General features: G+C 44.9%; 1 protein-coding gene across 6 annotated transcripts; it reads left to right on the top strand.

Moving 5' to 3' along the window:
• The first annotated feature begins 125,546 nt into the window (after window positions 1-125,546).
• Window positions 125,547-546,339, top strand: CSGALNACT1 (chondroitin sulfate N-acetylgalactosaminyltransferase 1). 6 transcript variants are annotated; one of them, XM_073636977.1, is made up of 13 exons: window positions 125,547-125,975; window positions 149,733-149,792; window positions 232,370-232,402; window positions 290,458-290,532; window positions 348,847-348,909; window positions 398,171-398,233; window positions 432,331-433,221; window positions 482,736-482,952; window positions 505,211-505,312; window positions 515,458-515,636; window positions 518,497-518,591; window positions 534,323-534,404; window positions 539,893-546,339. In XM_073636977.1, exons 7-13 carry the CDS (start codon window positions 432,591-432,593, stop codon window positions 540,180-540,182), a joined length of 1,596 nt encoding a protein of 531 aa, XP_073493078.1. In that variant the 5' UTR covers window positions 125,547-125,975; window positions 149,733-149,792; window positions 232,370-232,402; window positions 290,458-290,532; window positions 348,847-348,909; window positions 398,171-398,233; window positions 432,331-432,590; the 3' UTR covers window positions 540,183-546,339. The 6 variants fall into 6 exon arrangements, with proteins under 6 accessions (XP_073493078.1, XP_073493079.1, XP_073493080.1 ...); XM_073636978.1 differs by lacking the exon at window positions 149,733-149,792; XM_073636979.1 differs by lacking the exon at window positions 348,847-348,909.
• Window positions 546,340-576,716: the final 30,377 nt, after the last annotated feature.

Genomic DNA, 576,716 nt, shown 5'->3' with positions numbered 1-576,716 from the left:
AAGGGTTACTGGCAGGTACCCCTCACAGATTCGGCGAAGGAAAAAACTTCTAGCTATTAAGCCCCAAATCAATAAAGTTGAGGCCATAAAAAACTGGCCTAAACCGTCAAGTACAAAGCAGGTGAGGGCGTTCCTTGGCATCCTTGGGTATTACCACCGGTTTATACCTAATTTTGCTGGGCGAACGGCAGCCCTGACTGATCTCTTGAAAGGAAAAAAATCGGTAATGGTTCGGTGGAACCCTAAGGCAGAGGAAGCTTTTCAGTCCATGAAGTTGGCCCTGTGTGGTCAACCGGTCCTCATCAGCCCCAAATTCAAGGAAACCTTCATTGTACAGACAGATGCCTCGGAGGTAGGCCTAGGAGCGGTATTGTCACAAAAAGTGAATGGTGAAGAGCACCCGGTCACCTACTTGAGTAGAAAACTTGTCCCGGCAGAGAAAAACTATAGCGTGGTAGAGAAGGAGTGTTTGGCTATTAAGTGGGCCTTGGAATCACTACGCTATTATTTACTCGGGCGTCAGTTCCGCTTGGTGACGGACCACTCACCTTTGGTATGGATGAGAAATGCCAAGGAGAGGAATGCGCGAGTCACCAGGTGGTTCCTGTCACTGCAAAATTTCAGTTTCTCAGTAGAACATCGCCCTGGGAAGTCGCAGGGAAACGCGGATGCCCTGTCCCAGGCACCCTGTATGGTGGCAAATGTTCAACCCCACAAGTTTGAACAGAGGGGGGGGATATGTGAGGCAGTGACCGGAATCGTATACGAGGGACGTTATATATCCCCCAGAATGTGTACAGAGACCTATTAAATCCATTGGAGTGCATTGCAGTCACAGACACAGCTGCGGCTGCAATGCAGGAATGAAGGTGAGCAATCACCTGGTCAGACTACCTGGCTAAGGCAGATTAAGTAAAACCCGGCAGGGCCTTCATTTCTTGGAGGAGGTCACAGGAGGCAGTGGGGCGGCCTCCTCCCTCCAACCCGGATTTTCCAGTGGCTCTTGCCACAGGTCCTTTAAAACTCCTTCACTAAGGTTTAGTGTTGTTCTATGTTGCAACCTGCTAGGAGCACAGCAGGTTAGCTCAGCAGGACTGAGTGTGGCTGAACCACCGCCTAGGAAGGCTCTGCACCTGTCAGGCTCTGAGAGGCCCGGCGTGGCCGTTGTCCCCGGCAACCATTGTTTATGGACTCATGTTAACCCGGCTGCGAACCGGAGGACTTTCTGTTTAACCGTGAGTTGCTGAATAAAAGCTGTTTATGTTGGACTTGCTTGGGTCACTGCCTCAGTTACTGCACGGTGTGTACACCGCCGCCTTACAATGTTAAGAATAAAGCCGTGTTTCTTAATTATTTATGGTATGTTTAATAATCTTTTTTATAGGTTTAAAAAACATGCAGTGAATAAACGCATTTTTTCATTTTTTTTTATTATTATTTTCACAACATTCCTCAGACAACAACTAGTAACCTCACTGATAGTATGCCAAGGCATGTGCTTATGTTTCTGTGTGTGGTGCTAATACTCAATAATACTGGATAAATCAAAATGTTTTGAAAATGTTGCTTCCTTTTCTCTATCATTAAAATGTCTATTGATCCTGTGATTTCTATAATTCCATGACTTTTCTTGGTGTTGCAATTTCAATTTTTAGGAGTGCATGTTCTTAGTAGTGATGGGCGAGCACTAAAATGCTCAGGCGGTCGATGCTTGCTCGGGTCGAGCAAATTGAAATACTCGGGTGCTCGACCTGAGCAACGAGCCCAATGTAAGTCTATGAGAAACTCGAGCATTTTTCAGGCGCCCCCCCCCCCCGGCGGTCTGCCGAGGCCCTAAAAATTACCCAAATCGATGGGAACAGTGCCCAAATGGCATGGGAACAGCATGGGGAAGATCCCTGGAAGAATTTCTGACTCCCAGGTCACTGCTGTCAACAACGTTGTCAGATGTATTATGCCACTTTTACGGACTCACAATAAAACATACAAAAACGAAACCAAAATGGATTTTCCTGGGAAATATGTTAAGGAGCATCCTTTCAAGGGTAATGACTTGTATATAAGGCAAAATAAATAACCAAAAAACAAAATACTCCTCCACACCATGGGTTATGTTTACACGTAGTGTTTTTGATGCATTTTTGCACTTTTGCATTGCTTTCAACCGTTACAAATTCACCGGGAAATGTCATTTTAACATTTTACAACCTTATCTGACAATGTGGTGTGTGAGACATGAATAGACACATCCTGTTTCATTTATAAAGGACGGACTCTGAAAGTCACAAAGCCTATTTTTATAGGGCCATCAGGCGGCCTTTACTATTCTTAAAGGGCCAGCAGTCGGTCCTCACTATTCTTAGAGAGACATCAGCCGGCTATGCTTTGTTGTTCCCATTACTAAAGAGTGGGTCTCCTATACTGTTATTGTGTATGCAGTGAGTGGCAGGGCTGCTCAAAATTTGGAAACACTCCAATACCCCTTTGAAAATTTGGACGCACCCCAATACCCCTTTGAATAGACTTAGAGGAGGGCCTCCTGAAAACAATGTTCCCATTATTAGGAAATGAGTCTCCCATACTGTTTGCCTATGCAGTGAATGCAAGGGTTGCCAAAAATTGGGAGGCACTCCAATGCCCCTTGGAAGAGACGTAAAGGGCCTCATGAAAAAATGTTCCCATTATTAGGAAGTGGGTCTCCCATAGTGTTGGCCTATGCAGTGAATGCAAGGGCTGCCAAAAATTGGGAGGCACTCCAATGCCTCTTGGAAGAGACGTGGAGGAGGGCCTCATAAAAAAATGTTCGCATTAGAAAGGATCTCCTTTACTTGTAATGCCCATGCATTAAGTGTATGGGCTGACAAACATTTATCCCTGGGGGTATATATGAACATACTGTATAATTTATTTTTTTTACAGGTATCATAAACACCCTTTAAAAAAATTATGTGGGTGTTGCATCACGGACCACAGTCACTCTGGTGATATGGTGATGGAGGATGAGGAGAAGGAGGAGGGCAAGAGCAAATAGCCAATATCAGGCAGCGTATACCGATGTGTGGGTGTGAAAAGGTGCATGGGAATACACCTCCCAAAAAAAGACACTGGATTTGAGTTTATGTTACGCTGCTATCATTTGGTGGTGTTGAGAAGTCTGGCCCAATCCAGTCCTTATTCATTTTTATAAGATTCAGCCTCTCAGCATTTTCAGTTGACAGGCGGATGCGCTTATCAGTTATAATTCCACCAGCGGCACTAAAAACCCTCTCTGATAAAACGCTAGCGGCAGGACAGGCCAGGACCTCCAAGGCGTAGAGAGCCAGTTCATTCCACGTATCCAGCTTGGATACCCAATAATTATAAGGCACAGAGGATTCACGGAGGACGTTGGTACGGTCGGCAAGGTGCTCCCTCAGCATCTTCCCAAACTTTGCACACATTGTGAGAGTACCCCGCACCTCAGGGCTTGTGCGATTGGAGGGGCTGAGAAAATTCTCCCAGAACTTTGACAGTGTTCCCCTGCCTCTGCTGGATTGGAATTGTGTCTCTCTCGCCTGTACTCGTTGGTTGTCCAATGAACTGTGACCTCTGCCGCCAGCTTTTTCAGATGGGAATTTTTTTTATAGTTCCACAACAAGGGCCTTCTGGTACTGCCCCATTTTTGTAGCCCTATCTGCCTCAGGAATAAAAGGTATAAAGTTCTCCTTGTAGCGTGGGTCTAGAAGTGTCACCAACCAGTAATGACTGTCACCCAAAATTTTGAGAACGCGAGGGTCATGGGAAAGGCAGCGTAACAGAAACTCAGCCATGCGTGCCAGACTGCTAACAGGCAAGACTTCCGTGTCCTCACCAAGAGGACGACTGACCATGTTCTCCTCCTCCTCCTTCTCCTCTCTGTCCTCAGGCCATCCACGGTGAACAGACGGTATGACAGTTGTGCAGGTAGTACTGTCTATAGCGCATGAAACTAGCTCCTGTTCTTCCTCCTCCTCCTCCTCTTCCTCATTGTCACCCAATCCATGTTGGGATGAGATGAGGCTGGGCTGTGTGTAATCACTCTGTATGGTTCATTGCGCCATCTCATCGTACTCCGCCTGCAATGCATCCTCTTTGATTGTGAGCAGAGAGCGTTTCAGAAGACAGAGAAGCGGGATGGTGATGCTAATTATGGCGTCATCGCCGCTCACCATCTTGGTGGAGTCCTCAAAGTTTTGGAGGATGGTACATATGTCTGACATCCATGTCCAATCCTGAGGTCTTATGTGTGGAGTCTGAACTGAATACCGACGGCCTTGTTGATGCTGGTACTCAACAACTGCCCTCTTCTGCTCACAAATCCTTCCCAACATCTGCAATGTAGAGTTCCAACGCGTTGGAACATCACACACCAGTCTGTGAGCCGGAAGCTGCAAACGCTGCTGAAACATGGCAAGGGCGGCGGAAGCTGTAGGTGACTTTCTAAAATGGTCACACAGGCGGCGTATTTTAACAAGCAGATCCGGCAGCTCCGGGTAGGATTTGAGAAACTGCTGAACCATGAGGTTAAGCACATGGGCCAGGCATGGTACGTGTGTGAGCTCGCCTCGCCTCAGAGCCGCCACCAGTTCCGGCCATTGTCACACACGACCATGCCTGGCTGTAGGTTCAGCCACAGATCTGCCTGCTCTTTCAGAGCAGTCCACAACTCTTCAGCATTGTGCTTTTTGTCACCTAAGCATATTAGCTTCAGCACAGCCTGTTGCTGCTTGGCCGAGACAGGGCTGCAGTGCTTCCAGCTTGTGACTGATGTGGTCATTTCGGAGATGGAGGCTGAAGGGGAGGAGGAGGCTGAGGAGGATGAGGTGCAGGAGCTGTAGACTGTGGGGGCAATCCTGATTGACCTAGGGCCCGTAATCCTTGGCGTCAGGAGGACGTGTTCCGTCCCAAGGTCCGACTGGGTCCCGGCTTCCACTATGTTAACCCAGTGTGCCGTCAGCGAGATGTACCATCCCTGCCCACAAGCACTTGTCCATGTGTCCGTGGTTAGGTGGACTTTCCCGGTAACTGCGTTCTTGAGGGCACGTCTAATGTTTTGGAACATGTAACGGGTCTGGGATGTGGAACCTCTGAGCAACTATACAAGGGGGCAGTCCTTGTAAGGAAGCGGGTGGCTCCCAGGGAAGACGGGCAGGTAGTCACGGCAAGTGACAGGGACAGTCTCTGGGTAGAGGGGCAGCGGGCTGGTGGCTGGTGAGCGCTCCCAGGTGAGCGGGCGAGAGTCTCTGGACAGGCAGGTGGTCACGGCAAGTGACGGCAGAACCTCCAGGTAGACTAGCAGACAGGTAGCGGATGGACGCTCCCAGGTGAGCGGGCAAGAGTCTCTGGACAGGCAGGTGGTCACGGCAAGTGACGGCAGAGCCTCCAGGTAGGCTAGCAGGCAGGTAGCAGGTGAGCGCTCCCAGGTGAGCGGGCAAGAGTCTCTGGACAGGCAGGAGGTCACGGCAAGTGACGGCAGAGCCTCCAGGTAGGCTAGCAGGCAGGTAGCAGGTGAGCGCTCCCAGGTGAGCGGGCAAGAGTCTCTGGACAGGCAGGTGGTCACGGCAAGTGACGGCAGAGCCTCCAGGTAGGCTAGCAGGCCTGTAGCAGGTGAGCGCTCCCAGGTGAGCGGGCAGGCTGGTCCATAGACAGACTGACAGGTGTCGGAAGGCAGACCGTCGGACCGCAGGCTTGCAAGCAGGTAAGCGGATATCAGGCAGGTATCAAGCAGGAATCTGACAGGTGACTGGCAGGTAACAGGCAGGAATCTGGCAGGTGACTGGCAGGTAACAAGCAGGAATCTGGCAGGTGACTGGCAGGTAACTGGTAACGGGACCTGAGGGCTGAAGCAGAGTGAAGGCTTTGCAACAACATTGCTCGGGCACCTCCATTTTGGAGGAGGTGCCTATATATGGGAGGTCCTTCGGCAATTGGCCGGGGACTCCTTAGGACGGCACGCGCGGTCCCTTTAAGAGAGGGGGAGCGCGCGCGCGCGCGCCCTAACCACACTGCTGGGGAAGGAGCGCGTGCCGGAAGCAGCGGTGAGAGAAGCGCTGGAGGACGCCGCGCCAGGAGCGGGGAGGTGAGAGGGACGGCGTCTCTGCCTAGTACGGGGCAGAGACGCCGATGCTACAGTACCCACCCCCTTTAGGCCCCCTCTTTTTTTGGCCAGAAAGAAATTTTTCAAGGAGAAGCAGGGCGTTGATGTTCTCCCTGGGTTCCCAAGTTCTCTCCTCAGGACCAAACCCCTTCCAATCTACCAGAAAAAAGGTCTTTCCTCTTACCCTCTTGGAGGCCAGAATACTCTCTACCTCAAAGACGTCATCAGCGGAAACCGGAGCAGGAGGGGCACCTGGATTATTGGAAAAAGAGTTAAAGACAACGGGTTTGAGGAGAGATACGTGGAAGGAGTTGGGAATCCGTAGGGTGGCCGGGAGTTTTAATTTGTAGGCCACAGGGTTAATTTGCCTGAGGAATTCGAAGGGACCGATGAATCGAGGGCCCAACTTGAAGGAGGGTACTTTGAGCCGCAAATGTTTGAACGAGAGCCAAACCTAGTCTCCCGGACGGAATTGAGGCGGATCCAGACATCTCTTATCAGCATATCTCTTCATCCGCTCAGAGGACAGAAGAAGAGTGGACCTGGTACTCTTCCAAATAGTAGAAAATTCGCTGACAAGAGACTCCGCAGCAGGGTTGTCCACAGAAACGGAGACAGGAAGTGGAATCCGGGGATGTTGGCCACCGACTATAAAGAACGGGGATTTGGAAGAGGATTCGCTCTCATGGTTATTGTAAGAGAACTCGGCCCATGGTAGGAGATCCACCCAGTCCGAATGGTGTGCATTAACGAAGTGCCGGAGGTAACTGGTCAGGATCTGATTGATCCGCTCCACTTGACCATTGGACTGTGGGTGGTAAGCGGAGGAGAAGTCCAGGGTGATGTCTAGCAGCTTACATGTGGCTCTCCAGAAGCGTGAGGTGAACTGAACCCCACGATCCGACACGATGTTGAGGGGCAGGCCATGGAGACGGAAGATGTGGCGGATAAAGTCTTTAGCCAGCTCGGGTGCAGATGGGAGACCAGGCAGGGGAATGAAGTGGGCCATCTTAGAAAAGCGGTCAGCGACAACCCAAATGACTGTACAACCGGCAGAAATAGGAAGATCGGTGATAAAGTCCATAGCAATGTGCTGCCAAGGAGCAGCAGGTACGGGAAGGGGCAGGAGATGGCCGGCTGGTAGATGTCTGGGAACTTTGTTACGGGATGAGCAGGTCGCGACGAAGTCTACCACGTCCTTACGCAGGGTAGGCCACCAGTAATGCCGGGTAATGAGTTGGAAGGTCTTCTTTTGGCCAGCATGGCCAGCTAGCTTAGAAGAATGTCCCCAGCGAAGAACCCTCTCCCGATCTGGTACGGCTACAAACGTCTTACCGGGTGGGAGACGAGTCAGATCCAAGGGGGCCACATTCATCACCTTGGAGGAGTCGATGATGTGTGTAGGCTCCTCCTCTTGATCGGAGGACAGGAAGGACCGGGACAAGGCATCAGCTTTGACGTTCTTGTCCGCCGGACGGAAATGAAGAATGAAGTCGAAGCGGCAAAAAACAACGACCACCGGGCCTGGCGAGGATTGAGTCTCTGGGCATTTTGGAGATATGCCAGGTTTTTGTGATCCGTGTAGATAATTACCGGGTAGAGAGCCCCTTCAAGCAGATAGCGCCACTCCCCCAGTGCCAATTTAATGGCTAACAATTCACGGTCTCCTATGGAGTAGTTGTGCTCAGACGAGGAGAAGATTTTGGAGAAGAAGCCGCAGGTTACCATTCTTTCGGTAGAAGATTTTTGGGTGAGTACCGCTCCGGCTCCGGAGGAGGAGGCATCAACCTCCAGGTAGAATTGTTTATTACCGTCCGGACGGTGCAGGACGGGGGCAGAGGCGAAGGCTTTCTTTAAGGAAAGGAAGGCCTCCTCGGCTTCAGGCGACCATGTCCTGGGATTAGCCCCCTTACGGGTAAGTGCAGATATGGGAGCAGTCCGAGACGAGAAGTGTGGGATGAAAAGACGATAGTAATTAGCGAAGCCCAGGAATCGCTGTATCGCCTTCAAACCTTCAGGACGAGGCCATTTTAGAACGGAAGAGAGCTTCTCGGGATCCATTTGCAGACCTGTCTGGGAGATGACATAGCCCAAGAACGGTAGGGAGGTCTGGTTGAAGAGGCACTTCTCGTATTTGGCATAGAGGTGGTTCTGCCGAAGCCTAAGCAGGACCTGACGAACATCCCTTCGGTGTGTGGGGAGACCCGGAGAGAAGACCAAGATATCGTCCAGGTATACCACTACGCAGGAGTACAGGAGGTCGCGGAAGATGTCGTTGACTAGTTCTTGAAAGACAGCGGGAGCATTACAGAGACCAAAGGGCATCACAAGGTACTCATAGTGACCGTCCCGGGTATTGAATGCCGTCTTCCACTCGTCTCCTTGACGGATACGGACCAGGTTATATGCTCCTCGTAGATCCAGCTTGGAGAAGATCCTGGCGCCCTTGAGACGGTCAAACAATTTGGAGATGAGCGGCAGGGGGTATTTGTTTTTTACTGTGATGAGATTGAGTCCTCTGTAGTCAATACAGGGACGTAGCGAGCCGTCTTTCTTTTTGACAAAGAAGAATCCGGCTCCAGCCGGGGAGGTAGATTTTCGGATAAATCCCCTAGCCAGATTCTCTTCAATGTACTCAGACATGGCCTGGGTCTCGGCTGCAGACAACGGGTAGATACGCCCACGGGGAGGAGTGGTGCCAGGTACCAGGTCGATCGGGCAGTCAAATGGCCTATGGGGTGGCAACGTCTCTGCTTCCTTCTTACCGAAGACGTCCGCATAGGGCCAGTAAGGAGCCGGGAGACCTGGTAAATTAGCTGGAGTAGGCGGAGGGCGAGCTGGGCGGACCGGAACCAGGCAGGTCCTATGGCAGTCTGGACCCCATCGGAGTACTTCACCGGATCGCCAGTTCAGTACGGGTTCGTGTGTCTGGAGCCAAGGTAGACCTAGCAACAGGGAGTGAGAAAGTCCGGACAGCACATGGAATGAGATTTCCTCAGAGTGCAGCATTCCCACCTGCAGGGTTATGGGTTCAGTAACGAGCAGGATGGTCTCCGAGAGAAGTCTTCCATCCACGGAGGCGACTGACAATGGTTCAGCCAGGGACTTGGTGGGAATACGGTATCTCTCTACCAGAGACTGGGAGATGTTTCCAGCAGCTCCAGAATCCAGGTGGGCGAGTTCAAAGTGACGATTTTCTCCCCAAGCAATAGAAACCGGTAAAGTCAGAGTCGGAGAGGGCTTACTTTTGTCTAGGATGACCTCTCCGAGCGGTCCTAGACACTGGCGTTTCCCGGCTTTTCCGGGCAGGAATGGATGAAGTGCTCCATACTGCCGCAATAGAAACAGCTTCCCTCGGCTCGGCGAGATTCTTGGCGAGATCTGACTATCTTGGTCTGGTCGATCTGCATAGGTTCAGGCGAGAGCGCCCGCGGAGTGACTGGTTGAGAGGCAGGTCTCAGGGAAGTAGGAGCAGAGCAAGAAAAGTCTTTCTCCCAGGCAGTCTCTTTGGTACGTTCTTGGAACCGGATGCCAATCCAGGTAGCTAGTGACACCAGGTCATCCAGAGTGGTAGGAATGTCCCGACCAGCTAACTCGTCCTTAATCCGACCGGAAAGACCTTCCCAGAAGACGGACACCAGAGCCTCATTTTCCCAGGCAAGCTCAGAAGCGAGGGTGCGGAACCGTATGGCATATTGGCCCACGGTGAGACTCCCTTGGCGGAGACGTAGCAGAGAGGAGGCAGAAGAGGTTTTCCGTCTAGGTTCATCGAAGACTTTCCGGAAAGCAGCGAGGAAAGACGGCAGGTCGGACACCAGGGGATCCCCTCTCTCCCACAGGGGATTTAGCCATGCCAGGGCTCCCCAGTGAGATGGGACATGATGAAGGCCACCTTGGCCTGGTCGGAGATGAACTGGTATGCCAATAGCTCAAAGTGCAGGGTGCACTGGTTTATGAAACCCCGAGTTAAAGTAGGTTCGCCGGCAAAGCGTGGAGGTGTCAGAAGCCGAGGTCCATAGTCGGGTACCATGAAGGGACTGGATTGCGATACCACAGGAATGGGCACGGCTGGACCAGAGGTAGACATAGACGAGTCACACAATGCGCCTAGACGAGAGTTAACGGACCGTAGATAGGACAGTACCACCTCCTGCTGAGTTTTCTGACGTAAGACTTCCTGCTGCAGATCGGAGATCTGGGGACCACCGGGTTCCATGGCCGGAGCAAACTGTAACGGGTCTGGGAGGTGGAACCTCTGAGCAACTATACAAGGGGGCAGTCCTTGTAAGGAAGCGGGTGGCTCCCAGGGAAGACGGGCAGGTAGTCACGGCAAGTGACAGGGACAGTCTCTGGGTAGAGGGGCAGCGGGCTGGTGGCTGGTGAGCGCTCCCAGGTGAGCGGGCGAGAGTCTCTGGACAGGCAGGTGGTCACGGCAAGTGACGGCAGAACCTCCAGGTAGACTAGCAGACAGGTAGCGGATGGACGCTCCCAGGTGAGTGGGCAAGAGTCTCTGGACAGGCAGGTGGTCACGGCAAGTGACGGCAGAGCCTCCAGGTAGGCTAGCAGGCAGGTAGCAGGTGAGCGCTCCCAGGTGAGCGGGCAAGAGTCTCTGGACAGGCAGGAGGTCACGGCAAGTGACGGCAGAGCCTCCAGGTAGGCTAGCAGGCAGGTAGCAGGTGAGCGCTCCCAGGTGAGCGGGCAAGAGTCTCTGGACAGGCAGGTGGTCACGGCAAGTGACGGCAGAGCCTACAGGTAGGCTAGCAGGCAGGTAGCAGGTGAGCGCTCCCAGGTGAGCGGGCAGGCTGGTCCATAGACAGACTGACAGGTGTCGGAAGGCAGACCGTCGGACCGCAGGCTTGCAAGCAGGTAAGCAGATATCAGGCAGGTATCAAGCAGGAATCTGACAGGTGACTGGCAGGTAACAGGCAGCAATCTGGCAGGTGACTGGCAGATAACAAGCAGGAATCTGGCAGGTGACTGGCAGGTAACTGGTAACGGGACCTGAGGGCTGAAGCAGAGTGAAGGCTTTGCAACAACATTGCTCGGGCACCTCCATTTTGGAGGAGGTGCCTATATATGGGAGGTCCTCCGGCAATTGGCCGGGGACTCCTTAGGACGGCGCGCGTGGTCCCTTTAAGAGAGGGGGAGCGCGCGCGCGCCCTAAGCACACTGCCGGGGAAGGAGCGCGTGCCGGAAGCAGTGGGGAGAGAAGCGCTGGAGGACGCCGTGCGAGGAGCGGGGAGGTGAGAGGGACGGCGTCTCTGCCTAGTATGGGGCAGAGACGCCGATGCTACAGAACACATGCTTGTTTAATGCCGGGATGGCACACCGGGAGAAATAGTGGTGGCTGGGGACCGAGTACCGAGGGACGGCCGCCGCCATCAGGTTGCGGAATGCTTCCGTCTCCACGAGCCTAAAAGGCAACATTTCGAGTGTAAGCAGTCGTGAAATGTGGGACTTTAATAGTGTAGCCTGTGGGGCGTTGGGTGCGTATTTGCGCTTGCGTTCCAAGGACTGGGGTATGGACAACTGAACGCTGCGATGGGACAAGGACGTGCTTCCTGATGCTGCTACTTGAGAGTGTGCAACGACAGGTGCAGGGCATGAGGCATCTTCACATGCACCATGGACAGGGGATTGGCTTGCATGCACAACAGCGGAAGAAGCAGTGGTGCCACCCGCAGACACTGTTCCTGGACCCTGGGGTTCGGCCTACAAAGTCGGGTGCTTTGCTGCTATGTGCCTGATCATGCTGGTGGTGGTCAGGCTGGTAGTTTTGCCATCCCTGCTGCTGGCCTGGCAGGTGGTGCAAATGGCCTTTTTGGGGTTATCGGCAGAGTCTTTACAAAACAACCAGACTTGGGAAGACCTAACAGTTGCACTGGCAACTTCCTTCGTGTTGATGTTACAGAGAACGGTTGCCTGCCATCTGTCTGCGGCCACCACACTGCTTCTTCCTGCCTGTTGGGGTACTCTTCCTCCCTCCCCCTGTGTGCTGCTGTCCTCGCTCTGCATGTCCTCCTGCCAGGTTGGGTCAGTTACTATATCATCCACCACCTCGTCTTCCACTTCTGCACCCTGGTCCTCCTCCTGACTTTCTGGCAATTGTGTCTCATCATCGTCCACCTCTTGTGACACTTTCCCACCGTCACCTTCGTGTGACCGTGGCTGCTCAAATATTTGGGCATCGCTACATGCGATCTCCTCTTGCCCCACTTAAAGTGGAAAAGTGAACAGCTCTTCGGAGTGTCCAAGTGTAGGATCAGTTGTCTCCGGGCACTCGGCATGGTGGGAGGAAGGAGGATCAGGGTGAGGAATATGCAGTCCAGACTCACGGCTACTGCGACTTGACCATGTGGAAGACAGGGTGGTGGTGGTGGTGGCAAAGTGACTGGAAGCATTATCCACTATCCAACCAACAACCTTTTGACACTGCACTGGGTTCAATAGTGGTGTGCTGCGGTCCCATAGGAATTGGGACAGGAAGGTCGGGTGAGAAGATGTGGGTGTTTGTTGTGGCACAATTTCAGCTTGCCCACGGCCTCGGCCTCTGCTTGCACCATCACCATCACATCCAGTTCCTCGTCCTTTGACATGCACCTTGCCCATTTTAAATGGAGGACATTATCTTCCACGCTCACTACAAATGGCTGAATTTGGAAAGAAGTTATATGTGATCCGTGTGATGGAGAGACCACAGTTTTAAATACCTGACCTGTAGGTAACTATTTTGAACAGCAAACCGTGTCAAAAACTTCGCTGACACACTGAAATTTTTTTTTAATGGAGGCCAGAAATGGCAGTATTTTCTGATAACGTGTATGTGATCCGTGTGACGGAGAAACCACAGTTTTAAATACCTGGCCTGTAGGTAACTATTTTGAACATCAAACCGGTGTTAAAAACATCGCTAACACACTGAAATTTTTTTTTAATGGAGGCCAGAAATGGCAGTATTTTCTGAAAACGTATATGTGGTCCGAGTGACGGAGAGAACACAGTTTTAAATACCTGGCTTGTAGGTACCTATTTTGAACAGCAAATCGGTGTCAAAAACTTCGCTGACACACTGACAATTTTTTTTAATGGAGGCCAGAAATGGCAGTATTTTCTGAAAACGTATATGTGATCCATGTGAAGCAGAAACCACAGTTTTAAATATCTAGAGGAAAGGACCTGGCTGTATTCTGCAGTGCCAACAAGCAAATGGCGCAGAAAAACATTATTCTCTGGATTGCTTTTTAAGCAAATAATGAGGATTAAAAAAAAAATATTCCTGGCCCCTGAGACCTGGGCCTATGTATAGAAATGTCTAACAGCAGCAGCAGACAGAACAGGAATGGAGCCTCTTGTGCTATATACACTGCAGTCTGCTATATACCCTGCCTGCCAGCCTATATACACTGGCTGATATCTCTGCAGATGGATTAGTCACCAGAAGGACTGTTTGTTGAGATGGATATGTGTAATATACTTTTGTTCTACCTACACTACCTAATAAACAAGCAAATCTCTCCCTAGCTCAGCAGCACCTCTCCCTACACTGTCTGATTCCGGAATGACTGTGACGAGCACAGCGGCGCCAGTTCTGATATAGACCTGATGACGCTGTGCGGCCAGCCAATCACTGTAATGCCATAACCAACATGGCTACGGCATTACAGTGAGTGGCAGGCAGGGAGGGGACCCGAGCATCTCGCAAGTACTCGGCGAGCTCCGAGCATCTCGAGTACTGAGATGCTCGGGCGAGTACCGAGTACTTGTGAGTATGCTCGCTCATCACTAGTTCTTATATTACCCAGAAACTATATCTATTGTATTCTATTCAGCCATTTTTTGTTATGCCCTTCTATGGAAAAGTATTTATGTCAGTGATATATCTCTTACTTCTGTACGGATGTGAGGGAAAGTCAAATTTATATATCCATTTGTTTTGAAAATGCAGTCTGGTGAGTGTAGGCTGGTTATCAATATACTGTATGCCTCTGGCAGCCTTACACTCTATCACCCCTAGTAAGTGCAGGTGAGTTTGGGGGCAAACATGAAGTGAGCCTCATGAACCACATGCTATAGGTTTGTGATATTTTTCCCACCCCTAACACTGAAGTGGTCAGTCATATCTAAGGCCTGTCCCAAGCTTAGGCTCTGTTTTCATCCCTGTTTTAAATCTGTTTTATGACCCATTTTGAGAGCGTAAAATAAAAAATAAAACATTCATTTACAGGATACATACAGTGCTGCTCACCATTATATGCACCCCTTCATTTTTTTCATAGACCGTACAATATCTTCAGAAATAAATGAAAATGTACCAAAGTTATATCCTCCGGATTTTTTAATTAGTGGTGCAAAGTAATACAACAATAAAACATTGTTTTTCAACTTCCATGTTGCAATTTCAAAGAAGAAACAGAATAAACAGCATGTGCAGCAATAAAGGCACACCTAATTAATGCTTAGTTGCACACCCTTTGGCATTGCTGACAGCCTCCAAATGTTTTTTGTAGCCATCTATAAGCTTCTTGCACTTCTCAGCTGGAATTTTCTCCCATTCTTCCTTTGGGGTTTGTTCAAGCTCCTGAATGTTTGCAGGGTTCTCTTTCCCAATGGCAGATTTCAACTCACCCCAAAGATTTTCAATGGGATTGAGGTCAGGACTAGTGATGAGCGAGCATGCTCGGGTGTTTTCCGAGTATCTTCAGTGTGCTCGGGTGTTATGTCACTCCGTGCTCATGATTTGCGACTGCTTGACTACTTTAATATTTATGAGGAATGCTTGTTTCTTAGGCATTCCTCACATGTATTAAAGCTGTCAAACAGTCGCAAATCATGAGCATGGAGTGACTAAAACATAACATCCGAGCGCGCTGAAGATACTCGGTGAGCATTTGAGCATGCTTGCCGAAAGGGTTAACAGAACATACTCGCTAATCACTAGTCAGGACTCATTGATGCCCATTATTTCTTTTTTAACCATTTCTGTGTACTTTTGGATGTGTGCTTTGGGACATGGTCTTGCTGGTCTTCGACTCAAATCAAGTTTTTTTACACTGGTAGGACATTGCGCTCAAAAATCTCTTGATAATTCTCTAATTTCATGATTCCTGTGATACGGTCAAGGACTCCAGTACCAGATGCAGCAAATCAACCCCACAACATTATGGATCCTCCTCCATGCTTAACTGTTGGTAAGGTGTTCTTTTCCCTGTAAGCTTCATTGCGCCGTCTGTAAACTAACTGTTGCTTTGCATTGACAAAAAGCTCTATTTTTGTTTCATCTGTTCACAGAACATTTTCCCAGAAGGATTGTGGTTTGTCAAGGTACTCTTTGGCAAAGATCAGTCGTTCTTTTTTATGTCTTTTCTTCAGCAATGGTTTCTTCCGTGTCCTTCGCCCATAAAGCTCTGCCTGGTTTAGTGTGCGGCGTATGGTACTTGTTTAAACCATGACCCCAGACTGTTCCAGGTTGGCCTTCAGGTCTTTGGATGTTTGACGTGATGTTTTTTGCACCATTCGCATCCATTTTGAATGGATTATCTACATTTTAGATATAATATTCCTACCACCAACTCATGACCAAATTGGCCAGAGAAGAGGAGTATTTTGCTCCCATTGAAACTCCATTTTTTTGTACATATTATTTCCCATCAAAACAGAAATAATTATTTTGTATTATAAATTGTATAATGTCCAAAATATATTGCTGTAATTCTAGTGGAAAATCACTATATTTTCTCATGGTACAGCAGGGCCGTAAAGGAGCTGACTGGAGCAGCGCTGCCTGAACTCCGGCGAACCGCTTATGCAATGACAGGGCTGCTTTACGGTCCCGTCATTCTAGCGGCGGCAGCGGTTCAGAGCGGTCACATTCTATGTGGCTTCCCTAAACTGGAGATCTTCATGGGACACTCGTGGACTACTACGGAGGGGTAAGGATAAGGTTGTGGTTTATTATTTTATATTTTATTACAGGAGATCGATGGTTTCGGGGAATTAGGTGTCTAGGTGAGTATAGGTGTAGTTTTTTATTTTTTACTTTATTTTAGGTGGCGATCGGCGGGGACAGGTAATGTATAAACTAATTTATTTTAGGTAACCACTGGCCACCAATGAAATGTATTTAAAATTTATTGGGGACCAAAAACAAAAAAAAAATATGGGGGCCTAAAAAAACACGTATAGGGGCAAAAATAACACATGGGGCAGTTTAAATAGCAGGATCAGGCTGATGGGAACTACTGCTCCCATCAAGCTGATCCTGCTGGCACGAGTGGGCGGGGGACAGACATAGGCCGATGGGAGTAGTAGTGTCACATCGGCCTATGTCTGCCTGCACGCACACACCCGCAGACATCGCACAGACACCCACACACACCAATCATGACGGGTCTGATGGTCTGCGAGGTGTGGCTGACCTGTGCAGCCGTGGGAAAGTTCATGTGAGTTCATGCAATGCAGTCAAGCATGAACTCACATGAACCCTCTGAGGGCACCGCGGCTACTTCAAATGAACAGCTGATCAGCATCACCTGGTACCTCAGCTGTTCATTTGAAATAACCGGCGGGAAAGCGCAGCACAGAACTGGAAAGCCAGCGGTGAAGTCTTTCCACTGCCGGCTTCCCCGCCCGGGTCCTTCGCTCCCCGCTCCTTGGTGCTGTGCTCCCCTCCCGGTCCTAACTTACGATCGGGATGGGAGGTGGCGAGGGGAGCGGAGGATCGGGGTGGGAGGCTGCGGGGAAGCAGTATGGGGCTGTGTGATTGTTTAAAAGCCGGCGGCATTTTACCGCCCGGCTGCTTTTTACCGCCCGCCGGCTTTTAAACAATCAGGAGAATTCTCTCACGCTGGGATGGCATTCTGATGACAGGCTGGATCGCAGCTGAGCGCTGCCATCCAGCTTGTCATCCTTCAGAGACACTGCAGAGCGCAGGCATTATGGGAACTTCCGATTCTGGTATTCGATATTGTAAAAATATCGGAACTCAGTATCGGAACTCCGATACCGCGAATATCGGCCGATACCCGATATTACAGTATCGGAATGCTCAACACTATTCCTGACACGATGTGTCGCATGGGGGGATGAAAAGTTTTTGGTAATGCATATAGGGTTGTTATGACAGGATTACCTATTTTCAAATATTCAACTTTTTTTTTAAAATAAAACATCCTCTAATATAACCTTCATTCATGAGATCAAAGAATTGTGACTTTATGGATGGGGTAAGATCATTGGATAGTTTTATCTGAAACTATACTGTTTTATCTGAAAGCATATTTTTAACCCAGTATATGTAGTCGTTTTTACTCATTACCACTACTGACCCACCATTGTCTGATTTTTTGATTACTATATTGTCATTTTGTTGGAATAATGCTTATTATTGTATATATTGCATCAACTACTATTAACTACTGTTTAATAGTGCATGAGTTTCTGTCTCCAGCAATAGTGTTATATTGCCAATAATTCACTGTTAAAAAAACCCAACAAAGTTCCTGTTCACTCAGTGTGTGTAGTTGGAGTACATTTTACTTTCATTTTGCAAGCTGACGGACAAGATGCCAGACACTCCTCCTTGTGACTCCATAGACAGCTATGGTCAGCACAGAGTGACTCGGGCATCGACTTCTAGAGCTGCAGCTCCTAGGCAGGTTACAAGGATTTAAATCTTTGCTAGAGGTAGCTTGTTGATTGCCTGTGGTCACATGCTGTGGGAGAACCAGTCTTGTCTGCTTTTTCCCTATTTCAGAGAATGCCAGCAGTAGTTCTCTATCCTGGTCTGGAGAATTGGAAACATCCTGGTTATTAGTGGTCATTTCTAAAGTTGTTGTGAGCGATGTTTGGTTAACCCTTTCTTTTTCCCCTAGGTGTATTTATATTACTTTGTTGCCTCTCGGGCTGTACACTTTATATTCCTCCATGTATTTCCCTGAGAGAGTGTTGTGTGATTGGGCTTCCGTTTCTGCCCTGTCTGTCTTGTTTTGTATATCCCATACACAGCACAGACTAGTGCTACATAGGAGCATAGGAAGGAATGAGGCCCAGGTATCTCCACCTATAGGGGTAATTCTGGGACAGGAATAGCCAGGGACCCCTAGCCTAAGGGTCAGTATAGGTGCACATCTATTATTCCAGAGTCACACCATGACACTCCCTCAATATAAATGATGATCAGATTGTGCATGTATGTAAATGTGAAACTGCAAAAGAAATTTGGGAACAGCTGCAGAAAGTGCATGAAAGGATAAATCTTAGCAATAAGCTCTATTTAATGAGAAAGCTGTATCAGTCTAAGCTAAATAATGTCCAAAATATGCAGGATTACATAAGAAATACTCTACAAATTGTGGAGCGCCTGCGGGGCATTTGGGAACATCTAAAGGATTTCCATGTTGCTGCACTAATACAAAGCGGTCTACCAGAAAGCTATGACACACTTGTAACTGCACTTGATGAGTCCCCAGATTATGAGCCTATATTGGAGCATGTCAGAGGAAAGCTTGTAGATGAGTATAAGTGAAAGACAGAAAGTGTAAGCAACAGTGTGGTATCCAAAGCAGAATCCGCTTTAAAAACCCAAGATCTACCCAAAAATAAAAGTAATTTAAAGGAAACACGTGAGTGTTTTGTCTGCAAGGAAACAGGGCACCTAAAGGCTGACTTCAGAGTCTGGAAGGCTAGAATGAATCAGCTGAAAAAGCAAAATAATCATCAAAGGATTAAAAATGCCATTACTGAAGAATATGACATTTCAAGTACTGAGGCTTTGTTTACTGTTAATGCTTGTACATTAAAGTGTGCATGGTGTATAGACTCTGGGGCAACTAGTCATATGACTAATGACAGAAGCTTCTTCTCTAATCTTGACCAAAGTAAGTCAGAGAAAGTGATCTTGGCTAATGGTCAGTATATGAATTCAGAAGAAATAGCAGATGGTTACATTAATTGTCAAGTCTCCCCAACACAAAGCAAAAAGATCCCAGTGAATGACGTGCTCTATGTTCCTAGTCTTGAAAGCACTCTGTTATCTGTGAAGAAATTCACAAGACAAGGAAATGAAGTTACATTTAAAGATGACAGCTGTATTATCTCAAAAGAAGGTCACACACTAGCAGAAAGAAAAATCAAAGATGAGTTGTACCAGCTAAAATGCAAGGAAAGTATACAATGCTAAACATGAGCAGCACAAGAATTGTATCCATGCATGGCACAGGCATCTTGCATATAGAGACCCAGAAGCAATAAGAAAGTTAGTTCAAAAACAACTTGCTGATGTCTTAAAGGGAAAATGTAAAGAAAATCCTTTCCTAAGAATAGAACTACAAAATCAGAACAGCTTCTGGACTTAATACACACAGATGTTTGTGGTCCAATGAGTACTCAAACTCCTGGAAAGAAGAGATATTTTCTCACATTTATCAATGATTATTCATGATATACAACCAACAAATAAAGTAGCACTGGTGTTATATGCGAGGGGAGGTATGTATCACTCCGGCTGCTTTAGCCTGTGTGAACTGAAACCTGCAAACTTTCCTCCAGCATGATATATGTTAGGGGGTTAATTCACCTAAAGGGTGTGGTTTTATGTGAATGGCAAAGAGGGTGGGAAGTCATTCACCCTATCTCCCCTCAGGGTGTGGCTGAGCAAGCTAAAATGCTATTTTTTTTTTAGGTTGTTGTGTTTGTAGAGACAAGGTCTCCAGACTGGGAGGCCATAGCTCAGGAAGGAGCTGATACAACCAGTATGGGCATTTTGCCAGTAAGACCGTGTTTGTTTTTGCTGGAGCTGCAGAGTTTTATGGCACACAAAAAAGGCCTATTACGATCTGACTTTACAAGACGCAAAGGAATACGCCAAATTAAAAAATGAGATATTGGCACGCTCAGGAGTGACTATGTCTGTCAGAGCACGTTTGACTTGCTACATCTAGTCCAGAAGTGGCTGCAGCCAGAGTCTTCCTCTCCCGCCCAGATGGTTGAGCGTGTGGTGATGGACAGGTTCATCCATTCCCTACTCAGGCCGGTGCCCAGGGTGACCATTGGAACACAGACGACCTTGTGGGTCTGGTAGAGAGGTACCAAGTGGTCGAAAAATCACTTGGAAAACCGGACATAGTCACTTCCCCGTACTGGAGTGCCCCAAAGGGAGCGGGTTCACCACGGAAGGGATTCAGAGCCACAACTGGGGGGGGTGTCCTTCTTCCACAGATGTGATCTGTTGGTGGTGTCGCGATCTGGGACATATAGCCACCCAGTGTCATACGTCTGCTGAGCCAATGGACTGCAGCCTAGGCAGACGTTGTTCATATTATGCTTATCCAGCCTGCAGTGTGGACTGTCAACCCGGGGAGGGGCCACAGGCGTGTGCTGTATCCGTTAATGGAGTGATGGTTCTGGGGCTGTTGGACTCCGGGAGTCTGGTAACCTTAATCAGTGCCACCCTTCCCCACCAGCTGATCCCTACCAAATCTGTGGGCATCCGCTGCATACATGGGGACGCCAAGAACTACCCGGTGGCCAGAGGGACAGTCGGAATAGACTGTGGCGCCCAATCCCACGAGTTCGGGGTGGTCAAGGACCTGATACATCCTGTCATATTGGGGTGCGATTTTCCCTTGTTCTGGGACTTGTGAGAGAAGGGATCCTGATTGAGTCATGTGGACAGAAGCCAGGACCCTAGAGAAAAACCCCAGTCGACATCGGAAGTGGATGAGTTCCCACTGTGTGTCCTTGTCGGCGACGAGGATAAGACTGTGACCGAGGTGGCTGACCTCCCTGTCTTAGAGGTGCCCAGAGAGAACTTTGGGTCATCTCAAGTTCGGGACTTGACCTTGAAAGGGGTGTGGGACAATGGTACTGTTTGTAATGGTGTTGCTCAAGAGCCGGGGCGGAGAGCAGGTACCCGCACTTTGCAGTTCAGGGGGAGCTATTATACCGGGTGACCAAACTAAAAGGTGAAGAGGTAGTGGAACAGCTTTTAGTTCCCGGGACATACCGTTGGAGGGTATTAGACATGGCCCACTCACATATTCTGGGGGGACACCTAGGGGTTAAGAAAACCCAGGAGAGAATAATGAGGAGGTTCTATTGGCCAGGATGTTACCGGGAAATCTTAAACTATTGTAGGTCCTGCCCCACCTGCTAGATAACCGCGCCCACCTCCCACTTCCATAGTCCCTTAGTTCCACTACCTGTGATAGAGGTTCCATTTGAGAGGATTGCCAAGGACTTCGTGGGTCCCTTAGTTAAATCGGCACGGGGCCACCAATACATCCTGGTGGTCATGGACTATGCGACCCGGTACCCCGAAGGAACTCGTCCAGTAAAAGTATAGCCTGAGAGCTGGTCCATATTTTTGCTCAGACAGGTCTGCCAAAAAAGATTTTGACAGACCAATGAACCCCCTTCATTAGAAAGGTGATGAAGGAGCTATGCAGAGTCCTTCAGATTGCCCAGATTCAGACCTCAGTTTACCATCCGCAGATGGACTGCCTAGTGGAATGCTTCAACAAGACCTTAAAGGAGATGCTCAAGAAGGTCGTTGAAAAGGATGGGCGAGACTGGGACTACCTGCTCCCATTTCTACTTTTCTACTTTTCTCCTTCAGAGAAGTTCCTCAATCCTCCACTGGCTTCTCTCCGTTTGAGCTCCTGTATGGACGGCATCCAAGAGGTCTCCTAGACATTGCCAAGGAAACCTGGGAGGCCGGAGTCATGCCCCACCGGAGCATTATCGAACATGTCGCCTAGTTATAGGAGAGAATGGCGAAGGTGATGCCCATCGTGAAGGAACATCTCCTCCAAGCGCAGGAAGCCTAGTCGAGGGTCTATAACCAGTCGGCAAGACTGAGACAGTTCCAGCCTGGGGATCGCATTCTGGTTCTCATTCCCACCATTGAAAGTAAGTTCCTGGCCAAGTGGGAAGGCATGTATGAGGTGGTGGAGAAACTCGGTGAAGTGAACTACAGATTCCACCAGCCTGGCCGAAGAAAGCCGCACCAGGTGTACCATGTAAACCTGCTCAAGCCGTGGCGAGATTGGGAACCTGTGGGAACTCCTTGCCTGGGGCCACCCAAAGGTGGAAGATGTCACGATAGCAGAGACCCTTTCGCCAGCCCAGAAGCAACAGTGTTGGGAACTGCTCCAGCAGAATCAGGACCTGCTCTCAGAGTTGTCGGGGCAAACCCAGGTGGTAGAACATGACGTTTTAACAGAGCCGCATGTAAGGGTGAACCTGAAGCCGTACAGGATTCCTGAAGCACCCCAGGAGGTGATCTCAGCCGAGGTGAAGAGAATGTTAGACCTCGGTGTGATAGAGGAATCAAAGAGTGGATGGTCAAGCGCTATCGTCCTCATGCCAAAACCCAACAGCTAGTGGAGGTTTTGTAACGACTACCACCGGCTGAATGAGGTGTCCAAGTGCGACACATACCCGGTGCCCCGCGTCGATGAGCTCATCGAGAGGCTGGGACTGGCGAGGCATATTACCACCCTCGACCTGACAAAGGGTTATTGGCAGAATCCCATGTCCCAGACGGCCAAGGAGAAGACGGCTTTCTCGACAGCTGATGGGTGCTTTCAATACACTCGGATGCCGTTTGGACTACAGGGGGCCCCAGCCACCTTCCAGAGCGCTATGGATCGGATCCTAGCCTCACATAAGGAGTATGTCACAGCCTACCTTGATGACATTGTAGTCTTTAGCCCAGACTGGGCTAGTCATCTACCTAAACTACAGGCCATTCTGGTTGCCCGGAGGAAGGCGAGATTTACTATAAATCCAAGAAAATGTGCCGTTGGAAAGGAGGAGGCCAAGTACTTGGGCTATGTCATCGGGAGAGGCAAAGTAAAGCCACAAGTCAATAAAGTGGAGGCAATCCAGACCTAGCCGCAACCGCTCTCCAAGAAGCAAGTGAGAGCGTTCCTGGCAATGGTGGGATATTACTGGTGGTTTATCCCAAATTTTGCCATGATGGCCGCGCCACTTGCAGATTTCCGAAAAAGCACCAAATCAACCATGGTGAAGTGGACAGAGGAAACGGAGATGACGTTTCAACAGTTGAAGCTAGCACTGTGTAAGCAGCTGGTCCTGGTCGCACCTGACTTTAAGAAAGAATTTGTGGTCCAGACGGACACTTCAGAGGTTGGCCTAGGAGACGTACTCTCTCAGAAGATAAATGGGGAAGAACATCCCATTCTCTATCAGAGCCGGAAGCTCTCGTCCTGCGAGAAAAACTATGCAACAGTAGAAAAAGAGTGCTTAGCCATAAAATGAGCAGTAGATACACTAAGATATTACCTACTAGGCTGGAAGTTTAAACTGGTATCAGACAATGCCCCCTTGAGATGGTTGAGGGAAAAGAGCGGTAAAAATGTCCGGGTAACTAGCTGGTTCTTGGGTCTCCAGGACTTTAATTTTCACGTGGAGCATAGGCCCTGGAAGTTACACAGGAACGCTGATGCCCTCTCTAGAATTCCCTACTTGGTGTCTGAAGGTGCCCAAACCCCTGACTTTAGGCAGAGGGGGGGAATATGTGACAGAGTCGCTGGTGTTATATGCGGTGGGAGGTATGTGTCACTCCAGCTGCTAGCCTGTGTGAACTGAAACCTGTAAATTTTCCTCCAGCATGTTATATGTTGGGGGGTTAATTCACCTAAAGGGTGTGGTTTTATATGAATGGCAAAGAGAGTGGAAAGTCATTCACCCTACCTCCCCTCAGGGTGTGGCTGAGCAAGCTTAAATGCTCGGTCACTATTTTTTTTTTTGGTTGTTGTGTTTGGAGAGGCAAGGTCTCCAGACTGGGAGGCCATAGCTCAGGAAGGCTGTGATACAACCAGTGTGGGCGAACCCCACATTCCTATGGACTGTGCTATTGTTTATCTTTTGTTTTGTCGTTTTGCCAGTAAGGCTGTGTTTGTTTTTGCAGAGAAAACCCGGTTCCTGAGTCTACTTCCGAAAGCGGCCGAGTGAGTCGTCTCGCCACAGTATGCAAACATGAAATACATGAAATCTGAGTTGTATTACTGCTCTAGAAAATAGAAATAAATGAGAATTCTTAGTGCATTGGCCAATTCATGTGTACCCTGCAGCCACTGTAATCAAGATATTCAAGATATACAGTTATCTATCTGCTTAACAGCAAGTATCAATTTCCAGAGAAACTTGAAATATATCTTACTGAAGTATATTGTTATGTGCTTTGCAGGGGGACCCAGCAAGACTGGCACCAAACCAGTAAAGGTGCAGCCACAGACGCACTTCGCACAAGCTGCCCAGCTAGGTGAGCCCTTGATGGCAGAGAATACTCTTCTCCCAGCTCCCAGTAAATGGAAGGGGGACTTTGGCCCCTCCCAGGACCACTGTCACAGGACAGTTGGTGTCTGGTGATGTGGCTGGTGCCTAGTCAAAAATCAGGTGAGTACCTCTGCAAGAACCCCAGGAAGTGAAACCAGAAGAGAAAATTAGAAAACCCGTGAAAAGATAGCAACACTAATGCTAATGTGTCACCCCAGGCCTGGATGCCACAAATAATAAAGGCTGTGTCTGAGAGCAGGAGGGAGGTTCCCTGGTTAGGAACAATTAGCATACAGCACCTCCTGTCCCAGGCCAGTAAGGGGAGCTGGCTGCCCCTATAAAAGCTGGAACTGGGGGCAGGGTTAGAGAGAACTGGACGACCTAGCTCAGGAGTGAGACTAGTCCCAGAGAAGGAGGGACAGTTCAGCTGTAGCTGAGGAGGTCGTGAGGCAGTGGAGAAGCCATGAGCCAGGGACGTACGGTGCAGAGAGCCTGTCCTGGCAGATAGAGAACCATCTAACCGGACATTGGGGTCTGAGGCTGTAAAGACTCTAAGTTCAGCAGCAGAGAACCAATCCGCGAGGGATTTCATGTCCTTTGGCCTAGAAAGCCCAGAGGCTCCGCCACAACAGAAGAGACCAGCAAAGCCAAGAGAGGCCAGAGGTAAAAGGAGCCCAAGTTGCAAGCCATACGGGTGAGAATACACGGCACGCTCAGGGACGTGGGCTATTTTACCACTAAAGGGGGAAATAGAAAGAGCTTAGAGAGCACGGTAGGCCTACACCCTCACCCTGACCAGAGGGGCTTCCCGAGTGTTCTCAGACATCCAGGCCCCCTTCTAGCCGGTACTGTTGTTGGGTCATTACCATCTGTTATAATAAAGACCCTGAACTGTTTAAGTGGACTCTGCATTCTGACCGTCACGGACGGAACTATCACCCCCAACATCCACCTACACTACCCTGGGGCTACACTCCTCCCGTGGGGAGTTATCCTACCTCTGTGCTGCACACCAACACCAGCCCCAGCGGTTTGCCCTGCTGCGGCGGTTATCCCTGACCACAATCCACGGGTGGCGTAGTCGGACATTTAAAGCACTGATTGATAGACCGCCATTTGGTCTGACCACCCTGAGCCACGGGACCGGGCTGCCACCACTACTACCCCCAGCATCGAACAGAGGCCCGGTCTCGAGTGCCCCGCAGCCCAGGGGGCGAGTCACTAGCACCACTCACCACCACTGCAAATAGGAACTGCAATAAACAGCAAAGCACTGAGCAGGGAGAAGGATTAAATAGCCCACCTAATGTTCAGGTGTTGAATACCTCCCAATTATCCCAAGACAGCCACTACCTGATGGCTTGCACAGCAGAATGAACATAATTCCACCACTGCTTAGTGCCAGACAAAGCAGTGTCCTGCATTGCCTGGCAATGGGGGAAATCAGTGAAAGACAGCGCGTCCCAAGTCCTCACACATCCTACAACACCAGAAGACGCTGCTCCATAAAATTGGGACAGTCTCCGTGCATGCATAGTAGCTCCACCTCCAGGGTCAGGACAATGGCAGTGCCTGCGACCGGAGTAGCATAGCCCGGACCTGCTCCATTCCCAGGACCTTCTCCCAGTGTGGGAGCACAGAACCTTGTTTCCTGAAATATATAAATAACAAATTTGGGAGAATGACAAAAATTCTACTTGCAGATAATGGAACTGAATATATAAGTAATGAGACACAAAGCATTTTAAGGAAAAATGGAATCTTGTTTCAGACCACTGTATCATACAACCCTGAACAAAATGATGTATCAGAAAGAAGGAACTGGACACTTTGTGAAAGAAGTATGTTATTTGGCGCAGATTTGCCAGCAACATATTGGGGTGAATCAATCATGACAGCTTGCTATCTTCAAAACAGACTACCAGGTAAAGCTAATGAGAAAATTCCATTTGAGCAATGGAACAGCAAGAAGCCTGAACTACAACACATAAGAATATTCGGAAGGTAAAGTATTTGTTCATATTACCATAGAAAAACGTACCAAGTGGGAATCTCGTGCAAAAGAAGTTATCTTGGTGGGCTACAGTGAAACCCAGAAAGGATATAGAATCCTGCACCCAGAAACGAACAAGGTCACAATAAGCAGAGATGTAATGATTGATGTGAACTTCGTGTCACTCAAGGTTCATGACATCATAACAGTAGTCCAGCTGAAGCTACAACAATCTCAGTCACAATTTAAAAATAACAAGGACAAGGATGTAGAAGTTTGGTTAGGTTCTTCAACCACTGAAGAAGCAACAGAAAAATCAGGTAAACCTGAAGTCAGGAGATCGTCGATATCAAACAAGGGTATATCAGTATACCAGCTAAGCGTCTATCCTACTTTGCCAAAGCACTACCTGAGTCAGAGCCGCAATTATGGGATGGGATGCAACAACTACCTGTCCATGAAAATCTGAATTGGATTAATACTGCTAATGAGAAAATGAAGTCGCTTCATCAACTTCAAACTTGGAGACTCACCAAACTACCACAAGCCAAGAAAGCAATGAAATGTAAATGGGTTTTTAAGACTAAGTATTACTCTGAAGGCAAGGTTCACAGATTTAAAGCAAGATTAATCGCAAAAGGATATTCTCAGAAATATGGTGAATATTATGATTATGATGTCACATTTTCTCCAGTTGCTAAGTAGACCACATTGAAGATTCTAATGGCTGTAGCCTCTGTACAAGAGATATTTGTCAGACTTTTGGACATCAAAACTGCCCTTTTAAATGTTAACATTGAAAAGGACTTGTACATGTTTCAACCTGAGGGTTATATCAATGAGGGTGAAGAGAATGTTGTTTGCAAACTACAAAAATCTCTTTATGGTCTTAAGCAATCGGCAAGAGCATGGAACACATGGAACAAAATGAACAAAATCTTATTGGAAAAAGGATTTAAAAGAGGCCAAGCAGATCCGTGTTTATACACAAAATGTACAGACGGAAAGTGGATGTACAGTTGGGAAAAAAAGTATTTAGTCAGCCACCAATTGTGCAAGTTCTCCCACTTGAAAAGATGACAGAGGCCTGTAATTGACATCATAGATAGACCTCAACTATGAGAGACAAAATGAGAAAACAAATCCTGAAAATCACATTGTCTGATTTGGAAAGAATTTTTTTTCAAATTTTGGTGGAAAATAAGTATTTGGTCAATTACAAATGTTAATCTCAATACTTTGTTATATATCCTTTGTTGGCAATGACAGAGGTCAAACATTTTATGTAAGTCTTCACAAGGTTGGCACACACTGTTGCTGGTATGTTGGCCCATTCCTCCATGCAGATCTCCTCTAGAGAAGTGATGTTTTGGGGCTGTCGCTGGGCAACACAGACTTTCAACTCCCTCCAAAGGTTTTCTATGGGGTTTAGATCTGGAGACTGGCTAGGCCACTCCAGGACCTTGAAATGCTTCTTACGAAGCCACTCCTTCGTTGCCCTGGCGGTGTGCTTGGGATCATTGTTATGCTGAAAGACCCAGCCACGTTTCATCTTCAATGCCCTTGCTGATGGAAGGAGGTTTACACTCAAAATCTCACGGTACATGGCCCTATTCATTCTTTCATGTACACGGATCAGTCGCCCTGGTCCCTTGGCAGAGAAACAGCTCCAAAGCATGATGTTGCCACCCCCATACTTCACAATAGGTATGGTGTTCTTTGGATGCAACTCAGCATTCTTTCTCCTCCAAACACGACAAGTTGTGTTTCTACCAAACAGTTCTACTTTGGTTTCATTTGACCATATGACATTCTCCCAATACTCTTCTGGATCATCCAAATGCTCTCTAGCAAACTTCAGATGGGCCCGGACATGTGTAATGCAGGTGCCGGAATGAAACACACAGAGACATAAGGCGAGGACAGTCAGAGATTAATATAAACAGTTTATATATAGATATAACAGGTATTCTAAACAAGGGAATGGCAACAGGGGTAATGAACGGTGGTAATTTGAAATATTAATAAAATGCGAAGTCCCTCAAGGTAGTGTGGTGCACCCAATCATGGTAGTCACCTCATCAGTTCTTTAACTCTGTATATAGCCCTAGCGGGGGTCACCGGTTATTCCTGCTAGGCCGAGAGTCTTTTCCGGACAAAGTCAATGAAATCACGTTTAGCTTCTTCCGCCCCAACCGTTCCCCTCCCAACCTGAGTACCTAAACCCAACTGGCCCCGGTACCGTAAATGAACAGTAGAAGTGATGGTCCTGTTCATGTATGCAGCTCCCCTGCTTTCACTGGGGTGACTTTCCTGGCTCAGCCGTCTCCCAACTCCTCTCTTCCTGGCCGTTGGAGGCAGCCTCTCAAACCGTGGATAGGGGGGTCCAGACCTCGTCTGTCGGCGGGCGATGTCGGATTCCGCGAACTCACTCTGCACCGCAAGCAGGTTCTGACTCTCCTCAGTAGGCACAGCACTCGGGGCACATCTGTGAGGGATCCAGAGCTCATCCACCGGTGTCTGGCTGTGGCACCTCGCAGCCCTCTGGCTTAGTCCTGCCACGCGGGGCTTCTCAGCATGTAAGGAGCACATCTGCTCCTCTCTGCTGCTTGTGACGCGCCCAGGGTGATGGGGACACGACTCGGTGCCTGGGCCTTGCTGTTACTTTTTTGGGGGATGTTGCGGTGGCCGGCTCCTGGGCCCGTACCCTGGGATCACTCTTAAAAAGAAGGAGAAAGGGGGAAAGCTGTATGGGAAAGGGGAATGTTCGTGACGCCACCCGTGGTGTCTGGTGAGGATCACCAGCGCTGCGACAGTCCTCTGAGGCCGGTGTTCAGGCAGCTTCTTTGGTGCGGTTCCCCACAGGTTGAGCGGGGCCTCAGGGCAGCGTAGAGAGGGTTTGCTGAATAGAGCGCTGGCGGGTGCAGAGCCGCAGAGAAAAGAACAGACAAAGGCAGTAGTTGAAGTCATCCAAGTCTTTACTCACGGTAATGCTTTCTCAGCTCAGAGCTTCTCTCTGCTGTCACACGGCGAGCTGCGGCCGCCAGGGTGTGGTTTAGCACACTAGTTCAGGAGCGCTTGACAGGACCCCCGCTCTAAAGTGTTCCTCTCCTGTTGTACTTCTCTCGCCTTGTGTCCCCCACTGAGTCCCGTACGGGTACTGCGATGTCCCTTGTGGGTAAGGTGTAGTTCCCGGACCGACTGGGTGCCCTTTTTGGTGACTGGTGGTGAGAACGTGGCGTAAGGCCGGGTCCCTCTGGATAAACTCAGCTAAGGGAATACAGGTGGCGACTCCGCTCCGTCCGTATCCCCCTGGGATCCACATAAGCCTCCGGACTTTTCCGACAGAGACGTGAAGTACAAAGTCAGATAATCAGGGACCGGTACCCCCTCTTGCAGCAGGGTCTCTCTGGCAGGGCCAGAATAAGGTATGCAGGTGGCGACTCCGCTCCGTCCGCACCCCCTGAGATCCTTTCGCCTGTGGAGCCTAACTCCTCTGCTCCCCTCCTGGGCCTTCTTGGTTGGACTCTGACCTGTGACGGAGCCAGTTTTAACTCTGCCCCAGTCCCCCGTCTCGAGGCCTGAGACCGGGAACCGTGGACCCTCCAGCCGGCAGCAGCTTTGCACTGACTTGCCGTCCCAAAGACCCACGACTAAAGACCCGGTTAATAAAATGGCCTCCAGTTATATATGATTCTATTAAGTGCTAAAGTAAAGTGCTTCCTCCACCCTCACTCACTACGTGGTTCCCCTCTTCAGGCCCGGGGCTGCACTATGGTGCTTTAGGCCCCCTTCAGAACTGGAGTGGTGTAGTGTTGAGTGTGTGGTTGGGGTCCTGTGAGGTACTCCATCCTTACCTTGGAGAGGAGATACCACACCTCATTCTGAGGTGCAGTACCCCTGTGGCAACTGAACCCTCAGAGGCGCCACACTTGGCACCAAAACCAGCTCAGGCTTGGCGTGCTGGCCTCTTATACCCAGGAGCTCCTTCCTGGAAGTCACCTGACTGGGCCCAGTGTATAAATCTGCTCCCCCTTCAACTTCCCTTGCACATCTTGGTTCTGCTTGACAGTGCCTGACCAGCAGATGGCAATCGCTCTCCATCTTTGAAGCATCCTGTAAGAATTCTGTCAAAGGCTCTCTTGCCTCTACTACATTCCTCCCTCCTTTTTGTTCGCCAGTCCTCGGGCGAGTGGATTTCTTGCGGGATTGATGTCTCTTTACAGGCAGTGCAAGTTCAGACAGGAGTTGGGCACACTTCTCCGTTTTCTGTTGGATCTGAGACCAGATAAACTCTTCTTGAGCATACTGGTTAGGAGGAATACCGGCATTAGCCCGCTCAGTTCTGCGGGGCGCCTCCTGCGGAGGTGACTCCGGGATATCCGATGAATCAACCACTGGGGATTGCAAGTCACTTCCCGATTCATTCTGGGTCCCATTCAGGGTTGGCATCGACGGTTCTGACGGGCCCAACTGCATTGTGGCCCATCCTTCTTCATCCCCCAAGGTTCCTGTATGCGGCACTTCAGCCAATTCATTTGAAGGCCCAACTCTGTTACAGGCCTCTGCTTCATAGGCCTAACCTCGTAGACTGGGTTGTCTGGGTGAATCTTCTTCACCACCCGATATGGTATCGCCTCTCAACGATAGTCCAGTTTACTCCCAAATCGTTTGACCCTTAGCAGCACACGGTCTCCTGGCTGGAGTGATCCACCCGAGGTCGGGGGCCGATCTGCATGCTCTACTTCCTGAAACTTCTGCGCAACCAATCTTCTCACTGTATGAAGCCGACGCTTGTGTTCTCCCGGGCCGGAGTCATCTGAGTCTAGCTCTAGTTCATTAATTTCTCGCCCACTCCTTCCAAACAGCAACATGTAAGGGGTGTAGCCAGTAGTCACATGAACTCGATTATTATATACTCACACGAGGTCGGATACAAATTCGGGCCACTTCATCTTTTTGTCCGCTTCCAGCGTTCGCAACATTTGCAACAGGGTTCAGTTGAAGCGCTCGCATGTGCCGTTCCCTTGAGGGTTGTAGGGCGTTGTTCGGGATCGGTCGATCCCGTAGATACAGTATAGTTCATCCTTCACTCGTCCTTGGAAGCAGGCCCCCTGGTCAGAATGTATTCGCTTCAGGCACCCATAAATCTGGATGAAATCCTGACAAATGGCCTTAGCTGCGGCTTCTGCTGTCTAGTCTCGGTTAGGCGTCACCACTGCGAACTTGGTGAAGCGATCAGTCATTACCAAACAGTATCGGTAACCATTGTATGAAGTTCCGATTATCAGGTAGTCAATCATCAGGACTTCTAAGGGTGCCGAAGTTCGGATGGTCTGAATGGGAGCTCCTTGTTCCGGGGGTTATTCAACTCACACTGGCGACATGTTCGGCAGACTCCTTCGACTTCTTGCCGCAGTTGAGGCCAATACACCAGCCATTGTAACTACCAAAAGGTCTTCTCCACACCAAAGTGAGCACTTCTTCTATAAGCTTCCTGGGCTAGCTGCGTTACCAGCGCTTCTGGAACTACTACTTGTCAGGTAACATCAAACTCTCGAGGTAGCTGGATTCTTCAGCATAGCAAGCCATCCTTCAGGAAGAGCCTTTCCCACTGGCCTACGATTTGTAGGGTAGTTGGAAGTGGAGCGGCCCTGGCTTCCTGGTCAGGTCTTTGACTCAGGGCAACCCATTCTCTCAGCTTTGCCAGTTCTGGGTCGGAATGTTGCAGATATGTCCACTCGTCTCTTGAGCGGCCCAGAATTTGAGTGGGCCTCGGCTCCTCCTTGGTCTCCTGGGTGTCGACCACGGCAGCGGCGAACTGGCTGAAATCTGGAATCTTGTCGCCTTTGAGCTCCTCATCTCTGTCCCTCTTCGGCCCCATCTGAGTGACCCAGGACAGGGCATCTGCATGAGTGTTCAGGGCCTTGGACCCATAGGTGATTTTATACTTGTATTTGTACATCCTTGCAACTCACCGCTGCTCTAACGCTCCCAGCTTGGCGTTCTCCAAGTGGGCCAAAGGGTTGTTATCTGTCCGCACTTGCACTTCTGACCCTGACAGGTACTCAGCAAGTTTTTCGGTCATGGTCCTCAAGAGTGCCAGTAGTTCCAGCTTGAACGAACTGTAGTTGTCCGGATTCTTCTCCGTATCTCGGAGCGACCTGCTGGCATACGTGATCACCCGCTCTTTTCCTCCTTGCACTCGAGCCAGCACTGCTCCCAGTCCATGCAAGCTTCCGTCAGTGTACAACACAAAAGGCTGCGAAAGGTCAGCATAGGCCAGAATTGGGGCATTCTATTTTCAATGCTCGGAACGTCTCTTCCACTGAATGGGCTGCCACTTGGCTCCCCCAGCCGTTCCTCTCAGCAATTCATTGAGCGGGACTGCGAAGTCTTTAATGAATCTGCGGTAGTATCCAGCAAGCCCCAGGAATGCCCTCAGTTCTCTTAGATAGGCAGGTGTGGGCCACTTCTGCACGGCATCTACTTTCTCCGCAGTGGGGTGCACTCCCGCACTGGACACAGTGTGCCCCAGATATTCAATTTCTCACTTGAAGAGGCGACACTTAAGAGGCTTAATTTTCAGGCTGTGCCTCTGAAGCCGTTTTAACACTTGTTCCAGTCAGCGGAGATGATCTTAAAGCGTAGCGGAATAGATAATTATATAGTCCAGATATATTAAAGTGGCTTCAAAGTTCAGGTCCCTAAAGCATCTCTCCATCAGTCTTTGGAAGGTCCCCGGTGCATTTGTTAGCCCAAACGGCATCCGATTGAACTCAAACAAGCCCATAGGGAGGACAAAAGCTGTCTTCGGATGATCCTTCTCAGCTACTGGGACCTGCCAATAGCCAATGGCCAGATCGAGGGAAGAGAAGAACTTGGCATTTCCTAGTGCAGATAGAGACTCTTCAATTCGGGGGAATGGATAGGAGTCCCGCACTGTACATGCATTCAGCTTCCGATAGTCTACACAAAATCTCAGGGTACCATCCTTCTTCCGGACCAGCACGATAGGAGCCGCCCAAATACTCTGACTTTCGCGGATCACGCCGTTCCGCAACATGTGGGCCAACAGTTCTTTCACCTCCTGGTACATTTGAGGTGGGATCTGTCGATATCTCTCTCAAATGGGAGCAGTATTTCCGGTGGATATTTCGTGCTGAATGTCCCGAGTGCACAGAAAATCATCATCATGTTGTGCAAACACTCCCTGATACTGCTGTAGAAGTTGTTCGATCTGTCTGACTTGTCCAGCAGAAAACTCAGTAAGATTAGCCTCCATTTTCTTTAAGAGATGGCGCTCAGCCAACAGTTCTCTTCCATTCTCTTGGCTGTTGAGGGACACCTCCAGGGTCCATGGCTCTCATCCCACAGGTGCCAGCCCGATAGCATCAGCTCTGGCAAGGGCCTCTGGCATTATGCAAACTCGCGCCTCCTCTTGTCGGGGCAACAACTGTAAACTCGTGCCACTTAGATTGATGCAACGCACGGGCACTCGGCCCTGCCGTACGGTGGCCAGGGTCCGAGCAACCAGGAGTCCAGAGGGCGCTTCCTCTCCCTCCATTAGTTCAATCTGAATGTCCACGCCCTCTAAGGACACATGTGCCAGTACCGGTAAAGTGAGTACAGTCTGTCCCACTGGCAGTGTCATTGTGGCTTCGGGCGGTATCGATACCTTACCAAGGTACTGAGAGGTAGCGGGCAATTTTTGAATTTGACTGGCTCGCACGAGATGCTGGAATACTCTCTTGTTAGCTGGGTCACGAGTGGCGCGGATCCAGTTGTTTTTGTTAGAGCCCTCAGCCAGGAACTGTCCGACATCCTTCACAACATTCATGCCCAGGGCTACAATGGGCCCATCCCCTCCGGGCCCTGTGGTCAGTACTATCACTTTCCGACCGAGGTCCTTTCCGAATGCCCGCACAGACATCTATACTACTCCCGCTACTGGGATAGGTAGTTTGTTTGCCGCCACCAGTTTGACAGTGGGTTCCCGCCAGGAACGAGCAATTTCAGGAAAGTGACTTTGGAAATACATCTCAGACATATGGTCACCTGAGACCCAGTGTCCATTAGACAGCGGATCCACTGCCCATTAAATTCAGCCCAGATGATGGGCCTCTCGGAGACAATGTCTTCAGAGCTCCCTCTTCCACTCTCTGAAGCTCGAGACCAAACGGTATGCTCCACAACCGTGGGGCATCTTAGTTTAATGGCTGCCCCCACCTCCTCTTTTCTCGGTTTAGACAGTCTTTGGAGATATTCCCCCTACCGCCTCAGGTCCAACACTCTCGTCCTCGTTCTACCGATAGGTCGGGTACATGACGTGCTGGGGCCTGGTAGAAACGTCTTTCTCGTTGTGGTCTCCGTCCACGTGGGGCAGTATGGTCCATCGGCAAGGGGGCAGCAGGGGTCTTTCTAATAGTGTTAAGCTCACCCCGAATTTCTCAAATTTCCTGACGTATCTCCCGTACCCAGTCAGGCTCTTTGTGGGTGAATCCAGGGGTAATTGCCTCATGACTTCTAACTGTGGCTTTGAGAACAGGAACTTCTTTCTCCAGGACTCTAGCTTCAGCCCCAACCTCCAGGAAGCCCAGATCGGGGCTCAAACGCATCCGCTCTGTAATGCACACGCCCGGGCTGAGCGGCGTGTGCGTGTGATTCCACTGGACCGTGCCGGAGAGTGAATGCCTGGAGGGGCGTAACTAGGTATTCACCCGATCCGACCAGGGTCGCACGACGGCATACGATGCCAGTGCACCAAGGAGGAACCGAGCAGAGGACCAGGTGCTACTCCAGGACAGACCCCGGACATGGCTGTTGACCCACACAGGGGAATACAGGAACAGACAGGTTAGGCTGGCACACAGACTGGTGGGTATAGGCAGGCATGACTGGTATGCAGGCAGGCGGGTATGCAGGCAGGGGGGTACAGGCAAGCACGGCTAGAGTGCAGACAGGGAGGCACTAGCAGGTAGGAACACAGGCGGGATAGGACCCAATACACACTGGGACTCAGGAACAGAACCACAGATGTGGCGGACAAACACAGCAGAGTAAGGCCGCCCAGAGTGGTGATCGAGAGCAGGGCAAGACGAGACCGCCTAGAACGGTGAGCGAGAGTAGAGCAGGACGACGCCACCTGGAGCAGTGAGCGAGAGTAGAGCAGGACGAGGCCGCCTGGAGCGGTGAGCAAGAGTAGAGCAGGACGAGGCCGCCTGGAGCGGTGAGCAAGAGTAGAGCAGGACGAGGCCGTCTGGAGCGGTGAGCAAAGGGTCAGAGCGGAGCGAGACTGCCAGAGCAGTGAGCAAAGGGTCAGAGCAGAGCGAGACTGCCGGAACAGTGAGCAAAGGGTCAGAGCAGAGCGAGACTGCCGGAGCAGTGAGCAAAGGGTCAGAGCGGAGCGAGACTGCTGGAGCAGTGAGCAAAGGGTCAGAGCGGAGCAAGACTGCCGGAGCAGTGAGCAAAGGGTCAGAGCGGAGCAAGACTGCCGGAGCAGTGAGCAAAGGGTCAGAACAGAGCAAGACTGCCGGAGCAGTGAGCAAAGGGTCAGAGCGGAGCAAGACTGCTGGAGCAGTGAGCAAAGGGTCAGAGCGGAGCAAGACTGCCGGAGCAGTGAGCAAAGGGTCAGAGCGGAGCAAGACTGCCAGAGCAGTGAGCAAAGGGTCAGAGCGGAGCAAGACTGCCAGAGCAGTGAGCAAAGGGTCAGAGCGGAGCAAGACTACCGGAGCAGTGAGCAAAGGGTCAGAGGGGAGCAAGACTGCCGGAGCAGTGAGCAAAGGGTCAGAGCGGAGCAAGACTGCTGGAGCAGTGAGCAAAGCGTCAGAGCGGAGCAAGACTGCCGGAGCAGTGAGCAAAGGGTCAGAGCGGAGCGAGACTGCCAGAGCAGTGAGCAAAGGGTCAGAGCGGAGCGAGACTGCCGGAGCAGTGAGCAAAGGGTCAGAGCGGAGCGAGACTGCTGGAGCAGTGAGCAAAGGGTCAGAGCGGAGCGAGACTGCCGGAGCAGTGAGCAAAGGGTCAGAGCAGAGCGAGACTGCCGGAGCAGTGAGCAAAGGGTCAGAGCAGAGCAAGACTGCCGGAGCAGTGAGCAAAGGGTCAGAGCGGAGCGAGACTGCCGGAGCAGTGAGCAAAGGGTCAGAGCGGAGCGAGACTGCCGGAGCAGTGAGCAAAGGGTCAGAGCGGAGCGAGACTGCCGGAGCAGTGAGCAAAGGGTCAGAGCGGAGCGAGACTGCCGGAGCAGTGAGCAAAGGGTCAGAGCGGAGCGAGACTGCCGGAGCAGTGAGCAAAGGGTCAGAGCAGAGCGAGACTGCCGGAGCAGTGAGCAAAGGGTCAGAGCAGAGCAAGACTGCCGGAGCAGTGAGCAAAGGGTCAGAGCGGAGCGAGACTGCCGGAGCAGTGAGCAAAGGGTCAGAGCGGAGCAAAACTGCCGGAGCAGTGAGCAAAGGGTCAGAGCGGAGCAAGACTGCCGGAGCAGTGAGCAAAGGGTCAGAGCGGAGCGAGACTGCCGGAGCAGTGAGCAAAGGGTCAGAGCGGAGCAAGACTGCCGGAGCAGTGAGCAAAGGGTCAGAGCGGAGCAAGACTGCTGGAGCAGTGAGCAAAGGGTCAGAGCGGACCAGAACCGCCGGAGCGGTGAGCAAAGGCAGAGCAGGCTAGAACCGCCAGAGCGGTGAGCAAGGCAGAGCAGGCTAGAACCGCCGGAGCGGTGAGCAAGGCAGAGCAGGCTAGAACCGCCGGAGCGGTGAGCAAGGCAGAGCAGGCTAGAGCCGCCAGAGCGGTGAGCAAGGCAGAGCAGGGGGGACAGGGCTCTGTACACATGGAACAGGCAGGAAGGGAAAGGCAGAACCAGATACCCACAGGGTACTTGCAGTGAAGTAGCGAGTGGACCACAAACTCACAAACGGAAGTACAGTGACAACGAGCAGGAGTTAGGTACGAGTTCAGACTCTGCAGAAAAAGGAAAGGTATGGACATAGAGAAACACAGGAAACAGGCTAGAAGAGTATACAGACAAGAACAGACACAGTAGCAAGATACAGGAGCGGGTCTAGGTATGCAGCCCCTAGAAGGCGGGAGGAACAGGCTAGGAGCGTGTTCAGACAGGACAGACAAGATACAGGAGCGGGTCTAGGTATGCGGCCCCTAGAAGGCGGAACGAACAGGCAAGGAGTGTGTTTAGACAGGCCTGGAAATACAGCCTCCAGGAAGGGCAGGCAAGCAAACACAGAAAGGGACCTGGCACATTCAGAGTGAAAGAGCACACTGAATGAAACACAATGCTCAGGCAGGGATTCATTGGAGCAGCTGGGTTAAATACCAGGTGACAGACAGCAATAGGCTGTGGACGCACAAGGGGTGTGCCTGCAGCAGGTACAAGAAACAGGAAGTGATCGGGCGCCGCCCTTAAGCAGCAGAAACAGAGGTAAGCAGACAGCATGGAGGGAAGCCAGGCTAGCAGACTGGACTGGAGATCAAGTGCGCACTCTTGCACAGTGGGAGATGGACCACTATGCAAGGACGCTGCCAGGTATGTTACAGTACCCCCCCCCCCTTACGCCCCCTCTTCTTCAGGCCTGCCAGAATGTTCCGCAGGGAATTCGAGGGCCAATCCTTCACTTCAAGGAGATCACTTCCACTGTCCACCGGAAAAACTGGTCTCCTCTGGGTAGCTAGGATGCTAGCTCCTATCCAGCCATCCTCAGCAACAGACGAAACGGGTGGAGTACCAGGAACAGCACACAAGGAAGTCTCTCTCCACTTATTATCAGGTAGCACCCCAGAGGGTTCAGGAGACAACTGGAAGCCCTCCGCCGGATTGGAGGGGTGCAGAGACTCGGGGGTAACCTCTGCTTCGGGGTACATCTTGTCAAGCTCACAGGATGAAATGGGCGAGGTATCAGGTACAAGGTGTAGAAAAGTCACTGTCTCTTTGTTATCAGGTGGTACCCCGGAGGATTCAGGAAACAACTGGGGGTCCTCTGCCGGGTTGGAAGAGTGCAGAGACTCGGGGGTAACCTCTGCTTCGGAGCACACTAGGTCGGACTCACTGGAAGAAGCGGGCGAGGTATCAGGTACCGAGTATAGGAGAGTCTCTGTCCATTCGCTATCAGGTAGCACCCCGAAGGGTTCAGGAGACAACTGGAGGTCCTCCGCTTGGTCAGAGGGGTGTAGAGACTCGGGGATAACCTCTGCTTCGGAGTACACTAGGTCGGACTCACTGGAAGAAGCGGGCGAGGTATCAGGTACCGAGTATAGGAGAGTGTCTGTCCATTTGCTACCAGGTAGCACCCTGAAGGGTTCTGGAGACAACTGGAGGTCCTCCGCCTGGTCGGTGGGGTGTAGAGACTCGGGGTTAGCTACCGCTTTGAGGTACCCATTGTCAGGCTCACAGGACGGAGCGGACGAAGTATCGGGTACCGGGTGTAGGGAAGTCTCTCTCCATTTGTCATCAGGTGGTATCCCGGAGGATTCTAGGTGGGCAGAAGTCTCTTCGGGCAGGAGAACAGGTGCGTTACCCACGCATATTACCCGTAGGGGCTGCTCCGGGATACAGGGAAATGAAGCTTCAGCAGGGACTTCAAGGTTGGGATCAGGAGGTCTTTGGGAGGACAGACCCAGGCGTGACGGCTTGCCTCTACACCTAGCACGTCTGGACTGCCTCTTGAGGTTGGGAGAAGTATTCCGGAGAGCGTAGTCATCCTGTGTGGATTCTGGAAGGGCAGTAGTCTCTTCTGGCAGGAGGACTAGTGCTCTACCCACACACATTACCCATCGGGGCTGCTCCGGGATATTGGGAAGTGAAACTTCAGCAGGAGCCTCCGGGTTAGGATCATCGAAGACCATTAGAAAGGCCACCAGGAAGGCCATTATGTCCAGGACGATAGGATCCTGTGCGTCCCATAGGGGGGTGATCCATTTCAAGGCATCACCCGCTAGGTAAGACATCATGAATCCCACCTTAGCCCGATCGGTGGGAAAACAAAGAGGGTAAAACTTGAAGTGTAGCATGCATTGCTCCACAAATGCACGACTCTGTCTTGGATCCCCATAGTACCGTGGCGGATCCTTAGGAACGAGTGCAGAAAGATCCATCTGGACGGGTGCGTAATTCGCCTGGAACTCAGCTAAAGAAAAAAATATATATATATTTTTTTTTTATTTATTTTTAATGCACGTATTCGCTGGAAAACATCTCAGAGAGCGAAGACCGTGGGGCTCAACGGGAACCATGGCCTGAGCATGCTGTAATGCACACGCCCGGGCTGAGCGGCGTGTGCGTGTGATTCCACTGGACCGTGCCGGAGAGTGAATGCCTGGAGGGGCGTAACTAGGTATTCACCCGATCCGACCAGGGTCGCACGACGGCATACGACGCCAGTGCACCAAGGAGGAACCGAGCAGAGGGACCAGGTGCTACTCCAGGACAGACCCCGGACACGGCTGTTGACCCACACAGGGGAATACAGGAACAGACATGTTAGGCTGGCACACAGACTGGTGGGTACAGGCAAGCACAGCTAGAGTGCAGACAGGGAGGCACTAGCAGGTAGGAACACAGGCGGGATAGGACCCAGTACACACTGGGACTCAGGAACAGAACCACAGATGTGGGGGAGAAACACAGCAGAGTAAGGCCGCCCAGAGTGGTGAGCGAGAGCAGGGCAAGACGAGACCGCCTAGAGCGGTGAGCGAGAGTAGAGCAGGATGAGGCCGCCTGGAGCGGTGAGCAAGAGTAGAGCAGGACGAGGCCGCCTGGAGCGGTGAGCAAGAGTAGAGCAGGACGAGGCCCCCTGGAGCAGTGAGCAAAGGGTCAGAGCTGAGCGAGACTGCCGGAGCAGTGAGCAAAGGGTCAGAGCAGAGCGAGACTGCCGGAGCAGTGAGCAAAGGGTCAGAGCAGAGCGAGACTGCCGGAGCAGTGAGCAAAGGGTCAGAGCGGAGCGAGACTGCCGGAGCAGTGAGCAAAGGGTCAGAGCGGAGCAAGACTGCCGGAGCAGTGAACAAAGGGTCAGAGCGGAGCAAGACTGCCGGAGCAGTGAGCAAAGGGTCAGAACAGAGCAAGACTGCCGGAGCAGTGAGCAAAGGGTCAGAGCGGAGCAAGACTGCCGGAGCAGTGAGAAAAGGGTCAGAGCGGAGCAAGACTGCTGGAGCAGTGAGCAAAGGGTCAGAGCGGAGCAAGACTGCTGGAGCAGTGAGAAAAGGGTCAGAGCGGAGCAAGACTGCCGGAGCAGTGAGCAAAGGGTCAGAGCGGAGCGAGACTGCCGGAGCAGTGAGCAAAGGGTCAGAGCGGAGCAAGACTGCCGGAGCAGTGAGCAAAGGGTCAGAGTGGAGCGAGACTGCCGGAGCAGTGAGCAAAGGGTCAGAGCAGAGCAAGACTGCCGAAGCAGTGAGCAAAGGGTCAGAGCGGAGCAAGACTGCTGGAGCAGTGAGCAAAGGGTCAGAGCGGAGCAAGACTGCTGGAGCAGTGAGAAAAGGGTCAGAGCGGAGCAAGACTGCCGGAGCAGTGAGTAAAGGGTCAGAGCGCAGCAAGACTGCCGGAGCAGTGAGCAAAGGGTCAGAGGGGAGCAAGACTGCCGGAGCAGTGAGCAAAGGGTCAGAGTGGAGCGAGACTGCCGGAGCAGTGAGCAAAGGGTCAGAGCGGACCAGAACCGCCGGAGCGGTGAGCAAAGGCAGAGCAGGCTAGAACCGCCGGAGCGGTGAGCAAGGCAGAGCAGGCTAGAACCGCCGGAGCGGTGAGCAAGGCAGAGCAGGCTAGAGCCGCCGGAGCGGTGAGCAAGGCAGAGCAGGGGGGACAGGGCTCTGTACACACGGAACAGGCAGGAAGGGAAAGGCAGAACCAGATACCCACAGGGTACTTGCAGTGAAGTAGCGAGTGGACCACAAACTCACAAACGGAAGTACAGTGACAACGAGCAGGAGTTAGGTACGAGTTCAGACTCTGCAGAAAAAGGAAAGGTACGGACATAGAGAAACACAGGAAACAGGCTAGAAGAGTATACAGACAAGAACAGACACAGTAGCAAGATACAGGAGCGGGTCTAGGTATGCAGCCCCTAGAAGGCGGGAGGAACAGGCTAGGAGCGTGTTCAGACAGGACAGACAAGATACAGGAGCGGGTCTAGGTATGCGGCCCCTAGAAGGCGGAACGAAGAGGCAAGGAGCGTGTTCAGACAGGCCTGGAAATACAGCCTCCAGGAAGGGCAGGCAAGCAAACACAGAAAGGGACCTGACACATTCAGAGTGAAAGAGCACACTGAATGAAACACAATGCTCAGGCAGGGATTCATTGGAGCAGCTGGGTTAAATACCAGGTGACAGACAGCAATAGGCTGAGGACGCACAAGGGGTGTGCCCGCAGCAGGTACAAGAAACAGGAAGTGATCGGGGGCCGCCCTTAAGCAGCAGAAACAGAGGTAAGCAGACAGCATGGAGGGAAGCCAGGCTAGCAGACTGGACTGGAGATCAAGTGCGCGCTCTTGCACAGTGGGAGATGGACCACTATGCAAGGACGCCGCCAGATATGTTACACGCTCCTTCAAGATCTGCCTCAGGGAAATGTCTTTCAAGTCAGCAATCAGTTGGTCACGCAACACTTCATCCAATGGTCCCAGTCCTCGGTTCTCATCTCGAGCCTTCTTAACGATAAGGGCCGTCACTTCCGGTAATGCATTAACATACTGATTTATGGTCTCATTTTCTCCTTGGACCCGCTGAAATAACCATAGGCGCAAGTGTCCCAGATCCATGGTGTCACCGTGCATGTCCTCTAGAATTTTTATCACTTTGTCCACGATGTCACAGTCCCCAGGTGGGCGGTACATCACAGTTTGCCGGGCTTCTCCATCAATTGTTAGGAGGGCCAATTCCACCTGGGCTAGGGGATCAAGGGGATACATATGTAGCATACTTCTCAGTCTTTCTACCCAGTCCCACAGTGACATGCCATCCCCCGTGAACTTGGGAAGATGGCTGAGCATAGCCCCCAGGGGTATATGGCTCCGGCCGGACCCAGCCACAGACTGATCCGCCATCTCTGCGTCTGAATGTTGCATCCTGCCGACTACGCCAAATGTAATGCAGTTGCCGGAATGCAGAACACAGAGACACAAGGCGAGGACAGTCAGAGATGAATGTAAACAGTTTATATATAGATATAACAGGTATTCTAAACAAGGGAATGGCAACAAGGGTAATGAACGGTAATTTGAAATATTAATAAAATGAGAAGTCTCTCAAGGTAGTGTGGTGCACCCAATCATGGTAGTCACCACATCAGTTCTTTAACTCTGTATATGGCCCTAGCGGGGGTCACCGGTTATTCCCGCTAGGCCAAAAGTCTTTTCTGGACAAAGTCAATTAAATCACGTTTAGCTTCTTCCGCCCCAACCGTTCCCCTCCCAACCTGAGTACCTAAACCAAACTGGCCCCGGTACCGTGAGTGAACAGTAGATGTGACGGCCCTTTTCACATATGCAGCTCCTCTGCTTTCACTGGCGTGACTTTCCTGGCGCAGCCGACTTCCAACTCCTCTCTTCCTGGCCGTTGGAGGCAGTCTCTTAAGCCATGGATAGGGGGGTCCAGACCTCGTCTGTCGGCAGGCGACGTCGGGTTCCGCGAACTCACTCAGCACCGCAAACAGGTTCCGACTCTCCTCAGTAGGCACAGCACTCCGGGCACATTTGTGAGGGATCCGGAGCTCATGCACCAGTGCCTGGCTGTGGCACTTCGCAGGCCTCTGGCTTAGGCCTGCCACGTGGGGCTTCTCAGCACGTATGGAGCACGTCTGCTCCTCTCTGATGCTTGGCGCCAAAACCAGCTCAGGCTTGGCGCGCTGGCCTCTTATACCCAGGAGCTCCTTCCTGGAAGTCACCTGACTGAGTCCAGCGTCTAAATCTGCTCCCCCTTCAACTTCCCTTGCACATCTTGTTTCTGCTTGACTGTACCTGACCAGCAGATGGCAATCTCTCTCCATCCTTGAAGCATCCTGTAAGAATTCTCTTAAAGGCTCTCTTGCCTCTACTACACATGTAATGGCTTAAGTAGGGGGACACGTCTGGCACTGCAGGATCTGAGTCCCTGGCAGCGTAGTGTGTTACTGATTGTAGCTTGTGTAACGTTGGCTACAGCTCTCTGCAGGTCATTCACTAGGTCCCGTCGTGTGGTTCTGGGATTTTTGCTCACTGTTCTTGAGATCATTTTGACCCCATGGGGTGAGATCTTGTGTCGAGCCCCAGATAGAGGGAGATTATCAGTGGTCTTGTATGTCTTCCATTTTCTAATTATTGCTCCCACAGTTGATTTCTTCACACGCTGCTTGCCTATTGCAGATTCAATCTTCCCAGCCTGGTGCAGGGCTACAATTTTGTTTCTGGTGTCCTTCACAGCTCTTTGGTCTTCACCATAGTGGAGTTTGAGGTTGTGGACAGGTGTCTTTTATATTGATAACAAGTTCAAACAGGTGCCAGTACTACAGGTAATGAGTGGAGGACAGAGGAGCCTCTTAAGAAGTTACAGGTCTGTGAGAGCCAGAAATCTTGCTTGTTTGTAATTGACCAAATACTTATTTTCCACCAAAATTTGTAAAAAAAATTATTTTCAAATCAGACAATGTGATTTTCAGGATTTGTTTTCTCATTTTGTCTCTCATAGTTGAGGTCTACCTATGATGTCAATTACAGGCCTCTCTCATCTTTTTAAGTGGGAGAACTTGCACAATTGGTGTCTGACTAAATACTTTTTTTCCCCACTGTATATTCTCTTATATGTGGATGATGTGATTATGGTTCATCAATAGGAAACAGAAATTGCAAAGATGACTAAAATTCTGAATTAGTATTTTGAAACTAAGACCTTGGAAATGTGACATATTATCTAGGAATCCAGGTCCAAAGAGAAGATGGAAGCTTTCTTCTAAACCAAATTGCAAAATTTAACTCAATTCTTAATCAGTTTGGAGTATCAGAAGCCAAAGGTATATCAATCCCAATGTAACCATCCTGTTCCAGTTGGAAGGAGAAGATGATCTGTTACCTAACAATGAGAAATACATAGCAACTATGACTCGACTGGATATTGCAGCAACATCTCTGCAGATATGTGGAAAAACCACAGAGTTTTTTGATAAGTGAAAGAGACTCAAGACATAAATTTATGGATATCTACAACAGGAGATCTAAAACTCACAGGCTATGTGGATGCAAACTGGGATGATGACTTAAGTAATCATAAATCGACAAGCAGCTATTTGTTTAAGCTTGGAAAAAGTTTAACTTCTTGGTCTAGCAGAAAACAGATGTCTGTAACCTTGTCATCTACAGAAGTAGAATACGTGTCTGCAGCCCACACAAATAAAGAGGTAAATTGGTTAAACCAATTGTTAGGCGAACTTGGTAAGCCATCAACTCAAATGACGGTGATTTATGCAGACATCCAAGGATGCATTAAACTTGCATGTAGTGAAAAGATCAATGCGAGAACCAAACACATAGACGTTAAAGATCAGCACCTTCGTGATTTAATAGAAAATGGCATAATTGAGTTTGTTTATTGCGCAACTGACCAGATGGTATCTGATGTTATGACAAAGCCACTTACAAGAGCCAAGTTTGAAGAATTCAGAAGCACTATGGGACTGACAGGATAAGTAGTTGTTGCATTGGGGTGTTGGAATAATGCTTATTATTGTATATATTACATCAACTACTATATACTACTGTTTAATAGTGCATGAGTTTCTGTCTCCAGCAATATGTTATGTTACCAATAATTCACTGTTAAAAAAAACAGGAAGTTCCTGTTCACTCAGTGTGTGTAGCTGGAGCACATTTTTCTTTCAGTTTGCAAGTGGACAGACAAGATGCTAAGATCCTAAGCTATAAGAAATACCAGTTGTAAGCTGTGTTATCTATGTTACAGAATAAATATATATTCACTGTTGAATTGCTGGACAGTACAGAGATTAATCTGCTGCCAACACACTTTCTTTGAGTTCTTTGAATGCTTAATAGTGATGGGCGAGCACTAAAATGCTCGGGTGCTCAATGCTCGGGCCGAACACATTGGAATACTTGGGTGCTCGACCCGAGCAATGAGCCCAATGTAAGTCCATGGGAAACTCAAGCATTTTTCAGGCGGCTCCCCCCAGGGGTCTTCAGAGTGCCTAAAAATTGCCCAAATCCATGGGAACTAGATTTTCCAGCATTCCTCACATGTATTAAAGTTGTCAAACAGTCGCAAATCATGTTCACGGAGAGACGAAAACTTAACCCCCGAGCACGCTGAAGATAATAGGTGCTCGCCTGAGCATGCTCGTAAATCTCGAGGAATGAGCATGCTCGATCATCACTAATGGGAACAGTGCTCAAATGACATGCGAACAGCATGGGGAAGACCCCTGGAAGCATTTCTGATTCCCAGGTCACTGCTGTCAACAATGTTGTCAGAGGTATTACGCCACTTTTACGGACTCAAAATAAAACATACAAAATGAAACCAAAATGGATTTTCCTGGGAAATATGTTAAGGAACATCCTTTCCAGGGTAATGACTTGTATATAAGGGAAAATAAATATACAAAAGCAAAAATGCTCCTCCACACCTTGGGCTATGTTCACACGTAGCGTTTTTGCACTTTTGCCTTGCTTTCAACCAAGACAAATACATTCATTCTCTGACTCCCAGGTCACTGCCTAAAAGTGTGCCCATCATAAGTGATCCTTGGCACATGCCAAGATGCCTCCCGCCATGCACCTGTCGTTGCAGACTTGCAACAATCCACATCCTTGTCCCAGCAGCGTTCAGTAGTCCTTGCCCCATTCCTTGGAATGCAAGTGCAAGTATGCAGCCAGCCACCCACCCACCCACAGGCTGCAATACTATACCGCCAAATTCTTGACAGCTGCTTGCACTTGAAATGTGGCCTTTTAGGCTCGTGGAGGCTGAAGCTGTCCACAACCTTATGGTGGCGGCGACCGGGTATCCATACTCGGTCCCCAGCCGCCACTATTTGTCCCGGTGTCGTCTCCGCCTTCGACAAGCACGGGTCCTACAACGTTACCCGTGCCATCCCCAGTTTACTTACTGGGAAGGACCGCCTAACCAAAAACACGTGGACAAGTGAATGTGGCCAAGGACGGTACGGAGCCAGTCCACAGCTTGTCGGTGAGTTGTATTTCACCACAGCCATATTTTTTAGCTCGGTGAAAGGACTGACTTTTGGGAAACCGTATCTACTCCAACTATCATTTCTCCCAGGAAGTCCTCTAAAGCTGCTTGCACTTGAAATATGGCCTTTTAGGCTCGTGGAGGTGGCAGCTTTTCACAACCTCATGCCGGTGGCGACCGGGTGTCCATACTCGGTCCCCAGCCGCCACTATTTCTCCCAGTATCGTCTCCGCCTTCCACAAGCACGGGTCCCACAACATTACCCGTGCCCTCCCCAGTGAAATTACTGATAAGGACCGCCTAACCACAAACACGTGGACAGGTGAATGTGGCCAGGGATGGTACGGAGCCAGTCCACAGCTTGTCGGTGAGTTGTATTTCACCACAGCCATATTCTTTAGCTTGGTGAAAGGACTTGGAAAACCGTATTGTAACATCCCTGGCGGCGTGCTGGCATGGCTTACCATCTCCCACCATGCAAGACCATCAACTTACCTATCAGTCCAGGCTGCACACTTTGCTCCATTACTTTCTGTGTGCATGTCTCTTGTCTGATTGCTTAGGGCGGCGGCGCTGTTACTTCCTGATTCTTAAAGTTACAGTGTGCGCAGTCCTAATGCATCCCCAGCCTATTGCTGTGAGTCACTGGAGAGTTAAACCCCCTCCACCCAATAGGAGGTGCCTGAGCATCACTTTCTTTCAGTGTGTTCTGTGCAACTGAGTTGCCAGGTCTTGTCCTGTATCTTGTCTGTTTCCGCCACCCTGGTGGCTGAGTACCCAGGCCCGTTACCTGTATCTGTGACTTCTAGTCTATTCCTGCCAACCTGGGGGCTGAGCACTCAGGCTCGTTCCTGTATCTTGTTCCAGAGTCAGTTCCTGTCTGAACTGTGTCCTAGTCTGTTACCTGTTTGTCTCTATGTCCGATCCTTCCCTTTTCCTCCTGTGTCTTAACCAGTACCTAACTCCAACTTGTTGTCGCTGTGCTTCTGTTTGTGAGTTTTGTGTCCACTCACTACTTCATTGCAAGTACCTTGTGTGTATCTGGTTCTACTTGTCCCGTTTCCCTGCCTACGTATCTACCTCCTGTGTTCTAGTTATCTTCCTGTGTTTCCCAGTCTGTTTCATGTGAACAGAGCCCTGTCCTGTCTGCCTGCACCTGCGGTTCTGCTCTGCTCCGCTTGTCCTCCACACCTGCGGTTCCGCTCTGCTCTGCTCCGCTTGTCCTCTGCGCCTGTGGTTCTGCTCTGCTCCGCTTGTCCTCCGCACCTGTGGTTCCGCTCTGCTCTGCTCCGCTTGTCCTCCACGCTTGCTGTTCTGCTCTGCTCTGCTCCGCTTGTCCTCTTCGCCTGCGGTTCTGCTCTGCTCCGCTTGTCCTCCGCGCCTGCGGTTCTGCTCTTCTCCGCTTGTCCTCCGCACCTGCGGTTCTGATCTGCTTGTCCTCCGCGCCTGCGGCTCTGCTCTGCTTGTCCACCGCACCTTCGGCTCTGTTCCTGTATCCCAGTCTGTACTGGTCCCTATCCAGCCTGTTTTCCTACCTGCCAGCATCGGCCTGTCTGCATACCAGCTGTGCCTGCCAGTACCCGCCTGTCTGCATACCAGCCAAACCTGCCCATTCCTGCATCCCCCGGTGTGGGTCAACAGCTGTGACCGGGGTCTGACCTGGAGTAGCACCTGGGCCACCTCCCATGTCCCTCCTCGGACCACGGAGTCGATTATGCCGCCGTGTGTTCGTGGTCGGATCTGGCGAAGCCCCTAGTCACGCCCCTCCAGGCACTCCTCGGTTCGTGGCCCAGTGGGACCACTAACCATGCTCACGCCAGTCAGTCCGGGCGTGAGCGTAACACGTATCTACTCCAACTGTCATTTCTCCCAGGAAGTCCTCTAAAGCTGCATGCACTTGAAATGTGGCCTTTTAGGCTCGTGGAGGTGGAAGCTTTTCACAACCTCATGCCCGCGGCAGCCGGGTGTCCATACTCAGTCCCCAGCTGCCACTATTTCTCCCGGTATCGTCTCCGCCTTCCACAAGCACGGGTCCTACAACATTACCTGTGCCCTCCCCAGTTTACTTACTGGGAAGTACCGCCTAACCACAAACACGTGGACAAGTGAATGTGGCCAGGGACGGTACGGAGCCAGTCCACAGCTTGTTGGTGAGCTGTATTTCACCACAGCCATATTCTTTAGCTTGGTGAAAGGACTTGGGAAACCGTATCTACTCCACCTGTCATTTCTCCCAGGAAGTCCTCTAAAGCTGCTTGCACTTGAAATGTGGCCTTTTAGGCTCGTGGAGGCGGAAGCTTTTTACAACCTCATGCCGGCAGCGGTCGGGTGACCATACTGGGTCCCAGCCGCCACTATTTCTTCCAGTATCGTCTCCATAAGGACCGCCTAACCACAAACAGGTGGTCAAGTGAATATAGTGTTACAACTCTCCTGTTAGGTTTTTTTTAGTTTGCTGGTCACATGACCATTTTGCCTATTTAATCCGGCTCCGCCCTCCTGGCTTTGCTGGACTTCATTTGTATTTACTACTGTTGAGCTAGCTTGTTGCTCTGTTGCCGTTCTCTGTTAGTTTTGCTAGGTCTTCTGACCCCTATGCCTTTTTGTTGTGTGTTTGTCTTTGACTGCTACTATTTCTGCTAGGAGGTGTCCAACTTTTCCCAGTCCCTAGATCTTGTAGGGATCCCTCCCTCACATCTATAGGTCTGCGTTCAGACTAGCCGAGGACTTTAGCGGGTCTGATCGCAGGATCAGGTTCCCCGTTACATCGTAGGGATCTAGTTTAGTTCTATTGTAGGGACAGATCTCCTCTCTTTCCTTAGTCTCTGTAGCAGATCATAACAGTAAGTCCAGCCATAAAAAAAAAAAAAATTTCTCTAAGGAAAGACCTCCAGTTTTCCATCATGGTCTCGGTGCAAGATTTGGCTCAACGCTTGCAGGGACTCTCTCTGGAGGTGACCAAGCTCCAACAACACGTGAGTAGCTGTTCTGGAGCGCATTTTGTGGAACCTAAGGTACGTCTGCCTGATCTATTTTTTGGCGAACAACAAGATTTTTTTTCTTTTAAAAATGCTTGTCTATTATATTTTCGTTTGAGACCCGGATCCTCTGGTGATGAATCACAGCGCATAGGGATCATAATGTCACTTTTGCGCAAAGATCCTCAGGGATGGGCCTTCTCTCTCCAACCTAGTGATCCGTGCTTTAGATCAGTGGATAGTTTTTTTTCTGCTTTGGGTTTGTTGTACGATGATCCTGATCGTGTCTCATCTGCTGAGTCTGAATTAAGACGTTTGAGGCAGGGATCAGGTAATGTGGAAAAATATTGTTCTCACTTCCGTCGGTGGTCTGCCCAGGTGGGGTGGAACGATTCTGCTTTGAAAAGCTTGTTTCTTGCAGGGCTATGTGAAAGGGTTAATGAGAGCAAATCCTCTGCTATGTCAGCTTCGAGTCCTGAGAGGTTCTGTGCTGACATTGGAGAGCCGATGGAAATTGGGGCGATGGCACCCCGCTCTCAGGAAAAAGACCGCCGACTTTCTGAAGGCTTGTGTTTCTATTACGGAAATTCTGGTCATTTTATTAAGAGCTGTGTGCTTCGTAAGAAGAAAGAAAAAAAAATGGTCAGTCATGCTCGTATTGCCTGTTTAAATTCTAAGGGAGTATTCCTATCTGCCACTACTGCTGCTCAGGATGAATTAATTGAATTTCGGGTATTTGTGGATTGTGGATCTACTCTGAATGTGATTGATGGGGGATTCTTGGAAAAACTTAGATTAGAACCTAAAACTTTGTCATCCCCTATTGCTGTGGTTTCTGTCGATGGCTCTCCCTTGAAGAGCGTTACTCACAAGGTCTGTGAATTTCCCCTCACTATTAATGGTATTCATCAAGAGAATTTGGATTTGGTGGTATTGGATAATTTGCCTTCTCCAGTAATATTGGGGTTACCCTGGTTAAAATTGCACAATCCTGTACTGGATTGGTCTACCAATGAAATTAAGTCCTGGAGCCCTAAGTGTTATGACAAGTGTTGTAACGGGTGCATTGCTGCTGTGGATAGAGGGGAATTGCCTGTACCTATTCAGGATTTTTGGAGAGTTTGGACGGATGTGCGTGGTAATCTTCAGGAGGCTAACAAGAAATCTAAGAGGTACTTTGATAGGAAACGGCAAGAGGTTTTGTTTGCTGTTGGTGACATGGTTTGGTTGTCCTCTAAGAATCTGCGATTGAGGATTCCTTCTAAAAAATTGGGTCCCAAGTTCGTAGGGCCCTTTAAGGTACTTCAGAAAAATATTGTTCTCACTTCCGTCGGTGGTCTGCCCAGGTGGGGTGGAACGATTCTGCTTTGAAAAGCTTGTTTCTTGCAGGGCTATGTGAAAGGGTTAATGAGAGCAAATCCTCTGCTATGTCAGCTTCGAGTCCTGAGAGGTTCTGTGCTGACAATGGAGAGCCGATGGAAATTGGGGCGATGGCACCCCGCTCTCAGGAAAAAGACCGCCGACTTTCTGAAGGCTTGTGTTTCTATTGCGGAAATTCTGGTCATTTTATTAAGAGCTGTGTGCTTCGTAAGAAGAAAGAAAAAAAAAAGGTCAGTCATGCTCGTATTGCCTGTTTAAATTCTAAGGGAGTATTCCTATCTGCCACTACTGCTGCTCAGGATGAATTAATTGAATTTCGGGTATTTGTGGATTGTGGATCTACTCTGAATGTGATTGATGGGGGATTCTTGGAAAAACTTAGATTAGAACCTAAAACTTTGTCATCCCCTATTGCTGTGGTTTCTGTCGATGTCTCTCCCTTGAAGAGTGTTACTCACAAGGTCTGTGAATTTCCCCTCACTATTAATGGTATTCATCAAGAGAATTTGGATTTGGTGGTATTGGATAATTTGCCTTCTCCAGTAATATTGGGGTTACCCTGGTTAAAATTGCACAATCCTGTACTGGATTGGTCTACCAATGAAATTAAGTCCTGGAGCCCTAAGTGTTATGACAAGTGTTGTAACGGGTGCATTGCTGCTGTGGATAGAGGGGAATTGCCTGTACCTATTCAGGATTTTTGGAGAGTTTGGACGGATGTGCGTGGTAATCTTCAGGAGGCTAACAAGAAATCTAAGAGGTACTTTGATAGGAAACGGCAAGAGGTTTTGTTTGCTGTTGGTGACATGGTTTGGTTGTCCTCTAAGAATCTGCGATTGAGGATTCCTTCTAAAAAATTGGGTCCCAAGTTCGTAGGGCCCTTTAAGGTACTTCAGAAAAATATTGTTCTCACTTCCGTCGGTGGTCTGCCCAGGTGGGGTGGAACGATTCTGCTTTGAAAAGCTTGTTTCTTGCAGGGCTATGTGAAAGGGTTAATGAGAGCAAATCCTCTGCTATGTCAGCTTCGAGTCCTGAGAGGTTCTGTGCTGACAATTTAGAGCCGATGGAAATTGGGGCGATGGCACCCCGCTCTCAGGAAAAAGACCGCCGACTTTCTGAAGGCTTGTGTTTCTATTGCGGAAATTCTGGTCATTTTATTAAGAGCTGTGTGCTTCGTAAGAAGAAAGAAAAAAAAATGGTCAGTCATGCTCGTATTGCCTGTTTAAATTCTAAGGGAGTATTCCTATCTGCCACTACTGCTGCTCAGGATGAATTAATTGAATTTCGGGTATTTGTGGATTGTGGATCTACTCTGAATGTGATTGATGGGGGATTCTTGGAAAAACTTAGATTAGAACCTAAAACTTTGTCATCCCCTATTGCTGTGGTTTCTGTCGATGGCTCTCCCTTGAAGAGTGTTACTCACAAGGTCTGTGAATTTCCCCTCACTATTAATGGTATTCATCAAGAGAATTTGGATTTGGTGGTATTGGATAATTTGCCTTCTCCAGTAATATTGGGGTTACCCTGGTTAAAATTGCACAATCCTGTACTGGATTGGTCTACCAATGAAATTAAGTCCTGGAGCCCTAAGTGTTATGACAAGTGTTGTAACGGGTGCATTGCTGCTGTAGATAGAGGGGAATTGCCTGTACCTATTCAGGATTTTTGGAGAGTTTGGACGGATGTGCGTGGTAATCTTCAGGAGGCTAACAAGAAATCTAAGAGGTACTTTGATAGGAAACGGCAAGAGGTTTTGTTTGCTGTTGGTGACATGGTTTGGTTGTCCTCTAAGAATCTGCGATTGAGGATTCCTTCTAAAAAATTGGGTCCCAAGTTCGTAGGGCCCTTTAACGTACTTCAGAAAAATATTGTTCTCACTTCCGTCGGTGGTCTGCCCAGGTGGGGTGGAACGATTCTGCTTTGAAAAGCTTGTTTCTTGCAGGGCTATGTGAAAGGGTTAATGAGAGCAAATCCTCTGCTATGTCAGCTTCGAGTCCTGAGAGGTTCTGTGCTGACAATGGAGAGCCGATGGAAATTGGGGCGATGGCACCCCGCTCTCAGGAAAAAGACCGCCGACTTTCTGAAGGCTTGTGTTTCTATTGCGGAAATTCTGGTCATTTTATTAAGAGCTGTGTGCTTCGTAAGAAGAAAGAAAAAAAAATGGTCAGTCATGCTCGTATTGCCTGTTTAAATTCTAAGGGAGTATTCCTATCTGCCACTACTGCTGCTCAGGATGAATTAATTGAATTTCGGGTATTTGTGGATTGTGGCTTTACTCTGAATGTGATTGATGGGGGATTCTTGGAAAAACTTAGATTAGAACCTAAAACTTTGTCATCCCCTATTGCTGTGGTTTCTGTCGATGGCTCTCCCTTGAAGAGTGTTACTCACAAGGTCTGTGAATTTCCCCTCACTATTAATGGTATTCATCAAGAGAATTTGGATTTGGTGGTATTGGATAATTTGCCTTCTCCAGTAATATTGGGGTTACCCTGGTTAAAATTGCACAATCCTGTACTGGATTGGTCTACCAATGAAATTAAGTCCTGGAGCCCTAAGTGTTATGACAAGTGTTGTAACGGGTGCATTGCTGCTGTGGATAGAGGGGAATTGCCTGTACCTATTCAGGATTTTTGGAGAGTTTGGACGGATGTGCGTGGTAATCTTCAGGAGGCTAACAAGAAATCTAAGAGGTACTTTGATAGGAAACAGCAAGAGGTTTTGTTAGCTGTTGGTGACATGGTTTGGTTGTCCTCTAAGAATCTGCGATTGAGGATTCCTTCTAAAAAATTGGGTCCCAAGTTCGTAGGGCCCTTTAAGGTACTTCAGATAGTTAACCAATCTGCTGTTAGGCTGGAGGTTTCTACGTCCTGGAGGATTAATCCGGTGTTTCATGTTTCTCTGTTGAAAAAAGCTGATGTGTCGGATGGTGACGCCTCTTCCACTGTTCCTCCGGTGGTGGAGGACGGGGAATATGAAATTTCCCGCATCCTAAATTCTAGACGGTATAGAGGGAGTTTGCAGTATCTCGTCGCTTGGAAGGGTTTCGGACCTGAGGATAACTCATGGGTGAGGGCGGATGATGTTTCTGCTCCCAGACTTGTCCGAGCGTTTCACAGGAGGTTTCCTGGTAAGCCTGGGCCTAGGGGATCCGGAGGATCCTCTTAGAAGAGGGGGTACTGTTACAACTCTCCTGTTAGGTTTTTTTTAGTTTGCTGGTCACATGACCATTTTGCCTATTTAATCCGGCTCCGCCCTCCTGGCTTTGCTGGACTTCATTTGTATTTACTACTGTTGAGCTAGCTTGTTGCTCTGTTGCCGTTCTCTGTTAGTTTTGCTAGGTCTTCTGACCCCTATGCCTTTTTGTTGTGTGTTTGTCTTTGACTGCTACTATTTCTGCTAGGAGGTGTCCAACTTTTCCCAGTCCCTAGATCTTGTAGGGATCCCTCCCTCACATCTATAGGTCTGCGTTCAGACTAGCCGAGGACTTTAGCGGGTCTGATCGCAGGATCAGGTTCCCCGTTACATCGTAGGGATCTAGTTTAGTTCTATTGTAGGGACAGATCTCCTCTCTTTCCTTAGTCTCTGTAGCAGATCATAACATATAGCCAGGGACGGTATGGAGCCAGTCCACAGCTTGTCGGTGAGTTGTATTTCACCACAGCCATATTTTTTAACTTGGTGAAAGGACTTGGGAAACCGTATCTACTCTAGCTGTCATTTCTCCCAGGAAGTCCTCTAAAGCTGCTTGCACTTGAAATGTGGCCTTTTAGGCTCGTGGAGGCCGAAGCTGTCCACAACCTCATGAAAGCGGCGGCCGGGTGTCCATACTCGGTCACCAGCCGCCACTATTTGTCCCGGTGTCATCTCCACCTTCCACAAGCACGGGTCCTACAACATTACCCGTGCCCTCCCCTATTTACTTATTGGGAAGGACCGCCTAACCACAAACACGTGGACAAGTGAATGTGGCCAGGGACGGTACGTAGCCAGTCTGCAGCTTGTCGGTGAGTTGTATTTTACCACAGCCATATTTTTTAGCTCGGTAAAAGGACTGACTTTTGGGAAACCGTATCTACTCTAGCTGTCATATCTCCCAGGAAGTCCTCTAAAGCTGCTTTCACTTGAAATGTGGCCTTTTAGGCTCGTGGAGGCGGAAGCTTTTCACAACCTCATGCCAGCAACGGCCGGGTGTCCATACTCGGTCCCCAACTGCCCCTATTTCTCTAGGTGTTGTCTCCGCCTTCCACAAGCGCGGGTCCCACAACATTACCCATGCCCTCCCCAGTGCACTTACTGGGAAGGACCGCCTAACCACAAACATGTGGGCAGGTGAATGTGGCCAGGGATGGTACGGAGCCAGTCCACATTAAAAATGCAGCCATAGAGTGTCCGGGAACCTTCCCGCATACTTTTCTTAGCCAGGTCTGCTTCTCAGCAGGGTTGGACGGGCCAACCAAAGAATCCTCGGGTGGGCCCTGGCTTCTCCATCAGGAGAGTTCATGATAGGCGCAAACTTTGCAGCTGCTATGGGGCTCTTGAGCGGGGGAGAAAGGTGGGCCCTCAGAATCAAATCCTCTGGTGGTCCCAATGTTTTTCAGTCTGACACTGCTTCTCAGTGAGAGTTGTATTTCACCACAGCCATATTCTTTAGCTCGGTGAAAGGACTGGCATAGAGGGAAACCGTATCTACTCTGGGTGTCATTTCTCCCAGGAAGTCCTCTAAGGCTGCGTGCACACTATGCATTTTTCAAGCGTTTTTGCCGTGCAATTTCCACAGCGAAAACGCTTAAAAAACGCTTGGTAATACGTGCCCCATGGTCCCCAATGATAATCCACATGTGCTGTGCACATTCTGCAGAAATTTCCGCTGTGGATTATCATTGCGGAAAAATCCGTATCATGTTCATTAATTTTGCGGACACGCAGCGTAATTGCCACCATTGACTTGCATTGAATCGCTTAATATCCCCATGACTACATATGCACATGCGGATATTAAGCGATTCAATGTGCGGATGGTACCCGGGTCTGGAGAAGAGGAGACTCTCCTCCAGACCCGGGTACCATAGTACCTTTTAAAAAAAATAATTTAAAATAAAAAATATACATTATACTCACCTGCCGATGTCCCCCGTTCTCTTCTGTGGTGCGTCCTGGCTCCCCGGTGGCTCGCGATAGTGTAAAAGGACCTTTCATGACGTCATGTCGCTGATGTCGGCGGTCGCGTGACCTGTCACATGACTAAATGACGTCATGGAAGGTCCTTTTACACCACCGCGAGCCGTATGAGAGACCGGATGCACCGGAGAGAAGACCACGGGCCATCAGAAAGTGAGTATAATGTTTTTTTGTTTTTTTTTTACCATTTTTATTATTTTTTTAACTATTAACTTGGTCACACTATATAAATCCATGCTCGTTGCAAGGATTTATATAGTGTAACCAAGTTGTCAAGCACTTTTCCAAGTGATGCTAAAATCGCTTGGAAAAGCGCTTAATAACCCGCATGCAGAAATGCATGCAAAAGCGCTTGACAGACGCTTCTTCCTGGCAGGAAAAACGCATGTAAAATACGCATGGGTTTTTCTTGCCAGGGAGATGCAGAAAAAATATGCAGCATTTCTGCATCGTGGGCACTTAGCCTAATGCAGCTTGTTGCAGAAGCAATGGCAGCCTGTCCAACATCAGCTCGCACTTGTCGGTGGTGCTTCGACACACAAACATCTTTCTTTGCGCCTTTAATTTCATAGTTGGGCAATGGCCTGATCTGCAATGCGGTTTGAGAAATAACATGCATAAGCACGTCCAATCCACATTAAAAAAGAAGTCATAGAGTGTCCGGGAACCTTCCCACACACTTTTCTTAGCCTGGGCTGCTTCTTGGCAGGGATAGACGGGCCCACCAGAGAACCGGAGACTCCTTCGGTGGGCCCTGGCTTCTCCTTCAGGAGAGTTCATAGTGCCGAGGTGAGGCCATGATGTTGATAGAGGCCACCATCAGCTTAGTTCTCTGTTACTTGGAATGCAAGCTCAAGTATGCAGCCAGCCACCCACCCACAGGCCGCAATACTAAACTGACAGATTTCTGGGCAGCTGCTTGCACTTGAAATGTGGCCTTTTAGGCTCGTGGAGGTGGAAGCTGTCCACAACCTCATGGCGGCGGCGGCCGGGTGTCCATACTCGGTCCCCAGCCGCCACTATTTCTCCCGGTATTGTCTCCGCCTTCTACAAGCGCGGGTCCCTGAACATTACTGCTGGTACTTTTCTGTGGGAATCTGCTTGCCTCCTATCAGCCTGGAATATTTCCAGTAAACTATGGTACGATGCCATGGTATTAGCACTGCCCCCAGTACCAGTAGCGAAGCCATCCCCAATTTCCTTCTCAGGAATTTTATTTGGTAGACTGAGTGGCTGCCCAAATACATTAGTTTCTCACAAAGGAGCTGAAGATAGAGTGGCAATAGGTGCAAGTTTCTCCAGCCTGTTAGATATCAGAGGGTGAACAGCAGCACATTGGATCAGTGGTTAGCACTGAAGCCTTGCAGCGCTGGGATCCTGGGTTCAAATCCCAGCAAGAACAACATCTGCAAGGATTTTGTGTGTTCTCCCCGTGTTTGTGTGGGTTTCCACCTCAGTAAAAAAGCAGACAAAGAGTGTCTGGGAACCTTCCCACACACTTTTCTTAGCCAGGACTGCTTCTTGTCAGGGTTGGACGGTCCCACCAGAGAATCCTCTGGTGTGCCCTGGCTTCTACATCATGAGAGTTCATGATAGCGCAAACTTTGCAGCTGCTATGGGGCTCTTGAGCGGGGGAGCCCTCAGAATCAAATCCTCTGGTGGGCCCAATGTTTTTCAATCTGAAACAGCTACTCAGTGGGAGTTGTATTTCACCACAGCCATATGCTTTAGCTCGGTGAAAGGACTGGCATAGAGGGAAACCGTATCTACTCCGGTTGTCATTTTTCCATCACCAGGTTTTGCCCATTGTCACACACGACCATACCTGGCTGTATGTTCAGCGGTGAGAGCCACAGATCAGGCTGCTGTATTATAGCTTTCAACAACTCTGCAGCGCTGGGCGGTTTGTCACCTAAGCATTAAGCATGTTATCTTCAACACAGCCTGTTGTCGCTTGGCCAAGGCAGTGCTGCAGTGCTTTCAGCTTGTGACTGATGTGGTCATTTTAGAGATGGAGGAGGAGGTTCAGGAGCTGAACAATGTGATTACATTGAGGTTATATTGGCGACTCTGTTTTTTATACTAAAGAAAGATCCTACTGTTTTTTTACGTTATTATTTAAGATAAATGCATTCACCGGGAAATGTCATTTTAACATTTTACAACCTTATCCGGTCATTTATGATGGAGGGACTCTGAAAGTCACAAAGCCTATTTTTATAGGGCCATCAGGTGGCCATTACTATTCTTAAAGGGCCAGCAGTCGGTCCTCGCTATTGTTAGAGAGCCATCAGCTGGCTATGCTTTGTTGTTCCCAGTATTAACAAGTGGGTCTCTTATACTGTTATTGCGTATGCAGTGACTGCAAGGGCTGCCAAAAACCCAATACCTCTTTGGAAAGACATAGAGGAGGGTCTCAGTAAAAATAAAATGTTCCCATTATAAAGGAGTGGGTGTCCTATACTGGTAATGCCCATGCTGTGACTGCAAGGGCAGCCAAAATTTGGGAAAAACCCCACTAACAATTTAAAGACACGTAGAGCAGGGCCACAGTAATGACATATTTCCATTACAAAGGAGCAGTTGTGCAATACAGTTATAGGGTATGCAGTGAGTCCAATGGCTGACAAAATTTAGGAAACACCCCACTAACAATTTAAAGACACATAGAGCAGGGCCACAGTAACGACAAATTCCCATTAGAAAGGAGAGGATCTCCCATACTGTTTGCCTATGCAGTGAAGCAACGGCTGCCAAAAATTGGGAGGAGCTCCAATGCTCTTTGCAAGAGACGTAGAGGTCGGAGAGCCTCCTAAAAACAATGTTCCCGTTATTAGGATGTGGGTCTCCCATAGTGTTTGCCTATGCCGTGAATGCATATGCTGCCAAAAATTTGGAGGCACTCCAATTCCCCTTGGAAGAGACATAGAGGTAGGAGAGCCTCCTAAAAACAGTGTTCTCATTATTGTGAAGTGGGTCTCCCATAGAGTTTGCCTATGCAGTGAATGCAAAATCTGCCAAAAATTGGGAGGCACTCCAATGCCCCTTGGAAGAGACATAGAGGGCCTCATGAAAAAATGTTCCCATTATTAGGAAGTGGGTTTCCCATAGTGTTGGCCAATGCAGTCAATGTAAGGGCTGACAAAAATTGGGAGGCACTCCAATGCCCCTTGGAAGAGACGTAGAGGAGGGCCTCATGAAAAAATGTTCCCATTAGAAAGGAGTGGGTCTCCTATGCTTGTAATGCCCATGCATTAAGTGTATGGGCTGGAAAACATTTGCCCCTGGTGGGTATACATGAACATACTGTATAAATTTTTTTGTTTACGGGCATCATAAAGACCTTTTAAAAAAATTATGTGGGTGTTGCATCAAGGACCATGGTGATATGGTGGTGGAGGATGAGGATGAGGAGAAGGAGGTGGACAAGAGCAAATAGCCAAAATCAGGAAGCGTATACCCATGTGTGGGTGTGAAAAGGTGCATGGAAATACACCTCTCAAAAAGAAGACACTGGATTTGAGTTTTAAGTTACACTGCTATCGTTCGGTGGTGTTGAGAAGTCTGGCCCAATCCAGCCCTTGTTTATTTTTATAAGAGTCAGCCTGTCGGCAAGGTACTCCCTCAGCATCTTCCCAAACTTTGCACTCTTTGTGAGAGTACCTCGAGCTTCAGGGCCTGTGCGATGGGAGGGGCTGAGAAAATTCTCCCAGAACTTTGACAGTGTTCCCCTGCCTCTACTGGATTGGAGTTGTGTCTCTTTCGCCTGTAGTCCTTGGTTGTCCAACGAACTATGACCTCTGCTGCCAACGTTTTCAGATGGGAATTTTTTTAATAATTCTGTAACAAGGACCTGCTGGTACTGCCCCATTTTTGTAGACCTGTCCGCCTCAGGAATAAGAGTAAACTTCTCCTTGTATCATGGGTCTAGAAGTGTCACCAACCAGTAATGACTGTCACCCAAAATTTTGAGAACGCGAGGGTCATGGGAAAGGCAGCGTAACATAAACTCAGCCATGCTTGTCAGACTGCTAACAGGCAAGACTTCCGTGTCCTCACCAAGAGGACGAGTGACCATGCTCTCCTCCTCCTCCTCTCTGTACTCAGGCCATCCACGCTGAACATACGGCATGACAGTTGTGCAGGTAGTACCTTCTATAGCGCATGAAACTAGCTCCTGTTCTTCCTCCTCCTCCTCCTCTTCCTCATTATCACCCAATCCACGTTGGGCTGAGATGAGGCTGGGCTGTGTGTAATCACCCTGTATGGTTCCTTGCCCCATCTTATCGTGCTCCGCTTTCAATGCATCCTCTTTGATTGTGAGCAGAGAACGTTTCAGAAGACAGAGAAGCGGGATGGTGATGCTAATTATGGTGGAGTCCTCAAAGTTTTGGAGGATAGCACATATGTCTGACATCCATGTCCACTCCTGAGGTCTTATGTGTGGAGTCTGAACTGAATACCGACGGCCTTGTTGATGCTGGTACTCAACAACTGCCCTCTTCTGCTCACAAATCCTTCCCAACATCTGCAGTGTAGAGTTCCAAAGTGTGGGGACATCTGTCTCACCCAGGGGGATATAGGGGACTCGGTACCTGAGCCTTTTACCTCATTTAGGATGTCACGACAGTCGGCTCCCGGGCCCGTACTCTGGGGTCTCTCTTGAAAAAGGGGTTTAAGTGTACAGTTTGTCTCGTGACGCCACCTGTGGTTTCTGGTAATGGTACCAGTGCTGCGGCAGACCTCCGGGGGTGATGGGATAGCAGCTGGGACCTTTCTGCTCCCCACAGGTGGAGCGGGCCCTCCGGGGCAGTGTAGGTGCAGATGGTGATGCTGGGCGTTGCAGTGCAGAAGAGATGGCGCAGCAGGAGTAACTGACAGAGACCGGAGATTCACTTCAGTACCTTTACTGGTGCAGATGTCAGGTACGGTCCAGGGTACTCCGTAGGAAGGGTGCACTTCAGGACTCTCCCCAGTGAGCAGGTATAAGGCCTCCTGGTCCGTTTCTCCCTCTCTAAGCTCCTGGCCAGCCTGCAACTAGGCCTAGCTTCTGTGTTGTGTTGTTCTCTCACCTGTCACTTGGTAGTAGGACCTTTCTCTGGCAACCACTATCCCTGGACGCTGGGGCCTTCGTGGTTCCTAGTCCTGTAAAGGGTTTAGCTTCAGGTCGACCAGGGATCGGTAATCCTCCTGGTATGCCGGTAATCCCTACTGGGTGTAGAGGACCCTGTAGGCGCGGACCCAGTGTCCGGTTTGTACTCTGGCGTGAGCCTGTGATGCTCCTCTGACCCCTCAACTCCTTTCTCCTCTCCTCTTTGCCTCCGGCCACACTTGGGGCCCTCAGAACACAGCTGCTCACGTGCTGCTTCTTCATTGGTCTCAGTGCCAGCACACTCTCTCTCTGACTGAGAGACTCTCTCCACTGCCTGACTCCATCCTCCATATATATATCCCTAACAGGGCTCCCTCTGATGGTCTGAGGTGGAAGGGTGGAGGTGTTTGTTTGTAATGAGGGCCTCTTGTGGAGAAGTCCGTCCATGCACCCTTTTGGGTCCTGTGGTACCTGTGGTAGCAGGGTGGTAGCAGGGTGCCACACATCACACCTCAGTCTGTGAACCAAAACCTGCAAACGCTGCTGAAACATGGCAAGGGCGGTGGAAGCGGCAGGTGACTTTCTAAAATGGGCACACAGGCAGCGTACTTTAACAAGCAGATCCGGCAACTCCGGGAAGGAATTGAGAAACCGCTGAACCACGAGGTTAAGCACATGGGCCAGGCATGGTACGTGTGTGAACTCGCCTCACCTCAGAGCCACCACTACTCTTCAGCATTGTGCGGTTTGTCACCTAAGCATATTAGCTTCAGCACAGCCTGTTGCCGCTTGGCCGAGGTAGTGCTGCAGTGCTTCCACCTTGTGACTGATGTGGTCATTTCGGAGATGGAGGCTGAAGAGGAGGACGAGGCTGAGGAGGCTGAGGTGCAGGAGCTGTAGACTGTGGAGGCAACCCTGATTGACCTAGGGCCTGCAATCCTTGGCGTCGGGAGGACGTGTTCCGTCCCAAGGTCCGACTGGGTCCCCGCTTCCACTATGTTAACCCAGTGTGCCATCAACGAGATGTACCATCCCTGCCCACAAGCACTTGTCCACGTGCCCATGGTTAGGTGCACTTTCCCGGTAACTGCGTTGTTGAAGGCACGGCTAATGTTTTGGTACACGTGCTTGTGTAATGCGGGGCCAGCACACTGGGAGAAATAGTGGCGGCTGGGGACTGAGTACCAAGGGACGGCCGCCGCCATCAGGTTGCAGAATGCTTCCGTCTCAACGAGCCTAAAAGGCATTTCGAGCACAAGCAGTCGTGAAATGTGGGAATTTAGTAGTGTGGCCTGTGGGGCGTTGGCTGCGTATTTGCACTTGTGTTCCAAGGACTGGGGTATGGACAACTGAACGCTGCGCTGGGACAAGGATGTGGACATGCTTCCTGATGCTGCTACTTGAGAGTGTGCAGCGACAGGTGCAGGGCAGGAGGCATCTTCGCATGCACCATGGACAGGAGATTGGCTTGCATGCACAACAGTGGAAGAAGCAGTGGTGCCACCCGCAGACACTGTTCCTGGACCCTGGGGTTCGGCCCACAAAGTCGGGTGCTTTGCTGCCATGTGCCTGATCATGCTGGTGGAGGTCAGGCTGGTAGTTTTGCCACCCCTGCTGATGTTCGCCTGGCAGGTGGTGCAAATGGCCTTTTTGGGGTTATCGGCAGTGTCTTTAAAAAACAACCAGACTCGGGAAGACCTAATAGTTGTACTGGCAACTTCCTTCGTGTTGGTGTTACAGGGAACGGTTGCCTGCCTTCTGTCTGCGGCCACCACACTGCTTCTTCCTGCCTGTTGGGGTGCTCTGCCTCTTTCTCCCTGTGTGCTGCTGTCCTCGCTCTGCATGTCCTCCTGCCAGGTTGGGTCAGTTACTATATCATCCACCACCTCGTCTTCCACTTCCGCACCCTGGTCCTCCTTCTGACTTTCTGGCAATTGTGTCTCATCATCGTCCACCTCTTGTGACACTTTCACACCGTAGCCTTCGTGTGACCGTGGCTGCTCAAATATTTGGGCATCTTTACATGCGATCTCCTCTTGCCCCGCTTCAAGTGGACTGGGCGAGAGGCCCAAATCTATAACTGGAAAAGTGAACAGCTCTTCGGAGTGTCCAAGTGTGGGATCAGTTGTCTTTGGGCACTTGGCATTGTGGGAGGAAGGAGGTTCAGGTTAAGGAATATGCGGTCCAGACTCACAGCTAATGAGACTTGACCATGTGGAAGACAGGGTGGTGGTGGCGGTTAAGTGACTGGAAGCATTATCTACTATCCAACCAATAACCTTTTCACACTGCTCTTTGTTCAATAGTGGTGTTCTGCGGTCCCCTATTAATTGGGATAGGAAGGTAGAGCGAAAAGATGTGGGTGTTTGTTGTGGCATAATTTCAGCTTGCCCACGGCCTCGGCCTCTGCATGCACCATCACAATCACCATCACGTCCAGTTCTCCGTCCCTTGCCACGTGCCTTGCCTATTTTAAATGGAGGACAATATCTTCCACGCTCATTACAAATGGCTGAATTTGGAGCGAACTTATATGTGATCCGTGTGACGGACAAACCATAGTTTTAAATAGCTGGCCTGTAGGTATCTATTTTGAACAGCAAACTGGTGTCAATAGCTTCACTGACACACTGAAACAAATTTTTAATGGAGGCCAGAAATTGCAGTATTTTCTGAAAACGTATGTGATCCGTGTGACGGAGAAAACACAGTTTTAAATACCTGGCCTGTAGGTAACTATTTTGAACAGCAAACTGGTGTCAATAGTTTCACTGACACATAGAATTTTTTTTTAATGGAGGCCAGAAATGGCAGTATTTTCTGAAAACATATATGTGATCCGTGTGACGGAGAAAACACAGTTTTAAATAGCTGACCTGTAGGTAACTATTTTGAACAGCAAACTGGTGTCAATAGCTTCACTGACACACTGAAACAAATTTTTAATGGAGGCCAGAAATGGCACTATTTTCTGAAAACGTATATGTGATCCGTGTGACGGAGAAAACACAGTTTTAAATACCTGGCCTGTAGGTAACTATTTTGAACAGCAAACTGGTGTCAATAGTTTCACTGACACATAGAATTTTTTTTTAATGGAGGCCAGAAATGGCAGTATTTTCTGAAAACGTATATGTGATCCGTGTGATGGAGAAATCACAGTTTTAAATAGCTGACCTGTAGGTAACTATTTTGAACAGCAAACTGGTGTCAATAGCTTCACTGACACACTGAAACAAATTTTTAATGGAGGCCAGAAATGGCACTATTTTCTGAAAACGTATATGTGATCCGTGTGACGGAGAAAACACAGTTTTAAATACCTGGCCTGTAGGTAACTATTTTGAACAGCAAACTTGTGTCAATAGCTTCACTGACACACTGAAACAAATTTTTAATGGAGGTCAGAAATGGCAGTATTTTCTGAAAACGTATATGTGATCCGTGTGATGGAGAAGACACAGTTTTAAATGCCTGGCCTGTAGGTAACTATTTTGAACAGCAAACTGTTGTCAATAGCTTCACTGACACACTGAAACTAATTTTTAATGGAGGCCAGAAATGGCACTATTTTCTGAAAACATATATGTGATCCATGTGACGGAGAAGACACAGTTTTAAATGCCTGGCCTGTAGGTAACTATTTTGAACAGCAAACTGGTGTCAATAGCTTCACTGACACACTGAAACAAAATTTCAATGGAGGCCAGAAATGGCAATATTTTCAGCGCAATTATATGTGAGCATTGTGACGGACAAAGCACAGTTTTAAATAGCTGTATTTTTAGCGCTGTAATATGGAAAGGACCTGGCTGTATTCTGCAGTGCCAACAAGCAAATGGTGCAGAAAAACTGTGATCTCTGGATTGCTTTTTAAGCAAATAATGAGGATTAAGATCCAAAATAAAATTATTCCTGGCCCCTGAGACCTGGGCCTATTACTAGAAATATCTAACAGCAGCAGGAGACAAAACTGGAATGGAGCCTCTTGTGCTATGTGCACTGCAGTCTGCTATATACCCTGCCTGCCTATATACACTGCCTGTCTGATATCTCTGCAGATGGATTAGTCCTCAGAAGGACTGTTTGTTGAGATGGATATGTGTCTCTAATATAGTTTGGTACACCTACACTAACTAGATGTTGGCATATACAACAGATTAGGACTTATTATAAGTGAATGGAGGACTTTATACTAACCAGACAGCAGATGGCGATAGTTTGTAAAGTTATATGCTTGCTGTAATGTGTGGGAGGAAAGCTCTCAATTGTTGGTTGTTCTTACTTCCTGTGCTTTCCTTTCTTTCCTGAATGTGTTATGTCAGCAGCACACAGACTGTGTGACACTGAATTGTATCTCATGTTTAACCAGTATGAAGTAAATACTGTTTACTCAAGATATCTTGCTGATTGAAGCTCTTGTAAGTACAGTGGTGACTGTAAGAAGATGCACTCTGCGACAGGTTATGGGCCCAGGCCGGAACCCAGACACTAAAGCCCAGACACTACAGGCCCGCACTACAAGAGGATCCTGGTTTATAACCCCAGATAACGGAGCACACAGATAAGCTCTGTAAACAGAAGGAAATAAATCCAGATACAAAGTAACAGAGGAATTCATGATCCCAGGAGCCGGATATAATTACAGAGAATTCAACACAGGCAGGACATACAGGAACTATCAGCAAGAAGAAAAAACAGGAGAATATCTTCAGTGCAACTCTCTAAACAAGTAAGACTATATAAAGATGATGAGTAACACAGAACTGAAATTCACAGTAGCTAAACTGAATAGTGAAAATTATCAGTTATGGAAATTCAAAGTAGAGATGTTGTTATATAAGGATGATTTATGGGAAGTAATTGTTACAGAAAGACCAGATCAAGATAATCAGAAATGGGAAAAGAAGAATAGACAAGCGAGAGCCACCATTAGCTTATTAGTGGATGATGCTCAATTAATACATATAAGAAATGAAGAAACAGCTAAAGGAATGTGGGAAGAATTAAGAAAACTGTATGAAAGACCTAGCTTGAATCACAAGTTATTATTATTAAGAAAGCTTTACAGTATGAGATTGAGTGCAAATGACGACATGCAGAAGCACATATTCTCAATGATGGAAGTGATATCACAGCTAAGATCTATTGGTGAAGACATTAAAGAAAGTCATGTAGCAGCTATATTATTGTGCAGTTTACAAGATTCGTATACAGCCTTGAGAAATGCCCTTGAGACGAGACCAGAAACTGACATTACATTAGATTTTGTGAAAACAAGACTAATAGATGAATATCAGAGAAGAAAAGAGCAAAGAAATGATTCTTCTACTGAAAAGGACAGTGAAAACGCTCTTAAAGCTACAGAATTTAAAAAACCCTATAACAAAGAGACAAGAGATTGCTTCAGATGTAAGAAAAAAGGTCATTTAAAGAAAGACTGTACCATATGGAAAGCAGAACAACAAAAATTACAGCATAAAAAGCATACACAGAAAGTAAAAAACACAATTTCCGATTCATGTGAGAATAATTGGAATGGCACATTTTAAGTAACAGACAAGAAATCATCACTTGGTTGGTTTATTGATTCAGGAGCAACGAGTCATATGACAAGTGACAAGAATTTCTTTACTGATCTTGATTTAGATAAGAAAGAAGCCATTTATCTTGCAGATGGAAGCAAAATAACCGCAGAAGGTATCGGACAAGGTATGCTAAATTGTTCAAACAAGTTCGGACAAGATTCAAAGATACTTGTGCAGGATGTATTGTATGTTCCAAAATTGGAAGGTGGATTATTATCTGTGAAACGTTTAACAGCAAAAGGACTTACAGTAAAATTCAAAGACAATGAGTGTGCAATTATTGCAGGAAACAAGGTGATAACCAAAGTCAAGGCAGATGAACAATTATATCATTTTGACACACCAAAGGAACAGATGAAGGTATGTACACATGATCACAAAAATTGTATTCACATGTGGAATAGACGTCTAGGACATAGACACCCTGACAGTATAAGGGAACTACAGACAAAAGAATTGACAAAAGATTTAAAGATATCAGATTGCTCAATTACCGTAAGATGTGAATGTTGTATAAAATCCAAAGCCACAAGGATATCTATTACAAAAGAAAGTGAGATGAAAAGCGAAAGACCACTTGATTTGGTGCATACTGACGTATGTGGACCCATGAAAGTGACTACATCAGGAGGCAATAGATACATGTTGACTTTTATAGACGACTACTCAAGATACACAGTCACATACTTAATTAAGAACAAAAGTGAAGTTTTTGATAAACTTGTAGACTATGTAACAAGATCAAGTAACAAATTTCAAAGGAAGCCAATTGTCATCAGAAGTGATAATGGAGGTGAATTTACATGTCACAGAATAGAAGAATACTTAAGACAAAATGGAATAGAACACCAGAAAACTGTTCCATACACACCTGAACAAAATGGAGTAGCAGAAAGGAAAAACAGAACTCTAACAGAAATGATAAGATGTATGCTGACGGATTCCAAATTACCAGAGAAATATTGGGGTGAGGCAGCAATGACAGCTACATATCTACAGAACCGACTTTTTTCCAGAAAACTGACGAAAACTCCATATGAACTGTGGCAAGGTATGAAACCAAGTGTCAATCATTTAAAAGTTTTTGGATGTAAAGTTTTTATATTCATTCCAACAGAAAAACGTTCCAAACTTCAAAACAGATCCATGGAAGGAATATTCATTGGATATAGTGAAAATTGCAAAGGATATAGAATCCTAGATCCCAAAACAGACAGAGTTACGGTGAGTAACAGTGTGACATTCATTGAAGATTTAAATGAAGACATTATGATTTCAGTTGAAACAAAAAATGAGAAAAACAATAGTGACATAACTGAAGAAATATCTGATGAGAAAGAAGTAGAAATTAATGAAGAACAAAATACTGAAAGTGAAGAATCACAACTACAGACACAGAACCAAGACGTTCAATGAGAGAGAACAAAGCAAAACCACCAAAACGTCTCTCATACAAGACAAGCATAAGAAAAATCTATGAGCCTACCTCTTGGGAAGACATATCTAAACTTCCTGAAGAAGAAGCTAATAAATGGATAGAAGCAACAGAAACAGAAATTAAATCCATGCATGACTCAAATACATGGACACTAACAGATTTACCAGAAGAAAGAAAAGCCATAGGATGTAAATGGATTTTTAAAGTAAAATACCAAAAAGATGGCACAGCTGAAAGATACCGAGCAAGACTCGTAGCTAAAGGGTATTCTCAAAAATATGGAGAAGACTATGATGAGACATTTGCTCCAGTTGTCAAACACAGTACAATAAGAACTTTACTTACAGTTGCAGCAATGAAACAGATGGAACTGAGACATCTGGATGTAAAGACAGCTTTTTTGAATGGAGATTTAACAGAAGACATTTATATGGGACAACCTCCAGGATTCAAAGATGAAAGAAATCCAAACAAAGTTTGCAAACTACAGAAAAGCATATATGGTTTAAAGCAAGCAGCTAAAGCGTGGAATGACAAAATCACAGAAGTACTTACAAATGAAAAATTTCAAAGAAGCAAAGCTGATCCATGCTTGTACACAAAAAGGCTGATTAATAGATGGATTTATGTACTCATATATGTAGACGACATTTTGATTTGTTTTAAACAAGAAAGGGATAAAGAAAACATTGTAAAAATCCTGAAGCAACATTTCTAAATCAAAGACTTGGGAAATGTGAAACAGTACCTAGGAATACAGGTAGAAAGAGAAGAAGACGGAAGTTTCCTTCTGAATCAAAATCACATGATTCAAGACATAACAGAAAAATTTGGATTAAAGGATGCAAAAACAGTAAAGTCTCCAATGGAAACTAATTATCTCAAAGACATGAACAGTGAAAAAAATATGCTACCAAATAATGAAGAATACAGAACAGCAATAGGAAAACTACTGTATCTAGCGACAGTTACAAGACCAGACATCGCAGCAGCAGTAGGAATCCTGAGTAGAAAGGTATCAAACCAAATAAAGCAGATTGGAATGCCGTGAAGAGAGTAATGCGTTATTTGAAAGGAACTAGCAATGTTAAGCTGAAATTACCCACAAGTGATAATTGCATTTTAACAGGATATGTTGATGCAGATTGGGCTGGAGATCCAACTGACAGAAGATCTACCAGTGGACATATTTTTTTTCTCTCAGGTGGACCAATAAGTTGGACAAGTAAGAAACAGTCAATTGTGACACTGTCTTCAACAGAAGCAGAATATGTTGCCGCAGCACATGCGAGTCAAGAAGTACTGTGGTTAAGACAATTGTTGACAGAATTAGGACAACTACAGTTGGAACCAACAAAACTGAAAGAGGACAATCAAGGATGTCTTGTTCTTGTTCAGATGGAGTCAATCCAAGAACCAAGCATATTGATGTGAAATATTATTTCTTGAGAGATCATCAGGAACAAGGAGTCTTGAAGTTAGAGTATTGTCCTACTGAAGAAATAACAGCAGACATCTTCACGAAGGCGTTGAATGCTGATAAACACCAGAGACTAATAAAAAAGTTGGGTTTGATTGAATAAGTCCTTACTGTTGAGATAGGGTGTTGGCATATACAACAGATTAGGACTTATTATAAGTGAAAGGAGGACTTTATACTAACCAGACAGCAGATGGCGATAGTGTGTAAAGTTATATGCTTGCTGTAATGTGTGGGAGGAAAGCTCTCAATTGTTGGTTGTTTTTACTTCCTGTGCTTTCCTTTCTTTCCTGAATGTGTTATGTCAGCAGTACAGGGACTGTGTGACACTGAATTGTATCTGATGTTTAACCAGTATGAAGTAAATACTGTTTACTCAAGATATCTTGCTGATTGAAGCTCTCGTAAGTACAGTGGTGACTGTAAAGCCCCCGTCTCACATAGCGATATCGCTAGCGATATCGCTGCTGAGTCACGGTTTTGGTGACTCACCAGCGACCTCACCAGCGATGTCGCTGTGTGTGACACTTTGCAACGATCAGGCCCCTGCTGTGAGGTCGCTGATCGTTGCAAAGTGTCCTTGACCATTTTTTGGTCGTTGGCCTCCCGCTGGCCAGCACACATCGCTGTGTGTGACCAGCGGGACCAACGATCTGGCTGGTAACTATGGTAAACATCGGGTTACTAGGGGCACGCGTGCACTTAGTAACCCGCTGTTTACCATGGATACCACTCTGCTACGGTGCACGGAGGCTCCCGCGCACTGTAGCAGAGTGGTATCCATGGTAAACAGCGGGTTACTAGGGGCACACGCGCACTTAGTAACCCGATGTTTACCATAGTTACCAGCCTGCTCCTGCTTAAGCAGCAGGCTGGTAACGGGAGCAGGACATCGTGGAACGATTCTTTCCACGATATCGCTGCTCCCCTGATCGCTGGTGAGCCTGCCTGTTTGACAGCTCACCAGCGATGTATTAGCGATGCAGCAACGATCCCTGACAGGTCGTATCGTTGTCGGGATCGCTGCTGCATCGCTTAGTGTGACGGGGCCCTTATCTGCACACAGTCGCTGCTAACGGCAGGGGGTCCTCGCATACAATAGTGGCCCCTTTTTATGCCGAAAATAGATTATACAGATCCAATTTACAAACCATTTTTCATCAGTGTACTTGGTCTAACTAAAGGCCCCGTCACACTAAGCGATGCAGCAGCGATCCCGACAACGATACGACCTGTCAGGGATCGTTGCTGCATCGCTAATACATCGCTGGTGAGCTGTCAAACAGGCAGGCTCACCAGCGATCAGGGGAGCAACGATATCGTGGAAAGAATCGTTCCACGATGTCCTGCTCCCGTTACCAGCCTGCTGCAAGCAGGAGCAGGCTGGTAACTATGGTAAACATCGGGTTACTAAGTGCGCGTGTGCCCCTAGTAACCCGCTGTTTACCATGGATACCACTCTGCTACCGTGCGCTGGAGCCTCCGCTCACAGTAGCAGAGTGGTATCTATGGTAAACAGCGGGTTACTAAGTGCGCGCGTGCCCCTAGTAACCCGATGTTTACCATGGTTACCAGCCAGATCGTTGGTCCCGCTGGTCACACACAGCGATGTGTGCTGGCCAGCGGGAGGCCAACGACCAAAAAATGGTCCAGGACACTTTGCAACGATCAGCGACCTCACAGCAGGGGCCTAATCGTTGCAAAGTGTCACACATAGCGACATCGCTGGTGAGGTCGCTGGTGAGTCACCAAAACCGTGACACAGCAGCGATCTCGCTAGCGATATCGCTTAGTGTGACGGGGCCTTAAGAAGATGCACTCTGCGACACTAGAAACAAGCAAATCTCTCCCTAGCTCAGCAGCAGCTCTCCCTACACTGTCTGATTCCGGAGTGACTGTGATGAGCATGGCAGCGCCAGGTCTGATATAGACCTGATGATGCTGTGCGGCCAGCCAATCAGTGTAATGCCACAACCACCATGGCAGTGGCATTACAGTGTGTGGCAGACAATCCCTGCATGTTTATTGGCACTCTAAAGATCGCCAAACATGCAGGGAGGGGACCCAAGCTCCCGCTGAGCAACCGGAAATACCCGGCGTGCAGTCAGATGCTCAGGCGAGCAATGAGCAGTAGCGAGCATGCTCGCTCATTACTAATGCTTAACATAAATTAGGCTTTAGGTTGTTATTTTGTTTAAATTTTGCATATGCTGTCTCAGAGCGTGCCTTTAGGTCACATTCCATTTTATTTTGAAAACAGTTCATAGCAGGTTTACCTGCTTGGACAGGATAGTAATTCGGATTAGGTATATTCATATGAGTTCTCTTTGATATATTGATAATATTAGTGTCGATGTTTTTATTTTCCAAATCTTGGAAACAAATTAATGATAACTGTTCTGAGAAGTGGAGTAACTTGAAGGCATTCTCTGTAGTGGGAAATACCAAAGGAGCACCTATTTCACAATCATTATCATTATCAAAATGCAGTTTTAAAGTTATGTTTCTAATGAATTTATTTATATCACATATTGTTGAAAAAGGTAAAAATTGCAGGTGGGCAAAAAGTTCATACCTAAACACAACACTTAAAGACCTGCATCAAAATATTGAATCCACCAAAAAAGACCTCACAGATAAAATATCAACACCTGGGTCAAATGGGAGGAGTGCTGATACCAAGTAAAACAAAAAAAAGGAGGGGACAGATTGCAATATGATTCTACTGTAGAAAAAGACATGGACCGCACATCCAAAAATCATACATTGATCTATTGCGGCTAAGCAAAAATTTACAAAACTGGATATGAGGTTTAAAGGGGTATTCCCATCTCCGAGATCCTATCCCAATATGTGGTAGGTGTAATAACAATAATATTAGCAAATACCTCCAATTACAAATGTTATTTAGTACTTCTGATTAGCTATGTCACTTACCCCATGTGCAGGGCATTGTAGTAGCTTAGGTATCCATGTTTACAAACACTAATAACTTAATAACTGTCACTATATGAGTGCCATGAGTGACACTCTATGACTGCCATGTCATGGCGAACCCCTTAGTTGGGTCCCTGACCTAAAAGGTGCACTACCTTAATAGCAACACCTTAATACCTTTGCAATGAATTCTAAAATATATATTTATGTGTATAGATTTGGGAACTATATTCAGTAATGGATTACAAGCAATAATATATTCTAGTCTTCAGAAAATGGATATTTGGTACACAATGGACAATAGTATAAGGATACAACAAAAGTTAGTGAAATTGGAATGCTTGACTGAAAATACCATGCGATGCGACAACTATTTGTATTCCCTTTTACCTCATGTTGAACATGTAGAAAATCTGACAGTAAGTCATCAGGGTATGTGTAGTAAACGTGGTGGGATGGCTTTTACATTTTTTTGATCAAAATTATGTTAACCAAGTACCCTTTATTATTTTCATGCACTATTGCTATTTATTTACTGCAGGGTATTTGATGATTTTGCTTTTATCTTAGGTTTTGTCATTTAGTGGACAGTGTGAACATGCGCCTACACGCTTATATTCCAGTTCATTGATATTGTTTAAATGTTTTAGTGTTACATGTATTTCTTTTTAAATTTGACAATTTTTTTTCATATTATAATCTTTATGAAAAAAACATTATTCTATGCACATGTGTTATTTCCTGAAACAAAGTTAAGAAGTTAGAGTCTAAAAAATCCAAAAAAGGCCAATATGAAAATAGCAAGAGTTTTATTTTTTATTTGTAACACAGATTGTGATATGTAAAAAAATACACTTAACACAAATACCTAATTTAAACTATATGTCATTTTCTGATGATCGTTTCCCTTTAGGGAAGATTAATTAGGCGACTTCAATCAATTTTCTGGTGGAAAAGGTAAAAAAATTCAGTTCATACCAATGTCAGCTGTGATTAACCCCTTCCCAACTGTCATAGCTTGGTTTGGGGATACGATCCGTTGACCTGTTGCTGCGTGTTCGGTTCCTCTGTCTGCTGCGCTATTGACCTTTCTTCCCTGTCCAAATGCTGATGGTTTCTATTGTTTTTTATTTCATGTCTTGATTTGCTCCTCTCCAGGTGTTTCTCATTTCCCAGCTTCGGTTTGTCCTATTACATTCTGGGTGGAGTTTTATATGTTCACCCTTCACTGGCTGTACTTTTTGATGGATGTGTGTTCAGGAGTTGCAGACCTTCATCTAAGGCATATGTGTCAAACTCTGGCCCATGTGCCAAATCTAGCCTGCAGGGTGATAATATTTGGCCCTCGACACCAGAACCAGGGCCATTATTCTGCATGAAGGACTTTATGGGGCCCATTATATTGCATGGAGGACTATGTGGGGCCCATTATACTGTATGGAAAGCTATTTGGGGCCATTATACTGTTTGGTGGGCTAAGTGGGGCCCATTATTTTGTATGGAGGAATGTGTGTGGTCCATTATACTGTATACTGGTTGGCCCGCGACTTTGTCCAAGTTTTTCATTTTGGCCCTCTGTGTGCTTTGAGTTTGACATCCCTGATAGAAGGGGTTTACCTTGCTTCGTAAACTCCAGTTGTATTCTTGTAGTGAGTCTGTTTGCTTTCACACCCAGCACCTTTTCATTTTACAACTGTTAGGTTTCTGGAAGGTTTTACTTGTTCCTTTTATTTTTGGTTCTCCTTAGCATTCCCTCTCTATATGAATATGTTTTAGTTTCTCACTCTGGGTTTTAGTATCTTACTTCACATTTTCCTTTCTCCTTGTTGGCAGTGTGTTGTGGCCTCCCCTATAGTTCTTCAGGAGATACGAGAAACCCCTCGATGGCGTTTCAGGGAGTTTGGTTCAAGGTGGTGTTTTTAGTTGTGCAGCTAGGGCCTTTTTAGTCTGTACAGGGACCAGTTGGGTGTAGGTGCGATGTTTCCCATGTGTGAGTGTGTTCATAACCCTGACGTGGCCAATTTCTCTTTTTATGTTTTCATTTTTTTCCTCCCCTTCTTCCCAGAGCTATAACTTTTTTATTTTTCTGTGCATATAGATGTATGAAGGTTTGTTTTTTGCGGGACGAGTTCTACACCATTTATTTTACCACATTATGTACTGAACTGAATAAAATTCCAAGTGCGGTGAAATTGTGAAAAAAAACACAATTCTGACTTTTTTTGTGAATTGTTTTGATAGCGTACATTTTGTGGTAAAAATCACCTCGCAATATGATTCTGCGCATCAATACAATTATGGTGATATCAAACAGGTCCAGTTTTTTATTATTTTAGTGGTGAAAAAAAAATTAGAAGTTTAAAAAAATAATTGGAAAGTTTATGTCGCCATTTTCTGAGACCCGTAACATTTTCATTTTTCAGTCGATGGAGCTGTGTGATCGCTTATTTTTTTGCGGGCCGAGACAACATTTTTAGTGATACTATTATGGGATAGATATGATGTTTTGATCGCTTGTTACAGCATTTTTGTGGTATTGCAAGGACCAAAAAAATGTAATTTTGACGTACTTAAATTTTTCCCGTTTACTGTGTTTACAGATCAGGTGAACTATTTTTATATTTTGATAGATCTGACTTTTCTGAACGCAGGGATATCACATATGTGTATTTTTTTTTACTTTTTATTATCTTTATTTTTAATGGGGGAAAAGAGGGTGATTTAAAGTTTTATTTTTTATTTCATATTTTTTAAAACTTTTTTTTTACTTTTCACTGAATTTTTTAGTTCCCATAGGGGACTTGAACATGCAATCATCTGATCACATGTGCTAGATACACCAATACCACAGTATTGCTGCATATAGCAAAAATCACGGTCTTCTTTGAGCCACAGGCTGGGTTTCAAGGGAGCTTCTTAATGATAAGAGCGGAGGTCTTCAACAGGCCCCCGACTGTCATAGAAACCCATCGTCAACCTAAGATCATGTCATGGGCTCACCGATAGATGCACTGAATGACACACCCCCATGCTGGCACGTCAGAAGTTGACAGCGGCATTTAATAGGTTAACAATTGTAAGCAGTGCTTTGCGCTACCCGAGATTGTTAGAGGCAGGTTCTTCCTGTTACACCCAACCATTACCTGCTGGGTATGGGCCGGCTCACCCAGTGAGCCCGCTCCATACACCCGCTTCTGACTTGCATCGTACATGTACGGTGCATGTCTTGAAGGGGTTAAAATATTGATAATTATGTTTTTAGCTTAGCATTTCAAGTACTGTAATACTAAAGGTAGAATTTAGGGTGGTAAGTCTGGCTCGTTCTTTGTTGGTTAGGTAAAAAATCTAGGTCCATCCTTTTTGCCTTTCTCTGAACTGGATGAATATACATGAGCAATCATTAAGTACATTATCATCTGCCTAGGGGATTGCTTGGTTTCTCTACAGCATTCTAAATTTTAGACTATATTTTTTGCGAATTCTGTCCAAACAAATTCCTCTTTGTTTTATTTAATATAAACATTGGGAGCAATGAAAGCTTTTTAAAGAGTCCGTGTATCACAAAGAAGGTTGTGTTTACCTGAAAACACAGTAATTATACCATTTGAAGTTTCATGGTAATGTTTATTATTATACAGCTGCTTTGAGGTTTGTCTCTATTTTATTTATTAAGATCTTACTTTTAAGATTCATAAAAAGATTATGCAGTGCTGTTAATCCAGACATTTCCTGCAAAGGTTACCTGAAAACTGTGGCAATTGCAGTCTCGGATAAGAAGCTGCGGCTGAATAAAGAAAACTGAAATGCCATCATCTTAAGTAAAAATTCTTAAAGAATGTATCTTAAATAACAATACCTTTCATGTTCAAAGGGGGATTAGTCTGTCTGTTACCTCTCCCCATGTCTAGCAACACAGAGCTCATAAAAGAGGAAAATATCTTAAAGATTATATGACCCATTAGAATAATTATTTACTTCGAATTTCCCAAGACAATCAGGTCATACTAATAAAACTCTTGTCAGAAAACAGACAAGTCTCTTTGACTTTTTAATTTTTTATTTTCTTAGGAGCTGTTTATGAAGATAGCTGGAAGTCTATTCTACAGCTATTTTCAGTGTTATATAATTAGAGTCATTTTTGGCCTATAACTGTAAGAACAAGTAAGGAAGTCTTTGGAATTAGGCTCCTTTGAGACTGTTGTTTATTTTTTTGCATCCAGTGTGCTGGATCCAAAATTCATCCATATTTGGTCCGTGTGTCCATTTGTACCATCAGTGTGGCAACTGTTTTCCTTGGATGAAAAAAAAAATGTCTGAATAAGGTCTGAAACACACATTGTTACGCACCTGCCTTGGCTCAGCAGGATTTCACCATCTTCACCTATGGCCACTGTCCTCTGCTATGCTCCATGTCAGGTTTTACAAGTGGCCAGACGTGCCTCCTTGACATCATCTGCCTAGGCCTATTTAAGGCCCACTAAGATACACACCTGTATTTTGGTGTTCAAGGGGTTGTCCACTACTAAGTCAACCCCTTTTTGATCTAAATATTTGGCCTAAATATATTGCCTAAAATGAAAAAGCCTATATTCACCTCATGTGCTGGTGCCATTGTAGCAGTGTTGGTGTAGAACGAGCAAGAAAGCTTGTAAAAGAACTTCAACATGACGTTTCAAGGATGGAGCGAGACTGCCATCTACTGGCCAGAGACAGTCAAGCGGAACCAAAATATACAAGGGAAGTTGCAGAGAGGGCAGATTCAGATGCTGGACCCGATCAGGTGACTTCCAGGAAGGAGTTCAGAGAGATAAGAGGCCAGCGCGCCAAACCTGAGGGGTCTTTGGCGCCAAGCAGCAGAGAGGAGCAGACGTGCTCCCTGCGTCCTGAGAAACCCCGCGTGACAGGCCAAATCCAGAGGCCTGAGAGGTGCTCCAGCCGGGCACCGGTAAAAGAGCTCCGGATCCCTCACAGTTGTGACCCGAGTGCTGTGCCTGCTGAGGATACTAGGAACCTGATCCTGGTGCTGAGTGAGTTCGCGGAACCCGACGTCGGCCGCCGACAGACGAGGCCTGGACCCCCCTATCCAAGGCTCGAGAGACTGCCTCCAACGGCCAAGCAGAGAGGAGCTGCATACGTGAGCAGGGCCGTCACTTCCACTGCTCACCCACGGTACCGGGGACAATTGGGTTTAAGTACTCAGGTTGGGAGGGGAACGGTTGGGGCTAAAGTAGCACAACGTGATTTAATTGAATTTATCCGGAAAGAGACTCACGGCCTAGCGGGAATAACCGGTGACCCCCGCTAGGGCCAAATTCACGGTTAAAGAACTTGTGTGGTGTCTCTCATGCTTGAGGGCATCACCTTACTTTAAGAGACTGCGCCTTATTTTAAGAGACTGCGCCTTACTTTGAGAAATTTTGTATTTTTCTGATATTTCAAACCACTGTTCATTACCCTTGTTGCTAATCCCTTGTTTCAGTATACCTGTTGTATAAAACTGTTTACAAACATCTCTGACTGTTCTCGCCTTGTGTCTCTGTGCGCTGCATTCCGGCACCTGCATTACATTTGGCGTAGTCGGCAGGATGCAACGTTCAGACGCAGAGATGGCGGATCAGTCTGTGGCTGGGTCCGGCTGGAGCCATATACCCCTGGGGGCTATGCTCAGCCATCTTCCCAAGTTTACAGGGGATGGCATGTCACTTTGGGACTGGGCAGAAAGACTGAGAAGTATGCTACGTATGTATCCCCTTGACCCTCTAGCCCAGGCGGAGCTGACCCTCCTAACCCTTGATGGAGAGGCCCGACAGACTGTGATGTACCGCCCACCTGGGGACCGTGACACCGTGGATAAAGTGATAAAAATTCTAGAGGACATGCACGGTGACACTACAGATTTGGGACACTTGCGCTTACGGTTGTTTCAGTGGGTCCAAGGGGAAAATGAGACAGTAAATCAGTATGTTAATGCATTACAGGAAGTGACGGCCCATATCACTAAGAAAACTCGAGATTGGAACCGAGGACTGGGACCATTGGATGAGGTGTTGCGTGACCAACTGATTGCTGGCTTGAAAGACCCTTCCCTGAGGCAGATCCTGAAGGAGCGGCTGCGATTGAGCCCTGATATGGGCTTCCTGGAGGTAGGGACTGAAGCTAGAGTCCTGGAGAGAGAAGTTCCTGTTCTCAAAGCCTCAGTTAGAAGTCATGAGGCAATTGCTCCTGGATCCACCAAGCAAGAGCCTGATTGGGTACGGGAAATACGTCAGGAAATTCGAGACATTCGGGGTGAGCTGAATTCTATTAGGAAGACTCCTACTGCCCCCTTGCCGACGGACAGTACTGCTCAACGCGGACAGAGACCAGAACGAGAAAGACGTTCCTATCCGGCCCCAGCACGACATGTACCCGACCTATCGGCAGAACGAGGACCGGAGTGCTGGACCTGCGGAGGTAGGGGGCATATCTCCAAAGACTGTCCCAACCGAGAAAGGAGGAGGAGGGGACAGCCGTTAAACTAAACTGCTCCATGGTTGTGGAGCATACCGTGGGGTCTCGAGCTTCAGAGAGTAGAAGAGGGAGCTCTGAAGACATTGTCTCCGAGAGGTCCATTATCTGGGCTGAATTCAATGGGCAGCGGATCCGCTGTTTGATGGACACCGGGTCTCAAGTGACCACTATGCCTGAGACGTACTTCCAAAGTCACTTTCCTGAAGTCGCTCGTTCCTGCCGGGAACCCACTGTCAAACTGGTGGCGGCTAATCAACTACCTATCCCAGTAGCGGGAGTAGTATGGATGTCCATGCGGGCATGTGGAAAGGACCTCGGTCGAAAAGGGATCGTACTGACCATCGGGCCCGGAGGCGATGGGCCCATTGTAACCCTGGGCATGAATGTGCTGAAAGAAGTCGGACAGTTCCTGGCTGAGGGCTGTAGCAAAAACAACTGGACCCGCGCCAATCGAGACCCAGCTAACAAGAGAGTGTTCCAGCACCTCGTGCGGGTCAGTCAGATTCAAAAGTTGCCCACTACCTCCCAGTACCTTGGTAAGGTATCGATACCGCCCGAAGCCACAATGACACTGCCGGTGGGACAGACTGTACTCACTTTGCCGGTGCTGGCACATGTGTCCTTAGAGGGCGTGGACATTCAAGTTGAACCAATGGAAGGAGAAGAAGCGCCCTCTGGACTCCTGATTGCTCGAACTCTGGCCACCATGCGGCACGGTCGAGTACCCGTGCGCTGCATCAATTTAAGTGGCACCAGTTTACAGTTGTTGCCCCGACAAGAGGTGGCGCAAGTGTGCGTAATGCCAGAGGCCCTTACTAGAGCTTAAGCTATAGGGCTGGCACCTGTGGAAGGAAAACCATGGACCCTAGAGGTGTCCCTCAATAGCCAGGAACATGGAAGAGAACCGTTGGCTGGACGCCACCTCCTGGAAGAAATGGAAGCTAACCTGACTGAGTTTTCTGCTGGACAAGTAAGGCAGATCGAACAACTTCTACAGCGATATCAGGGAGTGTTTGCACAGCATGAAGATGATTTCGGGTGCACTCGGGACATTCAGCACGAAATACCCACCGGAAATACTGCTCCCATCCGAGAGAGATATCGGCAGATCCCGCCTCAAATGTACCAGGAGGTGAAAGAGCTGTTGGCCCACATGTTGCGGAATGGTGTGATCCGTGAAAGCCAGAGCCCCTGGGCGGCTCCGATCGTGCTGGTCCGAAAGAAGGACGGTACCCTGAGATTCTGCGTAGACTATCGAAAGCTGAATGCCTGTACAGTACGGGACTCCTATCCACTCCCCCGAATCGAACAGTCTCTATCTGCACTAGGAAGAGCCAAATTCTTCTCCTCCCTCGACCTGGCCAGTGGCTATTGGCAGGTCCCAGTAGCTGAGAAGGATCGTCCGAAGACAGCTTTTGTTCTCCCTATGGGCCTGTTTGAGTTCAATTGAATGCCGTTCGGACTAACAAACGCGCCAGAAACCTTCCAACGGCTGATGGAGAGATGCTTGGGGGACCTCAACTTTGAAGCCACTTTAATATATCTGGACGATATAATTATCTATTCCGCAACATTTGAGGATCATCTCCGCCGATTGGAACAAGTGTTAGAACGGCTACAAAGGCACGGCCTGAAAATTAAGCCTCGTAAGTGTCGTCTCTTCAAACGAGAAATTCAATATCTGGGGCACACTGTGTCCAGTGCAGGGGTACACCCCACTGCGGAGAAAGTAGCTGCCGTGCAGAAGTGGCCCACACCCGCCAATCTAAGGGAACTAAGGGCATTCCTGGGGCTTGCTGGATACTACCGCAGATTCATTAAAGACTTCGCTAAGATTGCGATCCCGCTCAATGAATTGCTGAGAGGAACAGCCGGGGGAGCCAAGCGGCAGCCCATTCAGTGGGGCCCACGACAAGAAGAGGCATTCCGAGCATTGAAAATGGCGCTAACAGATGCCCCGATTCTGGCCTACGCTGACTTTTCGCAGCCTTTCATGTTGTACACTGATGGAAGCTTGCATGGGCTGGGAGCAGTGCTGGCTCAAGTACAAGGAGGGAAAGAGCGAGTGATCGCGTATGCCAGCAGGTCACTCCGAGATACGGAGAAGAATCCGGACAACTACAGTTCGTTTAAGCTGGAGCTACTGGCACTGGTGTGGGCCATGACCGAGAAATTTGCTGAGTACCTGTCAGGGTCAGAAGTGCAAGTGCGGACAGATAACAACCCTTTGGCCCACTTGGAGAACGCCAAACTGGGCGCGTTAGAACAGCGGTGGGTCGCAAGGATGTCCAAATTCCAGTATAAAATCGCCTATCGGTCCAAGGCCCTGAACACACATGCAGATGCCCTGTCCCGGGTCACTCAGGCGGGGCCGAAGAAGGACAGAGATGAGGAGCTTGAAGGCGACGAGATCCCGGATTTCAGCCAGTTCGCCGCTGCTGTGGTCGACGCCCAAGAGACCAGAGAGGAGCCGAGGCCCACTCAGATTCTGGGCCGTTCAAGAGACGAATGGATACATCTGCAGCAATCCGACCCGGAGCTAGCAAAGTTGAGAGAATGGGTCACCCTTAATCAGAGACCCGACCAGGAAACCAGAGCCGCTTCACTTCCAACTACCCTACAAATCCTAGGCCAGTGGGAGAGGCTCCTCCTGAAGGACGGCTTGCTATGCCGAAGAATCCAGCTGCCTCGAGAGTTTGATGTTACCTGGCAAGTGGTAGTTCCAGGAGCGCTAGTAACACAGCTAGCCCAAGAAGCTCATAGAAGAGGTGCTCACTTCGGAGTAGAAAAGACCTTCCGGTGGTTGCAATGGCTGGTGTATTGGCCTCAACTGCGACAAGAAGTCGAGGGGGTCTGCCGAACATGTCGCCAGTGTGAGTTGAACAAGCCCCCGGAGCAAAGAGCTCCCATTCAGACCATCCGAACTTCTGCCCCGTTGGAAGTCTTGATGATTGACTACTTGATGGTAGTACAACTGTTATGGACACTGTTTAGTCATGACTGATCACTTCACCAAGTTTGCAGTAGTGACGCCCACTAAAGATCAGACGGCAGAAGCCGCAGCCAAGGCCATCTGTCAGGATTTCATCCGGATTTATGGGTGCCCGAAGCGAATACATTCTGACCAGGGGGCCTGCTTCCAAGGACAAGTGATGGATGAGCTATACCGCATCTATGGGATCGACCGTTCCCGGACAACGCCCTACCACCCGCAAGGGAACGGTGCATGCGAGCGCTTTAACCGAACCCTGTTGCAAATGTTGCGAACACTGGAAGCGGACAAAAAGATGAAGTGGCCCGAATTCGTGTCCGAGCTGGTGTGGGTGTATAATAATCGAGTTCATGCAACCACCGGCTACACCCCCTACATGTTGCTGTTTGGAAGAAGTGGCCGGGAAATCACCGAGCTGGAGCTAGACTCAGAAGACCCCGGTCCGGGCAGTAGCCCAAGTACCTGGATTCGAGAACACCAGCGTCGACTCCATACCGTGAGAAAACTGGTTGCTCAGAAGTTTCAGGAAGTAGAGCATGCAGTTCGGCCCCCGACCACAGGTGGATCGCTTCAGCCAGGAGACCGAGTGCTGGTGAGGGCTAAACGATTTGGGAGTAAGCTGGACCATCGTTGGGAGGCAATACCATATCGGGTGGTGAAGAAGGTCCACCCAGACAACCCCGTCTACGAGGTTAGGCCCGAAGGGGATGACGCCGCGACATCCAGGGTGTTGCACCGTAATATGTTGCGACCTTGCTCCTCTGAAGCAGAAGTCTGTAATGGGGCTGGGCCCTCAGACGTGTTGGCTGAAGTGCCACATACAGGAACCTTGGGGGATAAAGAAGGGTGGGCCACAATGCAGTTGGGCCCGTCAGAACCGTTGGTGCTACTCCCGAGTGGGAGTCAGAATGAGTCAGGAAATGATTTGCAATCCCCAGTAGTTGATTCCTCGGATCTCCCGGAGTCTCCTCCGCAAGAAGAGCCCCGCAGAACTGAGCGAGCTAATGCCGGAATTCCTCCTAACCGGTATGCTCAGGAAGAGTTTATCTGGTCTCGAATCCAACAGAAAACGCAGGAGTGTGCTCAACTCCTGTCTGAGCTTGCACTGCCTGGAAGGAGACATCAATTCTGCGAGGAGTCCACTCGCCTGAGGACTGGCGAGCAAAAAGGAGGGAGGAATGTAGAACGAGCGAGAAAGCTTGTAAAAGAACTTCAACATGACATTTCAAGGATGGAGCGAGACTGCCATCTACTGGCCAGAGACAGTCAAGCGGAACCAAAATATACAAGGGAAGTTGCAGAGAGGGCAGATTCAGATGCTGGACCCGATCAGGTGACTTCCAGGAAGGAGTTCAGAGAGATAAGAGGCCAGCGCGCCAAACCTGAGGGGTCTTTGGCGCCAAGCAGCAGAGAGGAGCAGACGTGCTCCCTGCGTCCTGAGAAACCCCGCGTGACAGGCCAAATCCAGAGGCCTGAGAGGTGCTCCAGCCGGGCACCGGTAAAAGAGCTCCGGATCCCTCACAGTTGTGACCTGAGTGCTGTGCCTGCTGAGGATACTAGGAACCTGATCGTGGTGCTGAGTGAGTTCGCTGGACCCCCCTATCCAAGGCTCGGGAGACTGCCTCCAACGGCCAAGCAGAGAGGAGCTGCATACGTGAGCAGGGCCGTCACTTCCACTGCTCACCCACGGTACCGGGGACAATTGGGTTTAAGTACTCAGGTTGGGAGGGGAACGGTTGGGGCTAAAGTAGCACAACGTGATTTAATTGAATTTATCCGGAAAGAGACTCACGGCCTAGCGGGAATAACCGGTGACCCCCGCTAGGGCCAAATTCACGGTTAAAGAACTTGTGTGGTGTCTCTCATGCTTGAGGGCATCACCTTACTTTAAGAGACTGCGCCTTATTTTAAGAGACTGCGCCTTACTTTGAGAAATTTTGTATTTTTCTGATATTTCAAACCACTGTTCATTACCCTTGTTGCTAATCCCTTGTTTCAGTATACCTGTTGTATAAAACTGTTTACAAACATCTCACTCGCGGTTCGGGGGCCCTCGTGCGGTTGTTGTGACACGTGAGCCTGGCGCCCAATTAGTGCTGGTGTCACTGTCTCCGCCTTCGTATGAATTGAACATAAAGAGGAAGTCAGGGCTGCAACTGATCTCTGACTTCTTCTTCCACGTGCCCCAACAACTGCACAAGAGCCCCGGGACTGAGAGTGCTGACACCGCTTGAATGGCGCTGGCACAGGAGGTGAGTATAGGCTTTTTTATTTTATTGGGGCCAAATATTTAGAACAAGAAGGGGTTGGCCTAGTAGTGGATAACCCCTTTAACCCCTTCAGGACCCAGCCTATTTTGACCCTAAAGACCTTGGCATTTTTGTCAATTCTGACCAGTGTCCCTTTACGAAGTAAAAACTCTGGAACACTTTAAGAATCCTAGTCCTGTGCTTAGTTTATTTAGCCTTCAGTTCCTAGTCTGCATCTACCTTGGTGACGCTGCATACTCTCTGCCTTGCTGGTTCACCTTCTGCAATCCTACTCCTGGATTTACCCTTTTTTGCAGTAAGCCATATTCAGTTCTTGGACTCGGTTCATATTGTATATTCGTTGTTGTACTTCGCTTGGGGTTCCTCTGCTTTTCCGGGGTTCTGCTTTGGACTTGCTGTGTCTTCATTCAACTGCTCTCGAGTTTCTATCGTCTCCAGTGTCTCACATCCTCGCTCCAAACGAGCCTTTGTGCCTGGCACACCAGTGCCCGGGGTCCGTGTGCCCACATGGATCTGAGGCTTAGTGGATCCACCTCACTAGGTGAGAATAACATACATGGCATAAAGAACAAACATGTCTGTTTTGTTTTTGTGGACACTCGATTTACTGGATTTGTTCTATCCTTGAAAAACACAGCACACATATGGATGAAAAATGGATGTCTGAATGAGGCTTTGCTTTTATTATTGCATTGGTTACTAATAAAATATTCAAATCTGTGGTCTGTTATCTAAGTCATAATTTATAGACAAAAAAAATTGCCGTTCATGTCTTACTGAGTATATGGAGTAAACATTCATAGTTCAGGGAGAATAAGTAAGTGAACCCTTAAATATAATAACCTCTAGCTCTCTCTAGCAATCACCTCCACCAAATGATTCATGTAGCTGCAAATAAGAGTTGCACAATGTTGACGATGAATTTTGGATCTTTTCTCCTAGCAAAATTTAGCAAGAAATTTGGCATATCAAATTAGGCGAGGTGTTTCTCAAAACCTACCCGGATCTGACAGATCTGCTTATCAAAGTACACTGCCTGTGTGCCCATTTTAGAAAGTCAGCTACAGCTTCCGCCGCCCTTGCCGTGCTTCAGCAGCATTTGCAGCTTCCAGCTCATCGACTGGTGTGCGATGTCCCCACGCATTAGAACTCTACATTACAGATGTTGGGAAGGATTTGCGAGCAGAAGAGGGCAGTTGTTGACTACTAGCATCAACAAGGCCGTCGGTATTCAGTTGGGTACCACACAGCCCAGTCTCTTCTCATCCCAACGTGGATTGGGTGACAATGAGGAGGAGGAGGAAGAAGAGGAGCTAGTTTCCTGCTCTATAGACGGTACTACCTGCACAACTGTCATACCGTCTGTTTAGCGTGGATGGCCTGAGGACAGTGAGGAGGAGGAAGAGGAGGAAGAGGAGGATGAGGAGAAAAGCATGGTCAGTCGTCCTCTTGGTGAGGACACGGAAGTCTTGCCTCTTTGCAGTCTGGCACACATGGCTGAGTTTATGTTACGTTGCCTTTCCCGTGACCCTCGCATTGTCCAAATTTTGGGTGACAGTCATTACTGGTTGGTGACACTTCTAGACCCACGCTACAAGGAGAACTTTCTGTCTCTTATTCCTTTGCAGGACAGGCCTAATAAAATGGTGCAGTACGAAAAGGCCCTTGTTGTGGAATTATTTAAAAAAATTCCATCTGAAAATGCTGGCGGCAGAGGTCACAGTTCGTTGGACAACCAAGGAGTACAGGCGAGAGAGACACAAATGCAATCCAGCAGAGGCAGGGGAACACTGTCAAAGTTCTAGGACAGTTTTCTCAGGCCCTCCCATCGCACAGACCTTGAGATGCGGGGTACTCTCCCAAGGAGGGACTCTTATAAAAATGAACAAGGGCTGGATTGGGTCAGACTTCTCAACACCTCCAAATGATAGCAGCGTAACATAAATTCAAATACAGTGGGGTTTTTTGGGAGGTCTAACTGTATTCCCATGTACCTCTGTCTTCACACCCAGACATGGGTATACGCTTCCTGATTTTGTCTATTTGCTCTTGTCCTCCTCCTTCTCCTCATCCTCCACATTCTCCTCCATATCACCACCATATCTACCATATCACCATATCTACGTCTCTTGCAAGGGACATTGAAGTTCCTCCAGATTTTTGGCAGCCGTTGCATTCACTGCATAGGCAAACAGTATGGGAGACCCACTTCCTAATAATGGGAATATTGTTTTCAGGAGGCCCTCCGACCTCTATGTCTCTTGCAAGGAGCATTGGAGTGCCTCCAAATTTTTGGCAGCCATTACATCCACTGCATAGGCAGACAGTATGGGAGACCCACTTCCTAATAATGGGAACATTCTTTTCAGGAGGCCCTCCGACCTCTACGTCTCTTGCAAGGGACACTGGAGTTCCTCCACATTTTTGGCAGTTGTTGCATTCACTCCATAGGCAAACAGTATGGGAGACCCACTCCTTTTTATTGGGAACATGTCGTACTCGTTACTGTAGCTCAGCTCCGTGTGTCTTTAAATTGTTAGTAGGGTTTTTCCTAAATTTTGGCAGTGGCTGGACTCACTGCATACCCTATAACTTGATAGCACACCCTTTCTTTTCTAATGGGAACATGTTGTTACTGTGGCCCAGCTCTATATGTCTTTAAATTGTTAGTGGGGTTTTTCCTAAATTTTGGCAGCTGTTGGACTCACTGTATACCCTATAACTGTATAGCAGATCCTCTCTTTTCTAATGGGAACATGTCGATACTGTGGCCCAGCTCTATGTGTGTTTAAATTGTTAGTGGGGTTTTCCCCAAATTTTGGCAGCCCTTGCAGTCACAGCATGGGAATAACCACTATAGGAGACCCACTCCTTTATAATGGGAACATTTTTTTTTACTGAAACCCTCCTCTATGTCTCTTCAAAGGGGTATTGGGATGCGTCCAAATTTTTGGCAGCCCTTGCAGTCACTGCATACGCAATAACAGTATAGTCGACCCACTCTTTAATAATGGGAACAACAACGCATAGCCGACTGCTGGCCCTTTAAGAATAGTAAGGCTGTAAAAATAGTGTTTGTAACTTTCACAATCCCTCCTTCATAAATGAAACAGGATGTGCATGATGATGTTTCACACACCACATGGTCAGATAAGGTTGTAAAATGTTGAAATGACATTTCCCGGTGAATGAATTTGTCACGGTTGAAAGCAATGCAAAAGTGCAAAAATGCATCAAAAACGCTACGTGTGAACATAGTCCAAGATGTGGAGGAGCATTTTTGTTTTTGGTTATTTATTTTGCCTTATATACAAATCATTACCCTGGAAAGGATGTTCCTTAACATATTTCCCAGGAAAATCCATTTTGGTTTCGTTTTAATATGTTTTATTGTGAATCCGTAAAAGTGGCATAATACCTCTGACAACATTGTTGACAGCACTGACCTGGGAGTCAGAAATGCTTCCAGGGGTTTTCCCCATGCTGTTCCCATGTAATTTGAGCACTGATTTGGGCAATTTTTAGGCCCTCTGCAGACTGCCGGGTGGGGGGGCCGCCGGAAAAATGCTCGAGTTTCCCAGAGATTTACATTGTGCTCGTTACTCGGACCAAGCACTCGCGTATTCCAATTTGCTCTACCCGAGCAACGAGTACCCAAGCATTTAAGTGCTCACTCATCACTAGTGAACAGCATAAAAAACTAAAAGCAATTCCTGAATTGCTGGCTCTTGTTCATTCTATCTCCCCAAAAAATTAAATAGAAAGCGATCAAAAAACGTTATGTGCCCGAAAATGGTACCAATAAAAACTTCAACTCATTCTGCAAAAACAAGCCCTCACATTACTCTGTCAGAAGAAATACGGAAAAATTATAGCTCTCAATATATGGCTATGCTTTGTAAAAAAAAAGCGTTATTTTAGTGTGTGATAACCAAACCGAAAAAAACGATATAAATCTGGTATCGCTGTAATCGCACCGACCTGTACAATAAAGCAGTCTAATCACTTGTACCACACAAGGAACAGCGTAAAAAATAAATAAAACCAATTCTTGACCTGCTGTTGATTTGTTTATTCTGCCTCCCAAAGATCACATTAAGGCTCAGCTCACATTTATCCTCCACTCTGCACTGAGCACTTACTCTGAGGTTTCCAGGTAAATCTCTGAAATACTTGATTCAGACAGAACCCCCTGTGGAAAATTCCCTATAATAAGGTAGATGGAGACACTGTGGACACTGTCTGGCCTATGATCCAGCGGTGTCCATCTTTTTAAGTGTGCATAAAAGCTTAATAAGATGGTGAAGTACTTCTAACCAGTGCAGGAGTTCGTGAAAGCAAACACCGTGGTCTTCTAGCCTCTCTGTCGCGGTATCCTTGTGACACCATTCCAGCAAAATCTGAGCTCCATTGTGGCGCTTCTACTCTTCTGAGCTTGTCATTGTGCCTCAGAAGTAGTTTTTGACAACATATGGAGTATTGGTGTGCTCAGGAGAAATTATCCATTTTGAAAATTGAATACTTGAGGCCAAAGCAATATTTTTAGAGGAAAAAAATGTTAATTTTCCAATGGCTCAGCCAAATTTTATACAATTCTGTGAATCGCCTGAGGGTCAAAAATACTCATTGCACCCCTAGATGAATTCCTCAAGAAGTATAGTTTCCAAAATGGAGTCAATTGTGGGGGTTTATGCTGTTTTGGCATGTCAGGGGCTTTTCAAATGTAACACAGCATCCGCGATCTATTCCTATTTTTTACTTCCACATTGCTTTAATTCCGTTGAAGCCCATAAAGGGTGAATAAACTTCTTGAATGTAGTTTTGAGCACTTGGAGGGGTGTAGTTTTTAAAATAGTATCAATTTTTGGTATTTTCTGTCACATAGGCCCCTCAAAGTAATTTCAAGGGACCCTAAAAAAATTGGTTTTGCATATTTTGTTGGAAAAATTAGAAATTGCTGATAAATTTTTAATGCTTTTAACTTCCTAACAAAAAAAATTATGTTTCAAAAATTCTGCTGATGTGAAGTAGACATACGGGAAATTATATTTATTAACTATTTTGTGTGATCTAACTATCTGGTTTATGGACATAAAAATTCAAAGTTTGAAAATTGCAAAATTTTAAATTTTTTGGTCAAATTTTTGATTTTTTTCATAAATAAACGCAAATTATAATGACCAAAATTTACTACTAACATGAAGTTCAACGTGTCACAAAAAAGCACTCTCAGTATCCAGAGGAGCATTGCGGCTTAAAAGTCTCCTCACCTTGGCATGTCAGGCTTGACATGACACTCTCCGCAAGGAGAAACGTTCCCCATTGGATCCGAGTCAGATGCCTTTCACCCAGCCAAACCAGATCTCACACTTTGCACTTACGAGAGGCAGTACCCCAAAACACAGTGTCTGCAAATTGAGATTTTGGTTTTGGCTATGATTCTAAGTCATGTGACAAGGCTTCTTAGAGAATAGATATTGATTTTTAGGTGGCACTAGAGTTCTAGTCCTCTTCCTCTCTGAGGAGACAATTGGGAAATGTTGAAGCATTCCAGAGTTATAACATCATAAAGTGACATTGGTCAGAATTGAAAAAATTGGCCTGGTCAGGAAGGTGATAACAGGTTGGTGGGTGAAGAGGAGAAGTAGTATTCTGCATGGACATGACACAATTTAGTGACTGGAGAGGATCCCAGGAATTCAACTGCAGAAGATCACATATATATGGCACTTAATATTACATGGCATTGCCATTCAAATACAGTTGAAACCAGAAGTTTACATACACTACTGTATATAAAAAGACACATATGCATGTTTTTCTCAATATCGGACATGAAATCAGAATAAACCTTTCCCGTTTTAGGTCAATTAGGATTACCATAATTTTTAATATTTGCCAAATGCCAGAATAATGAGAGAAAGAGAATATTTTAAGGCATTTTATTACTTACTGTAAAGTCAAAACTTTACATACATTTCATTAGCATTTGGTACCATTGCCCTTAAACTGAATGACTTGGGTCAAACATTTGGGATATCCTTCCACAAGCTTCTCACAATAGTTGGTCGGAATTTGTGCCCATTCCTCCTGACAAAACTGGTGTAACTGATCCAGGTTTATAGGTCGCCTTGCTCACACCTGCCTTTTGAGCTTTGCCCATAAATTTTCAATAGGATTGAGATCAGGGCTTTGTGATGGCCACTCCAAAACATTGACTTTGTTATCCTTAAGCCACTTTGTTACCATTTTGGCAGTATGCTTTGGGTCATTGTCCATTTGGAAGACCCATTTCCACCCAAGCTTTAACTTCCTGGCTGATGTCTTGAGATGTTGCTTCAGTATTGCCACATAATCTTCTTTTCTCATTATGCTATCTATTTTGTGAAGTGCACCAGTCCCTCCTGCAGCAAAACAACCACACAACATGATGCTGCCACCCTCGTGTTTCACAGTTGGGATGGTGTTCTTAGGCTTCCAAGCTTCTCCCTTTTTCCTCCAAATGTAACGATGGTCATTATGCCCAAAAAGTTCAATTTTAATTTCATCAGACCACAGGACATGTCTCCAAAAATTAAGGTCGTTGTTCCTGCGTGCATTTGCAAACATTAATCTGGCTTTTTTATGTTTCTTTTGGAGTAATGGCTTCTACCTGGCAGAGTGGCCTTTCAGCCAATGTTGATACCATACTCGTTTCACTGTGGTTATTGACACAATCTGACGTCAGCGGTCAGCTGATGGTCGCATTACCATCAGCTGATAAATGACGTCACCGCAGGTCCTGGCAGTGCATCGTGGGCCACCAAGGAGAGAGGATCGCCGCCGGGAGGAGACCAAGGGCTGCCAGAGAGGAGAGTGCGAATATTTTTTTTTATTTTTTACTTTATAATTCTTTTTTAACTTGCAGGTACGATGGTACCCGGGTCGGATGAGAGGAGTAGCAGTCTCCTCTTCTCTCAGCCCGGGTACCATCCGCGCATTGAACCGCGGCAAATCCGCATGTGTAGATATATACAGTACATGTGGGTTTTCTGCGGTTCAATGCAAGTCTATGGGCGCAATTTCACCGCAAAATCGCGCCCATATTGGTTGTGCTGCGGATTTTTCCGCAATGATAATCCCCAGAGGAAATTTCCGCAGCATGTGCACAGGACATGCGGATTATCATTGGGAAACATGGCAGACCTCTTAACAAGCAATTTTAATGCGTTTCCACGGCGGAAATACCGCCGCGGAAATGCATTAAATCCGCATCGTAGGCACACAGCCTAAGACCATTTGCATTCCAAACTGTCAATATTAATGGTGCACATTGAAACTAAAGAATCCCTATGAAGAGAGACATCACATTATTGAGCAAATGAAGAAAATGTAGTAAGCGTTAGCAGGGCTATTGGATTAGCATAAACCTTTGCCATTTCAGTTCACATCCATGCTTGCTCTTATTGCTCTTAGAAGCTGGACTAAATTGAAGATTTGAAGTTGAGCAGTATATAAATGTATTCATGGATCAGTGATAAAGGAAAGGTCACATCATCTCCCACAAGGTGAGAGGGATTGGAAGAGTCACTTGCACTCATTTTCATCTTAATGAAGGGAGGCTAGATCCTTAAGGCTAAATGTCATCACACCCTCCTAGTCAGATCCCTATACTTGATGGATGGAAAGTGTGAGAATAAGCAGCTCAGGTAGAGATGGGATACAGATAGTGACATTAATTCTCATATTTTCATTGAATGTTAGATTTCTTCTTTTTAAATATTTGGAATGCCAAATGTCCTCAATGAGGCATCGGACGATTTTGAAATCCCTATGGTTTGGCATCCATTAATAATAAAGTAGGACAATTGTTAAAATAATAACAGCAGGGGATTTCCTATATCCTTTAAAGTGTCATATGCACAAACTTGTAACGCAACCTACAATGGCTCAGCCAAGTGTTAAATGCGTTTATCTTACCTTCTGTTCCTCTATTTAGATCCCAGAGGAGAGATGAAGGACAAATTTTCCAAACCCTTCAAAGAAACGGAGTGCACGCGCAGTACATAATGAAATGTTAAATCTAGGACTGTATAGTACATTGTCTTCAGATTAAGTTTTGAGAGTGTCAAGGTGGAAATAGAATTAATAAATTTTAAGCCGTGGACAATTCACCAAATCTAGATCCTTAATGAAAAGATATAATGAAAAAATGACCTGTTGTTTAAATCGGGATTGTGTTTTTTTTTTAAAGGAGTCCGTCACCCTCAAAATGCATTTTAAATGGGCTATACAATGTTGCAATGACAACCATACTAGCACTGTACCTGTTACAAGTACAATGTCTGAGAAGATAAATTTTAATTCATATGAGGCAGTTTCAGTGGACCCTTGACGTGGCCAAGAGTCTGGTGCACCTTTATGCCTCTCATTTGCATATGAATTATGTTCTTTTCTGAGGCACTGTACCAGTAACAGGTATGAAACAAGTATGGTTGTTATAAGGGCTAATTCCCTACAGCATGGTATAGTCCATTTAGAATGCATTTTGAGGGTGACAGACTCCCTTTGTTTTCATTTCATGATCTTTATTAAAAAAATAAAATTAGTAATTTTGCAATTTTCACACTGGCTATTTTAGCAGGGCTGTGGAGTCTGAGTCGTGGAGTCGGTGTCCATTTTGGTGGAGTCGGAATTGGAGTCGGTATAAAATGGACCGACTCCAACTCCTAAAATATATAATGAATTGGGTACAGTAGTTCAATGCAGTTTGTGGGGATTATTGTTTTTATTTGGGAAAGTTATGAAATGTCCTATAAATGTCTGTCCTATTCCTGATCTAAGGGTCTAGACTTTTAGCTGAGATGAATTTGTGCTATAATAAATTTATCACTTAAAGATGAGACATCTATGAGGGAGTCGGAGTTGGAGTCGGTGTCATGGAAATGGAGGAGTCGGAGTTGGACTCGGAGTCGGAGGTTTGGCTTACCGACTCTACAGCCCTTTTAGACTCATACTTTCTGTCCTTTGACAGCAGTTTTATTATCATCAGAGGCAGGATTACAATGACAGATAACACCTCTATTGTCAACTTGAAAACAAAGGATTCACCATTCACAAAAGGTGATCCCTTCACAATAACCTTTGTACATATATTAAGAACAGGACACTACATAAAATAGGTGGTGCACAAGTTGGGCCTTGCCCCTTATAAGATAAAGGAAAGAACTTGGCACTCAATATGCAAAAACAGAGTCAGATTTATTAGTAAGCAATCAAAATATATGCATAAGGTTTGTGTCAGAACCTCTGAACGTTTTCAGATTCACTACAAAACAAATGAAGCATGGGATACATATTTATAAAAAGGAATAGGTGGATGTCATAAAGATGAAAGAAGTCACACTGATCACTGGAATAGATTGAAACTTACAAAAGTAATTTTCAATTGACTGAATATCAAATAATGAAAATCAGATATTGCTTCTGAATTGTAGTTCAATGGAAAATTAAAAGAAAAAAACTAATGAAAAATACAGTTGATTTTTAGAAACACTTATTCAGCATATTCTAGTTGTAGATTGTTAATGTTATTTTGCTCCTTGCTCTCCTAGCACATCAGATCTTTTACAGAGTAAGTGCTTGAGTGCTTGTTTAGGACAGCTATTTGATGTGTCTTTTATATGAAATCATCAATATCTTCACCATTTAGCTGCTCAGGGAGCAAGAATCTTATAAGCGGCAGTTAATCTTCTGTACTGCACAATAGTTTGGAGTTTGCAGATGATGGACTGATTCCTATGAAGCCACATAAATAATGAATCCATAATTATTGGCCTATTCCTCTCCTACTGTTAAACTTGAGAGAGAGAATAGTCATACTTTTTAAAAACGAGCAGTGTTTGACACTTCCGGATAATTAATTACATATGACTGATAATCAGCTTGTCTTGAATGGTATATCTATAAAGAAAAAAAAACTATTGATGCTAATTTTTTTCTCTGCTTTTCGAGTCTTTTGTTGCCATTGAAAGAGCTGTGAAAACGTGTGGGTGAAAGCCTGTACCGTGTTCTGGAAGAGCAGTATACTTTAAAGACATCAATTTAATGTGATGAAACCTTTTCCAGCAGTCTATTGGTTTTTTTGGCATGAGAGATGCTTTAGAATTTAGCATTTGGTACTACATTATCTTTTCTGGGAAACATTTCTGGGGGACAGAAATACAATGCTCCATGGTGTAAAACCAAGCAGGTTCTTATTTTAAGAATGATCCACATGAAGGTCAGATTTCTTTGTTTTAGAGGTACTACACTTTTACAGTAAAGCCTCATGCACACGACTATATAATACTATGTAAACTTCAAGTAATCATAATACCTTACTGTACTTTTGTATGGTTCTTATTTTACGTAGAATTCATCAGAAACAAATGGTGTAATTTTGCATCAGATGTAATATTATGGAGTTAGGCTAGGTATATATTATATTTGTGACCAATTGCTAGCATACATGCTCATAATTAGAGATGGAGTAAGCGGCGTGGTGTCGGTGCGCTGCCCAGTATAGAAGTAAAATAACCAAAAAAATCAATGTATATTGTGCTTCTATATCGGTCAGCTCACCGACACCACACTTCTTACTCTATCTAGTGTTAACCGGCTCATTCACCGAACGGATTGTCTCCTGGTGCTGTCTCCCACTCCTAGGTGAAGTTGGTTCATCACCCAACCACCTTCTACTCTACCACCTGAGTGCCACCAAAAAACTTCATATCTTACATAATTAGAAATGAGCAGTTCAGGCAAAATTCAAATTCGCCTGTTCACGTGTTTCTTCCAGGAAATTCAATTCACAGAGATGTTTCTTTCCACAAGCTTCCACAAACCATACAAGGCATAATAAACGTTATATTTATAGAATAACATGTATCCTTATACTCACCTTACTTCTTACCTCTCCGGCCCTTCCCCTCCTCACCATCACCTGTCCAGTCCTCGTTGCATCTTCTGATTGTCGTCACACTGAAATTCCCGGGCTCTCACACTGAGCCAGGACTTCCATCTGTGATGAGGCCTATGAGACGTGCTCTGTGATGACAGAGTTCCTGTCAGAAATCTCCTCTGGACAGGTTTTGGTCACGAGCAAGATCAGCTCCAATCTGATGCTTTCTTGATCTCGTTGGGATGTTTCTATGAGCAGATGCTGCTAGATTCCCCTCCAGCACGTCCTTTCCCTATTCAGAACATCTACAGACTGCTATTAAGATGGCCACATTTCCTTTTCCTGTCTCTTACATCAGTCAGATTGTAGTCCCTTCTCTAACAATTTTATATGCATCACACAGTCTTTCAACAATACTTAGGCAACAGCGACATCTTGTGACTGAATAACAACATTAATGTAGAGAAGCAAATCTATTTACAACAGGCACAGTGTTATACTGGTGTGGATACAGGTATACACAATTATATCACTCTGGTGAGCCGACAAACATCTCACACCTGTATGGTACAGAAAACTGTCAGCCAGCAGCCACAATTTTTCTGAATTTCCATGGAATCGAATTACTAATTAGTCAAGTAGATGGCCAGCTCCGCAAGTAAGTACTTCTGTTTGGCGGCCGTTGCCATCGGTATCACGTGATCGGCGAGGGTGCCAGGTGTCGGACCCAGGTCGATCAGACATTGATGACTTATCCTAAGGTTAGGCCATCAATGTAAAAGTAGTGGACAACCTCTTTAAATATACTCTGTTCTGTAGAATGTCCTTATATGATGTTGAATCAAGTATCTCTTTCCTAAATGTGTGGGAGACAAAACCACAAAAAAACAAAACAGTTTTAGACGACATTTCCTCTTCCAGTAAGCAGTGTGAGTTGGAAATATTCTCCTACCATTTGCCAACCCTGAACTAATCTAGCAGACTGACAGATTCTGAAGGTTGATTCATTACTCCAGAGAATGTGTTTCATCATCTCCAGAGTTCAATTACTGTTTGTGCTTTATGTTGCTCTGTCTAGACTTGACGTTGTGCATGGTGATCCTAGGCTAGACGTGTGTCTGCTGCTTGGAACGTTGACATCATAGGACAGACAATTTTTGCACGTTATGAAATTCTCAATTCCATGGGGTTTGCATGATCCACGGCTTATAGAGGGAATCCAGTCAAAATGATCTTCTAATAGGTCATAAATACTTATGAAAAGATCACATTAATCACAGACCCCAACTTATTTTTAAAATTAAAAAACTTTATAGCGCACTACTTACAAATCTCTGTTAGGCTATGTGCCTACAATGCAGAAATGCTGCGGATTGTACATGCGTTTTTCCTGCCAGGCACATGCGGATGTGAAGCATTCTTCACATGCATTTCCGCATGCGGGTTGACAAGCGCTTTCCAAGCGATTTTAGCATAACTTGGAAAGTGCTTGTCAACTTGGTCACACTATATAAATCCATGCAAAAGGCATGGATTTATATAGTGTGACCGTAAAAGAATGGTAAAAAATAAAAAAATAAATCTATACTTACCTTCCGATGGCCCCCGATGTCTTGCTTCCCTCCGTTCTCCCTTGCCGGCAGATTGCGGTACACTGAAGGACCTGCCGACGTCAGCATCGCGTGACCCGTCACATGACTATGACGTCAGCGCAGGTCCTTCAGTCCATCGCGGGTTGCCGGCAAGTGAAGACAAGGAGAGCGGGGGCCGTCAGAAGGTAAATATAACATTTATTTTTTATTTTATTCTTTTTTTCACAGGTTCTATGGTACCCGGGTCCGGAGGAGAGTCTCCTGTCCTCCACACCCGGGTACCATCCGCACATTGGAACGCATGGAATGCGCATCTACATATACAGTGATGCGGAATCATGCGTTCCAACGCAGCACTTCCGCAAAATAATTGGTAGTGCTCCGTTTTTTTCCGCAATGATAATCCGCAGCGGAAATTTCCGCAGCATGTGCACAGCACATGAGGATTATCATTGGGGTCCATGGCAGGCCTTCTACCATGCGTTTTTTAAGCGTTTCTGCAGCGTTTTTGCCGCTGCGGAAACGCTTAAAAAATGCATCGTGGGCACACAGCCTTAGTGAAACAACATTTTAGGAAAGTGGAATTTTGTCCCTTTCTTAGGATATTGTGTTCCATGGAACAAATCTCTAGTCCATGTAATGGAGGTAACACACAAAACATTTGAAATATAATATATAATCAAGATAATATTATATTCTAATATGCAACACATATTATTATATATGGATTTCATTCAAGAGAATATATATAACATTTGGGCACCCTTGGAGATTTGTGTGCTCAGATAACTTTGACCAAGGTTTCAGACCTTAAGGTTATAGCTTGCTCACTATCATCGTTAGGAAATACCAGGTGATCCAAATTTCCCAGCATTATAAAAACCCAGCCTCCACTAACCTAGTGCCAAAAAAGCAGCGTTTTTTTAAATATGCAATTTTTTGGTCCTTTATACCTACTAACCTTTTTATCTACCTACCTCTCCAGATTTGAATCTGGGTGCCATTCTATGTTGTATGACATATAACCTGTGATCTTCTATATATGTGCATATTTGCCTTCTTTACATATTACTGTTTTTATGGTTCATTCATATATACTTACCATGCTTCTCTGTTTTTCTCATTAGTGTCTATTGTTCCATGGTGTGTTGATTTACTTCATCTTTTCCAATCGGTGTTCACTCCTTCCTGTTCTCCTATAAATGCTTAGTTTTTCAGAAAGCTCTGCACCATCAAGTTCAACACATGCGCCAGGCAAGGGATGTGTGTCAAACCAGCTAGGCCCAGAGCTGCTACTGACTCGCCCCCAGGGCCGTGGGGTACTCGGCAGCCGAGCCTCTGGTTGCCGGGGGATATCACGGTGGCTGGCCCGGTCCGTGACCCAGGGCAGTCAGTGAAATGGGGGAATACTTTTATATGGGGTTTTTGGGATTTTTCGTGACGCCACCTGTGGTGTCTGGTGAGGATCACCAGCGCTGCAACAGTCCTCTGAGGCAGATGGTAGGGCAGCTTGTGATGGAATGGCTCCCCACAGGTGGAGCGGGCCTCAGGGCAGCATGGGGGATGTACTGGATGGCGGTGCAGGGGAGAGACGGCAGGACGGTCCCAGAGGAAGGACGGACACTCACACGGGGGTAAGCTTCGGTACCTTTACTGGTGATGCTGCAGGCACGGTCCAGGGTACTCCAGGTGAAGGGCGCACTTCTGGACTCTCCCCAGTGAGCGGGTATAGGGCCTCCTGATCCGTTGCTTATTTCTCCAAGCTTCTGGCCTGCCTGGAGCTGGGCCTAGCTTGGTTACTGTCTCTCTCTGCACCTGCTGACCTGGTGGTAGGGCCTTCTCTTTGGAGATCTCTCTCTCTGAACGCTGGGACCTCTGGGACTCCTAGCCCTGGTACTACAATCAGCATTAGGTGGTCCTGGGACCTGTAGTTCTCCAGGGGTTCCGGTGGTTCCTACTGGGTATAAGGAGTCCCTGTAGGCGCGGACCCTGTGTCCGGTACATAAATCGGGGTGAGCTTACTATGCTCCTCTGCCCCCTTAGCTCCACTCTCCTTTTCCTCTCGCGGTTGACCACACTCGGGGCCCTCACTACTTGGCAGCTGGCTTTCTGCGTCTTCACCGCTCTCTGAGCGTCGGCACGCTCTCAGCTCACTGTGAGCTGTGTTCCTCTCTGAACACTGAACTGAAACTAAGACTAGACTGAGCTGCCTAGCTCCACCCTCCCTATATATGTCCCTAACGGGCTCCCTCTGCTGGTATGAGGTGGAAGGTGGAGGTGTATGAATGTAGTGAGGGCCTCTTGTGGAGAAGTCCATCCATGCACCCTTCTGGGTTCTGTGGCACCAATGCCCAGCAGGGGTGCCACACTACGAGATTTCGCCAATTATCACACACCACCAGGCCGGGCTTTAGGTTCACCGGCACCAACCACTTATCTTCTGTTTAATCCCAGTTCACAGCTCCTGCGCGCTGTGGGATTTGTCCCCCAAACAGAGGAGTTTAAAAACAGCCTGCTGTCATTTCCCCCTGGATGTGCTTAAGTTGGTGGTGCTGGTCCTCCTGTGACCGAATGAGGAGGTGGTGGAGGAAGCGGAGCAGGTGGAGGAGACAACCTGGACAGATAGACGTCCAGCAATACTGGATGATGGTAGGACATGAGCTAGAACGCCTTCTGCTTCTGGACCAGCCGCCACTACATTTACCCAATGGGTAGTTATGGAGATGTAACGTCCCTGGCCTTGCTTACTGGTCCATGTGTCAGTGGTTTTGTGGACCTTGTCACTGATGGCGTTCCGCAGTGCACACCTGATTTGGTCCACAACATGTTTGTGCATGGCAGGGATGGCCCGCTGAGACACAATGTACTGTGGGACAGCCACCGCCATCAGTTTTTTTAAATTGTCCGTCTCCACCAGCCAGAATGGCAGCATTTCAAAGGCCAGTAATTTTGAAATGCTGTCATTCAGGATCATGGCTCGTGGATGGCTAGGGGGTATCTCCTTCTCTCGAGGATTTGGGGGGTGGAAAGCTGAACACTTCCATGGGATAGTGTGAAGATGCTTGGTGACACTGGTGGTGGTGGTGATGCTGTCACATGCTCTCTTTGCGGGGAGGCAGAAGAGGGAGCAGGAGGAGGCTCAGATCTGTCATGCTTTTTAAGGTGTGTACTCCACTGCACTCGTACTTGGAATTCAGATGCCTCGTCATACAGGTGGTGCTCAGGTTCAGAACATTAAGGCACAGCTTCAGGGTCTGACGGCACAGAGTGCAAACCACAAGTCGCTTGTCAGCAGCACATTCCCTGAAGAAATGCCACACTAAGGAGCTCTTTTGAGCTGTCTTTGATGTGCTTATTTCCGTAGCAGCCAACTTACTGGCTAGGGACCGCCCGCTGTGCCTTTGAACTCTGCTCCCTCTTTTGCTGTGCTGCTGTGGCAGCGTGGTCACCTCTTCTTCCTCCGAACAGAACACGTCACTAGGATAGCCTCTGCACCATCTGGGGTCTAGGACCTCATCATCCCCGCATCATCTTTCACTGACTCCTCTACCCTGTCCTCCTTGCCAGTTTGCACACTGCCGAAAGACGCTGCAGTTGGCAACTGAGTTTTTTCATCATCTGATATGTCCTGCATCCACGGTCCACTGACCGTGTGCACTATCCCTCCCATGTACTCATCCTGCAACATAACAAGTGGTTGCGCTTCAGTGTACTCAGTCTCTTACACTTCAGGGGCAGTCTCAGGTGGATGGGCCAGAGAACCATAGCCAGCAGAGTCATCAAAAAGCAGAAGAGACTGCTACATGATTTGGGACTCAGACTGCTTGGCTGATTTGCAAGGGGGTGAGGTGGAAGCCGGATGACCATGGTCCCCAGTTGCCAACTGTGCACTTTCTGCAGTGGGCCGGGTGGAAGATAATGCGAATGGACTGGAGCCACTCTCAGCCATCTAATCTAACATCTTTTCAACATCTTGTGGCCACAATTCGTGCAGCGGTTTTAGGGCCTACAAAAGGATGCATAATGTCCTGCGCGCACCAGAGGAAGGTGTTGTATTTGGGCACTTAACAGGTACAGAAAAACCACATCCTCTCCCTGCATCAGCTACACCACCATCAGCAGAAAAATTATTTCTTTGGCCGATAATTGGCAACAAGATGGCTGATGACAATTATTTATTTGCAACACTACTAAAAAATACACACCGGTCCTGAGAAATTATTTCTTGGGTATAGAAATGGCAACGAGATGGCTGATGCCAATTACTTATTTCTCTGAGTACCAGCGAACCCGCAGTGGTCCAATAAAAATTATTTCTTTGGCCGATAATTGGCAACTAGATGGCTGATGACAATTATTTATTTGCAACACTACTAGAAAACACACAGCGGTCCTGAACAATTATTTCTTTGGCCGATAATTGGCAACTAGATGGCTGATGACAATTATTTATTTGCAGCAGTACTAAAAAGTACACACCGGTCTTGAGAAATAATTTCTTGGGTCTAGGAATGACAACTAGATGGCTGATGCCAATTATTTATTTGCAACACTACTAAAAAACACACACTGATCCATAAAAATTATTTTTTGGGCCTAGAAGTGGCAACTAGACGGTTGATGCTAATTATTTATTTCCCAGACTACTAGAAAACACACAGCTGCTTAAAGGAACAGTACTCCCATGAGTGGGGAAGAGCAGAGTACACACAGCGGCTTAAAGGAACAGTACTCCAACAGGTGGGAGGGTGCAGAGTACTAACAGTGGCTTAAGGGAATAGTACTCCCACAGGTAGGGGGCTGTATAGTACAGGCAGTGGCTTAAAGGAAAAGTACTCCCACAGGTGGGGGAGTGCAGAGTACACACAGCAGCTTTTAGCACAGTACTCTCATAGACAGGGTTGCAGAGTACACACACTGGCTTTTAGCACAGTAATAGAACAGATACAGTGCTGGCCAAAGGTATTGGCACCCCTGCAATTCTGTCAGATAATACTCAGTTTCTTCCTGAAAATGATTGCATTCACAAATTCTTTGGTATTATTCTCTTCATTTAATTTGTCTTCAATAAAAAAAAACACAAAAAGAATTGTCCTAAAGCCAAATTGGATATAATTCCACACCAAACCTAAAAAAGGAGGTGGACAAAATATTGGCACCCTTTGAAAAATCATGTGATGCTTCTCTAATTCGTGTAACTAACAGCACCTGTAACTTACCTGTGGCTCCTAACAGGTGTTGGCAATAACTAAATCACACTTGCAGCCAGTTAACATGGATTAAAGTTGACTCAACCTCTGTCCTGTGTCCTTGTGTGTACCACATTGAGCATGGAGAAAAGAAAGAAGACCAAAGAACTGTCTGAGGACTTGAGAAACCAAATTGTGAGGAAGCATGAGCAATCTCAAGGCTACAAGTCCATCTCCAAAGACCTGAATGTTCCTGTGTCTTCCGTGCGCAGTGTCATCAAGAAGTTTAAAGCCCATGGCACTGTGGCTAACCTCCCTAGATGTGGACGGAAAAGAAAAATTGACAAGAGATTTCAACGCAAGATTGTGCGGATGGTGGATAAAGAACCTCCACTAACATCCAAACAAGTTCAAGCTGCCCTGCAGTCCGAGGGTACAACAGTGTCAACCCGTACTATCCGTCGACGTCTGAATGAAAAGTTACTGTATGGTAGGATACCCAGGAAGACCCCACTTCTTACCCCGAGACATAAAAAAGCCAGGCTGGAGTTTGCCAAAACTTAACTGAGAAAGCCTAAAACGTTTTGGAAGAATGTTCTCTGGTCAGATGAGACAAAAGTAGAGCTTTTTGGGAAAAAGCATCAACATAGAGTGTACAGGAAAAAAAAAGAGGCATTCAAAGAAAAGAACACGGTCCCTACAGTCAAACATGGTGGAGGTTCCCTGATGTTTTGGGGTTGCTTTGCTGCCTCTGGCACTGGACTGCTTGACCATGTGCATGGCATTATGAAGTCTGAAGACTACCAACAAATTTTGCAGCATAATGTAGGGCCCAGTGTGAGAAAGCTGGGTCTCCCTCAGAGGTCATGGGTCTTCCAGCAGGACAATGACCCAAAACACACTTCCAAAAGCACTATAAAATGGTTTTAGAGAAAGCACTGGAGACTTCTAAGGTGGCCAGCAATGAGTCCAGACCTAAATCCCATAGAAAACCTGTGGAGAGATCTCAAAATGGCAGTTTGGAGAAGCCACCCTTCAAACATCAGGGACCTGGATCAGTTTGCCAAAGAAGAATGGTCTACAATTCCAGCAGAGCATTGTAAGAAACTCATTGATGGTTACCGGAAGCGGTTGTTCGCAGTTATTTTGGCTAAAGGTTGTGCAACCAAGTATTAGGTTGAGGGTGCCAATACTTTTGTCCGGCCCTTTTTTTGAGTTTTGTGTGAAATGATCAATGATTTGATTTTTGCTTCATTCTCTTTTGTGTTTTTTCCTTGCAAGCAAATTAAATGAAGAGAATAATACCAAAGAATTTGTGATTGCAATCATTTTCAGGAAGAAACTGAGTATTATCTGACAGAATTGCAGGGGTGCCAATACTTTTGGCCAGCACTGTATGGGTTGCAGAGTACACACAGCGTTTTTCATTGCAGAGTGCGCAGTCAGAATTTGTCCCTCACTCCAGCTCCGTCCTATCCCTACACTAATAAGAGCAGAATGGTGGCGGCACTCGTTATCCGGCCTTTATATAGGCTGTGTCACATGGTGCACCGGCCAATCACAGCCATGCCAACAAGCTTTGTAGCCATGTGCTGCGCCCTTTCAACAAATTGGAAAAGGAAACTGGACTTACAGTAAAAAGTCCGTGTTCGGGGTTCAGTACCGGACACTAGGTGTCTGGTAAGGTCCCCAAACTTTCCAGTTCAGGTACGCTCAACCATAATGTTCAGTATTTGGTCAGTATTTTACATCAGTATTTCTAAACCAAAACCAGGAGTGGGTGATAAATGCAGAAGTGGTGCACGTGTTTCTATTGTACTTTTCCACGTGCTGATACTGGCTTACAGGATGTGAAGTACTGCTGTGAAATACTGACCAAATTTTGAATGTGTGTATGTGGTTTAACAGTTTTTATAGCCTCATACTCCTCTCCCTGCTGCTCCATAATACACTGGAATTCATCTTTAAGTCACATTGTGGGTAAACAACTTTGTTTCAAGCATGTGATGCTCGTTCCAATTCACCTCCGGTAATTAACAGGTGTGGGCAATATGAAAATCACACCTGAAACCAGATAAAAAGGGGAGAAGTTGACTCAATATTTGCATTGTGTGTCTGTGTGGCCACACAAAGTATGGAGAACAGAACTGTCTGAGGACTTGAGAACCAAAATTGTTGAAAAATATCAAAAATCTTAAGGTTACAAGTTCATCTCCAGAGATCTTGATGTTCCTTTGCCACCGTGCGCAACATAATCAAGAAGTTTACAATTCATGGCACTGTAGCTAATCTCCCTGGACGTGGATGGCAGAGAAAAATTGATGAAAGGTTGCAACGCAGGATAGTCTGGATAGTGCATTTGCAGCCCCAATCAAGTCCCAAAGAAATTCAAGCTGTCTTGCAGACATCAGTGTCAGCGCAAACTATCCTTCGACATTTGAATGAAATGAAACGCCATGGCAGGAGACCAAGGAGGATCCCACCTGCTGACACAGAGACATAATAAAGCTAGACTGCAGTTTGCCAAAATGTACGTGAGTAAGCCAAAATCCTCCTGGGAAAGTGTCTTGAGGACAGATGAAACCAAAATAGAGCTTTTTGGTAAAGCACATCATTCCACTGTTTACCGAAAACGGAATGAGGCCTACAAAGAAAAGAATACAGTAACTACAGTCAAATATGTTTTGGGGTTATTTTGCTGCCTCTGGCACTGGGTGCTTTGAATGTGTTCAAGGCATCATGAAATCTGAAGATTACCAAAGGATTTTGGGTCGCAATGTAGTGTCAGAAAGCTGTCATGGGTCTTCCAGCAGGACAATGACCCCAAACATTCTTCAAAAAGCACCCAGAAGTGGATGGAAACAAAGTGCTGGAGAGTTCTGAAGTTGCCAGCAATGAGTCCAGATCTAAATCCCATTGAACACCTGTGGAGAGATCTTAAAATTGCTGTTGGGAGAAGGCGCCTTCAAATATGAGAGAACTGGAGCAATTTGCAAAAGAATAGTGGTCCAAAATTCCAGTTGAGAGGTGTAAGAAGCTTGTTGATGGTTATTGGAAGCGATTCATTGCAGTTATTTATTCCAAAGGGTGTGCAACCAAATAATAAGTTGCGGGTGCCAATAATTTTGTCCAGCTCATTTTTGGGGTTTTGTGTGAAATTATGTCCAATTTACCTTGTTTTCTCAGTTTTTTTTGTGTTGTTCCAATACACACAAAGGAAATAAACATGTGTATAACAAAACATGTGTAATTTCAATAATTTTCTGGGAGAAATACTTTATTCTCTGGAGCAATGTCAAGGGTGCCAACACTTTCGACCATGACTGTATATCTACAGTCATGCAGCACGGTGGCTCAGTGGTTAGCACTAGTGTTGAGCCACCCCCGTAGTGTTCGAGTTCGGTTCGGTTCATCGAACACCCGTATGTTCGCCGAACTGTTCGTCGAACTGTTCGTTGAACACCTTGACAGGCAAACAAAACACATAGAAACACATAGAAAACACCTTCAAAGGTGTCCAAAAGCTGACAAACTGCTCAGAAGACACAACTAACACATGGAAAAGTGACAAGTACATATAGTTATGCGAAAAGAAAAGAGGTGGAGGAGTAAAAGGAGGGGGAGACCCAGATATAGGCATGTCATGCCCTTCTAAAATCAAGAAAGGCTGGAGTAAAAATCTAAAATCAGCCTACCAACACACAGACGTCGTGACAAGAAAATTAAAAAAATAAATATCTTTAGGTAGAATGGCGGTTCCATTCAGAACACTTTCCTTACAAGACGTAGTGGTATCCCCGTTGTGAGTTGTGCCAAAAACAGAACCCAATACATTCGGACTAATCTACCATTTGTCATATCCAAGGGGCAGGTCCGTAAATGACAACATCGACGCGGAACCAAGTACAGTAGTATATACTGTACATCCTTTGACAAGGCAATCAGGCGGATCAAGAAGTTGGGAAGGGTCACCCTAATGGCCAAAACAGACATTGATGCGGCGTTCCGGTTACTTACTACCTGTGCCTCCGAATAGTGTCCACCTATTGGGCTGCTTCTGGGTAGGAGCATACTATATAGATCGCTGTTTGCCCATAGGGTGCTCCAGATCCTGCGCACTATTTGAGGCGTTTAGTTGCTTCCTCGAATGGGTTGTAATGGACGTTTCTAAGGGGGCACATATTATCCATTACCTCGACAACTTCTTATGCCTGGGCCCAAAAGATTCGCCACAGTGTGAATACACGCGGTAGTCCACCTGTGAGAAGGAGAGAGCTGGAGGGAGAGCGGACAACACAGAGCCGAGGGGTTAGATGGAGAACGGAAGAAGGAAAGAGGGCGAGGGAGGTAAGGGAGTACAGTGGAAGGCCGACCTGAGCTCCCCCATGTTCCTGCTGGGCGGGGAACAGCCCTGGGAAGAAAAGCCGCTTGCGCATCCCTTTGAGGTTACGGGCGCGAGCGGGCAGAGGGACTATGCTGGAGTGCCAAGCCGACACGGCCAGTCCGTTCCTGCCCGTACGACCTCCGTGTCGCCGAGTTTGTGCCAGAGCCGCGGTGGACCCTGACGGCCAGCCCCCCTCTCCCAATACTAGTGCCTGTCCGCTGGTGGGTCGAGCCCCCCCCCGCGGTGGGGGGGAGTAACATCTGCAGAAGAAAGACCATCTTCCAGCCAAATTAAGATGTCTACTTCTTTTCGTGGACAATGTGATACGATCCCTTTCTTACGGACACGCCCATCGCTACAAATTCCAGATGAGGCACAAAGACATCAGGTGCTTCAACGTATATCAAGTGCTCCTTCAAGTGGGCTCTCCTCCACCTCAATTTCAACATCACAAATACTCCAGTACTCAGAGGTGTCACCCCAATCGCACTTGCTTCCTCACAGCTCCCAAGTCTCCAGCTGCCAGTCTGAGTATGGGGTAACACAGATGGTTGAGTCTGCACAGCTGTTTACTCATACTTTAGCCTGGGAAATGGAGGTCTGCTCCAGAGCTTCTGTTAATCCAGATGAGGAAATGATCTGCACTGATGCCCAGAATCTTTATGAGTCGGATCCAGGACCAGATGAAGAAGGTTCTGAGCATAATGTAGACCCTCTTTCCCAAACTGTAACTCCTGTTGGTGGAGACAATGATGAAGAAGATGATGAGACTCAAATACCTGATTGGAGCGACAACTTGACTTTTCGGTCAGGGCAGGAAGAGGTTGGCTCTGAGGACGACGGGTGTGAGAACACACAGGGTGATAATGACAAGGTTGGAGATCCCACTTACTGTCAACCCACAGTCAGCCAGTCGATGAGGTCAGCAGAGGAGGTGGAGGAGGATGCTAGTGACGACGAGGTTAGGTTGCGCCTTCCTGGACAGAGACGGAGTACTGGAAGCACATCAACAACTGCATCCTCAACCACAACTCTGCCGCTGACCACAAGTCGTAGTGGCTCTTCAGGTCGCATGGGCTCTAAGCCTTGCATAGCCTGGGTATTTTTTCAGATTGATAAGGATGACCCAACTCGTGTTATCTGTAATATTTGTCACCAAAAGCTAAGTAGAGGCCAAAAAATCCATAGTTTGAGTACTTCATGCATGAACGTCACATGGATATGAAGCATAAGTTGCAGTGGGAACCTCACTGTGCTACAATGCGGCCTAGCGGGCCGGGCCAACCACCGTCTGCCCCATCTTGTGCATCCGCGGCCTCTTCATCCTCTGTGACTGGGGGGACAGCAGTCACACATGTTTTTGGACGCAGACCTGCCACCTCTTTACCCGCAACAGCCAGTGTGATTGGCAGGTCATCATTTCATTTGGAAGTGGAAACACCAGCTGGTGTTGAGCGCTCTCCGACATCGAGAGCACCACCTTTGGATCAAGGCAACCTAACTTTTCCGCCTGCATCTTCCTCACAGACCGGCAAGTTTGCCGGGGACACCCTACTCAACCCCGTCTAAGCACAACAGCCAGCCCTCGGTCCCTCAGATGTGGACAAGCAAAAGACCATTGCCTCCTAGCCATGACAAAGCTAAGAGGTTGAATTTCACCATCTGCAAGCTGTTGGCTACAGAAATGCTGCCTTTCCGCCTGGTGGACACAGAGGATTTTCGAGACCTTATGTCCGTCGCAGTGCCCCAGTACCAGATGCCCAGTCGGCACTACTTCTCAAAGAAAGGTGTGCCTGCGCTCCACCAGCATGTCGCACACAACATGACCGCTTCTTTGAGAAACTCTGTGTGTGACAGGGTGCGTTTCACCACAGACACTTGGGCGAGTAGGCATGGACAGGGGCGTTACATGTCGCTGACTGGGCACTGGGTAACTATGGTGACAGCAGGACAAGGGGCTGCTGTCCAAGTCTTGCCGTCCCCAGGAGTTGTACGTCAATCCTCTTTATCTAGAAGTTCCTACACTGCTTCTGCCTCCTCAACCTCCTCTCGGTCCTCCACCTGCACCCAAAGCCTGTCTGGTAATGCCACTAGCTTTCTAACTGCGCAGAAGGAATCCTGCACACCGCCTTACTATGCTGGCAGCAGGGCTCAACGGCATCAGGCGGTGTTTACTTTGAAATGTCTGGGAAATGTGAGTCACACAGCTGAGAAGTAATGGTCAGCTCTGGAGACCCAGTTTCATGAATGGTTGTCTCCACTGGACCTGCAACCAGGGAAGGCCGTGTGCAACAATGCTGCAAACCTGGGTGCGGCCCTTCACCGGGGCAATGTCACACACGTGCCTTGTATGGCTCACGTGTTGAACCTGGTTGTCCAGCAATTTTTAGCCCACTATCCCGGACTAGATGGCCTTCTGCAGAGGGCATGGTCGCTGTGTGCTCACTTCCGCCGTTCGCATCCTGCAGCTCAACGACTTACATCTCTACAGAAGTCGTTGGGACTGCCAGTTCACCGGCTGAAATGCGATGTGCCGACACGGTGGAATTCAACTCTGCACATGTTGCAGCGACTGTGGCAGCACCGACAAGCCCTGGTGCAATATGTTCTGACGTATAGCCTGGGCCAACGAGATCCAGAGGTGGGGCAAATCACGCTGCAGGAGTGGTCTCAGATCAGGGACCTATGAAATTGACGCGCCCCCTTGGCCGTGGGGTACCCGGAGCCGGGCCGGTAGACGCTGGGGATTGTAGTCACTGTGGCGGCGACCTAGTCCGTGACCCAGGGCGGTCAATCCAAGGGTAATTTGTATACAGTTATATGAAAAAGTTTGGGCACCCCTATTAATCTTAAGCTTAATGTTTTATAAAAATTGGTGTTTTTGCAACAGCTATTTCAGTTTGATATATGTAATAACTGTTGGACACAGTAATGTTTCTGCCTTGAAATGAGGTTTATTGTACTAACAGAAAATGTGCAATCTGCATTCAAACAAAATTTGACAGGTGCATAAGTATGGGCACCTCACCAGAAAAGTGACATTAATATTTAGTAGATCCTCCTTTTGCAAAAATAACAGCCTCTAGTCGCTTCCTGTAGCTTTTAATGAGTTCCTGGATCCTGGATGAAGGTATTTTTGACCATTCCTCTTTACAAAACAATTCCAGTTCAGTTAAGTTTGATGGTCGCCGAGCATGGACAGCCCTCTTCAAATGATCCCACAGATGTTCAATGATATTCAGGTCTGGAGACTGGGATGGCCATTCCAGAACATTGTAATTGTTCCTCTGCATGAATGCCTGAGTAGATTTGGAGCGGTGTTTTGGATCATTGTCTTGCTGAAAGATCCATCCCCTGCGTAACTTCAACTTTATCACTGATTCTTGAACATTATTGTCAAGAATCTGCTGATACTGAGTGGAATCCATGCATCCCTCAACTTTAACAAGATTCCCGGTGCCGGCATTGGCCACACAGCCTCAAAGCATGATGGAACCTCCACCAAATTTTACTGTGGGTAGCAAGTGTTTTTCTTGGAATGCTGTGTTTTTTTGCCGCCATGCATAACGCCTTTTTCTATGACCAAACAACTCAATCTTGGTTTCATCAGTCCACAGGACCTTCTTCCAAAAAGAAATTGGCTTCTCCAAATGTGCTTTTGCATACCTCAGCCGACTCTGTTTGTGGCGTGCTTGCAGAAACGACTTCTTTCGCATCACTCTCCCATACAGCTTCTCCTTGTGCAAAGTGCGTTGTATAGTTGACCGATGCACAGTAACACCATCGGCAGCAAGTTGATGCTGCAGCTCTCTGGAGGTGGTCTGGGGATTGTCCTTGACTAATCTCGCCATTCTTCTTCTCTGCCTTTCTGATGTTTTTCTTCGCCTGCCACTTCTGGCCTTAACAAGAACTGTCCCTGTGTTCTTCCATTTCCTTACTATGTTCCCCGCAGTGGAAACTGAAAGGTTAAATCTCTGAGACAGCTTTTTGTATCCTTCCCCTGAACAACTATGTTGAATAATCTTTGTTTTCAGATCATTTGACTGTTGTTTTGAGGAGCCCATGATGCCACTCTTCAGAGGAGATTCAAACAGGAGAACAACTTGCAAGTGGCCACTTTAAGTAGCTTTTCTCATGATTGCATACACCTGGCTATGAAGTTCAAAGCTCAATGAGGTTACAAAACCAAAAAAAGTACTTTAGTAAGTCAGTAAAAAGTAGGTAGGAGTATTTAAAACAAGAAAATGATAAGGGTGCCCATACTTATGCACCTGTCAAATTTAGTTTGAATGCAGATTGCACATTTTCTGTTAGTACAATAAACCTCATTTCAAGGCAGAAACATTACTGTGTCCAACAGTTATTACATATATCAAACTGAAATAGCTGTTGCAAAAACACCAATTTTAAGAAAACATTAAGCTTAAGATTAATAGGGGTGCCCAAACTTTTTCATATAACTGTATATGGGTTTTATAATGTCCGACTACGCCACCTGTGGAGTGCCGCTGCGGAACAGTCTTCTGAAGCTGGTGGTTTTGCAGCAATGGTATTATTACTCCCCACAGGAAGAGTGTAGCTTCAGGGCAGTGTGGGTGGATGATGGTGGTTGTAGTGCAGGGAGTCAGTAATGAACACAGAGTCCGTGTAATGCAGTCCCAAGATCTTTACTCACAGTTGTTGCAGCCCAGATAACAGGTACCAGAGCAATCTCCTCCATCATGCTGTGCGTACTCAGTGAGGGGCTCAGTCCACCCCCAGATAGCTCCGGAGCACTTAGCAGGACCCCCTTCTGTGTGTCCTTTCTCTGGCCTTCTCACTGCACCTCACACCCAGTGACACTTCTATCTGGTATCCTCAGGCCTTGGCGGGCGACTTGTGTTCCGTCCCCTGGGTCCTATGTGGCTACCTTCTTAGTGAGACTGGTGTGGACTTTGGCCTGCAGTACATGAAATGCTGCAGCCTCCGGTTTCTAGTTGAGCCTTGCTGTTTCTCCGCTAGTTGAGGGACCAGTTCCCCTTATCTGGCCTGACCCCTCTACCTCCTGGTAGCAGCGGGCGTACGGGTGGCCTTCTGCACGGCCCGTACCCCTAGGGTCCCTTCGGTTCCTGGAGCCTTCCTGCTCCCACTCCTCTCTTCTCTCCTTCAGTCCTGGGCCTCCCAGGCTATGCCCGCCTCCGGAGCAGAGCTCATGCAGAGCCTCTGCTCCTGTCACTTCTCCTCTGACTGGCTTGCTCTTTCTAAGATGGCTTCCTATTTATACTCTCCCTGTCATGTGCTCCCCTAAGCTGCTTTCTCCACCCACACCCACTACATAGGACCCTCCCACCAGCTAGGGACCTGGGACTGTGCTCTCCCTTAGGAGCAATCTCGCCCTACCCCCACTGCGGGTATGTGTTGGATGCAGGTGTTAGGGTCCCGAGCCATACTCCTTCCTTACCTAAGGGTGAGATACCACACCTCTGGGTGAGATGCAGTACCTCTGTGGCGACTGAACCCTCAGGGGCGCCACACACCCTTCTGCACAGTTTTGAAATGGCGACGAAGATGTTTAGTGCTGACGACGATGCCATTATCAGCATGACTATTCTGGTGATTTAGATGCTGGAGCACACGTTAAACAAAATTTAGAGTCAGGTGGTGGGACAAGAGGAGGTGGAGGAAGTAGAGGAGGAGTTGTATGCGGAAGGGATAACATCTCCAAGGTCCAGACGGTCGGCAGCACCAAGGCGGCAGGCATGGGAGGGTGGGGGAGAGGGATTAACCAGGGCGCATGGTGGCAGCCAAACTGTTGAGGAAGGTGCAGGAGCCGAGGAAGAAGTGGAGGACGAACTGGCGATGGGCATATAAGACTCATCAGATGAGGGAGACCTTGATCACATTTCTGTTGTGCGAGGTTGGGGGGAGAGGGCAGAGGAAGGAAGCATGATTCTTACCTCGCTACCAACACAACAAGGACTTGGTCCTCCTGGATGCGCAAGACACATGAGTGCCTTCTTGCTGCACTACCTGCAACATGACCCTCGGATTGTCAGAATTCAAAGTAATCCCGACTACTGGGTTGCCACACTCTTAGATCCCCGGTACAAAAGTAAATTTGCCAAAATAATTCCTGCCATAGAAAGGGATTCACGCATGCAGGAGTATCAGCAGAGGCTGTTGCAGAATCTTACATGTGCTTTTCCACAAAACACCAGTGGTGCACGTAGTGTATCTCACAGTTCTAACTTGCAAACCGTGGGACTGTCGAGTCTTCATCAATCAAACTGTAACAGTAACACAGTATCTGCTGGTAACAGCAATTTTGGGGAATCGTTTCACCACTTTTTTAGACCATCCTTTGCAAGGCCACAGGAGACAAGAAGTCTGACACATAGTCAACGCCTAAAGAGGATAGTACAGGAGTATCTCCAAGTGAACATCGAAGCTATGACTGTGTCACTGGACCCTTGCTCATTTTGGGCTTCCAATCTGGATAAATGTCCGGAGGTCGCCACTTACGCCTTGGAGATCTTGTCATGTCCCGCAGCCAGCGTTCTCTCTGAACATGTGTTCAGCGCTGCTGGTGGTGTGCTGCAAGATAAGCGCACGCGGCTGTCCACTGAGAATGTAGACAGACTCACGTTCATAAAGATGAACAAATCATGGATCCGCAAGGACTTTTCTACCCCTGTGTCATCCTGGGGAAACTAAAAGCTTGAGGATTTGGTAAAATCACCTCACCAACCGTTTTAAGCAACTCTGGGGCAATTGATGCCACTTAAGTGGTGTCTGTGCCACAATTTTTGGAAAAAATGGAGACTCTTTTTGGAGTCCCCTTGCTGTGTTTTACGTGACGTTGGCATCGTCAATTCCAGGTGGGTTACGTCGCTCCCCCCTCCTTTTAACTGTAAGAAACTACATACACTATGGCTTGGGGTAACACAGATGGTTGAGTCTGAAGAGCTGTTTACTCAGAGGTCTGCTCCAAAGTTTCAGTGTCTGCTAGTCAGCGTAGAATTTTTAACTGCATCTAGCCTAGGCAATACTTTGGGCGTAGTAGCCCAGCTGCGAAGCAAGCTGCACCGCCTGTGTATCTAATAAGAATTTTTAAATGCATCTAGCCTAGGCAGACTGTGGGGACCCCCAACCAAACCCAGACACTCAGCCCCCCTACAGCCCCCCTTTCCTTGACAATACAATAATGTAACTCTTACAACTGGATGGGTGAGGATCGGTCACAGCTTTATTAACTCTTTATACTCATTCCATTAGAAAGGCATTTTATTTCTAAAATAATTCAGCTTGTTGCAGCATGCCCTGGGTCTCCACACCGGCAAGTTGGCCAACAAGTGTAACTCTCCAACATGTCCTTTCTATTTCCAGGCCACAGAGGATCCTGCGTACTCGTATGCAGGACTCTGACCCATATCCATCACTCTTAACGCTTGTTCCACTCCGTCCTGGAGTCCTGACAGGAATATGTCCAGTCCAATATCCATTAAGTGAACACCGTCGGGCAGTATGAGGTCTGCTTTATCTCCTTCCAGTTGTCGGTGTTGTATCACTACACCGCCTCTGTCTCTTCTAAATTTTGCCATCCGAATATTTATTACCCGCCTTGTCCGTTCGATGGCCGTGATGTCTCATGCACCTTGCCATACCGCTATCTGCACAATCTCTGACCATACTATAGTTAGTTTTGTGAAAAATTCTCTGAAGCGCTCAGTGTCTAGTTTCATTATTGCCATTAGTTATGTGCTCTTGTGATGACCTAGGTCGTTTCCCCCGGCCTGTATAACTAAGATGACCGTGCCTCTTGCCTCTCTCCCTACCTTGATTACCTCCATTAGTACCTGTGGCCATAGCAGGCCTCTAATACCTCTCCAGTTGAAATATGTGTTATGAAACTCTAATTTCCTCCCGCCTTAGCGGACTTTCGCCCTTTTTTCTGCCCAATATATATACGAGTGGCCTATCACCCACACTGTTGGCTTAGCGTCACCTGTAAAAGAAACAAACCACGTTAGTATAACAAGTCCGGTCTTATGTATCTCGCCAAACACGTGGATCGCCATCTCCCTATCCTCTGAACTTCTGTTTCTGACAGTCCTGCTCTTGCTGCTTCCGTGGCCGCGCCTATGCGGAATGAGTGTGCCCGTAATCTTTGGGGTGGTTCCCTGCCGATGTTATGCATTTATTAAATATAACTTGGAACTGGTATCTTGATAATGGCGTTCCATCAATGTGTGATAGGAAGAAATTACTTTGTGATCTGATGGTTATATATGTTTATACTATTGTTACCCGACTCAGTGTACTGTTTGTGGGTTGTAGAAGTACCCAAGTGCCTCTGCCTGCTGGAACCGTTTTCGATTGGCGTATGCGTAGACGTATTGCATTATTGGCTATGACTACGTCCTGGTGTAATAAGCCTCCACTGGTGGTAATTTTGGATTGAGGGACTAATTCGCTTAAGCATAGCGCCCCGAAGAAGGCGATCGCAAATGCAGTAGACAGTAGTGTTGCTTCAAATTGTGAGTGTCATGTTAATGGTGTTAGGGATATGATGTGAGAAATCAGTTTTAGTGACACGGGACGGGACGTCTACACTCCTGACTTGGCTGACCCCTTTTCCACCCTTTATGGATTGTCTGATGATGAATCTCTTTGTCACATCTCCCCAATTCAGTAGTTGGAAGTGAAATGCTACTCCGGTCAGACACCGCTGCGCTGATGCCCCTGATATGCCCCTCATCATTAGCTGGTGGAGAAATTCTATGGTGACTTGTAATCTGGCTTGTTCACATTGGTCAACCCGTCTGCCTGCTACTAGTCGTGTCCACTCTTCCCATGCCTTACCGTATGCTTGACACGTTGACGGGGCAACTAACGCTCTGATTAATGGCATCAACTATTCGCCACTAGATCCCATAGGGAGGGTGGGCAACTGTTGCCCGATGGGTTGGCGTTGGGGAGGAGCTCTGTGAAAATCTGCCAATTGAATTGTGATAAAGCGTTAGCAGCAGCTTTAGACCCCTCAGCATCGTGGCTAGCGCGGACCCATACATTGTGTTTTAGGCACAGGAATGCTAGCCGGCGTAGTAGGCCTAGCACTGGGAGAGACGATTATGCCATCTTATTAATGCAGTGCGCTAGGCTGGTGTTTTTTGTTATGAAGCGTATATTTTTGTTAGCCAGGAGCGCGCCCCATATTTCTATTGCTACCACTATTGGGAAGAAAAAAATTTTCCGGGCTAGATGCAGCTAAAAATTATTATTAATTTCAAAGCTGGTGGAGCTTGGTATAGATGGCCTAATACAATGAGTACCACACACTGCTACTACGCCCAAAATTATTTTCCAGGCAAGATGCAGCTAAAAATTATTAGTAATTTCAAAGCTGGTGGAGCTTAGTATAGATGGCCTAATAGAATGAGTACCACACACTGCTAATATGCCCAAAATTAGTTTACAGGCAAGATGCAGCTAAAAATTATTATTAATTTCAAAGCTGGTGGAGCTTGATATAGATGGCCTAATACAATGAGTACCACACACTGCTACTAAGCCCAAAATTAATTTCCGGGCTAGATGCAACTAAAAATTATTTTGAATTTGCAACCGGTGGAGGTTAGTATAGATGGACTAATAGAACAAGTCCCACACACTGCTACAAGCCGAAGCCCAAATATTTTTTCAGAGCTAGATGCAGATAAAAATTATATTGAATCTGCAACCTGGTGGAGGTTAGTATAGATGGACTAGTAGAACAAGTCCCACACACTGCTACAAGCCGAAGCCCAAATATTTTTTCAGAGCTAGATGCAGATAAAAATTATATTGAATTTGCAACCTGGTGGAGGTTAGTATAGATGGACTAATAGAACAAGTCCCACACACTGCTACAAGCCGAAGCCAAAATATTTTTTCAGAGCTAGATGCAGATAAAAATTATTTTGAATTTGCAACCTGGTGGAGGTTAGTATAGATGGACTAATAGAACAAGTCCCACACACTGCTACAAGCCAAAGCCAAAATATTTTTTCAGAGCTAGATGCAGCTAAAAATTATTTTGAATTTGCAGCCTGGTGGAGGTTAGTATAGATGGACTAATAGAACAAGTCCCACACACTGCTACAAGCCGAAGCCAAAATATTTTTTCAGAGCTAGATGCAGATACAAATTATATTGAATTTGCAACCTGGTGGAGGTTAGTATAGATGGACTAATAGAACAAGTCCCACACACTGCTACAAGCCGAAGCCCAAGTATTTTTTCAGAGCTAGATGCAGATAAAAATTATTTTGAATTTGCAACCTGGTGGAGGTTAGTATAGGTGGACTAATAGAACAAGTCCCACACACTGCTACAAGCCGAAGCCCAAGTATTTTTTCAGAGCTAGATGCAGATAAAAATTATTTTGAATTTGCAACCTGGTGAAGGTTAGTATACATGGACTAATAGAACAAGTCCCACACACTGCTACAAGCCGAAGCCCAAATATTTTTTCAGAGCTAGATGCAGATAAAAATTATATTGAATTTGCAACCTGGTGGAGGTTAGTATAGATGGACTAGTAGAACAAATCCCACACACTGCTACAAGCCGAAGCCCAAATATTTTTTCAGAGCTAGATACAGATAAAAATTATATTGAATTTGCAACCTGGTGGACGTTAGTATAGATGGACTAATAGAACAAGTCCCACACACTGCTACAAGCCGAAGCCAAAATATTTTTTCAGAGCTAGATGCAGCTAAAAATTATTTTGAATTTGCAACCTGGTGGAGGTTAGTATAGATGGACTAATAGAACAAGTCCCACACACTGCTACAAGCCAAAGCCAAAATATTTTTTCAGAGCTAGATGCAGCAAAAAATTATTTTGAATTTGCAACCTGGTGGCGGTTAGTATAGATGGACTAATAGAACAAGTCCCACACACTGCTACAAGCCGAAGCCCAAGTATTTTTTCAGAGCTAGATGCAGATAAAAATTATTTTGAATTTGCAACCTGGTGGAGGTTAGTACAGATGGACTAATAGAACAAGTCCCACACACTGCTACAAGCCGAAGCCCAAGTATTTTTTCAGAGCTAGATGCAGATAAAAATTATTTTGAATTTGCAACCTGGTGGAGGTTAGTATAGATGGACTAATAGAATAAGTCCCACACACTGCTACAAGCCGAAGCCAAAATATTTTTTCAGAGCTAGATGCAGATAAAAATTATATTGAATTTGCAACCTGGTGGAGGTTAGTATAGATGGACTAATAGAACAAGTCCCACACACTGTTACAAGCCGAAGCCAAAATATTTTTTCAGAGCTAGATGCAGATAAAAATTATATTGAATTTGCAACCTGGTGGAGGTTAGTATAGATGGACTAATAGAACAAGTCCCACATACTGCTACAAGCCGAAGCCCAAGTATTTTTTCAGAGCTAGATGCAGATAAAAATTATTTTGAATTTGCAACCTGGTGGAGGTTAGTATAGATGGACTAATAGAACAAGTCCCACACACTGCTACAAGCCGAAGCCAAAATATTTTTTCAGAGCTAGATGCAGATACAAATTATATTGAATTTGCAACCTGGTGGAGGTTAGTATAGATGGACTAATAGAACAAGTCCCACACACTGCAACAAGCCCAAGCCCAAATATTTTTTCAGAGCTAGATGCAGATAAAAATTATATTGAATTTGCAACCTGGTGGAGGTTAGTATAGATGGACTAATAGAACAAGTCCCACACACTGCTACAAGCCCAAGCCCAAATATTTTTTCAGAGCTAGATGCAGATAAAAATTATATTGAATTTGCAACCTGGTGGAGGTTAGTATAGATGGACTAATAGAACAAGTCCCACACACTGCTACAAGCCGAAGCCAAAATATTTTTTCAGAGCTAGATGCAGATAAAAATTATTTTGAATTTGCAACCTGGTGGAGGTTAGTATAGATGGCCTAATAGAATGATGCTATGCCCAAAAGGTTTTACTTCACTAGGTGCATTAAAAAAAATTGTATTCTATACACAGGTGGTGTAGCTTGCAACACAGATAGGCTACTCCACTGACTAACACACGCTGCAAGAGGCCAAAAAGGATTTGCTTTGCTAGATTTAGCCAAATGCTGTGAAAAAAACTTGCACAGCACTGGCACATACCTGCCTGGCAAAAAGTGATAGAAACTGATGTAACCTAGTCCTGAAAAGGTCTGCAATTACAATTAGTCTTTACTCCCAACCTATCAATTTAAGAGCACAGACCTGCCTGATAAAAGTGATAGGAACTGATGTAACCTAGCCCTCAAAAGGACTGCAATTACAATTAGTCTTTACTCCCAACCTATCTATTTAAGAGCACATACCTGCCTGATAAAAGTCGTAGGAAATTATGTAACCTAATCCTCAAAAGGACTGCAATCACAACTATTCCCTACTCCCAAGCTATCTGTAGATTTGTACGAAAATTGGCTTGAAATTAACACTGAAAGTATAGCGCACACAGCAACAGCGGTGCCATCTAACAAGCAGCTGCAGCAGTGAGAAAATGGTGGCGACGGGGAAAATGGCTGGGTCTTATAGGGCAAGGACATGTGACATACACTGCCAATGACACATGCCCTTGCTTGTGTGAAAAAAAGCAGTTCGCTCCGTGTGTGCGCTGCTGATAGGCTGACAGATTGCACCTCCCCACTGTAAATGCGGGAAAGAGAAAAAAAAATGGAGATCTTCATTATTCCTGCAGAGATCCATCCCCTGCCCCGCTGTACACTCAAACTGCGTATTAACATTAATTTTCAGCATTACTGGGAAAATATCCAGTTATGATTTAGGTGCACGAACAGTTATCGAACATAACCTCGAACAGCTGAATTTATTTCAAATTGTTAGTGTTCGCCGAACGGCTCGAACACCGCCCAAAACAGCTCGAATTTGAGATTGGCGAACAGTTCAAGTCGAACACCGCTCATCTGTAGTTAGCACTGCAGCCTTGCAGTGCTGGGGTCCTGGGTTCAAACCTAACCATGGATAACATCTACAAGGAGTTTGTATGTTCTTCCCGTGTTTGCGTGGGTTTCCTCTGGGTTCTCCTGTTTCTTCCCACACTCCAAAGACATACTGATAGGGAATCTAGATTGTGAGCCCCTATGGGGACAGTGGTGATGATATCTGTAAAGTGCTGTGGAATTAATGGCGCTATATAAGTGAGTAAAATAAAAAAATAAATAGCTAAAAAAAATCTATACATCAAAATAGAAATAAGACAGCAGCAGAGATCTGCAATGTGTACTTCTGATGGAAAGGATAAGGAACGGTGGTGCAGTGGTTAGCACTACAGCCTTGCAGCGCTGGGGTCCTGGGTTCAAATCCCACCAAGGACAACATCTGCAAGGAGTTTGTATGCGCTCCCCATGTTTGCGTGGGTTTCCTCCCACACTCCAAAGACATACTGATAGGGAATCTAGATTGTGAGCCCCGATGGGGACAGCGATGACAATGTATGTAAAGCGCTGTGGAATATGTTAGCGCTATATAAAAAATAAAGATTATTATCATTAGGTATTTTATAATTTACATGTCCACTACTTATTTTCCTCTACATCTTCAGTTGAAAAAGAGGCACATTAGAGTGTTGATAGATAAAAACAAAATTGGCAGTTTTATATAATGTGTATGTACCCCTTTAGACCCACAGAAATGTATAGATCTTTTGAAGGATCTTATGTAACATTGGGACCTTTGGACCCTGTCAGGGACCAAGGCCTGGGTGTGACAGCAGAAAATTATTATTATTATAACAAGCTAGTCAGCTAATTCTATTCAATTCAAACCAATGTAAGATGTGCCACTTGGCGGAGTGAGGACTCTGCTACAGTTCTTTTATTGGGCCCCAAAGATCTAAACATAAACTACATAAGCTATCAGCTCTTGGAAAAATATATATATATATTTACTGCATTTTTATATACATATACTGTATATATATATTTTTTTTTTTTCCAAGAGGTGCGCAGTTATGTTTTTTGCTGTGCGCGAGCGATGACCCAGTGGAGAGGAGGGACAGACACCGCGGCACTGACGCCCATCAGACCGGAAAGTCCGGATTTGCATACAGTGCGGGAGCAATTTTTTGGGTGGTATACAGGGGGAGTCAGGGGATAATATACCACTTTGTGGAATGCAGCACAGGCGCTGATGAAGGTGGTGGTATTTGTGCATATACGAAAAAACGTGACAGGTTCACTTTATCCTACGCCAGCAATGTTTGTGCAATTTTTGTGACATTTTGTGAATTGTGAGACTTTTTGTGTTAAAACATCACAAAAAAGGTTAAAAATAAAGAGTCTAAGACCATTTTTGACGTTTCTCAAAATTCATGAACTTTCGTGCGCTATTGTGGGAATTTGGCTAAAAACAGTAAGAAATAAAACAATACAAAAAAGAAAAGTGACTTAAAAAGGTGAAAATAATGAATTGGGACTATATTGTTTTACAGTAGCAGCAATATGAATGAGATTTCGTAAAGGGAATCGGTCAGTAGGATCAACACTCCTAAGCCGTCTATATAGGCATGTAAGTGATAGAAAGCTGAATAAAGTGTTACCTTGATATCTCCAATCTGATGTCTTATTGCAGAGAACTCCATGTTTTTATTATATGTAAATGAGCTATTAAAATTGTTGTAGTAAATATTTATACTTTGCTTTATTATTTTAGACAATTAAATCTACCTAAGTATTTGATAATTGAATATTAGCTTTATAAGTGTTATTCATAAAAGCGATAACACAGGGTGTAGAGCTGTGTTTCTGTTACACTTTCCTCTTTTTTTGAAGTATAGTTAATTAGACAGAGCTAGTTTTAGTTTCAAGGACATCTGTAGATGTTTCCATAATTTGCGATTTTGTTATTTCCAATTAAAATGCTTTCTTTCCCCAATTAAAATATCTGCAGCGTTAGGTAATGTAAAGCCTGTAAATACATTCCCCTTTTCTGTCTGTGTTGTTGTAATAAATATATGTGACTGGGCTTCTGAGACTCAGACAAGAATTGTACACTCAGACACTGGCTGTGTGTTATTTTTCTTTTCTCCGATGCATCGTATTGATTCTATTTATCTAATTTGAACCAAAAATGGCAGACAGATTTAGAGATAATTTGTTATCTCCATCCAAATTAGCTCTTCTTGGAAGGGCTACCATGACAAGATCTATGGGCCAGACACTGATCTACATGTGAATCTGCCTCATCAGATATGAAGGTATCACTTTATTAAGCTTCCTATGATCTACATGCCCATATAGACGGCTTAGGAGGTTTGATCCTACTGACAGATTCCCTTTAAATCTATTGCACTTTTTTCTTGTTTTTTTTTCACCTTCTGTGCATTTTTTGGAAAATTGCATCTTAACAATTCTTTCAGCGCTATTACTGCGTCCTTCCATATTGATCAAAGACCCTAAGTACTAAAACAACACAAAAAAAGCAGCAAAAAGCACTTAAGGGACTAATAAATCAAAGCATTTACATCGGAATTCTTGAAAACAAACACCTTAACAAGTTGCACAGAAGTTGTGCAAAAATGTTGTGACTTTTGGCATTTTTATGCCAAAACCAACTTTGCCAATACGGACAGAACAAAGGTGGAACAGGCTACACCTTCCTCCTATTCATGAAAATGTACGCCATCTTAGTTCCATCTCTGGGAGGCGCATGACAGTAACATGATGCGCAAACATACTTAAGTGGCGTGCATCTCTTAATGTTTAATAGGTTCGGCGCTGCTCATTAAGATTGGTGTGAACAATGCAAGTCTTAAAGGGGTTGTCCAGTACTTTATATTACCTCTCCAATGTATCCCCCCGGGGCCCCTAAGGATTTTAGTGATTACCTTATGTTACAGATACTGCCTGTGAGCGGCGCTATCACTGGCCGCTCACAGGCATCACGTGATCCCCGGCTGCAGCCGGCTCTGACATCCGCTGATGTCACGACAAGTGCTGGCAGCAGCCGGGGGTCTTTGTCTTCCGCGTTCCAGATGGATGCCAGGCTGTGGGCGGGGTTACCCCCGCGTCACACCCGGCATCCACCGTGCGCTCTGCCTCTCCCCATTCATTGGGAAAGCGCACGGTGAATGCTGGGTGTGATGCGGGGGGTAACCCCGCCGAATACCCAGCAGCCACCGCGGGGACCCCAGCGCTGAGTCACGCTTCACTTGTCGTGATGTCAGTGACTCGCCCAGGGGGAATATGGGGGGAGACTCGGTACCCGGGCCTTTACCTTCTTTGTAGGATGTCACGGTAGTCGGCTCCCGGGCCCGTCCTCTGGGGTCTCTCTTTAAAAGGGGGTTTTGTTAACAGTTTTTGTCTCGTGACGCCACCTGTGGCTCCCGGTAATGAGTACCGGCGCTGCTGCAGACCTCCGGGGGTGATGGGATGGCAGCTGGGATGTTTCTGCTCCCCACAGGCGGAGCGGGCCCCTCGGGGCAGGGTTGATGAAAGGGCTGCAGGTGAGAGGTGACCCGGTCGGGTCAGCGGGAATGACGGACACGAACACAGGGAATTTGCTTCTGTACCTTTACTGGTGTAATGGCAGTTAGGGTCCAGGGTACTTAATAGGAAGGGTGCACTTCAGAACTCTCCCCCGTGAGCGGGTTGTAGGCCTCCTGGTCCGTGTCTTCCTCTCTCTAAGCTTCTGGCCAGCCTGGAACTAGGCCTAGCTTCTGTACTCTTTCAGTCTCCTAACCTGTATGCTTGGTGGTAAGAACTTTCTTCTGGCTACCACTATCCCTGGACGCTGGGGCCTTCGTGGTTCCTAGTTCTTTAAATGATTGTAGCTTCAGGTTGACCAGGGGTTTAGAATCCTCCTGGTATACCGGTTATTCCTACTGGGCATAGAGGACCCTTTAGGCGCGGACCCGGTGTCCAGCTTGTGTCTTGGGGTGAGCTTCAGATGCTCCTCTGCCCCCTTAACTCCTCTCACTCTTCTTCTTGCCTCCGGCCCCGCTCTAGGCCCCCAGGGCTTCAGCATGTGCTTTAGGCCCTGGCTGGCCCTCAGCACAGCAGCTCACATGCTGCTTCTTCACTGATCTCTGTGCCAGCACACACTGACTATCTAACTCCACCCTCCAGTATATATATATCCCTAACAGGGCTCCCTCTGGTGGTATGAGGTGGAAGGGTGGAGGTGTCTGTTTGTAGTGAGGGCCTCCTGTGGAGAAGTCCGTCCATGCACCCTTTTGGGTCCTGTGGTACCTGTGGTAGCAGAGTGCCACATCAGCGCGGGGTCACGTGCTGCCTGTGAGCGGCCAACGATAGCACCATTCACAGGCATTATCAGCAATGTAAGGTATTTACAAAAAGTCTTAGGGGACCCGGGGGGATACATGGGGGGTGGATATAAAGTAATGGACAACTTCTTTAATGAATTGGGACCATAATCTGTGTTTCCATACTGAAAAAAATGCAGTATGTGAACAGAGTGATTTTACTCACCTTTTTGGGAAAACTTCTGTGCAGTTTTCAATACAGCTTTTTGAGTCATAGCTAGAAGTGGATTCAATAACAATGGAGAAGTGTAAAGGAGGAACTTTTACTTCTCTTTCCTGCTGGATCCTCTCCTGGCTTTGGCTAAAAAATGGATAAAAAACTGCATTGGCATTTTACCAAAAAACTCTATGTGCAAAACCAACCTTAGGCTATGTTCACATGTTGCTTTTTTGCTGTGTTTTTTTTTCTGCAGCCAAAACCGTGCTCTCTTGGTAGTAAAAAAGCTGCTTACAAAAAGCTGTTTTTGCTGTATTTTTGCTGTTTTTTTTTCTTGCTGTGTTTTTATGTCATTTTTGTTGCGTTTCTGTTGCAGATTATATGTGTCATTTGGCTACAGTACATGCTTTAAAAAGTTAGTTTCATTCAGCAAAAATGCATGGTTGTGTTTTTTTTTTGTGCTTTCGCAATTTACCATAGCTTTTTATGCTGAAAAAACGCTGCAAAAATGCTGAAAGAATTCACATGGTGCAGTTTTCAAAAAAGCAGCAGTTTTCAAATTCAGACAGGCAAAAAAAGCAATTGTGTGCATGAGATTTCTGAAATCTCCTAGGTTTTGCTGGTATTATAAAAAGCAGCTTTTAATTTGCATAAAAAGATGCATAAAAAAATGCTGCAAAATTGCAATGTGTGAACATATACTAAAGGTGTGTGCACAGGACAGAATCCACCTGAAAAAGAGCCACAAAAGCACCCTGTAAAATGAACACATAATGCAAAGCAATGACAAAACAACATTACTATGCACATGTCCCATCTTGTGTCAATCACAATACTGAGAGTGCGGTCATTACAGCCTTATCCTAGCGCTCCTCTTAGGCCACGTTCACACATTCAGTATTTGGTCAGTATTACATCAGTATTTGTAAGCCAAAACCAGGAGTGGGTGATACATACAGAAGTGGTGACAAGTTTCTATTATACTTTTCCTTTGATTGTTCCTCACCTGGTTTTGGCTTACAAATACTGATGTAAAATACTGAACAAATACTGAAGGTGTGACCGTGGCTTTATATTCCTTTTTCAGTACACCTATCCCAACCAGGACTGAGATCCGGCTTCCATGATGAACCACCTATTCAACATCTCTACCCCTAAGATACATATTACCTCCCAATATGGCAGATCAGTCTTGAGCATTATATATGTATTTCAATGCTATTTTAGAGCGTTCATGTTTATTCATATGTTTATGATATATTTGGGTTCTCTCTGCCTCCTGTTATTTTTCTATATATTGCAGCAATCTTTCACCTATAGACTTTTCTTGACTTTTATCTCTGCTGTTACATCATATTCACAGCTGTCAAACATGTCTTATGAATTTATATTTATCATTTTGCTTCATGTTTTTCCTTACATTGTGTTATTGATCTTTCGATGTAACGTCACATTATTTACACATTATTTATTGCACCCCACAGCTAAAGATTGTTCTGTATCATCTCACTGGGTTCTCACATCTGGCCAGCAGGTGGCGCTGCTGCCTGTGGTCATGCACTAGCTGCCGGCACAGGCAGCGCAGACCGCACAGAGCATTACTGAGGCTGGAGAAGACACAATACTCTGCGCGCTGCTCCTCATTGTGGCCGATCAGCTGGGGGTGGTCGGGGGCTCCCACCTTTGCTGTGCACTGACAGGCTGGGCAGTAATTGCTGTTTATCCTGGTGGATCAGGGAGTGCTTTCATTACTCCTCTCACTTGCTGAGCTTGTTCCTCTAGTTAGTAGGACAAAAGAGGAAAGTTTATCGGCAGGGCAGCCGGCATATTGCGGATTATATGGATTTCTGCTACAACGTTGAGCTTTCTTGTGCTTTGGATTAGCTACCGATCTACCAACGACAAGATCGCTCGGATGTAATACGGATCAGACTAATGACAACTTCATACGATAAAGAACTTCGCTGCTGCAACAGGAGCCGGCACCTTCAGACTAGAGGTAAAGGGAGCAGATGTGAACCTCAGCCTGGTCTCTTTCATGAACCCATGCTTCTATTGAGTCTGATGCCAGTGTCCATGTGCCAGTCCAGCTGATACCAGGAGAAGTGCCAACAGTCAGTGAGTGGGGCATAATACCATCCTATGGCATCTGCCAGCCTCTGCTACAAAGCAGCTCTATTCCTACAATACTGAATGAATCCTTATTGCTCCTGTCTAAAAACATCAGCATTTTTCATGGTAAATAATAATGATCTATGTTACTAAAATGATCCTGAAAATTGCAGATGTGGTCTGTGACCGGAATAGGAACAAGTATTTCATAGTCTACTTAAGTACAATTATTGTCTTTTTTTTTGTTAGATAAGGTCTATATAAACCCTAAAGGTCTAGAACTAGGTATTGAAGTGAAGAGAGTTGTTACACCATGCTAAACTTGGGTCCCCGCCTGCCTCTCCTGCTGCCTGCCCCTCCTGCTGCCTGCCTCTCCTGCTGCCTGCCCCTCCTGCCACCTGCCTCACCTGCCACCTGCCTCGCCTGCCGCTCCTGCCGCCTGCCCCTCCTGATGCCTGCCTCTCCTGCTGCCTGCCCCTCCTGCTGCCTGCCCCTCCTGCCGCCTGCCTCACCTGCCACCTGCCTCACCCGCTGCCTGCCCCTCCTGCTGCCTGCCTCTCCTGCTGCCTGCCCCTCCTGCTGCCTGTCTCTCCTGCTGCCTGCCCCTCCTGCTGCCTGCCTCTCCTGCTGCCTGCCCCTCCTGCCGACTGCCTCACCTGCCACCTGCCTCGTCCGCTGCCTGCCCCTCCTGCTGCCTGCCCCTCCTGCTGCCTGCCCCTCCTGCCGCCTGCCTCACCTGCCGCCTGCCTCGCACGCTGCCTGCCCCTCCTGCTGCCTGCCTCTCCTGCTGCCTGCCTCGCCCGCTGCCTGCCTCTCCCGCTGCCTGCCTCTCCTGCTGCCTGCCCCTCCTGCTGCCTGCCTCTCCTGCTGCCTGCCCAACCTGCTGCCTGCCTCTCCTGCTGCCTGCCCAACCTGCTGCCTGCCTCTCCTGCTGCCTGCCCCTCCTGCTGCCTGCACCTTCCCAATGGACTCTTCCACCAACCCTCTGTCTAACACTGGGCACTGGGGGCAATCTATACCTTGTGAAATGTGGGGGCATATGAGTATGGAGATCTGGCAGTGTCATCTGCTGGCGTTGGCACTTGTAGCTCATGTGGGCACTATTACCCAGAGTGCACAAGGGACTTATATCTCCTGAATAGATGTTGCATTAACGTAATGCAGATGTAGTTGATCTTTTCATCATCATATGACCGCTAATAATATTCTGTATAAGAGTCCTCAGTGGTTGATACCTTTTAATGGCTAACTGAAAAGATGGTAAACATAGCAAGCTTTCAAGACTCTTCAGGTCTCTTCATCAGGCTAGTATACCACAAAATCTTAAGAGTCACATATTTATACACAACAGGAGACAGGAATAATGCAATAGATGAGACAAGTACGGAAGCAGAACTATAAGTATGGGAGGGGGGAGAAAGAGTTGTAGCCTAAATATTTGAGCAGTTTATAGATAAGGAGTGTGAAAGTTTTATTGTCCTGTGATTGAGGTCTGGTACAGGGTACTGATGCCCCCACAGGTGGGAAGAGCTCATTCCTTAGATAATGTAGAATGACTAAGGAATGAGCTCCTCAGACCTGTGGGGGCATCAGTACCCTGTACCAGACCTCAAAACCTTATCTATTGCATTATTCCTGTGTCCTGTTGTGTATAAATATGTGACTCTTCAGATTTTGTGTTATTCTCTGCCTGATGAAGAGGCCTGAGTAGTCTTGAAAGCTTGCAATTTGTTACCATCTTTTCAGTTAGCCATTAAAAGGTATCAACCACTGAGGACTATCATATCTTAATATTTTTCTATCTACTGGCTAACACGGTACAAGAATATATATTTTTCCTGTATCAATTTGTTGTGCAAATGTCTGCACCATTTCTTCATCTCTTGGTAGTAAAAAAACTGTGTAAAATACTTGCATTTTTGTTGCGTCTTTACTTTAGTTTTTGGTGCTGATTTTTCCCTACTCATTAGTATGAGTGAAATCTGCAGCAAAAATGATGAAAGAATTGACATGCTGCATATTTAAATCTGCAAGGAAAAAATAAGCAATGTGTGAATGAGACCTCAGGAATCTCATTCAATTTCCTGGTACCAGGAAATCTTTCAGATTTTGTTACAAAACGTGCCAAAAACGCAACATGTGCACAGACCTCTATATAACAAATATTTTAATGCCCAAAATGTGCCCTTATAAATGTTAAAGGATTATTCCCATCCTCATTAGATACTATTTATTCTTAGGATATTTACTGTTTATTAAATTTTTTTAGCCATTTTTGAGATATTAACAATTTTCTGTTCTTTTCCTCACAGCTTATTGCCTAGGAGACCGACCACTGCTGCTGTCTAGCTTGTTTGCACTGTCACGAAGCTGTCTGAGATTAGGAGGTAAAGGCGCACTTAAGCGATCCCCGGCCAACTTCAAAGCAGTGCTTACAAACTCTGTAGAAAAGAGCTTGTAAGCACTCTGCATGTTCTGCAGGTGCTAGAAAGCAGTGGTGGTCAGTCACCAAGTCAACAACCTGTAAACAAAAGAAAGTGTTGATATCTCAAGAATAGCTAAAAATTGTAATTAAAAGAAAACTGCAAAAGTTTGTTTTTGCAAGCACTATCCAATAATACCCATATATGAAGATAATAATCTTTTATATTAGCAATAGTTCTAATTTTATGAGAACAACATTCATTCACCTGTTAACTAATTGCCGGCACCTGCAGAGAGAGGCTTTTTTCACCTGTGGGTGCACCTTACGGCATGTATAAGCTATATGATTACTCTGTACATAGCCATTCTGTTCTCACAATATATCAGATTTCCCAGCTGGAGACTCAAATGTCTCGGTATGTTCATAGCTGTAACCTGATAATCTTCCTCGAAATAGTGTTTCTATAGCCTTTTATAGTTTGTAATTCAGTTCTATCCCCCCCCCCATACACATTACACAGCTTTCTCTACCAAGGTCCCCATAAATTTGAATTAGATTGACAAAGCATGCACAGATATTTTAAAGCACCACTCCAGCTGTTTTTATTATTGCAGCGCTGGAGTGGTGCTTCTACTCTAAGGTCCTTGCCCTTAGTCTCATACTTACCAGCCGCTGTCTTCATCTTTTATCCATGCAGCTTCGGTCGGTCTCCATCAGTTTGTGACCTGCCGGATCGCTGGAGTGGTGCTTTAAATAGGGAAACTGGAAGAAGCTGCGGCCATATACCTATGAGAGCTGCTTATATCCCAGAGAAAGAATGGATCCAACATCCCCAATCCTTATTTCCATTGATTGACATAGTGCAGTTGTCACCATATACACGGTGGTCAATCCCACCAAATTATACAATGCAAATGTCTACCATAACTATTGTGGTTCTGACATGTATGTATAGAATAATTGCTAGATCATAAAATTGGGGATCAGAGACCCCCATTTAAATTATTATTATTTATTTTTAGAACACCATTGATTCCATGGTGCTGTAAATGAGAAGGGGTTACATACCAAATACAGATATCACTGACGGTGAACAAACTAACAATGACAGACTGGTACAGAAAGGAGAGGCCCCTGCCCTTACAGTCTACAAGATGATGCAGTGGTCACACATGTGGGCTGCCGCTATATTCAAAGTCTATGGGACTGATGGAAATAGGTCTTTCCTGTTATAAACTTTAAATAAAGCGGCAGAGCACACATAGGACCACCTAGTCAAACAAGTGACAACGGATCTGGTGATTGGAGCACGTTCCAGCTGTTGGACCCTCAACAGATCTAGCAGTTATTACCTATCCTGGGTGATACTCCTATAACTGTTATTATCTATCCATACACTGACTTTCTGAAGATTAGTGCATATACCCAGCTAGAAAAAGTAGAGGTGCTGTGTAAAGCGCTGTTGGGGGACGGGGAAAGTGGGAGTAGATATAAGCACTCAAGGGGATCTATTTGATAAATCTTTTTTTCTGAATTATTTTCTACTGAACTAATTTTTTAATGTTCCAGTGACCACTTCAATTTCCAGTATTTATAAGCACATTTTCTATATATTGTTAGGTCCATATTTGTAGAGAGAATACAAAGACCATAGACTAAGTTATTTTTTATTTTTGCATCTTAATACCTGTTTACATTTTATGCACAGCATACGGGCTTTGTCAAGGCTGAAGTATTTAACATATTAATAGAATGCAATCAGTGATGAAGAAGACCTTGAGGAGCCATAAATTATATAGATAATGCCATATGTCATAGTCACTATGAAATGTTTCAGGTTATGTTAATTCAGTTTCAATTCTGTTGGGTTTATTATCTTGATTTTGCTATAATAATAATAATAACAACAATAACAGTAATATTAATATTATTAGGGTTGTGTGTGGATATTTCTGTATATACAGTATGTATAACTCCAATTCCCAAAAAGTTGGGATATTTGTGTAAAATGTATAGAAAACAATATTGGAATGTTTGGAAATCTCTTATAGATATATTTTATTCACAGAAGAACATAAAATACATCCGAAGTTCAATATTAGACATTTCATTTCCAAACAGTTGGGACAGGGCCATGTCTACCATTGTGTAGCACCCCCTTTTCTTTTTACAACAGAATGTAGACGTCTGGAAGTGATGAGTAGAGATGAGCGTTGTTCTACTCGAACTGTTCGCCAATCTCAAATTCGAGCTGTTTTGGGCGGTGTTCGAGCCGTTCGGCGAACACGAACGATTTGAGAAAAATTCGGCTGTTCGAGGTTATGTTCGATAACTGTTCGTGCACCAAAATCATAACTGGATTTTTTCTCAGTAATGATGAAAATTAATGTTAATACGCAGTTTGAGTGTACAGCGGGGTGGGGGGAGGGGCAGGGGATGGATCTCTGCAGGAACAATGAAGATCTCCATTTTTTTTTCTCTTTCCCGCATTTACAGTGGGGAGGTGCAATCTGTCAGCCTATCAGCAGCGCACACACGGAGCGAAGTGCTTTTTTTCACACAAGCAAGGGCATGTGTCATTGGCAGTGTATGTCACATGTCCTTGCCCTATAAGACCAAGCCATTTTCCCCGTCGCCACCATTTTCTCACTGCTGCAGCTGCGTGTTAGACGGCACCGCTGTTGCTGTGTGCGCTATACCTTGTTAATTTCAAGCCAATTTTCGCACAAATCTACAGATAGCTTGGGAGTAGGGAATAGTTGTGATTGCAGTCCTTTTAAGGACTAGGTTACAGCATTTCCTACGACTTTTATCAGGGAGGTCTGTGCTCTTAAATAGATAGATTGTGGGAGTAAAGACTAATTGTAATTGCAGTCCTTTTCAGGACTAGGTTACATCAGTTCCTATCAGTTTTTGCCAGGCAAGTCTGTGCCAGTGCTGTGCAAGTTTTTTTCACAGCATTTGGCTGAATCTAGCAAAGCTAATCCTTTTTGGCCTATTGCAGAGTGTGTTAGTCAGTGGAGTAGCCTATCTGTGTTGCAAGATATACCACCTGTGTATAGAATACCAATTTTTTTTACTGCACCTAGTGAAGTAAAATCTTTTGGGCATAGCATCATTCTATTAGTCCATCTATACTGACCTCCATCAGGTTGCAAATTGAATATAATTTTTTTCTGCATCTAGCTCTGAAAAAATATTTGGCCTTCTAGCAGTATGTGGGACTTTCTCTATTAGTCCATCTATACTGACCTCCATCAGGTTGCAAATTAAAAATAATTTTTATCTGCATCTACCTCTGAAAAAATATTTGGGCTTCTAGCTGTGTGTGGGACTTGTTCTATTAGTCCATCTATACTGACCTCCATCAGGTTGCAAACTGAATATAATTTTTTTCTGCATCTAGTTCTGAAAAAATATTTGGCCTTCTAGCAGTGTGTGGGACTTTCTCTATTAGTCCATCTATACTGACCTCCATCAGGTTGCAAATTAAAAATAATTTTTATCTGCATCTACCTCTGAAAAAATATTTGAGCTTCTAGCTGTGTGTGGGACTTGTTCTATTAGTCCATTTATACTGACCTCCATCAGGTTGCAAACTGAATATAATTTTTTTCTGCATCTAGCTCTAAAAAAATATTTGGCCTTCTAGCAGTGTGTGGGACTTTCTCTATTAGTCCATCTCTACTGACCTCCATCAGGTTGCAAATTAAAAATAATTTTTATCTGCATCTAGCTCTGAAAAAATATTTGGCCTTCTAGCTGTGTGTGGGACTTTCTCTATTAGTCCATCTATACTGACCTCCATCAGGTTGCAAATTAAAAATAATTTTTTGTCTGCATCTAGCTCTGAAAAAATATTTGGCCTTCTAGCAGTGTGTGGGACTTTCTCTATTAGTCCATCTATACTGACCTCCATCAGGTTGCAAATTAAAAATAATTTATATCTGCATCTAGCTCTGAAAAAATATTTGGTCTTCTAGCAGTGTGTGGGACTTTCTCTATTAGTCCATCTATACTGACCTCCATCGGGTTGCAAATTAAAAATAATTTTTTGTCTGCATCTAGCTCTGAAAAAATATTTTACCTTCTAGCAGTGTGTGGGACTTTCTCTATTAGTCCATCTATACTGACCTCCATCAGGTTGCAAACTGAATATATTTTTTTTCTGCATCTACCTCTGAAAAAATATTGGGCTTCTAGCTGTGTGTGGGACTTGTTCTATTAATCCATCTATACAGACCTCCATCAGGTAGCAAACTGAATATAATTTTTTTCTGCATCTACCTCTGAAAAAATATTTGGGCTTCTAGCTTTGTGTTGGACTTGTTCTATTAATCCATCTATACAGACCTCCATCAGGTTGCAAACTGAATATAATTTTTTTCTGCATCTACCTCTGAAAAAATATTTGGGCTTCTAGCTGTGTGTGGGACTTGTTCTATTAGTCAATCTATACTGACCTCCATCAGGTTGCAAACTGAATATAATTTTTTTCTGCATATAGCTCTGAGAAAATATTTGGCCTTCTAGCAGTGTGTGGGACTTTCTCTATTAGTCCATCTATACTGACCTCCATCAGGTTGCAAATTAAAAATAATTTTTATCTGCATCTAGCTCTGAAAAAATATTTGGCCTTCTAGCAGTGTGTGGGACTTTCTCTATTAGTCCATCTATACTGACCTCCATCAGGTTGCAAATTAAAAATAATTTTTTGTCTGCATCTAGCTCTGAAAAAATATTTGGCCTTCTAGCAGTGTGTGGGACTTTCTCTATTAGTCCATCTATACTGACCTCCATCAGGTTGCAAATTCAAAATAATTTTTTGTCTGCATCTAGCTCTGAAAAAATATTTGGCCTTCTAGCAGTGTGTGGGACTTTCTCTATTAGTCCATCTATACTGACCTCCATCAGGCTGCAAATTAAAAATAATTTTTATCTGCATCTACCTCTGAAAAAATATTTGGCCTTCTAGCTGTGTGTGGGACTTGTTCTATTAGTCCATCTATACTGACCTCCATCAGGTTGCAAACTGAATATAATTTTTTTCTGCATCTAGCTCTGAAAAAATATTTGGCCTTCTAGCAGTGTGTGGGACTTTCTCTATTAGTCCATCTATACTGACCTCCATCAGGTTGCAAATTAAAAATAATTTATATCTGCATCTAGCTCTGAAAAAATATTTGGCCTTCTAGCAGTGTGTGGGACTTTCTCTCTTAGTCCATCTATACTGACCTCCATCAGGTTGCAAATTAAAAATAATTTTTTGTCTGCATCTAGCTCTGAAAAAATATTTGGCTTTCTAGCAGTGTGTGGGACTTTCTCTATTAGTCCATCTATACTGACCTCCATCAGGTTGCAAACTGAATATATTTTTTTCCGCATCTACCTCTGAAAAAATATTTGGGCTTCTAGCTGTGTGTAGGACTTGTTCTATTAGTCCATCTATACTGACCTTCATCAGGTTGCAAACTGAATACAATTTTTTTCTGCATCTACCTCTGAAAAAATATTTGGGCTTCTAGCTGTGTGTGGGACTTGTTCTATTAGTCCATCTATACTGACCTCCATCAGGTTGCAAATTGAATATAATTTTTTTCTGCATCTAACCCAGCCAATAGTTTTGGCCTAATACCACAGTTTGGCCACTCAGCTCTGCTCGGTTCCCATCCATTGTTTTTTTGTGCAAACAACTCCAGAGTTGTGAATTAGTTAACCACCAAAATGAGTGGAAAAAGGCCTGCTGCTGGTGGAAAGGGGAATAGGCGTGTTGGGAAGGGGAAAAAAGGTTGTGTCCGTGGGGTAGGTGTTAAAGCAACAGTAACATCTGCAGAAGAAAGACCATCTTCCAGCCAAACTAAAATGTCTACTTCTTTTAGCGGACAATGTGATAAGATCCCTTTCTTACGGCCACGCCAATCGCTACAAATTCCAGATGAGGCACAAAAACAGCAGGTGCTTCAACGGATATCAAGTGCTCCTTTAAGTGGGCTCTCCTCCACATCAACTTCAACATCACAAATACTCCAGTCCTCAAAGGTGTCACCCCAATCGCACTTGCTTCCTCACAGCTCCCAAATCTCCAGCTGCCCGTCTGAGTATGAGGTAGAACAGATGGTTGAGTCTGCAGAGCTGTTTACTCATACTATAGCCTGGGAATCAGAGGTCGACTCCAGCGCTTCTGTGAATCCAGACGAGGAAATGATCTGCACTGATGCCCAGAATCTTTATGAGTCGGATCCAGGACCAGACGCAGAAGGTTCTGACCATAATGTAGACCCTCATTCCCAAACTGTAACTCCTGTTGGTGGAGACAATGAGGAAGACGATGATGAGACTCAAATACCTGATTGGAGCGACAACTTTAGTTTTTTATCAGGGCAGGAACAGGTTGGCTCTGAGGACGACGGGTGTGATAACGCACAGGGTGATGATGATGAGGTTGGAGATCCCACTTCCTGTCAACCCACAGTCAGCCAAGAGATGAGGTCAGCAGAGGAGGTGGAGGAAGATGCTAGTGACGACGAGGTCAGGTTGCGCCTTCCTGGACAGAGACGTAGTACTGGAAGCACGTCAACAACTGCATCCTCAAACACAACTCTGCCTCTCACCACAAGTCGTGGTGGCTCTTCAGGTCGCATGGGTGCTAAGCCTTGCATAGCCTGGGCATTTTTTCAGATCGATAAAGATGACCCAACTCGTGTTATCTGTAATATTTGTCAGCAAAAGCTAAGTAGAGGCCAAAAAATACATAGTTTGAGTACTTCATGCATGAACCGGCACATGGACATGAAGCATAAGTTGCAGTGGGAAGCTCAGTGTGCTACAATGCGGCCTAGCCGGCCGGGCCAACCACCGTCTGCCATATCTTGTGCATCCGCGGCCTCTTCATCCTCTGTGACTGGGGGGACAGCAGTCACACCTGTTTTGGGGCGCAGACCTGCCACCTCTTTACCCGCAACAGCCAGCGTGATTGGCAGGTCATCATTTTCTTTGGAGGTGGTAACACCAGCTGGTGTTGAGCGCTGTCCGACATCGATAGCACCACCTTTGGATCAAGGCAACCTAACATGTCCGCCTGCATCTTCCTCACAGACCGGCAGTTTGCCGGGGACACCCTTATCAACCCCGTCTAAGCACAATAGCCAGGCCTCGGTCCCTCAGATGTGGACAAGTAAAAGATCATTTCCTCCTAGCCATGAGAAAGCTAAGAGGTTGAATTTCACCATCTGCAAGCTCTTGGCTACAGAAATGCTGCCTTTCCGCCTGGTGGACACAGAGGATTTTCGAGACCTTATGTCCGTCGCAGTGCCCCAGTACCAGATGCCCATTCGGCACTACTTCTCAAAGAAAGGTGTGCCTGCGCTCCACCAGCATGTCGCACACAACATCACCGCTTCTTTGAGAAACTCTGTGTGTGACAGGGTGCATTTCACCACAGACACTTGGACGAGTAGGCATGGACAGGGGCGTTACATGTCGCTGACTTGGCACTGGGTAACTATGGTGACAGCAGGACAAGGGGCTGCTGTCCAAGTCTTGCCGTCCCCACGAGTTGTGCGTCAATCCTCTTTATGTCAAAGTTCCTCCACTGCTTCTGCCTCCTCAACCTCCTCTCGGTCTTCCACCTGCACCCAAAGCCTGTCTGGTCATGCGACAAGCTTTCTAACTGCGCAGAAGGGATCCTGCACACCTCCTTACTATGCTGGCAGTAGGGCTTAACGTCATCAGGCGGTTTTTACTTTGAAATGTCTGGGAAATGTGAGTCACACTGCTGAGGAGTTGTGGTCAGCTCTGGAGAACCAATTTCATGAATGGTTGTCTCCACTGGACCTGAAACCAGGGAAGGCCGTGTGCGACAATGCTGCAAACCTGGGTGCGGCCCTTCGCCGGGGCAATGTCACACACGTGCCTTGTATGGCTCACGTGTTGAACCTGGTTGTCCAGCAATTTTTAGCCCACTATCCCAGACTAGATGGCCTTCTGCAGAGGGCACGGTAGCTGTGTGCTCACTTCCGCCGTTCGCATCCCGCAGCTCAGCGACTTACATCTCTACAGAAGTCGTTGGGCCTGCCACTTCACCGGCTAAAATGCGATGTGCCTACCCGGTGGAATTCAACTCTGCACATGTTGCAGCGACTGTGGCAGCACCGACAAGCCCTGGTGCAATACATTCTGACGTATAGCCTGGGCCAACGAGATCCAGAGGTGGGGCAAATCACGCTGGAGGAGTGGTCTCAGATCAGGGACCTATGCACCCTTCTGCACAGTTTTGAAATGGCGACGAAGATGTTTAGTGCTGACGATGCCATTATCAGCATGACTATTCCGGTGATTTACATGCTGGAGCACATGTTAAACAGAATTCGGAGTCAGGTGGTGGCACAAGAGGAGGTGGAGGAAGTAGAGGAGGAGGAGTTGTATGCGGAAGGGCTAACATCTGCAAGGTCCAGACGGTCGGCAGCACCAAGGCGGCAGGCATGTGAGGGTGGGGGAGATGGTTTTACCAGGGCGCATGGTAGCAGCCAAACTAGTGAGGAAGGTGCAGGAGCCCAGGAAGAAGTGTAGGACGAACTGATGGAAGACTCATCAGATGAGGGAGACCTTGATCACATTTCTGTTGTGCGAGGTTGGGGGGAGAGGACAGAGGAAGGAAGCATGATTGTTACCTCACCACCAACACAACAGGGACTTGGTGCTCCTGGATGCGCAACACACATGAGTGCCTTCTTGCTGCACTACCTGCAACATGACCCTCGAATTGTGAGAATTAGAAATAATCCTGACTACTGGGTTGCCACACTGTTAGATCCCCGGTACAAAAGTAAATTTCCAGAAATTATTCCTGCCATAGAAAGGGATACACGCATGCAGGAGTATCAGCAGAGACTGCTGCAGAATCTTACATGTGCTTTTCCACAAAACACCAGTGGTGCACGTAGTGAATCTCACAATTCCAACTTGCCAACCGTGGGACCGTCAAGTGTTCAGCACTCAAACCGTAACAGAACCACAGTATCTGCTGGTAACATCAATTTTGCGGAATCATTTCACCACTTTTTTAGCCCATCCTTTGCAAGGCCACAGGAGACAAGAAGTCTGACACATAGTCAACGCCTAGAGACGATGGTACAGGAGTATCTCCAAGTAAACATTGAAGCCATGACTGTGTCACTGGACCCTTGCTCTTTTTGGGCTTCCAATCTGGATAAATGGCCAGAGCTAGCCACTTACGCCTTGGAGATCTTGTCATGCCCCGCAGCCAGCGTTCTGTCTGAACGTGTGTTCAGCGCTGCTGGTGGTGTGCTGACAGATAAGCGCACGCGGCTCTCCACTGATAATGTAGACAGACTCACGTTCATAAAGATGAACAAATCATGGATCCGAAACGACTTTCTACCCCTGTGTCATCCTGGGGAGAGTAAAAGCTTGATGATTGGTTAAAATCACCCTACCAACCGTTTTAAGCTTTAAAATTACTAATCATGTTTATCTGTATCTTGGCTGGAAAATAATTTGGGCTTTGTAGCAGTGTGCAGCACTGATTCTATTAGGCCACCTATAATAAGCTCCACCAGATTTAAAATTACTAATCATGTTTATCTGTATCTTGACTGGAAAATAATTTGGGCTTTGTAGCAGTGTGCAGCACTGATCCTATTAGGCCATCTATACTAAGCTCCACCAGATTTAAAATTAATAATAATTTTTAGCTGCATCTAGCCCGGAAAATAATTTTGGGGCTCCGAGATGCGCAAGACACATAAGTGCCTTCTTGCTGCACTACCTGCAACATGACCCTCATATTGTCAGAATTCGAAGTAATCATGACTACTGGGTTGCCACACTCTTAGATCCCCCAAACTTTTCGATCAACCTTTTCATTTTAATAAAGACCAAAAAAATGATCATTTTTGAAATTATAAGCATTAGCAGGTTATTAGAAACTGAAATCAAACAGTTTTCAACTCAAAACTTTATTCTAGGTGATGTTACATTTTCACATAGGACCCCTTGTTCGAAAGGAGCTTCTGAACTCTCTCGTCCATTGAATTTGTCAGGTTTTGGATGGTTTCTGCTTCAATTGTTTTGCATGAGGACAGAATACCCTCCCAGAGCTGTTGCTTAGATGTGAACTGCCTCCCGCCATCATAGACACTCTGAATGGGGTAGAGGTCAGGGGAGCATGGGGGTCACACCATAAGTTTGTCCCCTTTTATGCCCATATCAGCCAGAGATGCAGATGTTTTATGTGCAGCATGAGATGGTGCATTATCATGCAAAAAAATGATCTTGCTGTGAAATACACGGTTCTTCTTCTTGAACCATGGCAGGAAGTGCTGTTTGAGAAAATTCACATACATTATGGAGTTCATCTTTAGCGCCTTCAGGGATCCTAAAGGGGCCGACAATCTCTCTCCCCATGATTCCAGCCCAAAACATTACTCCACCTCCTCCTTGTTGGCGCTGTATCCGTGTTTGCGTGGGGTGTCCATCAACCAGCCATCCTCCACTCCATCCATCTGGACCATCGAGCGCTGCACGGCACTCATCCGTGAACAAAACAGTTTTGAAATCAGTCTTCATGTAATGTTTGGCCCACTGGAGCCGTTTCTGCTTGTGTGAAGTGGATAGAGGAGGTCGACAGGATGGCGTATGCACAGCTGCAAACCTCTGAAGGACCCTGCATCTTGTTGTTCGGGGGACGTTGGAGGCACCAGCAGCTTCAAAAACTTGTCTGCTGCTATGACAAGGCTTTTTTGCCGCTGCTCTTTTAACCTGACGTAATTGCCTGTAGGAAAGAGTCCTCAATTTGCCCTTATCAGCACGCACACGTGTGTACTGTGAATCAGCTACATACTTCTTGATTGCCAAGACACTTCATCCTGATCATCGCACAATGTTTATTGTAGTCATGCCTTGACCTAAACACTCCACAATTTGTTGCTTCTCAGCAGCCGACACATCCTTTTTCTTTCCCATTTTGGCAGAAAATGTAGGCTGCTTAATAATGTGAGACAGCCTTCTTAAGTAGTCTTGCCTTTCATTGGACACACCTGCCAAACTAATTAGCACAGGTGTCTGCAATTGCTTACAGTGATATAAAGAGCCCTGACACATATCACCATCAATGAGTTTAACTGACAAACAAATTCTTCCCTTATCACTCCTAAACACTTTTTGCATAATAATTTGGAACACAGTGTACATGTGCTTTTCCACAAAACACCAGTGGTTCACGTAGTGAATCTTACAGTTCTAACTTGCCAACCGTGGTCTGTATGGAGTTGTTCAATAAAGGGCCCAAAATTAAGATAACATAGATGGGAGAGGTCTCTATGAATAGGAATTCCTAAGTATTTGATACCCTGTGAGGGCCAGGCAAAGGGAAAGTTGGACTGGATGGAATCCTATATGGATTTGGGGAGGGAGACATCGAGGGCCTCAGACTTTGCTGCATTGATTTTAAAATTTGACCATGTAACAAAGTGATCTATTTCAGCCATAACAGCATGGATGGATATATGTGATTGAGTGATATATACTAGGACATCATCAGCAAATAGAGAGCACTTGTACTCGGTGCCTCCCACCTCAATCCACCTAATATTGGGGTTATGGCGAATTGATGAGAGCAGGTGCTCCGTCACTAGGATGTATAAGAGAGGGGACAGAGGACATCCCTGCCTTGTCCCATTGGTGATTGTGAAAGGTGATGAAAATGTTCTGATGCACCCCCTGGGCCTTGGGACACCCGGAGCCGAACCCTTTTTGGTGGATGCTGGTGGTTGTAGTCTTCGTGGCGGCGACCCGGTTCCGTGGCTCAGGGTGGTCAAACCAGTGGCGGAACTATTTATGTGGTTTTGATGTTTAAATGTCCGACTACGCCACCTGTGGATTGCGGTCAGAGTGAACCGCCGCTGCAGGGCAGACCGCTGAGGCTGGTGTTGTGGGTGCAGCAGAGCGTAGCATAACTCCCCACGGGAGGAGTATAGCCCCAGGGCAGTGTATGCGGAGGATGGGGGTGATGGTGCAGGGCAGCAGCAGTAACGACACGGAGTCAGTGATGCAGTCCAGGGCCTTTACTCACAGTTCTTATTATCCAGACCACGTCTGCAGGTAACGGCTGCCCATGTCGTACTGTGCTCACCAGGTGAGGGGCTCAGACAACTCCCAGATAACTTTGAAGCGCTTCACAGGACCCCCTTTGTGTGTCCTTTGTCTGGCCTTTCTTACCAACCCTTCTGTCCGGCTGCCTCGGGCCTCCTCTTGGTAAACTTGGCGCCAGTTTCCCTGACCCTATGTGGTGCCTTCCTAGCAGGTGTAGCGAGGGGCTGCGCCACATAAAATGTCACAGCCTCCGGTTTCTAGCTGAGGGTCGTTTCCTGCCTCCACTAGTTTCGGGGACCGGTCTCCCCCTTTGGCCTGACCCCTCCACGCAGGTGGATTCGGGCGTGCGGTGGCGACTCGCCCGTCCGCACCCCTGGGATCCCTTCATTCCTCGTTCCTGGAGCCTTCTCCGCTCCTCTTCCTTCCTTCTCCCTCTTCCAGGCCTGGGCCTCTGTTACTAGGCCCGCCTCCGGAGCAGAGCTCATGCAGAGCCCCTGCTCCCTGCCACTTCTGCTCAGACTTCTCTGCACTGAACTAAGATGGTGCCCACCTTTTATACTCCCTTCTCAATGCACCCAGGAACTGCTTCCTCCCTGCTCCTGCACTACAGGGTTTCCCTTCCTCAGTGTTCCCTCCCCCCACACCAGCCAGGGACAGGGACTGTCGTGCCCATCTCAGAGGCGTATTGGTCGCCCTGCCCCACGGCAATGTGGTGTAATGCATGCAGGTGTCGGGTCCTGATCCACACTCCATCCTTACCTGAGAGTGAGATATCACACCTCTGGGTGAGGTGCAATACCTCTGTAGCAACCGAGCCCTCAGGGTGCTACAGTTCCATTTATCTTCAGCCTAGGTGACGTATTGTGATACAGGACCGTGATTTTGGCTATAAAAGGGTCCCCTAGACCCCTACCCCAAGCTTTTTAAGAGAATCATATATGGCGTGCCAGGAGACTCTATGGAATGCTTTCTCAGCATCCAACGAGAGTATCTAATTACAAATTTTTAACTGCATCTAGCCCAGGAAATACTTTGTGCCTAGTAGCAGTGTCTGCTAGTCAGCGGATTATCCCGGCTGTTAAGCAAGCTACACCACCTGTAGTTTGAACACTTAATTTTTTCAAAGGAAATGCTTCGGGACCACGGGATACTCAGTGAAGAGCATCAGGAGGCACCCCAAGGCATAGGGGCTGGGACTGGCAGTAGGATGCCTTGCGGTGGACAGCCGAGCTCGATCCTTATAAAAGCTTTTTAACTGCAGCAGCTTTAGTGGACACTACTGGAGCTGGAATTACGCGGCTGCTGGCATGAGACTTGCCCTCCAATAGATCCTTGTAAATGGATTTAAAGTGTATTCATTCAAATTAGAGAGACAATTTAAATTAAAAAGCTTAGAGCTGCCTCCACCACAGGGGGGCTCGCTCGACCCACCAGCGGACAGGCACCAGTATTGGGAGAGGTGGGCTGGCCGTCAGGGTTCACCGCGGCTCTGGCACAAACCCGGCGACACGGAGGTGGCACGGGCAGGAGCGGACTGAACGTGTCGGCTTCTCACTTTTTGGATTTTAGAAGGGCATGACATGCCTATATCTGTGTCTCCCCCTCCTTTTACTCCTCCACCTCTTTTCTTTTCGCATGACTATATGTACTTGTCACTTTTCCATGTGTTAGTTGTGTCTTCTGAGCAGTTTGTCAGCTTTTGGACACCTTTGAAGGTGTTTTCTATGTGTTTCTATGTGTTTTTGTTTGCCTGCCATTGGTTTTAACGGTGTTCGAAGGTGTTCGACGAACAGTTCGGCGAACACACGGGTGTTCGACGAACCGAACCGAACTCGAACACTACGGGGGTGGCTCAACACTAGTGATGAGACCAATTGCTGGAGTTTTGGGAGAGGAATGCTGTGCCATTCTTGTCTGATGTAGGATTCTCGCTGCTCCTGGGTCTTCAATACTGGATTTTTAGTTTCATAATGCACCAAATGTTTTCCATTGGTGAAAGGTCTGGACTGCAGGGGGCCTGTTCATCACCCGAACTCTTCTTCTGTGAAGCCATGCTGTTGTGGTGGATGAATTGTGTGGTTTAGCTGAAATATGGAAGGCCTTCCCTAAAATTGAAGTTGTCTGGATGGAGCATATATTGTTCTAAAATCTCTATATAATGCTCAGCATTGATGGTGCCTTACTCAGGAGAGTAAACTGTCTATGCTACAGACACTAATGCAATCCCATGTCATCAAAGATGTAGGAACTGTGTGCTGATAATAAGCTTGATGGTCCCTTTACTCTTGAGTCCGCCGGACACTGTGTCTGTAGTTTCCTTAAAGGATTTCCAATTTTGATTATCTGACCACAGACCAGTTTTCCATTTTGCCTTCGTCTGTTCTAAATGCGCTCTAGCCCAGAGAAGAGGGCAGCTTTCTGGATTGTGTTGATTTATGGCTTCTTCTGTCCATGATAGAGCTTTAACTTACATTTGTCAATTTCACTGTAAACTGTGTTCACATACAATGATTTCTGGAAATATTCCTGAGCCCATGTAGTGACTTGCACGACTGAATTGTTCCAGTGCCACCAGTGGACCCATAGATCACACGCATCCAATATTGATCGTCAGCCTTGTTCCTCGTCCTTTCTCCAGAATCAATGAATCTTTTGATGCTATTATGTACTGTAAATGGTAGATATTGAAGTCTTTGCAATTTTACATTGAAGAGCATTTTAATTATTTATTATTATTATAGCGCCATTTATTTCATGGTGCTTTACATGTGAAAAAGGGGGTATACATAATAAAAAACAAGTACAATAATCTTGAACAATCAGCAACTGGTCCAGGAGGAGAGTTTTTAATGAAATTTTTCCAAAATTTTTAGACACAGTTGTTCACAAATTGGTGACCTCTGACCTCTGATCTTTGCTTTTGAGAGAAGCATCACAACTATTTTGGAATTGAGGCTGGTATATGTTATTGAGTACCAACCAATATATCACTGAACACAAGAACAATTTCCAAAATTTTGACAAGACTCAGTTTGTTAGACCATTTTTTAACCCATGATGTGAAAGTAAGGATATAACTTTCACTACAAAATCTTCAGTTTTACTCAAAGCTTTAAAAAAGAACGCAGTTTGGAGCATCCGAAACGCATAGCTAATCCTGTCTTGACTACGGAATCTAGAACGCTGGTTGGAGCGTTCGAAACGCGTAGCTAATTCTGTTTTGACTACGGAATCTAGAACGCAGGTTGGAGCGTTCGAAACGCGTAGCAAAATCCTGTTTTGACTATGGAATCTAGAACGCATGTTGGAGCGTTCGAAACGCATAGCTAATCCTGTTTTGACTAAGGAATCTGTTTTTATGGAATAAAGAATTGTCTGCTGCACTTCAGAAGCTGGAATCCTTCCTTTTTTCTTGCAATTTACCGGCGAGTGGTTCCTCGTTCATTCCATGCTTCGGGACACCTGAGTCAGGGTGAGCTGGTGTTTTCTTTTCTTTTTTTCTTGCATATCAAAAACTACTACATCTAGCATTTTGTATGACAGCCATGATTTTTAAGGACAACACCAAGTCTTCTAGGCATGTGATGAAGAAGGTGGTGACATATTGCAACAGCTATATTTTTCCATTCAGAAAGGATAATATATTTTAGAGCCTGGATGCTGGATGGAGAGTGATGACAATTTGTCTCTTCAGAATTCCCCATAGGTGTTCGATTGGGTTCATACATACTTGGCCACTGAATCACTGTCACCTTGTGCCATCCATGCATCCGTATTTTACATCTGCGTCCGCGGATCCATTTTTATACCTCAGTATAAGGGTACAAATAGAGTTTCATAGGTTAACAATGACAATGGATCTGTTTAACATGTTTTACACTAAACAAACTCTACCATACAACATTTATCCAGTAAGTCTAAATAACACCATATTTTCCTGGGACCCAGTGTGAACAGGTACATCAGGCTTCTGTGCATGGTTTAATATCACAAAGAGAGTATCTTTTATTATAAAGTGAACCTGCACATGTCCTGCTGTTGTCAATCTCCTTAACTGACTCTGCACCAGCCAAATAGATAAATCAGAAAGAAGATTGAGCTCTTTTAAGTTATAAATATCCAGATTATTAAGATTATTAAATCGTAAATACAGAGGAAGAAATGGACGAGTGGCATGTAAAAAATCATATCACCAGCTTGGCATGCTGAAGTTATCAGGAAGGACTGCAATGGCATTCTCATCAAGATAAAAAACATTTATTTTAGGAAATAATCCAAGTTGCCGTTCACTGTGTACATTACATATGCTTGGAACGGTAAGGCTTTACCAGGATGGTCATACATTATTATTATGGTTTTCTGCTAGTAATCGTTCTAAGAAAAGATGCTCCAGAATTGTTATTTAATGTAGAATACAAGATTTTGCTGCAGATTGTTAATATCTGAGAAAAGTGGGTACATTTTATGCAAATGAATTAATAAATGTAAGCAAATGTATGCCATAGCGTGTCATTCATTTGCAAATGTCACCCCATTGATTCCAATTACCAAAAAATGATATTGTAAATTACTGAAAAATCTGTTCATTGCACAAAAACACAAACCAACCCATACCACAACGATACGTACCCATACATCTGGCAATGGGATAAAAACCAAAGACAAAAGCAAAATACACAAATACCTAAAAGTAAATGGATAAATCGCACAGTGCATAAAAATAATGATAAATAACAAAGGGTATTTAGTTAGCATAAATTTTGATCAAATAATGTAAAAGCCATCCCGCCTCGTCACGGCAACCCTTATGGGACGTCCTAACTCTAATATTAAAACCTTACCATTTGTCAAGTGACATACATATGGATAAGGGCAGAGAGACTGAACCCTTAGTAGAAGCATGGACCTGAGAGGCAGAATGAACCTTTCAGCTCAGACAAAGGGCGGCCACACCCTTATATGCAATAATGCACATTAAACTACAAAGAAAAAACTGTGAGTCTGAACTGAAACGTAAATTGATGTGCATGCAAAATGTAAATGCATGTTCACATAATGCCATTAGACAGAAAAAAAACAAAGACAAAAGCAAAATACACTAACACCTAAAAGTAAATGGATAAATCGCACAGTGCCAAGTCTGGCAATAGGATATATCAGTGATATCTTCTTATATATTTCATTAAAAAAAACGGAAAAATATCTATTGCATGGTAAAAAGGCAGTGGGAAAAGGGCAGAAGTTAAGCCCGCATTATACATTAGATGGCTGTTGGCTGACGGTTCGGACAATCATTTGGCTGGCAGCCATCTCGGCCAGCTCTCCCATACACAGGAGTCTTGTACGGCCGTGCACTGCTGTGTTCTCTATGACAAGGTCATGAATAAATATGTCTGGCGGTAGTTCATCTTTGGGGAGCAAAGCGATTGGCAGTCCGAATTTGCACATACCTGCTCAACATCTTCCCCGACAATAATTTGTCCAATGCCCCCATACACATTAGACTGCTGGCCGAACCCGTAAATATCAGCTGGTAATAATATGTATGGGAGACTGGTATATTTATGGCAACCAACTTGTCAGATGTGACTCTGTTTATGTTATATAATGAAAATGCTGAGGGAAAGAACAGCTTGGCAGTGGTCAAACAGTATTACCTCCTATCTCAGTCTCTAGTGAGAGCATATTTTTGTGAACCACTAGTTAAAAGGGTTGTCCAGTGCTTTATTTCTACTATAAAATAAAACTATCCTATACTCACCTCTGGTGCGGGCACCATTCCAGTGATGTTAGTGCCTGCTCTCCTGGGGCTCTTGTGACATTTTTATGTCACGTGAGCCCTGCAGCCAATCAGCAGCCACTTCACTCTTACTGCCTTCAAACGTACAGTGAAGGAAATAATTATTTGATCCCTTGCTGTTTTCGTAAGTTTGCCCACTGACAAAGACATGAACAGTCTATAATTTTAAGGGAAGGTTAATTTTAAGATTGAGATATAGAATATGTAAAAAAAAAATCAAGAGAATCACATTGTATAAAATAGATACATTTATTTCCATTTTGCAGTGAGAAATAAGTATTTGATCCCCTATAAACCATTATGAGTTCTGGCTCCTACAGACCAGTTATACTCTCCTAATCAACTCGTTACCTGCATTAAAGACAACTGTCTTACATAGTCACCTGTATAAAAGACTTCTGTCCACAGACTCAAATAATCTGTCAGACTCTAACCTCTACAACATGGGCAAGACCAAAGAGATTTCTTAGGATGTCAGGGACAAGATCATAGACCTGCACAAAGCTGGAATGGGCTACAAAACCATAAGTAAGACGCTGGGTGAGAAGGAGACAACTGTTGGTGCAATAGTAAGAAAATGGAAAACATACAAAATGACTGTCAATCGACATCGATCTGGGGCACCATGCAAAATCTCACCTCGTGGAGTATCCTTGATCATGAGGAAGGTGAGAGATCAGCCTAAAACTACATGGCACGGGGGGAACTTTTTAATGATCTCAAGGCAGCTGGGACCACAGTCACCAAGAAAACCATTGGTAACACATTACGCCTTAAAGGTTTAAAATCTTGCAGTGCCTGCAAGGTCCCCCTGCTCAAGAAGGCACATGTGCATGTCAGTCTGAAGTTTGCCAATGAACACCTGGATGACTCTGTGATTTATTGGGAGAAGGTGGTGTGGTCAGATGAGACAAAAATTGAGCTCTTTGACATTAACTCAACTCGCCGTGTTTTCAAGAAGAGAAATGCTGCCTGTGACCCAAACAACACCGTCCCCACTGTCAAGCATGGAGGTGGAAACATTATGTTTTGGGGGTGATTCTCTGGTAAGGGCACAGGACTACTTCACCGCATCAATGGGAGAATGGATGGAGCCATGTAACGTAAAATCCTTAGTGACAACCTCCTTCCCTCCGCCAGGACATTAAAAATTGGTTGTGGCTGAGTCTTCCAGCAAGACAATGACCCAAAACATACAGCCAAGGCAACAAAGAAGTGGCTCAAAAAGAAGCACATTAAAGTCATAGAGTGGCCTAGCCAGTCTCCAGACCTTAATCCCATAGAAAACTTAAGGAGGGAGTTGAAGCTCCGAGTTGCCAAGCCACAGCCTCAAAACTGAATGATTTAGAGATGATCTGCAAAGAGGAGTGGACCAAAATTCCTCCTGACATGTGCGCAACCCTCATCATCAACTACAAAAAACGTCTTACTGCTGTGCTTGCCAACAAGGGTTTTGCCACCAAGTATTAAGTGTTGTTTGCCAGAGGAATCAAATACTTATTTCTCACTGCAAAATGCAAATAAATTTATCTAATTATCTTCAGACCTATAAAACTTATGCAGCGCATACTCTGACATTTAGGGCCTAATTCCTCATCTCATTTTGCCAGTTTTTTTCCCATGAATTATTCTCAATTAGTGACTTTTTGATTTGCGTAAAATTCATCAAAAGATTTGTACCTTTTTTAAAATTGTCTTTTGTTAGTTAATTTTCCGATTTTTACATTAATGTGGCTTTTCCAGATGTCTTAAACTAATTCATCACCTACAACTTTTCAAAAGTCGCAACATTTTTCGTAAATGTACTCCAGTCCACCCTGGAGTGATTTTTTTGTAGGACAGATTTTTTTCTGCAAATTTTGCATGTGACATGCGACTTTTTTTCTCTTAAAAGGCACAATAAAAGGATGTAACAAAAATAAAGACCATATTTGACTTTGCATAAAATTCACGATCCCATGTGCTATGTTGAAGAATTTGGTACCACAAATGGCAATGAATACCACAAGACACAAAAAAAAAAACTTAAAAAATCCACAAATGATGAATCGGGGCTTTAGAGTTTTGGTAGAAGCTGTGCTCATAGGAGGTCCTGAAGTTAAATAATATATAGTATAAATGAAAAACAATATATAGTATGTTAAGCAAAGAAAGAATAATGAAGATATTAGATTGGATTCTTTCCAATTCTTTCTTCCTGCAGCTCAATTTTGTTATACAGTATTCCTCAATTACTGAACTTACCCCCATAAATAGTGCAAAGTGCAAACAGTAGTCTCTCTACAAATAAGGGTTTATTAAGCTGTACAAAACAGAGTGGACTTATTTTTAGAGCTCTTCATTGAGCTTTTCCCCCATTGACAGTCATGGGAAAAACAAGTTGAATATAGTTGCCGGGAAAAGCTGTGAATGTGGTTTTCAGATGAACATTGTGTATAGCTTCTTCTTTGGCCCTGCGTTTTTGCTCCCCGTCAACGGAAAGCTAATGATAAACTTATTCTAGAATTTCATATATGGTTAGTTTTTGTTTGAAGGGTATATTCAGACAGAGGTTCTTAGAGGCTGAAAAAACAACTAGTTTTTCAAGTGGAATCCACTTTAGGAAGCATTCATTTTTTATATTGCTTTTTGTTTTGCTCTTTTCTTTATTTCACTAAAGCACTTTTTCAAGCGTTTTGTTTGGAGTGGAACTGTAATGAGGAATCTGCATGTCAATTTTTTTTTTTAGCTTGATGTTTTTCCAATGTTCATTAGAAAAAAACATGCTCAAAAAACTATTCATAAGAACAGCAAAGTGGATTTTAAATTTAATTCAATAGGAAGAGTATTCAAAGCATATTTTAATTATTTTTCTAGGAGAATTTTGAAGTGGTTATAGGTTAGGTTATGCTCAAATGACCTTCATACAAGCATTTTTGGAGCAGGTCAATTTCCAAAAAATGCCTGAAAAAGTGCTCAGAAAATGCTTAAAAGAATCATCATATTTATTTCTATGTAAAAAAGACTTGCAGTTCATATTTTCTGGCTTTTGAGTGTCTTTTAAATACTTCAGGTTTCCAAAAGCACCAAGCAGTTAAAAAAAGTGACATTAGCATTCTTCAGACATTTTTTACTTGGAACGCACGCCATACTTACAGTACAAGTGAATGGGAATGCTGTTTCAGTGTCTCCAGTACGTTTGGAAACTGTCACTACACGTACTGGAAACACGAACGTGTGAAAGAGCCCTAAGTCTATGAGAGCCTCGCTCTGGCCTCCTGCTGGCTCTCATAGACTTACATTAAGTTGTGATTTCCGTCTCATTTCAGCAAACACTGGAGCAATCCGGCACAACCTGCAGAAGACGACTGGAGCGCCGCCAAGAACTGGTAAGTATAATACTAGGGACAGGGAAATTATATTAGTGACACCACTCCAGTGGTATAATGAAAAAAAAAAACCCTCATGATTGGTGCTTTAAGACTCGACAGACCCGCTGAGGTTTTCGTCCATGACGCCGCTTCATAAAAAATGCCGACGATCTTTTTCCTGAAGCGGCTTTGCAGTTGGTTTTACCGGCGGTTTTGCCTTTGTATTTGTGGGAGCTCTAACAACTACGTATTTTTTCTATAATTCAAACTAGGACTACACTTTCTAGCTGAAGCTGCCCGAAAATGAACAGGTCACTACTTTTAACCGCTTCACATTTTCTGAACTCTGAAGCAGTTAAAAGAAGTATCAAACGGCTGAACATGTGTACAGCACTGTAATTTTTACATTGCTGTGCATTATGTACACTTTTTGCAGCAGTTTTTCAGTGGTTTTTCAGGCTGGTACCAGGCGATAACAAAACATGCACAAAAATGCTTAATCATTAAAAAAAAGTAGCTAAATGCTAGCTATTCCTGAGCCCTCCTTCACACGTCACTGTCTCCAGTACCTGTGGCAACAGTTTTCATAGACCCATTGAAATCAATGTGTCTGCACACAAGTCAGTGTTTCCATGGACTGTTTGTCCGTGTGTAAAACATGTCCGTTTTTTGCCGGTAGCACGGTTCGCAAAACACCCTCCACACGTACACACTGGTGACACATGAATGACATCCGTGTGTCATCAGTGTGACACGTACCGGCGCCTGGGAAAAGCAGTACAGTTAGAGCTGTTCCTAGGTGCTGGGTTCTGAAGCCATCTCTCATCATTGTCACCTGGTATCCCTGCGATCAGTGTGACCAGGTGACAATGCTGAGAGTTGGAGTCAGCACCCACTGTGTGTGTATAGCACATCTTAAATAAAATAGAAAAAAATCCTAACCAGCTGAGGGAAAGCCGACAGCTGGGGGCAGGTGTTAATATTCTGGCAAGGGGCCAATAGCCGTAAAGGTTCACAGCTGTTTGCTTAGCCTTCCCTGGTTAGTAAAGGGGGACCACCCCAAAAAATGATATGGGCTGATATTAATAGGCAGCGAAGGGTCCATGGATATTGCCGCCTCCCAGACTAAAAACATCAGACCTCATACACCCCAGAAATGGCACATTCATTAGATGCACCAAATCTGGCTCTTAGCCTCAGCTCTTCCCACTTGCCCTGGTGCGGTGGCAAGTGGAGTAATATTTTTTTGGTTGATTTCAGCTGTTTTATGTTAGCTGATATCAAGCCCAGGGGTTAGTAATGGAGAGGTGTCTATCAGACACCCCCATTATTAACCCCTTAGTCAAAATTAATAAAGACACACGCAGAGAAAAGTTCTTTAATTGAAAAAAAAACACTCCCCCACAATAACTCTCTTTTACTTATTTATTAACAATAAAACAAAAATCAAAATCATCCTCACCTGTCCGCCGATAATCTATCAATGCTGATGTCCCACGACGATCCGTAAAGTTTGGTGAGCGGTCACATCAGTGATGCGACCTCTCACCACGCCAGCCAGCTCACAATGAGCTGAGTGTGAGATCCGCTGCCTGTGGCTTAATGACGTCACTGCTCGTCACTACAGCCGTGTTCTTACACTCAGCTCATTACTGATGTGACTGCTCACCAAACCATTCGGATCGTCGTGGGACATCAGCATTAATGGACACACAATATATCATGTGAACTTACCCTAACTTTCTGTTCTGGCCAGTTGTAGTTTGATTGCTCTGAGACCCTCAAATTCTGATTTTGGTGGAACATTAGCTTTGTGCTTTGTGCAGTTCACTGTTTCTCTCTGCACAAAAGCACTCTTGGCCACCGTCTTTGCACACAGTAACGTTATTGTAAATGCTGCACTGCTGGAAGCGATGAGCTTCAGTGCATGGAAAAGTTTTGGTAGAATAGTACTAAGGGCTCATTCACAAGTCTGATTTTTACACATATGAGATCAGAGTTTGATCAGTGTGTGCTCCGAGTGCCATCATTTTTTCTCGTACATGGAGAAAAAAAAATGTCTCCACATTCTCCATTCTGACAGCCTGTGAAAATTGGACTGCACTCAAACTCGGATGTCATCCAAATGTGGTCCAATTTTTTCACTGACCCATTGACTTGCATTGCCGATTTTCTTTTGATCCTCAGATCAAAATCGGACATGTTTCTGCGATTTTTCGTGGACCTCTCGGTCTGCGAAGAATCATAGACATGTAACTATCATAGGTATGAGTGCTATCCGTGAAAACCATGGATAACACTCATGCAAAAATCCTATTTGTGAATGAGCTCTAAGTCAGAGCTGCTGCCCTTTCATGCTCAGCATCGCCGTGGGTGCAGACAGTGGTCATCCTTTGGTTCTGATGTGAATAAGCATTTTCTGCACTTAGGAGCACCATTTACTCTGTTTTATGGAAATAACCTGTTGACAAGTCCACCTCCTACAGCCTAATGTGAATGTGGTCAACAAGTTTTATTAGAAACATTTACCATTAACCAATGTAAAGACTGTCACAGACATTTATCAGAAAATCCATCATAATTCACTTTTTTTAATAAAGGAACTAAATAATTTAGCTGCAAAACTAGGGCTATTATGTAACAATAAAATATATTGCCTCTGGAAACCATCTAATGCTCAGCCTTGTTAGGATGTTCCTGGCAATTTTATATGCCGTCAGTGTAGTTACGCATTTGATAGACTTCTTCGAGCTTACTTATGCATCATCGACTCTTCAGCATCCCCTTCATAATCAGTTAATGTATATTTTAATCAGCAAACAGCTAAAACATTTATTACATTGGCAGGAAATGTAAATGATACAGCGCTCCTTCCGCTAACAAACCAAGTAAATGTGTCTCGAGTGTGAATGGTAATCATGACAGAAGCAGAACCCTTTATTATGACTGTGGATTACATCGAATATGTGGTAGGAGGGGAGGTTTAACTAGCTCTAGACTTCCAGCTGAGACTAAACTCCTGTGAGGATAATACTAACAGGCTTGAAGCAGATTATATGCCGTAATGAGGATTTTAATTATGATGGGACAAAATGCTGAAATAATAGGACAGATGCACACACTGCTGTTCTATTCTGGAAAACGACGTATTTAACCACTACGTTCTTCCATTATTCGTTCTCTTGAATTGGTTAAATGAAGTTGTATTCAGGCTATTAGATAACTGTTAAATCTGGGAGACAAGGGTACAAGTATTTTGAAATTGGTCGGAAGTTATATACTTCATATCAATCACATAGTTCCCAACCATCCCAGATTCAACAGGACTGTCCCAACTTGTGGGCTCGGTCCCTCCGCCCCAGAATGTCAGGACTTTGTTGCGACTTCTAATATCTCTCTCCAACGTAGTCATTGCTCCATGGCTCCTCCTCCTCCTTGAAGGGTCGGATCTCCCCGAGACTCAAACTTGCGATCTCATGTCCACAGGCAGCAGCTCTAGGAGAATTTGGTAATCTTGAGCTGTATTGCAGACAGTGAACCCAGAAGCAGATTATACAACCCCTGGCAAAAATTATGGAATCACCGGGATCGGAGGATGTTCATTCAGTTGTTTAATGTTGTTGAAAAAAAGCAGATCACTGACATGGCACAAAACTGAAGTCATTTCAAATAACAACTTTAGGGCTTTAAGAAACACTAAAAGAAATCAAGATAAAAAATGTGGTACTCAGTAAGGGTAATTTTTTTCAGTCCAAGCATAGGGAAAAAATTATGGATTCACTCAATTCTGAGGAAAAAATTATGGAATCATGAAAGACAAACACACAAAAGAACACTCCAATACATCACTAGTATTTTGTTGCACCACATCTGGCTTTAATAATAGCTTGCTGCCTCTGAGGCATGGAGTTAATGAGTGACAAACAGTACTCTTCATTAGTGATGAGCGAGCACTAAAATGCTCGGGTGCTCGAAGCTCGGGTCGAGCACATTGGAATACTCGGATGCTCGACCCAAGCAACGAGCCCAATGTAAGTCTATGGGAAACTCGAGCATGTTTCTGGCGGTCTCCCCCGGCGGTCTGCAGAAGGTCAAAAATACCCAAATCGATGGGAACAGTGCTCAATTAAACGTCAGGCAGGCAGAATATATAGGCAGACAGGGTATATAGGAGGGTGCATGAAAAACATAGCAGGGCACTTAGAACACACTAGTGCCCTCCGATTTTCATGCACCCGTCTCTTTAATAAAGCCGGCCGGCAATTCATCAGCGGCATTCACTGGTACCCGACAATTTAGAACAGAAAGATTAGAGCATCACACATAGATTGCATAGATAGAAATATGTCAGTCACATATATAAGTACAGTGACAGTGTTGGTTACTGTACTTGTCATTTAGTGTTAAAGGATTTATTAAAAAAAAATAATAGTGTTAATTAAACTCTACTTACCGTCACACCCATTCCAGCTGAAGCCAACAATCTCCTGCAATAAAAATAAAATAATAAACCAACCTCATCCTTACCTTTCCTTGGTTCCCAGGACAGCATCAGTTGTGCTACATCGAGATGACAGGCTGGACCGCAGAAGAACGCTGCCATCCAGCTTGCCATGTCGCAGACACTGAGAAGCTTCTCAGTGAAGCTCCTCAGTGTCTCGCTATGATGGCATCCAGATGAGCCAAGTTCATGTCCAATGAACTCAGCTCACCTCATGCACGTCACTGACAGCGTGGAAGAATTCTCCTGCGCATGCGGTGAGCGCAGGAGAATTCTCCCATGCTTGGATGGCATTGAGATGACAGGCTGGATCGCAGCTGAGTGCTGCCATCCAGCTTGTCATCCTTCAGAGACACTGCAGAGCGCAAGCATGCCTGCGCTCTGCAGTGTCTATGAAGGATGGCATGCTGGATGGCAGCGCTCAGCTGCCATCCAGCCTGTCATCTCAATGCCATCCCAGCATGGGAGAATTCTCCTGCGCTCACCGCATGCGCAGGAGAATTCTCCCACGCTGTCAGTGACGTGCATGAGGTGAGCTAAGTTCATTGGACATGAACTCGGCTCATCTGTATGCCGTCACAGCGAGACACTGAGGAGTTTCACTGAGAAGCTTCTCAGTGTCTGCGGCATGGCAAGCTGGATGGCAGCGTTCTGCTGCGGTTCAGCCTGTCATCTCGATGTAGCAGAGCTGAAGCTGTCCTGGGAACCAAGGAAAGGTAAGGATGAGGTTGGTTTATTATTTTATTTTTATTGCAGGAGATTGTTGACTTCAGCTGGAATGGGTGTGACGATAAGTAGAGTTTAATTTAGAACATTAAAGAATTGTGTGTTTATTTCAATTAAAGGACTTTATTCTGGGTGTTTGTGTTTTTTTTTAACTTTGACTATGGGGTTAGTAATGGGGGTGTCTTATAGACGCCTCTCCATTACTAACCTGGGCTTGATGTCAGCTGGCATTATAAGCTGACATCAACCCCAACCCTATTACCCCACTGCCACCGCTACAGGGCAGTGGGAAGAGCGAGGCTAAGTGCCAGAATTGGCGCATCCTATGGATGCGCCATTTCTGGGGCGGCTGACGGCTGGTGTTTCTAGCCTGGGAGGGGGCCAATATTCATGGCACCCTTCCTGGGCTATTAATAGCAGCCCCCAGCTGTCTGCCTAGCCTTTGCTAGCTATTAAAATAGGGGGGACCCCACGTAATTTTTTTTGGGTCCCCCATTTTAATAGCTAGTAAAGGCTAGGTATTCAGGTGGGGGCTGATATTAGTAGCCTGGGAAGCTCCGTGGGTATTACCCCCTTCCCAGGCTTCAAACATCTGCCCCAGCCGTCTGCTTAACCTCCGCTAGAGACTAAAATTACGGGGAACCCCACGCCAATTTCTTTTTAATAAATCCTTTATTTTAACACTAAATGACAAGTACAGTAACCAACACTATCACTGTACTTATTATATATGTGACTGACATGTTTCTATCTATCTAATCTATGTGTGATGCTCTATTCTTTCTGATCTAAATTGTCGGGTACCGATGCTGAATTGCCGGCCGGCTTTTTTAAAGAGACAAGTGCATGAAAACACTATTATTTTTTTTTTAATAAATCCTTTAACAGTAAATGACAAGTACAGTAACCAACACTGTCACTGTACTTATTATATATGTGACTGACATGTTTCTATCTATCTAATCTATGTGTGATGCTCTATTCTTTCTGTTCTAAATTGTCGGGTACCGGTGTATGCCGCTGCTGAATTGCCGGCTTTTCATGTTTCACTGTGAGCACTGTTCCCATCGATTTGGGCAATCACTGTAATGCCACAACCACCATGGCTGTGGCATTACAGTGAGTTGCAGACAATCCCTGCTTGACTGGTGCTCTAAATAGCGCCAGACATGCAGGACGGGGACCCGAGCTCCCACACGAGCATCGCGCAAGTACTCAGCGAGCTCCGAGCATCTCGAGTACTGAGATGCTCGGCCGAGTACCGAGCAGTGGCGAGCATGCTCGCTCATCACTACTCTTCATCAATCTGGCTCCAACTTTCTCTGATTGCTGTTGCCAGATCAGCTTTGCAGGTTGGAGCCTTGTCATGGACCATTTTCTTCAACTTCCACCAAAGATTTTCAATTGGATTCAGACCCGGACTATTTGCAGGCCATGACATTGACTTTATGTGTCTTCTTTCAAGGAATGTTTTCACAGTTTTTGCTCTATGGCAGGATGCATTAGCATCTTGAAAAATGATGTCACCATCCTCAAACATCCTTTCAATTGATGGGATAAGAAAACTGTCCAAAATATCAATGTAAACTTGGGCATTTATTGAAGATGTAATGACAGCCATCTCCCCAGTGCCTTTACTTGACATGTAGCCCCATATCATCAATGAATGTGGAAATTTGCATGTTCTCTTCATGCAGTCATCTTTATAAATCTCATTGGAACGGCACCAAACAAAAGTTCCAGCATCATCACCTTGCCTAATGCAGATTCACGATTCATCACTGAATATGACTTTCATCCAGTCATCCACAGTCCACGATTGCTTTTCCTTAGCCCATTGTAACCTTGTTTTTTTCTGCTTAGGTGTTAATGATGGCTTATGTTTAGCCTTTCTGTATGTAATTCCCATTTCCTTTAGGCGGTTTCTTACAGTTCAGTCACAGACATTGACTCCAGTTTCCTCCCATTCGTTCCTCATTTGTTTTGTTGTGCATTTCCTGTTTTGGAGACATATTGCTTTAAGTTTCTGGTCTTGACGCTTTGATGTCTTCCTTGGTCTACCAGTATGTTTGCCTTTAACAACCTTCCCATGTTGTTTGTATTTGGTCCAGATTTTAGACACAGCTGACTGTGGATAACCAACATCTTTTGCAACATTGCGTGATGATTTACCTTCTTTTAAGAGTTTGATAATCCTCTCCTTTGTTTCAATTGACATCTCTCGTGTTGGAGCCATGATTCATGTCAATCCACTTGGTGCAACAGCTCTCCAAGGTGTGATCACTCCTTTTTAGATGCAGACTTATGAGCAGATCTAATTTGATGCAGGTGTTAGTTTTGGAAATGAAAATTTACAGGGTGATTCCATAATTTTTTCCTCAGAATTGAGTGATTCCATAATTTTTTCCCTCTGCTTGGTCCGAAAAAAAATACCCTTACTGAGTACCACATTTTTAATCTTGATTTCTTTTAGTGTTTCTTAAAGCTCTAAAGTTGCCATTTGAAATGACTTTAGTTTTGTGCCATGTCTGTGATCTGCTTTTTTCAACAACATTAAACAACTGAATGAACATCCTCCGAGCCCGGTGATTGCATAATTTTTGCCAGGGGTTGTACAGGTACATAGAGATACTGTCACTGGTGTGTCAGATGTGACAGACAGTCGTTCTGCAGCTGGCTGCAGAAGATCACTTAGTTTGGTATTACAGACACCTCCTTAAATCTGTCTTACTTTAGGACTTAGCGGCTACCTCCCTCCTGCTCTGATTGACACCCTGGCCTGGGTGTTTAAATACTTTCAGTTTGCTGCTACTTTCAGTTTGCTTTGTCTTTAGCTTATAGTGGGGACTGACCAGTGCTCACCCCCCCCCTCCCTATCCAGGGCCTAGCTCTGGGGATTTACAGGGCTTAGGTTTCCTGTTCGGCGATTGGTGAGGTGCCAATATAGGGATGGTAGGGAAGACAGGGTGATATTAGATCAGCCTAGGGGTCTCCACTCCACCTTTCCCTAGTGTCTGGGCTACCTTCCCCTCATCCCTTCGTGTTGCACTTAGTCTTTCCTACACTGTGCATGACAGATACATTGTATATAGCAGTGTATTTATATATCCCTGAATTCTAGAGGTGAAAAAAGTCAGATTTTTTTGTTTCTATAAAACTATTAAAAATAAAAAACAATTACAAAAATGTAAAATTTTCTTTTTTTTGTGAGTCTCTCCAGGACTTGAATCCACACTCTCTATAATTGCAGACAACAGCTATAGCATTGAGCCAAAGGCTCCAGTGATGTCTCTGGGAGAATTTTGTATACTAGATCTGTATTGCAGCCACTAACCCCACAAGCAGACAATTCAGGTACTTAGAGTTACATCTGTATATAGCAGTGTATTTTTATGTCCCTGTATTCTAGAGGAAAAAATAAAAGATTTTTTTCTTCCCATAAAATTACTAAAAAATAATGAAAAACACTAACACAATAATTTCATTTTTATTGCGCTTTTAAAAAAAATAAAATAAATAATAATAATAATAATAATAAACATCTCAAATCAGCAAATAACACAGACATATTTTGTGTCCCTGTAATCGTAATGACCCACACAACACAGTGATCACATTATTTACGGAGATCGGGAAATGGCGTAAAAATTGGCATCATTGATATTTTTCTTTCTATTAAACCCATAAAAAGTAATAAAAATGTAATGCTGAGGCCGTGTTCACACATAGCGTAAATGCTTTGTTTTTTTCTACATGCTTTCTGCAGGTGTCCAAACCACATGACGGCATAACAATCTTTGATTATTTCATATTTGATTCGTTTCCCCCCTATTTGATGTTTTTTTGGTGGAGATGTGAATCCGCGTTTTTAATGCTTTTTTAATACTATAGAAATGTTTTGATTCTGCCCTTAAAAATGCAGCGGCCTTTATTTTTTTCCCTTGTATTTTTTTCAGGCTCCACATAGAAGCCTATAAAGAAAAAAAGCACTGAAACTGCACAGTTCAGCAGCGTCTTTAGACGCACCGAGGGCGGAGATTTCATGAAATCACATCTACTTTGTTTGGACATTTAGGCTATGTTCACATGTAGCATAAGTGCAGTTTTTTTTTGCAACATGGCCTAAAGACGCTGCTGAACTGTGGTGTTTTGGTGCTTTTTTCTCTATAGGCTTCTATGTGGAGCCTACAAAAACGCATGTAAAAAACTGCAGTTACTTTTTTTAACTGCAGAATCAAAGCTTTTCTGTAGTATAAAAAACACATTAGAAACGTGGCTTCACATCTGCACCAAAAAAGCATCAAATAAGTTGGAAAAACCCCCACCATCAATGTTAGTGATTTGGGGATTCCCAGCTTTTGATATGCTGCTTTGACAGGTTTTACTTTGAGGTGAAATTAAAGGGGATCTACCATCAGCCATTGTATTCTTCACATTGCTCACTTACCTTGAACAGAACAGTTCATTACCAGTACATATATCCAGACATCCATCTTTGTATGCAGGCTTCCATTATTTATAAAGAACTTGTCCCACTGGATTCTTATAGAAGATCCTTCTTCCTATTTAGTGAAAGTATTATTAATAATTCATGCAAAAATGAAACGTAGTTATGTATTAACCACAAAGATTCAGTCAAAACTTAGTGGGACAACACTTAAGACCTAAATGCCGGCATCATGCAAGACCGGTAAAGCTTTTAAGATGTTCACCGTTGTATTGTGATGACAGTCGTAGCCAGTCTGTGAAGTGAATACAATCTTCTTGTGACTTCATACAGTTTCCTTTCAGCTGGAGGGGAACTGGAAATGCTATAATAAGTAACAAAAACATAAATAATCTCTCCAGTGCTTAGATGTCAAGCTGCATTCCTAAATGCAGATCTTACGGATGTGCGTTCTTCTGCACCGCGGGCACAGAGAACAGTTTACTGGTTGTGACACTTTAACAAGACTTAAAATATCCGTAATTCTTCTACTGTTCCGGCCATACAGGAATGGAGCTTGCCATCACAACATTAACTCCCTGACCTTAGCTGCAGAAGCCTTGGAGATCTTTTCTATTTAATTAATTAGAGAAGGTTCTTCTTGTAGGATTGTTTTGTGTTATGAATATATTAATCCAGATGGCATTATTACCATTGTATTTAGTAAAAAAAAAACTCTCTGTATATAAAAATGAATTTCTAATGTTTGTTGTCTGATGTCCATTCTTTATGCACGGCCAAACGACTAGACCGATCTGACCCAAAGTTGGCACATAGGTAAATCAGGAGTTCCGAAGGTTTCAGCTCTCTTGGACGTACTGTTCTTGAGATGTTAGAAAATTCCCCCTGCCGCCAAAATAAATGTTAATTTATGGTAAAATGAATGGACCAATCTACCCCAAATTTGGCATATTGGTAAATCAGGCACTTCAGAAGCTTTTAGACCAGGAGTCAGCTCTCTCGGACCAACCGACACAATACAATCCTAAATATCAGGAACTACGGAAGGTTTTTCTTTGGGATTCTGTTTTCTAGGTTTACTGTTCTGGAGAGATTCGCCAAAAACACAAATGTAAATATTAATTTATGGACAAACGACTACACCGATCTGCCTCACATTTTCCACACAGTTAACTCAGGAACTTCAGAAGGTTTTTACACCAGGTTCCAGTTAATACCAAATTGGAAAAAAAATAGAATACAAAAGCGTTCTCAAAATATTCACAAAAAAAAAGGACTACGAAAGCAAATGTTAAATTACAGCCAAGCGACTGCAACAATTTACCAATCTGCCTTAAATTTGGCACATAGGTAAAGCAGTCACTCAGTTTTACTCAGGGTTTCCGTTCTGTAGGACCCACCGTTCTCAAGATATTTATTTGCCCAAAAATGAAATACGAAAGCAAATATTAATTTACAGTCAAATGACGGGTCCGATTTACACCAAATAAAGTATACGGGTAAACCGGACGCTTGAAAATGTTTTAAACTGGGTTTCCACTTTCTACAACCTACTATTTTCAAGATATTTGGAAAAAAATACTAAACACCAACACAAATATCAGTAGCAAGCAAAGTTTTTAGCTACAGATAAAGAACAAACAAACCAAATACGCCCATGCAAAGCCGGATACTTCTACAACCCCTGGCAAAAATTATGGAATCACCGGGCTCAAAGGATGTTCATTCAGTTGTTTAATGCTGTTGAAAAAAAGCAGATCACAGACATGGCACAAAACTAAAGGCATTTCAAATGGCAACTTTAGGGCTTTAAGAAACACTAAAAGAAATCAAGATAAAAAATGTGGTACTCAGTAAGGGTAATTTTTTCCAGACCAAGCAGAGGGAAAAATTATGGAATCACTCAATTCTGAGGAAAAATTATGGAATCATGAAAAACAAACACACAAAAGAACACTCCAATACATCACTAGTATTTTGTTGCACCACCTCTGGCTTTAATAACAGCTTGCAGTCTCTGAGGCATGGACTTAATGAGTGACAAACAGTACTCTTCATCAATCTGGCTCCAACTTTCTCTGATTGCTGTTGCCAGATCAGCTTTGCAGGTTGAAGCCTTGTCATGGACCTTTTTCTTCAACTTCCACCAAAGATTTTCAATTGGATTGGATTATTTGCAGGCCATGACATTGACATTATGTGTGTTCTTTCAAGGAATGTTTTCACAGATTTTGCTCTATGGCAGGATGCATTATCATCTTGAAAAATGATGTCATCATTCCCAAATATCCTTTCAATTGATGGGATAAGAAAACTGTCCAAAATATCAATGTAAACTTGGGCATTTATTGAAGATGTAATGACAGCCATCTCCCCAGTGCCTTTACCTGACATGCAGCCCCATATCATCAATGACTGTGGAAATTTGCATGTTCTCTTCATGCAGTCATCTTTATAAATCTCATTGGAACGGCACCAAACAAAAGTTCCAGCATCATCACCTTGCCCAATGTAGATTCGCGATTCATCACTGAATATGACTTTCATCCTGTCATCCACAGTCCACGAATGCTTTTCCTTAGCCCATTGTAACCTTTTTTTTTCTGTTTAGGTATTAATGATGGCTTATGTTTAACTTTTCTGTTTGTAAATCCCATTTCCTTTAGGCTTTTTCTTACAGTTCGGTCTCAGACATTGAATCCAGTTTCCTCCCATTCGTTCCTCGTTTGTTTTGTTGTGCATTTCCTGTTTTGGAGACATATGGCTTTAAGTTTCCGATCTTGACGCTTTGATGTCTTCCTTGGTCTACCAGTATGTTTGCCTTTAACAGCCTTCCCATGTTGTTTGTATTTGGTCCAGATTTTAGACAGAGCTGACGGTGAACAACCAACATCTTTTGCAACATTACGTGATGATTTACCTTCTTTTAAGAGTTTGATAATCCTCTCCTTTGTTTCAATTGACATCTCTTGTGTTGGAGCCATGATTCATGTCAGTCCACTTCGCGCAACAGCTCTCCAAGGTGTGTTCACTCCTTTCTAGATGCAGATTAACGAGCAGATCTAATTTGATGCAGGTGTTAGTTTTGGAAATGAAAATTTACAGAGTGATTCCATAATTTTTTCCTCAGAATTGAGTGATTCCATAATTTTTTCCCTCTGCATGGTCTGGAAAAAATTACTCTTACTGAGTACCACATTTTTAATCTTGATTTATTTTAGTGTTTCTTAAAGCCCTAAAATTGCCATTTGAAATGACTTTAGTTTTGTGCCATGTCTGTGATCTGCTTTTTTTCAACAACATTAAACAACTGAATGAACATCCTCAGAGCCCGGTGATTCCATAATTTTTGCCAGGGGTTGTAATAGTATTGTTACGCTCACGCCCGGACTGACTGGCGTGAGCGTGATTAGTGATCCCACTGTACCATGAACCGAGGAGTGCCTGGAGGGGCGTAACTAAGTATCAACCCGATCCGACCGAGGTCGCACGGCGGCTTAGTCGACTCCGTGGACCAAGGAGGAACCGAGCAGAGGGACTAGGTGCGACTCCAGGTCAGACCCCGGTCACAGTTGTTTACCCACCCCGGGGAATGCAGGAACAGGCAGGTTAGACTGGCATACAGATGGGTATTGGCAAGTAGGGCTGGTATGCAGACAGGTGTGTACTGGCAAGTACTGCTGGTATGCAGACAGGTGGGCACTGGCAAGCACGGCTGGTATGCAGACAGGTGGGCACTGGCAAGCACAGCTGGAGTGCAGACCAGGAGATACTGGCAAGCACGGCTGGAGTGCAGACCGGGAGATACTAGCAGGTTGGAGCGCAGGCTGGATAGGGTCCAGTACAGACTGGGAGACAGGTACAGAGCCGCAGATGCGGTAGACAAGCAGAGTAAAGCGAAAACGCCGGAGCGGAGGACAAGGCAGAGCAGAGAGGAACTGCTGGTGCAGTGAGCAAGCAGAGTGGAGCGAAAACCGCAGGTGCTTTGGGCAAGGCAGAGCAGAGCGGAATCGCCGGAGCAGTGGACAAGGCAGAGCAGAGAGAAACCGCAGGTGCAGTGGACAAGGCAGAGCAGAGCGGAACCACCGGAGCGGTGGGCAAGGCAGAGCAGAGAGAAGCCGCCGGAGCGGTGGGTAAGGCAGAGCAGAGGGAAGCCGCCGGAGCGGTGGGCAAGTCAGAGCAGAGAGAAACCGCCGGAGCGGAGGACAAGGCAGAGCAGAGAGGAACTGCTGGAGCGGTGAGCAAGCAGAGCGGAGTGAAAACCGTAGGTGCGGTGGGCAAGGCAGAGCAGAGCGGAGGAACCGCCGGAGCGGTGGACAAGGCAGAGCAAAGAGAAGCCGCCAGAGCGGTGGGCAAGTTAGAGCAGAGAGAAACCGCTGGTGCGGTGAGCAAGGCAGAGCAGAGAGAAGCCGCTGGAGCGGTGGGCAAGTCAGAGCAGAGAGAAGCCGCCGGAGCAGTGGGTAAGGCAGAGCAGAGCGAAGCCGCCAGAGCGGTGGGCAAGTCAGAGCAGAGAGAAACCGCCGGAGTGATGGGCAAGACAGAGCGGAGCGAAACCACAGGTGCGGTGGACAAGGCAGAGAGGACAGGGCTCTGTTCACATGGAACAGACTGGAAAATACAGGAAGATGGCTAGAACACAGGAGGAAGATACGGAGGAAGGGAAAAGGGACAAGCAGAACCAGATACACACAAGGTACTTCCTATGAAGTAGCGAGTGGACACAAAACTCACAAACAGAAGTACAGAGACAACGAGTTGGAGTTAGGTGCAGGTTCAGATACTGCAGGAAAAGAGAAGGTACGGACATAGAGACAAACAGGTAACAGGCTAGGATACAGCTCAGACAGGAACTGCTACTGCAATGAGAAACAAGAACGAGCCTGGGTATACAGCCCCCAGAGTGGCGGAAACAGACTAGAAGTCACAGGTAACAGGCCTGGGTATACAGCCCCCAGAGTGGTGGAAACAGCCTAGAAGTCAGAGATAACAGGTCTGGGTATGCAGCCCCCAGAGTGGCGGAAACAGACTAGAAGTCAGAGATAACAGGTCTGGGTATGCGGCCCCAACAGTGGCGGAAACAGACTAGAAGTCAGAGATAAGAGGTCTGGGTATGCAGCCCCCAGAGTGGCGGAAATAGACTAGAAGTCAGAGATAACAGGTCTGGGTATGCGGCCCCCAGAGTGGCGGAAGCAGACTGAAAACAGGACAGGACCTGGCAATACAGTAGCAAAGACTAACTGAGTGAAGGTGTTGCTCAGGCACCTCCCTCTGGGTGGAGGGGGTTTAAATATCCAGTGACTCACAGCAATAGGCTGGAGACGCATTAGGGGTGTGCCCACAGCAGCTATAAGAATCAGGAAGTAACCGGGCCGCCGCCCTAAGCAGTCAGTCAAGAGACATGCACACAGCATGAACTGGAGCAAGGTTTGTAGGCTGGACTGACAGGTAAGATTGCAGTCTTGCATAGTGGGAGGTGGTGCACTATGCAAGCACGCCACCAGGGATGTTACAAGTATATTATCAATGGGAATATATAGTCAGGATTAAACTATTCTCATTGAACTTTTGCATACATTTGCCCTCAACATTTTGTTCCTCCGAGAAGATCAGACGAAGGTATGAAAAATCGACCGATTTTCCACCAGAAAACTGAGATGATTTTCATCCTTATTGTCATCCATGTGCCATCCGTGTGTCTGTATTTTTCATCTTTGTGAAATTTGTACACATGCATTAACATTTTAAAATGTAAAATGTACATGAAAAAAAATAGAGTTTCCTAGGTTAATAATTGCAATGTATCCATAAAAATCGGATGCTACACGAATGTTCCATATGGGATCCAATACTTTTTGCGCACCCATTGAAGTGAATGAGTGAGTATCATCTAGTTCTAGTATATGCTAGAGAATAGTGCATAATGTGATTTTTTTCACATGGACACTCTTCTCTTGCGAAAAAACTGTTATTTGAATAGCCCTATTGAATTACATTGGCCAGTGTGCTGTCCGATTTTTACTCGACTGTCATTTAAGGAGCGCGATCCAAGTACTGAACTCGTATACATTCTGGTTGTCATCTGCACAGTAAATATTGCTGCTGCCGCCACGGACCCCAGGGCACGGTATAAGAGTAACATGCAAAAAGAATCTGACAAGTCTTTGGATCACTGAAAGATGCAATTATCATTGAGAAATGAGATTTCTATCTGGTAGATAAGAAGCAGTTTTGACAATAGAAATCACTTGCTGTTTTGACCTATGAACATGAACCTTTCACTTTATCTCATTCATTGATATTATCACTACTGTGTATTTTAGACTTCATGATGAACTTCATTATCTATTTCTTCAACACAAAAAGTTACAAATTGTTTTAAAAAAAGTCAACATAATTTGGATAACAGATAAGACAAATTAATACATTTCTCTTAGAAACATGTTGTAACCCGGTCTGTCAGATCTGTAGAAAATCATCTTATTAGATGAGAAGTCATGGGTGCTACCAACAACAAAGTCATGATGCCTTTATGACACCTTCATGTACATTAGATTTCTTACAAAGGAATTTAGGTGGCACACTCCATTAAGACTCCATAGGAATGGAAGTAGTCTTCCCTTAGGCATTAAAAGGAATATGCCAGCAGGTTTTTCGTCATGTAATCTGAGAGCAGCATGATGTAGGGACAGAGACCCTGATTCCAGCAAAGTGTGACTTACAGGGCTGTGTTGTTGTTTCAATAAAATCAATGTTTTATCAACATGTAATTGTCACAAGAGGACTAGTTGTCTCCTGCCATGTAGTCCTCCTGCTCTATGTAATCACACCTCCACCACTGATTGGCAGCTTTCTGTCAACCCAGTAAGTTTCACATTGCTGGAATCAGACCCTCTGCCCTTACATCATGCTGCTCTCAGATAGTATAGCAAAAACCTGCTGAAAGATTCCCTTTAATCGTAGAATATCTCTGTACATACTGTGCCGATGAAGCCTTTATAGTAGGGCCAAAGGCTGTGTGTCTCTAGAATAGAGGACTGAACTGTCTCCATTTAGTATTTTATAAGGATTAGTGATGAGCGAGCGTGCTCGTTTAACCCTTTAAATGAGCACGCTCTGGTACTCGCCGAGGATTTGCGACGTGCTCGGCATCAATGAAAGTGTCGCTGCGGCTGCATGTGTCACATCTGTCATACACCTGTGACACATGCAGGGATTGCCTGTGCGTATGACAGATGAGACAAATGCAGCCGCGGCGACACTTTCATTGATGCCGAGCATGCTGCAAATGCTCGGCGAGTACCCGAGTGTGCTCGTTTAAAGGGTTAAACTAGCACGCTCATTCATCACTAATAAGGATTTATGCTTTGTATTGTATAAAATCTTGTTTTAATTAGTACCAGCACTCCTCACATTTGGCCTAGGTGATTTTAAATTGGCAGGAGACTGCAAGATGGGTACCACCTATCCTGCCCTTAGCTTTCTGTCTGTCACCATGTAGACGTTTCATTTTTTTAGCTCCTCTCCCTTGGTGTTGGTGCTGTGTGGCGGCCATTGTTGCTGTGGTTGATGCTATATCTATAGGATGGCATCAGGGCCGGCTCCAGGTTTTCGTAGGCCCCGAGTGAAAGAGTCTCAGTGGACCCTTTAACACATACCTTGATTCATGATGCACAGATACGGCGGAGAAATATAGGTATACAACACAGGGCAAAGGCTGCCCCCTCACCCTTCACATATGCAGACATGCACACATATACAATACGCAGACATGCACACATATACAGTACGCAGACATGCGCACACACACACAGTACGCAGACATTCACACACACACAGACACATTAGAAATATTTTCAATATGGGGATTGGGGAAGCCGGCAACAAGCCTAGCTCACCTGCCCCCGACCTGTGTCTCGTCCAGCACCTCAAATGGCTGTGCAGGGCCACCGGCGTGTTTGATGGCCGTCACTTTCACAGACATGGCCCTGGACCATCAGGGGACCCACTCGCCATCGGGGCCCGGGCAGCACCCCCAGCATCTGTGCAGGGCCGCTGGCGCTGTTTGATTGCCATCACTTTACCAGACATGGCAGTGCGCTGTGTGGCTGTGTCTGCTAGTAATGATGCGGCCAAGTCGACACACAATCAAAATTAAAGATGCAGTGCCGACCCTCCCACGTCATTACTAACAGACACAGCCACACAGCGCACTGCGTGCTGCCATGTCTGGTAAAGTGACGGCAATCAAACAGCATCAGCAGTCCTGTACAGATGCTGGGGGAGTTGTCCGGGCCCCGATGGTAAGTGGCTCCCCCTGATGGTTTAGGGCCCCGGCACTTGCTCGGGAGTGCCAGGAGCTGATGCCGGCCCTGGGTGGTGTGCTTTGGAGCTATGGAGGCTTTGCTTTGCAGTACAGGTCCTGTGGGGCATCCCTTGCTAATTCAGTATCACTTCAGCAGTGGTCCCCGCAAGTTTCTGAACCTTTAGGCTATGTGCCCACGATGCAGAAATGCTCAGGATTTTTTCCTGAGCGTTTCTGCATCTCCCTGGCAAAAAAAGCGAATGCGGATTGTACATGCGTTTTTCCTGCCAGGGACATGCGGATGTGAAGCGTTCTTCGATTTTAGCATCACTTGGAAAGTGATTTATATAGTGTGACCGAAAAGAATGGTTAAAAATAAAAAAATAAATTTATACTTGCCTATATACTTGGCCCCCGGTGTCTTGTTTCCCTCCTTCCAGTCTGCCGGCAGCGGTACACTGAAGGACCTGCCGACGTCAGCGTCGCGTGACCCGTCACATGACTATGACGTCAGCGCAGGTCCTCCAGTCCATCGCTAGCTGCCGGCAAGTGAAGACAAGGAGAGCGGGGGCCGCCAGAAGGTAAATACAATCTTTATTTTTTGTTTTATTCTTTTTTTCACAGTTTTCTATGGTACCCGGGTCCGGAGGAGAGTCTCCTCTCCTCTAGACCTGGGTACCATCTGCACATTAGAATGCATGTATTCCGCATGTCCTTATCTAGTGAAGCGGATTCCATGCGTTCTAATGCAAGTCAATGGCGGCGAAAACGCAGCACTTCCACAAAATAATTGGTAGTGCTGCGTTTTTTTCCGCAATGATAATCCGCAGCGGAAATTTCCGCAGCATGTGCATAGCGCATGCGGATTATCATTGGGGAACATGGCAGGTCTTCTACCATGCGTTTTTTGCCGCTGGGGAAACGCTTAAAAAACGCATCGTGGGCACACAGCCTAAAGCTACGTTCACACAATGAACTTTTGGTGTGTTTTTGACACTGGGTATTTTTGCTGCGTCAAAATCGCAGCTTCTAATTACAGTTCCAGCAAAGTGATTGGGATTTATAGAAATCTCATGCCCACTGTGCTTTTATTTTAATCAGCGTAAACCGACGTGAGATGCGTGTTTCAAATCTGCAACATGTCAATATTTTCCCTATAGACTTGCATTAGATGCGGAAAATCCACATGAAAATAACGCACTCATGTTTTTAGTGCTTTTCAGCTGCTGAAACGCATAAAAAATGCATATAATCTACACCTAAGTGTATCAATAAAGTTTTGTCAAAGCCAAATACCAGGAAGTATAAAAAAAACTGCTTTATTTAAAGCATGACAAATTAACAAGAGACTAAAAACTCAATAAAAATGCATGTTAGGCTGCGTGCCCACTATGCGTTTTTCAAGCGTTTTTGCCGCGGAATTTCCGCAGTGAAAACGCTTAAAAAACGCTTGGTAATACGCGCCCCATGGACCCCAATGATAATCCGCATGTGCTGTGCACATGCTGCGGAAATTTCCGCTGCGGATTATCATTGCGGAACAATCCGCAGCATGTCTATTAATTTTGCGGACACGCAGCGTAATCGCCGCCATTGACTTACATTGAAACGCATAATATCCATGTCAGCACATTTGCACACACGAATAATATGCGTTTCTATGTGCGGATGGTACCTAGGTTTGGAGAAGAGGAGACTCTCATCCAGAGAAAATAAAAAATAAAGATTATACTTACCTTCTGATGGCCCCCTGTCTCCTCAGCGATGCGTCCGGTCTCTTGTACGGCTTGCGGTGGTGTGAGCACCTGACATGACGTCATTGAGTCATGTGACAGGTCACGTGACCGCTGACGGCGGTTGCGTGACCTGTCTCATGACTCAATGACGTCATCGCAGGTCCTTCACACCACCGCGAGTAGTGCAAGAGACCGGATGCAGCGGAGAAAAGACCGGGGGCCATCGGAAGGTAAGTATAATTTTATTTTTTACCATTCTTATTCTTTTCTTTTAACTATTACTTGGTCACATTATATAAATCCATGCCGGTTGCATGGATTCATATAGTGTGACCAAGTTGTCAAGCACTTTCCAAGTGATGCTGAAATCGCTTGGAAAAGCGCTTGATAACCCGCATGCAGAAATGCATGCAAAAACGCTTAACAAACGCTTCTACCTGGCGGGAAAAACGCATGTAAAAACCGCATGCGTTTTTCCTGCCAGGGAGAAGCGGAAAAAATATGCAGCATTTCTGCATCGTGGTAACATAGCCTTAAGGCCCCGTCACACTTAGCAACGCTACAGCGATCCCGACAACGATACGACCTGTCAGGGATCGTTGTTGCGTCGCTATGTGATCGCTGGTGAGCTGTCAAAAAGGCAGGCTCACCAGTGATCAGGGGAGCAGCGACATAATGGAAGGAATCTTTCCACGATGTCCTGCTCCTGGTTACCAGTCTGCTGAAGCAGGAGCAGGCTGGTAACCATGATAAACAGCGGGTTACTAGGGGCACACGCGTACCTAGTAACCCGCTGTTTATCATGGTTACCACTCTGCTACGGTGAGCGGAAGGTTACCGCTCACCGTAGCAGAGTGGTAACCATGATAAACAGCGGGGGCTTTAAACTGCAAAGAAAAACTGCAATTAGCCTAATTTAAATAATAGATGCAGAAATGGTGCAAAATTTCTGCAGCATCAAAATCTCACCAAAATCTCGTTGTGGGAACGTAGCCTAAAGGTCAGAGACCCACTAAGAGGTTCGCCATGATGTAGGAGTGGGCTTCAAACAGTCTGATCAGAATGTTAACTAAGAGCCCCATGTTCAGTTTTGTAAATGTTTGATTAGCTGCAATAGATCAATGTATGAGCTTTGGATGTGCGGTCTGTGTCTTTTTCTAGAGTTATAGCAGTGTGTGTAATATTGTCACCAGGGGCGGACACAGACTGTAGTGGGCCCCTGTGCAAGAATTTTTTTGGGCCCCCCCCCTTCCTGCCCTTCATAGGGGGCATGAAGGCCCCCCCGTGCATCTCTCATCCCCCTGTGCATCTCTGATTCCCCCCACTCCTAGTTAATGAATTGTATTTAAAAAAAATAAAACTTGTTATACTTACCCCCAGGGCCGGCTCCAGGTTTTTGTGGGCCGTGGGCGACAGAGTTTCAGTGGGCCCCTTTAACACATACCATGATTCATGATGCACAGATACCACAGAGAAATATATATATATAGTACAAGGCCAAGGATTTCACTTACTACATTACACGAGCGATATCTATTGTAAATTCTACAATAGCTCAGAAACCGGCAAATCCTCACAGCGCACAGTCGAGACCGGACAGTATAGTCCTCCATACAGTATTATGGGCACCATATAATGCTCCATACAGGATACTGACCCCCTTATAATGCTCCATACAGGATACTGGCCCCCATATAATGCTCCATACAGGATACTGGTCCCCATATAACGCTCCATACAGGATACTGGTCCCCATATAACGCTCCATACAGGATACTGACCCCCATATAGCGCTCCATACAGGATACTGACCCCCATATAACGCTCCATACAGAATACTGACCCCCATATAACGTTCCATACAGAATACTGTCCCCCATATAACGCTCCATACAGAATACTGACCCCCATATAACACTCCATACAGAATATTGGACCCCATGTAACGCTCCATGCAGGCTGTTCCCCCCTTATAATGCCCCATGCAGGATGACACCCCCCTTTTAATGCTCTATGCAGGATGTCACCTCTACCCCCCATAAAATGCCCCATGCAGGATGTCACCTCTACCCCCCATATAATGCCCCTTGCAGGATGTCACTTCCCCCCTTTTCAATGCTCCATGCAGTATGTCAGACCACCCCCTCCCTTACAATGCCCCATGCAGGAGGTCAATTCTCCCCTCCCCCTCTTATAATGCCCCATGCAGGATGTCACACCCCCTCCCTTATAATGCCCCATGCAGGGTGTCACACCCCCCTCCCTTATAATGCCCCATGCAGGATGTCACTTCCCCCCTTCCCCTCTTATAATGCCCCATGCAGGATGTCACTTCCCCCCTTCCCTTCTTATAATGCCCCATGCAGGATGTCACACCCCCCCTCACTTATAATGCCCCATGCAGGATGTCACTTCCCCCTTCCCCTCTTATAATGCCCCATGCAGGATGTCACTTCCCCCCTTCCCTTTTTATAATGCCCCATGCAGGATGTCACACTCCCCCCCACCCCCATGTAATGCCCCCATGCAGGATGTCAATTCTCCCCTCCCCCATATAATGCCCCATGCAGGATGTCAATTCCCCCTCCCCCTCTTATAATGCCCCATGCAGGATGTCAGACCTCCTCCCTTATAATGCCCCTTGCAGTATGTCACCCCCCCATATAATGCCCCATGCAGGATATCACACCACCCCCCCATATAATGCCCCATGCGGTATGTCACCCCCCCCCCCATATAATGCCCCATGCAGGATGTCACACCCACTATCCCCCCACCATGTAATGCCCCATGGCCCCATACATAAAAAAAAAAAATCAAATACTCACCTCACTTCTTACCTGATGCTGATCCGGACTCCAGCATCGCCCGCGTCTTCCCGCTGTGACAGCTCAGGAGAGATCGCGCGCGGTGTAAACATATCACCGCGCCCTCTGACCTGAGACGTCACAGTCAGAGGACGCGGAAGACGCTGCGGAGGCACGGGGAGGGGTAAGTATTGTGCCGGCGCCGTCACATGACCGGAGATGTCCCTGCGCTCAGCATGGGGCCGGGGAACAATGCTGAGCGCAGGGACATCTCCGGTCATGTGACGGCGGGGGGTCCTGCGGGGGGGCCCCATGAGGAGACGCATAAGAGGGGGGCCCCAACGGAGCTCCGAGGGGGCCCCGACCGGCCAGGCCCCATGCTGGAGTCAGGGCAGTCATGCCCTGATGGCGGCCCTGCTGGAGGCTGGAGGGGCCCCCTCTCCCTCGGGGGCCCCCTGTTCAATGAACCGGCTGCACGGGCGGTAGGTCCGCCCCTGATTGTCACAGTTGTGTATATTTTATACAATATGAACAGTATTAGTCAAGTTTCAAAGGAAGCAGCAATATATTCTAAGTTCTGGTGCACCTTCCAGCCTAGTCATAAATGTGATCCATGTGACATCCCTCATATATTGGTGGCTAGTCATTGTTTTCTAAATGTACTATTAAGCAATACACAACCCTCCTTGTATTTGTATATTTACATAGCCAACATATCCAGATAGAAGAACATGCTAGTGTTGTCAGTGTGCTGCGAGTTCTCGCACCATACTGAGGATACTACATTGTTGACCTAACCTACATTCCTTCAAGACATGGCTGAATATTTTCCTGCTGTAGGGTGCCAAACTGTATGAAGTATGGCTTAAAATGAAACTATGTTAATATAAAAAGAATACATGTTGGCATGTCTGCAGTAAGGGATATCAGAGTTCCTGCGACACTGGAACGGAGATCCCTGTAGTAAAGCTTCAAAGCTGATCATATCTTTGCTTTGCTGGTCGGGAAGAACATGATCACACTTTGAAGTTGTACTTTGGATGCCTGCAATGCTTGTGGCTTTGTAACACTGGCATCAATTAAATGCCAGAGGGGTATTTACAGTCTAAAAATAAATGAAGTCATGTCTCTCGAGAAAGTGTCCCCAAATTTATTTTTTTACATAAGACAGTACAATGGGAAAACTGTCATCATTTCTATGATCAGGGTCATTTCTCCTAATAGGAATACATTCAGATTTCCTGCAGAATTTTCAGCAGCTGAAAAGTTAAATTCATCGGAATTTGGTTGTATCAGCAGCAAACAGATATTTGCAAACCTAACTCCAAGGAATAAGACAGTTGTGGAAATTTCTGCAGTAAATCTGCTGTATGTGCATATAACTTAACAAGCCCCTTTCACACTTCTGTATTTTGATCAATATCAAAAGAGAAAATGATAATTGAAAGATTTGCCCTTTATATGGCTGTTGCCTCAATTATCATTTTGGCTTCTAAATTAAAGAAAAGAGAAATACTCACCACCACAAGACCAGATTGCTTTGGGTCTCCTATAACTACAAAATAATCCATGGCATGCCAAATAGATACAATTGAATGATGTGAATACTTATTATACAAACGAGACATCCAATCTGCTGGTTTGCCGTGTTACATACAAGCAGAAACTGGGTTTTGTGTGCAAATGAGAGCAGAGAGCTGGTCTCGGTAATGTTACTACCCATTAGGCCACAGCCCCACTATCAGTATTTGGTCAGTATTTTTTCTCAGGAGTGGGAGCCAAAACCAGGAGTGGGTGATAAATGCAGAATTGGTGACTTGTTTCTATTATACCTTTTCTCTGATTATTCCTCACCTGGTTTTGGCTCCCACTCCTGAGAAATAATACTGACCGAATACTGACCAAATAATAATAAGTCAGATATAGGGGATACCTTTAGAGAATGGTCCAGAAGAAGCAAAATATTTTTTATATACAGGTACATCTCAGTAAATTAGAATATCATAAAAAAGTTAATTTATTTCAGTTCTTCAATACAAAAAGTGATACTCATATAATATAGAGTCATTACAAGCAGAGGGATCTATTTCAAGTGTTTATTTCTGTTAATGTTGATGATTATAGCTTACTACTACAGATTCTCACCAGATGTCGGTAACAACCCATCCAATCCACACAGGCAAAGAAATCAAACCATAGATGTCCATAAATTAAGTTGTGTGTAATGATGAGAAATGACAGAGGGAAAAAGTTTTGAACACATTTACTGAAATGTAATTAATACTTCGTACAAAAGCCTTTCTTTGTGATGACAGCTTCAAGACACCTCCTGTATGGAGAAAGTAGTAGCATGCATTGCTCACGTGTGATTTTAGCCCATTCTCCCACAGAAAAATCTCTTCAAATTCTGAAGGTTCTGTGGGCTTCTTCTATGAACTCTGAGCTTTAGTTCCTTCCATATGTTCTATTTCAGGTCAGGTGATTGGCTGGGCCATTCTAGCAATTTGTTTTCTTTCTCTGAAACCAATTGAGAGTTTCCGTGGCTGTGTGTTTGGGATCATTGTCTTACTGAATGTTCACCCTCGTTTCATCTTCATCATCCTGGTAGATGGCAGCAGACTTTTATCAGGAATGTCTCCTTACATTTGTCCATTCATCCTTCCTTCTATTATGTGACATTTGCCAGTGTTAGTATGCTGAAAAACAGCTCCACACCATGATATTCCCACCTCCAAACTTCACGGTTGGTATGGTATTTTTGGGGTAATGCAGTGTCTTTTGGCCTCCAAACATGGTAAGTATTATGGCATCTAAAGAGTTCAATTTTGGTCTCATCTGACCAGACTATATTCTCCCAGTATTTCACAGGCTTATTTAAATGTTGTTCAGCATTTAAACGTGCTTGAACATGCTTTTTGATCAGCAATGGAGTCTTGTGTGATGAGCATTTTATTTGAAACAATTGTACCTGTTGATTCCAGGTGTTTCTGTAGCTCACCACATGTGGTCCTTCGATCTTGGACAACTCTCTTCTGATAATTCTTTTCACTCCTCTGTCTGAAATCTTGCGGGTAGCAACTAGTCTTGGCCGATTTTTGGTGAAATTATGTTCTTTCTACTTCCGGATTATGGCCCCCACAGTGCTCACTGAAACCTTCAGTAGTTTAGAAATTCTTCTGTAACCAATGACATCAGTATGTTTGGCAACAGTAAGGTTGCGAAGGTCATGAGAAAGCTCACTAGTTTTATCCATAATGAAATGTTTCTTGTGTGGCACTTTGGTAATGAGGCACTTTTTTTACAGGCCATCAGTTGAAGCAGCTGATATTTTTCACTAAGTGGCAGGATTGCTTTCTAATTACTGATAGATTTCAGCTGGTGTCATGACTTTCCATGGCTTTTTGCACCTCTTTCTTCATTGGTGCAATACTTTTCATTTCTCATTATTACACATAACTTAATTTATGGTCTGATTTCTTTGCCTGTGGGGATTGGATGGGATGTTACCAACATCTGGTGAGAATTTCAATGTCAATAACACCATAGAAATATATTAACTTAGAAAATTAATGAGGTGTTCAATACTTATTTCACCTGCTTCATGTTTTCCTATACAATTTTAGAGCCCACAATTGTGTACAGTATTCTAAGTGTGACCTGACTAGTATCTTGAATAGAGGCAAAACTGTTTTGTATCATGAACATCTCTGCCACTTTTAATGCATCCCATTATTTTATTTGTCTTGTTAGAAGCTCCCTAGCACTCGTCATTATAGGTGATTTTGCCCCCCCCCACACACACACACACCCAAGTCTCTTTCAGTGACAGTTTTATCCAGTGTTTTACCATTTAGTAGCCTCTGTCCCCCTTTTGAAACAAAGCGTCATCAGTGACTTTCATTTCAGGCGTTGGGCGAGTCCATGCGCAATGTGCACTGTGCACAATGACAGTGCACTCTATCGCCGGTTCAGATCAGAAGTAACAAGCCGGCAACAGAGCACACTGTCAGTGAACGTTGTAAGAATATCCGGCGTGCGGAGACCAGCGCCACCCATGCAAGTGACGTCACATAGACAGTGTAGCAGCCAATCTGTAGCACTGTCAATATGATGTCAGCGACTCTACCAATACTGGACCTCGGGAGCAGTGACAGATCCGTTTTTTTTTTTTTTTTAAACAAACTGTGTCCGGAGACCAATATTTCTTTAAGGGGGCGTCCCCTTTAAATACAGTGTTAAGCTATTCCATCTTCTGTTTTTGCTGTCAGTGTTTGTGGTGAAGGCTTTCCATATTCTTGACTGTTATACGATTGGGTCTGACATTAGTGGCATAAAATCTAATGTCCGTGAAAAAAATATCTTTTTGTCAGGATATGCGTATGTATTTAAGAGGTTTTCTACCATTCTTCTTATCTTGGGCAGAGCTGGAGTTACATGTAGATTCAGCTTGAAAACAAAACAGGTCAATAGCATTAAATTACTTGGAAGGTGGAATGAACTGCAATATGTATTTGCCTTAATAGGTTGACAGGCAGCAAAATTATAAATCAAGTTCAGTTCAACTTGAGCGGCTAGCAGACACCCCAGACACTTAAGTCAGAAAAAGCATATTGATGCTCCTGCAGATGGTAAAATAGCAAGTCCTGAAATGTATTTAGAAAATTAGGATATGTCTATGTAAACTGCACTTTACTGCTTGCATTTTTACTGCAATGTTTGAGCATGAAGAGTCCTAGATTGAGCCTTCACCTACCCTTTTTAAACGTGAAGTAGTATCAGATTAAAAATTGCATACATGTGCTAATCAACTTTGTTGCCTATAGCGTTCTATTCAAGGGCGGACACAAACAGAAGAGCGTCCCTGTACCAGGGCAGTTTATGGACCCTTAGCAGTCCAACAGCTCATCAGAATGCACCCCTTTATGTGTCTATGACAGAAGCTACTTGCTCCTTTTGGCCTCTTTATCTCTTTGGCCCCCTTACCTCTTGCACAGGTTGCACCAATTGTATGTCAACCCCTGGTCCTATTGTAAAAAGAAAAATCTACCTTTTTTACTGTATACGTTTTGAGGACTAGTGTAAATTAGTAGCTCATAGAAAGCCAATAGGACAGTCTTTTGGCAATCGTTGAATGAATGCAAGCCTATGGATAAACTTGGCCGTGTGCTTTTCCTGGCATACGTGCCAAGTGTAGATCCATTGTATGATATGAACAGGGCCTTAAAAGCTCTCTAAAACGTCATCTACATAGCGCCCCCAATCTCGCAAAGTACTGTAATGCGCCTGCGCCAGAGAGAAGACAAAGAGCACTGATGACCTGGCGCATGCGTATTAAATGTGCAGCAGTGTGATGGAGGTCACTGTGTGGATGACATAGTACACGTCATCCATATGGAGCAGGGGAGGAGGACGGCGAATACGAGGATAGAGGAAACACCGAGCAAAACAAATGATGCCCATCAGACCAAACCGCGCCCTGTGGGGGGATTATAAAAGATATATTTTTTGGATATGTAGAGGGGGTTTCTAGACTGTTTATCTACAAGTTGCTAGACTGTTGTTAAAGAGGTGATAAAGGTGGTCTTCTTAGATTATATTGGGAAAATCTGGTAACAAGCTCCCTTTACCAATATTATCTGAAAGAAAAAGTTCATGAAAATTATCACTACATCCAATTGTGATAGTAAAAGTGGAAAATATTGGTCAGTTTCAATTAGCATCAGTGATACTGTAGACTCATCTAGTTGTGAAGATACTTTTCCAACAGCACATCCACGGAAAAAGTTGTTTATTTGACAGCATTAAAATGGTACACCTTGATAGCAAAAAAATAAAGAATGGCCTACATGTTTTGGACTAAAAAGTCCTTAGCCATAGCATGACTAATGACGTAGTCTGAAACACTATGACTAAGGACATTTTAGTCCAAAACTCGTAGGAAAGTCTACTTTGCAATGTTTCCTTATAAGGTGTATCTTTTTAATGTGCTTGTCAGCAGGGCCCTCACTCCTCCTGTAACTGTTGAACTATGTCTTGCTCGGTATTGTCTTTATTGTCCACGCTTAATTGTAAAGCGCTACAGAATATGTTGGCGCTATATAAACACAATTATTATTATTAAAGGACTGTTTTTATCGCACTTTTTAAGTGGATGTGTTGCTGGAAAAGCGTTTTCACAAGTATATTTTGTGCTTTCTCAAGATAAAAGATTTGTTCCTTTCACCATCTGGAATGTGGAGTTTCTGAAGCACATTGGTTCGAATAAGCTGAAAAATCTTTTCCTTGTTGTCCTGTAGAAATACTTACAGTTGAAACCAGGATTTTACATACACTATATAAAAAGACACATAGAGGGACCGAGCAGAGGGACCAGGTGCTACTCCAGGACAGACCCACACCGGGGAATACAGGAACAGACAGGTTAGGCTGGCACACAGACTGGTGGGTATAGGCAGGCACGACTGGTATGCAGGCAGGCGGGTATGCAGGCAGGGGGGTACAGGCAAGCACGGCTAGAGTGCAGACAGGGAGGCACTAGCAGGTTGGAACACAGGCGGGATAGGACCCAGTACACACTGGAACTCAGGAACAGAACCACTGATGTGGCGGACAAACACAGCAGAGTGAGGCCGCCCAGAGTGGTGAGCAAGAGCAGGGCAAGACGAGGCCGCCGGAGCAGCGAGCAAAGGGTCAGAGCAGAGCGAGACTGCCGGAGCAGCGAGCAAAGGGTCAGAGCAGCGCGAGACTGCCGGAGCAGCGAGCAAAGGGTCAGAGCAGAGCGAGACTGCCGGAGCAGCGAGCAAAGGGTCAGAGCAGAGCGAGACTGCCGGAGCAGCGAGCAAAGGGTCAGAGTAGAGCGAGACTGCCGGAGCAGCGAGCAAAGGGTCAGAGCAGAGCGACACTGCCGGAGCAGCGAGCAAAGGGTCAGAGCGGGGCCAGAACCGCAGGAGCGGAGAGCGAGGCAGGGCAGAGGGGACAGGGCTCTGTTCACACGGAACAGACAGGAAGGGAAAGGCAGAGCCAGATACCCACAGGGTACTTGCAGTGAAGTAGCGAGTGGACCACAAACTCACAAACGGAAGTACAGTGACAATGAACAGGAGTTAGGTACGAGTTCAGACTCTGCAGAAAAAGGAAAGGTACGGACATAGAGAAAAACAGGAAACAGGCTAGAAGAGTATTCAGACAAGAACAGACACAGTAGCAAGATACAGGAGCGGGTCTAGGTATGCAGGCCCTAGAAGGCGGAAGGAACAGGCTAGGAGCGTGTTCAGACAGGACAGACAAGATACAGGAGCGGGTCTAGGTATGCCGCCCCTAGAAGGCGGAAGGAACAGGCTAGGAGCGTGTTCAGACAGGACAGACAAGATACAGGAGCGGGTCTAGGTATGCGGCCCCTAGAAGGCGGAACGAACAGGCAAGGAGCGAGTTCAGACAGGCCTGGAAATACAGCCTCCAGGAAAGGCAGGCAAGTAAACACAGAAAGGGACCTGGCACATTCAGAGTGAAAGAGCACACTGAATGAAACACAATGCTCAGGCAAGGATACAAGGGAGGAGCTGAGTTAAATACCAGGTGACAGACAGCAATAGGCTGAGGACGCACAAGGGGTGTGCCCACAGCAGCTACAAGAAGCAGGAAGTGATCGGGCGCCGCCCTTAAGCCGCAGAAACAGAGGCAAGCAGACAGCATGGAGGGAAGGCAGGCTAGCAGACTGGACTGGAGATCAAGTGCGCGCTCTTGCACAGTGGGAGATGGACCACTATGCAAGGACGCCGCCAGGTATGTTACAATGTGTCTCTCCTCAAGCCTGTTGTCCTTAATCCTTTCTCGGACGATCCAGGTACCACTCCAGCTCCAGTCTCCACTGAGGACGTCTTTGAGATAGAGAACATTTTGGCCATCAAGAGGGTAAGAGGAAAGAATTTCTTTCTTGTGGATTGGAAGGGGTTTGGTCCTGAGGAGAGGTCTTGGGAGCCCAGGGAGAACATTCATGCTCCTCGTCTTCTAAAAAAATTTCTTGCAGGCCTAAAGAAGAGGGGGCATAAAGGGGGGGTACTGTAGCGTCAGCGACTCTGCCTCCTTCTGGGCAGAGACTCCGATCCCCTCATTGCCGCGGTCCCGGTCCCGCATCCTCCGCCTCCCCTGCTTCATCTGCCCGGGGTGCGCAGTAGGGGAACTAATTTATGGAGTATTGTCTTCACCAGTTGGGGAACTAATTGATTATTTATAGAGAATTGTCTTCACTTGTAAACTGGGTGGCTAATGTTATAGGCCTATTCACCTTAAAGAAACACAAAGTGCCTTCAGGTTTATGAGGGGATTAATGACTTTAGTGTAAATTCCTTGCCCCATCATTATACAAACCAGGTAGCCTTGGAAATACAGGGTTTTGAAGTTTTATTTATTGTACTCCTAGTTTTTCATCCTGTTGTTTTGTTTTGTAATACAAACGTAGGCTTTCTGAGAGGCACCTAATCATTTGGGTCTCTCTTATGTCTGTGTGTCTCTAAGGTAGACGGTATAGCCTGCCTTTGAATATTTGTTTATATTTGCAGCACTAGGTCACTTTTCACAGTATATGTGTGTTCATTTGTGCATCATATGGCATTTAATGTGTCCCCTTTGAGGCGACATTTTAATTGATATCTATTAAAGGTTATTTTTTATGGGTTTTTCTTGTTGTTAGAAGTGTTTCTATACCCATGAAGTTATTCAATTTCTGTGATCTAACACTCTCCAGCCTTCAGACAGGTTGGCGGGCACTGGAACCTATCAGCTGTGCCCGCCTGCCTGTCTGTCAGCTGTGCCCGCCCGCCTGCCTGTCTATCAGCCGTGTCTACCTGCCTGTCTAGCAGCCGTGCCCGCCAGCCTGTCTATCAGCCATGCCCACCTGCCTGTCTATCTGCCGTGCCCACCTGCTTGTCTACCCGCATCACCTGCCTGTCTACCAGCTGTGCTCATTTGCTGTGCCTGTTGGCTTTGGCCATATGTCCTGTGGGAGTCACCTGCTCTCACACAAGGTCCGTCCCAGAGTGGCACCTGGTTCACCTTCCCGGTCCCTCCTTGGTTCATGGAGTCGACTAAGCCTCCATGTGGCCAGGGTCGGTCCGGGAAGGCACGTAGTTATGCCCCTCTGGTCCTTCCTTGTATCACAGCACAGAGGTCCACCACCTGGATCCTTAACACCCATCTTGTTTGTACTTGCGTATAATTGTTTGTACAGATGAACAAGGCACCTTCAGGTATCTTGAAATTGTATTCAAGGATGAGCCAGACTTGTGCAAGTACACAATTCTCTTCCTGATATCTTGGCTGATTTCTTTAGACTTTCCCATGATGCTACACAAATAAGCAGTGTGTTTCAGGTGTGCATTAAAATACATTCAAAGGTGTGTCTCTAATTAACTTAGATGTTTCCAAAAAACGTATCAGAAGCTTCCAAACACATGACATCATCATATGGGCAGTCCAGAATTGTTTAAAGGCATAGTAATCTTAGTGTATGTAAACTTTTGACTTTGCAGTAAGTAATACAAATGCCTTAACCGGTTCCTGACCGCCCACTGTACATAAACGTCCGCGCTGCCTGGGCTCTGTGCAGCGCGGACGTTTAAAAACGGTGGGTGGTCTCGCAGCGCTCAGGACCCCCAGGGTCCTGCAAGCACTGCGATTCCGGTGCAGAGCGTTAGCTCTGACAGGGAACATCATCGGGACCTGATTGGATCAGGTCCCAGTGATGTTAACCCTTTGCTGTCTTCTATATGCTGTGATCTATAGTGATCGCGGCATATAGGAGACAGCAGGAGGAGAGGGGGTCGTCTTACTTACCTCTCCGAAGACCTCCGATTCCTTCCAGGACCTGGGGTTGCTATGGCAGCTGGAGGTCACATGACCGCCTCCAGCTCTGCCATATATAGTGTCCTTCCTGCCTGGCTTCAGCTGAGCCAGACAGGAGACTCTGACTGAAACAGTCAGCGAAGATCTCATGTAATGTAATGTAATATATGTCTATTACATTACATGAGATCAGTGATCAGAAAAATAAAAATTAATGTCCCATACAGGGACTAAGTAAAAATGTAAAAAAAAGTAAAAAAAAAAGTTTTTAAACTGTTAAAAAAAAATCACAAAATAAATAAAAATAAATAAATAAAATATTAAACCAATAAATCCGTATATTTTTACAAAACCAAAAAAAGAACACATATTTGGTATCGCCGCGTCCAAAACAACCCGAGCTATAAAACTGTCACACTAATTAACTCCTTCTGTGCACACCGTAATAAAAATAAATAAAAAAAGGAGCAAAAAAATATGTTTTTTCATCATATCGCCAAACAAAAAGTGGAAAAAAATGCGATCAAAAAGCAGAATAGAAATAAAAATGGTACCGCTGAAAACGTCATCTTGTTCCGCAAAAAACAAGCCGCCATACAGCTCCATCAGCCAAAAAATAAAAAAGTTATAGTGCTTAGAATAAAGCAATGCAAAAAAAATATTTTTTTCTATAAATTTGTTTTATTGTGTAAAAGCGCCAAAACATAAAAAAATATACAGTAAGTGTAGTATCGCTGTAAATGTACTGACCCGAAGAATAACGCTGTCTGATCACTTTTACCACACGCAGAACGGCATAAAAAAAAACCTCAAAGAACAATTCCTGAATTGTTGGTTTTTGTTAATTTTACCTCCCAAAAAACGGAATAGAAAGCGATCAAAAAATGTCACGTACCAAAAAATGGTACCAATAAAAATGTCAACTCGTCCCGCAAAACACAAGCCATCACATGACTCTGTCTGCCGAAATATGGAAAAATTATAGCTCTCAAAATATGGCGATGCAAAAACTAGATTTTGCAAAAAAAAGCGTCTTTTAGTGTGTGACAGCTGTCAGTCATAAAAACCCGATATAAATCTGGTATCTCTGTAATCGCACCGACACAAAGAATAAAGTAATCTCATCACTTATACCGCACGAGGAGCGGCGTAAAAAATAAATAAAACCAATTCTTCACCTGCTACTGATTTGTTTATGTCTCCGAAAGATCGCAGTAAGGCTCTGCCAACATTTATCCTGTGCTCTGCGCTGAGCACTTACACCAGAGTTTCCGTGTAAATCTCTGAAATACTTGATTCAGCCAGAACCCATGACGGAAGATTCCCTGTAATGAGGCAGATATAGGCCACTGTGGATGCCGTCTGGCCTGGGATCCCACGGTGTCATTTGTTTTAGGCGTGCATAAAAGTGCGGTTGGCCACAGTTTTGTGCACTTCTGAAAAAAAGGACACCGCTAAACAGAGGCCAGACGGAGTCCAGAGTAACTCTGCTGCCTCATTACAGTGAATGGATCCCACAGGGGTTTCATCTGAATTATATCACTTGGAAATTTAGATGGAAAGCCCGATGTAAGTGCTCAGCCTAGAGCGCCGGATAAATGTTACATAAAATGTTCCCAATAAAAGCTTCAACTCAGTCCTCAAAAAAAGCTAGTCCCCACTCAGGTCTGTCATCTGTTAAAAATATAAGGGACTTCCAAGTTACTGGTAGCAGAAAGGCTCTGGAAAAGCGAAATGGCCCTTGCCCCCCAAAAGAAATTCAGATAATTTTGTGCTCCCAAATCCAAATGCCTATTCTACAATAATTTGTTCTCCAATTGTCAAATAGCACTCCGTCCCCCCCAGATCTCGCCGTATGGCTGAGCGGTACGATACAGCCACATATGGGGTATTGCCACTTTTAGAAGAAATTGTGTGACACATTTCGGCACCATTTTTACCCATTGCCCTGTGTGAAAATGTAAAATCTGAGGGTAAAACATTTTTTTGTGGTAAAAATATAATTATGCTTTTTTCACTGTCCAATGGTATAAATTTAAAAATTAAAAAATACTCACTACTTCCCTAGATAAATTCCTTGAGAGGTGTAGTTTACAAAATGGGGTCACTTGTGGGGGTTTCTGCTGTTTCGGCATGTCAGCGACTCTTCAAATGTGACATGGTGTCTGCAACCTATCCCAGCCAACATAGCGCTCCTTTCTCTTCCGAACCCTGCCGTACACCAAAGCAGTGGTTTTCCCCCAGATATGGGGTATCAGCGTACTCAGGAGAAATTGCACAACAAATTTCATGGTGCAATTTATCCTATTACCCTTATGATAATGCAAAATTAAGGGATGAAAAACGGTATTGTGGGAAAAATGTGAAAATTTTATTTTTACAGCTCAATATTATAAACTTCTGTGAAGCACCTTGGGGTTCAAGGTGCTCACCACACATCTAGATAAGTTCCCTAAGGGGTCTAGTTTCCAAAATGGTGTCACTTGTGGGGGGTTTCCACTGTTTAGGCACTTCAGAAGCTCTCCAAACGCAACATGGCGTCTGCTAATTATTCAGACAAATTTTATATTCAAAAAGTCTAATGGCGCTCCTTCCCTTCCGAACCCTGCAGTGCGCCCAAACAGTGGTTTTCCCTCACATATAGGGTATTCAGCACGCTCAAGAGAAATTGCACAAAAAAATTTGGGGTCCATTTTTTCCTGTTACCGCTGTGAAAATAGAAAAAATTGGGTCTAAAGTAACATTTTTGTGAAAAAAGTTAAATGTTAATTTTTTTCTTCCACATTCCAAAAATTCCTGTGAAGCACCTGAAGGGTTAATAAAGTTCTTGAATGTGGTTTTGAGCACCTAGAGGGGTGCAGTTTTTAGAATGATGTCACTTTTTGGTATTTTCTGTCATAAATACCCCTCAAAGTGACTTCAAATATGATGTGGTCCCTAAAAAAATGTTTTTGTAAATTTTGTTGTAAAAATGAAAAATCGCTGGTCAACTTTTAACCCTTATAGCTCCCTAACAAAAAAAAATTTTGGTTCCAAAATTGTGCTGATGTAAAGTAGACATGTGGGAAATGTTATTTATTAACTATTTTGTGTGACACATCTCTCTGATTTAAGGGCATGAAAATTCAAAGTTAGAAAATTGCAAAATTTTCAAAATTTTCGCCAAATTTCCGATTTTTTCACAAATAAACGCAAGTGATATTGAAGAAATTTTACCTCTATCATGAAGTACAATATGTCACGAAAAACAGTCTCAGAATCAGGGGGATCCGTTGAAGCGTTCCAGAGTAATTACTTCATAAAGTGACAGTGGTCAGAATTGAAAAAATTGGCCCGGTCACGAAGGCAAAAACAGGCTCTGGTGCGAAGTGGTTAAACATTCTCTCTCTCTCATCATTCTGGCATTTGGCAAATATTAAAAATTATGGTAATATTGATTGACCTAAAATTGGAAAGATTTATTCTGATTTAATGTCAGATATTGAGAAAAACATGCGTATGTGTCTTTTTATATAGTGTATGTAAACTTTTGGTTTCAACTGTAGGTAGAAACTATAGAATGAAAATATTTTTTTTTTCTGTAAGTTCTACACTATGGGAGGTGCACTGAGAAAATGTGCTGTTTGCACAGAATCATCCAATAATTGTCACGCTAGGTATGGAGCGAACCCAGCGCATAACGATGGGAAAAGGAGAGGGAGCCCTACAACTAGGGGAAGAGAGTGGACACCCCTAAATAGATCTAACAACAAACCCTGACTCCCCTATAGACCATAAATAGGTTTTGCACCTATCTCCGAGCAGGAAACCTGGCCCTAGCTGACCCTAAGGCTAGGAAACAAACAGGAGAATACACTTAGCTCCAAGATGACACCGGAAAAATCACGGCAACAATCCACAGTAATTCTAGTCGATTACTAGAATCCCAGGCCTGAATAGGTATAACATGCTATCACCAGAAACTCTCTGAGGATCTGAGTGTATTTAAGGACACAGCAGGGAAGTGTTGATTAACAGCAGAAAGGTGAGGATATCTCAGGGTCCTAAAGAGAAAGGTATAATCCCCAAGCAAGGTGTGGATCACAACTGAGCCCTAAAGAGAGGAATCATAAAAGGATCATGTTTGTAAGGCCAAAAGCAGCTATCTTCTACAGCTTGACACCGTATGGATGTCTGTCAACCCTGACACACCCGTGACAATAATGCCTGAAGTAAACCAAGAGTTATTTGACAAGCAAAGAAGTGCATTTCAGAGACTCAGGTAGACCAGTTGACTAGTAAATGCTGACTCACTTAATAATCTTGGAAAAATCACTTTATAAAAGAGGATCCTTTTATCTGGATGTAGCCATAGTAATTATTAATCGGTTTCTATTAAAAGGAACCTGTCACGTCATTTCAAGCATCTAAACTGTCCCCAGTGCATTAAAGTGATGCAATGTGCATCACTGACGTTATTTTCATTAAAACCTGCGGTCTAATCATGTCCCAACAGCACTTTATATACTTAGATCGTACCTGCTTGTTTAGTCATAGGGGTGTAAGGGGGAAGACCGGGGTGTAAGTACTTTCAGAACAAGGGATCCGGAACTGCTGGGGCCGTGCCTCTGGTTGCAGGGGGAAGACAGACTGCGAGCACAGGAGTCAGGTGACCGGGAAGCTGGGGGCGTGTCCAGAGCGAGAGCTCAGGAGTCAGGTGACCGGGGAGCTGGGGGCGTGTCTAGGAAGAGGGAGAAAAAGGAGGTTTGCGCGGGAAAGCAGGGAGTTGACAGTTGGAGTCAAGCCTGACTAGAGGGAGAAGAGACGCAGGGTCCGTGGAGCCGAGCAAGTGAGGTGCGGTTTTATGGACTAGGGGCTCAGCGGGTCAAACCGGAGACCGCCCGCTGCCGCCAGAAGACGAAGCATTGTTTAGGCGGGGAAGCCAGAAGAAAACAACACCGGCATCAGCCGGCAACTGCCTTGTGGGGAACAAGAGTCAGCTAAGTGTAAAACTGCCGATTATAACCGTTCCGACTTTTGTCGGTTATAGCCTGTTACCTGCTACTTCCCTTGTTGTCCCCATATTTCCCTGTTACTCCCTGCGTGGAGATTGACCCTGTTACAATAAATCCCCCCTGTTTATTAACCCTGTACTGGCTGCTCTGTGTTTCTGTGTCACTGCATCTATAGTACCTGTGTCGCATTGGTATGCTTAATTTTCGTTCAGTCATGGGCGTCACCATTCACTTAGTTTGATTGATTGTCCTGGAAACGCCGATTTCACTCAGAGCCGTTGTAAAATCCGACGCTTGCGCAGTGTGGAGCGTGGAGCCGCGCTTGAGCAATGTCGAGCGGGGAGCCGCTGGTAACAGTGCAAGTGCAGGGAGCCACTTGTCACTGCACATGCATGGCTCACCGATTGACACTGCGCAAGCGTGGCTGCCCAATCTCAACACTGCGTAAGTGCTGCTTCACACTCCAAGCTCCACACCAGTTTTGAGTGACGTCGGCGCTTCCAGGACAATCAGTCAAATTGCGTGGGCGATGATGCCCATGACTGAACGAAAATTAACCACACCCCTATGACTAAACGAGCAGGTACGATATAAGTATATAAAGTGCTTTTGGGACATAATGAAAATAACGTGTTAGTGATGCACATTGGCACATCGCATGACTAACAATGCACTGGGGACAGTTTAGATGCTTGAAATTACGTGACAGGTTCCCTTTAAGTTTTAATGATTTCCAATATATCTTTTGTCTATTTATTGTTAAAGTTTGGTATAGAGGTGATCTTGTTTAGTTAACTCATTTTTACATGTCCTATTTGGGAATTCGGAGTTGTTGGATGAGGTTTTATGTTGAGGGTCCTCAACTATTGGTGAAAGCAGAGATTACCTACAAAGAGCCTCTCTGGCTCTGGAGGTCCCAATGTACAGTCCACAGACTCTAAGAAGTGTGTGTTATTTAATTTCTCTGATTTAAAGCCTAGGGTAATTGAATCATGCTGGGTTCCCCCACCCCCCAAAATTGCAGCTAATTGCTGGAGGTTCCAGGATATTTTTATTCTGAGAGGACCTTTTTTTAAATAAAAATTAAATTTATGAAAATACATTATTATAGCAGATGAGCTTTAGTTTAGGTGTCATATTTGCTCACAGATATGTTTAGGGTCTCAAAGTCCCAAAGTAAATTCATGATAAGATATACAAGTAAACTAATAAAAAAAATTGTGTTTACCACTCCTATAGTAAGTCATTTTATTAGTATAAAAATTGTGCCATAAGTAACTGCGCTAAAACCTGACAAGAGTATTACCACAAGTGGTAAGGAATGCAGTTACTAACTTGGTGCTAGTCCAGCAGGGGCACTTTGGACTGCGCATCTCTCATTATAAAGTTAGCAGCTGATAGTATTGTCCAAAAATAATAGTTTCTTCCTTCTTCCTCATCATGGTGTGGCGCCCCTGAGGGTTCGGCCGCCACAGGAATGCTGCACTTCTTTAATGGAGTGTGGTGTTCCTCCTCTGAGGTAAGGCCGGTGTGATGGTAGTTACCTAGCCTCTTGCATCCAACACCACATTTCCATCAGAGGGAGCTAGTATGCACTAGGTGCTGCTCCCCTGGTTACAGGGAGACTGGGGAACACAAAGTGGTAGGAACCAGTTAGTGGGTGTGGGTGGAGGAACAGTTAGTTACACTTCTAATTTCATATTTAATAGAATGCCATCTTTGGTCTTGGTCTTTTTGGTTGCTGTAAAACTACTGTGTGTAAAGTGACTTCCCTCCGGGAGCGCAGATCCTGTGTGGGCCTGCACCGGCATGGGACACAGCCCTCGTACCCCGATCTATGGGACGAGAGGTAGGTTGCAGACGAGGAATGTCTCAACCCGGCCAAGGACCAGGATCAAGAAGGCCCGGGAGCTTTAGAGTGTGGCTCCCTAGCAAATGGGTCCCGGGGAGGATGCAGACGGAGCGGAGTACGCCACCTGTCCTCGCCTACCTGATCTATTCAGAGGGATTCCGGCTGCAAGAGGGGTACCGGCCCCCGACACCCGACCTCGTACTCTATGTCCAGGACGGGAAAGCCCGGTTAGGCCCTGAGGATCCCGGCGGGCTTCGGATGGAGAGGAATTGCCACCCGAGCCCTACACCTGAGAGGAGCTCAGAGGGAGACCTGGCCTATCTACACACGCACAGACGGGAAGGGGTAAAGTCTGTAGTGCAGGAACACTCTGGTGTAGGGATGTTACCTCACACTGGACTTCCTCGGAGGTAGTCGGACCCTCGTCCCTGGTGGCCGCAGGACTCCACGAGGAACAGGGAGAAGCCTTGCGCTGCTTTTGAGAACTGTGAGTAAAGCCTTGGAAATTCATCCCTATGGCCTCCGGACTGTTCATTACGCGCCATACCACGCGACTCGGTGCCCGCACTCCCCGCGCTACTACTACTACCCCCTTCATCCTGCCTTGCCTGCCCTGAGGCCGCGCTCCGCCTGTGGGGAGCAGCGAGAACTTTAGCCGCCATGACATCGGGCCTCAGCGGACTGTAGCGGCGCTGGTGGCGCATCACCAGACACCACAGGTGGCGTAGTCGACAATTACCACTCAACCCGGAAAGCCCTAACATCATTTTTAATGTGACGGCCCTGGGCACGGAACGGGTCCAGGCCACGACTGCATCCCCGTTCTCAACGTCGGACCCGGCTCCGAGTACCCCATCTTCCCAGGGCAGGGCTTGCGAGCGTCACATCACTGGCGTAGTCGGCAGGATATCGTGCCCGCAGCAACGGAGAAAAGTGCCCATTGCTATCGGGTACTGTGTGCCTTACACCTTGGACTGTTGTTTTACACTTAAAATGGCGCCCGCCCAAGAAGAACAGGCGCCATAATGCTGTGAAAAGACTGTCTTTGTACACCTCCCATCGTGGGCTGGGCTCCCACTTGGCGCCAAAAATGTGGACTGCCCCTTCCATCAGAGACTGTCCGCGGGGTAATGCCCGTCAAACAGGATGGGCCGAACGAAGGCGGGACTGTCAGCATGCCGCCCAGGAACCGCCCCGAAAGAGGAGGAAGAAGAAGGAAAGCAACAAGGTACGGCCATGTCAGTCGGAGCTTGGCAGTCAACGGAGGCAGTCATGGATGCCTCTGGGGGAGCGAGACCACGTGACCACTGAACCCGGTCCAGGCCCTTCACCCGGCAGAGAGAGAAGTGGCGGCGTATTAACACCGGGAGATATAGAGTTTCTCCACTCGGAAGCTCCGGGGCTTGCAAGGAGGCAGAAGGAGGCCCAGGAGGCGGCGACAGCTGCGTGGAAAGCGGAGATGCTGCAGCGGATCCGAGACCGCCGCCGAGGAGAGGAGGTTCCAGGACCAGTCGACCCGGAGGTCGAAGTCGAGGGTGACCTAGCGGCAGGTGAGAGTGCAACCCCTGCCCCGGCTGCGGAGCCATCGGAGACGATCCTGGACCTCATGGCGGAGTACATAGTCCCCATAGTCACCTGGGAGCAAGCACTAGCTCCTGAGCTGCAACCGGCAGCTGTTGGTGGGGACTTACGCTGTCACGAGAGCTCGGTAACGGAGGTGCCTGGAGCTGCGGAGGAGGCTACCGGCTCCAACCCGGACTGGTCCGCATCGGTAGAGGACTTGCGGCAACCCGTCCTAACCCCGCTACCTGCACCGGCGGTAACCTGGCCCGAGGCCGAGGAGTGGGCCTGGGAAAACCAGGGGGGCGACCTTATGGGCTTCCCGTGGGAGACCAGATCTAAAGCGCGCAGGAGGAGCCAATGGTGCAGCGACCAGATCTTCCAACTGGCACGGGAGCAACGTCGGCGGGAGCAACGCTGCGAGTGCCTCGAAGTGAGGACCAAGGCTACAAAGACTCGGGCGCGACTGGAGGAGGCCACCCATCCTAGTCCCCGGTATGAAGGCCAGGATGTGTGATTTCACCATGAGGCGGGGTGGGGGTTTATCCGGTGTCCCATGTTCCAGGACGATGTGTTCTCCAGCAGGCGGGACGTCGAGCCGCGCCTTAAGAAGGGACACCCCGGCCGGAACCTCTTCCCGGGCGATACTGTGACTTTCACTCGCCACCAGGGGGAGCGTGGGTGGTACGCCCTGGACGTCCGCAAAGTGTCTGGGAGTGACGCCACCCCGCCCTCAGCCTCAGGTGACCGGCTATCCTCTGTCGGGAGGAATGAGCCCTTCCCTCCACGTGAGCCCCAAGTCTAAAGCAGCCCCGGCTGCTGTAGTTATTGTTTGAAGTTTAATTATTGCTGCTATTTCGTGTGTTTTCCTTTTCCTATAGAGACTTTGGTCCCTGCGGACTATGGCAGGCGGCGGACTGTATTGTAAATAGTTATGCATCTATTTAGGTGCTCCCTATTGCTTTTAAACAAAACCGTGCCTACTTTCTACCTCAGACCTCAGAAGCAAAACCTGTCTGGAGTGGCTTGTGAGGGGGTCCAACTCCGGATCTTCATGCCCTGCAGCCACCCTAGGGCCCACGTAGAGGGTTTAGGGCAGGTCCCTCTTGCTACTGAACTGACCGTCGTCACCTTTAAGCAGTCCGCTGCCTTGATCAAAAAGTCTCTTGTCTTAATTTATAATTTTTGCACTTTTATATCTTTGTACTTTTATAATTTTATACTTTTGCACTTTTGTACTTTTATAGCTGTTATGCAACGTTACAAGAAATGTGCCTCCCATAAAGGGATGATAGTTTTACTTGTTATATAAAAAGAAATTTTCCTGGGTGCTATTCCTTTGCAGCCCGCGGACGTGCTGTGTTTTACCAGGGGGGAATGTGGTGCCCCTGAGGGTTCGGCCGCCACAGGAATGCTGCACTTCTTTAATGGAGTGTGGTGTTCCTCCTCTGAGGTAAGGCCGGTGTGATGGTAGTTACCTAGCCTCTTGCATCCAACACCACATTTCCACCAGAGGGAGCTAGTATGCACTAGGTGCTGCTCCCCTGGTTACAGGGAGACTGGGGAACACAAAGTGGTAGGAACCAGTTAGTGGGTGTGGGTGGAGGAACAGTTAGTTAGTTACACTTCTAATTTCATATTTAATAGAATGCCATCTTTGGTCTTGGTCTTCTTTTTGGTTGCTGTAAAACTACTGTGTGTAAAGTGACTTCCCTCCGGGAGCGCAGATCCTGTGTGGACCTGCACCGGCATGAGACACAGCCCTTGTACCCCGATCTATGGGACGAGAGGTAGGTTGCAGACGAGGAATGTCTCAACCCGGCCAAGGACCAGGATCAAGAAGGCCCGGGAGCTTTAGAGTGTGGCTCCCTAGCAAATGGCTACCGGGGAGGATGCAGACGGAGCGGAGTACGCCACCTATCCTCGCCTACCTGATCTATTCAGAGGGATTCCGGCTGCAAGAGGGGTACCGGCCCCCGACACCCGACCTCATACTGTATGTCCAGGACGGGAAAGCCCGGTTAGGCCCTGAGGATCCCGGCGGGCTTCGGATGGAGAGGAATTGCCACCCGAGCCCTACACCTGAGAGGAGCTCAGAGGGAGACCGGGCCTATCTACACACGCACAGACGGGAAGGGGTAAAGTCTGTAGTGCAGGAACACTCTGGTGTAGGGATGCTACCTCACACTGGACTTCCTCGGAGGTAGTCGGACCCTCGTCCCTGGTGGCCGCAGGACTCCGCGAGGAGCAGGGAGAAGCCTTGCGCTGCTTTTGAGACCTGTGAGTAAAGCCTTGGAAATTCATCCCTATGGCCTCCGGACTGTTCATTACGCGCCATACCACGCGACTCGGTGCCCGCACTCCCCGCGCTACTACTACTACCCCCTTCATCCTGCCTTGCCTGCCCTGAGGCCGCGCTCTGCCTGTGGGGAGCAGCGAGAACTTTAGCCGCCATGACATCGGGCCTCAGCGGACTGTAGCGGCGCTGGTGGCGCATCACCAGACACCACAGGTGGCGTAGTCGACAATTACCACTCAACCCGGAAAGCCCTAACATCATTTTTAATGTGACGGCCCTGGGCACGGAACGGGTCCAGGCCACGACTGCATCCCCGTTCTCAACGTCAGACCCGGCTCCGAGTACCCCATCTTCCCAGGGCAGGGCTTGCGAGCGTCACAATGGCCTGTTAGCATTTGGCAATATGTATGTTTTCATGAAATGGCATGTCAGTTGTATTTGCATAACAGACTTTGGTTCATGCCAGTAATACTTTCTATGATAAGAAATGTAAATTGTTAATCTCAGCTGTTACCTGTTGGCTTCAACTAGAACCAGGGGCTGCCAAATGTTCTATATGAATCTCAAAGACTGGATGAGCAAAATACTGTCAGCTTTAGGCCACGGCCCCACTATCAGTATTTGGTCAGTATTCGATCAGTATTTTTTCTCTGGAGTGGGAGCCCAAACCAGGAGTGGGTGATAAATGCAGAATTGGTGACTTGTTTCTATTAAACCTTTTCTCTGATTGTTCCTCACCTGGTTTTGGCTCCCACTCCTGAGGAAAAATACTGACCGAATACCGACCAAATACTGATAGTGGGGTCGTGGCCTTACAAAGCAAATCTACCACTTCTGAAGCCCCTACTCCAAACTGTTTTAAAGCGTTATTCCCAGAATCACATTATTTTTCACAAAGCACACTAAATTCATAATTATTTTTAACATACAGACTTAACCCAACATACAGTCTTTTTCTTGTACCTTTGTGTCTTTTTTCAGCTCCATATGCCCCTCTGTGCATCCAGCTTCAGATAGCAGAATGGACGGTCCTTGTCTTATCTGCTAAAACTACATTTCTCAGCAGCATTTGCTTCTCCTCAGTGCTGCAGACCCCTCTGTACTTTTGATTAGCCTAACCTCTCTAGCTGCCTATGTTGTTTTACATCATTAGTTGGTTATAACAGAGCTCAACTCTCCTATACTCCTCCATAATGGCAGTGCAGAGTTGTGTTTGTTCTTTGCTTCCAACAGATCAGTTTTGTGAAACTGTAAATAATGTTTTATTGATGCGTACAGCAGAAAATAATTTCTGTCATTTGTATCAACAGAGAGTCATTTGCAGTTTCACATCACTGATGTCTCAGCAGCAGGCAACAAACAAAATTCAACTAATCTCAGTCCCCTATAAAGAGTCCCCTCCTGCAGTATATCCTCCTTTCTGTCCTCTGTATACAGAAGTCCGTCCTGCAGCATATCTCTTTTTTTCTGTACCCTCTATATACATCCCCCTCATGTAGTACATCCTATCAGTCCCCTATACACAGCCTTCTGCTTCCTTGTAGTAACTGTAATGAAGGAGGGTCTACCCCTCTGTGACATCCCTCACAGTAGCGCTGTTCTAGGAACATCTCAGTGCACAGCTATGCTGATAGGATGCCAGCCGAAAGACTGCACTGTGTATGAACTTCTAAAGGTTGATTCCAATAGCAACTATAGGGTAAGTAGAGCCTAAAGGTTCATCTTTAAAGGGATGATATGTGCAATACAAAGCCGATTTAAAAAATGGTTATATTGGCCAAAAATGTATTAAATCCACTCCTTAAAGGGGTTGTCTGGTCAAAAGTGATAAGTCTGTAATCACTCTGTGTGACTGCAGACTCATGAATACCCCCAGCGCACGCTGCGGGAATTCGCCGGTTTCAGACCCAGGACCGGAGGGTATATATGTGTCATACATACCCCCGGCCAGTGGGCATGGCCTCGTTCAATACAAGTGTATGGAGCGATGTGGCGCCGACTGGCCGGAGCTATGTATAACTTATACATAACATCCGGTCCCGGGTCTGAAGCCGGCGAATGCCCAGAGCTCACAGTGCCTGCCCTGGGGGGATTCATAAGTCACACGGAGTGACTGCAGACTTATCACTTTTGACTGGACAACCCCTTTAACATTGAAATTTCAAAACAAAGAAGGAAAAGTTGTAAATTTGTGAAAATCACAGAATCAATTTGATATGTTAATGTTATGCAAATGATGAAAAAAATAAATTACATTTTCAAAGCATCTTGATTTATTCAGCATCAAGTATGAGCACCACACCCAGAAATATATGCACTTACATGCCTTGGCATACTATCAATGAGGCTATTAATGGTTGTCTACCACGCTGAGTGCCCTTGGAAATGCAAATCATCAAGATGAGCTGCTGGCACGGAAATGCTGCAAGCCATGGTAAGAAGCTTTGGTGCCTAGTAGTGTTGAGCGAACATGCTCGACACTGCTCGGTACTCGCCCGAGCATCACGCTACTCGGGATGTTCGGCGAGCACCGAGCATTTCCGGGTTACTCGGGCGGGAGCTCGGGTCTCCGCCCTGCATGTTTGGCGCTCTTTACAGAGCCAATGAACATGCAGGGATTTCCAGCCAGTCACTGTAATGCCGCAGCCATGTTGGTTGTGGGCATTACATTGATTGGCTGACCGCACAGCGTCACCTCGAGTATTTAAAACCGGGCGCCGCCATCTTGGACACAGACGGCTGGGATCAGACAGTGTAAGGACAGCGCTGCTGATTTAGGGAGAGATATATACTGCAAAATAGTTAGTGTAGGGTCTGTAAAGGCTGCCAGATCAAACAAACAGTCCTTCTCATGACTAATATCCATCCCAGACATCAGGCAGGCAGGCAGGCAGTATAGGAGACACAGTGGTTATACCAGCAAACGCTGCATTACAGTCCTGTGTGCTCCTGTTGCTGAAATTGCTGGACTTAGCTCCAGGTCTCGGGGGCCAGGAAAAATCCTTTTTTTTCAGCTAAATCCTCTTTTTTTTTTCCTCCTTCACACTGTACAAATACCCGTCTTATTAACCTTTTGGTATCCCCCCCCCCCCCCAAAAAAAAAGTGTGTCTGTGACAGTTCAGACACAAATATATCTGTTGAAAATAGTCTGGTGTAGGCCAGAGAAACAGAAGTGTGGTTTTGCAGTTCCATGGTTCAAACCTCTGTATTATCCACTTTTGGGCCATTTGTATCTAAAAAAAAAACTGTTTGAGTGTGTCGCTCACTGTTCAGCCACAAATATATATATTTAAAAAAGTCTGGTATACACTAGTAAATTATAACTGTGGTTTTGCTGTTCCACGGTAAAAAATCTCTATTATCCTGCTTTTGGCATTTTTTGCCGTAAAAAAAAACTGTAATAGTGTCTCCCTGATTGTTCAGACACAAATATATCTGTTGAAAATAGTCTGGTGTAGACCAGAGAAACAGAAGTGTGGTTTTGCAGTTCCATGGTTCAAACCTCTGTATTATCCACTTTTGGGCCATTTGTATCTAAAAAAAAATCCAGTTTGAGTGTGTCGCTCACTGTTCAGCCGCAAATATATATATTTAAAAAAGTCTGGTATACACCAGTAAATTATAACTGTGGTTTTGCTGTTCCATGGTAAAAAATCTCTATTATCCTGCTTTTGGCATTTTTTTGCCGTAACAAAAAAAACTGTAATAGTGTCTCCCTGATTGTTCAGACACAAATATATCTGTTGAAAATAGTCTGGTGTAGGCCAGAGAAACAGAAGTGTGGTTTTGCAGTTCCATGGTTCAAACCTCTGTATTATCCACTTTTGGGCCATTTGTATCTAAAAAAAACCAGTTTGAGTGTGTCGCTCACTGTTCAGCCGCAAATATATATATTTAAAAAAGTCTGGTATACACCAGTAAATTATAACTGTGGTTTTGCTGTTCCACAGTAAAAAACCTCTATTATCCTGCTTTTGGAATTTTTTGCCGTAAAGAAAAACAGTAATAGTGTCTCCTGATTGTTCAGACACAAATATATCTGTTGAAAATAGTCTGGTGTAGGCCCGAGAAATAGAACTGTGGTTTTGCAGTTCCACGGGTCAAATATCTGTATTATCCTGCTTTTGGCATTTTTTGCCGTAAAGAAAAACAGTAATAGTGTCTCCTGATTGTTCAGACACCAATATATCAGTTTAAAAGAGTCTGGTATACACCACTAAATTATAACTGTGGTTTTGCCGTCCCACGGTAAAAAATTTCTATTATCCAGCTTTTGGTATTTTTTCCGTAAAGAAAAACAGTAATAGTTTCTCCCTGATTGTTCAGATTGTTTAAAAGAGTCGGGTGTAGGCCAGAGAAATAGAACTGTGGTTTTCCTCTTCCACGGTTCTAATCTACTTTACCCTTTTTCCATTGATAGTGTGAGTGTAAGCTATTTTTCTTCCTTTACAATGGGCAAGTCGCGTGGCAAGGGACGTGGAACTGGGGATGGTGCGTGTAGAGGACGGGGCCGTGGCCAAGGTGAAAATGTGCCACAACCAACAGCCACATCTTCTCGCTCCCACTTCTTGACCGAATTACTACGGAAGCACAGAACAACACCAGTATTGCGATCTGATCAGTGTGAACAGGTTATTAATTGGATAGCAGATAATACTTCCAGTTACCTGGGCACCACCACCTCCGGTCTGTCTTCCACATGGTCAAATCTTAGTAGCCGTGAGTCTCGACCGCATACTCCTCCTCACCCTGATGCTCCTTCCTCCCACCATGCCGACTGTCATCAGACAGCAACTGATCCCACACTTGGACTCTCTGAAGAGCTGATCACTGGTCCATTTCCAGATTTGTGCCCCTCGCCTGCTCCGCTTGAAGTGGTGGAAGAGGAGATCCCATGTAGCGATGCCCAAATATTTGAACAGCCACGGCCACAGGAAGTCGACGCTGGCAATTTGTCACAAGAGGTGGACAATGACGAGACACAATTGCCAGGAAGTGAGGAGGAGGATCGTGGTGCGCAAGTGGAAGAGGAGTGTAACATACCTGGCGGCGTCCTTGCATGGTGGTCCATCTCCCACTGTGCAAGAGGGCGCACTTGATCTCCTGTCCAGAATGTCTCTCTGGCTTCCCTCCATGCTGTCTGTTTGTGTCTGTTTCTGCTGCTTAAGGGCGGCGCCCGATCACTTCCTGCCTTTTGTACCTGCTGTGGGTCACACCCCTTGTGCGTCCTCAGCCTATTGCTGTCTGTCACCTGGTATATAGCTCAGCAGCTCCCTTCTATCCCTGCCTGAGCATAGTGTTTCCTTCAGTGTGTGCTTGCACTCTGAAGGTGCCAGGTCCCGTCTCTTCCCTCCTGCCTTCTAGGGGCCGATTACCTAGACCCGTTCCTGTATCTTGTCTGACCTGTCTGAACACGCTCCTAGCCTGTTCCTCTCGCCTTCTAGTGGCCGATTTCCTAGACCCGCTCCTGTGTCTGGTCTGTCCTGTCTGAACACGCTCCTTGCCTGTTCGCTCCGCCTTCTAGTGGCCGATTTCCTAGACCCGCTCCTGTGTCTGGTCTGTCCTGTCTGAACACGCTCCTTGCCTGTTCGTTCCGCCTCTCTGGGGGCCGTATTCCCAGACCCGCTCCTGTATCCCTCTGCAGTGTCGGTCTCCTCCGTACACTCAGTTCCAGTCTGAACTCTCTCCTGTCCTTTACCTGTTTTGCCTCTATGTCCGTTCCCTTCCTTTTTCTGCAGAGTCTGAACTCGTACCTAACTCCTGCTTGTTGTCTCTGCAAGTACTGTGTGAGTATCTGGCTCTGTCTTTCCCTTCCTGTCTGTTCCGTGTGAACAGAGCCCTGTCCTCCCTGCTCAGACTTGTCTGCACTCTAGCTGTGCTTGCCTGTAACCCTCTGCCTGTATTGTTCCTTAGTCCCGGTGTGTACTGGGTCCTATCCCGCCTGTGTTCCTACCTGCTAGTGCCTCCCTGTCTGCACTCTAGCTGTGCTTGCCTTTACCCCCCTGCCTGCATACCCGCCTGCCTGCATACCAGTCGTGCCTGCCTATACCCACCAGTCTGTGTGCCAGCCTACCAGCCTGTTCCTGTATTCCCCTGTGTGGGTCAACAGCCGTGTCCGGGGTCTGTCCTGGAGTAGCACCTGGTCCCTCTGCTCGGTTCCTCCTTGGTGCACTGGCGTCGTATGCCGTCGTGCGACCCTGGTCGGATCGGGTGAATACCTAGTCACGCCCCTCCAGGCATTCACTCTCCGGCACGGTCCAGTGGAATCACTACCAATCACACGCACACGCCGCTTAGCCCGGGCGTGTGCATAACAAGGAGGAGGTGGTGGATGATCTAGTAACTGACCCAATGTGGCAGGAGGACATGCAGAGTGAGGCCAGCAGCACACAGGGTGAGGGAGGCAGAGTACCCCAACAGGCAGGAAGAAGCAGTGTGGTGGCCGCACACAGAAGACAGGCAACAGTTCCCCATAACCCCAACACGAGGGACGTTGCCAGTTCAACCTGTAGGTCTTCCAGAGTCTGGAATTTTTTTAAAGACTCTGCTGATAACCCCAAAAAGGCCATTTGTACCACCTGCCATGCCAGCATCAGCAGGGGTGACAAAACTACCAGCATGACCACCACCAGCATGATCAGGCACATGGCAGCAAAGCACCCGACTTTGTGGGGCGAACCCCAGGGTCCACGAACAGTGTCAGCGGGTGTCACCACTGTTTCTTCCGCTGTTGTGCGTGCAATAGAACCCCCTGTTGTTGTTTCTGCAAGGCAATCCCCTGTCCATACTGCATGCAAAGATGCCCCCTCTTCTCAGTCTTCACTTGTTATGTCAGTTTCTCAAGAAACAGCATTAACGTCCACGTCCACTTCCCACCGCAGCGTTCAATTGTCCATATCCCAGACCTTTGAACGAAAGTGGAAATTCGCAGCTAACGCCCCACAGGCCACAGTCCTAAATTCGCACATTTCACGACTGCTTGCGTTGGAAATGCTGCCTTTTAGGCAGGTGGAGACGGAATCCATCCGCAACCTTATGGCGGTGGCCGTCCCTCGGTACTCGGTCCCCAGCCGACACTATTTTGCCCGGTGTGCCATCCCCGCACTACACAAGCACATGTCCCAAAACATCTGCCGTGCCCTCAACAACGCAGTTACTGGGAGAGTCCACCTGACAACAGACACGTGGACAAGTGCATGTGGCCAGGGACGGTACATCTCCCTGACGGCACACTGGGTAAACATAGTGGAAGCCGGGACCCAGCCGGACCTTGGGACGGAACACATCCTCCCCACACCGAGGATTGCGGGCCCTATGTCAGTCAGAATTGCCCCCACAGTGTACAGCTCCTGCGCATCATCCTCCTCCTCATGTTCAGCCTCCATCTCAGATATCACCACATCAGTTACAAGCTGGACACTTGGAATGAACTCGCTCTGTACGCCTTGGAGGTCCTGGCCTGCCCTGCCGCTAGCATGTTATTGGAGCGTATTTTTAGTGCCGCTGGGGGAATTATAACTGATAAGCGCACTCGCCTGTCAACTGACAATGCTGACAAGCTGACCCTTATCAAAATGAACAAGGTCTGGATTGGGCCAGACTTCTCATCACCACCAAATGAAAGCAGAGTAACATAAAGTCAAATCCACTGTGTTATTTCGGGAGGTGTATTCACATGCACCGCTTCACACACACACATGTGCATACGCTTCCTCATTTCGGCTGTTTTATGTTCTTCTCCTTATCCTCAGCCTCCACCACCACTATACCACCAGGGTAACCATGGTCCGTGTTGCCATTATTGCAAGATCCTCTGTCCTAATTTTTGTCAGCTTTTGCTTGGAAGGCATAAGCAAAGACTATGGGAAACCCACTCCCCAATAATGGGAATAATGTTTGTAATATGCTGTACTGCATGGCTCTTGTAAGGGGCATTGCAAGTTCCTCCCTCCTAATTTTTGGCAGCTTTTGCTTGGAAGGCATAGGCAAAGACTATGGGAGACCCACTCCCCAATAATGGGAATAATGTTTGTAATATGCTGTACTGCATGGCTCTTGTAAGGGGCATTGCAAGTTCCTCCATCCTAATTTTTGGCAGCTTTTGCTTGGAAGGCATAGGCAAAGACTATGGGAGACCCACTCCCCAATAATGGGAATAATGTTTGTAATATGCTGTACTGTATGGCTCTTGTTAAGCTACTGTGACCTCCACCACTGTTCCAAGGGGCATTAAAACCGTCTTGTTAAGCTACTGTGACCTCCACCACTTTTCCAAGGGGCATTAAAACCATCTTGTTAAGCTACTGTGACCTCCACGTCTCTTCCGAGGGGCATTAAAACCGTCTTGTTAAGCTACTGTGACCTCCACCACTTTTCCAAGGGGCATTAAAACCGTCTTGTTAAGCTACTGTGACCTCCACCAGTTTTCCAAGGGGCATTAAAACAATCTTGTTAAGCTACTGTGACCTCCACGTCTCTTCCGAGGGGCATTAAAACCATCTTGTTAAGCTACTGTGACCTCCACCACTTTTCCAAGGGGCATTAAAACCGTCTTGTTAAGCTACTGTGACCTCCACCACTTTTCCAAGGGGCATTAAAACCGTCTTGTTAAGCTACTGTGACCTCCACCACTTTTCCAAGGTGCATTAAAACCGTCTTGTTAAGCTACTGGGACCTCCACCACTTTTCCAAGGTCATTAAAACCGTCTTGTTAAGCTACTGGGACCTCCACGTCTCTTCCGAGGGGCATTAAAACCGTCTTGTTAAGCTACTGGGACCTCCACGTCATTTCCAAGGGGCATTAAAACAGTCTTGTTAAGCTACTGGGACCCCCACGTCTCTTCCGAGGGGCATTAAAACCGTCTTGTTAAGCTACTGTGACCTCCACCACTTTTTCAAGGGGCATTAAAACCATCTTGTTAAGCTACTGGGACCTCCATGTCTCTTCCGAGGGGCATTAAAACAGTCTTGTTAAGCTACTGTGACCTCCACCACTTTTCCAAGGGGCATTAAAACCGTCTTGTTAAGCTACTGTGACCTCCACGTCTTTTCCAAGGAGCATTAAAACCGTCTTGTTAAACCATTCTCAACTCCACAGCTCTTCCAAGGGGCATTGAAATGTTGTTTTTAATTAACTCTATCCTCCATGACTCTTCCAACGGGCCTTGCATTTCCTCCTAATTTTAGTCAGCTTTTGCTTTTCAATGCATAGGCGAACACTAAGGGAGACCCACTCCCCAATAATGGGTAGAAGGTTTTTAGTATGCTGTAATCCACGACTGTTTCAAGGGCCATTGCAGTTCCTCATAATTTTTGGAAAGCCTTCCATTCACTGCTTAGGCCAACAGTGCACAGGAGACCCAGTTGCTATAAATGGAAAAAACGGTTTAGTTAAGGCCCTCTGACCTCCATGTCACTTCCAAGGGGCATTGGAGTGCCTCGAAATTTTTGGTAGGCATTGCACTCACTGTATGCCCTATAACTGTGTAGCCGAACCGCTCCTTTTGGTACAGAAACATATCCTACAAGACATGTGTGGTTGACTGGCCTGATATTGATGTGAATGGTCCCTGTTCCTCCTGCTCTTTCTCCTTTGCCACCACCTCATCCATTATTCATCACCTGAAGCTTTGTTTTAACGGGAGTCATAGAACTGGGATAGTAGCAGGAAAACATCCAGCAATCCTCGGAGGAGGTAGGATATGCGCCAAAACGCTGACCACCTCAGGCCTAGCCGCTACTACATACATGCGCTTGCATTCCAAGGAACAGAAAGCTAAGGAGATAGATGGCCTCATGATCATGAATTATTTACTCGTTGTGTAGGAGGCTGACCACTGCTGCTGTCTACCTTTTGAACTTTGTGTTGCAGCCTGATTGACCCAGGACCCGCAATCCTCTATGTCTGGAGGACGTGTTGCATCCCAGTGTTCAACTGTGTCCCGGCTTCCACAATATTAACCCAGTGTGAAGGCGTGAAATGGACCATCCCTGGCCACATTCACTAGTCCACGTGTTTGTGGTTAGGCTGTCCTTCAAATAGGGGCGGCTGGGGACCGTTTATGGACACCCGGCCGCCCCCAGGCGGCTGGGGACCGCGTGTGGACACCCGGCCGCGGGGCGGCTGGGGACCGAGTATAGACACCCGGCCGCCCCCTGGCGGGTGGGGACCGAGTGTGGACACCCGGCCGCTGGGCGGCTGGGGACTGAGTATGGATACCAGGCCGCCGACGCACCCATGACGTGGTGGCCAGATTCCGCCTCCACATGCCTAAAAGGCCCAATTTGAAGTGCAAGCAAGCTAGCAGTATGGTATTGCAGCCTGGGGGTGGGTAGGTGGCAGGCTGCACACTTACGCTTGCATTCCAAGAAAACAAAGCAGATGCTAACTTCTATCATCATCATGCTTCTCCCCTTGTCACTCTCAACTCCCCTGATAGAGAAGCCAGGGCCCACCGGAGGAGGAGTCTGGTTCTCTGGTGGGCTCGTCCAATGCTGCCCTAAAGCAGGCCAGGCTAAGAAAAGTGTGGGGGAAGTTCAGCAGAGAAATAGGGGCGGCTGGGGACCATTTATGGACACCCGGCCACCCCCAGGCACCTGGGGACCGTGTGTGGACACCCGGCTGCGGGGCGGCTGGGGACCGAGTATGGACACCCGGCCGCCCCCTGGCGGCTGGGGACCGAGCGTGGACACCCGGCCGCCGGGCGCCTGGGGACTGAGTATGGATACCAGGCCGCCGATGTAGCCATGACGTGGTAGCCAGATTCCGCCTCCACATGCCTAAAAGGCCCAATTTCAAGTGCAAGCAAGCTAGCAGTATGGTATTGCAGCTTGGGGGTGGGTGGGTGGCAGGCTGCACACTTACGCTTGCATTCCAAGAAAACAAAGCAGATGCTAAATTCTATCATCATCATGCTCCTCCCCTTGGCACTCTCAACTCTTATGATGGAGAAGCCAGGGCTCACCGGAGGAGTCTGGTTCTCTGGTGGGCTCGTCCAATGCTGCCCTAAAGCAGGCCAGGCTAAGAAAAATGTGGGGGAAGTTCAGCGGAGAAATAGGGACGGCTGGGGACCGTTTATGGACACCCGGCCGCCTCCAGGCGGCTGGGGACCGTGTGTGGACACCCGGCCACCGGGCGGCTGGGGACTGAGTATGGATACCAGGCCGCCGACGCAGCCATGACATGGTGGCCGGCGTCTGCCTCCACATGCCTAAGCAACCTAGCAGTATGCTATTGCAGCCTGGGGGTGGGTGGGTGGCAGGCTGCATACTTGCGCTTGCATTGCAAGGAATGGGGGAGGTACAATTGAACACTGCTCTGGGAGAAGGACTTGCTTGGGGATAGTTGCAAGTCTGCATCTTCTGATGCGGCAAGGATCACTTCTGATGGGCACACTTTTAGGCAGTGACCTGGGTGTCAGAGATGCTTCCAGGGGTCTTCCCCATGCTGTTCCCATGTCTTTTCAGCACTGTATGCATGTGTCACACAGCACATGGCCAGATAAAGTTGTAAAATGTTAAAATGACATTTCCCGGTGAATGCATTTGTTACGGTTGAAAGCAATACAGAAGTGCAAAAACGCATAAAAAATGCTACTTGTGAACATAGCCCAAGGTGTGGAGGAGTATTTTTGTTTTTAGCTATTTATTTTACCTTATACACAAGTCTTTACCCTGGAAAGGAAGTTCCTTAACATATTTCACAGGTTTCGTTTTTGAACGTTTTCTTGTGAGCCCATAAAAGTGGCTTAATACCTCTGACCATGTTGTTGACAGCAGTGACCTGGGGGTCAGAAATGCTTCCTGGGGCGATCCCCATGCTGTCCCCATGTCTTTTGAGCACTGTCACTATCGTTTTGGGCACTTTTTAGGCTTTCTACAGTATGCCGGGGGTGCCGCCGCAAAAAATGCTCGGGTCTCCCATAGACTAACATTGGGCTCGTTGCTCGGGTCGAGCACCCGAGTATCACGGTGAGCTCGGCCCGAGCTTCGAGCACCCGAGCATTTTAGTGCTCGCTCAACACTAGTGCCTAGCTACTCAAACAAGCATGAGCAACATGCAGCCTTGTGTTGTTGTGTTGAAAAGGAGCTCCTGGGATTATTTGAAGTAATGGCCGCAACATTAGTTACACACTAAATCAATTTAACACTGAGCGGTTGATGAACCTGGAATGAAGATGAGGGAATGTGAAAGACTTTATATGGTATTGTTCACATGGTCTCCAGACCAATCTGTGGCTGTCACTGTCTAAGCCTTAAGAGGAACTCATTGCTGAAGAGGACGGACCTCCATTCCAACCTCCGTTGCTGTGTTGCTTTGCACCATGGTAGCTTTGAGAGTGGTAGCGTGAGGTCAGTGGAACACCTGTGGCTTGATGACTAACTCATAGCACAATGTTGTGCAAATACCTTTAGATGGTTTGTATAGACACTGTTTGATACCTTCAGCTTGATATGTGATGTCTAATTTCACTATGCGCCATTCCTTGAATTTGATGAGACCACATGGGCAATGCCTTGAAGAGGCTTCATGAGGAAAAGTCACACAGGTCCTACTCCTGGGATAATGGTGTGAGGAGACATAATGTACAGTAGCTGGACTTCTCTAATCTTCATTTCAGGAATAGTAACAGCTCGACGTTACATTGATTTGTTCGTGGAACCAGCGGTGCAGCCATTTCTCCAAAGTGCCCCAGGAGCTGTTTTTAAATACAACAACTGGTTGCATGTTGCTTGTGACGCGCCCCTGGGCCTGTGTCGCGCTGCGTTGCGCACGCGGGAGCTTACCCGGAGCCGGATCTCTTTAGGGTTGTAGTCTCGTGGCGGTGATCCGGTCCGTGCCCAGGGAGTCAGACTAAGTGGCGGTCTATGGCAGTAGATGTTAACTTCATCGACTACGCCAAACGTTGACGCGCCCCTGGGCCTGTGTTGCGCTGCGTTGCGCAGGCGGGAGCTTACCCGGAGCCGGATCTGTTGAGGGTTGTAGTCTCGTGGCGGTGACCCGGGAGTCAGACTAAGTGGCGCTGTATCAGCGGTAGATGTAGGACGACTACGCCACCCGTTGAATGCAGCTATGGAGCTGCCGCTGCAGGGCAGACCGCTGAGGCCGGTGGTAGGATAGTGCAGCGTAGATGGTATAACCCCCAACGGGAGGGGTATGGCCTCAGGGCAGCCGACGTGGATGATGGGGGTAGCAGGAACCACTCAGAGACTATGCGGTGTAGTTCAGGGTCTTTACTGGTGACAAAGATAGACCCTCCCGGAGTACTGGCTAGCGGTTGGGGCCTGGTCAGTCCTTGAGCAGATGGGATCTCCCCTGGCCAGGCGGAGTTGTAGGCCTCCCAAACTAACGATACTCTTCTGGCTACCTTGCTAGAAGCGAGTATAAGTAGCCCACGTCCCTGAGTGTACCGTGTGGTGCTCACCCGTATGGCCGGTGACTCGGGGCCTTCTAGTAGCTTCCGCTCCACGACGGCGGTGCTGGTCCCACACGTGTAACCGTGCCTTCGGGTTTCTGGGCCAGGGGACCTGCAATCCCCTGCCGGTCGGTTTCTGCTGCTGGGTAGGAGTTAGTCCCCACAGCCTCGGACTCCGGGTCCGGTAAGAAATCTTCTCAGTCAGGGCGAGCTCTGCAGCTGCCAGCCCCTGACTCCTTGTAACACTGCTCCCACAGAGCTCCTGATGTTCTGTTCCTATATTTGCTTCTTTTCTCTGTCTCTACCTCTTCTCTACTCACTAACCCTGCCTCAGCCCTAGGTTTATATAGGGGAAGTTCTTCCCCTCCCAGGACTGGGCAGGAGGTGTGGCATGCATAGGATCCCTGACCAAGAGACCTCCCACCTGCTCTCAGACGTAATATCTCTATCACTGTGGCAACCAGACCCCTGGGGTGTCACATTCCCCCCTAGTGAAATTTAGTACTCCGGGACTAAACATATTTTTAGAAAAACATAACAAGGTATAAACAATAATAATACAATAAGAAAAACACATAAAGATGGTTACGGCGTGTCCGCAACCGGGTGCAGTTTTGAAGAAAACAAGGGTGTCCATTTCACCAACACCGGGAGACGTAACCAGGTAGGGGTCTGTCCTGCCCCGAGTCCTTAACAGTCTTTCAGTCCGTCCTGGGTTACGCTCCAACTATATACACAAAGGATTCCCGGTAAATCCACCAAAGACTCCTATAAATAACTAGAAACACATAATTATACACAAGCAACAATAAACAGGTAAACATTAATAAAATAGCTTGAACATTTTAGATCCTCCACCGTATGGGCAACTGGCCTCTAGTGACCCTAGTGGACCTACGGAGCTGGCTGACTGGTCCTGAGCTACAGGGTATAGGAGCTGTCAAGGGTAAACTGGGCAGCCGTCTACGGACTCTTTGGCTCACTAGGGGTATGGCAGGCTCACTATAAGCAGAGGGTTGATTCTCCTGGTCTGCTTGTGTGGGGTCTTCTGCCTCCTGGACCGGCTGTTCTTCCAGTTCTACCTGCGTCTCCGTAGGCACTTGGGATGCTGGTTGGAGGAACGTGAGGACGGGTACCACAACAGCACCATTGACTTGAGTCCAAGACCGAGGGAAGTCTCCGAGCACAGTACTAACCATATCTTCCCTTTCCTCTACGGGTCGAGGGTCCTCTTGTTCCTCTTCAGGGTTCCGTAGCTGTTCGGGACACTTCTTTAGGTGATCCCGGGATACAATGGCTGTGGTTTCCCCTCCGTCTTTACTGATTGTACAGATCTTCGGGTTGTCGTGGCTTGAGGGCAGTACGGTGTACGGGTCCTTCTCCCACTGGTCGTCCAACTTGTGGAGCCGTCTTTTCCTCTTCAAGACCTGCTCTCCAGGCACCAGGGGAACAGCGGGAGCATACTGGTTGTAAGTTTTCTCTTGTCTTTCCCTAGCTTGACAGAGACTTCGCTCCACGCTCTCCTGTACTTTCCGGTACTGCTGCTGCCTCTCTGTGTCCCAGTCTGCTTCTGGTGAAGTGTCCTCGGGTGTCAGGACTCCCATCTCCAGATCAACAGGAAGCTTACCAGGTCTTGCCCTCATTAGGTAAGCCGGGGTACAGTTGGTGGAACCTACAGGGATGTGGTTGTATAGGTCCACCAGGTCGGGCAGCTTCTCAGGCCACAGACTGCGTTCCTCCAGGGGCAATGTTTTCAGGAGATCTATCACCACCTGGTTCATTTTCTCACAAAGTCCATTAGTTTGCGGGTGATAGGGTGTTGTTCTTATCTTCCGGCATCCATACAGGGTGCAGAACTCCTGGAAGACCTCCGCTTCAAAGGCAGGCCCCTGGTCCGTCAGCACCTGCTCCGGGTATCCATGCGGACGGCAGAAGTGCTGCTGGAAGGCTCTAGCTGCTGTGTGAGCCGTTAAGTCCTTGACGGGGACGACAACCAAGAACCGGGAGTAGTGATCCACGATGGTTAACGCGTAGACGTAGCCACTTCTGCTTGGGGTCAGTTTTACATGATCCAAGGCTACCAGTTCCAACGGCTGTCTGGTGATGATGGACCGCAGGGGAGTCTTCTGGCTGGCACGGTCCCTCCTTCTTAAGTTGCATGGGCCACAGTCTCTGCACCACCTCTCGATGGTTCCTCTCATGCCTACCCAATGGAACCGCCCGCGCAGCAGGAACTCCAGCTTCTTCCATCTGAAATGCCCAGCTCCGTCGTGGTATGCCTCCATCACCATAGCTGCGTCTCTTCTTGGCACCACTACTTGCCAGATTAGTTCATGCGTCCGGGAGTTAACCATTCTGCGGCACAACTTTCCCTTGTAAAGGAACAGTCGACTCTTCTCAGCCCACAGTTGCTTGGCTTCCTCCGGAGCGTCTGGGTCAAGGCGTGCATCTGGCCGGGTCAGCATCTCCTTTACCAGACGGACGGCAGGGTCACTGTCTTGCGTCTCCACCCAGTTGAAATGAGGTAAGGGGTTGAACGTAGCGGTTTGCTTACTTCTTACACGGTGGGAATACTGGATAGTCCCATGACGGTGGAACGCGGGGAGCTCAACTTCTTCCAGTTCCTCTGAATCTTCTCCTACGTCCGGTAGGTTTGGCATCCTGGACAGGGCGTCTGCGTTGGTATTGGAGCGTCCTGCCCGGTATTTGATTGTAAACTCATAGTTGGACAAGCGGGCCATCCATCTCTGCTCTAGGGCACCGAGTCTTGCAGTGTCCAGGTGTGTCAACGGGTTGTTATCCGTGTACACGGTGAACCGGGAAGAAGCGAGGTAGTGCTTAAAGCGTTCGGTGACTGCCCACACCACTGCCAGGAACTCTAGCTTAAATGAGCTGTAATTCTCAGGGTTTCTTTCGGTGGGTTGCAGTTTTCGGCTGGCGTAAGCAATTACCCGTTCTTTCCCCTGCTGGATCTGGGATAGTACGGCTCCTAGCCCGATGTTACTGGCATCGGTGTAGAGGATAAAGGGCTGGCTGTAATCCGGGTACGCCAGGATTTCATCCCCCGTGAGGGCCATCTTCAGCTGGCGGAAGGACTCTTCTTCTAACTTCTCCCATCTGAAGGGTGGCTTCTGGTTCTTGGCCTTCCGGGACTGGCCTATCAGGAGGTCCTGCATAGGAGCTGCCTTTTTGGTGAAACCGGGGATGAATCTGCGGTAATAGCCTACCAACCCGAGGAACTGCCGCACTTCCTTTACACTGGAGGGACTTGGCCATTCCTTAATTGCGGTGATCTTATCAGGGTCGGGAGCCACTCCGTCAGCGCTCACCACGTGTCCCAGGTACTGCACCTTTGGTTTCAAGAGGTGACACTTGGAGGGTTTTACCTTTAAGCCGTAGCTTGCCAGAGCTTCGAACACTTCCGCCAGGTGTTTCAGGTGGTCCTCATAAGTCTTGGAATATACGATGACATCGTCCAGGTACAACAGGACCGTCTCGAAGTTTCTGTGGCCCAGACAGCACTCCATTAATCGTTGGAAGGTTCCCGGTGCGTTGCAGAGTCCGAACGGCATACAGGTAAACTCGCTAAGTCCCATCGGGGTGGTGAATGCGTTCTTCTCCCGGTCCGCCTCTGCTACAGGAACCTGCCAGTACCCGCTAGTGAGATCCAAGGTAGAGAAGAAGTTAGCAGATCTTAAAGCAGCCAAAGACTCCTCTATCCTTGGTAAGGGGTACGCATCCTTGTGTGTGATACGGTTAATTTTCCGGTAATCTACACACATCCTCATGGTGTTGTCTTTCTTTTTGACTAAGACTAGTGGAGCTGCCCAGGGGCTACAGCTATCCCTGATCACCCCAGCCTCCTTCATGTCCCTAAGCATCCCCTTGGCGTGTTAGTAGTGTGCAGGGGGTACGGGTCGATACCTCTCTTTTATGGGAGGATGGTCTCCCGTGGGGATGTGGTGTTCTACCCCCTTGACTCGCCCGAAGTCTAACGGGTGTTTACTAAACACTCTCTCGTACTCTTGAACCACCCGATAGACTCCCTGTTTCTGGTGTGAGGGAGTGGAGTCAGTACCCAAATGTAGTTGCTGACACCAGTCCTCCATTGTTTTCTTAGAGCCGTTACCTTCCTCCGGGTGAGATGGAGGCAAGGGTTCCACAGATTGTATAGCATTTTGGTTAATGGTATATAATTTGGCTAGCGTGGCATACCGGGGCAGGTACACTTCCCTCTTCCCGATATTGATTATGCGAACGGGCACCCTCCCATGGCGTACATTAACCACCCCCCGTGCTGTCAAGATGGTGGGCCTACTGTCTGAGTAAACGGGTTCTACCATTGCCTGGTAATCTCTACCTCTCAGACCAATAGCTGCCCGGCACCAAATCATCATTTCACTTTTTGGGGGCATGGCAATAGGGAAAGGGTCACACATTCTCACGCTACCAATCTCACCGCCGGAGAGTTCCACCTGTTGCCGTCGCATCAGTGCCCGGATCTCTTTTTGGAGCACTCGCTGCTCGCCGGAGCTGGCGTTCTTGGCAACCTGCTGTAAAAGGAAAATCACCTCTGCAAGACAATTTTCAATTACATTAGTTCCTAGAGTTATCTTTGGGTGACTCCCGTGTTTTTCAATGTCTACAATGATCAGTCCCTGTGCTGCCAGTTCAACTCTACCAATTTTAATGGTCACCTCTTTAAATCTGATCTGTGGCACGGGCTGACCATTGCTGGCGATGATACTCAAGTCGTCGTCAGGGTAGCGGGTAATATCCGAGTCCTTCCAGTACTGCTTGAAGAGCACGTACGGGATGGTGGTGACCTGTGACCCGGTGTCCAGTAGGGCACTCATAGGAATGCCATCCAGTACCACAGGCAAGACTGGACGTCCTCCCACATATTTGTCGCGCCAGTTCGATGGGCCTGGTGATCTTTTTCCTGGGGGTTGGCCCTCTACCCCCAGGTTGTGCCAGTTTAAAGGACAGTACCTTGCCATATGTCCGGGTTGACTGCAGCGGCGGCAGATGGGTCGTCCGTCCTCGTCGTATCGGTCGCTGGGTCTTCCTCTGGCCGGTGGGGTCCTCCTTGGTCGACGCCACGGGATGTCCTCCGGTCCGGATGCCAGCTGGATCTTCCCTGGAGTGGAAACCTGTAAAGACTGCACAGTTCGGGTTAGCGCGGCAACGCTTTTAGCTAGCTCTTGGACCTGATGGTGCAGGTCTGGAGCCGGGTCATTGTTCAAAGCCTGCGCATCAGCTCCCACAGGCCCTGCCGACAAGGGTGCCGCCTCCTGGTGGTAAGTGGTAGTGGGGCGTCTGTGGGTCACAACGCCACCTGGTGCCGGTTCTCGGAGCACCCGGATGGCTCTGTCCTTGAACTGTGCAAATCCCAGATGAGGGTCCTGTAAGGCCATTGCCCGCAACTGGGTTCGGTGGGCATTGCAATATAAACCCTCTATAAATTGTTCAGTCAACAGCTTGTCCTCGTCTCCCACGCCGTCAGGGTCGGTCTGCTTAATGGCTCTCAGGGCCTCTTGTAGGTTCAGGGCATAGTCCCTTATACTCTCGTGTGCTCGCTGCTTGCACTCGTAGAATCTAAGCTTGATCTCGACTGAGGTGCGGGTATCAAAGGTGTCCCTCAGCCGGGTTAGTATCCCTGCGACAGTCCTCCCCCCAGGTGGCCAGGACTTTACCTCCCTTCGGGCTGCCCCGGTTAATTGGGCCACCAGGATGCTCACTTTTTGCTCTTCTGTGAGGGGGTACACCTGGAAGAGGCTATCCAGCTTTTCTCTAAAGTCCTGCAGGGTATGTGACTCCCCTGAGTACTGGGGTAGCCAGGCTGCCCCCGGGATATAGTGCATGGTGAAAGGCATGACCGCAACAGCGGTGGCGCTGGCGGGGGTTGGAGCGGTGAAGCTCTCCTCCGTATCCGACATCCTTCTCCCCCCTAGTGGACCGTGGCCTACCTTGCGATGATCCTCTTCCGTAGGCCGCGGCTCCGCAGTGGATCGTCAGGGTTGAGGACCTTCCGTCGCGCTCCTGTGACGTCGGCGTCTGCTGGGCTCCTTCCAGGACCTGACGCAACGTCCGGACGTGAGGCGGGGCTTCAGTTCTCGCGGGCTTTTCGGAGTCCACGCCCCTCTTTTTCCCGCGCGGCGTCCTCAAGATGGCGTACAACGGCGGGAAAACTCCACAGATGGCGGGAAGAAGGCTGAAAATGGCGCCGGATGGCAGGAATCTTCACGGATGGCGGGAAGAAGGCTGAAAATGGCGCCGGATGGCGGGAATCTTCACCACAGGTGAGTTTGAAAGTCTCTTGTTCAGGCACGCAGTACCCGGTGGTTGCGGGCACGAAATCCTGCCGACTACGCCAAAAGTTGACGCGCCCCTGGGCCTGTGTCGCGCTGCGTTGCGCACGCGGGAGCTTACCCGGAGCCGGATCTCTTTAGGGTTGTAGTCTCGTGGCGGTGATCCGGTCCGTGCCCAGGGAGTCAGACTAAGTGGCGGTCTATGGCAGTAGATGTTAACTTGATCGATTACGCCAAACGTTGACGCGCCCCTGGGCCTGTGTCGCGCTGCGTTGCGCAGGCGGGAGCTTACCCGGAGCCGGATCTGTTGAGGGTTGTAGTCTCGTGGCGGTGACCCGGTCCGTGCCCAGGGAGTCAGACTAAGTGGCGCTGTATCAGCGGTAGATGTAGGACGACTACGCCACCCGTTGAATGCAGCTATGGAGCTGCCGCTGCAGGGCAGACCGCTGAGGCCGGTGGTAGGATAGTGCAGCGTAGATGGTATAACCCCCAACGGGAGGGGTATGGCCTCAGGGCAGCCGACGTGGATGATGGGGGTAGCAGGAACCACTCAGAGACTATGCGGTGTAGTTCAGGGTCTTTACTGGTGACAAAGATAGACCCTCCCGGAGTACTGGCTAGCGGTTGGGGCCTGGTCAGTCCTTGAGCAGATGGGATCTCCCCTGGCCAGGCGGAGTTGTAGGCCTCCCAAACTAACGATACTCTTCTGGCTACCTTGCTAGAAGCGAGTATAAGTAGCCCACGTCCCTGAGTGTACCGTGTGGTGCTCACCCGTATGGCCGGTGACTCGGGGCCTTCTAGTAGCTTCCGCTCCACGACGGCGGTGCTGGTCCCACGCGTGTGACCGTGCCTTCGGGTTTCTGGGCCAGGGGACCTGCAATCCCCTGCCGGTCGGTTTCTGCTGCTGGGTAATAGTTAGTCCCCACAGCCTCGGACTCCGGGTCCGGTAAGAAATCTTCTCAGTCAGGGCGAGCTCTGCAGCTGCCAGCCCCTGACTCCTTGTAACACTGCTCCCACAGAGCTCCTGATGTTCTGTTCCTATATTTGCTTCTTTTCTCTGTCTCTACTTCTTCTCTACTCACTAACCCTGCCTCAGCCCTAGGTTTATATAGGGGAAGTTCTTCCCCTCCCAGGACTGGGCAGGAGGTGTGGCATGCATAGGATCCCTGACCAAGAGACCTCCCACCTGCTCTCAGACGTAATATCTCTATCACTGTGGCAACCAGACCCCTGGGGTGTCACACTTGTGCTACTGTGAACAGCCTGCATAGGCCAAACGTTCTTCCATGACTTGTATCATCTATGGACTGGGATGTTAATAGTCAGTCATTTTAAAGGGAACTGCCAGCAGCGGATCTTGATGATTTGTGTGCTCAAGTGCTTTCAGTGTAGCAGAACTTTCCTCAGACAACCATTAATAACCTCACTGCCTCACCCCAACATGTCAAGGTGTGTAAGTGCATATATATCTGTGTATGTCACCCATACTTGATATTGAAAAATTTAGATGTTTTTAAAATTTTGTTTCATTTCTTTCATCATTTGTATATCATTAACATGTGTCTATTGATCCTATGATTTCCATAATTCCACAACTTTTCCTTCCTTCCATATGTGTACATTACTATAAGACCACATATTTGAGAATAACCCTTTAAGACATTAGGACTATTAATATTAAAGCACCACTCCAGCGTTTTTTTATATTGCAGCGCTGGAGTGGTGCATGTAATCTAAGGTCCTTAACCCTAGTCTTATATGTGACGCCCTGCAGCTGGAGGCTGTCACAGAACTCCTTGGTGTTGCACAGATGGGATTCTCCCCAGTGGCCTCAATACATGCAGACACCTCCACCCAAGTCCACTAGATGGAGCCCTGTCAGGTATATATATACTGGGGGTGGAGTTCAGGAAGTCTGTCAGTGGGAAGCTGTTTATGTGACACGATGCTGCAGCACCAGACAAGCTGAAGTCTGTGTGGCTGAAAGCCAGGCTAGGCCCAAGCTGCGGGCTAGTCTGACCAGTGAGAGCCTAGAGTGGGCTAGAAGGCAAGGAGAAGAGAAGAGCCATGAGGGACAGAGGAACCACAGAGGGTTCGTCCCCTGATGCAAGCCGGGCACCGGGCCCGAGTCTATTGGGATCTCTATGCCCAGAAGGGAATCCGGCATACTGAGGAGGATTTCATATCCCTCAGTCCACCCGTGAATAGCGCACACTCAGAGGACTAGGTACCACGAAGGCTCCAGCGTCCAGGGATCGTGGTAACCAGTGGGAAAACCCTCACCGCCAAGCATACGGGTGAGAGAAACATCAAGGGAGCTAGACCCTGTTCCAGGCAGGTCAGAAGCTCCAGGGAGAGAGCCAGGAAGATACAGAAAGGAGGCCTTACACCCGCTCACTGGGGAGCAAGACCAGAAGTGCACACCACCTACAAGTACCCCAGACCGTACCTGCCTACCATCGGCAGTAAAGGTACTGAAACTAGCCCCGGTGTGTGTGTCTGTTCTTCCTCTGACCCGGCTGGGTCCCATCTCTCCTGCACCACCATCCATTTCACTCCCACCCTGCCCTGGAGCTAGCTCTACCTGTAGAGAGCCACACCATCCCTGCTGCCTTAACACCAGCTGCAGAGGACTGCTCCGCAGCGGCGGCACCCCTTAGCCGCATTCCACAGGTGGCGTCACGAACACTTTAAATCCCTTATAACTATCCCCTCTTTTACTGACCGCCCTGGGTCACGGACCGGGCCAGCCACCGTGATATCCCCCATACCGGCATCCACAGAGGCCCGGCTGCCGAGTACCCCACGGCCAAGGGGGCGCATCATATACTTAACCTCCACCCCTTCACCTTCCACTGCTGCTGCTTCTGTCATTCTCCTGCAGTTTGCAACCTGCCAGATTGCTCTAGGGTTTGCTGGAGAGAGCCGGAAGTCACTTTTCAATGCAAGTCTATGAGAGCCTCAATGAGGTACCTCCATGTACTGTACCAATATTTTTAAATAAAGCCAAAGAGACATTTTTTCTCTACCTAAGGAACCATAAAAATCTAAGGGGGCACTATAAAAAGTCTGAGTGCGATCCGACAAAACATTGGTGAATAGTTTGGGTGAAATGAGCAATTGTAAGTACACAGTGCTTTATAATATAATGATTGCAATATATTAAGAGGATAAAAACTTTGATGGGAGTGCTTCTTTAATGAAAGCAGCGCTGAAGTAAGATGTGCCTAATTCATTAAGAGGACCATGCCTTTTCATGAATTAGGCACATCTTACAACTGCCGCGTACCTCCGTCAGAAATGTTACTATACTCAGTAATTTATACCACTAAAGTGGAATAAATTATTATAAATTTGCCAGGTGGGCAAACCTCGACCTACCAATGTTCCAGACACTTTGGGACTGTTGTAAAAACGACCTGACCTTTATCCTATAGAAATGTTGTTGAAGGATCTGAAGTAAGCAGTTTGCAAGAGAAAACCCATCATCGAATCAGAGTTGAAGCTGTTTTGTAGTGAGGAATGGGCTAAAATTCCTCCAAGCCGATGAGATGGACTAATCAACAATTACCTGAAACCTTAAGATGCTGTTATTGCTGCACACCAGATACTGAAACCAAAGGTTCACATACTATTGCCACTCACAGACATATGGTATTGGATCATTTTGCTCATTTGAAAATGAAAAATCCTAAAATTTTGGACTCATTTGTTTGATTTGGTTCTCTTTATCTACTTTTTAGGACCTGTATTAAAATGTGATATAGTTTTAGGTCAAATTTATGCAGAAATATGGAAAAATCTGAAGGTTTTGCAAACTTTCAGGCAGCATTGTACAAGTCCATTGGTGCTTATTTAGCGGCCTGTATGGAGACGATCCTCATACATTCATACCTCCCAACTTTTGAATAATAGAAAGAGGGGTGCTTGCCGCAGAAAATTTTGGCCACGCCCTTGCCACAACCCAATCCATGCCCATTTACCATTTCTTTCTCCCCTAGCAGGAGGAGTTGTCAGAGGGGTGCTGGTAGTAAGGGATATTCAGCAGACACCCGAGACTGCAGGGCGTAGACCCAAATCCAGGACTGTCCACTGTATCCAGGACAGTTGGGACTAGAGATGAGAGGATGGATTCACAGGTCTCTGGTCCAGCGTCCAGATCAGATCGGCTGGACAAGAGGCCGCGAATCTCTAGCCATCCAGCGTCACCGGCGCGGCTTTTGATCACCCGGGGCAGCGCAACGTCATCTGTGTGCCCTGCTCATCTCTAGTTGGGACCTGTAGATTATTTTTTGTTCCTTCATTCACAGTCGGAGCCGCCAGAATTTTCTCATCTTTAAGTAGCTTCGCTATATGACATCTGGCTTTTTTGTGTCTGTAAGGCCATGTTCACACGGTGCAGAAATACTGTATTTTTTATTTTCTGCAGAATCCGCACCAAACTACACAATAACAATCTTCTCTAATTATTGCTGCATTTTTTTAGGCCCTTTCCCCCTTACTTGATGCGTTTTTGGTGCAGATGTGAAGCCGCGTTTTTTAAGTGCATTTTATAGTACAGAAAAGCTTTGATTCTTAATAAAGTAACTGCAGTATTTTACATGAGTTTTTTTAGGCTCCAAATAGAAGGCAAAAAAAAAAATCACCAAAACCTCACAGGTCAGCGGCGTCTTTAGATGCACAGAGGGCGAAGTTCTCATGAAATCACATCTACTTTGCTTGAACAGTTAAACAGAGCAGAATTTCTGTGAAAAACCCCAGAAAAAACGCAGAATTTACCCTACATGTGAACACAGTGTAAATGTCTAAGCAAAGTAAATGTGATTCCATGAAATCTCTTCCCTCTGTGGTCTGAAGACACTGCTGAACTCTGCGGTTTTAGTGTTTTTTTCCTTAAAGGATTCTTCGGAAAAAAAAAACGCATGAAGAAAAAACGGCGTTGCATTTTTAAGCTTAGAATCAAAGCTTTTCTATACTATTAAAAAGCGTTAAAAACGCCACAGCGTTACGTTTTTAATACATTTTTAATACATTTTTTAATAAAGTTTAATAGAAAAAAAATATCAATCACGCCATTTACCGATCTCCGTAAATAATTTGATCGCTGTGATGTGCGGATTGTTACGATTACAGGGACACTAAATACACACGTGGTCAAAATTGTTGGTACCCCTCGTTTAATGAAAGAAAAACCCACAATGGTCACAGAAATAACTTGAATCTGACAAAAGTAATAATAAATTAACAATCTATGAAAATGAACAAATGAAAGTCAGACATTGCTTTTCAACCCTGCTTCCACAGAATTTTAAAGAAAATTATACTCATGAAATAGGCCTGGACAGAAATGATGGTACTCTTAACTTAATATTTTATTGAACAACCTTTTGAGGCAATCACTGCAATCAAACGATTCCTGTAACTGTCAATGAGACTTCTGCGCCTCTTGACAGGTATTTTGGCCCACTCCTCATGAGCAAACTGCTCCAGTTGTTTCGTGTTTGAAGGTTGCCTTTTCCAGACAGCATGTTTCAGCTCTTTCCAAAGATGCTCAATAGGATTTAGGTCAGAGCTCATAGAAGGCCACTTCAGAATAGTCCAATGTTTTCCTCTTAGCCATCCTTGGGTGTTTTTAGCTGTGTGTTTTGGGTCATTATCCTTGCAAGACCCATGACCTGTGACTGAGACCTAGCTTTCTGACACTGGGCAGCACATTTCTCTCTAGAATCCCTTGATAGTCTTGAGATCTCATTGTACCCTACACAGATTCAAGACACCCTGTGCCAGATGCAGCAAAGCAGCCCCAGAACATAACAGAGCCTCCTCCGTGTTTCACAGTAGGGACAGTGTTCTTTTCTTGATGTGCTTCATTTTTCTGTGAATATAGAGCTGATGTGCCTTGCCAAAAACTTCCATTTTTGTCTCATCTGTCCATAGGACATTCTCCCAGAAGCTTTGTGGCTTGTCAACATGTAGTTTGGCAAATTCCAGTCTGGCTTTTTTATGATTTTTTTCAACAATGGTGTTCTCCTTGGTCGTCTCCCATGAAGTCCACTTTGGATCAAACAACGACGGATGGTGCGATCTGACACTGATGTTCCTTGAGCTTGATGTTCACCTTTAATCTTTTTAGAAGTTTTCCTGGGCTCTTTTGTTACCATTCGTATTATCTGTCTCTTTGATTTGTCATCAATTTTCCTCCTGCGGCCACGTCCAGGGAGGTTGGCTACAGTTCCATGGATCTTAAATTTCTAAATAAAATGTGCAACTGTAGTCACATGAACATCAAGCTGCTTGGAGTTGGTCTTATAACCTTTACCTTTAACATGCTTTTCTATAATTTTCTTTCTAATCTCCTGAGACAACTCTTTCCTTTGCTTCCTCTAGTCCATGTTGAGTGTGGTACACACCATGTCACTAAACAGCACAGTGAGTATCTGTAGCCCTATATACAGGCCCACTGACTGATTACAAGATTGTAGACACCTGTGATGCTAATTAGTGGACACAACTAGATTTAACATGTCCCTTTTGTCACATTATTTTCAGGGGTACCATCATTTCTGTCCAGGCCTATTTCATGAGTTTAATTTTTTTTAAATTCTGTGGAAGCAGGGTTGAAAAGCAATGTCTGACTTTCATTTGTTCATTTTCATAGATTTTTAATTTATTATTACTTTTATCAGATTCAAGTTATTTCTGTGACCATTGTGGGTTTTTCTTTCATTAAAGAAAAAGTACGGAAAATTCTGCAGATGACATCACTGGAGCTTGTAGCTCAGTATGTTCAGCTCCTAACTGGGATGTTGAGGGTTGAGGGTTGCGGGTTTGAGACCCCAGGGAGGCTCTCACATAAAAAAAAAAGCTACACTTTTGTAATTGCTTATAATAAAAATCTTAGTTTTATAGCATTTAGTTTTTAACAATAATATGACTTTTTCACTTTAAAATACAAGTACAAAGAAATACACTGCTGTATCCAATGTACTTGTATTCTTTGCTTCTGGAGCCAGATTTAGAGGTCAAGATTACTAAAACCTCCTATGTATAACATTATGATCTGTGGCTCATTGGTAGAGCTGCTGACTGACAAGGAAGACTGTGCCTGCAAATGAGTTTGGGTCCTGGAGACCTGATGGAGAGTGAAGAGAATAAATTAAATTTATGCACTTCACAGGGAGGAGCTACAAAGATGTTGGAGAGGTGAGTATGAGACGTGACAGGACAGTCCTGCTGAATACGGGACGGTTGGGAGTTTTAACCATACAAGAATGTGGGGATGATCCCGATATATTATGATGTTATCACTGATTTTTGTTGCTGCTATAAGCAATCTGATCACCTGTCAAAAAAGTGTTTTGCTTGTTTATTGGGTAATCGATGGCCTGTTTACACAGTCCAATAATCAGGTATGAGCATTGTGGCTGTTTATCTTCTCTTGGAAATATACTATGAGGGTCCAAACTCATCACAAAGTCAGTACACTATATGCCTTGTAAAGGTAGAATATCAAGGAGTTGACCCATGATTAAGTAGACAAAGTCAAATATAACAAATTTTCAGTTGGAATGTGTTTTTTTTTAAATAAGATGTCACCAGGGTTTTGCTACCACATCTGAGAGCAGCATGATGTAGGATCAGAGACCCTGATTCCAGTGATGTCTCATTTACTGGGCTGCTTGATGCCGTTTTGATTAAATGAATTGGTTTCTTTTACAGATCTACCAAGTGTCTGAATGCTGAGCTCTATATAATCCTGCCTCAACCATTAATTGGCAGCTTTCTGTGTACATTGTGCATAGGCAGAACGCTTGCTAATAGGTGGTGGGTGGCTTTACACAGAGCTCATGAAAATGGAGGACAGCATGGCAGCAGGTTTACTAGTGCTCTAGTGATATTCTCCTGCTTATAAAACAGTGATATTATCAAAACTACAGCAAGTAGCCCAATGAGTGATACATTGCTAGAATCAGAATCTCTGTCTATATTATGCTGCTTTTCAGATTACTTAGTAAAACCTGGTGACAGATTCCCTTTAAATAATGCTACTGTATTTAAATATTGCTTTTACTAACTTTTTATAGTACCCCTTAGATTTAGAAACTTATAATGTTTCCATAGGTAGAGAAAAAAACTTCTAATTGGCTTTATTTAAAATTGGAGGTACAGTACATGGAGGTACAGTGTACATATATTGGGCAGTGTTCAATGTGGATCCATAATGTGACTGCGTGCTTGAGTCTTGATTTGGACTCACAATAGATCTAAGGATGTCATTTTATCCTACAGTAAGCTAAAGGCAGCCAATGCTGTTTCTATCCTCTCTTTTTCTTATCTGTTTTGATAGTTTTAAACATAAATATTGTAATACGGTAATATGACAAGAAATACAAGCCTACAAGGAGTGGACAGTTGGTAAAATAAAATAAGATAAGGAGATGTGACATCAACCCCTGAAAAGGAAAAGATTAAATGATCATGTAACAACCAGGCTTGGAAAAGGAACAGATGGGATGAGCACCCAGTGCGTTTCGCCATACACAGTGGCTTTGTCAGGGGCAATAAGTTAGTGAAAACACGTTGTACTTTATACACCCAATAATAGAAAAAGCACAAATATAAGACATGAAATGGAGACGGAATAGAATAAAAATAATTAAACTATAGATTAAATCTGAAAGAGTGCTGCATTCCTCATTGGTCATAATCCAAAAATAAGCAGCGTCCGAAGTGGAATTTGAGCCTGCACAAATGAGCCAGACATATACAATTACTTTTAGCAGTGGAACCACACTCTTAGGATAATTGCCTCTATAACATTAATGCCAACTGTCCTGACTTTGCAGGGACTGTTCCTGTTTTTTTTAAATTAGCGTCATCCCAGGTCGAAAGGAGTGCGCTATACACAAACCCCACCCATAAATGGGTGTTTCAGTCAGTATTTAATGCGCCAATAAATTGCCAGCAGCTATGCCGTTAACTATGCTATAATAGAGCTGAGAAGCTGTGGGAGAATTTACTTTTGACAGTCTGTCAGTAGCAACTGTGTGATAAAATAAAAAAATGATTATGACATTTTGACAAGCCATATAGCTGTTATGTACACTTTCTATGTGTATAGTTAGAACAACTTCTGTCAATGAGTTTGGAGCTATGATATTCTAGTATTTTGGAATGGTTTTTACCTTGAAGCCATGCATTTACAATATCCCATCAATCAAATACTTTTTGCATACTGTGTGTCATAGAGCACTATATCAGTATAAAGTGTTGTGTGCATTCTACTGTAACACGGGCTTTCATCCAATTATCCAAAGAATAGATTAGAAAAGTACAAAAAGTAGATGTCTGTGTTCTTTGTGGATTGGTACCCTGAGACAGTAAAGTACGTCCAGGATAATAGTGTCTTTCTTAACAGTAACCAACAATTAGTCAACTAATTATTGCTTAGAAACCTTTCAGTAGAGAAAATAAAGTCAGCAGGCTAAAGAATCAGACAACTGTGATTATAGTTTATATTGGCAGTGTGAACAGCGCTGGTCCTGTGCATTAGGAGATACGGATCTACAGTATGAGCAGCTAAGGAACAAAGTTATGTTCTTTCTGAGAAACAATAGTCATGTGTGTGTATATATATCTATCTATATATATACAGTACAGACCAAAAGTTTGGACACACCTTCGCATTTAAAGATTTTTCTGTATTTTCATGACTATGAAAATTGTACATTCACACTGAAGGCATCAAAACTATGAATTAACACATGTGGAATTATATACTTAACAAAAAAGTGTGAAACAGCTGAAAATATATCTTATATTCTGTAACGGGTCTGGGAGGTGGAACCTCTGAGCAACTATACAAAGGGGCAGTCCTTGTAAGGAAGTGGGTGGCTCCCAGGGAAGGCGGGCAGGTAGTCACGGCAAGTGACAGGGACAGTCTCTGGGTAGAAGGGCAGGAAGTCACGGCAAGTGACGGGGACAGTCTCTTGACAGGCGGGTGGTCACGGCAAGTGACAGCAGGGTAAGAGTCTCTAGACGGGCAGGTGGTCACGGCAAGACAGCAGGGTAAGAGTCTCTAGACGGGCAGGTGGTCAGGGCAAGTGACAGCAGGGTAGGAGTCTCTAGACGAGGCTAGCAGGCAGGTAGCAGGTGAGCGCTCCCAGGTGAGCGGGCAAGAGTCTCTGGACAGGCAGGTGGTCACGGCAAGTGACGGCAGAGCCTCCAGGTAGGCTAGCAGGCAGGTAGCAGGTGAGCGCTCCCAGGTGAGCGGGCAAGAGTCTCTGGACAGGCAGGTGGTCACGGCAAGTGACGGCAGAGCCTCCAGGTAGGCTAGCAGGCAGGTAGCAGGTGAGCGCTCCCAGGTGAGCGGGCAAGAGTCTCTGGACAGGCAGGTGGTCACGGCAAGTGACGGCAGAGCCTCCAGGTAGGCTAGCAGGCAGGTAGCAGGTGAGCGGGCAAGAGTCTCTGGACAAGCAGGTGGTCACAGCAAGTGACGGCAGAGCCTCCAGGTAGGCTAGCAGGCAGGTAGCAGGTGAGCGCTCCCAGGTGAGCGGGCAAGAGTCTCTGGACAAGCAGGTGGTCACAGCAAGTGACGGCAGAGCCTCCAGGTAGGCTAGCAGGCAGGTATCTGGCAGGTACTTCCTGGTCCGCAGGCGGACTGATCCATAGACAGACTGGCAGGAGCTGGTAGGCAGACTGTCGGACCACAGGATAGCAAGCAGGTAAGCAGATATCAGGCAGGTATCAAGCAGGAATCTGGCAGGTAACTGGTAACGGGACCTGAGGGCTGAAGCAGAGTTGAAAGGCTTTGCAACAACATTGCTCGGGCACCTCCATTTTGGAGGAGGTGCCTTATATATGGTGAGGTCCTCCGGCCATTGGCCGGGGACTCCTTAGGACGGCGCGCGCGGCCCCTTTAAGAGAGGTGGAGCGCGCGCACGCCCTAAGCACAGAGGCCGGGAAGCAGCGCGCGCTGCCAGCAGAGCGGGAGGAAGACGCTGGGCACGGAGCGGAGAGGTGAGGGGAACGGCGTCCCTGCCTAGCAGGAGGCAGGGACGCCGACGCTACATATTCTAGGTTCTTCAAAGTAGCATCCCTTTGCCCACTGGCTCTGTTAGCCCCTTCCCACTTGGCAGTGCACCCGGGACCCATTACATTCCCTGTTGGCGGGCTCCTGTCCATCTTCCCTTGTATGCCAAAGGACACAATGTGCCTGGCATCCCCTATGTCAGACCTTGGGCTCCGGGCACAACAGGAGAGTATGCTCAGTACGCTCCAGTATGGCGTCCCACTGCCTTGAATGGTAGACAAATTCTGATCCTAGCAGCCCACTGGACTTGAACTTGAACTTGTCAATGCACTTCTTTATCTCCCTTACTATCAGGAAGTGCCCACCATTTATTAATACTAGTTCCCAAGAAATGGGCTAGTACTATTATTAACTATGTCATACCCTATAGACTAACTAACCACTTACTATATAAACAGTACTTATCTTATCCCTAATTGAATCCTGTGCTTACCCTGCACTATGCACTACTCACATTATATATTAAAGAGGTTGTCCACTACTATACAGAATGCCCCCATCGATGTAAACAGTCAACACTGTCATTCTTGCACAACTGCTAATTTTTCTTTTGTACTTTCTTTCCCTTCTCTGGTTTGCTTCTATTCAGGTGTCTCTCACTTCCCAATTTGGTTCTATCCTATCACTTCTTGGGAGATGCTACTTATATTCACCTGGCACCTGCCTTCTTTGCTGGCTATATTTCAAGACAGATGATGTTCGGAGATCGACCTTTCTGCTAGGAATTATCTTACCTGGTTTATCTCTGTTGCTTTTCCTAAGGTTTGTTTGTGTATCTTCCTCCCCAGTACCCTTTCCTTTCTTTTACATTTGGGGTCTGGGAGATTTTGCATGTATTCCGTTTGTTGTGTGGTTGTTCTTATTTTCTTCCATTTTTCCTGTGTGTCTGTGTGAACACGTTCATAGACCTGTTGCCCTTTCCTCAGCCTTTTGTGTATTTCACTTCATAGTTATTATTGTTTTAGTGTTGCACATTGTATACAGTGGAGAAAAAAGTATTTAGTCAGCCACTAATTGTGCAAGTTCTCCCACTTAAAAAGATGAGAGAGGCCTGTAATTGACATCATAGGTAGACCTCAACTATGAGAGACAAAATGAGAAAACAAATCCTGAAAATCACATTGTCTGATTTGTAAGGAATTTTTTTCAAATTTTGGTGGAAAATAAGTATTTGGTCAATTACAAAAGTTCCTATGATGTCAATTACAGGCCTCTCTCATCTTTTTAAGTGGGAGAACTTGCTCAATTGGTGGCTGGCTAAATATTTTTTCCCACTGTATATAGAGGGTGCAGTTAAGGACATTCAAGGTAAGTCGATGTTGAGTGGGGGTACCATTGTGTATACTTAGGGTGCCAACCTCTGCGGTCAAGCATGGACAAATCAAGGTCAGATTATGGACTTTCCTAGTCTGAACAGGGACCTGTTGGATTTAGGTATTTGTCTCTCCTGGTTTGTATGTAACCTGTGTGAGTGTGCTTATACAGTCATAACAAATTCATTAAGACTCGTGTTGCATGCTAGTCTTAATGAAGGGATCGCTGGAGTATGAAGCATTGAATTAAAAGGTGCACACAATTTAATGAATTAGACATCTTTTCAGTGGGGACTGAAGTAGCATCCCTAAGAAATGCCAGCACGTTTGCTGAATTCGGCAGGCAGGCCTAGCCATTACTCACTCATCCCATTTTGGCTCCTTCCCAGCACCACCTACTTTGTTGAAGCTGCTTCAAATTAGCATGAAAATGTTAAACGCTGCAAAATTCATGTGCAAAAATATTGCCACGGACTCGCCCCTTGGTCTTTGTAAACATTGTGTTTGTTGTGTATGTTCAGAATATACAGCAAGGAATGCTCCAAATAAATCCAAAAATAGTAGACAGAATTTTTGCCAAATGTGCATATATTTGAGTTGTACTTTTTTTTTCTGTAGGCAACCACTAAGTTAGAGATCTTTTATCAAGTACTGATTAATTAAGCTCCTGGAATATAATTAGATAAATTATGCTGATATCCTTTAGAGTAGATTTCCTATATTTATTCGGGATTTATTTGTGTTTCACTTGGCAGTTGGGATTGTTGAGTCTGTTACAAGTTTGTGTATATTGGAAAGCTATGAATGGCATCGTTTTGTCCTGTGAAAATGTTATGACTATGACAAGTTGATTCCTGAATATTCCACTTTCAAGTCACCTTTAGACAGGTGTCACCTTGAGAAAACACAACATATTCCAGGGTCTTTCATAGCTGCATTAATGCTCCTATGCCTGTTTAGAGTAGTTAAAAGTAGTTTACCTTTATTTTTCCTAGAAAACCCCTTTAATGTGTGAGGTTTCCAGCATATGGCGATCCAGTAAAATAAAAAATAAAAAAAAACACAATTCTTACTGAATATAACGACAAGACAAAAAGTGAAATAATAGTGTTTCAAATTGTTTTCAAATTGTGAAGACAAGTTTTCCAGAATGTGTCTTCCCTAACCTTGCTCAACTGTTATAAATGCTTTAAAAGACAACTTGAAATGCAGCCCATGAAAACTCTGCAGTAGTTGGCGCATTTTCAGCTCAATAGCTCAATAAAAATGTCTTTGGATCTGGCATATTTTAAGGGACTTTGCCTCTCTCTGATGTCCTCCAAATCTAAAAGGCTGTTATTAAAGTCCTGTCTTTAGGATAAGTCATCAATATCAATTCGTTGGGGGTTTAACACCCTGCAACCCTACCAAACAGCAGTTTTCAGCTCCGGCCGAAGCCAGATGTGAACAGCGTCAGAGCTGAATGGCACAGCTGTCAACAGTTTAGTGACCACTGCCATACTGTCCACAGTTCCAGTGCTAAGTATATGCTGTTGCCCCCGGTGTCTATTATTTGGCTGGAGCACTGACATCATGGCAGTCAAACACTGAGCTCATTGGCTCTGCCCATGATAATGTAATGCTGCTATCAGAGCCGCTAAGCTAATTGATTGGCTGCAGCCAATAACCGTGCCGGACCAGGGGACCAAAGAATCTTATTTGTCATAGTCTGGGAGTCTGTCATGTGTTTTTGAGCAAACTCTATGCAGGCTTTCATATGTCTTGCACTCAGGAGAGGCCACTCTGCCATAAAGGCCCAACTGGTGGAGGGCTGCAGTGATAGTTGACTGTGTGGAACTTTCTCCCATCTCCCTACTGCATCTCTGGAGCTCAGCAACACCTCTTTTACCAAGTCTCTTCTCCCACGATTGCTCAGTTTGCCTGGATGGCCAGGTCTAGGAAGACTTCTGGTGGTCCCAAACTTCTTCCATTTAAGGATTATGGAGGCCACTGTGCTCTTAGGAACCTTGAGTAATGCAGAAATTCTTTTGTAACCTTGGCCAGATCTGGGCCTTGCCACAATTCTGTCTCTGAGCTCCTTGGGCAGTTCCTTTGAGCTCATGATTCTCATTTGGTCTGACATGCATTGTGAGCTGTGAGGTCTTATATAGACAGGTGTGTGCCTTTCCAAATCAAGTCCTATCAGTTTAATTAATCACAGCTGGACTCCAATGAAGGAGTAGAACCATCTCAAGGAGGATCACAAGGAAATGGACAGCATGTGACTTAAATGAGTGTCTGAGCAAAGGGTCTGAATACTTATGACCATGTGATATTTCAGTTTTTCTTTTTTAATAAATTTGCAAACATTTCCACATTTCTGTTTTTTTTTTCAGTTAAGATGGGGTGCAGAGTGTACTTTAATGAGAAAAAAAATGAGCTTTTTAGAATTTACCAAATGGCTGCAATGAAACAAAGAGTGAAAAATTTAAAGGGGTCTGAATACTTTTCGTACCCACTGTAGGTTGAAAAAAGACAGATTATTTATAAACCATAATGCCATTTGTTGTGGGAAAAGCATCCAGTCCTTTATTAAATGTCGGTATAGTATCTGCCATTACTACCTCTTGCGGTAGGGCATTCCACAGTCTGACTGCTCTAACAGTAAAGAACCCTTTCCGATTTAGCTGTCGGAATCGTCTTTCCTCCACATGTAACAAATGTCCCCAGGATATTTGTAAGGCCCTTGGAAGGTATAAGTCATGTGCCAGTCATTTGTATTGACCACAAATGTATTTATACATATCAATGAGATCTCCTCTGAGGCTTTTCTTTTGTGAGCTAAACCAGCCCAACTTTTCTAACCTCTCATTATATGAAAGGCCTTCTCATGGTTCTACGAGTGAGAGGGCTAATAGTACATTTGCATTACAAGAGTTTTCACTCTCTCTTTTTATCTACCCCAAAATCTTGTTTGCTTTTGCGGCTGCTGCCTGACATTGAGTACTGCTGCTCAACTGACTTGTAACCAGAATACCCAAGTCCCTCTCCTGTTCTGTAGTCCCTGGTATGTTTACATTTGATGTATATGCAGCAATAGGATTCCTCTGCTCTAGGTGAATTACTCTACATTTATCTACATTAAACCTCATCTGTCAAGTGTTTGACCATTCGGACATTTTATCTAGATCCTTTTGTAATATTGTACAGTCAAGGTCAGTTTTTAACATCTTATATAGTTTGGTGCCATCAGCAAAGACTGACACATTACTCTCAATCCCATCCACAAGGTCAGTAATAAAGAGATTAAAAAGAATTGGTTTTAGCATAGAACCTTGCAGGACCCCATTGCTCACTATATCCCATATAGAAAATGTACTACATACAATGACTCTTGTTTCCTGTCCCTTACAAGTTTGTAACATGTAATGGCTGACAGTCTGTTCTCCCGATCTACATGTCTCACCCTGGTAATGCCCTCTTTCTGAGTCAGATTCTCAGGGAGATCTATGTCCCGCCCATAGTGCTGAACAGCTTATTTACACATAAGAAAAACTTGGATATCTCTGGAATAAGACATCGAATCACAGATATTAATGTATCATTTTATTCAGCTTCCTATGACCTACATGCCCATATAAACGGCTTAAAATGGGTGATCCTACTGAGAGATACCCTTTAAGAAACATTCAAATGGTCATTTAATTAAAAAGGTCATTGATCATTTTGAACAGTAAATTGGTGGGTTTTATTTAGTACCTGACAAATTCCTCATTGGACTTGGACTTGTTAGCCAAAATAAATGTTGTTTTTCACCTGATTTTGTCTTATTTATTATCAATTTGCTCATTTTCCATTGAAATATCTTTCTTCTTTCAAGCAGTGTTTGAATTTACATTTCGGTGTTTTCTCACTGATGTCAGCAATATAAAATGTATGTTAATTTAACTCCCGTCAGTTCATAGAATTACAAGTTTTATCTGTTTACAATTTGCAGCTGAGCATCTGTTATCACGTAGAGGCACCACAATAAATGGCTTTGTCACAAAATTACGGTATTTACTTGAGCAGGGGAACAAAGCCATGATTTAACCATGCATTTGGTCATTGCGGCTGCAGTTAGCCTCAGTGACTTTTCTATATTTGTTGGCCTGTGATTTATGAAGGTTAAGGTGAGCTCATTTTTCTGCCACAGCAAGGCAGGAATACAATTAAAAATATAAACTTTAGCTATTTAAATTTATTGAATGAACAGAAAACACCTTGGCAAGTCTGCAAAGCTGTAACGATTGCTTCGATTTTTTTTCATTCACTTACAGTCCAGATTTACAGCTCTAATACAGTCACCAGATAATGCAAATGGTTATGCTGCTTTCATACAATGGGTGTACCGTCAAATTCCTTTTCATTTGTAGACTTTCACTAGAATAACAGATAGTATGGAAAATTGAGCTGATTAGAAAAAAAGGTTTATAATCAGATTTACTATTAAAAGGTTGTCTACCTTTTTTATGGTTTAAAGGTAAATGTGCTTTCAAGTACCTTTTAAGAATAAGATGTCTTGTGTGTGTACATGAGGAATCCCATAATTTCTGGCCTTTATGTGACTTATCTCATGCATTCTCACCAGTTTTCCCCTCTGCATGTAATAAATCCACTGTTTGCTGGGGGACAAGACAAACTGCAGTGAATTATTCCACAGTTAGCTTCACACAGACTGGAATCCCTGCTCCTCATTCACTTTTTAGCTCACAAACACAAGCTGCAGCAACATGGAGGACATTATACAGCAGAGCTGAGCTGATGTGATTTGAATCAAGCTCTGATGTGAAGTAAAACACTTGTTACAGAGCACTGCATGATGGTTTTCTGTTAGCCTCTAATTGCTCCATTCCCTGCTCCTCACTCCTTCTCCTCATAGTCTCCATAGAGGATAATGGGCTGTGTGACATGACACCTGCAGTCCATCTCCTCTGAGCAAGATGGACTTGAGCTGCTTTTTCACAGTAAATGGTGAATTCAGGAAGGTGGGGGAAAAGTGTTTAAGTGGGGAAGGAAGCTGATTTCTCTGATAAAATACATTAAAGTTTCTTATAATCGCCTGTACTATTGATTTATGCAATGTTTGTTTAAAGTACAGCTCCATTTTAAAAACAAATGATATAGACTTGCCTACTGATTAGTGATGAGCGAGCATGCTCGTTACTCAAGATTTAAGAGCATGCTCGGGTGGTTTCCGAGTATCTTCGGCGTGCTCGAATGTTATGCTTGAGTCACTCAGTGTGCATGATTTGCGACTGTTTGACAGCTTTAATACATGTGAGGAATGCCTGACCCCCTATTCGGGGCAATCATGTGACCACTGCAGCTAATCACTGGCCTAAGTGATGTCTAACATGCCACCACTGTCTCCAATGTTTTTTGGATATGAATATGACTGGAACAGTATGTTCAGTCCTTTGTACAACTAGTTCTTCTCCTACTAATGTGTGAGATTCAACAAATGTAATCCAGAAAAATTTCTATGTGGATTTTAAAACTAAATTATGTAACTTCTTTCTGCATGACTTTCTGCAATGCATAGGGTGGTATCCTGGAAAACCCACAACAAAATGTGCTGGCAATAAATGCAGATTTAGGCACAGATCCATGAAAAAAATCAGCAATAAAATCTACAAGGGATTTTTTACGTCACATGTGGATGTAACCTTAGACTAATATCGCATTTTAGTGCAGTTTTCATCTCTGTGGAATGTTTGGTGTGTGTAATAAGTATTCATTACTATGCTTTACGTTTTTTTCTGGTATACCTGCCCATTTCCTCAGTAAACCTCAAATCTTAGAAGCATAAAGAATACAGTCTTTCTTCTACTTGGATTCAATCTCGAGTCTGGTTAAAATAACAAAATTGAAGGGTTACAGGGATACTGGATTGTCTATATGTGAACACATCCTTACCTGCACTCAGAGCCTCTAAACACCACAATTTATCGTTGATAAGCCATACAACTTTAGCAATATGATTAGCTATTGGTACAAACATGATTCATGATTTTTTTCTAAAATGTCTTTATTCTCGTCTATGGGTTGTGTGAGCTGTAATACCTGGCGCAACCAAAAGCCAAGAATGTTGATGTTTCTAGAAAAACAGTATACTCTTTCATTCCATTCTCAGACAACTCCTTAAAAATAAGAAATCATACATATGACAGCCCATGGAGTTTGCATGTAATATTAGCCTATAGCCACTATGGGTGTCTGCCTTTTGAGGCACTGTCCAGTCAGTGTAAAGTCTCACAATTCCTCCCGAGTGTCTGGACACAGTGAATGACAGTTCTGCCGTCCAATCTAGGAATGGGGCGTGCTAAACTGTCAGTATGGTGATGGACAGCTCAGCCGTCCAATCAGATGCTGGGGTGTGCTGAGCTGTCAGTATCTGGAGTGAAGGTTTAGCCTCCAATCAGGACCAGGGTGTGCCGGGGCTTCAACCAAGTGTCTCTTGTCCAGAGTAATTAGCTGTCTATTTAACCAGCTCTCTGCCTTTGATTGCTGCCAATTGTAGCTTTGCTCATGAGGTGTGTGCTTGCGCTGTGCTTCTTGTCTGGTATTCTGATCTTTGTTGTTTGACCTATGATTGTCTTGACTATCCATTTGCCTAGCCCTTTTGTCGTGATCCACTAACTTCTTGGAATATTGACCTTTGGACAGTTTCCTGACTATGCCTTTGTCTATGATGTACTCTCTTGGCTGTATACCTTCAGACCTCGTGACTACGAAACCTCACGGCTTATCCGTGAGTAGTCACTAGCGTCACACAAAGTATGTCGGAACTCACCCTAATTAGGATTGAGCGAGTATGTTCTGTCAGAGTATGCTCGGGCCGAGCTCCGAGTATTTATAGCTGCTCGGTGATAAGGTTAAGTCGCTCCAGTGTGCATGATTTGCAACTGTTTGACAGTTTTATTACATGTGAGGAATGTGTAAGAAACAGATATTCCTCACATGTAATAAAGCTGTCAAACAGTTGCAAATCATGCACACGGGAGCGATTTAACCTTATCACCGAGCAGCTATAAATACTCAGAGCTCGGCCGGAGCATACTCGGCGAAAGGGTTAATAGAACATACTCGCTCAACACTAACCCTAATGTTTGATAAGGGCAATAATTACAATCAGTAATAGCATAGCCAAGGAAAGTCACAATGCAGAGGTATACAAAAAAAATGCTGTTCAATTATATCATGGGGCATACAATTATTTACTCAGACATGTCAGGAAAGGTCTTCCCTAAAGAAGAAACTTACTAATACATAAAATTCATTTTCATCCTTCCATCTAGGGAAAAGCTAAATGTGAGAAGTTATAATTTGTTATAACAATACGTTATCATCTAAGAGACTTCCTATTTTTATTTTTCAGATATCAGACACCGATTGTCCATGGTTCAGAATAGTGAGTATTGGTGGATCCTATGTGCTCTTTAATTCAAACAGAAAGTCTATGGAGTCTGCTGAGAAGGAAGAATGGTGTTAATTATTGCTGCAAAGTATGCCAACCAATAGGTGGCGTTAATTTAGGCTAGACAATTTAAAGATGCACCAATCTATTATTCAGCATGAGCCCCAGTGATACATTTGATGCATTTTAAATGGTCACTGTAATTTCAAAAAACTTTACATAAAGGAATAGTACAAGCGAATATAAGAAACTTTATAATATAATTTACCAGAGAATTCTGCCCCTTTTCCCACTTATGAGCCACTTCTCCCACTGCCTCTTTAGAATCACTCCCATTAAACTTTTTATCGCCTAAACCTGTGTAAATGTGTATGCAGTGTAATGTAAGTGAGGTAGTATACTCACCGATCGCCATCTGCCCCTCTTTTGGGTTGTAAACAGGTCGCAGGATGCAACACACAGACAAGGGCAAGTCGGAAATAACCAACTTAACTGTTTATTTTCCTAATGTGGGTGTAGGGAAGGGTGGTTTTAGCAGAAAGGAAACTGGATGAAAACAGTATTCACAGTATGCAATATACAATGTTGTCAGCAAGCACACTATAACTCTTATAGCAAGTTCTCGATGCTATCTGACTAATCTCTGATGAAAGTGTAGCACCCTGAGGATTCGGCTGCTACAGGGGTATTGCACCTCAACCCAGAGGTGTGATATTCCACTCCCGGGTAAGGATGGAGTGTGGAACTGAGCTCGGTAGGCTGCATGCACTACACACATCCCATTTCCGAGGAGCAGGCCGACGGTACTCCCACTTAGAAATGTGCAGGTACGACCGAGTCTGTTCCTGGCTGGAGTGGGAGGGGGGTGGTACATCCCAAGTAGTGTAGGGGCAGATAGGGGGAGCAGCCTGGGTAAAGATAGGAGCTCATTGGGTGCTGGTCACCTGAGCTCACACATAGAGGGTGTATATAAGGTGGGCACCATCAGAGAACAGGGTCAGTCTGTCAGAGCAGAGCAGAGGAAGAGGAGCAGAGAAGCCCCAGAGAGAGAGAGAGGAGAAAGCAAGAGAGACCCAGAGGGGGAAGCAGAAGAGAGGACTCTAAGACCCCAAATCCAATCCACGGGTGAAGAGTCGGCATTAGGGTACCGGAACCCAAGCTGGTGGGGGCAAAAACACACCCCAGCCAGAGACCGGAGGCCGTGGGCAGCGTCTGCCACGGCCACCCACCACATCCACCCCGAAGGCATACCACGTGGAGGGTCAGGGAACCCAAGGCCAAGGGTCACCCAACAGAAGGCCCGAGGGAGCTGGACCTGGGTGGATCAATAGTGGGGACGGCCAGAGAAAGGACAGAAGGAGAGCTCAGGGTCACGCTCTGGACTTGCTTGGGGGTTGGCTGGATCCAGGACCTGGTGGATGCAGCACGGCTCGGGAGGTCACTTGAAGCTGGAGTGACCGGAACATCAGCAGTGAGTAAATACCCTAAACTGCACAACCCGACTCTGTCTTCCTTTAACATCTATGCTGCACCACCACAACCCCCATCCTCTGCACCTGACCCCCTGAGGCTATACCCCACCCGTTGGGGGTTATACCATCACAAGCTGCACCTACACCATCAGCCTCAGCGGACCCTGCTGCAGCGGCGGCCATAGTGACCGCAACACAACGGGTGGCGTAGTCGACAATAAAGAACTTATAACATCTGTAGGACTGCCACATACAACTGAGTTTGACACCCTGGGCACGGACCGGGTCACAGCCACTCGGAAGACTACAACTCCCATCTGATCCGGCTCCGGATATTCCCCCTAAAGAATATGGCCCAGGGGGCGCGTCAAAAGCAGTATTCACAGTCATAAGGGTGTCAATACAATGTTCCCCTTTATGTTACAGGCCCTAGTGGGGGTCTCCGCAGGGTTGTGCTTGGGCAGTGGGTGGCAGTCTCCAGACATAAATGCCGCACAGCGCTGGGGAATCCCATCATCTACTGCACACCCTCTTACAGGGTCATGGGACTTATATTCTGATTTGCTGGATCACACTGGGGTCTGTGTGAGCTGGAAGTCACTTTTACAGTGTAAGTCTATGGACCTCGTTCTGATGCTCCACAGACTTACATTGTAAAGGAGACTTCCATCTCACACATAGACCCCAGTGTGATCCGGCAAGTCATGTGAGTGAGAAGAGGACCAGGGCAATGCTGGAAACTGGGGAAGATGGCGATCGTTGAGTATTTTACCACACTTACCCTACACTACATATACATTTAGACAGATTTAGCAGTAAAAAGTTTCATAGGTGGGCTTCTTTAATCACCCCTTACTCAGTAATACAGCTCAATTCTGTCTGGATCAAATCACGACAGACTGCCAGCAGTTAGGTGTCACGTTGCATCTCCTATTATACTCTAAGGCAGCGGTCCTCAACCTTTCTTACAGTACCTTGAGAACCACATTCAACTCTGAAAAATGGCCACCAGTCACTTCCAGGCCCTGTCCCTACAGTATTAGTGACAATCAGAGCTCGCCATTACTGGTATGAGTATAGCCAAAGCTTTCCCACAGAAAGCATACTGAGACCTTGTGCCCGTATTGGCAGAATAACTACAAGGATTCCCACTTTACCCTCATTTGATATCACTATCATATCTAGTTTTAAGCTCTCCTCTAACTAACAGTATCATCCTATCTCCAGCTTACTATGTTTATTTCTCTCCCCCCTCCAAGTATATGCACATCCAGATCTTCTCTTCTCTTTAAGGCTACTTATAAAAGTCACCATGAGTCTGGAGACCTTCTCTTCATAGCTCGTTGCTAGATCAGGTGCAAATGCACCAAGTTGGCAGACAGCCGTGAGCCACTGGTTCAGGATTCTTGCTCTAAGGAGAGGGAAGGGAAGAGGAAGAGTGAGGGGCAGAGTTAGAAAATAAGCAGAGGCACACAAGACAGACAGATTGCGCTGCAGATAGTGAGTGACTTAGCTGATCCAAGAGATGGATTCACAGCCACACAGCACAGTACTGCTGTTATCAATGCTGCAGTGGCTAATTTCTTAACATGTTTTAAGCAGAGAAAGATTCAAAAATCCCTTGATTTCTGTGTTTAGTGTATAGGAAACATCATAGCAGCTAATCTCAACCCACTAGTTCAGAGAGAAATGAAAATTATAGGTGCAAATCGTATAATGGCCAACAATTGGTATTCCTTATGTACGCTTACATGACAGCTTATTCTGAAAAGTTGTCAGGTACACTTTGTTGCCTAAAAGTTAGAAAGTTCTAGTAAATCTGCCAGATAATGTGAATGCTCAGACCTCAGAAAACATTTACATTCACATACAAACATTCCCTACCTGCCAAGTTGCCCAGTTCTATTAGGAGTAATCCTGTCCCTGCTCAGCCATTTAAGGTAACACATGTGGCTAATAGTTGTAGTTATTGAGTCAGATGCAAATTTCAGTGAAAGGCAAACCATGTCAGATGCCTGGTGAATGGGTCACGTGGGCACATTTATATTTTTGGTGGGTAACTGAATAAAACAGGAATTCAAATGTTTCGTTTATTTGCACTTTATTAGACCCTACTTAACTTAATAGAATATATTCGCTGCCTTCATTCACGTAAAACATAAAAGTATTTTAGTAACTAAGCAACCACCAAGTAGCCCACGTATAATTTTCTGCGTGCGCTATAAGGAGTCATTTACATCTTGCAGGAATTTATTACATTTGACTCTCAGATGGATCTTATAATGACTCTAAATTTGGGGATAATTACTCTAAAATGCTCAGTGGTTTTGTGTAGCAGAATTCATGGTTCAGATGAAGAGAAGTAGATCCAGCTGTTGCTTCGATGATTTGCTCTGATGGCTGTTAGCATCTTTATCCTGTGGTACTTACAAATAATTACTTCTTCATGAGAAATGTTTAGCCAGCACTGAAAATTAATCTTGTGTTTCAACTGAAAAGGTTAATTTAAAAAGTGGTGAAAAGTTACAAAGAAGGTACAGTGCTGTCAAATATGCTAAGAGTTTTACAACCATAGCTATGAACAGAGTTCATCAGTCCTTATTAGTATCAGTAGAGATGACCATTCCTAGTGACAACATTGTCATACTGCTTAAAGAAGTTGTCCACAACCTTTTATTATCCACCCAATGTATTCACCCAGTGCCCAGAAGGGTTTTTGTATTTACCTTTAGTTCTTTTTGCCTGTGAGTGGCGCTATCGCTGACCGCTCACAGGCATCACGTGACCCCAGCTGCCGGGGGTGACTTACTTCTGCGTTCCATGATGAGTGATGGGCTGCGGGCGGGGGTCACCCCGCATGTCACACCCAGAATCCACCGTACGCTTTCCCAATGAATGAGGAGAGGGAAAGCGCACGGTGGATGCTGGGTGTGGTGCGTGGGGTAACTCCGCCCACAGCCCATCACTCACCGTGGAACGCAGAAGTAAGTCACCCCCGGCAGCCGGGGGTCACATGATGCCTGTGAGCGGTGAGCGGCCAGCGATAGCGCCTCTCACAGGCCATAAAGACACAGCAAAGTAATTACAAAAACCCTTATGGGCATCGGCTGAATATATTGGGGGGATAATAAAAAGTAGTGGACAACTCCTTTAATATACTCCTGAGAAGATCTTGTCACTCACAGAAAGTTCTCTTATTAAAAGTTCTTATTAAAACTCCTACATTTGAAAACTTTTTAATATTTAAAAAAAAAAAAAATGCAGTATTCCAACTTATACAAAAATGCGCCTTTCATCGTCAGAGGGGCATGAAGGGCTGTGACAAAGAAGGGCAAAACATGCGTTGGGGCGATAGGGATACACTGGAAACCAGCCTTCAATTAAGTCAGCATTGTATGGATTTTATTCCTGACATGTATGATACTGTATTTTAGGGCATAATATAATCATGTTTTTGGGTTTTACTCTATGCCCCTTTTTTTTGCTTTGTTACAATTTAGGCTCAATAATGTTAGCGCTATGATAGAATAGTTCGAATAGATCCTTAGAATAGGTGGTGCAAGTACAAGGGTCTTTGGGTCTTATTTTTTCTCAATCTATTTGATCAGGAGACATTTTTTTAACTTCAAAACATTGATTCTCAGGCAGGCAATGCATGAGAGTGTGAACTTGCATTGTGTATCAACCAACAGATTAGAATTGTGTATAAACTATATACTGACTAGGAGATTTTTTTGGACATTGTTTCGATAATGATCCATGTTGGTTGATACTGGAGGTTTCTGAAAGGTCCTATTAGGCTCTGTTCACATGTCCAGTTGTCATCCATTTGTAACGGGTACAGTATTTAAAAAAAAAAAATGAATCTGTTGAAAAACGCAGATGCAAAATGGAAACCATTTTGGATCCAACCTTTATTAAAAAAAAAAAAAAAAAAAATGGATCTATTAAAAAAGGACATTTTGGCATCCATTTTTGTTCAGTTTGTAATGGTTTGCACATTTTTGATTCAGAAATGTCTCCAACAAATATTTAATGTGTGCACATACCCTTAATTGTCAAAAAAACAGAAACCACTTCAAATAACAGTAGATTTTATTTATTGCTCAAATAAAAAGATCTTGCTGAAAGATTGCAGCAAAGTTTAAACCCTTGAAACATGTCTGAGTCATTGTCAAACCCTAGCCTTACACACTTAAAAAGTCAAGTTGAAGCAGTCTATGTGAACACAGCCTTATGCATTACATAAAATGACTCCACCCATAAAATTCCTGACTATGAATATAAAGGCTTAGTGATAACACCATTCTATAACATTTTATATATTTGAAGGAAGTCTGCTCCACATTTTTAAAAGGGAATCTGTCAGTAGGGTCAACTCTGCTAAGCTGTCTATATGGACATGTGTACCGCCTCGAGGGTTCGGTTGCTACAGAGGTATTGCATCTCACCCAGAGGTGTGATATCTCACTTCCAGGTAAGGATGGAGTGTGGCTCAGGACCCTAACACCCACATGCACTACACCACATTTCCGGGGGACAGGACGACAATGCTCCCGGGTGTGAACACAACTGTCCCTGGCTGGAGTGGGGGAGGGAACACCTAGAAAGGGGGAACCCAGTAGTGTGTGGGTGGGGAGAGGAGATCCAGGGTGCACTGTATAGAGGAGTATATATGGTGGGCACCATCTTAGAGTCATGGTAGAAGGCAGAGGGAAGTAGAAGAGAACAGAGCGAGAAGTAGGCTAGGAGCAGAGGCTCAGCATGGGCTCTGCTCCACAGGCAGGCCAAGTCTTAAGGCCTGGGCCTGGAGGAGGAGGAAAGAAGGGAGAAGAACGGAGGAAGCTCTAGGAGAAGACTGAAGGGACCCTAGGGGTGCGGACCGGCCAGCCGCCACCGCACGCCCGCTGCTACCAGAGTAGGGGGGGGGGTCAGGCCAAGAAAGGGAACCGGATCCCTCATCTAGTGGAGGAGAGCAACTACCCTCAGCTAGTAACCGGAGGCCGTGGCATTGTACATGCACGGCCCCTCACTACACCCGTTAGGAAGGCACCACATAGGACCCAGGGAAACGGAACATACGTTTGCCGGCCAAGGCCCGAGGCAGCTGGACAGAAACGTGGACACTTGTGGGGTACGACAGGCCAGAGAAAGGACACACGAAGGGGGTCCTGAAAAGCACTCCAAAAGGTACCTGGGAGTTGGCCGAGCCCCTCACCTGGTGAGCACAGCACGACGTGGGCAGCCATCATCTGCAGAAGTGGCTTGGAGTGTAAAACTGAGTAAAGACCCTGAACTGCATTACTGGACTCTGAGTCATTACTGCTGCTCCCGCGCACCATCATCTGCACTCACTGCCCTGAGGCTATACTCGTCCCGTGGGGAGTTATACTACCCCCTGCTGCGCACACAACATCAGCCTCAGCGGTCTGCCCTGCAGCGGCGGTTCTCAATGACCGCAATCCACGGGTGGCGTAGTCGGACATTTAATCATAAAAAAAACACATAGACGGCCACTGGTTTGACCACCCTGAGCCACGGGACCGGGTCGCCGCCACGGAGACTACAACCCCCAGCGTTACACAGAGGCCCGGCTCCGGGTATTCCCCTTACACACACGGCCCAGGGGGCGCGTCACATGCAGGTGATGGGAAGCTGAAAAAATGATATCTTAATATCTGGTGTCCTATTTCTTATTCCAGAGAAATCCACATTTTTTATTATGTAAATGAGCTGTTAACATCTATGGGCCAGACACTGAGCTGCCTGACAATCTGCCTCCAGCTTATAAATGAAAGGGGAGTTACTAGTGTAAAATATGTAGATCAGGAGGGCAAGCTGTCAGTCATTACATATCTCACACTGGTAACTCTCCCTTTCATTTAAAATAAGTTGTGGAGTCAAATTCTCAGGCAGATCAGTGTCCGGCCCATAGATCTTAACAGCTCATTTACATATCAAGAAAAACATTGATTTCTCTGGAATAAGACCTTGGATCGCAGATATCAAGGTATCACTTTATTCAACTTTTTACGACCTGCATGTTCATATGAATGACTTAGGGAGGATTGATCTTAGTGACAGGTTCACTTGAAATACAAGCCTTACAATAATTTTGGTAAAATGCTTGACAAGCTTGCAGTTGAAAAATCAGCACTCTGTAAATTGATCAACATGCATGTATTCGGTACAGATCTGGTGTAATGGATAACAATCTTCACCGTTGCCCTTATTTCCTAGAACTTGTAATATTGTACTGTTCAAATCTGATATTGGAAATTTATTGGCATGACTTTTCTGCTTATAAAGATCTATGAGAACATAGGTCAGCTGGGTGTTGGCTTATAAGATGTTTATTGCGCGCCTTCTGTGCTTATTGACTACATACAGGGACTTTTGCTAATTAAGGTAATTAAGAGATTGATAGCCAAGTGATAAACATTCAGTTCAGCAACTGCAAACCTTAATTGCCTCTAGTGAATATTCACATTTGTGCAGAGACAGCAGTGTCTGGAGGAGAGACCTTTTCCTGGAAAGGTTATAACCCTCATTTTCTAATATTGCTCTGCTAATTCGAGTTAATTTAAAAAATAACAAACCCTTAATATAAAAGTGCAGAAAGCTGCAGTTAACTACCGGAGGTAATATCAAATATTAAACTTGGTTACAAAGGGCATGATTCATTATTGCATTTGCGCCTTTTTGTCTAGCTTTTTGGTGTTTTGTGTTTTTTATTTTAATTCGCACCTTTTTTGAACTCTGTTTTATATATGCTCACTTATGTACCGTCATTTTTTTTGTTTGTTTCCTAATGTGGGCGATCCCATACGTTTACGGCCAATTCATCAATTGGTACTATTTAAAAAGTCGTAAAATTTTTACGCAGATGCTATCCATTTCCCCTTTTGAGTGATTTTTATGCATGCCTGAAATTTTGTGCAAACGTTGTGACATTTTTAGAGGAAGTTGTGACTTCTTGCTATAAAAAAAAAAAAAAAAAAAAGCACAAAACAGCTTATGGATAGCCCAATTAATCATTTGTGGGGTTTTTTTTCTTATATTTTGTGTATTTCTTAACTTTTTGCGCCAAATTCTTAAATGTCGCACGTGGTTAAGGAATTTTGCGCAAAACAAAAAAAAATGTAATTCAAAAAAAAACAAAAGATTTTTTTTTATTTTGTCCAAAATTCCATTTTGAAGAATTTGGAGCAAAAAAAGTCAAACCTTTTTTTTTTTTTCAGTTTTGTGTATTTGTTGACTTTTTGGCTCCAAATTCTTCAAAATGGAGCATGAAATAAAAAATTCTCATTTTTTATGAAGAGCATTTTATATTTTGCACAAATTTCATGAACGTATACCATTTTGAATAATTTGGTGCAAAAAAAGTAACTTAAAAAAATGCAAATGATTAATCTGGTTCAAAGTGTTTTTTCAGCTTGCATTTCTTAGCTGTCATTCGAGTAGAGTATTTCTTGTTTTTGTTTCAGTGCAGCATAGCTGAGCTGCCGGGGAGAGCCGGATTGTATGGAGGAGACTTAGTAGTAGTTATAAGATCTGTAAGGAAAACAGAGGGTTCAGCTGTTGTCAGTAATGGTTGGTCTGTAAAACTGCGATTACACCCAAGATTTAAGAGGCAGGGTTGTTTTCATGTAGCTTGCCTAGAAATTATACAGATTGAATAAATCTGGTTATAGCCAAAGGGTTTGATCCATAGGTTAGACTGAAGCTTCAAACTACATTTTTACAAAGCTTCTTTTTTTCAAACCTTTGGCAATAGAAAAAATGTTACTAAAAACATGACTAGCATACGGGTGTGTATTTTATAGGCATACCTCAGACATAACTCATCCTCCCCTCCATGGGACTGACATATTTGTAAAATGTCAGCACAATACATAGCATACAAGTGCAGTGTGACATTTTATTCTTGTATTCTACTCCTAAAAAATATATTTTTATTAAACAAATAGCTTTGGTTATTTTTCTTTTATAAATTATATCATAAAATATTAACAATTGGTTCACTTGATTGATTTTTTTTATTTTTATAGGATTCAATTTGATAGACAGATTCTTCAGCATGAATTTAGCACGCTATGATTTGGATCAGTTTTAGTATCAGCAGCATGCTATATCATACACCACTTTAAAGCACCGCTCCAGCTGTTTTTTTTTATTGCCGCGCTGGAGTGGTGCCTGCTCTTAGTCTTATACTTCTCTTTCTGGCTCTCATAGACTTACGCTGAGAGCTTGTGACAGTTACTTCTGACTTCCGGTCAGTCAAAAGTTGCGGTAACAAGATGGCGCCGTGGGACAGAGGCAGCGCCGATAAAAGGTGAAGACGGCAACAAGTACAATACTAGGTTCAGGGACCCTAGATTAGTAGCACCACTCTAGTGCTGAAATTAAAAAAACACTGAAGTGGTGCATCAAGTAAAACATACTTCTTTCTTTATTTTTTTTTCTTATTTTAGGCCTCATTCAGACATTTGTGACTCGCATACCTGTTCTACCTGTGTTTTTCAAGAATGAGTACCCTGTATACTCTATGGTTCTGTTCACATGTCCGTGTTATTTTGCAGACTGAGTGGTCTGCAAGAAATCATGCAGACCTGGATCAATATGACCCATACAAGTCTAGCGGTCCGTGAAAATGACCGACAGCACACGGATGGCATCTGTTTATCTGTTAAATATTTGAGTGTTGAGCATCAAATTTGTCATCCTATTGGTATGGTTGGGCATGGTATGGTTAATGTTTGATTCCAACGACACACAAATAGATCAATTTTATATGAATATACTGTATATTGAGTGCCAATGCATGGGTTAAGTACTACAACACTGGAATTACAGAATCTTGATGTCCACTCTGACATGACGATGACGCTCCTGCTCCTCCAGATAGTCCTGCAGAATAGGAAAGTTGGGATTCTACATGGGAACTACAGAGTAAAGTCTAAAACTAATTCACTTAATGAAAGTCATATACATTATGATACATTATTATGTTTAGTAAGTAGTACCTTTCCACCTTAATAAAACATCACATTTTCAAGAATCCTGTGAAATAGCAGGACTGTATGTGCTGCATAAAACATGACTCCTTAAGCAATGAATTAACAAGTCCTCTTTATGAGCTCGACTAGTTCTCTGTTAGCTGAATGAATAGAACTCTATGCCGGTTTTGAATAAATCATAGTTTTCAGGAACAGTCCTCTGTATGTGTGTGAGGCCTACAGTGTTCTCTTGAAGTGCTGAGAAGTTCATCAGAACATAGCGCATTTCATTTGAAGACCACTTCTTTAGGACGTGAAGCTTGCAGGCATTTTAAAGAAAAATGTACTTAACCTTTATCTCCCAAATACTACAGATTAGTGGAATTATATATATTATATATACAATTACACATATTTATGCAGTACTAGGTCATACTGATGTCGTATAGGTTGTCAGCACCCGGGCAAGGCAATTATTTTGTGCTCCCAAACACATGGACCATTAACACTCCCAGAGTCCCTTGCATCAGTCCAGTATGTGACCCCTTTATTTTCCAAGCACATGTATACTACAAGTTCTAGAAAATAATGATGTAAGGCAGATTACTGTAGATTCCATTTTGTTCTGTTTATAGCAAAAAACGGAATTTATGTGTGAAAGTATTAATGTGCATCAATTATGCAAACAGAAGAAGAGGAGCCCCATTGATTATTGTGGCATGAGTCTAAGTTCCATTTTGTTTTAGTTTTTAAAAAGAAAACAAATACTCAGTGCCTCTAGTTTATTCTCCTGATTGAGTATAGTTCCACTGCGTACCCTGAGAATAGAGCCCTCTGCCCCATTCAATATTGTCTACAGTCTTTCCTCACTAAGACCTGCATAGCCTGTCATATATTATCTCTGTTGATGCCTATACAGCGGAGCACAGCAATTGAGATGTCACGCTGCTGCGCTCTGCATAAACAGCTACTGGCATGTCAAAGCACTCAGTATAATTATACTGAGCACTTTGCCATCTCAGTGGCTGCCTATGCAGAGCACAGCAGGATGAAGAAAATTCATCTATACTGTTGCACTTTGCTTTGCTCTGCATAGGTACTGCAGCCAGCAGCAATTGGCTGCCTTACTTTGATGGTACTGTTTTAAGGAAAGGTATGGTACTATTTTTGAAAGAAAGCAGCCATGTTGTTGAAATAATGGATAAATCCTTAAAAATGTATCATCAGTCACAAATAAAATGTTGACCCTGCTCCTGAATTCCTACTTGAATTTTTAAGCCTCCAATGCACAGCGACACTTGTAGGCACTTCAATATGGTGGCTATGGAGTACATGGGGCAGGTACTAATGTCCATATGCATCTGATTACAAATGGAAGCATATAGTTTTCTTCTGTCAGCTTCATACAAAATTGTGACATTTTCCTTTGGAACATTACTCCTACAAGGGAATAGTGGCATATATTATATATTCATAGTGCGGAGCTTGTATGACAGTGCATGGAGCTCAGCAGCGTGTGCTGGGAGAATTGTCCTACCTTCAGTTTGTAAGATGTAAAAATTCTGCCTGTGAATTAGATTCGTTCTAATGGAGATCATGTTTTTTTGTCACCTAGTCATCCAGAAAGCTGCTCTCAGCCATTTCTCTCAATGTTTCACACCAAAGGCTTCATGTTAATTAATAGCCCTTGTATAAAATATAGAATGATCTGATGTGTAGAATGAGGTCTTTAGAATAATGCAATGTGTAGTTTGGCTCTAACATCAATGAAGGAGGAAGGAACTACCCATCTACTTGGATTTCAGTAGAAATCAATGCTGTATAAATAGAAAGAAAAGACATTGGATTTTTAACAAACGTGCTATATTATTGCACACTCAGGAATACAAATCCTTGCTGTAAATGGGATTTAAAGGATTAAAGGGGTTGTCTGATATTTTGAATACAGTTTCTTTTTTTTTTTAATGGTTTTTAAATAATAAATGAAGGTATACTCAACTATGATTGGCTGCAGCCTGTGATTGACTGCAGCGGACAGGTGATTGAAGGAGGATAGTTCTCTCATGACGCAACTCCTGGTAATGTCCGAAAGAACCAAACATCACTTCTGGCGCTGGCACAGATCTTCGGAGCCACCTGCATTGGATCCACGAGGTTGCTAAACTCTGAGTATGCATTCATTTATTATGTTAGAGCCAAAATGTATACAAGTGTTCGACAATCCCTTTAAGGATAAAATTTACTACGACTTTCTGAGCATGGAGATTACTAAGCGATCCATACACCAATCTTAAACAGAAGGCTGCTAAAGTAAATGTGACCAAAATTATTAAGAAAAGCAAACTCTTAATAAATTTAGCGCATCTTGGGTTGGCATTCTTTTTTTTTATATATAATTTATGGTAATTTACAGCTTAAAATACAGTTGGACATTGATTGTCCCATCAGACAAGTGATACAAAAAGCAAAGCCACAATAAGAAGAATTAAAATTCCCCCAAGATTCAAGAAAAAAACGCCGCAAAATAAGCAGCAGTATTTACCTGCTCAGTTCTTCAGACCTAAAAGCACTACCAGCGTGCAGCAAACCCATATAAAGATGGCGGCTGCACAGGTGCAAAATACTGATGAGACAATCACTCACAACCTATCAGTTCATGGAGGGGGTGATTGCTTAGTATTTGAATTGCACACAAAAAGGCTTGTATAGGGAGCTGTTCATACTTAGGTTTGCTGCACGCTGGTAGTGCATTTAGGTCTGAATATATGAGCAGGTAAATACTGCTGCTTATTTTGCTGCATTTTTTTCCACCCAACAAGTGCACTGACTTTTAAAAAAGTGGTGAGTGCAGCATAAAAGTGGACAAGGTCAAAAAAGAATATGCGTGTGCCAAACTTTGCAACTTTTTTTCACCAGTAAATAGACATAGCTTTATAAAATTTCCCTTAGGCTCTTGCATGAGAACAACAGAAAGTATAAATCGAATTCTTCATCACAAAAGCAATGAACATTATTTAATTTCCAGTGCATACATTAATGATACATTATTAAGTAGCACAACTGTTTATTTAAAATGATAAATTGTTTACTCAATGGGACAGAAATATATTTAATATTTAATATTTCTAAAACCACAGAGTTTAATGAGAATGCTCCCTTTGAGTGTTCTGATAATGACAGTCTGGGTTATGAAGAATTTTACATTCTTGTCAGGTGTCCTGCAGATGCATCAGCAGAATATAAGTGTAGCTGGTAATAAATATGTACAATTATTTTATGAAGAGATTTCATGCTGCTTTGCTACATTGGGTTTAATGATTATATAATGAAAACATTCTTGTTTACATCAAGAAGCTGAAACCCATCCACAACCATATCATTTAAAGAGTAAACTTTCTTCATGATTTTTCATATTTAGCAGTCACTTAAATTGCCTGCAGATCTGTCGGAGTCTCAGGATTGCGCAACAGACCCCCTAGAAGTGCGTGCTCAGACAGGAACAGAGTATGGAATCAAAAGAAAGCATAGGCTTTAGATTCAATATAACGTTTAGACTTCATAGCCTATGCTTGCTATTGAATCTGTACTCTGGGCTGTGTGCACTCAAATAGGAGTTGTGTGCTCCTGTCTACTAAGCTGCGCACTTCTTTGGCATCTAATTGCACAATCGGTGGAGTCTCAGGACTTGCCCCCCCCAACAATCTGCATGCTAACTATATAAAATAATAAAGTTCAGTTACTATTTTAACACACCTGTTATTACAGGTAACTTTTCAGAATAAGCTGTCCTGTGTGTATATACAGTAGGTACGGAAAGTATTCAGACCCCTTTAAAGTTTTCACTCTTTATTTCATTGCAGCCATTTGGTAAATTCTAAAGTGTTTTTTTTCTCATTAAAGTACACTCTGCACCCCATCTTGACTGAAAAAAAAACAGAAATGTAGAAATTTTAGCAAATTTATTAAAAAAGAAAAACTGAAATATCACATGATACTTGGGCACAAATGCACCCCTTGTTTATCCAACTCCAGACTACCGAGAGTTAATCGAGTCTCCTTTTGTTTAGGAACTGAAGGACAGGTCCCAACAAAGTGTCCCTTTTTCCCGCAAAAAAACATACGCCTTTTTTCTTGCAAATCTCCAGGGAGATGTATGATGTAGAGACACCACCTAACTGCATAGGTTCCTCCACCTCCCTCAGTACTGGTTCACCCCCAGACCACTCCCCTGGCAGAGGTACATGTGTGACGCATGAAAGCCCTACTCTGGAAGATGGGGGACTCGGAGCCGGGTCCTATGTTGTCGATGGGGTGCAGTCGTGGCCCGGACCCGCTCCGTGCCCAGGGCCGTCACATTAAAAAGGATGGTGCGGGCTTATCCGGGTTGAGTGGCTGATCTCGACTACGCCACCTGTGGCACCTGGTGAAGGCCACCAGCGCTGCTGCAGTCCGCTGAGGCAGGGTGTTATGGCAGCCGTCGTTGGTACTACTCCCCACCGGCGGAGCAGGGCCTCAGGGCAGAGAGACAGGATGGAGGGGGTTGTAGTATAGGAGGTCTGGTGCTGCGTAGTGCGGTGTAATGCAGAATAAAGAGTCCGGAGGCCTTAGGGGTTAACTTCCAGGGTTTTTACTCACGGTGGAGATTGCAGTTGAAAGGCTTCTCCCTGCTCCTCGCGGAGTTCTGCGGTCACCAGAGACGGGGGGGGGGGTCCGACAACCTCCGAGTAAGTCCAGTTTTCAATCAGGACCCCGCACCAGAGTGTTCCTAGACTTCAGACCGGGTCCTTTCCTGTTTGTGTGTGTGTGTAGATAGGCCGGGTCTCCCTCTGAACTTCACTCAGAAAAAGGGTACCGGTGGCAGCTCCGCTCCTTCCATTACCCGGTGGGATCCTCAGCGCCTACCGGGCTTCCCTGACCAGGACATAGAGTAGCAAGGTCAGGTGTCGGGGGTCGGTAGCCCTCTTGCAGCCGGACTCCCTCTGAATATATCAGGTTGGCGAGGACAGGTGGCGTACACCGCTCCGTCTGCATCCCCCCCGGGATCCATTTGCGGTGGAGCTACACTCCTGAGCTCCGGGCCTTCTTGGTCATGGTCCTTGACCGGGCTGAGACATACATTATCTGCAACCTGCCCCTCGACCCAAGGCCAGGATACGAGGGCCGTGTCTCCATCCTCTGCAGGTCCACACAGGATCCACGCTCAGGGAGGGAGATCACGATCAAAGAACCCAGAACCAAGATGGCTGTGTATTAAATATGAAATTTAAAGTGTGACTAAAATGTGAGTCCTCCACCCTCACCCACTAGTTGGTTCCCCTATCTCTTGGTTCCCCAGTTTCCCAACTTCCAGTAGGGGCAGCACCTGGTGCCTACTAGCCCCCTCTGGTGGGAGAAGTGTGGTGTTGGATGTGGAGGGAGGGTCCTGACCATCGCACTGTTCTTACCTCAAAGGAAGAACACTACACCCCATTAAAGAGGTGCAGCATCCCTGTGGCGGTCGAACCCTCAGGGGCGCCACATTCCCCCCTGGTGAAACACAGCAGGTCCGCGGGCTGCAAAAGAGCAATACCTGGTACAGTCTTTTTTTTTATATATAACAGTAAACAATCTTCCCTTTATGGGAGGCACTTCTTCTTTAATGTTTCAAACAGCATATAATATAAAAGTACAAAAATATAAAAATATAAAAGTACAATAATCATCCAGAGATATTTATGCACAGACAGACGGGTTAAAGTGCAAGGCCTAAGAGTCAGTTCAGAAGCACGAGGGACCTGTCCCAAACCCCCAACGTAGGCCCTGGGGTGGCTGCAGGGCATGAAGATCCTGAGTTGGACCTCCAGGAGAGCCACTCCAGACAGGTTTTTCTTCTGAGGTCTGAGGCAGAAATAGCCACGGTTTTACATAAAACCAATGAGGAGCACCTAAAGAGATGCAAACTATTTACAGATTAGGAGTCTGTCTGCTGCAAGTCTGCAGGGACAAATGTCTCTAGAAACCGGGAGAGCAAATTAAAACATAAACATAAACATGACAACTTTAAACAAGTTTCAGCCGCCAGGGCTGCTTAATTCTCGGGTCCCCTCCGGGGAAAAGGCTCATTCCTCCAGACTGAGGCTGACCGGTCCTCTAAGGCCGAGCGCGAGGGGGCATCACTCCCGGACACCTTGTGGACATCCAGGGCGTACCACCCCCGCACCCCGTGGTGGCGGGTGTACGTGACTGTCAACTGGGAAGAGGTTCCGGCCAGGGTGTCCCTTTTTCAGCCGCGGCTACACGTCCTGCCGGCTGACAAAGACGTTGTGCTCATGCTGGGAACTCCGAATGAATCCCCACCCCGCCTTATGGTGGAAGCGGACAACTTGCCCTTCCACACGGGGGCTTGGATGGGTCGCCTCCTCCTGGTGGGCCCGGGACTTTGCAGCCTTGGTGCGCACCTCGAGGCGCTCGCAGCGGATCTCCCTCTGGCGTTGCTCCCGGCCGAGTTGGAGGATCTGCTGACGGCACAGCTCGCTCCTCCTGCACGCTTCAGCCCGGGTCTCCCGGGGGAAGCCCATCAGGTCCCCCCCTGGTTGTCCCAGGCCCACTCCTCAGCCGCCGGCCAGGTGACTGTTGGTGCGGGCAGCGGTGTCAGCAGGGGCTGCTGCGGGTCCTCTGCAAGTGCAGACCAGTCCGGCTTGGGTTCGGTGGATACCCCAGCAGACTCAGGTCCTCCCGAGTCAGGGGTTGGGCGGCAGTGCAGATCTCCGCCAATAGCAGAAGCTTGAAGCTCCGGGGCAAAGACCTGCTCCTAGATGACCGCTCCGGGCAGCAGATACTCGGCCATGAGGTCCACTACGGGCACGGTAGGCTCAGCAGCCGGGGCAGGGGAAGCACACTCACCCGCCTCTGGGCCGCTCGCGACCTCTGTCACCGCTCCTTTCCTGAGCTTCGGCTCCTTGGCGGCGGGTCCGGATGCGCAGCAGCATTTCTTCCCGCCATGCAGCAGACGCCGCTTTCTGGGCCTCATCCAGTGTCCGTGCAAGACCCGGGGCTTCCTGGTGGAGAAATTCAATATCTCCCGCTGTAAGGGTCCTGCCGCTTCGCTCCCTGCCGGGAGAAGAACCTGGGCCGGGTTCGGAAGGTTCCGTTTGTTGCGCTCCAGCAGCGTCCATGTCCACTCCTGAAGGTCGCCAAACTCCAACTGCTATGGCCGCACCTTGTTGTTTTTCTTCTTCCCCCCCCTCTTTCGGGGCGGCTCCAGGGCGGTATGCTGACAGGCACGCCTTTGTTCAGCCCATCCATTTTGACGGACATTACCCCGCGGACAGTCTCTGATGGAATGGGCGGTCCACAATTTTTGCGCCATGTGGGAGCCTGGCCTACGATAGGAGGTGTTAGGAGACCGTCTTTCTGATGCACTATGGCGTCTGTTCTTCTTGGGCGGGCGCCATCTTAAGTGGAAACGACAGTCTAAGGTGTAAGGCACACAGTACCCGGTAGCAATGGGTAATTCCTTCCTTTGCTGCGGGCACGCGATCCTGCCGACTACGCCAGTTGTGTGACGCATGAAAGCCCTACCCTGGGAGATGGGGGACTCGGAGCCGGGTCCTATGTTGTCGATGGGGTGCAGCCGTGGCCCAGACCCGCTCCGTGCCCGGGGCCGTCACATTAAAAAGGATGGTACGGGCTTATCCGGGTTGAGTGGCTGATCTCGACTATGCCACCTGTGGCACCTGGTGAAGGCCACCAGTGCTGCTGCAGTCCGCTGAGGCAGGGTGTTATGGCAGCCGTCGTTGGTACTACATCCCTGTGGCGGTCGAACCCTCAGGAGCGCCATATACACAACCCTGGCAAGAAGGTGGTCGCACCAGTGTATCCCAAAGGCATCTATCAAGACGTATGGTCATAGACATGGCAGGCTCCAAGGACTGAGGAGTTTCATATACAGCCAAGGCATCTTTCAACCTTTCAGTAAGCCCCACACAAAATTGACTTTTAAGGGCTGAGTCATTCCATTTGGAACCGATGCCCATCTACGGAATTCTGAACTGTAAGTCTCCACTGACCGATTCCCCTACTGAAGGCGACATAGCCTAGACTCAGCCAAGGCGACTTGTTCAGGGTCATCATAGATGAGGGCAAGAGCTCCAAAAAACCCCTCTACAGATTGGAGACAAACCGAGTCCTGCGGTAATGAAAACGCCCATGATTGAGGATCGCCCTGCAGTAGAGAGATGACAATACCAACCCATTGCTCCTCATTACCGGAGGAGTAGGGACGAAGTTTAAAATACAATTTGCATGCCTCCTTAATACAAAAAACTTGTCCCTACCTCCTGAAAACCCATCCGGGAGGGCAGCCTTGGTTTCATGCTGGACAGGCCTACTTGCAGAGACCCCCATATTGGCGACCTGTAACCGCTGATGCTGCTGCTGTACCTCACTGCGGACGTCAGCTGCTCTGCAAGCTCTGCAACTACTGAACCCATACCCAAGGGAGAAAGGGGGAAAAAAAGGTTCACGCCCAAAAACACACAAGGAAAAAAAAGTCAGCTTCCTTTTTTTTTTTTTTTTTTTTTTACTTTCTATAATGTCACTCCAGGCGTGGGAAAGACTTAGTGCAACACTGAGGGAAAAGGGAAAGGGAGCCCAGACACTAGGGAAAAGGGGAAGTGGAGACCTCCTAGTCTGGTCTAGCGTCACCCTGTCTCCCCTAACGTCCCTATATTGCCTCCTCAGCAAACGCTGCACTCGTGCCTCGCCCTATTCTCCCTGGCGTATGGCTACGGCTAGGGATGGAAAGAGATGAGCAGTAGTCAACCTCCACTAAAACTCTATAGACAACAAGGGTGGACAAAACAGGGGAAATGGCTTAGCTTTAGATTAACTCCAAATAAGCACACGGCCTCAAGCTTCAGAGAGGACGAAGTACTGCTCCTGCTAAGCTTCACAAGTAGAAATGGATATAGCCGGCGACTCCCTCTCAGACACACCAGGTATATATACACCCAGGCAGAGAGCTAATTAGCAAGAGAGGTAGCCGCTCGGTCCTTAAGACAGCCCCTTAAGACAAGAGGCTGTCTGCAATGCCAAACGTACAGATCTCCTGCAACCCACTGCAGGGTGACTGTCTGTCACCTCTGACACACCCATGACATTATGGCTTAACTTTTTTAAAGGGTTTTTTCATAATTTTACAGTCAGAAAATTTCCCATCAGACAGTGTGATAATATAATAAATTAATCATATTCTCTCCTTGTAAATACCCAGCATCACCACTCTGGTAGTCCCTGCTATTTCTTCATCTGGTCATGTAATGTACAACCATCATTTGGCCAGTGGTGCCAGTCACTGGTCTCAAAGCTGATGGGCTGCAGCAGTCAAATAATGATATAAGTCATGTGACCAGCTACTAGTTCAGCTGTGGGTTGTTAGAGCGGCAGTGCTGCAATGGCAGGTGATTTTAAAGATGAATTGTGGTTATTTTATTAAATTGATCTGTTATTATATTATGCTATTATTGTTACTATACTATTTATTATATTTATTGATTACTGGTAAGTAAGTTTCATAAAATTCCAGAAACTCTCTTTAAGTACAGTTTTATATTCTAATTTTGAAATTGTAACCAACTAACACAAATGCAATTATAACACACTATGTAATTCACACACTAAATATGTCTTCCATGCATTTTTACTATACTTTCTTTTAAATAAAAAGCAGGATTTAATGATATTGGTGATGGAGGAGTAGTTGGAGGTAACAGAACATGAATAACATCATGGTAGTGCCCTTGTTGTGCCCGATGAAGCTCTGTTCTGTATTTTTTATATGAATAAACACAAAGTAAACACTTCAATAAACCCTTAATATGGATGAAAGACAGCTACTACCACTTCACTTAATGAGCTATATGGAATATTTTTTTGTACATACAGCTATCCCCATATAAGGAATAAGACATGGAATATATTAACTAGTTATCCACCTTTCGGAGAAAAAAAGAAATATCCTCTATTATTGGTGGTTACAATGCATGTGATTTGTGTAGCACTTCACAGTACACAGCCTTTGGCCATGATAATGTTTATCTGTAATTGTAGCAGTTAATTACCACTTTAGTTCTGTGTGTCTATACATTGTGCGTCATTTTCTGTTCAGCAGAGCGAAAGCATTAATCGATAAACTGTACAGATTTGAGGCACAGTGCTATGCCAATATATTTAAGATGGATGCGAGTAACTTTGAGGCAGAGCTAAATAAAGTCTATAAGTATTTGCCTTTCGTCATAGATGACACTGTCAGGCATACTTTGTGCCTTATCTGATATACAGACATGCAATGCACAGGCAGATCATACATAAAGGAATGGGCGTCACTTAAAGGGAAGCTATCATCAGAAAATGACCTATTGTTTAAATCAGGTTTTTGTGTTACATTTATTTTTTTTTAATTTGTCAATGTTTTTTTCTTATTTTGATCTTCATTAAAAAAATAAATAATCTTGCAATTTTCACAGTCGCCACTGGGGCTTTTTGGGCATATATTTAGTGTACTATCAGAAAAGATTACAATGACAGATAACACCTCTATACACAGCTTATCACAAAGGATCCACAATTTACAATAGGTGATGTCACAACTGACCCTCCTTCCTCCCTTTCCCTTTACATTGACCTGTGCACATGCTCATTAAACACTTAAATACAATAGATAGGCTTAGGTCTATTCATTCTGTCTATGTACATGATTTGTTTCCTGAAACAACAAACCGAGTCTAAAAAAGCCCAATTGTCCAGTGTGAAAATTGCTACATTTCTGTTTTTTTTTTAATTTTTAATACAGATTGTGATATGTAAAAAAAATTTCCAAAAATGTTTGAAAATAAATTTAAGACACAAAAACCTGATTTTAAAAAATACTTTTTTTTTCCTGATAGCTTTCCTCCTGGCATCTTTATAATAGGTTTTGAGCATTAAGGAAGGACAGGTCATCAAAAGACAATGATATTCTTAAAATGAAATGTATTGGCACGAAAGCTGGCTACAGACACAAGATAACTGGCGCCCAAACATTTGTTCAGCGGATATCTATAGTATCTCTCCCATGTTACACAGGTTCATGTGTTTTCAATGAGTAGAGAGGAGAAAGTCCATAGGCCATTGAAATTCGAACAGCCCTATCCATCAGATGATGTCGTGGGAAAATCGGAAGGCCCCATACACATCAGATTGTCATCCAGTCCCACTGAAGTCAGTGATTGATGGCAGTGCTCAGGTTACTGAAGAATGGGACTTCATCACTTCCGGTATGATGGCATACCATATGCTTATTTCTTTATTTTATACTATTTCCTACCCTAAGACAGATTGTTTTTTAAATAATAAAAAGCTCCTTTAATTATATATCTTTAAACTGATAAGACTTGTGTACTTATTGCGAAAATGCATGACAGAATGCATGCACAATATATTTTAAAACTTTTTCTGCCTGATATTAAGATGCATATTTTAGTATCAGGCTCAAAAACTTTCGAAAGGTATAATATAGCAATGCTGACAGGAATTTTCAGAGTAAGTACATGTGCCTCATCAGGTATCAGAGATCTATCTATTAATGTATATTATTGTATTGTGTAATATAGTGACTAATTCTCTTTAATCAAACCTACCTAATTTTCATAGACATTAGGTAAGATTTTGGCAAATACTGCTCAATAGAAGTATTTTTGAAAAAAAAAGGATAATTTTTAACCCCTTTCCAACATGTGCCGTTCAAAAGTACAACTTGTCCCGCAAAAAACAAGCCCTCACATGGTCATATTGATCAAAAAATAAAAAAATTATAGCTCTGGGAAGAAGGGGAGCAAAAACGAAAACACAAACGGAAAATGGCCTGGGGGTAAAGAGGTTAAGGGTAATCTGGAACTTTCCCATGCTTCCAATGTATCACTTAGGGAAGGAACATATGATGTTCTTGTAAAAAATCTTTTAATGCTAATGGAAATAGTGAAAATAATAAAATGATAGTGATTTTGTTTGCATTTATAAAATGTATTGTTACATTACCTGGAAACCTGAATATGTGACCAAGCTATATACAGTGCATTGTGAAAGTATTTGGCCCTCTTGAACTTTTCTGACTTTTGCCACATTTCTGGCTTCAAACATAAAGATATAAAATTCTAATTTTTTGGGGAAGAATCAACAACAAGTGGGACACAATCGTGAAGTGGAACGAAATTTATTGGATATTTTAAACTTTTTTAACAAATTAAAGACTGAAAAGTGGGGCGTGCAATATTATTCGGCCCCCTTGAGTTAATACTTCATAGCACCACCTTTTGCTGCGATTACAGCTGCAAGTCGCTTGGGGTATGTCTCTATCAGTTTTGCACATCGAGAGGCTGAAATTCTTGCCCATTCTTCCTTGCAAAACAGCTCGAGCTCATTAAGGTTGGATGGAGGGCGTTTGTGAGCAGTAGTTTTCAGCTCTTTCCACAGATTCTCGATTGGATTCAGGTCTGGACTCTGACTTGGCCATTCTAACACCTGGATACGTTTATTTTTTAACCATTCCATTGTAGATTTTGCTTTATGTTTGGGATCATTGTCCCTGAGTGCAACGTCTTTGTGCTCACCCGTATGGCAGGCAGCTCGGGTCTTGCTGATGCGTCGCTCCCACGTGGCAGTGCTGGGCCCTGCGGTGCTGCTGAGCCTCCGGGCGTCTGCTGGGGCCAGGAGACCTGCAGTCTCCTGCCCTCCGGTTTCTGCTGCTGGGCCTTCAGTGCCCCACAGCCTCGGACTCCCGTGTCCGGTTCCTCTGCGTTGGTTCCTTCTGGGGTGAACTGCCGCGCAGCTCCATTCCCCACTCCTCTCTCGTTGACGTCCTGACTTCAACTCTTCACACTAAGTCTCACTAACCCCGCCTCCAGATCCCAGTTGCCAAGGGGAGGTACCCCTGCTTGCTTCCAGGCATGGCATCACCTCTTGTGAGGGAGGCAATGCCACTGTGGCAACCGGACCCCTGGGGTGCCACAATTACCTTTACTTTCTCACGATATATATATAATTAAAACCTTAGTGTATGAACTGCAGACAGTATTCAGATGACACATACATGGTATTTGAATGCTAACCATTTTTTTTCATGGACGTGTTCACTTCAATAGGTAAGTTTTCGATCTACAAATAAGTTAAAAATATGACACATTACCACTCTTTTGTACGGACCATTGTTTCACAAAAAATGCATGCATGTAAACATACCAAATGAAATTAATGTGTCCATGTTCCGTCCGTTAAAAAAACGAATAGAGCACATATGACAAAAACTGACGTTTCAATGAGCCTTAACTCTGCCTCTACCATTGATTGACAGCTTGATTCCTACACTGTCCATAGGCATAAAGCTGCCAATCAGTGCTGAAGATTGAGTCAGAACTCATGAATATCAAGGTCTATTATCAGAAGATCATCATTGAGAGGACTAGCAGAGCTGTAGCAGATAAAACAGTGTTTTATCAAAACTACAGCATACAGCCCAGTAAATGATACATCTCTGGAATCAGGGTATCTGTTTCTACATTATGATGCACTAGTATCATGCAGTACAAACCTGGTGACAGATTCTCTTTAAACTAGCCAAATTTAACAGATGCTATGATCAGAATAGAAAATATGTAAAATATGTAAAAAAATAAAAGCCCTGGATTATTTACGGACTAAATCTCCTATGTGCGATATTCACTTTACTTTCCAAGCTGTCTTCTAGGGGCACCGGAATAGAAGTAATGGCACCAGTAGAACCTCAGCTGATTATGAGTGACTTATCTTCTCAAAAGCATGGAAAGAGGGTGGACAAAGGGCCTCCTTCCTTACCATCCATGATAGATGCTGCATTTTTATACTTTAGTTCAAAAACTTCCCATTCTCCGTTTTTTCTAAGGCTCAACACTTCGATGCAATTTTGGTAAGGTCTTCAGAATTTTGCCATGTTTCTAAATTCCTGGTCAAGAAATGTTTATTTTTCCTGGCTTTTTCTCTGTTGCTCCTCTGTGAAAACTTATAAAATAGTAGGCAATGGAAAATCCAAAACATTTAAAACACGTGTCAGTTTTGACATGGTTTTAAAACACAGAAAGAAGTACGTGTGAAGGAACATTTAGACTATGTGCCCACGATGCAAAAATGCTCAGGATTTTTTCCTGAGCGTTTCTGCATCTCCCTGGCAGAAAAAAACGCATGCGGATTGTACATGCGTTTTTACTGCCAGGGACATGCGGATGTGAAGCTTTCTTCACATGCATTTCCACATGCGGGTTATCAAGCGCTTTTCCAAGCGATTTTAGCATGACTTGGAAAGTGCTTGTCAACTTGGTCACACTATATAAATCCATGCAAACGGCATGGATTTATATAGTGTGACCGAAAGAATGGTAAAAAATAAAAAATAAATCTATATTTACCTTCCGATGGCCCCTGCAGTCTTGCTTCACCGTCCCGGTTGCCGGCAGCGGTACACTGAAGGACCTGTCGACGTCAGCGTCGCGTGACCCGTCACATGACTATGACGTCAGCGCAGGTCCTTCAGTCCATTGCTAACTGCCGGCAAGCAAGGAGGAGCACACCGCGGGCCGCCAGAAGGTAAGTATATATTTATTTTTTTATTTTAATCTTTTTTTTTTTTACAGTTTTCTATGGTACCCAGGTCCGGAGGAGAGTCTCCTCTCCTCTAGACCTGGGTACCATCCGCACATTAGAACGCATGGAATGTGCATCTACATATACAGAGATGCGTAATCCATGCGATCTAATGCAAGTCTATGGCGGCGAAAACGCAGCACTTCCGCAAAATAATTGGTAGTGCTGCGTTTTTTTCCGCAATGATAATCCGCAGCGGAAATTTCCGCAGCATGTGCACAGTGACGCGCCCCCAGGGCCGTGGGGCACTCGGCAGCCGGGCCTCTGGTTGCCGGTGTAGGGGATATCACGGTGGCTGGCCCGGTCCGTGGCCCAGGGCGGTCACTCAAAAAGGGGAATATTTTAGGGGATTTGGGAAAGTTCGAGACGCCACCTGTGGTGTCTGGTGAGGATCACCAGCGCTGCAACAGTCCTCTGAGGCAGATGTTAGGGCAGCTTGTGATGGGACGGCTCCCCACAGGTGGAGCAGGCCTCAGGGCAGTGTAGTAGTAGAGAGTGGGTCGCACTGGGCGTTGTAGTGCAGGGGGAACGATAGTGCCGATGAAGAATGGACAGAGGCCGTGCAGTCATCCAAGATTTTACTCACAGTTCTTAAGACACTTCACAGGTGCACTATACAGGTAAAGGCCTCCCGCGTCGCGCTGCGTTCACCGGGCAGGGGTTCAATCCTTCCTCAGGCAACTTGGGAATACCTGGCAGAACTCCACTTTCTCGTGTTCCTATTTTGACCGTCTTCACTCTGGTCTTTCTCCCTCCTGCTCTGCGCTGCCCACTCTCAATCCCGCTCGGGTGTTCTGAAGTCCTTCCTGTACATCGGTTCCGGGACCTACTTGACCCCCCTGGGGATTAGAATGCTGCAACGATCCCTCTGTCTTCTGACAGAGGCGGGGCATACGGGTGCCATCCTGCACGCGCCTTACCCCCTGGGATCCTCTCTGTAGAACGGAGCCTACTCCCTGCTCCCCACCTGGGCCTCCTTACTTGGCCCTACTTGTGGAGCAGATCTCCTAATGAGACTCTGCCCCCAGACTGTTCGTCTGAACTGTCCCGAGCTGTTCTTCTGAACTGCTCCCTAGAACTCTGAACTGCCACCCTAAGATGGCTTCCCTATAGATACTCCTACTAAAGTGCTCCCTCTAACTACTCCCTCCACCCACACCCACTACTGGTTCCCCCTACCTTTGGGTTCCCCCCAGTCCAGCCAGGGTCAGGGCTCAGCAGAAACATACATTGTGTCTTGCCCCTCCGGCCAGCCTGGAGCAGTGTAGTGTTGGATGCAGGTGTTTGGGGATCCGTGCAGTACTCCCTCCTTACCTGAGAGAAGGGAGACACCACACCTCTGGGTGAGGTGCAGTACCTCTGTGGCGACTGAACCCTCAGGGGTGCCACACACAGCACATGCGGATTATCATTGGGGAATGAGGCAGTCCTTCTACCATGCGTTTTTTTTAAGCGTTTCTGCTGCTGTGAAAATTCTTAAAAAACACATCGTGGGCACACAGCCTTAATGGAGTTTTCTAAGATTTTCAAAACTCTAGTAAATGACTCCAGTGATGGCTGAAGGCAACCAGAGCGTTATTACTTCATTTTGACACGATGATTAGGATTCTAAGCTCCTATAATAAAAATTGAATTCTAAGATAAAAATGGAACTCCTACGCTGTGCCCCTACTCCCTAATCTGATAGTGCCTATTGGTTGAATGCCCACTATGCTCCAGTAAATTAAAAAAAAAAATCACTGGAGCACCTTTGGCTCCTAAGCCTAAAAAAAATTAAGGGGCAAATTTATATTTTCTTTGTTGCCAAATTAAAAATTAACATAATAAATACAACAACTATAGAATGTAAATTAGTAGCAGCCCTTATAGTAGACCGTAGACTGATTGCCTCCCAATAATATTTGCAAGAAAATAAATACTTTTGTTCTGCCTTCTGCTTCCATGTCTAAAAGGAGTTTAGGTGCTTTCTGCCTGTTTTTACATACTGAACTCCAACAGTATGTTGTAAGCATGTTCTAGTGGTAGCTGCATGCGCCCAGTATGTTGTCTTATAGGGGACGCCCTCTACTGGACAACCAGCTGCCATGTGGCGCAGAAAAGAAAAAAAGTGCATATTTATCTTACTAGAATCTCACTGCTCGAGCGATCTCCCTGTTGTATCTCCCGATAGTCAAAAGACAACGTTTTGTCGCAAGAAGACCGCTGCAGCCAATCAGCAGCCGCTGATAAGCTGTAGCCTTTCAGTATTCCGCCAGAGCGCACTTCCAATATTATGTGACAGCCGAAAAATATAGCTGATTGTGGGTCCTCACAATCCTTTTTATAATGATTGTACAGATTTTTTTACGTGATTGTTAAGCACATAATTCATGTAAAAACATACACAGTTTTACTTACAATTGAAGCGGTTTTGTCATGTGGCTTTTGGTAACGTAGATCTTTCAAGTAAAACATATTTTGAAATGTGTTTCCCCGCAAAAACTGCATCACAAACTGTGGCAATTTGTATTAACATTATTTTTGGGGGTTTTAACATGCTTTTTTTATGTACGTAACAGGCACAAAACAAGTGTTCAAATTGTGATAAAATCGTTTTGTGAAAACGCAGTGTAAGGGCACATTTACAGTGGTGGGTTATTGGAAAACTCACATTTGGATAATCGACTTGTATGCTGATATTCAATGATGTGCGCATTCAAGTGCAATTGACCCTTGTAAACAGGCTTTTAAACTACCGCTGATTAGCTTACATGTAGCTGATCGGATCGGAAGTCGCCTAACAGCCACGATACAGGTTGTAAAGGACCGGAATGGTGGTTACTTCTGTGACTGTGCGTTGTGGGGACTTGTTGCTTACCCCTTTTCAGGTCCCAAGTGGTATGATGGAAAGGGAGTCTTAAATTCATGCAACGAATCAGGGAGTCCAACAACTGTTTTAAAGCATTAAAAACAGCTTTACTTGAATTCTTCAAAAGGTTTCTCAGCATCTGATAAACGGCATGCATTTCTTTAGCGATTTGTTTTGCATAAGGCAGAAGCTCATATCTTAACTCCTTTACAAACGGCATAACAATGAGGTTCGGTACAGTTGCAGACAGAGCCTTTCTTCTATCACTGTCAATATCTCACACTACGGTACAGTACACTGTTCTCCTTCCTCCTTTTTAGTCTTCCAGGACCTGTTTGACACGTTGTCAGTAGTCCACTCATCACTAGCTGCCTATAGGAATCACATCCGTCAGCTCTATTTTTACCACTGCCGGTACTCACAGAAAGTGAAGAATCTTCCTTGTATATTGGTCACTTGGGTCAATGTGTGTCGCTGTGACTCCCATTTTACCTCTACCCTCTGGCCGTTAGATGGTAACTGGCTTCTGCACTTTAACTCTTCGTTCCACAATCGCAGCACACTTCCCACTTGTGGCCTGTAGCTTCGATGATTCTTCTTGCTACTCCAATAGCTCAACCATAAATAACAGGAACCAGCTTCCTGTACAAATGTCCCAGTAGCTTCTCCCCACCTGGGTTGACACTAGCTCTTATCCCTGTCACAGCCTAACAACTGCTGCAGTGTACAGTACACATAGCAAATCACATTTAAAACAGCAAAATGCATTGCACACAGATATGTTTTACAGCATATTTTAAGAAGTGGTGCCGACACTTCATCCACACCTTTACAAGCTTTCTAAATGCAATCTTCTGGTATAAAAAAGGGACAAAAATGGGCAGCAAGGGTTTTGGGAAGAATTAATGATTTGGCAGTATGGGACTTTGAAATTCCTGATGGTGGACGCTGAATACTAATTATAGGTAAAAGTTCACAATTAAATGAGGTGCCAGCAAGGGTTATAAATCACACAGTAAAGCAGAAACTGAGGATATATAATGTTGCCACAACAGATATGGATAATGTATCTAACAGATAAGTATGGGTGACAAATAGACAATACTGAGCAGAAATCAGAGCATAATAGAGTAATAACAATGAAGCATAGTTAACCGCTTCCCGACCAATGATGATAAATAAACATCGGCTCTTGCTGGTCTTTGGGCAGCGACGATGTTTGATTACTCTAAGTGCCGGGATTCCGTTGTAGAATGCTAGCTCTGCATCGGTAACATCATCGGGACCTGATTGGCTCAGGTTCCAATGATGTTAACCCTGTGTAATTTTGTAGATGCAGCAATTAATAGCGATTGCGGCATTTAGAAGATTATAAAAGAGTGGGCACCTTCTCTCACCCCTCTGGCACACCTGCGATGTGATCACGGGCAAGCCGAGCGTTGTCATGACAGTCGGAGGTCAAATGATGACCTGCCAGCTATGGTGGCCTGTTAGACTTAGCCAACAGCAGGGTGTAACAGATGATCTGCCAGTCTAAAGCTGACAAGTCTCATGCATTGCAATACATGTGTATTACAATGCATGAGACCAATGCCATAAAGGGACAAAGTAAAAAAGTAAAAAAAAAGTTAGAATTTTTTAATACAAGTATTGAAAAAATCAATAAGTAAAAAAAATGATACCAATAAATACATATGTTAATGTAAAAACAAAAATCAACAAAACGTACACATATTATCGCTATATATATGCTTATAGTATCGCTAACTCCTTGAGTGAACACCATAAAAAATTAATAAAAGAACATGACAAAAAAACTATGCTTTTTCATCATACTGCCCAAAAAAAGTGGACTAAAATGAGATCAAAAGGACGAATGTAAATATAAATGTTATCGCTGAAAACATTATCTTATCCCGCAAAAAATAAGCCGCCATACAGCTTCATCAGCAGAGAAATAAAAAAGCTATAGCTCTCAGAATACAGCGATGCAAAAATAATAATAAATAAATCGTTTTTATTGTGTAAAAGCGCCAAAGCATAAAAGAATTATATAAATGTGGCATCACAGTAATCGCACTGACCTAAAGAATAAATCTTTAGCACTTTTACCACAAGGGCATAAAAAAACCTGAAAAAAACAATTCCTAAATTGCTGTTTTTTTGTTCATTCTGCCTCACAAAAATCAGAATAGAAAGTGATAAAAAATGTCATGTGCCCGAAAATGGTACCAATAAAAAAGTAAACTTATCCCTCAAAAAACAAGCGCTCACATGACTCTGTCGGCAGAAATATAGAAAAAGTATAGCTCTCAAAATATGTCTCTGCAAAAAAAATTTATTTTTGTATTTTGTTTTAGTGTGTGAAAGCAGCCAAACATAAAAAAAACTATATAAATCTTGTAAGGCTGTAATCGCAGCGACTCAGAGAATAAAGCTGTCTAATCACTTACGGTATACTGCAACAGCGTATAAAAAAAAAAAAATCTTGGCCTGCTGTTGATTTGTCTATTCAGCCTCCCAAAGATCAGAGCAAGACCACGTTCACACGTTCAGTATTTGGTCAGTATTTTACCTCAGTATTTGTAAGCCAAAACCAGGAATGGGTGAAAAATGCAGAAGTGGTGATTGTTTCTATTATATTTTTCCTCAAATTGTTCCACTCCTGGTTTTGGCTTGCACATATTGATGTAAAATACTGAACATGCAAGCAAAACTCTGTGCACATTTATCCTGCGCTCTGCGCTGTGCACTTACCGCAGGGTTTCCTTTTTAGGTTATGTGCCCATGTAGCAGATTTGATGCAGTATGTTTTTGCCTCTCTCTGGTTGAAAAAAACGCATGCAGATTTACATGTGTTTTTTCTGCCAGAGAGAAGCGTTTTTAGCGTTTTTACATGCGTTTTCGTATGCGTTTTTTCAAGCACTTTTCCAAGCGATTTTGAGCATCACTTGGAAAAGTGCTTGACAAGTTGGTCACACAATATAAATCCATGCAACTGGCATGGATTTATATTGTGTGACCAACTTAGATGCTTTAAATGCTGCATCTATAGTAAAAAAGAATTAAAAAGTTAAAAATAAAAAAAACCTGTATACTCACCTCTCCAGTCTCCTCCCGGCGGCGACCCTCTCTCCTCGGCGTCCCGCGGTGTACTGGCAGGACCTGCAGTGACGTCATTTAGTCAGCTGATGGTCAAGCGACCATCACCTGATCGCTGACGTCAGCGGTCGCGTGACCATCAGCTGACTAAATGACGTCACAGCAGGTCCTGCTAGTACACCGCGGGACGCCGTGGAGAGAGGACGCGGCCGGGAGAAGACCAGAGAGGTGAGTATACAGGTTTTTTTTATTTTTAACTTTTTTATTTCTTTTTTTCACCATGTGGTAGCCGGGATGGAGAGGAGTTGTAGTCTCCTCTTCATCCTGTGTGCCACACGCACCGCGATTACGCCGCAAATTCGTGGCCATTGAATTTAATTGAAACACAGCAAATCCACATATACCTGCGGGTTTGCTGCGTTTCAGTGTTCCTCAATAGCCGCGAATTTGCGGTGTAATCGCGGTATAAATGGTCATGATGTGTTTTGCAACACAATGCGAATTCGGCTCGCTAATTAGCGCATCATGTGCACAGCACATCCGAATTCACATTGCTTTGTATGGCAGACGGTTTTACAAGCGTTTTCGCAGCCGTAAAAACGCTACAAAAACGCTATGTGGGCACATAGCCTAAATCTTTGAAATACGTGATTCAGACTGAACCCCTGATGGAAGATTCCCTATAATGAGGCAGAGACACTGTAGACTGTCAGGCCTGTGATCCAGCTGTGTCTGTCTTATTAAGCATGCATAAAAGCGCGGTTGACAAAAGTTTTCTGCACTTCTGAAAAGACGGACACCGCTGAACAGAGGCCAAATGGAGTCCAGAGCAACTCTGCTGCCTCATTAAAGTGAATGGATCCGTTGGGGGTTTCATCTGAATCACATCATTCACCGAGTTAGATTGAAACCCCAATGTAAGTGCTCAGTGTAGAACGCAGGATAAATGTGATTAAAAGTTTTATGTAAAATGTTCCCAATAAAAGCTTCAACTCAATCCACAAAAAAGCAAGTCCACTCAGGTCCATCATCTGTTAATGGAAATATAGAGGGCTTCCATGTTACTAGTAGCTCAAAGGCTCTGGAAAAGCGCTATGGCTTCCCCCACCCAACCCCCCAAAAAATGAAATCCAGCAAAATCTGCGCTCCCAACTCCAAATGTCCCCCTCCCTTCTGAGCACCACAGTATACCTAAACCACAGTTAGCGTCCACATGTTTGACATCTCTGTATCGATGAGAGCCCACTTAATTTATGGGGTGTGTGTCTCCAGAAGCAAGAGCTGGGCACAACATACTGGGCACTACAGTATACGGGGGCTACAATGGCAGATTTGCAATTTTTACTCAGCAACATCTATTGTTGCTTGTTTCTAAGAAAACACCCACGTAGTCAAAAGCGTCACTACACCTGTAGATAAATTCGTAGAGGGGTGCAATTTCTGAAATGGCGTGACTTGAGGGGGGATTCTCTCAGAGGCAAATAGCGCTCCTTCCCTCCCAAGTGTTCCGAGCTGTGCCTTGGGCCAAATTGTAGTTTTCCACCACATATGGGGTAGTGGCGCACTCATGAGATATTGGACAACAAATTGTATGGTCCATTTTCTCCTGTTACTCTTGTGAAAATGTAAAATTTGGGGCTAAAGTAACATTTTTATGTGAAAAAGTTACATTTTCATGTTTGCCTTTCATATTGCTTTAATTCCTGTGAAGCACCTAAATGGTTAATAAATTTCTTGAATGTGCTTTTGAGCAATATGAGGGGTGTACTTTTTAAAATGGTGTCACTTTGTTTTTTTTCTGTCACATGGGCCCCTCAAAATCACTTCAAATGTAATGGGATCCCTAAAATAATTGGTTTTGTAAATTGTGTTGGAAAAATGAGAAATTGTTAATAAATTTTTAACCCTTCTAACTTCCTGACAAAACAAATATGTTTTAAAAATTATGCTGATGTGAAATAGACATGTGGGAAATGTTATTTATTAACTATTTTGTGTGATATAACTATCTCGTTTAAGTGCATTAAAATGAAAAGTTAAAAAATTGCTAAATTTTCAAAATGTTCGTGAAAATTCTGATATTTTCACAAATAAGTGCAAAAAATATTGACCTAAATTTACCATTAACATTTAAGTACAATATGTCACTAAAAGCAGTCTCAGAATCACCTGAATGTGTTAAAAGTTATCACCTCATAAAGTAGACCAGTCAGAATTAAGTAATTGGCCTGGTCAGGAAGGTGAAAACAGGCTCTGGCTCAAAAAAGTTAAATAGCATACGAGACAAACTTGCCAAAATCAACAGACTACTAAACCTGCACATACTCAGTATAGTTACCAGTCACCATGCTTATACATAACACCTCTTGAGACCCTCTCGGTTAGGCCATGCGTTTGTTGTTCTCTTGGTCTGGTTCTTGAGGTATTCTTAGTCAGATTATGCATTTGAGGTTCTCTTGGTCAGACTCTTGAAGTTGTCCAGGTAAGGACATGCGAGATTCTCTTGGTAAGGCTCATGAGGTCCTCTTGATCAGGCCATGTGTTTGAGGCACTTTTGGTCAGGCCGTACGTTTGAGGTTCTCTTGGTCAGGTCGTGTTTTTGAGGTTCTCTTGATCAGGCCATGGTTTGCTTTACCATGTTGGTAGGTAATATAAATATGATTTTTCATAGTGTTGGAGTTTTAGTAGTATGATGAATTTGGTAAGTTTGGCTCATATGCTTAATTGTTATCACTGCATTATACTCATATTTCTGCTGAGTATATTTAACCCCTATACTTATCTGTTGAATAGGTTATTCCTATCTTTTGTGGTAATAGGCCTTAATTTTGAAACTCAGTTTCTTCTTTACTGTGTGACTATTCACCATGCTCGCACCTCATTTAATTGTGAAATCTTCCCCGTGACTAGTTACAATCTTAGCCTGTACAGCCTCATCTCTTTTTTTTCCCTAGTTTATTTGATCTGATCAGTGTTACAATTTAATTATGTGATAAATATTTTTATATACTTATTCTGTTTTGGGGGGAGTAATATATCTGCCTTTCAATAGTTATTGCTTGCTTCAATCATGTAATATCCTATTAGTGGAGTGGAATGTTAGTTTACTACCAGTAAAGAGTAGCCTGCACATAAATGTTCCATATTTTTCCTCCAAGTACAGAGGACTAGTAAAACAAGATTGATCTAACATGCTATTACTACTTGTATACAGTATTTTAATTTCAGCACATTTCTTAAGACTGTTAGTAGACAAAGCTACCAGCTATGAATTTTGCTTAGGGCATTGCCAAGGGAATATGACGAGCACGTTTGGAGATTTTCATAATTTTGAAAAACCTATTCATGGCTGAAGCCATAGTATTTCACTTTGTGATAGATTTATACCCTAGCATGTCAAAGAGGGAATAACTGTGTGGAAGTCAACCATGACCTTATTTAAAATATAGGAATGGGTGCAGTGAGGCAGAGTTGACAATCTTGAGTGAATACCATAATTGGGTTGATTTACCATTCGCTTCTTAGATACTGACACTAAAGTATCCTTTATCGCTCATTTCTGGATTTTACGTTTAAAGGAATATGTTTGCAAAAGTTCTCAATGTATTTATTGTTTTAATAGCTATAAAAGATTTTTCCTTTTTACTTATTTCATAGCCATGGCCAACAGTGGAGGTTGATCCTAGACCATGACAAAGACAACATCTTTAATTAAAAACACATCCATCTACATATTTCCATTTAACCAGTTTTTTTTCCTACTGAATGCGTAATCAATACAGCAGAGTTTTATGCTGGAAGGGTGAGCATGAAGTAAAAGATCTACTAGGGACTTACCTTGTTATACATGTATATATTTAGTCATGTATGATAGCAATATAACACTTACAGTGATGATGCCTTAGTCTGTGCATATTTCTTATAGAACTCTTCCTTTATGGAAGAGTGGGTAGAAAAAAGTCTTTACTTACACACAAAAATTGTAAGGCTTGTTTTGAGTTTGCCAAAAGACATGTGGGAGACTGCTCAAATGTATGGAGGAAGGTGCTGTGGTCACAGGAGACCAAATTTTAACTTTTTGGCTACCATGGTGAACGCGATGTCTGGTGCCAAACCAACACAGCTCATCAGCCCAAGAACACCATCCTCACTGTGAAACATGGTGGTGGCAGAATCATGCTATGTGGATGTTTTTCAGCAGCAGGGACAGGGAAAATAGAGTCAAGGGGAAGATGGATGGTCCGAAATACAAGGATATTCTTGAGCTAAACCTGTTTCAGTCGGTCAGTGATTTGAGACTGGGACGGCGGTCCACCTTCCAACATGACAATGACCCATAGATTACTGGTAAAACATGACTTGAGTGGTTTAAGGACAAACGTTTAAATGTGTAGGCCAGACCATAATACAATTGAGAATCTGTGATCAGACATGAAGATTGCTGTTCACCAGAGGAAACCATCTAACTTGAAGGAGATGGAGCAGTTTTGACTTTAGGGGTTGAATAGTCTTGGACACTGAAGTTAATTTTTCCTATTTGTTGTTTGCTTCACAATAAAATGAAAATCAAATGTTCACAATTGTAGGCATGTTGTTTACATGAACTGATGCAAACCCTCAAAAAAACAAGGAAATTTCAGGTTGTGAGGTAACAAAATACAAAAAATGCCAAGGAAGGAGGGGGGGAGGCAAATACTTAAAAATAAAATAAAAAAAGTTTCAGCACTCCTCTTCGTTATAAAAAGATTTCTATCTTTTATTACATACTGTGGCAACCAAAAGTTTTGATTACTTCTGTCTGGTTGTTGTGATGCAATTTTCCTGGTGATTTTAGTAAACCGGAAGCAAAAGGTTATCAGCTAGAAGGACGAAAATTGTGTTTGACATTGTTTTATCCCTTTATGTGTTGGTTTTCAACATTTGCTGGGCCAAATATTTTGCATATTTTGTAATGGGTAGTCAAATTTTGCGTATTTTTTTTTTGTGTGTGTTTTTAGGTTAAAACATGGCAAAGACAAAGCCAAATTTATCACCAGATGTCAGGAAGCTTATTATTCTGAGACTGAAGTCAGGCAAAAGCCAAAAAGATGTAGCTATGGAATTTAACTGTTCAACGATTTTGCAAGTTTCCCCACCTACAAAGAATGGAGAGGGCTGTAATTTTTATTGTAGGTACACTTCAACTGTGAGAGACAGAATCTAAAAATAAAAACAGAAAATCATATTGCATGATTTTTAAATAATTAAATTGTATTTTATTGCATGAAATAAGTATTTGATCACCTACCAACCAGCAAGAATTCTGGCTCTCACAGACCTGTTAGTTTTTCTTTAAGAAGCCCTCCTACTCTGCACTCATTACCTGTATTAATTGCACCTTTTTGAACTCATTACGTGTAGAAAAGACACCTGTCCACACACTCAATCTATCACACTCCAACCTCTCCACCATGGCCAAGACCAAAGAGCTGTCTAAAGGGACCAGGGACAAAATTGTAGACCTGCACAAGGCTGGGATGGGCTACAGGACAATAGGCAAGCAGCTTGGTGAGAAGGCAACAAATGTTGGCACAATTATTAGAAAATGGAAGAAACTCAAGATGACTGTCAATCTTCCTCGGTCTGGGGCTCCATGCAAGATCTCACCTCGTGGAGTAAGGATGATTCTGAGAAAGGTCGGGAATCAGCCCAGAACTGCATGAGTGGACCTGGTTAATGACCTGAAGAGAGCTGGGACCATAGTCTCAAACATTACCATTAGGAATACACTACTCCGTTATGGATTAAAATCCTACAGGGCACGCAAGTTTCCCCTGCTCACACCAGCACATGTCCAGGCCCGTTTGAAGCTTGCCAATGACCATCTGGATGATCCAGAGGAGGCATGAGAAAAGGTCATGTGGTGGTCAGATGAGACCAAAATATAACTTTTTATCAACTCCACTTGCCGTATTTGGAGGAAGAAGCATGAGTACAACCCAAGAACACCATCACAACCATGAAGAATGGTGGGGGAAACATCATGCTTTTCTGAAAAGGGGACAGGGCGACTGCACCATATTGAAGGGAGGATGGATGGGGTCATGTATCACGAGATTTTTTTTTCAACGTCATTTTAATTTGATTTTTCAAAACATAAATACATAACATACATCTAATCTGGTACATAGAGAGGTAAGAGTGCCCGTACGCAGACTGGGTCTATAATAACTCTATTCACATATTTCATTGGTATAACAGATATAACAAACAACAAAATTAATTAGTTGGCAGTATGTCTTATACCTCATTGAAGCCATAATGGATAATTAATGCATTTATATCTATGCCAGAAGTCCTGCCCCATTGATTGTTCTCCTCACCATTCTCTTCTCTATTTTAAGTTAAACGAAGTGGACCTAAGTTATTTTTTAGATCTTCTAGTATGTACCATGCTGTAGATGTAAAGGGTTCTACCATTTTCCTTTTGTCCTCTATTGAACAGCAATTTATAATAAACGGTTTCCATTTTAGAAGGTATTTGCCTGCTGGCTTCCCTTTATTACATAGGGCATCTTGTTGTTCTACCTCCATATAATGCTTCATTTGTGCTATTAGTTCCGTAATGGGGCGGGATATTGGGATCTAGCCAATGTTTTAGGAGCTGATTTTTTGCCAATATAAGCCAGGTATGTAGTAGCTTGGGGGGACTCCCTATTAATTTGTTAGGGTTGTTTATGTTAGTCCAAACATGCAGCATGGCTAAACATGGAGAAAGAACATATCCTGGTCCCCATGTGGTGTTAATCATGTCAGCTACCTGGTCCCAATAGGAAACCGATGCAGGACAGAACCAAAGGCCACGTAGGAGGTCAGAGTGTGGATATTGGCATTTGGGACATGCAATTAGTCTATTAGAAAGTGGGTCTTTTTTGGGTAGATTAAAGGCGTATATCGCACCATGCATGATTTTGAACTGAGTTTCTCTCCACGATTCATTTATAATATGTTTCCTGAATATCCTCCAACCCGTTCTAATCTTCTCGGGGATATCTACATCATCAAATTGTTGTGTCCAGTACTTAAAAAAGGTATCTGGGTGTGTTTCCACAAGGTTAGGTTTCATTGATGAATATAGTGTAGATATTGAGGGGGTACCCTTTGGAGATGACAGGATATTATCCAGTTCATTTCGGGAAGTTTCAAAGGTAACATCTCTTAAGTTAGCCATGACGGAGTTTGATCTGTTCATATTGGAAATAGTGCTGTGGGGGTAGTTCATATTTTCCTAAAGTTTCTGCACATGTTAGCCATCTCTGTTCAATTGGGTGAAGAAGGTGAGATATGTTCACAACACCTGCTTGTTGCCATTTTATAAAGAATTTATTTTCATTACCTTGGGGGAATTCTGGGTTGTGCCACAACGGAAGGTGTTTTGAGATTCTGAATGAAAGGCCATATTTTTTCCTGACTGCTTTCCATGTAGAGATTACTTATATAAGTTGTAGGGGGATGCATAGTCAGAATCTAGCGAGTAGTCTGAGTATTACGAGATTTTGACCATCAACCTCTTTCCCTCTGAAAGAGCATTGACGATGAGTCATGGCTGGGTCTTCCAGCATGAAAATGACCCGAAACACACAGCTAGGGCAACTAAGGAGTGGCTCCGTAAGATGAATTTCAAGGTCCTCTAGTGGCCTAGTCAGTCTCCAGACCTTAACCCAATAGAAAATCCTTGGAGAGAGCTGAAACTCAATGTTGCGCAGCGACAACCCCAAAATATGAAAGATCTGGAGAAGATCTGTATGGAGGAGTGGGCCAAATCCCTGCTGCAGTGTGTGCAAACTTGGTCAAGAACTACAGGAAACGTCTGACCTCTGTAATTGCAAATAAAGGTTTCTGCACCAAATATTAAGTTCTGTTTTTCTATTGTATCAAATACTTATTTCATGCAATAAAATGCAAATTAATTATGTAAAAATCATACAATATGATTTTCTAGATTTTTTTTAAGATTCTGTCTCCAACCGTTGAAGTGTACCTACGATAAGAAATTACAGACATCTCCATTCTTTGTAGGTGGGAAAACTTGCAAAATCAACAGTGTATCAAATCAACAGTGTATCAAATACTTATTTTCCCCACTGTATATACTACATATTTCAAACTTTAGACTTTTAAGGTTTTTTTTCCATCACTAATAACCCTTAAAAATCAAAGGTTCAAAGTGTGCAGGAAAGTATAGCTATATTTTTCTGAGCTTGGGATGTTTGTAAATTTTTTACTCATTATGCTGTTTTTTTTAAATTAGTTGGATTGGATTCAGTATGATGCACCTGTTAGCCAGCTGGGGATTGTTCTTTTGCACCCTGTATCAACTGCAACACTGAATGAACAGTCTTCGAAAAGTTATATTTTTTTAAGAAGGTGAGCAGAGAAAAGGTTTTTCTTTTTTTATATATTTTCAAATTACGCATTCTCTTTAAGAGTACAGTGACTTGGAAAAAAATTAGTCGAACCGCTCTTCTTATGTGCATAGTAACTAATATAGTAATGATGGTCATGGCTTTTTGTCTCTTGCATACAGCTTAATGGCACTGATTTGATATATGTTGATACATGTTTTCCATAATAGATGATGCCATATTCAACAGCAACTCCTATACTATTTTCCAGCCTTGTAATGATATAACCGTTTTCTTGTTTATAAAGATGCTGTTGTAGAGGGAGGGCTAATCTAGAAAGCTTATGTCTTGCTTCAGAAGTTGCCAAGAACAACAGCTGCTAGTAGGCTTATGTGATGTACCCGAGCTGCCTTCTTCTCCACAGCAGCTGGATTTTTGCGCTTGTAAAATTAAGCTCCTCCAATATGGTGCCTACTCCTCAGGTTACCATTCTGTGTAAAAGATAATCTACATTAGTTTATGGGAATTAGATTGCACTTTGTGACCTCACTTATAATCTACGTATGTGAAAAAGCCAACGCTGACAACTATTTGCAAGAGTGCTTTCCCAGACGTTTCTACAATGTATAAGAAACAATTGTAAAATTAATGAAATTTGAAAAAGAACTTGGCAATAGTCTTAAAATGAAATAGAGAACAGTGGTAAAATACATACGTGAGACACCCCATTGTGTCTCTTCTTTCTCTTTCTGCATTAAATAGACAGTTGGGATTGTCTGTTGTCCCTGGCAAACTGTCTGTTTTGGTCATAAAAATTTTCTGTAAGGTGTCACTTGCTTTTTGACTGTAATACTAGCACAGCATGCTGCAATATTCTGGCCAGTAAAAAGATGAAACCCTGACAATTTATGTGATATTATGTCATGGGTCCTGTAAAAAACTAAAGCAACGGTGCCTGTGTGAACAGAGCCTTAGCCAGTGGCTCTTTGCTCTGCAATAGTTTTTAATGGGAAATGTGTTTAACTCCTTCATGACCAAAGCATTTTCCGTTTTTGCGTTTTTGTTTTTTTGCTTCCCTTGTTCCCAGAGCTATAACTTTTTTATTTTTCTGTCAATATGGCCGTGTGAGGGCTTATTTTTTGCAGGACGAGTTGTACTTTTGAAAGACATCACTGGTTTTACCATATCGTGTACTGAAAAATGGGAAAAAAATTCCAAGTGCGATGAAATTTGTGAAAAAAAAGTGCAATTCCACAGTTATTTATTTATTTTTTTTACCATGTTCAATGAATGCTAAAACTGACCTGCGATTATTATTCCCCAGGTCATTACGAGTTTGTAGACACCAAACATGTATAGGTTATTTTTTATTTAAGTGGTGAAAAAAAAATGCCGCCATTTTCCGAGACCCGAGGTCTTATTTTTTGCGCACCCTGCTAACGTTTTTATTGCTACCATTTTAGGGTACATTCAATGTTGTGATCGCCCGTTATTGTATTTTATTTCAATGTTGTGGCGACCAAAAAAATGTAATACTGGCGTTTAGAATTTTTTTCTCGTTACGCCGTTTACCGATCGGATAAATTATTTTTTTATATTGATTTGGCGATTCTGAATGCGGCAATACAAAATATGTGTATATGTGATTTTTTTATTGTTTTATTTTGAATGGGGTGAAAGGGGGGTGATTTAAATTTTTATTTTTTTTATATTTTTAAAAACATTTTTTTACACTTTTTGCTTGCTTCAATAGTCTCCATGGGAGACTAGAAGTAGCACTTATCAGATCACCTCTGTTACACACAGGCAATGAGCAGATCACCTGTGTGTAGCAGATTTGCTCACTTGCTATGAGCGCCGACCACTGGGCGGCGCTCATAGCAATCTGGCCATGCCAAACACAGGGGTCTCCTGTAGACTCCAAGTTGTCATGCCAACCCATCGATGACCCACGATCATGTGACGAGGTCGCCGATGGGCGTGGTAAGTGATGTGCATCCGGTTTGCGCAAGTTAAATGCCGCTGTCAGAGATTGACAGCGGCATTTAACTAGTTAACAGCCGCGGCTGCTGCGGGCACATGTCAGCTGTACAGATCAGCTGTCATGTGCCCGGTTTAGTACGGGCTCAGCGCTGGAGCCCGTGCTGAATAGAGGGTTATGACGTGGTGCGTGTTAGAATCTATGTTGTTTTACTATCGGCCATCTTGTTGTGGTTTGCTGGCTTCTAGTCTTTTCCTCTGGTGCTGGGTTTCTTGGTCACGTGATCTCTGCACTCTTTATTACCAAGCACCTGGCCCCCATTCCCTGCTGGACATCAGTGTTGTAATGCTCGTGCTCTGGCTAAGTAGCCTTGTTTAGTTCTTCTTGCTTTGGACTATTATTCTCCTGGGACTTCTTGTTCCACCAGTTTTGTTTCCTTTAATTTTTGTTTCTGCAACTAACTTTTCTGTTAGGAGGTCTCCTGCTTTTGCTCCCAGTCCTTAGATCTTTTAGGGACCCTTTTCCCCATCCTACATGTCTTCGTTTGAGTTCAGTGCAGGAGTTTCAGTGGGGCTATTCATAAGGAATAGGGCACCCACCCCAGCGTAGGGTTAAGCGGAGTCTCAGTGCAGGGACAGCTTTTCCCTCCTATTCCTTAGTTCTAAGTTGCAGAACATAACAGTATGTCCAGCCGCGTTTAAAAAAAAAAAAAAAGTTTTTTTTTTTCTTCTCCTCTTCCTGGATTTTCTTCAGTATGTGTACCATCCAGGAGCTTGCTCAACGCTTGAAAAGACTGACTCTGGAGGTTGCCAATCTTCAGCAGTACGTGAGTAAATACCCTGCAGACCGCTATGAAGAACCTAAGGTAGGATTACCTGAGTGTTTCTCGGGGAAACGTCAGGATTTTTTTTTTATTTAAAAATGCTTGTTTGTTGTATTTTCGGCTCAGACCTAGATCTTCTGGTAGTGAACTGCAGAGTTTAGGAATTATTATGTCTCTATTGCGTAAGGAACCTCAAATCTGGGTGTTTTCCTTGTCTCCTGATGATCATTGTCTGAGGTCTATGGAGGCATTTTTTGATGCCATGGGTTTGCTATATGATGATTCTGATCGGGTTACATCAGCTGAGGCAGAGCTCAGACATCTCAAACAGGGTTCTCTTGATGCTGAGAGTTATTGCACCCTGTTCAGACGATGGTCTGCAGAGGTCAGGTGGAATGACCCTGCACTCAAGTTTCAGTTTCTGGCAGGCTTGAGTGAAAGGGTTAAAGATTGGCTCATTGCATTCCCTGCACCTGATACTCTGCAAGTTGCCATGCAGTTAGCTATCCGTGTGGATAGAAGTTTGAGGGCTAGACAGAATGAGGAGAAGTTTCCTGTATTGTTGGATTCTGTTTCTCACGATATTCCTGCCGACACTGGGGAACCTATGCAGGTCGGGGCAATGTCATCCCATTCCAGGGAGAGGGACAGGAGGTTCTCTGAGGGACTTTGCTTGTATTGCTTTAAGGCTGATCATTTTTTAAAGCAATGTGAGGTTCACTTAAGGAAAGAAAAAAAAATGGTCAGTAGAAATAACACTCCCGTTCGCATTGCGTTTTTACGTTCTGCTGGGGTGTTTTTTCCTGGTAATATCACCTGTCAGGGTCGTTTGAGTTTCAGGTTATGGTGGATTGTGGTTCTGCACTTAATTTGATTGATCAACAATTTCTTGAAAAGTATAAGTTTGATTCTGAACCTTTGTTGTCTCCTTTTCCTGTGGCGGCGATTGATAATACTCCCCTGGAGCATGGGAGCATTCTTTGAAAGGTCACTGGGTTTCCGCTTACTATGAATATGGAACATCAGGAGCAGATTGACTTATTTGTACTTGCTAAATTGCCTTCCCCGATCATCCTGGGGTTGCCCTGGTTAAAAGTGCATAATCCTTTGCTAGACTGGTCATCTGGTTCCATAAGATCCTGGGATCAGGGGTGTTATGGTAAGTGTTGTAATGTTCACATTGCGGCTATTGTGAAGGGGGAGTTACCTGAACCCATTCAGGATTTTTGGAGGGTTTTGTCGGAGGTGGAGTCGAAAGCTTTACCACCTCATAGAGATTACGATTGCGCTGTTGACTTCGTCCCTGATGCTAAGCTCCCTAAGAGCCGGTTGTTTAATCTGACAATTCCCGAGAGGGAGGCTTTGAAGGAGTACCTTCATACTAGTTTAGCTTCAGGTCACATAAGACCCTCTTAGACTCCTGTGGTGGTTGGGTTCTTTTTTGTCAAAAAGAAGGATGGGGGTCTTAGGCCATGTCTGGATTTTTGGGAGATTAACAAGATCACTGTGCGCAATCCTTACCCGTTACAACTCATTCCGGATTTGTTTAACCAACTAACTGGAGCTAAATGGTTTTCTAAGATTGACCTTTGTGGGGCATATAGTTTTCTGCGGGTGAAGGACAGAGATGAATGGAAGACAGCTTTTAACACCCCGGAAGGACATTTTGAGTGTTTGGTGATGCCTTTTGGGCTTACTAACGCCCCTGCATTTTTTCAAAATTTCATCAATGACATTCTGAGACCCTTGATCGGTAGGAGTGTTATTATTTATCTGGATGACATTTTGATTTATTCATCGGATCTTGAGTCTCATTGGCAGAGAGTCCGCGAAGTTCTTCAGATACTGAGAGATAACACACTCTTTGCTAAATTGGAGAAGTGTCATTTTGCTGTCCAAAAATTAGTTTTTTGGGTTACTTTGTCTCTTGTGATGGTTTTAAGATGGACCCGGTGAAAGTTCAGGCTGTGCTGGAGTGGCCGAGGCCTGAGGGTTTGAGGTCCATACAGAGGTTTTTGGGGTTTGCCAATTTTTACAGGAAATTCATAAAGAATTTCTGTCATCGCTAAACCCATTACTGATCTCACCAAGAAGGGTGCTAATACAGTCCAATGGTCCACTGAGGCTATTGAAGCTTTTGAGTATCTCAAGGAGAGGTTCAGCTCTGTTCCTGTTCTTATCCAGACGGATGAGACCAAGCCATTTTTGGTTGAGGTGGATGCCTCATCTACAGGCGTAGGGGCAATTCTGTCCCAGGAGGGTGAGGATGGGGTGCATCCCTGTGCTTTCTTTTCAAAAAAAATTTCTGAGACAGAGCTCAACTATGATGTTGGGAATCGTGAGTTGTTGGCTATTAAACTCTCGTTCGAGCATTGGCGACATTTTTTGGAGGGGGCTCGACATCCTATACAGGTTTTCACTGATCATAAGAATTTTATCTATCTGGACGCAGCTAAACGTTTGAATGCCCGTCAGGCTAGGTGGGCACTGTTTTTTGTCTGGTTAAATTTTTCCGTAACCTTTGTTCCGGGGACAAAGAATGTTAAGGCTGACGCTTTGTCTCATAGTTTCTCTCCAGTGGTGAATGCTGAGAGGAAGGAGTGTATTTTGCAGAGAGGGGTGGTGGTGGCCGCATTGGATTCTGAGTTGGAGAATAGCATCCTAGGAGCTCAGAGTTCAGCACCAACTAACACTCCGTGTGGTAAATTGTTTGTGCCTAGAGCCTTGAGGAGAGCGTTGTTTGTTGAATGTCATGAGTCTCGGTTGGTGGGTCACCCAGGGATTTCGGAAACTAGGAAGTCTATTGGTCTGAGTTTCTGGTGGCAAAGGGAAGTCATCAACTGGGTGCGTCAGTGTTCTGTGTGCGCTAGGGCGAAGGCCTCTCACGCTCCGGCTGCAGGGTTGCTATGTTCCTTGGAAGTTTCTAGTTTGCCATGGACTCGCCTTGCCATGGATTTTATCACCGATCTGCCTTTATCGGAGGGTTTTTCTGTCATCTGGGTTGTTGTGGACCGGTTTAGTAAAATGTGTCATCTGATTACGTTCAACAAGTTGCCTTGCGCCAAGACTCTTGCTAAGGCTTTTGTGAAGGAGATTGTCAGGCTCCATGGTGTTCCCACCGACATTGTTTCCAATAGAGGACCACAGCTTGTAGCTCGCTTTTGGCGTGCTTTTTGTGACAGATTGAAAATTCATTTGTCATTCTCGTCGGGGTATCATCCAGAGTTCCATGGACAGACTGAAAGAAAGAACCAGGATGTCGAGCAGTTGTTCTCCTTTTTTTTTTTGTTGTACTGGCAGGTATCCATCTTTTGGTCCATTTTCCAAAGTTGGGGCTGCTGTACCGGAGGAGGACAATTTTTCTGTTGGTTTGGAGTGGGTTTGGACCAGTGTACGCCTGAACCTTAAAGAGGCTAACAGGAGATCAAAAAGGTATTTTGACAAAAAAAGAAAGGAGTCCTTGTTTGCTGTTGGGGATAAGGTTTGGTTGTCCTCTAGAAATCTTCATTTGAAAATTCCTTCTAAAAAACTGGGGCCTAAATGTGTGTCCTTTCAAAGTGGTTCAGATTGTCAACTCTGCAGCTGTGAGGTTGGGCATTCCCTCGTCCTGGAGGATTAATTCTGTGTTTCATGTGTCGTTACTTAAGAAGGCGCACACTCCTGATAAGCAGGCGGAGCCTACTGTTCCTCCTGTTGATGAGGACCGTGAATTTGAGATTTCTCGCATTTTGGATTCCAGGTGGCATTGAGGAAGATTACAGTATCTTTTGTCCTGGAGAGGTTTCGGCCCCGAGGATAATTCCTGAGTGAAGGCCGAGGACTTCTCGGCCTCAAGGCTAATTAAGGGTTTCACAGGAGATTTCCTGGTAAGGCTCGGCCTAGAGGATCCTGAGGATCCTCGTAAAAGGGGGGGGTACTCTTAGAATCTATGTTGTTTTACTATCGGCCATCTTGTTGTGGTTTGCTGGCTTCTAGTCTTTTCCTCTGGTGCTGGGTTTCTTGGTCACGTGATCTTTGCACTCTTTATTACCCAGAACCTGGCCCCCATTCCCTGCTGGACATCAGTGTTGTAACGCTCGTGCTCTGGCTAAGTAGCCTTGTTTAGTTCTTCTTGCTTTGGACTATTGTTCTCCTGGGACTTCTTGTTCCACCAGTTTTGTTTCCTTTATTTTTTGCTTCTTCAACTAGCTTTTCTGTTAGGAGGTCTCCTGATTTTGCTCCCAGTCCTTAGATCTTTTAAGGACACCTTTCCCTTTCGTACAGGTCTTCACTTGAGCTCAGTGCAGGAGTTTCGGTGGGGCTATTCATAAGGAATAGGGTACTCACCCCAGCGTAGAGTTAAGCTGAGTCTCAGTGCATGGACAGTTTTTCCCTCCTATTCCTTAGTTCTAAGTTGCAGAACATAACAGTCCGTACTATTACATACCACGTCATAAAGGGGTTAAGAATGCACCTACAGTTGAAAATAACAAAGATCTCGCTGAGCCCCCATCCTCCACAGGCCTGCTTGCAGTCACACCCCCTGCAACCACGATTATTAAGTTGCTAGTCTTACCTAGTTAAATAATTAAAATATTATTGCAAAATCAGTAACTGCTTATTGGTCTGGGAAATAAATACTCTATGGGCAGCATGTGTCATCCACTGGCTGTATTATCTCAGCCAGGTACAGTGGTGTGAAAAAGTGTTTGCACCCTTCCTGATTTCTTATTCTTTTGCATGTTTCTCACACTTAAATGTTTCAGATCACAAAACAACAAAACAAATTTAAATATTAGACAAAGATAACACAAGTAAACACAAAATGCAGTTTTTAAATGAAGGTCTTTATTATTAATGGAAAAAGAAATCCAAACTTACTGGGCCCTGTGTGAAAAAGTGATTGCCCCCTAAACCTAATAACTGGTTGGGCCACCCTTAGCAGCAACAACTGCAAGCAAGCGTTTGCGATAACTGGCAATGAGTCTTTTACAATGCTCTGGAGGAATTTTGGTCCTCTTATCTTTGCAAAATTGTTGTAATTCAGCCATATTGAAGGGTTTCCGAGCATGAACCGCCTTTTTAAGGTCATGCCACAGCATCTCAATCAGATTAAGGTCAGGACTTTGACTAGGTCACTCCAAAGTTTTCATTTTGTTTTTCTTAAGCCATTCAGTGGTGGACTTGCTGGTGTGTTTTGAATCATTGTCCTGCTGCATAATCCAAGTTCGCTTCAGCTTGAGGTCATGAACAGTTGGCCGGACATTCTCCTTCAGGATTTTTTGGTAGACAGCAGAATTCATGGTTCCATTTAACACAGCAAGTCTTCCAGGTCCTGAAGCAGCAAAACTGCCCAAGATCATCCCACTACCACCACCATATTTTACTGTTATGTTGTTCCTTTTCTGAAATGCTGTGTTACTTCTACGCCAGATGTAATCGTACATTCACCTTCCAAAAGGTTCAACTTTTGTCAGATAGGTCCACAGAGTATTCTCCCAAAAGTGTTGGTGATCATCGAGACGTTTTCTGGCAAAACTGAGACGAGCCTTTATGTTCTTTTTGCTCAGCAGTGGTTTTCGTCTTGGATCTCTGGCATGCAAGCCATTTTTGCCCAGCCTCTTTCTTATGGTAGAGTCATGAACACTGACCTTAACTGAGGCAAGTGATTCCTGCAGTTGTTTGAATGTTGTTGTGGGGTCTTTTGTAACCTCATGGATGAGTTCCAAAGCTTTAGAAATTGTTTTACAACCTTTTCCAGACTGATCTCAATTACTTTGTTTATCCTTTGATCCTGAATTTCTTTGCATCACAGCATGATGTCTAGCTTTTGATGATCATTTGTTCTACTTCACTTTGTCAGTCAGGTCTTATTTAAGTGATTTCTTGATTGAGAACAAGTGTGGCAGTAATCAGGCCTGTGTATGGCCAGGGAAATTGAACTCCGCTTCCCAAAGATGTGATGAACCACAGTTAATTTATGTTCTAACGGAAGGGAGGGGGGATCACTTTTTCACACAGGGCTCTGTAGGTTTGGATTTCTTTTCCCCTTAATAATAAAGACCTTAATTTAAAAAGTGCATTTTCAATTTACTTGTTATTTTTGTCTAATATTTAAATTTGTTTTGTGATCTGAAACATTTAAGTGTGACAAACATGCAAAAGAATAAGAAATCAGGAAGGGGGCAAACACTTTTTCACACCACTGTCACTCTATGTATAACTCAAAAACGCTGCAGCATTCTAGATAAAAGTCTACTTTAAGAGGCGCAGGGGACTGACACCGCCCTGTATGCTAGTCGGAAAGGCGAGTCTGTTAGCTTCTCTCGCCAGCTTTTCTTGAGTGATACTTGCGTGTATAGGCAGAGACTTGTCACTCCAGTTCAGCGGGCGGGGAGAAGCTGCCGAGGACCCACTTGTCCGACTAGTCTACATCACGGTCTTGCTCACCGATGGCTTTTAAAGGGAATCTGTCACCTCATTTGACCTATCTAAACTATTAATATGGCCATACAGGCTATACAATTCTGAAAAAGTCTTACCTGTATGCCTCATATCAGATGCCTGGTTGTGGATAAATCTTCTTTTATCACTTTATATAAATGATCTCTTCCAGGCTCTGAGGAGAATGTTGTATGGAAGATAACTTTGCCTCCAGAGCTTATTTTACATGAAGGGGGAGTCTATCTGTCTTCCCTGCTCAGATGAGCATGCCCTTTATCTGGCTTCCAATATGACAGACGTAGTGACTTTCCTGTACTATGGGATAGGTAAGGTAGGGGATGGCATGGTTTAGACTTTCAAATTGTAGTGTAAACACTTTGATGAATTGGGGCCTTAGTTCCTCTCCTAGCGAGGATATTTTTTGGTACTTTCATATGTACAAATAAAGTCTAAAGTACAAAATAAAATAATTGATAATAAATTCACATACCCATATATTTTCTGAAAGATGACATTCAGCCCATTGTCAGAATGTCACTCAGTAATTTATACAAACCTTCATATAATTTTGTGTCAAATTTACATTTTTTATCTAAAAAAGGTGAATGAAACTGAAAATTAGCTACGCCACACTGCCTTAAAGGAGTTGTCTTCAGGATACGTGATAACTTAACTTCTATATCTTGTTCAGTGGTGGTCGGGTTTTAGCCTTCCATACCTTGGCAATGTCTATGAACACTGAACATCTTGTACTTCTAGGCACTCCAGGGAGGTTGCAGTTCTGGAATATGACCGCACTGGAGGATAATGGGTTACTGGTCACTTCACGTTTGATTGTTCTCAAATCTTTAATCGTTAATGTGCGTCTTTTTTTCTCAACACATTTTTTGCGACTTTGATGATTTTTTGCAACAAAACTTTTGATGTCTCTGTGATTATGCCACAATATCTTACCAATTTCAAGAGTGTTGCATCCCTCTGTAAGACTTAACAATTTTTAACTTTTCAGAGTCAGCTAAATCTTTTTTTTGGTCCATTTTGCTTGAGGAAAACAAGCTGCCTAATAATTCTGCACACCTTGATAAGGGGTGTATTACGCGAATGAGTTTGAACCCTTGAGCCTGTGCTTTGTGGTCGGCTTCTCTGTCCGCCAAGGCACAGCAAATACACCTTTTCTCCAGGTGTTTAGTTTCTATTTTTCTTGCTTCAGTCTTTTTAGGCTAACTGGTGTTTTCATTTGCTCATTTGTCTGCCCTATCACCTTTTGGGTGCAGCTTTATATACTTTTTTTCCCTGCTGGTATTTTCTGCTCGTGATAGTCTCATTTGGATCTCCAGTAATACTGCTGTAGTTTAAGCCAGTCAATGAAAGACCAGCTATGGTTTCTGTCTGCTGTTTATGTTCTATACCCTACACCTTTCTTCTGTTTGTTTTTAGGAATTAGGAAGCATAATCTCTAACAGTACATACTTAATCCTTTATTTTGTATTTCATGGTTTGTTTTACTTACTCAGGAATCTTTCTATTTCAGCATACTTTCCCTTTTGTAGGTAATTTGCACTTTGCTCTGCCCTCAAGTTCTTTAGGAGGAACGTGAAGCGCTCAACGGCCTTTCAGGCAGCATAGGTCTATAGGTTAATGCTATTTCTGCTCACACAGGAACCACTAGGGACTGCCGGGTCAGGATCTCTAGTCTTTATAGGAACCGGCAGGGTCAGTTGCAGTTTTTTGTGTGTTACCTATTATCCCAAGTGAGTTCCAACAGTATCATAACAGGGTGTTGATATCCCTAGGACTTATCCTCTCTCATTACATACCACCTGATATGTTTCATCCAGCATTCATATTTATAAACCACAAGAGTTGGAAAATCTCCATTAAAATGATATGGTAAAATACTTGTCTAATAATTGAGAACACAGTGTATATAGTTTTATTTATATTTTACTATGTTTGCGCAATAAACATACTCTATATAACAACTTTCATATAGGATGTTAATCCAAAAAAGCAGGAAAATGAGTATATTAGATCATAAAATTTTACCTTTATTGAATAAAGTCATGACACAATAAAAAAAAACTTGATAAAAAACACCAGTAGCTTCATATACAAAGGTGGGTATCGTCGGAATGCAAATGAATCACATGTACCATGCCAATGGATCACAAAACACTGAAACAAGAGTGTGGGGCTGGAGTATATATATATTGGACTCAGTGGCTATAACAGACCAAAAAATAAAGTTGCACAAAAATGTGTATTGAGAATAAGATTGATGTTAGTAGCTCACATTAATAGGTCAGGATGAACTTAACCCACATGTGGTCACATGAACAGTGTTTGCCATAATGTCCATTACCTGGTGAATAGGGAGGTAAACCAACCGGACAACCCGCCGCTCTGACGCGTGTTTCGTCAGCCTTCTTCAGGGAGCGCAATGTTAGATGTGTAATGTAAGCTATATACAGGGGTTGCTGATCACCGGTACAGCACTTGCAGCTGTTCAATCAATAGCCGCCGACCGGAAGTCAGATGGTACTCGGCGTGCATGTCAGATGACGACTTCCTATGAAGTATGGACTTCCGTTCACGGTCCGTGGCCCTTAAGCGCTGGGTTGCGTAGCAACACAAACGTCAGCTGTCACATTGCCCATGTCGGTAAGAACCAGGAAGTTATCGTATATGCGCGCACCCATCTACACTGCAGGGAACATGTGGAAAGGTCTGTGCCGAACAGAGTATACTAAAATTAGTATGAATTTATAAGAGTGCAAAAATAAAAACGGTTTTAAGACACAATAACATGGGTCATTTGTAGTAATTAAATACGCCATGTGTGAATATATATGAATAAATGTACTGGTATTTTTTATCAAGTTTTTTTATTGTGTCATGACTTTATTCAATAAAGGTTACATTTTATGATCTAATATACTCATTTTCCTGCTTTTTTGGATTAACATCCTATATGAAAGTTGTCGTTATATATTGTTAGAGTTTTTGTGATCATTATCACTACATATGGGATACTATTGTGGGACTCTTGTAAGCTAATAAAAATACTCTTTAAAAAAAACTAAATTATTTTGTGTCGCCAGATTCTGGGAGATGTTTCTTTGTGGGCTTATTTTTGACAGGACAAGTTGAAGTTGTAGTTTTTATTGGTTTCATTTTGAACATGTGACTTTTTGATCACTTTTTATTTCATCCTTTGTGAGATAGCATGAAATGAAAACAGCAATTTTGACATTGTCATTTCATAGTTTGGTTCAGTACGAATACAATGATACCAACTAAGTATCGTTCACGTATATTTTAGCACTTTTTTTTTACAATAAAATCGAATTTTTCCAAAATAATGCTTTTATATGTTGCCATATTGTTAAAGGTTTATCTTTTATTTTTATTTTTTGTCATCGGAGCTATGTGAGAGCTTATCTTTTCCCTTTTTTTTGAGTGTGATCAACCATAGTCCTTTATTGGTATCATTTTTGAAGTTCAGGAGCCTTTTTCAGTGCTTATATTTAATTCCTTAAGTGAAATGATCATAAAACAGCAATTTTGGTCTTGTTTTATTGTGTTTACTGGGTACGATAAATTGTGTGCTCATTTTATAGTTTGGGTTGGTATGGAGTCTGGTTATTTTTTACGGCACTCACTGGGAGAGCTAAGTGACGTGTTAGTTTTATAGTTCATGTTCTTACATGAACAACATGATGCAGCAATGCCAGATATGTGTTGTGTTTTTCACTGATAAAGAACTAAAAGAAAAAAAGGGCTATTTCTATTTTTTACATAATTTTGTTTATTTTTCTCAATTTTTTTTTTACTTTCCTTGTGTAATAAACACATATGCTTGCACAGGGACAGGAGATTTTTCTCCTGTCCCTGCTGCAGTCTGTCAGTATCCCCACAGCCCCTCCCCTCTTCTACTTCATACTGGTTGAAGGATGGGGGCAATTTAGTGGTCTGCATCTCAGCCTGAATCAAAGCTACAAGCTACAAGATTCGCAGCTTCAAAATAAGACAACAATTGCTGCTACACTCACGACCAAGCCCAAGATAGCACAGGATAAAGTGAAAGTTGGGAGTGATCGCTTCAAACACCTACATCTCTAACCATAAAGGCGCAGTCAGACAGCCGTATAAATCTGATTGGACCGCAATGTATCGACTGGCCGGCTGCTCTTCTGACACAAAAGTGTCAGCTTTATTTATTTCTATGCAGCTGTCACGCTCAGGTGGGGAGAGCCGCGGCCAGTTCGAGCATTGCGCTCTCTCGGTCCGATTTATACAGCTGTCTGACTGCGCCCTAACCACTGATATCTTGAGCTCGGTTGCAACTACAGCTGTGAATCTGGTCTCATTTTAACCCCGGGTTCCCTTGAACCTATTCCATGGACATAAATGAACCACAATGCCCTGACTGACTGTGGGCCTCTTGACACACATGGGGCTGTAAGTTCGGGTCAGGAGATCGGCGGTCAATCTGAGCATTGCAGTCTATATACAGATTGTGAAAAACGTTCACTTGAATCCGGCTATGAACTCAGTGCCTCGGCTTCAAAATGAGCTGCGATCAAGCCTGAGAAATAGCCAGGACATATTTCTTACATCCTTAGCTACTGAATTGCCACCATGCCAGGACTTTTGGCATACTGTACATCCCTGGCAGGGAAAGGATTTAAAGGGGTTCTCTGGAAATGGAAAATTAAAGAAAATGTCATTATAAATAAGTTCCTTAATACCTTTAATATCACAATAGTGGAGCTTCCTACTGCACATGCTCACAGCAAAGCACCTGTCCTGTTAACATTTAGTAGTTTTTTGTCAGTGTAAAAAGATGTCACCCTTTTTAATGTACTAAAAGTTATTACCTCCATAGACAAAACAACAGTGATTTGCACTTATATTTACAGTTATTTGTCTCAAGTATGTATTGTATTCTCTTTCTATTCCTGCAGAACCCTTTTTACTAGAGTTTCACCTTAGAATTCAGTATGGTGCTTCTTTCTCAGAAAATGAGACAGGAACTTTAGCCGAAGCACAGGATCGTTCAGACTTTCAATTCTTTATAGTTCTCATGGCAATACTTTATGGATTCTACTCAGTTCACTTCACATTTAGGTTGAGCCTACTTGATTAATAAGTTCCAAAAGTATTGCCCTCTTTTAATAGTCCCTATATAATTCTTCTCAGTATGTTAGAGCAAAAGGAAAAAGACAGACTCTTTTCTTCTTCCTTCTCCTTTCCTTTTTTACCTATTTTAGAATTTTTGTGATGCTACTGTAGAGTGCGTCTTGAGACAATTTAAAGGAGTGATCTGGCACCTAAAATGTATTTTCTCAATATCCATCCTTACACCCTAACCACTTTTGTTGTTTTATTACACAATGCCCTACACTTCTTCCTATCTAGCTAATCCCTAAATGTGTTTTTTTTACTGTACTTCCTGTGACGTTTTGTTTGAGAGGAGCCTCAAACGTGACGTCACAGGAGGCTGGGGCTGCACTCACTCACTCCCCACAGTGTCCATCGCCTCTCGTGGAACAGGACGTGACAGAAGGTAGCGCTGCAGTTACTCACTAGTTTGTTGCATTGCTGAAGATGTCCTGGATCCTGGGTGATGGATGTGTGGCACCCCTGAGGGTTCGGTCGCCACAGAGGTATTGCATCTCATCCAGAGGTGTGGTACTTCACTCTCAGGTAAGGAAGGAGTACAGCTCAGGACCCTAACACCAGCACTCACTACACCACATTTCCGGGGGGGCAGGGCGAGATTGCTCCTACGGGAGAGCACAGTCTCTGGTTCCTGGCTGGAGTGGGGGGAACCACCTAAAGAGGGGGAACCATGAAGTGGATGGGGTGGAGGAAGTAGTTTCTGGGAGCACTTGAATAGGAGTATATAGAGGGAATCCATCTTGGGATGTGGGTCCAGACAGTCTGAGGAGAAGTGGAGAGAGCAGGGGCTCTGTAGGAGCTCTGCTCCAAAAGCGGGCCTAGTCAGTGAGGCCCAAGCCTGTAAAGGAAGAGAAGTAAAGAGGAGAGGGAGCAGGAAAGGCTCCAGGAGTAGAAGAGAAGGGATCCTAGGGGTACGGGCAGTGCTGGAGGCCACCCGTACGCCCGAATCTACAAGACAGTGGAAGGATCAAGCCGGAGAGGGGACCGGCCCGTTAACTAGCACGGATAATTCAAGTCCATCTGGCAACCGGAGGTGGCTGTACTTTCAGGGTGCAGACACCCACTACCACAGTTAATACTCGCCGAAAAGGTGGCCACAGAGGGCCCAGGGGACTGCAGGTCGCCCGCCAAGACCCGAGACCACCGGATTGGGACACTGACTGTGAGGCGCAGGGCAGGAGGGAGAGAGCCAGCGCAGGAAGACAACTGAGGAAGGCACATAGAAAGGGGTCCTGTTAAGTGCTCTGGAAATACCTGAGGGTGAACTGAGCCCCTCACTGAGTAAGCGCAGCACGCCGAGGGAAGTTGCACTGGTACCTGTAACTTGAACTGCAATAACCGTGAGTAAAGACCCTGGGACTGCACTATACTGACTCTGTGGTTATTACTGACACCCTGCACAACCACCATCATCCACACACTGCCCTGAAGCTAACTCTTCCTGTGGGGAGTTATACCACCCTTGCTGCAAAACCACCAGCTTCAGAGGACTGTTCCGCAGCTGCGGCCTCGATTAGCCGCATTCCACAGGTGGCGTAGTCGGACATCATAAACTCTATATACAATTTCCCCTTGGATTGACCGCCCTGGGTCACGGACCGGGTCACCGCCACAGTGACTACAACCCCCAGCATCTACCGGCCCGGCACCGGGTACCCCATGGCCCAGGGGGCGCGTCAGATGCTGTGGCAGATGTGAGTGATATTGTCAGCAGGGGGCGGTGATAAAAGCAGGAGTAACACCAGTGATGACCATTCATTTGAAGGCGGTGCTAGAAGCTGTGTGGTGGCATCAGTGTCACTCACTGCTTCTATCTCCATCCCCTGATGAGGTCTTGTTTCTCAGAAGATACGGTGGCAACAAAATAAGAGAGCTGGCGCTGCACTCACATCTGCCACAGTATCCATCAACAAGGTTACAAGACCTCCTCAGAGGGGGCTGTAATGCTGCCCCCTGTGACGTCCTGTTCCAGGATGGTTGATTGACACTGCGGAGAGTGAGTGCAGCCCCAACCTACTGTGATGTCACATTTGAGAATCCGCTGAAATGAAATGTCACAGAAAGTACGGTAAAAAACACATTTAGAGATTAGGTAGATGGGGAGAAGTTTAGGGTGTTCTGTAATAAATCAAATTACAAAAGAGGGTAGGATATTAAGATACTTAAAATGTATTTTCTATGTGCCAGACAACCCCTTTAATTCACTCATTTGTTTTTTAATACATCTTCATTTTTTTCATTGTTCTTCACCATTACTGGAAATACTTCAGTTGAAACTATTCAACTTTTTTATGTGCTGTATGGGTATTTGTATTAACATCCAGAAGTTTTAATTTGTCTTCAATTATGATCACAGTACTATAGTGTTTTGGACTGTGACACAGCGTTAATTTGTGGTGTCATTGGTGGAGCTTTACCAGTAAATACTTTCATCACTCACTTTGGCACTATCGATGGTGATTTAACACAGACAGAGCTTGTAACTTTCATAATTAATTGCAGAATGTCAAGGCTCAGCTATTCTTGTCTAAGCGTTGGACTGGCTGGTATTTGAATTTTTACTATATAAACTCTGATGCCCCGTCTCATGCTGCACATAACACATCTGCATCTCTGGCTGCTATGGGCATAAAAGGGGACAAACTTATGGTGTGGCACCCATGCTCACCTGACCTCAACCCCATTGAGAACCTCTGGAGCATCATCAAAAGGAGTGTCTATGATGGCGGGAGGCAGTTCACATCTAAGCAACAGCTCTGGGAGGGTATTCTGTCCTCATGCAAAACAATTAAAGCAGAAACCATCCAAAACCTGACAAATTCAATGGACGAGAGAGTTCAGAAGCTCCTTTCGAACAAGGGGTCCTATGTGCAAATGTAACATCACCTAGAATAAAGTTTTGAGTTGAAAACTGTTTGATTTCAGTTTGTAATAACCTGCTAATGCTTATAATTTCAAAAATGACCATTTTTTTGTTCTTTGTTAAAATGAAAAGGTTGAAAACTCTGCTGTGCATAATAATTTGGAACATGCATTTTGAGTGCAGTTTGAGTTTTTTATTTTTTTAAAAATATACTGTTATCATAGGCAGTTTGTACAAAAACCTTTCAATTGTACTCTAATATTGTAATTTTCCAGTCAAATAACTGACTGCAATTCATATAGGTAATTTGGGAAAATCTGCGAAAATATTATTTGCATAATAATTTGGAACACAGTGTATATCACATTAATGAATAAAATGCTGCATATTTTTTCCGCTTCTCCCTGGCAGGAAAAATGCATGCGGTTTTTACATGCGTTTTTCCTGCCAGGTAGAAGCGTTTGTCAAGCGTTTTTGCATGCAATTCTGCATGCGAGTTATCAAGCGCTTTTCCAAGCTATTTTAGCATCACTTGGAAAAGTGATTGACAACTTGGTCACACTATATAAATCCATGCAACCGGCATGAATTTATATAGTGTGACCAAGTTAGTTAAAAAAAAAAGAATAAGAATGGTAAAAAAATAAAAAGATTATACTTACCTTCCGATGTCCTCCTGGTGTTTTCTCCGCTCCGTCCGGTGTCTTGGGCGGCTGGCGGTGTTGTGAAGGACCTGCGGTGACGTCATTGAGTCATGTGACAAGGTCACTTGACTCAATGACGTCATGGCAGGTCCTTCACAACACCGCAACCCATACAGCAGACCAGACGGAGGGGAGAAAACACCGGGAGGACATCGGAAGGTAAGTATAATCTTTATTTTTTATTTTGAATTCTTTTTTTTACAGGTTCTGTGGTACCCAGGTCTGTATGAGAGTGTCCTCTCCTCCAGACCTGGGTACCATCTGCACATTGAACCGTGTGATATCCGCTTATCCACATGTAGTGATGCAGATGTCACGCGTGCAATGCAAGTCAATGGCAGCGATTACGTATTTTTCCGCAATGATAATCCGCAGCAAAAATTTCCGCAGCGTGTGCACAGCACATGCGGATTATCATTGGGGACCATGGGACATATATTACCAAGCGTTTTTTAAGCGTTTTCGCAGCGGAAATTCCTCGGCAAAAACGCTTGAAAAACGCATAGTGGGCACGCAGCCTAAAAAAACCATTGTTTATGTATATAAAGATTAACATAGAACCTTATCTTTTCCGATAGAAAAGAACAAACAAGGATATTCGTGTACCCAAACGTTCAAGTTTATAGTGTAAAAGCTAAATCCTCCCAAGTCTGGTAAGTGATGTGTTCTTTTCAAAGTAATAAATATACAAAGATATAGATGAGGGAGCTGCGAACCATAGTATAATGCTAATTAAACATATCTTAAATACTTAAAGGGAATCTGTCACAAGGTTTGTGCCACCTAATCTTTGAACTAAATAATGTAGTGACAGAGACCCTGATTTTATCGGTGTCACTTATTGGGCTGCTTGCTTTAGTTTTCATAAAATCTGCAGGAGATTATCTCTAGGCTAGTAAACCTGCTACCATGTAGTCCTCCATGTTTGGAACCCTGCCCAGACCACTGATTGGCAGTTTTCTGCCTATGCACAGTGTACACTGAAAGCTGTCAATCATTGTTGTGGGTGGAGATATACAAAGCTCAGCATTTCAGAGAACTGGTAGATCTGCAGGAGATAAAACATAGATTTTATCAAAACTGCAGCAAGTAGCCCAGTAAGTGATACATCACTGGAATCATTATCTCTGCCCCTACATTATATCGCTCTCAGATTAGGTAGCAAAAATCTATTGATCGATTCCTTTTAATGAACTCCCTCAAGACTTTAGTTGATTTCTGAAATATACTTGCATCATCGTAGGCCAGATTGCCAAGAGATTTAATTGGGGTAATTAGATAATTTATAAGATGGCTTCCTTGATACATGGTTTTCCATCTAAAAAACTCAACTCATGATGTTGCATTCTATTGGCAGCAAAACTACCAGAAGTGTTACATGAAATGCCCTTAATAATACCATGGTAATAGGAAGAACTATAATAAGTATAAATTATTGTAGAAATTTAAGACTAGGCAGTCATAGTGTAAAAATATGTTACACACACATAAACATTAATGCATAGTACACATGACAGTAATGCATTGTAAAGTGGTTTAATAGGCAGTATTCTCATCTCATATTCTCATCAACATCTATGTCATATCCACAGGATATCCACTCTTTTCATAGCAATGAATGAAAAAAATCCACATAATTGCCTCAAGAGATGAAATAAAGCCTTGTTTTTACGGGCTTCACTGCTATTGTGTTTTTCTTTGGTAAAAAGTTAAAAACATTTACTGTAGAGCATAAAGTTGTTGCAAACATTTGGATACAAACTTGTAGGAGCTACCTACTGCGTCAAACTATGCTGCAACTCTTTCCTTACTTGCTTTCACGATTCAATTACATTTCCAGTTTTTGGTCCTTGCAATGTCATTGCCATTTGTCCATGATTATGCATTCCTTTTACATCTGATTTCGATGGAAATTACTCAAGCTTAATCGTCACTAATAAAACTAAACCAGAAATGACACAAATATTGTGCAAACATTTTACAACATTTGTCATTTCAGAAATTAAAATAGGTGGGAAAAAGTGGGTCAGATTTAATAAGGTGTGTGACGCTGTTCTCACCAATCTTTCACTTCTGTTTCATTTCTTGGATCCAAATCAGCCCCCGTAAATGTTTATACCCTAAATCGCCTAAATAGTGGAAGTTATGTGTTTAGATAGTATGACCCCGATTTGTTAAGAATGGTGTTTGGTGCTCCAGCTTTAACGAGCAAGAGTAAGAAGTGCCAAATTCATTAAGAAGCGAGCATTACTTAATGACTTAATGAATTCTATGCATTTTATTAGCAGTTGGCCCCTCTGTGAGCCTTACCAGAGTCTGGCGTAACACTTTGGCAGTAAAAAATGCCAGCACTAAAAATTTGATTGGTTGGTGTGCCCACGTCCCATGTTGACTTCTCCCCAGCTACGCCAATTTTTGGCGGAACTGCTTGAAACTGGCGTGAAAATGTCACAAAATTTTGCAATTTTGTTAAAAAAATGAAAAATTTGCGAATCTTCAAATTATTTGACACCAGTTTTCTAGCTAAAACAGTTAAATCAATCGCCCCCCATTGAAATGCTGGATAGAAAATGTGATTTGGATTCACAGAATGTTCTTAAGAAGTTTTGTCATGAGGTTATAGTAGAGTTGCATGATCCAGAATTGCTAGGCAAATGAAAATGTCCAACCTAATTTATCTTCACCTAACGTCCTTTTATATTGCATGTATAGACGTTCTTTTCTAACATTGGTTTTTCAAGCAATTTGGAGGGGAAAAAAAGATCAGCCATTCATTCATGCTTGAAAAATCACTGAAGGGTAATCAAGAGCCAGCTTTCACAGCGTCAGGTGTGAATTGCTTAAAAAAACCTGGACTGCTATAATGAGATTGCTAGATAAGTAAAGGCTTCTTCTCTTGTACATTATTGCATTTCATGGGATGTTTTATGGGAGCAGTAAATATAATTCTTTTTCACTGTTATCAGGGTGAAGTTTTTTTTTGTTGGATTTATTTTACGTTTTATTGGTTAACCTGCAGCCAGAAAAAGATAAGGGACAACACAGAGTACATTCAATTTAATGCACACAATTTATCTTTCCTTTCAATGACCAATACATTTTCTTTGCAATTTATATATTCAATAATAGAAACATGATGTGACGATATCATACAGTAAACCTATTCTTTGTGTGTATACATGAAAGGGAGAATTCTGACCTGATGTCATTGCTTGAATATTCAATAAGATCTTTGGTTTTTATATGCAATTGGAAGTATATGTCTGTAACACAAAAAGTATCATGTTTATGGGGCAGACTTATGCCAAAGTATCTCTTTATGGCATACATCTGACAATGTGGGTCCATCTGAAGGAAACAAATGCCTACTGTTTTAAAAGATCCATTTGACATTAGATCCCCAGATGCCATTAACTCATTCGACCTGATGCTGATGAGATGACACAGAGGTTTTACTCTTTCTGTGATATTACTTTGATGCCGTAAATATAGTCCATGTCCTGCTGCCTGCAATGACTGTATATTGCAATATCTCCATGCAGGGGCGTACATAGAAATCATGGGGCCCCATAGCAGAAGCTCTAATTGCCCCCCCCCCCAAAAAAAAATAAACAAATATTTGTCTGTGTCACAGAAGATCTCACAACTTTCCAGCCTTTACATAGTAATTTTCCTCCTGCTGAAGTCCTAGATTCCTCTTTCATTGCCCCATAAAGTGTGATGCCAATAAAAGGCCCCCCCAAACACAGTATGATACCCCAATGGTGCATTCTTCCACATTAGCCTCCACATGCACAGTATAATGACCCTATTGTACCCCACTTCAACTCCCAAGGCAAAGTATTGTGACCCTAACACAGTATAATCCCTCAACTGTGACTCCCACACAGCTCTCCATGCAGTATAGTGGCCCGCACTAGCCCTCCAAACAGTATGATGGCCCCTACACAGTATGATGGCCTGCACACAAACCTTCACACCGTATAATTGCTTTCATACAGTATAATGGCCCCCACATAGCCCTCAAAATATAATAATGGCCCCACATAGCCTTCCATATAGTATAATACACCACCCATAATCCTCCATATAGAATAATGCGCCCCCCAGAATCCTCCATATAGTATAATGCGCCCCCCATAATCCTCCATATAGTATAATGAACTTCCCATGGTCCTCCATAGAATATAATGCTCTCCGCATAGTCCTCCATACAGTATATTACACACCCCATAGGTTAAATGCAGCCCACATATAGTATAATGCACCCCACAGTCCTGCAGTATTATGGGCACCACGTACTCACTGATTTAAAAATACCATATATTTTCCATAATCCGACCCGAGTATAAGCCGAGACCCCTAATTTTACCACAAAAAACTGGGAAAACGTATTGACTCAAGTATAAGCCTAGGGTGGGAAATGCAGCAGGTACTGGTATATGTGGCCACCTCATCCCCCAATCCTGGTATGTATGGCCTCCATATCCCCCAATCCTGGTATGTGTGTCCCAATCACTTTACACATAGAAAAAATAAACACTTATACTCACATTCCTTCCTCACCTCTGCTCCAGCGCTGCTGTGTCCTGTCTGCCTCTCAGACGCCGAGGTGAGCTGCTGCTGCCAGCACATTCACTCTTCTCCATGCCGGGACCATGGGCGTGGAGAAGAGTGAATATGCATTTTCTTTAGTAGCGGGCACTGTGAGCAGGAGCCGCGGCTCAGTGCTCCCCCCAGCTCACGGGCCCCATAGCAGTGGCGTGGCCTGCCGTCATTGGCGGTACGCCACTGTCTCCATGCCAGAAAGCACTTCCTGCCTTTGCCATACATTGCAGTGCAAGGAGGAGTTAATGACTGCAGCAGAATAAGCAACAATGCCTTTATAAAGGAACAAAACCATCTAAAATAAAATGTACAGGCTTTTACTGTGTTTTCCTTCATGAGGAAGAGTTTGCATGTAATTGGATAACTTTCTCGGTACATTGAGGGTGGGTCCCTCAGCCTTATATATATATATATATATATATATATATATATATATATATATATATATATATATATATATATATATATATATATATATATATGCACACGCATGTATATTGTGTAATTGTGTGTATAATGTATTAGAATGTACATACTTGTGTCCAATATAAATATATATGTAAATATGCATGTGTATATGTGGGTGTGGCCTGACTGAGCTGGGCCCAGACACAAGTTCTGCATAGGGGCCTTCACTGTCAATGTTCCCCCCCTGCCCTGATGTCCTTCGCCAGTCTTTGTGACATTGACAAGTCAAGGGCGTTAATCATGTGCATACTATTGGCTTGTAGATAAAATAGCTCAAATGACTAAAGGTAACCTAGTCCAAATGATTATGATTTACAGAAAAAAATAGAAAGAGACTACCATTTTTGTAGGCAAAGTGATTTATTGCAGCTTGGTGATGACTACTTAATACTCAAATCTAAACACATAAATGCAGATGACCTTCTTGTAACTTGGATATTTACCACCAATGGCCCCAGTCCTTGTGAGTTCATACTGTAGTCTTGGCAAAAAAATATTGTTCAAAAAAGAACATTTGATTAGTGCAACAGTTTTTATTGACTGCGCTACTGCCATACTGTAGCATGGCCGTTTTTTTTTGCAGTTGCTACATCTGTATTACCCCTTTTGTAATTTTATACCTTTGTAAGCTGTTCTTTAAATATTTGACTGGATGGGATAACCCATTTACAGATGACGAAAATTGTTTTGCAAGATGTAACTTACTCAGTAGACAGTTATTCATGCATAAAACAGTTGGTTTTTCTCATAAAATGTTGTCTTTTTAAAATGTATGAATAATTATGATGAATGCATTGGGACCGGTATTTTTAGCATGCGGTTCTCACTGAATTTCAAGTATGAAAGATCTGAATAGATTTGCAAATTCAGGGACTGTGATATCGTTTTTTAAAATTATTGTATAATTAGCACCCAACACCACATCTGCATCATGAATATTGGTTATCGTTGTTTTCATGTTAGCCATTTGTTGCTTTCTAGACTGACATAATCTATAGATTTGGGACATAGTAAACATTTTAAACTTCTACCACAATGTAAACCAACACCCCCAAAATGCCCAGGGTGTGATTTCTCAAGCCTTGCCCATTTTGTGCTCTGGTTCCCAGGACTGACCCAGCAACATTGGGACTATTGGCCAGTATCTTAATATTGGTGTTGTACCAGTTATTCCAAGGCCCTTCATGGTCTAAACAGTTGTTATAATTCCCATGTCAAGATGTTTTTCATTTATAATATAAATGTTTGTAAATTTTTCTATTTCCCTTTGAAAGTATAACATTTTTACATTATGATGGAGGCTGGCCCTACTGTTGTATGAACTATTGCACAGGGACAATCAGCTACCCCTGTAGAAGACATAAAAAAGGCCTGGTACCCAAGGCAGTGTTATTGTGTCAGTAATGTATGATGGGATTTACATTGTGTGGCGCTGCTCTACAGACATTATACAATATACGACAGGGGTTTTCCAACTAAACGTAAAAAAATTAGGATCTATAGAGGAGCACTGTTTTTGATTTCCATCCCTGATCAGTCTTAGAAGTCCAGAACATACCAAACATGCTCAATGGATGACATGTCCGGTGTCATGACCATGCAACAACTGAGATGTTTTCAGCTTCTAGGAATTGTATACAGATCCTTGTAACATGTCGCCATGCATTATCATCCTGTAACATGCGTTGCTGGTCGTTGATGAATGGCACAAAAATGGGCCTCAGGATCTCGTCACAGTATCTCTGTGCTTTCAAAATGGCATCAATAAAATGCACCAGTGTTCGTTGCCATAACATATGGCTGCCCATACCATAACCCCACCACCACCATGGGCCACTCGATTCACAATGTTGACATCAGCAAACCGCTCACCCACACCCAAACACGCAGTCTGCCAACTGCCCTGTACAGTGAAAAACGGGATTTATCCGTGAAGAGAACACCTCTCCAACGTGCCAGATACCATCGAATGTGAGCATCTGCCCACTCAAGTCGGTTATGACAACGAGCTGCAGTCAGGTGGAGACCCTGATGACGATGACTAGCATGGAGATCAGCTTCTCTGAGACAGTTTCTAACAGTTTGTGTAGAAATTCTTTGATTATCCTAACCGATTGTTGCAGCAGCTGTCTGGGTGGCTGGTCTCAGAAGATCTTGGAGGTGAAGATCCTGGATGTTGAGGTACTGGACTGGTGTGGTTACACGTGGTTTGCGGTTGTGAGGCCGGTCGGATGTACTGCCAAATTCTCTGAAACGCCTTTGGAGACGGCTTATTGTAGAAAAATGAGCATTCAATTCACGGGCAACAGCTCTGGTGGACATCCTTGCAGTCAGCATGCCAATTGCACGCTCCCTCAAAACTTGAGACATCTGTGGCATTGCGCTGTGTGATAAAACTACATATTTTAGAGTGGCCTCTTATTGTGGCCACCCTTAGGCACAACGGTGCAATAGTCATGTGTCTAATCAGGATCTGGATATGCCACACCTGTGAGGTGGATGGATTATCTCGGCAAAGGACAAGCGCTCACTAACACAGATTTAGGGCTGTTTCGCACCTCCGGATATTTCCAGCACCAGAAATATCCATGTTCGTTTGTCCCTGTGTGGCACACGTGTGTCACATGTGTGCCGCCCGTGTGCTGCATCAGGAGCACATGTACCAGCACGGAACAGTAATAAAATCCTTATAATCACCTGTCCGCAGATGTTCCCCACTGTAATCCTCTGACCGTTCACCGGGGAGAATGAGTCACTCCTTGGCGTCAGCGGTAACATGAATTACAGCAGGGGACATCTCCGGACAGGTGAGTATAAGGATTTTGTTCTTTTATTCTTATTTTTATACATGGACACTGCAGAAGCAGACTACTACTCCCAACATTGTCCCTTGCTGTTGCTGATCACAGCGCGAGCAAGGGACAATGATGAGGTCAGCGTTCAGCACCTGGTGCTTGGGAACAGTGCTAACTGTACCGCTGATTCCCCGGCACCGGTACGTGTCACACTGATGACACACGGATGTCATCCATGTGTGTTCAGCGTGAAATATTTTGCGGACTGTGCAGCATGTAAAAAACGGACATGTCTACGTGTGGCACACACGGTACGTGGAAACACACTGACATGTGTGTTCAAATCTATGGGTCTGCGTGTGTCAGTGTCTCCAGTACGTGTGGAATCTGTCACCACACGTACCGGACACACTGACGTGTGAAAGAGGCCTTAGACAAATTTGTGAATAATATTTGAGAGAAAAGGGTATTTTGTGTGCATAGAAAAAGTCTTAGATCTTTGACTTCAGCTCATGAAAAATGGGAGCAAAAACAAAAGTGTTGTGTTTATATATTTGTTCATTGTATGTTGGCTGGGTATGACCATTTAAAAGGCAGCAAGGAAAGGCATCATATTGGATATCAGTCAACATAAGGTTGGCCCTGAGTAAACATATGTCCACCGGGTCCTTTAGGCATAGATTTGACAATGATATCTGGCTACAGGGTTGTCGAGTCACTGGTCCATAGGATATACTGGGATGATATGTTAATTTATTTTTTTCATAAATACACCAATACCAAATCAGACTTGGTGAATCAACTTTCCAGTGCATCCCAATGGGCAGCAAATTAGTGAAACGCATATTAGGAGTAGATTTTCCTTCCTTCCTTCCTACCAGTAGCCTAAACTTTACTATATACAGAATATTGATATTTATCAGCCATGTCCTTGCGTATTATGCAGCTTAACTAAAGGAGGATGATTCAGCAGTTTTATGAAATGAAATTAAGCTTGGAAAGGTTGGTATGGGCAGCAGGGCCAGGATGGTATGGGCAACAAGACCAGCTTTTCTATTAGACTGTTTTGATAAATGAGGCAGATTATGTCTTGTTAACAATCAGGGAGTTGGTCTCCTCTCCTGCAGTGTTATCAAGATTGCTGATTGGCTGAGAGCCTCTGATCAGGCTCTTTTCACAATACCCTAAACTTTTAACCTAGATGAAAGCTGATTGCATGCATGGTTATCAGCTAAAGGACACGGCCCCACTATCAGTATTGGCCCCACTATAAGTATTTGGTCAGTATTCGGTCAGTATTTTTTCTCAGGAGTGGGAGCCAAAACCAGGAGTGGGTGATAAATGCAGAATTGGTGACTTGTTTCTATTATACCTTTTCTCTGATTGTTCCTCACCTGATTTTGGCTCCCACTCCTGAGAAAAAATACTGACCAAATACTGATAGTGGAGCCGTGGCATTAAAAGTGCTCTCTTCACGAATATCTTGCCATGAAAATAGACTGCCGATCACCCAAAATGCTTGTTCATCCAGTGAAACTATCTTTTGTGCAGTGTACAAGATCCATCATTCTCGGTGGTGCATTATCCTGTGTAAACAGGACCCGCACTACCGAGAACTATGGTGGCGTATGTGCACTGAGTGATCTAGTATAGAGCCATCACATCGTTTGTTTTGGTCTGTCTATGGAAACAGGGACTCAAACGGCCACTGATTCGAAAAGTTTACCGATCGGTGGTTGTATCGTGCCGCTGGTCGGTCCTTATAAACAAACCTTTACTCTTGTCCTAAGAACGGTGCAATTAGAGTTCTCAGAATCCATGAAATTCAACTACCTTAAGGATGAGTTTGTCAACGCTGTTTGTTTTTGAAAGCATGTGACTGGCTCGGAAACCATGCCGGCAGCTTCGGCTGACATTAATGTAATGTGTATGAGGGGCTTAAGACCTGCGGTCCAATCTCGGTCCGATTTATACAGCTGTCTGACTGCGCCCTAAGACAGTCTCTTTAATTGAGCATATTAACCCCTTACTGGCCTGGGACGTATTAGTACTGAGCCCACACTGAACCGGGCGCATGTCAGCTGATTCTTACAGCGGACATGTGCTCGCAACAGCCGCAGGTGGAATCGCGATCCATCCACTGATCTTAACCAGTTAAATGCTGCTGTCAATCTCTGACAGTGACATTTAACAGTGCCGCGCCGGAAGCGCGTCACTTACCCCACCCATCCGTGACCCCTTCACGTGATCGTGGGTCAGTGATGGGTGGGCATGACAACCCTGGGTCTACAGCAGACCCCAGTGGTTGTCATGTTAACATTGCTATGAGCGCCACCTAGTGGTCGGCGCTCCTAGTACAGGAGCATTTCTGCTACATAGAGGTGATCTGCTCTTTGATCATAGGTGATCTGCTCTATCTCTATGTAGCAGAGGCGATCAGACAGTTGCTGCTTCTAGTCTCCTATGAAGACTATACAGTAGAAGCAAGCAAAAAGAGTAAAAAAAATGTTTTTAAAAATATAAAAGAAAATTAAAAAAATATAAAAGTTTAAATCACCCCCCTTTTTGCCGCATTCAAAATAAAACAATAAAAAATAAACCCCACATACACATATTTGGTATCACTTCAGAATCGCCCGATCTATCAATATAAAAAAATAATTAATTCGATCGGAAACTGCGTAATGAGAAAAAAATTCCAAACGCCAGAATTACGTTTTTTTGGTCGCCGCAACATTGCAATAAAATGCAATAATGGGCGATAAAAACATCGTATCTACCCCAAAATGGTATCAATAAAAACGTCAGCCCGACACGCAAAAAATAAGCCCTCACCCGGCCCCCGGCCCCCGGCCCCAGATCCTGAAAAATGGAGACGCTACGGGTCTCGGAAAATGGCGCCTTTTTTTTTTTTTTTAGCAAACTTTGGATTTTTTTTTCACCACTTAAATAAAAAAGAACCTATACATGTTTGAAGTCTAAGAACTCGTAATGACCTGGAGAATAATGATGGCAGGTCAGTTTTAGCATCCAGTGAAAGTGGAAAGAAAAAAAAAAAAAAAACTGGGGAATTGCATTTTTTTTGCAATTTCACCCCACTTGGAATTTCTTTCCTGTTTTCCAGTACACGATATGGTAAAACTAGTAATGGCGTTTAAAAGTACAACTCGTCCCGCAAAAAATAAGCCCTCACACGGCCATATTGACCGAAAAATAAAAACGCAAAGGGGAGCAAAGAACGAAAATGCAAAAACGGAAAATCCCAAGGTCGTAAAGGGGTTACATGATGGTTGTTTACCTATTTGCATTGAAAAGGCTGCTTTCCCACGTTGTGGTCACTGTGAGGACCTAAAATGTTCCAACATGCAGTCTCTTTCATGGTTCATGGCCATGACGTGAACTGCTGTTTCGCTGCATAACCACATGGTTAGTGCAATTAGTTGCAACCATTTGCAAACCACATGGATTTTCTTATCAGTGTGTATTTTGCCAGCGTAGTTGCCACATCTTGGCCATGGCTGTGAATGCAGTCTCATACTACAGCTTTCCTACTGGGTTTAAGTTTACTTTAAGTTCTTGGTGTAAGACAAGCCTTAAAGTGATTTGTCTTAAGAAAAAATGTTAAAACATGATTTAATTAAGAATCTGACCATGGGATTCCATAGAATGAATGAATTGGGCCTACTCCTGGCCTACAGTAGAAAGGTGGCCATGAGTCCACAATTCTTCTCTACAGAGCGAAATGATAGAGGAAATTGTGGCTCACTCCACATCATTTCATCCTTGTCCACACCTGCACGTGACCTATAGTCTTGATAGTATCATCAGAGGTGATACATTCTTTCTATGTACAAGGAAGGACAAGGAGCAAATACATCTTTCTTTCCAAATAGAATTATTTTGCTACAGTTGGTCATACTATAACAGAGTTTTTATATAACAAAAGTAATTTACTCTAGAAATGTATTTTTTTGTGTTGAGAAACATTCCTCTTTAATGGATTCTAGCATTTCTATGTTGACAACTATATAGAAAGTACATGATAGAATACCAGTCTTAAATTGTGGCAATCTATAAAATGACACCATAGGGGCTGTTATTGTAGGAAAGACTTCCACATTTCAGATCGTGCCTTAACCCTTTAACAACCCACCTATTTTAATCCTTGGCTTTTGTATCCTTGAATTTCAAGAGATTATACTTCTTATTTTTCTGTTAATGTGGCTCTCTAATGGCATGTTTTTTTTTCTTCTTCAGAATAAGATATATTCTTAATTAGCACAATTGCAGTAGTTCTGGTATTTCTTTTTACTTAAATGTATGAATTTTGCCATGGAATCATATTTGCAATTGGGTTTCATTGCAGAGTTGAGTCTATTTGATTTTAACCTCTATGATACACTGTCTATTGCTGGCTACAGTATGAGATACTGTAACTGAGAATCTGTCAGTGAGCTCACCCAGACAGAAGAGCTTATACATCTTATCTTTGCTTTTCTGAGCTCCTATCAGCTAGTTTCTGACAAAGGAACATTTGAGCTCAACATTGTGGTCATAAATCAGCTGAGAGGAGCTCAATGGAAGAGAATATTCACACACAGTTAAAGCGCTGCTTTTTTTCCCTGATTTTTCAAAGTCATGGTAAAATCAATAGTTTTAAACTCTCCCATCAGAACAAGCTCACTGACAGATTCTCAGTTTGGGCTTTTTGACATCAGTTTTTCGTGATTGAGTGAAAAACACAGATAGAACTTGTACTTATTATAGTCCTATGAGGCTGTTCACATATCCGTGTATCTGAACAAACTTTGGTAAAAATCTGATTAAAAACACTGCTGAAACTCAGACCGGAGAAAAATCACTGACATCTGAATGAGCCCTTAAAGAGTAACCGTTGCTTTAATTTGTATGTGATCAATCAATAGTACTCATGAAGATAAGAAACTTTGTAATATATCTGATCAGAGAAATCTGATTCTTTCTCCTCCTTGATTGATCTTTCATTTTCTAAATTGTCAATTCATGGGAAAAATCTGTATTCAGTGCAGACAGATTTTTACATTACTGAGATAGGAGATGGCAGTTAATCTTTAAAGGGTTATCCCCGTCTCTGACTTTGTCGGAAGCTGCTTCTGTGTCCCGGCTACAAGAGTTGGGGTGATAAAAATAGGCGAGTGTAGCAGCGCAACTACGTTTGCAGAACTCCAGAAAATTTAATATTTAGTGTAACAAGTGTGTTATACATTGAAGGAAAAAAACTGAAAGAGAGAAAGTGTTATGTCTGAAGTAAAGTAAAACTATATTCTGTCAACCCTGATTCCTTAAAGTTCACTTGAGCATGATTAAATTGGATTCTGCTGGTGCCTCCTCCACTGTTGCTGAGAACAATTCTGCTATGACATTATGGTGACTCATACCAATTAAAGGTGCAGCTGTAAAGTATTTTCTCATGTGTCTTCTAGTACATTACAGCTTTTTTGGCTCTGACTTATTTAGGTGGTTTCTAAGATGGGTTCTCAGACATTATGTATTTTGTTATGGGATGATTTTTATGGAACGGTTGGGATGTGGGATCATTTTACTGTGACAGCTTAAAAACTGATTGTAGACATACAGAGTTACACATCTCCACTATCTAGGAATGTCTCAAGTTAAAATTGGGAACTGTGGACCGTCTATAATTGATAGTTTACGGAATTTGACGCTGGTATCACACCGTTACGTTGATCATGGTAATTCATCAATGAACTGTCAGCAAAGAAATATCACACTATAGTTCTATGTGTACCAGCCATTAGTACTCTGGTCAGTGTTTGCTGTTGGTATTCCCCCTCCTAACTTAGTGTTTTTTAGAACTTTGTATAGATCTCCTTTTGGTGATTTCTGTACAGTCATTTTATGGTATTGTAATCGCGCTCTGCAGCTACTTTTAGGGCTCTATAGATAAGCTTTGCACAAGCCATTCCTTTCAGCAGGTTTTAGGAGAACCCTGGCCTTCACCTATTTATCCCATGTACAGTGTATATGGACTTATGCGGGCCCCGCTGGGTTACATCAACGGAATGGCTGCTGACTGGTGGAGTGAGCCGGCAAAGAGAGGGTCATCAAGCCAGGTGGTATCCAGGAGGTAAAGGCATCAACAAAATGAGAAGTCAGGGATCTGTTAAGAATGCTGAGCTCAGTAACTGGAATCAAATAGGCTGAATCAGAGCAGGGTAACAGGATTGAGAACTAGTGTAAAGCCACAGCCCACTATCAGTATTTGGTCAGTATTTTTTTTCAGATATAGGAGCCAAAACCAGGAGGAAGCACACACGGAGGCTCATGGCACTTTACAGATGTGCTGGATTCATTAAGAGGCACATGGCTCTTTATGAATCAGGATCTTCCGTCTCCAGCCCACCCCCTCATTAAGGCCTGTGTAAAAATTGACAGTCTTAATGAATTTGGACCATTGTGGGCACATACCCTAAGTATGCCTTATAATTGGCATCAATGCAAGGCTTCTGGTTTAGGTGTCCGTGTAGCACGTATTTATTCTATTATTTTTTTTTCACAGATAAAACACATACCTATTATAATCTATGGTGCTATTCACATGTCTGTGTTTTTTTCATGTGTGTCCGTGCAAAATACACACAGAGACATGTCTGTTGTTTTCCAGCAACACAGATAACAAGGGCCAATACAAATCTATGGGTCTGTGAAAAACACGTACAGCACATGGATGGTATCCCTGTGTCATCTGTGTGCTGTCTGTATTTATGTATTTAACATGATAATACAAAACCCACTTATTTTACAATAAAAAACAGACGACACCAATCTGGATAAATAATGGCCGTGATGTTTATTTGGGGTAACTAAAATTGATAATAAATAGAATATAAATAACCAAACACCATTAAATAAGTAAGAATAAATAATCCAATCCACCCAGCATTCACTGGGCGATTTTCCCTCAAACTTTAATATGAAAGGGACGGGAGGGCAGGATCTTCTGATCTTCTTACAGCTGTCCTTTTATCTCAGAAATCTTTCCCGCACTTTTCATTGACAGCCAATCAGCTGACAGGAAAAAGAACCGCCAGAAAACTGGAACAAACTGGAAATAACCTGCTGGTGTCACCACAGCTTACATTTTAAAATAATTAACCCTTTCTCAACTCATAATTATGAATGTAAAATGACCAAATAGCAATTTATGGGGTCCGTATTATCATGAGACATCTTTTAATTTATTACAGGGGGGGGGGGGGGGGGGCTTACATTACACAGTATAGGAGAAACTTTGTAATGATTCTCTTTACCCATCCGAGAAAAACGCCGATATCACCAGTACCATTTTTTCACGTACTTGTTTAAACAAGGACTTGTGAATCAGGCCTTAAAGAAGTTGTCCACTACTTTCCTTGGGTGGGGCTATACTCTATTTAAAGGGGTTGTCCACTACTTTCACATTGATGCCCTATCCACAGGATAGGGCATCAATGTGTGATCGGCCGGGGTCCCGCACCCAGCACCCCCGCTGATCAGCTGTTATCGGTGCCGGCCGGAAGTGCTCACCTGCGGTGCTTGGCTGTCCATCTGTAGTGGCCATCGGGGGGTACTACACATCCGCCTCCCATTGAATTGAATAGGAGGTGGATGGGCAGTAACAAGGGCCAGCCACTGCAACTTGACGGCTAAGCACCGCAGGTAAGCACTTCCTGCCGGTGGCCGCCACCGGCACCGATAATAGCTGATCGGCAGGGGTGCCGGGTGCGGGACCCCGGCCGATCATACATTGATGCCCTATCCTTTGGATAGGGCATCAATGTGAAAGTAGTGGACAACCACTTTAAATAGAGTATAGTCCCACCCAAGGCTCTCAGCAAGGAGTTAATTTGATTAGCAATGATATAAGTTACTACCCACAAGTCCCAAAATATACAGAGGTAATACGGGCAAGTTCAGGTATAGATGTTAAGGATAAGCTTTCTTAGGCCATCTTCTTGCATCTGCATTTCACAGTCTGTGAATGAATTGTGAACCTGCAGTGGGTCTCCTGACCTGACCGAACAGCCTCATATGTGCTTATAAAGTTATTTTGGGCTAGAAGACCCATGACTGATTTGGAGATCGTAGCCTGTACGCTGACCATGAAATGCAGAGAAATGAAGCCAGCCTTAGGCCACGTACACACGTTCAGCATTTTACCTCAGTATTTATAAGCCAGGAGTGGAACAATCAAAGGAAAAGTATAATAGAAACACATGCACCACTTACAAATGCTGGGGTGAAAAACTCACCAAATACCCTAAGGCCACGTGCACACCTTGGGTATGTTCCTTAGGTTCTGCCTGGAACCCTCCTGGAAAAAGTTTCGCAAACTAACATTGCTGTGCACATGTCACTTCATTTAACCACTTCAGGGTTCGGAAACCCTGAAGTACTTCGGGTGGCTTTGTTTGCATGGTGCCCACTCTTTACACTTGAAAATGTAGAGTAACGCCGCTGGTGGTAGAGCTGCTGGAAGAAAGATTGTAAAGACGATGGCGAAAACGCAACAGGAAAAGGACCTTGGGTATTTAACTTAAAGGGGTTTTCCCACGAACAAAAGTTAATTTTAATCAATAGATCTTGGAATAATAATAATTTCCACAATTGGATGTGTTAAAATAAAATGAGATAATCTTATAAATGTGCCCCTGCTGTGTACTGTGTAATGGATGTGTCTGACCGTACAGGAACTTAGTCTGATCATACCACAGCTCCTGGGCAGGGGAGGAAGAAAAAGAGAGTATACAGACAGTACAGCAGGGGATCGCATCTGATTCTTTCTTTGAACGAAAACATTGTTTAAAAACAGAAAAACAGGCAGTGAAATGTTTTACCTCACAAAAAGAATCAACTATCCCATCTTGTAATGTCTGTATAGTCTTTAGCTTCCTTCCCTGCCCAGGAGATGTGGTCTGATCAGACCATGTTCCTGTAGAGTCAGACACAGCCATTACGCAGTACACAGCAGGGGCCCATTTACAGTGGGTACGGAAAGTATTCAGACCCCTTTAAATTTTTCACTCTTTGTTTCATTGCAGCCATTTTGTAAATTCTAAAAAGTTCATTTTTTCTCATTAAAGTACACTCTGCACCCCATCTTGACTGAAAAAAAAACAGAAATGTAGAAATTTTTGGAAATTTATTAAAGAAAAATTGAAATATCATTCAGTATTTAGACCCTTTGCTCAGTATTGAGTAGAAGCACCCTTTTGAGCTAGTACAGCCATGAGTCTTCTTGGGAATGATGCAACAAGTTTTTGACACCTGGATTTGGGGATCCTCTGCCATTCTTCCTTGCAGATCCTCTCCAGTTCCGTCAGGTTGGATGGTTAACGTTGGTGGACAGCCATTTTCAGGTCTCTCCAAAGATTCTCAATTGGGTTTAGCTCAGGGCTCTGGCTGGGCCAGTCAAGAATGGTCAGAGTTGTTCTGAAGCTACTCCTTTGTTATTTTAGCTGTGTGCTTAGGGTCATTGTTGGAAGGTGAACCTTCGGCCAAGTCTGAGGTCCAGAGCACTCTGGAAGAGGTTTTCATCCAGGATATCTCTGTACTTGGCCGCATTCATGTTTCCTTCAATTGCAACCAGTCGTCCTGTCCCTGCAGCTGAAAAACACCCCCATAGCATGATACTGCCACCACCATGTTTCACTGTTGGGATTGTATTGGGCAGGTAATAAGCAGTGCCTGGTTTTCTACACACATACCGCTTAGAATTATCACCAAAAAGTTCTACCTTCATCTCATCAGACCAGTGAATCTTATTTCTCAAAGTCTGGGAGTCCTTCATGTGTTTTTAAGCAAAGTCTATGCGGGCTTTCATATGTCTTGCACTGAGGAGAGTCTTCAGTCGGGCTACTCTGCCATAAAGGCCCGACTGGTGGAGGGCTGCAATGATAGTTGACTTTGTGGAACTTTCTCCCATCTTCCTGGAGCTCAGCCACAGTGATCTTGGGGTTCTTCTTTACCTCTCTCACCAAGGCTCTTCTGAGTCTTCTCCCATGATTGCTCAGTTTGGCTGAACGGCCAGGTCTAGGAAGACTTTTGATGGTCCCAAACTTCTTCCATTTTAGGATTATGGAGGCCACTGTGCTCTTAGGAACCTTGAGTAATGCGGAAATTCTTTTATAACCTTGGCCAGATCTGTGCCTTGCCACAATTCTGTCTCTGAGCTCCTTGGGCAGTTCCTTTGAGCTCATGATTCTCATTTGGTCTGACATGCACAGTGAGCTGTGAGGTCTTATATAGACAGGTGTGTGCCTTTCCAAATCAAGTCCTATCAGTTTAATTAAACACAGCTGGACTCCAATGAAGGAGTAGAACCATCTGAAGGAGGATCACAAGGAAATGAACAGCATGTGACTTAAATATGAGTGTCTGCGCAAAGGGTCTGAATACTTATGATCATGTGATACTTCAGTTTTTCTTTTTTAATAAATTTGAAAAAAATTCTACATTTCTGTTTTTTTTAGTCAAGATAGGGTGCCGAGTGTACTGTAATGAGAAAAAAAATGAACTTTTTAGAATTTACCAAATGGCTGCAATGAAACAAAGAGTGATTATCTCAGCACAGGGACATTTTATTTAAACACATCCAATGGTGGAAATTATTATTATTCCAAGATCTACTGATTAAAATGAACTTGTGTTTGTGGGAAAACCCCTTTAAGAGTTTTCGCCTTGGAAAACTTAGCAGCACTACTGATGTCTAAAAATGCTGTGGGAACGTACTATTCGGTTAAGGTTCTCAGTTTCTGTATTAATGAATGCAGACCTAATTTACACCCCACGTTAAAGCTTCATGGACATGGCAGTACACCCTATTGTCTCTGCAAATCCTCATTTCATGCACAGATGTATGGTTATGGATGCGAATATTCCATCAGACGGTGCTTTTAGGACAGAATAGCTTTGCAATAGAGGTAAAATCTCAATGGCTCCTTCCTCCACATAGTCTGATCTGTATATGACGCGCCCCTGGGCCTGTGTCGCGCTGCGTTGCGCACGCGGGAGCCTACCCGGAGCCGGATCAGTGGAGGGTTGTAGTCTCGTGGCGGTGACCCGGTCCGTGCCCAGGGAGTCAAACTAGACGGCAGTCTATTAGTAGTAAATAGTTGATGACTACGCCACCCGTTGAGTGCAGCCAGGAAGCTGCTGCTGCAGGGCAGACCGCTGAGGCCGGTGGTAGGATTGTGCAGCGTGATAGTATAACCCCCAACGGGAGGGGTATGGCCTCAGGGCAGCCGACGTGGATGATGGGGGTAGCAGGAACCACTCAGACGGTACGGTGTAGTTCAGGGTCTTTACTGGTAACAACGACAGACCCTCCCGGAGTACTTGGTCAGTCTTTGAGCAGATGGGATCTCCCCTGGCCAGGCGTAGTTGTAGGCCTCCCAAACTGACTGTACTCTTCTGGCTACCTTGCTAGAAGCTGATGTAAGTAGCCCACGTCCCTGAGTGTACCGTGTGGTGCTCACCCGTATGGCCGGTGACTCGGGGCCTTCTAATGGCTTCCGCTCCACGATGGCGGTGCTGGTCCCACGCGTGTGACCGTGCCTTCGGGCTTCTGGACCAGAGGACCTGAAATCCCCTGCCTGACGGATTCTGCTGCTGGGTAGGAGTTAGTCCCCACAGCCTCGGACTCCGGGTCCGGTAAAGAATCTTCTTAGTCAGGGCGAGCTCTGCAGCTGCCAGCCCCTGACTCCTTGTAACTCTGCTGTTTCCTATGCTGCTTCTTGTCTCCACTCTCCTTGTCTGACTCACCCTGCCTCAGCCCCGGGTTTATACAGGGGAAGTTCTTCCCCTCCCAAGACTGGGCAGGAGGTGTGGCATGCACAGGATCCCTGACCAAAGGACCTCCCACCTGCTCTCAGACATAACATTACATTACTGTGGAAAACCAGACCCCTGGGGTGCCACATTCCCCCCTAGTGAAATTTAGTACTCTGGGACTAAACACATTTAGAAAAACATAACAAAGTATAACAATAACAATACTATAAGAAAAACACATAAGATGGTTACGGCGTGTCCGCAACCGGATGCAGTCTTTGAAGAAAAGCAAAGGTGTCCATTTCACCAACACAGGGAGACGTAACCAGGTAGGGGTCTGTCCTACCCCGAGTCCTTAACAGTCTCTAGTCCATCCTGGGTTACGCTCCAACTATATACAAGGATTCCCGGTAAATCCACCAAGGTTTCCTAAAAACAACTGGAAACACAAAATTATACACAAGCAACAATACACAGATAAACATAAATAAAACTATTTTTACACTTCAAATTCTCCAGCGTGCGGGTAACTGGCCTCTAGTGGCCCTAGTGGACCTACGGAGCTGACTGTCTGGCCCTGAACTACAGGGTGTAGGAGCTGTCAAGGGTAAACTGGGCAGCTGTCTACCGGCTCTTTGTCTCACTAGGGGTACGGCAGGCTCACTATAAGCAGAGGGTTGATTCTCCTGTTCTACTCGTGTGGAGTCTTCTGCCTCCTGGACCGGCTGTTCTTCCAGCTCTACCCGTTGCTCCGTAGGTTCTTGGGATGATGGTTGGAGGAAGGTGAGTACGGGTACCACAACTGCACCATTGACTTGAGTCCAAGACCGAGGGAAGTCCCCGAGCACGGTACTAACCATATCTTCCCTTTCTCCCACGGGTCGATGGTCTTCTTGTTCCTCTTCAGGGTTCCTCAGTTGTTCGGGACACTTCTTCAGGTGGTCCCGGGATACAATGGCTGTGGTTTCCCCTCCGTCTTTACTGATGGTACAGACCTTCGGGTTCTCGTGGCTTGAGGGCAGTACGGTGTACGGGTCCTTCTCCCACTGGTCATCCAACTTGTGGAGCCGTCTTTTCCTCTTCAAGACCTGCTCTCCGGGTACCAGGGGAACAGCGGGAGCATACTGGTTGTAAGTCTTCTCTTGTCTTTCCCTAGCCTGACAGAGACTTCGCTCCACGCTCTCTTGTACTCTCCGGTACTGCTGCTGCCTCTCTGTGTCCCAGTCTGTTTCTGGTGAAGTGTCCTCAGGTGTCAGGACTCCCATTTCCAGGTCAACAGGTAACTTACCAGGTCTCGCCCTCATTAGGTAAGCCGGGGTACAGTTGGTGGAACCTACCGGGATGTGGTTGTATAGGTCCACCAGATCGGGCAACTTCTCAGGCCACAGACTGCGTTCTTCCAGGGGCAATGTTTTTAGAAGATCCATTACCACCTGGTTCATTTTTTCACAAAGTCCATTAGTTTGCGGATGGTAGGGTGTCGTCCTTATCTTCCGGCAGCCATACAGATTGCAGAATTCCTGGAAGACCTCCGCTTCAAAGGCAGGTCCCTGGTCCGTCAGCACTTGGTCCGGGTACCCGTGTGGACGGCAGAAGTGCTGCTGGAAGGCTCTAGCTGCTGTTTGAGCCGTTAAGTCCTTGACGGGGACGACAACCAAGAACCGGGAGTAATGATCCACGATGGTTAACGCGTAGACGTAGCCACTTCTGCTTGGGGTCAGTTTTACATGATCCAAGGCTACCAGTTCCAACGGTTGCCGGGTGACGATGGACTGCAGGGGAGTCTTCTGGCTGGCCCGGTCCTTCCTTCTCAGATTGCACGGGCCACAGTCTCTGCACCACTTCTCGATGGTTCCCCTCATGCCTACCCAGTGGAACCGCTCGCGCAGCAGGAACTCCAGCTTTTTCCACCCGAAGTGTCCAGCTCCGTCGTGGTATGCCTCCATCACCATGGCTGCGTCTCTTCGTGGCACCACTACTTGCCAGAGTAGTTCATGCGTCCGGGAGTTGACCATTCTGCGGCACAACTTCCCCTTGTAAAGGAATAGTCGACTCTTCTCCGCCCATAGTTGTTTGGCTTCCTCCGGAGCGTCTGGTTCAAGGCGAGCCTCCGGCCGAGTCAGCATCTCCTTCACCAGTCGGACGGCAGGGTCGCTGTCTTGCGTTTCCGCCCAGTTGTAGTGGGGTAAGGGGTTCAACGTAGCAGCCTGCTTACCCCTTACCCGGTGGGAATACTGGATAGTCCCATGACGGTGGAACGCAGGGAGTTCAACTTCTTCCAGTCCCTCCGGATCTTCTCCTTCGTCCGGCAGGTTGGGCATCCTGGACAGGGCATCCGCGTTAGTATTGGAGCGTCCTGCCCGGTATTTGATTGTGAACTCGTAGTTGGACAGACGGGCCATCCACCTCTGCTCCAGGGCACCGAGTCTTGCCGTGTCCAGGTGTGTCAACGGGTTGTTATCCGTGTATACGGTGAACCGGGAAGAAGCGAGGTAATGCCTAAAGCGCTCGGTGACTGCCCATACCACGGCCAGGAACTCTAGCTTGAATGAGCTGTAATTCTCGGGGTTCCTTTCGGTGGGTCGCAGTTTTCGGCTGGCATAGGAGATTACTCGTTCTCTCCCCTGCTGAATCTGGGACAGTACGGCTCCTAGCCCGATGTTACTGGCGTCGGTGTAGAGGATGAAGGGCTGGCTATAGTCCGGGTACGCCAAGATTTCATCCCCCGTGAGGGCCATCTTCAGCTGGCGGAAGGACTCTTCTTCTAGCTCTTCCCATTTGAAGGGCGGCTTCTGGTTCTTGGCCTTTCGGGACTGGCCTATCAGGAGGTCCTGCATAGGCGCTGCCTTTTTGGTGAAACCGGGAATAAACCTTCGGTAGTAGCCTACCAACCCTAGGAACTGCCGCACTTCTTTTACGCTGGAGGGGCTTGGCCATCCCTTAATTGCGGTGATCTTATCGGGGTCGGGAGCCACTCCGTCAGCGCTCACCACGTGTCCCAGGTATTGCACCTTTGGTTTCAGGAGGTGACACTTGGAGGGTTTCACCTTTAGGCCGTAACTCGCCAGAGCTTCGAACACCTCCGCCAGGTGTTTCAGGTGGTCCTCATAAGTTTTGGAGTATACGATGACATCGTCCAGGTACAACAGGACCGTCTCGAAGTTTCTGTGGCCCAGACAGCACTCCATTAATCGTTGGAAGGTTCCTGGGGCGTTGCAGAGTCCGAACGGCATGCAGGTGAACTCGCTAAGTCCCATCGGGGTGGTGAATGCGGTCTTCTCCCGGTCCGCCTCTGCTACAGGAACCTGCCAGTACCCGCTAGTGAGATCCAAGGTAGAGAAGAAGTTAGCAGATCTTAAAGCAGCCAATGACTCCTCTATCCTTGGTAAGGGGTACGCATCCTTGTGTGTGATACGGTTGATTTTCCGGTAATCTACACACATCCTCATGGTGTTGTCTTTCTTTTTGACTAAAACTAGTGGGGCTGCCCAGGGGCTACAGCTATCCCGGATTACCCCAGCCTCCTTCATGTCTCTAAGCATCCCCCTGGCGTGTTGGTAATGTGCAGGGGGTACGGGTCGATACCTCTCTTTTATGGGAGGATGATCTCCCGTGGGGATGCGGTGTTCTACCCCCTTGACTCGCCCGAAGTCTAACGGGTGTTTACTAAACACTCTCTCATACTCTTGAACCACCCGATAGACTCCTTGTTTCTGATGTGAGGGAGTGGAATCAGTACCCAAATGTAGTTGCTGACACCAGTCCTCCATGTCTTTCTTAGAGCCTTTACCTTCCTCCGGGTGAGATGGAGGCAAGGGTTCCACAGATTGTATAGAATTTTGATTAGTGGTATATAATTTGGCTAGCGTGGCATACCGGGGCAGGTACACTTCCCTCTCCCCGATATTTATTATGCGAATGGGCACCCTCCCATGGCGTACATTGACCACCCCCCGTGCTGTCAAAATGGTGGGCCTACTGTCTGAGTAAACTGGTTCTACCATTGCCTGGTAATCTCTACCTCTCAGACCAATAGCTGCCCGGCACCAAATCATCATTTCACTTTTTGGGGGCATGGCAATAGGAAAAGGGTCACACATTCTTACGCTACCAATCTCACCGCCGGAGAGTTCCACTTGTTGCCGTTGCATCAGTGCCCGGATCTCTTTCTGGAGCACCCGCTGCTCGCCGGAGCTGGCGTTCTTGGCAACCTGCTGTAAAAGGAAAATCACCTCTGCAAGACAATTTTCAATTACGTTAGTTCCTAGAGTTATTTTTGGGTGACTCTCATGTTTATCAATATCTACAATGATCAGTCCCTGTGCGGCCAGTTCGACTCTACCGATTTTGAGGGTCACCTCTTTAAATCCGATCTGTGGCACGGGCTGGCCATTGCTGGCGATGATACTCAAGTCGTCGTCAGGGTAGCGGGTAATATCCGAGTCATTCCAGTACTGCTTGAAGAGCACGTACGGGATGGTGGTGACCTGTGACCCGGTATCCAGTAGGGCACTCATGGGAATGCCATCCAGTACCACAGGCAAGACTGGACGTCCTCCCACATATCTGTCGCGCCAGTTCGATGGGCCTGGTGATCTTTTTCCTGGGGGTTGGCCCTCTACCCCAGGTTGTGCCCGTTTAAAGAACAGTACCTTTCCATATGTCCGGGTTGATTGCAGCGGCGGCAGATGGGTCGTCCGTCCTCGCTGTATCGGTCACTGGGTCTTCCTCTGGCCGGTGGGGTCCTCCTTGGTCGACGCCACGGGATGTCCTCCGGTCCGGATGCCAGCTGGATCTTCCCTGGGGTGGAAACCTGTAAAGACTGCACAGTTCGGGTTAGCGCAGCAACGCTCTTAGCTAGCTCTTGGACCTGATGGTGTAGGTCTGGAGCCGGGTCATTGTCCAAAGCCTGCGCATCAGCTCCCACAGGCCCTGCCGACAAGGGCGCCGCCTCCTGGTGGTAAGTGATAGCTGGGCGCCTGTGGGTAACAACGCCACCCGGTGCTGGTTCTCGGAGCACCCGGATAGCTCTATCCTTGAACTGTGCAAAGTCCAGATGGGGATCCTGTAAGGCCATTGCCCGCAACTGGGTTCGGTGGGCATTGCAATATAAACCCTCTATAAATTGTTCAGTCAATAGCCTGTCCTCGTTTCCCACCCCATCAGGGTCGGTCTGCTTTATGGCCCTCAGGGCCTCTTGTAGGTTTAGTGCATAGTCCCTTATACTCTCATGCGCTCGCTGCTTGCACCCGTAGAATCTAAGCTTAATCTCGGCTGAGGTGCGGGTATCAAAGGTGTCCTTCAGCCGGGTTAGTATCCCTGCGACAGTCTTCCTCCCAGGTGGCCAGGATTTTACTTCCCTTTTGGCTGCCCCGGTTAGTTGGGCCACCAGGATGCTCACTTTTTGCTCTTCTGTGAGGGGGTACACCTGGAAGAGGCTATCCAGCTTTTCTCTAAAGTCATGCAGGGTATGTGACTCCCCTGAGTACTGGGGTAGCCAAGCTGCTCCCGGGATATAGGGCATGGTGAAGGGCATAACTGCAGCAGCGGTAGCGCTGGCGGGGGTTGAGGCAGTGAAGCTCTCCTCCGTATCCGACATCTTCCTCCCCCCTAGTGGACCGTGGCCTACCTTGCGATGATCCTCTTCCGTAGGCCGCGGCTCCGCAGTGGATCGTCAGGGTTGAGGACCTTCCGTCGCGCTCCTGTGACGTCGGCGTCTGCTGGGCTCCTTCCAGGACCTTACGCAACGTCCGGACGTGAGGCGGGGCTTCAGTTCTCGCGCGCTTTCGGAGTCCACGCCCCTCTTCTTCCCGCGCGGCGTCCTCAAGATGGCGTCCAATGGCGGGAAAACTCCACGGATGGCGGGAAGAAGGTCGAAGATGGCGCCGGATGGCGGGAAAACTTCGCGGATGGCGGGAAGAAGGTAGAAGATGGCGCCGGATGGCGGGAAACCTTCACCACTGGTAAGTTTGAACAGTCTTTGCTTTTCAGGCACGCAGTACCCGGTGGTTGCGGGCACGAAATCCTGCCGACTACGCCAAAGCTGACGCGCCCCTGGGCCTGTGTCGCGCTGCGTTGCGCACGCGGGAGCCTACCCGGAGCCGGATCAGTGGAGGGTTGTAGTCTCGTGGCGGTGACCCGGTCCGTGCCCAGGGAGTCAAACTAGACGGCAGTCTATTAGTAGTAAATAGTTGATGACTACGCCACCCGTTGAGTGCAGCCAGGAAGCTGCTGCTGCAGGGCAGACCGCTGAGGCCGGTGGTAGGATTGTGCAGCGTGATAGTATAACCCCCAACGGGAGGGGTATGGCCTCAGGGCAGCCGACGTGGATGATGGGGGTAGCAGGAACCACTCAGAGACGGTACGGTGTAGTTCAGGGTCTTTACTGGTAACAACGACAGACCCTCCCGGAGTACTTGCTAGCAAACGGGGCCTGGTCAGTCTTTGAGCAGATGGGATCTCCCCTGGCCAGGCGTAGTTGTAGGCCTCCCAAACTGACTGTACTCTTCTGGCTACCTTGCTAGAAGCTGATGTAAGTAGCCCACGTCCCTGAGTGTACCGTGTGGTGCTCACCCGTATGGCCGGTGACTCGGGGCCTTCTAATGGCTTCCGCTCCACGATGGCGGTGCTGGTCCCACGCGTGTGACCGTGCCTTCGGGCTTCTGGGCCAGAGGACCTGAAATCCCCTGCCTGACGGATTCTGCTGCTGGGTAGGAGTTAGTCCCCACAGCCTCGGACTCCGGGTCCGGTAAAGAATCTTCTTAGTCAGGGCGAGCTCTGCAGCTGCCAGCCCCTGACTCCTTGTAACTCTGCTGTTTCCTATGCTGCTTCTTGTCTCCACTCTCCTTGTCTGACTCACCCTGCCTCAGCCCCGGGTTTATACAGGGGAAGTTCTTCCCCTCCCAAGACTGGGCAGGAGGTGTGGCATGCACAGGATCCCTGACCAAAGGACCTCCCACCTGCTCTCAGACATAACATTACATTACTGTGGAAAACCAGACCCCTGGGGTGCCACATATACAGTTTGAAGGAATTTATAAAAATTGACCTGCTGAATATTGACAATATAATAGATATATTCCCTGTTGTTTATTCATGGTCTTCTTCTCAGGATTGCATAATGTTATTTTTCTAATTGTAGACAGTGACAGTTTGCACTGCTTTAGGGGCCACAATAACATTTTCTTAAAATTTGTGAATATTATCCGTTCACTTTAATGAGCTATGGTCATATAAACTTTACAGCTATCAGTGTGGTTATTTCAACTGGAAAATCCTTCATAGTATAAAGACCCCCCAGATAATGATTAGCAGTCTGCTACTTTCTCTATGAGAAGCCCCATACAACCACTAACTATCAGAGTGAAAGCAGCCTGTCTATCTTGTTCATAAGTCCTGATAGAGTTTACATTCAGGGTTTAAGAGAGAAGTGGTTACAGATGTTTTTTGCATCCATAGTTTCTTCCTTATAAAGCATAGAACAGCAATTATAATACTGCACGGGAAATTGCAGCTGGTACTTGAAATGGTCTAGATACGTAAAAAGTGTAATCCTAAGGCTGTGTTCCCATGATGAGTTTTCAATGGTGCGGCAAAGTGGTTGGGATTTATAGAAATTTCATACTCCTATTTGATAACAGGAACTATCAAAACAGAGCAGCTTTATTTAAAACATGACTTACCAAAAACGCAGTAAAAAATGTGATAAAATACACTCAAAAGTGCAATGAAAAACCCCGCAAATGATCTAATAGGTGCAGAAAAATTGCAACATCAAAAACTCCCCAAATACTCATTGTGGGAACTTAGCATAAATTGTCATGTTTCATATATCTAAAGCTGTAGTCACACAGTTATGCAGTTTATCCGCTTTGAAAAGAAATCTCAAAACACTATGAATATGGTTTCTATTGATTTTAAAGCCTACAGTGCATTTGGCAAGGTCTTCTCTATACTTTAAGGCTGGTTTCACACGTTCGGATATTTCCGGTACGGGAAAAAACCGTACCTGAGATGTCCGTATGCCACACACGTGCACACGGACATCTCGTGTGCCGCATCAGGATCACACGTACTGGCGATTGGGAATCAGCGGTACAGTGTCAAAAACTCATTGTGGGAACTTGGCCTAAGTGTCAAGAAACCACTTGGCATTGAAAATTCTTTCTTTTCCAAAATGAAAAACAGTAAAAGTGCAGACAAATGTGTGAAAGCCAGGCATAAGTCAGTTTGCACTATGGTTAGGGGTCAGTCATATCTGGTTCCATTTAGATTTTACCAGTAACACCCATTATCTCTGAATGTTATCTACATGTGCCAATCTCCTGTTTATTTAACTTGTTTAGTTACTTTATATGTCTGGCTTATTTGTATAACAATTTGCATTCTAAGCTGTTGTTTAATTAGACTCTACAATCTCTGTTGATATGAATGCCTTTGTAGATAATATATAGGTATTACATTTTATAAAGGCAGCAAAATCCAATAGCCTTTTCAAATTATAGAGGCAGAAATACTTTCTCCTTTTCCTTCTTTTATTTCTCTTAATGCAATTATTTATTTTAATAATTTAATTGATAATCCATAATAATAACAATTTCCATACCTAACATTCCAGAACTTTACTACCGCTTTAACCTGCTTAAAGGGGGTGTCCGATCTTGACTATTCTTTTTTGTAAGGTGCCGTTGAGCTTACTGCATGGTGTCAGACAGTGGTGAGCCAACAATAACTTGTATTCTGAGGGTGAACCTGGCAAAAGGTGCTTGACCCCCTTCCACATTAGGATGCTAATAAACATCCTAGGAAGGGGTCTGCAAATGTGGAGGGGGATCAGGAGAGGAGCTCCCTCAACAGAAGTAGATGCCGGCAATGATACATAGACGACATCTGTATCTAACAACAGGGATAAATGAAAGGGAGCATTACCAGTGAGAGACATGTAGATCTGGAGACCGGGTTGTCAGTCATTACATTAGGATTGAACCCCTTTTCCTCCCCCTTCCTTTCCCCTTATGTGTCTTGTTTCTCAATAAACCTTCGGGTGTTATGTTCTGCTATCAGAGCTAAGGAAAGAGAGGAGATCTGTCCCTACGATAGAACTCAGCTTAATCCCTACGATGTAACAGGGAACCTGATCCTGCGATCAGACCTGCTAAAGTCCTAAGCTAGTCTGTACGGAGACCTATAGATGTGGGGGAGGAATCCCTACAAGTACTAAGGACTGGGAGGAATATGGGACACCTCCTAACAGAAATAGTAGCAGACAGACGAACAAACAAAATATATAGAACATAGAGGTCAGTAGACCAAGCAAACTAACAGAGCAAGACACAGAGCACAGGCTAGCTAGAAAGTAGATATACAATGAAGTCCAGCAAAGCCAGAAGGGCGGAGCAGGATTAAATAGGCCAACAAGGTCATGTGACCAGCAAAGGAAAAAAAAACTAAGAGCAAGGTTCTAACAGTACCCCCCCTTCTAAGAGGATCCTCCGGATCCCCTAGGACCAGGCTTATCAGGAAATCTCCTGTGAAACGCTCTGATAAGTCTGGACGCGGAAACATCATCCGACCTCACCCAAGAGTTATCCTCGGGACCGAAACCTTTCCAGGCCACAAGATACTGCAAACTACCTCTATACCGTCTAGAGTTAAGGATGCGAGAAATTTCATATTTCCCGTCCTCCACCACCGGAGGAACAGAGGCAGAGGCGTCACAATCCGATACAACAGCTTTTTTCAACAGAGAGACATGAAATACCGGATTAATTCTCCAGGAGGTAGGAACCTCCAACCTAACAACAGATTGGTTGACAACCTGAAGCACCTTTAAAAGGCCCTACAAACTTGGGACCCAATTTCTTTGAAGGAATCCTCAACCGCAGATTCCTAGAGGACAACCAAACCATGTCACCAACAGCGAACAAAACCTCCTGTCGTTTCCTATCAAAGTAGTCTTTAGATTTTCTGTTGGCCTCCTGAAGATTACCACGCACATCCGTCCAAACTCTCTCCAAATCACCGGAAAAATTCTCTTCCTCAGGCACGGCAGATCCCAACTTGGAGAACGACCCAAACGACGGATGTCTCCCAGAACAACAAAAAAAAGGCGAACAACCAGCAGAAGAAGATGTATGATTGTTCAGAGCAAATTCAGCAAGTGGCAGAAACTCAGACCACCCCTCTTGATTGTCTGCCACAAAACAACGCAAGAACTGCTCAACATCCTGGTTTTTCCTTTCTGTCTGGCCATTAGATTCAGGATGATATCCGGACGAGAACGACAAATGAACTCCCAACCTATCACAAAAGGCAATCCAAAAACGAGCCACGAACTGAGGACCCCTATCAGAAACAATGTCAGTAGGAACGCCATGAAGTCTGACAATTTCCTTGACAAAGGCCTTAGCGAGAATTTTAGCGCAGGGCAGTTTGACGAAAGGAACCAAGTGACACATCTTGCTAAAACGGTCCACGACCACCCAGATGACAGTAAAACCCTCAGAGGGGGGAAGGTCAGTTATAAAGTCCATAGCCAAATGTGTCCAAGGAGCACTGGGAACCTCCAAAGGACAAAGCAACCCCGCAGCAGGAGTATGTGAGGACTTAGATCTAGCACATATAGTACATTGACGCACCCACTTAATGACTTCCTTCTGCCATCCAGGCCACCAAAAACTGCGACCCACCAGTCTCTTGGTCTCAGAGATTCCGGGATGACCTGCCAACCGAGATTCGTGACACTCAACAAACAAATCTCTCCTAAAGGTCCCAGGCACAAACAACCTCCCATGAGGAGTGTTAGAAGGGGCATTCTCCTGTGCTTTAAGAATCTCATTTTCCAAAACGGAGTCCAAAGCAGCTATCACAACACCTTCTTGTAAAATGTTCTCCTCTTTCTCAGCACCGACTATGGGAGAAAAACTGCGAGACAAGGCATCCGCCTTAACATTCTTAGTACCAGGGATGTAAGTAACGGAGAAATTAAACCGCGAGAAAAACAGTGCCCACCTAGCCTGATGGGCATTCAGGCGCTTGGCAGCATCAAGATATATCAGATTTTTATGATCCGTAAGAACCTGAATGGGAAATTCCGCACCTTCCAAGAAGTGGCGCCAGTGTTCAAATGCGAGTTTAATAGCCAATAATTCCCGATTACCAATATCGTAATTCAGTTCAGTCTCCGAAAATTTTTTTGAAAAAAAGGCACAGGGATGTAATCCATCCCCGTTATCCTGAGACAATACTGCACCAACCCCCACAGAGGAAGCATCAACCTCAACCAAAAACGGCCTAGTAACATCAGGCTGCATAAGGATGGGAGCAGAGGTGAACCTCTCCTTGAGATACACAAAAGCTTCAATGGCCTCAGAAGACCACTGAACCGCATCAGCACCTTATCTGGTGAGATCAGTCAGAGGTTTGACAATACTAGAAAAATTTTTTATGAATTTTCTATAGTAATTGGCGAAACCCAAAAACCTCTGTATCGATTTCAAACCAATAGGCCTAGGCCATTCCTGCACAGCCTGAACCTTAACCGGATCCATCTCAAAACCTTTGCTGGAGATAATGTAGCCCAAAAAACTAATTCTCTGTACAGCGAACTCACATTTCTCCAGCTTAGCAAAAAGCGAATTGTCCATTAATAACTGTAATACCTCACGCACGCTCCGCCAATGAGACTCCAGATCCGGCGAATAAATCAAAATGTCATCCAAATACACAACCACATTTTTACCGATCAAAGGTCTAAGGATGTCATTAATCAGATTCTGAAAAAATGCAGGAGCATTAGTAAGACCAAAAGGCATAACCAGATTCTCAAAATGACCCACAGGAGTGTTAAAAGCAGTCTTCCATTCGTCACCCTCCTTCATGCGCAACAGATTGTATGCCCCCTTAAGGTCAATTTTAGAGAACCACTTGGCCCCCATTAACTGGTTAAACAGATCAGGAATCAATGGCAGTGGGTAAGGATTGCGTACAGTAATTTTGTTAATCTCACGAAAATCCAGACAAGGACGTAAACCGCCGTCCTTTTTTTTTTACAAAAAAAAATCCAACCGCCACAGGAGACTTAGAGGGCCTAATGTGACCGGCGGCCAAACTTGTCTGTATGTATTCCTCCAAAGCCTTCCTCTCAGGAATAGTAAGGTTAAATAAACGACTTTTAGGAAGAGTCGCTCCAGGGACAAATTCAATAGAACAATCATAGTCTCTATGGGGAGGCAAAACCTGCGATTCCTTCTCAGAAAAAACTCTCCAAAAATCCTGAATAGGAACAGGCAATTCTCCCCTATCCAAAGCTGCAATACGCCCATTACAACACTTGTCATAACATTTATGTCTCCAGGATTTAATTTCACTGGTAGACCAATCCAGTACAGGATTGTGAAATTTTAACCAGGGCAATCCCAATATTACTGGAGAAGGCAAGTTATTCAACACTACCAAATCCAATTTCTCATGGTGAACACCATTAATAGTGAGAGGAAATTCACAGACCTTGAGAGTAATATTCTTCAAAGGGGAACCATCCACAGAAACCACTGCAATGGGGGATGATAAAGGTTCAGGTTTTAAATTGAGTCTTTCCACGAATCCCCCATCAATTACATTCAGAGTAGACCCACAATCGACAAACACCCGAAATTCCATTAATTTTTCCTGAGCAATCGTGGAAGCAGCTAAAAATACACCCTTGGAATTTAAACAGGCAATACGGGCATGACTGACCATTTTTTTTTCTTTCTTCATACGAAGCTCACAGCCTTTAATCAAATGACCAGATTTTCCGCAATAGAAACACAAGCCTTCAAAAAATCGACGGTCTTTTTCTTGAGAGCGAGGTGCCACCGATCCAATCTCCATCGGTTCACCACTGTTAGTACACACATTCTTATAACCAGAAACTGACATAGCAGAGGATTTGCTCTCATTAACCCTAGCACGGAGTCTTCTATCCACCCGTATAGCTAATTGCATAGCCTGTTGCAAATCTTCAGGTGTAGGATAAGCAATTAGCAGGTCTTTAACCCTTTCACTGAGCCCAGCAAGAAATAGACTTTTCAGAGCAGAATCGTTCCACCCTGTTTGAGTAGACCAACGACGGAAATGAGTACAATATTTTTCCACATTACCTGATCCTTGTTTTAAACGTCTCAACTCAGTCTCAGCTGATGCGACACGGTCAGGATCATCATATAATAGTCCCAAAGCAGAAAAAAACCTATCCACTGATCTGAAGCATGTATCACTAGGTTGCAAAGAAAAGGCCCACTCCTGAGGCTCTTTGCGCAAAAGTGACATTATGAACCCTACGCGCTGGGATTCATCCCCAGAGGACTTAGGTCTCAAACGAAAATACAATAAGCAAGCATTTTTGAATGAAAAAAATTCTCGGTGTTCACCAAAAAATAAATCCGGTAAACATACCTTAGGCTCCAAGAAATGTGCTCCAGGACAGTTACTCACGTGCTGACAGAGCTCGGCCACCTCCAGAGAGAGTCCCTGCAGGCGATGAGCCAAATCCTGAACCGACACCATGATGGAACAGAAAAATCTTTCCTTAGAGAATTTGCAGGCTGGACTTACTGTTATGTTCTGCTATCAGAGCTAAGGAAAGAGAGGAGCTCTGTCCCTACGATAGAACTCAGCTTAATCCCTACGATGTAACAGGGAACCTGATCCTGCGATCAGACCTGCTAAAGTCCTAAGCTAGTCTGTACGGAGACCTATAGATGTGGGGGAGGAATCCCTACAAGTACTAAGGACTGGGAGGAATATGGGACACCCCCTAACAGAAATAGTAGCAGACAGACGAACAAACAAAATATATAGAACATAGAGGTCAGTAGACCAAGCAAACTAACAGAGCAAGACCCAGAGCACAGGCTAGCTAGAAAGTAGATATACAATGAAGTCCAGCAAAGCCAGAAGGGCGGAGCAGGATTAAATAGGCCAACAAGGTCATGTGACCAGCAAAGGAAAAAAAAACTAAGAGCAAGGTTCTAACATCGGGCCTGTGATTTTCCCCTCCCTATCCCCTTTCTCCCCCTATTTGTTCTCTACCACTGTTCGCCGTACTGTATTGTTTGACATGCTTTTTTTGTTTTCAGCTTGAGTGTTTTGTGTAGCATAGGAGTCTAATATATAGTTATTGCGTTGTATTCTTATGCTATATACAAATTATATAGAATTATGTGTGTACTGGTTTGCGGCACAATAAGCTGTTAACTTTTTGATGAATGTATGATAATAAAGACTTTATTCAATAAAAAAAAAACATGTTATTATTGTTAGAGGTTGTGCATTACCTGGACAACCACTTTTTAAAACAAGTGAACCCCACTGTAAAAAATACCTCCTGCATCAGTGCCATTCCAGTCGGCACCTGGTCTCCCTGGGTTTGCATAACATTGTTATGCTATGTGAGCACTGCAGCCAATCGGCACTCACTATGTCCACTTGTCTGAGGTTCGTCTGGTGGAATTGTGTCACGCAAGCCCCAGAAAATCTGGCGCCGACATCACTCGACAAGCGCTGGTGCAAGAGGTGGGTATGTTATTTTATTTTACAAGGGGGAGTACTAAAAAGGTGTTGTTTAAGTAGCTGACAACCCCTTTAAATTTTTCAATAATATTGGATTTTTCTTAAAGATACATGGAACGTCTCAGCTCAGGTTTTACCTTGGATTGTGTAAGTGTAAGACCTATAGGTGTCTTGTAGCCGACTGCACGACACCTTTTTAGTCTCTTTACCACATGAGTGCCCTGTCATCTACATCTGTAGAGCACATGTACACACTGACAATATATGTGTGATTAGAACTGAATGACCCTTTCTGGCTTTTTTTGTCTCATACATGTTTAATTATAATATATCTTAATTATTTAAGGGGAACCTGTCATTAGACTTATGCTGACCAAACTACAGGCAGCATGTATCTGCTACTGGTTATGCGATTGTGGCCAGGTATGCCTGCCTGGGACTATGTGTATTGCCTGACTAACTGCAGCGTTCAAGAGTAAGGCCATAGCCCCACTAAGAGTATTTGGTCAGTATTCGATCAGTATTTTTCTCAGAAGTGGGAGCCAAAACCAGGAGTAGGTGATAAATGCAGAATTGGTGCACTTGTTTGGCTATGTGCCCACGATGCAGAAATGAAGCAGAAAATTTCTGCAGCATTTCTGCATCTCCCTGGCAGAAAAAAACGCATGCAGATTGTGCATGCGTTTTTCCTGCAGAATACATGCGGATCCACATGCGGGTTCACATGCGTTTCCGCATGCAGATTGACAAGCACTTTCCAGGCGATAGCATCACTTGGAAAGTGCTTGACAACTAGGTCACACTATATAAATCCTGCAAACAGCATGGATTTATACAGTGTGAACCGTAAAAATTAAAACAAATAAAGCTATACTCACCCCCGATGCCCCGGCGTGGCTGCAGCGCTGCTTCCTGTCTGGTTCCCGGCTGCCGGCATATCGCGAGACAGAGCGGTGAAGGGCCTGCGGTCACATGACTGTGACGTCACCGAAGGTCCTTCAGCGCTGCTGGCATTCAGAGAGAAGACGCCGGACAGGTGAGTATAAACTTTTTGTTATTTTATTCTTTTTTTACAGGTACAATGGTACCCAGGTCTGGATGAGAGTCTCCTCTCCTCCAGAACTGATTACCATCCGCACATAGAGACGCATAGAAGCCGCTTGTAAAAATGTACAGTCGCGGTTTCTGTGCGTCTCAATGCAAGTCAATGGCGGGAGTTCCGCTGCACTTCCGCAAAATTAAATGACATGCTGCTGATTTTTGTACGCAGCATAAACGCTGCGGAAAAATCCGCAGCATGTGCATAGAACATGCGGAATCCCCTTGGGGACCATGGGGTGCGGATTACCTAGCGTTTTACAAGCGTTTCCGCTGCGGAAATTCCGCAGCATAAACGCTTGAAAAACGCTACGTGGGCACACAGCCTTTCTATTATACCTTTTCTCTGATTGTTCCTCATCTGGTTTTGGCTCCCACTACTGAGAAAAAATACTGACCAAATACTGATAGTGGGGCCGTGGCCTAAAGCTAGCCATAAACATTAGGTGGCTGTCTTTCGGCTGACCACCATCTTAGCCAACTCTCCCATACATAGGAACACTTGCTCAGCCTAGGGCTCCTGTGTTCTCTCAGTAAGTTGCCGATTGACATGTCTCATTATCTCGGAGAACAATGCAATCAACTGTTTAAAATTAGACATGCATGATCAACATCTCTTCAAACCATCGGTCGGCTGATGTCCATATACACATTAGACAGTCGGCCGAACCTGTCGATATCGGCAGAGTCAGTCAACATTAATATAATGTGTATGGGGGGCTTAAAACTTACCAGGCTGTAGGCCAATGTCTGATTCAGGGCTCTTTCTCACGTCCATGTGTCCGGTACGTGTGGAGACACTGACACACATAGACCCATTTAAATCTGTGGGTCTGCGCACATGTCAGTGTGTTTCCACGGATCGTGTGTCTATGTGCTCCACACGCTGACATGTCCATTTTTGGCCGACATCACGGATCACACAGACCCATTCAAGGCAATGGGCCCGTGTAAACACGTACCGCACTCAGATGCCATCCGTGTGTCACGTACTGGCGCTTGGGAACTAGTGTACAGTTAGCGCTGTTCCCAAGCACCGGGTGCTGAACACTGCCCTCATCATGGTTCCCTGCTGGTGCTGTGATCGGCACCAGCAGAGACGATGATGAGAGTAGTAGTATCTGCTCCCACAGTGTCCACCTGGAAAAATTAGAATAAAATAAAAAATCCTTATACTCACCTGTCCTAAGTGTCCCCCACTGTAATCCATGTGAGAGGAGCCAGGGAGAATGAGCCGCTGGAGCGAGCGGGCCCCAGAGCTGCGCTCAGTGAGCGACAGGACACTGCTCCTGAGCTCCGCAGAAGAGCCGGGGAGAATGACTCGCTCCAGCGATCGGGCCCATGCTCAGTGCTGAGCTCAATGAGTTACAGGACACCGCTCCCTAAGCTCAGCTGCGGGGCCCACTCGCTGCAGGAGCCACTCTCCCCGGCTCCTCTGCTGAGCGGTCGCATGGATTACAGCAGGGGACATCTCTGGACAGGTGAGCATAAGGATTTTTTATTTTATTCTTATTTTTACAGGTGGACACTGTGGGAGCAGACACTACTACCCACACCATTCTCCCTGCTGGTGCTGGTCACAGGGCTGGCAGGGAACCATGATGAGAGCAGCGTTCAGCACCCAGCGCTTGGGAACAGCGCTAACTGTACACTGATTCCCAAGCGCCAGTACGTGTGATCCTGATGTGGCACACGGTTGCCACACACGGACAAGAATATCTCTGGTACCGTTTTTTTGGTACTGGAAATATAGGGATGTTTGAAACTGGCCTCATTCTGTGTGTGGTTTTCGCAGCATGACTCTGATAAGTTTCCCTTTAATATATCATTAAGATAGATTGTGCAATTGTTGCAGTATATTGTAAGCATTCACGTAACCATAGGAAATGACCTTTTGTCAGAACTTTAAGTGTATGACAACCAGTAAAACCAGTCCACAGTAAAAACAAATAGAACTGTGAGCTCAAGAGCAGCAGGATAGGAGAGGATTTATTTTTATTTATTTTACTCATTTATATAGCGCCATTAGTTCCACAGCGCTTTACAGACATCATCGGATAAAAGTCTTAATGACCTTCTGCATTTTGTTGGTAACATTCCTCACTATTAGATAACATCACTTTTAGCTTTTCGGCCGCCTGTTTACCTAGCGAAGTCACCTTTTTTATAGGAATCGTATCATGGGTAATGACGCTGTAAATTTGCTCTAAGATTAAAAGCTACAAGGTGACTTGAACGATACAGAGCATTTTTCAATTATAGAGTGCTAAACACATGTAATGTCATATGTAGCACCGGCGTCTTTGCCTCCAGCCGGGCAGAGACGCCGTTCCCCTCACCGCCGCGGTCCAGGTCCAGCGTCCTCCCGATGCCCTGCTGCTGTGGCACACTCTGCGCACAGCTTCCTGGGCTCTGTGCTTAGGCCGCGCGCGCCATCCCATAGAGTCCCCGGCCAATGGCCAGAGGACTTCCCCTATATTAGGCACCTCCTCCAATATGGAGGTGCCTGTGCAAGGTTGTTGTTCCATGTGCTAAACACTTGCTCCAGCCCTCAGGTCCTGCTGCCTGTCAGTCCTGTCTGCCAGTCTTCTGTCAGTCCAGCCCGCCAGCCTGTCTAACAGTTCTGTTCTCCAGTCTGTCTACAGTTGTGCCCGCCAGCCTGCTTACCTGGAGCACCTGTCTGTAACCTGCCGTGCCCGCCAGCATGCTTACCTGGAGCACCTGTCTGTAACCTGCCGTGCCCGCTAGTCTGCCTACCTGGAGCACCTGCCTCTTTCCTGTCGTGCCCGCCAGCCAGTCTACCCGAAGCACCTGCCAGTTACTTTCCGTGCCCGCCTGCTCACCTACCCGGAGCACCCGTGTGGCTATCTGCCGAACCAACCTGCTTATCTACCCAGTCCGCCCGTCAGCCTTCCTGCCGTTGTCATTCGCTGTACCGGTCAGTTCCTGCCATCTGATCCGTGGGAGTCACCTGCTGTCACACAAGGTCGGTCCCAGAGTGGCACCTGGTCCACCTGCACGGTCCCTCCCTGGTTCACAGAGTCGATTGAGCCGCCGTGCGACCTTGGTCAGGCCGTGTAGGCACTTAGTCACGCCCCTCTGGTCCTTCCTTGCACCGAAGCACAGAGGTTCCACCACCTGGACTTGTAACAGTTTGCACAGGCCAAGGAACCCGGTGGCCCCCAGGCTCCTTCACTCTCTGACCTGTACCTGGAGGTCTCACGTCAGAGATCCCAACAGGAGACCGTCAACTCCCGCCTGGACACTCTGTCCACCCTGTCTGTGTCCTGTCTAGCCGAGCGGCACCGGCTCCGGCGGCACCTCAACCTATTGGCGCTATGGCACCCGGATCTGGACCCCGGCTCTCTGCGCCTCCACGTTTTGGTGGTGACCCCGTCTTATGTCGGGGCTTCTTAAATCAGTGCATGCTGCACTTTGAACTCCTGGCACATCAGTTCCCCTCCGACTGGGCTAATGTGCCGTTCATCATGTCCCACCTCACCGGGGAGGCATTGGCATGGCTAAACCCTCTGTGGGAAAGAGGGGATCCCCTGGTGTCCGATCTTTCGGCTTTCCTCGCTGCCTTCCAGAAGGTCTTCGATGAGCCCAGACGAAAATCTTCTACTGCCTCCTCACTTCTCAGTCTCCGCCAAGGGGGTCTCTCTGTGGGCCAGTATGCCATATATTTCTGAACCTTCGCATCTGAGCCTGCCTGGAACAACGAGGCCCTGGTGTCTACCTTCTGGGAGGGTCTTTCCGGATGGATCAAGGATGAGCTAGCCAGTCGTGACATCCCTTCTACCCTGGACGACCTGGTGTCATTAGCTACCCGGATTGACATCCGTTTTCTGGAACATGCTAAAGAGACTACCCGGGAGAGAAGATTTCCGCGTCTCGCTCCTGCATTCCAAAAGCCAGCCTCACAACCAGCAATTCCCTGGGCATGTTCGCCTGAGCCCATGCAAATTGACCAAACCAGGATGGTCAAGTCTCGCCAGGAGAAGCGCCGAGCCGAGGGGAGTTGCTTCTACTGTGGCAGTAAAGAGCATCTGATCCATTCCTGCCTGGTGTGGCCGGGAAACTCCAGTGTCCAGGACCGCTTGGAGAGGTTGTCCTAGGCAAGAGTAAATCCTCTCCGTCCTCGACTCTGTTTCTACAGTATTTCCAGTGGTGAGACCTGCTTCTTCGAGATTGCCCATCTGGATTCCGGAGCCGCTGGGAATCTCATTCAACAGGCTGTTGTGGAGCGGTATCAGATTCCTACCGTACGCCTGGCTGAAGCGTTGGCGGTTGCCTTCGTGGATGGGAGGCTTCTTCCGGAGACCATCTTACTCGTCACTGAGCCTGTAACCCTTCAGGTGGGAATGCTGCACTTGGACATGATGTCCTTTCATGTGCTGTCCAGTCTCTCTCACCCCCTCTTGCTTGGTCTACCCTGGTTACAAAGACATGAGCCCGTCCTGAATTGGAGATCTGATGAAGTGCTCCGTTGGGGTCAGGAATGCCATGAGTCCTGTCTGGTTCCGGTTCGTCCAGCTCGAACTCTGTCTACTCCTGCTAATCTACCTGGTCTGCCGACACCCTACTGGTCCTATGCGGATGTCTTTGACAAAAAGGAAGCAGAAACACTACCACCTCATAGGCCGTATGATTGCCCCATTGACCTGGTACCTGGTGCTTCTCCTCCCCGCTGGCGTATCTACCCCTTGTCGCTGGCTGAGACCCGGGCCATGTCTGAGTACACAGAGGAGAATCTTGCTAGGGGATTTATCCAGAAATCCACCTCTCCGGCTGGTGCAGGATTCTTCTTCGTAAAGAAGAAGACGGCTCCCTACGATCCTGTATCGATTACAGGGGTCTTAACCAGATTACCATCAAAAATAAATATCCCCTGCCTCTTATCTCGGAGCTGTTCGACCGCCTTAAAGGCACGAAGATCTTCACTAAGCTCGACCTTCGCGGGGCATATAATTTGATCCGGATCCGCCAGGGAGACGAGTGGAAGACGGCATTCAACAGCCGGGATGGTCACTATGAGTACCGCGTGATGCCCTTTGGTCTCTGTAATGCTCCAGCCGTCTTCCAGGAGCTGGTTAACGACATCTTCCGTGATCTTCTGTATTCTTGCGTAGTGGTATACCTGGACGATATCTTGGTCTTCTCTCCAGATCTGCCCTCACACCAGAGGGATGTTCGTCAGATTCTGCTAAGGCTCTGGCAGAATCGCCTATACGCTAAGTTCGAGAAATGCCTCTTTGAGCAGACCTCTCTATCGTTCCTGGACTATATTATCTCCGAGACTGGTCTGCGGATGTGTTCCGAGAAGGTCTCTGCCGTCTTAAAGTGGCCCTGTCCGGAGGGGCCACGATACAGATATGCTCCAGATTTTTCCTGAGCGTTTCTGCAGCTCCCTGGCAGAAAAAACGCATGCGGATTTTACATGCATTTTTCCTGCCAGGGACAAGCGTAATTGAAGCGGTTTGCACATGCGATTTCGCATGCGGGTTGTCAAGCGCTTTCCAAGCGATTTTAGCATCACTTGGAATGTGCTTGACAACTTGGTCACACTATATGAATCCATGCAACTGGCTTGGATTTATATAGTTTGGTAAAAAATTAAAAATAAGTATTATACTTACCTTCTGATGGCCCCCGGTGTCCTTATCCGATGTGTCCGGTCTCCTCGGTGTCTCGCGGTTGTGTAAAAGGACCTGCCATGACGTCATTTAGTCATGTGACGAGTCACGCGACCGCCTTCAGCTGTCGCGTGACCCGTCACATTACTAAATGACGTCATGGCAGGTCCTTTTAGACCATCGCGAGCTGTCGGGAAGCCTGGACGGATCGCTGAGGAGACCGGGGGCCATCAGAAGGTAAGTATAATGTATATTTTTTATTTTAATTCTTTTTTTTACAGGTACTATGGTACCCGGGTCTGGATGAGAGTCTCCTCTTCTCCAAACCCGGGTACCATCCGCACACTGAATCGCTTAATATCCGCATGTGCACATGTAGTGATGCGGATATTATGCGATTCAATGGCGGCAAAAACGCTGCTATTACGCAAAATAATTGGTAGTGCTGCGGATTTTTCCACAATGATAATCCGCAGCGGAAATTTCCGCAGCATGTGCACAGCACATGTGGATTATCATTGGGGAACATTGCAGACCTTCTACCAAGCGTTTTTTAAGCGTTTCTGCAGCGGAATTGCCACTGCGGAAACGCTTAAACGCATAGTGGGCACACAGCCTAATGCAGGATATTCTTCTGCTCTGTGCTTTTTGCTATGCTGTTAATGCCGGAATCTTTGCCATATTCTAACAGAATGAATGGTAAATTGTGATGTTTCTTGAATCCGATCCGCTTCACAGTGAACGTACAGCTCCATGTAAGTGGGTTGTCTATTATCTAGATTATAAACGCCCTATCAACCCCTTCACTCCTGTGCCATTTTACGTTTTTGTGCTATTGTTTTTTGCTCCTTCTTCCCAGAGCCATAACTTTTTTATTTTTTCGTCAATATAGCCATGTGAGGGCTTGTTCTTTGCAGGACGAGTTATACTTTTGAACGACACCATTGATTTTACCATATAATGTACTGTAAAACAGGAAAGAAATTCCAAGTACGGTGAAATTGCAAATAAAAGTGCAATTCCCCAATTGTGTTTTTTTTTTTTTTAACCATGTTCACTAAATGCTAAAACTGACCTGCCATTATGATTCTCCAGGTCATTACGAGTTCGCAGATTCCAAACATGTATAGGTTCTTTTTATTTAAGAGTTAAAAAAATCCAAACCTTGTAAAAAAAACAAAAAAAACCAACTACCATTTTCCAGGACTAGTAGCGTTTCCATTTTTCGGGATCTGAGGCTGGGTGAGGGCTTTTTTTTTTGCGTGCTGAGCTGACGTTTTTATTGATACCATTTTGATGTAGATACAATGCTTTGATCGCCTGTTATTCCATTTTATTGCAAGAAAACCGTACTTCTGTTTTGATTTTTTTTCTCATTACGCCATTTACTGATGGGGTTAATTATTTTTATATATTGATAGATCGGGTTATTCTGAACACGGCGATACCAAATATGTGTATTTTTAACTTTTTTATTTATTGTTTTATTTTTAATGGGGTGAAAGGGGGGGTGATTTAAACTTTTATATTTTTTTAAGATTTAAAAAAAAAAAATGTTTGCAGTTTTTTACTTGCTTTAATAGTCTCCTTAGGAGAATTGAAGCTGCAATCATCTGATCGCTTGTGTTACACTTAGGAGGGCTTCAGCCCTACAATGTGTAGCAGAAATGCTCATCTGCTATGAATGTCGACCGCTGGGTGGCGCTCATAGCAGATCAGCTATGACTACCATAAGGGTCTCCTGCAGACCCAGGGTTGTCATGCCCATTGGCAGCCCGCGATCCTATCATGGGCATGCAGGTCTTATGACGCGCTTCCAGCGCGGTCATGTTAAATGCCACTGTCGGAGATTGACAGCGGCATTTAACATGTTAACAGCCGTGGGTGAATTGCGGTACATGACAGCTGATCAGAGGGATGTGACATATGTCCTAAAAGGGTACCGCTCTTGGCACTGACAGCCGTTTTTAAGCTGTCAGAATCAACTGACACCCGGCGGTGATAGCGCGCGCACAGCCACTGTGTGTGCAAAATTGCCTAGACATATCCATACGTCCAAGTTTGGTAAATACCTGGCAACCTGGACGTATGGATACGTCTAGGGTCAGAAAGGGTTTAGAGGGGTTTTCCCACCAAAAGTTGATTTTAATCAATAGATCTTGGAATAATAATAACTTCCACAATTGGATGTGTTTAAATGAGATAACCTTATAAATGTGCCCCTGCTGTGTACTGTGTAATGGCTGTGTATGACCATACAGGAACATAGTGTGATCATGCCACAGCTGCTGGGCAGAGAGGGAAGCAAAAGACTATACAGATATTACAGCAGGGGATCACAGCTGATATTGAATTGAAAGACAAAACCATTCTCTGAAAATCTGTTCCTTCTACCTCTCTACCGTCAATGAAATGCAACATGTGAACTTTTATGGCTCAATTTAAGAATCAGCAATTCCAAGTGTCTTGAATTTATAAAAAGAGCTAAAAAAATATATGGAAGCATTAATTTATCCACATTCTTTAGTGTCTTTTCTTATTTTAAAACTATATTATATACTAGTGTGAATATTTTGTGGTTTTTCAGTTTATCTATCCTAACATTGATATGTGTTCACCAACATCATGATTATTATTTCTGTTTTATGACCATCGTAATTAAACTAAAAAGGTTTTGGACTAAAACACAGAGAGGGTTTAAAATAAAAAGTATATAACTCAAGTTATTGGTTAATACAATTGAACCCAATAAAATTGATAAATAATTGGGTTACCTTGTACTATTGGGTTATTAAAAAAATGACTAGCAAATGCTGGTTAATTATTATTGCTATAAATAATTATAACAGAATATTAAGTAGCTTTGTTGAGCTTCTGTTCTGTATGACACACTAATATACAGGGACGGACATACCATTGGTGCAACCTGTGGAGAGGTAAGGGGGCCCATTTCCACCTCCAAAGCAAGTGGAATTCTGTATTTTGATGAGATATTGGACTGCAAAGGGCCCATATATTGTTCTTGCACTGGGGCCCTCTTCTGTCTGTGTCTGCCACTGGAAATGTAATTATATGAAATATATGTACATGACACTTTGTATATACTTGTTTCACACAATGGAGTTTTGCATAACCAGAAGGTCTGAATACCACTTTAATCAGAATGCCTGGGGTCAATAGTTAAAGGCCTTGAGATGTTAATCAGAACACACATGCAAGAAAGGTTTTCTAACAGCACAAACATTTTCCACCTGTAGGTCAAATATTAGAGGTGATATCAACTGGCCAGCATGTCTCCCCTCTGTGTGATTTGAATACAGTTCTGCTAAAGAAAGATAATTAAAATGCTAAGTACAGGAAGATAGGACATCATGATTCTTTGTGGGCAAATTGAAGGGAAAGACCATAGGCTGATTAAAACAATTCTTTGATCATATGGTGAGACATAGTGTCTCCAGATTGGAGGTGGGAGTACACAGCTGGAGTCCCAAACTGTGGTTTTAAAAGACCCAAGAATGACTGACTAAAATAGAGAGCATTTAGGGAGGCATCCAAGGTGGAAGACATCCCACGTCATAGAAAGGAAGGAGCCATTCCAAAGAGAAGACATTCCAAGGAGTGATGAGGACCACAGCAAGGTGGCATATCAAGGGGCACCAAGCGAGATATTGACCAGACAGTGACCTGGAGATCTGATTGGGTGAAGCGTTCCTTTCTGGTAACTATGACATTATTGAAAGTACTGCAAATTTGTTGAAAATTGTGTATGCTCTCTGCTGCTTCTTCTGACATACTGTGATCATCTTATTTAGTTTATCATGTAATAGGGGCAGGCTTTAGTTCAATGGCTAGCATCTCTAGGCTTCGTCATGCGGGCGGAGGATGTCGGCCGCAAAAATAGAGAGATGATTGGACTGGATCGGGGCAGTGTGATTATGTGTGTGTAAATGTACCTACCCAGAACTAACTGCGGCTGCTTGTGTGTGTGTGAATCTACCCAGAACTGTGCCCACATCTGTGTACTTACTCTGTGACTGCTTTTTTTTTTTTTTGAAATATGCAAATTATATATATATATATATATATATATATATATATATATATATATAATTAAACAAGCAGTCGCAGAATACACAGATGTGGGTACAGTTCTGGGTAGATATATGGATGGGTACATATATATTTTATATCACACGTGGATGGTACCGGGATCCGGATACTGCTGGGCAAAATGTACTGGTGCAAATTTCCAATGGTGAAGTAGCAAGTAAGCAAGGAGACAATGGTTGTATTGGAGCCACTTTTTTTAATGGAGTAGACAGTTGCAGATCCTCGCAGATACTGTTATGAGGCCAGGGCTGCACTGGTGCTGATAACAGAGCTGGTTAAGAATAATGGAGGTGTAGTTTTAGGTGAGGGCTGTGCTTTACCTGCATAATATAATTTTCTGACTGTAGAAATGATCTAAGCTGAACTACTTATCAATATGACCGCCATTTTTGGAGATTTTTACATTTCGATTTGGATCTTGGGAAAATCCCTTTAAGGCCACGTTCACATGTTCAGTATTTGGTCAGTTTTTTAGCTCAGTATTCGTAAGCCAAAACCAGGAGAGGGTGATAAATACAGAAGTGGTGACGAGTTTCTATTACACTTTTCCTCTGATTGTTCCTCTCCTGGTTTTGGCTTACAAATACTGATGTAAAATACTGAGGACAAGATTTTATTCACAGATGTATGACATTTTTAAAGCATGATTGATTTGATTACATTTTTAAAGCAGTATGTCCATTTAGAATGGAAGCGAAGGACATCAGCTTTTTATCTGCACGGTCTCTAGACAGGGATATAGATTTATATATTTGGGGCTTAAGAACATTGCAGAATTGAAGCTTCTGTCAGTCATACAGGTTCCAAAGGAACCAAAAGCTGCGTGCTCCATAGGATTCTATATTATCTAATTACTGTTCCAGAATCATTGGATTTTTCTGCACGAGGCCTTAATTTTAGTAGTTATATCAATAATGCCACGTGAAATATTGTATTTTATTCCGTGAAATCCGAGATGTATGAGTCCAGTGGGCGGTCCTACTAGTGACTGACAGTCTTTCCTGTATGACTGCATGCAGAATGGCAATCAATCACTGAGTGGGGGAAACCGATGGACTCGTACACATACAAACAGCAAAGATTTCAGTGAATAATATACAAGATAATCTGATTCTTTTCCAACAAACCTCTATGGTTCTGCTCAGCATCTCTTTCCCTATAACAAGTTATTCACAGATCAGACTGCATGTATAAAGTGACAAGTTCCCTTTAAGCAATTCCTTATTTTTTCACCGACGTCAATAATTGATTCCCAAAACTCACAACTTTGTTTTTAGCTGAGCATAGACCCAGAATTTTCTTGTTCAGCTGAATCTGTATTACACGTTTGTGTCTTATAAAAACACCGTTAACATTTGCATATCCAACAATGAAGTGTTTAATTACCCTTTATAGACTTAATTTCTTTTTATATCATCTGAAACTGATACAACCGGTTTAGAAATAACCCATATGCTGATTCAAAAGAGGCTTTGAACAAAAGGAAATGCCAACACTCCGGAATATAGATGGGATTTTCTTACATTTCAGTTGTCTTCAATCCATTTCACACTATTAAGTTACTGGTATGTGTACGATGTCTCTATATGACATATCAGAATATTTAGCCCTGTTCACAAATATTTGCTCAAATATTAAACCAAAGTTACTTCTAAATATAACTATAATAAATCATAATATCTGATCAGTGCGTTTTTATGTGGACCAGAAAGTATTTACACTGTGCAAACATTTCTATATAGAAGAATACGGGCTGGAGAATAGGCGAGTTTTATAAGAAGCAAAAAAAGTTTCAGAGCTTGAAAAACCTGTCAGGAGCTGTTTGCACATCCATAGCGGCTGAATAGCCCATGACCAACTTGGCGCGTTCTAGTTATCTTCATGAATGTAACCAACTGAATAGAATCTGACTGATGAATTTATCTTTTTTGTGCGTCGATTTGATGAAGGCAGATCACTCTGCTTACACATTTGTCAAAGAAGTGACATTTCTTGTTAAATTTAGTTGATAAATTTATTTAAAAAAAAAAAAAAACACAGCATATTGGACAAAAAAAGTATTTAATTAAACACTGGTTAGAATATAGACGTCGCGTAAGAAATACCAGTTATTTTGCTTTTCATTATGCCATTGGGTGAAAGAGGACAAGCGACGGTCTGTTGACGACTTGCTATGAGAACATTGGTTGTAGAACACCTTTTAGATGAATTCAAGTATTTGTAGTCACGTTGAATGCTGATATCAGATGAGCTTTGTCTTGGTGGGAACTATCCAAACCCTCCTACTCTTTTATGGTCATGTTGCTTTCTGGAATATAATATCATCCACTTGTTTTCTTATGCAATCTCTTGCCCTTGCTGTTTTACTTCATGTGCAAATTAGGATTAAGTAAAGGTATGGATCTTTCAGTGAGCAACATCACCCTATAAACAGTTTTGGGGTGGGGGAGTTGAGAGTGGTTACAGGTTCTCTTTTAAATGGTAACTGTAAGGTGTTTTTCTTACAGCTAAAAATGTATCAAAATACTAAAATAACCATTACTTATGCTTTCAGTACCCCGGCACTGCAGTACTCTTACTTTGGTGTTCCTCGCCAGTCTGGCAGCCATGATGTACCATTCATCATTCACTTGACTGTGGTGCCCTGTGTAGACCAGCTTTTGGCTAGGCTTCATTGGACACTGTGATTTTCTTTATATACTAAAGTACTATGATATTGAAGTACATAGAACAAATGATCAGATGCTCACAAGTTCAAGTGCCCCATGGGGACTAATGAAGAATAAAGTATATATATATAAAAACTAGAATCTTCCTACTTTTCCCCCATTAAAAATAAAGAAATGAGAAAAAAATTGTATCTCTGTATCCATTATAGTTTGATCTTATCAAAAATTAATTATATGGCAAGTCATAATGAGAAAAACAATTGAAGCACTAGAATTGTGCTTCTTTGGTCATTGCAAATCTGTAAAAAAGTGCAGTAAGAATTCATCAAAATATTGTTCCTTCCTCATATTGGTATCAATAAACCCTTGAGCTTTCCATACTAAAAAAGCCCTCACACAACTCCATAGATGTATGTAAAAATGAAAAAGTTCTGGGTCTCAGAAAATGGCGACACAAATATAATTACTGATTTTTTTTTCACTACTTAGGCTGTGTGTCTGCGATGAGATTTTGGTGAGTTTTTAATGCATCAAAAATGCAGCATCTTACAGTTCCTGCAAAGTGGATGGGATTTATAGAAATCGAGTGCCCACTGGGCTTTTTTACTCGGCGTAAACTGACCTGCTTTGCTTGTTTCAAATCCTCAGCATATTAGTCTCTCTTGCGGGTACGCTGAGTTTTATGTGCAGATTTTTCCCATAGGATTGCATTAGATGCATTATATCCACAGGTAAAATACGCACATGCGTTCTTAGTGTGTTTCTGTAGTGGAAACGCATCGAAAACACGTGTAATCCACAGATGACTGTATCAATTAAGTTACCTAAAACAAAGCAGCTTTATTTATAACATGATATACCAACTAGAGGAGAAAAAAAAGCAACATCAAAATCACGATAAAAACACAATAAAAAAATGCAAGTAACCTAATTGACTTAATAAGTGCAGAAAATCTGCAACATCAAAAGCTCATTGTGGGAACATAGCCTTAAATAATAAAAAAAAAACTTACAAGTTGAGTCCATTGTCGGGTCATTTTTACTGCACTGTGAATTTAGTAAAAGCTGAACTCAAAAAATATTGGCAGATGGCAGTAGCCACATGGTCATCAGCAGCAGTAGGCTGGATCTGTCCCTATTCATTTGGATAGAAGTATTTTTTGGGCCGAAGAGGTAAGGGGGCTCACCAACACCTCCAAAGCGGCTAGGATCTTCTGCAATGGCAGAACTATAGGACTGGAAAGGTCCCATATTCTGACCTTGCACAGGGGCCCTTTTCTGTCTGTGTCCGCCACTGATAGAGGCTTTACCTTTTTACTGTAATCCTGTCTGTAATTATACTGATTTCTCACTTTCTGACTATAGGTAATAGCAATATTGAATAACATTTGACATAGAAGACTGATTTACATAGTCATTTTTTGATTAAACTCCTTAAAGGGAATCTGTCAGCAGCATAATGTAGGGGATGAGACCCTGATTCCAGCGATTTATCACTTACTGGCCTGCATGCTGCCATTTTGATACAATCCTTGTTTTCTCTGCTGCAGGCCTAGCAGAGCTCGGAATGTTGAGCCCTTAGTAACCCTTCTACACAGCTGATTGACAGCTTTATGTGTACACTGTATATTGACAGAAAGCTGCTAATCAGTGGTGATGGAGTGGTTGGACTAGGATGCACAAGGGCAGTTTGTCAGTGATGATCTCCTGCTGATAAGACACTAATTCTATTGAAACTGCAAAACATAGCCTAGTAAGTGATACATCGCTGGAATCGGCGTCTCTCAGATTACATAGCAAAAACCTTTTGACAGATTCCCTTTAATGAAAAAATGTTTTCATTGACATGCAAACATAATATGAAGCTCATGGATTCCCACATAAAATGTATCTGTTAAAGAGGTTGTCGAGGACTATACCCTGACACCTGGCACCCTCACCAATCAGCTGATTACTTGCATCTGGCTGCAGCCCCATGTAAGTAATGTAGACCACAGCTCCGTACATTTAGTGCACACTGCTGAGTGCTGCAGTTTATCCCCCATCCTACATTTATTTCCACTGCTGATGCAGATATATTCGTTGATCTATGGGGGAGCTGAGTGTTATAACCTCACCAATCTCATATTGACACTTAGGATAGGTCATTAATAGTTTAGTCCTAGACAACTCTCCTAACTGTCCTATAACACCTTTGCAATGACCCTTCTCTTTTTAATGAGGCTGAACTGCAACCAATAACGGTGAACCCTTATAAGATCACAAAAGAACTAAAAAAGTTTTGGGAAAAGGAAAGGAGTTGGGGTTCTGAAAGAAACTTTCCATAGGGGGAGGGAACTCATACTATGCTGTGTTCTGATCAAGATTTGGTTGCCAGCCTCTGGTTGGATATCCGCTCCCTAAGAGTTCTGCATTATAACTACTTATAATTGCTACAAGGGGATTTAAATAGTTCACAAAGCTATTAGGAGATCTTGACATGTACATGTGGCAGATTTGCAAGTTCATGTATCAGACGAATGGGACAGTCAAAGAAAGTTTCGGGAACATACTTGCCATAAGTAAAAATACCCAATCTCATTCTGTCTATAAACGTTAGATGAATCACCTTTTATTACCATTACCAGTACCTGACAATACTTTGAAATGAGCATATGATCAACACGCTGCATTATTCCTGTTCTCTGACACATGATTTTACTTGTTTTGTATGGATGAAGCTTGCTGTAAAATTAATTGGATTTTGTTGCACCGAGTGCATTAAATTTCTAAATGTAAGCTTATCTCCTTACAGGACAAAGAAAATGACAAGAATGCTTTAAGAGATCATTATCACCATAGTGAAATTGATTTTGTTCATTGACTGTTTTAGCCAGTATTGTTTTTTTTTCTAATTGATATTAGCCATTCTTAGCCGCAGAAGAAGGGAGACAGATTCCCTTTATGGACACTCTGTTGTGGTTTGGGAATTATGGATTCCAGAGGTTACTCTAATTAAGCATGACCTTCTAGAAAGTTAGTTGGAAATGAGCAGAAAAAATATTAAGGGGGCTTTCCACTTTCCATTCTAAAGTGATGTTTTGGATAATTACATTTCGTTAAGTTCTTTTTCCTAGAGTACTGGTTGCTGTCTGGAATAAACCAAGTTTTAGTAGTACTGTGGCTTTCACAGCTGCCACCGTATCGGATTAAAGGGAAGCTATTGTCAGAAAAAGGACCTAATTTTACATATAATTTGGAAAAAAAAATATTTTATAACACAGGACCACCAATCACAATAGGCAATGTCACAGCTGACCCTGCTCCCCCTTTCTTCACATTGACCTTTGCACACATTAGACAATTCGGAACAAAAGGCTATGTACATGTGTTGTTTCCTGAAACAAAAGTAACTAGAAGCCTTAAAAGCCTCAGTGGCCAGTGTGAAAAATGGAAACATTTCTATTTTTTTTTTTTAATACATATTGCAATATATAATAATAAAAAAAAACATTGCCCGCATTAAAAAAAAATACATTTAATGAAAAAACTGAATTAATCAATAATTCATTTTCTGATGATCGTTTCCCTAATGTAATATCTATATATTAATATATGAAATGCATTGCTTTTTTTCTTTGTAGATTTGAGCAAATTTGCATGTCTAAATATATAAATACCTATAGTATTATTTCAAAGAATGAAACTGATGTATACTACGGAGGAAGGGATTATAGGAAGCCAATCGGCCATCTCGTATACTCGTACACTAGACATGTGTAAAACTACCTTTTTAAAGGGAATCTTGTTAAATAGGAGCAACCGTTCAAAGCCACTTGTATGGGCATGCAGGTCATAGAAAGTTGAATAAAATGATACCTTGGTGTCTTATTCCAGAAAAATCCACGTTTTTCTTATATGTAAATGAGCTGTTAATATCTCCCTGAGAATTTACCTCCAGTGTATTTTAAATGAAAGTGGCTGTTACCAGCTTAAGACATGTAGATCAGGAGTGCAGACTCGCACTGATAATGTCCATTTTATTTAGGGTTCGCTCGTACCAGCTTGTAGCAAGGCCGAGTGCTATCCAATGTTTTCCCAGATAGCACTTGGACCAATATTATACTATGGGCCAGCGCGGATCTGCAATTTTTCCTGTGAGTGCATCTGATAACCAGATCTTGCACACCGATACAAGTCTATGGGTCCATGTAAAACATCACACTGCACTCGGATGTCATCCAAGTGCAGTCCGATTTACGCAGACACAGACAATGGAGAAGATGAGTTCTCCATCTTCTCCACACCTGTGCTGTGATTATCTTATGGGAGAGACTGATCACAGTAATCTGACACTCTGACAGAGTTTGAGCAGAGTGTCATTAGCATAATCTGCCCTATTCTCTTGCATGAAAGAATGTACAGCCATCTGACCACAGCCTTAGGGCGCAGACAGACAGCAGTAGTTCTCCTGGGAGGATCGCATTGCAGTGCACAGACTGACCTGAGAGTGAAAGCATGATATATTTCTATGCTGCTGTCACTCTCAGTACAAGGATTGCGATGTTATCCTCGCACGAGAAATACGGCTGTCTGTCTGCCCCCTTAAAATAGGCTCTGAAGGCAGAGTCTCAGGGAGATCCATGTCCTGCCCAGAGATCTTAACGGCTCCTTTACATAATAAGAAAAATGTGGATTTCTATGGAATAAGACACCAGATCAGATATCATTTTATTCAGCACATCATTCTACTTCTGACAGCCACTTGGTTATTTAGTTCAGTTTGCCACCACCTTTTGTAGGAACATATTTCAGATTACAGCGGGGAATGTAATATAATAATAATAATATTTGTTATGCTGTAAATTAATACCACTTGGCACAGCAGGCGAGATCAGTAAGTCTTTGGCCACTACCCTGCTGGGATTTATCTGTGTGAAACCATGAATTTTGATTTGTGCCATTGACGCGCCCCTGGGCCTGTGTCGCGCTGCGTTGCGCACGCGGGAGCTTACCCGGAGCCGGATCTGTTGAGGGTTGTAGTCTCGTGGCGGTGACCCGGTCCGTGCCCAGGGAGTCAAACTGAGCGGCGATGTATCAGCGGTAGATGATGGACGACTACGCCACCCGTTGAGTGCAGCCAGGGAGCTGCTGCTGCAGGGCAGACCGCTGAGGCCGGTGGTAGGATTGTGCAGCGTGATAGTATAACCCCCAACGGGAGGGGTATGGCCTCAGGGCAGCCGACGTGGATGATGGGGGTAGCAGGAACCACTCGGAGACGGTACTGTGTAGTTCAGGGTCTTTACTGGTGACAAAGATAGACCCTCCCGGAGTACTGGCTAGCGATTGGGGCCTGGTCAGTCCTTGAGCAGATGGGATCTCCCCTGGCCAGGCGGAGTTGTAGGCCTCCCAAACTAATGATACTCTTCTGGCTACCTTGCTAGAGGCGGGTATAAGTAGCCCACATCCCTGAGTGTACCGTGTGGTGCTCACCCGTATGGCCGGTGACTCGGGGCCTTCGGGTTTCTGGGCCAGAGGACCTGCAATCCCCTGCCGGTCGGTTTCTGCTGCTGGATCGGAGTTAGTCCCCACAGCCTCGGACTCCGGGTCCGGTGATAACTTCTCAGTCAGGGCGAGCTCTGCAGCTGCCAGCCCCTGACTCCTTGTAACACTGCTCCCACAGAGCTCCTGTTGTTTCTTCCTATATTTGCTTCTTTTCTCTGCTTCTTCTCTACTCACTCACCCTGCCTCAGCCCTAGGTTTATATAGGGGAAGTTCTTCCCCTCCCAGGACTGGGCAGGAGGTGTGGCATGCATAGGATCCCTGACCAAGAGACCTCCCACCTGCTCTCAGACATAACATTGCTGTTACTGTGGAAAACCAGACCCCTGGGGTGCCACACCATCATGTCAACACAAACTGTAAATTTATAGTAATATTGCCAAGAGCAATGATCGGTATTGCATATTACTGTTAGCAGGTTGGGAGACTTTCTTTTTGATTTGTTTTTAATTACCTTTCTCTCAAGAGATTGATTTTTGGGATCATGCTACTGGGAAAAAAATAAAATGTGTTTTACAGAGATTGCTTCCCCTTGGAAAACAAAAGTATTATTTTGCCTTCGGATATCCGTATGCTTACACTACATTGATGCGTAAATGTCACATTTGCATTCTTTTTATCTTAACGTGGCTTAATTTGATTTACTTAGAATGTAACACTAATTGATATGTTAATCTCTCAAGCAAGCAAAGAAGGAAAGCAGCTGCCTTCTTGAAGTAAGCAGTCTTACAGAAGGGCCCTTTCTCAATTTTGCTTCTGTTGTAGTTTTTGAAGTACTAGCTAGGGTTAATGGAGAAAATGCCATTAAGAGGCCATGTTGAGATAAGGATGATGCAGTTAGAACACTTAAAGTTTATATCAAAATACATTAGTTGTAGTATTTTCAGGGAGCAGCAATCCTTTTCATTATGTGAGTTATGTAATCAGCTTCATAATTTATTACTGCTATTTTAGATTAAAAAGGACAATTGAGCTGTTAGTAATCATTTTACTATATATGAGCATAAAGGTTAACCGTCATTTTTCCAATTTTTTTTTCCATAAATCAATACTGTGTGTAAAAATGGGAAACTTTGTAATATATCTTATTGGAGAATTCCGCTTCTCTCGCCTCCTGAACTGATTTTTCATTCCCGAAATTATCAATTCACTGGTAACATCTGTATGCAGTGAATATGCAGATTTCCCCATTACTGAAATAGATGACTGTTGGTGTTCACAAGATTCTATGGATAAAAGTAACTGAATTTCAAGAGAACTTGCAGCAGAATTTTCCCTCAAAAATCCCATTCTCCTTCTCTATAGAATTACTGTAAATCCCCCCTCTGCTGTAGTGCTGATTCTCCGGTGTCCATCTTTGTCCTACTGGATCGATGACATGCCCTACCAGCACGACTGCTGTTGTACATCACTGGCCTCGATTCATGTTCTCTACATGCTAACACCACGCTGATTAGCTACAGTGGCTATGTGCCGGTACGGCAAGTCATTGCTCAGAGACATTAAAAAAAAACACGACTCGGAAGGGTTGTTGGTGCTGGAGTGGCGAGGTGATTATAAATCAGATTTTTTTTATCACAAATCTACATTACAAAAAACCCTGAATACACCATTAATGTTACGTAAGGGCTACTGGTGATTAGGAAGTTTTGTGTAGCGGTATACTTTCATCAAAATTGGAAGTCCAATGGTGAAGAGTTACTTTACTTTTCTTCACGTGCCTTTAGAAATAAGCAAATCGATTGTAAACTAATTGATTTTGCTATGAATCTTACCAAAAATTCAGAATCCAAAATATTTGAGGTTCAATTTGCTCGAATCCAGTAAAATGGCTGCCAATCGGCAACCATTTTGCTGTATTATTTTGGGCTGGTAAAGGGTTAAAAAAGATCAGGCCATGGAAAAGATCAGGCCATGGAGATTGTCTACTACAGAATGATTTAGAAAATGTAAACCTGCATCAAATATATCAAGGTGCAAAAAAGAACAACAAAGTGCACCACAAATGCCACCGTAAGTGAAATCCAAACAGGGGACCTCTGGTGCGTGTCAACCCAGACATGGCATTATCATTTCTTTTTTTCTCGCTATGTGAAGCCAGGACAATGTGGATGAAAAGCCGTTGGTTGTGCATGTCTAGTAAAATGCTAGAAATCCACCCATTCGTGCCGTGACTTCCTAGACCAATTTGTACCAATTTGTTTTGCGGGAAGAAATAGGAAAGTGAACAGGCAGAATTGAATGTGGGTCAGAAGTACATAATGTAGGAGAATATTCCAGGTATCTCTGGAGATTTTGGACCATAACTGGAACTATTCCAAACATGTAATGTATCTCCAAGGCTGTTGCATCCGCTAAAACAAAAAGGTGTGTAGTCAGATGTGTACAGTAAGGTAACAAATCCTAAGGATCTTATAGGCCATCTATGGTGAGCCAATATTAATTAATTAATAATTAATGCAATTTGATATGGTCTGCCACATGTGCAAGACCGGGGGAAGCAGGGGTAGACATGCCATTGGTGTAGCAGCACAGGGGCCCAAGAGTTAAGGGGTTCCACTTCCAGTGTTGGACTGGGAGGCCAAAAGCCCACCAGTAACATTGACTCTGGGGGCCCACTGCTCAGGTGAATGATACTAAAAAATATTATATTACCCTCATTCACAAATTCATATAATATACTAGGTAGTTTGCTAAATCAATGCTACTTCTGTCAGTACATGGTGGCACAATACACTTGTTTTACTTACAGCCCATATAAGTTATGTGGCTCATTCCTGCACTTAAAGGCCAACTGGGGAATCTGCTGTTCCCCTATGGGTCAGTTTGAGCCTGCCAACTTCCATCTCCAAAGCAGGTGGAATTGTGCATTAGGATGAGCTATTGGACTGAATAGGGCCCTTATATTATTGCACAGGGGCCCTCTTCTGTCTTGTGTCTGCTCCTCGTCTGGAGCATCCCTATTTGATGAAAGATCTTTTTATCAAACACATACTCGAGTGTTGGGTTTGGTTGTGGTGTTTGTTTAGGAGGGTCTCATTCGCCTTGTCTAAAGGTAGCAATCCAATGCTTCAACTGGAGATAATGGAAGATCTTAAAGGGAACCTGTCAGGTCCCCCATGCCCTCCAATCCAGCAGCATTCACATATAGTAACATAGTAACTTAGGTTGAATAAAGACCTAGGTCCATAAAGTTCAACCTTCCTCCCCAATTGTACTCCCTATACAAACACTACACTAACTTACTGGGACTAGGCCTCACAAATGTATTACTATTTTTATTATTGCCGTATGTATTACTAAATTCCCTGCCTAATCAGCCCTTTATAATATTATTCACTTAAATCCATGTTTAAATTTTTTTTTACAGACCCCTTTAAATTGTCAAAGATAAAGACAAAGATAGAACTTTTTGGTGATAATTCTAAGTGGTATGTGTGGAGGAAAGTCATTATCTCCATAAATTAAAAAAATTAACAAAAAACACCTGCAAAGGCTTCCTAAACCTTTAAAAAGGTCCCTTAGTCTGTTTCAATAGGCTCCACAATCATGAGGAAGACTGCTGACATGACAGATGTCCAGAAGGCAGTCATTGACCCACTCCACAAGGTCCCAGAGTTTCAATTTTCATTTGGAAATCAAGGTCCCAGAGTCTGGAGGAAGAGTGGAGAGGTCACAATCCAAGCTGCTTGAGGTCTAGTGTGACGTTTCCACAATCAGTGATGGTTTGGGGAGTCATGTCATCTGCTGGTGTAGGTTCACTGTGTTTTATCAAGACCAAAGTCAGAGCAGCCGTCTACTAGGAAATTTTAGAGCACTTCATGCTTCCTTCTACCGACAAGCTTTTTGGAGATGGAAATTTCATTCTCCAGCAGGACTTGGCACCTGTCCACACTGCCAAAAGTACCAATACCTGGTTTATAAACAACAGTATCACTGTGCTTGATTGGCCAGGAAACTCGCCTGACCTTAACCCCATAGAGAATCTATGGGGTATTGTCAAGAGGAAGATGGGAGACACCAGACCCAACAATGCAGACGAGCTGAAGGCTGCTATCAAAGTAAGCTGGGCTTGCATAACACCTCAGCAGTGCCACAGGCTGATCACCTCCATGCCACGCCACATTGATGCAGTAATTGATGCAAAAGAAGCCCCGACCAAATATTGAGTGCATTTACTGAACATTCATTTCAGTAGGCCAACATTTCGGATTCTAAAATCATTTTTCAAGCTGTTGTTATAAAGTATTCTAATTTACTGAGATAATGACTTTTGTGTTTTCATTGGCTGTAAGCTATAATCCTCAACATTAACAGAAATAAACACTTCAAATAGATCACTCTGTTTGTAATGACTCTATATAATATGAGTTTCACTTTTTGTATTGAAGAACTGAAATAAATTAACTTTTTGATGATATTCTAATTTAGTGAGATGCACCTGTATATAGAATGAGCACTAAAAAAATTATATATAGAATGACCACTAAATATTTATATACAGGTAATTTTTATTTGGTCATTCAAATTTTTGTGTGAATTTTTTATTTTTTAGCTCCTTTAGGGGACTTGAACCAGTGATCATCTGATCGCTTATATTGTGTACTGTATTATACATGTACATTGCGTTGAGGGGTTGAAGAAATTTGAAAGTAGAATCTGACTATTTCTAAGCTTTTTACAACTGAAGCTTGACAGGAGTCAGACAATATGAGTAGTGTGATGGTCCAGACATGGGCCATCGTTCTTGGCCCCCTCATGCTGTGATGCATGTGTTTAAGCAATGCTCTGACAAGTAGCATAGGAAAGGAGTTTGCGGAATGTGTTCTGAGGCTGAAGATTTCAAAGCTTAAGCAACCATGGAGTTGTGTTGTGTACAGAAGTCAATATGGTATGAAAAGTTTATTTTCTAATGGTACTTTAAATAGTCGTACAAGGGCAGATACTGTGTGAAATGGAACCACCAGGGTAAAAACAATCAATGCTCATCTGTCTCGGCAGAAGAGGGTTGGTCTGAATTTCTTTCCCCCCAAAGTAATTCCTGTACATGAATGCACTTTTCTGTGCTTTCTCCTAGTGAATAGCATCAGTATAGACGAGGCAAGCTGCCTCTGGAGCTGTAGAGCACCAGCTGCAGAGATGCAGGACAGACTCCAGCTAGTCCAGAGAGAAGATGTAGCCGTGGCAGAGAGGACATTGAGAAACTGTCTCCTGCCTGTTTAATATCTCACTGCTTTCCAGATCACAGTGGAGCCCTTGACATAACAGAAAGCAGCTTTTTTTTTTACTCCTCAGTGCATTTGTGGATTTCATCACCTCTGGGAATAAAGAACACAGAAAAGATTACGCTTTTCTTAAATTAAACTCTGGGTCTATGGATCTGCCCCCGCATATGTTTGCTTGTCACCGGGATACTATTCGATGAATGGAAGGCTTGTACTGTGCCCTGTTAACCCAAAGCATGAAAATGTGCAAGTGTAACTTTAGAAAGCACTTGCCAAGCTTCTGGGCTTGTCCATATTGTGAACATCTATTTTAGTTTTTGGATTTTTATTCTTTTCCCAAATTTATTAATTTATAAGGTTCACAAATTTAAGTTTTCTCAATTTTTTTTCTTTAAAATTCAAGGTTTAATGGTTTGACGAGCATTCACTTAATTTTTTTTCCCCTTTTGATAGATTTTTTTTGTGTTCTGGCATCTGGGTTTGGATACATTTCCATGCTGAAATCTGAAGTATAAGGTAAGACTTGCCATTTTATTTATTACCTTTGGTTATTTTTGTATATGATACATGGACAGTACATCTCAAGGTTATACGTTTTCTCCTGATTTATATCAATGCAGGGTTTTTTTTTGTGATAAACTTTTGCTTTAAAGCTTCCAAGAAAAGTAATTCACGCTGTTGCACAAAAGAAAGCAGATTGGTTACATTTTAGGTGTTTTTTTTTAGGTAGATAAATAATTAAAAAAATTCATATTGTATAAATGTAATATTTTTGTAAATTGCTCGATTACTTTATATTATAAAATGGGGAAGATAAAATAATGTGCTAAAGTTAGATAAAACAAGAGCTGATCGACAGAGGTGCATGGTAAATTTGTCACACTTTGACACATTTCTCTTATTTTCGTCACCTTTTGGATTACATAATATGGATCCAAAAAGGGATCCAAGGTACATATATGGATCTCATGGTACACGGTATTAATAAATGTAGGACATTTACACTCATTTACTCCTCTTAAAGTTACCTTAGCTAGATGACTGCTCATTTGGCCAACGGCAATCCCCACTTGCTCATAAACATGAACACCTGCCTGAGTTGAGTGTTCATGTGTGTTTAATGGAGGAAGCGTCAGCCAGACTCATCTGCTCATCTGGAGTAAGAAACAGGGCTGTGAAGTCGGTATGCCAAACCTCTGACTCTTCAATTTCCCTGACTCCCGACTCCAGCTCCACAGCACGTCCTTACTACTGAGCATGTACATAAAGTGCAGCACAGATAATAATAATATTTTAATTTATATAGCGCCAACATATTCCTCAGCGCTTTACAATTCAGACAATTTACAAACTTACTGTACTGTCCCCTTTGGAGCTCACAATCTAGATTCCCTATCAGTATGTCTTTGGGATGTGGGAGGAAACCGGAGAACCCGGAGGAAATCCACGCAAACACGGGGAGAACATACTTGAGATTCATATCAACTAAAAGCCAAGATCCTTAGATCAGGAATAGAACAGACATTTATAGGACATTTCATAACTTTCCCAAATTCTTATGAAAACATTTACAGCACATCCTGCATTGTACTACTCTACCCAATTTATTATATATTTTAGGAGTCTGTCCACTTTATTCCGACTCCACCAAAATGGACACAGCCTCCGACTCCACAACTCAGATTCCACAGCCCTGCTAAGAAATGGATTGAGCATTTCAACTCAAACTGCCTACCCGTTTCTGTGCAACAAATCAACCATATCATGTCTTTGGGAGGGCCTGTCTGAGTCTTCCTTGATGGGTGATGTTGGGAAAGAATTCGGAAGGCCCCCATATACATTGGATGGTCAACTGGTCCCACCAAAATTGGTGTGTTTAGCTGATTATGCCCCCTTTTCTAGACCATTTTCCAAACTGTTGAGGGAGGCATAAAAAATGTCTAATGCACATAATAAATATGGCAAAGTAATTTTTAAACATGAATTTAGAATGCATAAATAGATGAACTGAATACATTTGTAGTTGGTGCTGGAGGCAGAACTATTTCCCTAGCAGACAGCCATAGAGACCTCCTTGGATGTCAAATTTCAGGTTCTTGGTGATGTAGTTACAGCATATGTACTTTAGTACCTACTTACAAAAGCTATATTGCAGTGAGTGAATAAATAACGTATTAAGCAGTGCCCCCTCTGTCAGAAGAGAAGTACTGATCTGTACGAGTTCTACCCAATGCATTAGTCTTACCTGGTAGAATAAGAACAGAAAAACTTTTGAGCTGGTATAGAAGTATTATCAGGCACTGTTCCTTTCACCAGAACCCCTTTAGCCCCTTTCACTCCACTTTTTTCTAATTCCCTTAAAACATAGATACGAGTATGGTCATGTATATTAAAAAAAAGAATATAAAGTATCCAGTTTGTCCTTGTATAGTTATATTCTTAGAAACACTCTTTACAAGCAAGAACTTCCCATAATATAAGTATGTTTGCACCTTTAAAATAGGCAGTTTTTTCACATTAAATTTGGTCAGTTCCTCTCCTATAATCCTATAGTATGGATCATTCTTGACAATACTGCGATGCTTTTAGCGCTGGCTCTGACTTTCTACGACTTTTTTTGAACTTGCCCTGTTGTCAGCGATGTCTGCGCTTCCTACAAGCTGTTAATTTCCCACTAGAGACCTTGTGGAACCTGTGGGGCTGCACAGACGACATGTCCTTATGGCAGAGGATCCGAAGTCACACAGCAGCAGTTTGTGTATACATTTTTAAAGAGTCATAGTAATGAATGTTTTACTTCCACTCTGACAAGCTTGTATCTCCCACATATCAAGTGAAAGTTTTATGCAAATATCTTGTAAGTGAATTGCATTAAATTCTGACCTCATAAATAATCCTAACACTAATTGCGATTTATTGAAGTTACTTTTCTTTTTTTTTTTGCCTTTTGGTATTCGCTGACTTTTTTGGTGCCAAATTGTTTAAAATGATGCGTGCAAATGAATTTGTGGCAAAATAAAGTTTTTGTTTTCTTTTTTAAGACTTTTTAGCATCAGAATCGCAAATAGTTTAGCTAAAAAGTTGCAAAAATGCGGTAAATTGAGGACTCCAGAAACCTTTACTCTAGGGGGGACTGGAGTGAAATGCCCAAAAAATGTGACATTTGGTTAAAGTGGCATTTCACGAATCCATCTAAAACTTCTAGATAATGAAATTGTTGAGGAAAAATAAGATATAAAAACACTTAAAGTGGTGTAGCTAAAGAATAAGGTGCAGATACTAAAGCCACTAAAAAAGGAGCAAATTGTTCCAAAAAGCAGTGATGGATTGGGGTCAAAGGCTGTTTATTTAGGTAACGTTAAGGTTAGGGATCACTATACTATTAACTAAAGCTAATAGCGTGATCTGTATACAGTTATTAGAATATCAGCAATCAAACAGAATATAGAAGTCGTGCAGAATTAACTTTAGCATTCAGAATTTAATCATTGCCATGTCATGCAGGTTTTTTTGCCCTAAACCACTACATTTGCCAACTACGTTTAATGTATTCGTGTAAGAAATAACACATTACATATTACTTGTATAAAATAGAAAAACGTATGACTTTTTTTGGCACGCGTCTTATCCATATAATTGGCAATATTCCCAATTTATCCGCTGAATACCTGTGATATAGTGTATCTTCATTGATTTATCATACAAGTAAATCAACGTGCCTAATATTGTGTAGTTCTCTTTCAAGCCGCCAAAACAGCTCTGACCCATCAAGACATGGAAGCCACAACATCTATGAAAATGTCCTGTGGTTTCTGGCTCCAATATGTCAGCAGATCTTGATCAATTTCTGTAGTGTAGAGGTGGGGTTTCTATGAGTCGGACTTGATTTTTCACCACCTCTTGTGCTCAGATCAGATTGAAATATGTTGTAGGCCACCTATTTGAACACTTGTTCCTTAATCTAGTTCTGAACAATTTTTCTTTTGTGACGGAACATTCTTCTACTGAAAAAGGACATACTTGGTAGATAATACCGTTATCATCAGGGGGTGTACTTGGTCTGTAACAATGTAAAAATAGTGTTGTAAAATGTGGGAGTCTATGGGGTGCTTTTTTTTTTACCAGGCACAATAGTCTGCAGGAGCTCAAAATGTCACACCCGGCCATACTGTGAAGTGATCGGCACAGTGAGTGCTCTCCTGGAGCTGCTTGTGCAGAGCGCAACATGTGCGATGCGTTTGTCATCGGATGCTGCACTCTGCTTAGGCAGAGACCAAAATAACAATGCTCAGAATAATGAAGCAAGCTTTATTATCTCAGTTGCTGTCTATGTAAAGTCCCAGAAATCAGTGACAAACTCCTCTCCACTGCTGCTCTCCCCATACAGAAATGACAAGATTAGCATGTATTAAATGAATACAGAGTTTAATAAAGTACAGTTCACGTGATTTAATACGGTCTTCATTCAGCACTAATGGCTGCCTTTATAATTTTACACTTTTCGTGACCCTAACTTGGGTTAGGATTATGGATTGTTTTATAATAAGGCTTAAGGTTAAATTTATGGTTGAGTTTAGGCTAGGGTTAGGGTTATGGTTAGACTTCTGGTCAGAGTTAGGAATAGGGCTAGGGTAATAAAATTGTTACATTAAAATAAATGGTAAAAAAGCAGAAAAAAACTGAAAGGTCACGTTGCAAATTATAATTACATCAGTCTTGTCCTCAAATGACAGTTAATGTGCTTGGAGAATAAGGAGTTAAATATTGGGTTTGTCTTGCCCCAAAAGGTGGCTAGTCACGCTATGTCCCTGGTATAGGTGACGCGCCCCCTGGGACATATTCCTTTTTGAGGGGAATACCCGGCACCGGATCAGATGGGGGTTTGTAGTCTCCGAGCGGCTGTGACCCGGCCCCGTGCCCAGGGCGTCAAGCTCAGTGTTATGTAGCAGTCCTACGGATGTTATTAAGAGTTCTTTTGTGTCGACTACGCCACCCGTTGTGATGCGGTCACTGTGGCCGCCGCTGCAGCAGGGTCCGCTGAGGCTGATGATGCAGGTGCAGCTTGTGATGATAACCCCCAACGGGAGGGGTATAGCCTCAGGGGGGACAGGTGCAGAGGATGGGGGTTGTGGTGGTGCAGTGCAGGCGGCAGTGAAGACAGAGTCGGGTTATGCAGTTAAGGGTGTTTACTTACTGCAGATGTTGTACTGGTCACTCCAGCTCCGAGTGACCACCCGAGCCGTGCTGCGTCCACCAGGTCCTGGATCCAGCCAACCCCCAAACAAGTCCGGAGCGTGGCCCTGAGCTCTTCTTCTGTCCCGTTCTCTGGCCGTCCCCACCAGTGATCCACCTAGGTCCAGCTCCCTCGGGCCTTCTGTTGGGACACCCTTGGCCTTGGGTTCCCTGACCCTTCATGTGGTGTGCCTTCGGGGTGGATGTAGTGGGTGACCGTGGCAAACGCTGCCCACGGTCTCCGGTCTCTGGCTGGGGAATGTTTTTACCCCCACCAGCTTGGGTTCCGGTACCCTGATGCCGACTCTTCACCCGGGGTTTTAATTTGGGATCTTAGAGTCCTGTTCTTCTGTGCCTCTGGGTCTCTCTCTCTCCTCTCTCACTCTGGGTCTTTCCTTCTCCTCTGCTCCTGACTTGTTCTCTGCATCTGCCCCTACACTACTTGGGATGTACCACCCCCCTCCCACTCCAGCCAGGAACAGACTCGGTCGTACCTGCACATTTCTAAGTGGGAGTACCGTCGGTCTGCTCCTCGGAAATGGGATGTGTGTAGTGCATGCAGCCTACCGAGCTCAGATCCACACTCCATCCTTACCCGGGAGTGGAATATCACACCTCTGGGTTGAGGTGCAATACCCCTGTAGCAGCCGAATCCTCAGGGTGCTACATAGGTACTGTAGGTTTTACATGCTAGAGTAATTTAGTAATGTCCGTAATGAACATTTCCTAGCGGAACATTTTTCAGACCATCACACTGTCTTCCGGCTTGCCTTCTTTCCATAGGCCGTCTGTTACCCAGGTGAACAATACACATATCCTGTCGTCCATATTATGCACCCTGGTCTTCGACTATGCAGCCCCAAACAATGTGGTGTGTTTTGACACCGCATTGCGCGAACCACATACTACAACTTTTGGTAGATATGAAGTAGTTAACCACTGCATGCCGGGAACACACGGTTTTGGAAATGTACTCGTCGAGACATCACAATGTGGCTCTTGTCAGAGTTGCAGAGTCACATCATTACACTTGTCTCCCAACACATCAGCACCAAGAACTAACTGTTCACTTTCTGCCTAATATATCCCAACTCTTGACAGGTGTCAATTAGAAAATTAATAACATGTATTTAAGCTTAATTCATACATGGCTCAAAATCCAACTCCTTTCCTAAGAGCATAATAAAAATATCAGTAAGGGAAAAAAAAGCTATATAGTGCACAGAACATTACATAGGCAAGACGCGGCACACCCTCCGATATAAGGAGTATTTGATATGTATTTATTTTATTTTTTTCTAGTGAGCAGGCTGAGTTAATAACACAGTGAGGAGCTTTCATGTCCACCAAGAGATGAACTAACCATGTTAAATGGATTATCATCTACTTTTGAAAACATTCTTACCGGGCCCAGGGTGCTTCAAGAATACAAAAACATACTCCCCTACCAGACCGGTGCTGCTTCTTTGCTCTGCTGCTGACATTCCCCGATGCGCTCCTGATTATTTCGCTTCAATGGAATGTCAAGACTCCAGTCATTCACTTTTTTTTTTCCTTCTATTTTTTTATATTATACCCCCTAACACTCCTATGCAAGTCCTACAATCTTAATCCAGAGTAACACTAGTAGGAATTAAATGCATTAAAAATGTGCACTGTATTTCTATTTTCTGATTTTTATGGCACCAAGTATAAATGAAAATAGCTTTGTGCATCTGCATCAAGATCCATGCACATAAATGCTTAAAGGGGTGGTCCGAAATACTCGTTAATTTTCATCCTAAATCTTTAATTCCATAAACAAAACTATTTTCTAGTATACTTAAATTAAAAATTCCCTATCTTTCCCTAACTACACTATCTGCTTTTCTTTTTTATCCTTCCTACTTTCTTTTTGATGACGCTTAGTTTATGAATCCCAATGCATGCTGGGATACTCAAAAGAAGTGTCATCAGGGGGCAGACTCTGCAGTCAGTGCCTCAGCCCCTGCCCCCTCACTGAAACAAAGTGTCATCAGTGACCTTCATTTCAGGGGCTGGGCTAGTCCATGCATGATGTGCACAATGACAGTGCACTCTCTCGCTGGCTCAGATCAGCAGTAACGAACCAGCAACAGAGAGCACTGTCAGTGCGCATTGTCAGAACACCTGGCATGCAGAGGCCAATATTCCCCCCCTCAAGTGCTGCATGCACTGAGATTCTCCAATGAAGCATCATCAAAAAGTAAATAGGGAAGAGAAAAAAAAGCTGATAGTGTAGTTAGGGTAGGATAGGGAATTTTTAATTTAAGTATATTAGAAAATAGTTTAGATCATGGCATTTAAATAGATAAGGATTTAAGATTTGTGAATGTTCCCATTCATTTAAAAGGGTGGTCCGACATACAGTACATAGTGTCCGACCTGTATTCTGTACCAGTATTGATATTTAATCTCAGTGGCATCTCTATTAGCTCATAGCATTGAAAACCTTCTGTATTCAGTCTCCCTTCATCTTGTGCATATACCAAGGTCTTTTGTGCATTGCGGCCTGTTGTACCACTTGTAAAATGGAACTGTATGGTATACTGTATTGCAGGACACTTCTTTTCTGTTTGATGTGTTGAGGCAATATACAGATTCTGGATTCTGGAATTTGCATCAATTCTGAAATTCCTAGCTGTATCCCTTTTTAGCTTTGGAGAAAAATACCCTGTCCCTATGTATGTATATTCTGATATTTAGTATGGCTATACCGTCAGTCCTCTCCTTATGGATGCCTGCCTCTACATACATGTATGTGCCTATAGAATTGCATACCAAGGGGAACAGAGTAATAAAGGTGATATAATTTATTAATGTCATAAATATTGTGTGGTTCTTCTCTTACTTTCCTTTTTATGTCTTAAGTGCTCTTGTTCCCACGGAGTACATTGCCTTTCCCTCAGAGAAAAGTTATTTCCTTCCTTCTCAGACAAGATACTGTATGAAAAAATAAAGAGAGCTGCTGTCTTGGAAGGAAATGGCTTGTGGGTGTATAAACACTAGCAATGTTATATGCCTACTTTTAATCCTTTAACCATATTCTTATAATGACAGCTATAATTTTCTATATATAGGCATACGACATGCGATGTGTAGAACATATTTTCACAAGTTTTTTTAATTTTTTTTCAAGTTTCTGAATTTGTATAATTTTTGGTAACATTTTGCATTATATCATGAGGATATGCATATTAGCAATAAAGAAAAGAACTGCGCAGTTTCAGCCATCATACTATGGTAGTTTCTATGTCTGGATATCTTCTAGTCTTTACCCGCGAAACAAACCATTTTGAGGTTCCCTGCTTATCTCGCATTTGAAAATGATGCCCTTTTCTTTGAATCTGTTGAGCACATTAAGTAGCCAGGACTTAAAGGGGTATTCCCATCTCCAAGATCCTATCCCAATATGTAGTAGGTGTAATAATAATATTAGAAAATGACTCCAATTAGAAAAGTAGTATAGTTCTTCTGATTTGCAGGCATCTTTCCTCATGTGCAGGCATTGCAGGGCCTTGTGTATCCATGGTTACGACCACTAGCAACTAGCTAACTGTCACTTTATCTGTGTTCGTAACCATGGATACCTAAGGTCCTGCAATGCCCTTTACATGAGGAAAGAGACATAGCAAAACAGAAAAACTATACTACATTTCTAATGTTATTATTATTACATCTACTACATATTGGAATATGATCTTGGAGATTGGAATACACCTTTAACTTGTAAAATCCCACGATTTTTCCAGCTTTAACCTATAAAACACAAAGTTGTTCACACCAGTCTTGATAATGGGGCTTGTTGTAGTTAGGAGCACTAATTTCATTAACGAGCATATGCCTCTGCATGAATCTGATGCTTCCTAGGGTATGTGCACTGCACACGATCAGTAATTGCTGCGGATTGCGCTTCATCCAATCCGCAGCGTCCAGATGTTACAGCATAGTGGATATGGGATTTGTAGAAATCCCATGTCCACTATGCGTCTCCGTACACCCGCGGAAACTGACATTTGGCTCATCTTTCCAGACCGCAGCATGTCAATTTCACCTGCAGGTCAGCATGCGGGCTTTCCGCATAGACCTAAACTCTATGGGGAAAGTCCGCATTTGGAAAAAAAAAGCCTTCGCTCATTAGCATATTGAGCGGAAGCCGCCGGTGGCTTCTCTGCAACGTCTGGGCCACAGGCGGTGAGAAATCGAGTGCACTTACCCTTAGAAGTGGCGTGCGCCTCCGTGTGCCTTACCACAAGTATTGCTCCAGTCGGTGAGGCACACCATAGCTCATCATGAATTAGACGAGCGGCCATGCCCTGTCCCGCTCATTTTGACAGAATCTGAAACTGGCATGAAAATGCCAAGTTGCAAAATTTCCTGCACAAAAATTTTGTGAGATTTCTGGCATAAACACTTTGATGACTCGGCTGAAGTATAATATAAAATAAAAGCCTTGATTAAATGATTTCGCTATGTTAATTATTTCTAGAATAGAGGATAACTTAACTTGTTGATCACTGTTGACCCCAAAAACTGGACTCTTAAGCTCCCTGATTGGAGTGGAGGTTGAGCATGAGCACCCCACCCAACCTCCATTCATTGTCTAGGGAGATAGCCGTGTGCAGTGCTCAGCTATATCCAAGCATTTGGACCCTCAGTGATCCATCGGATAAGTGATAACTCGCCCAATTGTGACATATCACTTGCTCAAAAAAATCCCTGAGCTGCTCTGATTCTGCAGCTTTTTTCTGTTGTGCACCATGACATGTATACTGAGAATGTACATCAGTTGGCATGACAAATGGCTTTATGCCAGTCAAAAGGAGCTTTCATTACAATGTTAATCTACTTATAACAGCTTTACTGAGCTTTACTTTTTTGAGAGTTTAGGCTCTTTTCACACTTTCAGTATGGCTTTCAATCAGTAGATAGCCTCATTATTGGTCATTAGGTTCTTTTGGTCGGTGTTCACCCCTCATATACTTTGTATGACAGATCTGTTTGAGTGGAATGACTTTCATTGATGAGATTATTAGTTATTGACGCTAGAGTCCAACATAAAAACAATACAAAAATGTACGAAGGATATTAGTCAGAACCACCTCCTACCTCCCCAAATTCCCAGCGCCTCTACGGATTTGTAGGTTCAGAGAGACAACATCGTTGTGCCATAACGCCCCCATAATGTAGTGCTGGGACTACTAATAAAAAAAGGCATCAGTGATGGCGGCAGTTAGGAGTCTCCCATTCAGCAGACTGACGTGGCCACTGGACCCAGGTACCTGCTCGACTCTGCTGTAATTGCAGCTTTATTGGAATATTGACAGGGAAACATCGGCTTCATGCAATCTAGACAACTTGCTTCCCCTACTATTAGTCACTCGTGACTTAGATGCGCATTTAAGGCGATGTCATCAGAAAATGACCTCTTGTTTAAACCGAATCCGCAGCAGGAGCGTGAAATAGATCTAAAATAAATGGCGCTCATAGTGTTAGCATGTCCGAGAGGAAAACAAATAAAAGAAAGGTGTAATGGTGAATGTAGTACAGGATCATCTTAGTGACTTGTGCAACTTATAGGTACAACATTACTGTAGGACACATAGTGGGACAACTGCAGCCGATATCTCAGACCTTGTAGCATGACCTAATGCGCTCAACCAAAGAGACGATCCATGTGGAAGCGATCAGTAGGTCCGTATATTACCCCAGTGATGGATTGGACATCTAATGTGGGTCAAATGGATCCAAAAGGAAGCGATGTTCATCAAATTGTGATGAAATCAACTGACCTTTATTGCTTGATATCCAGAGTGCCCACATTAACAATGTGCCTTGTAAATTAAACCCTTTTTGTAAAAATATTTATATTCCTACGTATTGATGTTTAGATTGGATAAATATTTTTTTTTATTCAATATGTGCTTTTACGCTAATGATTTTTATTTCACCATGGATGACATCAGAGAAATTGGCAATGTTGAGGACAGTAGATTCAGTGGTCAACCAGGGAAACTTGGTACAGCAAATGAAAGGCATATCATGGCTTCCTTTCTAAAGTGCCATCAGCTCAGAACTGGCAGAAACCAGTGGGACCCAGCTACACCTACTTTTCCGAGAAGTTTGGCTAGAAGTGGTCTTCATGATAAGATTGTGGCCGAAAACCATGCCTTCCAGATGGAAATAAGGGCAAGTGACTCAACTATGCATAAAAACATAGCAACTGGGGTGCAGAAAAATGGCAGCAGGTGCTATATGTGAAATATTTTGCTGTAACAGTAGGCAGGTTGTTAGGGAAAAGGCTGGGTGAGCAAATCGTTTGAAATACAAATTCAACAGCTTTGCAGAATTTTCCCCCAAAATTCGATTTGCGGAATATAAATTTACACAGATCTTAATACTGGAAAATGGGAGGAGAGAGAATAAGGGAAGACCCATAATCATAATGCATATCGTTTCAATAAGATTGATCTTGCCCGGAGAATTTGCATAAATCTGAAACCACAGATCTGTCGTTAGTTTTCCAATATGTTTTGCTCTACGTCCCTGCCAGGTTCCTTTAAAAATTATGTGCAGGTGTACTTGGAAGAATTGATGCTTTGCTGTTTTGAAGGCAATGGGTGGTCACATTGAATATTGATTTGATTTAGATTTCTCTTTTGATTATTAATTTTTATCAATTAACAAAATGTAAACTATTAACACTTCTCATTTTATTATTATTTATTATTCAATATTTTGTGTATATGTCTCATTTAGCTTGAAAAAGTGGTCCCAGAGCCCCGAAACATATTGTCTCTGGAGACTTTTAATGTGTATTTTTTATGTAAAATAATGGAGAATTGAAAACATTACAAAAAAATAAATTTAACCTAAAACCTTTTTTTAAACACTAGGAAGAGATCGGCAGGTCTGTGTATCATCACAGTGCTGGGAAGGAAATCTGATGGGGCGCAAACAGATGCCCAAGGATGCAATATTAAGAAAACTGATAAAATAAAGTAATCTTCTTGATAATTGATAGTTGATAATACTTATCAATAAAGAAGATTACTTTATTTTATCAGTGTTGTTGATATTGCTTCCTTGGGCATCTGTTTGCGCCCCATCCAATTTCCTTCCCAGGACTGTGATACACAGACCTGCCGATGTCTTCCTAGTGTTTTAAAAAAAGGTTTTAGGTTAAATTTATTTTTTTGTAATGTTTTCAATTCTCCTATTTTACATAAAAAAAAAATCATGGTGTGGGGGTGTATAGATAGATAGATAGATAGATAACATGACAGAAGTAGTCCAAATTTTCACACAAAGCCCAATAGTAGACTGATACTTCTTGCTCTTTATAGAACACCCTTTTCAGCAGTCTCTTTATCATCACAGATGGATTACAACAAAAGATTAGACCCGTTTATGCATGAGATATCACAGAATTATTCACTTCATAGTGACCTTTGCCCAAATTAGAGCATGAGCAGAAAATACATATAAGCCAGTATTTTGCTATCGATGTCCATATGGCTCTTGGAGAGGACATGATATGAGTTTAAGCAGTGATGCTGGTATGTACGACAAATGACTGAGGCTACTGCAACAATCGCGTGAATCCTAGATATGGGGCATGTGATGCAGGACTGGCTGGGACTACTGGAGTGGTGGTGCTGGGTCTGGGACCAGTGGAGTGGTGGTGCTGGGTCTGGGACCAGTGGAGTGGTGGTGCTGGGTCTGGGACCACTGGAGTGGTGGTGCTGGGTCTGGGACCACTGGAGTGGTGGTGCTGGGTCTGGGACCACTGGAGTGGTGGTGCTGGAACAGGGCACTTGAGAGATAAGTTATGATCACATTGCCGGCCATTGGGCGAATTCCATAAAATCCTGGAAATCCTTTTAATATAACGAGTTTATGACTTGATAACAGACATATAACATGTTATACTGTGATGTTACATTACATTTTGTATTATTACTCCTTTTTGTTGGACACCATGTATGTTTCACACCGTGCTAATGAAGCGCTCTATTGACATACTTGCTAGCATTATTTTCACAGGTCCCAGAATCTTTACTACACACAGGGCTTTTCTCTTGGCAAAGATGTTATAAAAACAACTAGAGAAGATGCAAAGCCCCTTTGTTTAATATTTTTGTATTCTGAGCAATACTTAAAAAATGCTTTCATGTGGTATAGTCCATATTAAGCCATTTTATAGTAATATTGCAATGTGTGAATATCTTTGAAGTTGGGAAGGTATTGTATAACAAAGACTGCTCACTTCCTGAGATACTACTATTTGGATGGGAGCATTTTCCGAGTGCCTTTCTCCACAAAGGGATTAGATATGATAACTAGTGCAGTGGCTTGTACTCTTCTGTGTTGTACACTTACTTATTGTGTATCAGGATTTTACTGCAGTGCTGTATAATGTAGCTACTTTTCTACCGACTATTCAATACATAGCTATTAAAATGGTCTCATATCTAACTTTTTTTTTTGCTGCATTTGGGCTAACATTTTTTTTTTCTTTACAAAAAAATGAAATTACCCAGTTGTGTTTGGTCAGTGGATTTTATTTCGTGTGACATTTGCAACTTTTTTTTATTTTCACGGAATTTCCCATAGATTTCTCCCTGAGAATAATACATATAAAAAATTAATGAAATTCATAGTGTTTTTTTAACAAGCCACATAAACTCTGAAAAATATCTATTGATGAATATTTTTGCCAGAGAAGTGTTGGTACAAAATGGCCTTGATTCATCAAAGCCGGAGTCTAGTAATTGACAACTATGTCTGTACTCGCACTCCTACAAGTAAGACTATCAATCAATAGCGTAGACTACCCATTTGACTCTTTAATGTTACGATAGTGTAGCAATTCACTCAGGAAAATGGATAACACACTAAAAACTGCCACTGACCCTGCTGGTTCCCGTACAGACTAGAGATCCTGACCCCGCAGTCCCCAGTGCTACCTGCGTGAGCGGAGATAGCCCTAACCACGGCCTAGAAGATGGCAACTCTCACTTACTGCATGCTGCCTGAAAAAATGTTGAGCGGTTCACGTTCTTCCTAAAAAAACAGAGGGCAGAGCAGAGTGCAAATTACCTACAGAAGAGAAAGTATGCTGAAATAGAAAAGATCGCAGAGTGAGTAAAACAAACCACAAAATACAAAATAAAGGATTAAATACATACTGTTAGAGAATATGCAGCTTGCTTCCTAAAAAGAAACATAAGATAGGTGTAGTGTAAAGAACATAAACAGCAGAGAGATAAACCCTAGCTAGTCTTTCACTGACTGGCTTAAACTACAGCAGTATGGCTGGACATTCAAATGAGACTATCACCAGCAGCAAATACCAGCAGGGAGAAAGTATATAAAGCTGCACCCAAAAGGTGATAGGGCAGACAAATGAGTAAATGAAAACACCTATTACCCTAAATAAGACTGAAGCAAGGATAACAGAAACTAAACACCTGGAGAAAAGGTGTATCTGCTGTGGCTCGGTGGACAGAGAAGCCGACCACAAAGCACAGGCTCAAGGTTTTGAACCCAGATGCTTGACATTTAACCTTTTTTAACAAATACATTTATATAAAAATAAAATAAGAAATAAAATAAAAAGTTACCCTGACTCTTTTGGCACAAATCTCCTATATGAATCTGCTTAGCTCCTCGTGCTCTATAACATTTTACCAGGAGATAGGAATGCATATACAATTTGACCGGTTGCCTTTTGAAAGAAGGCTAGCATGACATCGATCATCATGGACATCTAAAGGAATTATTATTAATATGTATTATTATTATTTTTGTAATAACTGTTGTTTTCAAGTGACTTAATATACTGTAGCTGCATTAAGAGAAGTGGGATGTGAATGTGGATCAGCTGACTGCTTTTGTCTTTTCTGGATGTGACTGGTTAATCTCTTTACATAGTTTTTTTATTATACGGAAGGGTTGAGAATAGGCACTGACCCCTACAATTAATGCTTAGCTACTCCACGTTACTTCTGTTAGCAGGGGTTGCTATACTGATGGTCAACATTGCTATTTAAGAAACTAAAATTGTTGTCCACATTGAAGACCTACCAACCATAACTACTCCCTGATGCTCCATTGAATGTGGTGTGGTGTCAAAATGATGGGATGTCTTTTAATTAATTGCTATCTACAAGGAAAGCAGACTGTCAAGGCCTCCATAAGGCCAATTTTCAACTGGATCAGCCGACAGTCTAATGTGTGTGAGGGCCTTCCACTTCTCCCCGACAGATTATTATGGGAGAAAGATAGGGCAGATGGCATTTCAATGGGGAGATAAGCGGCTGCCAGAGTGTCTCTATGTGGAAAACTGATTGCTCATGTGTGTGGGTGAGTCGGGGGAGATTGCTCTCTGTCAAACCCATGTTCAGCCAACATCTAGCTTTCGTGTCTGGCCAGCTTTGGTTCTTTGTTCTTCTATATTGGTGCTGTGTGTGTATTGTGCTTGGCTTCTAAAATATTTGGTACTAAAAGGGCTAAAATTAGTATTTCTAAGACCTAGGCTTAAGTGCAACTGATACCTCTGCACCCTTGTATAACTAGTAACTGTGTCTCATAGGTTTTTTTTTACTTTGTTATTATGGTCTTTGTCCTGTAAATGTCACCATGTTTCTTTGTATTTACTTTGTGTAGAAAACCAACCCTCTCCCCTGGGTCAGAGTAGACTTGCATGACAAGACTAGTGACTCCCAGTATTATGACCTATATACTGTGTCCTGTACTACCGTAGTCACGATTAGGCAATGTATGACATTAAAATCCCTAGATCACAGCATTTATGTAAACATCTACTTTTTATTCCGACTGATTAACTTAAGGTTTGAGATCCTTTCGCATGAAACCTCAAAGGTTTTCTGGTCAAGTTGCATTGACGTTTAATAATTCTGTTTCATTATTTAGAAGAAAGAGGATGCAATTTAAAATTTGCCTACCAAAGAGCACAAAAAGGAAACTAAGTTTTTGTTGTTTTTTTAAAAAAAAAAACTCATCAAAGCAAATATTGAGATTCCTGTCCTTGATAGAAGCTAGACTTGTTTCCATGCCATGATTATGCTGGCAGAGTAACACCGTACCAAATGTGTTTAATTATAATTGTTCCTTTAATGCTTTGGATCAAACACTCATGGTTTCCGAACAGATGGGATAGTTATTATAAAATACTATTGCAGACTCCTAAACTGTTGGAAAGCTGATAATGAGTAAGAATGAAGGTTAATGGTAAAAAACTGCGGTAACATTAGTCTAATGTCTCTCCATTGACAATTACTGTCTTAATTGTAAAAATCATAATAACAATGAGAATAATTGTTTTCTTAATCCTTAGTTTTAGAGTTGTTATTGTGACATTCTTTCCTATTACATAGTCCCTCTTTTTAAATTTTAAGATTGGGTATAGGGATCTAAGGGGTAACTTTCTCCTTGTGAAGAGTGACATGTTAAGCATGTCAAGGTAAGGAGACTTTTAAGCCGCAATGCTCCTCTGGGAAATCTACATCATGTGACCCAGCTCATTAGAGAGTCTAAATTGATTTTTACAATTGCTACTTCCTACAGGTGGCACTAGAGTTCTAGTCCTCTGAAGAGACAATTTTCATATTTCCAAAGGAGCATTGTGGCTTAAAATTCTCCTCACCTTGACATGCTTAACATGTCACTCTCCGCAAGGAGAAACATTACCTCTTGGATCCCGGTCAGATGCCTCTCACCCAGCCAAACCAGATCTCACACTTTGCACTGACGAGGGGCAGTACCCCGAAACACAGTGTCTGCAAATTGAGATTTTGGTTCTGGCTTTTATTCTAAGTCATGTGACAAGGCTCGTTAGAGAGTCTATATCGACTTTTAGGATTGCTACTTCCTATTGGTGGCACCAGAGTTCTAGTTCTCTTCCTCTCTGAAGAGACAATTTGCAAGATTGGTTATAAAAATGTATATAAAAATTCAACAGTATAGTGCCCCAAATGGTACAGGCACCAATGATCATACACATGCTCAATATACCAGTCAAATAGTGTATCCATAAGGGTTCATGATGCTCACTCAGGTTCCACATAATACTACCTTGACCAACGTTCTGTTAAAAGTTTATACAGATGTGCACACCCTTTAATAAAGTAGCAGAAAAAGGCCATGTTCACACGTTCAGTATTTGGTCAGTATTTTACCTCCGTATTTGTAAGTTAAAACCAGGAGTGGGTGAAAAATACAGAAGTGGTGATGTGTTTCTATTAGGGTATGTGCAGACGGTCAGGAGCTGCTGTGGGTTTGACGCTGTGTGTTTATGCAGCAGCAAACCCGCAGTGGCCAGATGTTACAGCGTAGTGGATGGGATTTCTAGAAATCCCATGTCCACTATGTGTCTCTGGGCACCTGCAGAAACTGACATGCGGCGCATCTTTCCAGACCGCAGCACTTCAATTTCTCAGCCGGGTCCGCATGTGGACCTTCCCCCTAGACCTAACCTCTATGAGGAAAGTGCGCAGGAGAAAAAATAAAATGGTGCTGCTCATTTGCACAATGAGCGGAAGCCGGCGGCGGCTATTCCGCAGCGTCTGTCCGTAGCCGGACAGTGAGCGCATACTCTTATACTTTTCTTCTGATTGTCCCACTCCTGGTTTTGGCTTATAGATACTGATGTAAAATACTGACCAAATACTGAATGTGTGGACGCCGCCAAAGGCAGCCATATTTACTAACTGGTCACAATATTAATGCACTATAGGATGCGGCAGACACCCATGATAAAGATGGCGATAACTCGGGTGAAAAATACTGATTAAACAACCACTCACACACCAACCATTCATGGAGAGGGTGGTTGTCTAGTATTACTATCCAAATGTATAAGGCTTGTATAGGGCACCAGTCACACAGATACGTGTAGTGCACAGTGTTTGGCTTACAGCCTATTAGTGACGCCCATACTGTTAGATTAGGCAGGCTGCCCACCCTAGTTTACAAAGCCAACACAAAAGGGCCTGGCTGCTCCTGCATAGAAATGAGAAAATGTGCAATTTGATAAATAAGATGTACAGTATGCATGCAGTATTGGATAATATTGTGGCCAAAATCCGCACGCTCGCAATCCACGTCATAGGTCCTCATTGTTTTGCTAGTCCCTACACTAAAATTAAAAACAAAACATAGACGTAACCTAAAACAAAGGAAACAAAAAATGTAAAAAGGCAGCCGTATTTCTACGTTACAATATTAATGCATTACAGGATGTCCGTAACGTTTCTTGAATTGCAAATTTTCTTGCATTGCTTTGAAAGGGTTGTCCAGGACTGATATACTGAAGACCTGTCCTTAGGATAAGTCCTGAACAATCCTTTTAGGTTCTACAGTTTGTCATGATACCAATTCAATACAATCTTCCATTTCTTAGTAAAAAAATATATATATTTTTTAACATGCGAGTCTACAATTATAGCTGTCAGATGGCTTCTAATGGATTGCATGTGTCAGAGGCATCTGTAACAGAATACATGTTAACGCATATGTTTATAACTCGAGAGCCTATGGGTAATGGACGGCATCCATCAGACAGTGGAGGTTTGTTTAAAATCTTGCACCATACATCTCCGGATACGTCAGGTATGGAAACAGATCTAGGTAAGGTACAACAGTAAACATGAATTACAGTGTGGGTGCAGTGTTTAAAAGTAGTGGCGAGTAAATTATGCTATGAAACTGGTCCATGTTTGTCTGATATACGGAAATGTGATTGTTTGCCTCACTAGGGACCACAATTTCTGCACAGCACTGAGAAATATATTGGTGCTATATAAATCATGGAAAGTATTTATTCAATAAGTGAGATTCTATTGAAATTTCCCAGCTTGACCCAAAAAAAGTAAAAGACTGAAAGGAAAGAGAACCAGCCTCCTAAATAAAATAAGCAAATTTCTAAAGTAGCATCAGCTACAAGTTTTCGCCAAGTCTAAAGGTCTGCCTGCTCTCCGACAAGGTGCACAGGAATTGCCATCTAACTTTCCTTAGACCCTGCATTATTTACACTTTCTATTCTGTTGTTACATAGGAAATGCAGTGAAGACAGAAAGAAGAAATGTATGTGTTTATCAGGAGTAACAAACAATAGACAAATAATGAGATGACTGAAAGCAACACTGGATCAGTCACAAAGTGAACCTTTCAGTAGGATCAGCCTTCCTAAAGCCTCTATGTGGCATGTAGCTCATAGAAAGTTGAATTAATTGATACCTTAATATCTTATGATCCGATGTTTTATTCCTGAGAAATCCACGTTTTTGTTATATGTAAATGAGCTATTAAGAACTACGGGCACGACAGAGATCTCCCTGAGAATTTATCTACAAAGCTTATTTTAAATGAAAGGAGGAGTTACCAGTGTGAGACATGTAGATCAGAAGAGCAGACTGTCAGTCATTACATGGCTCACACTGGTAACTCCCCTTTTCATTTAAAATAATCTCTTTAGGCAGATTCTCAGGAAGATCAGTATCCGGCCCATAGATCTGAACAGCTCATTTACATGTAAGAAAAACTCCCTGGAATAAGACATCAGATCACAGATATCAAGGTATCATTTTATTCAATTTCCTATGACCTACATGCCCATATAGACAGCTTAGGATGGTTGAAACTACTGACCAATTCCCTTTAGATAGTCATAGGTTTGTATTGTGCTAAATCTTTTTTAGGCTATGTGCCCACGATGCAGAATTGAAGCAGAAAATTTCCGCAGCGTTTCTGCATGTTCTGGGCAGTAAAAACGCTTGCTGATCTTGCATGCGTTTTTACATCCGGATTTGACTTTTTTTCAAATGCATTGTGACCTCAAATCCACACGCGGAAACTCACAAATAATGGACATGCTGCGGATTTTTCCGTAAGGAAAATCTGCTGCAGAAAATTCCCCAGCATGTGCACAGAACATGTAGATTTTCATTGGGGATCATGGGGCACGGATTACCAAGCGTTTTTCAAGCGTTTACGCTCCGGAAATTCCGCATCAAAAATGCTTGAAAAACGCATAGTGGGCACGCAGCCTTATGCTGTAGGTAAAAAAATATTTGGGGATACCAGTGATGGGGCATTACTTGTCAATAATACTCTATTTATATGACGCAAGGGCTTGTTCTTGGAGACGCAGGTCAGGAAATGTTTAGTCCGTTAGAAATTAATACCAACCTTTGTTTTCTGTATAAGAGTGCTGCGCAAAGCATGAAGCCGTCTGGGACAGTGTGCTCAGATCTGCGTTATACATTCCCACCTAGAAACAAAGAATCGATTCAGGTTACGGAGGAGAAATGAACTACTTGATATAAACAGAGCAACAGTGAAATATGATCATAAAGTTCAGCTGAGGACTGAGTCATTTTTCACACCACAGTATTAAATAGATTGAAATGTGTTATGATTGTGGCTTATGTTGAACAATTGCACGACTGTTTCCATGTAGTCCACGTGCGGTGAATAGTGCTGGCGTATAAATACAGCATTTCACATCAAGGACATCCGTTGACTCCACCAATGTTTGTGTTACGTACAATGCTTGTTCATAAACATGGCACAAATGCAATAAGTCTGGGAATGTCATTATTGCTCCGACTAACTGCATTTTGATTAATATAAATTGTCTTACTTATAGTGATTTTTTTTCTAGTCATTTAATCGAATCCAGCATCTTTCACTCCTTGTATTCTTGGCCAAAAACATGTCTTGTCAATTTCATTGTCTTTAATCTCACAAGGACAAGGAAAGACACCTTTGAAGGAGTTCTTAAACTTTTTCTTTACTGTAACAATTTTTTTTTAATCTAGAATTACATTAGAAGAGCAAGGCCCCAGTTCCTCAAAGTAGTATCACCAGCATCCTGGCGTGAATTGCTTTGAAAAGTCTAAATATTTTTTGCGTATCCCGGATGCATGCAAAAAAATTATGACTTTTGGCTGTTTCACAACAGTTTTTCACATGCCGCTCATTGTAACGGGGCTGGGGGCAGGGTGGGGGTGTGACACCACAGATAGTCTAATATCGAGTTGTGAGGCTCTTTATGCTAGAAATTTTACTCCAGCCACTGACTAGAGTAAGATTTGTGGCAAGGTACCCTCTCCACTCTTCATGCTCTATTCATGTTGGAGTCGGACACTCCTGATTCATTAAGACCAACGTGAACATCGCCGGTCTTGATGAATCGGGGTCCAAAGGTTAGCTCTCCTGACATGTCCATTTTAATAAATAATTATGTTCCCCACGAAACAACAATTCTCGATCATCTTGAACCTTTGTGTTGGGCCATTCATCTGCTGTTACTCCTACTGAAAATGTATGAAAGGACAATTAGGTATTCCTTGACTATTGCACGTGTTGTTACACAGTCTGACACTGTCAACGCTGATTGTCAGGACGTATGGACCAGCTCCAAAAAGGAATAGCCTAAGTAAGGGTCTATGTTCCCACGTTACGTTTTTGCTGCCTTTTTTTTATGCAAAATTAAAGCAGCTTTTTACAGTATCAGCATTAAATTGGAAAACTGCACCGTTTTTTTTTGTGTTTTTTTTTTAATCTACAGCATGTCAATTCTTTCCTCATTGCAATCATAGAGTGCAAAATGATCCAATAGCATTTTTTGCAGTATTTTCAAGGAATAAAGCGAATTTTATTCAACCGGTACTGTAGACTAAGCACACATGTAATGCGCACACAAAAAAAGTGTCAAATGCTGAAAAACAAAACCATGCGTTTTGAACTCCGAATTTCCAATGCCAAGAGAGCAGGTTTTGGCAGCAGAAAAAAATGCAGCAAAAATGCTGCATGTGAACAATGACTTACTGCGAAGTATGCCAACTTGCGGCTGTTTCATACACCAGTTAGGAGATTGTTAGACGGGATGTTTTGTAAAACTTGTATATAAAGTACATATTTCTGCTCGCTCTTTGTATAAAATGTAAATACAATATTTTATCCTGTGCTTTCTATGTATACAACGCACATACAGTTATATGAAAAAGTTTGGGCACCCCTATTAATCTTAAGCTTAATGTTTTCTTAAAATTGGTGTTTTTGCAACAGCTATTTCAGTTTGATATATGTAATAACTGTTGGACACAGTAATGTTTCTGCCTTGAAATGAGGTTTATTGTGCTAACAGAAAATGTGCAATCTGCATTCAAACAAAATTTGACAGGTGCATAAGTATGGGCACCCTTATCATTTTCTTGTTTTATATACTCCTACCTACTTTTTACTGACTTACTAAAGCACTTTTTTTTGGTTTTGTAACCTCATTGAGCTTTGAACTTCATAGCCAGGTGTATGCAATCATGAGAAAAGCTACTTAAAGTGGCCACTTGCAAGTTGTTCTCCTGTTTAAATCTCCTCTGAAGAGTGGCATCATGGGCTCCTCAAAACAACTGTCAAATGATCTGAAAACAAAGATTATTCAACATAGTTGTTCAGGGGAAGGATACAAAATGCTGTCTCAGAGATTTAACCTGTCAGTTTCCACTGTGAGGAACATAGTAAGGAAATGGAAGAACACAGGGACAGTTCTTGTTAAGGCCAGAAGTGGCAGGCCAAGAAAAACATCAGAAAGGCAGAGAAGAAGAATGGTGAGATCAGTCAAGGACAATCCTCAGACCCCCTCCAGAGAGCTGCAGCATCAACTTGCTGCAGATGGTGTCACTGTGCATCGGTCAACTATACAACGCACTTTGCACAAGGAGAAGCTGTATGGGAGAGTGATGCGAAAGAAGCCGTTTCTGCAAACACGCCACAAACAGAGTCGGCTGAGGTATGCAAAAGCACATTTGGAGAAGCCAATTTCTTTTTGTAAGAAGGTCCTGTGGACTGATGAAACCAAGATTGAGTTGTTTGGTCATACAAAAAGGCGTTATGCATGGTGGCAAAAAACCACAGCATTCCAAGAAAAACACTTGCTACCCACAGTAAAATTTGGTGGAGTTTCCATCATGCTTTGGGGCTGTGTGGCCAATGCCGGCACCGGGAATCTTGTTAAAGTTGATGGATGCATGGATTCCACTCAGTATCAGCAGATTCTTGACAATACTGTTCAAGAATCAGTGATAAAGTTGAAGTTACGCAGGGGATGGATCTTTCAGCAAGACAATGATCCAAAACACCGCTCCAAATCTACTCAGGCATTCATGCAGAGGAACAATTACAATGTTCTGGAATGGCCATCCCAGTCCCCTGACCTGAATATCATTGAACATCTGTGGGATCATTTGAAGAGGGCTGTCCATGCTCGGCGACCATCAAACTTAACTGAACTGGAATTGTTTTGTAAAGAGGAATAGTCAAAAATACCTTCATCCAGGATCCAGGAACTCATTAAAAGCTACAGGAAGCGACTAGAGGCTGTTATTTTTGCAAAAGGAGGATCTACTAAATATTAATGTCACTTTTCTGGTGAGGTGCCCATACTTATGTACCTGTCAAATTTTGTTTGAATGCAGATTGCACATTTTCTGTTAGTACAATAAACCTCATTTCAAGGCAGAAACATTACTGTGTCCAACAGTTATTACATATATCAAACTGAAATAGCTGTTGCAAAAACACCAATTTTTATAAAACATTAAGCTTAAGATTAATAGGGGTGCCCAAACTTTTTTATATAACTGTATAAAACACTTTGTCCTATGCTTTCTTTTTATATTGTCATGTACTACTCTTTTTTTTTTTTTGTATTTATTCTGTATTTCTTTTTTTATCTGCAATAAGCTGCATCTCAAATATATGGCATTTTCTCCATATTGATTTTAACATGAAAGATCTCCCATTGCCTAGGAGGCCGTGAAAAGCTTATAGTCTTATTATACCGGCACCTACTAAAATGTGCATTTTTATTGGGCGTGTCTTTTACATGCCACAGTTGCTGCTTCTGCAAAGGTCCCTGTGTGAACTCGCCCTTAATTCTTCTGCCTAGTGCATATGAACGAGGTCATTGATGGAATGAGCTGTGTACTGTTGGAAGTATAAGCAATCATGTTCGTCATTTTTCTGTTTTTTTTTTAACCATACAAATCAATTCAATCTTATACTGGAATGAAAGCTGTACATGTTTCTAATATCATCTGCCTTTTATGTCTTGTGGAGATAGTGAGAACCATTTTGCAGTTCTCTGCATCACATTACAATGGAAATTTAAAAAAGGAACATTTTAGTTTTAATACTGACAACTGCACATTAACATTGTAAACTTTTGGATGTCATCTGAGTGCAGTACAAAATTTTACACGCACCCATAGACATTAATGGGTGCTTGTGATCCGATTTGCGGAGCCACTCGCAGCACGCTGCACTTTTTTTTCCATAGATCTGCACTGCCCCATAGTAGAATATTGGTCCGAGTGCTATAAACGTTATAAAACGTTGCATAACGCTTGTCCCAGTTATAAGCACATGAGCATAAGCCCTTACAATGTACACAGAAAGCTGTGGTGTGGCGGAGTTATACACAGCTCAACAACTGAGCTCTGCTAGATCTGCAGGAGAGGAAACTCCCCATCATGACTGCTGCACCCAGTAAACTAAGTGATACATCACTGGAATCAGGGTCTCTGTCCCTTCATCATGCTGATGTCAGATTACACAGTAAACCTGCTGACAAGATTCCCTTTTAAATATTGTATTTGAATATTTCTAGTACTAGTATATTCCACAATCATTCATGGACATGCAAAGAGATGTACAATTCAATGCAATTGAAACACAGGGTTGCAGTTAATTGCAGCTATAGTACAAATTGGGATTGATTTGACATTGATACCCCAAATTATGGTATTCATTGCTAAAGCAGCTCTACATTTGTTACACGATCCCTATTTAGGCTAGGTTGGCAAAGTTTTAAAGGCAATCTGTCACCAGGTTTTTGCTAGGCAATCTGAGAGCAGCATGATGTGTCACTTATTGGGCTGCCTGCTGCAGTTTTCATTAAAATCACTGTTTTTCAATAACAGATTGGTTTTATTTTTTATTTCTTTATTTTTAATAGTGAAAAAGAGGGGTGATGAAAAATATAAATAGAATTTAAAAAATAAAAAGACTTCCTTTTTTACATTTTAACCTGCGATCTTGAGATCACTTGTTCTGTATGCCACAATACCTTAGTATTCCAGTGGATAGTGAAGATGCAGGTCTTCCATGAAGCACTGGCGTCCACTCCATTTACATGCTGCTGTCAGAAATTGACAGCTGCATATAAATGGTTAACAGCAATTGGAGCTTACATTGTGGAGCGGATGCTCCTCCTGAGCCCCCTCCACACATACGGACCCCAGTGCAGACATATTTCCATCCTTTTGTGTCCAGGGGTTAAGGTTCCCTTTTAATATTATATTATATTTGGTTTTGTTCAAAGATCAGAAATAATTTAACTTGACAAATATCAATTATAAAGGGACACCTGGAAGGGTTAAATACTTTTTTTTTTTTTATTTTAGCAAATTTTTGAGAGTAGTTTGTACACTGGTGCCAACTGCAGATGCGTAACTTCTGACCGGAAACATTATTACTGAAATATAAAGCAGAAGAAATCAACGTTAAGTATGAGCCGGTGCCATACAATCTGTAAGTGTTGACAGAAAAAATCAGGCGCTCCTGGAGTACACACCTGAGGATAGCATGAGCACCGTAGTAAAGACGCAAGTGGGAAATCCGTGTTGGCGGAAAATGGTCACATCTTCCGATTGTATGGAGTCAAAACAGTTTCTTCTGCTCAATGCATCATTTTAAAATGACTCTTGGTGCCATTTACTAAGTGATCACACTTTCCACAGCTAGAAACTGACTCCAGAGAATAACCTAGTATTTCACTTGTGATTACAGCTCAATTTCTGGTAGATAAACTCTGCATTATGTGGATCTCTTTTATTGCTACAAAATGATGGTTACATCTTAGGTTGAGTGGCAGTACGAAAACCGCCATCTAGCATTCTATTTTACATGCTTCATCACTATAATATTAGTAATGAAGTTTAGAATAAGGCAGGGCTGTCACTTTTTATTTTTCATGAAAGGCAAGGGACAAGTGACTGAGGGCACCTACCCAATTCCTCGAACTATGGTCACCGTAGGCTATCCCTGTCCCCCGGATTACCCCGGATGGTGGTACCTTGCTATGCTCCTAACTTAACCCTTATCTGTTCCCTCCCAGACCTAGGGAGGTGAGAGGCCGAAGTGTATTGGAAAACCCTAACCAGACAGATGGGGATAAACGAAAACTACAATCATACAAATACACACATAACAACAGAGTGTAAAACAGGAGAGCAGTAGGAGGCACAAACCATATGGCAGAGAATAAGCATAAACATGCAAACCAATCTCCTGAAAAACTCTCCAGCCGCCAATTCCGAACACTGCACTTCCCCTTCAACTCCAAACCAGGAAGTAGAACTATCACTGGCAACTCTCAAGTGCGCCGGCAGTGCATGCACAGTTGCATCTCCAAGTTATCCCTCCTGTTCTTTAATCTGCGCATGTGCTGTCCACTGCCCCCACTAGCAAGATGTTTTGAGCATCGGCGATATGTCTTCTCTTCAGCGCGCTCCTGCTCTGGTCCTCCGCACACAATGTGCACTGAAGAGAAGACACATATCGCACTGCTCAAAACATCTTGCTAGTGGGGGCAGTGGAGATAACTTGGAGATGCGACTATGTTTTTTTAGAGACCACAGCTATTGTTCTGGCGCGATATTTGAAATAGGAAGCAGGTCACTGACGGAACAATGACCTATCATTCACACAGGAGGATGAGTAAGGGACCAGAGCACAAAGAAAAGACCCTGCCCAGAGGTCCGCACTGATGCACAATCATGTCATTAAATGAAAACTTCACACAAAGATTTCACAAAGCCACAAAACAAATTGCTTCATCGCTGGTATCATTTTAATCAGTATCCCAGCGCCAATATGGCTATATGTGTACTTTACTTTGCAAAATCCTGCTGACAGGTTCTCTTTAAGCAAGATTAACAACTGACTCTTTAAAAACGCACTAAGGCTAGTTCCCCACGTCCGGATAGTTCCGGTACCGGAAAAAAACGTATCGGAGATATCCGTATCCTGTGTGTCCGAGTGTGGCAACCGTGTGCCGCATCAGGAGCACACGGACCAGCGCCTGGGAATCAGTTAGGCAACTTCAGAGAGGAAGAGGACCAGCTGCCATCTCCTATCTCTGTAATAGGAAAGTCTGTCTTCTCTTAACACAGATTTTGCCTGTGATTTGAGATTTTTGAGAATGAATTGGTCCAGGAGGAGAATGAAGCAGATTTCTCTGATGAGATATATTACAAAGTTGCTTATTTCCATGTATAGTATTGATTTATTACATAAAAATTAAAACAACGGTTACACTTTAAAGTTTGCTGAACTAAAATTGTTGCGCATAGCACAAATAGTGATGGTAAATTGGAAGTGAACCTGTCATGGGTAGATATTCACTCACAAAGATGTTTTCCATTAATGCATTTAAGTGATACATGTTTAGAAAAAAAACCGCAGAAAGCACAAATCAGAAGCTTGATGTCGTGTGTGTAAACTCCGTGTACAAATACTTATAGCCTTCTTCTTAACGTCTGTAAATCAATCCGTAAGCGCTGACTGAGAGGTGCTTTAAGGGCGAGCAGAAAGGGTGAGCAATTGACACACTTCAGTGGTACTGAGATTTCAAGGCTGCAGAAAGGAGTCAGAAAGGAGAATTTACTGTGTGACAGATGAGCATTACATATTCTGTCTGTAAAACACCATCTCTTTCCATAGTGCTTCTGTTCTGTAGACCTGGAGGGCAAGCTGGAGAAAACAACATCCTCGCTGTGTAATCTGGAACTGTGCCTTTTCACTTCTCTTCTTAAAATCTAGCTATTTACTAGACATATAATAATTGGTGATTAAAACTCGAATTCTGCACTTCTCCAGAAGTATTAGAATTCCATATAGTAATGCTATATAGTGTGACTCCTCAAAGCCCTACCCTGGAAGATAGGGACTCGGAGCCGGGTCCTGATGTTGTCGATGGAGTGCAGTCGTGGCCCGGACCCGCTCCGTGCCCAGGGCCGTCACATTAAAAAGGATGGTATGGGCTTATCCGGGTTGAGTGGCTGATCTCGACTACGCCACCTGTGGCCCCTGGTGAAGGCCACCAGCGCTGCTGCAGTCCTCTGAGGCGGAATGTTGTGGCAGCCGGCGTTGATACTACTCCCCACAGGCGGAGCAGGGCCTCAGGGCAGAGAGCCAGGATGGAGGGGATTGTAGTCTAGGAGGTCTAGTGCTGCGTAGTGCGGTGTAGTGCAGAATAAAGAGTCCGGAGGCCATAGGGGTTAACTTCCAGGGTTTTTTTTACTCACGATGGAGATGGCAGTAGGAAGGTGTCTCCCTGCTCCTCGCGGAGTTCTGCGGTCACCAGAGACGGAGGGGTCCGACAACCTCCGAGTAAGTCCAACTTTCAATCAGGACCCCGCACCAGAGTGTTCCTAGACTTTAGACCAGATCCTTTCCTGTCTGTGTGTGTGTGTGTGTGTGTGTGTGTGTGTGTGTAGATAGGCCGGGCTCCCTCTGAACTTCTCTCAGAAAAGGGTACGGGTGGCAGCTCTGCTCCTTCCGTTACCCGGTGGGATCCTCAGGGCCTACCGGACTTCCCTGACCAGAACGTAGAGTAGCAAGGTCAGGTGTCGGGGGCCGGTTCCCCTCTTGCACTCCTAAGCTCCGGGCCTTCTTGGTCATGGTCCTTGACCGGGCTGAGACATACCTAATCTGCAACCTGCCCCTCGACCCAAGGCCAGGGTACGAGGGCTGTGTCTCCCTCCGCTGCAGGTCCACACAGGATCCACATTCAGCGTGGGTGATCACAATACAAGAGACCCAGAACCAAAATGGCTTTTTATTAAATATCAAATTTAAAGTGTCACTAAATTGTGAGTCCTCCACCCTCACCCCCTAATTGGTTCCCCTAACTCTTGGTTCCCCAGTCTCCCTGTAACCAGGAGGGCAGCACCTAGTGCATTCTAGCCCCCTCTGGTGGGAGAAGTGTGGTGTTGGATGTGGAGGAAGGGTCCTGACCATCACACTGTTCTTACCTCAGAGGAGGAACACTACACTCCATTAGAGAAGTGCAGCATCCCTGTGGTGGTCGAACCCTCAGGGGCGCCACAATAGAGTATCTATTATTTATATGCTTGCACTGTTTGGCTATACTTTACGATTCTATACTTTCCGCTAGTCTACAATACATTTGTTACAATGCATTGTTTTTTTTTCTTTCATCTTTCCCTTCTTGGATTTATATATTCTTTATTTTTAACACTAAATCAGTTACAATAAAAGATACATCACCATTAACATTACAGTTTAATAAACCTTAAAGAAATAATATGTTGCAATGTAGTTGGCTACCATTTGTCTATAAAAGGTATAAAGCATTTTGTCTCACCTGGTGAGGAGGATCTTTGGAGCCTTTATTCCAGATGAGCAGGTGGAGTACAGCATGGACTGATGATTTTGATGCAATGAGGAGAACTAATCAGGACAATAGAGTCTACACGGAATCAGGAGAAATGGAAGCTTTAGGCCTTCTGCACACGTTGAGTACTTGATGCGTTTTTTTACATCAGTATTCGGTCAGTATTTTTTCTCAGTAGTGGGAACCAAAACCAGGTGAGGAACAATCGGAAAAGGTATAATAGAAACAAGTACAACAATTCTGCATTTATCACCCACTCCTGGTTTTGGCTCCCACTCCGGAGAAATAATACTGACCGAATACTGATAGTGGGGCCGTGGCCTTATAGAAACACTTCTGCATTTATCACCCTCTTCTGGTTTCTGCTTACAAATACTGATGTGAAATATTGATTAAATACCCAACATGTGGCCTAAGTGGGCCACAGGAAAGCCAGAGACTCGGTGAAGTAGCAGAGCTGGATATAATTATATATTGTCTGTGATTAACTATCAGAACCAAGTGATGTAGCAGAGCTGGGCTGGCTTGTCAAAAGAAACACTTGTAGTGATTTAGAGTACAGGAGTAGGTTTGTCAAGAGGCACATTTTTGGTAAACTAACAAGGCATGTAGCAGAGCTAGGTTTGTCATGTGGCACACTTGAGAAGAAAGGCAGAGCAGTGGGGTAGTGGCACAGATGCCAAACTACATCCTGATCTATAAGGCTTTACCCTGTGACCTCAGAGGTGCTTGCTGACTTACCATTATCTGATACTCATGGGAGCAGAGGGAGCCAGTGACAAACCAGTACATCATAATAGAGAAATAGTCCCTCAGACTCCTAGGCATCATATGGGGTGAAAGTACAGCTTTCTCTTGTCTCTGCAAAATACCTGCTTGTTTCATACACTTTGCTGTAACAGAACACAACATTCCTGTATTTGTCCTGCTACAGTTGCCATCCTGAATCAGTAAGAGCTTCATCGCATGTTGCGTTTTTATTTTTTATTCTGCACTTTTTACCGCTGCAAAAGCGGTGAATGAAAAGTGAATGAGCTCTCTGAAATCTCACGCACACGCTGCTTATTTCTTCCTTGTAGATTTGAACCATCACAGCCTTTTTTTCAAATCTGCAGACTGTCAGGTTTTTTTTTTACCCAGCAATTTTTCAGCTTATAAAAACTTATCAAAAATGCACGTATTTTACACAGCGTTTTTACTGCAGAAAATCTGCCTCAAATACTCAATGGGTGAACACACCCTCAAGGCGTCCCCCAGAACGATAAGCTGTATTTGTAACCTATACGTTTGCTGACGTTGTTCCAGTTTACACAGCAAAGTGTCATCTTAACCTGTAATCAAAACTGCTATGGAGGCAGAATTCAGAACCTCTGTCCAAAAATAACAGACAGTCCAAAATTTTTTAGTCTGTTGAGTGGATGGGCACTGTGATGAAATGCCCTATTGGTAATGTGGAGATGGATTTGTTCTGCTCCATTAAGATGGAGCAGAACAACAGAATTAAGAAGCACAGATGTGAACGGAGCCTTATTGAGACTGCTCTAGTAATCCGTATGAAAGCTGCAATATTTCCGTACTTTATATGGATATTCAGTATTCGAATATAAAAACCGCATGGAAGTAATCAAAAACAGTTTAGTTTTACTTGCATAATAGCTTTAGAATTATTGCATTTTCAGCCCCAATTATGGAATATAATAGTTATTACCATAAGTATGACAGTATGCTAGAATATAAAATAAGGGAATAGACGCTAATTCTCATTGTCGTCATGACAACTAAACATTTTGACATGTTACTGAGGAAGGCATACGTTTAGCCCACACAATTTTCATGACATTCATTCATGGGAAATGGAATTTCAGGTGAACATACAGCACATGGTTGGTATATGGGATTATTTATGGATTCCCTAGAACACCAGGGAGGCACAGGTAAAGGAAGCAGCAAATCGAAATCGTAAATTAGGAAGGTGCAGGATGATGATGTACATAATATATGTGTATTGTATTGAAGTGTGTGTTCCTCGGCGTTAGAAATATGTTGGCAGGCATTCATTTTCTTTGTATTCTAGCCTCATAAACTAATCATTGGGTAAAACACAAGTGGAACAGAAAAATCAGCTATAATAGTGGTATTTGTTACAGCAAAGTTACAAAAATAGCATGGCTTTTATATTGTTTTGTATTTTTCAGTTCATAAACTCCATCAGCCCTTTAAGTCACATTATTCTGTCATAAAATTTATGACTGGTAAAGAAAAAAAAAAAAATACGCCACTAGTATAAAAACAAAAAAAAAATCATGCTGCTCCCTCCTTACATCTCACAATTGAATTTTTTTTAGTTTTTATACTAGTGGCACTTTTATTTTTTTCTTTACCAGTCATAATTTAGAGAGAATTATTTATGCATCACATTCATACATTTCACCATGAACAAGAAGTTGAATTAATTAAAGCCGAAGTTCAGTAAGTGAGTAATGTAATATAATTACTAGTGTATATATAGTAACAGGATTAGGGTATTGGGTCACTGTATCGCTGTCTCCTTGGCTAGACAGGCTCTTAAGACACCGTTCACATTAAGCAGGTATGATACCACTGGTCAAAACTAGTTTTATTGATTCCGTAAAACAGCAAAAACAAAATCTTATAAGTATACAATCTATTGTATACAAATTCTTCAAGTATACAAAATAAATCCTAGGCCGATTGTCTACTAACTAAGCAGTCAAAGTTCTGACTCTCTAGCACTGGTACTAACCAAACAATTGTTTCCCCAGGAGCAGAGAGAGCCATCGGCGCTCTGCCCTTTTATACTCATACCGGAGAATAACCGGTCGTAAGCCACAGCTACTAAACTGGCTGGTTTATTTACACAGTATAATACAGGAACCTAGGGGAAAAGTACTATATATAGTTTTATATATAATATATATAAAATTATATTTGTGCATGTGTGTATACTTAATACATACACACACCTGTGTAATATATACAGTGCTATAATGTCCTATTCTGCTTCATATGATGTCCTCCTGTCTCTCTTCGCATCTTGCTGGTCATGCAATCTAGTCTTCTGAAAAAGTGGTCATTGTCACATGGTCATGCACCACATTAAATGAGCGTTTTTAGACATTTTTTTTCCATTGTGACCATAAAATGACGTGGTTCTGTCAAATAAATGTGCCGATAAGCTGGCTTAGTGGTCTAAAGTTAGACAAGCCAGTCTAACATGGTTCAAACGTATCCTCCATCATAAGCCACCATGATAAATACGGTGCGTCTAGTCTTAATTCTAAGACCGTTTTAGTAAAACTGCCCTAATAATTTAAATATGAGCATGACAACAGGGCAGGGAGGTTTTATCTTTGAAGTTTTGGCCTAGGCTAAGTGAATGTTTGAGCTACTGTTTTCTCTTTTTTGAGATTTTAGGCCCCTTACCCATTAGACTATTTAGCTGAAAGCATGGAATTCGGTGGGATTGGCAAACAGGCTAATCTCTATGGCGGCCTCCCGAATCTTCCCATCCTGACTCTGCTCCCTGTGATTGGGCTTATTGTATGTTTACGGCATATTTAACCACATTAATACTAGTATTTGGGATACTTGTTGTGTTCTGATCCTTTAAAGGGGTTGTCCTAGAATTTCAAACAGCCAACCAGCAGCAGAAATTTGTATAAATTTATAACTACTATTACTATTACTCAGCCTTTAAATCCCCTGTCACTTTGGTGATCCCCATCTATCTACATATATAATTCAAGTGACAGATGCCATCAATCACAGGTCATACAGTACGTGGAAGCATCGGTGCCGAGGGCAAGAATTTGCTCCAGCAGTTGTGAATGATATATGTGACATCAATACTGCTGAAACTAAGACCTCCTTCACATGTTCATGTTTAAACACTTATGTGAAAAAACAGTACCAGTGTCATCCGTGTGTCCGTTTTTACCATCAGGTTGTCATCAGTGTTTTTCCAGTATGGCTAATGAAAGCAATAAATTATCTCCTGTATTTTGCAATGTTAACCATGTACAGCACTCTGATGACACAGGGATACCATCCATGTGCTGTACGTGGTTTTCATGGACTCATAGACTTGTATTGGCCCTTGTCATCTGTGCTGCCGGGAAAAAATGGACATGTCTGTGTGTTTCGCAAGGACACACGGTACATGTAAAAACATTATAACTAGTGATGAGCGAGTATTTTCTGTTTACCCTTTCGGCGAGTATGCTCCGGCCGAGCACCGAGTAGTTACAGCTGCTCGGTGATTTGGTTGAATCACTCCCGTGTGCATGATTTGCAACTGTTTGACAGTTTTAATACATGTGAGGAATGTGTAAGAAATAGACATCCCTCACATGTATTAAAGCTGTCAAACAGTTGCAAATCATACACACAGGAGCGATTCAAACATATCACCGAGCAGTTGTAACTACTTGGTGCTCGCCCGAGCATACTCTGCAAAAGGGTTAACAAAACATACTCGCTCATCACTAAAATAACCATAGGTTATAATGCGTACATGTGTTATCCGTGGGAAAAAACGGATACCACACGTACTGGAAACATGGACGTTGGAAAGAGGCCTTACTCCACTTTTAAAGGGGAGCCGACAAGGAGATTTGTGCATTGAATTAGACACTGTGTTATTGCAGTCTAGGAGAACGGGGTGCAAAAACGCCACCAGGGACTTGAACTAGTCATCTGATGCGGATAATGCTCTGTCAAGTTTTTTTTTTCTCTGAAATATGATAACATTTGAGAGTAGAACATGGTGGCAACAACGCAGCCAGTGTCTGGTATCTGGCTGAGGCAGCATGAATCTCCTGACAGGTTCCCTTTAAATCTTGGTATCTGTATGCAGTAAATGTACCTTCATGCAGTAACCTGATTATATGGTGCTTTACTTTGGTATGTCGAGTACAAATATTATTTAGGGAAGTTCAGCATTTACATTATTTTTTGCTCTTTAATTTCCAATCTGTTTGCTCATATAAAATGCTGGTAAACATAAGTGCTGTGTTGGGATTTCTGCTAAAAGAAGATTATTATATTAAGAGTTTTTAGCTTGATTCAAAGCTGTCATATTGAGAACATCTTACAAGCAAAGAAGATAATTTTGTCAAAGTACTCGGAGCTTTAACTACATGAACCATTTTTACCCACAAACATTGAAACTAACGGTTTGTCATCTGTTCTGTTTTCATACATTTTACATGCGAGTCAATATTCTACATGTGAAAAACAGGCACTCATATAAATGTCAAAAGGTTGTTTATAACTGAACAAAAATTTGTATTTATTGGTTTCATAAATTTTTGATATTTCACAACTTCAAAAGAGAAAATAATTGTATGTAGATTTTTCTTCCAAGTTTTCCGTATGGATAGTTTGCATATTACCGTTAGAGCATTGTGTATGAGATTTTAAGGATTTCCATGCAAATGCTGCGAAGAATATCCACAGTGTAAATGCAAATTGTCTCTTCAGAGAGGAAGAGGACTAGAACGCTAGTGCCACCTATAGGAAATAGCAATCCTAAAAGTCAATATCGACTCTCTAACGAGCCTTCTCACATGACTTAAGATAAAATCCAAAACCAGAATCTCAATTTGCAGACATTGTGTTTTAAGAATTGCAGCTTAAAAGTACTCAGGCTTGACATGTCACTCTCCGCAAGGAGAAACGTTCCCCCTTGGATCCAGGTCAGACGCCTCTCACCCAGCCAAACCAGATCTCACACTTTGCACTGTTGAGGGGCACTACCCTGAAACTGTGTCAAATTGAGATTCTGGTTTTGACTTTTATCCTAAGTCATGTGACAAGGCTCATTAGAGAGTCGATATTGACTATTAGGATTGCTACTTCCCATTGGTGGCTCTAGAGTTTTAGTACTCTTCCTTTCTGAAGAGACGATTTATGGATTTTTGAACATTCGGCTTAAGTTCATCATTTATTCAATGATATTTATCTGCAGCATTTACTCTATGGGAGGTTGACATAAAAGATGCCCCTGATGAATGTACTCTAAGTCTTTATGTACGACACCTGCACGCACACCTCTTGTGTGTTGGCCAATGGTTCCAATGTATATGCCCCCATATTTTGAAGGGGAGGCATGCATGATCGCACAGACTTTTGTGATAGAGACCCATATAGTCCGTGCATGAGGTCATGGTTCTTGACAAATGTGTGGTTTTGCTGGGTGTATAAATACAGCACATTCATCAGTCACATATATTGTTTTCAGTTCTATTGGTTGGATTATGTTGATTTGAGGAGCATTTACACTGCAAGGTTATCTTGAACGAGGTTGCACAATTCATGTTAATCTTGCAGTGTAAATAGGCTGCCAATCACCACTTGCTCCCCTGAAATTATTTATTGTGCTGCACAAAAGTTCATTGTTCTCGGTGGTGCATCGTTTAGTGTAAACAGAACTCATGCTGCCGAGAACAATGACATTGGTAATGCAATCTGCCGGTCTAAACAGACTATTAAACGAATGCCGAATAGCAAAAAAAAATTGCTGATTGGCAGTTGTTAATGGCCGCACATTAACTAATATAAATGAACCCTTAGTCTAGACTTTGTCACTATAATGGATACTATAGGCCACAATTCACTGCCTATAGGTTCCAGAAATTTTGATGGTTGGCATCTAGAATAATTACTCAAAGTCAATTTTTAATTCTGAATTGCCTTATAATCTGGTAGAGGAAGACATCCTAACTTGAGGAGGGGTCATGCAGATCCACAAGTGACTGGAACATAACCTGACTGGATTGTATAAATTGAACATCAGAGGACCTACAGGATAAAGGTTTTATTTTTTTAATTTGCGCTGTCTAATATCTTTGATAATCAAAAAAATGGAGCAGTTGTTGTTATACAGTTTTTTTTTTTAGCTTTTATTCTTATGGATCAGATCCCATAGTTTTTCATCTCAACTGAGTTTTTGGAAGAGTTTAGATTAAATCGGAGCACTTCACCTTTATATTAAACATGAGCACAGCGACCGTCTCTTGCTTCACTACATGGAACCTGTCCAACTCAATTAGGCTTAATTCCAGACAGTTTAAGAATACGTAAGGGACGTATGTAAATCTATAATGATTTTGCAGGGAATTTTGCAGCATCTTTTCATTTCCAAACCTTATTTATTTATTGGTTCTTTTACCTTGAATTGAAAATAGTTTTTTTAGGGTGCATATGTGTCACCCTACCTGGATGCCACAAGTGTAATAAAGCTGTGTCTGAGAGCAAGGGGGAGGTTCTCTGGTTAGGGGAACATTAGCATGCAATGCCTCCTGTCTCAGGCCAGTAGGGGGAGCAGGCTGCCCCTATAAAAGCTGGTACTGAGGGCAGGGTTAGAGAGAACTGGATTGCCTGTCTCAGCTCTGAGACGTGTCCCAGAGTGGAGCAGGGACAGAAAGTTGATTGCACCTAAGAGGAAGTGTGGCAGGAGGAGAGCCACAAGCCAGAGACAAGAGGCAAAGAGAGCCTGTCTTGGCAGAGAAAAGACTTAATTTTACCAGACTTTGGTGTCTGAGGCTGGAAGGATTCTACATCCTCCAGCAGATAACCAGTCCGCAAGGGACTGTACATTCCTTGGCCTAAGAAGCCTGGAGGCCCTGCCACAACCGAAGGGACCAGTAAAGCCGTACAAGGCTGGGAGCAGAAAGGAACCCACGTCGCAGGCCATACAGGTGAGAAAGCACGGAAAGCTCGGAAACGTGGGCTGTTATCCTATCAGGAGGAGATAGTCAGAAGGAGCGCAGAAAGCACGGTAGGCCTACACCCTCACCCTGACCAGGGCCAATTTCCCCGTTGCTCTCAGACATCCAGGTCCCCTCCTAGCTGGGACTGTTTGTGGGTCAGTTTACCTGTTTAGTAAAGACCCTGGACTGCAACCTGTTGTCTGTGTGCTCCTTGCTCCTCCAGCACTACCATCACTCCCACCATCCACTATACTGCCCTGGGGCCGCACTCTTCCCGTGGGGAGTCACACTACCATAGCTGCACACCTCATCAGCCCCAGCGGTCTGCATGCAGCGGCGGTTCCTAATAACCGTAATCCACGGGTGGCGTAGTCGGACATAATCAATATAACGGACTACCACTGGCCTGACCACCCTGAGCCACGGAACCGGGTTGCCACTACTACTCCCATCGTTCCCTATTGCCCGGATCCGAGTGCCCCACGGCCCAGGGGGCGAGTCAGCTTTGGCGTAGTTGGCAGGATTTCGTGCCCGCAACCACCGGGTACTGCGTGCCTGAAAAAGACTTTTGTAACTTACCTGTGGCGAAGTTTCCCGCCGTCCGGAGTCGTTTCCCGCCATCCGGAGCAGATTCCCGCCATCAGACGCCATCTTGGACCGTTTCCCGCCGTCTTCCCGCCATCCGCAGCTGTTTCCCGCCATCGGACGCCATCTTCAGGACGCCGCGCGGGAAGAAGAGGGGCGTGGACGTCAAAACCGCGCGAGATCCGAAGCTCCGCCCCACGCACCGACGCTGCGCAAGGTCCTGGAAGGGAGAGAGAGCGACGCTGACGTCATCAGGACGCGACGCCAGGTCCTCGTCCATAGCAGCAGCAGCGGAGCCGCGGCCTACAGAAGAGGATCGTCGGAAGGTAGGCCACGCTTGACTAGGGGGGAGGAAGATGTCGGACACAGAGGCCCCCACTACCACCAACGCAGCTGCAGCAGCGGTGATGCCCTTTTCCCTGCCCTACATCCCTGGAGCGGCCTGGCTGCCCAAATACTCAGGGGAGCCCCATGCCCTAACTGACTTCAAGGAAAGGCTATACAGTTTGTTCCACGTTTACCCCCTAACAGAGGAACAGAAGGTCAGCATATTAACAGGGCAGTTAACTGGCGCAGCCCAGCGGGAGGTAAAATCATGGCCCACTGAGGAGAAAAGGACTGTGAAGGGTATTCTGGCCTGGCTGCGGGGTACCTCCGCTGAAATTAAAATGAGGTTCTATGGATGTAAGCAGCGGGCACAGGACAGCATCAGAGACTATGCCCTAAATCTGCAGGAAGCCTTGAGGGCTATTCAACAAACTGACCCTGGCAGTGTGCAGGAAACGGATAGACTGCTAACAGAACAATTCATAGAGGGTCTGCTGTCTAGCGCCCACAGGGCCCAACTGCGCCTCATGTTCTTTCAGAACCCCGACCTGACCTTTGCCCAATTTAAGGACAGGGCCATAAGGGTGCTCCGTGAATCTGCAACCAGTGGCGCTATAAACCCCCAGCGCCCTGCTATCACCTACCACCAGGAGGCGGCGCCCTCCTCTATGGACTCCGTGGAGGCTGATGCACAGGCCCTGAACCAAGCCCCGTCGAAAGGCCTGCACCACCAAGTCCAGGAGCTAACCAGGAGCGTCGCGGCGTTGACCAGGACCGTCCAGGCGTTGCAAGTGGACCTATCAAGACCCATCGAGCTGGCTTCAAGTCCGGAGGATGTCCCGTGGCGTCGACAGAGGAGGATCCCGTCGTTCCGAGGGAGGCCCACAGACCGCTACGCAGAGGATGGACAGCCCATTTGCCGTCGTTGCAACCAGCCCGGACACATTTCCAGGTACTGTAATTTAAACGGGTCCAACCTGGGGCAGAGGGCCGACCCCCAGGCATAAAATCACCAGGCCCTTATAATTGGCGTGATAAGTACGTTGGGGGGTCGCCCGGTTTTACCCGTGGTGCTGGACGGTATCCCCATGAGCGCCTTGCTGGATACTGGGTCGCAAGTAACCACAATCCCTTATGTACTTTTTAAGCAGTATTGGACTGATGCTGATATCACACGGTATCCAGACAGTAACTTGAGCATCATCGACAGTAATGGCTTACCCGTGCCGCAGATGGGGTTCAAGGAGATGACCATAAAAATTGGTAAAGTTGAACTGCCGGCACAGGGAGTGATTATTGTGGACATTGACCGTCATGAAAGTCACCCTAAAATAACTGTGGGTACTAACATAATTGAAAATTGTCTTTCAGAGGTAATTGTAATTCTACAACAGGTGGCGGTGAATGCTAGTTCCAGCCAAAAGAGAGTCCTCAACAAGGAGATAAAAGCCCTGATGAGACGGCAGCAGGTAGAACTGTCTGGTGGTGAGATCGGTAGCATAAGACTCAGTGATCCATTCCCCATTTCCATACCTCCCAAAAGTGAAATGATGATCTGGTGTCGGACTGCAATCGGGTTGAGAGGTAGAGACTACCAAGCCATGGTAGAACCCGTGTACTCAGACAGCAGGCCCACCATTTTGACAGCCCGGGGGGTGGTTGATGTCTGTCATGGGAGGGTGCCCGTCCGCATCCTCAACATTGGGGAGAGGGAAGTACACTTACCCAGGTACGCTACACTCGCCAAACTGTTTGTTGTCGAACACCAAGCTATCAGGGCCGTGGAACCCTTGCCTCCATCTCCTCAGGCGGAGGGTAATGGCTCCCAGAAACAAAAAGAGGATTGGTGCCAGAAACTCCACGTGGGTGCTGACTCCACTCCCCTGCACCAAAAACAAGGAGTCTACCGGGTGGTACAGGAGTACGAGAGAGTCTTTAGTAAGCACCCGCTAGACTTCGGCAGAGTAAAAGGGATAGAACACCACATCCCCACAGGGAGCCACCCACCAATAAAAGAAAGACACCGACCTGTACCCCCTGCACATTATCAGAACGCAAAGGGCATGCTAAGAGAGATGAAAGAAGCTGGGGTTATTAGAGACAGCTGTAGCCCCTGGGCAGCCCCTTTGGTTCTGGTCAAAAAGAAAGACGGCACCATGAGAATGTGCGTGGACTATAGACAAATCAACCGTATCACTCACAAAGACGCATATCCGCTGCCTAGAATAGAAGAGTCTTTAGCCGCACTAAAATCTGCTAACTTCTTTTCTACTTTGGACCTTACTAGCGGGTACTGGCAGGTTCCTGTGGCAGAGGCTGACAAGGAGAAGACCGCCTTCACCACCCCGATGGGACTGAGCGAATTCAACTGTATGCCTTTCGGGCTCTGCAACGCACCAGGGACCTTCCAGCGGCTGATGGAATGCTGTCTAGGGCACCGAAACTTCGAGACGGTCCTCCTTTACCTGGACGACGTGATAGTCTATTCGAAAACCTACGAGGACCACCTAAAGCACCTGGCCGAGGTGTTCGAAGCCCTGGCAGGCTATGGCCTGAAGGTAAAACCATCGAAGTGTCACCTGCTGAAACCAAAGGTCCAGTACCTAGGGCACGTGGTAAGCGCGGAAGGAGTGGCCCCCGACCCTGACAAGGTCACGGCAATCAAGAGCTGGCCAAGCCCCTCGAACATCAAAGAGGTGAGACAGTTTCTCGGGTTGGTAGGCTACTACCGAAGGTTCATCCCCGGGTTCACTAAGATGGCAGTTCCTATGCAGGACCTCCTGATCGGACAGTCTAAGTCCAGAAGTCAAAAGCCACCCTTCAAGTGGGATAAACCGGAAGAAGAGTCCTTCCGCCAGCTAAAGTTGGCCCTCACTGGGGATGAGATCCTGGCCTACCCTGATTACGGCCAGCCTTTCATTCTCCACACTGACGCCAGTAATGTGGGACTGGGAGCCGTACTGTCCCAAAACCAACAGGGCAGAGAACGGGTGATCGCATACGCCAGCCGGAAGCTGAGGCCCACTGAGAGGAACCCGGAGAATTACAGCTCCTTCAAGCTAGAATTCTTGGCGGTGGTGTGGGCCGTGACGGAACGCTTCAAGCATTACCTGGCCTCCGCAAAGTTCACCGTGTACACGGACAACAACCCGTTGACACACCTGGATAATGCAAGACTGGGTGCCCTGGAACAGCGGTGGATGGCCCGTCTCTCCAACTATGACTTCGTGATCAAGTACCGGGCAGGCAAAACCAATGCCAACGCGGACGCCCTATCAAGAATGCCTCACTTACCTGAAGGTGACGAAGACCCAGAAGAGCTGGAAGAGGTAGAACTCCCCGCGTTTCACCGGTATGGAGCCGCTCAACACTCTCACCGCGTGAAGGAGGAGGATCTAACAACTGTGATGATGAATCCCCTACCTCACCACAGCTGGGCCGAAACCCAAGATAGTGACCCTGCTGTCCGCCTGGTGAAAGATCTGCTGACCCGGGAAGACGCCCGCCTAGATCCAGATGCCCCAGAGGAAGCCAAGCAGCTATGGAAGGAGAAGAGCAAGCTGTTCCTCTACGAAGGCAAGTTGTGCAGAAGGATTGTCAACCACCGGACGCACGAGCTGACCTGGCAAGTCGTGGTCCCAAGGCGAGATGCAGCTATGGTCCTGGGAGCTTACCATGACAGAGCGGGACACTTCGGTTGGAAGAAACTGGAGTTCCTACTAAGAGGAAGGTTCTTTTGGGTCGGCATGAGAGGAGCAGTAGAAAAGTGGTGCAGAGACTGTGGCCCTTGTCACCTGAGGAGGAAGGACCGCACCAGCCAGAAGACACCCTTGAGGCCCATCGTCACCACGCAGCCTCTTGAGCTGGTAGCTCTGGACCACGTCAAATTGGCTCCAAGCCGGTCTGGATACATCTATGCCCTGACAATCGTGGACCACTATTCCCGTTTTCTAGTGGTGGTCCCGGTAAAGGATTTGACAGCCCAAACAGCGGCCAGAGCCTTCCAGCAATATTTCTGCCGTCCACACAGGTATCCGGAACAGGTCCTGACAGACCAGGGTCCAGCGTTTGAAGCTGAAATCTTCCAGGAGTTCTGCAACCTCTATGGCTGTAAGAAGATTCGTACAACGCCTTACCACCCCCAAACCAATGGGATGTGTGAGAAGATGAACAATATAGTCATTGATCTCCTGAAGACGTTGCCCCTGGAGGAACGCAGCCTGTGGCCAGAAAAATTGCCGGACCTGGTAGACATGTACAACAATATCCCGGTGAATGCTACAAACTGCACCCCGGCTTACCTGATGCGAGCTAGACCAGGTAAGCTGCCCGTAGACCTGGAGATGGGAGTCCTAATACCTGAGGACACCTCCCCGGATGCGGACTGGGATACCGAAAGGCAACTGCAGTACAAGAAGGTACAGGAGAGTGTGGAGAAGAGCCTGGCCCAGGTGAGAGAGAGGCAAGAAAAACTCTTCAACCAACACGCCCCTGCTGGTCCCCTAGAACCTGGTGAGCAAGTCCTAAAGCGGAAGAGAAGGCTACATAAGTTGGACGACCAGTGGGAAAGGGAACCCTACACCGTACTGCAGTCTGACCACGACAACCCAAAGGTGTGCATAATCACCAAGGACGGAGGAGAAACCACTAGTGTCGTCTCCAGAGACCACCTCAAAAGGTGCCCCGAGCAACTCCGTAGTGCAGAAGAGGATCAGAGTGACCTTGAACCCGCAGAGGACAAGGAAGAAATGATCAGCACCGTTCTCGGAGAGTTCCCTCAGTCCTGGACTCGCATAAATGATGCTATAGTGGTACCCGTCCTGCATTTCCTGCAACCGGCACAGCAACAACCAACACCAGAGCCGGAAGGTGAAGAGGAGCAAGCGGTTCCAGAGGCAGAAGAGCCTGTACCAGCAGCCCAGGAGAGTCAACCCTCTGCTGACAGTGAGCCTGCCATGCCTGCGGTAAGCCAAAGAACCCGCAGACAGCTGCCTGCCCTACCTGTACACCCAGCTGGTAGCTGTACCCCTAACGCTAGTGGGGAAAGTCAGGTTGGTCCACCACCAGACAGTGGGTTAAGGAGGTCAACCAGGAGCACAAAGGGGCAGATACCCGCTCGCTGGAGAATATAGTGTGCAATAAGATTGTAAATAACCCTGTTGCCAAAGTTACCTGCATGTTTATTGATAGTGTGTTTCAGTTTCTTGCAGCTACCGTAAGGACTCACAGGTTATGGACTTTTTATAACCGGGACCTTGTGTGGACTGCATTCTGAGCCTAACCCAGGAATGAACTAAGACTGTGAAGGACTTGGGGTAGGACAGACCCCCACCTGGTTAAGGCTCCCCTTTGTTTTGGTGATATGGACACCCGGTCACAGGCCACACTGTGACCTAAAGAACTCAATTTGTGCGCCGTCTGTCTATTAATGTTTTATTGTTATGCATATTGTCTTTGTTTATTGTTTAGTCCCGGAGTACTAAATTTCACTAGGGGGGAATGTGTCACCCTACCTGGATGCCACAAGTGTAATAAAGCTGTGTCTGAGAGCAAGGGGGAGGTTCTCTGGTTAGGGGAACATTAGCATGCAATGCCTCCTGTCTCAGGCCAGTAGGGGGAGCAGGCTGCCCCTATAAAAGCTGGTACTGAGGGCAGGGTTAGAGAGAACTGGATTGCCTGTCTCAGCTCTGAGACGTGTCCCAGAGTGGAGCAGGGACAGAAAGTTGATTGCACCTAAGAGGAAGTGTGCAGGAGGAGAGCCACAAGCCAGAGACAAGAGGCGAAGAGAGCCTGTCTTGGCAGAGAAAAGACTTAATTTTACCAGACTTTGGTGTCTGAGGCTGGAAGGATTCTACATCCTCCAGCAGATAACCAGTCCGGAAGGGACTGTACATTCCTTGGCCTAAGAAGCCTGGAGGCCCTGCCACAACCGAAGGGACCAGTAAAGCCGTACAAGGCTGGGAGCAGAAAGGAACCCACGTCGCAGGCCATACAGGCGAGAAAGCACGGAAAGCTCGGAAACGTGGGCTGTTATCCTATCAGGAGGAGATAGTCAGAAGGAGCGCAGAAAGCACGGTAGGCCTACACCCTCACCCTGACCAGGGCCAATTTCCCCGTTGCTCTCAGACATCCAGGTCCCCTCCTAGCTGGGACTGTTTGTGGGTCAGTTTACCTGTTTAGTAAAGACCCTGGACTGCAACCTGTTGTCTGTGTGCTCCTTGCTCCTCCAGCACTACCATCACTCCCACCATCCACTATACTGCCCTGGGGCCGCACTCTTCCCGTGGGGAGTCACACTACCATAGCTGCACACCTCATCAGCCCCAGCGGTCTGCATGCAGCGGCGGTTCCTAATAACCGCAATCCACGGGTGGCGTAGTCGGACATAATCAATATAACGGACTACCACTGGCCTGACCACCCTGAGCCACGGAACCGGGTTGCCACTACTACTCCCATCGTTCCCTATTGCCCGGATCCGAGTGCCCCACGGCCCAGGGGGCGAGTCAGCTTTGGCGTAGTTGGCAGGATTTCGTGCCACAGTATACACAGTGAACACAGAAAGCTGCCAATCTGTGGTGGGTTATACAGAGCTCATGAATACATAGGACTACCTGGCAGCAGGTTAAGGCTGCGTTCACATGTCCAGAAATGATCTGTTAGAACGGATCCAGCAGAAATTCGTTAGGAAAAAAGTTGTTCTGACACAACTTTTTAGTCCGTTATTCACTAATTAATCTCTGCCTGATCCATCTTTTAAAGAGTTTGTCCACTACTATATAAAATGCCCCAATGTATTTAAATGGTGGAGATAAGTGTTTTTGTAAATACCTTGTGTGAACTTTTATTTTCTGTGAGCGGTGCTATTGCTGACCGCTCACAGGCATCATGTGGCCCCCGGCTGCAGTCACAGCCCAGAATCCACATCGCACTTTCCTTATGAATGGAGGAGATGGAAAGTGTGAGGTGGATGATGGGCTTTGACGTGCGGTGAAACCCTGCCCACTGCCCATCAATCAGGGGGAAGCGTGTCACTGGGTCACGCCTGGCTGCAGCCGGAACTTGACGTGACATCAGCGGATGTCAGAGTCGGCTGCAGCCGGGGGTCACGTGATGCCTGTGAGCGGCCAGTGATAGCGCTGCTCATAGGCAATAAAGATAACACAAGGTAATTATAAAAAACACTTCTCTCCACAGTTTAAATACTGTACATTAGGGCATTTTATATAGTAGTGGACAACCTCTTTAACATTGGAGTCAATGGGCAACGGATCCATTAACGCAGCATCCGTTGTCGTCTATTTCTAACGGATCCGGCAAGAAAAGGCAATCTTGGCTTTTATGATTTTCTCCAATTTGATTGAAACTTTCGTTTTTACAGTCTTCAGGATATTTGGTTAGTACGACTAGAATCCTTGGTAGCTTCGCTCAGTAATCAGTGGTTACTACTGCAGCCTTGCAGTGCAAATCCCACCATGGACAACATTTGCAAGGAGTTTGTATGTTCTCCCCATGTTTGCGTGGATTTCCTCCGGGTTCTCCGGTTTCCTTCCACACTCCAAAGACATACTGATAGGGAATGTAGATTGTGAACCCCAATGGGGACAGTGCCCATAATGTCTGTAAAGCGCTGTGGAATTAATGGCGCTATATAAATGAGTAAAATAAATAAATAATATAACAATAGAGCCTTTTATTTTTTTAGTTCACGATTTTTAATTCATGTTTCCATAACAGATGAAACAAGGGAACAATAACACACAGAAGATGAAGAATTAGGTTGACAAAAGGGAAGTAAGCAACACAAAGGAGTCATCCACCTTTTATATAAATGGCTCTAGAAAAGAGATAAGAAAGTAAAAGGATAGGAGAAAAAAAATATTTTTTTTAAAAATTGAGAAGGGGGCGAGGGTTTTCTCCATGGACCGACCCAGTCGGAGACCTCCCTGGACAGTCCATGGGTCCCATGTTTGTGGACTTGTAATCCCCATAACAGGCTTTACCACATTTTTCCAAACACATTCAAAAGTAGTTACACTCCATATAATAGAAAGAAGGTATTCTAATTTATATAAAAGAAAAGCCCAGTCTATCGCCTTCTACCTGTGTATATCAATATATATCTGTGTTTATCAATCTAAGAAAGAACATTATTTATATCTGTCCCGTTCACATTTGTTTCATGTGACAGAAATTGATATATAACATTGCTGTCTAAAGTGCTTGTATTATCCAATTCTCCAATACCCAGGAGGAACTGCAATTTAAAAACCTTTCTGTAATGGATATCTAATTCAATTAAAGTCTCACACAGCAACAAGAGGGGAAAAAAAAAAGATTTCATTCTCGTCCATTGCAGGTGTATATCCAATATATTCTCCGAGTTAATTTCAACCGTCCTTCTTAATTTAAGTTGCTGAATACGATATTGTTGAATACAGCCTCGCTATACTTCCTGCCACTATAGGTAGAATTACTTACATGAAAGTACTTTGGCTGGTGCCGCAGTTCCATTTACTTCTTTTCTTCTAATAGAATAATATTGCTGTTCTCTGGGAGAGAGAAAAAAGCTGCAGCGAACATCGACTTGAAATGTGGAGTTGAGCGCGGCAGATTTTTATCAGGCGGAGAGAAGTGATGGTTTAGAAAAAGCCGTCGTGTTTGACAGTTGTTAGAAGCTTATTGCAGTTTTGTTCTTTAATCGAGAACACTGGAAAATTAATTTCACCAGCGGTGTGAATAAAAACGTTTTTTCTACCCTCACATCTCCTAAAGTTACAGAAAGTTATAGAATCACAAGACCAATCTAAAGGAACTGTCAACTCTGAACTGCCCCATTTTTTTTTGTCGTTTTCAGTCACTTCTTATTGTCAGGGAATCAAGTGCTAAATGCTCGTTTTACGCTTGTGAATATACAGTTGTCAGAGTTGCGTTTTGCACCTATGTTACCATCACATGACGGATCAGATTTATATCCTCAGATAGTAAATGATTAAGGTTCTGATTCAGTGACCACACGCTGAGATCTTGATGTTAGGAAGGGATTAAAGCATTATAGGTATATAGTAAATATTTTAAGCTTTCCGCTATACAATAATTATAGGAAAAAGTATTTAACGGGGGTCTGTCAGTGGGATCAACCCTTGTAAGCTGCCTATATGAACACATAGGAAACTGAAGTAATCTTATTGCAGAGCTGTGTGTGACTATAACTGACACATCTGCAGGTGTCCTCTGCACAGCCCAGCTCCATCGACTGAATAGTGGCTGCGGCTGGGTACTGCACATTCGCCCCCTATTAATTTGAATAGGTTTTGGATTTGCAGTGTCCTGCCGTGGCCAGTATAGAGTCGAACTGAGCAGTTCCAGCTGCTGCCATTGGCAACACCAGGGACAGCTGATTGGCGGGGGTGCCGGGTGTCGCATACCCACCGATCAGGCATTGATGACTGATAAAGATATAAAGATAGGATACCAACGTTATAGTCCTGCACAACCCCTTTAAAATAATCTCTGTAGGCAGATTCTCATGCAGATCTATGTCCCGCCCATAGTCCTGAACAGCTCACTTACATATAAGAAAAACGTGGATTTCTCTGGAATAAGACATCGGATCACAGATATCAGGGTATCATTTTATTCAGCTTCCTATGACTTGCATCCCCATATAGACAAATTAGGGGGGTAGATCCTACTGACAGATTCCCTTTTACTATACAGTTTTATATTATGGTCACATTCACCAATCTGATGTGAAACACATTTTTTTACCTGTGCTATTCTGTATTCTTAATAAAACTGTTGGATCCTAAGTTATTGATTATATATTGGATTATCTCATCACAGCCATTGGTGGCACAGCTCTAGAATATGCCACTAATGTCCTATTGTCATGAATCCGGTTGCCACGCCTTCCAACAAGGTGTCCGTGGCGCTGTGCGCTACCTTGCTCCTCTTTTTTTTGAGTGATTGCATAGTCGGCTCATTATTTGCCACTTATGTCTGTGATGAGACAACTGCTTTGATGCTTGTTGGGTGGGCCTGTTTTTAGAGTGTGACCTTTGACCCTAAACATTCACCACTCAAGGACAGTGTTGTGAACACACAGACTCTACTTGTTTTCAGCAGTTATAACCAGCTAAGTAAAACTTGTTCCAGGCAACCACTTTATCACTTATCTGTAGGATTTCTAAACTTGAGGTCTGACTGCAGACAAATTGGCAGAATCTGCTTCTGCTCCTTTCATTCTCTATGGGCTGCTGGAAAAAGCCGATCACAGTACTCGGCAGCCCCATAGAGAATGACTGGAGCAGCGGTTGATCATGCACATGGCTGTTCCATTCTAATAGGGATAAAAGGACCTTGTTCTGCCAATCGGTGCAGGTCCTGGTAGTCAGACCCTGACTGACCAACAAGTTATCTCCTATCCTGTGAATACGTGATCATTTATTTTCAATGGACAATCCCTTTAAGTTGAGGTAATTCAGCCTGAGGCTGGGGTCACAGTGGCATATGAAAATTCGGTCCCCTTCTCATCCAGGAGAGTGGAATGATTTTTTTCTCACTTGTCATCCATGTTCAGTCCGCATACAATCTTTTTTTTTTTTTTTTTTTACTCTGCAGTTATTAATCTTTTACACAATAATTTACAGTTTAATATGTTACAGAATTGCAATGTATCTGTATAAATCAGATGCCATACTGGTGGCCCATGTGGCATCAGATTTCTTTTCTCTTACTGTGATTTGACTCCGGAATTGGATGGATACGCTCTGATTTTTTATTCTCACAGAGTACAGCAGAGAAAAATATTCAGATTTGCACTTCCTCTCTCTATCCCTTTTTTTTATTCGATTCCACTCGTCGGATTTATACGGCCGTGTGAGCGAGCCCTAATGGCTACTGCTAATGTGTTTTGCATCAGATTGCTGAATGTGACAGTTGTATAACGCTGTATATTAAATACACTTTTTCCTAGCACTTTTGTCCAATGGAAAGTTCTGAAATATTAGAATATACTTTTAATTGCAAATTTCAAGATCTCAGTGTGTGGTCGCTGAATCAGATCCTTAACCATTTACTTTCAGGAGATAGAAATCCGTTCCGTCATGTGATGGTCACATAGGGGCAAGACGCAACTCTGATAACTGTGCAGTCACAAGCTGCAGCGAAAAATGACCATGTAGCACTTGAGTCCTCGCCAATAATCTGCGACCGTGAACAGAATCACATCATTTTTGCTTCATCTTTCTGCTACATGTGATATTGACTTTACAACATACAGATATAAATACAATTTTATGGATAAGTCAAAGGTAACAAAGCATGCTAATTTTCTGATCATAAGATAACCTATTTTCTGCTTTCATTTTAGAGTCTATTTTTGGGATGGTCCAGAGATTCTAGTTAACGGTGAACATGCTGCATACACTATGAGGTAGGAGTCCTTTTACTTTTTTCTCCGGTTATTGTCGATGTCTTTTCTAAATTACAATATTTTGTTATTTATGGATAATTATTCCATATTGGAGCTCTGGGTAATCTGACTACATCTGTGTAAGCAAATTGTAAAATTCATTTATTGTAAAGAATAGTTCTATAGCAAAAGAGTTGCAATTTTTTTTGTTACTTAGAACCAGTTTGAGGGGCCCAGTGGATGTTTTTGCTCCTGTAGATGCATTATCCAGATCTCTACTGGTTAGAGTGAATCTGCGTTAGATCGCCATGAAATTTCACTCATGAGAGCAGCACGGTGGCTCAGTGGGTAGCACTGTTGCTTTGCAGCTCTGGAGTCCTGGGTTCAAATCCCACAAAGGACATCATCTACAAGGAGTTTGTATGCTCTTCCCGTATTTGTGTGGGTTTCCTCTGGATTCTCCGGTTTCCTCGTACAGTCCATAGATACAGGTGCATCTCACTAAATTAGAATATCCTCAAAAAGTTAATTTATTTCAGTTCTTCAATACAAAAAGTGAAACTCATATATTATATAGAGTCATTACAAACGGAGTGATCTATTTCAAGTGTTTATTTCTCTTATTGTTGATGATTATGGCTTGCAGCCAATGAAAACACAAAAGTCATTATCTCTGTAAATTAGAATAATTAACAAAAACACCTGCAAAGGGTTTAAAAAGGTCCCTTAGTCTGTTTCAGTAGGCTCTACAATCATGGGGAAGACTGCTGACTTGACAGATGTCCAGAATGCAGTCATTGACACACTAAGTAATTGCAAACTAAATTTTGCATTTCATTTAGAAATCAAGGTCCCAGAATCTGGAGGAAGAGTGGAGAGGCCACAATCCAAGCTGCTTGAGGTCTAGTGTGAAGTTTCCACAATCAGTGATGGTTTGGGGAGCCATGTCATCTGCTGGTGTAGGTCCACTGTGTTTTATCAAGACCAAAGTCAGCGCAGCCGTCTACCAGGAAATTTTAGAGCACTTCATGCTTCCTTCTGCCGACAAGCTTTTTGGAGATGGAAATTTCATTCTCCAGCAGGACTTGGCACCTGTCCACACTGCCAAAAGTACCAATACCTGGTTTAAAAACAACAGTATCGCTGTGCTTGATTGGCCAGCAAACTCGCCTGACCTTAACCCCATAGAGAATCTATGGGGTATTGTCAAGAGGGAGATGAGAGACACCAGACCCAACAATGCAGACGAGCTGAAGGCTGCTATCAAAGCAGCCGGGGCTTCCATAACACCTCAGCAGTGCCACAGGCTGATCGCCTCCATGCCACGCCGCATTGATGCAGTAATTGATGCAAAAGGAGCCCCGACCAAGTATTGAGTGCATTTACTGAACATACATTTCAGTAGGCCAACATTTCAGATTTTTAAAACATTTTTCAAGCTGTTGTTATAAAGTATTCTAATTTACTGAGATAATGAGTTTTGTGTTTTCATTGTAAGCCATAATCATCAACATTAACAGAAATAAACACTTGAAATAGATCACTCTGTTTGTAATGACTCTATATAATATAGGAGTTTCACTTTTTGTATTAAAGAACTGAAATAAATTAACTTTTTTATGATATTCTAATTTTGTGAGATGCACCTGTATACTGATAGGGGGTTTAGATTGTGAGCCCCATGGGGACTACGCTGTAGAATTAATGGCACTATATAAGTAAGTGAATAAACTAAAAGTTGCTCATGTCTGCCGCTGAATACGGTCATTATGTAAACTGCACATACTGTATTTGACAAGTAAGGTCTTTTTAATGGGTACAAGGTTCGAATCATACCCCATGAACAAGGTTAAAAATTGAAACACAGAACATGGGATTATACCATTTACCCTATTCGTGATGCCTGGATCTAAACATGAATGTTTACATTCATTGACCATAAACTGGTTGAAAAGTTTTACATATTAAATACTTATATGTATAGTAACCAAAGTAAGACTTTTCATTGTTATAGTAGATTCAATCTAAAAAAAATAGAAATTGAAAGGTGGAAATGAGAGCAATAAGTTGCCATGAACACATGCCATGCCACCAGCTGTGGGTGCGTCAGTTAGCAAAGATGAGACCAATATTTAGTAATGTTGGTTCAGTGACAGGAAAACTTATTCCAAAAGGAACTGTAACCTGCTGGAAACAATTGTGCCCTCCATTATTAATGTAGGGTGTCTGCAATGTTTGGTACACCGCTATGTGGTCAGTGAATGGCAGATACCAGGTACATGCAGACAATCTGAAAAATATTATCACACTACACTAGAGAGTATACTACTGATCACAGACCAAATATATAATTATTACAATCAATGACTTTCAGGTGATTTGTGTTTTATTGTATTTTCTTTTTTGTCCCAATAAATAGCAGAATTGCCCCCCAACGTAGGATAATACTCCTTGGTATATAACTATTACATGTATTCACTATTAGGTGACATCTTAACATCTTATCTGATTGTAGTCATTCTTCAAGTTCATATCCATAAGGAGTAATTATTTAGATGGGAGGGCAATTGCCTCCCTCCCTTCACCTCCACGCTCCCCTACCCTTCCCCTAATTTCTCGATGTCTGAAATTACATATAACAGGACCACATTAAGGACTTGGGAGGGATGTGTGAAATATTCAGACAAATTGGGCATACCCCAAATAAACCCTCACTAACAATCCCTAAAACTTAGCATTTATTCAAATCCATTTAAAATAGCGGGATAGTTACATGGCTACATAGATTAAAAAAAGACCTAGGTCCATCAAGTTCAACCTTCCTCCGCCAATCGTACATCCTGTCATAAGTTTAGGATGAATTAGAAATTGTGCATTTTGTCCCTACACTACCTAAATAATAATCATTGTGTATGAGGCATAGCCATAATTAGCATGCGGTGACTCCTAGAGGTGTCAATTCTAATGACAGGCTAACAAATTGTTTGAAAGCACAAGTCCCTCCCAACATGTTTCACCACAGGAGCGGCGCCATCAGGGGTTGGGACAGTAGCTAGAAGGTTCATATCTGCACCTTTATAGGATGATGCTACAGGCTTGGGTCTTCAGTTTACATGCTCCATATCATGCATGTTAATTCTGTTTGAGATTAAAGAACTTTATTCAGGTTCAGGTGCATCCATTTGTAAAAATACTTGTTTAGGACATATTTTTGAGCTATATATGTTTTTTCCCATCTATCTCTTGTATGGTCCAAGTCATTGAATAAGATTATATTATATTATATTATATATTATATATTATATATATATATATATATATATTATATATATATATTATATTATATTATTTGGTGTATAACCAAAAAATGGTCACCAGCTCTTGTATATCATTTTGCATCACTTCGTATCATTTACAGCCACAGTATTTGTTTTCAATAGCGTTTGCCGCCTGCTTGTTACAGGTTTCCCTCATTGTCCTGTCCCTTGATATTTAATACAGTCTTTCCAGCTTTAAATAGCAAATGGAACGGTGCCATGAATACAAAACCTCACATTGCATTACGACTTACATTATTCAGTAATGGAAAATCTGTTGCAGTTCATGATTTCAGCACATTGCCAACTTTTCTTTATACTGGAGCTACTTTAGGAGTGCTAAAGCCAGGTCATGGGAAACTTTATGGGAACTTGTAATTCTGATACAAAGCTTGGTTTTTATAGTTCCCGCGCTGCAGAACGGACTGTAAAATACCTCCCAGAAGATCATCGAAAGAGTTAGGAAATGGTCAAAACGACATGTGGATGTCTCCTGTCTATTACATGCTGTATTTGCATACATGGACGTTTGTACAGCATCCTCTGACACTATTCAACCGTTTTATATATAGATATAATTCTGATGCATAATTGGCATCATAATGCAGTCCTGCATATTATTGGATTCATCAAACTGGGTCTTCCTCATGTACTACAGAAATAGTATTCAAGGAAGTTCAAAGTAATAAGTGTACAATACTTGTATATTTAAAATATATATTATAGATTTTTTTGGGATGCCAATTATGCATCTGAATTATATTGCCTCTATTATGCCGTTATGCGTGAATGTTTGGTTTCATAGACCGATGCATTTAACTGGACAATTCTCCAGAATCAACTAAAGAGGTATTCTCAAGTTTTTAAGTTATCCCCTATCCATTGCTGAGGATGCAACCGCTGGGACCAACACCAGTTTGGAGAACTTAAAGGGGTTGTCCACTACTTTCACATTGATGCACTATCCGTAGGATCCGACGGTGCCTGGCTGTCCATCTGTAGTGGCGGGGTACTGATCGTTACACTGATGAGCAAAAGGGTAACAATGGTTAGAACTTTTGACTTTCAGGCTCCATATCTCACCATCCACTACTGATTTAAACGTGAGACTTTCATCATTTTATAGACCATAATCTTGGCCATCTCATACATAAATTTGACTTGAAATTATTTTGCATATGATTAGTTATGCAGATTCTTGTCATGTCACTACACTGTTACTGTTTTGCTCCTAAAAATCGAAAATTTTAATTTTTATTCTTTTGTAAATCCATCTTTGGCTTTCAACACTGCCTGAATCCTTCTGGGTATGCTCTCAATCAGATTCAAGCATGTCTGGACCAAAATCTGATCCCAAGTCGCTTCTATATGTTCCCAAATTGATCATTTCATCTTCAACTCACTTAACTGTTCACAATAACAATAATTTTGACCAGGAGTGCCCAAAATTTCACATGCCACTGTACATACATTATTCAGATCCTCTAAATTCTCAATAATTCAGGTAATCCACCTAGGACGCTTTGCATGAATCATTCATTTTTCATGCATGTCTACATTATTCAACACTTGTCTATTTAACCCCTTTACAGCCTGGTACGTAATAGTACGCACCAGGCTGTCACCCCCTGTTCAGCGCGGGCTCCGGCACTGAGCCCACACTGAACCGGGCACATGTCAGCTGATTATTACAGTTGACATGTGCCCGCAACAGCTGCGGGTGGAATCGCGATCCACCCGCGGCTGTTAACATGTTAAATGCCGCTGTCAATCTCTGACGGCGACATTTAACATCGCTGCGCCGGAAGCGCGGCACTTACCCCGCCCATCGGTGACCCCGTCACATGATCGCGGGTCACCGATGCGTGGGCATTAGTGTTGAGCGAGTATGTTCTGTCCGAGTATGCTCGGGCCGAGCTCCGAGTATTTACAGCTGCTCGGTGATAAGGTTAAATCGCTCCCGTGTGCATGATTTGCAACTGTTTGACAGTTTTATTACATGTGAGGAATGTGTAAGAAATAGACATTCCTCACATGTAATAAAACTGTCAAACAGTTGCAAATCATGCACACGGGAGCGATTCAACCATATCACAGAGCAGCTATAAATACTCGGAGCTCGCCCCTCTACGAAAGGGTTAATAGAACATACTCGCTCAACACTAGTGGGCATGACAACCCTGGATCTGCAGCAGACTCCAGTGGTTGTCATGTGCTGATCGCTATGAGCGCCACCTAGTGGTCAGCACTCATAGCACAGGACCATTTCTGCTACATAGAGGTGATCTGTTTATCACCTCTATGTAGCAGAGGCGATCAGACAAGTGCTGCTTCTAGTCTCCTATGGAGACTATAGAAGCAAGCAAAAAGTGTAAAAAAAAAATGTTTTTAAAAATATAAAAAAAAAATTCAAAATGTAAAAGTTTAAATCGCCCCCCGGCGAAAACCCCCCACATACACATATTTGGTATTGCTGGGTTCAAAATCGCCCGATCTATCAATATAAAAAAAGAATTAATCCGATCGGTAAACGGCGTAATGAGAAAAAAATTCTAAACGCCAGAATTACGTTTTTTGGTCGCCGCAACATTGCAATAAAATGCAATAACGGGCTATCAAAACATCGGATCTACCCCAAAATGGTATCAATAAAAACATCAGCGCAAAAAATAAGCCCTCACCCGGCCCCAGATCCAGAAAAATGGAGACGCTATGGGTCTTGGAAAATGGTGCCATTTTTTTTTTTTTTAGCAAACTTTGGATTTTTTTTTCACCACTTAAATAAAAAAGAACCTATACATGTTTGGTGTCTACGGACTCGTAATGACCTGGAGAATAATAATGGCAGGTCAGTTTTAGCATTCAGTGAACGTGGTAAAAAAAAAACCAAACATCTGGGGTATTGCACTTTTTTCAATTTCACCGCACTTGGAATTTTTTTGCCATTTTCCCGTACACTATATGGTAAAACCAGTAATGTCGTTCAAAAGTACAACTCATCCCACAAAAAAAAGCCCTCACACGGCCATATTGACCAAAAAATAAAAGCGCTATGGCTCTGGGAACAAGGGGAGCAAAAAACAAAAATGCAAAAAAACGGAAAATCCCAAGGTTGCGAAGGGGTTAAATATGACCAAACTAGTAAAAGAGGTATTGCCAACCATGGTTGGTCCCATCTTCTCTGCTGTTTAATGGTGATAACTTGTGCACAACTACCATCTCCAGATGAACTGCAGCTATTAAGCAGGGGGTCAGGAATTGGACCAAGGTTCAGAGAAAAGTGTTGAGGGAAAACAAATCTTAGCCCCTCTGTCAGGCCATAATGGAGGGCTTATCTTATTATACTTCATGCTTCCTTCTGTGTACACCAGTGATGACCATCTACTTGGACTGTTGACCATATAACCTGAGTACGTTTTACGGCTGTTTTGGTAGGAAAACACTTTTCTGCATATATTCTGATCCGTTCATGTATGCCGATCTATTTTATCTAATCCAGACTTTGGAAGACTTTAAGAATTTGAAGGTAAATGAGCATATGGGATACAATACATGGCAATGAGATGCAGAGAAGGACAGCACTGCGGCTGAGACAACATCTGCCATAGCTTCTCTCTTTACCTGGAGACCTTTAGCTTCATGACAGACTTGCATCAGATTGTTCAGAATATCTCTGCAGGGCTCTACAATTGATTTATTATACCAATCTCTGCCCAAGAGAACAACGGCACAATGCAGAGAAATGTAAAACCTGCAGACAAAATGCCAAAGGATATAAAAAAAAGAAAAAAAAAGTATATAGTCTACCTTTTGTACCGCATCTGCTTAAGACGAGGCTTAAAGCTGAAATAATAAGAGTGTATGTGTAGAAAATGGTAAGTGGATAGTGCAATCCATTCACTGCATATTATAGTAAAATCGTTCTAATTTTTACTGCAAAATAAGTTGGGATCTACATGTTTTATGTACGATTGTTATATATAGTTATATAGATGTATACTGTATGATTATATATATATATATAGATGTATATTGTTCGATTATTATAGCTATATAGATGTATACAGTACAATTTATATATAGATGTATACAGTATGATGATTGCTATATAGCGGTAATTATAGAGCTAAACACACCATTTATTTGTATGTAGTATTGTATTGCTACACAATTATATTAAGTTTTGCTTTTGATCTGTGCTCATCTATCATTCTTTTCGATAGGCGGTCACTCACAAATTAAAGAGACCTGTCATATTGAGAATTTAGTATGGTGTGCCAGCATCAGGTAAAGGGCACATGAAACTGAACAGATATATATGTAGGTTTGTGGGAAAAGATTTGTGATAATTTTATTTGTTTTTGCTTATTTTGGATTTAGAGTCCAGTGGGCGGTGTTATACAGTGGGCACGGAAATTATTCAGACCCCTTTAAATTTTTCACTCTTTGTTTCATTGCAACCATTTGGTAAATTCTAAAAAGTTCATTTTTTTTTCTCATTGAAGTACACTCTGCACCCCATCTTGACTGAAAAAAACAGAAATGTTGAAATTTTTGCAAATTTATTAAAAAAGAAAAACTGAAATATCTCATGGTCATAAGTATTCAGACCCTTTTCTCAGTATTGAGTAGAAGCCCCCTTTTGAGCTAGTACAGCCATGAGTCTTCTTGGGAATGATGCAACAAGTTTTTCACACCTTGATTTGGGGATCCTCTGCCATTCTTCCTTGCAGATCCTTTTTTTTCTCATTAACCCCTTTGCGACCTTGGGATTTTCAGTTTTTGCATTTTCATTTTTTGCTCCCCTTGTTCCCATAGCCATAGCTTTTTTATTTTTTGGCAATATGGCCATGTGAGGGCGTATTTTTTGCTGGATGATTTGCACTTTTAAACGCCATCACTGGTTTTACCATATCGTGTACTGGAAAATGGGGAAAAAATTCCAAGTGCGGTGAAATTGCAAAAAAAAAATGCAATTCCACAGCTGTTTATTGTTTTTTTTCTTTCCACGTTCACTGGATGCTAAAACTGACCCGCCATTATTATTCTCCAGGTCATTACGAGTTCATAGATACCTAACGTGTATAGGTTCTTTTTTATTTAAGTGGTGAAAAAAAAATCCAAAGTTTGCAAAAAAAAAAAAAAAATAAATAAAAAATGGTGCCATTTTCCGAGACCTGTAGCTTCTCCATTTTTCAGTATCTTGGGCCGGGTGGGGGCTTATTTTTTGCGCGCCGGCCTGACGTTTTTATTAATACCATATTGGGGTAGATCCGATGTTTTGATCGCCCTTTATTGCATTTTATTGCAATGTTGCGGCGACCAAAAAAAATTAATTCTGGCGTTTGGAATTTTTTTCTCGTTACGCTGTTTACCGATCGGATTAATTCTTTTTAGTGGTACCAAATATGTGTATGTGGGGTTTATTTTTATTTATTTTGAATGGGACAAAAGGGGGATGATTTAAACGTTTATATTTTTTAATTTTTTTATATTTTTAAAAACATTTTTTTTAAACTTTTTGCTTGCTTCTATAGTCTCCATACGAGACTAGAAGTATCAACTGTCTGATCACCTCTGCTACATAGAGGTGATGAACAGATCACCTCTATGTAGCAGAAATGCTCCTGTGCTATGAGCGGCGACCACTAGGTGACGCTCATAGAAATCTTTTCATGACAACCACTAGGGTCTGCTGCAGTCTTCTCCGGTGGCGTGCTCTGTCCTCGGCGTCCCGCGGTGTACTGAAAGGACCTGCGGTGACGTCATTTAGTCATGTGATGGTCACGCTGACGTCGGCGGTCACATGACCTGTCAGCTGACTAAATGAAGTCACCGCAGGACCTTTCTGGACACTGTGGGACGACGAGTACAGAGCACGCCACCGGAGAGAAGACCGGGGGCCACCGGAGAGTTAAGTGTAATTTATTTTTTATTTTTTACGTTTTAATTCTTTTTTTTACTATTCATTGCTGCTTAAGTTGGTCACACAGTATAAATCCATGCCAGTTGCATGGATTTATATTGTGTGACCAACTTGTCAAGCACTTTTCCAAGGGATGCTAAAATCGCTTGGAAAAGCGCTTGAAAAATTGCATGCGGAAATGCATGCAAAAACGCTTAAACGCTTCTCCCTGGCAGAAAAAATGCATGTAAAATTCCCATGCGTTTTTCTGCCAGGGAGAGGCAGAAACGCTCAGGAAAAATCCATGTCAATTCTGCATCGTGGGCACATAGCCATAATGTTAGAAAAGAAACATTTCTAGGAACAATTTTTTACAATTGTTCATATGGAAAAATACAATTTAAGTGTTTTGTTTTTTTTTGCTTTGGACTTTAGCTATAGAATCAGTAGAAAACACTGCAAAAAATGCGACCTGATGCAGTGTAAAATATTGTAATATTAATAATGACATGGATAACAGTTACGTTTTCTACAGCTATGGGTCTAAGGGAAAATTGAAGGAAAAAAAAAAAAGTGAACCGTGAGAGATGTGAATGCCGGCTTGATACACTAATGTAAATTAAAGACTTGGTTAAAAAAAAGTAAACTTTGGAACAACTTTGAAACTTTAAATTGGAAGTCGTGTAATATTTGTATAGGAATTATAGCATAATGAATTGCTAAGCTTACACACAGATGGCTAATAAGGATTACTGCACCTGAGAGACGAAACATGATGTGTTACACAGGGTCACCTAGTGGTGATGTTTATATATAGAAAGACCTATAGATTAAACTGAGTAGCAGCCTAGACAGAGAATCCTCATTTCTTCTACAGCTAGATGTGAGGATATATTCTCCTATACATACAGTTATATGAAAAAGTTTGGGCACCCCTATTAATCTTAAGCTTAATGTTTTATAAAAATTGGTGTTTTTGCAACAGCTATTTCAGTTTGATATATGTAATAACTGTTGGACACAGTAATGTTTCTGCCTTGAAATGAGGTTTATTGTACTAACAGAAAATGTGCAATCTGCATTCAAACAAAATTTTACAGGTGCATAAGTATGGGCACCCTTATCATTTTCTTGTTTTAAATACTCCTACCTACTTTTTACTGACTTACTAAAGCACTTTTTTTGGTTTTGTAACCTCATTGAGCTTTGAACTTCATAGCCAGGTGTATGCAATCATGAGAAAAGCTACTTAAAGTGGCCACTTGCAAGTTGTTCTCCTGTTTGAATCTCCTCTGAAGAGTGGCATCATGGGCTCCTCAAAACAACTGTCAAATGATCTGAAAACAAAGATTATTCAACATATTGTTCAGGGGAAGGATACAAAAAGCTGTCTCAGAGATTTAACCTGTCAGTTTCCACTGTGAGGAACATAGTAAGGAAATTGAAGAACACAGGGACAGTTCTTGTTAAGGCCAGAAGTGGCAGGCCAAGAAAAACATCAGAAAGGCAGAGAAGAAGAATGGTGAGATCAGTCAAGGACAATCCTCAGACCACCTCCAGAGAGCTGCAGCATCAATTTGCTGCAGATGGTGTCACTGTGCATCGGTCAACTATACAACACACTTTGCACAAGGAGAAGCTGTATGGGAGAGTGATGCGAAAGAAGCCGTTTCTGCAAACACGCCACAAACAGTCGGTTGAGGTATGCAAAAGCACATTTGGAGAAGCCAATTTCTTTTTGGAAGAAAGTCCTGTGGACTGATGAAACCAAGATTGAGTTGTTTGGTCATACAAAAAGGCTTTATGCATGGCGGAAAAAAAACACAGCATACCAAGAAAAACACTTGCTACCCACAGTAGAATTTGGTGAATGTTCCATCATGCTTTGGGGCTGTGTGGCCAATGCCGGCACCGGGAACCTTGTTAAAGTTGAGGGACGCATGGATTCCACTCAGTATCAGCAGATTCTTGACAATAATGTTCAAGAATCAGTGACAAAGTTGAAGTTACGCAGGGGATGGATCTTTCAGCAAGACAATGATCCAAAACACCGCTCCAAATCTAGTCAGGCATTCATGCAGAGGAACAATTACAATGTTCTGGAATGGCCATCCCAGTCCCCAGACCTGAATATCATTGAACATCTGTGGGATCATTTGAAGAGGGCTGTCCATGCTCGGCGACCATCAAACTTAACTGAACTGGAATTGTTTTGTAAAGAGGAATGGCCAAAAATACCTTCATCCAGGATCCAGGAAATCATTAAAAGATACAGGAAGCGACTAGAGGCTGTTATTTTTGCAAAAGGAGGATCTACTAAATATTAATGTCACTTTTCTGGTGAGGTGCCCATACTTATGCACCTGTCAAATTTTGTTGCAGATTGCACATTTTCTGTTAGTACAATAAACCTCATTTCAAGGCAGAAACATTACTGTGTCCAACAGTTATTACATATATCAAACTGAAATAGCTGTTGCAAAAACACCAATTTTTATAAAACATTAAGCTTAAGATTAATAGGGGTGCCCAAACTTTTTCATATAACTGTATTACGTTTCATTTTCTGCATTGTGACTCTACCAACACCATTTTTACCTATAGCACATATGCCAGGCTTCAGCAAAGTATGATTTGCATCTGCACAGATAAGCTACTGTTTCAACCTATCCACCCCAGTATATTGAAGTACATAGTGTCCTTCAATATAGGACTTCAATTGAATGACTTCTGACAATTCATTCAAGCACTTTTGTTTGACTGAAACAGCTCCCGATCCTTTATTTAGATGAGTCATCCACCATATCGTCAGCCTGGATTGATATTGTCGAGTGTGATGTACATTGACTTGAATAGACCGTGCGGCACCCTAGGCTAGCAAAGGCAGCAAGACGAAAAGCTGGTTTCAATTTTCCAATACTTTTCACCTGTAATGTTTCAGTTTTTAACAAGTCCTTTAATGTGGTTTTCATCCTATATGGAAGGCACATGAGCCACTAAGGCGTGGACTGCTTCTTGTCATGACCATTTATTACACGACCGTACCAGAGGCCATGTAAATTAGTTGTAATAAGTTGGAGTACTTTCAGCTCTTGGCTTTACCACCGACCTGTATTAATCTATTAAAGGCAACCTGTCAACACCAGAAACTCCATTTACCTGCACATAATGTTAATCTACAGATAGATAGTGTTAACCCTGAGTATCCGGCTTACAGGAAGGATGGCTACTCTGAGAAAATTAAGTTTTTGTTTTAACGCTTCCGTTATCACAGGTATATAGCATTTCTGATGGTACATTGTAAAGAACATGAAATTATACATGGGTTCATTACTTGGTCAATTTAGAATATATACTTTTGTATCTAGTTGGTGCTTGTAGGGGGTGTATTGTCAGGTTCTAGGGTCACTTAATAAAAAAATGTCTACAAAGGGTCAAAGGGGATGAATTGTAGGATTATGTTGTATATATCGAGACATAAATGAGTTGGAGCAATGTTTCCCAAGCATGTTCTCAAAGAACTCTCAATGGGTCAAATCAAATACTATCTGCAAAGTTACAGAAATCCTCGAGATGTGGGCTGTTCCTTGAAGACAGATTTTGGAAACAGTGATACGGAGGATTAAACAGCCATATATAGATCTCAAAGGATAAAGCGAAGCCTGGAATTGTTATTTTTTCTCCCTGTTGCCCACATGTGTGCAAGAATTTAATTTTTAATGCTCTGCACATGTTCTCTATGATTTATCCATGAATAAGGACATTATTTATCCATTATAAGTACACAACAGGCTTTAGTGGTTTAGAGAATTTCTGATTATCTGTAAATACTCTGGTCAAATAGATACACAGGAATGTACAATCCTTTTCCTTTAGTTATGGTCACTTAAAGGGGTTTTCTGTTTTTGGAAAACCCCTATCCCCTGTATAAAACGATACTTTACTGTTTCTCCCTGGGTCCTGCAATGAGTCACTGCCACTGCTCCTGGTGCAGGTCAACAGCACTGCAGCTAATCATTTAGATCAGCATGAGATGTCATCTCGAGCAGAGTCATTGAGCTCAGTTTTTGGCTGTTGACATGACAATAGTGCTGCAGACAATAACTAACACTGGAAGCAGTGGTGGAGACTCAACGCTGGACCTGGAAGGATGAGTAAAGCAAAGGTTTTTTTTTAATAAACTGTAGCCAAGATACAGCGATTTCTGAAAGTTAGCCCAGGGCTTTAGTGTAATTTTGGTTTTGACTAGGTTTGTTTCCAGAGTTTACGAAGACTGTAGGTCAGAAGAGAGATCTGGTCTCGCTAGAGACCAGAGACCTAAAACAGATGATGATGGATGTGCATACAGAACGGGTTATCATTTCGGGTAACAAACATTTAGTGGATAGTGATGTGCAATTTCATTAGTAAGAGATCCAGGCCGAAGTTGAGCAACAGAACAGTATTTTAAGGTCCAAGGAATAGCGCAGAAGAGGAGTCAAGCTAGGCCACTCCAGAATATGAGGTCAAAGGCATATAATAAATACCAAGAAGTGTTATATTTGGTACCGTAATGTTACCAATTACTTATGAAAAACCCTATCCTGATTTACTGAATTTGTGGCATGTAATGTGTTGCCCAAACCCAAGAAGCCGCAACCACGGTCATAGATGGAGATGAGCCAATCTCTAGTTACTGATACAATGAATTTAGTTTTTGTGTTAAATGTTAGACTATAGGTTGAACTTGATAGACTTAAGTCTACCTTCAACCTTAAAGCGCACCTGGCAGCAGGATTGTGCTCAGTAAATTACATACACTGTCAGGTGGGCGCTGTTACACTGAGTAAAATGATACCTTGGTTGATGAAATCCGTCCTGTGGTTCTTGTGTAATCTTTACTTTCAGTTTGGGGATAATGATATGCTCGTGCTTCGGGGTGGTGACGCGCCCCCTGGGCCTGTGTTGTGCAGGGGAACCCGGAACCGGGCCTGTTGTAGAATGCTGGGGGTTGTAGTCTCCGTGTGGCGGTGACCCGGTCCGTGCCCAGGGTGGTCAAACCAGTGGCAGTCTTAATGTATAGCAAATGTCCGACTACGCCACCCGTGGATTGCGGTCAGTGGGGACCGCCGCTGCGCTGCCGACCGCTGAGGCTGATGGTGTTTGCGCAGCCGAGTATGGGATAACTCCCCACGGGAGAAGTATTGCCTCAGGGCAGCTAATGTGAGAGATAATGGGAGTGATGGTGTGAGGGTCCCAGTGCTAATGGTGCTGGCGCGGCAAGGAATCACGGAGACGTGAGGTGCAGTTCAGGGTCTTTACTGATGGTACAAGGCAGACCCTCCCGGGAGTACTGGCTAGTATAAGGGGCCTGGTCAGTCTGCGAGCAAGCAGGAGTTCCCCTGGCCAGGTGGAGTTGTAGGCCTCCCCGTTTATCTGCACTCTTCCTGGCTACCTTGCTGTCAGCGGTTACAAGTAGCCCACGTCCCTGAGTATACCGTGTGGTGCTCACCCATATGGCTGGTGACTTGGGGCCTTCTGTTAGCCTCCACTCCTGGATGGCGGCGCTGGTCCCTTCTTTGTGACTGAGCCTCCGGGCTTCTATGGCCAGAGGACCTGGAATCCCCTGCCGGCTGGTTTCTGCTGCTGGGTATATATAAGTCCCCACAGCCTCGGACTCCTGTGTCCGGTTTTAGTAACTTCAGCCAGGGCGAGCTAGATCTCTGCTCACAGCCCCTGGCCTTCTGCCTCTGCTCCTACAGAGCTCCTGTTCTCACTTTCTCTCTCCAGGCTCTGACTGACTTAATCCCGCCCCGGACCCAGTTTATAAGGGCAGATTCCTCCCCTCCCAGGTCTGGGCGGGCAGTGTTGTATGCTTAGGGCTCCCGACCAGAGAAACCTCCCACTTGCTCTCAGACATAATATCTCTATTACTGTGGCAACCAGACCCCTGGGGTGTCACATTCCCCCCTAGTAAATTTTAGTACTCCGGGACTAAACACATTTTTAAAGAAACATAAATACAGGGTATAAACAATAATATGATAACATATTTACAAGAAGCTTTAGTTCTTTAAAGGTCACGGCGTGTCCGCAACCGGGTGTCCATATCACCCAAGGTGAAGTTTTTGAAACAAGAGGGTGTCCATGTCACCCAAGGTGAAACTTTAAGCGAAGTAGGGGACCTGTCCAAAGCAAATCCCTTGCGTTGTCCTTGGGCGTGGCTGCAAGGCTGGAGCTAGCTACTTTGGGCCGCAAGTAGGCCACGCCAGACAGGTTTTCTCTTCCGCGGCCGTCTTCGCAAGAGGCACCAAGGTGCAACTATCTACAAAACTGCTCCGGTTATCCAGTGTCCATAACCTGTTAGTCCATAAAAATCTGCAGGGTAACTGAGAAACATAATTAATAACAGGCAACAAACATAAACCATAAACAGTTAGCAGATAAATTCACAGTGCATTAGTTTAGATTCTCCAGCGAGCGGGCATCTGACCTCTAGTGACTCTAGTGGACCTACGGAGCTCACTAACTGGTCCTGCACTACAGGGTGTAGGAGGTGTTATGGGTAAGCTGGGCAGCTGTCTGCACACTCTTTGGCTCACTAGGGGCACGGCAGGCTCACTACTAGCAGAGGGTTGATCCTCCTGTACTGCTGGTGTGGACTCTTCTGCCTCTTGGGCCGGCTGCTCTTCCAGCTCTACCCGTTCCTCTGTAGGTACTTGCGGGGCTGGCTGGAGAAAGGTGAGGACGGGTACCACGACAGCGCCGTTTACTTGTGTCCAAGACCGGGGGAAGTCTCCGAGTACGGTACTGATCATTTCTTCTCTTTCCTCTGCGGGTTGAGGGTTTCCTTGATCTTCTTCAGGGCTTTGCAGCTGCTCGGGACACTTCTTCAGGTGGTCTCTGGAGACAATGGCTGTGGTTTCTCCTCCATCCTTACTGATTACGCAGATTTTTGGGTTCTCATGGCTTGATGGCAGTACGGTGTACGGGTCCTTCTCCCACTGGTCGTCCAACTTGTGGAGCCGCCTCTTCCTCTTCAAGACCTGCTCTCCAGGTACCAGGGGAACAGCGGGAACATACTGGTTATAAGCCTTCTCTTGCCTTTCTCTAGCTTGAGACAGACTTCGCTCGACGCTCTCCTGTACTTTCCGATACTGCTGCTGCCGTTCTGTATCCCAGTCTGCCTCTGGCGAGGTGTCCTCAGGCGTCAGGACTCCCATATCCAGGTCAATAGGCAGCTTACCAGGTCTTGCTCTCATTAGGTAAGCCGGGGTACAGTTGGTGGAACCTACAGGGATGTGGTTATACAGGTCCACCAGATCGGGCAGTTTCTCAGGCCACAGACTGCGTTCTTCCAGGGGCAACGTTTTTAGCAGATCTATCACCACCTGGTTCATCTTCTCGCAGAGTCCATTGGTTTGAGGGTGATAGGGTGTTGTTCTTATCTTCTTGCAGCCATACAGGTTGCAGAACTCCTGGAAGACCTCCGCTTCGAAGGCTGGTCCTTGGTCTGTCAACACTTGGTCCGGGTACCCGTGTGGACGGCAGAACTGCTGCTGGAAGGCTCTAGCTGCTGTTTGAGCCGTTAAGTCCTTGACCGGGACCACCACCAGGAACCGGGAGTAATGATCTACGATTGTGAGGGCGTAGACATACCCAGATCTGCTTGGAGCCAGTCTCACATGGTCCAGGGCTACCAGTTCCAGTGGCTGTCTAGTGATGATGGGCTGCAGGGGAGTCTTCTGGCTGGCTCGGTCTTTTCTTCTCAGGTGGCACGGGCCACAGTCTCTGCACCACCTCTCGATGGCTCCTCTCATGCCTACCCAGTAGAACCGTTCACGCAACAAGAACTCCAGCTTCTTCCATCCGAAATGCCCTGCTCCGTTGTGGTATGCCTCCAGAACCATAGCCGCGTCTCGTCTTGGGACCACTGCCTGCCAGGTCAACTCATGTGTTCGAGAGTTAACCATTCTCCGGCACAGCTTCTCCCTGTAGAGGAACAGCTTACTTTTCTCCTTCCACAGTTGCTTGGTCTCTTCCGGAGCATCTGGGTCAAGACGGGCATCGGCCTGGGTCAGCATTTCCTTCACCAAATGGACTGCGGGATCACTGTCTTGCGTCTCCGCCCAGTTGTAGTGGGGCAAGGGATTGAACGTCACGGAGCGCCTGTCCTTCACACTGGGAATACAGGGTAATCCCATGACGGTGGAACGCAGGGAGCTCAACTTCTTCCAGATCTTCTGGATCTTCCCCTACGTCCGGTAAGTTCGGCATTCTAGACATGGCATCCGCGTTGGCATTTGAGCGTCCTGCCCGGTATTTGATGGTGAATTCAAAGTTGGACAGGCGGGCCATCCATCTCTGTTCCAGGGCACCGAGCCTTGCAGTGTCCAGGTGTGTCAATGGGTTGTTATCCGTGTACACGGTGAATTTGGAGGAGGCAAGGTAATGCTTGAAACGTTCGGTCACTGCCCACACTACTGCCAGGAACTCCAGCTTGAATGAGCTATAATTCTCAGGGTTCCTCTCCGTGGGCCGTAGCTTTCGGCTGGCGTAAGCGATTACCCGTTCTTTCCCTTGCTGGATCTGGGACAGTACGGCTCCTAGCCCGATGTTGCTTGCGTCCGGGTGGAGGATAAAGGGCTGGCTGTAGTCTGGATATGCCAGGATTTCATCCCCCGTGAGGGCCGTCTTCAGCTGGCAGAAGGACTCCTCTTCAGCTGGCAGAAGGACTCCTCTTCTAGCTTTTCCCACCTAAAGGGCGGCTTCTGGTTTTTGGCTTTCCGAGATTGACCTATCAGGAGGTCCTGCATAGGGGCTGCCATTTTGGTGAAACCGGGAATGAATCTTCGGTAGTAGCCTACCAACCCGAGGAACTGCCGCACTTCCTTTATGCTGGATGGTCTTGGCCAGTCACGGTGATCTTATCAGGGTCAGGAGCCACTCCGTCAGCACTCACCACGTGTCCCAGGTATTGCACCTTTGGTTTCAGGAGGTGACACTTGGAGGGTTTCACCTTTAGGCCGTAGTTTGCCAGAGCTTCAAACACTTCTGCCAGGTGTTTCAGGTGGTCCTCGTAGGTCTTGGAATAGACTATAACATCGTCCAGGTATATCAGGACCGTCTCGAAGTTCCGGTGTCCCAGACAGCATTCCATCAACCGTTGGAAGGTTCCTAGTGCGTTGCAGAGCCCGAACGGCATACAGACCCATCGGGGTGGTGAATGCGGTCTTCTCCCGGTCCGCCTCTGCTACAGGAACCTGCCAGTACCCGCTAGTGAGATCCAAAGTAGAGAAGAAGTTAGCAGATTTTAATGCAGCTAAGGAGTCTTCTATCCTTGGTAACGGGTACGCATCTTTGTGTGTGATACGGTTGACCTTCCTGTAGTCTACACACATTCTCATGGTGTTGTCTTTCTTTTTCACTAAGACTAGTGGAGCTGCCCAGGGGCTACAGCTGTCCCTGATTACCCCAGCCTCCTTCATGTCTCTAAGCATCCCCTTGGCGTGTTGGTAGTGTGCCGGGGGTACGGGTCGGTATCTCTCCTTTATGGGAGGATGGTCTCCCGTGGGGATGTGGTGTTCTACCCCCTTTACTCGCTCGAAGTCTAGCGGGTGTTTACTAAACACTCTCTCGTACTCTTGAACCACCCGATAGACTCCCTGTTTTTGGTGTGAGGGAGTGGAGTCAGTACCCAAATGCAGTTGCTGACACCAGTCCTCCATTGGTTTCTTAGAGCCGTTACCTTCCTCTGGTTGAGATGGAGGCAAGGGTTCCACGGCCTGTACAGAGTTCTGGTTGATGGTGAACAATTTGGCTAACGTGGCATACCGGGGCAGGTATACTTCTCTCTCCCCGATATTTATGATGCGGACGGGCACACTCCCATGGCGTACATCGACCACCCCCCGTGCTGTCAAAATGGTGGGCCTACTGTCTGAGTAGACGGGTTCTACCATTGCTTGGTAGTCTCTACCTCTTAGACCAATAGCTGCCCGGCACCAAATCATCATCTCACTTTTTGGGGGCATGGCAATAGGGAACGGGTCACACATTCTCACTCTACCTATCTCACCACCAGATAGTTCCACCTGTTGCCGCTTCATCAGTGCCCGGATCTCTTTTTGGAGCACACGCTGCTGGCCGGAACTGGCGTTCTTGGCAACCTGCTGTAAAATGAGAATCACCTCTGCAAGACAATTTTCAATCACATTAGTTCCCAAGGTTATTATAGGGTGACTCTCATGACGGTCTATGTCCACTATAATCGGTCCTTGTGCCGCCAGTTCGACTTTACCGATCTTAATGGTCACCTCTTTGAATCCCACCTGCGGCACGGGCTGACCATTGCTGGCGATGATACTCAGGTCGTCATCTGAGTAGCGGGTTATGTCCGAGTCATTTCAGTACTGTTTAAAGAGCACGTACGGGATGGTGGTCACCGGTGACCCAGTGTCTAGTAGGGCACTCATAGGAATGCCATCCAGTACCACAGGCAAGATTGGACGACCCCCTACGTATTTATCACGCCAGTTTGATGGGCCTGATGGTCTTATGCCTGGGGGTTGGCCCTCTACCCCAGGTTGTGCCCGTTTAAATGACAGTACCTTGCCACATGTCCGGGTTGATTGCAGCGGCGGCAGATGGGTCGTCCGTCCTCGATGTATCTGTCGCTGGGTCTTCCTCTGGCCGGTGGGGTCCTCCTCAGTCGGCGCCACGGAATGTCCTCCGGTCCGGATGCCAGCTGGATCTTTCCTGGAGAAGAGACCTGTAAAGACTGCACAGTTCTGGTTAGCGCGGCAACGCTCTTAGTCAGCTCTTGGACCTGATGGTGCAGGTCTGTAGCCGGGTCACTGTTTAAAGCCTGCGCATCAGCTCCCACAGGCCCTGCAGACAAGGGCGCCGTCTCCTGATGGTAAGTGATAGCAGGGCGCCTGTGGGTCACAGCGCCACCTGGTGCCGGTTCTTGGAGCACCCGGATGGCTCTGTCCTTGAACTGTGCAAAGTCCAGGTCAGGGTCCTGTAAGGCCATTGCCCGCAACTGGGTTCGGTGGGCATTGCACAGTAGACCCTCAATAACTTATCTTCATTTCCCACGCTGTCAGGGTCTGCCTGCTTAATGGCTCTCAGGGCCTCTTGTAGGTTTAGGGCATAGTCTCTTATACTCTCATGTGCCCGCTGTTTACACCCGTAAAATCTGAGCTTTATTTCGGCTGAGGTGCGGGTATCAAATGTGTCTTTCAGCCGAGCTAGTATTTCTCTGACAGTCCTCTTCCTCCCAGGTGGTCAGGACTTTACCTCCCTTTGGGCTGCCCCGATTAATTGGGCCACCAGGATGCTCACTTTTTGCTCTTCTGTGAGGGGGTACACCTGGAAGAGGCTATCCAGTCTTTCTCTAAAGTCATTTAGAGTATGTGACTCCCCTGAGTACTGGGGTAGCCAGGTTGCCCCCAGGATATAGGGCATGGTGAATGGCATGACTGCTGCAGCGGTTGCGCTGGCGGTGGCTGTGGCAGTGAAGCTCCCCTCGGTATCCGGCATCCTCCTCCCCCCTAGTGGACCGTGGCCTACCTTGCGATCGTCGGGGTTGAGGACCTGGCGTCGCGCTCCGATGACGTCAGCGTCGCTCTTCCTCTCTTCCAGGACCTTGCGCAGCGTCAGAGCGTGGGGCGGAGCGTGGGGCGGAAGATGGCGTCTGAAGGCGGGAAGCAGCTGCGGATGGCGGGAAGAAGGCAGAAGACTGCGGGAAACGGTCCAAGATGGCGTCTGATGGCGGGAATCTGCTCCGGACGGCGGGAAACTTCACCACAGGTAAGTATAAAAGTCTCTTTTTCAGGCACGCAGTACCCGGTGGTTGCGGGCATGAAATCCTGCCGACTATGCCAAAGTTGACGCGCCCCCTGGGCCTGTGTTGTGCAGGGGAACCCGGAACCGGGCCTGTTGTAGAATGCTGGGGGTTGTAGTCTCCGTGTGGCGGTGACCCGGTCCGTGCCCAGGGTGGTCAAACCAGTGGCAGTCTTAATGTATAGCAAATGTCCGACTACACCACCCGTGGATTGCGGTCAGTGGGGACCGCCGCTGCGCTGCCGACCGCTGAGGCTGATGGTGTTTGCGCAGCCGAGTATTGGATAACTCCCCACGGGAGAAGTATTGCCTCAGGGCAGCTAATGTGAGAGATGATGGGAGTGATGGTGTGAGGGTCCCAGTGCTAATGGTGCTGGTGCGGCAAGGAATCACGGAGACGTGAGGTGCAGTTCAGGGTCTTTACTGATGGTACAAGGCAGACCCTCCCGGGAGTACTGGCTAGTATAAGGGGCCTGGTCAGTCTGCGAGCAAGCAGGAGTTCCCCTGGCCAGGTGGAGTTGTAGGCCTCCCCGACTATCTGCACTCTTTCCTGGCTACCTTGCTGTCAGCGGTTACAAGTAGCCCACGTCCCTGAGTATACTGTGTGGTGCTCACCCATATGGCTGGTGACTTGGGGCCTTCTGTTAGCCTCCGCTCCTGGATGGCGGCGCTGGTCCCTTCTTTGTGACTGAGCCTCCGGGCTTCTATGGCCAGAGGACCTGGAATCCCCTGCCGGCTGGTTTATGCTGCTGGGTATATATCAGTCCCCACAGCCTCGGACTCCTGTGTCCGGTTTTAGTAACTTCAGCCAGGGCGAGCTATATCTCTGCTCACAGCCCCTGGCCTTCTGCCTCTGCTCCTACAGAGCTCCTGTTCTCACTTTCTCTCTCCAGGCTCTGACTGACTTAATCCCGCCCCGGACCCAGTTTATAAGGGCAGATTCCTCCCCTCCCAGGTCTGGGCGGGCAGTGTTGCATGCTTAGGGCTCCCGACCAGAGAAACCTCCCACTTGCTCTCAGACATAATATCTCTATTACTGTGGCAACCAGACCCCTGGGGTGTCACAGTGGCCTGTGGGCAGGGGCCTCTATCTGGTGCTCTGGTTATATATTCATCTGTATGCTCTTATGACAGGTCTATGCTTTTAAAGGGAATGCTCTTATGTACTAAAACGCTGACTCCTCTGGCATAACTCGAGTGAACACAATGGAGGCTTCATTTCAACCAGGAACTATTTAGCAACCTAGCAGATTCCCTGGTCATGTGCATTTCCTGCAGCCCTGTAATAGCAGGGTTAGTATTCTTAATGTGCTCGAAAATTGCTTGCCTTGTCTCCACTGTCTTTGAGGTCACGAATATTCCTGAACATGAACTGTTAGACCCATATTCTAAATATGGAGATAACTTTCAGAATCCCAAACAGTATAACATATTTCAGACTGATTTTTGTTACCAAAAACCAATAGATTACGCATGTTTTTATCAATGTCTGACATGAAATCAGAATAAACCTTTCCCGTTTTAGGTCAATTAGGATTACCATCATTTTTAATATTTGCCAAATGCCAAAATAGAGAGAATGTTTTAAGTAAGCTATTTTTATTACTTACTGCAAAGTCAAAAGTTTAGATACATTTCATTAGTATTTGGTACCATTGCCCTTAAACTGAATGACTTGGGTCAAACATTTGGGATATCCTTCCACAAGCTTCTCACAATAGTTGGTGGGAATTTGGGCCCATTCCTCCTGACAACTGGTGTAACTGATCCAGATTTGTAGGTCGCCTTGCTCCTCGCACCTGCCTTTTTTATATTTCTTGACATAAATACATCCAACCTCTATGAAAATGCTGTGTACATAAAAGGACAAAGTTCATATGAGTTACCTTTTAAAATTTATTTTTTTCTTTGAGAAATGATGCCACCATATATCAAGCAATAAGCAGGTGAGCAGACTGTTCCGAGACTATGAACATGAATGATTTAATGCTACAGTATATCACTACATGCATACACAGGCATTGCACTCTGCAAGCATCTCACTGACTAACACTCAGTTCTTTCCAATCTCCTCCAGTTTGTACATATGTCTAAAGGCTAATTGTCTTTACAGTACAAACACCATGTGCTGCTGTGTGTAATCATGAAGATGAAGGCATGTATTCTTTCGCAATTGTACAGTCTGCAAAATGGCATATTTCAGACAGGTGGCTCTTGAATATGTTTGATAACTGTAATTTCTTGCTATGAATGTAAAGTTTCTAGAGTTCTGTCAATCATCCAAAATCATACGCATTTGTGATATTACAGAAGGTAATTACTTGCGTAGTATCCATTTCCTTTAGTGGCATCCTTATTTTAGAGAATCCTGGCTGGCGACTTTACAAACTGTATGAGGAAAAAGCCAGGCGAAGAAATAAAAGGCTTGATAAAATGCATGAGATATTAACATGCTATTTAGTTACTTAAAATGACCCCATTGAAATAGAAGTAGGCTGGAAGATCCACCAATTGCAGAAGATCTGGCTTCAAAAACAAGTTTTGACGAGCTTATGCCATCCACACATTTTTTCATGTAACGTTCAATGAAGGAGAAATACAGCATTGCGTGAGTTAAATGACTGGCCAACCTTGTTTTATATGCATGATGTAATGCCTGTCTGAGGCCACAGGCTGAAAAGGCTAAACTGGACACACTTGGCACAAGCCATTCCATAGGACCCAGTGGATAGCTATCACAGAAGGGCTGCCGTCCAGAGGCAAGAATGGTCACCTAGCAGGGTCAGGCCATGTCAAAGACAAAATCAGGATTCGTAAGAATAGTCAGAAACATAAACTGAGGTCAAAACAGGAAAGTACTAAAACCAAACAGGAGCAGAAGACTCAGACCAAACCAAAGAACAAAGCTATATCTGGCAGCTTCCAGCAGTAAGCTGGAAGCTTAAGTAGGGTGTGGTGCTCTCCAGTTGGCAGGATCAGGTAGCTGATAACTTCAGCTGGACAGCACACACACCCACACTGTCAGAGTGGACAGCACACACACCCACACTGTCAGACTGGACAGCACACACACCCACACTGTCAGACTGGACAGCACACACACCCACACTGTCAGACTAGAAAGCACACACACCCACACTGTCAGACTGGACAGCACACACACCCACACTGTCAGACTGGACAGCACACACACCCACACTGTCAGACTGGACAGCACACACTCCCACACTGTCAGACTGGACAGCACTGCAGATCCCAGCCGCTCTAACCTTAGTGGCTGGATAAAGCCTGCCATCCAGAGCTTCTGGTTCTGACATCTATTCTATCACCAGTGCCACCTGCAGAGTGAATACGGCAGTGCCTGGCAACAGAAGCAGAAGTCGCAGGAGCAGGTTCTGGTGGAGATGTGACAAATGGGCTGTGCACTTTAAACCAAGATACACTTTCTTGAGTGTCTTTCCACTCTGGCTAATAGAGGGTTACCCCAAGTTGGGAACATCTCTCTATTTATGTCAATAAGCCCTCAAAATCTGTTTTTAAAGTCTGTCAACATAAAATGACTGTTCAAACCAAGCATAGGTGCTCAGTGCACCCTGTATAGCTGAATAGTTCAGTACACCTTTCCATCTAATTGTTTTGCATCTGCTTCCACCCTCCTTTTCCTTGACTAACAGGAGCCATAGGAGGGTGGAGATAGATGGAAAATATTACCATAGTTAAACCATTTTCTAATGGGAAAAACATTTTTATACTAATGAATGATGAATAAAAAAAAATTGTTGGCACTAAGAATCCACCAAAAATATATAGGTTCCATGGCTTTTCCTAAGTATTTCTGGATTTATTTTTTCTAAATGTTGAGTTGGATGGACTTTTGCATTATGCATTTAGTTAGTGTAGCTTAGTTGTTCTGTTGCTGATGGTGAAGAAGAAGCCTATTTGCTGGCTTGATGTTGTCCATTGGCGAAAACAACAGGAGCACCTGCAGGGCAGTAAGGAACTCGCACAGTGCATACAGTAAAATCTATTGATGGCTATATTTTAATTGACAGCATTGGGATTGTGCCAGACTGCAATCACCAGCAAGAGTACTATAACCTCTGACTCTCTCCGAAGGAAAAATAAGTGTAAAATTGCTGCATCTGCCAGGAACTACTCTAGTTAATAAAGTCTGTGTAATAACGCATGGTATTAAGTAGCAGTTCAGAAATGAGGGAGAGGAAAGAAGCTATGGATGCAAACAGTCTGCCTGCCCTCTGCATCTAAAGGATAAAATATTGTGAAAATAAGAGTGTTTTAACATAATTGTAAATACTGTATATTATAGGTTATTGTGCTAAATCTAATATTTGGCTGTAAATCGTGTCTAACTCATTAAAAATTAAGGAAAAAGTTCTATATTTAAAATTGAAATTAACTGGGAAGTTTGGCGAAAAACTAAAAATTAAAATTACAATCTGATTTAGAAGGATATTTTATCAATGTTTTCATCTGAAATGCAATTGGCAATAGAAACCAGAATAAATGAAGAAGAGTTTGCGCTTTGTCAGCTTATTTCATTTGTAAAATTTAGTTCTCGTTCCAAGACAAAATAGCTTTCCCAAGAACAAGAGTAGTGATCTTATTTTACAAAGCAAAGGGTCAATATATCAGATTCCCAAGGGTGTCCTATAATATTTTGAGAGAAGTGAGTAAATTTGGTCAAAGGCTCGGTGCACACTCCATTTGTGCACTCTTATCGGGAGCATATGCCCAGGAAGCATGCGCCCAACAGTGATGGATGCCAAGGCATGCGTCCACCACAAGGACTCATCAAATGCAAACTGTCTCTCCTCAAAAATAGAAAAAAATGATTATTTTTGCCACCCATTGAAGTACTGTCTATGATGCGCAGACCAACCAGTCAGAGCAATGCTCTACAAGCTATCATACATCTGAGAAGAGCTACAGAAGTCATTAATAGAAATGATTGGTAAGTGTCTCCTAAATTTCTGAAAGCTGCAAATAGAGAATTCTTTGTTGAACTTGATCATTGTTGTCCTGCAGTACATGTGAACGGAGCTGTGCTGTACACATCTGGCCGCTGCCAATGCTTAGAACAGCTGAGCAGTGGGGTTGCCAGGTGTCTCATCCTATGGATCTGATATTGATGACCTATCATTAGGATATGCCATTAATATCTTAAAAGGAAACTGTCACCCCATTTGACCTATCTAAACTATTAATATGGGCATACATATAGACTGCTGAGGAGAGTCATTCCTGTATGCCTGATATCACATGCCTTGTGGAAAAATCATCTTTTATCACTTTATATAAATGACCTCTTCTAGGCTCTGGGGAGAATGTTGTCTGAAAGATAAGTCTGCCTACAGAGATTATTTTACATGTAAGGGGGAGTTCCCAGTGTGATGTGTCATGGCCGCTCTCTGCTCTCCTGATCTCACTGCAGAGCTGTGTGTGATTATAACTGACACATCTGCAGGTTCCTCTCAGCTCCAGCTTCCATCTCACAGGCAGACAGGGCTGCAATAGTGTTACAATACAGCAGAGCCGAGAGAGAAGCAAAAAATGTGTTTGCAAGAAGACAAATTTCATTTCTCCTGTTCTGTGTTAGTTCCTTGTCTCACACTGGTAACTCCCCCTTCATGTAAAATAAGATATGGAGGCAGAGTTATCTTCAAAGCAACATCCTCCTCATAGCCCGGAAGAGGTAATTTATATAAAGTGATAAAAGATGATTTCTCAACAAGGCATCTGATATGAGGCATACAGGTAGGACTTTTTCAGCATTCTATAACCTGTATTCCCATATTAATAATTTAGATAGGTCAAATGTGGTGACTGATTCCCTTTAGGCATGAAAAAGTCCTTTAAATATTCACTCGGTATTTTTTGGTATACTTTACACAGTTTTAACTCTACAAGACGTCTAATAGCCCCATTATGGCAGCCTACTCTTAGTAAAGATGCAGCTTCAAACATTTTGTTTCCAAATGGCACAATAACATAAATCACTAGCAAACGCAATACCTGCTGGTCTAGCCAAGCTTACAGCAGTAATTGACTTTCAAATTATTTAACTTCATTTGAACTAATTTTAGCATTAATGCAAGCAGACATAGAATGGATGCAAATCATATTAGAAATTAATTTTCCAGTTTATCTTGCTAGAAAAGTACACAAATGTAATTATACTGTTGTCTTGCTTGTGAATAATACGTTAGAGTAGAAACAGCGCCATAACATCGTTTATTATAGGAATACAGAAAACAATTTACAGTGTGCCTTCTACCCTTCTACAATTGGCAACAGTAAAAATATAAAGTATTCAACTTTCAACATCAAGAAGAAAGTAAGAAAGAAAAGTTGTGCAACTATGGAAATAAAAAAGAACAGGCACCTGTTACTTCTCAATTCGATTCTTTATTGATCATAATTACTTTTATTTATATGCTTTAGACATGTATTTCTTTTGTATCTATATTTAACCCCTTCACACAGCGGCCCTTTTCCGTTTTTGCGCTTTTGTTTTTTACTCCTTTACTTCCCAGAGTCAATATGGCCATGTATGGGCTTGTTTTTTGTCGGACGAGTGGTACTTTTAAACGATACCATTGGTTTTACCATATGCGGTGAAATTGCAAAAAAAGTGCAATTCCACAGTTGTTGTTTTTTTTTTACCATGGTCACTAAATGCTGAAGAACTGACCTTATTCTCCAGGTCATTACAAGTTAAGTGGTGAAAAAAAATACAAAATTTGTTAAAAGAAAAAAAATCTCCATTTTCCGAGACCCGTAGTGTCTCCATTTTCGAGATCTGGGGCCGGGTGAGGGCTTATTTTTTGCGTTCCGAGCTGACGTTTTTATTGATACCATTTTGGGGGTAGATACGATGCTTTGTTCGCCTGTTATTGCATTTTATAGCAATGTTGTGGTGACCAAAAAAACTTAATTCTTGCGTTTTGATTCTTTTCTCATTCCATCGTTTACCAATTGGATTAATTCTTTTTATATATTGCTAGATCGGGCGATTCTGAACGTGGCAATACCAAATATATAAATGTATATTTGAATTTTTTTTATTTTATTTTGAATGGGGCAAAAGGAGGGTGATTTAAACTTTTATGTTTTTTAATATTTTTATAAACATTTTTTTTTTACTTTACACTTGCTGCGATCATCAGATCGCCGGTGTATAGCAGAATTGCTCACTTGCTATAAGCGATGACCGCTGGGCAGCGCTCATAGCATCCTGGCAATGACAACCGCCGGGGTCTCCTGCAGACCCCGGGTTGTCTTGCCAACCCATCGGCGATCCGCAGTCATGTGACATGGGCACCGATGGGCGGGACTTATCATGTCATTCTACTGCGGCCATGTTAAATGCTGCTGTCAGAGATTGACAGTGGCATTTAACATGTTAACAGCCGCGGGTGGATTGCGGTTCCAGCCGCGGCTGTTAGGGGCACATGACACCTGATCAGATCAACTATCATGTCCCCAGAAAGGTGCGGGCTCATCTCCGGAGCCTGCACCAAAGGGAGAGGCACGACATGTGACGTACATGTACGGTACATGTCAAAAAGGGGTTAAATAACTGGGGACACAACCTATTTGTGTTTTGTGACTAGGGTATTTTGCTTTTTAAAAGGGAATCTGTCAGCAGGTTTTTGCTATTTAATCAGAAAGTAGCATGATGTAAGGGCAGAGACCCTGATTCCAGTGATATGTCACTTATTGGGCTGCTTGTTGTAGTTTCAATAAATCCGTTTTATCAGCAGGAGATTATTACTAGAGGACTGGTTGTCTCCTGCCATGTAGTCCTCCTGCTCTATGTAATCCCACCCCACCACTGATTGGCAGCTGTGTACACTGTGCATAGGCAAAAAGCTGCCAATCAGTGGTGTGTACATGGTTATACAAAGCTCAACATTCAGAGAACTGCTAGATCTGCTGAAGAGAAGTGATTTTATCAAAATTGCAGCAAGCACCCCAGTAAGTGATACATAGCTAGAATCAGGGTTTCTGTCCCTACATCATGTTTCTCTCAAATTACATAGTAAAACCTGATGACCGATTCCATTTAATTATATAAGTACTATAATAATCTAGGACTAAATTTAAGATGAACTTTGTAGGTATAGGAAGAAATGACATGTTCTACAGTATAGGTAGATATGAGTACATTTCAGGTAGTGCAGATATAACCCTTAGTCAGTATATGGTTTTATATCCCTGCATCATTCTAGCCATTTGTTGTACCTTATAAACACTTGGTCTTTCATATGGTTTCCTGGCCACATTAATGCATCATTTTGTAGTCACACTGGCAATAAGCCTGCTATGTTATTCCCAGCAAAACCAGTAAACCGCCACATCATCACGCTTACTGGTTCTACAGCCAGACCTGGCGCATGTCCTGCTGACTTTGGATGTAGCTCGCATAGGAATAAAAGGCACTCTCATTAAATCCTTGCAGCTGCAGAAGGGGATGAAATGTTTCAAGAGAGAAATTTGCAAGAAATTATAACACAAAATATTCACACATCGGACAGATGAAAGAGCTACAGTAACCTGGAGGTGACATTTATCTGGCGTGTCTAGAGTGCGAATAGTGGAGATGAAGATGATGTGCAATTTGTACTATCTGGGGTACAGTCAATGATGTACGTAAATATAAGTTACAGGTTACTCGAAGGATAAATGTTCATCAGAAGTTTTATGGCTTTTTATTGCCTTTTTAGAAATGTAGAATGGATGCAAGTAAACATTGAGGACACAATAAGAAGTATCCAAAAGAGTGTTTTGCTCCCATGATTTCCCAAGTTACATCTCCATCCATTTAATTGCTATTAGGACATCTGCGATGGATTTGAGGGTTATCCTAAGTAAGTGAAGGTATGGTGTCCCCTGCTGTCTGTCCTAGGGCTAACAATTTAGGGCTTAAATTTTGGAATAATACTGTCCCTGAACAATGCCCTAAGTAACCAGAATAGAGTTGTGTAGAGTTCTAAAATGCAACCCCTAATGATCGCTGGTGGTCCAAGTGGCATCATTTAACACTTGCCAGCAAAAATGTGGTGCTTTTTGCCGAAATACAACATACTGTACATATAGAATCTGCGAAACGTGTCACTGAGCCTTTCTTGTAACTGCAGCTGCTATATATGGGGTTTTAAGAGTTCATTTTTGTTCTACGTGCTACGTGGAGAATAAACCCATAGAGATCAATGAATATTTTCTGCTCATCATAGCACATCTAGTGTTCTATTATTTGGCTGTGAATGCTTTTGTGCTGACCGTTTTATCGCCTTCATTATAGCTGGCATCATTACCAAAGATTAGTGATCTACTAAATACCTGAACCGTATTGTGGTCATTTGCTGCTGCTTTCCATATTTATGAGCGGAAACAAGCTGTTAGAAATACCAACAAGGTCACTTACCAGTTAATGTCTCCTGTTCAGTGCTAGACTATGTTATGTCTTTTTACTGTATGCCTAGAAATGTAAAGAATGGGAATGGATACGTAAATTATAGGAAAATCTAAGAGCTAAACCTACAACCATGCAATGTGGACTTTACAGTCCCGCGTATATTTCTCATTTCCCTTCCAATGATAAATGTCGTCCTGTATTTGACCCTCACAATAAGATTAATGCTTACTATGTGTGATTTACTTAAGGATAGCCATGCTTCCATTGAATGGGCAGGGTTTGTTTTTCACAAGGATGACACATTTAATCTCCTGGCCAATATACCATAATCTCGTGGTACCCTTCAGCAAGTATATTAATTCAGTGGACTGTGTGCTCATTGAACCGAGTTTTATGGACACTTTACACATCTGGCTTTTTTTTAATTTTAAATATATAAATATCTTTATGTAAAAAAAAAATGTGTGTATATGTGTGTATATATATATATATATATATATATATATATATATATATATATATATATATATATATATATATATATATATATATATATATATTACAGTACAGACCAAAAGTTTGGGCATTCCTTCTCATTTCAAGATTTTTCTGTATTTTCATGACTATGAAAATTGTACATTCACACTGAAGGCATCAAAACTATGAATTAACACTTGTGGTATTATATACTTAACAAAAAAGTGTGAAACAATTGAAAATATGTCTTAGATTCTAGGTTCTTCAAAGTAGCCACCTTTTGCTTTGATGACTGCTTTGCACACTCTTGGCATTCTCTTGATGAGCTTCAAGAGGTAGTCACCGGAAATGGTTTTCACTTCACAGGTGTGCCCTGTCAGGTTTAATAAGTGGGATTTCTTGCCTTATAAATGGGGTTGGGACCATCAGTTGTGTTGTGCAGAAGTCTGGTGGATACACAGCTGATAGTCCTACTGAATAGACTGTTAGAATTTGTATTATGGCAAGAAAAAAGCAGCTAAGTAAAGAAAAATGAGTGGCCATTATTACTTTAAGAAATGAAGGTCAGTCAGTCCGAAAAATTGGGAAAACTTTGAAAGTGTCCCCAAGTGCAGTTGCAAAAACCATCAAGCGCTACAAAGAAACTGGCTCACATGAGGACCGCCCCAGGAAAGGAAGACCAAGAGTCACCTCTGCTTCTGAGGATAAGTTTATCCGAGTCACCAGCCTCAGAAATCGCAGGTTAACAGCAGCTCAGATTAGAGACCAGGTCAATGCCACACAGAGTTCTAGCAGCAGACACATCTCTACAACAACTGTTAAGAGGAGACTTTGTGCAGCAGGCCTTCATGGTAAAATAGCTGCTAGGAAACCACTGCTAAGGACAGCCAACAAGCAGAAGAGACTTGTTTGGGCTAAAGAACACAAAGAATGGACATTAGACCAGTGGAAATCTGTGCTTTGGTCTGATGAGTCCAAATTTGAGATCTTTGGTTCCAACCACCGTGTCTTTGTGCGACGCAGAAAAGGTGAACGGATGGACTCTACATGCCTGGTTCCCACCGTGAAGCATGGAGGAGGAGGTGTGATGGTGTGGGGGTGCTTTGCTGGTGACACTGTTGGGGATTTATTCAAAATTGAAGGCATACTGAACCAGCATGGCTACCACAGCATCTTGCAGCGGCATGCTATTCCATCCGGTTTGCGTTTAGTTGGACCATCATTTATTTTTCAACAGGACAATGACCCCAAACACACCTCCAGGCTGTGTAAGGGCTATTTGACCAAGAAGAAGAGTGATGGGGTGCTACGCCAGATGACCTGGCCTCAACTGTCACCAGACCTGAACCCAATCAAGATGGTTTGGGGTGAGCTGGACCGCAGAGTGAAGGCAAAAGGGCCAACAAGTGCTAAGCATCTCTGGGAACTCCTTCAAGATTGTTGGAAGACCATTTCCGGTGACTACCTCTTGAAGCTCATCAAGAGAATGGCAAGAGTGTGCAAAGCAGTCATCAAAGCAAAAGGTGGCTACTTTGAAGAACCTAGAATATAAGACATATTTTCAGTTGTTTCACACTTTTTTGTTAAGTATATAATTCCACATGTGTTAATTCATAGTTTTGATTGATGCCTTCAGTGTGAATGTACAATTTTCATTGTCATGAAAATACAGAAAAATCTTTAAATGAGAAGGTGTGTCCAAACTTTTGGTCTGCACTGTATATATAAGCTGTTTTGTCCAGCATTAACCTTCATGACTCCTTTATGGAAACATACGGATTCAATGCAGTTCCATGCTGTTGAGCACTAGAAACTGTGTTCCACCATGCACGGTCTCAGTAAGGCACCAGATTATGAATATATTTTAAAACCTAGCATACTGCAATTTTTTTTTAAACTTTAGAACTTGATTGAAATCTAGCTAAAAGAACTGTATGTCTCTGTATATAAAAAAAAATATTAACTTGTCCCATAGAGTTCAATTAACACTGGATGATTGCTTTGTATGGGACTGTAGGGCATGGTGGAGTAGTAGGTGACAGGTGTGTAGTACTGTTAGTGTTAACAGAACATCCACTGACACATGGCATATAAGACCATAGGTTCTTCAATAATTAGTCTTGAGGAGCTATAGCACACCAAGTTTGTTGGTCATATTTAGCAGGATGAAGTCTTCTTTAGTAACGAACACAACTGAAGAGGCCGTCTAATAAAAATTAATTTTGCACCTGATAATATTTGAGTGTCATCAGTAGTATAGGTCAGAAGGAAGCTCATGTAGGGATCACAATTTTGCAGCACCTTGCTACTCTGCACATTCTCTATCAATGTCATGTGCTTGACATGGACCCTGTGCATGGTTCATTGGAGTAAGGCTCTCTGGTAGTAGTTACCCGGTATGCATGCACAGTCCCCTTGAGTTGTCTCCTTCTTCAGTTTCTCCCTTAGGGCTCTTATCAGTGGCTCCAAGCCTTGGTTGGACCAGATCCTCTCCATTGGACACTTTGTTTTGACATTGCATCACTTGAAGGCTTTATCACAGTTGCACATGCTCACTATCTCATTTTAGCACCAATGTACAATATATCAACTACTTAATTATTGTCTTTCGCAACTCCTCCAAGTAATTTTGTGGCACAATACATATGACACTACTGTAAAAGCATAAAGCATAATTCACACAATAGACCATGTACGAAAAAATTTCCAAAGACCTACTGATAGGGAATGTAGATTGTGAGCCTCAATGGGGACAGTCATGATAATGTTTGTAAAGCGCTGTGGAATATGATGGCGCCATATAAGCAGTACACAAAATAAATTAATAAAAACATAACAAAATAAGGTATACTTTTTCAGAAAAGTGTCAGTCCGCAGTCAGAAATGTTCTTTCGCAAGTAGGAAGGGCAGAACTCGCTCTGCAATTAAATACATTCGACACTCATCGTGCGAAATTTTAATTTAAGAAGATTCCTTGTACATTTATTCACATGTGGTTGGATCTTCTGTTAAAGTTAATCTCTGCAAAAATGTAAATTTGATAGATCCACTTTGAAAGTTTTAATATAGATATAGATTTTTGTCTAAACATATTGTAAGATGAAAAATGCTAACTGGCTACTAACCTGTATCTATTTTTCCATTTATCTTCTAGATCCCAGATTATACATGAGATTTGACCATCTTGGCTACCATGACAGTACTGGCTGTGGGGCTTGCAAATTTTTTTTATGGAAATCTGAGCCTTGGTTGACACACTTTTTATACATTGGTAACTTCTGTAAGGCAAATCTTTCACGGATGGGTCAGTGATGGTTCCAGTCATTGTTGTCAAAGTGATTATGGATGTGTATTCTTATGGACTGGATTGTTTGTTAGGAAGAAAATGATGGACTTCTTTTTTTAAATGCAAGTATGGTACGCCGAGGACTAATAAGTTGGGTTTCTCGGGTGGGGATCATACTTGTCAGCCTTTGCTGTATTGTTTCAGTGTTGTATATGCTGGCTTGCACCCCAAGAGCTGAGGATGAACAGCTGCTAGTGCCACGAGTTAATGACCCCACAGGCAAAGAAGGCTACCATGCCATCCTGCAGGAGCGTGAAGAAGAGCATCGGAATTATATTACTAGTCTGAAAAAGCAAATTGCTGAGCTAAAAGATGAACTTCAAGAACGGAGTGAACAGCTTAAAAATGTTCAAGGTCACTACAGTGACTCCCTTACAGTCACATTTGATCATGCCAGTTCGGAGAAGACACAAACAGACCTCTTAGACTTCTTGCATTCCCAAGTTAACAAAGCTGAAGTATATAATGGTGTGAAGGTTCCCACCGAGTACGCTGCCATTCCATTTGATAGTTTCACTCTGCAAAAAGTGTATCAGTTGGAAACGGGACTTACTCGCCACCCGGAAGAAAAGCCTGTAAGAAAAGACAAACGGGACGAGCTGACTGAGGCAATTGAAGTAGCCATGGAATCTTTGAACAGTCCTGAAGAGGGAAGCAACAAACCTAAAAAAATGTACACATCCTCTGATTTCATTGAAGGTATGGTAATAATAATTATTCGATGGTTCTTGTCAATGAGCACTTAGACATTATATACACAGCACATAGAGGTCCTTCTTAGCTAGAACTGTCAGCACTTTGCCAGATTTTCTACTTCCTACCATTTGTGATTTTTAGAGGGCAAAGGGGAAAGCGGCAACATTTTTTTTCAATCATTTGCTTCAGGAGAGCTGACTAGTCACACATCCTTTTATTTTTGCAAAGTTTTTTATATATTTTTTTTTTATTAAAACATTCACAATATGTCCAAGTACATAGTCTATAATAGAAACCTTACCTAAAAGATGGCATTTCTAATACGGTTATCCTCTTATGAGGAAAAGAGGTCTGTCAGCCCAGACTAACCGTAAAAACTAAGCACATAGCCCACTAAGGGGATACAGCTCTTATACAAATTGCATTGTTAGTGCTCTAATTGCTGCCTTCATTCTTCCCCCAACTTACAAGATATTTTCGCCTCTGGAGGTCCCAGGCGTTAGATATTGATGTCATATTTTCTATCGTGATTTTACCTTTACATAGAGACCAATTATGACCTGGTTTATACCACCTATTGGACTGATATTAAATTGAAGGCATTCTAGTGGCCCCACGGCGATGTGAGTGAATGTGTGACTGTTGTCTAGCTGTAATTGTTCAGTTTTCTTTCATCAAGAAGAAAGCTCATCCTGTGGAACACAATTCTCCTTCTAGGGGAAACAAATTTTAGCCTAGTTGTCATTTTCCCAGAGAAGACCTTTAATGTTTAATTACCTGTACACTGCAGGAATCCTCTGCTCCAAAAGAGGTTAAAGTGTTGTCTCCCTCCTTATTTCCCTTGTTTTAGTTACTTTCTCTCACTTCCTAGCTATACATAATTTTCCCTTCTTCCCCATATTAACAGTGTGAGGTCTACTTCAAAGCCTTTGAAGTGTAATCTCTTCTCCCAGATGCTCTATGTGAGGGTGACATCTGGAGATGTCTTATGGGTTTTAATTTTACTGTCACACTAAAGTTTAATCAAACATGTTACTTAAGGTAATCTGTGTGCTTTTGGTGTGTCAAAGAGACTCCTTGCACCTATCCACTAATTAGTTTTCCATGTGCCGACCTCCCTCATTGGTGATTGACAGCACTGGCTTTGCAGAGATTTTTCTGCAGGCAGTGCTCAATCCAAGCATAGTGCTGTCAATCACGAGGGAGGATGATGCTGGCATATGAAACCAGTGGGAAGATTGGTGCACTGAGCTTATTGACCACACCAACTGTGCACCGAGCAGCCTAATTAGCCTATTTGATTAAACTTCCGTTTCGGTAGAATGGATGCAACGATATCCCCTACAAGGCTAAGTGCTTAATTTATACTGTCAGTTTGGGTGGAGACTCCCTTTAAATGACAGGCCCTTTGTGATTCTGTAATATCTGCCCTGCTAATAGTTATGTACATGTAATATATGGCAAAGGTTAACCTGTTTGTACCAAAATAAGTCATTCACTATGAAAATGTATTGATCTATGGGAGTCCAACTGCTGTGACCTACACCAATCCTGAGAATGGGAATTTTCAGGGTCACACCTGAATGTAGCGTTATTTGAGCATGTGCACCTCCACTCCATTCATTCCTTTTGGATTCCTAGGGAAAGCAGAGTACATCCTTCCGCCATGTCTGATAGTCACATAGAAAATGAGTGGAGCAGAGATGTCATGCTTGACATCCGCTCCACTCAGACAGGGCCCATTCTGGTGGTCCAGTCAGTTGAACCCTTAACGATCGATAAATTATCTACTGGGTAAAAACCCTTTAGTAATTATTGCTAGATAATATTCCAACTGCTTTAAAGTCAAAGATTGGATTTAGCCACTATGTAATTTTGAAAGCACTAGAAAACTGCAAAAGTCTGATGAAGTTTTGGTTAATAATAATTTAATGGAATTTAGTTTAAGGTATAGAAAAAAATGAATAATTTAAAATGTAATGTTTTAGATCACTTGTGCACTACTTTTTCCCTCCTGGGAATACAAATAAGTGCTTTCTAATTTACTTCTTTCTATTCACCCATGTAGAAACCACCACCATTATAGCACGGGTAGGCCTTCAGAACCTCCATTTTAATAGGAAAATGTTTTCTTGATTTATTATTTAATAGAACTGCTCTTCTTTTGCTCATTGAAATCCTAGAAAATAATGACATGTTTGTGTGCAATGTCCTTCTATACAAAGATGGGTGAGCAGATTTCTTTTGCAACCTTTCCTTGCTACCCGTTTGTTGCTTCCATTCAGTATGAAAATTAATGTCTGACTTTTAATATATGATGATCAGCTCAATGTAAATTCAATCTGAGATTTTCAAGTGAAAGCTATCAACTTGTCTGAAGCACTTAAGTCACATTTAATAACCTTGTCTTGTGCTTTGCGCTCCTTCTGTATATAAGTATTGTTTATCTGTTACAGGAATACAAACAATTATTGCTTAGTTTCCATATATTGGTTAGGTCTGGTTATTGGTATTCATGGCATTGCATTCAGCATCTTAACTTGGTTAATAATTCTACAGCATATTGGTGTAAGTTGTATACTTATTCTGTGCCTTCCTTAGGCTATGTTCACACGTTGCATTTTTTCAGTGTTTTTAATGCAAATTTTCACTTGCCTTTTACAGTCCAGCAAAGTCTAAGAGATTTCAGAAATCTCATGCACACAGCTTGATTTATTGACCTCAGTATTTTGTGCAAAACCTTGGGTTTTACAGAATGCAGCATGCCACTTCTTACAGTGTTTTTTACCCATTGAAAGCAATGGGTGGTGCAAAAAATACAGTATCAAGTTTTTCTGCGTTTTTAGTGAAAAAAAGCAAGTACAGCAGTATGTGAAACCTATTTATTTTTGTGATTTTCCCAAGTTTACTATATTGTTTTGGTCACCTGAGATGGCAGTTTGGGTTAGTATTGTTAATTAAATTAGTATAAGTGCATACAAAGGAAACATTGGTTGACCAAAGTGTGAGATTGAACAATGCCTGTGGCTGACAAAGGAGTGAAATTGAACAATTCCTGAGCAACTTGATGGCATACCAAAGTGTAAAAGTAAACAGTGTGCTACAAACTCAATGCTCTGGACACTGGTGACGTGTGTTCATGCTTCTGTGGTGGAAGCAAAGCTGAACTTTGGGATCCTGAAAAATGCAGCAAAACCTGTTTTTTTTTACACTTGTCTTTTCTGCCGACAGAGCAGGTTTCCTGCAGAAAAAAATACAGCAAAAATACAACATGTGATCATAGCATTATAGTACCTATATATGTACAGTATATAGTACCTATATATGTACAGTATATATGCTATGTTCACAATCAGGACAGCCTCAGATACAGATGTGAACCTATCCATAATGTTAAAAAGCCAGAAAAAAATAGCACAGCTTGCACCCTACTTTTCCCGCTGAAACGATGAAAATTATGAAGGAAACCCATACAATCAATGAGGTCCGTCATGATGGTACCAGACATAGGAAGACAAAACCAGTGTAAGGGCAGTTGTAATCCCAGCCTCATTAAAAAAAAATACCTTCAACTTTCAAACTGACAATTTAACTAAAAAAAATCCTATAATTCCATTCGTATAATTGGGAGTTTTTTTTGTAGCCATTTATGTATTCTATCTATACCAGGCCTCATGCCCAGAACAAAGTTTAATGATTTAAAGGCACGAATCATGGCATGTTACATCACAACCTCTCCACAGTTGCTATGTGGGGGCCATTATACAGTGTGGACAGTTCTGTGGAGTCCATCATGCTATGTGGAGGTCATTATACTGTATGGAGGGCCATCATATAGTGTGTGGAGGGCTGTGGGGGGGGGGGGGGGGCTCATACTGTGTAGGAAGGATTTTATCAGGACCATATTATCATGTGGGGGCCATTCCACTGTGTTGAGGTCATTGCGGTGGCATCATACTGTTGGTGTCACTGTGGGGGGTATCATACTTTGTAGTGGTGGTCAGTGTACAGTAGGGTCAGTGTGTTGAGGGCACTGTGGAGGCATTCACTGTGGTATCATACTGTGTTTTGTGAAGGGAGCATCATACTTTTATGGGGGCCATGATAGGGGTATTTTAGTGCATGGGAACACTAAGGGGCTTTATAGGAGCAAAATTACTTTGTAAGGGCTGCAAAGATGAACTATGCTCTTCTGTGACCCCTCTAATATTGTTATTATATATTTTTTATTTTTTGGGGAGTGGGTAGCTCAATCTGCTTTTCATGTATGTGACGCACCCCTGGGCCTGCTGTGTCGCGCAGCGTCTCGCGCTCGGGGGCTTACCCGGAACCGGATCAGATGAGGGTTGTAGTCTCCGAGTGGCGGGGACCCGGTCCGTGCCCAGGGAGTCAAACTCAGTGTGTGGCAGTCTTGATAGGTGTTATTTGAGTGTCGACTACGCCACCCGTTGAATTGCAGCTATGGTGCTGCCGCTGCAGGGCAGACCGCTGAGGCCGATGTAGAATTGTGCAGCGTGATAGTATAACCCCCAACGGGAGGGGTATGGCCTCAGGGCAGCCGACGTGGAAGATGGGGGTAGCAGGAACCACTCAGAGACGGTGCGGTGTAATTCAGGGTCTTTACTGGTAACAACGATAGACCCTCCCGGAGTACTTGCTAGCGAACGGGGCCTGGTCAGTCCTTGAGCAGATGGGATCTCCCCTGGCCAGGCAGAGTTGTAGGCCTCCCAAACTGACTGTACTCTTCTGGCTACCTTGCTAGAAGCGGATATAAGTAGCCCACGTCCCTGAGTGTGCCGTGTGGTGCTCACCCGTATGGCCGGTGACTCGGGGCCTTCTAATGGCTTCCGCTCCACGATGGCGGTGCTGGTCCCACGCGTGTGACCTTGCCTTCGAGTTTCTGGGCCTGAGGACCTGAAATCCCCTGCCGGTCGGCTTCTGCTGCTGGGTAAGAGTTAGTCCCCACAGCCTCGGACGCCGGGTCCGGTAAGAAAGCTTCTCAGTCAGGGCGAGCTCTGCAGCTGCCAGCCCCTGACTCGTAGTAGTATTGCTCCCACTGAGCTTCTGCTGTTTCTTCCTATGACTGTTTCTTGTCTCTGCTTCTTCTCTACTCCTAACCCTGCCTCAGCCCCGGGTTTATATAGGGGAAGTTCTTCCCCTCCCAAGACTGGGCAGGAGGTGTGGCATGCACAGGATCCCTGACCAAAGGACCTCCCACCTGCTCTCAGACATAACATTACATTACTGTGGAAACCAGACCCCTGGGGTGCCACATTCCCCCCTAGTGAAATTTAGTACTCCGGGACTAAACATATTTTAGGAAAACATAACAAGATATAACAACAATAATAGTACAATAAGAAGAAACACATAAAGGTGGTCACGGATATCCGTAACCGGGTGTAGTCTTTGAAGAAAGCAAGGTGTCCATTTCACCAAAACAGGGAGACGTAACCAGGTAGGGGTCTGTTCTGCCCCGAGTCCTTAACAGTCTTTAGTCCGTCCTGGGTTACGCTCCAACTATGTACACAGGATTCCCGGTAAATCCACCAAAGACTCCTATAAACAACTAGAAACACATAATTATACACAAGCAATAAGAAAAACAGGTAACCACAAATAAAACAACTTATACATTTCAAATCCTCCAACGTGCGGGTAACTGGCCTCTAGTGGCCCTAGTGGACCTACGGAGCTGACTGTCTAGCCCTGAACTACAGGGTGTAGGAGCTGTCAAGGGTAATCTGGGCAGCTGTCTACCGGCTCTTTGGCTCACTAGGGGTACGGCAGGCTCACTATAAGCAGAGGGTTGATCCTCCTGTTCTGCTTGTGTGGAGTCTTCTGCCTCCTGGACCGGCTGCTCTTCCAGCTCTACCTGTCGCTCCGTAGGTGCTTGGGTTGCGGGTTGGAGGAAGGTGAGTACGGGTACCACAACTGCGCCATTGACTTGAGTCCAAGACCGAGGGAAGTCTCCGAGCACAGTACTAACCATGTCTTCCCTTTCCTCTACGGGTCGAGGGTCTTCTTGTTCCTCTTCAGGGTTCCGTAGCTGTTCGGGACACTTCTTCAGGTGATCCCGGGATACAATGGTTGTGGTTTCCCCTCCGTCTTTACTGATGGTACAGACCTTTGGGTTGTCGTGGCTTGAGGGCAGTACGGTGTACGGGTCCTTCTCCCACTGGTCGTCCAACTTGTGGAGCCGTCTTTTTCTCTTCAAGACCTGCTCTCTGGGTACCAGGGGAACAGCGGGAGCATACTGGTTGTAAGTTTTCTCTTGTCTTTCCCTAGCCTGACAGAGACTTCGTTCCACGCTCTCCTGTACTCTCCGGTACCGCTGCTGCCTCTCTGTGTCCCAGTCTGCTTCTGGTGAAGTGTCCTCGGGTGTCAGGACTCCCATTTCCAGGTCAACAGGTAACTTACCAGGTCTCGCCCTCATTAGGTAAGCCGGGGTACAGTTGGTGGAACCTACCGGGATGTGGTTGTATAGGTCCACCAGATCGGGCAGCTTCTCAGGCCACAGACCGCGTTCTTCCAGGGGCAACGTTTTCAGAAGATCCATTACCACCTGGTTCATTTTCTCACAAAGTCCATTAGTTTGCGGATGATAGGGTGTCGTTCTTATCTTCCGGCAGCCATACAGAGTGCAGAATTCTTGGAAGACCTCCGCTTCAAAGGCAGGTCCCTGGTCTGTCAACACTTGGTCCGGGTACCCGTGTGGACGGCAGAAATGCTGCTGGAAGGCTCTAGCTGCTGTTCGAGCTGTTAAGTCCTTGACGGGGACGACAACCAAGAACCGGGAGTAGTGATCCACGATGGTTAGTGCGTAGACGTAGCCACTTCTGCTTGGGGTCAGTTTTACATGATCCAAGGCTACCAGTTCCAACGGCTGCCGGGTGACGATGGACTGCAGGGGAGTCTTCTGGCTGGCACGGTCCTTCCTTCTTAGGTTGCACGGGCCACAGTCTCTGCACCACCTCTCGATGGTTCCCCTCATGCCTACCCAGTGGAACCGCTCGCGCAGCAGGAACTCCAGCTTCTTCCATCCGAAGTGTCCAGCCCCATCGTGGTATGCCTCCATCACCATGGCTGCGTCTCTTCGTGGCACCACTACTTGCCAGATTAGTTCATGCGTCCGGGAGTTAACCATTCTGCGGCACAACTTCCCCTTGCAAAAGAACAGTCTACTCTTTTCTGCCCACAGTTGCTTGGCTTCCTCCGGAGCGTCTGGGTCAAGGCGAGCCTCTGGCCGAGTCAGCATCTCCTTTACCAGCCGGACGGCAGGGTCGCTGTCTTGCGTTTCCGCCCAGTTGTAGTGAGGCAAGGGGTTAAACGTAGCGGCTTGCTTACTCCCTACCCGGTGGGAACACTGGATAGTCCCATGACGGTGGAACGCAGGGAGTTCGACTTCTTCCAGTTCCTCTGGATCTTCTCCTACGTCCGGTAGATTTGGCATCCTGGACAGGGCGTCCGCGTTGGTATTGGAGCGTCCTGCCCGGTATTTGATTGTGAACTCGTAGTTGGACAGACGAGCCATCCATCTCTGCTCTAGGGCACCGAGTCTTGCTGTGTCCAGGTGTGTCAACGGGTTGTTATCCGTGTACACGATGAACCGGGAAGAAGCGAGGTAGTGCTTAAAGCGTTCGGTGACTGCCCACACCACTGCCAGGAACTCTAGCTTAAAGGAGCTGTAATTCTCCGGGTTTCTCTCGGTGGGTCGCAGTTTTCGGCTGGCGTAAGCGATTACTCGTTCTTTCCCCTGCTGGATCTGGGACAGCACAGCTCCTAGCCCGATGTTACTTGCGTCAGTGTAGAGGATAAAGGGCTGGCTGTAATCGGGGTACGCCAGGATTTCATCCCCCGTGAGGGCCATCTTCAGCTGGCGGAAGGACTCTTCTTCTAACTTCTCCCATCTGAAGGGCGGCTTCTGGTTTTTGGCCTTCCGGGACTGGCCTATCAGGAGGTCCTGCATGGGAGCTGCCTTTTTGGTGAAACCGGGGATGAATCTGCGGTAATAGCCTACCAACCCAAGGAACTGCCGCACTTCCTTTATACTGGAGGGACTTGGCCATTCCTTAATTGCGGTGATCTTATCAGGGTCGGGAGCCACTCCGTCAGCGCTCACCACGTGTCCCAGGTACTGCACCTTTGGCTTCAGGAGGTGACACTTAGAGGGTTTCACCTTCAGGCCGTAACTTGCCAGGGCTTCGAACACTTCCGCCAGATGTTTCAGGTGGTCCTCATAAGTCTTGGAATATACGATGACATCGTCCAGGTACAACAGGACCGTCTCGAAGTTTTTGTGTCCCAGACAGCACTCCATTAATCGTTGGAAGGTTCCGGGTGCGTTACAAAGTCCAAACGGCATACAGGTAAACTCGCTAAGTCCCATCGGGGTGGTGAATGCGGTCTTCTCCCGGTCCGCCTCTGCTACAGGAACCTGCCAGTACCCGCTAGTGAGATCCAAGGTAGAGAAGAAGTTAGCAGATCTTAAAGCAGCCAAAGACTCCTCTATCCTTGGCAAAGGGTACGCATCCTTGTGTGTGATACGATTGATTTTCCGGTAATCTACACACATCCTCATAGTGTTGTCTTTCTTTTTGATTAAACTAGTGGGGCTGCCCAGGGGCTACAGCTATCCCGGATTACCCCAGCCTCCTTCATGTCTCTAAGCATCCCCTTGGCGTGTTGGTAATGTGCAGGGGGTACGGGTCGATACCTCTCTTTTATGGGAGGATGATCTCCCGTGGGGATGCGGTGTTCTACCCCCTTAACTCGCCCGAAGTCTAACGGGTGTTTACTAAACACTCTCTCATACTCTTGAACCACCCGGTAGACTCCCTGTTTCTGGTGGGAGGGAGTGGAGTCAGTTCCCAAGTGTAGTTGCTGACACCAATCCTCCATTACTTTCTTAGAGCCGTTACCTTCCTCCGGGTGAGATGGAGGCAAGGGTTCCACAGACTGTATAGAGTTTTGGTTGATGGTATATAATTTGGCTAGCGTGGCATACCGGGGTAGGTATACTTCCCTCTTCCCGATATTTATTAGGCGAACGGGCACCCTCCCATGGCGTACATGAACCACCCCCCGTGCTGTCAAAATGGTGGGCCTACTGTCTGAGTAAACTGGTTCTACCATTGCCTGGTAATCCCTACCTCTCGGACCAATAGCTGCCCGGCACCAAATCATCATTTCACTTTTTGGGGGCATGGCAATAGGGAAAGGGTCACACATTCTTACGCTACCAATCTCACCGCCGGAGAGTTCCACCTGTTGCCGTCGCATCAGTGCCCGGATCTCTTTCTGGAGCACTCGCTGCTCGCCGGAGCTGGCGTTCTTGGCAACCTGTTGTAAAAGGAAAATCACCTCTGCAAGACAATTTTCAATTACATTAGTTCCTAGCGTTATCTTTGGGTGACTCTCGTGTTTGTCAATGTCTACAATAATCAGTCCCTGTGCTGCCAGTTCGACTCTACCAATTTTAATGGTCGCCTCTTTAAATCCGATCTGTGGCACGGGCTGACCATTGCTGGCGATGATACTCAAGTCGTCGTCAGGGTAGCGGGTAATATCCGAGTCATTCCAGTACTGCTTAAAGAGCACGTACGGGATGGTGGTGACCTGTGACCCGGCGTCCAGTAGGGCACTCATGGGAATGCCATCCAGTACCACAGGCAAGACTGGACGTCCTCCCACATATCTGTCGCGCCAGTTCGATGGGCCTGGTGATCTTTTTCCTGGGGGTTGGCCCTCTACCCCAGGTTGTGCCCGTTTAAAGAACAGTACCTTGCCATATGTCCGGGTTGATTGCAGCGGCGGCAGATGGGTCGTCCGTCTTCGCTGTATCGGTCACTGGGTCTTCCTCTGGCCGGTGGGGTCCTCCTTGGTCGACGCCACGGGATGTCCTCCGGTCCGGATGCCAGCTGGATCTTCCCTGGGGTGGAAACCTGTAAAGACTGCACAGTTCGGGTTAGCGCAGCAACGCTCTTAGCTAGCTCTTGGACCTGATGGTGTAGGTCTGGAGCCGGGTCATTGTCCAAAGCCTGCGCATCAGCTCCCACAGGCCCTGCCGACAAGGGCGCCGCCTCCTGGTGGTAAGTGATAGCTGGGCGCCTGTGGGTCACAACGCCATCCGGTGCCAGTTCTCGGAGCACCCGGATGGCTCTGTCCTTGAACTGTGCAAATCCCAGATGAGGGTCCTGTAGGGCCATTGCCCGCAACTGGGTTCGGTGGGTATTGCAATATAAACCCTCTATAAATTGTTCAGTCAACAGCCTGTCCTCGTCTCCCACGCCGTCAGGGTCGGTCTGCTTAACGGCTCTCAGGGCCTCTTGTAGGTTCAGGGCATAGTCCCTTATACTCTCATGGGCCCGCTGTTTGCACCCGTAGAATCTAAGCTTGATCTCGGCTGAGGTGCGGGTATCAAAGGTGTCCCTCAGCCGGGTTAGTATCCCTGCGACAGTCCTCCCCCCAGGTGGCCAGGAATTAACCTCCCTTCGGGCTGCTCCGGTTAATTGGGCCACCAGGATGCTCACTTTTTGCTCTTCTGTGAGGGGGTACACCTGGAAGAGGCTATCCAGCCTTTCTCTAAAGTCCTGCAGGGTATGTGACTCCCCTGAGTACTGGGGTAGCCAGGCTGCCCCCGGGATATAGGGCATGGTGAAAGGCATGACCGCGACAGCGGTGGCGCTGGCGGGGGTTGAAGCGGTGAAGCTCTCCTCCGTATCCGACATCCTTCTCCCCCCTAGTGGACCGTGGCCTACCTTGCGATGATCCTCTTCCGTAGGCCGCGGCTCCACAGTGGATCGTCTGGGTTGAGGACCTTCCGTCGCGCTCCGGTGACGTCGGCGTCTGCTGGGCTCCTTCCAGGACCTTACGCAACATCCGGACGTGAGGCGGGGCTTCAGTTCTCGCGGGCTTTTCGGAGTCCACGCCCCTCTTCTTCCCGCGCAGCGTCCTCAAGATGGCGTCCAACGGCGGGAAAACTCCACGGATGGCGGGAAGAAGGCTGAAGATGGCGCCGGATGGCGGGAATCTTCACAGATGGCGGGAAGAAGGCTGAAAATGGCGCCGGATGGCGGGAATCTTCACCACAGGTGAGTTTGAAAGTCTCTTTTTCAGGCACGCAGTACCCGGTGGTTGCGGGCACGAAATCCTGCCGACTACGCCAAAGTTGACGCGCCCCTGGGCCTGCTGTGTCGCGCAGCGTCTCGCGCTCGGGGGCTTACCCGGAACCGGATCAGATGAGGGTTGTAGTCTCCGAGTGGCGGGGACCCGGTCCGTGCCCAGGGAGTCAAACTCGGTGTGTGGCAGTCTTGATAGGTGTTATTTGAGTGTCGACTACGCCACCCGTTGAATTGCAGCTATGGAGCTGCCGCTGCAGGGCAGACCGCTGAGGCCGATGTAGAATTGTGCAGCGTGATAGTATAACCCCCAACGGGAGGGGTATGGCCTCAGGGCAGCCGACGTGGAAGATGGGGGTAGCAGGAGCCACTCAGAGACGGTGCGGTGTAATTCAGGGTCTTTACTGGTAACAACGATAGACCCTCCCGGAGTACTTGCTAGCGAACGGGGCCTGGTCAGTCCTTGAGCAGATGGGATCTCCCCTGGCCAGGCGGAGTTGTAGGCCTCCCAAACTGACTGTACTCTTCTGGCTACCTTGCTAGAAGCGGATATAAGTAGCCCACGTCCCTGAGTGTGCCGTGTGGTGCTCACCCGTATGGCCGGTGACTCGGGGCCTTCTAATGGCTTCCGCTCCACGATGGCGGTGCTGGTCCCACGCGTGTGACCTTGCCTTCGGGTTTCTGGGCCTGAGGACCTGAAATCCCCTGCCGGTCGGCTTCTGCTGCTGGGTAAGAGTTAGTCCCCACAGCCTCGGACGCCGGGTCCGGTAAGAAAGCTTCTCAGTCAGGGCGAGCTCTGCAGCTGCCAGCCCCTGACTCGTAGTAGTATTGCTCCCACTGAGCTTCTGCTGTTTCTTCCTATGACTGTTTCTTGTCTCTGCTTCTTCTCTACTCCTAACCCTGCCTCAGCCCCGGGTTTATATAGGGGAAGTTCTTCCCCTCCCAAGACTGGGCAGGAGGTGTGGCATGCACAGGATCCCTGACCAAAGGACCTCCCACCTGCTCTCAGACATAACATTACATTACTGTGGAAACCAGACCCCTGGGCTGCCACATATGCCCCTGCCACTTCATGAAAAAAAATGTAATCTATCTATATGTGCATGTAGTGTAGTGTGAGCGTGTTAATATACTCCCCTATCTCTGTCTTTGCTGGTTTCCAGCACTGTTCCTCTCAGTGATGTCTCTTCAGACCACTCTATAGACTATCCGCGTTCTGCATGACCTGGAAGTGGCTTCTACAATGTAATCCTATGCAGCAAGACTTTTGGCTCACAAAGGAGTGAGCCAGAATCTAGAGTCTAAAGAGAAGTAACGTCACCGAGAAGAGGAGCCGAATGGAGCTGGATCCCTGAGAAAATGGCAGTAGGGGAGCATTTTAAAACACTCATACTACATTACAGATTTATCTTAAAAAATCTTAATGGGAGGGCTTCTTTAAGGAACAATTGATTCTAGTGAAGAATACGGCTGACATACAGCACCTGACTGAGAACCATAAAGTGGCAAGTAGAATACTTGTGGCTTTGTTATCCAAGCCTTCTGAAGGCCATTGCTGTACAATTGAAGAGCGGCAAATTCAATGGGTCCTACACTAATTAATGCTGTATATCCAAAGATTTTGTGAAACCAGTCAACATACTAGCATTTTAAACTGATCATCCCATGTCTAAAAGTAAAATAATTGTAAACTGGTTGACTTTAAACTTAGATTACTTATTATAGCTACAAAAATGGAAATCACCATGTACACTAGTGAGGAAATTTAACATGACTTTACTGTAAAAAGGAAGTCCATATAGTGATGACTAGTCAAACGGCAACTCTTCGTACTAGAAAGTATATCAATAATCAAACAAATTCCTATTACTGGATGAAAACTATCAGCTGTAAGAAACCTGTAGTGGCCAATGTAAGTCAATAATGACTGACAGATCCTTCGCTTCCTCCATTCTTCACTGTTACTCTGCCAGTGCCAGGTGAAGGAGTACCACCAGTTGGCCTAGACCACACGTCACCCTCTTTTGACTACAAAACTAGACAAAGAGGTGCAGACTAGGATTGGATATTGTTTAGATCAGCTTATTTACCATTTGCTGTTTTTTTTTAGTTTTTTTTTTCTTTTATTGAAAAGAGTGTAATTACTCAAAATTAGCCTGCAGCTGTTATACTTCGTCATTATAAAAAGCTGTAATTAGGCCTGTTGAGAGTTTAACAAAACACTTTGATTACAAGTAACAGATATCTATAGTGTCTATTGTCTTCTTTTTCATGTACATTATAGTGAAATTGTGTCTTTAAAGTGTAGGTTCAACACCTAGCCTGGCATCACTCAGGAATGTGTCTTATAAAAGGGAAAATGTATATCTACTCTTATAAATCAATCCTACATTTACTTGATAAAACTACACCCAAACTACCCTGTTACCATAATCTTGGCAAAATTCTATAATGTATATTATACATATGTATAGCTACAGCAATAGTCTATTCTACCACAATATTAAACATTATTATTTTTCTGATTACGATCCCTTGCAACCTAATACAGATTAGAAGAATCTCTGTAGGATCGATAATATAAAATATGTAAAAACTTCCAACTGTAGAAACAAACATGTTGAATTTTTTTCTAAAACTGGTAGATAAGACAGTGACATATATGTTCGGCATTGGCATATAAGACCATGGGCACGCTGTTTGGCATTGGTACATAAGACCATGGCCACACTATTTTTGGCATAGGCAGAGAAGAACATGGCCACACTATTTTTGGCATAGGTAGAGAAGAACATGGCCACACAATGTTCAGCATTGGTAGATAAGACCAAGGCCACACAGTGTTCAGCATTGGTAGATAAGACCAAGGCCACACAGTGTTCGGCATTGGTACAAAAGACCATGGCCACACAATATTCGGTATTGGTACATAAGACCATGGCCATGACAAGACCATAACTAAAGTGTCCGTCTTTCTCTCTCGCGCTCAATAAACATGCAGAGGCCCTACATAAATTAGGGGAAATTTGTTGGGAGATGTTAACCAAATAAGTGTCATCATTCAAGAGGTTGTTCAGAACTGAATTATTGATGAGCTCTCTGTATTCATAAGATAGGTCATCAGTATGAAATCGGTGGGTGTCCGACACAGAGTACTCCCACTGTTCAGCTGGAGACCACTCCAACAGTGACCGGATATAAGCGATATACGGGGAGGAACACTGCAGCACTGTACATTATTTACTGGCCACTGCCGAGTACCGCACTACATTCACTTGAATTAACGATAAAGTACAATGCTTACTAGTGGCCACTAAGCAATGAATGGGGCTTCTGTGTTATGTCCCATACATTGCCTAATTCTGTGTGCTGCTGGAGCGTTTATCAGCTGATCAGTTGGGCTACCTGGTACTGGACACCCATCAATCTCATATTGATGACCTTTGTCATGGATCGGTAATCAATAGTTCAGTCCCGGACAACCCCTTTAAGCCGCCAATACATATAATATCAGTCTATGGTTTAATTGGGTTTGGAGTTACTCCCATAGTCCTATGACCGGAATTAAACATGCCCAATGGTTTGCTCCCATAAGTAATAAGCTGCTTCCAAATGTACCTTTCCTTTCTCACTTTGGCATAAACAAGCCAAGTCTGCATGTTTATAGGGAGGGCTGGAGCCAGTGCCGGCTCCAGGTTTTTCTGGGCCCCGGGCGAAAGAGTCTCAGTGGGCCCCTTTAACACATACCACGCTTCATGATGCAGAGATACGGCGGAGATATATATATACATAATATATATATATATATATATATATATATATATATACATATATATATATATATATATATATTAGTACAATGCAAAGATTTCACTTCTTACATTACATGAGTGATATCTATTGTAAATTCCACAATAGCTCAGAAACCGGTGAATCGCTCCACACAGAATACTGGCCCCCATATAACGCTTCATACGGCATACTGGCCCCCATATAAGGCCCCATACGGAATACTGGCCCCCATATAAGGCCCCATACGGAATACTGGCCCCCATATAAGGCCCCATACGGAATACTGGCCCCCATATAAGGCTCCATGCGGAATACTGACCCCCATATAAGGCTCCATGCGGAATACTGGCCCCCATATAAGGCTCCATACGGAATACTGGCCCCCATATAAGGCTCCATACAGAATACTGGCCCCCATATAACGCTCCATACAGGATACTGGTCCCCTTATAAAGCTCCATACAGGATACTGGCCCCCATATAACGCTCCATACAGGATACTGGTCCCCTTATAAAACTCCATACAGGATACTGGCCCCCATATAACGCTCCATACAGGATACCGGTCCCCTTATAACGCTCCATACAGGATACCGGTCCCCTTATAACGCTCCATACAGGATACTGGCCCCCATATAATGCTGCATGCAGGCTGTTACCCCCCACATAATGCCCCATACAGGCTGTTCCCCCCTTATAATGCTCCATGCGGGCTGTTACCCCCCACATAATGCCCCATACAGCCCCCCCCTTTTAATGCTCCATGCATGCTGTTACCCCCCCACATAATGCCCCATACAGGCTGCCCCCCCCCTTATAATGCTCCATGCAGGCTGTTCCCCCCCACATAATGCACTATGCAGGCTGCCCCCCCTTTATAATGCCCCATGCAGGCTGTTCCCCACCTTATAATGCCCCATGCAGGATGCCCCCCCCTCTTTATAATGCCCCATGCAGGATGCCCCCCCCCCTTCTCTTTATACTGCCCCATGCCTCTATACATTAAAAAAATATAATCAAATACTCACCTCCCTCCTCCTCACCTGCTGCCCGCTGCTCGGGTCCGAACTCCAGCGTTGTCGGCGTCTTCCCGCTCAGCGCTCCCTGTGACTGCTCAGGGGAGGGCGCGGTGTAAAGACGTCACAGGGAGCGCAGAGCAGGAAGACAGCGGATCTGCAGAGGCACGGGGAGAGGTAAGTATCCGGCTGCCGGGGCCCTGAGCAAGCGGCGGAGAAGGGCGGGCGCTGACACCGCTCTCCTCCGCCCATAGCCCAGCAGGGTGCGCGACCGCCAGTGGGCCCCTCTGCCTGCTCAGGGCCCCGGCATTTGCCCGGGTGCGCCGGGTGCTGACGCCGGCCCTGGCTGGAGCCATAGCTGTTTGAATGAGTGTTTGGCTGACAGCTACTTATTGTAAGCGACCTGCTTTTGACTGAGCTTGTCACTTATTAACCCTAATTGCTCTTGATCTAGTTCGGATGAAGGTTTACAAGAGTGTTGTCATTTAATGCCTATGGAATAGGTGCCCGTAACTTTGATGGAGCATACACGGAAGGTATGTCCTATAAATGGAGAGGAGCATTGTATCTCATTGTAAAAACCTATATGTTTTACAGTAAAAGTGAAAACCTCTGTTTAAAGTAGTATTTAATGATCACATGCATGATAAATATGAATAATTCCACTGCTTTGTTTGATTTGGTTTGCATCTACCAAATGGACTTTAAATAATTTAAATGTGGTTCTACAATCTAAAAATAAAAGATGATCTATGTCCAACACTCCACTGTTAGTTCAAGATGGCATCAGGAAAGTTTTGCAATATTTTTTGTTATATTTGGAAAGTGGGAAACAGGATGTCAAAAATAGTTTCACTTAAGGTTTTCATTTACATATTCCTAGCTTTGATATAGATTTCTTTTGCAAAATCCGTTTTAAGAGGTTTTCCATCTTCTGAAAAAAAAAGCAGTAGTAACGTCGTAAAACAAAAGTAATAAACACTGCTCACCTCTTCTTTCCACCACAGATCTAGTATGCTCAACAATGTTGTTTTGACATTGCTGTGCACATGTTCATTGTTTTTGTCGTTTCAGCGCTTCTACAGGCAGGTTCCAGGTGGAAACCATCTGAAAAAGATGTCGTGTGCACATACTCTTAAAGTGCAGAATTTGATGTAATTATGTTAGTTGTGCCATCCATTTTCTTTTATTTTATCCTGCCTTGGTCTACCTTTTCCTAAATAGTTTTCTTGGAAATTTGATGCATTAGATAGGTATAATATCCCTCTCCCTCTCTCTCCCTCCCTCTTCCTCTCTCTCCTTCTCTCTTCTCTCACCCTCACTCTTCCTCTCTCTTCTGTCTCCCTCTCTCTTCTCTCTCCCTCTCTCTTCTGTCTCTCCCTCCCTCTTCCTCTCACCCTCTCTCTTCTTCTTTCTCTCTCTCCCTCCATCTTCCTCTCTCCCTCTCTTCCTCTTTCTCTCTTTCTCCCTCTCCCTCTCTCTCCCTCCCTCTTCCTCTCTCTCCTTCTCTCTTGTTCTCTCTTCTCTCTCCCTCACTCTTCCTCTCTCTTCTGTCTCCCTCTCTCTTTTCTCTCCCTCTCTCTTCTCTCTCTCCCTCCCTCTTCCTCTCACCCTCTCTCTTCTTCTTTCTCTCTCTCCCTCCATCTTTCTCTCTTCCTCTTTCTCTCTTTCTCCCTCTTTCTCTCACCCTCTCTCAAATTCAAATCAAATTCAAATAGCCTTTATTGGCAGGACCAAAATACAATTAGTGTTGCCAAAGCAAGAAAAAATAAGTGTGATGTGGAGAGTGCTTGTTGAAATGGGATGTTGGGGGGCACAATTTGGGCAGTAATAGTCCTTTCAGGAGTCTTGCGTTTCTCTCAGTTTATGACATGTGGTGACATATTGGGCAGCAATCTCCACCGTTTATTCCTCTTCCCCCAGTAGGATACGGAGTTTCCTTTCCTCGTCCATGGGTGGAAAGTCCAGGATATTAGTAGAGAGTCTCTGGAAATTGGAGACCCTCACTGCTGAGTATTTGTTGCAGTGCAGGAGGAAGTGCGCCTCGTCCTCCAGGGCCCCCTGCTGGCAGTGCTGGCACAGTCTGTTCTCCCGCGGTTCGCTTTCTCTTTCTAACCTCTCCCCCTCTTCTTCTTTCCCTCTCTCCCCCTCTCTCACTCCCCCTCTCTTTCTACCCTCTCTCCCCCTCCGTATCCCCCTCTCTCCCCCCCTCTCTATCCTCCTCTCTATCCTCCTCTCTCCCCCTCTCTATCTCTCCCCACTCTCCCCCCCTCCCTTCCTCTCTCTCTCCTTCTCTCCCTCCCTTTCTCCCTCTCTCTCTCCCTCCATCTCTCCCCCTCTCGCTTTCTCCCCCTCTCTCTCTCCCCACCGGACTTCAGGACAAAGTCTGTGTTCGGCGTTCAGTCCCGAACAGTGACTGTCCGGTACGAATTCCAAACATTTCTGTTCAGATTCGCCCATCTCTCTCCATGATCTCTGTGTAACCCTGCCCCACCACTGATTATCAGCTTTCTGCCTATGCACAGTGTACAAAGAAAGCTGCCAATTAGTGGTATGGGCAGGGTGATACAGGGCTTAGCATTCAGAGAAGTGGTAGATCCGCAGCAGATAAGTGATATTATCAAAACTGCAGCAACCAATAAAGTAACCTAGGATTGGTCCTATTGGACAGAGTTCTCATCTAGAATTCAGTTATGGATGAGAGGAAAACCTTTTTGTGAAACTGAGCCTTATACAGAACTAAGCAGCTGCATAAAGACTGCATTTTGTGCACTGTATTATAAGACAATATCTACCCTTGTCCCCGAGCCCTTTTCTAATAAATTTGTTGCTCATTCTACATATTTCATGAGATATTGATCCATGACGGAACAATTTGGACAGGAGTAAGTCAGTAATTTCATTAAGGCAAACAGAAAGACCTAATCTCTCTTACTCTACTGCAATGTCAATTGATGTCTTTATCTCCTGCTTTTCTTTAGCTGGGTTACGAAAGAAGAGTAGAAAAAAATATATACGGAGAAGGAAAGGACAGTGGGTGAGGGGAATTGCACTTAGCAAATTAAAGTCGTAACTTTAACATTTGAATCCTGGCAGCGGCTTGAATTTAAGTAATGATGTTGATTTCTTGTTAGGCCATTTTCATTTCAGGCTCATCAGTGGGCTTTTGATGTATGACCTATTAAGAATTGGGATGATTGCCAGATCTGCAATCTAAACTAATCTTTCTTGTGCAAATGCATAGGTGAATTGTGGTGGCAGAATGATACTGCGGTCTTCCAAACAAGAGAGAAATTCGAAAGAAATCGTAATGATCTCAGGCAGTAAAAAATCCCTGCTAATTATTATATAGATTCATCATTGCAGCCTATTCCTTGTTTCTGTATATCGTGTATTCATGGTGTACCTTATAAAGAACTTGTATTATGGACCTAATCTATTGCAATTTACTAGACAGTTTCGTACACTCTGTAAATGATACAGTTTTTTTTTTTCTATGTCCGACCATGCAGAGCTGCTCCAGTTCTTGGTCAGCACAGAGTACAACTCCTTTTAAGGGAAGGAAGCATAAGTCAATTATGATAAGTGGGTAAACAGACAATGTATAGTCACTTATCATGTGAGTATATGTTTTTAAAATAACAAAATAAGGCATACTTGCCTTACATCACCCTCATGGATCTGGCGCAGGCCTCTCCCAGGGTCTATGTTGGTTTCGGAATTGACTATTTGGCTGTCATCAGGAATTCTAAAGCCTATGATTGGCTGCAGCGGTCAGGCGCATCATCAGAGAAACATTCGATGCGATGATGAGCTATTCCAATCTTAAGTGGTCTGGTTAACTTCTAGACTGCACAGAGTTTGCATTTGGAGCTAGCACAGATCTACTGAGTGGGTTGTGCTGGATCCACAGGCATGATGGAAGAAATGAGGATGAGCATGCTATCTTTCCTTATATTTAAAAAAAACATCCATGCCTAGTAATTTTTTTCCCTAGTGTCACATAAGCCCAGTAGGGCTGATGAGAGGAGGACGAGTAAAAATCTAACGCACCTCAGTAGCCCTAGAAGAGCCCAAATGTAGTTGCTGCTCTTAGATTGCAGCAGTGGTCAGCCCCCTTATCAATGAGCAGTAAACAAGCAAACTGAGTAATGAAAAATATCCAGAGAGCAGGAGGAAATAGAAAGTACAATTATAATTTTTTTTTAAATAGCTTATTTTTTTTGTATACGCAGAATAACAGGCGAGGTTATTGAGATCTGACAAAGCTGTCTTGGTTGGAAACATCCAACGGCAAATAACTCTGAGATTGTAATGCACACGCCCGGACTGACTGGCGTGTGCGTGTTTAGTGGTTCCACTGTGCCATGAACCGGAGAGTGCCTGGAGGGGCGTAACTAAGTATCTGCCCGATCCGACCAAGGTCGCACGACGGCATACGACGCCAGTGCACCAGGGAGGAACCGAGCGGAGGGACCAGGGTCTACTCCAGGTCAGACTCCGGACACGGCTGTTGACCCACACCGGGGAATACAGGAACAGGCAGACTAGAGCGCAGGCTGGGTAGGGTCCAGTACAGACTGGGAGACAAATTCAGAGCCGCAGATGCGGTAAACAAACAGAGTAAAGCGAAACCGCTGATGCGGTAGACAAGGCTGAGCGGAGCAGAACCGCAGACGCGGTAGACAAGGCTGAGCAGAGCAGAACCGCAGACGCGGTAGACAAGGCTGAGCAGAGCAGAACCGCAGACGCGGTAGACAAGGTTGAGCAGAGCAGAACCGCAGACGCGGTAGACGAGGTTGAGCAGAGCAGAACCGCAGACGCGGCAGACGAGGCTGAGCAGAGCAGAACCGCAGACGCGGTAGACAAGGCTGAGCAGAGCAAAACCGCAGACGCGGTGGACAGGGCTGAGCAAAGCGAAACCGCAGACGCGGTGGACAGGGCTGAGCAAAGCGAAACCGCAGACGCGGTGGACAGGGCTAAGCAAAGCGAAACCGCAGACGCGGTGGACAGGGCTGAGCAAAGCGAAACCGCAGACGCGGTGGACAGGGCTGAGCAAAGCGAAACCGCAGACGCGGTGGACAGGGCTGAGCAAAGCGAAACTGCAGACGCGGTGGACAGGGCTGAGCAAAGCGAAACCGCAGACGCGGTGGACAGGGCTGAGCAAAGCGAAACCGCAGACGCGGTGGACAGGGCTGAGCAAAGCGAAACCGCAGACGCGGTGGACAGGGCTGAGCAAAGCGAAACCGCAGACGCGGTGGACAGGGCTGAGCAAAGCGAAACCGCAGACGCGGTGGACAGGGCTGAGCAAAGCGAAACCGCAGACGCGGTGGACAGGGCTGAGCAAAGCGAAACCGCAGACGTGGCGGACAGGGCTGAGCAAAGCGAAACCGCAGACGCGGTGGACAGGGCAGAGCGGGCAAGAACCGCCGGAGCGGTAAGCAAGGCAGAGCAGAGGGGACAGGGCTCTGTTCACACGGAACAGACTGGAAGGGAAAGGCAGAACCAGGTACACACAGGATACTTGCAATGAAGTAGCGAGTGGACTCTAAACTCACAAACGGGAGTACAGAGACAACGAGTAGGAGATAGGTATGGGATCAGATTCTGCAGGAAAAGGGAAGGTATGGACATAAAGAAAAACAGGAAACAGGCTAGGAGAGTATTCAGACAAAAACAGACACAGCAGCAAGATACAGGAGCAGGTCTAGGTATGCGGCCCCTAGAAGGCGGAATGAACAGGCTAGGAGCGTGTACACACAGGCCTGGAAATACAGCCTCCAGGATAGGCAGAAGACAACAGGCTAGAAGATAATACAGACAGGACACAGTTCAGACACGGGAACTGATACCGAAGGCAGGAAACATAAACTGGACCTGGCATATCAGTGACCAGAAGCCAACTGACAGAACACAATGCTCAGGCAGGGTTTCTTGGGAGGAGCTGGGTTAAATACCAGGTGACAGACAGCAATAGGCTGAGGACGCACGAGGGGTGTGTCTGCAGCAGGTACAAGAAACAGGAAGTGATCGGGCGCCGCCCTTAAGCAGCAAAAACAGAGGCAAGCAGACAGCATGGAGGGAAGCCAGGCTAGCAGACTGGACTGGAGATCAAGTGCGCGCTCCTGCACAGTGGGAGATGGACCACTATGCAAGGACGCCGCCAGGTATGTTACAGAGATTATTTTCACCTTAAAGTCTTTTCATCTATCAGGTGGCTAATTGAAATCTCAGGATCAGTTATCGGTGCATACCTCTGTAGACCTCTCTCCTTAGTGTTTGGGGAGACTTTCCCAGTCTAACCTCTATATTAGAATGCAGAAATAACTTCCCTTTCCACCTGCTTGGCCTCTTACAGTATTCTATCTACCTGTGTGTAATACAAATGCAGGGAGATGATTGATCAGTACCATCTTATCCATGTCAAAATTATCAGTTCTATGTGGCCACCATAGTGTGGTTCACAGCGATGCACTTTAACTTTGGCGCAGTCAAGCTGCTCTCTACAGTACAATGGGCCATGTCACTATTACTAGGCACAACCACCTGAAACACCCCAAATCCACCCATAAACAAGTATATCTTAAACACATCCACGCTGTGATGGTAGCATCTCTTTTTCATCTCCTTCCCGACTAGAGGCCCAGTCACTGTAGACCCCAGTAATATTACTACTAATAGTATAAAAAGCAAAATAATCATATTGTGCCATTTGGCTCTCTCCGAATACAGCAGACTCCTTCTGATCCGCTGAAGCACTCACCTTGCGAATCCCTACCACTAACCCATCTTTACAGTGATTAATGGATGCCCTGTATCTGCATGCCACTAGTGAGAGTGGTCCAAGATTGGGGGGAAGGGGTTCCTTGTCTGCTTTTTTTTAATGAATACAGGTTACCATATTTTTTGTACTGTTTTAACAAATGGCATAATGGTCCTTTGTTCTTAGTACACTGCTCTTAAATAAAGCCACATATTCTGGTGACAGAGCCACTTCAAATTTTATTCAAATTTTTATTATTTATGGCACATCCTTATTTTGGTAAACCTGTGTGATAATCAGTGTTGCCAACTTTTTAACTTTTCCAGTTTCCCAGCTCAGCTTGGGTGGGGGTTGGGGGGAACCAGAAGATGACTTAGCTCACACACCGAGATGGACTGTACATGTGCGCTGTCACTGCCATAAGTCTTCATTGCTGGAACCAGTTCCCAGAGTCATACAGTCTGAGCTAGACAAATTTCCTAAGGCCTGATATGGTTTCAGCCACAAACTATGGTAACTGCCTGCTTCTCTGCTCTTTTTATAGTATATGGCACTAGAACCAGTGAGCAATATTGCAGACATAAATGAACTATATGGATTACATACAGTGCAAAGCACAATACTATCCAGTGAAATACTGTATCTCTATAAATGTCACACTTACGCTTTGAACTCTTACTCTTAATAAGGAAATAGTAAAAATATGTTTTATTAAATGCAATGATACAAATAATTAATCACATATTTATGAAAAACGGGCATAAAAACAAGAAAAAAAATTATAGTGTAGCCTGTGAGGGCCAATATAGAGACAAAAGTGGGCAAGATGGATGTAAAAAGAGCAGGGCCTGTGTAAATAGGGTATTAATAAGATGTTAGGTAAATGGTATCATAGACCCTAATACATTACCATGTATGTGATAAGGCAGTGTAATGGACACCATCGTTAAGTCCATGATACATCAATAGTGATTTCCATTTTATCAAATACTGAGGAATATGGGTCAAGATAATATTGAATAGATCCTGTGGACATGGTAAGGTAATGCCGCCCCGAGGAAAAACCTTACAAGCAAGTAACCTGGACACTTAATTTGCCTAAATATAGTGATACTACAGCACAATAAAATGCAAACTGGGCATTGTAATATTAAAAAGCTCTGGATAACAACTACTATAGGGGATGCAAGAGTAGCCAAGAGTTTTTCTTGTAAGGGGGATTCTTTACATCTTGTGAAAAGCTGTGACACATACTGTACAATACAGTAGGTGTTCCTGCAGTATACCTGAAATAATTTATCTATAGGAATGAGACAACTGCATCTTACCTCCTCTTATCACAACTCATCCTGTTAGTACAGTGATTACAGTGACAGCAAGCAAAAATTATACTTATAATACTGATAATTACTTGCCCGAATGTGCGTTACATTAAAGTTCAAGGACTGTAATGAGCGCTGGCATTTACTAGTCAGCCCATTCTGGCAATCACTGCCTTCCAATTAGCATTAGATGTATTAAATCTCAGTCAGTTTTTCCATTACATGGCAGACATAAGAGAGTACTGTATGCCTAATCCACACCAGACAGTATAAATGTGGCAAAGGGAATGAAGACTTTAATGTATTCCAGCCATATTCCTTGGTTAACCCCAGAGGACTCTTCATAGTACTCTGCCAACAGACTGGCTGTTGATACCAGAGCTGTGATCGGGAAGTAAAAAATAGAACAAGAAATATGAGCAAGTTCCAGAGACATTATACAGGTCTCCAGGCCACCTCCCTTGCAGAGAATGGAGTCGTAATCTTCGTGTTAATCCATTTTTTTGTCTAAGGGAAGGTGTGTACGTAACAATGTTCAATGACTTATTAACCTGTGTAAGTCATCTTCGTATCAACATTCCAAAGATCCACACCCAAATATCAATTATCATTTCATGGGAATCAGGTTATTACGCAACATTAATGCATTAGGGATGTGTAGAAAAGTGAAATATGCCTACTTGCTGTACGGACAACCAGGTAGAGTATCTGCTCCAACACTTGCCCCTAATCTGGTGCTGAAGACTGAAGTCTTAAGCTTAATTTTGTTGTATCATTTGTATTTCTCATTGACTTAGAATACAGTCTTTGCATAACTGGCCATAGAAAGTACATGACCAGCGTAACATAACAATGCAAAACCCCTACTATACCTCGACCCCTTCTTTTACCCAATAATACCTTTTCCCCAGGTGTTGCGTAATAGTGTTATGCACTTGGGCAGAGGAAATAAAATGTATAATTATGTACTAAATTGTAAAACCCTGGGTAAACTAGTCTGATTGCTGTATGGAGTCGTGAAGGAATTTTCCCCCTAATATGGAGCTATTAGTGTCTGCCCTATGGGGTTTTTGCCTTCTTCTGGGTCAACATGTTAGGCTATAGGTTGAACTCGATGGACTTGAGTCTACATTCAACCTTAAAAACTATGAACTTTAAAACGTATAAACACCGCAGTCTCTTTATTGTATTAACCAATACAAAATTATCAATTGTTTATATACAGTATAACTCTATTAAAACACAACACTTTCATATAAATGGGCATTACTATAACAATGCTAGGATATGGAAGAACGTATGTATTCAAGCAGTAACAAGAGCTCCAGAAATACCACAATGACTAGTGCACTAGGCTCCTTATTGATTTTTACACTTGTTCCTAGAACGGCGCCCATAGGAATAACCACTGTACATGCCAACACACCCAGAAGCGTTGCCATTCCTTTATTAGGCTCCAAAATTCTTCGATAATTACTGCATCTCAAGACCTCCTTCAAGCCAGTTACTGGGACATTAATGTAGGAAATATACCATCTCACTCCCAACTATTCCCTCCCCAACTGAGTTCATTGCCCAAACCCCTTCAAACATGGCTGGTTCTCCTACGCAGCTCCAAGTCCATCCCACTCTTGCTTTTAATTCTAAATGTATGCATTACTATTGTAAAGCGCTGCAGAATATGTATGTGTAAAGATTATTATTATTATTATTATTATTATTATTATTAAAACTGATCAAAAAGATTTGCAGGACCCTAGGCCAGTCACTATATCAGTTTTCAGTGCAAATCTCCTAACTGCGACATCTGCAGGACATCTAAATAGTAGGCCACCATGACATCATGCCACAAGTAATGATGTTGTGGAGGCATCCGAGATGGCATAGGTAGGAGGAGTTTTCCAGTGCTCTAGTCCGGCAGCCACAGATCAGACGTGACCACGGTCTTTTTGCGCAGGCTAGATTCACACATCCATGTAAGAATTACCATCTGAGAGAAGCGAACCAATTTTTTTCCCTCTGGTGTCATCCTAGTTGTATCAGTTCTCTTCTCATCCTTTTCACTGAAGCAAGTAGAGCGTCTGAATTTTATCTATTGACTCTTAAAAATGAATCTGTGAAAAATGGATGAAACTCTGATGGGACTCCGAAGTGCAAAGTGTGTATTCCTAGTCTCATCCGCATCTCCTGGATCCCTATAGGCTTTAATGGCCGATGCACGAAACAGATGAGAATAGGACATGCTCCGAGTCTCAGACAAGAGGCACTGATTGGTTTTTAAAACTGGTTTGTGTATGGCTCAATGATTCTCTATGGGTCAGTGTGATGTCTACGAATAAAAGGGACAGTACCAGGACGTGTCACATAGAGGTGTGAATGTTGCCTTATGATGAGATTGTAAAATGGTTTATTTAATGCAAATGACCAAAAGCAGAAAAGAAATCTCATAGTCTCTTATTAACAATATTTCTATTTAAAAAAAGCCAAGCTTTCCCATTTTCAGTTACAGACAATTTAATCCTGTAAACCACGTCTGACAATCTTGTCCAATGAATTGAGATTTCCGCCTACATAATTATTCATACAGCAACTCCGCTGTTTATACAATACATCAACATCAAAATAGCAGAGCGCAAAACAAGTTCTGACAGAAAAACGCTGGCTACATACAAATGCTCTGATGGGAGAAGAATTGTGGATCTCCGCTAACCCATTATCTTCCCCAGGATTTAGTGGTAAAATCCAATATATACCTGCGGAGAAAAAATACACAGGATTTCTATTCAAATCCAATTCATTGATTTATGAAAGGGAATATATAATTGGTGGGTTTAATAATGGAATTTTACCTGGCAGACAAATACCCTTTTAAACAAACTGACGAATACAGTTTTACAGGTTTTAATGCAATGCAGGTTTGTATGCCCACCATACAATTATACCCAGTCTAAATCTATTGTGATTAAAAATGAAAAGAAAAAATAACTAACTTTTTAAAAAAATTAAAACAGCAAGTATGTGTTGCACATTGATTGCGGCACTATCATATCATATAACGATATACAGAGATCACATTTTTCTGTGTGACTGTCACTATGTCCCTCATCCTGGCCCCATCCTTGTATATACTATATATATATATATGCCCTCTATCCTGGTATATATGTTCCCCTTCCAGGCCTCCTCCTGGTATATATATGTCCCTTATTCTAAGCCCCATCCTGGTATCTATATCCTCCATCCTGGTATATGTCCCCCATTCTGCCACTGTTCTTTAATGCATAGAGAAAATAAACAATTATACTCACCTCCCATCTGCTCCCCCGCCGCGCACATTGTCTTCTGAAGCCGGCAGCTGACTTCAGCATGCAAGCGATGGGAGCGTATGACATCACTGCCATGCGCCCCCAGTCACGTGCACGCCAATGGCAGCTGCTGGCCTCTGATTGTCTGGCAGCGTGTATTGCTGCGCACAGACCCAACGGGTCTCTGCGCTGCAATACACTTCAGCTGAATGTGCATCCAAGGAAGCACACTCGGTTGAAATTTGTGCTGGTGTCGGCAGGCCCCCACCCGCACATGCCCGGTCGCGGTTGCAACCTCTGTGACCGTGGTCATTACGCCCATGTAAATGGTTGAACTGACTATATTCATACGATGGTTTTATTCCAAAACTTGTTCTATGTAACTTTTGACAACACTTCAATCCAGAGGAATAAAAAAATGGACATTTTTAGTTCCAACATTCACCAGCCCTAATTCCTTCCATCACAGATTTCAGATATTTGGACTTTTGCATGCTTGCTAAATAACCACACATTGTAATTGAATATACAGTCTGTGGGTTCCTTGCTGTGGTTGGCACTTCCAGGACTGTGCCGAATCTCCTCCTTGCAGATGATGTGGTTTTGTAAGGGTTGGAAGAGCCCCCTATGCAGACCTGAACAGTTCTGCTGGTCGATCTCCTCCTCAGGGTTCCTCTATGAGACTACCAAAGTTTGGGTAAATTGTCAATGGTCACTATGATTACTATCATCAGGAGCATATGAAGAAGAGGCTTGGTGCTGAAGAATCAGAGAGTGGCAAATAAAGGAGGTGTTGGCTCATTGACCTCAGAAAAGAAGAGAGCTATGGCTAGGATAAAAGTGCATTGAGCAGCACCATTGAGTGGCAGTAAAAAAGGGAGCCAGAAAACTGCTCTCTATTTTACTGCCTTAAGTGAGTGCAGCAAGAAAAAAAGCATGGTAGAAGTCTACTCTCTACATAATGTTTGGAGACAGGAAAGGCAGTGCTTGGAACTCAAGGTGCTGGAGCCTGAGGACAGATGTGGAGGGAGTCTCACTCTTCCTGGTGTGCAAGCCAACTTTAGATTGCAGGTCAGGCCCACACGGATGTCCGCAGATCAGGCCCACACGGATGTCCGCAGATCAGGCCCACACGGATGTCCGCAGATCAGGCCCATACGGATGTCTGCAGATCAGGCCCACATGGATGTCCGCAGATCAGGCCCACACGGATGTCCACAGATCAGGCCTACACGGATGTCCCTTTCTTGAGATGGAAATGGTTGCAGGGGTTGGAAAAAGATTGAGCAGCAGGAAAGCAGACTGAGCTACGACTGAGCTTATCTGAGTAGTGATGTTTGTTGTCAGTCTGCTCTGCGCCATCTATACAACCTGTCCCTCAGCATCATACAGTTCTATGGCTTGTGTTCCCTCTTCCAGGAATTTACATTTCAGCTACACTATCTTTTTTCACCTGAAGCTGTCATATTGAAAATGGTATCTGACCTGCAGGCAGGATGTTATAGAGCAGGTGGAGCTGATCAGATTGATACATTTTTGTTGGAAACTTTTCAGTAAAACTTGTAGTGGTGTTTGTATGTATATGAGTCCAGTGGGCGATCCTACTTGTATGACTGCATGCAGAGAGAGTTGTTATTCAGAGTAGGACCGCCCACTGGACTCATATGCATGCAACCAGCAAGGATTTCAATTAATAAAATACAAGATAATCTTTTCCAACAAATCTAAATATCATCCTGCTCAGCGTCTCCTTCCCTATACCATGTTGTCCACAGATCAGACTGCATGTACAACGTGACAGGTTCCCTTTAAGCACATGAAGAGAAATCCTGTGGCTGTCTGTATTTTGGAGATTTGTATCTTGTCACTTTAGTGGCTGGTTTTCAGTTCATTTCTGTATTCTTCCTTCCAAGTCTTCTTGGGGACCACTGCCAGATATGAACTAATGAAGGAAAGTCTTCATCATGACTCAGTATTTCCACTTCAACCATCAACCACAGGCACATTACACACAGGTCACTCCTGGCTGCGGCCAAGGCCGAAATTATCTTATTTACTTTCTCAAATAGCAAACATATTGCATTTAAATGAAAATGTATAAAGTAATAATATTGATATATTCAGAATCTTTTTAGGTACAAATAAGTATATACTAGTTACAGCCATATGCCCTCATATAATTTAACACAATTTGGAAAAATCATTGTAGAAATTCACAGCAATGAATAAACACACAATGCAGTTCTTCTGCGCCACAGAATGGTACCAACCTACAGCCCAAATCAAAGTCCTGCTGTCGATTGATCTGCTCGCTGAAAACAGAGTAAGGCTATGTTCATGACGTGCCCCCTGAGCCGTTGGGTACTCGGCACCCGGGCCTCTGGTCACGGGGGGGGATATCACGGTGGCTGGCCCGGTCCGTGACCCAGGGCGGTCAGTAAAAGGGGAATATTTATAGGGGATTTGGAAAAGTTTGTGACGCCACCTGTGGAATGCGGCTAGAGGGTGCCGCCGCTGCGGAGCAGTCCTCTGGAGCTGGTGTTACGGCAGCAGGGATGGTGTGGCTCTCCACAGGTAGAGCTAGCTCCAGGGCAGTGTAGGGGTAGATGGTGGATGCTGGGGAGAGAGACTGCAGGACCGTCCCGGAGGAAAGACGGACACTCATGACGCGCCCCCTGGGCCGTGGGGTACTCGGCAGCCAGGCCTCTGGTTGCCGAGGGGATATCGCGGTGGCTGGCCCAGTCCGTGACCCAGGGCGGTCAGTAAAAAGGGTGGATTTTTATAAGGTATTTAAAGTGTTCGTGACGCCACCTGTGGAATGCGGCTAAGGGGTGCCGCCGCTGCGGAGCAGTCCTCTGGAGCTGGTGTTACGGCAGCAGGGATGGTGTGGCTCTCCACAGGTAGAGCAAGCTCCAGGGCAGTGTAAGGTGGTGTGGGTTGCGCTGGGCGTTGTAGTGCAGGGAGGGAATGATGGTGCAGACGATGTAATGGACAGAGGCAGTGCGGTGCAGTCATCCGAGTCTTTACCCACAATTCTTTAGTTCCTCAGGGTGCACTGTCAGCTTACAGCCTCCCGCGTCACGCTGCGTTCACCAGGCAAGGGTTCAGTGCTTTCTCAGGTAGATCAGGGGTACCTGGCAGAACCCCACTTTCACGTGTTCCTATTTAGACCGTCTCCACACTGGGTCTTTCTCCCTCCTGCCCTGCTCTGCCCACTCTCAATCCCGCTCGGGTGCTCTGAAGTCCCTCCTGTCCGTCGGAGTTCACAGACCTGCTTGACCCTCACGGGGATTAGAATGCGGCTTACGATCCCCCTGTCTTCTGACAGGTGCGGGGCGTATGGGTGCCTTCCTGAACTCTCCGTACCCCCTAGGATCCCTTCTTAAAACGGAGCCTACTCCCTGCTCTCCTCCTGGGCCTCTGACACTGGGCCCTACTTGTGGAGCAGAGCTCCTACTGAGACTCTGCTCCCGGACTGTTCTTCTGAACTGTCCTGAGCTGTTCTTCTGAACTGCTCTCCTCTACTCGACCTATCTCTACTGCCACCCTAAGATGCCTTCCCTATTTTATACTCCTACCAAAGTGCTCCCCCTAACTACTTCCTCCACCCACACCCACTACTGGTTCCCCCTACCTCTGGGTTCCCCCCACTCCAGCCAGGGTCAGGGCTCAGCAGGAAACATACATTGCATCTTGCCCCTCCAGCCGGCCTGGAGCAGTGTAGTGTTGGATGCAGGTGTTGGGGTTCCGGGCAGAACTCCCTCCTTACCTGAGAGAAGGAGACACCACACATCTGGGTGAGGTGCAGTACCTCTTTGGCGACTGAACCCTCAGGGGCGCCACACTCACACGGGGGTAAGCTTCAGTACCTTTACTGGTGATGATGCCGGCACAGTCCAGGGTACTCCGGACGAAGGGCGCACTTTTGGACTCTCCCCAGTGAGCGGGTATAGGGCCTCCTGATCCGTGGCTTTACTCGCTAAGCTTCTGGCCTGCCTGGAACTAGGCCTAGCTTGGCTACTGTCTCTCTTTGCACCTGCTGACTTGGTGGTAGGGCCTTCTCTTGGAGATCACTCTCCCTGGTTGCTGGGGCTTCTGTGACTCCTAGCCCTGGTACTGTAATCAGCATTTGGTGAACTTGGGACCTGTAGTCATCCAGGGGTTCCGGTGGTTCCTACAGGATGTAAAGGGTCCCTGTAGGCGCGGACCCGGTGTCCGGTATATATCTCGTGGTGTGCCTGGTATGCTCCTCTGCCCCCTCGCTACTTCTTCCTTCTCCTCTCGCCTTCGAGCCCCTTCAGGGCCCTCACTAGGCCTTCACACGTGCTATAGGCCTTGGCTCACCTAAGCACAGCAGCTAGCTTGCTGCCTCTTCGCTGCTCTCTGAGCGTCAGCACGCTCTCTGCTTATGTCTGAGCTCACTACTCACTGACTCTCACTGAACTAACTAGACTGAAAACTCAGCTGCCTGGCTCCACCCTCCCTATCTATATACCTAACGGGCTCCCTCTGCTGGTCTGAGGTGGTAGGGTGGAGGTGTGTGAATGTAGTGAGGGCCTCTTGTGGAGAAGTCCATCCATGCACCCTTCTGGGTTCTGTGGCACCAATGCGCAGCAGGGCGCCACATCCACACATTGGTTTATTTCATAACTTATGGAAAAAAATTGCTCTTTTATGCACAAGATTATTTGCTTCCTCCTTGCCCTATGGTTAGTGCCAATTCAGCCATGAACTAAAGTCAGAAATAATTCCTGAAGAGAAAGAGTTGCTTGGCAGCAATGAAACTATTCAATTCCTCATCTCTCCTTGTATTATTTTGAGTTTTTGCAAAATGAATGTAATTTACATTTCACATTAACAATGGATCTGGGAAAGTGTCTGCTCTCCATGAGCATAATTTTTACCGTAAAGAAATTTTAACACCTTATTTTCTTTGTGTAAGTAAATTTTAATTTAATTCTTCATATATTGTGCCATGTGGGGATCTTGATGTTGGCCATTGACTAGATATAAAGTCCATTAACACCACGTTTATAAGCCATCTTCATTAATGCTACTAGTCACATGTAGAATGTAGCTTGTAATTTAGAAAGGTATCAGACGTACATCTTGGCAGGGCTGATGTATGTTGGTGTGAAGTTCTGAAGCTTAAGAGGATTGATAATGGACATAGGTGAGGGTTGTGCAGTAGTCTTGTCTTGTGCGAAGAAGGCATGCAGAAGCATTTGGAAAGAGAATAAAAATCAAACATGGCATAATGTGGTAAATGCTAGATGTGGGAGGAAAAGGTGTGTGAAAACACAACTTTGATCAAGGGGGTAAAGTTTCCTTTTGAGAGAGCAGAGCATCCTGCTGACTTAGCGAGACTTATAGGTAATGCTCCCTGGGAAAAGGACATGTAAACTAGCCTCATCAAAGAGGAAGAGAGCAGGCGAAGAGCTTTGGCTAACAAGCCTTGCCACATTATTAGTCAAACCAGAGTATTCTTTATGACCTCCCTTATTTTGTTTGAATATCCTAATTCATGACAAGACTCATTATAGGGTTGACGTTGAAATTTAGTGCTGTCCTCTTTCTAGAGCTGGTTCTCTAGTGCAAGGAGACAGGTGAGATATGTGGCACATGCTAAATGTTAAAAAGACGAGTGGAAATCCAAGAGAGACCTATATCTCTAGTACCCATTGTTAAGAAAAGTCTAAAATAACTACTGATCTGTAGTTCAACAAGCTGAGGTCAGGTCAAGCACAAGGACTAAACAGTATGGTTTCTTAGATTTGATCATTGGGCGGTTTTTAGTTTCTGTAGTAAGAGCAGTTTCAATGGGGTAATTTGAGTTGGCAATCCAAATTAAAATTGTCAAGAGAGATGGTCATGTACAGTATATATCATCTGTTAGTAAGCGAACCTAGAAAGGGAACTTGTCATGATTGAATCAGAGCCTGGCTGAATTATTCTCTGAAATGCTTAAACGTTTTAAAGAGTATATACTCTTTAAAGATCTGGCCATGTACCATAACCAGAGACTGGACTAGTCGTCTGGTGCCTCCTACGCCTGGCTTTTCAAAGCGATGCTGCTTGTGATTTACAGGTCTCTTGCTAACTACACACGAGGGAGGTAGGTTTCTTGGCATCTCCACACGAGAGGGGCCGGTTTCTTGCCACCTCCACATGAGGGGCCGGTTTCTTGCCACCTCCACATGAGAGGGACAGGTTTCTTGCCATCTCCACATGAGAGGGGCAGGTTTCTTGCCATCTCCACATGAGAGGGGCAGGTTTCTTGCCATCAACACACGAGAGGGGCAGGTTTCTTGCTATCTACATATGAAGGAGTGAGCTGTCAATCACCTGCAGTGGGCCTGGGAAAAGCCATCTGGGGGCGAAAAGCCAACTGGACTAGTCTCATCTCTAGCTATGTCTCATCTCTAGCTATGTCGCCTGGCCGGATCTTTAAACTCCAGGTCATTTCAGAAAAAAATATACCTGCCTTCGATCATTCAGACATGTTATGACTCATCCTTCCGCAGTTTGGGCAGCATCAATCACATGACAAGTCTATACTCTCATAATACTTCCAAATGACTATGTCTGTGAAAGCTCTTCGTTGGTTTATTACATCGGGATTTATATGGTGTTCTGCATTAACGAAAAACAGGTGGGGTATTTTACATGGCATTGCGTTAATCAGGCTCGTCACAGCTGGCATCCACTAGTGGAAATATTGTACACGAAGCTGTAGAAACCCTTGACTTCTATCCGTGTTAATCTGCAGGGTCTTTTATTTTACACTCTCGTGAGCTCTAGAAAAGCAAAGCATGCTTTGTTTTAATCCTTGGCAACTATGTCAATACATGGAGCAACACTGGCAGTGAGAAAGTCTGTCTTGCTACTTTCAATGTTTACATGTAATTGTTGCCAAGCTGTGGCTCCTTGTGGTAAATGAGATGTGAGTCAGACAAATTAACAATTTTCACGCATGTAACAGTCTTCAATGATATATAGCAGCCATGCAAAACTGCTCACATAATAAAGAGCATGGTTAATAAACTATATAGTGTAGTGTATAATACAGTGATAGGCAAAATAAAATAACTTCTGTTTTCTCAGGGTGTAAATGATCCCCTTTAGGTTGCAGCGCTGGGAAATCCAGTTCGGGAACTCCGCCTCATTCATTGTGTTGCATTTCTCTGAATATTGCCATGCTTCTGAATCGTGACCCTCAAGTAATAGCCCATCTGGATTTTCACAGTAATAAAGATTTTCTGCTTTTTATAACTATGGCTATCATACTGGGAAAATGGTCTGACTATTATGAGGCACTATAGCTGAATTTATGGACAATCTACAAGGTGGCATCATTCTGTGGGTAATCTTTAGGAAGTTTAGTATATGTCGGCTATAAAGGCCTTACTCAAGGGTATTAACTAGACCAGGTTGTCATTAACCTGGGCATGTGTGCCACATTTGGCACCATGGTAATTTCTGCCAACATACTGGGTAGTGCGCACATTAAATCATGCAACCATTGGCACAATTGTGGCAGTGACAGCCAGACTGTGCTGATTTTTTTTTTTAAGCAACAAAAAATTAAAAGCAAATCCCTGAAAAGAACATCAAATCTCACCAAAAAACTGAGGAAAAAAAAGACTACTTGCCAATACTTGGTCAATAGTACGGGCATGACCCATAGGCTGTTAATAATATTAAGCAACCAGGCCCCTCATGAATGGTAGGTGTGTGAGTGGTTGTTCATCAGTATTTTGTACGTGTCCTAGCCCCCATATTTTTTTTAACAAGTGGGGCTGATGCATCCTACAGTATATTGGCATTATGATCAGATATTGATAAGTAAAAAAAATTTCTGTGATCTTTTAAAAACCATACAGTCCACTGTTTCTGTGTCTTGCTCATCCATAGTGGCCAGTAGCTGCACAAGTTGGAATTTTTGAGCTCCAGCCAATGGCCAACAGTGGGTGGCATTTGGGCCACAGGAACATTCAGAACATTTACTAGAACATGAGGTTTAATAGGAGAATGTTGAAGTATGTAGTGAACATGCGTGTCTGGGGTTGGGGTAGTAAGGTGTTTAGAGTTCAGGCATAAAGAGATACACTATCTTGCACTGAGGGCTAACTTTTTTAGCCCCTTTCTGACGTGTGACCTAATAGTACGTCATGGTGACTAGAGCCGATTGGACCAATGACGTACTAGTACTATTAGGTCATATGGCGATCGCGTACGCACACAAGCGGTGCGGGGCGATCGCCTCCGGGTGTCGGATGATAGCACAGCTGACGCCCGGTGCTATGTGCAGGGAGCGGTCCTGCACCGCTCCCGACACATTAACCCCATCAATGCTGCGATCGAAGTCTATCGCAGCATTGCGGGGGCAAGGGGAGGTGATCGCAATACTCACCTCCTCTCCCGGCCTCCAGCGCTGTGTGCCGCGGCTTCCCAGATGTTCCCATGACGACCCGATGTCGTCATGACAACATTCGGGTCACCAGACAGCAGGAAGATATTTTGGTCATGCGCAGTGCATAACCAAAGTATCTTCTGCATCTGCAGCGCTGACAGCCTGTATAGCACAGGGATGGTGCTCCATCCCTGTGCTATACAGGCGATCAGAATAAAAAAAGTGAAAGTCCCATAGTGGGACACAGAATAAAAGTCCAAAAAGTTTTAAAAAAATGAAAAAAAAAAAAAAATTTGTAAAAATATATATAAAAAAATCCACCAAAAATAAAAATATAATGTACCCATCAATAAATATTATTATGAAAAAAAAGAAAAAACAAAACAATATAAACAGTACACATATTTGGTATTGCCGCGTCCGGAACGACCTGACCTATAAAACTCTCCCACTAGTTAACCCCTTTAGTGAACACGGTAAAAAATAAAAAACAAAGCAAAAAACAGTGCTTTATTATCCTACCGCCAAACAAAAACAAAACAAAAAAAAAAACACGCGATCAAAAAGACGAATATAAATAAAAATGGTACCGCTGAAAAGTCATCTTGTCCCGCACAAAACAAGCTCCCATACAGTTCCATCAGCCGAAAAATAAAAAAGTTATAGCTCTCAGAATAAAGCGATACAAAAAAATATTTTTTTCTATAAAATAGCTTTTATTGTGTAAAAGCGCCAAAACATAGAAAAACTATATAAATGTGGTACCGCTGTAAACTTACTGACCCGAAGAATAAAGCTACCTTATCAATTTTACCACACGCCGAACAGCATAAAAAAAAAACATAAAAACAATTCTGGAATTGTTGGTTTTTGTTTATTCTGCCTCCCAAAAATTGGAATAGAAAGCGATCAAAAAATGTCAAGTGCCTGAAAACGGTACCAATAAAAACATCTACTCATCCCGCAAAAAACAAGCCATCATATGACTGTCGGCCAAAATATGGAAAAATTATAGCTCTCAAAATATGGCGATGCAAAAACTAGATTTTACAAAAAAATGCGTCTTTTAGTGTGTTACAACTGTCAATCATAAAAACCCGATATGATAATGATATCTCTGTAGTCGCACCGACCCGAAGAATAAAGTCGTTTAATCACTTATACCAGGTGATGGAATTATTATCAAAGCATCAAAAAAATGCCACAGGTTCTCTCACCTGTTCAATACTAAGGAGATCCTGAAAACCTGATATGTTGGGGGGTCCTGAGGACTGGAGTTGAGAAACACTTCATTAGACTGATGTCTGCTGAACCCCCTAGTATCGACAGGATGTGCCAACGGTCTAAAGTGTATGGGGGTGCCAGACGACTGATGGTCGGAAGAGATGAAGATCGCGCATGTTCGATTTTGGCTGCCGAACACATTGTTCTCCCTGAGATAAGGCATCAGCCGACATGTCATTCGGCAGCTGTCTCTTAGAGAACACAGGAGCGCTCGGCTGAGTGAGCACTTCTGTGTACAGGAGTGTCGGCTGAGATGGCTGTTGGCCAAATGATCAGTCGAAACATCGTTTAGCATACAGCCATCTAATGTGTACGGCAGCATTACTATGTAATGGCATTCAGGCTTGTCCTAGTGACAAATGCCATGTACTCCATTACTTAAAAGTCAAAAGTCTTGATGACTTTCAGTAGTCCAAATAAAATGCAGAGAACAAAACCTGCGCAAGTAGTAAACACAACTGCCTACGTAACACATGTAGACAGCCTGCTCAGAAATGGCCGTGTGCAAGTCCCATAACAGTTTGTGTTCTATAACTTTTATATTACTTGGCACATCAGGTAATTTTATCTTTTTTATCAAATCAACACATAATACAAAAATATGGGCGACTTCTGATCTTGACTATGAACCCAAGCTGGGACACATTAGATAAGGGTAGGGCTTATGTATGAATGATTTGTCCCAGAATATATCACATGCCACATTTATGGTAATTTCTTCATGAGCTTATTCCTTTAAGGAGTAGTTAAGAATACAATAAATACGGTACACTGTCTTTTGCCATGCCCCGTGTAGGATCTAAGATAACAGTACGAACTACGAGCCAAGTGCTGGAGTGACTATAACATATAAAGTCATGGTAGAAGAATGCTGTGACTATTACAGATGTGGAAATTGGCATCCGCTACAGACTTCTCACATACAGAGACTATAGAGCGATTGAAGCGGCAGCTGTGACTAGTTTGGTTCAATCCATAATGCAGCACTTTCACAGGGATCTTACATTTTATTCAGATTTTTTAATGGCCTGAGCTCTTTGATGCTGGAAAACCACTCAATGACCATGAAACTTACTGAATTATTTAGTAACAGTGGTGCACAATGGACTTGTAAGCTGAAGAGCTATCTCTTCAGGGAGATAAACCACTCTAGTTTCTTCGGTCACATGGGAAAGCATCCTAAGCCTTACAATACCATACGTAAATTGAGATATATCAAATGTTTCTGGGTACAAAGGCGAAAAATGTTTCAAGTATAGAACTAAATAATTTCCCACTACATCAGAGTTCTTAGTAAACTTCTATACAGCTGTTTATGAAACCATAAATGCCTTAATTTGTTCTTCACAGTGAAATAATCTTATCTCAATACAAAAATATGCTGCTTTATATCAGTGTTAAGTTTTTCACATTTAACACATTTATGTTTAGTATATTTAGTAAATAAACATATACAACATGATAGTCAGTGGACGACCACTGTCCATATAGCCACTTGGGGGCATATAGAAGTGAATTTGCATACATACGTACACACATACACCCATACATACATACGTACACACATACATATGTACACACATACATACATACATACACACATACATATGTGGCACCCCAGATCTGGTCGCCACAGTGGCAGCAATGTCATGTCTGAGAGCAGGTGGGAGGTTCCCTGGTTGGGGACAATTAGTATGCAGCACCTCCTGCCTCAGTCCAGGGAGGGGAGAAACCTGCCCTTTATAAACTGGATATGGGGCGGGGTTAGAGAGAGAAGTGCCAGACAAGTTCCAGAGAAGTTGCAGATAGGAACAGGTCAACAGCAGGCTGAGGAGTCCCTGTAGGCAGAGGAGGAACACGAGGCCAGGAGGGGAGCTAGCAGAGCTCATCCTGGCTAGAGACTTACAGAGACGGACACTGGAGTCCGAGGCTGTGAGGGTTATAAGCCCAGCAGCAGAAAACCACCATGCAGGGGACTTCAAGTCCTCTGGCCCAAGGAAGCCCCGAGGCTCAGCCACACGAGAGGGACCACTACTGCCCAGGAGGGGTGAGAAGTACGGAAGGCCCGAGTCACCAGTCATACGGGTGAGAACAACACTGTACACTCAGAGACGTGGGCTACCTACACGACTACAGCAGGGTAGCCAGAAAGAGTGAAGTCAGCACGGTAGGCCTACAAACTCCCCCTGACCAGCGGGATTTCCCAGTTGCTCTCAGACTGACCAGGCCTTCATTGTTAACCTGTATTCCGGAAGGGTCCCTTAATACCACCAACAGTAAAGACCCTGAATTGCATGACAGACTCTGTGGTTACTGTTGCTCCCGCGCACCATCACCACCAACATCCCTATTTACTGCCCTGAGGCTATACTCCTCCCGTGGGGAGTTATACTATCCTCTGCTGCACCCACAACACCAGCCTCAGCGGTCTGCCCTGCAGCGGCGGTTCACTCTGACCGCAATCCACGGGTGGCGTAGTCGGACATTCAGCATATAGACTGCCATTTGGTTTGACCGCCCTGGGTACGGACCGGATCGCCGCCACGGAGACTACCACCCCCAGCATCCACAAGAGGTCCGGTTCCGGGTATCCCCACACACACGGCCCAGGGGGCGCGTCACATACGTACACACAAACATACATGCATACAGAGATGAAGTTGCTTCAGCAGAGAACCACCAAACTTCAAAAGTGCACCCCTTTCTCTGAAGGACCCATTGACTTACTTTGTAGATGTATTCTTTCTAGCTTTTAGCAGTTGAGAAAGGGTTATAAATAGTTGGATCTCTGCACAACCACCATTAATTAATAAAAATGGAAACCATAGTATCTATAGTAACAAGTGTATAAAGAAATACTGACCATGAAATAGTGAAGATGGAATCTACAGTTTTGTTTTGTTTTTTTAATCTTCCTTCGGCGCGATCTTGAACGATCTGTAGGAAGATCAATCTTGTGCAAACCTAGATAGGTCTACCAGGGTCTTCTCCACCGTTATTTTGAAAGTATCAAGTCATCAGGTTGCTGGTTTTTCTCTTCGCCTTGTTCCTTCTATTCTTCTGACCATGATGTCCTTCTCCAGGGATTGCTCTCTTTGTATGATCTACAATAACAGGTACAAATTCAGAATATAAACCTATAAAGAATTGAGTTCAAAAGCACAATATGTTTAAAATTGAAAATACAAGACTTTAAAAACAGAACAACATGGGGCAAAAAGACGACATAACAGATGATAAATGGCACCATTATTGCAGTGATACCGGCACATTCTGGTATGGGTCCATTTTTCCACCTTTATATAATCATATTTAGTATTTAGAATCCTGGTAATGTTAGTCTATGTGCACACAGTGCGTTTTTTGTGTGTTTTTGTCGCACATAAACGGGCCAAAAACACATTGCAAACCTTAGCCCATGATTTCCTATGACATTTTGCCAGATCTGTGCACATGATCAGGATTTTTCCTGACTGAATTTCTTGTGCAGAAAAAGAAGCAGCATGTCCATTCTTTGTGCATGTTGGCCTGCGCTTTTCTAATACAATGCATTGAAAAAAAACGCATGACAAAAATGCATGAAAACGCATCAAAAACGCTGCGGATTTTCTGCAGCGTTTTTGCTGCCAAGAGGTGCAGAAACGCTGCAGAAATTTCTGCAAGCAATTCCTGATCGTGCGCACCTAGCCTCATATGGCACTAAGCACTTTACCTTCTTTTGATAGGCAGTGGATCATTACTATAGTAATGCACTTTGCGTCTTCTACCCTGATCCACATGTTTCTACCCAAGTAATTAAGGATATATGTTACACTGTCACTTGCTTATCCACCACGTTTACTTATATCATATCTTGCATTTACATCATTGTGCATTTATGTCCCATTCCTGTAAACTATTAGCACTACATATTATATATTGTACTGTATTGCCGGTATTTATCATCTCTGCCATGTCGTCTTCTTGCCCATTGTGTTTCTGCCTCAAGAATGGGGCCCCATCATGCACAGCTACCATTAGTGAGGTGCAAGCATGCACGGCAATTTCCAGAACACCCACACAAATGAATAGAAATAGCCTCGTGTGCATTGCCCCCATACCAATGACAAAACCGCATAGTGGGGTCAAATGTCTAAATAGATGCAGGTCATAGCATTATCATGTCAATAAAACCAAAAGGTGGGGTGAAATAACAGAATTCTTAATGACGTAATACATAATTTTGAACTTCCATCATGGTAACTGCGAAGCCACTGGTTGCAGAATGATGCATAAGAACATATAAATTCCTATTTATGGGGTTTTTATTTCCTCCATTTTCTGCTTTCAATTTCAGGTAGCTGTCATGACGCAATAAAATGGATAAAACAAAGAAATTATATGCTTTGAAGAGTAGATATACCTGCACAACCACATCCCAATCCCTGCTCTAGCTCTGTATTAATACTATTGTGTATACCTGCATATTGTAAACTGATAATCCACAGGTTGGATTGGAGCATTGCTGTGCTGGCAGAATAACAAAGCAATGGGATCTAATTCAAATCCCTCAGGCCCATGAGCGGGTAAAGGAAAAAGAAGTATGTCCAAAATAATTCCTCCTAACATGTAAGTGTAGGTTCACTAAAGGGGGTAGATAGATATTATTTCTGTTACTAAACCGGCTCATTATTTGCTGCAATTTTCATTGACCTGGTCTTTGGATCAAGGCATTTACTCTCACAACTGGTAGAGACAAAATCTTAAGGTCAGAAGTCTTGATACTATGTCAGACATATAATGGTGATAAATTCTGAGCTGCAGCAGTGTTATCTGCAAGTATACAAAACTTCTTGGAAATATTTTGTAGTGCAAAAGTGCTTTAAATATTTGGCTATTAATATTTAGGCATGAAATGGTGTTGGCTTTTCTTGTCGTAGTGTCATGATGATAGTCTAAAAAAATATTGCTCAACATTAAAGTTAAATACTGTCCCATCTACAGAGGTTTCAGCTATTGTGTTCCATCCGAACGTTGCGGCTGAAGCCAATTTGTAAAACTATTTTTGTCGTCTGACAACAATATAATCCTTTGCATGCTGCTGCTGTCCATGTACCCCCTAGCCAACCTTCTCATGTTCTGCTGTGTCCTTCTCCATGATGGCAGTCGGCAGGCAGGGGGGAGCAGAAGCCTGCTTACTAAACTCTGGAGCTCTTAGGCACATGACAGAGCTACTATGAAGGAAGACAACATGCCTGCAGCTTTGCTTAATGGAATTGTGAGCATTCAGAGAACTGCCATATGGTGCTTCTGTGGAGTGCCGTATTCTGGAGATATTGTAACTCTTAAGGAAATGTAGAAACTGATTAATATAAATCTATGATACAGTCCTGTGAAGAATTAAAGGGGTTTTCCACTACTATTTGACACCTTTTCATATGTTCTAACTTTTCATATCAATCAGTTTTCTAATATGCTTTCATTACCTGCGCTTCTTGTATGAGCACATGTCTGTGTGGGTCATGTAATTGTTGACATGCAGGCACTACTTCTTGTTATATCGGATCCGTCAATCATCTGGGCACAGGATTAAGATGTAATAAAAGTAGTATGTCACTCTGCATCTGATTGGGCCGTAGCTGCCTTTAAATGATTGACAGGTGTGTGACTACGCAAGATCACATGACAGACTTCACTGTCCTCAGCACTTACACTGCTGATGCATTTGCGCAAAAGTGTCAGCCCATTTAAATGAGATGTGCTTTCTAATGACAAGCACGTGGCTTTTCAGTTGAAGGGTCCAAGGCATCGGCAAGATCTGTGAAGACTGATCCGAACTTGTGTGCTCATACATTCATTCAACCATGTAAACGCTGCTCCACCGCCATCAGGAGCAGAGTGACATGCTCTCCTTATCCTGTGCCCAGATGAGGGGTGCATCAGTACATAACAGATAGGAAGCAGTGCCTGTGTAGCACCCTGAGGATTCGGCTGCTACAGGGGTATTGCACCTCAACCCAGAGGTGTGATATTCCACTCCCGGGTAAGGATGGAGTGTGGAACTGAGCTCAGTTAGCTGCATGCACTACACACATCCCATTTCCGGGGAACAGACCGATGGTACTCCCACTAGAGAAATGTGCAGGTACGACAGTGTCTGTTCCTGGCTGGAGTGGGAGGGGGGTGGAACATCCCAGTAGTGTAGGGGCAGATAGGGGGAGCAGCCTGGGTAAAGTTAGGAGCTCATTGGGTGCTGGTCACCTGAGCTCACACATAGAGGGAGTATATAAGGTGGGCACCATCTTAGATCAGGGTCAGTCAGTCAGTTGTCAGTCTGTGAGACGTCAGTCTGTCAGAGTGTAACCTGAGAAGCAGAGCAGAGGAGAAGAGAGAGAGACCCAGAGGCGCAGAGGGGACCCCAAGAGCCCATAAGAGAGCTAATAGGGTGAAGGGTCGGCAACAGGGTACCGGATCCCAAGCTGGCAGAGGCTACAGCACACCTTAGCCAGGAACCGGAGGTCGTGGGCAGGATCTGCCACGATCACCCACTAAATCCACCCGGAAGGCAGACCAAGAATAGGGTCAGGGAGCCCAGAGGAGGCTTGACCAACAAGAGGCCCGAGGGAGCCGGACTTAGGTGGATCCCTGGTGGGAACGGCCAGAAGAAGGGAGAGACAGAAAGGAGCTCAGGACCACACTCCGGAGTTGCCTGGGAGTTGACAGAGTCCAGGACCTGGTGGACGCAGCACGGCTTGGGTGGTCACTGCTGTACACAGTGACCCGAGCAACACCAGTAAGTAAAACCCTGGAACTGCATTTTATGCCTCGGAGTCTCCTTGCTGCACCTTCACAACCACCATCCTCCACGGCTGACCCCCTGAGGCTATACCCCTCCCGTTGGGGGTTATACTACCTAAGCTGCACACACATCACCAGCCTCAGTGGACCCTGCTGCAGCGGCGGCCTTTTGACCGCAAATCAACGGGTGGCGTAGTCGACACAAAGAACTCTAATAACATCTGTAGGACTGCCACACACTGAGTTTGACACCCTGGGCACGGACCGGGTCACAGCCACTCGGAGACTACAACCCCCATCTGATCCGGCTCCGGGTATCCCTAACAGCACTGGCCCAGGGGGCGCGTCAACTTTGGCGTAGTCGGCAGGATAACGTGCCCGCAACAACCGGGTACTGCGTGCCTGAAGAAAAGTTCATCGTTACCTTAAAAAGAAGTCTCCCGCCGGTTCCGGAGGGTCCCCGCTAACGGACCCCATCACAGGTCGTTTCCCGCTGGTTGTCCGCCATTTGCAGCTTTTTCCCGCCATCCATGGAGTTTCCCGCCACTGGGAGACGATTCCCGCCATTTCCAAGGATTTCCCGCCTTGGGGAAGCGGACGCCATTATGGGCGTGCCAGAGGGTGGCAAAAGGCCACCTCCCATCGTGGGCCAGGTCGAAGAATGGCGCCAAAAGCGGAAACCGCACCCACCAACAGAGACTGTGATGCTGGAAGTGTCCATCAGCGTAAGAGAACTGCCCCTGGAACTGAAGTTGCCCCGGGACCACCCTCGATGTGGGCGGAGACAGAACAAGAGAACAAAGATGGGTGTCGCCTGGAGCAGTCTGGAGAGAGCGCACCCGGAGACAAGACGTCTGGAAGAGAGTCCAGAGAGAGCCTACCCGGAGATGGAGGGAGAGTCAGGCAGCACCGACCCAGTGGTCAGGAGCCTGTTGCAGGTCGCCACTCCAGAAGGCCTGCTGGAGGTCCTGGCACAGCTCCCCCGAGACCGGGAGTGTGCACAGACTGCGCTGGAGGGCCTCGCACGGAGGATGGCCCGGGTACAGCGGGAGACGTTGGCGGAGTGGAGCCGAGAGATGGCCCAGCAGACCGGAACCCGTCAGCGGAGCACGCCGCCCGAGACGAGGAGACAGACCGCCTCTGAGGATGGCGCAGGAGGAATGAAGGCAGGAGACGGCGCCGAGAAGGGAGCTGAACGGACGGAGGCAGGTAAAGGGGACGTCTCTACCCCGAGCCGGGAAACCGCGTGCCTGCCCCAGCTCCCCGTCGCAGAGCCCGAAATTCCCCCTGCCGTGCCTGTCGCTGCATCGTCACCGCCGCCGACTAGGCCTCAACCGGAAACCGCGGCCGCGACCCCTGTGACGTCACACGCCTCGACCTCGAGCGTGGCCAAGCAGGAAATACCACCGGCCTGGTCGCAAGGCCTAGTACCCCCGGGCGCCGCCATTCCAACAGCGCCCCCTACCTCCGCGGAGCCACCAGCCTGGTCGCAGGGCCGAGTAACCACGGGCGCCGCCGTTCTTACGGTGCCCTTTTCCTTTAGCGTGCCCCAAGCCTGGTCGCAAGGCCTGGTCAACCCGGGCGCCGCTACCACCACAGCGCCCATAGCACCTAAAGTGCCGCACCTGGGTGAAAATCTGTTCGCCCAGCATATGTGCCCGGATGGGCAGCCCTTCATATGGCCCCAGGAGTACATTCAGCTGGAACTCCAGAGAGCAAGGCCCATATGCGAGCCCCTGATTCCGGCTCCGAAGCCCGTAAAGAGGACCTCGCCCCCGCTGGAGGAGGCACAGTTCGAGTGGGACCCCACCGGAGGAGACCTCATGGGGTTCACTCAGGAGACTCGGGCGGCCGCAGCAGAGCGTGCAGAGTGCTGCCGGCAGCAGCTCGAGGTCTTCGAGAAGGAGCGGAGAGAGAGGCGGGTCTGGGAACAGCAAGCGCAGATAAGGAGCGCGGAGCAGAAGAGCCGGACCAGGAGGAATCCCCGTGCAGCACATGGTCCCCCTTCCACCGGGACTGTGATAAAATTCAACATGCAGCACGGATGGGGCTTTATTAGAGACCATCAGACCCCCGGCGACGTCTTTGTAACCCGGAGAGACTTAGAAAGCCATCTGCCGGAGGGACACAGAGGTCGTGACCTGTATGTAGGGGACGAGGTCACCTTCACCCGGCACAAGTGTGCCAAAGGACCCTACGCCCTCCATGTGCATCGCCTGACGGAGGAGGAGCTGCGGTGTGAGGAGGAGCAAGAGGACCCGGACGGGTCTGAAGAATCTCAAGAAAGAGCAGGAGGACGCCGTCGTTGAAGTACGGTAGAGGTAGACTGTACATGGTTACCCGTCAGGGTATAAGAACTGTTCTAGTTAAAATATAGTCCCCGTTGGGACCAGCCAATTGAACTGAAACCCGTGTGTCCCTATTCCCACTGACCGAGGACTGAGAGCGGTCAATCCTCCCTAATACCTGGCCGAGGACTGAGAGCGGCCATATCCCCTTGTATATAGTTGCGCTTCCTAAAGCGCCCCCTACCGGTTTTATAGGGAACTGTTTTCTTCAAGAGACTGTAGCACTTTACCCGGTCACAAGTTGCACCGTGACCGGAGGAACCAGAAACAAGAATGTTATTTATATGAAAAGTTTATTGCTGATATATCTATATGATGTTTTCTATGTTTATGTTTATGAAAAAAAATTGTATGTTTTGGATGTTTATATTTTACAGCCCGAGGACGTGCTGTGATTTACCAGGGGGGAATGTAGCACCCTGAGGATTCGGCTGCTACAGGGGTATTGCACCTCAACCCAGAGGTGTGATATTCCACTCCCGGGTAAGGATGGAGTGTGGAACTGAGCTCAGTTAGCTGCATGCACTACACACATCCCATTTCCGGGGAACAGACCGATGGTACTCCCACTAGAGAAATGTGCAGGTACGACAGTGTCTGTTCCTGGCTGGAGTGGGAGGGGGGTGGAACATCCCAGTAGTGTAGGGGCAGATAGGGGGAGCAGCCTGGGTAAAGTTAGGAGCTCATTGGGTGCTGGTCACCTGAGCTCACACATAGAGGGAGTATATAAGGTGGGCACCATCTTAGATCAGGGTCAGTCAGTCAGTTGTCAGTCTGTGAGACGTCAGTCTGTCAGAGTGTAACCTGAGAAGCAGAGCAGAGGAGAAGAGAGAGAGACCCAGAGGCGCAGAGGGGACCCCAAGAGCCCATAAGAGAGCTAATAGGGTGAAGGGTCGGCAACAGGGTACCGGATCCCAAGCTGGCAGAGGCTACAGCACACCTTAGCCAGGAACCGGAGGTCGTGGGCAGGATCTGCCACGATCACCCACTAAATCCACCCGGAAGGCAGACCAAGAATAGGGTCAGGGAGCCCAGAGGAGGCTTGACCAACAAGAGGCCCGAGGGAGCCGGACTTAGGTGGATCCCTGGTGGGAACGGCCAGAAGAAGGGAGAGACAGAAAGGAGCTCAGGACCACACTCCGGAGTTGCCTGGGAGTTGACAGAGTCCAGGACCTGGTGGACGCAGCACGGCTTGGGTGGTCACTGCTGTACACAGTGACCCGAGCAACACCAGTAAGTAAAACCCTGGAACTGCATTTTATGCCTCTGAGTCTCCTTGCTGCACCTTCACAACCACCATCCTCCACGGCTGACCCCCTGAGGCTATACCCCTCCCGTTGGGGGTTATACTACCTAAGCTGCACACACATCACCAGCCTCAGTGGACCCTGCTGCAGCGGCGGCCTTTTGACCGCAAATCAACGGGTGGCGTAGTCGACACAAAGAACTCTAATAACATCTGTAGGACTGCCACACACTGAGTTTGACACCCTGGGCATGGACCGGGTCACAGCCACTCGGAGACTACAACCCCCATCTGATCCGGCTCCGGGTATCCCTAACAGCACTGGCCCAGGGGGCGCGTCACCTGCATTTCAACAAAGCACTACGTGACCCACACAGAGATGCACTTATAGAAGAAGCGCAGGTAATGAAAGTATATTAGAAAAGTCATTGTAATGAAGTTAGATGTTGGATATTATTACGGATTTGTAAATACAAATGTTTTAGTAACATTACTGCACTTTTCTGATCCTCTAATATATGTGATTTAAAGGGAATGGGAATCTGTCAGTAGGATCAACCCTCCTAAGCTGTTAATGGATATACAGATCATAGGAAGTTGAATAAAATGATCCCTTGATATCTTGATCTGATGTCTTATTCCATAGAAATCCACATTTTTCTTATATGTAAATGAGCGGTTAAGATCTATGGGTTGGACACTGATCTGCATGAGGATCTGCCTTTAGAGCTTATTTTAAATAAAAGGGGGCGTCACGGGTGTGATATGTAACGGTTACCTGTGTTACCAGTGTGATATATAATGGCCGGTCTCTGCTCTCCTGGTCTCACTGCTGAGCTGTGAGTGATCATACCTGACACATCTGCAGGCTCCTCTCAGCTCCAGCTTCCATTTCACAGGCAGACAGGGCTGCAATATTGCTGTAATACAGCAGAGCTCAGAGAGCTGCAGCAAGTGTGTTTGTAAGGAGACAAAGTTCAGTTCTGCTGTACTGTGGTAGTTACTTGTCTCACACTGGTAACGGCCCCTTTTATTTATAATAAGCTCTGGAGGCAGATTTTCATGCAGATCAGTGACCAGCCCATAGTTCTTAACAGCTCATTTACATATAAGAAAAACCTAGATTTCCCTGGAATAAGACATCGGACGCCAGATATTAAGGTATCACTTTATTCAGCTTCCTATGACCTGCATGTCCATATAGAGAGCAAAGAAGGGTTGATCCTACTGACAGATTGTGTATAAAAGAGTTATATTACTTTAGCAAGTCTGCAATAATGAAAAAAAAGAAATAACTGCACGCTTGTCTCTAGTGTACTTCCCCATAAATAGAACAGGTGTGCCTCTGAAAATACCAGGGACTTCCTCTCCTCACCATGACTATTCAGTGAATATTCTGGAACAGCAGACAGCAGGATACGACTTGCTGATTCACAAACATTCAATAGCTGAAACATCTGCATGAGTTTCCTTAACGTATATAGTTTGGTAGAATTACAGAACAGGATGTCCAAGGGCAAAAATACTACAGCTGCTTTGTTTTGTCATTAGCAAGAAAAGCAAACATCAAAAAACATAAAGCTCAAAGGATTTTAGAAGATCATGGCCACGTCTGTATACATCTCTATGCAGATGTTGCAATTGGTTGGATCCTACCCCAGTGTTTCCAAGCAGCAGTAGTAACCACTGAGCCAACCTACTGCCGTTTTACTTTTTATTTTTTTATTTCTGATATTGTCTACTTTCTTACTTGCTTTTGAAAATCACCAAATTTATTGCAACATCCTTTGCTGGTACTTTTTCTTCATTGAGCTTATTATGGTAGTAAATCGAACGACGTGACTTGTAGGGGCACAGAACATGTTTAACGATAAAGATTAAATGGAAACGCACCCAGAAAGTCCAATTAAGTCTATATCATTGTTGTATTCTATGCAGTTTTGATTGTTCAGCCACCCTCAGTCTTTTGCTTTCTTTCATTGATATGTTATCAAGCTACCAATGCCCTTTTCCGTAGAGCTTTTCCTTTCTTACGCCTACTACATGTACATCCATTGGAATACATATACATAATAGCTACTTCCCAACAGTTAAGCCTTTCTAATAGTTTGTTTTTGTCTTTTTTTTTTAGGAATTTACAGGACAGAACGCAATAAAGGAACATTGTATGAACTGACTTTTAAAGGAGATCGGAATCAAGAATTTAAGCGCGTTGTTCTCTTTCGACCATTTGGACCTATTGTGAAAGTCAAGAATGAAAAGCTGAATATGGCCAATGTCCTTGTGAATATCATTGTCCCCTTAGCAAGAAGAGCTGACAAGTTTCAGCAGTTCATGCACAATTTCAGGTGAGGATGTTCATTTCAACCAATCGGTCATTTTTTTCTGTTGGATGGCAGGTTCTGTATATTCTGTGTATTATTGGTAGGTTTTATTTTTTATTAAATGTGTACTGTAGAGGTTAACCCATCTAGTATGTTTATATGGTGCTTTTCTATGCTTTACACCCACAAGAGAGCGTTCAGGGGCTCACTGCATATGATCTATACAAAGGCACTAATGCCCTGATTCATCAAAGCTGTTATGCCAAAATCTGGCGTAAAAAGCTTTGAATAGTTGCAAAATTCCCATCTCCATGTGAGCTGTGCCTCTGTCCTTAGGTTTCAGCATAATGTGTTTTTCATCTACTAGGGGGAGCAATACATCCTCCTGTGTACATAGGTGCAGATTGCAGTGCCAACCTTGTATTTCCCATACAATGAGCTCTAGTTTCTGTCATTCATTAAAGAAGCCCTCCTCCCATCAAAGATTTTATACTCTTAATATATTGCAATCATCATATTATAATGCACATTGCACTTACAATTGATCATTTTGTCCTTCTACCCTGTTAATTCCTTTTTTCAATTAGGTATATGACATCACATGATTAAAAACAGACTAGCTGAATCCTTGTAAGCGCTATGTAGAAACAGTAAGGCTCTCTTCCCTGCAGGAGTCAGTCATCATTAGAACTACAATTCTACATCACTGCAAAGTCCATGGCAGGGGGAGGAGCGAAGCAGCTGGGTCAGGAGTTGAAGAGGAGAAAGGGCTGGATTGCCAGGGACTTTGGAGTGATTTAAAATTGTAGTTCTGGTGCTGACTCATGCAGTGAAATTTCCTGTTTCTACATAAGAGCTTAGAAGGATTAAGCTAGTAAGCTTTAAATCACCTAATGTCATAGACCTAATGGAATTTGCTGGGTAGAAGGGCTAAATGAGTAATGAGTATAGCACAGTGCTATATAATATGATGATTGCAATATATTAAGAAGATAAAACCTTTGATGGGAGTGCTTCTTTAACCCCTTGACGACTGATGACGTATATTTACCATGGCTGGCGTTCTCAGGAAATCGTGATTTTTGAAGTTCTGAAGCCCTGTTATGTATAGCACAGGCTATCAGACGATTGCAGCTTAAAAAAAACGAAAAAAACCCCCAAAAGTTCAAATCACCGCCCTTTTACCCCATTAAAACCAAAACCATTAAAAAAAATACACATATTTGGTATGTATGAAATGTCCGATCTATGAAAATATAAAATAAATTAATCAGATCGTTAAACGGCATAACGAGAAAAAAAATCAAAACTCCAGAATTTCGGTTTTTTGGTTGCGGCAACATTGCAATAAAAGGCGATCAAAATATTGTATCTACCCCAAAATGGTATCCATAAAAAGGTCAGCTCAGGATGCAAAAAATAAGTCCTCCAATGGCCCCAGATCCTGAAAAATGAAAATGTTACGGGTCTCGGAAAATGGCAACAAAAGCAAAAAAACATTTGACAAATTTCTGAATTTCTTTTTTACCACTTAAATAAAAAAAAAAACTATACATGTTTGGTATCCGAGTACTCCTACTGACTTGGGGAATTATATTGCCAGGTCAATTTTACCCTATATATTGATCATGGTAAATAAAAAATCCAAAAATACATTGTGGAATTGCACTTTATTTTGCATTTTCACTGCACTTGGAATTTTTTCCCCGTTTTCCAGTACACTGTGTGGCAGAATGAATGGGGTCATTCAAAAGTACAAAGCAAAACACAAGCCTTCATACTGGAAAAAAAAACAAAACGGAAAATAGCCTGGGGGTAAAGGGGTTAAAGCTGCAAATTCTAGCGAGGAGAGGGGACTGCGTTTTGATATATAATAAAACAGGTGAGTTGGGGGGTGAAGTTGGGGATTACTTAACTTGTATAGTGTTGATATAAACAAAAAGTATTTATATGCTCCGGTTTACTGTTATTATTGAATTGCTATTTTGTGCCTTTTTTTTTCCAAGAGAATTCAGCGTTATTTTTAGAAAATCAATTTTCATCAAACCCGCAGAAATAGGTTAATTATCTGCTTTGAAATGCGACCTTTAGTTTTACTGAACCACAGAGCTGCTCGGCTCTAAAGCGGCTCCAGTGCAGAGGTGCGTGCGGCTCCTGCTGACCCCCAGCTGTAGCAGGCCTTCTGTGGATGGTCACTAGACGGCTCAAGTCAGGTCAATGGAATAAATGGGCTTGCCGAGCTTCTCATGAGAGCATTGGAAAATAAAGGCCAGAGGATAATTGCTGCATGCTTTGTCATATGTGAAAGTGAACCGCTGAAGGACAACTTATGAAGGGTAATTGAAAATGTACTGCGCTGTCCGCCGAGTATAATACATTGTAAGTAAAAGCCGCCATCTCAGCACTTCAAATCTAGGTATTTTGTTTTGCTCTTTTCCTTTAGAAAACAACTTGTTTTTATCCTTACAGCATTATGCTACTAATACATATTGCTCTTTTAACCTAATTTAAAATTTTCATTTTTTTAACGAATTTTGTAATTTTTTTCTTAATCATTATTTAATTTATTTTTTTTTTTTTATAAAGCTCGTGAATCTGCTACATAAACAGCTAATTACTTTTACTTTGCATTTGTGATTTGAAAAAAACGAAAAAATTGATTTCTATGGGAGTTAATTGTGGAGCATTGTAATAAGCTGTAGATCGTAACAATGGGTAAAATGAGCAGTAGCAGTACCAGTCCTTTCTACATGATTGAGTTGTATGTCAAGATGCACCATGTTTATCAAACATTTTTTATAAATTTGGTGCACAAAAATGGCAACGCAGCACAACTGACTTCAAATACCCCCTCGTGATAAATTCCCTGCTATATATCCATGAAAGTGAGCCATCACCATAGATGTTATCATTGCAAGTCTTACTTTCTCACTTTTTTCTATGCCATCTCCAGAGGCATAGCACGGGGTTCAGCACAGCCTAGGAGGGGGGAGGCCAAAACACATCTGATTGGGTCACCTAATCATGCTTACACCTACGATGGTACACGCTAACCATAGTGGGTATCGGGGAACCTCAGCAGATGACCATACCCTTACTTAAAAAAAAAAATCATTATACAAAGACCAAAACTGATATTGCAACCATACAATGACCATACAGTGGCAGATACCAGTCCAGTAGAAAATATTATGAAATCACGGAGCAGTTCTGTAACATACCTGGCGGCGTCCTTGCATAGGGGTCCATCTCCCACTGTGCAAGAGCGCGCACTTGATCTCCAGTCCAGAATGTCTCTCTGGCTTCCCTCCATGCTGTCTGTTTGTGTCTGTTTCTGCTGCTTAAGGGCGGTGCCCGATCACTTCCTGCTTTTTTGTACCTGCTGTGGGTCACACCCCTTGTGCGTCCTCAGCCTATTGCTGTCTGTCACCTGGTATTTAACCCAGCTGCCCCAATCAATCCCTGCCTGAGCATTGTGTTTCATTCAGTGTGTGGTTTCACTCTGAAGGTGCCAGGTCCCGTTCTGTGTTCTCTTGTCTGCCTATCCTGGAGGCTGTATTTCCAGGCCTGTCTGAACACGCTCCTAGCCTGTTCCTCCTGCCTTCTAGGGGCCGATTACCTAGACCCGCTCCTGTATCTTGTCTGTCCTGTCTGAACACGCTTCTTGCCTGTTCGTCCCGCCTCTCTGGGGGCCGTATTCCCAGACCCGCTCCTGTATTCCGCTGCAGTGTCGGTCTCCTCCGTACACTCAGTTCCAGTCTGAACTCTCTCCTATCTTTTACCTGTTTTTTCTCTATGTCCGTTCCTTTCCTTTTTCTGCAGAGTCTGAACTCGTACCTAACTCCTGCTTGTTGTCTCTGTACTCCCGTTTGTGAGTTTGTGGTCCACTCGCTACTTCTCTGCAAGTACCCTGTGGGTATCTGGCTCTGTCTTTCCCTTCCTGTCTGTTCCGTGTGAACAGAGCCCTGTCCCCCCTGCTCTGCCTTGCTCACCGCTCTGGCGGTTCTAGCCTGCTCTGCCTTGCTCGCTGCTCCGGCAGCCTTTCTCCGCTCTGACCCTTTTGCTCGCTGCTCCGGCAGCCTTTCTCCGCTCTGACCCTTTTGCTCGCTGCTCCGGCAGCCTTGCTCCGCTCTGACCCTTTTGCTCGCTGCTCCGGCAGCCTTGCTCCGCTCTGACCCTTTTGCTCGCTGCTCCGGCAGCCTTGCTCCGCTCTGACCCTTTTGCTCGCTGCTCCGGCAGCCTTGCTCCGCTCTGACCCTTTTGCTCGCTGCTCCGGCAGTTTTGCTCCGCTCTTATCCTTTTGCTCACTGCTCCGGCAGCCTTGCTCCGCTCTTATCCTTTTGCTCACTGCTCCGGCAGTCTTGCTCTACTCTTGCTCACCGCTCCAGGCGGCCTCGTCCTGCTCTGCTCTTGCTCACCGCTCCGGGCGGCCTCGTCCTGCTCTGCTCTTGCTCTCCGCTCCGGGCGGCCTCGTCCTGCTCTGCTCTTGCTCTCCGCTCCGGGCGGCCTCGTCCTGCTCTGCTCTTGCTCTCCGCTCCGGGCGGCCTCGTCCTGCTCTGCTCTTGCTCTCCGCTCCGGGCGGCCTCGTCCTGCTCTGCTCTTGCTCTCCGCTCCGGGCGGCCTCGTCCTGCTCTGCTCTTGCTCTCCGCTCCGGGCGGCCTCGTCCTGCTCTGCTCTTGCTCTCCGCTCCGGGCGGCCTCGTCCTGCTCTGCTCTTGCTCTCCGCTCCGGGCGGCCTCGTCCTGCTCTGCTGTTGCTCTCCGCTCCGGGCGGCCTCGTCCTGCTCTGCTGTTGCTCTCCGCTCCGGGCGGCCTCGTCCTGCTCTGCTCTTGCTCTCCACTCCGGGCGGCCTCGTCCTGCTCTGCTCTTGCTCTCCGCTCCGGGCGGCCTCGTCCTGCTCTGCTCTTGCTCTCCGCTCCGGGCGGCCTCGTCCTGCTCTGCTCTTGCTCTCCGCTCCGGGCGGCCTCGTCCTGCTCTGCTCTTGCTCTCCGCTCCGGGCGGCCTCGTCCTGCTCTGCTCTTGCTCTCCGCTCCGGGCGGCCTCGTCCTGCTCTGCTCTTGCTCTCCGCTCCGGGCGGCCTCGTCCTGCTCTGCTCTTGCTCTCCGCTCCGGGCGGCCTCGTCCTGCCCTGCTCTTGCTCACCGCTCCGGGCGGTCTTGTCCTGCCCTGCTCTTGCTCACCGCTCCGGGCGGTCTCGTCCTGCCCTGCTCTTGCTCACCGCTCCGGGCGGTCTCGTCCTGCCCTGCTCTTGCTCACCGCTCCGGGCGGTCTCGTCCTGCCCTGCTCTTGCTCACCGCTCCGGGCGGTCTCGTCCTGCCCTGCTCTTGCTCACCGCTCCGGGCGGTCTCGTCCTGCCCTGCTCTTGCTCACCGCTCCGGGCGGTCTCGTCCTGCCCTGCTCTTGCTCACCGCTCCGGGCGGTCTCGTCCTGCCCTGCTCTTGCTCACCGCTCTGGGCGGTCTCGTCCTGCCCTGCTCTTGCTCACCGCTCCGGGCGGTCTCGTCCTGCCCTGCTCTTGCTCACCGCTCCGGGCGGTCTTGTCCTGCCCTGCTCTTGCTCACCGCTCCGGGCGGTCTTGTCCTGCCCTGCTCTTGCTCACCGCTCCGGGCGGTCTTGTCCTGCCCTGCTCTTGCTCACCGCTCCGGGCGGTCTCGTCCTGCCCTGCTCTCGCTCACCGCTCTGGGCGGCCTCACTCTGCTGTGTTTGTCTGCCACATCTGTGGTTCTGTTCCAGAGTCCCAGTGTGTACTGGGTCCTATCCCGCCTGTGTTCCTACCTGCTAGTGCCTTCCTGTCTGCACTCTAGCCGTGCCTGCCTGCATACCCGTTGTGCCAGCCTAACCAGTCTGTTCCTGTATTCCCCTGTGTGGGTCAACAGCCGTGTCCGGGGTCTGTCCTGGAGTAGCACCTGGTCCCTCTGCTCGGTTCCTCCTTGGTGCACTGGCGTCGTATGCCGTCGTGCGACCCTGGTCGGATCGGGTGAATACCTAGTTACGCCCCTCCAGGCATTCACTCTCCGGCACGGTCCAGTGGAATCACACGCACACGCCGCTCAGCCCGGGCGTGTGCATTACAAGTTCTAAATAGTGACTTGCAGGTGAAGTCCTTTCTGATGGAGTCATTTACTTTTCCTGTCTTATCATGGCGGTCCGGACCCTACAGAACACTACTTTCAGCTGTGACTCGTCAGCAGAATTTGCAACAAAGACACATTTGATTTCTCCCATTTACAGCACCGTCCCCAAACCAGGGGAGGAGATAATTTGCATATTCCCACTGCATTTTGGGGTAAGTGAAGAGTCTCCGCGAGCTCAAAGAACACTGGATTTTGGCTGTTGGAGCTGAAAAGAGGACATCGGTAAACCAGGGGAGGAGTCCTGAGGAGATAATTTGCATATTCCCACTGCATTTTGGGGTAAGTGAAGAGTCTCCGCGAGCTCAAAGAACATTGGATTTTGGCTGTTGGAGCTAAAGAGAGGACATCGGTAAACCAGGGGAGGAGTCCTGGTGAGATAATTTGCATATTCCCACTGCATTTTGGGGTAAGTGAAGAGTCTCCGCGAGCTCAAAGAACACTGGATTTTGGCTGTTGGAGCTGAAAAGAGGACATCGGTAAACCGCGTGCCTTACGGCGCGCGCATTTTTAAGCTTTTTTTTTAAGCCTTTTTCACTGTTTTCAGAACATTAACAATAAGAACATGGAAGAGTCCAGGAGCCATTTGGTGAGCTGCATATCCTGCTACATGTTCACAGACTTGCCAGTGGAAAAGCCAAACTTCACATGCCAGAAATGCAAGCTTGTGTCCCTGTTGGAGGAAAAGTTGCGAAATCTAGAAGAGAGGTTAACTACGTTGAAAATCATTAAGGAAGGTGAAGAGTTCTTAGACAGAGCAGAATTATCTCTTCATGATTCAGAAAGAGAAGAAATTCGAACTGCACCTGACGAAACAGAGGAATGGAAGCATGTGACCCACAGAAGCAGGAGGATCGAGAGGCAGTCAGCACCCATACTGCTCAGGAACCAGTACCAGGCTCTCACGCAGGAGAACCATGAAGAAATACAGCAAAATAAGACTTTGCCAGCAATGAATAACCTTGTAAGCCCTCAGAATCCTCCTGGATGGAGAAAGAAGAATGTTGTGAAGAAAAAACGGAGAGTGGTGGTCATGGGGGATTCCCTGTTAAGAGGAACAGAGGCCGCTATCTGCAGACCAGACATAACCTCAAGAGAAATGTGCTGTCTTCCAGGAGCAAAAATTAAAGATGTGTCGGACAGGATATCAAGACTCTTCAGACCTACAGATCACTACCCATTCCTGCTAATACATGTGGGGACAAATGACACCGCAAGAAAGGACCTGGAAACCATCTGCAGTGACTTTGAAGACTTAGGCAAGAAAGTGAAAGAATTGGGAGCGCAGGTGGTCTTCTCATCCATCCTCCCAGTGGATGGCCATGGAACAATGAGGTGGAATAAGATTCTACAGGTGAACAACTGGCTACGTCGATGGTGCCGTCAACAAGGATTTGGATTTCTGGATCACGGAATGAATTACCTATACGATGGACTACTTGCTAGAGATGGGGTGCACCTTACGAAGACTGGAAAACATGTATTTGGAAGTCGCCTTGCTACACTCATCAGAAGAGCTTTAAACTAGAACAATGTGGGAAGGGAAGCAAAAGGCCAGAAAAAGCCATACAGCTGACAAATACTATTGAGATCTCTGCTACTGGAAGTGGAAAGGAAGAACAAAGACAAAACAATTTAAATAATAAAAATATGGGAGGAAGAGAAACCAATCACAAACTAAAATGTTTTTATACAAATGCACAAAGCATGGGCAACAAACAAGGAGAATTGGAACTACTAATGCAGGAAAAGGAATATGATGTCATTGGAATCACTGAAACTTGGTGGGACGATACACATGATTGGAATAAAAGGCTAAAAGGATACAACTTATTTGCAAGAAACAGACTTGATAAACGAGGAGGAGGTGTTGCATTGTATGTTAGAAAAGCGTATATCTGCACAGAGATTGAAGCTTCAGAGACTGGGAGTTCTGTGGAAACTGTTTGGGTAAGAATACAAGGAGAGAACAACGGAAAGGACACCATTGTAGGCATTTACTACAGGCCACCTGGGCAAGCTGAAGATATGGATGAACTCTTTATGTATCAAATGACCAAGTTCTCCAAAAAATATGACGTAGTGGTCATGGGAGATTTCAACTATCCAGACATTTGTTGGGAATCTCTCTCAAGTAAAACTAACAGGTCAAGCAAATTCTTATCCTCTCTTGCTGACAACTTTATCTTCCAAAAGGTAGGGGAGAAAACAAGGGGATCTGCTACTTTGGATCTAATCCTTATAAACAGGGAGGAAATGGTTGAGGAGGTAAAGGTGGCTGGGACCCTAGGAGGCAGCGATCATGCTATTATAGAATTTTGGATAACTAGAGGAGGAAGACATGTGAAGACTCAAACTTCAAGGTTAGATTTTAGAAAGGCAGATTTTAAGAGACTCAGAAAGAGAATAGGAGGGATCCAATGGCTGGATGTCCTTAAGGACAAAAATGTCCAGGAAGGATGGGAAATTTTTAAAAATGAGATTCTCAAAGCACAATCGTTAACAATCCCGAAAAGTAGGAAGAATGGGAAGCATTTAAGGAAACCAGGATGGATGAACACAGAACTTAAACACATGCTAAAAAGAAAGAAAGAAATGTTTATTAAATGGAAAGAGGGAGGCATATCTAAAGAAGATTATAATGCAGTCTGCAGTTCCTGCAGGGCACGTATCAGGGTAGCTAAAGCTGACAATGAATTAAGGCTTGCAAGAGATGTCAAAAGCAATAAAAAAGGATTTTGGGGGTATGTCAAAAGTAAAAGAAAAGTCAAAGATGCTATAGGATTTTTACAGGATGAAAATGGAGAAATGGTAAGAGAGGATGTTGAGAAGGCCGAACTTTTTAATTCCTATTTTGCATCTGTTTTCTCTCAGAAAGAAAATGTAACATCAACTGATCTTCACTGTCCTTTTAAAGGAATAGAGGAATCCAAGTTATCTGTAAACAGAAAGATTGTGAGGGAATATTTAGCTAACATAAATGAGTTCAAGTCTCCAGGTCCAGATGAATTACACCCCAGAGTACTGAAGGAGATCGTAGAAGAAATTTTAGAACCACTCTCCATAATCTTTGAAAATTCTTGGAGAACAGGAGAAGTCCCAGAAGACTGGAGAAGAGCAAATGTTGTTCCTATCTTCAAAAAGGGGAAGAAGGTGGACCCAGGGAACTATAGGCCGGTGAGTCTGACTTCTATACCAGGAAAGATCTTTGAACAAATTATTAAACAACATGTATGTAAGTACATGGATAAGAATGAAGTGATTAACCAGAGTCAGCATGGGTTTGTAACTAACAAGTCATGTCAGACTAACTTAATTTCCTTCTATGACAGAATCACTGACTGGGTGGATCAGGGAAATGCTGTAGATATAGTATATCTTGACTTCAGCAAAGCATTTGACAAAGTATCTCACACCATCCTTATTGAAAAAATGACCAAGTATGCAATGGACCAGGCAACTGTTAGGTGGATTCATAACTGGCTTAGTGATCGGACTCAAAGGGTGGTTGTAAATGGCTTCACATCCAGCTGGATGAATGTCTCAAGTGGGGTACCACAGGGCTCCGTCCTGGGACCTGTATTGTTCAACATCTTTATCAATGATTTAGATGAAGGAATTGAGGGTAAACTGATTAAATTTGCTGATGACACAAAGCTAGGAGGGATAGCTAATACCAGAGAAGAGAGAGAGAGGATTCAAAAAGACCTAAATAAACTGGAGCAGTGGGCAGCAACCAACAGAATGGTTTTTAACAGGGAAAAATGCAAAGTACTACATCTGGGCAATAAAAATGAAAAAAGCATATACAGAATGGGAGGAAAAGAGCTAAGCAACAGTACATGTGAAAAAGACTTAGGTATGCTAATAGATCATAGACTGAACATGAGTCAACATTGTGATGCAGCAGCAAAAAAGGCAAATACAATTCTGGGATGTATTAACAGAAGCATACAGTCTAGATCACGTGAAGTCATTATCGGTCTTTACTCCTCTTTGGTCAGACCTCATCTGGAATACTGTGTACAGTTTTGGGCACCACATTTTAAAAAAGACATAGACAAACTGGAGCAAGTTCAGAGAAGAGCGACCAGAATGGTGACTGGTCTGCAAACCATGTCCTATGAGGAACGGTTGCAGGATTTGGGAATGTTTAGCTTGCAAAAAAGAAGACTGAGAGGAGACTTAATAGCTGTCTACAAATATGTCAAGGGCTGTCACATTGTAGAAGGATCATCTTTATTCTCATTTGCACAAGGAAAGACTAGAAGCAATGGGATGAAACTAAATGGGAGGAGACACAGATTAGATATTAGAAAAAACTTTTTGACAGTTAGGGTGATTAATGAGTGGAACAGGCTGCCACGAGAGGTGGTGAGTTCCCCTTCAATGGACGTCTTCAAACAGAGGCTGGACAGACATCTGTCTGAGATGATCTAGTGAATCCTGCTTTGAGCAGGGGGTTGGAACAGATGACCCAGGAGGTCCCTTCCAACTCTACCATTCTATGATTCTATGATTCTATGATTCTATTCCCAACCTTTACAAACCCCTCCTCCTACTGACATCCCAATTCTGAGCCTGCTGCTGTATTTTTCTCTTTACTGCATCTGATGTACTCGATTTAGTGCCCCACATAGTAATAATGCCCACCATTTTGCCGCATACATTGTAAAACACACCATTTCTGCCCTCTTGATGGTAATATTGCCCCCTAGAAAATATTAATGCCCTTAGTGAGTGCCCAAGAAAGCAAGTGACCACATTTTGCCCCTAGGAAATATTACCTCTTTGATGTGTGCCTCTTTGATGGTTACTATACTCTTGAGTTCTTAATGCCCCTTAAGTGCCCACTTAACATGGTGGTTTTAGGGGTTAAATCCTTTACAACACTATATAGCCCATTTAAAATGTATTTTAGGGGTGACTGACTCCCTTTAATAATAATTTTTAATACTTATTAGATGTGTTGCCATTTTCACAGGCTAAACAATACCTCTGTCTTTACACGGACCTTAAAACCAAACCATCATTATTAGTAATGGGAAGAAATATTTATAATAAAATAGCTTTTTTATTTTCTTTGTGTATTCACTCATGCAATGTATGACAATTCTTCCTATATCTACAGTGTTAGGATTTTTGACTCCTGTTATTGGTATGATATATATATATATATATATCTTTACCACTAAATCTTTTTATGACTTTAGGTATCCATGGTTACGACCACTGATACAGTGACAGTTAGTTAGCTGGCTGCTGGTGGTTGTAACCATGGATACCTAAGGTCCTGTATTGCCTGCACATGAGGAAAGAGACATAGCGAATCAGAAAAACTATACTACATTTCTAATTGTAGGTATTTGCCAATATTATTATTACCCCTACTACACATTGGGATAGGATCTTGGAGATGGGAATACCCCTTTAAGTCTTCCTTTGCCAAAACCAGCTGATCTCCGAGGGCTTCTGAAGTTGTAGCGATCCGTTTATCTCTAGAATGGCTTTAATCTGAAGAGACGACCTCTTTCATGTCATTAGACTATGTAATATATGTAATAAATATTTGAATGAAATAAAAGCAAATGCAGTTTGGATTCTACCATTGAACATTATCACCTTTTATCTGAAAAGAAAATATTAAGAAAAAAACAATGTGTACAACCCGTTTGGAGTTTGTCTATATTTCAGTAAAAGTACAAAGTCTGCAGTCTGATAAAGCAATTCATAAGTCACCTTCCATATTTAATTTGCGAGAAATAGGACTCCGAAGATAAATGCCATTTATCAGCAAGGTAAGGCGAGGGAAATGCATGCAACTCACAGATTAGTACGGTGCCGTCTATTGAAATTGCATTCAGTCGTATGCGAGGGACACTGACTGAGCACAGATATATTATTTTGCCTTAATTAAAATGTTAGAAGCTCTTCTATAGCTGCAAACCAATTTATAATCAAAAGTCAGGGACACATTGGTCATTTGTAACGGCACTGCATATTTCTCACTTTTATGTTTGGATATAAATAATGTGAATGTTTTATTCCATATGAATGAAGATTCGCTGAATAAATAAAAAAAGGAAATCCAGAAATGTAAACAAAAATTATCACAATTTATTCTATGGGTCCTGCCATGTAATACCCATAAACCAGTAAGCCATATTTCTGAGTATAAAGCCAAAATAGACTTTGTCAGAAATCAGTGTATTAATATTTAAGCAAGGCTGGTTTCAGTTCAATTTTTCTCACCATTTCAATTCTTTATTTATTTTTTACTTTTTTTTTTATATTATCCACATAAAAATATTGCATTATTCCAGTGTTCACAATAGTGTTCAGTAGTGTGCATGCACACAGTGTCAGGAAGAATTAAAGGGTCGGTCCAAGCACTGCTGTCCCCAAGAACCTGCCCAGGGAGGGGGCGGAGAAAAGAGGTTCCCCAACCCTGCTTTAAAGGCACATTGACAGAGAAACTATTAGGGCATATGGATATCATAAAGCACACCCTTTTTTTGTTAAACCAGAGCAGAGTGCATGTACTACATGGGTAATCATGCAGGGGCTGTTACATAGGAAACTTATTTTAGAGACTAAAGTTGGAAAATCTTACATGGCATGATTTTAAGTTCCTGTTTTTCACTCTTTGTCTCGTTTCTTTTACTCCTATAGAGCTGTTAATTCTAATATTACATACCTGGGGCCCAGTTCATTATTGCATTTCCGCAATTTGTTACTTTTTGATTTGTGACAAATTCATTCAACTGTTTGTGCCTTTTTTCAAATTGGCTTTTGTGGCTTAGTTAGCTTTTCGATTTTTTTTTTTTTTTTAAAAGTTGCAAATTTGGTGCAAGTCTGTTCCAGTCCCCATGGTGCGTTTTTTGAGACATTTTGCAAAACATGCAACTTTTTCCACTAAAAAGTTGCAAAACCAGTTAAAAGAAATAAAGAAAACCCATTTTGTTATTTGGGCAAAATTCATGAATTGCGTGTGCCCTCTTGATGAGTTTGGCGCAAAAAAGTCAGCAAAAACCACAAGACAAAAAAGAAAAGGGTCTTAAAAAACATAATAAATATCTGTATAAACACTGTGGGGCTAATAACTCAAAACTGGTGTTTTGTACACCTTTGATGAAGAGTCCACTAGAGTAAGATACGCTGAATTCATTAAGAATCGCGCTCCTCTTAATGAATCTAGCGCATCTTTCAGCTGCTCTGCGCCAGTGTAGGAAATGAACTCCAGTCGTGGACTGGAGTGCAATTCTGTTGTAATTTATGCCACTCTTTTGGCATAAATTATCATGATTTTATCAGGCCTGGCTCAGCAATGTCTTACCTGCTTTTCAAGAGCTGGTGTAAAAAATGCTTAAATGAGAGAAAAAAATTTAAAAAAAAATAAAAGTATTAATTTTTTATGGTATAAAATATGAAATTTGATTATTTATTTTTTTTACATTTCCAGCTTTGAAACACTGCGGGAAGCAGCTGCTGACATGTTTTATAAAAAACAGGTGTCATGCTAGCTCGTATTATGACTGCAGAAAATGAGGGGAGAATCTACTAATGTGTCTGATATCACCCATTTCCTTCCCTTATGGGTGTTTGCAAATGAAGGGGGATTAAAAGTTTAGAATGACAGTGCAGTGCCATTCCTCATATATACAGTGCCTACAAGTAGTATTCAACCCCCTGCAGATTTAGCTGGTTTGATAAGATGCAAATAAGTTAAAGCCTTCAAACTGCAAACGAGAGTAGGTTTTATGAACAGAAGCATAAATCTTACAAACCAAAAAGTTATGTTGCTCAGTTGAATTTTATTAAATTTTAAACATAAAAGTGTGGGTCAATTATTATACAACCCCTATGTTTAATATTTTGTGGAATAACCCTTGTTTGCAATTACAGCTAATAATCGTCTTTTATAAGACCTGATCAGGCCGGCACAGGTCTGTGGAGTTATCTTGGCCCACTCCTCCATGCAGATCTTCTCCAAGTTATCTAGGTTCTTTGGGTGTCTCATGTGGACTTTATTCTTGAGCTCCTTCCACAAGTTTTCAATTGGGTTAAGGTCAGGAGACTGACTAGGCCACTCCAACACCTTGACTTTTTCCCTATTGAACCAGGCCTTGGTTTTCTTGGCTGTGTGCTTTGGGTCGTTGTCTTGTTGGAAGATGAAATTACGACCCATCTTAAGATCCTTGATGGAGGAGCGGAGGTTCTTGGCCAAAATCTCCAGGTAGGCCATGCTATCCATCTTCCCATGGATGCGGACCAGATGGCCAGGCCCCTTGGCTGAGAAACAGCCCCACAGCATGATGCTGCCACCAACATGCTTGACTGTAGGGATGGTATTCTTGGGGTCGTATGCAGTGCCATCCAGTCTCCAAACGTCACGTGTGTGGTTGGCACCAAAGATCTCGATCTTGGTCTCATCAGACCATAGAACCTTGAACCAGTCTGTCTCAGAGTCCTCCAAGTGATCATGAGCAAACTGTAGACGAGCCTTGACATGACGCTTTGATAGTAAAGGTACCTTACGGGCTCGTCTGGAACGGAGACCATTGCGGTGGAGTACATTACTTATGGTATTGACTGAAACCAATGTCCGCACTGCCATGAGATCTTCCCGGAGCTCCTTCCTTGTTGTCCTTGGGTTAGCCTTGACTCTTCGGACAAGCCTGGCCTCTGCACGGGAGGACACTTTCAAAGGCTGTCCAGGCCGTGGAAGGCTAACAGTAGTTCCATAAGCTTTCCACTTACGGATGATGCTCCCAACAGTGGAGACAGGTAGGCCCAACTCCTTGGAAAGGGTTTTGTACCCCTTGCCAGCCTTGTGACCCTCCACGATCTTGTCTCTGATGGCCTTGGAATGCTCCTTTGTCTTTCCCATGTTGACCATGTCTGAGTGCTGTTCACAAGTTTGGGGAGGGTCTTAAATAGTCAGAAAAGGCTGGCAAAAGAGATCTTTAATCCACACATGTGAAGCTCATTATTCTTGGTGCCTGAACTACTTCTTAATACTTTAGGGGGACCAAACAGAATTCTTGTGGTTTGAGGGGTTGAATAATAAATGACACTCTGAATTAACTTTTAACGTTTAAAAAAAAAAAAAAAAAAATTGCTGCAGTGCATTTCCCACTTCCAGGCTGATCTACAGTACAAATGTCACAATGTCAAGTTAATTCCGCATGTGTCAACCAGCTAAATCTGCAGGGGGTTGAATACTACTTGTAGGCACTGTATATATGTACATGACGCGCCCCCTGGGCCATATTCTTTAGGGGGAATATCCGGAGCCGGATCAGATGGGAGTTGTAGTCTTCCGAGTGGCTGTGACCCGGTCCGTGCCCAGGGTGTCAAACTCAGTTGTATGTGGCAGTCCTACAGATGTTATTAAGTTCTTAATGTCGACTACGCCACCCGTTGTATTGCGGTCACTATGGCCGCCGCTGCAGCAGGGTCCGCTGAGGCTGATGGTGTAGGTGCAGCTTTTGATGGTATAACCCCCAACGGGTGGGGTATAGCCTCAGGGGGTCAGGTGCAGAGGATGGGGGTTGTGGTGGTGCAGCATAGATGTTTAAAGGAAGACAGAGTCGGGTTATGCAGTTTAGGGTATTTACTCACTGCTGATGTTCCGGTCACTCCAGCTTCAAGTGACCTCCCGAGCCGTGCTGCATCCACCAGGTCCTGGATCCAGCCAACCCCCAAGCGAGTCCGGAGCGTGACCCTGAGCTCTCCTTCTGTCCTTTCTCTGGCCGTCCCCACTAGTGATCCACCCAGGTCCAGCTCCCTCGGGCCTTCTGTTGGGAGACCCTTGGCCTTGGGTTCCCTGACCCTCCACGTGGTATGCCTTCGGGGTGGATGTGGTGGGTGGCCGTGGCAGACACTGCCCACGGCCTCCGGTCTCTGGCTAGGGTGTGCTTTTGCCCCCACCAGCTTGGGTTCCGGTACCCTGATGCCGACTCTTCACCCGGGGATTGGATTTGGGGTCTCAGAGTCCTCTCTTCTGTTTCCCCCTCTGGGTCTCTCTTGCTTTCTCCTCTCTCTCTCTCTTGGGCTGCTCTGCTCCTCTTCCTCTGCTGACTGACTGACTGACAGACTGACCCTGTTCTTAGTTGGTGCCCACCTTAAATACTCCCTCTATGTGTGAGCTCAGGTGACCAGCACCCAATGAGCTCCTATCTTTACCCAGGCTGCTCCCCCTATCTGCCCCTACACTACTTGGGATGTTCCACCCCCCTCCCACTCCAGCCAGGAACAGACTCGGTCGTACCTGCACATTTCTAAGTGGGAGTACCGTCGGCCTGCTCCTCGGAAATGGGATGTGTGTAGTGCTTGCAGCCTACCGAGCTCAGTTCCACACTCCATCCTTACCTGGGAGTGGAATATCACACCTCTGGGTTGAGGTGCAATACCCCTGTAGCAGCCGAATCCTCAGGGTGCTACATTCCCCCCTGGTAAATCACAGCACGTCCTCGGGCTGTAAGACATAACACCAAAAACATACAAATTTTTGCATAAACATATAAAACATATAAAACAACATATATTAGCATAAAACTTTTCAGATTAAACATTCTCGTCGCCTCTGGCTCCTCCTCCGGTCACTGTGCAACGTGTGACCGGGTAAAGTGCGACAGTCTCTCTGGAAAACTGGTTTTCCTATAAAACCGGTAGGGGGCGCTTTAGGACGCGCAACTATATACAGGGATTATGGCCGCTCTCAGTCCTCGGCCAGGTATTGGGGAGGAATGACCGTTCTCAGTCCTCGGTCAGTGGGATTTAGGGGTTAAACGGGTAACAGTTCACACGTGCTGGTCCCAACGGGGACTATATTAGCAGCAACAGTTTCAGTTTCAGTTTCAGTTTCAGTTCACGGTGCCCCGACGGGCAACTATATACAGCTTCTGCTTCGCTGTACTTAGCGACGGCGTCCTCCTGCTCTTGCTTTATGGTTACCTCTAACTCTAGTTTCAGACCCGTCCGGGTCCTCTTGTTCTTCCTCCTCACACCGCAGCTCTTCCTCCGTCAGGCGATGCACATGGAGGGCGTAGGGACCTTTGGCACACTTGTGCCGGGTGAAGGTGACCTCGTCCCCGATGTAAAGGTCACGACCTCTGTGTCCCTCCGGTAGGTGGGACTCAACGTCTCTCCTGGTTACGAAGACGTCGCCTAGGGTGTGGTGGTCTCGGATGAAGCCCCACCCATGCTGCAGGTTAAACTTTATCACAGTCCCAGTGGTGCGGGGACTATGCGCTGCACGGGGGTCTCTCCTGGCCCGGCTCTTCTGCTCCGCGCTCCTTACTTGAGCTTGCTGTTCCCGGACCCGCCTCTCTCTCCGCTCCCTCTCGAAGTCCTCGAGCTGTTGGCGGCAGCACTCAGCACGCTCCGCTGCAGCTGCCCGAGTCTCTTGAGTGAACCCCATAAGATCTTCTCCGGTGGGGTCCCACTCAAACTGCGCTTCCGCTAGCGGGGGCGAGATCCTCTTCACGGGCTTTGGAGCCGGGATCAGGGGTTCATCCAGGGGTCTCTCTCTCCGGAGTCGGGGATGGTGAAACTCCGGTGGCCATATACATGGCTGCCCATCCGGGCACGTATGCTGGGCGTACAGGTCCTCTCCCAGATGCGGCACTCTTGGTCTTATGGGCGCGGTGGTGTTAGCGCCCGGGTTGCCCGGGCCTTGCGGCCAGGCCTGGGGTATCTGGAAGGTAAAGGGCACCGTAAGGACTGCGGCGCCCTGGGCTACTTGGCCCTGCGACCAGGCCGGGGGCTCCGCGGAGGTAGGGGGCGCTGTTGGTACTGCGGCGCCCGGGGGTACTAGGCCTTGCGACCAGGCTGGTGGTACTTCCTGCTTGGTCACGCTCGGGGTCGAGGCGTGTGACGTCACAGGGGTCGCGGCTCCCGTTTGAGGCCTAGTCTGCGGCGGTGACGTTGCAGCGACGGGCACGGCAGAATAGACTTCGGGCTCTGCGACGGGGAGCTGGGGCAGGTACGCGGTTTCCCGGTTTGGGGTATAGACGTCCCCTTTACCTGCCTCCACTCGTTCGGCTCCCTTCTCGGCGCCGTCTCCGGCCTTCAGTCCTCCCGCGCCATCCTCAGAGGCGGTCTGTTTCCTCGTCTCGAGTGGCGTGCTCCGCTGACAGGTCTCGGTCTGCTGGGCCATCTCACGGCTCCACTCCGCCAACGTCTCTCGCTGCACCCGGGCCATCCTCCTTGCGAGGCCCTCCAGAGCGGTCTGTGCACACTCCCGGTCTCGGTGGAGCTGTGCTAGGACCTCCACTAGGCCTAGTGGGGTCGTTGCTTCCAGCAGGCTCCTGACCAACGGGTCGGTGCTGCTCTGCTCTCCTTCTGTTGTCTCCAGCAGGCTCCTGGCCAGCGGGCCGGTGCTGCTCTGCTCTCCCTCCTCTGTTTCTAGCAGGCTCCTGGCCAACGGGCCGGTGCTGCTCTGCTTTCTCGCCATCTCCGGGTAAGCTCCTCCGATACTCTTCTCCAGGCTTCTTGCCTCCGGGTGCGCTCGCTCTAGACTGCTCCAAGCGACACCCATCTTTGTTCTCTCTTTTCGTCTCCTCCCCCTTCGAGGGCGGTCCCGGGGCCACTTGGTGATTGTCAGCTCCAGGGGCAGTTCTTTCACGCTGACAGACACCTCTAGCATCACAGTCTCTGTTGGTGGGGGCGGTTTCCACTTTTGGCGCCATTTTCGGTCCTGGCCCACGATGGGAGGTGGCCTCTCGCCACCCTCTGGCACGCCCATAATGGCGTCCGCTCTTCCAAGGCGGGAAACCTTTGGAAATGGCAGGAATCGCTTCCCAGTGGCGGGAAACTCTGCAGATGGCGGGAAAACGCTGTTAATGGCGGACAACCGGCTGGAATCGACTGGTGATGGGGTCCGATGGCGGGGACCCTCCGGAACCGGCAGGAGACTTCTTTTTGAGGTAAACTCATTCTTTTCTTCAGGCACGCAGTACCCGGTTGTTGTGGGCACGTAATCCTGCCGACTACGCCAAAGTTGACGCGCCCCCTGGGCCATATTCTTTAGGGGGAATATCCGGAGCCGGATCAGATGGGAGTTGTAGTCTTCCGAGTGGCTGTGACCCGGTCCGTGCCCAGGGTGTCAAACTCAGTTGTATGTGGCAGTCCTACAGATGTTATTAAGTTCTTAATGTCGACTACGCCACCCGTTGTATTGCGGTCACTATGGCCGCCGCTGCAGCAGGGTCCGCTGAGGCTGATGGTGTAGGTGCAGCTTTTGATGGTATAACCCCCAACGGGTGGGGTATAGCCTCAGGGGGTCAGGTGCAGAGGATGGGGGTTGTGGTGGTGCAGCATAGATGTTTAAAGGAAGACAGAGTCGGGTTATGCAGTTTAGGGTATTTACTCACTGCTGATGTTCCGGTCACTCCAGCTTCAAGTGACCTCCCGAGCCGTGCTGCATCCACCAGGTCCTGGATCCAGCCAACCCCCAAGCGAGTCCGGAGCGTGACCCTGAGCTCTCCTTCTGTCCTTTCTCTGGCCGTCCCCACTAGTGATCCACCCAGGTCCAGCTCCCTCGGGCCTTCTGTTGGGAGACCCTTGGCCTTGGGTTCCCTGACCCTCCACGTGGTATGCCTTCGGGGTGGATGTGGTGGGTGGCCGTGGCAGACACTGCCCACGGCCTCCGGTCTCTGGCTAGGGTGTGCTTTTGCCCCCACCAGCTTGGGTTCCGGTACCCTGATGCCGACTCTTCACCCGGGGATTGGATTTGGGGTCTCAGAGTCCTCTCTTCTGTTTCCCCCTCTGGGTCTCTCTTGCTTTCTCCTCTCTCTCTCTCTTGGGCTGCTCTGCTCCTCTTCCTCTGCTGACTGACTGACTGACAGACTGACCCTGTTCTTAGTTGGTGCCCACCTTAAATACTCCCTCTATGTGTGAGCTCAGGTGACCAGCACCCAATGAGCTCCTATCTTTACCCAGGCTGCTCCCCCTATCTGCCCCTACACTACTTGGGATGTTCCACCCCCCTCCCACTCCAGCCAGGAACAGACTCGGTCGTACCTGCACATTTCTAAGTGGGAGTACCGTCGGCCTGCTCCTCGGAAATGGGATGTGTGTAGTGCATGCAGCCTACCGAGCTCAGTTCCACACTCCATCCTTACCTGGGAGTGGAATATCACACCTCTGGGTTGAGGTGCAATACCCCTGTAGCAGCCGAATCCTCAGGGTGCTACATACACATGACTCCGTATTCTGAAAAATTACTAGAAAGCATATTTACCGTTTAACTTTTTTTTTTAACTTTATTTTTTTAGTCCCCCCACCCTCAGGGACTCATTCTTGACTTCACTTATTCCAGCTGTGAGAACAGTTTTGGCAACCTAACTACTAGTAACTACTAATGCCAGGCGGCCTGACCTATTCTGACTGCAGGATACCGTAGTCACTACCGTAGCACTGCTCACTGTAAAATACAGTGTTCAGAGCACAGCTGCCTAATATAATTTGTGTCTTATACTAGTTGTGACAGCAGGGAGATTAGGCACCGGGACTGCGGCGGTGACTTGTCCCAGCATGAGACCTGCCTGCTATCACTGATGGAATAACGCTGATCACTGTGGCTGCCCTTATGTCCGAACTGTGCTGAACACTGGAACAAGTCACTGCCTGAGCTGCTGTCAAAGTTTACCAAAGCTAGATACTCTCACTGCTGTTGTCCTTTGATACTTTTTCCTGACTATAGAGGGAAACTGCAGCTCATTGCATAGCACTGGGCTACTAAAAAAAGGGTGCGTCCTCCATAGCTGTGAACAGTGCATGGCATGCACAATTCACAACTGATAGTAGAAAGGGTCTAATGCTAACCGCAGTCTACAAAGCCTGTGTCTGCTGTATTTGCTGTGACACTATCACGCTAGCAAATAAAAATGGCAGGCCACAATGGCTGAAATAATAAAAAAAAGTTACTTTTCTACTCTTATAAATACTTTTTTTTTACATAAATACAAAATTTTTGAAAAAATTGTGATACAATACTTTTTTAATATGCAAAATTTTGTGACATTTCAAACACTATATTGTTGAATTTGTTCTTATTAATACTGTATTGAGAGCCTATTTAGAGGCATTTCTGCATTGCCATTCTTCCACATTACTACTCATCTCTCTGTATTTAGCAAAATGTGCATATTTTTTTAACTTGCTCATTGTTGCTGTCTGTTTTCTTCACTGCAGAATCCATACAATATGATGGTAGGTGTTCTCCTATCTTCAGGAGCGCACTGCTCCTCTGCCTCCCAGCTTCATGCCTGCCAGGGGGAGGGGTGCTCCTTTTATAGTTCGGGCCGGCAGAGTGGTTGGGCCAGTGACATGAATTGTGCTCTCTTCGATGCTGATAGCACAGGCAGCTTCGCCTCTAGCATGAGAAAAGTGAGGCTTGCTGGATTCATAGCAGTTCATAGCCAAGTTCTATAGCAAGCGCTTGCTCTTCGTCTAGCAGACCGGCTATCTTGAGTTAATTGGTACCTTTTGGCAAAGACCAGTACAATACTGAATTAAAAAATCCTTTCATTTTTGAGAACGGAAAGGTTTTTTAATAAGCAGTCAATTTTTTTTTTTACGTGCTCTTTAAAATTTTACCCATTTAATACAATGAGAAAACTCCTTTAAAATTCCTATTCCTATTGAGATTTATATGTACTTTAGAACACCACTGTTATAGTTTCATCTCCTATGGAACTTCGTCTATGGCAAGGATCTACATGAATGTGGATGTAGGACCGCTGCTCAAATACGAAGTAAAATCCTCTGGGGATGGAGAACGTAAGCATTCAGCGTGGTTAGATTAATATGGCACTTTAGGTGTTGTCAGGAGATTTGGGCTGGTATCACAATGACTGGTATTCTGGAGAACAGTGGCTGCTAAATGGTGGCACCATTGCCGTTAGTATTGGACACTGTTGCCAATATTATGGGACAGAATGGGCAGAGTAGCTGAGAGTGCCAACCATAATGACCATTTTTCCCCTTCTTTTAGGTGTTTCCTGCATACAGTTATCTGTCTGAAGCCAGTCTCTTTATTCTGTATTAATAATTGCTGCTTTCCTTCTGCATTTATTTTAACCTCCTGCATGTATTGTCACTATTCCCCCTTAAAGAACTTATATATATGTATGCTTCTTTTACAGGGAGGTGTGCATAAACCAGGATAAACGAGTTCATCTCACAGTGGTGTACTTTGGTAAAGAGCAGGCCCAAGAGGTGAAGGCTATACTGGAGAACACGTCTAAGTGAGTAGGACACAAAATTCACGCTTGATATAAAATCCTGGATGATCTAGATGTAAAATAGGTTTTATTGCAGAAAATATGTATTAATACTGACAATTGAGTACAGAGACCTGGCATTTGTGATACAACAACACACCCCCCTCTGCCCGTAAAAGACCCCATATAGAGTTAAATTAATTTGTAACTTAAGAGATGACTGAGCTCTTTATAGAATTCACCTGTCATACTGTACTTTTATTCTGTTGATGGAGTATACACTTATAGGTTTTTCAGTGACTTTAATTCGTACTATTTGTAAGTTATATTTCAAAGATACTGAATGTCATCTTACTTTGCAGTTATTTCAGAATTTGAACCACTCCATGTATACAGCATACATAACAGCATATTTCCTTTTGAAGGGCTCGCAATGCATTGTAAGATATGGGCTGTGAAATCTAATAACCCACATACCCATTCATATAAATAGGTGCTGATGACCCCATACCAGTTGTCAAATTTATTGGGATTTAGCGGCAATCCTAACAATAAGCTTAAGAGTTGCTGCTTTAATCACTAACCTAACCTTATTATTATTAAACTACAAGCTACAAAAATGTGCCCACTCGCAGAAAGGTAATTACCTTCCTTCTTTAATTTGCTGTCTGACCAGGTTCCTTAGCATATATTAGGAACAGGATCATTAAAGCTTTTGCCCACTTTTTAGGCTTTTTAAACAGTATGACAGAATAAATCAGGAGTTCTTAAATATACAATGCGATGCACACAAACTGTGCTATCAATGTTAAAATGATTACAAGACAAGTTGAGGCAACCCCCTGAGTTTGTATGTTCTCCCCGTGTTTGCTTGGGTCTCCTAATGGTTTAAAGTCATAGGAAACCTTGCAGTAACCTGGTATTCAGCTCACCCATGGACCGAGGATCTCCTCTGTACGGACGGTCTTGTAGTATTAGCAAGGAACAATGAAGAGAAAATGAAGGTACATCCAGCACTTGGTCCTCGTAAAAAATTCTTCTTTATTGCAAATCCATAAAAACTCCAGACAGAGTAATCGCATACGCGTTTCAGACAGTTACCCGTCTGAAACGCGTATGCGATTACTCTATGTCTGGAGTTTTTATGGATTTGTAATAAAGAAGAATATTTTTACGAAGACCCAGTGCTGGATGTACCTTCCTTTTCTTTCCTCCAGGTTCTCCGGTTTTCTCCCACACTCCCAAAGACATACTGATAGGGAATGTAGATTGTGAGCCACAGTGGGAACAGTGATGATAATATCTGTAAAGCTCTGGAATTAATGACGCTGTATAAGTGAGTAAAATAAATAAATAGTGGGGTCTTTAAGCATAATGAAATCTTTTACAAACTACCAGCCATTATATTACACAACAGGAGGAGTATTAATACCCACCTTACCAATCCCTGCACCCTGGTCCCCCACTGGTTGCAGTTAACCTGGCTTCAGCGATGCCGAGTCATCTCAAATTGTGACCCCTGCAGCCAATCATTGGCTGGAGAAGTGACTTCTGTGAAATCAACTTGTCACCACTACAGTTAGTGAGCCGCCACATCATCACTAAACCTAGGTAAACCTCATTGTACGCTGTTTGCTTAAAGATTAAACTGTATTAGAAGAGGACACAGTAGTACTGAGATTTGCTGTCTTGATATGAAAAAAAAAACAAACAAAAAAACATTTGACATCTTAGAGACGCAAAGGATGAATCCTTCGCAAGACATTTGTGTTACAGGGCGGATATCTAACATGAGAAAACATAACACGGCTACAGGAGGAGAAAGATGGCAGTTCCCCAAAGTAAACCAATGATGAAAACACGTATCTGTCACTTTCTATCTTTTTGCACTGGAGCAATCATTAAGGTTAGGAAGCAGTGGGAAGGAATGACCTAAAAAACCATCCACTGTGAATAAAATATTACCTTGGCTCTAGGTTGCCCAACCTTCCAAGGGATAGATATGTTATTACAAGAGTAACATAATAGTTTCTTGAACTCACAGATAGCAGATCACCATTGGACTGGTGGAAGCCTGCCTCTTTGTCTTAATATAGTGACTACTGTATTTCTACAGTAGCCAAATATTGGAAATACAGTATATTTAGTGAATTGTATTAATGCCACCAAGCCTCTGCCTACTACTTGTCCTACCTGATATTTATTCCAGTTTACCTTTCCTTTGCTTAAAAAGAAACTACATACAGTAAAAATTTTCTAAAAGACCACGGAAACCCTTTTATTTTGACCAGATTTTCTGTAACAGATTTTATTTCACTGGATTTTATGCATGGCAACCAGAAGGAGACAATTTTGTGTGGTCTTCAAAGAAATTTCATTGTAAACATGAAATCCCTTTTAGGTGACCACCTAAATATTGCATTGAGAGATGTTTTTTTTTCCAGAATTGTGGTCCTTCTCAAAGAAGATGGCCTGTATGCAAACGATATGATTTCGAACTGAAAATCTGTAGCGGTAGAATTGTCCTAGATAGATGAATGGTCTTCTCAAAGAAGTGGTCTTCTCAAGGGTTTTTACTGAAGTGTTCTTCTTGGACATGTCTGTAGATTAATGACTGTATTTTCTTAGGTTACAAATGCACATAGTAGCCTGGAAGCATTATTCGGCCGGTGATGCTGATATTTTTCCTATTAGACTAAGTTCACATCCAGTCACTGCTAAATAATGCAAACTTTTTTTCTTTTTTTCTCCTTTTTTTATGATAAAGTCTTTGGAGCAAGAACTAATACTACAGGGTTAATAAAATATTTATATTTCTTATATTGCAGTTTTATCTTTCTCATCAATTGTTCCGTGTCTTCACGCTCTGGTGACACTCTCTTAGATATATGATTACATTAGAGCAGGCAGTAGTTGGAAGGATTGGTCTTAGATACATTTACATTCTTACAATTTCACACTATTAGGTTATTTACATAAACGGAAAACTCTGCCTATTTTTTATTTTTTATTTTTAGTAATGACAACATGAAAAGAAGATTGCCATCATAGCTCTCAACATTTAGGAAATAGAAGCGGCGACAGGAATTAGATATAACAACAACAGTGAATTTTTCAGACTTCGGTGCTACTTTTGCAGAAATGCCTTGGCCATCTCTCCATAACTACTACTGTCACACACCGAGAGACGCGACATGTAGCCTTTAGGCTTCAATGCAAAATTTCTAACATGCCCCCAGATATTTAGTGTCATTTATAGTAATAACCACTTCATATAGAGCAGAAAGGTGTTTTGTGTCACTTCGACTGAGTGAAAACACAACCCCCTTAAAATGCTCCTATGTATTTTTTTCTTGAAATTGGATATTTCTGGACGGTCAGCAGTATTGGAAGAGCATTGCGAAAAATTAAGACTGGTGTTTCTAAAATTGTGAGTACTATGAGAATTTTTTTCTTTTGTTATATGGAGTACCATCTGGCAAACTTGCCAATTTCGGAGGGACTGGCTATCCACCATTTTATGTATATGGCAGTGTCCTTAAGACCTTATGTCTTTTATGATCTTATTGGGTAGGGGGGCACAATGTGTAAGTTAAACGAAAAATAAAATTAAGGCATAAAAAATAAATAAAATGCCACTGTCAATCTGTGTCATGTTTCCTAACTCCATCCTATAAAAAAGTCCCCAGTACATAAAAATAATTGTTACAGAATAGAGAGCACATTTTTAAATTAAATGTATTTTAGTGGTCATAAAAAATGGTAAAAAAACAGACACTTCTTTCCTTTATTTTACCACTCATTTTACCTGAATCAGAAAAAAAACTGAAATAAAATTCAAATTCCATGTAAGACCAAAAAAGACACAAAAATTACTTAATTATCTAAATGAGAATTTTTTTTTTACAGCTCTTTAAACCTCATGTACAAAAAACCCGAAAATCTGCCTGATCAGGAACGGGGGTATATGGCATGGTCTTGAACTGGTTAAAGAGTAACAACAAATATTAGTTATAGTATCATACAAGTGAAATCAATAGCAACAGAATGATCCTGATCTTGTAGGATGTTCTATCCATTAGTTCCATCAAATAACGTCAGACATTTACGAATAAGAAAATATTTGGGATAATTATTCGCAGGAGGCAAGAGTAGAAAAAGAATGATTAATATACAAAACCAATTTTTTATCCTAGAATGCTGCATGGACTCCTTGAAATTTTGGTTTTTAGTGTGGTGTGTATGTCAGAGAGAGGATATTCATAAAGCAATCATACTGTGATGATAGAATTATGTTGTTCATTACGTATGTTAAAGCGGTGCTCCTCAACTCCAGTCCTCATGGCACACCAACAGATCATGTTTTCAGGTTATCCTTAGGCTGGACTAGATGGCTGTCGGCCAAATGATGGATCGGCCAACAGACACCTCAGCCGACTCTCCTATACACAGGAGCACTCATTCGGCTGAGCACTCTAGTGTTCTCTATAAGAAAGCTGCTGGCTGACACTTTGGCTGGTGGCTTTTCTCTAGGAGGACAGTCTGAAATCCGGTATGTGCCATCAACATCTGTCCCGACCATCACTTAGCCGACGACCCCATGCACAATAGACTGAGCTGAACACATCGATATCTGCAGGTTCACCCTATCTTTCTGTGTACGGAGGCCATTAGTATTGCACAAATTATGGAATTATCTCCAGTGCATTACTTATGTAATCCTGAAAACATCATAGAAAATCTCTTTAAATACGTGAAGCATGACTCCCATGATCCCTAGCAAGGCCCTCCAATATTTCATGACAATTAACTGCCAACCACTTTAATTTCTACAGATTTCTCATAAACAGTAAACCAAGTAAAGAAGATGAATATTTAGTCTCTTATACAGGTGCATCTCACTAAATTAGAAGATCATCAAAAAGTTAATTTATTTCAGTTCTTCAATACAAAAAGTGAAACTTGCATATTATATAGAGTCATTACAAACAGAGTGATCTATTTCAAGTGTTTATTTCTGTTAATGTTGATGATTATGGCTTACAGTCAATGCAAACACAAAAGTCATATCAGTAAATTAAATAATTAACAAACAACACCTGCAAAGGCTTCCTAAGTGTTTAAAAAGGTCCCTTAGTCTGTTTCAGTAGGCTCCACAATCATGGAGAAGACTGCTGACTTGACAGAAGGCAGTCATTGACACACTCCACAAGGTCCCAGAGTTCCAATTTTCATTTGGAAATCAAGGTCCCAGAGACTGGAGGAAGAGTGGAGAGGCACACAATCCAAGCTGCTTGAAGTCTAGTGTGAAGTTTCCACAATCGGTGATGGTTTGGGGAGCCATGTCATCTGCTGGTGTAGGTCCACTGTGTTTTATCAAGACCAAAGTCAGCGCAGCCGTCTACCAGGAAATTTTAGAGCACTTCATGCTTCCCACTGCCGACAAGTTTTTTGGAGATGGAAATTTTATTCTCCAGCAGGACTTGGCACCTGTCTACACTGCCAAAAGTACCAATACCAGGTTTACAAAAAACAGTATCACTGTGCTTGATTGGCCAGCAAACTCGCCTGACCTTAACCCCATAGAGAACCTATGGGGTATTGTCAAGAGGAAGATGAGAGACACCAGACCCAACAATGCAGACGAGCTGGAGGCTGCTATCAAAGCAGCTGAGGGCTTCCATAACACCTCAGCAGTGCCACGGGTTGATCACCTCCATGTCACGCCACATTGATGCAGTAATTGATGCAAAAGGAGTCCCGACCAAGTATTGAGTGCATTTACTGAACATACATTTCAGTAGGCCAACATTTCGGATTTTAAAAACATTTTTCAAGCAGTTGTTTTCATTGGCTGTAAGCCATAATCATCAACATTAACATAAATAAACAATTGAAATAGATCACTCTGCTTGTAATGACTCTATCTAGTATTTGAGTTTCACTTTTAGTATTGAAGAACTGAAAAAAATTAACTTTTTAATGATATTCTAATTTAGTGAGATTCACCTGTAGCGAGAATGGGAACTTCATGTAACTTGGAATAGCTGGTAAATTTGTTCCTCCAATGCCTGTTGACTCCTGTTACGGATCCGGGTGGTGGAACCTCTGTGCTGCGGTGCAAGGAGGGGCCAGATGGGCGTGACTAAGTATCATCTCTGTCCGACCAAGGTTGCACGGCGGCTCAGTCGACTCCGTGAACCAGGGAGGAACCGAGCAGAGGGACCCGGTGCCACTCTGGGACCGACCTTGTATGAGTACAGGTGACTCCCACGGATCAGAAGGCAGGAACTGACCGGTACAGTGGATAAGCTTCGGCTGGCAGGCTGACGGGTGGCCCGGGTAGACAAGCAGGCTGATTAGGCAGATAGTCAGGCGCGTGTTCCGGGTAGGCAAGCTGGCGGCACAACAGATAGCTGGCTGGTGCTTCCAGGTAAGAAGGCTGGCAGGCACGGCAGGTAACAGGCGGGTGCTTTCAGGTAAGCGGACAGGCAGGCACGGCAGGTGACAGGCATGTGCTTCCAGGTAAGCAGGCGGGCAGAGCCCATAGACAGACTGGCGGACTGAACTGTAGACAGACTGTCGGGCTGAAGAGAAGACAGGCTAGCGGACTGAGCAGAAGATCAGACTGGCGAACAGTACTGACTTGCAGAGGACCTGGGGGCTGAAGCTAAGTAAGAATCACAAAGCAACAACCTTGCACGGGCACCTCCATATTGGAGGAGGTGCCTCTTATAGGGAAAGCCCTCCGGTGATTGGCCGGGGACTTTTTCAGACGGCGCGCGTGGCCCTTTTAAGAGGGAGGGAGCGCGCGCGCCCTAAACACAGAGCCAGGGAAGCTACATGCACCAGCAGCAGCTGCAGGGAGGCCAGAAGACGCTGGAGCAGGACCGCGGCGGTAAGGGGGACGGCGTCTGCCTGGCAGGGAGCAGAGACGCCGATGCTACAACTCCTATTCAATATTTTATGAGTTTTTATCTGGCTAGTACTAGCCATTCTCTTGATAACAAACTATGCATTGGTAATTTTTCACCTATGAGCAGGCACATTGTGTATGTTCCTTGGTCAACTCTCTGTTGCCAAATTTGAACGTCATTGGAGATGTGGCATTTTCTGCCCCACGTACACTAAAGTATGGAGGATCCCATTATTACAATATAGAAGATTGATTTTTATTATGTATAAATGTATCACCTCGGATTTATACAATAGTGATGAATGTTTTAAGATTTTACTATTAAGAAATATTCTTTATCATGCAGAGCTGTTGCTCTCAACAAGAATTTGTGTAGGCAATATACTGTACATATGGTTGTATGGACATATGCTTTGCAAGCCTTCTCATTCTGAAGACGGCATCATCTCTTCATAATGCTGGTTTGACACTCTTTCTTTGATGTTTTGGTTCCTTGACTTTGAAGTGTATAAAATCTGAGCAGTGGCACATTTTATGCCCTACAGGTGCTGGTGGAAAAAAGGCTAATGCCATTAATTTAGTCTTGGCACATACCATAACAATCTGTGTGCTCCAGGCTGGGGTTTACAAGGAAGTATATTATCTAGCAATGTCCCTCAATCCTTTCCTAATTTTCCGCCATGTTTTACGGTTCCAGTGGCATTTTACAAAACAATTCAGGATAAACCTTGAAGTGTTTTCTAACATATATTGCATTAATTCAAAGAGAATGTCTCATGTATTTGATATTATATTAATTAAATGTGAGTCCGCAGCCAAGAGATAATGTGTTTTATTTTTTCTTTTATGGTGTTTCATTTGTGACAAATTATTTTAGACAGCGTTCTCCTTCTTCAATCGACGAGGCAAAATCTTGCGCCTGCGCTCAGAAATCGCCGCTCGCGCCTGCGCACTATGCCTTGACCTACTGCGGGCGCATGCGCACTTGTATTTTCGGCTCTGCCCGCAGTAGAGTAAAGCATAGTGCGCAGGCGCAATCCGTGATTTCTGTGCGCAGGCGCAAGATATCGACTAGCAATGTAGATGACGCAAGGCGTCATCCACTTCAAATAAAGAAGGAGGTATGGAGAGGCCCGAAACCATAGGCATCAGACCGGACTGACCCAATTTCCATACAGCCCAGGGGAACTTAAAAAGGTGTTTAAGTGTTATAGAGGGGAAATCAAGTGGTTGTATGAACATTTATGAAATGCAGCGCAGACGCTGAATAAAGTCATAGTTATAGTTCATAAATGGCAAAACTGGTGACGTGTTCCCTTTAAAGATTTTGCTACTTTTTTCTTTAAATAAGGGTAGACACCAAAAACGAGTGGAAAAAAAACCACCCAATAGTTTGTAGAAATGTTTATAATAAAAAAATATAATTTTGCTATTATACTTTTATTTGAAAGGGAAAATATGAAACATTCGAGCATGCTGTTTTTTTCCATGAGTAAATTAGTTGCTCAGTAAATGTCATACTAAATCTGTTTGTGCCACTGAATTTCTGTCTAAAGAGTCTGGGAACTAATTTTTCTTCTGACAGTCCCATATCGCTTTGATATATCTATTTTAATTTTAAAGTGATTTATGTTTCAAATTTAATAATAAAAAAAGACAAAAGAAAAACATAAAAGTTTCCAATTCCTAATTGCGTACAAAAATGAAATAAAAAAAAATCATTTAGTGCTCCCATCATGTCCAATAATAAAAAATCAAATAAAAAATGTATTACTCCTAGTGATATCATAAAACACTATTTGAACATCTATGCACATTCCCAAGTACTGTATATCACTGAAAGCCACTTCTGCTCATGAAATATTAGAACATTTTCCAGCTGTAACAACATTTTTCCCTACAAGTACATACTGCATTAATGTTCCTTCATCTAAAGTAGCCCCTGTTGCCATACTTATGCAATAATTGCCACTTTTTCCACATCTCTTTTGAAAAGTGCTGAGAAAGTGGATTGGGTTCAACAGGAGAGGGTGGAGCTATCAAGTTTTTAACCTAATGGGTCAGGTTTACAAATTTTTAGCCCTCGTTTTAAAAGGAGCCAGATTTATTAGTCTATAAATGCACTAAATGTATCAAAAGCATGAGACACTGTCTAAGTTAATAGAACTAAAAGTTGGCTTACTTTGTGCAAATAATTTTGGAGCATAATGTCGCATTGCAATCCACGCCTGTTTTCCAAACATTGAAACCGTGGCGAAACAGGTATCCCTTGAAGTGCTTTACACAGATCCCGCAGTGATCAGTGATCAGAGATCGGGCTCTGGCCTGGATTATGTATAACGCATATCTACTCGTCAGTCCCAGCTCAGAAACCGGCGAATCCCCACAGCGCACAGTGCGTGTGTTGGGGGATTTCATAAGTCTGCAGTCACACACTTATCAATTTAGATTAATAAGTCGATCTTTCGCAGATAGATCCCCTCTTCTCTAATTATAGAGGCATATAATGCTGGTGATTGGTGGGGTTCCAAGTCTTTAGGTCCTTACCAATTGGTCAAAAGACGCCTCTCTGAAGTGCACCGCTCCTGTATGAGCTGCATGGAGAGAAAGGTGCACAGGCTCAATAGTAAGTCTATGTGATGTTACAGATGCATAAACTTACTATTGAGAAATTCTGCACTTGATTTTTGCAGTAAAGTGAACAAATTTTTTTTAATGGCAATCCAAAATAATATAACGTTTTGGTCCCAATCTGGACCTTCGTCAGAATGGTACAAGATAAATGTGATACGAAACAATAATGCGGAAGTTTGGGGGTTTTTTGGACATACTTTGTAATTATTGTTATGTATCTTGTTTATCTTGTACAGTTCTGATGAAGATCTTTTATATTATTTTGGATTGCCATTAAAAAACTTTTGTTCACTTTACTGCAAAAATCGAGTGCCGAGTTTCTCTTACTTATTATAAGACCTGGACCCCCTACTAGAGTACCAGATTCTCCTTTGGTGGTCTCGTGATCCTGCTGCACTATTATTCAACCCCTATAATTTATTTATTTTTATTTTCAAATGATATGTACACTTTAAGGTATAATATCTGATGATATAATATACATCTCTTCCGTCTTCCTTTACGATTTAGTTTTTACCCCAGGTATACAGCTACTATACCTGCCATAAAGATAAGTCTGTGTGCACTTGTGAAATGCACAATAAAAAGAAAAATCTTTGTTTCTTTTCTTTCTTTCCAGAGCTGCAAACTTCAAGAACTTCACATTCATCCAGCTGAACGAGGAATTCTCCCGTGGAAAAGGATTAGATGTTGGTGCTCGTGCCTGGAAAGGAAACAATGTCCTTCTGTTTTTTTGTGATGTGGATATCTACTTCAATGCAGAGTTTCTGAACACATGTCGGATCAACACACAACCAGGTATGACCTGTCCGGCTCTGACTTGCTCTCAGATCTCCAGCACACATTATCCATTTTAGTATTACACTAATGAATTAGTGAATGCACTGCTATGGAGGAGGAGAACACAAGCTACTGCCGGCTCATAAGCAACAGTTCTCATGAAGTCACATTCTTTTATCTGATTCATTGTTCTAGCAACCATTCATTCGAACTCTTCATTTTCAAGCAATTACATTATTATACTTTTGCATTAGAAATTATGCTGATATTAGGTAATGAATCATGATGTGGCCTAATGTATTTCCAGAATAATATTGTGTTTTTTAAATGATAAATATACTGACGTTCAATTTTAAAAGGGTTGCCTGGTACTTAAATATTGATGGCCTAATCTTAGGACCGGTCATCATTAGAGGTGCGACTCCCAGCATCGGTGCTGGCAGCAGTCAAATGTGATCAGTTGCGGAGCAGAACCGCATAGCTCAGTCAGCTGCATAGTGGCCACAGAGGGGTACTGCAGATTCACCCCTATTGATTCAAATAAGGATGAATTTGCAGTACTACAACTGATCATATCTGGCTGCTGCCAGTGCCGGGAACAGCTGATCGGCAGGGGTGCCTGGTGTTGCACCCTCCCCACCCCCCAATCTGGTATTGATGACCCATCCTAAGGATAGGCCATCAGTATTAAAGTACCGGAAAACCCCTCTGAGGCACTCATACATGGCAATTTCCTGATATAGTTTTATCTAAATCACTCCCAGTAAAAAGTGGTGGTCACCGTTGATATTATGGGAGCTCAGGTTCTGCATGTGACTCGTATACATGATAGTTTTCCATGGAAGACCATATAGACAAACACTTGAATGAAAGAAAGGATAAAGAAACATATTCAATGGTACAGTTATAAACCTAACACAGTCACAGCTTGACCCTTATGTTTGTGATTCCAAAGACTCCTCTACAGCATAGTGAACTGTAGCACAATAAATGGAGTGCAATGATACAACATGCTAATTGTATAATGTTGTAGATGTACTATACAGAAATATATTTTTGTAAATTTATTCAATCTAGATTCCCATTTCAAGAACTAGACTGCTGTTCTCGGAGTTGGTGCTGCAGTTAGACTCCTACCAATCAATCGTTTATATTGGATCCGATTCATGCTGTACAAATTTGTATAGAAAGAAGCCGCTAGCTAGGAAAGAAAACCTATTAACGGGTGTAAAGGGACAATATGAAAGTTACTGAATTAAGAAAAGGTCCCTTAAACTCTAGATATCCTGGATCTTCCTCTTTTTAGCTTTGTTTTGACACAGGAGAGACCTTCCTGTCAGTACGTGACTAGTGATGCGTATAGAGGGGCTGGTTGATTTCTAGATCTACACCAGCCCGCTTCTCTGTTAGAAATGATCAAATCTGCTGTGAAATAAAGCAGTCAGGAAACCCCCACAAACACGGGGAGAACATACAAACTCCTTGTAGAAGTTGTCCTTGGTGGGATTTGAACCCAGAATCCCAGTGCTGCAAAGCTGCAGTGCTAACCACTGAGCCACCATGCAGCCATTAAGTACTTGTATGTGTTAAAACAAAGCTGAAAGTGGAGAAGCCAGGACCCAGTATAGAATTAAAAGGGTTGTCCTGTTTTTATGATATTTAGGACCTATCATTAGATTAGGTCATTAATATCAGATTGGTCGGGGTCCAAAACCACCACCCAATTGATCTGCTGTTTGCAGTTTCCGCTGGATGTAAACGGTGAGCAGAGCTAGAACAGCACAGCTCCGCTCACTGTGCATTTGCAGAGAATTTGTATTCAGTTAAATAGGCATCAATATGATAAAGTAGCTTAACACCTAGCAAAAATATCATGCAGAGATATATTGCATAAGAGCTAAACTCTTACATTTTGTACGGTGACTCAGTGGTTAGCACTGCAGCCTTGCAGCACTGGGGTCCTGAGTTTAAATCCCACCAAGGACAACATCTACAAGGAGTTTGTATGTTCTCTCCAGGTTTGCATGGTTTTCCTCCCTCACCCCAAATACATACTGATAGGGAATTTAGAGTATGAGCCCTAGTGGAGACGGTGATGATGATGTGTGAAAAACGGTGTGGAATATGATGGAGCTAATTAAAGGGAATCTATCAGTATAATTAACCCTTCTAAGCTGTCTATATGGGCATGTAGGTCATAAGAAAAATAAGAAATAAGATTGAATAAATGAACAAAAATATATTTCTGTATAGTACATCTACAACATTATACAATTAGCATGTTGTATCATTGCACTCCATTTATTGTGCTACAGTTCACTATGCTGTAGAGGAGTCTTTGGAATCACAAACATAAGGGTCAAGCTGTGACTGTGTTAGGTTTATAACTGTATCATTGAATATGTTTCTTTATCCTTTCTTTCATTCAAGTGTTTGTCTATATTGTCTTCCATGGAAAACTATCATGTATACTTCTTGACATTGTGCCTTATTGTTGTTCCTCAAAACATGTTATCTGTAACATTTCTGCATGTAATGCTGCAAGTTTTGAGTTCAGTGGGTGTTCCCTGATCTCCTCCTATTGCTGACATTGTTGTTCAAGCTGTGATTTCTGTAAGAAAGGGTTACTTAGAGGTCTCTTCAGGGCTATTTAACTTGCTGTGAGTGAATAACACTACTTGGCCCCGAGCAAAGATGCCTCTACAGTGCAGGGGAATTAATGACTGTAGGATTGGACTACAGAGTTTGTAACTTTGGCACAGTAGCTGTATTAACTTGGTCAGTGAGGTCTTCCCTTTAATTGGTAACATATACATCGTTAGTCTGAGAACAGACTCTTAACGTCTTATAATGATATTTCATTTTGTGTTGTCTATAGGGAAAAGAGTTTTCTATCCTGTACTTTTCAGCCAGTATAACCCTGCTATAATTTATGGACATCATGATGCGATTCCTCCCATTGACCAACAACTGGTAAGTGACTCGTAGGCAACATTAGGTCATGAAATCAATGTAGACTGTGTCTTCTCTTCCCTCACCTCTGAGGTTAAGCCCTTGGCATTCATTCTGTTCCAGCTCTAGCCAAGTTAAACAACAAGGGATTTGCAATTTATGTACTGGGTATTGATATTTAGGAAAGTCATAGCATATTTTCCAGAAGGTAGTCTGCAATGACCTTAGTTTAGCACAATCATATCGTCAGACGGCAGCGAATGATATCCTAACAGGGGAAGTTCCTGAATTACATTTGGCTATGTATAACCAGGGTGTTTTATTGCACCAGGCATAGAAGATAGATCTATTCCTATGTGGCCTTCACTAACAACCTGAAGGCATAAACAAAGAGCATTTCATAAACTGAACCTGCCTTCATAGTAAAGCTTCTGAAGCATAGAAAAGCGTTACTAATTTACGACCCAGACTTATGGCAGCGGCACCAGGTACACAGATAAAGGAAATGATTGTTTAATAGATTGTGAGTGGGCATTATGCTGTATGTAAGCAAGTATAAGCATCGCTGCATATTATCGATCTCGTCTGGATTCACACATAAATTAAGTTTGGTATTTTGCAAAGAAAGTTAATAAAATGACAAATGGTGCCAAATCCAATGCCAGATAAGCACTTTTCTCTGTTTTTTTTTTATTTTTTAAAAGAACAATAAATAAAAAAAGTCCCCCCACCCAACCTCCCGCGCGCATCATACTTTCAACTGTTTCGTTATCCTGAATGCCGATACAGGTGAAAACAATGCTTGGAGAGGAAGCTGTCTGTTGACGCTCCCTCTCCCATCATTCCTCATCTGCGTCTGAGCTCTGATGTCTCAGCGCGGAGGGCGTGATGAGGGCATGATGAAGTCACTACTTTGCATCCTCTGTGCAGAGGGTCAGAAGAAGCTGAGGAGACCAAAGCAGCTGGGGAACGAGAAGAGATGAGTATTTGTTTATTTTTTATATATGGTGTACTATGTGGTCCCCATTATACTGAATGGTGCAATATATGAGGCCTATTATATTGAATGGAGTAATATATGTGTCCTATTATACTGTATGAAGTAATATATGTGGCCCATTAAACTGTATGGAGTAATATATGTGGCCCATTATACTGTATGGAGTAATATATGGGATCCATTATACTGTATGGAGTAATATGTGGGGCCATTATACTGTATGGAGGACTATGTGGGGCCCATTATACTGTATGAAGCACTATGTGGTGTCCATAATACTGTATGGAGCACTATGTGGTGTCCATAATGCTGTATGGAGGTCTATGTGGTGTCCATAATGCTGTATGGAGGACTATGTGGTCTCCATAATGCTGTATGGAGCACTATGTGGTGTCCATAATGCTGAATGGAGGACTATGTAGTGCCCATAATACTGTATGGAGCATTATATGGTGCCCATAATGCTGTATGAAGGACTATGTGGTGCCCATAATACTGTATGGAGCACTATGTGGTGCCCATAATACGGTTTGAAGCACTATGTGGTGCCCATTATACTGTATGGATGACTATGTGGTGCCCATTATACTGTGTATGGAGGACTATGTGGTGCCCGTATTACTGCATTGAGGACTATGTGGTGCCCATAATACTGTATGGAGGACTATGTGGTGCCCATAATACTGTGTGGAGGACTATGTGATGCCCATAATACTGTGTGGAGGACTATGTGATGCCTATAATACTGTATGGAGGACTATGTGGTGCCCGTATTACTGCATTGAAGACTATGTAGAGTCCATAATACTGTATGGAGGACAAGGTGGTGTTCATTATACTGTATGAAGGACTATACTGTCCGGTCTGCACTGTGCCCTGCGAGGATTTGCCGGTTTCTGGGCTATTGTAGAATTTACAATAGATATCACTTGTGTAATGTAACAAGTCAGTGAAATCTTTGGCATTGTACTATATATATATTTCTCTGCGGTATCTGTGCATCATGAATCGTGGTATGTGTTAAAGTTGCCACTGAGACTCTTTTTGTTCCCTGGGTCCATGAAAACCTTGAGCCGGCCCTGAGTGCGGCACTATACGCTCTGGAAAAAATAGATGATGACCTATAAGAACTGGTCGTACTGCCACTGTTATGTGCCCAAATTGTAAACCGCTCACAACATTATTAAGGGTGCATTTACATTGCATGATTATCAAGAACAAAGGCTTCCCAATAATTTGCTAGTGTAAACAGGCCACAGATGTCCTAAGGAGCTAACAAAATGCTCGTATGTCTGTGAAATATTCTATTTGCTGACTTAAAAGAACAATGACAGTCTATGTGCATAGAACGATCTATTACCAACTGTTACATCCACAATGTAAGTGTGATTGGCCTAGGTAATGGGCTTTTAAATGACCACAGATCGACAAACGTAGCCGTTTGGCAGTTGTTTATGACTGTAGATTGTATAGGGTATATTGACCCTTAAATCTTAAACTAGGTTCCCACGATGAGCTTTTGGTAAGTTTTTTTTATGCTGGCTATTTTCTAAAAAATGTATGTAACCCATTTTATTAAAATCTGCAGCATCACCAAACTCACCAAAAGCTCATTGTGGGAACCTATGTTGTAAATTTAATTGATAATACCAGAAATTGGAAATAACCAATGCAAGTTATGTTTTTTTTATGTTTAACAATGTGGTTTCATGTTCATGTGATAACAAAAAAATCCTGCAAAAATCGGAAAACAAGAAAAAATGGTAGACTGTAAAACAAATAAAAGCTCTCAACCCTAGCATGCATTAGGCCGAATGCTTTAATAACCCTTGGTAAATGAGTTGTCCTCTTTAACATAAGGATGCTATCGAAGACTCTCCTGTCCATTCGTACATTACGTGTAGTATTACATTTCCTGTGAAGCGGCTGTCATCGCTTCTCCTGTCATCGATTTCTAAAGTTGGACGCATAGAGATAAGATAATTGATAGGCAGTCTTCAATAATAAGAGCTCGTCATAATGAGACAACTACTCTAACCACTAGAAATATCTTGTAACTTGAAAGCTTGTTTGGAACTGAAAATTCCTTCCAGTTGGCCAGCAGATTCATCAGCACATATGTTCTCTCATGAAGATCTTCAGAGTGGACCATAAAGAAGGGCCAGATTACCATAAAGAGCAATAGATAAATATGTAGTAACACATGTGAAAAACATAGGGAACTTAGGTGACATTCTTTGATTAAAAAAAAGCCATGCCACCACGACAAGGTGTATCCAATCAGGATGGTCCCTACTCTAGTAACCCACCACACTATGTGCCAACCAGGTCTCAAAATAGACGAGGGCAGAGCCGGTCCAGGACCTGACTGTGTTTAAAACTTGCCTGTGGAAAGCTGAATGGATAAAGGTGCACAGCCCAAGGGGGCAGCCCCACTCCCAAATGTAGTGAGAATAAGAAACTAAAGCAAAACCGAAAACAAGGGTCCGCTTACCTATTAAGGCCCCGTCACACATAACGAGATCGCTAGCGAGATCGCTGATGAGTCACGTTTTGGTGACGCAATAGCGATCTCGCTAGCGATCTCGTTATGTCTGACAGGTAGCAACGATCAGGCCCCTGCTGTGAGATCGCTGATCGTTACAAAGCTTCCTGGACCATTCCTGGGTCGTTGCGCTCCGGCTGGGCAGTGTGCATCGCTGTATTTGACACCTTGTCAACGACCTCGCTAGCGATTCAGAACTGAGACACGTAGAGGTGCATAAATTGGACTTTTCTGCGTTCATCGTCCCCGATTGGTGGTCGCTACTGCGTCCTTGTTTTTTCAGATCCCACCAGCGTTCTCCGGCTGTGACTCCACTTTGAACAAATTAGACATCTTTAGCGAAGTAGGTATTGTTTGGGGTCTCAAATGAGTTTCCATTTTTAATTCATTTATAGGACATCTACCAATTATCTGCTATCATTGCTCTTCAGGGAGTGAGGGCTTGGCTTCAATAGCGATCTCGTTATGTGTGACGGGGCACCAGGACCGTTAAAATACTGGCAGCAGTTGTCGCAGCAGGTCTTCGCATCATGGGTGTTTCTGCCATGTCCCACTGGTTGAAGGCCTGCAATTGCAGGATCGTTTGCACGCTATTCACCGAGCTCCACTTCCCCATTGGCTCGGTCCACAGAGTCCACAAAGCCAGGCGGACAGTACGTAATTGCATCACGTCGACGAAGAAAGTTTTGAAGCGTGCAACAGGCCAAAAGAACAGAGTCTATTGATTTAAGCTTCATGTTAATTGGCGTATGAAAAACTCTGAAGCGGTTGGCCACGACAGCGTGTCAGAAAACGTGCTGTGTGGGTGTGTGTGCACGAGACCCCTAAAATATCTGCCCATGCAAAAGCATATATATACAGATAGAAGCCAAGCCCTCCCTCCCTGAAGAGCAATGATAGCAGATAATTGGTAGATGTCCTATAAATGAATTAAAAATGGAAACTCATTTGAGACCCCAAACAATACCTACTTCGCTAAAGATGTCTAATTTGTTCAAAGTGGAGTCACAGCCGGAGAACGCTGGTGGGATCTGAAAAAACAAGGACGCAGTAGCGACCACCAATCGGGGACGATGAACGCAGAAAAGTCCAATTTATGCACCTCTACGTGTCTCAGTTCTGAATCGCTAGCGAGGTCGTTGACAAGGTGTCAAATACAGCGATGCACACTGCCCAGCCGGAGCGCAACGACCCAGGAATGGTCCAGGAAGCTTTGTAACGATCAGCGATCTCACAGCAGGGGCCTGATTGTTGCTACCTGTCAGACATAACGAGATCGCTAGCGAGATCGCTATTGCGTCACCAAAACGTGACTCATCAGCGATCTCGCTAGCGATCTCGTTATGTGTGACGGGGCCTTAAGTATAAATATAATACAATATCTAAGTGCACATATACTGCCATAAGCAACAGTGTGGGAATGGGTGAAATGGCAAGAAAATATGAAATTGTTTCATGTTCCAGGTAATGATATTTCCAGGGCTAATACTATGCTATGAAATGGCTAATACTGAGCTATGAAATGGCTAATACTGAGCGATGAAATGGCTAATACTGAGCGATGAAATGGCTAATACTGAGCGATGAAATGGCTAATACTGAGCTATGAAATGGCTAATACTGAGCTATGAAATGGCTAATACTGAGCTATGAAATGGCTAATACTAAGCTATGAAATGGCTAATACTAAGCTATGAAATGGCTAATACTAAGCTATGAAATGGCTATTTATGGAAATCTGCCATATATTCTTTTGTCTTATCTACATGAGGAAATGGCATAATTTAGTACTCCTGCCGCTGCTTCTCCTGTCTCCTTTGCTTACAGGAAAAAAATATCCTTTATTAAAATTGGTTGCCAGGACTCCATCTCTTTTCTTGTCATTGTGTTGACATTTTTCTCTATTCGGTCAAGAAGGTTAGCTGTTATTCGATAGGAGTCAGAATTTTCCTGCAGCGTGAAATTATGAAGAACTTGTCTTTTCTCAAATAAATCCCTGCCAGTCAAAATAAATAAAACGAGAATAAGCTAAGACACATTTACCAAAAAAAGAAAGGATCAGTTTGACAATACTGTGAGCTGAAAAAATGAGCAGCGGTAAAAGACTCTCACCTGTCCTGCACCCCATGATAGTTGACATGATCAAAGTTTGCCACTCTGCTTTATACTAGACAACTTGGCCAAAAATCACAATTAATGAGGCCGCTATTAGCCATTGGGTAGCATGGAGTTAGTTTTGCTGCACCATGTAGATTGAGAAGAATATTCTGTTGCCACTGCTGGGTGGTGGGGCTAAGTTTATAAAGGGTCGTGGTATCAGTTTGGAGGTTATGAAGTATGACCTTAGTCGTGTGGTGGATCGTGATCCATGGCCGGAGCCAGTGAGCGTGTCTCGGAGACTGATTAGCTCCAGGTTAGAGCACTATTGGTATTGCCGCCAACATAGGAATTGCAAGTGTTTCGTAAAGCAGATCTATGAGAGCTGACAGGTCTGTTCAGTCGTATGTACACCTGACTGCTCAGAGACCTCTGTATAGTATATGTGTGTGTCATGCAGCATAAGCTTTCATCTGTCAGAATGCTGTAATGAAGTCATCAGTAAGGGCCAATGTGCCAAATTAGGCATTACTAATGATTTAATATATATTGAAAGTCTAAATTTTAGAAGAAGAAATGTATTTCTAGTGGCTAATGGACATCCGGTCTTATCATTCATGCACACAGCGTTATTCTCAGATTTAGATTGCCTCGTGGGCAGCTTTCCAGGTCATTCAAATTAATGCATGAAAGAGCTAGCAAACCATCCCTCAGTTTCTCTTGTCAGAATCGCCCAGGCATATCTTTATTATTTTATCCATTAGCTTTTATTATAGTGGTGACGGTAATATGCTGCACATACAGCTTTTAGACATGTCAACGGTCATAATTATTTTTACATGGAATAGTCTTTTTTTGAATGGACATATATATAGTTTACAATTAAGTGTATGGAGAAATTTCCATAGTATGCATATGACGCGCCCCCTGGGCCGTGGGGTACCCGGTACCGTGCCGGTAGATGCTGGGGGTTGTAGTCACTGTGGCGGTGACCCGGCCCGTGACCCAGGGCGGTCAATCCAAGGGGAATTTATATGTATAGGTATTAATGTCCGACTTAAGCCACCTGTGGAATGCGGCTAAAGGGGCCGCCGCTGCGGAACAGTCCTCCGAAGCTGATGGTTTTGCAGCAATGATGGTATAACTCCCCACAGGAAGAGTTAGCTTCAGGGCAGTGTGTGGATGTTGGTGGTTGTGCTGGGCGTTGTAGTGCAGTGAGGGATGGCGCAGCAAGGAACACAGAGACAAGATAGTGCAGTCCCAGGGTCTTTACTCACAGTTGTTGCAGTCCAGATTACAGGTACCAGAGCAATCTCCCCCGTCGTGCTGTGCGTACTCAGTGAGAGGCTCAGTCCACCCCCAGATAGCTCTGGAGTACTTAGCAGGACCCCCTTCTGTGTCCTTTCTCTGGCCTCTTCCCTGCACCTCACACCTAGTGACTCAAATCTGGTACCCGCGGGCCTTGGCGGGCGACGTATGTTCCGTCCCCTGGGTCCTATGTGGCTGCCTTCTCGGTGAGACTGGCGTGGACTTGTGGCTACAGGACTTAAAGTACTGCAGCCTCCGTTTTATAGCTAAGACTTGCTATCTTTCACTAGTTGAGGGACCCGGTTCCCTTTTCACAGCCTGACTCCTCCACCTCCCGGCAGATTCGGGCGTACGAGTGGCTTCCAGCACTGCCCGTACCCCTGGGATCCCTTCTGTGCCTGGAGCCTTCCTGCTCCCTCTCCTCTCTCCTTCTCCCAGACTTGGGCCTCACTGGCTAGGCCCGCCTCTGGAGCAGAGCTCATACAGAGCCTCTGCTCCTGTCACTTCTCCTCCTCTGACTGAACACACTGATCTAAGATGTTTCCCTATTTATACTCTCTCTGCCATGTGCTCTCCTAAGCTACTTTCTCCACCCACACCCACTACATAGTCCCCTCCCGCCAGCTAGGGAACCTGGGAGTGTGCTCTTCCTTAGGAGCAATCTCGCCCTGCCCCCGCTGCGGGTATGTGTTGGATGCAGGTGTTAGGGTCCTGAGCTGTACTCCTTCCTTACCTGAGGGTGAGATATCACACCTCTGGGTGAGATGCAGTACCTCTGTGGCGACTGAACCCTCAGGGGCGCCACACATACAATTATGTTTATAGACATACCCACTAATACATGCATAGGAGTTATATAATTACTTTATTAAAATGAATCTGTCACCAGTTTTTTGCCACCTAATCTGAGAGCAACATAATGTAAAGACAGAGGCCTTAATTTCAGTGATGTGTCACTTACTGGGCGGCTTACTGTAGTTTTGATAAAAACACTTTCATTAGCAGGAGATTATCACTAGCGGACTAGTAAACTTGCTGTCATATAGTCCTTCATATTCATGAGCTTTGTATAACCACACCCCTATCACTGATTGGCTGCTTTCTGCCTCTGCACAGTGTTCATAGAAAGCTGCCAATCAGTGGTGTAGGTGAGGTTATACAGAGCTCAGCATTCAGAGAACTGCTAGATCTACAGCAGATATAACTGTGATTTTATCAAAGCTACAACAAGCAGACAGGTAAGTGATGCATCGCTGGAATCAGGGTCTCTGCCCCTACATTACACTGCTCTCAGATGGGGTAGCAAAACCTTGTGATAGATTCCCTTTAACAGATTATGAATATTGAATCCTCTACGTGTGTTAAGGGGACGGTTGCAACAAACTTTATTAAAATGAAATGCAACCGAACCCAGGGTCCGCGATGCAGCCTAGAAGACTGCGGCCGAACACCCACCGGGTAAGAGTGTAAAACGACCAACTTAAAGTGTAAATCCCTCCAGTGTTACTACACACCTGGACGTTAACTACATGGGAGATGTGCGACAAATAACGTAGCCGTAGCTCTGTTGACTGCACAGAGGCTACGCAGTAGGCGCTAGGAAGTGTGTGTGACTAACGCCGGAGTGTACGTGCTCCCAGCCGGTGTGTGACCGGTCTGCAGAGTAACTCTCCAAGTGGCTAACAGGCGGTGCCATGGATATGGAACACGCAGTCTGCTCGGGGTGTATAGCGACCCCTTTGCCGGAGCCAGACTGCCAAACAGGAACTACCTGCCTCCCTCCGCTAAGCCTGCCTAAGCGACCTGTGCTGATCAGCCGAACGAACTCTGGCATCGGCAGGTCACGGAGAGAGCAGCTAGGGAGCATGTGGAGCCCAAACAAACAAGCGTCCACACAAGTACACAATCTAAACGGAATGATCAGAGCGCACCGCCATGCTTGTGGGCGGGTTATTTAAAGACTAAGCCCTGCCCACCGTCGCATTATTGGTCGCACTACTGATGACGTCACCCACGACCAATCAGGCGGTGCTAGGTCACAGCTGACACCAAACCACCAATCACGGTCCGCCATGTCACGGGCATGCTCAGTGCAGTACACCCTGGACTTAGGCTGTAGCAGCCCTGTTCCCCTCCGTAACCTATGCTTAACACTACTAGGAACAAAAACCCAAGAGACAACTTGTACATTTCATGCACTAGCTAGGTGTTGGGAGTGACAGCAATGCTGAGCAGCATCTTCCCTGTCTGGACCAGGATGGGAGACCACAGAATCCACTGATGATTCTGACCCAATTTCAGATCCAGCAAACGCCTAACAATGTGTTGCATCATTAAAGGTCCCATCCCTTCTGTTGTTTATGGGTATGGTCTAGAAACATGAGCTGTTTTAGACTCTGCACTTGTAATTCTTCTGTTTTCTTTCATCTTTGAAACCACAATTTGGAGGTCTGACTATATAAATATTTTGCAGCTCCCATTGCTACCTGTATAAATTCATATAGCTTTAAATCAATGCTCTGTGTGGGAGTTTAACGATTATTGGGAAGTAAAATGGGCACAGTAATGACATCACTGTGTGGAGGAGTACAGTAAAACCACATATAGAGATTAGCATTTTAGACCACGACTGAACTAGAATAGTATGCAGACTGGAAGAAATACATGGACGAATCCGAAAACTTCAGCATAAAGAAAAGAATGTCTGCTCCTCATTCAGATAAGAGTATGTAGAATTTTGTATAAATAATTTGGCAAGACAGAGAAGACAGCCCTACTATCACTTATTGTAGGAGTGTAAGATAGTGTACACATGTCGTAGACTAGCTGCACATCTTCTGTTCAGATTTGGCCAGATTAGGATTAACACTATTAATGATACAGTGGAGAGTATCAAACGTGTCTGACAAAACATAAATTCCACATCCAAACAAAAAATATACTTTACTGTTATCTTATTAAAAGGAAACTTCATACATGTTCCATGTCAAAAAATAAAAAACGACACATTGGCACTCTTATATAAGCAGTCACATACACACATACACACACACACACACACACACACACACACACACACACACACATATATATATCCCCTTCATGACCGGAGCAATTTGCGTTTTTGCATTTTAGTTTTTTGCTCCCCTTCTTCCCAGAGCCAGGACTTTTTTATTTTTCATTCAGTATGGCCATGTGAGGGCTTATTTTTTTGCGGAACGATTTGTACTTTTAAACGCCATCACTGGTTTTACCATATCGTGTACTGGAAAAGGGGAAAAAATTCCAAGTGCGGTGATATTGCAAAAAAAATGCTGCACATCTTGTATCTTCACAGCATAGATAATTGCCTTCAGATGACCCCAAAGATAAAAGTCTAAGGGGGTTAGATCGGGAGACCTTGTTGGCCATTCAACTGGCCCACGACGACCAATCCACTTTCCAGGAAACTGTTCATGTAGGAATGCTCGGACCTGACCCCCATAATGTGGTGGTGCACCATCTTGTTGGAAAAACTCAGGGAACGTGCCATCTTCAGTGCATAAAGAGGGCAACACATCATCATGTAGCAATTTCAGACATCCAGTCTTTGTACCCCATATACCACACCATACCATCAAGATACGAGATGTGCAGCATCTGAAACTACGGATACTAGAAGCCTGTGCTAGCATTTCTTCTGCGGTGTTGCTATCACTGTGTCAAGAGTGGGAGAAGAGGGTTGCATTGACAATCCAACACAATGGGCAGCACTTTGAACACATTTTATAAGTGGTCATAAACTTGTAAAAACCAAGCACACCATTGTTTTTCTTATGACATTCTCAATGAGTTTGATGTGTCACATGACCCTCTTCCCATTGAAAAAAATAAACTTTTTAGTTCAAAATGGCCAACTTCAAAATGGCCGCCATGGTCACCACACATCTGGAAAAGTTTTCCCCCTCCCATATACTAATGTGCCACAAACAGGAAGTTGATATCACCAACCATTCCCATATAATTTAGGTGTATCCATATAAATGGCCCACCCTGTACTATAAATTCATGCATGTTCATTCATGTTCTTTTGAAGGAGTTGTCCAGAATTAAAAAATGTCTGTTTTTTTATTAACAATAAATAAAGTAATATGGGCTAAATTGCAATAATGGTCACAACTTGTAGAATAAATCTAGTTGTGAGGAACAGAGAGCACAATAGGGTGATACCCTATGGAGGGAGAGTGGGTCAGTGCTGGTTATGCTCACCTGGTGAAGTTGTGACATTTGTATGTAGGCAAGAAGAAAAAGAGCTGCTGTTGCCCTGTGGCTGGTGGATAAATGTTACACGCGCGCTGCTAGATTCAGATAGGGACGAGACAGGTTACATGAATTCTTTGGAATCCTGGGGGAACCGTTATTCAGGGCGACCATAGACAATGTGCTGCAGCTTCTCTCAGGCACACAGGGGTATTGACCCTCAGGCACAGACACGTAACGTAGGCTGTTTCACTTGCTGACCAGACACACCTGACAAGAGTCCTCATAAATGGTAGAACAGTAACATTTAATAAGAAGTCGCACAGCCAGTGCAAGTTGAGTCTTATGAGGAACAGGCTCCAATGACAAACAGTACAGTTTCCTTAGTAGCACAGCAGTTCACAGTCTTCCCAGTAGTACAGGACAGCACAGTTCTAATGCAAAGGCACATTGATGAACACAGCATTCTTTACAGCACAGTGAGATGGAGGAGGGTGGGAGGCTTTGCTGAGGGAGATGATCCCTGTGACACCATTTCTTCCAGTCCTTATCTTTCTGCCTGACAATACTCTGCACTGCTAGTTCAGGAACTCTACCTGACCTGTGCTTAGCTTCACTCCCGACTTGAATCCTTTTCACTTGCAGGGGCGCTTCTGTGAGATACAGAACACACACACACCACCTTTCTCTTCGGCTCCAGCCAGACAGTAAATAACTTCCCCACAATCCCCCTGGGGCTCTGCTAAAACACTCCCTGTCTCCTGTGACTGTGTTAACCCCTCTAGTTGCTGGATGCTTCTGGATCACAATATTTCCTGTCTCATGTGCTTGTGTTACTTCTAATAGTTGCTGAATGCAACGTGTTTTATCCAGTTGGATAAAACACGGAAGGAGGGCTGCACTGCTGGACCAAGTTGATTCCTCAACAATGATGATAATAAAGCTTTTTTTCCACAATGCGTTTCAACACCGTATCTGTGTTTTTATCTAATGAAAAGAACAAATGTCATTTGTTTTTTTTCACTTGATAAAGACCCTGGTACGGCGTTGAAACGCATCGTGATATGAAACCTTATTATCAACATCATTGGTGAAGAAATGATTTACTCCAATAGCGCAGCCCACCTTATGTGTTTCATCCAAGTAGATCCAGTCACAACTTGTACACACCCATGCTGGGGTTTCAAGAAAATCATCTAAGGAGAACCTGTCCTCAGGATTTTATGCCCAAACTAATGGAATGTATGTAAATGTGCTTTAATGCTGATTAAATCCTTCCTTTTCTTGTACAGGGAAAATATGTATCTTTGAACCGTGTTAGCCAGTAGGTAGCAAAATATTTGGATTTGAGAGCCCTCAGTGGTTGACACCACTGAGGACTCTCAAATCTAAATCTTTTCCTTTTCTTGTACAAATCCGTTTTGCTGTTTTAGAGAAATCCATAGTTGAAATTGTATGTTAATGAGTTACAAGTGCAGTGGGTAGAGCCGCCCTTGCAGCTCTCCTGCTTCTCTGCCTTTTCCCTGCCCACAGCAGGTGGGGAATAGAGAGAGAGGCCGGAGAGCTGGAAGTGCAGTGCCTGCCCCACTGATAGTAAGAAAAAGGAAAGAGGGCACTCCTAAGTGCGACACCACTCGCACTGCCCAATTATGAAGGTGAGTGTTTGACTCACCTGGGGTGTTGTGCAGCAGGCACAACACTGATGTAAATGTAGCACTCAAGCTTCCATAGGCTCCTTCTACTTCCATGTAATACTGAGAGAAACAGTCAGGAATCAGATGGCCAAAGTAAAAGAAAAACACTGCCAGTAATCGGGAGATCAGAGGTGGCGTGGATAAAGGCAAGAATTTATTCAAACAATTCGTTCTGGAGACGGTCTGACTCCTTCATCAGGTATATAGAAAACAGGATACATTACATGTATCCTACTTTGATGCGCTAGCGTCATAGCCTTTAGTAATATCAGCCTGATACGTGTGTCCACGTTCTCTGATCAGTTCTTCGTGCATTCATTAACCACATATACTTTGGAATGTTTCAAGAATTCTTTTCCACCTAGACCATCAGAACAGTTCATTAATATGCATGAGTTGGCATTTTTACATCCATGTGGTGGCTCTTCTCCAAGGAAATTCACTATTGGACAAATATGACCTGTTTCTTAGCAACAACACACTTAATAAATCCATATCAATGGAGCCCTAATCTCAGCGGAGGTTATGATTAGCAGGAAAATATGGTATTTCAGTAGATACATACGGTATTCATGGACGTTTTGTGGTTTGCTTAAATAGAATCTACAGTTATTGCTACAGGACCCTGAAACTTTCTTTCCTGATCTCAAAGGACAAAATCTGATTTGGTCTTTGGCACTAAATATAGATTGAGGCTCTATTCACAGCGCTGAAATGTAGCTTAGAATAAGAAGGGAACTCTATCACATTTAATATAGATGTGTCAACTAGTGTTACTGTAACACCTTAAAAAAAAATAGGGTATTTAGTTACTTAAATGAATTATGAGCGGCGGCTCATTCAATGTGAATCAAATTTGTGTCAAATTTTTAGGAACTCACTGAACTTTGTCGAAATTAAGAAAAATTGCTATTCGCTTTGGCAAATCATCAAAAAATGGTGGCTACCATTTTACACAGTTGCAGAAGACTTTATCAGTAAGAGAAGGCTCACATGACCTCAGGCGTGGCTGGGCGGTCTTCCCCATAATGTCTTGCAGCTGTCACATCACATGGTATAGCATAGCCAATCAGGATGGAAAATCATAGCCTGTATAAAATCAGAGGAAGGGAATGCAGCTGCTATTTTGGATCAAAACTGAAGAGTGAGAGGATGTCACAGCTTAGCAATCGAGAAAGGGAGTCATAAAACATTAAACAAATTCTACATGTAGTGTGTTTTGAACGACGGTTGTTGTGCAGCATTTTTGTTTTCTACTTTTCTATCTGTAATCCAGATGTCTGAGGAAGGTCTTTTCAGGACTGAAATGTCATATATAACATTTTGGATTGCTTGAGATTAAAATACATTCTTTAGCATCTATTTTGGAGTTCCGAGTTGTTGTTTTTTTCTCTATTGGTCAGGAAAGTTATTTACTTTTTTTATATCTTGGACTTCCATTTCTTTTCCATTATTCTCATTTTCGAATGAAGACTATTTAGAAAGTTGCCCATTTTTGTACATAAGAAGCAAACAAACAATTAGAAAATCAGTGGAGTGGTGTTCTTTGACTTTCAACTAAAAAAAAAAAATGATATTACTTGTAACTGAGACGATCTGCCAGGCAGGGCCGAGCAGTTCATGGCACTTTGAGATAGATAATTTAAAATCCATTTATACTGTGCAGTATAAACAGGCTGCCGGTCACTTGACGAGCGAGGAAAACACTCTTTAGTCGGTGAGATGATCTTTTGATTTGCAGTTGACTGCAGCACATCGTCCTGCATAAGGCTAGGGTGACACAACAGTATTTTCTCTTATCCCAGAGAATCAGGCCAATGATGATGGTCACACTCTGGTCACACTCTGAAACTTTAAATAGAGTGTGATCTGATTTTCTCAGAATTGAGAAGATGGAGAATTTTTTTTCCCATTTCCTCCTAATCTGTCAGTTCATGAAAATTGGACCGCACTTGAATGTGCGGTCCGATTTTTTTTTTTCTTCATGATTGACTTGCATAGCCAAATGCGATCCGAATATCAGATGCAATTTGTGCATGCTACAGTTCTTTCCTCAGTCCGAGGAAAAAATCAGACGTGCACGGCCCCATAGATTAATATTGGTCTGAGTGGGATCTGATGATTTGCGCATTGCTTTCGAACCGAAAATACAATTGTCTGCACGAGTCGGTCTGTGTAAACAGGTTGTTAAATGACTGTCAACTGGCAAGCATGTTGCCGGATGTTTAACGCTATGCATCGCACTGTGTGAATGGACTCTTTAAGTGCTGTCTTCTCGCCAAGCCATTTGTAAATGACATGTTGCAAGTGAATGTTACTTTATTTTAAGATGGTAAGACTTTAAGTTCTTTGTTTCCCTTCGTTTAATAGCTGCATATCCAAAATGTAAAAATAAAACCCCTCCGATGCTGAACGCTGCATAAATATGGGTACAGTTTGTAGTCCGTATGACTGTTAACTGAAATGATGAAGTGTTGCTAAATTTATCGGAAATATGATGCCCATTATGTCTTTGCTTTTAATTACATTTTGTGACCTGACTGATGATTTCTGAATTATTAGATTATTTTTGCTGCAGGAGAATTTTGCCTTCGTTCTTCAGGCGGCTCTGATGTAATTGGATTAGCAGCCAGTACCACCCGGTTGACATTGCCAGCAATTCCCAGGCGTGTCCTGGCAAGCTATATTTCAGCACTGATAAACCATTTTAACAATTTGTGTACTAAGACCATCCTGGGCGTCTTTTTTATTCTCTATGTAAACACAAACTTATGCAAGCATATCTATCCATCCATCTATCCATCCATCCACACACATCATTTCTATGCAAAGTAGAATTTATAAAAAGTAATCCATATTTTATTTTTAGGTTATTAAGAAAGAAACTGGATTTTGGAGAGACTTTGGTTTTGGAATGACTTGTCAGTATCGCTCAGACTTTATTAACATAGGTAAGTTTTATATCCTACTCATTACTGCCATCTACTGGTTAGTTTTATATACATCTATACAGGATAGTCTAAAGCAGTTTGTTAGCTGTAATGGATTTGATAATATTTGCGAATTGTTCTTGGCTGAACCTGTATGCATTGTAGTATATGACTTATGACTATCCACAGTAGTAATTATTCTAATTCTTTCAACATCTGCTTGTAATGCATGGCAGGTTACTACTCGTCTGTGGAGAGTATATTCTGTGTTGCTTAGAATAGGAGGCTATGTACAAAATAAAACTGGGAATGGATGAATAGGAACTTCAAATATTATCAGAATTCTTTTCAATTGATTGAATCTAGTTTCTATAAAGTTATGATAGTGTAGTTAAAGGGGTTGTCTCAGGATAGGTGATAACTTGCCGATCGGTTGGTGCCAAATGCTGGGGCCTACACAGATTAGGCAAAACAGGGAATTTTTATTCCCAATGGGGAATTTTCATCCCCATTACAAAATGGACCACCAGGTTGGACATAATTTTCTATGGGACTGTCGGAAAAGCCGAGCGCAGCGCCCAATAGCCCTATAGAGTATGAATGGAGCACTATTCGAGCATGCACACCATTTTCTGCTTTGCTGATCGGTGTGGGTCCTAGCGGTTAGACCCCCATTATCAAAAAATGATCATTTATCCTGAAGATGGGTGATGACTTGTTATTACAGGACAATCTCTTTAATCCTAGAAACTATTCTCGTAATCTACGTTTTGTAGATTATTATTATTTATTATTATAGCGCCATTTATTCCATGGAGCTTTACATGTGAAAGTGGTATACATAGCACAAACAATTACAATAAATTTTGAACAATACAAGTCGGCAGATTGTACAACAGGAGCGAGGACCCTGCCCCCGAGGGCTCACCATCTACAAGGGATGGGTGAGGATACAGTAAGTGAGGGCACAGCTGGTCGTGCAGCGGTATGGTGGAGCGAGGGTTACTGCAGATTGTAGGCTTGTCAGAAGAGGTGGGTCTTCAGGTTCCTTTTGAAGGTTTCCACAGTAGGCGAGAGTCTGATGTGTTGGGGTAGAGAGTTCCAGAGTAGAGGAGATGCACGGGAGAAATCTTGTATGCGATTTTGGGAAGAGGAGATAAGAGGTGAGTAGAGAAGGAGATCTTGGGAGAATCGTAAGTTGCGTGTAGGTAAGTATCAGGAGACTAGGTCACAGATATATGGAGGAGACAGGTTATGGATGGCTTTGTATGCCATGGTTAGGGTTTTGAACTGGAGTCTCTGGGTAATGGGGAGCCAGTGAAGGGAGTGACAGAGAGGAGAGGCCGGCGAATAGCAGGGGGACAGGTGGATTAGTCGGGAAGCAGAGTTTAGGATAGATTGGAGGGGTGCTAGAGTGGTAGAAGGGAGGCCACAGAGCAGGAGGTTGCAGTAGTTGAGGCGGGAGATGATGAGGGCATGCAATAGTGTTTTTGCAGATTTGTGGTTGAGGAATGTGCGGATCCGGGAGATATTTTTGAGTTGGAGTTGGCAGGAAGTGGAAAGGGCTTGGATATGTGGTTTGAAGGATAGATTAGAGTCCAGGGTTACCCCGATGCAGCGAGCTTGCGGGACTGGGGAGAGTGGGCAGCCATTGACTTTGATGGATAGGTCAGTCGGGGGGTTGAGTGAGATGGTGGAAAGATGATGAATTCAGTTTTATCCATGTTAAGTTTTAGAAATCTGTCAGAGAAGAAGGATGAAATAGCAGACAGACATTATGGGATTCTGGTTAGTAGGGAGGTGATATGAGGTCCTGAGAGGTAGATCTGTGTGTCATCAGCATAGAGGTGATACTGAAAGCCATGGGACTCTATGAGCTGTCCCAGGCCGAAGGTGTAGATGGAGAAGAGCAGGGGTCCTAGGACTGAACCTTGGGGGACACCGACAGATAGGGGGCGAGATGAGGAGGTGGTGTGTGAGTGGGAGGCACTGAATGTTCGGTCTGTTAAATATGAGGAGATCCAAGATGGGGCCAATGCTTTGATGCTAAGAGAAGAGAGTGTCTGTAGTAAGAGGGAATGGTCCACTGTGTCAAAGGCAGATGACAGGTCCAGGAGGAGGAGGACAGTAGTGTCGCTTGAATTTGGCAGTTAGTAGGTTGTTGTTGACTTTAGTCAGGGCAGTTTCAGTGGAGTGGTGCGGTCGGAAGCCAGGTTGTAAGCGGTCAAAGAGGGAGCAGGAGGAGAGATGTGAGGACAGTTCAGAATGGACGTGTTGTTCCAGTAGTTTTGAGGCGTAAGGGAGAAGTGATATGGGGCGATAGCTAGACAAAGAGGATGGGTCAAGGGATGACTTTTTGAGGATGGGTGTGATCAAGGCATGTTTGAAGCAAGAGGGGAAGACACCAGTTGTTAGTGACAGGTTGAAAAGGTGGGTTAGGGTTGGGATGAAGACTGTAGTGAGGTTAGGGATGAGGTGGGACGGGACTGGGTCAAGTTCGCAGGTGGTGAGGTGTGATTTGGAGAGTAAAGAGGAGACTTGATTGTCCATAATGGTGGAGAAGCTGGTTTTGGAGGAGGATGGTTGAGTAGTTATGAGGAGGGGCTGTGGGGACTTTAGGCAAAAGCTTTGTCTGATGGTGTCTTCTGCTTGAAGAATAAGGCAAAGTCTTCGGCTGAGATGAGAGGAGAGGGAGGAGGTGCTGGGGGACGGAGGAGAGAATTGAAAGTGTTGAATAGCTGTTTAGGGTTGTGAGACAGGGAGGATATGAGGGATGAGAAGTAGGTTTGTTTTGCTGCAGTAAGTGTGGACATGAAAGAAGTGAGGGACTGTTTGAATGCGATGAAATGCTCGTTGGAGTAGGACCTTTTCCATTTCTGCTCAGCAACCCTGGAGGCCCTTCGCAGTTCTTTAGTCAGGTTGGTGTGCCAGGGTTGCCTGTTGAGTGGGCGAGCTGTGGTATGTCTGAGGGGGGCAAGCGAATTGAGAGCTGCAGCTGTTGTGATGTTATATAAAGTGGTAGCAGCATCTGCATCATGTAATGAACTTATGCCTGTGAGAGGGAGAAGGGATTCAGAGAGTGAGTGTAGGTCAAGGTGTTTGTGATTTCTGCAAGGGTGTGCAAGTTTGTGGAGTGGGGCTTGTGCACCTGGAGAGGAGAGGGAAGAGAATGTAAGTAGGTTGTGGTCAGAAAGAGGGAGAGGTGAGCTAGAGAGGTTAGATAGGGAACAGAGGCGAGTGAAGATGAGGTCCAGTGTGTGGCCATCTTTGTGAGTGGGGGCAGAAGACCATTGAGCAAGGCTGAAGGAGGAAGTGAGGGATAGAAGCTTGGAGACAGAGGAGTGGGAAGTGTCAATGGGGATGTTGAAGTCACCCATGATAGTGGGGATGTCAGCGGAAAGGAAATGGAGCAGCCAGGTGGTGAAGTGGTCAAAGGGGGCGGCCAGTTGGAGGTTGGGAGGAGTAAATGTGTGCACAGTGCACCTCAAAAGAGGGGAGAGTAATGGAAGGAGGCAGTGGGATTTGGGTGAAGGAGCAGTTATCTGACTGGAGAAAACCTACTCCTCCACCATGCTTGCCAATGGCGCAGGGTGTGTGAGAAAGATGGAATCCTCTGTACAAAAGTGCAGCTGGGGAGGCTGTGTCAGAGGGGGTGAGCCAGGTTTTGGTGATGCCAAGAAAGGAGAGTTTGTTAGTAATGAAAAGATCATGGATGTAGGAAAGTTTGTTGCAGACGGAGCGAGCGTTCCATAGAGCTCCTGTTTGTGGGGCTGGGGAAACGAGGGCTGGACGGATGGGTATAAGGAAAGAACGGTTGTGAGAGTTTGTGACAGATCGTGGATAGAAGGCGGAAGTGACTGTGGGGATGTGTTGAAGAGGGCCAGGATTTGGAGAGATATTGCCGGCAGTCAGAAGGAGCAGGGAAAGCGTTAGCAGGTGGGAGCAGGAGAGGCCATGAGGTGGCTGTCTGTGTTTGGAGACACAGGAGTGAATAATGAGGAATAGTTCTGAGGAGGAAGTGAGATGAATGGGGAGGATGGAGGGAGAGATGAAGAGTTCCTTACTAGGTATAGGGATTAGGGGGGTTAGTAGAAAGTGAAGGTGCAGTACTGTAAATATTTTGTATACTTGAATCTCCTTTATGACTGTTACAAATGGCACAATACAACCCATTAATGGATTCAATTTAAAAGCGTTATCCAGGACTTTTATTATTTTTACTCATGGAGCTAAGAAGTAACATGCAGATTGTTGCTAACTTCCTGCCTGTTCTGCCCGGCGCTGATCTCTGCTGCTTCAGAACGGTCATGGATTGCTCCTGTTGGCGATTTTTCGGCTTTACGCTGACGTCACTTTGACAAAGCAGCTGCTTCTCTTCCGCCCTGCTCTGTTAATGAGGCGTGGCTGCTGATGTCATGCTGATTGACAACCAGCTCCCTGCTGCAGAACTATGGAAGACAAGAAGAGGAAGAGCTGCTCTGCTGACAATAGGTGAAATGAAGCAGAAGACTCACTGGCTGAGCTGGCAGACCTTGTCCCCATGCAAGACAGGCAGGCAGTTAGCAACAACCTGGTTGTTTGTTTCTAGCCCCATACACAAAAATAATAAAAGTCCTGGATAACCCCTTTTAAGTCATATTCTGTCAAATATATGTCAAATAATAACATTCATTAATTTGGTAATTTCTGACCAACTCATACATGTTATGGCAATATACAGAAGACTTACACATTTGTGTTGCACAGATTAAAATTGTGTCATCCATAGTCTATCAGCCTATTCTGGACCTCCATGTGCTTTTTTGATTTTATATAGTGGCACATAGATATATTTTTTTCATAGATGTATACCATTTAGTATTGTTATGTAGAATTCTTGCTTCAGTCTACTTCTATGTGTCTCATTGAGGTACCATACTTTGGGACATGGAGTGCCTACATATCTGGAATGAGGGTCTGTATGGACTCCTAATTACTAACATTAGTAGGTACCTTTTTTTGGAGGCATAAGAACATTTTAAGTCCCATCTAGGAAGCTAACCATCCCAAACAAAAACCATTCATTTTTGGCTGGTCTGCACTTTTCAGCTAGAGAAAGCCCACAATTTAACTGAATTGTATCCAAAAAATAGGGACACTCCTGGCATAGTGGGATAATTATATATATATATATATGATATAATATTACATATATATTATTATATCTCACATGCACACACTTTTAGATTTATTTTAGATGACTCCGGGCACACATTTTGAGGGGAAAAAAAAGGGTGGTCAATGTTTAAACAGCATGTCTTGATCTCTACATACCTGCAAAGATCCAAATGGTTCCATTGGTGACGAGCACTTAGTGCAAGAAACCTATTGCATGTTGCTAAAATACAATTATTGTTTTGCCTTTAATTTAAAGTTAGTATAAAAATAGATATAGATTTACATAATTTATAATGAGAAAGGTCTCAGATTATTCTATTGAACATCATACTAACTTGATTTTTTGCCTCAGGTGGTTTTGATCTGGATATCAAGGGTTGGGGTGGAGAAGATGTTCATCTATACCGCAAATACCTTCACAGCAACCTTATTGTAATCCGAACACCCGTGAGAGGTCTCTTCCACCTATGGCATGAAAAGCGCTGTATGGATGAGCTGACACCAGAGCAATACAAGATGTGCATGCAGTCAAAGGCTATGAATGAGGCTTCTCATGGACAGCTTGGCATGCTGGTCTTCAGACATGAAATTGAGGCACACCTTCGTAAACAGAAGCAAAAGTTCATTGTGAAGAAATCCTGAGACAAGATGCACTGTGTTTATTACTAGGGTCTTATCAAAGCTGCTGAAGAGGAAAAGGTCAATGAGTCTGTGAATGCGGAATAGGGGCAGTAGATGGACGTGCTGCATTTCAATGGTCCTTCTGGATACAGCAAGAGGATGGGTGACTTAAGAAACCAGATGGGACAGGGCTGACCCTGCAAATGCGTTTTCAGATTTATAAATTTACAAAATGCAAGATGCAAATCAAGAAATCATTTGATGTTCCTATGTACTGTAACAAACAAATAAATCTGACATTGTTTATTAAAAAAGGAAGCTTTTTGGTTCCCAATGCGATTGAATGTACAGTTTTTCTGAATCTAGATTTCAGAGATTATTTTTTTAAATGTTACCATATTGCTGCAACATCTGAAGCCAAATATTGGAAGCCATATGAAACGAGTAATTCTGGAGTGTTTCTCAAAATGCTGAATACAAGAATATGCCTGAATATCCCTTGATACAACAATGACAGACTCCCATTGTGCTGTAAATGCTCATTTGGTAGAGGTTTTTTGCATTGTCTTGATTTGTATTGAAATGTGAGTGATGAATTGTTACGCCACAAAAGCACAAATTACTGTATTTTATAATTCATGAGGTTCTTAAGTTATATTTTTACACATGTGGGGCGCACAACATATTCTTTAAATAACATTGTTTTTATGGATGAAGAGTTGGGTTCTGGGGGTGGCTAGACCAGTTCATATGTCTGAACGCAGCTTTATGGACAGATAAAAAGATAATTATACTGTGACATTGCACAGAATATATCCATTATTCTCTGACAATACGTAAACCCCAGGGAGAAGTGAATCCTGTACTTACGAGGCTATTATTATTATAAATCCTGCTGGTCCACATTTCTCAAAGGGTTCTTGTGTGCAGAACTGAGAATTCCTGACTGATGCTCAGGACAGAGATGAAAGGTCGAAGCTTAGCACTCAAAGCGAATCTGTTTTTTTGTTATATAATAGGAGAGCAACATGATGCAGGGTCTGAGATATCCAGGGATATATCACTTGTAGGGCTGCTTGCTGTCATTTTGCTACAATCCCTGTTTTATCTGCTGCAGATCTAGCAGTGCTCAGAATACTGAGCTCTGTATAAACCCGCCCACTCTACTGATTCTGTGTACACTGTATATTGGCAGAAAGCTGCTAATCAGTGGCGAGGGTATGGTTTTAGAGAGTAGTGACCGGGAGGCATGGATGCCTAATCCTTAAGTGATAAGCTGATAGAACACTGATTTTATTGAAACAACAACACAAAACCTACGAACTGACGTCACTGGAATCAGGCTTTCAACACCTACATCATGCTGCTCTCAGATTACATAACAAAAAGCTGCTGACAGAATCCCTTTTAAGTATTCACTGATTTTTTTTGTTTTTGTTTTATAAAGATTCGTTTTGCTACATGCAATCTACATAACAACTTGGTGGAGTAATGCATTACCCACCCAAAATGTCCATCAGCATTTCTGTATGTTTTTTTTTTAAGATATTTAGACCTACGTGACGACACATGTACGTTGGTATTATGAAATGTAAAACAAGAAATACTAGTATGTCATGGATAATAAGCATCTTGTAACACAATAAGGATTAGGCAGCTTTTCATGTCGTTTTACCAATATATAAAAGTTCAGCAAAAGACTATTCAAATTTTTAAATAAGAGAATGAATGGGCAACTTTACATCAAAAGGACACAGGGGTACTGCGAATGTGCAAACTACAAATGCTATAGGAAGTCAAAGAACACCTTAAATAGGTGCACACAGACACACGCTGACAATGTCAGACTTTATTCAATGCAGTAAAAACCACAGTCAACTAATAAAAAACCTTTATAAATAAACATACTGTATACCAAGAGTCCACTGAAGATGGTAATGGTCCCAATTCACGATTTAGACATACCAGGTAAAGAAAGTAGTCATAGGATAATCTAAAGTAACTAAACAATTAATCAGAAAAAGTTTATCGAATGTACTCCATCCAGCAAAGAAGCACCTGCATATATCCCAATAATGCAATCTACTGCTTGTATATAATAAGAAGCATACCATTTTGCATGAATTTGTTTATATCATTTCCTAATGTATAGTAACAAGAATTCAAAATCCCAATTCAAAAAGAAATTCGGGGTGAAAACCATCGAGGGGTAAGAATATACATGACCCAAGATACTGCAGTGAAAAAGTCCTCATGTGTACTAATGCCATCTAATCCAGCGTACTTGTCTTATTAGCTGGAGGAGTATTGCATTAAATTGTACCAATCATCTTGAAAAATGCTAGTTTATCTGCAGTTATAGGATTGATCCCCGGGAAAATAGCTTTCCAATGCTACCCGGGCACCTGACTGGAAATGCAGCTACTGGGAGAAAATGAAGTCATTTCCTCCAGAGACCAGCCGGCTTTCAGTCATGAGGGTGGTGCAGGGAGCGATTACTGTCATGGCTCACAGCACCGCTCACTATATTGTCAGCCGCGGCTGTAATCACTCCCTGACACTTTGATTGACGGCTGGCTCTGCAGTGTCTATGCACAGCAAGCTGTCAATCAAGGTCCCGGGGCATTCTTACAGCTGCCAATCACCGTATAGTGAGCTGTGACTGAAGCTGCTCCGTGCATGCCAGTATAGTGAGGGGTGCTGTGATTGACAGTAATCGCTACCTGCACTTGCCCCTATGACTGAAAGCTGCCGGTTACCGGGAGAAATACCTTTATTTTCTCCCAATAGCTGTGCTTTCAGTAAGCCGGCCGGGCAGCGTTGTAACACTATTTACCTGGAGATTAACCCTATATCTGCTGGCAAATAGCATTTTTCAAGGTGACAAGTTCCCTTTAAAGTATTGCACATAACCTATACATTTTGGGTGTACACCTATTCAGTGTGTTCTTTGGCTTCTGCTTATTTCTTGGCTGTATTAATACATTTCTGGGAGTTAGACACCTTTTTCTGCAGATGAGAATATTTGATGTGGAACTAGAGTTGTTGCACCGATACACAAATTTAATGACTGTTTTCCCAGTAACAACTTGTGTTGGATTTTGATCTACTTGCTTCAGCAAATCAGCTGTGTGCAGAGAAGATTATTTCCTACATATCACAAATATATATGTAGGCACTATAAATTCACATACATGTGAAAGCTAGTGGCAGACATTTATGGCACATCTACCAAAAAGTCCATGGAGCGGTTTTTAATACTCGAAAAGCCATGGAGAAAGCCCCGCTCGCATAACCACCACCACACCACTAACCATGGCCTTGAGTCATTTATGGAGTAACCCGTGGATATGATTGTTTTGATCAATGTCAAGATCTACTGTAATTCGCACGAAAATATCAAAAACTTTATCATGGCCCAAGTACCTGGTATTAAGACATTGTGCCAGCCTGGCTGATCAAATGAAGAGCCAGGAATGCCAGGAGATTAGAGGGAATTCGTAGGTTTCCCGTCCTGTGGTCACAGATTGATTCTCCCCTCTCTAGATGTGATGCTTCTCTAAGAAAAAGTACTTCTATAATACTTGTTATAATAGAACATACTACAATATTTTTCCTTATTGATTCCTATGAAAAAAAATAAAAAATTCTCTATTTGAAATTGGGGTTATTTTATAGGTCCATTGATTTTTGTGAGTGCCTTACAACAAATCCATACCAAAAGTGTACATTATATGGATGTTCTACATGAGACCTTATTCTGTAAGTTCGTCTTTGGACCCATTGTAGATGGTTACAAATTTTAATTTGGTAATTATTTTATACAGTATTACAAAACCATTTGCTTTGTGATCCAAGGCATTATATGATGACATATGATGTGCATAAGGATCACTGCTCTATAATGACTGAAGATTTTAGGATGCTTATGATATTAAAGGGGATGTCCAGTCCAAATCGATAAGTCTACAGTGACTTTGTGTAACTGCAGACTTGTGAATCCCACCCACCCCCCAGTGCACACCGGTTTCTGAGCCAGGACGTATTTCTGAGCCAGGATGCATTATACATACTCCCGGCCACAGCCCGTCCAGTGGGTGCAGCCTCGGTCCATACACTTGTATTGAGCGAGGCCGTGACCTCTAGTCGGCCACACCCACTGGACAGCCGCATCAGCAGTCGGGCGCAGCCTTGCTCCTTACAAGTGTATGGAGTGAGGCCGTGCCCACGAGACGGGCTTTGGACAGGAGTATGTATACCTCATACATACCCTCCGATCCCGGCTCATAAACCGGTGAATCCTCGCAGCGCACAGTGCGTGCGCTGGTGGGATTCATAAGTCTGCAGTCACACAGAGTGACTGCAGACTTATCAATTTGGACCGGACAACTGCTTTTAAGGTGACGCTCAAAATTGTAAATGAACAATTTTACATGTGCTTGATGGTTTTCATGAACAGCAAAATATCTCCTGTAAAACCTGAATACTTTTTCTAATTTTGTACAACACCTTTAGAAGCTTTAGCTTATTTGCTTAGTTGTCCAGTGCGTTGTACTCCTTCTTTCTATCTACCACTATGTGGTATGAATTATCTATTGCCAAGTGCTGGCCTGGGATAATTGAGGCGCTTATGGAAAATATGTACTAAAACTGTATAAAAATTAGACAATGTAGTTGTCTTACTTTAGCATTTTTGGTGAAATAATTTTGGGAGTAATTTGGTGCATTTTAAGAAGTATGGTAAATCTGCCTTAGGCCACGACCCCACTATCAGTGTTTGGTCAGTATTCGGTCAGTATTATTTCTCAGGAGTGGGAGACAAAACCAGGTGAGGAACAATCAGAGAAAAGGTATAATAGAAACAAGTCACCAATTCTGCATTTATCACCCACTCCTGGTTTTGTCTCCCACTCCTGAGAAACAATACTGACTGAATACTTAGCAAATACTGATAGTGGGGCTGTGGCCTTATTGTGTATAAAGTGGTTAGTCCTAGCCTCCTTTGCCCTTGGTAAATTCTTGGTATATTATTTATGTATTATTTCACCATTGAAACACACTTTGACCGTAATTAATCAGTTAGATTTCTGGCATAAAATACATTTTAAGTTTCAAAGCTTCTCAAAAAAATGTATGACTTTTGACGCTTTCACTCCAGTCCTGGCTAGATCTGACAAAGTGGGTGAAGCTGAGACTGGTGGGGTACACGGAGGCGCACTCCAGTGATAAGATGCACTTAAATTATTAAGTTGCAAGTACCTCTTAATGAATTCTGCATATCTTATTCCTGCAAGCCCATCATTAAGACTTTCGTACGAAACTCCAGTCTTAAAGAATCCGGCCCTTAGTGTTTTAAAATTTAAGCAAAATGAAATGTATGACTACATCTCTAATTAATAATATGTCAAAATTTCTTTCAAAAAAAAAAAAGAAGCAAATTGGCAGTAAAGGTCACTTAAATGGGTTTTTTCTTTATTAATTGAGCCAATACTCAATCTCCGGTTCAACTTGATGAAGTAACTTAAAAAAAAAAAGAAGTAAATGTACCTTTTAAAAGTAAAGGTTTAATGTCTTCCTACAATACAGCAAGTCCAGTTTAGTAACTTTTTTTTTAAGGATGTTCTTATTAGGCTTCAGCATTTGCTTGTCAAGAATCATGCTAAAAATTAGAGACTTGTGTACAAATGTATACTTTTCCCTTTGTAAAAATGGCCATGGTCAAAAATACACATGGTTGTCAAGCGTTTACTGCTAACGGTAATCACGACGAAGTGAACTTCTGCTTGTATTTTTGCAATTTTTCCTTGTATAATTGTACAAAATTGTAAAATAAATATAGAGGAAAAATATATTTTTACGAATGAATCAATTATCTCTACAATCAACTCTGTTTTTTACTACCGTAATGAAATCAGTAATGGTATAATGCAGGTTGCCATATTCTTTTAAATTAAATAAATAAAAAAAAAAAAATGATAAAAAGCTTTATATACTCAGTGTTGATATCTGAAAATGTTGCTTTAATTATGCATTAATAATTTATTTTTTTCAGTTAAACAGCTCCCCATACATGTGTGATAAATGCTGGTGTAGAACGTTTATCCCGTGGCTGGGCGGTCGCCCAGTGCAAATGTTTTTAATTTAAACTTAAATATAAGTAACTTATACATGACTGAAAGTGTCCACTCATTTAATGCAATAAATTCAGTTTATTTGATTTTGTGTGTTGGGCTGCTGTCTTTATTTATGTTTAAGATTTTGTCAAAATTAAAGGGAATCTGTCACCAGATTTTTGCCACCTAACCTGAAAGCTGCATAATATAGAGACAGAGACCTTGATTCCAGTGATGTTAGTACTCAACTGCTTGCTGTAATTTTGTTAAAATCACTGTTTTATAAGCAGGAGATTATCATTAGAGAATTAGTAGACCTGCTGCCAGGTAGTCATTCATATTCATAGGCTCTGTATAACCCCTCCCCCACCACTGATTGGCAGCTGTTTGGCAGCTTTTTGCCTATGCACAGTGTACAGAGAAAACTGCCATTCAGTGGTGTGGGCTTGGTTATACAGAGCTCAGGATTCAGAGAACTTGTAGATATGCAGCAGATAAAACAAATATTTTATCAAAACTACAGCAAACAGCCCAATAAGTGATACAGTGTCTTGCGAAAGTATTCACCCCCTTGACTTTTTAGCCATTTTATTACATTACAACCTGTGCTTAAATATTTTTGTAATCTGATTTGTGTGTGATGCATCAGCACTAAATAGTCTAAGTTGGTAAAGTGAAGTTTCTGGTGCTAGCAATTACCTTCATAAGTCACATGCTTGGTGAAAGGAAGTCCACCTGTGTGCAATCTTAAGTGTTACATGGCCTGTCAGTATATACACACCTTTTCTGAAAGGCCACAGAGGCTGCAACACCACTAAAGGGGTTGTCAGGTCAGAAGTGATCAGTCTGCAGTCACTCTGTGTGACTGCAGACATATGAATCCCCCAGCGCAGATACTGTGCACTGCGGGGATTCGCCGGTACAAGACCAGGGACCGAAGGCTATGCATATGTTATACATACCCCCGGGCATTCAGCGCCGCCTCTCTTCATTCACTTGTATGCAGCGAGGCCATGCCCTATCTAGTGACGTGGACGGCCAGTAGGGTCAGTGTGGAGGGCGAAGCCACGCCCACTGGCTGGGGGTATGTATAACATAGCGGTGGGCAATTAATTTTCCCGAGGGGCCACATGAGAGACTGTGATAGTTGTGGAGGGTCGAACCAATAGGCTGAAATTAATTCTGCTCCATATTAATATCAATATATTAATTATAATTATTATATTAATTATATTAATATTAATTGCATGACTTAATATTGAGCAGAAGTATGCTGACATCCCCCTATATACCATTTGAACCCGAATACAGTCCCTTCTATATACCGTATGAGCCCCATAGCCTTCCCACGTCCAGCATGAGAGCCCCAAACAGCCTCCCCAAGTCCAGCATGACACACCCATAGCCTCCCCATGTCCATCAACAGACCCCCCACAGCCTCCCCATGTCCTGCAACCGACCCCTCTACCAATGCAGTCAGTGGCTCAGCGGCGCGCACATGGAGAAAGGGTCAGGCAGCGGTGACAGCGGGGGGGAAGGCATGGTGCGGTCCGTGGGCCACGTCTCGGTCCATGAAACATACCTGGCAGCCTCCTTGCATAGTGGTCCATCTCCCACTGTGCAAGAGCGCGCACTTGATCTCCAGTCCAGTCTGCTAGCCTGGCTTCCCTCCATGCCGTCTGCTTGCCTCTGTTTCTGCTGCTTAAGGGCAGTGCCCGATCACTTCCTGCTTCTTGTAGCTGCTGCAGGCACACCCCTTGTGCGTCCTCAGCCTATTGCTGTCTGTCACCTGGTATTTAACCCAGCTCCTCCCTGGAATCCATGCCTGAGCATTGTGTTCTGTCAGTTGGCTTCTGGTCGCTGACATGCCAGGTCGCGTCTATGTTTCCTGCCTATCGGTATCAGTTCCCGTGTCTGAACTGTGCCCTCTAGCCAGCTGTCTGTCTGCCTTCCTGAAGCTGTATTTCCAGGCCTGTCTGCACACGCTCCTAGCCTGTTCATCTCGCCCTCTGGGGGCCGCATACCCAGACTCGTTCCTGTATTTGTTGCAGTACAGTTCCTGTCTGAACTGTCTCCTAGCTTTCTACCTGTTTTGTCTTTATGTCCGTTTGTTCCCTTTTTCTGCAGTGTCTGAACCAGCACTTGGCTTTACCTAGGCTCGTTCCTGCATTTTGTTGCAGTAACTGTTCTTGTCTGAACTGTCTCCTAGTTTCTTATGTTTTGCCTTTATGTCCGTTTGCTCCCTTTTTCTGTAGTGTCTGAACCTGCACCTAACTCCTTCTCGTTGTCGCTGTACTTCCGTTTGTGAGTTGGAGTCCTCTCGCTATATCTTTGCAAGTATCTAGTGTGTATCTGGTTCTGCCTTTCTTTCTGTTCCGTGTGAACAGAGCCCTGTCCCCTTGGCTTTGTCTTTGTTTTCCTCTTCGGCGATTTATCTCAGCCCTGTCCACCGCGTCTGCGGTTTTGCTCTGCTCAGCCTTGTCTACCGTGTCTGCGGTTTTGCTCTGCTCAGCCTTGTCCACCGCGTCTGCGGTTCTGCTCTGCTCAGCCTTGTCTACCGCGTCTGCGATTCTGCTGTGCTCAGCCTTGTCCACCGCATCTGCGGTTCTGCTGTGCTCAGCCTTGTCCACCGCGTCTGCGGTTCTGCTATGCTCAGCCTTGCCTACCGCGTCTGCGGTTCTGCTCTGCTCAGCCTTGTCTACCGCGTCTGCGGTTCTGCTCTGCTCTGCCTTGTCTACCGTGTCTGCGGTTCTGCTCTGCTCAGCCTTGTCTACCGCGTCTGCGGTTCTGCTCTGCTCAGCCTTGTCCACCGCATCTGAGGTTCTGCTCTGCTCAGCCTTGTCTACCGCGTCTGCGGTTTTGCTCTGCTCAGCCTTGTCCACCGCGTCTGCGGTTTTGCATTGCTCAGCCTTGTCCACCGCGTCTGCGGTTTCGCTCTGCTCAGCCTTGTCTACCGCGTCTGCGGTTCTGCTCTGCTCAGCCCTATCTACCGCGTCTGCGGTCTCACTCTGCTCTGACCCTTTGCTCGCTGCTCCGGCAGTCTCGCTCTGTTCTGACCCTTTGCTTGCTGCTCCGGCAGTCTCGCTCTGCTCTGACCCTTTGCTCGCTGCTTCGGCAGTCTTGTCCTGCTCCTCTCTCGCTCACCGCTCCAGGCGGCCTCGTCTTGTTCTGCTCTTGCTCGCCGCTCTGGGCGGCCTCACTCTACTGTTTGTCCACCGCATCTGCGGTTCTGTTCCTGAGTCCCAGTCTGTACTGGGTCCTATCCACTCGGTGCTCCAACCTGTCGTACCTGCCAGTACCTCCCTGCCTGCATACCAGTCGTGCTTACCAGCATCCGCCAGTCTGCATACCAGCCGTGTCTGCCTATACCCAGCAGTCTGTGTGCCAGCCTAACCTGCCTGTTCCTGTATTCCCCTGTGTGGATCAACAGCCGTGTCCGGGGTCTGTCCTGGAATAGCACCTGGTCTCTCTGCTCGGTTCCTCCTTAGTGCACTGGCGTCGTATGCCATTGTGCGACCCTGGTCGGATCGGGTGGATACTTAGTTACGCCCCTCCAGGCATTCACTCTCCGGCACGGTCCAGTGGAATCACTACATATACACGCACACGCCACTCAGCCCGGGCGTGTGCATTACAGTCCGCACTTTGCCCAGGTCTGGTATAACACATATATACTAGTGTTGAGCGAGTATGTTCTGTTAACCCTTTCGGCGAGAAATGCTCCGGCCGAGCACCGAGTAGTTACAGCTGCTCGGTGTTATGTTTAAATCACTCCCGTGTGCATGATTTGCGACTGTTTGACAGCTTTATTACATGTGAGGAATGATTGTTTCTTTTGCATTCCTCACATGTAATAAAGCTGTCAAACAGTCGCAAATCATGCACACAGGAGTGATTTAAACATAACACCGAGCAGCTGTAACTACTCTGTGCTCGCCCGAGCATACTCGCCGAGAGGGTTAACAGAACATACTCGCTCAACACTAGTTAACAGAACATACTCGCTCAACACTACTGTTAACCCTTTCGCCGAGTATGCTCGGGCGAGCACCGAATAGTTACAGCTGCTCGGTGTTATTTTTAAATCACTCCCGTGTGCATGATTTGCGACTGTTTGACAGCTTTATTACATGTGAGGAATGCAAAAGAAACAATCATTCCTCACATGTAATAAAGCTGTCAAACAGTCGCAAATCATGCACACGGGAGTGATTTAACCCCTTCCCAACCCGTGTCACAGCATCTGTGACATGGAAATCGGTGCGTTCCCGACCCATGTCACAGCGTCTGTGACATGGTGGGATCGCGCCCCTGCAGCGCGTGCGAGCGGGGTCACTCAGATGTCACAGTTGCTGATGCAACTAGACAACCTGAAGTTGACCCCATGGGGGGTGGATTAACCCCCCCCGTGCCTAGGACCCCTCCGATTGGCAGTTTCACTTTCACTTTTAGTGAAACTGCCAATCGGAATGAATGAAATATTTCACCAATGAAAATTGGTGAAATATTTACAATCTGGGCATGGCCTGATGCTTATAGCATCAGCCATTGGCCTGAGGGGAGTGTCACCTCTGTCCCCCCCCCCGATCTGATTGGGGCTAGTGTCCATGTGACGCTAGCCCTCCAATCAGAAGTGGAGGAGGAAGTTTACTATGGCTAATCAAACTCCCCAGCTTTCATCCCGTCCGTGGAAGCTGAGGAGTTTGGTTACCCGCCGCCAACGTCGACCCCAGACCCGCCAGTGACCCGCTAGCGACCCCCGCCGCCAGCGATGCGCCGCCGCCCCCCATTGCCGCCGCTGTCACCGCCGGTAATTATTTCCCCCCTTGTCCGACTCCAGCCCCCACTTAGCCCGCGACCCCCCCCTCCATCCCCTACCACCCCCCCTCCACCCCAGTCCAATTTCCTACCGCTCCCTCTCCCACATCTTCATCCACCGGCTGGTGCTCTCCTTCTGCCAGCCGGTGTACAGTGATCACAGGCAGCAGCAGGCTCACTGTAAATCCCCTGCGCCTGTGATCACCGATCATCCCCCCTGTCCCAGTGATCACCCCCGTCCCAGTAATCACCCCCCCGTCCCCAGTAATCACCCCCCCAGTCCCCAGTGATCACCCCCCCAGTCCCCAGTGATCACCCCCCCGTCCCTAGTGATCACCCCCCCGTCCCCAGTGATCACCCCCCATCCCCAGTGATCACCCCCCCATCCACAGTGATCACCCCCCCAACCCAGTGATCAACCCCCCCTGCTGCTGCCGGCCTCCTACCCCCCTTGCTGCTGTCGGCTCCTGCTCCCCTTTCTGCCCCCCTCTGCCCCAGTGATCACCCCCCCTGCTGCTGCTGCTACTGCCGGCTTTCTGCCCCCCCTTTCTGCCCCCTCCTACGCCTCAGCGCGCCCCCTCCTGCGCCCCGTGTGCCTGAGTGCGCCCCGTGTGCCTGAGTGCGCCCCGTGTGCCTGAGTGCGCCCCCTCCTGCGCCCCGTGTGCCTGAGTGCGCCCCGTGTGCCTGAGTGCGCCCCGTGTGCCTGAGTGCACCCCATGTGCCTGAGTGCGCCCCCTCCTGCGCCCCGTGTGCCTGAGTGCGCCCCGTGTGCCTGAGTGCGCCCCGTGTGCCTGAATGTGTCCCCTCCTGCGCCCCGTGTGCCTGAGTGCGCCCCCTATGCCTGACAGTCCCCTACACCTGACAGTCCCCTACACCTGACAGTCCCCTACACCTGATTGCAGAAGTTTACACCAAGCACTCACACATACACACACGTACACTCACACTAATAATAAAGTTTTGATTTTTTTTTTTGCACACAGCACACAAAATGTCCCGCCCGTCCCGCTCAACCCAGTCTAGGGCGTACACAGCTGAGGAGGCATATTCTATTATTGCCTCCGAAGCTGATAGTGAGGGAGGGGACCCCAAGTTCCTCTATTCCTCCCATTCTTCCTCCTCCAGTGACACCGAGCCGGCACCAAGACGACGTCAGAGGTCAAGACATCGTCCGGAGGCCGTGGAAGAAGACCCACAGCCATCAGTGAGTAACCCTCCACCTGGTGCTAGTCACGCCCAACCTAGCACCAGGGCCCCAGTGTGGACCCCCGTCCCTGAAAATTACACCCCACGGATTCCTGATTTCCTTCCCCAATCAGGAATCCAGTTTCAGACAGCAAACCTCAGGGAAATAGACTTTTTCAAAGTCTATTTCTCTGAGGCCATTGTCAGTCTCATGGTGGAGCAGACCAATATCTACGCCCAACAATTTTTGGCTGCAAACCCAAATTCAATGTTTTCTACTTGGAGTCCCGTTGACTCAGTAGAAATGTTGAAATATTGGGGACTGGTACTTCACATGGGGATTGTGAAGAAACCAGAAATCCGCCAATACTGGAGTACTGATATTTTATATCAAACTCCAGTGTTTGGAATGGTGATGACCCGCAAAAGATTTGAGGTCATTCACAAATTTTTACATTTCAGGGATAATGTGGACAGCCTTCCCCGCGATGACCCGAATTTTGACAGACTGTTCAAAATTTGTCCTTTCATCGAACACTTCAGCAACAAGTTTGCTGAAGTGTACGTTCCCCAAAGGGAAATTTCTGTGGATGAATCCCTCATCCACTTCAAAGGGCGGCTTCAATTCCGACAATACCTGCCCAGTAAGAGGGTGAGGTACGGAATAAAACTCTACAAGCTGTGCGAGGTTGCCTCAGGGTACACTCACAGATTTAGAGTCTACGAAGGAAAGGATTCGAGGATCCAGCCCCCAGAATGTCCACCTGCTCTGAAGGTGAGTGGGAAAATAGTGTGGGATTTGATCCGCCCACTGCTTGATAAAGGTTATCATCTATACGTTGATAACTTTTACACAAGCATCCCACTATTTCAGTCCCTCTCTGCCAGAGCTACCGCCGCTTGCGGTATTGTGCGCAGAACCCAGAGGGGTCTCCCTTTGACGCTAATTGAGCTGCCTCTCCCAAAGGGTGAGAGCCGAGCCCAATGTAGCGGCAACATGGTTGTGGTGAAGTTCAAAGACAAAAGGGACGTCTTTTTCTTGACCACAATCCATGGTCCCGGCACCACGGCCACCACCGTTAGAGGTACCCCAGCACCGGTCCACAAACCGGACTGTGCCCTGGGGTACAACAAGCACATGGGGGGAGTTGATATTTCTGATCAAGTCCTCCAGCCCTACAGTGCAATGCGGAAGGCGAAAGTCTGGTATAAAAAACTGGCCGTGCAGATCGTTCAAATGGCACTGTATAACGCATACGTGCTATCACGATGTGCAGGCCAGACCACCAACACCTTCCTCAACTTCCAGGAGGCGGTGATAAAGGCCCTGATTTTTAGAGGTGAAGAAGAAGCGGGACCCAGCACCCCTGGAACTCGAGTCTCCCGTGTGGTACCAGGGCAACATTTTCCCGGTGAGGTCACAGTTAGAAAAAGGTGCCGAGTCTGCCATAAAAGGGGGATAAGAAAGGTCACCCGTTTCCAATGTGAAACGTGTCCTGACAAACCGGGACTGTGTTTGAATGAATGCTTCAAAATTCATCACATGTCCCCGGACTAAACACATCCTGACCTTTCCTACAGAACTCACCCACACTAGCATGACATACACAACATCACACACACACAACAACCTCACGCACACTACAACACACACACCAACCTATGTCAGGTTGGTGTGTGTATTGTAGCGCATGTGAGATTGTTTGTGTGTGTGTGATGTATACACTACACTATACCACACCGCACACCAACCTGACATACACTACACAATTTGTTAAGCACCTGGGGGTGCTCACTATACATCTAGATAAGTTCCCTGGGGGGTCTAGTTTCCAAAATGGGGTCACTTGTGGGGGGGCTCCAATGTTTAGGCACACAGGGGCTCTCCAAACGTGACATGGTTCCAATTTGTTAGCTGACACCATGTCGTGTTTGGAGAGCCCCTGTGTGCCTATACATTGGAGCTCCCCCACAAGTGACCCCATTTTGGAAACTAGACCCCCCAGGGAACTTATCTAGATGGGTGGTGAGCACTGTGAACCCCCAGGTGCTTCACAAATTGATTCGAAATAATGAAAAAAAAAATTCCAGAAATTTTTCTTTTTTCATTTTTACGGATTAATTTGTGAAGCACCTGGGGGTTCACAATGCTCACCACCCATCTAGATAAGTTCCCTGGGGGGTCTAGTTTCCAAAATGGGGTCACTTGTGGGGGAGTTCCAATGTTTAGGCACACAGGGGCTCTCCAAACGTGACATGGTGTCCGCTAACAAATTGAATGGAAAATCGGCTCAAATTGTTAGCGGACACCATGTTGCGTTTGGAGAGCCCCTGTGTGCCTAAACATTGGAGCTCCCCCACAAGTGACCCCATTTTGGAAACTAGACCCCCCCAGGGAACTTATATAGATGCATAGTCAGCACTTTAAACCCCAAGGTGCTTCACAAATTGATCTGTGAAAACGAAAAAGTACTTTTTTTTTCACAAAAAAATTTTTTAGCCTATATTTTTTAATTTTCACATGGGTAACAGGATAAAATGCATCCTAAAATTTGTTGGGCAATTTCTCCTGAGTACACCAATACCTCATATGTGGTCATAAACCACTGTTTGGGTGCACGGCAGGACTCAGAAGGGATGGAGCGCCATTTCACTTTTTGAATGGAAAATTAGCTCCAAAAGTCAAATTGCGCTCCTTCCCTTCTGAACCCTGCCGTGCGCCCAAACAGTGCTTTATGACCACATATTAGGTATCGGTGTCCCAACAAATTTTAGGATGCATTTTATCCTGTTACCCATGTGAAAATTAAAAAATTTTGGCTAAAAGAACATTTTTGTTAGAAAAATTAAAATGTTCATTTTTTTCTTCCATGTTGCTTTAGTTCCTGTGATGCACCTGAAGGGTTAATAATCTTCTTGAATGTAGTTTTGAGTAGCTTGAGGGGTGCAGTTTTTGGAATGGTGCCACTTTTGGGTGTTTTCTGTCATGTACACCCCTCAAAGGAACTTCAAATGTGATGTGGTCACTAAAAAAAAATGGTTTTGTAAATTTTGCTGGAAAAAAGATAAATTGCTGATGAACTTTGTACCCTTCAAACTTCCTACCCCCAAAATATTTTTTTTACAAATTTGTGCTTATGTAAAGTAGACATATGGGAAATGTTATTTATTAACTATTTTGTGTCACATCACTCTCTGGTTTAGCAGAATAAAAATTCTAAATTTGAAAATTGCAAAATTTTCAAAATTTTTCCCATATTTTTGATTTTTTCACAAATAAACGCAAATATTATCGATCTAAATTTAATACTAACATGAAGCCCAATATGTCACGGAAAAACCATCACAGAATCGCTAGGATCCGTTGAAGTGTTCCAGAGTTTTTACTTCGTAAAGGGACACTGGTCAGAATTGACAAAAATGCCGAGGTCTTTAGGGTCAAAATAGGCTGGATCCTGAAGGGGTTAAACATAACACCGAGGAGCTGTAACTACTCGGTGCTCGCCCGAGCATACTCGGCGAAAGGGTTAACAGAACATACTCGCTCAACACTAATATATACCCTCCGTTACCGGGTCTCATACTGGCGAATCCCCACAGCGCACAGTGCCTGCACTGGGGGTTTCATAATTCTGCAGTAACCCAGAGTGACTGCAGACTTATAACTGCTTTTGACTGCTTATCACTGCTTTAAGCTAGAGGCACCACGAACCAAAAAACACCATGAAGACCAAGGAGATCTCCAAATAAATCAGAGACAAAGTTATTGAGAAGCACAAGTCAGGGTTGGGTTATAAAAAAAAAAAAATATTTTCCAATATCTGATAATCCTCTGGAGCATCATCAAATGGAAAAAACATAGTACCACAACAAACCTGCCAAGAGAGGACCAACCCCCAAAACTGTAAACCCGAGCAACAGGCAGCACAGAGACCAAAGGTAACCCTGAAGGAGCTGAAGAGTTCTCAAGCAGAGACTGGAGTATCTGTCCATGACCACAATAAGCAGTACACCCTATAGAGGTGGCCTTTATGGATGAGTGGGCATAAAAAAGCCTTTACTTGCACACAAAAATGGTAAGGCTCGTTTTGAGTTTACCAAAAGATATGTGGGAGACCTCCCAAATGTATGGAGGAAGGTGCAGTGGTCAGATGAGACCAAAATGTAACGTTTTCACCACCAAGATAAACGCTATGTCTGGCACAAAACCAACAGAGGTCCTCACCCCAACATCACCATCCCCACAGTGAAACGTGGTGATAGTCATGCTGTGGGGATGTTTTTCAGCAGCAGGGACTGGGAAAATGGTCTGAGTCAAGGGGATGATGGATGATGCGAAATACAGGGATTTTCTTAAGCAAAACCTGTTTCAGTCTGTCAGTGATTTGAGACTGGGATGGAGGTTCACCTTCTAATAAGACAATGACCCAATGCTTACTACAACCCCTGGAAAAAATTATGGAATCACCGGGCTCGGAGGATGTTCATTCAGTTGTTTAATGTTGTTGAGAAAAAGCAGATAACAGACATGGCACAAAACTAAAGTCATTTCAAATGGCAACTTTAGGTCTTTAAGAAACACTAAAAGAAATCAAGATTAAAAATGTGGTACTCCGTAAGGGTAATTTTTTTCAGACCAAGCAGAGGGAAAAAATTATGGAATCACTCAATTCTGAGGAAAAAAAAATCATGAAAAACAAACACACAAAAGAACACTCCAATACATCACTAGTATTTTGTTGCACCACCTCTGGCTTTAATAACAGCTTGCAGTCTCTGAGGCATGGACTTAATGAGTGACAAACAGTACTCTTCATCAATCTGGCTCCAACTTTCTCTGGTTGCTGTTGCCAGATCAGCTTTGCAGGTTGGAGCCTTGTCATGGACCATTTTCTTCAACTTCCACCAAAGATTTTCAATTGGATTGAGATCCGGACTATTTGCAGGCTATGACATTGACCTTATGTGTCTTCTTTCAAGGAATATTTTCACAGTTTTTGCTCTATGGTAGGATGCATTATCATTAGTGTTGAGCGAGCATGCTCGACACTGCTCGGTACTCGCCCGAGCATCATGCTACTCGGGATGTTCGGCGAGCATCGAGCATTTCCGGGTTACTCGGGCGGGAGCTCGGGTCTCCGCCCTGCATGTTTGACGCTCTTTACAGAGCCAATGAACATGCAGGGATTGCCAGCCAGTCACTGTAATGCCGCAGCCATGTTGGTTGTGGGCATTACATTGATTGGCTGGCCGCACAGCGTCACCTCGAGTATTTAAAACCGGGCGCCGCCATCTTGGACACAGACGGCCGGGATCAGTTAGTGTAGGGAAAGTGCTGCTGAGCTAGGGAGAGATTTATAGTGCAAAATAGGTAGTGTAGGGTCTCTAAAGCCTGCCAAATCAAACAAACAGTCCTTCTCAGGACTAATATCCATCCCAGATATCAGGCAGGCAGGCTGTATAGGAGACGCAGTGGTTATACCTGCAAACGCTGCATTCCAGTCCTGTGTGGTGCAGCTCAAATTGCTAGAATTAGCTCCAGGTCTCGGGGGCCAGGAAAAATCCTTTTTTTTCATCTAAATCCTCTTTTTTTTTTCCTCCTTCACACTGTACAAATACCCATCTTATTAACCTTTTGGTGTCCCCCCCCCAAAAAAAAAAAAAAAGTGTGTCTGTGACAGTTCAGACACATATATATCTGTTTAAAAGAGTCTGATGTAGGCCAGAGAAATAGAAGTGTGGTTTTGCAGTTTCACGGTTCAAACCTCTGTATCATCCACTTTTTTGCCATTTTTACCTAAAAAAAAAACAGTTTGAGTGTGTCGCTCACTGTTCAGCCGCAAATATATCTATTTAAAAAAGTCTGGTATACATCAGTAAATTATAACTGTGGTTTTGCTGTTCCACGGTAAAAAAAACTCTATTATCCTGCTTTTGGTATTTTTTTCCATAAAGAAAAACAGTAATAGTGTCTCCCTGATTGTTCAGACACAAATATATCTGTTTAAAATAGTCTGGTGTAGGCCAGAGAAATAGAAGTGTGGTTTTGCAGTTCCACGGTTCAAACCTCTGTATTATCCACTTTTGGGCCATTTTTACCTAAAAAAAACCAGTTTGAGTGTGTCGCTCACGGTTCAGCCACAAATATATCTATTTAAAAAAGTCTGGTATACACCAGTAAATTATAACTGTGGTTTTGCCGTTCCACGGTAAAAAATCTCTATTATCCAACTTTTGGTATTTTTTCCGTAAAGAAAAACAGTAATAGTGTCTCCCTGATTGTTCAGACACAAATATATCTGTTTAAAATAGTCTGGTGTAGGCCCGAGAAATAGAAGTGTGGTTTTGCAGTTCCACGGTTCAAACCTCTGTATTATCCACTTTTGGGCCATTTTTACCTAAAAAAAAACAGTTTGAGTGTGTCGCTCACGGTTCAGCCACAAATATATCTATTTAAAAAAGTCTGGTATACACCAGTAAATTATAACTGTGCTTTTGCCGTTCCACGGTAAAAAATCTCTATTATCCAACTTTTGGTATTTTTTCCGTAAAGAAAAACAGTAATAGTGTCTCCCTGATTGTTCAGACACAAATATATCTGTTTAAAATAGTCTGGTGTAGGCCCGAGAAATAGAAGTGTGGTTTTGCAGTTCCACGGGTCAAATCTCTGTATTATCCTGCTTTTGGCATTTTTGCCGTAAAGAAAAACAGTAATAGTGTCTCCTGAATGTTCAGACACAAATATGTCTGTTTAAAAGAGTCTGGTATACAGCAGTAAATTATAACTGTGGTTTTGCCGTTCCACGGTAAAAAATCTCTATTATCCAGCTTTTGGTATTTTTTCCGTAAAGAAAAACAGTAATAGTGTCTCCTGATTGTTGAGACACAAATATATCTGTGTAAAAGAGTCTGGTGTAGGCCTGAGAAATAGAAGTGTGGTTTTGCAGTACCACAGGTCAAATCTCTGTATCATCCTGCTTTTGGCATTTTTTGCCGTAAAGAAAAACAGTAATAGTGTCTCCTGATTGTTCAGACACAAATATGTCTGTTTAAAAGAGTCTGGTATACACCAGTAAATTATAACGGTGGTTTTGCCGTTCCACGGTAAAAAATCTCTATTATCCAGCTTTTGGTATTTTTTCCATAAAGAAAAACAGTAATAGTTTCTCCCTGATTGTTCAGATTGTTTAAAAGAGTCGGGTGTAGGCCAGAGAAATAGAACTGTGGTTTTCCTCTTCCACGGTTCTAATCTCCTTTTTATTACCCTTTTTCCATTGATAGTGCGAGTGTAAGCTATTTTACTTCATTTACAATGTGCAAGGCGCGTGGCAAGGGACGTGGAACTAGACGTTCTGGTGATGGTGCGTGCAGAGGACGGGGCCGTGGCCAAGGTGAAAATGTGCCACAACCAACAGCCACATCTTCTCACTCCCACTTCTTGACCGAATTACTAGGGAAACACAGAACAACACCAGTATTGCGAACTGATCAGTGTGAACAGGTTATTAATTGGATAGCAGATAATACTTCCAGTTACCTGGGCACCACCACCTCCGGTCTGTCTTCCACACGGTCAAATCCTAGTAGCCGTGAGTCTCGACCGCATACTCCTCCTCCTCCTCACCCTGATGCTCCTTCCTCCCACCATGCCGAGTGTCGTCAGACAGCAACTGATCCCACACTTGGACTCTCTGAAGAGCTGTTCACTGGTCCATTTCCAGATTTGTGCCCCTCGCCTGCTCCGCTTGAAGTGGTGGAAGAGGAGATCCCATGTAGCGATGCCCAAATATTTGAACAGCCACGGCCACAGGAAGTCGACGCTGGCAATTTGTCAAAAGAGGTGGACGATAACGAGACACAATTGCCAGGAAGTGAGGAGGAGGATCGTGGTGTGCAAGTGGAAGAGGAGGAGGTGGTGGATGATCTAGTAACTGACCCAACGTGGCAGGAGGACATGCAGAGCGAGGCCAGCAGCACACAGGGTGAGGGAGGCAGAGTACCCCAACAGGCAGGAAGAAGCAGTGTGGTGGCCGCACACAGAAGGCAGGCAACAGTTCCCCGTAACACCAACATGAGGGACGTTGCCAGTACAACCTGTAGGTCTTCCTGAGTCTGGAATTTTTTTAAAGACTCTGCTGATAACCCCAAAAAGGCCATTTGTACCACCTGCCATGCCAGCATCAGCAGGGGTGACAAAACTACCAGCCTGACCATCACCAGCATGATCAGGCACATGGCAGCAAAGTGACGCCTGGGCCGTGGGGTACTCGGCAGCTGGGCCTCTGGTTGCTGGGGGGATATCACGGTGGCTGGCCCGGTCCGTGACCCAGGGCGGTCAGTAAAAGGGGAATAGTTTATAGGGGATTTGGAAAGTTTGTGACGCCACCTGTGGAATGCGGCTAGGGGTGCCGCCGCTGCGGAGCAGTCCTCTGGAGCTGGTGTTACAGCAGCAGGGATGGTGTGGCTCTCCACAGGTAGAGCTAGCTCCAGGGCAGCGTGGGGTGTAATGGATGGTGGTGCAGGGTAGAGACGGCAGGACGGTCCCGGAGGAAAGACGGACACTCACACGGGGGTAAGCTTCAGTACCTTTACTGGTGATGTTGCAGGCACGGTCCAGGGTACTCCAGGCGAAGGGCGCACTTTTGGACTCTCCCCAGTGAGCGGGTATAGGGCCTCCTGATCCGTTGCTTTATTCTCTAAGCTTCTGACCTGCCTGGAGCTAGGCCTAGCTTGGTTACGGTCTCTCTTTGCACCTGCTGACCTGGTGGTAGGGCCTTCTCTTTGGAGATCACTCTTCCTGGATGCTGGGGCCTTCGTGACTCCTAGCCCTGGTACTGTAATCAGCGTTTGCTGAACCTGGGACCTGTAGTCCTCCAGGGGTTCCAGTGGTTCATACTGGGTGTAAAGAGTCCCTGTAGGTGTGGACCCGGTGTCCGGTATATATATCGGGGTGAGCCTGGTATGCTCCTCTGCCCCCTTGCTACTTCTTCCTTCTCCTCTCGCCTTCGACCACACTCAGGCCCTTACTAGGCTTCTACACGTGCTGTAGGCCTTGGCTTGCCTAAGCACAGCAGCCAAATTGCTGCTCTCTTCACTACTCTCTGAGCGTTAGCATGCTCTCTGATCAACTCTGAGCTGTGTTCCTCTCTGTCTCTGAACACTAAACTGAAACTAACTCAGCTGCCTGGCTCCACCCTCCCTATATATCCCTAACGGGCTCCCTCTGCTGGTCTGAGGTGGTAGGGTGGAGGTGTGTGAATGTGTGAGGGCCTCTTGTGGAGAAGTCCATCTGTGTCACCCCAGGCCTGGATGCCACAAATATTAAAGGCTGTGTCTGAGAGCAGGAGGGAGGTTCTCTGGTCAGGGACCATTAGCATGCAGCACCTCCTGTCCCAGGCCAGTAGGGAGAGCAGGCTGCCCCTATAAAAGCTGGAACTGGGGCAGGGTTAGGGAGACCAGAACCCACTTCTGAAGTGTCCAGAAGGGTTATCAGAGAAGAGGGACAGGTCAGCAGCAGCTGAGGAGTCCGTGAGACAGAGGAGAGACTGCGAGCCAGGGACAGAGGCGACGAGAGCCGGTCCTGGCTGAGAGAATCACAATCGGACCTTGGGGTCCGAGGCTGTCAGGGTTGCAAGCCCAGCAGCAGAGAACCAACCCGCGAGGGATTTCAGGTCCCTTGGCCTAAGAAGCCTGGAGGCTCTGCCACACAGAGGGACCAGTACAACAGGAGAAAGCAAAAGGTACCTAAGGTCCGAGTCGCAAGCCATACAGGCAAAGTACACGGCCAGCTCAGGGACATGGGCTATTACACCACGAAGAGGGGGATAGTCATAAAGAGCATAGAGAGAACGGTAGGCCTACACACTCACCCTGACCAGTGGGGCTCGCCCGAATGCTCTCAGATACCCAGGCCCACTCCTAACCGGTACTCCTGCTGGGTCAGTAATAACATCTGCAATAAAGACCCTGGACTGTTTGAAGCGGACTCTGAACTCTTACTATTGCGGCCTGCACTATCACCCCCAGCATTCACCTACACTGCCCTGAGGCTACACTCTTCCCGTGGGGAGTTATCCTATCCCTATGCTGCACACCAACACCAGCCTCAGCGGTCTGCTTTGCAGCGGCGGTCATCCCTGACCGCAATCCACGGGTGGCGTAGTCGGACACTCAAAACACTGATAAATAGACTGCCACAATTTGGTCTGACCACCCTGCGCCACGGGATCGGGTTGCCACTACTACCCCCAGCATCGCATAGAAGCCCGGCTTCGGGTGCCCCACGGCCCAGGGGGCAAGTCAGCTTTGGCGTGGTCGGCAGGATTGTGACCAACCCACCACAAACGGGTATTGCGTGCCTGAAAAAGACTTTATACTTTATACCTGAGTGAAGTTTCCCGCCATTCGGGGCCATTTCCCGCCAATCGGAGCCGTTTCCCGCCATCGGGCGCCATCTTCAGGACACCGCGCGGGAAGAAGAGGGGCGTGGACGTCAAAAACGCGCGAGACCTGAAGCCCCGCCCTACGATGAGACGCTGCGCAAGGTCCTTGAAGGAGATCCAGCGGACGCCGACGTCATCACCGAGCGCCGCAAGGTCCTCGCCCAGAGCATCGAGAGCGGAGCCGCGGCCTACAGAAGAGGATCGCCGGAAGGTAGGTCACGGTTAACTAGGGGGGAGGAAGATGTCGGAAGTGGAGGCCCCCTCTACCACCAGCGTGGCTGCAGCAGCGGTGATGCCGTTCTCCATGCCCTACATCCCCGGAGCGGCTTGGCTGCCCCAATACTCAGGGGAATCCCATACATTAACTGACTTTAAGGAAAGACTGCACAGTTTATTTAAAGTTTATCCCCTGACAGAAGGACAGAAAGTGAGCATTCTGACGGGGCAGCTAACCGGTGCAGCCCAGCGGGAAGTGAAATCATGGTCAGATGAGGAGAAAGGGACTGTAAAGGACATTCTGACCCGGCTGCGGAGTACCTTTGATACCCGTACCTCAGCAGAAATCAAAATGCGGTTCTATGGATGTAAGCAGCGAGCTCAAGATAGCATTAGAGACTATGCCCTAAATTTACAGGAAGCCTTGGGGGCAATTAAGCAAGCTGACCCTGGGAGCCACGCACCAATAAAAGAGAGATACAGACCTGTACCCCCTGCACATTATCAGAACGTAAAGGGCATGCTGAGAGAAATGAAAGAAGCTGGGGTCATTAGAGACAGCTGTAGCCCCTGGGCAGCCCCCTTGGTTCTGGTAAAAAAGAAAGACGGTACCATGAGAATGTGCGTGGACTATAGACAAATCAATCATATCACCCATAAAGACGCGTACCCGTTACCTAGGATAGAGGAGTCTTTAGCCGCACTAAAATCAGCTAATTTCTTCTCTACTTTGGACATTACTAGCGGGTACTGGCAGGTTCCTGTGACAGAGGCTGACAAGGAGAAGACCGCCTTCACCACCCCGATGGGATTGAGTGAATTCAACTGTATGCCATTCGGGCTCTGCAATGCACCCGGGACCTTCCAGAGGCTGATGGAATGCTGTCTAGGGCACCGAAACTTCGAGACGGTCCTACTTTACCTGGACGACGTGATTGTATATTCGAAGACTTACGAGGACCATCTAAAGCACCTGGCCGAGGTGTTCGAAGCCCTGGCAGGCTATGGCCTGAAAGTGAAGCCCTCAAAGTGTCACCTGTTAAAACCGAAGGTACAGTACCTAGGGCATGTGGTGAGTGCTGAAGGAGTAGCCCCCGACCCCAACAAGGTTACAGCCATCAAGAGCTGGCCAAGCCCCTCTAACATCAAAGAAGTGAGGCAATTCCTCGGGTTGGTAGGCTACTACCGAAGGTTCATCCCCGGGTTCACTAAGATGGCAGCTCCAATGCAGGGCCTCCTGATAGGTCAGTCTTAATCCAGAAGTCACAAGCCATCCTTCAAGTGGGACAAGCCAGAAGAGAAGTCCTTCCGCCAGTTGAAAATGGCCCTCACGGGAGAAGAGATCCTGGCCTACCCCGATTATGACCAGCCTTTTATCCTACAAACAGACGCCAATAATGTGGGGCTAGGAGCCGTACTGTCTCAAAACCAACAGGGCAGAGAAAGGGTGATCGCGTACGCCAGCCGGAAGCTGAGGCCCACTGAAAGGAACCCGGAGAATTACAGCTCCTTCAAGCTAGAATTCTTGGCGGTGGTGCGGGCCGTCACAGAACGGTTTAAACATTACCTGGCCTCCGCAAAGTTCACCGTGTACACGGACAACAACCCGTTGACACACCTAGACAATGCAAGACTTGGTGCCCTAGAACAGCGGTGGATGGCCCGGCTATCAAATTATGACTTCACAATCAAATACCGGGCAGGCAGAACCAACGCCAACGCAGACGCTCTATCAAGAATGCCCCACCTACCCGAAGGAGAAGAAGACTCGGAAGAGCTGGAAGAAGTAGAGCTCCCTGCGTTCCACCGGTATGGGGCCACTCAGTATTCTCACCGGGTAAGAGACAAAGACCTAACCACCGTCATGTTCAACCCCTTACCCCACCACAGCTGGGCTGAAATGCAAGATAGTGACCCTGCAGTTCACCTGGTGAAAGACCAGTTAACCCAGGCAGATGTTAGCCCTGGCCCAGACGCTCCAGAGGAAGCCAAGCAGTTATGGAAGGAGAAAAGCAGGCTATTCCTCTACGAGGGTAAGCTGTGCAGAAGGCTTGTCAACCACCGGACGCACCAGCTGACCTGGCAGGTAGTGGTCCCGAGACGGGATGCAGCAATGGTCCTGGAGGCCTACCATGACAGAGCGGGACACTTCGGGTGGAAGAAACTGGAGTTCCTACTGAGAGAGCGGTTCTACTGGATCGGTATGAGAGGGGCCATAGAGAAGTGGTGCAGGGACTGCGGCCCATGTCACCTCAGAAGGAACGACCGTACCAGCCAGAAGACACCCTTAAGGCCCATCGTCACAAGGCAGCCTCTTGAGCTGGTAGCTCTGGACCATGTGAAGTTGGCTCCAAGCCGGTCCGGCTACATCTATGCCCTCACGTTTGTGGACCATTACTCCCAGTTCTTGGTGGTGGTCCCGGTTAAAGACTTGACAGCCCAAACGGCGGCCAGAGCCTTCCAACAACACTTCTGCCGTATCCGGAACAGGTCTTGACAGATCAAGGTCCAGCGTTTGAGGCGGAAGTCTTCCAGGAGTTCTGCAACCTCTACGGCTGTAGGAAGATTCGGACAACGCCTTACCACCCGCAAACCAACAGGCTGTGTGAGAAAATGAATACTATCATCATTGATCTCCTCAAGACGTTGCCCCTGGAAGAACGCAGCCTGTGGCCGGAGAAGCTGCCCGACCTGATAGACTTGTACAACCATATCCCGGTGAATGCTACCAACTGCACCCCGGCTTACCTGATGCGAGCAAGACCAGGTAAGCTGCCTATGGACCTGAAGATGGGAGTCCTGACACCCGAGGACACCTCCCCAGATGCGGACTGGGATACGGAACGGCGGCTACAGTACAAGAAGATACAGGAGAGTGTGGAGAGGAGTCTGGCTCAAGCGAGAGAAAAACAAGAGAGGCTCTTCAACCAACACGCCCCTGCTGGTCCCCTGGAACCTGGTGAGCAGGTCCTGAAGCAGAAGAGAAGGCTTCACAAGCTAGATGACCAGTGGGAGAGCGACCCGTACACAGTACTGCCGTACAACCACGACAACCCGAAGGTATGTGTAATTACCAAGAATGGAGGAGAAACCACTAGCACTGTCTCCAGAGACCACCTAAAACGGTGCCCCGAGCAACTGCAGAGTCCAAGTGAAGATCAAGATGACCTTCAGCCCGCAGTGGACAAGGAAGAAATGGTCAGCACCGTTCTCGGAGAGTTCCCCCGGTCCTGGACTCGGATAAACGATGCCATAGTGGTACCCGTCCTACACTTCCTTCAACCTACCAAGCAGGAGCCTACAGGAGAGCAGGAAGAACAAGAGGAACAAGCAGCCCCGGAGGCAGAAGAACCCATGCCAGTAGCCCAGGAGAGTCAACCCTCTGCTGACAGTGAGCCTACCATGCCTGCGGTAAACCAAAGGACCCGCAGACAGCTGCCTGCCCTGCCTGTAAACCCAGCTAGTAGCTGTACCCTAAATGCTAGTGGGGAAAGCCAGGTTAGACCACCACCAGACAGTGGGTTACGCAGGTCAACCCGGAGCACTAGGAGTCAAGTACAAGCTCGCTGGAAGATCTAAGTACAAAGTCTACATTTACCTGTAAATATTTAATGTTTTATGTTTGTTACCTAATAACTAATAGCGTTTTCTCCAGTTTTTCTAGTTCTATGGACTGACAGGTCATGGACACTGAATGGCCGGAACTACCATGTAGATAGTTGCACTTGGTGCCCTCTTGTGAAGATGGCCACGGAAGAAAAACCTGTCCGGCGTGGCTCCCTTGTGGCCCAAAGTAGTTAGCTCTTACCTTGCCACCACGCCCAAGGCCAGGAACTTGGGGTTTATAGGGACAGGTCCCCACGTTGTGGAAAACTTCACCTAGTTGGGCGACATGGACACCCGGTCACGGAAGCGCCGTGACCTTAAGGACAAAATGTGCTTGTATATATGTTATGTTATTGTTTATACCCTGTATTTGTGTTTCCTGTTTAGTCCCGAGGTACTAAATTTTACTAGGGGGGAATGTGTCACCCCAGGCCTGGATGCCACGAATATTAAAGGCTGTGTCTGAGAGCAGGAGGGAGGTTCTCTGGTCAGGGACCATTAGCATGAAGCACCTCCTGTGCCAGGCCAGTAGGGGGAACAGGCTGCCGCTATAAAAGCTGGAACTGGGGCAGGGTTAGGGAGACCAGAACCCACTTCTGAAGTGTCCAGAAGGGTTCTCAGAGAAGAGAGACAGGTCAGCAGCAGCTGAGGAGTCCGTGAGACAGAGGAGAGACTGCGAGCCAGGGACAGAGGCGACGAGAGCCGTTCCTGGCTGAGAGAATCACAACCGGACATTGGGGTCTGAGGCTGTCAGGGTTGCAAGCCCAGCAGCAGAGAACCAACCCGCGAGGGATTTCAGGTCCCTTGGCCTAAGAAGCCTGGAGGCTCCGCCACACAGAGGAACCAGTACAACAGGAGAAAGCAAAAGGTACCTAAGGCCCGAGTCGCAAGCCATACAGGCAAAGTACACGGCCAGCTCAGGGACATGGGCTATTACACCACGAAGAGGGGGATAGTCAGAAAGAGCATAGAGAGAACGGTAGGCCTACACACTCACCCTGACCAGTGGGGCTCACCCGAATGCTCTCAATACCCAGGCCCACTCCTAACCGGTACTCCTGCTGGGTCAGTAATAACATCTGCAATAAAGACCCTGGACTGTTTGAAGCGGACTCTGAACTCTTACTATTGCGGCCTGCACTATCCACCCCCAGCATTCACCTACACTGCCCTGAGGCTACACTCTTCCCGTGGGGAGTTATCCTATCCCTATGCTGCACACCAACACCAGCCTCAGTGGTCTGCCTTGCAGTGGCGGTCATCCCTGACCGCAATCCACGGGTGGTGTAGTCGGACATTCAAAACACTGATAAGTAGACTGCCACAATTTGGTCTGACCACCCTGAGCCACGGGATCGGGTTGCCACTACTACCCCCAGCATCGCATAGAAGCCCGGTTCCGGGTGCCCCACGGCCCAGGGGGCGAGTCACATTCATGCACCCTTCTGGGTTCTGTGGCACCAATGCGCAGCAGGGCACCACAAAAGCACCCGACTTTGTGGGGTGAACCCCAGGGTCCACGACCAGTGTCAGCGGGTGTCACCACTGCTTCTTCCGCTGTTGTGCGTGCAATAGAACTGCTTCTTCCTCTGTTGTGTGAGCAAGGCAATCTCCTGTCCATACTGCATGCAAAGATGCCCCCTCCTCTCAGTCTTCACTTGTTATGGCAGTTTCTTAAGAAACAGCATCAACGTCCACGTCCCCGTCCCACCGCAGTGTTCAATTCTCCATATCCCAGACCTTTGAACGAAAGCGGAAATTCGCAGCCAACGCCCCACAGGCCACAGTCCTAAATTCGCACATTTCACGACTGCTTGCGTTGGAAATGCTGCCTTTTAGGCTGGTGGAGACGGAATCCTTCCGCAACCTTATGGCGGTGGCCGTCCCTCAGTACTCGGTCCCCAGCCGACACTATTTTGCCTGGTGTGCCATCCCCACACTACACAAGCACGTGTCCCAAAACATCTGCTGTGCCCTCAACAACGCAGTTACTGGGAGAGTCCACCTGACAACGGACACGTTGGCAAGTGCTTGTGGTCAGGGACGGTACATCTCCCTGACGGCACACTGGGTAAACATAGTGGAAGCCGGGACCCAGTCGGACCTTGGGACGGAACACATCCTCCCCACACCGAGGATTGCGGGCCCTATGTCAGTCAGAGTTGCCCCCACAGTGTACAGCTCCTGCGCATCATCCTCCTCCTCCTCCTCATGTTCAGCCTCCATCTCAGATATCACCACATCAGTTACAAGCTGGAAGCACTGCAGTACTGCCTCCGCCAAGCGGTAACAGGCTGTGCTGAAACTCATAAGCTTAGGTGATAAACCTCACACTGCTTGTGAGTTGTGGACAGCTGTGAAAGAGCAGGCAGAACTGTGGCTGAGACCGCTGAACCTACATCAGGCATGGTCGTGTGTGATAATGGCCGTAACCTGGTGGAGGCTCTGAGGCGAGACGAGATCACACACGTATCATGCCTGGCTCATGTGCTTAACCTCGTGGTTCTTAAATCGTATCCCGAGTTGCCAGATCTGCTCGTCAAACTACGTCGCCTGTCAGCTCATTTTCGCAAATCGGCTACAGCTTCCGCCGCCCTTGCTGTGTTGCAGCAGCGTTTGCAGCTTCCGTCACACCGACTGGTGTGTGATGTCCCCACACGTTGGAACTCTACCCTCCACATGTTGCAAAGGATTTGTGAGCAGAAGAGAGCAGTTGTGGAGTACCAGCTGCAACAAGGCCGTCGATATTCAGGTCAGACTCCACACATAAGACCTCAGGAGTGGACCTGGATGTCTGACATATGTACCATCTTGACAAACTTTGAGGAGTCCACCAAGATGGTGAGTGGCGATGACGCCATCATTAGCGTCAGCATTCCACTTGTCTGTCTTTTGCAACGCTCTCTGCAGAGAATTAAAGAGGAGGCATTGCAGCCAGAGTATGATGAGATGGATCAAGAAGCCGTAGCGGTCGATTACACACAGCCCAGCCTCATCTCATCCCAACATGCATTGAGGGACAATGAGGGAGAGGAGGAGGAGGAGGAGGAGGAAGAACAGGAGCTGGTATCATGCACTGTAGACGGTAGTACCTGTACAACTGTCATACCGTCGGTTCAGCGTGGGTGGCCTGAGGACAGGGGGGAGGAGGAGGAGTAGGAGAGCATGGTCAGTCATCATCTTGGTGAGGACACGGAAGTCTTGCCCGTTACCAGTCTGGCACGCATGGCTGACTTTAGGTTACGCTGCCTTAACCGTGACCCTCGCGTTGTCAAAATGTTGGGTGACAGTCATTACTGGTTGGTGACACTTTTAGACCCCCGCTGCCCAGTGTGCGGCGTCCTCCTGCGCTCCTTCCCTCGCTGCTGCCGGCGCGCGCTCCTTCCCGGGCACTGTGCTTAGGGCGCGCGCGCGCTCCCACTCTCTTAAAGGGACCACGCGCGCCGTCCTAAGGAGTCCCCGGCCAATAGCCGGAGGACTTCCCATATATAAGGCACCTCCTCCAAAATTGAGGTGCCCGAGCAAAGTTGTTGCAAAGCATACTCACCTCTGCTTCAGCCCTCAGGTCCCGTTGCCAGCCTGACTTCCAGTCCTGTCTGCCTGCTTGTCTTCCCTTCAGCCCAACAGTCTGTCTCCTGCATCCGCCAGTCTGTCTATGGGCAAGTCCACCTGCGGAACAGGAAGCGCCTGCCAGTTACCTGCCTGCTACCTGCCGTACCTGCTAACCCGCTCACCTGGGAGCGCTCACCTGCTACCCACCTGCTAGCCTACCTGGAGGCTCCGCCGTCACTTGCCGTGACCACCTACCTGCCAGCCAAGAGACTCTTACCCGCTCACCTGGGAGCGCTCACCTGCTACCCGCCTACTAGCCTACCTGGAGGCTCCGCCGTCACTTGCTGTGACCACCCGCCTGCCAGCCAAGAGACTCTTACCTGCTCTTCCGTCACTTCCCGTGACCACCCGCCTGCTCACCCAGAGACTGCCATTTACCTGTTGTGTCCACACGCTACTCCAGTCAGTCCCAGCTATCTGACCCGTGGGAGCCACCTGCCCTAATACAAGGTCGTCTTCAGTATAACACCTGCCCCTCGGGGTCCCTCCTTGTTCCAGGGCACAGAGGTTCCACCACCCGGCCCCGTTACAGTTTGCTCGGGCCATGGAATCCGGTGGCGCCCAAGCTCCCTCGCTCTCTGACCTGTTCCACGAAGTCTCCCGTCAGAGATCCCAACAGGAATCGATCCTGAACCACCTGCGTAATGTCAACTCCCGCCTGGACACACTGACTGCTCCACCTGGACCTGCCTCCAGTCGTACGACTCACGTCCAGGCAGCACCGCTACCCATCAATGCCATGGTACCCGGTCCGGGTCCCCGGCTCTCTACACCGCCTCTTTTTGCTGGAGAATCCCGCCTTGGCTCGAGGCTTCATTAACCAGTGCACCCTGCATTTTGAACTCTTGGCACATCACTTTACCACCGACCGGGCCAAAGTGGCTTTCATCATGTCCCATCTCACTGGGGAAGCACTGGCTTGGCTAAATCCCCTGTGGGAGAGAGGGGATCCCCTGGTATCCAACTTGTCAGCTTTCTTCACTGTTTTCCGGAAAGTCTTCGATGAACCGGGACGAAAGACCTCGTCAGCCTCCTCTCTGCTACGTCTCCGCCAAGGGAGTCTCACCGTAGGCCAATATGCCATACGGTTCCGTACCCTCGCTTCTGAGCTTGCCTGGAATAACGAGGCCCTGCTGTCCGTCTTCTGGGAGGGTCTTTCCGGTCGGATTAAAGATGAACTTGCCGGTCGGGACATCCCTACCACCCTAGACGACCTGGTGTCACTTGCTACCCGGATTGACATCCGGTTCCAGGAACGTACCAAGGAGACCACCCGTGAGAGAAGGTTTCCCCGCCTTGCTCCTAACTTCCAGAGACCTGTCTCTTCTTCAGTCACTCCCCGGGTGCACTCACCCGAGCCCATGCAGGTCGACCAGACCAAGTTGGTCAAATCCCGCCAGGAGTCACGCCGGGCCGAGGGGAGCTGTTTCTATTGTGGCAGTAAGGAGCACCTGATCCGTTCCTGCCCGGAGAGGCCGGGAAACGCCGGTGTCTAGGATCACTCGGAGAGGTCGTCCTAGACAAAAGTAAGTCCTCTCCCTCCCTGACTTTGTCTGTCTCTCTCTCCTGGGGAGAGGATCGGCACTTTGAAATCGCCCACCTGGACTCTGGAGCTGCTGGGAACCTCATCTCCCAGTCCTTAGTAGAGAGATACCGTATTCCCACCAAGCCTCTCACTGAACCTTTGTCAGTTGCCTCCGTGGATGGTAAACTCCTTCCAGCGCCCATCCTGCTCGTCACTGAACCCTTAACTCTGCAGTTGGGAATGCTGCACTCTGAGAAGATCTCCTTCCATGTGCTATCCGGACTCTCTCACTTCCTGTTGCTAGGTCTACCTTGGCTCCAGACACATGAACCCGTATTGAACTGGCGATCCGGTGAAGTACTCCGGTGGGGTCCAGACTGCCATAAAACCTGCCTGGTTCCGGTCCATCCAACTCGCCCTCCGCCTACTCCAGCTAATCTACCCGGTCTCCCGGCTCCATACTGGCCCTATGCAGACGTCTTCGGTAAAAAGGAAGCAGAGACGTTGCCACCCCATAGGCCATATGACTGCCCGATCGACCTGGTACCTGGCGCCACTCCTCCCCGTGGGCGTATCTACCCGTTGTCTGCGCCCGAAACCCGGGCCATGTCAGAATACATTGAAGAAAATCTGGCTAGGGGATTTATTCGAAAATCTACCTCCCCGGCTGGAGCCAGATTATTCTTTGTCAAAAAGAAAGACGGCTCGCTACGTCCCTGTATAGACTACAGAGGACTCAATCTAATCACTGTAAAAAACAAATACCCCCTGCCGCTCATCTCCGAATTGTTTGACCGTCTCAAGGGCACTTGGATCTTCTCCAAGCTGGATTTACGAGGAGCATATAACCTGGTCCGTATCCGCCAAGGAGACGAGTGGAAGACAGCATTCAATACCCGGGACGGTCACTATGAGTACCTTGTGATGCCCTTTGGTCTCTGTAACGCCCCCGCTGTCTTTCAAGAGCTGGTCAACGACATCTTCCGTGACCTCCTGTACTCCTGCATAGTGGTATACCTGGACGATATCTTGGTCTTCTCTCCGGATCTCCCCACACACCGGAGGGATGTTCGTCAGGTCCTGCTTAGGCTTCAGCAGAACCACCTCTATGCCAAATACGAGAAGTGCCTCTTCGACCAGACCTCCCTTCCATTCTTGGGCTACGTTATCTCCCAGACAGGTCTGCAAATGGATCCCGAGAAGCTCTCTTCTGTTCTTAAATGGCCCCGTCCTGAAGGTTTGAAGGCGATACAGCGATTCCTGGGCTTCGCCAATTACTATCGTCTTTTCATCCCACACTTCTCGTCCCGGACTGCCTCCATATCTGCGCTTACCTGTAAGGGGGCAAATCCCAAGGTATGGTCGCCTGAAGCCGAGGAGGCCTTCCTTTCCTTAAAGAGAGCCTTCGCCTCTGCCCCCGTCCTGCACCGTCCGGACTGTAATAAGCAATTCTACCTGGAGGTTGATGCCTCCTCCTCCGGAGCCGGAGCGGTACTCACCCAAAAATCTTCTACCGGGAGAATGATTACCTGCGGCTTCTTCTCCAAACTCTTCTCCTCGTCTGAGCGCAACTACTCCATAGGAGACCGTGAATTGCTAGCCGTCAAATTGGCATTGGGGGAGTGGCGCTATCTGCTTGAAGGGGCTCTTTACCCGGTAATCATCTACACGGATCACAAAAACCTGGCATATCTCCAAAATGCCCAGAGACTCAATCCTCGCCAGGCCCGGTGGTCGTTGTTTTTTGCCCGCTTCGACTTCATTCTTCATTTCCGCCCGGCAGACAAGAACGTCAAAGCTGATGCTTTGTCCCGGTCCTTCCTGTCCTCCGATCAAGAGGAGGAGCCTACGCACATCATTGACTCCTCCAAGGTGATGCATGTGGCCCCCTTGGATTTGACTCGTCTTCCACCCGGTAAGACGTTTGTAGCAGTACCAGATGGGGAGAGGGTTCTTCCCTGGGGACATTCTTCTAAACTAGCTGGCCATGCTGGCCAAAAGAAGACCTTCCAGCTCATTACCCGGCATTACTGGTGGCCTACCCTGCGTAAGGACGTTGTAGACTTCGTCACGGCCTGTTCATCCTGTGCCCGTAACAAAGTTCCCAGATATCTACCAGCTGGCCATCTCCTGCCCCTGCCCGTACCTGCTGCTCCATGGCAGCACATTGCTATGGACTTTATCACCGATCTTCCTGTTTCTGCCGGTTGTACAGTCATTTGGGTGGTCGCTGACTGCTTTTCTAAAATGGCCCACTTCATTCCCCTGCCTGGTCTCCCATCTGCACCCGAGCTGGCTAAAGACTTTATCCGCCACATCTTCCGTCTCCATGGCCTACCCCTCCACATCGTGTCGGATCGTGGGGTTCAGCTCTCTCACGCTTCTGGAGAGCCACATGTAAGCTGCTAGATGTCACCCTGGATTTCTCCTCCGCTTACCACCCACAGTCCAATGGTCAAGTGGAGCGGATCAATCAGATCCTGACCAACTACCTCCGGCACTTCGTTAATGCCCACCATTCGTTCGGATTGGGTGGATCTCCTACCATGGGCCGAGTTCTCTTATAAAAATCATGAGAGCGAATCCTCTTCCAAATCCCCGTTATTTATAGTCGGTGGCCAACATCCCCAGATTCCAGTTCCTGTCTCCGCTTCTGTGGACAACCCTGCCGCAGAGTCTCTTGTCAGCGAATTTTCTACTATTTGGGAGAGTACCAGGTCCGCTCTTCTTCTGTCCTCCGAGCGGATGAAGAGATATGCTGATAAGAGACGTCTGGATCCACCTCAATTCCGTCCGGGAGACAAGGTTTGGCTCTCTTCCAAACATGTGCGGCTCAAAGTACCCTCCTACAAGTTGGGCCCTCGGTTCATCGGACCCTTCGAAGTCCTCAGGCAAATTAACCCAGTGGCCTACAAATTAAAACTCCCGGCCACCCTACGCATTCCCAACTCCTTCCACGTATCCCTCCTCAAACCCGTTGTCCTTAACAATTTTTCCGACAATCCAGGTGCTCCTCCTACTCCGGTTTCTGCTGAGGACGTCTTTGAAGTGGAGAGTATCCTGGCCACCAAGAGGGTAAGAGGGAGAACCTTTTTTCTGGTGGATTGGAAGGGGTTTGGTCCTGTGGAAAGAACTTGGGAACCCAGGGAGAGCATCAACGCTCCGCTTCTCCTTGAGAAATTTCTCTCTGGCCTAAAAAAGGGGGGCCTAAAGGGGGGGGGGTACTGTTGCATCGGCGTCTCTGCCTCCTGCTAAGCAGAGACGCCGTCCCTCTCACCTTCCTGCCCAGTGTGCGGCGTCCTCCTGCGCTCCTTCCCTCGCTGCTGCCGGCGCGCGCTCCTTCCCGGGCACTGTGCTTAGGGCGCGCGCGCGCTCCCACTCTCTTAAAGGGACCACGCGCGCCGTCCTAAGGAGTCCCCGGCCAATAGCCGGAGGACTTCCCATATATAAGGCACCTCCTCCAAAATGGAGGTACCCGAGCAAAGTTGTTGCCAAGCATACTCACCTCTGCTTCAGCCCACAGGTCCCGTTGCCAGCCTGACTTCCAGTCCTGTCTGCCTGCTTGTCTTCTCTTCAGCCCGACAGTCTGTCTCCTGCATCCGCCAGTCTGTCTATGGGCAAGTCCACCTGCGGAACAGGAAGCGCCTGCCAGTTACCTGCCTGCTACCTGCTGTACCTGCTAACCCGCTCACCTGCTACCCGCCTGCTAGCCTACCTGGAGTCTCCGCCGTCACTTGCCGTGACCACCTGCCTGCCACCCAAGAGACTCTTACCCACTCACCTGAGATCGCTCACCTGCTACCCGCCTGCTAGCCTACCTGGAGGCTCCGCCGTCACTTGCCGTGACCACCTGCCTGACAGCCAAGAGACTCTTACCCGCTCACCTGGGAGCGCTCACCTGCTACCCGCCTGCTAGCCTACCTGGAGGCCCCGACGTCACTTGCCGTGACCACCCGCCTGCCAGCCAAGAGACTCTTACCTGCTCTTCCGTCACTTCCCGTGACCACCCGCCTGCTCACCCAGAGACTGCCATCTACCTGTTGTGTCCACCCGCTACTCCGGTCAGTCCCAGCTATCTGACCCGTGGGAGCCACCTGCTCTAATACAAGGTCGTCTTCAGTATAACACCTGCCCCTCGGGGTCCCTCCTTGTTCCAGGGCACAGAGGTTCTACCACCCGGCCCCGTTACACAGGGGAACACTGTCAACGTTCTGGGACAGTTTTCTGAGACCCGCCCAGCTTACAGGCCCTGAGGCACGGGGTACTCTCTCAAGGAGTGGAAAGTTTCAAAAGATGGTGAGGGAGTACCTTGCCGACCGTACCAGCGTCCTCCGTTATTCCTCTGTGCCTTTTAATTTTTGGGTATCCAAGCTGGACACTTGGAGTGAACTTGCTCTGTACGCCTTGGAGGTCCTGGCCTGCCCTGCCGCTAGCGTGTTATCGGAGCATGTTTTTAGTGCTGCTGGGGGAATTATAACTGATAAGTGCACTCGCCTGTCAACTGACAATGCTGACAAGCTGACCCTTATCAAAATGAACCAGGGCTGGATTGGGCCAGACTTCTCATCACCACCAAATGACAGCAGAGTAACATAAAGTCAAATCCACTGTGTTATTTCGGGAGGTGTATTCACATGCATCGCTTCACACCCACACATGGGTATACGCTTCCTCATTTCGGCTGTTTTATGCTCTTCTCCTTATCCTCAGCCTCCACCACCACTATACCACCATGGTGACCGTGGTCCATGTTGCCATTATTGCAAGTTCCTCTGTCCTTATTTTTGGCAGCTTTTGCTTGGAAGGCATAAGCAAAGACTATGGGAGACCCACTCCCCAATAATGGGAATAATGTTTTTAAGATGCTGTACTGTATGGCTCTTGTAAGGGTCATTAAAACCGTCTTGTTAAGCTACTGTGACCTCCACGTCTCTTCCAAGGGGCATTAAAACCGTCTTGTTAAGCTACTGTGACCTCCACGTCTCTTCCAAGGGGCATTAAAACCGTCTTGTTATGCTACTACAACCTCCACGTCTCT

This window comes from Phyllobates terribilis, unplaced genomic scaffold, assembly GCF_046119375.1.
Source record: "Phyllobates terribilis strain yellow unplaced genomic scaffold, ASM4611937v1 Scaffold_1__5_contigs__length_1240528914, whole genome shotgun sequence".
NCBI lineage: Eukaryota > Metazoa > Chordata > Amphibia > Anura > Dendrobatidae > Phyllobates > Phyllobates terribilis.
This window is presented reverse-complemented; position numbering and strand designations above follow the sequence as displayed.

Bases quoted from the DNA above. Each gene is read 5' to 3' on its own strand.
- CSGALNACT1 (XM_073636981.1), top strand. From the start codon at position 432,591: ATGGTACGCCGAGGACTAATAAGTTGGGTTTCTCGGGTGGGGATCATA. The intron at 482,953-505,210 runs GTGAGGATGTTC...CTTCTTTTACAG, and splicing joins CAGTTCATGCACAATTTCAG to GGAGGTGTGCATAAACCAGG. The intron at 534,405-539,892 runs GTAAGTTTTATA...TTTTTGCCTCAG, and splicing joins CTCAGACTTTATTAACATAG to GTGGTTTTGATCTGGATATC.